Source organism: Struthio camelus, chromosome 12 (genome assembly GCF_040807025.1).
Source record: "Struthio camelus isolate bStrCam1 chromosome 12, bStrCam1.hap1, whole genome shotgun sequence".
NCBI lineage: Eukaryota > Metazoa > Chordata > Aves > Struthioniformes > Struthionidae > Struthio > Struthio camelus.
The window spans coordinates 23,435,775-23,987,065 of NC_090953.1; the positions used below are offsets into that span (position 1 = coordinate 23,435,775).

A 551,291-nucleotide genomic window follows, 5' to 3' on the forward strand; every position below is an offset into this window, starting at 1 on the left:
AGGCCTTTGCCCCACCTGGCAATTGCCAGGGCAATGGATAAGCCCATAGCTCAGTTCAAGCTCTTCATGGGGAAACGCAGCTTGGCCTGGAAGTGCTCACACCTTTTGTGTTTCAGTGTTAGTCCATAGACAGGTGCCATGTCCACCTTCTTGCCACCACAAACACTGAATTCCAGCCGTTGCAGCAGGATGGACAAGAAGAGGAAGACCTGCCATCTGGCAATGGACTCCCCAATACATTTTCTTTTCCCTAGGCCAAAAGCCAGTACCTTCTCCCCATCTACTTTGTTAACTTCAGTCCCTCCAGCACTGAGGAAGCGCTCTGGATTGAAAGCCAGTGGATCCTTCCAAAGTTTCCTGGAATGGAAAACGTCAGATGCTGAGATGGTGTTTCTCCTGTCCCTGGGAGTAGGGGGGGCACTGGAGGGTGGCAGCTTGGGGAAAGCAGGAGGAGTTGCCAGTTATAATATTCCTGAAGACAGTAATGCCTTACATGCTCCCTTTTCTCTGAAACTTAAAGAAAGTTTACCCCACTTCTGCCCATAAAGGTCATTATATGAGCCCCACTTTTCATCTCTTGATACTTAGACCACACCTCACTTCTCCTTACAGCCTCCTTTGACTCAGCAAGATGCTTCCTGTCTTCTCCAGCTCCCTGCAGTTGGGAATTCACTGTCCCACTGTGTATTACCTTTTCAGGCTTGGACCGGTTCCTGACTATCCCTTGCTCTCCCTATCTGAGAAGAAAAACTGGAGAGCTCCAAATGGGCCAGTATTTTGTGTACCCTTCTCAGGGTTAGGTGACCAGGAAGAGGCCTGTACATTGCTGCAGGAGGCCTTCTGCCTCTTGAGCTACTTACTCATCATGATTCACTTGCCACTGGTTGATAAACACACAGCAATCCTTTGGGACATAGTAGCCATTCAGCACTGTGTCCCTGGTTGTGCTGAAAAGAGAGAAGACTGTGAGAATTTAGAAACCAAAGAGGCTCTTCTGCATCCTCAGGGGACTATTGGTGTGTTCCTTGATGCTGCTGAAGTAGGGATGTGGCCCACAGAGATGGCTTTATGAGAGGCAGTTGCATTTTCCATGAACTGAGTTGCGCAACCCTTTCCTAAGCTGGCTGGAGTATCTTCAACAAAGTCAACGAGGGGTAAGGATTGCTCTATGGGAGTTACCATTACTTATGTAAGAGCTGTGAGCTCCCCCAGCCCATGATGCAGCCATTACTCTATAAATTGATAGTAATCTCACTACCTCTCACTGTACAACTGCCTGGATGATTGCAACATGATGCCTGAGGTTATTACATCAGTAAATCCAGGCTGTCTCTTCATCTCCTTTGCAACCTCAGCACTTGCCTGTGTGGGATAAGGAAGGGCAGGAAGGAAGAGTGCCTGAACATCTCCAGGATAAAGGCTTCTGTGCGCGGCAGCGTGCCTCGGTCAGACAGCCTCGGTCGCCTCTCCTGGCCGATGGTGTGATCTGCGGGTGGTTGAGAGGAAGAAGCTGGTTGGAATCAGCCTTTGGCAGAGACATTTCAGCCCTGGAGGAAACGGACTCATGAACTCACCTATTTCTTCCTGGATCCTCTTCTGGATGTCGGGGTACTTCACAAGATACATGAGACTCCAGGACAGGGCAGTTGTAACAGTGTTAAAGCCTGGTCAGAGAGGAAAGAGCATGTCGATCAGGCCTGCATAACACACAGGGCACGTGTCATGGCTTGCTGGCTAACCAGCATGTGCAGCAGTCTCGGATGACCAAGAAAACGGAAAATATCCTGGTCACACAGTAGGGTTTGGGTTTTTTATCCTGCTTTGCTAAGAAATACCCATGGGCTCCATTCTGCACTCAGTCATCCTGATTCATTCCTGCATTATGTCGGGTTTGTCTTGGCATAAATCCTTTGGAATCAGGGGATTTTCCCCAGAGTAACCCAGAGAGGAATCAGGCCCAGCGTTGCCCCTCTATCTCACGGCTCTAAGGAGCTTCATTTCCCCTGATTGCTTTTTCTTTTCTTTTCTTTTCTTTTCTTTTCTTTTCTTTTCTTTTCTTTTCTTTTCTTTTCTTTTCTTTTCTTTTCTTTTCTTTTCTTTTCTTTTCTTTTCTTTTGCTGCCATTTCCTCCTCTAACAGTAGCCAGGCTTTGATTTCACTGAAATGTGTGAAATCACCTTGATCTGGTTCTGTTAAGAACTGGAGGGGCTAGGAGACACAGAAGAAGGGGCTAGGACACACCCAAGATCATTGTATGAAAGGTTAACAGACATCTCTCTTAGGAAGAGCCATTGTGGTTTGTGAAGTTTTACTGAACCATGAACCATGCCCTTCGCTTTTCCCTGAAGCCCCTACTCCAGAGCTAATTTCCCATGCAGGTCTCTAGGATCGTCTCTGGAAGATCCATCAAAGACCAGAGAAGAGGAGAATCAGTATTCAGACCCAAATTGGCTCTCTGGTGTTGGACAAAGAGGAATCACGGAGCTGTAACATGAGGAGCCTGAGAAAATCTACAGCAGCTGGGGGACCCGTGGGGAAAGTTACCAGCTCCAAAGAGGTCATTCACAAGGTTGACAATTTTTTCCTTAGGGATCTGTGTGACAGTATTTGCTTCAACTTTTTTCTCCATGCACTGCTCAATGAGGGAGTCAGTGATGTCTCGGATGTTGTTCTGAAAGGAAGAGAAGACAATTCATGTCAGCCCAGGAAGCAGAGAACTTGGGCGTTAATGAGCAACAACCTGCTGCTGGAAATTCTCTGCTGTGGGAGCCACAGCAGCACATGGGCTGCAGAGGACATAGTCTTTTCCCATCTTGGTCCAAACTGTTTTTCCAAGCTATGAAAATGAGGAGATGGACAGCTGTGGCTTGAAATTGCAAAATACCACAATAGCTTTCTTGGTAAATAGAAGAGAGACGACTCTCTGCCAGCCTAAGGAGAGGAACTGCTTATTAGGGGAATGTGACCTCAGAGGGTCTTATGAGGATCCCTTTGAAAAGACCCACAGGTTTAGTTCTCAGAGGTGACAAACGTTCCTTTGCTGATGTGGGGAACTGCAGCATCAGTTTCGGTAAACTGACACATTTGGCTTTTTCAGATCCATGTTGAAATGAGTGAGCTAGTAACTTTTCAGTCTTTCTTGATTTGTATCTTCTCCAAGTCCTCCCAAAGGCAGAGTGCCCCACGGAATAAAGAATATCAGCCTCCTGGCACTAGAGCTTACTTAGTAATCTTTAATAAACTCTTTCACAAGGGTCCTTCAATGGTTCATGGGTCACAGACCGTAAACCGATCCTAGCTAATGTGCTTGAGGAGCACTGCTGGACAGAGCTGATGCTGATCGACACCTGGTACAGACTTGATCAGAGAGTCCTGAAACAGAAGGGCAGTGCCTTTTAGCAGAGCTCCACAGCCTGGTCTTGGTGCTCCAAGGCACACATGGCAGGTGATTCTGTTGACAGGTCAGAAGTCAGACCAGCAAACTGCCCCTGTCACTCAGGGCCATGGAGGAGAAGGACTGCAGTGCTCGATTGCACATGCATGAGATTGCAGGTGAGTGAGATTACAGCTAGACAGGGAAGCCTGAAAAGTTCTTACTAAGTGCAGCAATATCTGCAAGAACTTAGATGTCCACGGATTTAGCATGGCCCCAGGTGATTGCCAGTGGAAAAACAACTCACTAATGCAAAATGGCAGAGGGTGGAAACTCAGCCCTGGTGTAGTGAGGGTCTTGCAAGCTCTTACCTTGTCATAGGTCTCGTAGTGCTCTTTGACAATTTTCTGCTGGAAACGAATGAATCGTTTATTGAAATCTTTAAATAAATTCATGGCACGGCTGGGAAGATACTGGAGCACAGGGATGAAGTCAGCAGGGTTGCCAGCAGCAGCCACTTCCTCGAACTGATGGCTTTCATTCACTATACTGAGCAGCTCTTGGTCGTCGTGGTCGTAACGCCTGCCAAAGCACATGGCACAGATGACGTTGGCCACAGAGATCACCAGGTACCGGTAAGGGTCAAAGCTCTTCTCCTCTTCCATCACCTGCAGGAACTTGGTGACCAGGTAGTCGGCCTCCTTGGAGACGTGCTCCTCCAGGAGGCAGGTGGAAGAGGAGGTCAGGCTGGGGGCGATGGAGAAGGTCTTCAGGGAGTTCTGGGCCAGCTTTCTGCGGGCTTTCCACACCTCCCCTGAGTCTGGGCTGAAGGTAAGGCTCTGGCCATCTGTGACATGGCGGAAGCTGTGGAGATCAGGGCGCCCCATGAAGTCTTCTCCTTGCTTCACCAGGGCTTGCTTGATGGTGTCGAGCCCGCTCAGCACCAGCACGGGCCGGCTGCCGATCCTGATCTCCATCACGTCCCCATACTTCTGGCTCAGCTTGGTCAGGGCCAGGTGCGGGTCCTTCCTCAGCTCCAGCATGTTGCCGAGGATGGGGTAGCCTCTTGGTCCTGGGGGTCTCTTCAGCCCCTTGGGGACGTGCTGCCTGAAGGACTGGATGAGCAGGAAGACCAGGCAGAAGACAGCAGCCACAATGAGGATCTCGGTGGCCGAGATAATGCCTTGGCTTCCCCCCAGCGACATTGCAGCCTTCGTTGCCACTGGCGTTTAGAAATCCTAAAGTTAACCAGAAGGGTGGCATAGAGCCAGAGTTAGTGAAAGGTAGGGTCCGGCAGATGTCTATAGCTCCTGAGGCTGAGAATAGGCACCAAGTGCCATTAAACAGTTAAGGGTGAGTAAGCAAACTGGTTTGAATTAAAATCTGTGTGTAATGTAGCCAAAACTCGTGTTGTCTTATGTTCTTTCTCTAAGATGAAAAGATGTGTCTATATACAAATCACTGTCCTTTCCTTGCCCTTATCAAATGTTCCTTTATAAAGTGACTTGGCGGTATAACTGCCTTCAGCTCCTGCAGAAGCCTCAGCTCTAGGTCTGTGGTGTGGACCTTTCCCAGGCGGTGCAGGACACACTCACCCTTCCTCTCTGCATTTTTCAGAAAGAGGCGTGACGGCCGAGCCTGGGCAATGGCTTCTGTTTTCGGTCTCTGTCACCGTGGCTGGGCTGGTTCAAACCTGAACTCAGGACTCGATGGGGAGGACTGATGGCTGAGCCCTTGCTCTGCCCTTGCCCTACTTTGCCTGCCTCAGTTTCCCTCCAGGGCTTGTACAGTGCTCTGGGACTTTTAAGGGGCAAAAAACTGGAGGTGTATAAGGATTCCATGTATAAGGTGGAGGTGTATAAGGTCACTCATGGGGGACCTCAGCTCCTCTGAAGCCTATGATTTACTCTTCCCCTGCAGCCTGCTAGGGACAAGGAAGAATGAACCCTGCCATACCTTTCAGTCAGGGGATCTGTTATGCTGTTTAATTTAGCAAATCTTTTTTTCAGGGATTTTCTTAGGCTCAGCAAGCTCTGTATTACTCTCAGGGCCTCACCTCCTAGTGGACCCCAGGCTCCCAGCACTTACTGGAACAGCCACAGCTCCTGCCCAGAGGAGACGACGTTTGAAACATGGAACAGAAAACTGCATCCCAAAAAGCACAAGGAGGGAGGATGAGAGAAACGGTAACTCCTCAGAGAAGCTGGTCCCTTGTCCAGCAAAGTCGTATCTTTGGGAGGGGGTAAACAGCCAAGCAAACAGCCAAGCGACCAAACTGGGGGCACCCAGGCTCTCACTGAGGGGAAGCAGTCAGCTTGTACCTGCAAGTCCTTTCGGTGGAGTGGGCTGGTTTTACTGCCTGTGGCTCGGAGCAGCGTGCCTGCCTACCTGTCCTGCAGAGCAGACCGGCTCCTCTTCTCCTGCCACTTGGATCTGTCCGTACTGCAGCCTGGAAGAGCACGGCTTTATAAGCACATCCCTTATCACCTGGCTGAGCGCTTGTCCCCCTCATTGGAGGACACAGGTTAGGAAACAACAGAAGAAAAGCTATCCATTAACAAACGAGGCCGATTCTGGCTGGAGCCAGCCCAGGAAACCGGGGCAGATATTTCCCCAGCTCCAACAGCTGTGGGAGATGAACAGTGGTTTCCCCAGCCACCTGGGGCATGTCCCCCCACAGAGCCTAGGACGTGGAGGCAGAAGGCAGTGGTTGTGGCACTGCCCTGGGGAGGAACGGGAGTACGCTCTCACCTCGCCGCCCTGTGGGACGTGGCTACTAGGCCTTCTGTGGGCACTTCCCCAAAGACCTTTCCTGGGGTGAAAAGACTCTTTCCTGGAGAGAAACAGCCCATAGACAAGGCTGTTACCTCCAAACCCGCTCTGAAGGCACTTGGAGGTGCAGACAAAGCTGCTCAGATGGAAACCGAGGGCGGAGAGGAGACAGACGAACTGGGGGAGGTCTGCAGACGGGCAGGAGTGCAATGCAACATCTCCCACCCCAGCTCTTCTCCCTGCCATCCCTCCTTCCCCTCCTAGGGCACTTGCCAGCAGGATCAGGTTAACGATTGTCCAGGTTTGCGTGAGAAGCTGCCTGCTGAATTACACCACTCGCCAGACCCTGCGGCCAAATCAAGAGGATCTGGGAACAGAGAGAACTGAGCAGGGAGGAAAGTTCAAGGAAAGCGGGGAGGGGGGCAATGGAGGGGGAGAAGGAGGCAGGGGAAAGGGCAACACGCGGAGCCCCTCCTGCCCGGTGCCCCGCGAGGACGTTGCTGGGCAGAGGGGTACGGCTCCCTCTGGATCTGCTGCGCGGCCTCACAAGCTGATGCCAGCTCTCCTGAGACCGCTCTCAGGCTGAGTGCAAACCCACTGCAGACCCAAGAGCATGCATTGCTTGGGACACCAGCAGTTCCTCTTCAGCCCAAGAAAATAAGCTCTCTGAGGACTCTCTGACTCCAAAAAGGCTAATTTTCAGCCCTGATGTCCCCCTGAAGCTGGTGCATCTCTGAGCCACAGGAACGATGCAGTGTGAGATCTTTCTTGCTTAGGGATAAATCTCTAGAAGTTGGTGCCCAGAATTCAGAGGAGTTTCTAACCCAGGGAAGAGCTGTATGGGACGCAGAATCAGGGGGCAATGTGCCATCCTGGGGGGATGACTTACTTGAGGTGGGGAGTCCAGTGGCCCTGCTCAAGCCCAGTTTCTCCAGGCATCAGGTATATCCATTTTGATCTAAGATACTCCACAGCAAATTTCCCAGAGGTGTCTCCTGAAATCATTGGGTGCTTGAGGCCAGCTGTGTTGAGCTGGTCCCATTGATGAAGGCGGGTTTGATCTTCCCTGTGGGAGCAGGGACCATGGTCCAATGCACAAGTCCAAACATGCCCAACCAGTCCCTCGCTTCTGCCTGGGAAAGAAACTGAGCGTACAGGACCAAGACATCTCCGGAAGTCCGTGCCATCAAATTCTTAGATGGTGGCAGGATATTTGGGTGGCATTTTCCTCCACGCTTCCCTTGCTCTCTCCTTCTCTCTCTGTTTCCCATAGGGAACACAAACGACACAAGCCCAAGGACCCAAGAGGACAAATACCCTGACTCCTGCAGTGGCTGGTGGTGGATGCCGTTAAAGGAGCTGGAAGAACGGCCGACACGTAATGCAGTAGAGCACATATCTAAGCCTCTGCCATTTGCACCCGTATTTTCTCCGTAGCTCAGACAGCGGCAAAGCAAAAGTTTCCCCTGCTTCCATGCGCCCTGACTGCTACCCAGCTCTTCCCTTGGCTGCAGCTGAACTCCTCAGCTTTCCTGGCGCAGGTCTTGACGCAGGTCTTGGAGCAAGGCACGCTCTTTTAAAAGCTATTGGAAGGAGTTCAGTCCCGGCAGGACTTGCTGCTGCTCTCACTGATATTAGCAGGAGCTTTGCTATGAAGACATGGGGCAATAGGGAGAGTTGTCTCTTTTCTTGCGAGGGGCTCGCTCCGTTCCCCATGCTGGGCTGTGATTTTCTGAACCAGTGGAGCCCAGAGAAGCTCCCTGAGCTCACAGAGGTGGAAGTCTTAGAAAACTAAGCAGTAGCAGTGAAGACTCAGGAAGCATCGGCAGTACAGGGAGGGATTCAACCAGATCATTTGGGCCAGATGGAGCCTGTTAGCTGCCAAGCCACCTCGCTCCTGTGTCTCCTGTTTCGGACTCCATCTGGCTCTTGTGAATGACCCTGGGCTAAGTTTTAGCAAATGAAAATCACACCTCCCACACGGATCCCAGATTTCCACCTTGCCCTAAGTCCTTCCTCCAACTAGGCAGTGCTTCCTGTGATGGTTTATGGACCTGGTTACTTAAAATGAGGTTGTGGCCACCCAGGGATGTGGTGGGAGATCCCACTGTGAAGAGAACTAAAGAGGTTAAAGAGCCTTTTTTGGCTTTCTGCCTTCAAAGCCTACCCGAAGGTAAAGAAACGTGGCAGAAATAAACTCTGCAGGTAAAGGGAGGGCAGGGAAATCTAAAGGGGAGCTGTTCTGGGATTCCTAGGTTTCTCCAGCACCAGCTTCCCTGCACCGTGATTTGGAGCACTGGTATCAAAGACTACAAAAACCACTCTTCCACCACACCAGTCACACATGAGCTCGGCTTATTTGCCTTTTCCAATGCCTGCTGCCGCGAGGGACCAGCCTCGCCGACCAAGCCTACTGTCGGAGTGGCCCGGACGGAGGAGGCCTGGCCTAGCCACCGCTCCTCGCACGCGGTGCCCTTGCCCAAGTCTTTCCTTGCTCTGCTGCGTCCCTTGGAGCCGGGGCCAGGGCTGCCCCGGCACGGGAGCTGCTGGGGCACCGGGAGTTTGCACGCAGCGGAAGGATGCAATCTCTTTTGCTTCCTCTTCGCTCCTTACTGGCTTCTGCTTTGCTTCTTCGGCTGCTTCTGAGCGCTGAGGGGGTGCGCTCACAGGAGGACGGCTGGGGCTGCTGCCCCTCCTGGAAGAGCGTTAGGCAGGTCTCCGTGCCCCAGTGCTGTGGCAGGACCTCGTGGCCCCGGCGCAGAGGCAGGCTCAGGTTAACGATTGCCCAGGCTTGCGTGAGAAGCCAGCTGGCTCGCTTTCCCCAGCTTCGCCGGGGCAAACAGGCAGCGCGAGAGAGGAGTGGCGGGGCACAGGGGAGGAGGTGAGCCAGAGAGATAGGAGAGGTGAAAGGGGCAGCACGGGGCAAGGCTAGAGGAGCTGATCCCTCCAAAAAACACCCCGTCCGCAGCCCGACCGGGACAAGCTTTTGCGTGAGAACGGAGCAAGGGAGGGGGCCGCGGAGGGTAAAACGCTGGACGGCGTGCAAGCGCGGCGTGGCCCTTGGCCCCTCTCTTCCGCGGGAGCCCAGCCGCTCTCAGCTGCCAGAACAAAATCCCCCGTGAGTTTTGGCAGCGTGGAATTCCCCCTTTGCCCCGGGTGCAGCGGTGGCGCCTGCGAAGGGCAGGAGCCAACGCCTGCTGCAAAGCGCCGGGAAGCGCGCGCGGACCCGGCTGCGCCCGCTCGCGCAGGCTCGCGCCCGCTGGGGTCGGGCCGTCGAAGCGAAGCGGGGCCGCTGCCCGAGCTGCCACCCGCAGGACTTGTCCCCAAGCGGTGGCAAACCCGCTCTGTGCGCTCAGTGTTTCGGCTGCCCCTTTGGGAAGCGCGACCTCGATGCACAGGTGAGTTGCAGGACTGGGAATATTCATCCCTTAATTGGGCGTGAGGAATAAGCCAGACCTTGAGGTTCGGCCACAGGTCTCACTCGGTCTTTGAAAACTACAGGCAGCAAAGTGGGAACTTTGCCCAAGTAAAAGCTGAGCTAATATTTAATAAAGGCTTTCAACATCTGGTCTAATTGGGCTCATTAATGGCAGCGACCGTGTGCATCAGCACTTGGCAAGAACAGTTACAAAACCCAGACTGCCGGTGTTCGTTCCAACAATTGCATACCTTAATGACGGGCACGGAGCAGACGTATCGGCCTGGGGTTCGTCTGGAGAGGCCGCCCGGCCTCGCGTGCGACGGAGCAGCTCCCTCCGGGGCGCGCAGGCTGGCATTTCACAAGCGTCGGGCAACGCGAGTCCTGTCTTGCGGGCCGGCGTCTCCCATCCCCGCCGCGCTACCCGGCGCCGGCCGCCGTACAGCACCAGCCCAGACGTCACTAGCGTCTCGAAGACGTCAGATTGCCTCAGATTTCTGGCTAGTCCTAAAAAGAAGACAAAAAAGCTTTTCCCCCTCCCCAAGAAACCCCCCGGGGATGGGGAACGGCAAGGGGCTGCAGCTCGCCCAGGAGCCCTCAAAGAGGGCTGGGTGCCTGGGAAGCCTTCAGAAGGCCAGTGCAGGCTGGCTGCAGCCAGGCTGCTCCCACAGACCCGGCGCCGGCAGGTTTTGTCGCCGGGATTTTGCCACGCAGCGAGCGCGCGGGCGATCCTTCGGGGCAGGCGGGAGTGGCGGCAGGGTTAGTTTGCGGGTCCCCTGTGCCGGCTGACTACCAGCGCGGGCAGCGGCTCGCACTCAGAGGAGCCGGCACCCAGCGGGAACCCGCGCCGGCACGAGAAACTGGGGGTCGGGAGGGTCTCGGGAAGCCGGTCCGGGTGCACGAGTCCCAGGCCCCCGCTGCCGCCCTTCCCCATCGCTGCACCCCTGCTGCACCCCGAGCTGCCCTCAGCCTCCGCGGCGCTGGCTGCCAGCGGCAGCTGCTGCCAAGCCCAGAGAGGGCACGGTGTCTCCCGGCTGCCGTGCCTGCTGACAGCAGCTCTAAGAGCTCCTGCCTTGCGTGCCAGGCAGAGCCTCACACCCAAACGCATCCTCACCGGCCGGGCTTGCCTGCTTGCTGATGCTGAAGGCTGCATTGGGGAGGAGTCGGTCTCCGCCGGAGCAGGGGCTGCCGAGCCAGCGGCGTGCAAAGGGAGAAGCGGACCGTGAGGCTGTCGCGCACACGCGGGAGCGGGCGCGAAGAAGAGAGCGGGTTCCTGGGCAGGCCAGCGCCCACGGGCGATCACGGACCTGCGCGTGTACGTTCGCCCGAGCGGGCGCGTAAGGACGCAGGGGAAGAGGAGCGCGCGTGGAGGACAGCGCCTGCGGCGGGACCGAGCGCCTGCGGGCGCGAGCACGAGCGTGCTCTGCGTCCCAGGGCCCCGCGCTATTTGCACGCGCGCGGGAAACGCGTCCTGCAGGTGTGCGGGAGCGTCCCCGGCCGCGCCGCTGCCGTCTCCGTGTTACGGCGCAGACTTCCGCGTAGGCGGCAGACGACGCGTGGCCACGTACACCGTGACAGCAGTGTTGCAGAGGGGACGCGTTTGCCAGGGCGTGGGTGGGTGGCAGGGTCCCCCCGCCCCCGCTAAGGGAACAAAATGCCCCCAGAGGCGGCCAGCGCCCGGACAGCGGGATGCACCAGGCACGCTGCCATGGGCGTGCGGGACCCGCTCGGGACCAGCCTCTGCGGCTGGCGCCTGTCGGCTGCAGCGGCCGCGCGCTGCACGCCGTCCCGGTGTGTGTGTGTTCCCGCACGCCCCACGGCCCCCCCGCGGCTAGCGCAGCAGAGCGGGAGCGCGCTCAGGGTGGTCTCCCAGGGATGGCTGTGTCCCGCGTGCGCGGCTGGCCCGGGCAAGGGGACGGCGCAGGCGGTGCCGCTAGAGTCACCCGCACCCAGGGGTGCACACGCGCCCCCACGGCTTGCTTTTCTGGCCGGGCTGAGCAGCGCTCAGCGTTCCCACGTGGCGGCCGCAGGCTGAGGACAGACAGCTCAGCCCTGGGATAGCGGCAGGGGCACGGTCTGGGCCAAAGGGGACGTCACGGTGGCACCACTGAGCTCCCCCAAACTGCATCCGTGGGGGAACCTTCTCCCCCCTCTCATCTTCTCCCGGCAGGCGAGATCCGCAGGGTGCTGGTTGCGGGGTGGGGTGGGGGGGCCGGACGCCTGGGTCCCCCCTGCTTCCCGGCTGCAGAGGAGTAGCCAGGACACGCGTGGTGGGGGGGGACGGGACGACACGTTCTCCCCGTAGAGAGGCAGCTCACGGCGGCGTCCCCCGGCTCCGCTCGGCAGAGGGGACAAAGCCCCGTTCCCCCCGACGGCGTTCGGCCAGCGTGTGCCCCGCCATGCCCCGGGCGCCGTGCTCGGCGCTGGGACGGCTGCCACCCCCCGGGCAGCCCGTCGGGGACGCGGAGGCTCATCCTGACCGGCTCCGGCGCCGCGCTGACCCCGGCACAGGCTCCTGGACGTGAGACCGCCGCCCTGGCCCTTTAAAAGCCATTTCCCCCCCCCCATCCCCCCCCCACCCCTAGCGTGACAACGAGTGACCAGGGCGTCCCAGGTCTGTCCGGAGAGCTCCGGCATCCCGGCCCTTCGCACGCGATGGCCCCCCCGTCACCCCGTCCCCTCCTGCCGGGGGACCCAGGGCCTCCGCGGAGGCAGCTTCACCCCCAGCCGTGGGCCCGGAGGCTGCACCTGGGGCTGGGGACAGCGTGCTGGTGGAGGGGACAAAGTTTGGGGCTCCCGGTGGTCACACGTCCCCTTTTGGCATCCCGGAGGGGCAGGTCCCAGCTTGTGCCACTTACTCACATGATGACCTGTCCTCCCCTGGGGACGGGGGGAAGGGGGGGGCTGGAGCCATAAACTCTGCCTGACCCCCGCCCCGTGACATCCCGCGGCTCCCCCCGCCCCGGCGTCCCTGCCCCTTCCCGCACCGCCTCGCCCCCAGCTCCGCTGTGCCCCCGCGGGAAAGGCGGTGACACAGCGCGGAGCAGCTTCTCACGCCAACCTGGCCAATCTTTAACCGGGCCGGGCCGGGGCAGCGAGGGCTGTGACCCCTGGCTCGCTCGGGGCTGCCCACCGCCCCCTGCCCACCTCCCGGCCGCCGTGGCCCTGCTCCCCCCGCCGGGGAACTGCGGGCCCGCCAACCAGCCGGGGGGGCCTCTTGCCCACCCCGTTCTCACCACGTCCAGCCCCGTGAAACGCTTTGGGGCTGCTCCGGTCACAGGGGAGCAAGCGGTAGCTCCGATCTGTCTTTCAAAGCTCACATCTGCACCTTGCTTCTGGCCGGGAGCCCGGCTGCCCCCCAGGCAGGTCCTGCCTGGGCTCCCGCGTCAGCAGCCCGGGCTGCTGCCCAGACACCTTCCCCTTGGCCCTCAGGGGTCTCGGGGACCCTGCGCTTCTCTGTGATCATCCACGAGGGCTGTCACATCTTCCACGGGAAAACTCTCCGGCAGGGCAGCAAAAGCCCAGGCTGCCTTCGGCTCCTCTCATCCACGTGTTAGGATGAGTGCTAAACGCGCAGGTGGGGAGGCTGGTGCCCGCTCAGCCCTGCACGCTGGCAAAGCTCTGCGGGGGAAGAAATCTCTGCTGCGTCCTGCAGCAAAGCTGCTGCTCACCCACTCGCCTGGAAAGGAGGCGCGAAGAAGGCTTGGTTTGCTGGCAGCTCCCTGGCATTATTTTTCCTACTTACCCTGTGGGTCTGTGCACCAAGACGCTGGAGCAATATGAGGTGGCAAGATTAGGTGGCAAGGGATAGACTGGAGCAGACCCTGGTGTCAGCAGCCTGCTGTCCCCACCAGACCGTGCTGCCTGGGACCAGGCACCCTTTCTCTGTGATTGTTGGGCGCCTCTGTCTCTTCACTGTCCATCTAACGTTAAGGCAAGCTGGACTTGCCTATTGGCTTTGTGGTAAAGCCTCAAACCCATCCTCAGGGTTTGGGCTGAGTTCTCGAGCCATCTGGAAGGGTGAATGGAGCAGACCAAAGCCCTTCTCCAGGTGGTGTGGCTGGATGGAGCTGGAAGGGGATGGAGCCGCAGCTGGTGCTCAGCATGGCTGCTTGGAGCAAGAGCTCCGGCCGGTCTCGCCCGCGAGCAGGAAGCAGGCAGGTCTCGGTGCTCAGGCCTGCTTGCAGAATGCGACCTTGGGGACATACCCAAAGTCCTCAAGTTTCCCTCGGCCTCTGCGGAGCCCCCGTTCGGCCAGTCACCCGGGAAAGTCCCGACCATCTCCAGCGGCTCCTTGGCCCCAGCAGGACGGGCGGTGCAGGACACGGGGCACATAGGGACGGGGCGCGCAGGGGATGCGGGGTGCGCCGGGCCGGGCCGTGCTGCCGGCCAGCCCCGCCGCCCCGGGGAGGGGGGCTTTGCCCGGCGGGCGGCGAGCCGGCGGGGCGCGGGCGCTGGCCGCGGGGCCGGGCGCCTTTAAGAGCCTGCCGGTAGCGTGACTGCGAGTGGCCGGGGCGGCGCAGGTTGCCCAAACATCCCGGCCGCTTCGCACGCGATGCCCCTCGGCCCGCCCGGCGCCCCCCGGCCGCCGCCGCCCCGCTGCCCCCGGCGCGGGGGTGCCGGGGCGCCGGGGGCCGCCGCCTCCCGTGTCGCCTCCCCGCCCTGTTGTTTGCACGGCGAGAAGCGGGGAGCCCGAGCCAAGCGGCTTCTCACGCGAGCTGCCCCGATCTTTAACCCGGCGATGCCTCCCGCCGCCGCCCGACGTGCGGCTCCGGCCCCCCCCCCCCCCCCCCCGCCGCCGCCGCCCCCCGGGCCGCCCGGCCGCGCCGTCGGGGCCGCGGCGCTCCCTCCGCGGCGGCACCGGAGACCCCCGCGGGAGGAGGGTGCCCCTTCCCCCGGGGACAAGCTCGCAGCCCCCCGCCCCGGGCCGGGGGCGGCAGCCCGGGGGGCGCAGAGGCTGCGGACGGCGCTGTCCGTGTCCCCCCCCCCCCGCCGCGGGCTGCCCGGCGCCGGCCCTGCCCGCGCCCCTCGCGAGGTATCGGGGGGGGGGGGTCGGTCCAGGTTAATCATTTGGGAGTTTGGCCGCACGTCGGCTTTGATTAGGCTTCGGACACGTGACGGGAGGCTCCTGGGCCAATCAGGGCGAGAGGCGATGCATATAAAGCAGGCACGGAGGGCCGGCGGGGTACCTGCGGCAGGATCGGGCCCCTGCGCTCCCCTGGCTGCCTGGAGGGACGGCGGCTCTGCTCGCCCGAGAGGTGAGTACCGGTCCCGGGGACTGTCCCCCAGCTCCGGGACAGAGCCCTCCGCCTGGAGGGTGGGGAGGGGTCCAGGAGCTCTTCCTTGACAGCTTTCCCAGGGGACCCCCACAGGCTGGAAACCCGTGGGATGCCCTCTTTGGCGGTGGCCCCATAGTTTGCCAGACAGCTCACAGCATCCTTCCCTGAGCTGCCGGTTTCTGGAAGAGCCGGGGCCCCTGGAGGCTTACACTGGCGGATCCTTGCCCCAGGACCCTCTGCCCAGGGCTCACTGCCCCAGGCAGCTTGGCTCTGCAGACGTGGGCTAGGAGGGGGGTCCCGGCTCCAAGCTGGGCTGCCCCGTGGGGCTGGCTCTCCCTGCTCGAGCAGGGCTGAAATGCCCCTTCCCTAACTGAAACAGGGACCCTGGCAGCCCCATAGCGCTCCTTGCTACCAAAGGACCTGCTGCATTTGAAGCCAAGGTGATCCCATGGGACCCGGGTGCCCTGAGTCCCGGAGGGGAGCAGCACAGTGGGCTCTAGTGCCTTCAAACCAGGGGAAGGTGGGATGTCAGACCCAATCTTTTTCTACCTGTGGCTCAGGGTTTACCTGAGGGATTTCTGCCAGAGCTGGGAGCAGCGTGCCCCCCACCTACCAACCCCAAAGGGCAGTGCAGGGTCCTGCTCTTCCCTCTCCAGAAATGCGTTGACACATCAGAGCTGTTTAGACATCCCTGAACTGAACCCACTGGCTCTGGGGACATGCATTGGGAAAAGGTCTTTGCTCTTTCCAGCCCTTTTGGTTACCAGTGATGGAGCATTAGAGACCAGTGTCCCACTACAGCACTTGCTAGCTTTCTTGGTCATCTATCTTTTGTAAGAGTTGTGATAATCTAAACAAAACCCCTGCTTGCTTTGTTTAATTTGCTGGTAAGCGATGGCTCAGTGCAAGCAACCAGATGACTCAAACCAGGACAATTCAACTCTTCTATAGTCTCTTGAAAAGACTTTAGAGCAGGAAAGAGAATTTCTCTACTTAAAAGAGCACGTTTCTTATCCCTGGCATGCAGAGAAAAAGCCATATGACCTATTCCTTTCGCTCTTGGCTGCACTGCTTTTATTGTCCGCAAGTGCAAGCTGCACTAGTGCCTTTAGGAAGATACTTAAATCTGGCAGGCCAATCAGGAGAGGGTGACAAGGGAATATTGCTTCATCTTCTAATGACTTTTTGGTGAAGACAAATGCGAGACTGTTTTGATTTGGACATAAGTATCCTCTGCTCACGACGTAGGGGAATATTTCTCAGTGCTGAAGTATGCAGAGGTGCTGAAGCGCAGAAAAGCAATGCAGCAACTACAGATTGCCTGTGCGGTCCCTACTAAATAAGTGTCTCAAAACTGCAGATGCTTCCTAGACCTTCCTCCTCCAAAATATGTGTGTGGGTTTTTTTCTTTTTTGTTTTTTTTGATATTAAGGTTTCTAAACGCCAGTGGCAACGAAGGCTGCAATGTCGCTGGGGGGAAGCCAAGGCATTATCTCGGCCACCGAGATCCTCATTGTGGCTGCTGTCTTCTGCCTGGTCTTCCTGCTCATCCAGTCCTTCAGGCAGCACGTCCCCAAGGGGCTGAAGAGACCCCCAGGACCAAGAGGCTACCCCATCCTCGGCAACGTGCTGGAGCTGAGGAAGGACCCGCACCTGGCCCTGACCAAGCTGAGCCAGAAGTATGGGGACGTGATGGAGATCAGGATCGGCAGCCGGCCCGTGCTGGTGCTGAGCGGGCTCGACACCATCAAGCAAGCCCTGGTGAAGCAAGGAGAAGACTTCATGGGGCGCCCTGATCTCCACAGCTTCCAATACATTTCAAATGGCCAGAGCCTTACCTTCAGCCCAGACTCAGGGGAGGTGTGGAAAGCCCGCAGAAAGCTGGCCCAGAACGCCCTGAAGACCTTCTCCATCGCCCCCAGCCTGACCTCCTCTTCCACCTGCCTCCTGGAGGAGCACGTCTCCAAGGAGGCCGACTACCTGGTCACCAAGTTCCTGCAGGTGATGGAAGAGGAGAAGAGCTTTGACCCTTACCGGTACCTGGTGATCTCTGTGGCCAACGTCATCTGTGCCATGTGCTTTGGCAGGCGTTACGACCACAACGACCAAGAGCTGCTCAGCTTGGTAAACCTCAACAATGAGTTTGGAGAGGTTGCTGCTGCTGGCAACCCTACTGACTTCATCCCTGTGCTCCAGTATCTTCCCAGCCGTGCCATGAAAGCTTTTAAGGACCTCAACAGGCGATTCAGCTCTTTCGTGCAAAAAATCGTCCAGCAGCATTACACTAGCTTTGATAGGGTAAGAATTTGGAGATTGCTCTGGGCAACCTTTGCTTTGCTCCTCACTCTGTTGTTGCCTTTATCTTTCATAGCTTGGTTCCTTAAGACCATTGCAACAAGTCAGAGAGCATAAGTGAAGTTTTTACTCCACTTTTTGCCTAATGAAATGGAGCTTCTCTCGAAGAAGCTCAAAAAATCAAATCCAGTGCTGCTGTTTGCTGGAAGTGGCAAAGTGTTTGGAGATACTGATTTTCCTGTAGCTGGCACCGCTTTCTCTAACTCTTTTCAAAATGGCTCTCTTAATATATTACTGGCTCTTAGTCACCCAGAGTAATACAGCCTTGCTTACCTGGCAGGCCAAACAGCTGCTGCCTCTGTCACTGCCCCATCTGATCCTGCCTCTGTGGGCAGAGGTGCCTGCAAGTGTCACGGCTGCTGTCTGTCTGGCCCAGAAAGGGGGGAAGAGGATATTCCCGTGTCCACCCCCCTCACAGGGTGCACAGGAAAGCTCACGGGAGCTTGTGGGTCTGTAGCTGATCACCATCAGGAGCCCTGCATTGGCTGGGAGGAGAGGTTTTCCTCCAGCCCTTGATTTCTCTGGTCTAGCTGACTACTCTGGCTGTTCCCTCAGGAGCACATCCGGGACATCACGGACTCGCTGATCGAGCACTGCCAGGAGACTAAGGCAGGGGAGAACACCGGTGTCCCGCTCTCCAGCAAGCAGATCATCAATATTGTCAACGACCTCTTTGGGGCAGGTGAGAACGCATCTGTTGTTAAAGCCATGCTGCTGTCCCCGTCCCAGCTGCCCTCCTGATGTGGCAGCTGAAGAGCTGTAATCCGCTACTGCAGGCAGCCAAACACTTTCAGGTCCTTCAACAGCCTTATGGCCAGAAAGGCCTCAAAAGTCCTGAGACAAGCTTTGGAGAGAGCTGCTGTTTAGCCCTGGCAGTTGAGCTGAGGGTCACGGCAGAGGGTGGAGAGGGGAGCCGAAGCCGTCCAGGTGCACCTCTCACAGTGCTCGGTAGCCGGGGCTGAAGCTGGGCTCACAAATGCTCTTCTGACGGGTGACCAGAGCAGATGGCTTTCCAGAGATAGCTGATGGGGGAACAGCTCCAAGGCAAATATTAGCTGTGTGTCACTGGCCAAAAAATCTAGAATGGGATCTGTAAATGATGGGATCTGTAAATGTCCTCTGGCCTGTCTTCTCTAGGTAATTAAATGCCTTTCTTCTATGTCCATACAGGTTTTGACACTGTTACAACTGCCCTGTCCTGGAGTCTCATGTACCTTGCCTTGTACCCTGACATCCAGAAGAGGATCCAGGAAGAAATAGGTGAGTTCATGAGTCCGTTTCCTCCAGGGCTGAAATGTCTCTGCCAAAGGCTGATTCCAACCAGCTTCTTCCTCTCAACCACCCGCAGATCACACCATCGGCCAGGAGAGGCGACCGAGGCTGTCTGACCGAGGCACGCTGCCGCGCACAGAAGCCTTTATCCTGGAGATGTTCAGGCACTCTTCCTTCCTGCCCTTCACTATCCCGCACTGGTAAGCACTGTAACGACTGACGCGTTAACTTGTTTTTTGGAGCGGTTTTCTGGGAGGTGCTGTTTATGCTGATAATAGCCTGGGAATTGATCCCTGTTATTGTTGTAGACTACTTCCGTGAAGGCTGTGGGGAGATATTCTGATGCAAATCCTAAATTCCTTGGGTTAAACCTCCCCATGGCTTTGACAGTCACCGTCAGCGCAACTACTGAGTTGCATCGGTGCCTGCGGCTGCTTTCACTGCCCAATTTGAGGCCAGCAGCTGCCCTGCTTGTTGCTCACCTGGGGCTGAATCTCTTAGTATGAGGGCAATTTCGCTTCAGACCCTTCACTAGTGGTAGGACAGTGGGTCGTGACTAAATCACCTGGTTTCATATTTCCACCTGCCTTGGGAGAAACCATGTCATGATTCATTCAGCTTCGTGAAACTGGAATCTTTCCACTTGAGGAAAAGCATTAACCAAGAGTACTTATAATCTCCCAATTCAAATACAATTAAGGCAGGGTATTTCCTAGCGAGTCCTAAGAATAAATATAGGGTATTGAAAACAAAATACTTCTCTAGAACCTGCCTGCCTTTGTTTCACCCTAAAACTGCAGGTTTCCTCTCAATTTATCCTCCTGCACCCCTATTTCTTTCAGTACAACAAAAGACACCGTTTTGAATGGCTACTACATCCCAAAGGACTGCTGTGTATTTATCAACCAGTGGCAAGTGAATCATGATGAGTAAGTACGCCAAATCTCCCATTCTCATTCAGAGCGCAGTAGGTCTGCTTGGCATTGAGATCGCTCAGATCGGTCCTTTACAGCAACACGTCTAAAGCTGAACAGGTCATGAGAACAGGGATGAACAGGTCAGACCGAAAGCAGTGGGGATTTGATGCAGATGCCAGGGTGAGCTCTCCTGCGCGTGGAGGTGCTCTGGACTGCACAGACTGATTCAGTCGCCAGCTCAGCGACTCCCCGGCAGCCAGGGCTTTACTGACTTTTTGCACAGCAGCTTGGAGGCGTCCTCAGCGCGTTGGATTGACCCCGTGTGCGCGGTGGCTGTTTTCGAAGGGCTGGCAGCTTTGGCTGCTGAATAGTCAGGAATCGGTACATCTTCCTGCCAAGCTGACAGCTCTGTGTTCAGCAGAAACTGTCTGGTTCCCTCTTTCAGGCAGAAAAATGCCCTGTCAGAAGGGACTGCTGACGTGACCATCACTAACAGGGTCAATTCTCTTCTTGCATTAAGGACTCAATAGACTTGCGTCACCCTTTCTGATAATCAGCTTCTGTGAATGCAAAGGGCTCTGGAGCCCAAAGCCCTGTCTTACCTGTCCGCTGCACTACAGCAGAGGCGGCCTTGGAGGGAGTAAGTGACTGATGGCTGAAACAGGAGGTTGTTCCCCCACCAGTTATTTTAGCTGAGAAGCTCGAGACTCGGCCTCTGTGCAGCTGAGCTATTCTGATACAAAGAAGTATTCCTGCCGCTTCTGCACATGCCAGTGCACATTGCCCTCCTTTGCAGGGGGAACATGCTGTGTGGCAGAGGGAATTCCCTCTGTCTGCGAGCAGCAATCCTGCAGGCACCAGAACTGCAACTGGACAGATCATGAAGTTTTGCTAGAAAGGTTCAAGACGATAAACGGTCAGGTCTGAATCCTTCCTTTTTAGAAGGTGCTGGCAGGTTTCTGTGGTCTCCTTTCAGCTGAAACTGCAGGGCCTCTAGATATTGCATGCTAAACTAAATTCACCCCTGGTATCTGCATAGGCAAACACAATCTGAGTTTGAAATAGTCTGTTTCAATAGACTGAGCTGATAGGGGCTGACATGCAACTGGCATTTTAGATCACTGATAAAGGCCACCACCGAGTGCCAGAGTTTTTGGACAGCGAAATGAGAAAAGATTGCAATGCTTTTCTCTGCAAGGATTTGTTCTCCTGCTGTCCCTATTGTGGAGGGGGGAAACGGCTTTCTCAGTCACCTCTCCTTTTTGCTCCAGGAAGCTTTGGAAGGATCCTTCAACCTTCAACCCAGAGCGGTTCCTCAGCGCTGCCGGGACTAAAATAGACCGGAACGAGGCTGACAAAGTGATGACTTTTGGCCTGGGGAAGAGGCGATGCATCGGGGAGTCCATTGGCCGGTTGGAGGTCTTCCTTTTCCTGGCGACCTTGCTTCAGCAGCTGGAGTTCAGCCTCTGCGCCGGGGAGGAGGTGGACATCACTCCTCAGTACGGCCTGACAATGAAGTACAAGAAGTGCAAGCACTTCCAGATTAAGAAGCGCTTCCCGGTGAAGAGCTCTCCATAAGCTGCGGAGCCCTGGGAGGAAGTACCACTTTGCGAAATAAAGCCAGCCTTTTGAGCCAGACACTGGGACTGCTTTAGCTAACGCTCTCTAGAAGGAGCTGCTCCCCAGCCAGCACAGCCGGTCACTGGGCCGCCTCACTGGGGGCTCGTTCATCTCTCATGTAAATGCGAGCGAGCGCACAGGGACGGATAAAGACGGCCTTGTTGGGCTCAGTGCGCCTCGAGGAACGTGCTTGCTCCTCGCATCCCTGTTAGCCTGGAGGAGAGCAGAGCAGAGATTCGTCGGGCCGATTTCTCAGAACGTCTTTGCAACTTGCTTGCGAGAGGGCATGTCACACCTCCTTGTGAAGGGCCCTCTGGCATGTAAGGGCAGCACAGGCTTCTGCCCAGGTGAGCGGCAGCTGGGGCGTTGCTGGCTGGCTAAACCCACCCCTTGCCCATGAAGTATCTCAAGCGTAGCCATTTGGAGTGCACGGTCATACAGCTAAATGTCGTAAATATAAATTCATGAAATGCACCAACCCTTAGTGACAGTCTGACTACTAGCAAATATATATATATATATATATATATGTTATACACACACACATACATCTAGCTGTTCACAAATCTGAGATGTTATTAACTCAACTCTCAACAATAAGCCTCCTGGAAAAAAATCAAAAGAATGAGGAAAAAGGGACAAAAACCAACAAGGGAGACAGTAAAATGCTTCTTGCTTTTGGACTATGCATTGTTGCTATTTTAACTCCTCTTTTACTTATTTGCAAAAAAAAAAAAAGATTTATATATTCAGACTAATACAAAGAGTAGGGCTTTAAAGACGGCAGGAGCTACTCTGCCCTGCTTTTCAATCTGCTCAGCTCGTGTGAGGACAAATTATAACGGCAAATGGAACAGCAGTTCCTGCCCGTTTGTGCCTTTTTTTTTTTTTTCCCTGCGATCTGTATGGGATGCATCTGTATGCCGAAATGTTATCTGCATTGCACAATGTTTCTAACCAATAAATACTAACGGGCAAGTTTCTTGCTTGGTTCTTGCTGGTCTTATTCTCCTGGGGAAAGATCTGGGGGGGGGGGGGGGAAATGTTCACACCTCTTGTCTTTTCCATCCTCAAGTCTGACTTAGATACCCTCGTACCTAGATTTTTCCATTCTGGGAATTAACTGGCCGTCCGCAGATGGCAGGCGCTGTCGCCCCCGTTTCCCACGGGGGCTTTGCTGTGGGGTCCGACCCTCTCTCTGCGCCTAGAGGAGAGAGTTGCGCTAGACCTCAGCTGACCGCCGCGGCAGCCAGCAGGTAACGCCGGGCGCCTGCTCCAATTCCGGCTTTCGCTAAAAACCGGGACTAGCCCCAGGGCGATGGTCTGGTCCCCCTGGGAAAAACTGAGTCAGGTAGCTTAAAAATTGCCTTTCACGCGGCAGCATCTCTGCTTTAGTTAGTAGGTTTGAGACTGAGCTTTGCCGGGGCGGGAAGCAGCGGGCTGAGGGACGCTTCTGGCTGGCGCTTCCCCCTCTCCGCGGACTATGGTTTCCGAGGCTTTGCATCAACTTCCCTTCCGAAACAGGCAGATCACTTGAGCGACTGGGCACAGAGCGGGCGCTGCGCCTCGACGGTGGCGAGAGCGGGGCGGAGACGGGGCGAGGCGGCGGCGGGGGGGGCGCCCATGGGTGACGGAGGCAGGACGTGAGGCGTGACACGGTGGCGCAGGCGTGACCGGGGCCGCGCGCCCACCGTGGCGGCGGAGAGGTGGCAGCAGCGAAAGGCCGTGACGGAGGCCGCGCCACCGCAGCGGTGGAGGTGCGACGGGCCGGACGGGGTGTGGCGGAGGGCGCGTGCCGGCAGTGATGCGGGGTGGCGGAGGCGGTGGGGGACGCGCGAGGGCGGCGAGGCAGGGGCGGCGGAGGCGTGAGCGAGGCCGCCGCCGCCCGCTCGCCCGCCCGCCCGCGCCTGCCGGTGCTCGGCGCTGCACGGCCGCCGCCGCCGCGCATGCGCGCAGAGCGCAGCCCCCTCGCCTCCCCCCGCGACGGCGGGAGCGCGCTGCAGTACTGCGCATGCGTCGCGCCTGTGCTCCGCCGCGCCTCTCTATGGTCGCCCGTCGGCGGCTTGAGCGACGCTTCGAGGCCCGGCGCGGGGCAGGAAGTGACGGCAGACGTCGGGCGTCGGCGAGGCGGAAGGGCGGTGGGTGAGGCGGGGAGCGAGCGGCGGCGGCGGCGCAGGTGAGGCGGTGGCGCCCCGCTCCCTCCGCTGCCGCGGGCAGGGCTGGCGGGGCCGGGAGCGCGGGCCGGGCCTCGCCGGGGCCCCCGGTGCGGGGCTCGGCGGCGCCGGCGCTCCCGGGCGGCGCGGCCGTAAGGCGGAGCCGTCCGCGGCCTGCCGGGGGCGGCGGGGGGCAGGCCCCGGCCTCCGCAGGGCTTCCCCTCCCCGGCGTCCAGGCCTCAGCCGGCCTCCCCTTCCCGGCGTGGGAAGCGATCCCGCGGCAGCTCTTCCCGCGGGTGCAGAGAGGATAGGCCTGGTGGCCCCTGCCTTCCCCCACGAGCTGCTCCCCCTTCTTCCCCTGCTCCCCTGCTAGGTACAGAGGGGGCACAGGCTTGGCAGCTCCTTTTTTTCTAGCGCAGGTGTGCTTGGTGTGCGGGGGCGCCGATTCTTCGTGCGCTCAGTCACTTCCGAAGCGTCTTTGCTTTCCCCAGCGCGCTACACATATGTTTGAGTAGACCATGAGGCTGTTGACTTCCCTTCAAAACTTGCAAAAGCGTCAAAGGTGTCTCTAGTTTACATTTGAAATTAGAGGTGTGTAAGAACATATATCTGTGCCGGTGGTAGCAGCAAATCTTAGAATATAATTTTGGCAGGAAGTCTGACTTTCCAGGTGTATGTAAACAAACGTGTTTGCATGTGTCTCGTGTGGCTAAGTAATCGTTCACTGCCTGTGTAGTTCTTTCGCTTTTCTAAATGGTTTGCATATAAAGTAGCTACAGAGTGAGATCCTTTTGAGATTAGGAGTTTCACTGATTTGGTTTATGTCTGCCCCCAAACATACCCTCTTTCTGAAAAGAGACTATCTTAATTTTTTAAAAATTATCCCTTTAAAGTGCTGATGTATGTTGAACTTTTTCCTTGTTTCCCAAACAAGATATAAAAAGCAGGAAAGAGAATGAAATATGCATTTTAACACAGATACTCTGAAATGCATTATCTGTGTTTTAGAAGTTTTTTTTTAAATCAGCCGTCAACTTGGAACCCAGACGTGTTGTTGTGGGTCAATATAAAGACACAAAAACAGGAAAGAGGAGGCCATTGCTAAAGAGCTCATGATCTTAGAGACCAAATCTAGCGTTTGTTTCTCTTTCGAGCAGCCCCTGGTTTTAGTCTTTCAAAAAAGGGGGAAGGAGGATGGGAAGTGAGTTTGTTCTAGTAACATCCATGTATGGTAGCTATTTCCAGTCTCTTTTGCATCTTTTTCCAAGAAGCTCTGGACATGAAGAGCTTCCAGAGAATTAAAATGATTTCTACAGAAAGGTGTTTTATGTATTGATGTTAATCTGTTCCCCCCCCCCACCCCACTCTTATCTTGAGCTCTGTATTGTGTTACCTTATTTATTTATTTATTTCTCCAACTTGTGTTTCTGCTGATGAATTCCAGCCTGTAGCCTTGCTCTTCTGAGAAAAGCAGCAAGTTGTTTCTGGATTATCTCCTCCTCTTTCTGTCTTTCTGCTCTTTACAGCATGTCCCACAAACTGAGCAAGTTATCATCAGTTCAGGAAGGAGATTAAGAAATTCAGAGTTGAGGCAGGGAAATGACAGTAAAAGTAGTGAATGATCTTCTGTTACAGCTATGAAGTCAAAGTGGATTTTTTCTTCTGATCGAGTGTTCTCCTTCTCACTGTTGATTACAGCATAAAAGACATTTTATATATATATGTGTGTGTGTGTGTATGTATGTATGTGTGTGTGTGTGTATGTATATACACCCAGACACAGAGTAGTCATTTTCCTCTATGAGCTTTTCAGCTTTTTCATGCTACTGTGATGCTAGCGAGAGCCTGTCACTTTCCTATGTGCCTTGTTTGGAGGAAGTAATATCAGATCAAAAGATGTGCTTAGCTGCTTCAGTGTGTGTTGATTGAAATACAGTTTCAGTCAGGCATCAAAACTGCAAGAGATTTATAGGTCTGAATATCTAACTACACAGTGTGTGGTGGTGTGGTTTTCTTTTTTTTCCTCCCTATATACTTGCAAGACTAAATGCAATTACTGGAAAACAATGCTATTTATTTATTTATTTCAGTAGTACCAATACTATCTGGAGATCATGGAGACTCTTGTCATGGACTGAAGAGGCTCCCCCCCCTCCCTCCCCCAAGTATCTTTCTATTCTCTTAAAAGTGTTGATTTTAAGCTGTGTTTGCAGACATCGGTCTTCTCGCTGCCAAGTCCTCACAAATGCAATTCTTCTCCAGTATTCAAAGGCCAAAACTTTAAAATGGGAGGGGAAGATAAAATTAACCGTTTGAAGCTTCTGGGAGAATGCATGCAGACAGATCTAAATACTTGATCTGGTACTTAAGCAAATGATATTGCTGTTAGAAGTTTTTAGTCTTGAAATCAGTTACAAAATTATTTCCTCCAATTTTTTTAAAAAAATACAACGTTATAGGAAACTCGCCAGGGTGATACAAGCATTAGCTATCGTTTGTATTGCAACAGAGCTATGGGTGTTGCAAACAAATGTATAAGCAAAGTGCTGTCCAGGGATTTACACATTTGTTGTGAGTGTTGGTAGCTGTATAGATGTTATTTCCACCTCACAAACAAGAGAGAAGCTGACCGAGCTGGAGCCTGGGTGGGAGCCAGCGTTTGGGGCCGGGAGGGCGCAGTTGATGCTGATTCAGGTTGTCAGTTTCTGCATCTTTTACAGCCAGGCCTGTGTCTCTTCACTTTACAGCAATTGTGTGCCAGAAATATGGCTACAGACTGGCTTGGAAGCATTGTGTCAATTAATTGTGGAGAAAGCTTGGGAGTCTACCAAGGACGGGTGTCTGCTGTGGATCAGGTCAGCCAGACCATTTCTCTGACACGGCCCTTCCATAATGGGGTCAAGTGCCTCGTGCCAGAAGTCACCTTCAGGTTAGTGTCTTTTTTCTGTTTTCCAGACAAGGCCTTTTTTTTTTTTTTTCCTTTTTTGTTTCTTTTTCTTTCTACTCACCCTAGAACTGGGCTCTTTGCCTTAAATTTTATTACTACTAATGAGCGTCTTTGGATGAAGAGTGCCTCTAATGTTTTCATGAATTTGTATGCAGAAGACTGTTATTTTCTGGCTCTGTGCTCACAGTGTTAGAACTGGTATAGCTCACAGCTGGAGGATGTTTGTGGCTGAAGCTATGTGTATGTATGTATCATGTAGGTGTACATGTTCTCTGTTGAGTTTTCATATGGTTGAGAGAATTGGCATATTCTCTTAAAGGTTCTTCCTCAGAATATGTAATGTACGTTTTCAAAACGTGTTAGAAGAGAAGGCAGATCAGTTAAAGTTATTGGCCCAAATGCAATTACATTTGATTAAATGCAATCATTAAGTCCATCTCGTGTCTTCTACCACACTCTCGTCTCCTTGTAGGCAGCGTTTCTGTCTACTAAAAACTATTGCCGTTGGTTGGGTAATCTTGCTGTGTAAGGCTGGCTGCTAATTGGTGTAGAAAACTATTGGAAAGGTTTGGAGCTAAGAAGCTGAATTCAATGTAGCAGTACTGTAGTAGTTCTGAGTTCCCTCCCACCAGCTCCTGGTGACATCGTGTTTGAAAGAAAAATAAGAGATTAGTCACAGGATATTTTCCTGTTACCTGTGCAATTTGCTTGCTACAGTGAGACTTAACGATACTGTATTTTTAAATAAGGTTAAATACAGATTTACGATACTGTATTTTTAAATAAGGTTAAATACAGATTTCAGAATATCACCTTTTCCTCGAACTAGGATTTTGAAGAGATTTTTGAATGGGAGAGGAAGAAGGCCATATTATTCCAGGAAACGTGTGGAAGTCTGTGTCAAGTCCTTGCTACTTCTCATGCTGTTAATTTTATACCCTAGCTGAACCAATGCTTATCAGGTCTAAAATAGAAGACCATAACTTCCAATTTATTTCTTGCAGTCTGTGCAAATGAAGGTGTTCGTGATCACTTCTTTGTTTCATTTTGGTTTGTAACCAGTACTACTTTAGTTTCCCCTTCTGAGGAAATTGGAAGCGCCATCCCTGGCTGAGCATGAATTGCACCAATTTAAGAATTGCTTTCTGTAGAAATGGATTACAAGAAGCTGTAGCCTGAAGGCTGAGATTAATTATATTATCTGGAAACTGCTATATTAAGGCAGATTTCTGCAAAGATCTGTGCGAGTTGTTCACATCTGCTTCACTGATTCCTGTTTCAGCTGGGAACAGTACCCAGAACAAAAACAGGGTGCAGTAAAGAAATACTTGAGTCCTTATTCTGAAGATTCAAATCACTTCAGTTGAATATTTTGTCTGTGGGATGTGTCCTGTAAGTCTGTGTATCAAATCCATTTTTTTTTTCTTGTTTCTGTTGATATTGGCATCAGAAAAAATATTGTAGAATATTGCGTGTGTTCCTCTAGGGTGGGTTGGTTTGTTTGTTTTAATAAAAGTAGCCTGAACGCTGAATTCCAGAATGTCTGGTTCTCTTTTCCTGTTTTTAGGGCAGGTGACATTACTGAGCTAAAAATTCTGGAGATCCCAGGGCCGGGGGACAATAGACAATGTGGGGATCTGCAGCAGACGGAAATGGACATCCCTGGTGTTGGATGCCAAGTGGGTCCCAGTCAGAATGGCACTGGAAAAGTGTTAAAGAAGCCCATCTCCAGCAGTGCCCCACAGAATATTCCAAGGAGAACAGACATGAAGAGTCAGGATGTTATCATCTCTCCACAGCAGCAGTGCTCCAAGAGTTACATGGATCGGCATGTGGAAACACTGACTCAGTCCAAAGGCTTCCGTCGTAGACACAATTCATGTAAGTATATGTGCTGTCCTGCAACTTTCCTTTTCCCATACCTGAGTTACTACTGCAATGTCCACTCTTCTTCAGCAAGAACATTTCGCACAGTGCTTTGTTTGTTTGCTTTTGTACTTTTATTGCCCTCTAAAGGTCTGGAGAAGAGAAATCGAATGGTGGCGATAAAGACATCAAAAGCTGTTCCACAAAGTAGTATAAGTATAGGTCTTGCAACTGCCTTGCACTTATCTTAAGTTCTTTTATGATTTGATGATGGTGTAATCTCATCTGCGATTCGGTATGAATGTTCACACGGTTTCAGTAACGTTTGCAGGACTGAGTTTGTAAAGAAGTATATGTACTTGCACAGAATAACCTTAGAGGTGTGAAATGTTCTTACGGGCTAAGGTCAGGTGATGGGGGTTGTTTGACTTCATCTGCTGTTTCCATATTTTATTTTATTTTATTTTTTGTAAAACAAGTTCTGTTTCTCTAGGCTTCCATATATATTACAAGAAGGTCTTCAGGGTATACTAGACACAGAGTTGCTTCGTTGATCTCTTTTTTGCCATCGTACTGATGCAGACTGTAAATTCTAGCTCCTTTTCTTCTGTGGGTCGATCTTAAAGTTATACCTAGAGTTCCTTGGAGGCAAATTCCCTCTACTTTTCCTTCCTTTTGCTTCAGAGTGGAATACCTTTCCTAGCTAGGCAAAGCCTGGAAAAGATTGTTCCAGAGAAGTTAGTCCTATTTGAAGGAATAACTGGAGAGTAGATAATGGTGAAAACAAACTCATGTGCTGCCTTTGCCCTCTTCTGAGCCCATGTGGAGGAACAACTGAAAGCAGGCGAATCTAGTGGGAGGCCAGATCCCTTTTTAGCATGGCACTTAATCATGTGCTTGCTTTTTAACGGAGTTTCCTTGGCTTCTCCAGGGTATTCCAGGTGGGGGCCTGAGGTGGTGTGTGAGCGTTTTACACAGTGTGGTCCTGGAACTAACCCAAGTAACAGGCGGAGGAAGTTGTAGCGGACTTCTGTGATGTCGCTGTTTGCTCATAAAGGCTGGTGGCATTGAGGTGCCGCAGACCAACTGTTGCAGACTTACTGCTGAGACGCCTGCTCAGAATAACCTTCAGAATTGCGTAGGTGAGAAGAGGCTGCGTTTATGGTTTTACTCGTTAGGTTCAGGGTGATTTTTTGTTTTTAATGTAACGTTGGTTGTGTTGTGAGGATTCAGACCTTGCCAAACCTGTTTTGAAATACTTCAACGTTGTGAAAGGAAATTATTCTCTCTGAACTTTAAAATGCTGCAAAGTGTTCTGTGTGATTCTTGTGACCGTGGTAGAACTTTGAGAGCGATGGTCACAGAAGCTCTTTCAGAAGACAGAAGTAAGGTGTTCCTGTGTACTTCCAAAATGGCTTGGGATACAAACTCCAAATTCATTTTCCTGTTGCTAGTATTGCTGAGAAATAACAGTTTTTATTTTCGGGGTATGTTAACTTTCTTAGTGCATGTAGAGCAATATTAATGAAGAACCACACCCTCCCCACTCTCCCCACTGACATCCTAGTCTGTTCCTACCCTCTTCTGACACTGCTGGCATAAACTTGGGTTGGATGAGAACGCTAGGGGTGGATGCTATAGGAATTTGGGAAATGACTGGGGAAAAGATGTGTATGAACGTAGGGTGGAGAGGAGCAGCAAAGACATTGAAGGAAGTGGTTGGAGGTAGGAAGGAGAGGCTGCTGTGTGGGCTGGTGTTTGGGAGAGACATAGATGATGTTTGAGAGCTTTTAGGAAGATGGTATGTTGCACTGGTAGAGCCGAAGGGCCTGGAGGCTGTGGGTGGCTGCTGAGACAAATTATGTGGTGGAGCATGAGCTGGAGTTTACTAAAATTGTACCATATGTTATTGATGTATAAATACTCCTTTTGCCCGTCCCTATTTCAGTGTTCTGGAGAACAGCTCTGCTTGAAAAGGCAAAGAACAGTCACACAGTTGTTTTCTTTATTGCAGTGTTTCTGTAAGGATTGTGCTTGGTGCCTATTTACATAAAAGCAAGTAATTCTTTAACAACATTTTTGTTAAAGCAAGGTAATGTTCAAAGTTATTTTAATTAGTGGAGCAGAGCTCTTCCCCTTCCCACCCCAGGTGTTGTTCTGCTTCACCAGCATCAAATGTTGGAAGTTGTAGAACTGAGTGGTGCCAGTTAGAATGCTTTCCTCAGTCCTAATGTCTCTCCTGATTGAAAATTGCCCAGTGGCCGGACTCCGTTTCTTCTCTAAAAGGAACTAGAAATAAATTGCAAAATTGTAAAGCTTTTTTTCTGCTTAAAGCTTATAGAACCATAACCTGTGACAACATCACCCTACAAGTAATTACAAATGTTATTTACTCTCCTGTGTGTTGTTAAAAGTACAAATCCTCATATTCTAATGAGGATGACGTGAAGGTATAAGCAGCATAATGTCCAAGTCAAGCATCCGTTATTTTCTGTTCATAAAATCTTCAACCAGCTCTCATGCTGTGCCAGAACTGGGTATGGTTTTTTCCCCTCCTCAAAGGCCCCCAGACTATGCCACTTTCCAGTTTTTCATCATGCAGTCTTTGAAGCATCAGTATATATCCAGCATATTTCCATAACTTTTTCCCCTTCTATTTGTGTTTAAGAAAAGGGGGTGTGGGGAAGCAAGGTGTGCAGGGCCAATTAAACAGGGAGCACAAAGGCTATATTTATATGGAGAAGTTCCTGGACCTCTAGAAGTCTTTTATTTAATTTTTTTTTCTCCTACAGCTGTATTAATTTTCTGAAACAGTTATGACTTTTTTGGTGTCTGTTAATTTAATCTGAGCTAACAAGGTTTATTACTAGATTTTTATTTTTAAGGGACAATGTGTTTCATATGCAGATTTTTTTTGTTTGTTTGTTTAATGACTGTCAGTGGTGGGAGGAGGAAGGCCAGAACAACGTGGGGGGACGCACATGTTTCTCAGTGACCTAACCGTCTTCGAGCCAGCCTGTGAGTGTTTTAGCTCTGCCTGGGACCAGACACTTTTTGCATTGTAGTACTTGCAATAGAGTGAGAGCTGTGCTTTCCTTTTTAAAGTTGTTTTTGGTTACCTAACTCTTCCTTAATTACAGCTAGCTGTTTGAGCATACTTTTTTATATCTTTTCGTAAAAACTTTTTCAAACTTCTCCAGTTCATCTACCTCAATGTCTAAAATAACCCCTGCTTTGCTTTATTCTTGCTGGATGTAATGTGTTGTGAGGGCTACCTCACTTAATGCCGTTTTGTCAGCTTCTGGTAGGTCTGGAGCGAGCAGCAAGAGCTTCAAACCACTTTAGTCGACAAGGAGGCTGCATCATTTTTACACAAGCACAGCAGCGGTCAGATGTGCTTTTACAGATTTTTGTTTAGAACAAGTTGTGCAAGTACAAGTGCTAGGTGCATGTTATGCTTAGCCTGGATTCCTTTTTAGGGCAAATGCGACAAAAAAATTGAACTCTCACCCTCTAAAATACACATATTTGGAGAGGAGGTCAAATGATGCATGAATTTCAGTAGTGGGACAGAAGAGGTCCTGGCTCTGAGAAGGTGCTGGGTATAGGAGTCAAGGGAAGAATGGGCTACGATGTCTTCTAGAACTTAAGTTACATCGTGCCTGGGTTTAATACAGCTAGAAGCTGACCTTTCGATGCCCTTTAGCGTGCTAAGTCTGGGACAAAGTTCCCACTTTACAGTACTTGTGTAACAGAAATCAATAAACAACAAATAGCAATGCAGATTACACAACAATGGCTTCTGTGCTGTGCTGGCACAGGCCTCGCTCATGCCAGGGCTGGCCGTAAAAGCTCGCTCCCACTGGGATCTCGCAGGAAGGTGGCCAGCTCACTAGAGACTTCACATTTGCTCATGTACTATGCGTGAAAGGGTTGGTTTATATATTTAAAAAAAAAACACACAAAAAACCCCGGGAAGTATTGTTTATCTTTTGAGGAGGTACTTTCTGTGCAGCGTCAAGCTGCCAATTTGATGTGGAGCCATGTGCTATTCTCTTCCAGCTTCTCGCATACACATGGAGCAGAGGCTATGAAAGTTGCACTCCGAAAGGAGCTGGATTTGAGGAGCTGGCTTTCTGTAGCTGCTCGGCAGATGGATGAATAAGGCTGTTGGAAGCATGCACAGCTAATAGCAACTTTCAGGAAATGGCCTGGGCTGGTGTCACACTAGTGCCCTGGAGGACAGTGGCTGCTTTTCCTGTTAGCCTGCCCTCTTTTTAGGCCTCCCCCTGCCCTGAACTGTGTCAGCTGCTGCCCTTCTTGCCTGCCTAGATGGATACGCTTGAAGAGGAGTACCAAATAGCTTGGGCATTTGTATGAGGCCTCTGCGTGTTCTGTGCAACTTCTGTTACTGGGTTGTAACAGCCTGTAAAAAGAGAGCCAGTTGTGAGGGTCAGCAGTATTTCAGAGCTGGCATCCGTTGGTATGGATTAACGAACTGCCCACTACAATGCTGGCATGTCTCGTTTTGATGGGACGTGGTCTTGGCTCCCATTCATTGTGTCTGCAGGGGAGCCGGCAGAGCTTTCCAGCCATTGTTCTCCCAGCTTTTCTAGTGCAGCTTTTTATTCTGTCAGCATTTACGCTCTGTTCACATCAGCTGCTTCTGTCCCATGGATCCAGTGCATGGAGATGCTTCTACCCCCACGCTTTGTTTTTCAGGGCAACCGAAGGGTAGAGCGGAGCTGTTTGCAGAAGAATCTGGCAATGAGTGTAAAAACTCTTGTTGGGTAACAGGAACAGACTGAGTTGCTGTGACACTTGACACTCGCACAAAAAACAGACTTGTTTTGCCGCTGCATTCAGCGTAGGCTTTATCTTATTGATCTGAACTTTGAGAGGCCTTCGGATATTGCTTTGACCTCATCTGGAGTTGGTGAAACGTACCGAGAACTCGGCCCGTTGTGTTGATCTAGGCCAGTTTTCGTTGCTTGTGCCACTGTTAGCAGCAGTATTGGATGCGATTCCCTAGCTTGGAGTGGCGGTTGCCAGTTCCGCAGCAAGACGGGGACCCCTTTGGAGTGGTTGATGCATCAGCTTTGGTTTGGGAATCCGTCATCTAGGGCAGAGAATGGAAGTTAGGTGTTAGTGAAAAGCTTTCCCTTTCTCACAAAACTGTGCATGTAAATGGCTGGTCTCCGCTTTCCTCTATGTGTGCTGGAATTCTTGCCAGAAATCCTTGTCTTCTCTCTCTCCAAAATTGTTTTTGGTCACCAGCAACTCCCGAGTCGGCTGTCTGTCCTTCCATGGCTCCTTGCCTAAGGCGGTGTGTTACAGTAATCTGTTCTCACCCAGTTGTATATAAAACTCCTTGAAGTCTCCAGCACCTTGAAAATCGCTGTGCTTGAAGTCGAGCTACTAGCTGCAGTTAGGAACTTCAGAGTATTATAAACAGAGGAGTGCGTGAGCAAGATGGTTGCAGCTTGTTGACACTGTCCATGCCGCACGGTGTTATTGGTTTCAGTTGCTCCAGTTAAGTGCAATATAAATATTTAATGCTGACTGTTGTATTGATGTTACTGTTTTGAAGAGACAGATGGCTTTGTGCTGTGGCCAGTGGATTTTCATGGTTAGAATAAATCCAGTAGGCAGGTTAATTGTGTTGCTGCAAGGCACTTAGATTATTAGCTATCTAATTTTTTAGATGCCTTTTAAAATACTGTTTCATTTACTGTAACAGGGCTGTAGCTAAAACAGCGTAATGTAGTGGAAAGGAATGGTGGTGTAGAGAAAGCTAGTGTCTGTCGTTAGGCTGGGTGAGACAGCTGGGCAAAGTAGATGCTCTCAGTCCCTTCATTGCTTGTTTGGGACACCGGGGCAAAACAGCTCTTAGACTGTTGCCATCTTATAAAACAAAACAAAAAAAAAAGAAGAAAAACAATTTGTGTGCGTGTATAAACTTTGTTCCCCCAAAGCAAGCAAAGTCTTGACGGTTTAGGGTCTCGCCTGCCACTTTTTAAGATGCAGGATACCGGCCTCTTGACTTCTTGCGCTTCTTGTTGTTGGAATCACGACCGATGGCCTGACCGGAGCTGGCGCAGTATTGAAGGGGAGTGTTCATAGTGTTCACGTCTATTTTGTTTAACTCGAATAACGTTATATGTGTTCTGGAGAAAATGCTGCTGACCATCTCAAAGAGCACCCTTGGTGTGGGGGTGGCGAGAGCTTTCAGACTAAGCACCAAGGCAGTTCTCTAGAAAAAAACAAGTTACAAACTGTCTTTAAAATGGGGAAGCTTAAGCAAGAGGGAAAAAAAATTGAGGCAGTGCTTTTGTAGTTGAGAATGAAACCAAATGCATACCGCCCAGCAAGTCATATTTCAGTGTGTTTAGTGTTTAATGGACCAATCCACTTCTTTTTGGTCCTAACCTTAGATTTTTGTCAGAACGAGCTTCAGATAAGTTCAAAGGATATTAGATCTGGGTCCGTGCGTTTTAAATGCCTTGAAAAAGATGTGCTGTACCATCCCTTGATGTGCCCCCCCCCCCCCCCCCCCGAAAACACACTTCCTTGCAGTATTTTCATTTCAGGCACTTATAACATGAAGTGTACTATTCAAAAAAATAATACAAAGAAGCTTCTTTCATATTTCACTGTGGTTTTGGAGAGGGACTTCTTTCTTTTTGGCAGGGTTGATCCAAAAAGTGAGAAGCAGGTGGTGGTAGCATTGCAGGATTAATAGATGGTGATATAGCCTAGCATTCAGTCATGCTCTTTTTCACAGAGCTAACCTGTTTAGCAAGAACATCTGTTTCTTTGGTCATCAGCTCTGACTGGTTTTGTTAGGTTCTTTTAAAGTTTTGAACATGCTAGACGAGCTTCCTGTGCGTTGCCATTTCAAGTCAGTCACTCAAATCTTGTCGGATAAAACTTGTTATTCTCGAGCTTTTTTTAGGCAGGCGATTTAGACGCCGACAAATGTGGAAGCAGGGTATAACAAGCAGATTAATATTATCTGGACTTGAGTTTGTATAGGTCAACGAGAGTAATAACGTAACAAATAAGCACCTAGTAGGATATAGTGACCTCAGAACTGCATATGATTTTGTATCGCTCCTGTTAATCTCCAGACATAGGCTGGGAACGGGGAGACTTCTGTGGAACTTGCTGCAGAGAAATCAGGCTTTTGCAATTATTGGTTGGAAAGAAGTCTCCTTAGTCTTAAATATGGAAGACAATAAGTAGAATAATGCAATACAAGTAACGAAAAGGACTTTATATTGCTGTAAAACAGATGCAGATATTGATAGCAAATGAGAGAAAAAGGAAATACTTTATATTTGAGGTTTTGAAGTTTTCCCTTAGAGATCATTAAGAGGTGGCTAGTCTGTCATGGAGGAAAACTCTTATTTTAGCCTCTGAAATTTAGGGAGATTCCAAAGAAGGTCTTGGGGCATAAGCCTGTGTGAACACGAGCTTAGTACAGGAGGAACACTGTCCTAGACCAACGCTCACTTATTATCTTATCACTAATGTAACACTATCTTAAATTAAGGCAAGGAAAAATATTTATTTTGCTGCTGTGGTCAAGCTTGTTTTTCTAACCTTGCTAATGGAAAGTCCCTGAAATTCTCTCTCTCCTGATGCTTCCTGTTCTATCTTCTGTTAGCTTATCTTAGCATGAGTAATGTCAAAGATGAGGTCTACAATATCTTTGGGAAGCAAGTATCCCTTGAGTAAGAAGAGTCCAGACTTGAGCTCTCCTCTCTTACAAAGTTTTGCGAAGAAATTGTTTGAGCAAATGTGTTATAAATGGAAAAAGCCACATTTTAAAATCATCTTTATTTACATTTAGGGTCGTCCAGTAGCCGTCATCCAAACCAGGTGACTCCAAAGAAAAGCGGCCTGAAAAACGGGCAGATGAAGAGCAAAGATGATGAGTGCTTTGGGGATGACATTGACGAAATCCCAGACACGGATTTTGATTTTGAAGGGAACCTGGCCCTTTTTGACAAGGCAGCTGTGTTTGAAGAGATTGAAACTTATGAGAGGAGGAGTGGCACTCGTTCCCGTGGTACCCCAAATGAAAAACCAGCTCGTTATCGGCACGATGAGAACATCTTGGAATCGGAGCCTATAGTCTACAGAAGGATTGTTGTACCCCAGAACGCTAACAAAGAATTCTGCACCGGTATGCCAGATCCCTTACTGATAAGGATGCAATGTCAGCAACTTTTCTGAGCACGTATGTTGGATGGTTTTCCCCAAAGGAGGGGGGGGGGGGTTTGTGCGTCTCAGCTGCATGTGGTACAAGCAAGGGCATTCATTTATGAGAGATTGGATCTGTGCCTTGTATCTACGTGCAACTCTGCAGTATTTTAGAGATCAAAAATATTTAGATGGGGCAGCAAGGTAAGTTTTTCTTGCGGTAGGAAACAAAACTGTAAGTTGGATAAAAACGGAAACTGAACATGAACCGTTTGAATCCTTGTATTGATTTCAGTAGCGTGACGAACCTGCCTGACGTCAATCACTGGCTCTTGAGGATTCTGGTACATCAGAGCAAGTCATGTCATGATTTGTGCTCTCTTGTTAAGAGGCGGGAGAGCTTCTGATGTTGCTTCGATAGTGTTTATGTATTTCTGTGTGCTTTTAAAGAATTTTACCTGTCATTGGTATAAAACAAAACAATTTTGGCCCTTGTGATCCATAATTCTAAAAATCCATGTATAAATGTCTTCTTATTCCCCTCCCACCCCTGTTTCAGACTTGCTCTCCTCTGTTGCTGTGTGACAGATCCAGAACCCCAGAGAGCTGAATGAACGCAACGTTAACTTGGGCTTAAAGAATGTATTCGGAGAGCAAGTTGGATCTGCCCCTCCTTTGCTTTACTTTAGTCTTAATAGTAAATAAAAGGAAAGAAACTTTCAGGCGGGTGTTTGAGGTGAAGTATTCATCAAGTGTTTCATGAGGGGAAGCTAGCGTAGGCCCTGGATGCTAGCTGCTGTGCAAACGTTCTCTTGCAATTCTGATTTCTGGTCCTGTCTGCCGCTAGGTAGGCTGTCGGACTGAGGGGAAGGTAGCACGATGGGTCAGTGAGCTGTCTGGCTGCAGGGAGGCAGCGGTCTAAATATCTAAATCTGGAGAATACTCAGCTGTCTAATCCATGCCTCTGGGGCAACGGTAGTAGTTGTTCCTTATTACATGTTCACTAGTACTTTTTGGCTTCTTTTTAAAGAGCGAGTAATGGTGCTTTCACCAAGAGCCGGTTCTGTAAGGCAAGGGAGGGATTTTGCTAGTAGGAGGCTTTATTACATGTTAACACACACACTTGCACAGTGCTATATATACCTTATGGCTATACTTAGCTACAAATTCCCTGTAACCTTAGCATAGTTCTGGTGTCTTTTCTGCATGCTTTTTAGCACTTGCAAAATGTAGGAGTAAAGGAACTTTGGCATTTCAGGAACATTACTTTTCCACGTGAGAATAAAATCAAATTTCAAATCTCTTTGTGGAAAAGATGGAGAGGCACCAAAATGACTAATATCCTGGTGGTCTGGCTGCTCACTGACGATGTGGTCGAGTCCTTGATCTGTTTCTTCTTTCTCTGCCCAGAAATTCCATCTGGGATGTGAAACACTCTGCTGAAGGCAGCTTATACATTCATAATGACTTGCTGCTTTTCAGTTTAAAAAAAGTCAATTTTGTAATGGTTCCACTATACAGCAATTAGTTTAATCTTCTGCTTGTCGTCCATCTTCCTATTGATCAGGTCTGTTCTTGAATGAGCTAAAAACATAGCGTGTCATATCAAAACTCTGTCTAGAGCTCAGTATCGTGTTTCCAGCCATCAGCAGCTGACTCATAGAGGCAAGTAAAAGGACAAGGTAAACGTGGAGCGAGCGCACTCTGTCTGTGGCAATTTTAAGGCTTCCTGAAGCAGAAGTAATAGTTTAGTATTAATAGCTTTTGATTAATTTATTTTCTTCCATTAATTTGACCTATTGCTTCTTAAACCTATGCAGGCTTTCACTATTTCTACAGTGTCCTGTGGCAAGAAGCTGCAGAGACTGACTGCGTGCTCTGTGAATAAGTACTTCTTCCTGTTTTGTTTTGTTTTTTAATTTGCTACTTGTCAATTCATCTTCCAGCTGGCTTGTTTGAGAGGAGACAGGGGCCTCTGTGGATGTCTAGTCTGAAACAAAAGCAAACCTATTGTTAGCTGCCAATTTGAAAAGTGTGGCTAATACGATATTCTAGGTAGTACAGTTCTTGGGAGGAAAATTCTGTCATGCAGTAGCTAGCAAGCATCAGTAAGTAAATTCAGGAGATGCAAACGAAATCATGTTTGCTAAAACTTGATCGTTCTTTACTCTGGAAAATCTCGGCTCCCTGTTAACAGTATGCCGGAGCCGACCAGTGAAAGGACTGCTCTTTTCTTGTTTTGTTCTTGGCAAGCCTGTACGGGGAGGGTGGGAGATGGTTCTTCTCTGTAGTTGCAGGGTCTCTCTAGCCTCATTAGTTCCTGCTTGGTGATTAGTCTCCCATATGGAATTCTGGATTTGTTTGGAAGAAAAGCTGTTGTGTTACACAATGGGCAGGGTATGGACATCTACAATTCCCTGTCGCCTGTGCTGAGCAGGGCACGTTCGCAGTCCTGGGAATGATAATAGAAGTGTCCCACTGCTGTGTATATCTAGGTTTTTTTCCCACAGAGGGTGACTTCCTTTGTGTCAGTGGAGGAAGTTTACTTTTGCTTAGGAAAGGCAAATGGCTATCTAGCAAAAGCTCTTGTAAACAGTCGTAATTTGACTGCTGTTTCTGGCATTCAGTCTAGCTCTTTTCATAGCAAGTCAGCACTCAAAAGGACAGAAGTATATTCGGTGCTCTTGGTCTGCCGAGATTAACTGAGAGTGCCGATGGCCCTGAAAGCCGTTATTTTGGATATTTGGATATCTGTGATAGGATTTCTCTTTCAGCTTCTGAATTCTCTCTAGGGCGTTGTATCTGGCCTCCTAAGGGGAGCGCTACTTGCAGAAAGCACTTTCTAGAAGAAATAAGTACTTCATAATTCTTCTCCCTAGGTCTATCTTGAAGATGGCTGTCTTAAGAGCTCTGAGCGATACAGTAATTATTCTGTCTGCTCTAACGAGAACACGAACAAAATGGTCCTGGTGATTGACAGTGAGCTAATACCCAGCTCTTGTCATTGTGGGAGAGGAAAAGGTCTGTGAGTCCTCAGGGGAGATATATATAAAATATGTATGTATATTTAAATGCTGTGCTTCTTTGAGGTAGGAAGTTACTAGAATTGTGCAAATAGTGGCAAAATCAGCACACTGGTGATGCCGGTTCTCTGAAAGACTGATCTTGCAGGGCTTCTAGTCTGTATTTTTATTACTTGCTGAAGTAAGCTGATCTAGGTAGGATGTATGCAAGGCTTGATAAATGGCTCTTAGAAAAACATCCTCATGGACTGAAGTAATTTTATGAGGCCAGGCCATCAAGTATGTATACTGGCATATGTTTTACAAGAAGTAGAACAGTAAGTCAGTAGATCTTTTGAAGCCTTTGGTTCAAATTCAGCAATTGAGGTTGGATAAAAGTGACTTGTGTTCATATTTCTTTGAATCTCTTTGTAGTCGTGCTTTCCCACTCTGAAAAAGCTTAACGTGATTATCCTGTATCTCCAAAGGCTTGCAGTTTAACTAGTTTTCCTCAGCAAACAAGAACTTTTTTGGAAAGGAGGCTACAAACAGCTTTCTTTGGCTACTGCTCTTTTGCGATACTTTGTGCACTGAATAATCCCTGAAATGTTACGGGCTGCTCAGTCCTTTCTCTCTGTTGTACCGTCTTCGGGTACAACAAACAAGCGATGTGTTTTCCTTTGTTGCTTTAGTCCTTTGTGTGTCCTATAAATGACTGAGAGACCAGAAATGGTCAAACAGTAGTCTGAGCAAGAAGTTGGCTTTCCTTGCTACTTCTGGCTTTCCTTGCAGGAAGAACAGCATCTTTTTCCTCAAGAAACTCCTCAAGAATGGGCAAGAGAAGGGCTAACGTGGATTCCTGGTTCGGTGCAACTCAAACTTCACTAGTGCATTTACAGCTAAACAGCTGTTCCCAAAATGCAGAATGTTTTGGGATTTGTTCAAACATAGGTCTGCTGAATTGACTTTAGAAGTTATACTGGGATAGAGGTAAGGGGGAGTAAGTGTGATAGGGGCAAGGTGGGGCAGGATGTCTGATACGTGACCTGGAGGTGAAGGGAAAGTATTACAGTAGAGAAGGAGAATAAAGCTGAGGATCTCTTCCAGACAAAAATGAAGCCCTGGTGCCAATAGTGCTTATCATGGTTTTGGTCATGACTGACTTGACTCTGTCCCTGGAGCTTCACGTGTGGATTACTCCCAAATATATAGTTAGTCTTTGCTCCTTTGGGCTGGCTGCTGTTGATCTGTCTCTATTTCCCGTTACGTGATGCTTGAAAAGGAAAATGCAAGTGTTTAACCAAAATCTCCCTCCCTGATCCTTTATCCTTTTTATGAGGTGTGAGCTGTCGTCTTCTACTTCCAGAGCTGTCCAGCTAGAGAACTGATGTGTGTGGTGGCATGGATCTGACTCTGTTCCTTCTTTTGACTATCAACATTGAAACTATTTGCATTTAAATAACAATGTTTTGTGATCAGGTCTTTTAGCAGTAGCCTCAAAGCAAGTGTTTTGCATATATGTTAGAGGCTTAGAGAAGTTTGCTGTAGATTGGAATATCTCAGCTCATCGGCAGCAGCTCTGTGTAATCTCAAGCATATCAGGCTGTCCAAATGGTTCCTACTGCAGTTCTTTCTCTTCTGTCCTCTTAAACTTTCGTTTAATCATTGTTAGCACATACCACACGCATATCATGTGTTCTGATTCATGATGATTAAACTGGATTAAAATCTCCTTTGTCTGGACTGTGACCGTAGGACCGGACTGAAATTCTCATATGCCAGGATACTTCAACTTCCCGTGTTGCCACGTGGTGTAAGGGGTGAAGATGCATGCAGTAGGCTTGTCTGTGTATCTGAATAGCCCAGCTTTTTGAGCAGCGGTATCAGCCGAGATAGTGTCTTTATAAGCACGCTGAGATGAGTAAAGAGGAGAGCTGTATGCTAGATAGAGCAGTCCGTCCTTTCCCTGCTGTACTGGTAAGGCTTTGCTCAAAGTTGCTCTGAGTAGGTTCTCTTCTAGTTAAGACTGTGAGTATAGAACACATACCGTTTCCATCACAGCGTCTCCTCTGGAAAATGAGTGGGATTTTTCAGTCTCAGAGATGGTCTGACTTGTGAGCGTTTCCATTTGCCAGGAGAAAGCAGGACTCAGTGTCAATATTTTTCTCTGTGCAATCAAACTTCAAACCTGTCCATCAAGAAATTTCCTCTCCCTCCACCCCATTAAGGTGTTAGAGAAAGAAAACGTGTACTTCAAAGTAAATCAGTGCAACAGGCTTATAGGCCAGGGTCTGACTTCTTTAAAACCAAGGCTGTGTTGTTCTGGATAGGTGATGCAGACAGTATGGTTCTCTCTCTCTCTCTCTCTTCCACCCCCCCCCCCCTTCTTTTTTTATTTTTGGTACCTTTTTGTGCTGTGTCCTTGCCTGACTTTTCTACTTTCTTACAGTTTTTGGCTCTTCCGTATATGGATGACTGCCTTATGCTGATTCTGTATATTGGATGTGTGAAGTGATTCTGAAATCTTTTGAGTAGAGTGTGAATTAAGTTCACTTTATCTAACAGCAGGAGAAAACAAAGTGGTCATGGGGCAAAGTGTCTTTCGTCCTTCAGACTGTTTTCTGCTCAGCTGGAGTGAATTGTGTGTGATGCTGGGAGAGGCTAATATTGGAACTTAAGCCAGAACTCCTGCAGAATTTGTCTCGATTTTTAAAAATCTAGCCTTTAAGGTTGTGAAGGAAATGATTCACGTTTGGAATAATGTGTAGGGCAAGTAACTGTTTTTTCTTGAGTCCACAGGCAGGTGGCTCCAGCTTTACAAGCAGCAAAAGACAGCAAGGAAAACTGATAGCATCTGATCTGCCTAAAACAGGCAAAGATTATACCCACTTCATATAACTGCTCCTTAGAAGGGCCATGAGCTGTTGCAGCTATGAACCTGGTGTTACTTATTGCAGAAGGGGAGGAATTAATATCTTTACGGACAGCTTTCAGGGGATCTTGTGTCCATTTCCATGTCATCTATTCCATAAGCCCCTTGGCTTATCTTGTAGCAGCTAGAGAGAGCGTCCATCGAGAGGGGGCATGGGGCTTTCACACTGAGCTGCTCTAGTAGCAACCCTCTCTCTTTTCCAGTAACTGAAAGCAGGGGGATGCTCTTTAGACTTCTCACGGCAACATTGTTCTGGGCTTTTGGGGGAGGAAAAACTCATCTCCTCTCATGTTAACTTCTGGAGAGTTAGCTCAACCCTCTTCTTGCAGGCAGGCGGTGTTTTTTCTGCAGCCCTATGTAGCCGGTATGCATACAGTATGCAGAGTCTAAGTTGAGGGGGTAACGTGCTCACAGTTGCAGTGCCCAGGAACCGAGTGTGCTTCATAAATTGAATATACTTTTTGGTTAATCAGATTTCAGCAATACTCTGCGTGTCACAGAATTGTTTAGTTTATATCTGCTTTTTGTTTTTTCCAAGCATCTGTAAAATGCATTTATTTAATATTAAAAGGCCGTAGCTAATTTATTTTATTACCTTCATTACCGAACAATAAAGATGCACTGTCCAACCCAAACATAATTAAAGTTGGCAGGAGTTCAGTTTTGTTGCAGTAGTGTTATTGTTTGCAGGCTTACACGTCGCCTCCTTGATTGCTTTCTGCCAGAGTTTATTTAACTCCCTCAGCCTGGTTCTGATAAGCCAGTCTGACTGGTTGGACCTTGCGTGAGTGCAAAGAGGGGAAGTTCTCTTGGCATTTAAGCCTGCTCCTGTTGGGGAGCAATTAGGACAAAGTGTAGCGCTCCGGCTCTGGCCTGCCGTTTTGCATACGAGACGGGAGTTCGTCTCGTGCCTTTGTTGCCTCTTGGTAACCCCCTTTGCATGGAGAATTTCATCTGGCTGGTAAAATGCATGCTTTCTAAATGTCATGGTCTGAGGGAAGTGATTAAAGAGAAGGCATTCGCAATAGTCATGCTGAATAGGTTAGATAGAAAACGTAGATTGGCAGTTCCAAGGAGGAGTTTGCGCAAAGTTTAAACAGGGAACTCGTGGCCCTGCAGTTCAGACGGAGTAAAACTGCAGTTTGGGAGTCCTACGTTTCAGGTTAGCGTAGGATGTGGCTCATCAAAGTGTTTGGTGGGATCCTGACCTTGGGTCACTCGCTCCGAGTCCTCCCTCAAGCTTGAAAAATGAGACTTGATGAAGTAGCAAAAATATGAATGAGCCAGAGCTGAGCTTTGCGTGACTCTGGAGGCTAAGAGGGTGTGTGAACACAAGGCAGGTGCGTGACTGGTGTGACAGGCTTAAGATTATTAGTGGCTTATGACTCTAAATGTTCAGCGACTGCTATCAGGAGTCTTAAACGACTTTGATAATGTGCATGCTTGCATGTGTGCTGCATGTAATAAAAGGTTATTAGCAGAGGTAGCTTAATCGGCTGTTAACATGCAAGGTCAAGCGTCTGAACGCGTTCAGTTCTTCCACGTCGGTAGAGAGCTAACCGGCGAGTTCAGTGGTGATGGTCAGAAAGATTCAGCAGAGCATCTAGTCTGATCTGCTCTATAAAATACACCATGACGTTTTACTGTTATCTTGCAGGGCTACCTCAGGTTTGACTCTGGCACATGTTCTGAAAACCTCAAGGCGTACAAAACCTACACCATTTCCGCAGCAGCTTGGCTTAGTGGTTTGTGACTGTCACCCTGGGGAAATAATGGCAGTGCAAATAATTCCTCACAATTAAAATACATGCTACTTTGCTCATTTGAATATCACACTTACTTGTTGCAACTGGTTCTTGTTAGGTTTTTCTGCAAGAGAGCCTGAGCCCGCGAGTAACTGTTTCCTCTCTGAGAGGATGTATGTGCTGTGACTATTTGCCTTTGAACTCATATCGCTACAGAGCATTTACACTAAGCCTTAATTATTTTCATGACTCTTTTCAACTTTCTTTCTGAAATGTGAACAAGACGACCTATAAAGAATTTCTAGTAATGATCTGACCAAGTCTGTAAAAAGACCGGAATAACTTGGTCTCCTTATCTCTAAACAACCAGGATTGCATCAGCGTTTTTGGTGCCCTGAACTGCGTTCTTGCCATTTCTCCAGGGTGAACGGTTGTTTACCTCAACCCGTGACCGCGCCGTACTTGCTTCCATTAAACCTGCAGCAGGGCTGACTCCATGTAGACGTAGGCAAGCAGGCTTCTTGCTGTGTTTGTTCAGAGCGATGTTCCCGTTAGTTCAGTTAGTTCAAGCCCTGCCTTGCTCTTGTCTGCTCTCAGGTATGATGAGCACCTGTGTTGGTGATTTTGCTTACCTGTTTCTTTCTCTGTGCATCTTGAATAAGTAACTATTTTCGGTTTCCTTGTCCTTCACTGTTGCAACATGCTACTGAACAACGTGAGTCTGGGTGCTGGCTGCTAACGCTGCAGAGGCAGAGCACGCTGATGGAAGCGCTGGCTTGATGTTCTGTAGCCGTGCATCGGCTTGCCGTTTGGTGTCGTTCCTAAAAACGTAGCAGATGTCAGTCTGAGTCCTGTCGCTTTTCCCCCATTGTGCCTGACTCCTATGCACCTCACCTGCCTATCCCACAGAGTAGGAAGGAACAGTATCTTCCCCAGTCAACTCCCAAACCTTTGCTCAGCCAGACGCTGCTAGTTGTTTGTTCCCAAATGCCTCCGGGACTGCTTGTTCAGCTCAGCAGTGCTTATGAACGCTCTGCACAGAAGGAGCCAAGAACTCTTCTCACCAGCAGCTCTGCTTCAAGCTGTGGTTGTCCCTTTATGGGGAGAGAATTAAGCTGTGCTGCCCCGTAGGTGAGACAGCCAAGGGTCTCCAGGTCTTGCGGGAGAATAGATGAGGGGAAGAATGGCATATATTTCCGATTCTACATCGGTGCTAATTCTCCAGCACAGAGAGAAGGCCAAGGAAGGGCTTTGGATACCAGGATTGTTTTGGAGAGAAGCTAGAATAAAGAGGCTGACTTTTGCAGCCGAAGATATTCGAGGATATCTTACTGGCTGCCTTAGTAACTTTCTCACCTGTCTCTGGATTTTGCTTACCTGTTTCTTTCTCTGTGCATCTTGAATAAGTAACTATTTTCAGTTTCCTTGTCCTTCGCTGTTGCAACATGCTACTGCACAATTGCTGGGGCTCCTCTCGGAGCAAGCTGCCGTTGGGTGGCAAGGAATCCTTTGTGTTTACTTCCAGGAGAGTTTGCAGATGTTACTGCAGGGTTATCTCTGTGAAATCGGTGCCAGATTGGTCTGCTTGGGGAAGGAACATTTAAAGAATAGGCCAGAGAAGTTATTCAGGCTTGTTTTCCTTTGACCTGCTGATTCTGTGCCGCTTCACTGTAGAAGCGAGCAGGAATGATTGCATTGCAGCCCACTGCAGGGAAGGACACTGTTCTCAGCACTAAACAAAACCTGTCTTGTTTGTTTTTCCCCTGATCCACATGCTGGAGCGCTTCCTGGCTTACAGAGGGGCTGTCAAAAGTGTCTGAGAACCTGCATTTTTCTGGGTGCTTTATTTTTTCAGTTACAGAGTTCCCCTGCTGCTTTGGTATCTCGTGATTCAACTTCTTTTTGAAGGCAGCCGTTCTGAGCTGGCACAGCTCTGGTGGTGGGGACAGCTACCTAGTACTTGTGGGATATCTTGTTTTATTGTGATGTGTGCATTAGGAGTTGGGAGTTGGTGGGAGATCAGAGAAACAGCTGGTCCCTATTGCTGACAGTAAGCCTAATGTCTCTAAGCTTTTTGGGGGGGAGTATCTGCTTCACAGCTTCCCTTGGGAACACTTAAGGTGAGGAACTCTTGAGCGTGCTCCAGTGTGAGGAGCAGGTTAAAGTACTGTTGGCCTGGAGACTGTTAAGAATGACCTTCGTATTCAATCTGTTAAGTCCAAAAGGCCTCTGTAGGAGCCATTCTTTGCAAGAGAAACGTGCAGTCTGTGGGTTCCTAAAACTTCCAGCTGCCTGGTGAATTTGCATGGAAATAGATATTTTGAATAGATATTCAAGCCCAGCAGTTTGTGTTTAGCTGTCACTGCTTTGTGCATTTAAAATACAGCCAGCACAGCACTGCACAAGTGAGCAGTTTAAGAAACATCAGCTGGCCATGCTGTGTTTGGAAGTTGCTGCTTGTGGACAAGGTACCGTGGTATAGCTGGGCAGTACGGATATGGCATGAGTAGGAGTTGAGGGAAACCCTTCCTCCCAAAGGCTCTTTGAGTCAAATTTGCTGCCTCTGCCACGCTGGGTTTGGTAGGGGTGCTGCTGAGCTTGCTGGAATAAATACTTCTAAAAGCTTGTTTGAGGCCGACTGAACTGCTGCTGGCTGAACAAGGGAAGCCTCTTCCCAATTAGAGATTTCCAGACTCTCTTTTCAAACGCCTGGGGACAAGTCAGGCCTCAATGAAGCAGCTGCTGTTATATCCCTTGGGGTAATACTTGCAGTGGTTGCGAGCAGAGTAAGCTGGCTGCCTCCGTTGCATTAGTTTGGATTCACGTGATGGTCTCGCAGAGGGAATATGGCTTATTGGGAGTGCAGCTGCTGCCCCAGGCTTCAAAAGTAAGCGGACCCTTTGTAATGGCCACTGAGTCCTTTTGTTGTGATCATTTACAAGCGCTGTCATATATAATCTTACCAGACTTGTAGCATTTGGGAAAGATCTCTGATTATATCTGTTTCTGTCTTCCTCCCTCCCCTCTCTTTGAATCCTAGACTCTGGGCTGGTCGTTCCAAGCGTGTCGTATGAACTTCACAAAAAGCTGCTTTCAGTGGCTGAGAAACACGGGCTGACGCTGGAGCGGAGGCTGGAGATGACGGGAGTGTGCGCAAGTCAGATGGCACTGAGTCTCCTCGGGGGACCCAACAGGTAAAGCTGTCCTTTGGCTCTGCTGTGAGTTTGCCCCCGCCTTGATCTCTAAGCAGAGCTCACCTCTGTTATCATGTTCCTCTAAGTGATGGAGAAGTAGAAGAGAAGTGGAGAGGTTACTTTTGAGCTGAATGGGATGTGGCCCCCTGCTGTCATTTATACTAGTCCCTTAGTGGTCCTGCAGTTGGAGACAGCTGCGATCTGCCTTCCTTTCTTGCCTCCGAAAGAAACTCATCCAGATGCCATGCAAACCTTGTGTTTTACTTCATGTGTCATCCTGTTTCCAAATAATCATGAAAATGAACATGAGGCACAGGCTCCTGAAGTGGGAGGAAGCCTGTTGGTAGGTTTCTGCATTCTCACTGCTTTTTTTTTTTTTTTTCTTCAGCCGCTCTTTGGAAAGGGCTGTTGAACATATTATCTTAGATGGTTGACTTAAGGGCTTCTTCTTTACTTCTGTGTCCCAGAAGCGGAAGCGTCTTTTGGGTCAATAACAAAAGAGGTTTGTGTCTCTGCCTGCTGGGAAAATTAGCTTTGTGCAGATGAAACTCAAGGCAGATTTAAAAAAAAAAAAAAAAAATTCAGAATTTCTGTGAGCTGATCCTTGTGTAGTAAAAAATAACCCCCCCAAACAAACCCCTAAACTTTTCCTTTGATTTTATGTTACAGTTTAAAGATGTCAATAAAAACAGAAGTCAGCTAGTAAAAACACACACACACACACACACAGTTTACTTCTGCACAATGTTAAATCATCTTTTAGATGTCTACACCTAAATTGGTGTAGACAATATTTTACTCTTTGAAGGGCCCAATTTGATAGAAGGCTAGGGTGCACTTCCTCCTGTTTGCACGGATATATGGGCAGCCTCTTTTGCAGAGGTCTGCTCTCTGCATGCACTTGTTGATGTGGGCAGGCAATTGCGCATGTATTTTATGTCGTTAGATGCTCCAAATAATTTGTTCTTTAAATGGAAGCTAAGCCTTAACAGTCTCCAGCTGTTCTAGCAGTAGTGTTTTATCTGCAGTCCAGGATCTGATCACTTGACTGAAAGCAGGAAGCAGTAATGTGCCAGGCTGCACTGACCCTATCAACTGAAAATATTAGTGTAAACCACCCTTAATGGCTTACAGGTCATGTAAATCAAAATAAATCAACTTTTATTTTGCAGTTGGTAGGGCTTAGGGAGAAGTTTGGGGTTTTTTAAACCGCAATTCAGCTGATGGGGTAGCTCACAGGGTATTTCTAAGGGTGTATACGTAGCGTTCCTAGCGTCTAACAGACGCTTACCTAGGCATTGCGTTTCTCTTGACTGCTTAGCTCTTGACCTGCTAGCCAGGAGGAGAGAAGAGAAATCCATCCAGTCTTGCTCTTGCACCTGAAACTTGTGATGTGCGGAATTAGTTACTGAACCATAAATAGTTGGTGGAACAGTTCCTGCGTGAAAACCTGCTGCCACGAGTTTGGGTTTTTTTTCTTTTGGTGACAGGATCAAGCTGCAAGCAGAGCTGATTCATCCCTTGTGCTGGGTTCAGAGCACTCCCTGTTGCTTATGCTGTGCTGCATCAAGCTACTAGTTTTCAGTGTTGTCCTTCTAAAAATCATAGTGATGGGGAGAGGGAGCCTCCTAAAAGTGAAACTGCACAGAATCCAGGCTTGCTGCATGACCAGTAAAAATGCTGCTGCTTTGAAATGTACAGGCTGACCATAAAAGTAAAAAAGTTTTCAAGAGAACCTGCAAGCAGGGCAACTGTCTAGTGTTAGCGGCACAAAAGGATGTGGTTCCTTTTTCTCCAGAGACAACGGAAGATTTGCAAAGTCCCTGTCAGTTTGCATCTTACTGATTTTTGTCTTACAGGAAGAAGGTAACAGCTTATTAACATGCCCCTTTTGTCTGCGTTTCTGCCATTCAGGCTCAACCCAAAGAACGTGCATCAGCGACCCACGGTAGCCCTGCTCTGCGGCCCCCACGTGAAGGGGGCCCAGGGGATCAGCTGCGGACGGCACCTCTCCAATCACGACGTCCACGTCATTCTTTTCCTGCCCAACTTTGTCAAGATGCTGGAATCCATCACCAACGAGCTGAATCTCTTCAGCAAGACCCAAGGCCAGCAGGTGTCCAGTGTCAAAGGTAAGTGAGGAGCCCATCCGCCCACCGCCCCCTCTGCAGGGTGCAGAGACCTGCGCAGTTCAGTTCCACAGTGCCTGCCTGGTCGAGTGGCACCACCTAGTGGCACCGTGGGCTGAAGCCTGGTTTGAGGCTGGTGATACGGCAGGGACATCGGGTGCTCCAACAGCAGAGCAGTTGTGCTAGTAGGATATTTCCAGTATAAATAAATAATGAGCTGCTATATGGACCTGTGTCAGACCAGCCATTGTCTTAGGATAGTTGCCTTCTGTCTCCAGCATCTCAAAACTTGAAGTAAGTGAGCATCAAACTAACGTTTCAAACCAAGCAAACTTCCTTGCTACACTAGTCTCAGTAGCTATCAGAATTCAAGTATCTTGGGATACCCCAGTATGCACTGAATTTCCCATCTTTTGTGAGGGAGCTGCCTTGTATTTGTCCTTTCACCAGCATTATTTTCAAAAATGAGTTCATTTAAACTTTCTGGGAGAAACAAACCTGGGAATTAGGGCATTGCGCAATATGTTTTTTGTGGTGACAGGATGGGGGGGTGCTCTGTTGTGCTGGCCTTGCTACTTGCCCGTTATAAAATAGCAGTCCTTGCACCAAGGATTTCATGCTGCATGTGATAGGTGAGTGCAGCAGGCGTGGTGCAGAGCAGATGAGCACCAGCAGATGGGTGAGACAGGCTGCAGCACACCAGCTGCCCTTCTGTAGCACAGGTGATCAACGTGCTCCGGAACAAAGTGCCTTTTTTCAGCTTACAGATTGCAAAATGCCCTTTTTCTTTTTTTTTTTAATAGTTTTTATTGGAGAGTGAGCTTCTCTGCTTCTGTGTATTGTTCATAGCTGCCAGACTGGTAAGCCGGCTCAGCAGGTGGCATCTAGGGCAGGGCTGCCCAATTGCTGACTACTTGATGAGATGATTTTTTTTTTTTTTTTTAATCCCGGTATCTGAGTCTCTGTGGATGTTCTCCAGCAGTGTTAAAGAGCTGTTGAATATTGGCATGAGCGTTTTCTGCAGAAGGACAGCAGTAATGTTATGTAAGGCCAGACTGTGCACAGTGAGACAGTGGGTGCTGGAGGTTTAACAAAAAAAAAAAAAAAAAAAAAAAAAAAAAAGCAGCTAAGAAAATCTCTGCTGGCTGTGCGAGGAGAGAAGGGACTGAGCCTTAGTTCATGGTTTCAGTCTGGTCCTGAATGCTCGCAATTTCTGTGTTTCTTTCAGATCTTCCAGATACTCCTGTTGATCTAGTGATCAATTGCCTGGATTGTCACGAAAATGCCTTTTTGAGAGATCAGCCTTGGTACAAAGCAACTGTGGACTGGGCAAACCAGAACCGGGCCCCCGTCCTCAGCATAGACCCTCCAATAAATGAAATGGAGCAGGGCATTGATGCCAAGTGGTCACTGGCCTTGGGCCTGCCTCTGCCCCTGGGTGAGAGGGCAGGGCGCGTGTACCTCTGTGACATTGGCATTCCCCAGAAGGTCTTTCAGGAAGTGGGAATAAATTACCACTCGCCCTTCGGCTGCAAATTTGTCATCCCCCTGCACTCCACTTAGAGGCCATCCAGCCATATGGCTCTGAAGGGAGAGAAGAGGAGGAGGAATTCTTTTGAATAAGCTGTCCAGTGGATCCTGACTAGTAAACTCGTGACGCCTTAAGGATGTGAAGTTCTGGAGAGTTTCCTTCAAGAAGAAACGTTGTGTATTTAAAAAAAAAAAAATCATAAAACGAAACAAAAAAAGAAGGAAGCGAATGTTCCTGCAAAGCTGTTTTCATTCTCTTGTGCCATTGTATGAAGGAACGTGCAGGAAGAGAGCATCTCTCCTTGCAGAAGGTGAAGGCAGCTATTGCTGCCCCGACCCAGGCTGGGGGCTGTTTCATGGGGGGGGGTGTGGGGGGAGGTTCTGGTACAAGTGACGGATGGTTTGGAGATTTGAGACATGTTTTTTCAGCCCTTCTGGGCAGACAGACCCAGGAAGGGCGCCCCTGTGGGAACAGCACCCCTTGATTGTGTAGAAAGGCCTTTTGTTGCAGTCTTACTGGGAGGGGAGGGTTTGGTTTTGTTCTGTTGTTCTTTTTGATTCCTTCTCCTCTTTTTATGTTCTTGAAGGCAATTGTAGCTGACACTCCTTCTTGGACCCTCCATCCCCTTGAGGAGAAAGTTCCCTTTTTGGAAAGCTTGTGTCAAGAGCCGGAAGTTCTCAAGGAGTACATGCTCTGGGAACATTGGTGCCCTAAGTTGGGTTTGCTTGCTTGTCCTCTGGCTCTTTTTTGTTGTTTTTGTTTTATTTGCTTAATGAATGACCCCCATTTTGTCTGGGGGAGCAAAGTGTGTTTTGGAAAGGAGCTCTTCCGGGGTATGTTTGGTGCTTTTTTTTTTTTTCTTGTTTTTTCTCCTTTCCTCCTCCCTCTTTCTGGCACAGTGACTGAATGAATCAGGGAAAGCACAACGGAGCAGGGTAGTGTTGCTCTGACTTTTTGTTTGTTACTTGGTGTATGGTGCAGACGGTGTTGGGGTGAGTCCCTGGAAGCACTGGGGCACTGCAGTATTCCTCCCACGCTCCAATGTGGCTTGGGAAGGAGATTCCCCAAGATCCGTTGGGAAGTAAGTCCCAATAGATCCATTGGTTCCCTTTGAGCACAAAGCCTGCATGAAGAAGGGAAGGTGTGCCTGTCTGTACCCATGTGCTGAGAAGCAGGTTTAAGAAGGCCTTAGGTCCTCAGCTCCCATCGCTATTAATGGTAGCTGGGTACCTATCACACTTCTGAAAAGAAACAAAATTCTCTGGCCTTTAATATTGGCAGCCAGGGCTCACAGTGAGCTTGAGGTGGGAGCATAGGACAGCTGCCCACCTGGTAGTGTAGGCAGTGAAAGGTGGACCAGAAACTGTTCACGTTTTAGAATTAATTTTCATGCATATGCAAAGGGGAAGAATGAACACGCCGTTTTATATCCCTCCATGCCTGCTTGGAGAACTAGGATGAGGGTCTGCACTGGCCTTGTGCCCATGTGATGAGGGCAGGGCTGCAGCCCAGGCACTGCTTAGGCTGACTACAGCGGTGTTTGCAGTGTCGTCCCCTGAAATCTGGTCCCTTCTGTTCCAGGCATTGCTATTTGTAGTGATCACTGTCCTATTTTGCCTTCAGAAGATGTTGCTGTGAGAGCTGCTCCCCCCCTTTTGGAGGGGTATGGCAGGAGGGTCTCAGCTGAAATACCATAGGGAATCTGCCCCGTGGTGCTTTGCTAACCAGCCTCGTGCTGCATTGACTTCTCACATGTTGCTAGAAAGTGTTTTGGGTAGCTGTTTCTGCATTTGTTGTGCTGTCCAGGTGGAGCCTTGCTCTGGTGCCTAGAGCAGAGACAAGCTAACAAACTGTCGGCTGGCCTTGGAAAGCTAGCGTGCTGGATCTGCTCTTGCTCTCTGAAGGTGCTGAGTTAGGCTGCACGCTATCCCCAGGGCGAACGCTGACCCTGGGGTGACATAGGAGGCTCTGTACGTGCGAGCAGTTCCTCTGGGAGAAACAAAGCAGATGCAAGGCCAAAGGCCCTGCTCCAGCAGACAGGTGCTTGGCTCCTTTTCCACTTGCTCCTGTTAGCATAGGCAGTGCTTGAAGTTCTGCCTCTTTTTTCTGGTACCTTACCTGCCCCCAAAGCTTTGGCTGGTACCTAAATGTTCTGGCAGCTGTGGAGAATTTCAGAGCTTCAAATGGTGCCTTTCCTCTGGGGGAGCTGGATTTCTTTTAAGGTTGAAGGTGTAGGGGCAGCTGGTGTGTGTGTGAAAATAGCGGACCTACTGTTTTAGCTGTTCTGTAACTGTTCATGCGAGTGAGAAGCAGGTAGGGAGGGAGTCCTACTTACTTAATAAAACTGTTGAGCCATTTGTGCTATAAGTAATGATTCTGATCTGTAGAGCAGGGACTTGTCTCTACCCTTCATCTGCTTAGAACAAAGGCCGAGTGTATCAAAAGAGGAGGGGAGAGGCCTCCCTGGTTGAAAAGACTCAATTAAGTCATTTGCCTAAAAACCTGGAGTTATGGGGGAAGATTTCTCACCCATGTTACTCTCTAGTACCACTGAACTGTCTCTTCTGAGAACGTGGCAGCCAGCTGCTTCGTGCTACAAACGGGAGACGTGTGAGCATTGGGCTAATCCCTGCAGTGTGCAGGTGTGTAAGGTCTCAGCTACAGCTCTTCCCCTGCCAAACTGCGTGGAGCATGTCATATCTACCTCAGCAGGATGAAGGGCTCTGCCCGTCTTGGTTTCTGTGAGCTTCTTACCCAGCTGAGGGTTAGACTACTGAACCATGTCCCCTGGCTTATGCTGAGTGGCCTTAGTGCTCACGCTGAGCCTCTCGCTGAGTTTTTGTGAATCGTCAGTACTCTGACAGGGTGTAGCTCTGCCCTCGCGTTGGTGTTCCTCTTCCCATAGGAAGGACAGAGCAAAACTTTAAGCACCTATTCCTCAGGTGACCCATGTTTCAGCTTGAACCGTAATGACATTGACTGAGCTGTGGTTCTGACTCAACCCACATTGGTAAGAGACAGCAATTTGGGGGGGGGGGTTGTTGGTTATTTAAAATACACATGCAAGGCTTTTCTCTGCCTTTTATTTCTTGAACTGTTTGAGGTAGGTCTAATCTTAACTGGGCAGAGGAGCAGCAGCTAGGTTAAACAAGGTGGAAGAGCATCCACTGATCATTTTTGTAGCAATGTTAGTTCTAATCCCCTAATTTTTAACGTTCCTTGCTCAAGCCACTTGGTAAGAGACCCTGCTGTTTCAATTTTCTGCTTTCCTTGAACCAGGCTGTGAGCTTTTCTGGCTCGTCTGGATTTGGCTATTAAACTGCAGACTGTACACTTAGAGCAGTTGAAGTGTAAAGCAGTCAAGGCTGAAGCACAAGGGCCTTCTATGCAGCAATATGGTTCCAGAAGTTTAAGCAAAAATAAAGTGGGCAGTTTTACACAATGGGGGGGGGGGGTAAGCCTCTCGTGTAAGGGAAATGTTTCCTAATACTTAACTCTGCAGAGTGCTCATGGCACAGCAGGGAGCTTTGGGTTGGGTTCTGCACAGTTAAACTTCACGTTGTGCTCACGTTCCTAGGCTGAGAGTAGATTTGAGCACTTGACTGTACTTTTCCTCTGAGACAAAAAGCTTACTTGAGGAAGGAAACACAGGCCTGGTCCCCAGGAACTGCATCTCATGTGTGGGTAGGAGTGCTTCTGGGGGAACATTCTGCAAGACCAAGAGCTAGGTCTGGCCCCTGTCTTCTCCCTTTCCCCCTCCACTATTGCCAGAGTTAATTTAAAGAATGCAACACTTTTTTTAATCAATGTTTGAGATAGATAGTTTCTACCACAACCTTAACCACCATCATAGGAACTGCCCCTGAGTGCTGCTCTGGTCACTAACATGTGAAGATCACTGCACTATGTAACTAACTGCTTGATATTCCATTTGTGACCTAATGTTTGTAATGACTAATTCCTGCCACTACCGGGGGATGCCCTGAAATAAAGTGCAACTATTCATGTGTGCTACTCCTGTGCAACTATTCATTTGTCTGCTGTGACTCTAGAGCCTGATAACACATCTGGAACAAGCCTTCCCTCTGCTCTACACAATTCAGGTAGGCAAGGACAGAGACCAGGCAGAGGTTAGTCTGCTCATCCTCACTTTTTGCCCTCCACTGAAACAAAGATTTCTGCTACTTACACTCCTGATTATTTTTCTATAACACCACCTTTCTTTGCAGAAAAGGGAAGCAAGCTGGGAGCAAAACAACCCTATGTGTGCCTACAAGGGAAGTATCAAACAATAAGAAACACTTTATTTTAACTTTACAACATATAAATAGACAAATCTGTGCTTTCCAATGTAGCTTTTCTTCCTCTCTGCTATCCAGGGTCCATGTCACAGTGTGCACCAGTACCTCTGAACTCTGTGAGAGAAGAGGGTGACCAGAGCTGAACTGCAGCATCTAGACCAATCCAGTATATACAAATCCAGCAGGCAATCACCCACCCCAGCTGTCTGTCATCTGCTCAGGTCCCGGCTTGCACTTCGACCGCACAACATCCTTTCCTCTGCAGACAGGCCAGCAAAAAAGGGATGAAGGAGAGCTTCAGAGAACGTGATCCTTTGGGAAGGGTCAAATTCTAGCATCCTTCTCATCAAGTCAAAGAGTTGTGCATGTTCCATTGAGTCATGCAGCATGTATGTCTGAAATAGAACAGGGCAAGAGAGAGATGTAACACTCCACTAAGACAAGGCATTGGGACAGCCCTGATCTGCTTCTACCTCCTAAAGCTTGGAGAAGCCTGTGGCTGCGGTTATGCTGTCAAGAAAAGCCCTTAGTGCGCTACTGCCTGAACTCTGCAATGGAGGTGATTTGATGCTGTAGGAGATGCCAAAACAAAGATTCTCCGTTCTGCTGCAGCATGGCAAACTAACAGTGGGATATCACCACACTGACCAGGAAAGGGACCTGCACAGCAGTTCCACCCCCTGGAACACACCCACACACACACACACACACCCACACACACACCCCTTCAACAGCATCACAGGCCCACTGGAAATTCACACCTGGCTGTGGCAGGGGCTAGCACCCACCCACATGCCAGCCTGAGAGCACAGCCCAGCTGTCACCTGCTCCAGAGCTGTTCTCCACCAGCAGCTGAGCAATACCTACCCGCAGGGGCTTGCAGTTCTCTTGGACGTATCTCCCATCGGACGTGTTCTCATCCCACACCAGGTTCCCATTGTGGAAGTATTTTTGTTTCCTATAAGCAAGGGAAAGTGTTTAGTAAGGCTAGCTGGGGGACATATGCAGAAAAGCTTAGCCACACAGGCAGAGGGAAAGCAGCAGCCTGTAAGACTCGATGACAATGCCTTCCCAGCCTCTGTACCTCTTCGGAGCACCTATGCTAGGGTATTTTATCCATCTCAGGAGACAAGCAAAATGGTTTCTGAAGAGGAGCAACAAAAAGCCAAGCCAAACTCCCTAGTTCCTGAAGAATAAAACATTTCATCTATATGCTTTAGAGTGGTAAAAGGAGGAAAGTTGCTGTTTCTCAGCGTTGCAGAGGAAGAGCCACAGAAACAGGGACTTGTTCCCATGATCCAAAGAAGCCATGAGCAAGACAGAAGTACAGCTCACCCAGTTCCCTCACAGTGCAAACTACAGACAGTTGCTACACTAAAAAAATTCCTGTTTGGCTTGAGAAGGATCAAGAACTGATGGACAGCTATTGCAGAGAAGCCCATCTCAACATACAGACAGCACCATAGCTCCCTTTAGATTAAGCCTTACAGGCTGAACACTATCAATCATCTCTGCAAAACATAAGCCGCTCAATCATTTCCCCCTAAACCCTGTGATCAAGCTTTTAAAAAAACCACCCTCCACCCCGTAACTCTTTTCTTGACTCCATGAAGTCTCCCCAGGGTTATAACCACATAGCTAAGAGTTAGTGTGGGCACAGATGGTGGCTAATTAGCCACTGCAAGCAGTTGACTGGACAATCAAAGAGTTCAGGAACAGATTCTTACCGGGTTTTATGAATCATATGAGATGGAATTGGCCCGAGGATTTTTTCCATCATGACAAGATGTTCACGATTCTCATGGGTCTACAAAAGAAAAGAGCAATGGTACGTTACTTAAGAAGGTGGAGATCTGACAACAGGTCTGTAACCTGTACAAGTACACAGTGAGATGAGACAAGCTTCAGTCAGGTCCTTTCAAACTTTACTCTCCCATTTTCTACTCTTCACAGGTACAGTAAAGAAACTGAAGTGATCTGAACCTTATCCTTTCAATAAGTAAGTCATAAGTCCTCAACCTACAGGCTTTCCTGTGCTTATTTTAGCACACAGAAAGTCAGTTTCTGATTTTCAGTGCTTGGTCTGCGTTTCCCTTCCCTCCATCTAAGTGCTAGCCTTTTTAGATATTAAGGCTTCTTAGTTGGGTTAGAGGGTACAAAGCTTTTTGCAAGAGTCATACCTGAAAGAGCGTGAAGCCACGGTAATACTCAAACAAAATGCAGCCGGTACTCCAGACATCACATGGCTGTGCCCAGCCCAGCTCTGCAAAGAGAATAAAGCTAGCTTTCAGCTCCCAACGGATCCCACCAGATTTCTCCTATTTTATTTTTAGGACTGCAGGCATTGGATGAAGACGTACCTAGAAGTTTTCTGCGCGCTCTGCAGGGCTGTACACTAGCAAGTGGTCTCACAAGAGACAGGCACTTCCATTTCAGCTTGTGCTGAGCCCACGCTCCCTTGGAGCTAATCTGAGCACCTCACAAGTCTTACTGGTATTTCTTAGCCCTCTGCACTCCCAGTCAAGGTCATCGGCTATCCATGGATAATTTCCATGCAGTCGGGGCCTTGGGACCACTGGGGTAGTGGGGTACCTTGTCTCCCACAGAGGTGGCATCACAGCAAGTTTACTTTTCTTTGCATGGAACAGGTTGTCCCCAAGCCATGTTCCAGAAAAGGAGCTCTTTCAACTGATTTTCCTATAGACAGCATCATCCTACAGCATCCCTGAGACAACTGTTCTCCTCCACCTGGCTAAGACTTCCCAAATCCCAGCACTACTCACCAAGGATGACTTCTGGTGGACGGTAGTGCCGGGTAGCAACAATAGTGGTGTGGTGCTCGTGATCGAACGTGGCACTTCCGAAGTCTGCCACACGGATGCTTGTGTTCCTAATAGATTTCTCCTCACAGCTCTGCAAAGAAACAACAAGTAGTAATTAGTGCTTCCAAAAGGTGGTTCAGGATTAAGGTAGGCTTTGAGAGGAGTCCCAGAACTGCCGTGTGCACATTAGTAATAAGAAAGACTAGAACTGTGAAGGTCTGAGCTCTTTACATCTCTGATCAGCACTAAGGAAAGCAGCTGAACGCTCCACTTTACTGACTAGAGCTGCTGGAAGACATGGGAGAAGGAAAAGACCAAACTTCCAGTTTGTTCTAACTGAACAGACCTTTGAGGCCCCTTAGGGCATGGGCAGAACAAGGAAGATCCAATTTCTGCAAGGAGAAAGAGGCAGGGTACTCCTGGCCTATTCACCTCTCTTTGAGGCATAACTCACCTTTTTCTCATTGTACAACGTGTCAAAATCCGAGTTGACAAACAAGATGTTTTCTGGCTTGAGGTCAGTGTGAGTCAGCTGGTTGTCATGTAAAACTGCACAGGTGGGGAAGAAAAGAGAAAAAGGGATTTATAAGAACCACACACCAAACCATCCCTATACAGCTCTGCCCAGCAAGCCAAGCAAAGCTCCCTTCAGCCCCCAGGGGGGCTCCGGCTCCAGACTAGAGCAGCCACAAACTGGACACCTGGACAAACCAGCTCCTCAGCTCCTCCCAAACTGTTCTGGTGAGCACATCCTAGCCTAACTAGGTATTTCTGACATGGCAAAAGGCACCTTTTGCCAAGGAGAACTTACAAGTCTCCCTTCCATTCCTTTCAGAAGGAAAAGGAAGCACATCTAAAGACTGCCGCTCCAGACCCCTTCCCTGCGCTTCCTCCAGCCACCAGCATCTCCCATCTTTTCATAAGCTTCACACAAGGGGAAAAAAGTACCTAGAACATTCAGCTACTATTTATGCCTGGGCAGAAAAAGCAGGTATTGAAGAACAACGAGCTGCTGGCAAGCCCAAAGGCCAGCCCTGGGTAACTTACATCTCAAGGCATGGCAGAGCTGGTAGGCCATGTGCCGAATCTGAGGAAGAGGGTATGGCTGGAAGTTATTCTCCTTCAGGAATTCAAAAGTGTTCTTGCCTAGAAGCTCGAAGGCAATGCACATGTGGCCATGGAAGTTGAACCAGTCTGACATCAGGACACACAAGCTGCAGAGAGAAAAATGCGAGGATTAATCATCATTCGGGGACCTGGCAGAACAGTGATTTTCCCAGCCTTTGCCTGCTTCAGAAGTGGCTAGTAAGCAAACGCTCTGAGCCAGCAGATTCAGTAGCACAGCAATGCTTCTTGTTCCACAGGAGTGACCTCCCCTTGCTCAAACACCTTTATATAAAAGATCTCTAACTCAAGTGGGACCAGGCAGCAAGCTCTTCTCAGAAGAAAAACTTACCCTTACTATGAACTGGCATATCAGTTGATACAGTTACACATGCAAATACTCAGTAGGAAAACTAGAGAAAGGCTTTCTTCTTCCAAAAGGCAAAAGACAGGCAGGTTTTTTTTGTTGTCTGTTTTTTTTTTTAAATACACAGGAAGCAAGTAGTGGGTGTTCCAGTCCTCAGCCCAGCACTACTCTGCACAGTGTCCACACAGATGGCCTGCCTCTAGAAGGCAGTACCGACTACCTGGAAGCCTCTATAGGAACTTACAATTTGTTCTCCTTGTCCTTCTCTTTGATTTTCTTCAGGACATTGATTTCCAGCCTGGCTGCTTCTCGGTACTTGCCAACATTTTTTATAATTTTCAGTGCCACTTGAGAGTTGCCTCTGTAAGGGAAGAGGCAGAGAGATGAAGTCAAAGAAAAGGCCAAGATCACCTCCACAGACACATCCTCAATCCACTGAGAGTGCACATCCTAAAAAAAAAAAAAAAAAAAAAAAAAAAAAAAAAAAAAAGACGACGAGTAACTGGGAGGAAAGAGGTTTAGCCAGTTCTGGGTCCCAACTGTTCTCTTGAGATTCTTGAGATACGCCAAGGATTCACATCATTGTCTAGGGATGTTCCCCCATTTATTTTGGGGCAGAGAACGACCGCCCCCGGGCTTGATGGGAGACCCACACGCAAGAGATGGACGTGACACACCCTTAGTTTTCCCCACCTGCCTTCGAGAGCTTCCATCTCTCATTTGTTTCAAGACAGCTTTGGCCCAGATCTGAAGCAGCCACAGGCGTGATGGGGGTTAGGTGCCCGGGAGGGAATATGCACAGAGAAGGAACTTCACTCATGTAGTCTTTGGTAGGGACAACAGCTTCCCCTTGGCCAAAGTCCAGCTTTGCTATGAGGTGGTCCATGGCTGGGAGTCCCAACCATTACCAATATTTCAAGTTAGCCAAAACACACCTGTGATTTGAGTCTATATGAACCAATGTGGAAAACCAAGAAAATGAGAGGTAGTTCATTTCTCCTGCAACAAGTTACAGAGCTACACAAATTGCCACCAAAACCCTATTGCTGCCTTAGTAGAGGCCAAGGCAGAAACACACTGGCATGAAGGGGAACACTCAAACAGCACTGGAAGTACTGAGACAGTGAGGAGGACATTGCAGTAGCCTTTAGGGCTGTTAAGGAGTTTCCCAAGAGTACACAACAGACCATGTTCCCACTAACTTCCTTTAGTTAAGCCATGCCACCCTGCACATGCCGTTCAGAGAGACCTCTGAGCAAGCACGTGGCAATCACTAAACAAGAAATACTAACAAGCAGAGGGAGGAGGTAACCTTCAGCAAGCTTAGGATGAGCATCTGATAGTGTGGGGGGGGGAAAAACAAAACAAAAACCACAACACACAGGTCACTAGATAAAGATGGGAGGACGGGATGTTCTGCCCTCACGCCAACCTTGTCCAGTAGTGAAACTGAAATTCAAAGTGAAAGACTATTATTGCTCAGCAACATTCCTAAGAGAGCTGCAGAAAGCCCTGCAAATACAACACATACTGATGCAGCCGCTGATAAGGTCACTGTGACTCCAGCAGACACCTCCTCTCTCCAACTGTGCCAGAGAGATTTTGGAAGAGGCAGGAGGATCCCACTAGCTCTTGCACTACACTCATCCCACGGCTCAGAGCCAGACGGAAGGTCAGGAATAGACAAGGGTCAAGTGTAATCACAGGACAGGAGAAAAGAAAAGTAGTACTCTGGCAGATTAAGAGGTCACTTTCCCCAGCTGAGCGTCCCATTCCTCTGCCAAAATTCACTGCTTCTACAGCAGGGCAACAGAACAGAGTCTGTATCTAAGCGCTTAGCTGCTGAGCTCCCCCGCTTGGCTTAACACATCAGTTTGCAAACTTGGATGGCTGAGGTATGAACAAGGCCACTTTCTGTTTGCTGTGAGAAATAACTTCTACTGTGGTGACAAGTGGGAGGTGACAACACTTCAGTCCAGCAGAGTCCCAAGAGCCCCCACAAAACTGGCGACATTAATCCTGCCACGCTTGCGAGCGCCCGAGCTTGTTCCACAAAAGGCAGACAAGTCATGTGGAAGTGAAAGATGCCTACCTGGCGTGGTCCACACACTCCACAACTTTGCCAAAAGTGCCTTCACCAAGGCTGCCGACAATTTCATCTAGGAGAGAAAACAAGAGCGGATGTGAACTTCCAAGGCTTGGCGAGAGCTGAGGTCCTGCAATTTCACAGCAATAAAATATCGAAACAAAAAAATGTCTCTCACGGCTACACTCTTTAAAACTCAAGTGTCTTATTGTCTGCCTCAGGCAATTACTGGTCAGTCCATTTATAAGCAATAAACACTAGAGACCCCTCCAGTACAAAAAGAGAGATCTCGTCTAACATGGGGATAGAAAGTAGAGAGGTAAAGTTTTACGAAAGGTGGCTGTACATCGCTCTTGGAGCCAATCGCCGATCCTGCACACCAGGTGGCCTTCCTTGTCATCTTCCACGCTTCTGCTGCGCTTACTGCTCTGTTGGCTTCTCTGTACACACCGCCCCCCGAAACGGCATACGACCAAGCGCACACAGCGGGCAGTTCCGAATGGCAGATTGTGTTGTCATTCAAAGGTGGAGACGACGGTGCGTCGGTGGTTGGATTTTCCAGATCCCAGCATTTCATAAGGCACACAGCATATATAACGATAGGGATATTGCAAGGGACACGTCAAGACACAAACTAACTTCAAAACAGAAAAGTAATCAACAGCTACAGGTATGTAAAGAAAACTCTCTCATTAGCTACAGCGTCTGATGCAGCAGCCTCTAAGCAGGAAAACGCCCCCCTCTTCTCTGAAGGGAAGCAGCAGCTGGGGAGCTCCAGTCACTGGTTTGGCACCACCATTCCCCACAAGATTTGCCACAGAGGAGCAGCTTCCTCCATAGCACCAGAGGGTGCTACCAGAGGAACGAGGTGCAAGAAGAACGAGGGCTTTGCCAGAAGAACGTCATTTTCTCCGCTGGCAAACATGACGATGGGTATACAAGTTGCCAGTTTGGACAAGCTGTCCAGTAGAAGCCAGAGTAGCAGTTCTCCCATTGTGTAGTCTGCTCTTTTGTACCTCAATTAATGGATCGCCAGCTACACAGAGACGTATCCTGCCCCTGCTATGAATCGGCCCTTCCCGTCTTCACAGAACCAACAACAAGACTGATCCTATCTCTACAAGCCTGACTGAATGCAAACAGACCTAGTATTGCATGTCTTCCTTAGGATGCAATTTTAAGCCTGGAAGAACTTTAGGAACAGGACAGGGAGTGTTTCACTCATAACTTCCAGCGTCCGCTAAAGGCAAGAGGTCACAATCACCCCTGCTACTACTAGCTTCTACTGGAAAACCAGCCGAACGTTCCCAGAAGGATCCAGCGTCCACAAAGCAAACTGTCCCAATACCTGCACTTTTCTATTTAGCCTTAAAAAAGTTACAGTCTCTGCAGCCAAAGAAATGCTAACAAGGCTCTACACTTCCATGCCCGAGTTCTATACATCTTTTCTCCTACACCCCTCACCCCCCTTCCAGTCCAAAATAATGACCTACGAACAAACCCTAAAAGGTCAGCTGAAACGGAGAAGAAGGTGGAAAGAACAGTTGAGACAGCTGTGAGACTTCAAAGGATCTAGATCACACCAGTCAAAACCTGCACACTGTACCACCACACTCACACATGCAAACAGTCTTGGAGTGTTTTAATCATAACCTTGACTTTTTAAGTTGAGCCTTAGAAGAAGGCAACTGGAAAGAAATAAAAGGAGGAAAGCAACAGACCACCAGAAGTTCCAAGCCATGCAGCTATCTGGTATAACTGCAGGGATCAGGACTTGGTCACTTGGTTGAAATAATATTTGAAAACAATGAACTTGTGAACGACAGAAGCGTTCCTTACTGGAGCGAGAGAAGCAGTGAAGCAGAGACATTTGGTCTGATACCTCACAGCGCTTCCAAGGCGTTCCAGGTCCAGGGACGAGTCTCCCCACCCAGTGCCAAACATTCCCTGCTAATCCTTCAAATATCTAAGGCCGAGGATAACATGTTGCATTATACTCAGAGTGGAAAACACTTAAATTTTCAAAGAAGCTGAAGTCTGAGGACACTTGTGTGAAAACAGGCAAAGAGGACACGTGCATGTTCTCAGAAGGTGGAAGCCTCTAAATACTGTGGGACAGGGGTAAATAACCACATGGCTAATGTCTCCAGAAGAGTAAGGCTTGATATAGCTGATTGATCCCATACAGTACAGGATCCTGGCACAAGCCAATCAACATGCCTTCACAGGAGTGCTTCGTACCATCACCGCATACCAAAAACCCCCAAAGCAGCATCAATATGCAGAAGTGAAACCCTTGTCACGTATAAACCTTACGGCAGCCCGGCTGGCCTGCATCCACGACTCACCCTTGTTATCGCATCATGCGTTTGCGCCATTTGAAGCTTTCACCGGTCCCCACCCCTGGCTCTAAGAACACAGCTTAGTTTCCTCATGTATTAGAGCTACAGGGGCTGGACTAGTAAAACCTAATAGTTACAAATGCTTCCAGCTTAACAAGACACAGATTTGGGACTATACGTTCCACATAAGCAAAACAAACACAAAAATGGGATTAGAGGTACTCACCCAGAGTGTTCTGAGCTGAAAGGAGGTAAAAGAACAGTTAAAAACCTGAAACAATCCTGAACTCGTGCTGGATGCTACTCACCGAGGAGGCACTGCTACAAGACCTGGTCCTGCGTTTCCGGCAGTGATGCTGATGCTTCTTTGCGCGGTGCTGCTCTCTGCCTCTGGATCTCCGCCAGTTTCGTGCGCGGGCCGAATAATAGTCCTCTCCAAAAGACGGGCTTCGGTCTTCAAATCTGTAGGTGTCGCTGTCCCGTCTGTATCTCCTGTGGTAAGGCATCCTGTCATGGCTGCATTGCAAACAGAAAGCCCTTTACAAGCCTGAAAAGCGGGAAAACCAAACCAGAGCCCTGCTGGCAGTAAGCACTCTTGTTCCCGCTACCTGGTGGCAAGGAAACAACAGCAACATCCTAACTTCGAACCACCATGCCAGTACAGCTCAAACGCTGACCTCTTTTCAGGCGAGTTTCTCCGATAAGGAGGAGGAGAAGGTTAGCTAAAGAAAATGGTGTGGCATCGCCACAATTCAAGGAGCCAGGGGAAACACCACCCACATACTCAGAACTAGATTTGAGCCACCTGCCTCCTCTGAGCCACCTCCAAGTATTTTTCTAACATCATTTCTCTTCCCCCAGGAAGGACTCTCATTAGTTTTTACACAAATGAGAACTGAACGCAGCAGGGGCGCCCCAGTCATCACCCTGGTGGGGATCAGAGTCCCCTAAACACTGAGTCTTCAGTATACTCCTGCACAACAACTCAACAGATCATTTGTGAAAGCCACAAGGAAAGTTTAAGCTCTGCAGTTTAGTCAAACCGCTTCCTCCAGTGACAACCAAAGGTTGCAAACACATAAGGTCAAACGTGCATTATGAAGAGCCACAAGACAAAAGTTCCCCTTTGTCACCAGTTGTAAGCTGTTTTAGGTACTGTGCGCGCACATTAACTGAAGAACTAAGCAGCTTCTCTGTGCTCAGTTAGAGAGCATCTGTGAGCTGGAAGTGCCTCAAGTTAGAACCACCATTCTATAACTCCTGCTTTTTACTCTGCAGGTCGCAGCTTAATCCCACGGGCTTTCTTGGCAGAACTGTTACGGTTACATTTTTAAACAGTACAACAAATATGGCATCACTTAACCACGGTTGGCTTGTACGCTCAAAAGCATGACTGTCTTCCCCCCACCCCAACGGTTATTCTTTATCTCATAAAATACTGCCTTCAGTGCAAGTCTTGCTTCACACGTCATTGAATGAGAAGCCAAGGTTTAGGTAGGAGATGTTGTAACTCACAGAGGAAGAACAGCATATTGGCTTTCCATGAAAGATGATAATCAAAGCGTGATCAACAGTGGCATTCTGGGCACATGGCTGGCCAGCTTGATGCTGTCTTATGTACCTAGCTGAGACCAAAGAGCAACTGTATCTCTGACCAAGACCTTGTTGCAACTGCTCCACTCTGGAAACAGGAGCTTTCGTTGTTTCCTCCCTCTCTACTTTGGCAACAGTCAGCCCTCTTGCTGACAGCTTAACAGTACACAGATGTGCGCGTGGTAAGCAGGTGGTTCATTTCATCTTGGATTAAGAACAAACAGCTTTACACAGCCTGCCAAGCCAGCAGCAGCTTTAGGTCATCACTAAAGTATCCAAAAACAAACAAACAAAAAAAATACAGCTTTATACCAACACCAATACTCCACTCGAAACATACCCTTGTGAAACTTCAGGGTGGACTTTCAAGACACAGAGGATTCAGAAACAACAATGGAGAATTTGAAGGGCTCAGATAGTGAGGAGACCAACAAACCTGTAAGAAGCTCACAGTCTGAGCCTAAAGGGGCAAAAAGGTTTTCACCCAGCAAAAGATGTTTTTCATCCAAATCTGTTCTATATAATCCACTAGATGAAAAAGAAGAAGTCCACTGCGTGCGTCAGTTGTATTTCACAATGCACTTCTTCCAAGTAAACACAAAAGAGATCCAGAACAGAATTTAAACAACAGAACAATTAAGGAATTTAAAGATGAACTCAATTCCCTTTTAGCCGTACCTGTCCTGTTAAAACCGCAGCTGAGCCAGCGCAACAGCACCTGGACAAGCTCCAACACCACCGAGCAGTGAGGACAGCCAACCTATTTCAGTTTCAAACCATGAAGTATCAGCACACAGCTCTCTATTAACACTCCTATCTCTGTTCCAGAACCCTCACCCCAGACCCTTTTATCAGATGACAGTTATCTATTGCGCTTTCAGCACCTGTGTGCTAATTTGTCAGTTCCTGGGGAAACAACGAACAAAAGGATCAAAATTAAAATCCAGAGCCAGAACAGTAAAGCTCAGTTAAACTTATGGTATAACAGAGCAGAGATTTATAATTCCTTTCTGACAGTATAAGTGAGGTAAAAGTTTCTTTTTTGTTGTTTTTAAACTTTGAGTTGTAATTTCAGAAGAAAACGGGTTGTCAAGAGACAAAGACTTTAATGGCTCCGCAGCATTAGAGCTGGGAAACATGATTCCAGGGCAGGCTGTTCTCTCTCATTAATATTAAAAACGTGCCATTATTTTGGGAAGAACTTTTGGCTAGATATAGAGGCAGAAGCGCATAGGAGAAGGCAAACAAATAAGCCATTTACTTCCATCTCTGGGATTTACAGTTTTAAAGCTTATCCACAATCAGGAAACACAACGCGTCACCACTCAGTGCTAGCTTGGAAACATGACCGGGATCAACGACAAGTATATATTAAGAGCATAATCTTGCCCACACCTCACCTGTAGCCATGTGCAGATGCCAGAGTAGCTGCCTAGCAGAGGTGCCAACCTTTGATGAAACCGGCTCTTACCTTCTAGACCGTGATCTCCTTGCAAGATCCCTCCGGGGAGGGTATCGCAATCTTCCATCATAGTCTCTGCTGCGAGACCTCTTCCTCTTCCATTTGTGACCCAAGTAGGTCTCTTGCTCGGGCGACCGGTATCTCTTACAGTGATGCATCTAAAAACATTAGAAATTTCCAGTTTAGCACCTGGAACACACGCTGGTTCGTGCTCTAACCACTTCCTGAAAGAGTCACAAAGCTTCTTATCCCATCAAAGAAGAAAGACGGAGACAGAGACTGCCCTACACAGGAACGGGTGCAGGAAGGGGCTGCGAAAGCCACAGCAAAGATTCCCACAGACTTAGGACGAGTCCTTCGCAACAGGATCACGGAACGGCCGGGGCTGGAAGGGACCTCCGGAGAGCACCTAGGCCGACCCCCCTGCTCGGGGGGAGCCCCCCTGCAGCAGGTAACCCAGGACGGCGTTCAGGCTGCTTCGGAACATCCCTAAGGACGGAGGCATCCAACAGCCAAACACGCAGCCAACGCCACCATCGTTTAAGGTATGCCGTCGTTGCACCCTTCAGGCCTCCTCTCAGGAAGCAAGAGCTATCATCCAGTTTTCCAGTGCCCTTTACAATAATCTCTATACAAATCCGTGCCACCGCGTCTCCTCTGCGGCCGTGCAACCGACCCCCCTGGGGCCTGAAACCGGGCGGGGGTGGGAAAGTGCCTTGCGGGACACGCAGGGAGACGCCAAGGCAAACGTCCGAGGACAGGCACGGGACCAGACACCGGACCTAAGGCAAACTTGGTACAAACGTTCTCCTGAAGGGAGCAAAAGCCCGAGCAGCTGACGCACCCAAGCGACACCCCAGGGGCTGGGAGCCAAGCGCAGCCAGGCGGCTCGGGCCGGCGAGGCGCCGAGAGCCCCGCGCGGCCTGCGGCAGCCGCAGCGGCCCGGCCCCGAGCCCGGCCCCGCTCCCCGCCGAGCCCCGCGGCCCGGCCCGGCCCGGCCCGCCCGGCCGCTCACCGCCCCTCCGCTCCGCTCCGCTCCCCGCCGAGCCCCGCGGCCCGGCCCGGCCCGCCCGGCCGCTCACCGCCCCTCCGCTCCGCTCCGCTCCCCGCCGAGCCCCGCGGCCCGGCCCGGCCCGGCCCGCCGCGGCCCAGCAGCGCCCGCCGCTCCCGCTCCCGCTTCCGCTTCCGCCGCTTGCCGGCCCCGCCCCTCTCCCCTCCCCTCCTCTCCTCTCCTCCCCTGCCCGCGCCGCTCCGGCCGCCGCCTCGGTGGTCCGGAGGAGGCGGCGGGTTAACCCCTTCCTCGCCGCGCGGCGCCCCGAAGGCAGAGAGGCCCCGCGGGGGTCCTAGCGCCGGGCAGCCGCCGGGCCTCGGGCCTCGCCCTGGCCTGCCCCCGCCCCGCCGTGGCCTTCCTCGCCCTGGCCCGCCTCGCCATGATCTTCCTCGCCGTGGCCTTCCTCGCCCTGGCCCGCCTCGCCATGATCTTCCTCGCCCTGGCCTGCCCCACTGAGGCCTTCCTTGCCGTGGCCTTCCTCGTCCTGGCCCGCCTCGCCATGATCTTCCTCGCCCTGGCCTGCCCCACTGAGGCCTTCCTTGCCGTGGCCTTCCTCGTCCTGGCCCGCCTCGCCATGATCTTCCTCGCCCTGGCCTGCCCCACTGAGGCCTTCCTCGCCGTGGCCTTCCTCACCCTGGCCCGCCTCGCCATGATCTTCCTCGCCGTGGCCTTCCTCGTCCTGGCCCGCCTCGCCATGATCTTCCTCGCCCTGGCCCGCCACACCATGGCCTTCCTCGCCATGATCTTCCTCGCCCTGGCCCGCCTCGCCATGATCTTCCTCGCCCTGGCCCGCCACACCATGGCCTTCCTCGCCATGATCTTCCTCGCCCTGGCCCGCCTCGCCATGATCTTCCTCGCCCTGGCCTGCCCCACTGAGGCCTTCCTCGCCGCGGTCTTCCTCGCCCTGACCCGCCTCGCCATGATCTTCCTCGCCCTGACCTGCCGTGCCATGATCTTCCTCACCCTGGCCCGCCTCGCCGCGGTCTTCCTCACCCTGGCCCGCCTCGCCCCGGCCTTCCTCGCCCTGGCCCGCCTCGCCATGATCTTCCTCGCCCTGGCCTTCCTCGCCCTGGCCCGCCACACCATGATCTTCCTCGCCGTGGCCTTCCTCGCCGCGGTCCTCCTCGCCCTGACCCTCCTCGCCGCGGTCTTTCTCGCCCTGACCTGCCGTGCCATGATCTTCCTCATGCTGGCCCGCCTCGCCGCGGTCTTCCTCACCCTGGCCCGCCTCGCCGCGGCCTTCCTCGCCCTGGCTGCCGCTGGCCGGCGGGAGCTGTCTGGCTGCCCGTGTCCCGTGCGGGCAGCCGGGCGGGAAGGGGCCGCCGGGCCCGGGCTCAGGGCGAGCGGTCCCCCGGGCCCGGCCGGCGGGGCCTCAAGCAGGTCGCTCCTTGCCGCGGCGGTGACGGTGCCCGAGGGCACGGCCGGGCTCGCCAGCAGCCGGGAGGCCTGCGGGACAGCGCGCCCGCAGGCTGGCAAGGGGCCGGGTGCCTTGGGCATTTTGCACAGGCTTTTTTTAAGCACAGATTTGCGGTTTAAACAGTTGCTTTTTGAGCGCGCGGCGCCGCCGGTAGCGCACCTTCGGTCGGGGGGCCGACGAGCGTCACTGCTCGTCCCTGCTGGCGTGCGCAAGCGGTGCCGCCGGTGGGCTTGGGTGTCCCCTCCTCTTCTCCCCTTGATGTTCTCCCCGGAGCTGCCCCGCCAGGACGCCTCGGGTCCCTCTTTGTCGCCGTGAGAGGAAGGCCGTTTTGGGAACCGTGCCGTAACGGCAGAGAGGAAAAGCACAGGTCTCCGTTTTATCGTTATCCCGCTCCGGAGGAACCTGAATTGCCGCTTTCGGGCCGTTTAGAGAACAAAGCGCTTGTGGGTTGGTTGGGTTTTTTTTAACCTTGCAAATTGTTTTAACGCCCCAAACCCGGCAGCCTCGCAAGGGCCGGCAAGGGGAGGCCGGCGGCGGACGATGGAGTCCCACCACGGGGCCGGCGTCCCCCTGCGCGCAACCGCCCCCAGCGGCGAGCAAGGAGCAGCCGAGAGAGGAGCGGAAGGCAGCTGCTCGTAGCCGGCGCGCGGGGAGGAAAAGAGGCGATGGCCGTGCCCTGCGAAGGCTCGGGACGGGGGCGAGGGGCGGGGGGGCCGGCGGCCTGGGGGCGCGGAGCAGGAGGGAGGGGAAGCGACAGCAGGCGGTGGGCAAGCGGGCTGTAGGGCGGCGGATTGGCGTCCCTAGCGGTTAGGGCAGCAAAGCGGCAAGGTGCTGAAGTGCCGCTGGCGTAACGTGGAAAATACTCAGACCGGGAACGGGTTCCCGGAGCCGCGGCGCCGCCCGAGTTGCCTTGGTGCCGTCCGCAGTGTATTTCCTGGCTCCGGCGGCGAAGACGGGGAGCTGCTCGCTCCCTGGAGGCTCAGCGCGCCGCCGCGCCGCGGAGCGGGCTCGAGCCACCAGCGGGGCGTTCGCCGGCCCGCGCGCCCGACGAGGCTCTGTCCTGGGGGGTCCAGGTGATGCTCTTCCCTCTCCTGGGCGCCGGTAACGCTGTGAACGTGTCTCCTTGTTTTCTTTCGGCCACTTCCTGGATCGCGTTGCCTGGCCCCGCGCCCTCCTCGCTGCCTGGTGGGCGCTCGCCGGGGCGGCTGGGCTGCGCAGTTGCTCACGGCGGGGACCCGGTTGGCGTTCCTCGAGGTGGGACCTCCACGTCCACCGTGGGGCCGCCGGTCTCTCCTGTGGGCCCTCCTTGTCTCCTGAGCCGGCAACTCGGCGCCCGCTGCTCAGCCAGCGCCCTGGTCCCGCCGCGTCCCTTCCCAAAAGCAGCAGGGAACGGGCTCCGGCGGCACGGCGTGGACAGACGGCCCCTAGGGCTTCTCACCCGCCGTCCCCAACCTTTCGTCTTGCAGCTCGGGCTCGTGCCCGCGCCAGGCTCCCTCTTGCCCGTCGTGTGGGGTGATTGCCCTGGGAGCGTGCGGCGGGATCTGCGGCAGCCGGGACGTGCCTGAGCGCCGGCGGCGCTGACGAGCGTCCCATGTCGTGCCGGAGACGGAGCAGCTTTGCTGCTCTGCCCTCCCGATACAGCGGCGACGGGTGCTACCAGCTCCGTGTCGCCTTGGGGCCTCCCAGCTGGGCCAGGCTGGACGCTGGGAGGCAGAGGAGAGACCTCTGGGCATCTCGGCACCCGTCTGTCTCAACGCTGCACAGGAGCAACAGAAAACCCCTCTCCTGGGACCCCTTCCAGGCGGAGGTAATGGTGCAGAGCATCCTCTGCGGGGTTTCAGCACGTCGGCTTCGAAAATGCCCTTTCCACGCGGCGTTATTGCATGGTGCAGCCCACGCGTGGCTGGACTGCATCCCGCGGGCTGGCCTCGGGCTGGGTTTCTCGGCGCCTCCAAGCCGTTCAGCGCAGCGTGCTGGCACGTCCCCCACCACGGGCCCCTCTTGCCGAGCAGCCTGCACCATCGCTCCCGCGCTCTGCCCAGCCTCGAGTTACCCTGAGCACTTGTGGGGTGATGTGAGGGTGACGTTCCTTGGGCCCTTGTGGTATCCCGGCAGTGATTTGGGTGCAAAGGGGTGGAGGGTGAAGGGGATAGAGCAGGTGCAGTTGGGTTTCCTCTGCCCTTTGCCTTCAAACCACTGTCCCTTGCCTTGTTCAGACACTCCTCAATGCATCAGCCCCGTTCCTCAGCCCGCGGAGCGGCGGCACCGGCAGATCCACGAGTCCCATCCGCGGGATCCCCTCTGCAGGGACTGGGAGGTGAGGTCAAATGGAAAATGGGGCTGCAGAGCCCGAGGGGAGCAGGGCAGGGCCCTGTCCCTCAGACCACGAGCCCTGCCAAAACTTCACCCTGCTGGAAAGGACAGATATCTTTGAAAAGAGACACACACAGCGGAGGGGATGCCTTGTCCCAGCATGCTCTGCCCCAGCGCTCAGTGCTGTGTGTAGCCCACCCAGAGGTGCCTGAAGTGCCCGCGGGACCCTGAGCATTGCTGCAAGGGCCCTGATGCCTCTCCAGAACAAAGCGAGGCTGCTGGGTTTCATCTGCGCCTGGAAGGGCCGGCCACGTTTCGATGCCGTGGCTGCCTCTGTCACAGGAGCTCGTTCCTGCCGAAATAACACCGTGTGGGTGGGACGTTCACCAGTGGGAGCCTTGGATGCCTGAGGGAGCTGGGTGGAGAGCTTTCCTAGCCTCCCCCGAGTAGGCTGGGGGCACCAAATAGCCTGGCTGCTGGGCAGAAGGCTGGGGGCCCTGAGCCACCCTCCCCTCCCGACATCCCACGCTCTGGGCATGGCTGAAAGCAGCTCCCAAAAGGGGAGGGAGGCTGGAGGTACCCGCCAGATCCTGGGGCTCATAGTGCCCAAATGGGACCCATGGCCATACCAGTCTCTGTTGCCTGTAGCTATCTCTTTGGTGTCTTCAAAGGCCACCCAGAACCTATTTAACAGGCAAAAGCGGCCAGGAGCTCTGGAGGTGGATGGGGAATACCGTGGTCAGTCCTATGGCCTCCATTAGCCATACAGGGGCTCTGATTTCTCAGGTCCTTATTGCAAACAGAAACCCAGGATCTCCTTTTCATGGTAGCTTTTGTGCCAACAGCTCAGACCATGCTGAGGATCACGTGAGCCTGTCCGTGGGGAGGAGACATTCGCTATCCCATCTGCCCGAGTGGGGCACGGAAGGAGACGGTGTCCCACAGCCCCTGGATCAAAGGGTGCAGGGTGGATTTGTGCTGGATCTGCGAGCTGAGCTGGCGACTTCTCTGCGAGAGCCTTCGCAGGTGCTGGGGAGGCAGAAGGAAGAGCTGGTGGAGGGGGACCAGGAGGTGGATCTCAGCAGGGTGAAGTCTGAGCTGCTGTCCCTCAAGCTAAAGGTATGTGGGCATCCCTCTAAAGCCAGGAAGGCAGAGAAGGCTGCTGAGAAATGGGAGTCCTTGAGGCTATCTCTTAAGAGACATCTACCCTCCCCATGTGGGGCCAAGAGGGGAATGAAGTGCTGGCTGGTTTTGTGCCATCCCTTTCATAGGGCTCAGGATCAGATGTGCCCAGCTTGAGGTCTTCCGATTTAGCCCAGCAGCCTGGCTAGCCTTGTGCTTGTAGGGGAGACTCACTCGTGAGGATGTCCCTCCTTTAGAGACCAATTCCCAAACAGCTGACTGTCCTCTTTCCTGAGGGAGAAAACTCTGTTGGTCCTTACTGCCGTATCTCCTGTGGCAGATGCAGAACATGCAGGCCCACCTAGAGAGGGAGAAAAAGTGGCTGGAGCTGTCTCGCCGTGAGGACCAGGAGCAAAAGGGGGATATGCATGATAGGTGAGTGGCGACCTGGAGCAAGGGCCTGTAGGCCGTCCAGAGAGACTGAGCAAGGCAAGGGCCACCTGCATGCCTGGAGCACTCTGCTCAGGCCTGGGGTCACTGCTTCTCAGCGGTGCTGGACAGGGGGTTTCATAGGAGCCAAAGGTTTAGGCACCGACTTTGATTGGGAGTCAGGTCTTTTCTGCCTTTGGTGCTTCTGAAAACCCCATCAGCACCTGCGGGTCCTGGCTCTGGACCAGATAGCCCCAATCACTACCCCGACTGCGGGCTCGAGGCCAGGAGCGCTGCTCACCATCCCGTTCCAGTCTGGCCGGGGCAGCCTAAGCGTTGAGCCCATCTACTGCCTACTTGGCAGTCAGTGTGAAGAGTTGCTGGGTGAAAGCACCCTCCCTGGAAACTGCCTTCTCCGGCTGGTACCTCTCACCTCCAGCTCAGCATCACCAAATTAACCCCTGTCCTGGCCACAAGATCCTGCGTGTTGGGGTTACACATTTTACTGTGCAACCGGGGCAGGTGGGGCATGTCCCGGTAACCCAGAGCAAAGGGCCAGCCGTGTACAGGCAGGGGAGGGAATGGCCAGAAGGGCATTTGGGATGGTGCTGGGGAAACCAGCCCGCGATACGAGGGCAGAGCAGCCTGCAGAGGCAGTGCAGGGTCTCTGCTCTCTCATGGTCACTACGTGGCTGCCTACATGAGCATGAATGTGTCCTTCCAGGATCCTTGGCCTGGAGCTGGAGGTGGCAAGAGCCAACACAGACCTGCGCGGGATGAGCTGTTGCCTGGGCTTGTCGGATCCCAGCCGGATGGCAGCAGGGGTAAGGGAAGCGTTGGGAAGAGGAGGTGTTTCCCATCTCAGAGGAGGCATGGCAAGGAGAAGGGCACCAGAAGGGCCCTGTTCCCTCATGGCAAGGGGTGGATGCTCTGCTCTTGCCTCCTCTCAGGCTCTTTGACCCCATGTGTGAGTCACTGTGGGCTGCAGAGCAGGGCAGAGGGACCCCCTACCACCTCCTTGCCTAGGAGACACCCCTGCAGGACAGCATTGGCAGGGACAATCCCTGACCAGCCGTCATCCCTGCCAAGCAGAGTGACTCCCAAAACCATGTTGCCTGGGGAGTTGCTCCTCTTCGGTCGCTCCAGGGAGGTCCCACAGTCGCATCCTGCACCAGTGCGTACTGTCTGCCTGGGAGGTGGCAGGAGCTGGTGGCTGTGGCTGCAGTAGGTTTCGAGCCACCCCACAAAAAGTATTTTGGTGTTCGATTCCCGTTGAGATCACGTGGAGCCAGAGGGGTGAGGAGGGTTAATTCTCTTCGCGGCTCTGGGCCTTTCTTTGGCTTGCAAGGTGGTCCAAGTTTGTCCCTTGCCTTAAAAATCAGGATGGAAACAAAAATCCTATCTGCTTTCTTTTATTTGGGTTGGAGTTTCAGGGTCTTCAGTGCACACTTGGGTCCCATAGTTCAGCTTTTGTCTGTAGCGCTCATTGCCGCAAGCTCGACCGTCATACAAAAGACTGTTCTGTGAGCGTCCAACCCAGAGAAGCCCAGCTGGGTCTGCTCCTTTCCTCCTTCCACCTCATCCCCAAAATAACCCTGAAGAGGGATGCTGTGCCGTGTGTTCGCTCGCGGCACCTCTGCAGGGTGACCATCACCCTCACACGAGGGAATCTCCAGCGCTGATGCTGCCAGCAGGAGACCTCCTGGTGGTGGCGACTCCTGCTAACCTTGGCTGGGCGGAAATTGTGAGTGTCTTCCCTGGCAGTGTCCCTGCCATGGTGAAATCACAGCCGGCCCTTTCCTTCGCGTCGCAGGGCTGGCGCCTGGCTCGCCACCAGCGCGGCGCGGATGGCTGGCGGGTCACGGGCCTGCTGCAGGCCAACGAAGCCCTGCACGAGCCCATCGGCAGGGTGCAAGAGGCCGCCAGGAGCATCGATTTGGTACGTCCATGGGGCGAGAGCCACAGGCTGAGACGCTCCTTCCCGCTTAGCCCGCGTCCCCCTACGGATCTGGGTACCAAAGTCTCCTTGAATTACACAAGCAGTGGAGGAGTTTCGCTGTCAGTGGGGCAGATCCAGGTCCATTTTCCTGCATTTTTTTTGACGTTGGAAATGGAAATGTTTCATTATGAAAATGAAGCGTTAAACAGGCTCGGGTTCCTTGAAATGCTAGCTCTGGAAAAAAAAAAATTCCTCATCCAAAATTATCTACCAGACTTGATCGAAACCTGCGACCAGCCAAGGCAGGCTGATGTGAGCCCTTCCCCTGCTCACGCTGGCACTGGAGGACGGGACGTTGGGCCTTCCCCTGCTCACGCTGGCACTGGAGGACGGGACGTTGGGGTGGGGAACAGATGGGCAGAGGGTGACAGCCAACCCAGGCGGGGACGCAGGTAGCTCCTCGGTCTCTTGACCCTGATGCACCTGCTGGCACCCGGCAAACCACCCTGTCCCTCCTCTCCTGGCCCTGCTAGGAGAGGGAGCAGCTCTCCCGCGAGGTGGCCTGGCTGGAGCGGAGGGGGTCTGAGCTCGGCGCAAAGCCAGATCCAGCCTCGAGCGACAGCGCGAGACTCCCCAAGGTAGTGCGAGGCGAGCAGAGGGCGTGCAGGGGATCGACCCCGTGGGCTGGGTGCTGGGTGCTGGGGGTGAGGCACCTAGAGGTCCCTGCTGGGGATGGCACGACAGGGAGGAAGGGGATGCCACCGGCTCGCCTGGTTTTCAGGAGAAGGAGCAGCGTCATCAGCGAGCGGAGGAGCTCTCGCAGTGGCTGGCGCCTGCGCTGGGGAGCCAGGGGGGCTTTGGGGACTGGACGCTGGACCTCCAGCCGGAGCTGCCAGCAGGCAGGTGATGTCCTGGGGACCGAGGCATGGGAGCCCTGGGGTGTTTCGATCAGAGGAGCTCTCTGTGCTGGCACTGCCTTTGCATGCGGGGCTGGGTACGTGCACCCACACACCAGCCAGTCCGGAGAGCTGGGTACGCACACGCTCTGTGGCAGGAGCTCCGGGGCCAAGACTAGCAGGAGAGGAGAGGGCTGTGATGCACTTTCAGAGGCAGGGGCTGGCACTGCAGGGGAGGAGGATTTTGTGCCAGCAGGAACTAGATGAGCAGGAAAGACCAGGAGGTTGCAGAAAGGTCTAGGAGATGCTGGGGGTGTCTCTCCGGGCTTGCCAGGATGGTGCTGTTCACAGGGAGTTGCTGGCTTTGGAGCAGAGGGAAATGCGGGTGCTGCGGCTGCATGGCTCCGATCTGGAGGAGGCTTTGCAGGGCCACGGGGAAGACCTGCAATGCCGGCCGGGAGAGCAGCGGCAGGTGAGCCCGCACGGGAAGGACGGGCTACCAGGCTTGGCCTGGCACCTCCCTCTGGGCCTTTAGATGTGCCATTGCTTCCCTAAAAAAGCTAGAAGCCTCCTCTCCACTTTGCCACTGACTTGTTCTTAGACCTTGGACATGTCACAGTGTGCATGCCTCAGTTTCCCCATCCAGAAACTTGTGTTAATGCTGGTGAAACTCTGCAGTGCCCAGAGGTTAGGCGAGGAGGATGCTGGAGATGCACCAGCACGTCCTGAGCTGCTGCTGCAGAGCTCTAGGTCTGGGCAGTCCAGGAGAGAGGAGGAGGTATGTGGCCTATATGCAGGAGGAACATATCTAACAAGGTCTTATACATGCATTTTCTAGCAGACTGAGGTCCCAGCAAGATCCAGCGACGTTACAAGCCCTGGCCTACAACAGGGTCATCCTGTGGCTTCCCTGGCAAGGTGGGTCTCGTGGCACGGGTCAGGAACCTCTGCTGCCTGAGAGCCGCTACCCGGCTCTGCCTGCTGCAGTGGGAGCGGGGAGCAGATGGATGCAAGGACGTCTGAGGACCACAGGGTTGCCGCTGCTGAGCATCTCCTCCTCACACGGCAGGGCCGGCAGCAGTGTTGCATCCCCCGCGCAGGAGAGGCTCAGCCCTCTCCAATCTGTGCAATGCAGCCCTCAGGGCTCAGGCCCTCCGAGAGAGCCGTCGGAGGAGGCTCCTGCGGACTTCGTGCCTCCCGGGCGTCTGTCCGAGGTGGAGAGGCTACGGCGAGAGCTGCAAAGAGAGATCACTGCCCGCCAGGAGAAGGAAGAGCTGGTGCAGACTTTGAGAGCGGTACGTCCAGAAAGGGTTATTGGAGTCCCTTCAGGGAGACAGCGTCCGGGGCACGACCCAGCTGAACCACGTTAGATGGCCGTGACCCTTCAGCTGCCTTGGGAGAAGTGCACCATGGACCTAGAGGCCTGCCGAGATGCTCTGGGTTTTAAAACTGGCCCTGGGTGGGGAACGTGTTGTGTATCAGATCATTCAAGCTCTAGGGAGGATTTATGAGGACGCGCACACCCTCCAAACCTACGTCTGCAACAGTGCAGCAGAGTTCCAAAAAGGAAGAAAGAAGGGACAAAGGCACTAGTGGGATTGCACCTAGCCCCAAATGCCTCCCGCGCCTGCTTCCGCACCCCTCGTTTCTTCCACCCAGGCTGCGCTGTATCTCCTCCCTTATCTCAAGATGGACTTTCTGTGTCTGGGGTGGTGCTCTTTTTTCCTTCCTTGTCCTCCCCCCCTCCGCCTCCCTCACTGCTCTCGTTATCATTTCTTGTGCATGGCTCAGTCAGCAGCTCCTGCCCCCAGGCCGTGCGGGGAAGGAGGCTTTGGCTCCCTTGCTGCCTTTGCCATGCAGATCCGGCTCTCTTTGCGGGTGCTGGGGGGAAATGGGCACTTGGGGCCCCAAAAAGCCTCACCCTGGGGCAGCCCTGGAGGAGGCAAAGCAAGGGTGCCCTGCATGGACCTGAAGGGAGCTGAACCCCAACGAGACCTGTCCTAGCCTTGCTCCCCCCAGCTCTCCTTCTTCTTCCTCAGGGGGTAACTCGGGGCATAGCTGGGGTGAATACAGGCCTTTCTGGAAAGGCTGGACACCCTCTGGGAGCTGGTGCGTGTCCTCTGGACGGAGAGAGGCAGGGAGGAGGTCGGTGGTGGCCCCAACTCTCACACTGCCCGCTTGGTCCTAGGAGCTGGAGGAGCTGAAGCAGAAGAAAGCTGGAGAAATCCAGGTGAGAGGGGCTGGGTGCCACCGCCACGTGCTAGCCTGGGGTGCCGACGGGCGAGCCCTGTTACCCAGCCGTCATCCCTGCGGGTTTCCCTGGCCACCCTTCCTTCCTGGCGGGGACGTGGCAACAGAGACGTGGAGACTGCTAGCAGAGCAGTAGGTTTGGGGTACCCCCGCGTACACAGCGGCGTTGGCTCTCACTCTCTCGCATACCGCAGCATCTGCCCCCGTTTACCCACGCTCATTTAGAGGATGCAGCTATCAGGGCTGATAAAAGGCAGCAAGGGCCTTGTCTGTTCCAGGCTCTCCGCACTTTCAGGCGGAGAGAGCATGGTGCTCTGCTCCCTCCCGAGGACCCTGGGAGGCGGGCTACGTCTCGCACGAGCCCTCGTAGGTCACCAGGGATCTCACTGCACAGTCCAGGCATCAGGGCTTTGCAGGGTGTTGGGGAGCATCTCGCAGGCTCTGGGGATGCATCCCTGAGGAGCCAAGATTTGGTCTCATGGTCTGAAAGCACCCTTGGGTGCTGGCTGGCTAGGGAATGGGCAAGACACCCACTATCAGCTGAGGTCTCTGTGTTGTGTTGGCTGAGCCTGTGATGAGCTGGACAGACTCAGCTGGAGATGGGCTGTGCGCTGGCTGCTGTCCCAGCGTCAACCCTGTGCCCCTCCTGGCCCAGGCCTCACTAGGGCAAGCTGACGCTGAGCTAGCTCTGGTGCGGGAAGAGCTCCAGAAAGTCTGGCACATGCTGAAAACGCGGGACACGGAGCTGGAGCAGCAGCACCTGAAGCTGGAGCAGGCCAGACACCAGGTATGACACCTGCGTCCCAGCAGGTGCCAGGGCCTCGAGGTCCCCCAGAGAGCTGCCTGCACCGCACTCGGCACTGCACGTGGGGAGAAACTTGTCCCAGCCCTACTGTGGTCACCACAGACGCAGGGTGCAGTAGATGGGAGAGGCATGGAAACGATTTGTCCGGTGCCCACAAGGTCACCCCATATGTCCACCCCCTGCTTCCCTCTCTGCCGGCAGAGGAGGCCTTGCAGCCCCTCAGGGTGTCCCCAGCCCACGCGGGCTGGACCCATGCCCAGCCGAGAGCAGGGCTCTCTCCCCGTTCCCCTGGCCTGGTTTTGAGCACACTGGAGACATCAGCTAGCCCAGGCCAGGACCAGATTAACAGGGCAGTAGCGTTTAGCCACGGGGCAACGGAGACAGCCCAGGGTCAGCAACGCTTTGGAGGCAAGAGACAGAGCTTTGGTGGGGGAGCCCGGCTGAGGACAGGGCAGCCTGTTCGGAAGCAGGTACCGCTGGCAATAACCTCCCTCCTGTGGCTGTTGGCAGCACGCAGAGTGCAGCTCCGAGAAGCAGAGGCTGGAACAACTCGTTACAACCCTGGAGCAGCAGCTGGCCGAGAAGTAAGGCCTGACAGGGTCCAACGGGCCGGAGTAAGGGATGCGCAGCACAAAACTGGCTGCTTGGAGGTGCAGCAGTGGCTGCGACGGTCTGGGAGGCGTGTGGAGGGGCTAAAGTGCCCCAAACGCTTCCCTTGAGGTTGCCCTCGAGGGAGTCCAGCGCTGAGTATCTTGCAACGGGTGCAAGCACTGAGAGGGGGAAAGAGGCCCCCGTGGGCTGGGGACGAGGTGTGCAGGGGCCCTTGGGTGTGAGGCTCTCCTTCGCCCCGAGCGAGTCTGCAGCGTGGGGCGCTCTGTGCTGGGGAGGGGGGTTAGTGCCCCCGATTCGGACCTGGCAGGGCCAAGTCTTGGGGTTGAAGGGGCTCCATGGGCCTGGGGGTGTTTTTTTAAGCTCAGTCTTGTGTCCCCCAGAGACCAGGCCTTGAGGCAGCTCAGACAGGAGAAAGAAAGGGAAAAAACCGAGCTGGAGATTAAAGCATCCTCGCTGGACGCAGTGACGGTAACGCTGGAGAGGGACGCGGGAGGGACGCGGTGCAAGGCTGCCGCCGGGGCAGAGACGGAGTCTGTGCATGGGCGCCGGAGGCAGCTGGCCTCCGTGGGTGTCCCCGTCCCGCTCCCCGGCTTCGGGGCATGGGCAGGGCCACGTCTCCGCTCCCGGCTGCTCCCCAGCAGCTCCGCAGGACCTCGGGACCCGAGGGGGACGTTTCTGATGAACCGGCACGCAGCACGGCTGGCAACAGAGGTTGTCACGGCTCTTCCATCAGCGCTCGAATAGGAACCTTTGACAATGTGGCTGCTGTTTGAGTGAAAGCTGTTAAGCAGTCCGCCAGGCAGCAAACCCACGGGAAGTGCCAGTCTCAGCGGGATGCTCCTCCGGCTGAGGGTGCTGGCACGAGCGTGGGTGAGGGCCCCCTCCCGGGTCCTGAAGGCTGTGAGCTGCGGTCCGCAGAGCCACGCTGCCGATGCTGTGTTTTCTCTGCTGGGCAGGATACGTGCCAGCGGCCGGAGCAGCGTCCGCGGTGCGGGGCTTTGAGAGCCGCCGCAGGACCGGTCTCCTTGCGCGCAGGCGTCCAGGGGCTCTGCAGCCTCTCCCTGACCTCCTTGGCAGCTTAATCCAAATTGTCCGGCTGACTTGGTCTGCATTTTCCTGCAGCCCTTCCAGGCTGCCCAGACCTGTTACATCACCCTCCCCGGAGCTCTCCTCCCTGGATGGATTTGCTCTTGCTTTATTTGTCAGCTCTTATCTCATCCCCATCTGCCTCCTGGGACTTTTTGGCATGTCGACGGCCACGCCGGTGCCCCAAGCCTGACCAAAGCCCTGCTTGCTTGTGCGCAGAGAGGGCTTTGCTGGCAGAGAGCCCCTGACACCCCTCTGTGTGTCCTCCCCAGCCTCCCAACACGGAGGTCCCGCGAGATGCTGCCCCTCAGGTCCCTGCAGCTCCCAGCCCGGCAGAGACACCCAGCAGCGACCTCAGCCGGGGCCGCTGCAGCCTCGCGCAAGGCAAGTGCTTTTATGCTTTTCTCTGCCCTCGCTGGCCCTCACAAACCAAAGGAGGCTGTTGTCCTGCTCAGATGCTTCACCGCTCGCAGCCCGGCGGGACGAGTCACACACTCACTTTGGAAATGGCTGGAGGAGGCGCTTTGGAAAGCTGCTGCTGCCAGGGGGCCCTGTGCCGGAGGGCTCGCGGGAGCGCTCCCCACCCGCTCCCGCGCAGAGTTGCTGTCAGAGGCTTGGCACCGGCGCAGGTGGGGAATTGTCCCTGTGAGCCTTTCTGCCAGCTCCACCGATGGGGAGATGCCTCCCCCGGGGGTGTAAGGGAGTTAGGAGCAGCGAGGGGTGATGTCTCCAGTGGCTCCAGCTTTGCTCTGCCTGCCCTCGCGGTCAGGGGCCCTGGTGTCCCTCTCTCGGCTGGGTCTGGCAGCGCTGGCTGGAGGGAGTCCCCCTCACCAGCCCTCCCAGGGTCTCCTCCCAGCACCTGAATGTCCCCTGCCTCCTAAAATCAGGCACACAAGGCAGCCAGCTTGCATTGGTGATGCCAGACTGCCCGAGCGGGACGATGGCCCGGGGCTGCTCCCAGCCATCATCCCCTCTGCCTCTCACCTGCAGGCGGTGCGGACCGAGGCGCTGAGCAGCAGGACGAAGAGGTCTTCTCCTCCCCAGGTGGATGGCGGGACGGCACAAAGGTGAGGAGCCGGGGAGTGAAGGAGCTCGGCCATGCGCTGGGCCGGGTCGCTGCTCTGCCACCATGTCCCCGTTGGACCCTGGGCTGGTCCCTCCAACCCTGCTCCCCGTGGGGCCGTGCACACCCGGCTGCCCTGGGTTTAAGGGGCAGTAAAGCAGCAGGCGGGCTGGGAGCCAGCTGCATCCTTAGACCCCTTGTCAACTCCTGCCCTGGGCTCCCTTGGGAGTTTTTAAGCTCTGCTGTCCCCAGCATCTAAGTGACTTAGGAGCATGAGAGCGGCCTTCGAAAGGCAACGGAGTGCTTGGGGTCCTGAGATGCAGATGCTCAACCAGGCAGGCTTCTGCAAGTCTCTCTGGGTGGGGAATCGCCCATTACTGCTGTTACAGCAGCAGGGAGGGGTTGGAGCCCCTGCGCCTGCCCGCCGCTCGGTCCAGCCCCGTCTCCACGCTAGAGATAGCTCGATGCGGTTCCCCAGCGATGCCGCCGGCACCTCTCCGTCTCCTGCTGCCCACGGGGTGAGGAGGGAGGCCAGCACCGTCCCCGACTAGCCCGGGGAAGCGCCGAGCGCTGCCCGCGTCCCCCTCTGGCTCGCAGGCTCTGCGTCAGCGCCGGGACGGACGAGCCGCCGGCAGCCCCGCCGCTGCGCTCCGCAGCCTGAAACAGCAGCAGCAGCGAGTGACCGAGCAGGTAACGCGGCGCGTCCCGGCGCTCTGAGTCATCCCCTCCTTGCCACTGCCTGCGGAGGCGGCGGGGGCAGGTATTTGGGGAAAGGCCTGGGGCTCTCAGCCCCACGTCCCCCCAGCCAGCAAGAGCTGGGAGAGTCCCGAGCATCTGCTTTCTGCCGCTCCTGCAGCTCAAAGGCTTGTTCAGGCAGAGGCAGCAGCTCCCAACGGACCTCTGGACGCTGCTGGGAGAGCAGAGAGCTAGGACGTCCCGCGGGGTAAGAAGCGCCTTTCTCCTTTCCCCTAGTTTAATCCCATGGGGTGGGAGCTGAGGTCGGTTCCTGGCAAACCAGCCAGGTGGCCATGGGACTGCGGCTTGCATTGCAACGGAGACTTGTCGGACATGGGGTCCGCGCTGTGATACCCGTTCCCTGCCACGTGTCCCAGGAGCCTGAAGTGCCCCCGTGCTGTTACGACCCCCCCCCCCCCAAAATCCCTCCTGCGCTGGGTTTTGCAGCCCCGGGTGAATGCAGGGGGAGCTGCCAGCGCCCCAGGGAGACCTGCACAAGAGGCAGCCGAGCGCACGGGGCTGCCGTGCGCAGGGCACCCCGGCCCTCCCGCGCGGCAGCGACGGCAACCGGAGCCCGAGGGCGCAGCTGCGGGAGAAAGCCCCACGGGTAGGAGGGGAGGGCGGGCGGCCGCATCCTTGCAGGGGCTCGGCGTCCCCCTCCCACAACGTGGGCGCTGTCGGGAGGCTGAGCAGCCTGCCCAGGCCTCCTGGAGCAGCCTGTGCCCCAGCGCCCCTCCGCCTGTCTGCTCTCCTCTCTAGATTTCCAGCCCGGCCTTCGAAATGCAGGAGCTGCAGCAGAGGAGTGAAGAGGTAGCGTGGCCACGCTCCGCGGCTCGCTGCCGGGGAGCTTGCGGCCCAGCTGGAGGGCACCTGGGGGGAGGCAGGCAGGATTGGCCCATAGGGGTGCTGAGCACACCCCAACCCAGCTGCATAACAAGTATCCGGGGTGCTTGATGGAGAGAGGCAGCATCTTTTCAGCCCGGGGCTATTGCAGGGACGGCCAAGTCTGGAGCCCCCGGGGGACGTGACATGCTGTCGCCTCCAGAGCCTGCGTCCAGCTCTCTGCCCCAGACGCTGACCTGATGACATCGCTTCCCCAAAAAGCTTGTCTTCCCACCACCGTGGTGTATGTGAGTGCCTTCCCCATGCAGCCAGCGGCTGGGCCCCCGGAGAGGAGGCAGCTCAAGTTCCCCGGCACTGCTTCGTCTGGAAAGCGCCAGCACCCTGCACGCTCCAGGGTGGGCTGGGGTGAGACACCCCTGCCCCGCAGTGGTCACAGGGCCACCGCAGCTGAGGACGGTTCCTGCTCCTAACAGCGGGGCATGAACGTTGCTGGCCTGCGGCTGAGCAGCGAGCACCGGGATGGGAAAAGGTTTCCGCTACACAACCACAGCCACGTGCACACGTGCAGGCATGCTTTGTGTCGACCTCTCTATCTATTTAACGGCCACCCATTTAGGCTGGTAATGAAATAAAACCACTGGTATATTATGGGTTGGGCCTGCTGCTTGGGACCCAGCTTGGGAGTGGGCAGCAGCAGAGCAGCTCCGGCCCTCCCCCAGCTCAGCCGGCCGTTCCTGGTCTCCCCTCCAGGACTGACCCACGCGAGGGTCTGGGAAGTGCCTGCTGGTAACCTGCTGCTCTGTGTCTTAGCGCTGGGGGAAGCTCTTAGCTGCTGCAGGATTTGATGAAGAGAGAGAGGTGGGCTGATCATGGTCAGCTACGTGGGCTAGAAGGGGCATAAAATACCCCCACAATGGCCAGCAGTGGAGCGCTCCGGGCAGATCTCACAGCCTAGGGGCTTCCCACCCATCTCTTTCCACTGCCAAGGTTTAACCTGGGCAGGGCTCTCCCTCTGTCCAGACGCAGAGCAGGCATCTAGCAGATGTAGCAAAGAAAGGCTCTTGCTGTGCTCTGAGCCACTTGTTTTTCTCCATTCCCCAAGGCTGAAGCCATCTCAGACTGGCACGTTTCCCTCTGGAGCAGTTCGGAAGGGGTTTGTGCTGACCAGAGCTGATCTCTAGCCCTGGAGATGGACTTGAGGCTTCTCCCACAGCAATGTGCACACTGACACCTCAGTTCTCCAACGCTTGGAAATGGCCCTGTTCATGCACAAAGCACTGAGGTGCCCATTCGCTTGCTCCAGTGGGCAGATGAGTCCTGGCAAGCCCTGCTGATGGGTTGTAGGGAAGGTCAAGGGAAGGGTCTGAGAGCTTCAGGCTGGATCAAGTGCCACCGCGCTGATTCCACCTGGCCTCGGCCGCACATCTCCTTCCAGTGCACCAGCCCTGCCTCGGGGGCGCTGGGGCCGACCTGCACCCGGCCCAGGGTGTAGCTGCGGGTGTAGATACGAGCCTGTGGCAGGAGAGGAGGAGAAGCGGTGTGGAGCACAGCTGATGGCTTTCAAGGGAGTTAGAAACACCCATTACCCCAAGAAGAACCAGCCCAGCCCAGCAGCCTCCTGCCAATAGCAAGAAATAGTTCCTCTGACCTTGCCTGTACCCCTCCCACAAATGTCGGCTGACCCCACATGGCAGGCAGCACCAGACCCCTGGAGATGCTCCTGAGCACAAACATGCCCTTGATGAGGCAAGCCACCTTCTATGCACAGGGTTACCAGCGTTTACCTCTGACCACAGTCATGGGCGCAACCACACCTCCATCCTGCGCACCTGCATCACGGTGAACTCCAAGGAGAGCTCTTGCTGCTGGATGTCCCCAGCAGGGATGTTGAAGAGGAATGGTGTGTTCCAGACGGGGTTGTAGCCAGCGATGGACTTGGTCTCCTTGGTGTCGATGACCTGACCGTTGTGGTAAAGGTGGATGACGACATAGTGGTCTGGAAACAGAGACAGAGTCTTGGTAAGAGGAGCCTGCTTTGGACATGCGCAAGGGATAGAGGTTGGAGGTTAGCCTGTCAGGCTGCAGGGGGAGGCCAGTTACTGCACTGTGTGGGCAAGGCTTGCAGCAGCCAGAAAGGGGTGCCCAGAGAACTACAAGACCTCCGCTGGGCTCCGTGGAGCTGTTAGGATAGGATGGAAAGATGCTTTACTGTCTTGGTTGCACCTACCCACCCCTGGTCAGGAAGCAGGGACCTCCAAAGTCCTCTGATTGCATCCTTGCCCACTTCCCAGGCTACCCCAGGTAATGGCCTTGGTGGAGGTTCATCCATGGGCTGGGGCAGCAACGCATTACAACAGACAGCAGGACAGAAAATTCCACGTGCTATTTTTTTTAACATATACAGATACATATATACGTATATGTGTGTGTGTGTGTGTGTGTGTGTGTGTTAATGTTTTTTTGGACGTACTGGAAATATCTACACCCTAAGTGTGTTAACTGCACTTGTTTGGTTTAGAAAAGAGAAGTTCTAGAGGAAATAAGAGCATCTTCCAGGTACCTATTAAGAAAAGAGTATAAGCCATTCCCACTGTCCCCATGGGCTGATGGACAGCAAGAGAGATCACAGCTAAATACGAGGGGAAAAACCTGCTAATAGTGGGAGACCTGAGCACAAGATGAACAGTCTGGGAATGGTGGGGTTGAAATGGTGGGAGTCTTTAAGAATAAATTGAGAAGTGTCCATATGGATCAGGTTAGATGCTAGATTTGCTTCTGCGAGGGAGAAAACTAATCTGGGCAGCAGCTCTGAGACCCTGGCAGATGCAAGTGGATGTACTGCAGTTGACACTGCTGGTCAAGGCTTTTGCTAGTCTTTTGTGCTCTGCCATCTCCTTCCTGTCCATCAAAGCTTACCAAGCCTGGGCATCCCCTTGGCCCTACTGTCCATGCACCGTGTCCTACCTGGCGTGCCTGGCATGCGAGTGAGCCGGCCCAGGTTCTCTGCCTTGCGGACCAATACCTTGATCCGGTTGGCCAGAGCTTGGTACTGGAGGAGAAGGAAGAGTTGACCAAGGGATTTAGGCTGGGAGGAGAGGACGCTGCAGCTCATGTCATGGGAACTGAGACACTGCAATGAAATTAGAGAGCAGGAAAGCCAGTTAAAACCTCTCCGACCTCATCCAGCCACTCCACCTCAAGGGTACTTGGCTCCCACCTAGAAAATTATGATGGGCAGGTCAAGCCAGGTCAAAAATGAGTGAGGAAGGTGAAGCTGGAGCTTGTAATTGCTGTAAGGATAGTGCCCAGCTTCTCTCTCCTCTGTGTTCCTCCCTTCCCCACTCAGCATCCAGATCTGCAGCAGTTCCCCTTCTGGCTGAACTAGGGTACGTTTTGTGCAACTACCTGTGAGATGCTCCTGAGCAGGCTGGCTACCGACCATTATGATCAATAGGTATTAATTGTAGCTAGTTTGCGAACCTGAACATGGGGCCACAAGAGACAACACCAGGGAAATGTGGGACCTGCTCTCTCAAACCCTGCAGTACCACCTGCTTGGGGGGATGATTTTCACCAAGCGGATCAGAGTTCCTGCTCTTGCTCTTGCAGCAGCAGGTGGAGTTTAAGGCTCTGAAAGCAAGCAGACTTCAGTCAAAACATGAGGATTTCAATCAGTGCTGGAAACCCCTGTGTTCCTGACCTTTTTGAGCTTGGTTTTGGTGGTCGACAGCTCTCGGCTGTAGCTAGAAGATGACTCTGGGCTCCAGGTAGCTTGAGCACAGGGGAAGACGACCTCTCCCACAAATGAGTCCTTGAGGCTATGAAACTTCATGTAGACAGCAAAGCGCAAGGTGAAGCTCTTTAGCTCTTCTAGGCCGTAACGGCCAAACTGGAACTGCTCCTGAAACATGGGGTTGAGGCTTTTCCTGCGCGCTGCCGTGCGCTGGGGCTTGATGCACTGTGGCAGAAGGTATACTTTGACGTAAGAGTCGCAGGTGCCCCGGAGCCCCTTGGGCAGGTGGGAGATGCTGATGACCGTCACGGTGAGCATGGCCTCAGCCAGCGAGTAGAACAAGTCGAAGTGGAGCTGGGGCTGCTGCTTGGCACCTGCGCTGGAGAGGCTGCCCGGTGCTGTGTAGGACTGTGGGATGCTGGCTCCCAGGCTGGGCCTGGTCAGCTGGCTCTTCTCGTTGCAGAGGATGTTGGCCCCGGAGATGGGGCAGCGGCGCTGCCAGGCTCCCATCAGCTTGGAGGGTCTGCTGAGCCTCTGGGGCAAAGGGAGGCTGGGCAAGGAGACCCTGCCGGGGAGAACGTCTGTGCCGTGGGTGGGTGATGCTGGAGAGCTTTCTTCAGCCTGGGCACCCAGCACCTCTCCTGTAATATCCTTGTACTGCCGTTGGATTGGCACCACTGCGGTCTTGGAGGGCAGAACAGGTGCCAGGTCCACCAGCGTCTGCTCCAGCACCTGCTCTCGGCCAGTGTGAGGCCTGAGCCTCCTGTGTTGCCTCCAGCATACTGCGCAGCCCAGGAGAAGGCTGAAGCACAACAGGGCCAGCCCCACTCCAAGGAAAACCTGCAAGTGTGCTGAAAAGAGGACAGCGGCATTAGCTCCTCGCGCATCTCCAAAGGGGCTGGAAACTGTGCTCAACTAGCAAGGGGAAGCAGAGGTGCGAGTGGTGCCCAGCCGGTGAGCAGGGCCACTGCTTCAGGTGGACATGGCACATGGACTGGTGAGACTCCAAGAACCATCACCCACTGCAGCACTGCACAGCCCAGAGGCATCACCATGGTCCTTCACGCCCCCGGGGGTTGTGGAGCAATCGACAACAAGATCTTGGTCACCACCTTCTGCCATGCTCACTGCCCTGACCCACATCTCATGCTGGTGATATTTGGGCCTGATTCAGTCGAACTTGGTTGAAGCGTATGGGGAAGGTCACCACTTTGCAAGCACGGGTTGAACACAAAGTTGTGCAGCCGGAAACAGGCTTGCCTGGGAAAGGGATAAGAGCCAGCGACAGAGCAAGGAGCAGGGCCAGAGCCATGCTGGGAGGATCGGCCTGTGCAGCCCAGAGGTCTCCCCCAGCCCCGCTTGGCAGGCAGCGTGACATCGGCTCAGCTGCAGCGAGGCTAAAGCAAACCCAGCCTCAGCCGGGGCACGATAAGGGCTATGGAAAAAGCAGCACTTATCAGCCCCACTGCTGGGCTGACGTAAATTAGGGAAGCCACACGATTAGATGCCTGTTCAAGCGCTCGGCCAGGGGGACAGGACCCGCAGGAGTGCATCGGAGCCTCTGCTTTCCACGGAGGGGAGCGAGGTCCCGCTGCTCCCCTGCGTGGGGGCGCAGGGAGCGTCGGGGCCGCGGCCAGGCCTGGGTGCAAAGTGGTCCCTGCGGCCTTGCAGACCCGATCCTGTCCCCCGCGCTCTGGACTCGGTCTCTGCTGTCCTGCTGCCCGGACCTGAACCGCCTGCTCGCCCCGGCGAGCCGTGCTGGCTGCCGGCCGCCGGCTGCGCCGCAGCGTCTGGGCCTTGCTGGCTTCGCTGCACTGACAGAAGCCACAGAAAAGGCACGAGAAAGATTTAAACGCGGCCAATATGCTGAAAGCGTCGCTGCAAACCCCACTGCGTCAGGGCAAAGACTCCCTGCGCCTGTGCCGGGCTTTGGCTACAGCCCTGCAGCGAGGGATTACAGAGAACTGGCTCTGGGCAAAGCTCTGCTGGGACCGAAACAGGTTTGATAAAGGGGATCTTAATGTCAGAGAGAAAAAGCAAGCAGTGTCTCGTGCCGTGGGACTGCTCCGAGGCTGGGCTTTAATACTCAGATGCTTTAATCTGGCCTGTGCTATCTTTAGCCCTTTGTTATTTGTTCGGAAACTAAGCAGCTTTTGAAGGCCAGGTTGCTGCAGGGATGAGCAGTGAATGGCTGCATTTAGGGGAGGAACGGAGGGGAGGGCTTGGATCTGTGTCGCCCCAGGATTGTATTCCAGCCGAAACAAGGGCGGCCAACGCTGCAGCTGGCCAGTGCCAGGGAGGCGAGTTAGTAGGGCTGGAGCGTGGCTGCCCGGGGCGTTTGCTCTTGCAGACCCATCTCTAGGGCTGAGGAGGAGGTGGGAAGGTCTTTCGGAGCCTGCTGCTTTTGGGTGCCCGCAACGGGTCACCCGGCTGCCTCTGCCCAGCTTGGGGTGCGCCGGCCGGCCGGCCGGCCAGCGGGGAGGACGCTGCACCGGGGCCTGGCTGCACCCGGCAGGTAAAAAGGGGTTGGAGGCAGGGGGGGGTTGCGGGGCTGCAAGGTCAGGACCGTTCCCGGCTGCCGGGAGCCCTGGGGGTGGGATCGGGGTGGCCCCGCACAGAGGAACCTGCTTGAAGGTGGGTCACCGAGCACCCCGGAGCCGGGCGGGAGGAGAGGGGCCGGGGGTCCGTGCCCAGAGCCGGGCAGCGGGAGACACCGCAAAGGAGCTTTCCTTTACCCGGCTCCGTAGACACAGTTGGGAGCGGACGCCGGCGCATCCCCAGCACAGGCTTCAGGTTCAGAAAAACCCTGATCCGCGGGAGATGCAGCCCCTTGGGGCACCCGGCCTGTCCCAGACACCCCGTTACTGAGTCCCCGCCGGCCGTGGGGGCACTCGGGTGCCTGCTGCCGTCCCCCCTCACCCCTCGCGTGGGCCAAGGCCTGCGTCCTCCCGCACCCGGGGGGCACAAGTGACCTCATCCCTTGGGACCGGTCCCAAAAACCTAAATACTGGCTGAATCCCACAGCAAGCTCTCCGCTAAGCCAGACCCAGGCGACGCCGAGCTCGGTGCCTCTCTGCATCTTGCACGGCCGCCTCCTGCCTGGCTCCAGCGACTCCCCTCATCCAGCCCTGCCCCGATACATGCCCTTTCCTGCCTCCGATTTTTAGGCTGCTGGGGGACAAACCACATGCCCACACCAAGGGCATTTCCACCCTGGCTTTTTGCAGAACCCGCTTTACCTGCTTCAGTCATCTGGCTTTGAAGGTGAGCGGCGAGGGCAGGCGAGTCCTCGGGCAGCCCCGGCTGAGCTCGCACGGGAGAAGTTGGAGCTGCGAAAACCAGGCAGGATCACTCTCGGCCAGGGGAGGAAACGCGAAGGGGAAGGCTCTGCTTTCACCTGCGCGCTGCCCAGATAGGCTGGGATCGGAGCCCAGGTGAGCCGAGCGGCAGAGGAGGGATCTGGCAGCCCGCGCTCCCCTGATAGACGGGGTTGGCTGCGCGGGGAAAGGTGGGAAGGTCCCCTGGTCCCAGGGAAGGGCAGGAGGGATGATGCAAGGCAGCATTGGCAGGACCAGGGGAACTGTGCTCCTAAACCGAGCTGAGCTGCAGGGGCATCTCAGCTCGGCTGGGAAGGGCAGCGAGGGTGTGAAGATGTGCAGCTGCTCACAGGATCAGGCGGGCTGAAAGCAGAGCCCCCGGGCTGCCCTGCTCCAGCACCTCTGGCTGCTGCTCACCCGGGGCCCCCCACACTGTGGAGGGCTGTACGCACCTACCTTCTCCCCCAGGAGCATGGGGCCAGGCGCTTCGGGATGGCAGCGGGGCCGTAAAATGCAGGCAGACTCTTTTCGCATGCTGCGGTGCTGAAATCAGCAGGCTGCTATGAGAGGCGGTTGCATTTTGGAGCCCTTGCGATGGGCGCTGTGCAAAACAAGCTGCAGAGAGATGCGGAGGTTGCCGCAGGGCTCAAGAGCCTTCACGTCCTGCTTCAAGCAGACACTGAACGAGCTCGGCTCCCTGAGACCCCTTTGCGCCAGCTCTGCTCCATGTCTGCAGCTATAAAGCAGGGCAGAGGACTAGTGAGGCAGGTAGAGGCAGGCAGAGCTGCATGGGTTAACCTGAGCTGCCACCGGCCGTGTCCCTGCCTAAAGTGAAAGTGTGTGGCAGCCAGGACCGCAGGTCCCATGGTAAGAGCTTCAGGGACGCTGGCTTGCAGAGAGAGATGGGCTCACTACGCTGATAAGCCTCCATTCCCACGTCACCTTCGGTGCCGCTTTGGGCAGCGCGTTCGCAAGCAGGCAGCTCCTCGGCACCCATCTAGCGGTGAGAGCCGAGAAGGGGAAGCGGCCGGAGCTCCTCGCCCCGAGGAAGGCCTGCGAGAGCCTCCTGGCCCCTTGCGGGGAGCCGGCCAGCGCAGAGCCCTCCGGCTCAGGCGGACGAGGAGAGGTCTGGTGCTCTGCAGGCTGGCGCTGGCGCGGATGAGGCATGGTCAACGGGTCACAAGGGCCAAGGCGGTGGGGAACCTCGCAGGTGCGCGCGCCTTGTCCCCATCCCAACGTCAAGCTTATGCAGATGGGCCACCAGCCAAAACAAACCGCGGCAGAAACCGAGGCCTCGGAAACGCTGATCCAAAAAAAGGCCTGGAAACCAGTTTCTCTCCAACTGCCAAGCTGGTGCGACGACTAGAAAAACAACTTCGGTTGCTGTGTCAATATCAAAACTGCTGGGAAGCATTAAATGTTCTTTTGTTCAGAGACAGAGTAAAAAGTAGGAGGGATTTGGAGAAACAACTCCTGCCCTTCAGGTTTTCATTCTCCCTGCGCCAGTCCGATGCTCCCGACCGTCCGGCAGGTGATCCTAACCAAGGCTGCGTACAGGAGAAACGGCAGGTACCGAGCTGCGTCCCACTCCAGCACGACTACCCGTGACTTCCACAGAAGAAATTCTGCATTCAGCTAAAGCCTTAAACTAGTTTTTCAAAAATTCACAGATCGTTTAGAGCATCTTGTAAATGCCCGGCCTGAGCGAAGGAGAGAGACGAATTCAAGGCTATCGCAACAAGGAGCGTCCACGTTTCTGCACTGACAAATATATAGTTACTGAACTTGCTCAAATCTCCCTCTGCCCTCCGATAGCCTGTTGGCACATAACTCACTCAGCTTAATCCTCTGCCAAGGCCTAAATAAAGTAAGTGTGGGGACAGACCACTGCAGAAGCAGTTCCCACTGCAACTGAGAGTCCTTCAGAAAAATCTGTGAAAACTGCGGTGTGACTGTGTCCACGGAAGCGCGTGGACGATGCTTTTCACTTGCCACAGTGTTGGACCTAGAGGTCAGAGCATTTCTCACCGCAGATACCCAGCTCCTTTCTAACTGCCACTCTAAAACCATGAGACCAAGCGCAGGTCTCATGCCCACTGGGGTTACCAGCCCACGTGCTCTCCACCCAAGATACAAGGTAGGAGCATAAAGACCTGCAAAGACACGGCTCTCACATGGGCCGATTCAGCCTCTGGGAACACTTTCCAGGGATGAAGAAGGGGCCCAGAAACCTCCAACTCTTAATTTCAGGTATCTCACCGAGGTCGTTTTACCTAAGAAGCAAAACGAATCCAAGTATAAAGGTGCGGATCCTTTCTGTGACGCCCTTTCTGGCATCCGCTGTGGGAGAAGCTGGAGTCGCCCCGGGGGATGGTGCAGTTCGCAGTCAGGGCTGGGAGCCCGAGCGCCAGTCCCAGCTCTGGTTGCAGAGGGGTGCGTGAGTACTTGCACACCCCCTTCCCCGCATGCACCAAAGGAGGAGCCGGCAAAATCAAAAAACTGCTCCTTGGCTGCATACACCTGCCTCAGGGCCTCGTGTTTGGAAGTCCTTCGATAAACTCGACAGAAAGATGGATGGCACTGAGCCGGCACAAAGCCCCTTGCCCTACACTGACGGGAAAAGCAGCCCCGTTCAGTCCAAGGTGTTCGGACGATGCAGAAACGTGGAAGGTGCCAGCACGGATGGTTTGCTTCCCGCCAGCGAAACGGCGCTGCCACAAAACAAGCTTGCAGGGTCACCATATGAAGAGGTAGAAGTTTATTGGAATATAAACATTCAGATAACGTGTAAGATAGAAAAACCCAACAACAACATATACAGACACTTGTTGGAAGGAGACGTTGAGGTATTTATCCACCGCCTAGGCTATCACATTTCTTTTTTTTTTTTTTTTATCTATTTATTTAATTTTTTTAAATAGGTAAGAAAACTAGTAGCAAGGCTGCTGCAGCTGTTTGGTGAAAACGTCTTCTGATCTGAATCCATTTGGAGCACGTATGCAGCGGCCAAAAAGACTTGGTGTAACACGTTCACATTCACTTTGGGAGCTGAGCAGTAACACAGCCTCCCCCTCACCTCTTCCCCCTGCCCTACATGGTTCCTTTGAGAGCCCCGTTTGCGAGCTGGTGCCTGCCCTGGCCATCTTCGTGCCTTCCCAGAGCAAGCTGGGATCTGCTGGAAGAGGACAAGCAGGTTTTTTTTTCCAACTGGGCATACAACCCAGATAGCAAATCTGCACCCGCTACACGTAAAACAGGAGCGTCTAGCAGCTGCTAGGCCACTGCTGCCTATATCTAACCAGCTGGGGGCTTTTTTGGCTGCTCATTGTGAAACCTTAGCTGGTCTGGAGTTCAAAGAGAATTAGACGCACTACAAAGTGGAACACTTCACCCAGGAACAGTCCTACCTGCAGTATCAAAACCCCTGAGTACTATACAATCGAACACGTTCCGAGTGAAATGAGTCGGAGCTGGGGAGCGGTAGCTCCTGGGCCTTCGTGCAACCTTCCTCCAGCTCCCAGCTTCTCCACCCCATCTCTGCTGCTGGTTTCTATAACCCTGTCCCTACAGCCTGGCAGCTCAGTAGGAGATCTGCAGCTTAGCAAAACATGCATTGAGCCAACTGCCAGTATCAAACCCAGGCTAGGGAAAGGGTTACTCTTCACAGTCTGAACGGCTGATCCTTGTCACCGTGTAATGAAAAAGGACCAGTTTATTGTTGCAGCTTATTTTACTGAGGTATCTGTTACGCATCCCGACTTGATTCTTTCCCTGAATTGGATACAAAACAATCTGTTAGTCCCTGTCTACTTCCAGTCTAGTTGTGTAAAGCTTATAAACATTAATACTCTAGTAGTGTCAAAGCTGTTTAGCAGTTCAGTGATTCGAGTGCCTTTCTGTGCAAGAAAACACAATGTTAGCATGTGATATATAAGCAAAACCACCCATTACTAACCTCTGCTCCCCAGGACCAGAGAAGAAAGCATAAGGAAAAGGCAAAAGTCCCCCAGTCCCACTCTTAGGAAACAGCCCCCAAGCCCACCCCCCCCCCCCCAATCTCCAAAACAAAACAAAAACAAAACCAAAACCAAGGGGCGGGGGGAAAGAACAATTTGAATGAGTCACAGAGTCTGGAAAATCATTTCCGAGTCTGAGACAGTGAAATGCCTTGGAGGCCTGCGTTATCCGCCAAGCAAAACGCCCTGCAGCCAAAGAGCAGCTCTGCTTCCCCATAAGTATCGGGGTGGTTGTTACTTTTCCACTAAAAGCAGCTGGAGATGGGACATCTCGGAGCAGAATCTATCTCAGGACATGTGCATTCCCAGCACTTTATCTCTTCCTCTACCAAGTCATCACAATGTCTGCTAGCAACAGCACTCAAGCTGTATTATATAAACTAACATATAGAGAGTGCAAGGCCTCTCGCAACAAGGAGGTCCCATCTGTGGTTTACACAAGCCTGAACATGAGGTATGAGACCACCCCTGTTACTTGAGCTTCAAACAGAAGGAAAGGAAAATTGACACATCACAGATCTCGGCTGTGAACACAACATTTCTGCCCATCAGTACAGGACCGAAAAGAAGCCCTGCTGAGTAGTGCTGTGGGAGTAAAAGGGAGAACATGTAGTCTGTAAGTTTAACAAAAGGATTATTCATTTAGTTTTCTATATACACTTTAGGCCCAATTGTTGGGCTGCTGACAGGGCTTTTCCTGTGGCAGTATCTGGCTTCGTATTTTTTAAAGCTACGTTCTTTTCAGCAGTACGAAATGAACAGCCTCAGGGAGCCGGACGCGCTGGGAACACAGGGAGCGTGCCAGCGGCTCGCAGCCTCTGCAGCTCACCCGAGCGCACGGCAGGGCTATGGGAGCTGCTCTGTGGAGCCTCCACACAGACAGGCCACAAAGAGTCACTCGCAGTATATCCCAGGAAGGACACGAACTGCATCAGGCAGCTGTGCTCCCACCCTCTGCAGATCAACTTAGCGTATACAAGCGCTTGGGGACCTGAAGGCTGGATGTGGAAGTGAAAGATGCTTTTAGACTGGTGAAAGAGTTCAGTGGCTTTGGCCCAGCTCTGCAGGCAGAAAGGCATAGTCTATACTTGTAGCAGTGCTTCCAAATTCTTGTCTTTCACAGAGCTAAATGCTCCCAACAGCTCAGCTCACCTTGGAAAGCAGTTCCAAGGCTACGTTCCCATCCTGGTATGACACCACATTCATTCAGAGATAACTCTTGGTCTCTGCTCATCTAATTGTGGGCTGAAATTCCCTACAATAGTGTGGCTCAGCTCCACTTACTGAGGTGAGAACCTCTGGAGCGGTAAGATGGTGGGTAACCACCTTCCTTTGTCTCCAGTTGAAGAGAGAAAGATCTTCATTCACTGGGAGAAGAAACATAGCACTGACAGCTAATGGGTGATTAGCGTCAGAGGTCTCAGACAAAGACCAGTTAAAGGAACTGCTAGAAACTTGAAGGCAGCAAAAGAGCAACAAAAGTCCACAAACATGGTGGTAGTACAGACATCCAGAAGGACCAACTACCTGTCCGCTTGCTGGGGAGCATGTGATGACTCTCCAGCCACACTCCTGGCTTTTAAAAACTAGTTTTTAAAGCAAGCCGAATCTCTGGAGCTCTGATACGGTTTTGACTTAGATTGTAATAAATTTACTAGTTAGGACAGTCATTACACAGTTTGGTAACTGGCCCCTACATATAGGTGAAAACTGAAACTGGAGTAACTTCTGTTATTTTGGTGACTCTCACAGCTGCTCTCGCAACGGCTCCAGTAATGTAGCACCCAACACAGCTTGGACTTGTAGAGTAGACAGAATTGAACTGTGTTGTGCCTGCGCATCTAATGACCCCAGAATAACACAAACTTAGCTGAGGAGGTTGGTCCTGTGCAAAGCCACCAGATCAAACTGTGCTTTCAGCTGTCAGAAACCACTTTGCTGTGAGAGGCCTGGCAAATCTGTGGTGTAAGCAGTGCTGTCATGTTCCCGCTGCACTAAGAATTTTTGCTAAAGACACAGATTATGAAGTACTGAAACAAGAATGGGGACCCTGGAGACCTCCTGATGTCCAACAAGAAGGACAGATTCTCTAACTCAGCAGTCAGTCTCGTCCCTTTTTCCTACCTCTACCTGTCCTCCTGCATCATGCGCATGTCCTGGGACAATACTGTTCAACTACTCTCCTGGCTAGCCTAAAGGCTGGGGAAGCCACTGCTCCTTCACTCAGCTTTGTTTTTTTGTTTGTCTTTGGTGCTACAATTAAAAATAAAAAATAAACACAATGTCAGCAAAACCACATATAAAAAAAACCCAAGCGTTAAGATATGCCAATACTTCCTGAAGAGGTAAAAAAAAACACCCCCCAAACAAACAAAAAACCCAACAAGTACATATCTGAGGTATTTCATCTGCTCAAAAAAACCTGACTTGGGCCTGGAGGATGGAAAGGACGTCACCAGGGCAGGATGGATGGTGCTTGGAGCTGATCTCCAGGCTGGGGGAGATGTGCGTGGGAAAGGCCAGCCCAATACACAGCAGGAGAAGAGAGGACAGGGTGAGGCCACGTGAGCAGGAGCTGGGTTCACGGAGCCACAAAGTTAGCTTGGTTGGCTCCAGAAGAACCATGGCCAGTTTTAGTTTGCTTTAAATTGGAGGTTTGAAGGGAAACGGCAATGATTTAGTTTTTTCTGCTTCCATCCAGGAGAGCAAAAGGTCTTATTTGACTGAGAGCTTCTTTCTTTTTGCTCCCAAACAATCTGAAGGGGACCGAGCTTCCGGAGGCTTGTTCAGAGAGCAACTAAAAGAAGTGTTATACGTTAACCATAATATATACATACACAACACAGCCCCACTTAAGTAGATTTTAAATATCACCTTCTGTTTTCTCAGTGCATGGATGTGGAGAACTTCCAGGGGCTACTGAAATACACCTTAAAAGAACAAAGTCACTCCAGGAAGCCTAGATCAACTAAAGTGACAGCCCTTTTGTGTCAAGCGGCTGAGGATCAAAACCGAGCAAAAGTAAGTTCAGGCTTTCAGGGTAAATGTCACAGTGGATGAATTTCCTATGGGGAGAGAGACAGGCTCTAGAGCATTTAAAACTTTGCTGGAGGCCTGCAGAAAGCAGCAGGAGGAAACAGGCCCGCACCAGCCAGAATGAAGCAGCTGATCAGTCTTTTTTCTGTCTCTGTGGATCAAACATAGTGGTGGGAAAGTCCTCCCTGTGGTGCCAAGACCTCACAGAGGGGGAAAGAGGCTCATAAAGTCTCTCGTGACTCCACAAGCAGGGGCCATGTGCTCTAGCCAAGTCTGGCACCCAGGGGAGAACATACGAACACTGGACCACGATGCAGGTTGAAGAAAAGCGAGGAAGCTCGCCTGCTCTACAGCTGCGTGACCTTCTGCAGCAAAAGCCAACGAAGGACAGGGGCAAGGCACCCTGCTGGCTGTTAGGATTGTCAATACACGGAGTTGTTTTACGGGAAGAGTCTGTGGGGCTACTGGTTCAAGGAGAACCCCATTTCCTTGCCCCAACTCCAGCTCTTTCCACCTGCCTTGGTGACGTCTCAGCCATCTATCAGCCCACAGCTCCTAGAGACGATCCCTGATTGAAAAACGCCAGGTGTGCCCCCTTCTCCGTGTCCCACCCCCCATCAGGAACACAGCAAACCCTGGGAGGAGGAGGAAGAAAACAAAAGTAAAAGGGAGGAAGAAAGGGGAGAACAAAGAAAAGGGCTGGACAAACAGATGATGAGGAAAAACTCGCTGGCATGGAAAGGTTTCAGTATCATCATCTTGCCGTTGGCCAACCACAAAGCAGGTTCCTTGAGATGAGGTAATCTGTGCGACTCCTTCCCGGCTCACTCCCTGCCGTGAGCAGAGAGGACTGAGCTGCCGGAGGCCAGTGTGAGAGACAGCAAGCTCTGCCGTCCATCAGAGAGACCAGCTGGTGGAGGGCTCTGCACTGGGGGTTCCCCGGGATGAGGTAGGGCTGGGAGAGCAGTGGGAGCTGCTGCTGCTGCTGCAGGAACTTTGGGTGCTGGAGCCTGCAATGAGGTGGACGACTGGCTTCTGGGCAAACAGCACTCCTGCAAGGCACAGACAGGGAAATAAAATGGTTACTGGGACTATGGGGTGACACAGCTGAGAAGGATACGGTACAGAGCAAGGAACGGTCTATCTGACCCCAGAGACCTCAGAGGGGAGCTCAGCGAAACCTAAGAGCATGAGGCCCACTGCAAAATAAGCAGGCTTGGAGATGGATCGACAAGGAAATAAGAAGGGATGCCCAGGGACTTGCTCTGGCTGCCTCTGCCACAGGGGCATTTTGCCTACAGAGAACTGAAAGATTTCTAATTGCTTCAGCACCTTTGGAGGTGAGAAGCATCTTTGTGTGCTACTGCACTGCACTGCCAGGCCTCCCACGTGGTTTTTGTTCAAGGAAGCATAAATGTGACCTGCAGAGGTCAAACAGCTCTAGCAGAACACATGGGATAACAACAATTCATGCTTTATAATGAAGTGCAAGGAAACGCTGAGGAAAGTTGCTCCTCAGAAGGTGAAGAGGGATAATTCCCCTTCCTGCTAACACTTAAACAGAAGTCCCTTCCCTGTCAAAGGTGAATTTCCCACCAGGTTCCTTTTTCTCTGCCACAGCAAAACACCGCTTGTGAACTGTTAATATAATGGTTCCATTAGGAAACTCAAGTGTAGAGAGATCATGGCAGAAAGCTGAATAAAAATATAAAAATATCTCCTTACACAAATAAGGAGTCACCAAGAAATGGCATTCAGATGCGTCCTAGTTTAAAAAAAAATACTATCCACCACAACGAAAAGGAAAGGACACTATCCTGACAGACTGGAACCAAAAAAGAGAGAAGAAATCCTCTCCCACTGAACTTTAAGTAGGCCAAGTTTTGTGTGCTGGGTTTTGGCAAATGACCAGCCCCAGGGAGCACACCACCCTCTCCGCATCCTACTCTGCATTGCGAGTCCGGCTCTCTACACATCCCCAGAACCCTGGTTCTTTCTCACCAGCATAGATTGTGCCGTTAATCTCCACCGACATGTTAATACTCCCAATGCCGTTAGGTGACAAATTCAGTGCTGCTGCTGCCGCCGAGTCTGGTTTATCTTCTTTTGAGAAAGAAGAGATGCAGAGTTAGATTATAACTGTCCTGTTTCCAGCGCTATCCAGAGATGGTCAAGGGTTTACACAGTCCTCCTTTTGTCTCTTTTTTTAACGAGGAGATCCCCACATGACCTGTACTTCCAATACCCTTAAAGGACAAGTCAACGAAAGCGATTAGGTGCCTAAATGCGAATTGAGTAGGGGTTGGGTTCCTACTGACGTTTTTGAATCTCTTCCTGATTCAGGCACCGGAGAACCAAGTTTGTAGAGAGAAAGGGGGAGGAACTAAAGTCTTGGCAGACAGATAATCCCCAACACGGGCTATGCGTTTTCTATCTCAAGTAGGTTTGTCAGGGTTAACAAAACCCCCCAAGATAAAGCTGTCAGCAAATAAGACATGCCCATATCTAAATCAGCTGGATTAAGGTAGTATTTGCAGTAGACTAGGAGCACATGCACAGTCCTTTCCACAGCGGTGGCAGTTCCTCAGGGGGCTGGTGCATTACTGGTGTGCAAAGCCCAGGCTGCAGCAGCTACAGTGGCCCCTGGAGGGAGGGGGACAACCCAAGAGCCAAGGACTCCAAGCTAGAAACAGTATGCTTGGCTGCTCCTGTGGGATGTGAAATCTGGTTCTTCACTGTCCTCAGCCTGGAGACTCTTTTTTAAGCCATTACAGGCAAGATTTCCGCAAAGGGCAGGCAGTATTTCTGCAAATGCCAATGCACAGCAGGTATGCAGTTTGCACTGAAGTCTCAGGGGAGCTGAATGTCAAACTCTCCTGGACGTTTCTGAAAACTCCAACCTAAGCAATTTTTAACTGTGAATCGGGGATGTAGGATTCCTTCTCTGTGCTCCTGAATTCATGCTTACAGTTTGCACAGCAGTATCATGGTTACCGGCCCACTCAATGTTGGTTTTGGGGCACTGTGCTATTAAAACAGAGAGAGACAATGGAGACGGTTTGCCCGGGCTCTGACACTGCACACGAAGTGCATGTTTTTAGCTCCTTTCCAGCCTGCTGGGATAGCAAGGCCACTGTCCCTGTAAAGATTGCTAAGGACATTGTTAACATGCAGCCTAAAAGTTGCTGTCAAGTTATAATAATCTCACGTAGTGCTTTCCAAACGTGCCTCTCAAAGCACTTTACAAAGAAGCACAGCATTATTTTTATTTTGCAGTTGGGGAAATTAAGGCACAAAATACAGAACGGACTTGCCCATAGTCCCCTAACAAAGGTGAGAACAGTACTGTTGAATCCTGTTTAGGGTTCAATCTTCAAGGACGTTCCATTTCTATCAGTATGTTACTATCTGTAGAGACGAAAACAGTTCCTAGCATTTTTATTTAGGAAGTTCAGGGTGGAAAGATAAGAAAAATAATAAAACAAAATGAGAGGAAGTGAACATTACTTCATAACATTTGTATTCTCTTTTACTCACTTTTTTTTTTTTTTTTTTAAATGCAAACGTGAAATTTAGGTGAGTGCATAATTGTCAGAACAGGTAATGTGAAGTCCTGATCTCATCTAACTCGGCAACAAACTGCTACTGCCTTGAAGGAGAACTTGCTTTGACCCTTTGCCATACTTATGTTGAGTTAACTGTCTCAATGAAGCATTACCAACATTGCTAGCAACAGCCTCAAGAACAACTTTTCCTCTAAACAATGCCAAACTTGCCTGGCCTTGTGCCTGCATCCAAATGTACAATTAATAGGGGTCTCAGCCCTTTAATTTTAATGGATCAAAAGGATTGCAGGAAACAGCTGTTGGGACTGAAATCTGCTGAGGCTTTGCTGTCCAGTGAAGTGCACCCCCAGGACAGGTAAGGGAGTCATTGTGTTTAATCAGCTTTTGAAGTCATTATATAAAGTATTGATTCTGACAATGTGACCTTTACAGGGTGACTCCCCTTTTACAAAGCATTTCAGGAGTGCATTTCCCAGGCCATGAATGCTGCTTATACATGACCTTCTAACCCAGCCTTGCCAGGAGTTCTTTGCCTGGAGGCTGCGAGCAGGGTTGCAGCAGATGTTGGCCAAAATCACCTGACTTGCTAAAAGCTCTGGGATATGGTGGGCCCCTGCAGATACACAGATCTTTTGTAGCCTCCTCCTTACACCTGACAAATGATTCCTAAAAGCTGGGCATCTCTCTCCCCTAACTGCCTCCTGCAGTGCCATCCTTCCAAAACAAGCTGTGACTTCAGTGATCAATTAAGAGAGTTCCCTAACCAGGAAAGGGCAGCAATAATTCCTTGCAGCTCAGTGCTGGCATCAGGCTCCAAGGAGAGCAGGGCAAAGCAGAGGAAAGCACACTCTGGTTGATGGGCAGCACATCCGGCACGTAACAGGGCTTCCTCTCCAAAAGTCTTCTTATAGACTACATAATCACAAGACTGCCTTTGGCTAGGCTAAATCAGGCTCTCTGCTCTGAAGTACACGCAAGATATTAAACACAGAGCTGTGAGGTATGGGGCCCAAAGCAATGTCATCTGACTCACGTGTTTTCCGTGAATGAAGGAGCATGCTTATAGCACGCAAGGGCACCGAATGCAAAGAAAACTGGGCTAACATTAACTGAAACCGGCAATTCCCCAAAGTGCAAGTCCTGTGAAGGTGCAACAGCTTGAATCCTGAAGTAATCTGACTGTGGTCAACCCACACACAAACTAATAAGTTCACTCAGAGTGAGGGTCTTGTTTGAGGGTCAAGCGGGATTTATTAGCTTAGAGGCAGAGCTTCCCGAAGGCAGCCAGGTTGCTTCTGAATCCAGACTGGGTCACGTGTCAACAGGAATAGAAGAAAAATAGCAGTGGTAAGTAAAAACTAATGAAATGTTGCTACAGTTTAGCTTTGCAGTTATAGTGGTCCACTCCAATAACTTATTGGCAGTGACCTCTGCCCAGTGTCCAGAGAGATGATCAAGCCTGTGTGTAAAGATGTGTTTGACGCTCTAGATTGGGAACAGTTCCCTCCCTGCTGCAGCTTGCAAAGACCTTTTGTTTATCTAGAGGCACAGCTTACCCTTGCCATTGATTTTGATCTTCATGGGAATCTGCCGTGCCATGCTGAACAGGTTGCGCTGAAGAGCCTGCTGGACAAGCCGCTGCTCCTCCTCTGTCATTCGCGAGACCTTCTTCTCTGGAGGCTCTCCAGACTCCAGTCTCTCCCTCAGCTGTTCCAGAGTGGCTGTTCTTGCTGCCACAGTTGCCTGCTGGCTAGCCAAGGTCACTGGCACAGCAATACGATTTGGCATAGACACAGTCAAGGGCACACTCTCACCTAAAAAAGGAAACAGTCACTTAGTCCCTCCCACAGCCTGCTCTAAAGCAAGCACACAATGCTCAGAATTCACAATAGACGAGGAACGGCAGGATGCGTGAGAGGGGCAAAAGGAGAGATCGCCAACACTGCAACTGCCTTTGCATTAGGAGTCAGGTGACTCTTCTGAAACACCCCTCTCCCAATAGCTGCCTAATACTCTTCGTAGCAGCCACGATGGTGGGCTGGGAACTATGCCACAGTCTCCAGAAAACCATTCAGTTTTGCTGACGCTGAGGAATTAAGATCACTACTACCATCCACTGGATGGCAGCTGATTTTCTCCATAGAAAGTTTTCTCTGCTACCATCACATCACATTTCCAGGGCATCCAAATGCTCCACCACTCGTAACCAAAGTTGCTGCTCCTAGAATAAAATCACTTTACTCTCCCTTTCACTGGCAAAATATTGAATTTCAGTCTGTCTGTAATTCCAAAGTGACTCCCACTGCACTCTAACTTCTTCTTAAGGATACTTCTGTAAATAATGAATACTTGTTTTTACAGCTTCCTACAGCATCACTCCAAGCATTTCTCCCTTCCAGGAAAATAACAAAGTTTCTTAAACCCTTGCAAGTAGCAGCATTATCTATTTCACACACAAAGGAGGATGGATGAAGATAGATTAAAAGCCTCGCCAAAGGCCACGTGAGAATCAGCAGCAGAGTCATGTCCAAAGCCACAGCAATTCCCAGCTACACCAAAACCTCTGTTTGCTCTGTTATTGTTCCTTCTTCCCCAAAGCTACAAGCTCCTTAAGACAGTTTTGGATTCAAAGCAAATCTAGTATGAGCATGAAGAGGTTAAACTGCAGTCAGAATATTCTGCAGCTCCTTAGCTACCCGAGTCCCATTACTCTCGAGTCCAAACTAGACAAAACGGAAAACAACTGAGTTCCACCGCCTACACCTCTAACCGAGCCACCCGCTCTGATGTGGGCACAAATAGCTGACCTTTTCTGACAGCTGCTGCTGGAGACACGCGAGGATTGCTGGTCCCACTGCCTGGTGCGACGCCGATGATTGGGAAGCGGATCTTTGGGGGAGAAAGGAGGGAAGGAGGCCCTGTAGTGGTGGGTGAGTAGCTGAACAAAGAGGAGCTGTAGCTGGGCCGTCTGCCTTCCCGCCTGTTGCCATCGATTGCAGCCTGCAGCTCAGCAGGAGAACTGAGGGATTTCTTCTCGCATTCATAGGCGTATAAGTACTTCATATACCTGAGAGAAAGGTGAGGACAGGGAAATTCAAGCAGGTATACTCAACAGAACATGAAAAAGAGACTGTAGCACCGAGCGTCACACTCAGGAAGACTATCAGACTGAGGTCTTCCACAGATCTGGAGTCTTTGTTGGCATACCACGATCACTGCTTTGCTTGATTCGGTGAACACGACAGTTCTGGTGTGAGGCACAGCTCTCTCGGAGAAACTTTCAGTCAACCCAGTGTTCGCAGGGAAGCACGTGCCTACCATACTGCTGTATCCACAGGGGCAGAAAAGCATCATCAAATATTCCTTTACAACTAAGGAGCTATCTATAGTTATAAGAATTAAGATCTTGAACCATAACACATATCTACAGTGAGGGAAAACTGAGGAGCTATCTTGTCTTACTTGTGGTGGGAAGCATCGGTCTGTATAAAACCTTACTGCTCTTGCTGAAATCTGGCACAGAGCTTTGCAGGAGACAGTCTGTTTGTGCCAAAGGCTGTAGAAATGGCAAGGAGCTTCCCTCTCTGTGACTCAGAGGCTCTAATAACTTGCAGGAAAACTGGTATTCGCAATGGCAACTACCAGTTTGTAACTAAGCACCCAGATCACAGCTAAAGCCTAGCCTGGGCCCTCTTGGAGGCAATCCCTTTGGCCAGGGGAAGAGGCCATCGGAGTAGCCAAGAGCCTGAATTGCTGCCAAGTTCCTGAAATACACTGCCCCCAGCTGTACACCCACTGCATTACACAGCAATCATTCACGCCTCCTTCTGCACCCAGGGTTTGCAGTGACACAGAGAACATGGCTCCCGTGGAGTCCTTGTCTGAAACCATGATCTACTGATCACAGAGCTCAAGGCCTCATGCAAGCCACTGTACCAGGGTACATCACTGCAGCCTAAAAACCTTCATTTTATAGACGGTTTGTTCCACAGCCACAGAACTAACTGGGGGTGGAGCTGGGTGTGGGTTCCCAGAGCTCAGCTTTCCATGCTTTAGTCACTAAGTGCAGCTTAACCCTGTTGCTTAAACTTTACAGTACATTTATTTTTACTATTCCTCTTCTGCTTATTCTACTCTTTTTCTTCCTTAAGAGTGTCTTTTTTTTTGTAACTTGTCTAACCAATGTGAGATACTACAGGTCAGAAAAGCAATTCTCACAGTGACCAGGTGCTAAATACACATTTCCGTAGCTTAATAGTGATAACAGACATTAAATGATCAAGTTTATACTTGATACCTACACATCAGTAGGCCTCTCTCCCTCCCTCCCTCCCTCCCCATTGTGCCAGGTGCTCTACAGAGCAGGAGTCACTCCTTGCCCTGAGGAGTTTAACTTCTAAACAGGCAAGGCAGGCACAGGATGGAGAGCGGCAGAGATCACACAGAGCAAACACGGCCACAGCATATTAGTGCTAGGATTGTAGGGAGGGAGAGATCGCAACTGAAGAAAAACAAGGGGAGAAGGAATATACAAGGAAGACTGCAAGCTGTGGGAGAGATGGAAGGAGAGGGCTAAATAAAGCAATTCATCAGCTCCTCTCTTTCCAAAGAGCAGAGCTTACTCTCTCAGTTTTTCCTTCCCAGCCCCTGTTTTGCACTCCCAACTTCCTGCTTTGTGTTCACATCCATGCTTTCAGATGTTCTAGACTCACTGGGTTCGAAGCGTGAAGGCGGCACTGGTGATGGAGGTGGGCAGATTAAGGCCTTTGGTGATCTCCCGCCAGATCTTCTTGTTGATGATTTCTACTAGCCCTCCCTTCTCAGTCACCAGTTTGTAGAGCATGTAGAGATCCAGGATCTGTTTTGCCATGATGGGGATCCGATTGATGGGAGTTCCTGCAGTGAAACAGCCAGGAAGGGAACACAGAGTCAGACAGAGAAAACGAGGCCAAGAAAACCAGCAGGTTGGTGCTACTGATCTTCTTTCTAATAGGAAATTCAGGCAATTCTATTTGTAGCCTGACTTGAGGCCTCTCTGTGGGCAAGTAAATGAGCCAGAGAAGTGTAGCTACACGGCACGTCCTTTTCATGAAAAACCCCTTCCTGTAGGCAAAAGCAATTATCAGACAAATAATAACCTGCAGCTAAGAGCAACTTCTAAAATAGAAAGAGGGGAAGTAGGGTCTATTCAATCCTTGGGGCAAGGCAGCAGCACAGAGGAATCATTTTTTATGAACTCCCAGGGCAATCTCAGATAAAAATCTGTACCACTCACACTCAGGAAGGGGCTGAACAGTCATGCAGTATGAGCTACTCGTACATCGGGATTTCTCTCCCCAGTATTTGCTACGCTGTACGCTTGGGAACAAAAACGGAAAGGGGCACATGACACTTGGCAGCATTCTCTCTCTCTCCCACATACATTTGCTCTCTGTCCTCTCTCACAAACATAGGTATAACATTTTGCTACGGCTTCTGCTCATACAAAGCATTTTCTTCCTCCCACTTTTCCCTAAAGCAGCTCCTAAATGCTACTTCCCCTACTTTAAAAGCTCTTTCAGTCCTCATGCGATACCAACATGAGGTATTTCTCTCTGCGTTTGGGCACGCAGAGAGAAATTAGATAACAGCTGGTTTTAGTCTATTAACAGCCATACTGACCTAGGTCCTTCCAGCTCAGCACCCCTTCTCTGCCAGAGACTTATATGTGGCAGGAGCAGTGTTGGGCAGGAGAACATGGAAAAGCTTTCCGGCATCATCAGCCAAGACAATTCTCCTGTGGAGATGTTAGCAGGATGTTGCTTCACCACTTCCCACTCATGCAAAGGCTAAACTAGTGAGCTGAATGCTGATCCTGTGCATTATCACATCTCTGCTCATCCTGGCTCTTCTTTGAGGTGGGCAAAGAAGGGGAAGGAGACTGAGGAATTGTCTCAAAACCTTCTGTCTCCTGCACTTAGGGACCACCTTCCATTAAAAAGGAAGCCTTCCCCTCCACCATGACCAAACTTCTCCCAAACGCAGGAAAATATTGAAGCTCTTTTCTGCTTTGCTTATGTTTAAAGAGATACTTGCTGGATGCACGTAGACCTTCAGCTACAGTTTCTAAGAGATCAGAAACCTACAGAAACCTACAAATCAAACCCCAATCCATTACTAAATGGGACTTGGGGGCAGATAACAGGGCAACGTGAGATGTGTGGATGAGGCTACCTATGTACCTTGGTTACAAGCGCAACCCAACTGCTGGAGCAATCGCTTGCTGCAAGAGAGCTAGAAACATGGGGTTGATGTTGTAGGTGAATAAACAAATGGCACAAGAGCGCATCAGAGCATCTCAGTTCAGACACTGACTGCTTCCCCATCATTATCGCACTCAGGGTTAGGAGATGGAGATACAAACTCGCTTTAGCCTAGCTAGAGAGAACTAGATCATACTGCTGGACAACAACCCAGTTTTGCAAGTCTGCTGCAAAGCCAGGCATCCTCACCAGTGCTGCACTGCTGAGAGAAGCACCCAGGCATCCAAATGCACAAAACAGGGGACGGTTCTATCCTTGCTTGCACAGGGCAGATGCTGGGAAACAGCTTTGCCCTTCCTCTTCAGTTTTGGTCATCTTATGGGTTAACATAGGTACGAAAATCTGACTTTTAACCTGATAGCGCGCTTTTAGCAGCACCTTAGAGTGATAAAGTGTAGGGGGTTTTAAAAGGTCAAACTAATGAGATTTAGGAAAGGAAAGGAAGAGGAAAAAAAACGCTGATGTAGCAAACCTTTTATTCCACATAGGAAATACTGTCGTGGATCAAAGAGCAGTCCATCTGAGGTCAGTATCCTGTCTACGACAATGGTCAGCACCAGTCTTTACAGGAAAGCCTACGAGATGCCGTAATGGACAATTATGGAATACTCAACCCACAGGGGAGACTTCTGCCACCGCTCATCAGCGAGTGATTCGGTTAATGCCCTGAAGCAGAGCAGTTTATGGCCCTTATAAATGGGTTTTATTCTGTTTAGTGAAAAGGAGTTCAGCTCAGCTCTGCAGATGTTCTCATTATATGTGTAACTGTGTAATTTTTTTTTTTTTTGAAGCCTATTATGCATTAGCCCATGGCAACAATTCCCGCAGGTTAATGAGATGCCGGATAAAAAAAGTAAACTTCTAGAGTTTTAAAGGGCTGTCTTCAGTTTCACTAAGTTAGTAACTCTTAACTATAAGAAAAAGTAAACAGCAATCTCATCAGGCTTCATCTGTACTCTCTGCTCTTTTATATCTACCCTATCTTCTTTTACTTGCCTTCTGTCTAAACAATCCCTTCCCTGTCGACAACAGAAAAGTCCATAAAACAGTAATTTCCAAGCTATCATTCATAAACTGCATCAGATCCTCTTCCTGCATTTCATATGCTACAGTTCCCTCAGGAAGCAGAGAGGGAAACGTTCCCAAATTGCCCGAACGCCTTCTGGCTCCGCTCATTCCAGCCAGCCGGCCCATGCCAGGAACCGGTCCTTTCCCAAAGATCAGCACGTATGAATGCGATCCTCCGTTTGGTTTGGTTTTTCCTCGCCCACCATTTCGCCTTGGTGCGCGCGGTTATAACAAAGATTAAGAGCACAGTAACAGTGTCATTTCAGACCCACGCGGCGGGCTGGAAGCGATCATGTTACCAGCCTTAAGTTATCATTCATCAGCTGAGCCATAGTAACCAGGCAGGCACGTCCAGCCCTCTCCAAATGCAAAAGCAGTAAAGTATTTATCTTGGATACCCCCTAGCAAAGAGGTAGGGGTAGCTCTTCCTACCCTCCTCCCCCTGCCAAAGAAAACCACAAATCACAAAAAAAGGCCCTTCACTGGCAGTTCGTCCTTTCTGCCCCAGCAGCGACAAAAGCCAAAGTGTTCCAACACGGTAAATCGCTAAGAAAGCTATTAGCACTACCATGCTGCTAGGCAAAGCCTTCGCATTGCTAGGGCAGGACTGAGACCTTCTCCCCCTGCTCCCGCAGCAATCCCGTGCAACCCCAAGCCACCCGCTTTTCCCCAATCCAATTTAGCGAATGGTATTAACTTGTCCAGCAGGGACTTTCACCCAGCTCTCTCCTTGGGCCGCGAGCAGATGGGGTAGCTGGAGAGTGAAAGGGAAGGGTCACGTGTAAGGTTCCTCCGGCAAACAAGCCGCTAGTACGGAAACGTAACAAAACAGCCACTTTCCAAAACTCTGCATTTGTCCCAAGGTTTCACCCTTCTCTAGACTCTCCCATCTCAGGATCTGAAAACACATGCAAGGAAACTTATCCAAACACCGCTGTGATAAAGACAAACATCGCCTACATTAGAGAGAAATAAAGGCTTAAAACGCATTTCCAGGGAGCCTGTTCATAGCTGGAGCCGAAACAGCAATCAGATCTGACCTCCAGGCCTCATGTTACCACCCTTTTGACACCTTCCCTTCCTGAAGTTTTCTTTTAAACAAGACCTCCAGATTGAAGTGCCCTGGAATTTAATTAGCAACTCTATAAACTAAGCTAAAAGCTATGTTTTCTTTCCCCCCACTTCTTTTTCCCCTCCTGTAAAATTTAAGCAGGCAGAGAAATTTTACAGCAGGGACAAAACTAATTTTATCATTCTAGCATTTATAGGGGGAGATGGGGTAATTTTCCTTTTATACTTTTGCATAACAGAAGGCCTCTCTAAGCAACGTTCTCTGAAGCGGGACGGGCCAGGGAACGGGAGAGGGGCTGGGGTTTTGGACCTGGCGAATTATCTGTACTCTTCATCGAGTCGGCCAGAGCTCAGCCCGTTTCAGAGGGGCTCACGGAGAGAGAGAGATGGGAAGTGGGGAAAGGCTGCTCTTCCAGCCCCCTCCTCCCCCAGCCCATCTCCGAGGAAAAGCAAGGCGATAAAGTCTTTATTGGAAAACCCCAGCGCCTGAACAGGAAAGGCTGAAAAACGAGTATCAGGGGACGATTGGATGCTGAAGCAGAGCGGATCCTTTCACAGGCGGCTGCAAGGCTTGTCAGGGGCCATGATGGATTACTGTCATCTGGCAGCATCAGGATTAATGATCCGCAGGTCAGAGGGGAGAATTCCAGAGGGAAAGGTCAGCAGCCGGGGGCACAGCATAAGACTTGTTGCCTTTTGATGGCAAACTCATTTTACTGTACTCTCAAGCTTGCCTCTCTCCACTCTGCCAGCTCACGGAAATGCTGTACGTACCACACTTACAGAAAGTTGGAAGCCTTGCCCAGCCCAAAGGAGAGGGTGAGGAAGACGACTGGCTCCTCTCCTCCTTGTCTTCTTGGTAAACAATTTTTCTTCCTCTTAGTAGAGCCCCAGCCACGCAAGCCCTGGCCACCTCTCCTTGAAGGCATCACACACACACACACACACACACAAAAGGGGCAAGGAGGCTGTCTCCACTGGAAAAGGGTCGCTGCATAACTGATCCACAAGCTCTGGGACAGGTATATGCGCTGTGCCTTTCTGTTGCGTTAACCACGGGGCAAACGGAGCAGCAGGCAGCCTCCTGCTCCTGAAGACCCAAGGCCGGGAGAGCACAGCCCAGGGGTAAGAGGCTGCTGACTCCAGAGAACCTACCTCCCCCTTTGCTAACTGGAAGGGCTGCGAAGAGGACAAAAAGCCCCAGTATGACACTGGAAGGAGGAGGAGGAGAAATCATCCCGTAGCCCATGGGCTAAGCAGCTTTCTGAAGGGGAAGACAGCTGTAAGTACAGTTCAGACTTGTGGAATAAAGAGTTTCCCTGGAGGAAGTCTGACTGTAGCTATAAACATAGCTGTCCTTCAAGGGAAATAAGCAGCCCCTTCTGCCAAGCTGTTTCACCCCTTTCAAAAGCCTCTTCTGTTGCAAGGAGACATAATAGAAGTCTAAAGGGCTCATGTGGATAGGCTTGAATGTCCCCTATGTCTCCTACACCAGAGAGGCAGATAAAGCAACTGTATGATTTTTACCCTTCAGGAGCTTTTTAAGAAGAAACTGAGCAAGATGTGAACCCCAGATAATCTTTGAATGACTATTTTTACATCTGTTGGCAATGAAACAACGCCTGAGAAAGAGGTGCTGGCTGAGCAGTGAAGTTATCTGAGCTTTGCTCCCCTGCTCCTTTCCGACGATAGCCACTGCTCACTGCTGTGGAGCCTTCCTATCTGTCGAAACGGACCTGTACTTTGGGCTGAAGTCTTCCTCACCCTACCTGAGCACACTGCCCGCAGTGCTTTTCTTTCTGCTCCTCACCCTATCTTAGCCAAATTCGGAAAGTACACCCCACTAAGCTTTTAACAGAATGAGTCTCCTCATTTTGTAGGGTTTTTGCTGGGGTTTGAGTCCTCCCTAACGCAGATCCCCTGCCATGAGACTTTCTTGCCTCATGCTGAGCCATGCCCACTGTAGGGAGTTCCCCAACATGAAGCAGCGTGAGCCATGACTTGTCCTGCGTGCAAGAGACAAAGAGCAGTTGATTATAACCAGCCTGAAGCTGTATTTTCCAAGTCACTTCCCCCTCCCATCAAATTTCGTTTCAGAAACGTCCATTTCTAGGGAAGAAACAAAGAGGGGGTGAGATTCCCAAACAGGTATTTTGCTGAGTAACATTCAGAGCGTAATCAAGCACGCCTTGGAGGTAGAGGTGAAGAGACACAGAGGGACATTTTTAGCAACAACCTGTACAGATAAGGAAAGAGCTGCAGTTTCCAGCTTCCAGTCTCCAGCAAACTTGTCCAGAGGGAAGGAGAAGACAACACTAGGCCGTTAAAAGCAGTAGGCTTTCCCCAGGAGACCACGGAAAGTCCACAATGATTTAAAAAAATATATTAAAAAAGTAATTTTGAATCAAATCTTGAAGAGTTCTTCATGTTCCTTTGAGGGGAGAATAGGGGAGTAACTGCTTGGTATGAATTCTCTCTCCACACTCCGATGGCTAAAGAGAGGTAAAATTCAGTTCACCAGATAACCAGCAATATAGGATACAAGCAAAACAACCTCAGTCCTAAACTGCCTCAGCTCCCACTTTGCTAAAATTCCTCTCCAAGGACAAATCCTAGCTGGTTTCATGCCAAGTTTTTGTTTGTCATTTTGTTTTGAATCTGTCCTGAGGATTCATTCAGCGTTACAATAAAAAGCAATGGTGGACAGAAGGGAAACAACCTCTCCCCACTTCCTCTCTGCCCGTGCCACGGCTGATCTAATCTCTCCCTGCACTCCCGGCACTTCCACAGCGGGCATTCTCACCTCCCAGTGGGAATGTCACCACCTGATCGGCAAGCCTGCAGACCATTAGGCACTCCTATCAAAGCGGGAGCCAGGAGAGAGGGTAATTAATCATGCTCTATTTGACAAGAGGCCCCCTTCTTATCTGCACCCCTCGAAACACCATCGGTTTCTGCTTCCCTCCTCAATAAGTGAGCCTGACAGCAACCCCTTATCAGATTTCAGCTGCTGAACCGGAGGCAGCCTAACGGGCATCCACACGGAGGCTCTCGCAGTGACCAGTGCCCCAGCCATATCAGCCAAGGCTCCAGCCGCATTGACCTTCCCGCCTGGGGTGCCTCTCCGTGCCAGAAATCGAGATCCCATGGAGATTTACTCACTTGCACCAAGCTCAACTACAGCCGCTTAGCGGCTACTGACACAGCTGGGTCCAATATAGTCACTATTACAGATTTCTTCACCAGATGTTGAACAGCCATGTTGCTGGTGGTGAGGTTTCCACACATATGACCTTTGAACTGAACAGACAAACTCTTCTTCTCTAGCCAAAGATGAGGTACAAATACAGGAAGAAACAGCGAATCAGGGCCAGCTGGGGAAGATAAAGATAGTTTGGGCAGGCTGCATAAAGTCAGCAAAAATTGGAGTCCTTCATGCCAGTTCCACCTCTGGATAGTTCCATCCATCTGGATATCTACAGGGTCATCTCTTCACAGTGTTGAACTGTCTCTGTTGCTCAAGAGCAGTTCATTCATCATCTGAAAAACATGCTGTCAAATTCAGGGGGGGGAAGACTGAGACCACAGCACAGAGGAAGTACTGATATGAGGAAGAGCTTTGGAAGAATAGGATTTGAAACAAATATCCAGTCTTTGAGATGCTGGAGAAACATGTTACAACTTAACATCTCAATCTTCAAGGGGTGGGTGGAAAAAAACCTTTGACTTGATCACCCAGTTCTCTGTCCCCTGGAAGGAGAGCCAGGGATTCAGCAGAGTACACTGGCATCACATTAATAAGCTACATAAAGATTCATGCAAAGTGACAAGAGCCAAACAGACCCAAATTATTTTGTGCCCTTTCCATTGCCAACTCAGCTCATAACAAAACATGCAAGCTGCTCACACATTCTTCATGCTGGCTAAACTTAAAACAAACCTTCTGTAGCCCAGAACCAAGTAAATTCTTAATACTATTTTCCCGTTAACCACAATTGGAGCTTACAATATGCAATACTCTCTCTAAAATCCCATTTTTCAGCTGCTTAAAACCCAGGCATGTTAATTATTTGAGTTGAGAATTACTTGCACTAGAAATTTACCCAGAAAGGATTTTTTTTTTTTTTTTTACAACTTTCCAAACGGACATTTTCACAATTAGAAAAAAAGCCTCTGGTCTCTCCATGTTTGGAATGAACATTTTGAAATTGAAAAAGAAGGGGAGGAAATTTGCTTCTTATAAGAAGGACCGGCCTTTTAATACTTCTGTGTAAGTTACCCCCAGTTTGGCCAAGTTAACCCTCTACCCTCAAAATATCAACCCACATACCAGGTGAAGACTTCTAGTCACCTGGCAGCTAAGTTCAATGAGCAAGACGTCCCCTGCAAAGGTCCTCTGGGTGCTACAGCGACCCCCACACTGGATACAGGGCTATCGATGCAATTATGCTCTGAGGATCTAAATTCAAGTTGTTTGGAGGTCTCAGTTACAAGCACTTTACTTTGCACCTCTGTGTTTTTATCCTAGCAACATTTAAAAGTGTAAAGTACACAGGGTAAGGCATTCTCTGTCCCCTGCTCTGAAAGGCTCACACCATTTACAAAAAGAATACAGTAGAAATTAAACCAGAACACCAGTTCCCCCCTAAAGCATAAGGAAAAGTCACTCTTACTCAAAATACAAAAATGTGTCCTAAAATGTTTCACCCATTCTTTAAACGAGGCACAAAAGTCAGAGGTTTAGCTATGTACGGATCCAGGGGTCTAATGCGGAAGAGAATTTTGCATGGTTATTTTGGATCATCCAAAACAGGCCTCTGCTGAGGAATCTTTCACACAGGAAACGCTGGAACTGGGTTTGGTGCAGTGCACGGAGTGAGAATTTTCCATTGCAGAACGTCTTCTGCTATTTCGGGGAACATTTGTTGCTGCTCAGCGTTAAGCAGGTGGAGTGAACAAAGGATGCTGAGAATGTATGTCTACTGATGTCTCGTTTAGAAAACTACCATGCTTAATTCAGATTCAAAAATATCTCCAGAGGATCAAAAGAAGAAACCCGCAAAACTGAAGCAGTGGAAGAACGAAGAGTATTCCCTGGACAAACACTTAATAAACACCACTTTGCCTACAGATAAAAGAATCCACCAGTAAATGCTTTTGTCAATACTCTGGATTTGTTGTATTTCCATATCTAAAATGTGCAGACAGAGCATACAACAGCAGGAAAACATTAAAACCACACGGTCAGACTTACAAAGCCCCTTCTATGTATATACACATTAAAAAAAACCCAGAATGGTCAAGCCATCTGGGAAAATCAAGGTCACACAGAAACCTTGAACAAAATTAGTAGAGCTGTACAATTGGAGACGTTTTATGAGGTCTTCACAAAGGCAGTACTTAAAATGAACAAAACTGCTTCCCTGGAAAGGGAGCCTTTCCTAACACACCAGAGCATGCAGTTAGAGCTCCTCCTCATCAAATCTTTTCTCACGAAGGATTTCTTGCATGAACACTGCTGATCATTCCAGAGGATGAAACTGTCCCACTAGTCCGGTGCTCTCCTGACAGGCACTAGGGGAATACAGTCAGCTCCATTACTGGTGGCTGCCTAAGCTGCGGTGAAGAAAAGTCATGCCACCAACAGATCGTCACTATCTAGAGGCAAAAAGCAGTCTAGCTATGCTATCTAGTACATCCTACAGGGCCAATGTCTACATTTTTCTGCTGCTCATCATACCTATACCTTTGTTATCACATAAAAAAAAAAAAGACAGAGCTAAAATTTAGCTTCAGGTTATATTCACAGGGTAAGAAAGGCCTGAAAAGAAGTGGAAGATGTCACCATCTCCAATACTGAGCCTGGTCTGAGGAAGACATACCTGCCCGTTTGGCTGTTTGGCATGCAAGCTGTCAAGCCCTCTGCAGTACAAAGCATAAACACTTCTCTTGGAGGGCTCTGGTACAAGAAAAAAAGACTTCAGAATCTCACCTCAAAATATTTAACATGCCAGTGATTGAAAGCCCATAAAGGCATGAAAAGCCAATCTTGCTATGAAAACGCAGAGATGTGCAAAGCATTTCATACCGCACACATTTCTATGGCAAAATTGTTTTCGATAGTCTTGAGCATAAAAGATGGGGGAACACAAGGCTACCCTCAGTTACTATAAGGCATACAGCACATTAACGCTCTAGCCGTGGCTCTTGAAAACCCTCTTTGCCAATTCACTTTAAATTCGGAAGTAACGCAGAGGGACTGAGGCACACCTCTACATATCCGGTGGAAGTTTGTCCGCTGGCGCTCAACAGTTAGACAGATTTGCACAGTCTCTGTTGGTGCGACAGCAGCGGCACTGGGAGATCTGCTCGTACCTCAGCGCTCAAAGCCAGCAGAGATACCACGAGAGCGCTGGAAGGCACAGTATCGCTCGTGCCTGCAGTGATCCCAGCGGCACACAGATCAAGTCCAGCCCCCAATGCCAGAAACGCAGCTCTGCTGTGAGCAGTGCAACCCACCACAACAGCGCACTAGCAGCAGGGTCTTAGGTTCATGCCCTTAAAAACACCCTGAACCACCAACTGGCCCATCATCTAAAGAGTGGCTCCTCACGCAGCAGGAGACTAATATAGCTTCTGAGAAGCCAGACCTCCAAACACCAAGATTCAATTTGTCATAAGACGCTCAACAACCACAGAGAAGGAGGAAACCCACTGCTGAAGTTGGTCATCCCCACGCAGTTTGAAGAAAGACAGCTTTCAATCTGAGATTGCAGAAGAGCTGAGAAAGGGGCAACTTAATATCTTTCCCTGGAGCTGCATCAGCAGGTTGGTCCTGTTGGTGGGTTGGTTCAAAGTTAGTCCCGCACCCTGGCTGCTCTTATCAGCTGGTCTCCCCTCCTCTCCCCATCTGCCCCTTCAATCACAGTCATGGTGGGACTCATTCACCTAAACACATACAGGGAATAAAACATCCAACAAAGGAAGAGTTACAGCTTTCCTCTCATCTCCCTCTTCCATCATTATTGCTACCGAAGGGCCATTTTATCACTTGCAGCTGTGGTCATTCAGCGACAACCTGCTGTGCTCAGAGGCAGATGAGACCTGCACATTTGATCTGCATTAAGCCCGTTTCATGGGTTCACATTTCGAGGTACATTCCAAACAGCGGCACCAACAGCCAAATCTTTTCATCCCTCAAAGTATTGGGTAGCTCCTGTGAAATCTGTCATTTATCTTTCACATTAGATTTTTAGGTTCAGTGTTAGTTAGCAACCTGACTGTGCGCTCCATCAGCGCCAAACAAGGGCCAGCGCTTCTCTGGACTCTACTGGACGACGGCAAAATCCCTGTCTTTACACCAGCAACATCTATTAGCAGAGCTGCTTTCCATTCCCTTCAGACACAAGGTGCAAATTAACCAGCTCTTCACACGTACAAGCTAAGAAACACAGCACTTTGCTCTCAGGTGCAATGAAGCCTCAGTTTTATCCATCTTTGAGGGACTCTTTCACAGAACAAGGCAGCCGTTCAGCCTTGTTTGTTTTAGGATGCTTGCTTGGCACATAAAGTGGGGGGGGGGGGGGGAAGAAATTTAAGTCTGAATAGTATCTTATAACTGGGCTGTATTTGTCCCCAGATTTTTGAACATACCAGAATATTGGGGAAAGAAAAAAAAAGGGGGGGGGGGCAAGTCCACCTGCTCACCAGAAAAATATAGTCCTGCTGTAGACAGCAGTGAGGAGAGCAGACATGGGAAAGAACTGAACAAGTTCAGCTTCTGCAAAACCAGGCCCTGAACCAAAATAATTTTTTTTTTTTTTTGCTAAGACATAACAGTTCAGATCACAGACAGAAGAGTGGAGCTGCCTCTCTCAGTCCAATCCATGCTATTCAGTTTTCACATCAACCTCAAGAAGCTCAACTCCATAAAGTCCTTCTGCCTATTTCTTTTGAGAGTGCTAAAAATTAAACAAGCTCTCAACTGCCACGTGCCTTGCAATCTCCCACAGGTGACGTGACTCTTACATTTTGTTTTCCACTCTCTAGAAAACAAGGGAGTCTCCAGAAAACAAATACACTTGGAAATGCCCAGTTGATTAATAGCTAAACTCGTACAGCAAGCAGCTGGTGACCAGCTCAGCCTCTGCACTGGGAATGTGTAAATCATAAATAATTAAAAGGTAATAGGAAGGAGAAACCAAAGCATTACGCAGGTTTCTCTCTGGGTACCTTGTGGTTTCTATTGCTGTCAATCACATCCTCAGGATTATTGTCTTGTACGTTAGTCATCCCAGCCCTCACGTTAACAAGTGAGCTCAAGTTAACATTTGTAAGTAAACTAATTAAGTCGGGTTAAGCCTCTGCCCACGAAAGCCAAAAATCACTGAAATCTGGTTCAAGTTTTTCACTGCCTTGGAAACAGAACTGCACGCTGCCGGACAGTGAAAATTTACAGAGGTCGGCTCTCAGCTCTAGCCATGCCAGGAAAGGACAGGAATATGAACAGCAGCAATCGCTGTGTCTGGATTTCCTGTTTTGGATAGTCCTCCATCTGCTCGTGATTTAGTCATTCATAGGAGGGGACACATCCAGAGATAAAATACTGAGGAGTCAAAACACCAACTCCAGTTGCAACCCGACAATCAGACCGAAGCGACTGAGATGCTGCATCAATATGCTTTATTAGATTCTCAGGGGCATAATCTTGCTGGTGACACTAAGAGGGCCCCCACTCCAAATACACACAACCTGTCTTGTTGGGTCCAGTATGCTCTCAGAGAATGTTATGCCATGAAGGAGCAAAGGGCCCTTTACATATCTGCTTTACACACTTGCCCCTCAGAACTCAGCAGATTTTATGGAAACAATGAAAAGGACCATAGTACAATTTAGTATTTTTTGACCGAAGAATCTCGTTGCTGGAAGAGTCTGATTCACCTGGCATGTTGAGAGAGGTAAAAGAAAAAGAGCACCGTAAAGGATTTGCCAGAAACGATCAGAGAGAGATGACCAGCCACCTGCAGAGATGCGTGCATCACGATCGGTACTAACTCTCATATAGGAATTCCCAACGGCAAAAATCCGTATTTGGAACTCCCGACAAACAGTCTTTTCTCAGTCCGAGATTCAGCTCTGTTCCTTTACACAGAAGTGCCACATCTGTTCAGTACGTGTGCCACTGACACACATACTGATAGCCACTGGGCATTTCAACCAGCAGAGGGTTTGAAATCATTCAGACAATTTAAAATAAAACCATAAAAATAAAGCAGAGCTGATTTCCGCTTCAGAATATTTATATTTTACATGATACCACATATTTGTACAATTTTATTATATGTACTTTATAAGGAGGGAACCAAACTTCATTATCTATGGGACAGAAAGAGACTTTTGTGATACTCCAGCTGAGCTACTTCACATATACATCACCATCACTGTAATGAGAAGAAATACAAGTAGCTGATACCATAAGGAAGAACTTCAAACTGTGCCCCCCATGCACTCAGTTACAGAAAATTATACTAAACACAAAGCTGACACTCTGTGAATCAACAGGAAAACACATTTTTGTGTCTATTTTCCCAGTCCCCAGATTGTGTGCTCTTATTCTACACAGATTGTCTGCAGGGGCATTCACACTCAGCTTCCGCAGGCCATTAAAATAGAACATGAGAAGACAAGCGATCATGCCACCTGAACAGCTTATTCTGAAGAGAATCCACATGGACAGTTAGCCTTGTGGCACAAATCCTTGGGGAACCACGCTTTTTGGGGTCTGCAGTGCATGGACAACTTCTGCAGTGGGTAAGAGCCAGGACAGAGAAACAGCGCCTATGACATTAAATAAGAGGGCAGGAGAGTTCTTCCTTAGTGAGCTCCTTATCTCCCAAGGCAATTATCTCAAGTCTTACTGTTGCTCTCCTACCTAATCTGCAAGTTCAAGTGCTGGATTCATGCTTTCCAGCTCAGGAGGAAGAATTCAGACTGTGGCAGGATTCCAGGGTCCAATTTTACTGTATCAAATTCATATGAGAGCTCACTCACCTCTCTTCTGCATAAAGATGAAGAGATCATCCAGGAACTCTTTCCGTTCAGGGTCACTATCCAGTTCATAGAGCTGGGGGGAAAAATAAAAACGAAGGTACAATCCACATTGAGACAGATGGAAGAAATTAATACTATTACTTTATTCTAACAAGAGTCACCTGGTGTTTGTACTGGGGGGATACGAAAGGCAACCAGTAAGGAGGCAAAACAAAGATGGACTTCTGACCTCATCAGTGGACAAGGCTGAAGCAATAGTCTCAGGACCCTCTTTTAGGGTTTGTCTTGCTCAGCCTCTCCGTAACTCAGGCAGGTACAGTACAGCTTGGCGTTCTGAAGGAAAGAGGGTTCAAGCCTGCTGCAAAGCAGAGTTTGAAACCATTTGAGAGCAAAGGGGAGGAAAACTATTAAGATAAGCTGAAAGAAGTCAGAAAAGAAAGATGACACAACCAAAAGGTATGCAACAGTGATTCAGGGAAGATCAGTGGTCCATACTTTGAGGCTCCAGGGAGGTAAATATCTCTTCAACTGCTCCGAACCTCACTGTTCCCTCCTTCAGGGTTTGTCACATAAGTGACAAACTCCAAGTCCCTTGAAGGAGGAGATGAAAGGATAGAGCTTTCCTGTGACAACTAATGCCTAATGGGAAAGGGTCCTCTAAAATAAGCCAGAAAGCAGCAATGCAATACAAATATGAAGAATCACCCTGGAACCAATTTGCTGGAACCAATTTTGTAAAAATGCTTCAAAAATCCAGCATTTCCAACAGTTTCATAGGAAGTTTATCCCCAAAAAGAGATACTGTATGCTAGCGTTATCTGCTGGCATTTCAGAAGGGGCAGGCACGAGACTATCATCTCTTACAACTAGCTCTTGAACAGCAAATCTAATTTTCACCTATCAAGAATCCTATGAAGCCTTAAAGTGACCGGCTGAAAGGGTTGAAGTCAGTCTCTCACTGAGATACAGGGAGGTATAAAACAAGGCAGAGGAAGAGGGCATAAACCTATCACTGGACAAACATATTTCAGCCTCTCTCAAGAGACGCAGCTAGTTACTTGGCACTCATCTAGATGTCAAAAAGAAGAGGGGCTTATTGGGACCATTTCCTATGCAGCTCTACACTTTCTTACACACTAAGCTCTGGGGAAGAAAACGCACCACGGTATTTGCAGAGCAATTAGCTACACCCTTTCAGAAATGGCCAGCTTAGTTTAAAATGAATTCCTCTGGCTACTGTGACACATTGCTGCCACATTCAGATCTTTTACCACAATGCTCACCAGTTTCAAGAAATGAAATCCTGTTCCGCCAGCCAAGGAAAGTATCGACCAAAATTTTAAATGTCATAATTATAGTGGTTATGAAGTCTTAGTGCAAGCCGCATTCCAGGAATCAAAAGCAACAAAATAACCCAACTTTGCAGGTTTATAGCCAGAGGGCTGCGAGATACCTTCAGAGCAGCTTTCTCACACATTCCCTCAGTACAGAAGAATAGTGAGGGCTCAGCAGATGCTCTCAGTCACAGACCAGTGAAGGAATACCCCCAAAGTCACCCCCCCCGCCTTCTCCAAAACCTGACCAGGCTGACCTTGGCAAAGTCTCGTGAAATTTCTCTTCCTCGGCATCCATCACCTTCATCACTCCAGGTCACGCTGCCGTTCTAGGGGAAGAGAAAGAGACAGATGAACGGGCAGAAGGATTGCCAGGGAAAGGCTTGGGGGACAATTCCAAAAAGCTTGCAAATGTGCGTTTATGGGCACAAACACATGCAAAGGAAGACAGCTACTGGCTTAGACCAAAAAGACGAGAAAGAGGAGGGACACCTGTGTTTTATTTACAACACGCGCTCCTGGAATCTCTGACACTCAGCTCAAACTGAAAAACGTCATTTGGTCTTCCAGGTGAATACTGAGGGTAGGGGATGTTTCTCAACTCTAAGATCTTTCCCACAGAAGCACAGATGCAAAAAAGTTGTCTTACACTATGGAAAAGGAACATTCTAACGGAAAATTCTCAACACGTTTAACAGCCATCTTCTTCCTTCTGCTAAACACAAGCATGCTAACGCCCCTGCAGCAGGTGCTTTGCTGTAGCAAGGATCAACACCTAACTAAAGGGGCACGACTGTTGCTCTCCACGTTCACCTTTTTACCAAGTACACATCCTAAGAGCTGCTGGTGACGGGGCGGGTGTTATCCACATCTCCCTGCTCACATAGGGCTGTCGTTCCTTCCTGTTACCCGGCTGACACAGAACTGTTCCACTTCACTTTTGGAAATGCCCGTCTGCCCTCCCCTTACTTGTCTACAAACTAGAATACAGAAATAGGGAGAGATGCAACTGGAACACTTTTTGCCAACCCGGTACCCCTAAATCCTGAAAGCTACTGAATCTGGATTCTCCATACAGAAATGGAAAGCTCAGCCTGGCTGGATCAGGATTTGTTTTTCTTCAGCATTAAGAGGACTGCTCTAGTGAGGCCTATTCTGCGTGGTAAACCATCACCGGGACTGGAAACCAGCAAATCGGGCAGCACTGAGAACAGAAGGATGATCCTGGACACTATTCAGGCATCTTTAAACCACGACGTCCACAGAGCCTTAGCTCTACAGCCAGTGCTCCAGAGCCACCCATGCAAAGAGAGTAGCCAGTTCCACCTGGCAAGGTGCTTTGTCTGTCCTCTGTCCTGTTTACAAACTCAGCATCCTAAAATAGGCAGAAATGCACTGAAGACTGAAAGAGATTTCAACAGGAAAATACAGGTTAATTAGAGATGTGGTCCAATAACTGAAATCTTGGAGTCATCTGGTTGTGACAAACACATTGAATTAAAAAGACGAATAGCTCTTGTCAAGGCCAGCCAACGCTACATTTCCCCCTTTAAGAAACGCAGCAGTGAGCTGCCTTAATGCCTGCTGATTTCGTTTGAGCCAGTAATTCCTGCTGGAAAGTCAATTATCCAGTGAGTCCCATCAACTGAAAGATATTTAATGGGGGATTATTGCCACTTCTGTTATGTCAGCTGTTTATTACAGCAGATCAATTCCCAGCCCTCTCTAGGAAGAGATCTGAAGACCAGTTTTGTTCACAGGAGGATTCAATCTGGGTGTCCTTTGCCACCAGAGATTAAAAACACAGGTTTTTTTTTTTTTTTTGCTAATTATGGTAACATCCAGCTGCTCCTAAAACCTCACTGATAGGAAGCCAGTTAGCTCAGATCAACAAACATATGTGAAGAGTCAGAATAAAATATACCAGCTAATCTCTTCAGAAGGCAACAATTACTTTGCATCCTCAATTTGATAATCTAAGGCAACATGATTTTTAGAAGGAGAAGGTTTTTCTTTTCTTGTGAAGTTTACACTTAGTTGCAAATTCAAGTGGCAAAACCCCGCTCATGGCATCAAAAACTAAACTGGGTACTCCAAGAAGCAGAACACTTGCATTCACAAGGAACTTTGGTCACGCTTAGAGCTTTATTCTTATAGATGGGGGGACACGGGCAGGGAGGAAAAGGAGGCTTAAACAAGAGAGCAATTCTCTATTGCTCGTGGGTTTGAACTTGATAAAAAATTCAGGGAACAAAACTGTCCACAGACTTCAAGGTTCTTCAAAAGTTATTTTTCTTGTTTCCTTTGAAGGAAAACTGTAGTTAGAAATAAATCAAAGGATCGTTAAAGTTTGGTACACTGAATAACAAGCAGAACGTACGTGCACTGCTTTCCATATCTACATCTTGAGATGTTCAAGAGCGCAAAAGTAATGCTTCCCCCACATCTAACTAGGCAAAAGGAGATAGAAGCTAGCTGACCTTCATCACAGGGCTTCCCTACGCGTCCAAAGAGCTGGCAGAGATCGACGTCCCCTGGCATGACGACAAGTGATCTTAGGCGACCGAGACAGCAGGTAGTATTAATGTTTCCTCTTGAAGGAGCAGGAAAGGTGGCCCCACAGTAAAGCCATAAGGAGATAGATAAGGAGACCACACCTCATCCAGCCCAGCGCTCTGGCGTAAATCATCAGCAAGGGCGCGTTGAAACAACTCAGCTGCCTTCCCGCCGACCCATTCCAGCGGCCCCGTATGGGCTGTGGTCTCTGGCAGACGAGGGATAACACCTTCAGTCATTCCACCTGCTTTGAAAGCACATCTGTGACTATGCCCGGTGAACCTCTGCAGCCACCAGGCCAAAAGAAGTTCTACCACAGGCTCTGCTCCTTTTATTACAGGCTAGAAATGTTTTCAGGCCTCTCCACTGCCTGCCACCAGCACTGCTTCTCACTGCACAGCAGAGACATGAAGACAGAGAGCAATTTTTTGGTTTTGATAGCAGAGTTAGTGAAGTCTCGGGCTAGCGTAAAACGTCAGCTCAGCAGTCGGGGAATAAAGCCTCATTTACGCAGGGAGCAGAGCGCAAGCACTGACAGACACTTTCCCTGGCCTCGGCTTTCATCCTGAGAGCCTGACTATTCTGCACACCAAAACCCCTGGGTCCGTGCCAAGACTACAGCCAAAGACACCAAACGTTGACGGCTCTTAGAACAGTCCTGCAACATGGCCCTAGATCTACAGTCGACACAATCTCTGAAACTTCAGTGGATCTCACATGACAGCTATCCCCACACTACTGCCAGCGATTCCAGCACAACTGGAACCGCTAAATCAGTACAGAGCCTTGCAGAGGTCCTCCACGCAACGCTGAAGGCTTTTTACAGAGCAACAGAGCTCAGAGGCAGCTTTGATAGCAAACTTCCTTTCCAGCCCTCCTAGGAAAACAAAGTTCCCCTGCGCTGAGAAGCCCTCCTCTGCACCAACAGCAGGAACCTGAGAAATCAATATATCCTCACAAGTCATTAAGAGACCTTTGTATAAGTCAGGCAATAGTAGCAGGAAGGAAAAAAAAAAAAAAAACACTGTTCAGAGAGGCAGGTCATTCTCTGGGGAGAAACCTGCCTCTCCCTCCACCGCTTTGTATCAAGGGAATTTACTGGTGTTTGACAAACAGCCGCTTCCACAGCTCTTGCATTACCGCAGGCCAGAACCGAGCTGAAGTTTCTTTCAGAAAAAGCCACCAGAAGCAGCACTGTCTCAGCTCGATGCTCCGATGCCAAGCGTTAGCAGGAAGGCAGAGAATTTGGTAAGGGATCCCTGTGTTTGCAGGCCAGCTCCGGAGCCCGGGAGCCTCGCCGCGCGCTCTCGACACACCTCGGAAACCATCAAAGCGCCTCCCGAGAGGCTGTAGGCCTGACTTTAGAAGCAATTATATCTGGAGCTATTTTAGGATTACTCCCTAACCACCTGGAATATCTTATTAGAGGGAAGCTCAGATGTCCAGAGCAATTTTGGTTTCCAATCCCACATTCAAAAGCTAGAGGTTAACCCTTTCGTCAAAAAACAAAGAGTTTTCAAGGAGATGGACGAGGGAATGACAAACACTTCCCTGCCTCTCCCAATCTGTTCTTTTCGGGACAAAACCTTACAAACGAGTAGCCCAAATTCGTGTCTGTAGGACAGTTACCACTCATATATCACCACCTCAAATGTCTGTCATGCCCAGAAACTCGAGAAAAAAAAACTAGTTTTCCAAAGGATCAAAACTTCTAAACAAAGGTGAACTTTCAAGGCAACCAAAGAAACATCTCAGTGTTTCCTTCTCCCATTATGGTTGCACAGATCATGGTGGCAGTAGGTACGAACATTTCCAATTTCTTACCAATACCATAACAGCTCTAGTCCCTTTTACAAGCCGTTTCCTTCTCCCCCACCCCGGTTTCATAGGGCTGTTTGAGAGGGACTCAGCTAAAACCTGAGCAGGTTTTATCACACTACAAAGCTGTACTCAAAGGACAGACGCTAAACTGGAGAGAACCCGCTGAAGTTTTCATAGGTAAAAGAAAAGGGGACGACTTCTGGCCCTGAAATTCAAGCTTGTTCTGCACCCACCTCTTTGCTGCAGGCCTGGAGTTTTGATAAAGATTTCAGGCCGACTGAAATCTGCTGAAATATCCACTAAGGCGCTAGGCTAAACGTTGCGGTGAAAAAGAAAGCCCCTCCTCTACCCCATGGGTTAACTGAAAGCACCGAGTCAATGGAAAGGTACGAGGGCAGCAATTTCAGGATTATCACAGAATCCACCGAAATTCCTTTTGTGGGTAGAGTTAAGCCTTAGGAAGTGAAACAGATGCTATTATAAAGAAAACTGTTGTACTACAAAATGCTGATAAGATCACGACTGCTGCCCTGAGCTGTAAGTTCTCAAGCATGAAGAACCAAGTTATAATTACTGCATGCACGTTGCATGGTAAAACTTTGCTGAAATTGGAATAAACCCTTCCCACTCTTACTAACAGAGCTCAGCTCATTATCTACCACTTCAAAGATGGGTTTTGAAAACGTTTTAGTGATTTCAGGAATGGCAGGGAGGAGGGGAGGGAAGAGCAAGAAAGAGAATGGACCGAAATTAACAGATTAATTACCTGTTTTTACAGAGTCTCTTTTATGTGCTCCCATAACCTAGTGACTGAAGCATTAACACAGTTCTTTGCAAAACAAGAATCCACCTACACATCTTTAAGCGAACGCAAGACTCTTCGTGAATGACTCCTATTCACAAACGCTCAGAGGAATTAACTAAAACGCAAGTGACAAGAAGATTTGTTCAGGGCTGTATGGCTGTGGGAGGAGAAATTCTCAGATTTATCCTGAAGTGAGAAAATATAAGAGCGCAACACGTTCAAGCTTTCCATCTTCAGTCTCGTGTTCGCTAGAATATCTGTAAATTGGCACTGAAGCAGACAAGCTGCAACTCTTCCTAAAGATAAATTTAGCACCTGAACCAATGCTAAAATAAGCCATATCTTGCCCAGGATATAAATGAGCAAAGAAACTGCTCCTTAGCTACCTGACTCCAGATACAGCATGGTCACTGCGATCTAACAAATCCTTTATGAACGCTATGGAGTTGTCTTGAGACGAAGATGTGGGGGAATTCTCTGATGTCTAATAGAAGCTGCTGCATCAGCTGCTCTCTTATCCCAGCAGGGCAGGGACAGACGAGGGGTTCGGGTGCTCTTTCCTATTTACCTCCCAATTTGGGCGAGACTTCGCTTTGTACACCTTTGAAGTCCCTCCGCTTGTGTCAAACTCGGCTGATGCTATCTCCAATTAACTCTTGGATTGTTTGCAAAAGAGAAGAAACAGAGACCCACATCCCCGTGGACATCACCACCTCACATGCTCACCTCTCTGTGAAACCAGCCTAAAACCACTAAGTCTAGTACCATACAACCCAGAGGTGCCAAAGCCGGTAGGACACAAGTCCAAGGGGTACTGTTTCTCCAGAGCATTTTGAACGGACAGGTCAGGCTACTTCAAGGTTGGCTAAGGACAAATGCGTTCTGTGCATACGCACAGGTATATTTGCAAATTGGGCACATCAGCTACAAACACGTACAAACCTCTGATTTTGCGTGCAGACGCTGGAAGCTGTGCAAGTCTTCAGTCACCAGGTATGTGCATGAAGCCACACATACCTAAGGTTGAAAACCCGGCTCTTGCAATCATTACCACAAACTGATTCTTGGTTCTCCTCTCCTAGACGTTATTTGGTACATTAAACAACAAGGTTTATTTACTTCCAAGATCCCTCTCTGCTCCAACCATTGATAATGCATTTTAAGTTACAAATCACTACGAACTTCAAATTAGTTGCTACAGCAGAAGCAGACTGCCATGGGGATTAAGATTTCATTTAAACAAACCTAAACTATGAATTTCAGGAGAAGCAGCAACTGGCAATTTAAGAATTAAAATATGTTCTTACAGAAAATGGCTTTCAATAAACAAGAGGAAGAAACCAAATACTTAACACCAGCTGTTAGTGAAGAACTCTTTCATTATATCATAACAAGAAGAAAAACAAAAAGGGGGGGGGGGACATTAAGTGACTTGCACTTGGAATTAAAAATCCAGCCATTGACTTGGGCCCTGGATATCCCAAATAACTAGGAAGCAAACAAATGCACTGTATGAAACAATTTTTTTATTCCTGGAATCATCACCCACTCTGGATTAATGAGTATCTCCCGAGCAATACTTCAATATGCACAACACTCGAGGCGCATAGTTAAGATTATGGAATCTCAGCCACTCGTTCCTAGACCCTAGAGCAAAAGCAAAGTAATTATTTTAAGCTGACTTACCTTAATAAACACCGTGACCTTTGTAAAAGTTTAGGTCAGGATTTTTAGAAGTCGCTAGCTATTTCTGAGACTCTAACATGAGACATCCCTAAAAAACAGACCGTGTACCACTCTCTGAAAACCAGATACTTGCTTTATGGAGACTTACCTCGCTGCATTTAAGAAGGCATTAAATATCAGCTGATGCCTGAAAACCTTGGCTTTATTCTGACATTCCACAAAGGAATGCAGATACGAATGCATGCGCTGTAATAACAGCTTTGCAAAATTACTCATGCAAGCACTTAACACCAGCCTCAGGTGGAAAAGGACTATCGGAGAAAGCAACACCAGCAAGACCAGCCTTTGCTCTGCCTGGTAACCAAAGACATTGCCAAGCTATGTGAGAACCCACTAGATGAGAACCCGCACCCAACCATCTGCTAAAAGCAACATTTTCACCCGCGGAATTAAAAGCTCATTTTTCTTCAGAGCAAGACAGGCAGTCCACAACTCCCCTTCTAGGAGGGCTGCGGGAGCCCTCGGCTGTCGGAGCCGTGATGGATTTACACAGGATTCGAGCTGTACAAGCAGAGAGCGAGCTGAGCATCCCCCCCTGCCCCACCAGCTCTTCTTTTGGGAGCGCAACTCCCCGACAAGCAACTACACGGCCTTGTTGTTTTGTGCTGACAGGATTCCCACCGCCCCTGTGTCACGAGCTGAGCCAGCTCTTTTGTCTGCCGGCTTGTTCTACAATTATTTACTCGGCTGTCCAAGCCCGAATAGAACGCGGCTAGATCTCTGTAGTAGTTTTCACCTTTCCACCGTCTTCATACCACATACTTTCCAGGCAACCTTAACCTTACACTTTCAAGATGTGTTTTCCCCCCAAGGACGTTTTAGAAGAAAAAAATCCACACTCGAAAGAAGAAATAGAAGCGACTTTTTCTCCTCTTCTGCGAGCAACAGCCATCGTGCATACCACAAATACTCCCAGATCAGATCTAGCTGGAAATGGCATATACCTACAGGTTATTAGCCTCCAGTCTCAACAGAAGCTAAAACAAAAATGACAAGTTCAGGAATCGTTTGGAAAATTTACTGAACACATGCCCTTCTCCAGCTGACCCAGGTTCTTCTACCAAAACAAGGGTTTTTAACAGACAAAACGAAAAGCTCAGTAGCTTCAAAGCACATATCTGCAATGAAAAAAATTTCAAACAGTGCTTGCACATGGGCAGTGTGCTACCATTTAGCTTACAGAATTACGTGGACGACCCACAGTTATACGCAATTTTTTTTTTTTTTGGCAGCCATGCCAGCTAACAGTTCTTGTCTGCCTGTCCATCTGCTTATTCCTACCTCCGCACAATCCCCCTGCTCACCGGCTCTGATGTGGTATACTGCAGTTAAATTTTTACTCTCTGGTATGCAGACTCCACTGGTGAATGCAAACAAGTTGATCTGCAATATTTACCCTACTCAAGGTGAATATACTTCACCATCATCATTAATATTTTGCACCTCCATATCGCCTTCCGAGCATGCCAAAGCACCTTAATAACTCTGCTCAGCAGCATGTCTGCGAACATAAGCCAGGCCTTGTGGGCCAGACCAGCAGTCCGTCTCACCCAGTACTCCAGCTTCATCAGTAGCATCCGGGGATAGTATTTAGGGAGAGCATGTGAACCTACCCACTTTCTGCCATCCGTTTTCCCTTCGTAATTTCCCACCATCTAGGGGTGTTGTATTGGGACTGTTAGAGCACATCCCTGATACTCCTTTAAAATCCATTTATGAACTTGATATTCACACATTTGTCTAATCCCTTTTGGAGCCTGCTGATACTGTCTGCCTACCAACAGCGAAACAGAGATTCATTCAGTCCAGCGGCAAGAAGAAATTATTTTTAATTTTGCCTCCAAGTCAATCTTTGTGCACCCCGGCTTCCAGAATAAATTGGCCTGAAATCAGACTAAGTTAAGCTGCAACCTGCTCCCAAAATACTTGAAGAATACTGCTGAAATGCAACAAAAGTGGGCCGAAGCAATTAGGTCAGTATTAGTACACCAATCATAAAATAATTCTCTGGATAATATTTTTCATAGTCCACATCTAACGACCAGATCCGGCATGTTTGTAGCCATTTATCTTTCCAGAACACGACAAACGGTCTAGGAATCAAGCCTATTAATTCAGTAACCTTCACAGGACTCGCAAGATAGGCAAGTATTGTAATGAAGCACAAGGACATACTTGTTCACACTGGAGCACTGGCCAAGCTAGAAATAAAAACAGCCAAAGACTTCATTTCTAAGTTTACGCTTTGGAAAGTGATCCCCTAACATCAGAGTCCTGCCTACTATTTTACACTCAGAGAGACCAGAAAGGGGAAGTTTTTTCTGTCAGTCACTACAATCCAGGAAATTCTGAAGCAATTTCTCCAGTGACTGTCACCTGACCTACAGACCCACCTCATTTCCCTACTAGGGTTCGAGTAACTCCTCTTTCAAACCAAGCCATCTTGAGAAACAAGCACAGAGCAGTAGAGCAGCAATTGGCTCTCCGGTGAATCCAGTGCACCTCGATTGCTTTGCCAGCATGGTTTGTAGCTCTGGCACTCACAAATGCCGCTCACCTGGCAACTTGCAGACATCCCTGCCACATGCATCAGTGTAGGAGCAAGCACACAGACATACATACATTTGCAGGACCTGCAGGGCAAGACCCTACAGGCAGCATTAAAAGGTATGGGAAAGGAAATTAAGCTTGCTGAACTTTAAGAATTCCTCCTCAAAGTGCTGCCCACGACAGCATAAAGCAAATTTTCTTATAAATCCAACCAACTAGGGGAGAGTCTGCCCTACGAGTGCTCAGAGCAACCTTTCAAACATCCATGGTTTACCAGCCGCCACTAAGCAGCTCCAGCCCTTCTACCTCATAAGGTTTGCAAAGGGTGCAGGGGGTGTGGATGTCTACTTTTGTCTGTGCAAAGTTTCTTAGCTCAAAGAACTCTGCTATCTGAAGCAAAACCTAACTCTGTTCACGCTCAGGCCACTTTCTGCGGAAAAGGACAGTCAAATCCAATTTGCTTGCTTCAACAATGTAGTCCTTGGGCCCAGTACATACATAAATGCTGTAAGTGTCCTTAAAATCTGTTCAGGTTAGCTCAGTAACAAAACAGCACACAAGTGTTATGTTAACTGAAATATCCACTTATGCCAAAGCACAGCTGAGAGAAGAATTCTTCACCCTCTGGCATTTATCTACAAGCAGTGGTGACTCTTCATTCAAACCAAGCATTCATCTCCTACCATAACCAAACGATAGCAAGTTAGCTCCTTCGCTCCCACTCACAAAACATAAAATGGCTCTCTTACTCACAGGATCAGAGGCAGAACACGTAGTCTTCTCTGCCCATCCACAGAACACCAATCAGAAATCTGCCCAAAAGTCACTGCAGCCAGGAGGTCTTACACAAAGGGGTTATAGTTGTGTGTGAAATAACTTGAGTGAGATATTAGCAGGCAAGTGTCTGCACCAAAAATAAATACAGCACCAGCCTGCCCCATCCTGAATGGCTCAGCAGCCGTGAGACAGAAGACAAGTGAGCCACAATCGCAGCCTTCCACCTCTTCACAAAGGCTGCTACAGATTGGGGTTGAACAGGTTTTTTTTCCACTTGTTCTATCACTAGCTAGAAACCTCTATCAGTAAAGCAACTGGAGGTCTTGTGAAATCTCTTTTTATAAAAGGAGAACCTGAAAGAATGCACTAAGGAAGTATTGTTCTGCAGATGCCCCGTTCCTGCTCTCTTTCCAAAGCGCTTGCAGACAGCCAGGGTTTAAAAGAGGATACTGGGCTAAAGAAATCCTCAGTCTGACCGACTACGACCATTCTTATTTGGAAAGAAGCAACGTTAACACTGACCTGCTTGAGCTGCTCATCCAGCCTCCAGTTCTGACGCCCAGATGGGGAACCCGAATACGTTTGCTTAGTAGTGTCTTTACCCTGTTCTTCTTTCCCCTGTTGTCCCCGCTGGTGCCCCGAAACTGGAAGAGGATTAGAGGTAGAAGCCACTCTTTGGTTGTGATGGGTAACTTTGGGAGCATGAAAATATTTCAGAGCAGAGCAGGTGTCTTTTCCAGTCACTTCAGCGCCATCCTCAAGCTCTCCACCTTCCAAACCCCCTTCGTCTTCCTCATCTTCTTCCTCCTCTTCTTCATCCTCCTCTTCCTCTTCTGGCTCTGAATTCATGCTGCTCTGATCAAAAGCTCGCGTAGCCCCAGCTGCAGGTGGGCCTCTGGCCAAAGGACCAACAGCAGAGCCGCCCGAAGGCCTGCCAGATGTGGCTGCTAGAACAGCCTGCTGTACTGCCAGCTGCTGAGTATACAGCAGCTGGGCTTCCCTCATCTGCCTCTGCTGTCTCTCCCTGGAATCCATCTGCAGAGGAGCTTGCTGCTTCTGCTGCTGCTTCTGCAGCTGCTCGACCACAGCTTCCAGCTTCATCCCGCAGTTTGCATGGCTGGGAAAAGAGGGGGGGCCTTTTTGACTTTATCTGACAGGGTTCAAGCCCCGACCTTGGGAGATCGGCAGAATCTGAAAGATAGACAAATATTTGTCTGTATGAATATAAAATGCTTTCATCTTTTCCCCAGGAAGAGGATAAATAGAGTGCAATGCCAATACTCTTTCCTGTGCAGGAGACCGTGAAACAATCAGCTTCATGTTTAACAGCCTCAGGCTCAAACTTGCATTCAATTTTCAGACTGTTTAATTGTATTTTCAAGCTGAACACATTTGCTATAACCTCAGTTTCATATACGCCAAAGACAGCATCCGAAACGCCTTTGTCCACTGTCCCAGCAGTTCATTTTTGACCAGAGCCTTCCACATTTACTAAATAATTACTTTTGAGATATTAGATTTAACATTAAGGTTCTGGTTCTTCTGAAAACACTACCTTACAAGGAGATACCCAGGATAATCGTCTTGACTCTATTTCTATTAAAAAAACGTGCAAGAGATTATCTCTCTAAATTATTTTGTGGTTTCATTATTTAGGTTCTTCATATATCTTCCTTAAAACCATATTTCTAACTATTATTTTTCCCAAGGAAAGTGTCGGAGAAGAGTAAAAAAGGTCACCCTATCCTGAAAGGGATGATTAAGCACTGAGCAACTTCTGTCTCCGATTCCAGGAGTTGCCAGTGGATTTCAAACCCCGGCTGTGGTCTCCCTTTGATTTTCCCAGTCAAGGGACCCCGAAAGCTTTACTAGCACTCCATTTTGACCTGCAGCAAACCTGTGCTGAGCCAGCAACTCCGGACTCCTCTAGAGCAAAGACTAACCGAAATGACTGCAGTCAGCCACATAGTTCAGATCTGCAACAATCCTAGAAGGATGACTATGCCTTTAATTCCCAAACATTAAAAATAGCATGTGCATTTTGGACTTTGTGTCACAAACTGAACTTGCTGACAAAGAGGGTCTTTCTCAGCTTCTGTTTTTTAACGTGAAAAGAAGCTTTAACAGATCTCACTTGCTGTCCTCAAGGTTCATTGATACCAAAATACAGTCAGTTTGGAGAAACAAAGGAAAGGCAAACTACAAACAAGCTAAGAAGTCTCCTAGCCACCTCCCACCACAGTGTTTACAATCAGCACTGTGTTATTTAAGCCAACCAAAACCAAGTACTTGAAAAAGACTATTTTGCTAACACAGGTTTTCAAAATGGATACGTTTCTGTTCTAAAACAACAAATACCCTAACAAATCCCAGTTTCAAAAGTGAAAGACAGCTTCCAGTATCCCGAGAGCAACTCAGCGGCTGCCTCTAACATATTAAAATAGTCTCTTCCACAAAGTGCCTGCAAACTACAATGCCAAACTCATTCTTCCCTCTGCAAACCGTTCCCTGTGCTATCCAAATGCTCCTCACCAAAATGAAAAGCCTCAATGATATATTAGCATTTGTATCTAGTAGACAGAGATATAGCTTTAGCTTGCAAATGAAACAATATAAAGTGGATTAGTGGTTTGAACGTCAGGAGCAATAACGCATTACCTGGCAGCTGAAAAGAGTCTTATACTCGTTTCTAAGTCACAATACACCATCTGGCCTAGTTCCACGCACATTTCCAGTACAAGTAACAAGGAACTGGAACACGTATTGCAATAGTAACCATACACCACATTGGGCATCAGAGAACCCACAGCACATATACACAACTCCCGCCACACACCTTATTGTATATTGTTGCACCTGAAGCATGTTAAGGTGTCATCTATCATGCCTTGGGGCTATTCAACAGGGCGTGCAGTTAATACGTGCCTCAGGTACATTACAATAATAAATGACCTGATACGTGGTTAACGTGTCAAGCAAACACACCTCAGGTGCAGTAACACCCTGGTATGCAGTTCCAGCGTATTTCCCAGGGTTCAGATACAATAACGTGCGACAGGTTACGGCAAGATTTATGCACGGCTCCTAAGCGTTCTGATTAGACCTGAACAAAAAGCTCAAGAGCCTCCAAAGAGATGAATTTTGAGAACAGCGAACACACCCTCAGCAAGTATCAATGTTATTATGAAAAGGACAGTCACCTTTACAGAGAGTTTTAAGTCAATAAAGAAATGCACTTCTCACACAAATTAAATACGTCACAATATCAGGTTAGAGCTTAAGAAAACAATTGCATCTGGACTAGTAAGACAACAGTAATAGACCACTTGAAGTTTTAACATCCATTTTACCCTTCAGCAGGGATATTTGCTCACTTTTTGCATTTCAATCAACCAAGGCAGTGAAAGGATTCAGTTTAACTTTCAGGTCCTCATACACCAGCCTTTGTGTGGATTTTAATCCCTGGGAGAGCAGTTTAATTAAACAGCCACTCGTTTTGAATTTTTAACTAGTTCTATTTGCAGTATCGTTATATTTCAGAGCACTTCTTCCTCTACCTGAATAAAGCTTGAGTAATAAGACTAAGTTCTTGCTAGGTAAAAGACATTTCCAAATGTAAGCAACCTGAAAGAGTTGAAGTGTAAAATTAGAAGTCATCAAGGCAAGCCTTCCTCCCAGCCATGAGGAAGGGAGAGGTTTTAGAAAGTAGTAAACAACACCGTTAACGTTCTCTGTTCTCAGACAGGCTTCTCAACGCACTGGCTGTTTTTCCCAGAGACCTTTACTGCCCCACAGCCACCACTTCACATCCCTTCCTGCCCCCCAAACTCCTTGAGAGGTCACATCCCGAGGAAGGATCGCTCTAACCCATGGCCAACCCTGCTCCTCAGTGGCACCCCCAAATTGGCCCCAATGCAGCCAGTTAGGCCCAAAGCCCCATGCCTGGGGGGCTTCTGGCCCGTGGGGACCAGGACCAGCCCCTGCCCCATGCCTGGCCTGTCCTGGGGACCCCACTGCCTGGTACCGGCCCCCAGTGTGGGCCTGCTCCCCAGGCCACAGCCATGCCCAGCCCCCAGGCTCCCAGTACCAGCCCCTCCTGCCCCAAGGACTGGCCCCTCTAGCCCCCCAGCACCAGCTCCTCCAGCCCCCACAGTACCGGCCCCTCTAGCCCCCCCCAGCTCCCCCGCTACCGGCCCCTCTAGCCCCCCCAGCTCCCTGCTACCGGCCCCTCTAGACCCCCCAGCCCCCCTGCTATCGGCCCCTCTAGACCCCCCAGCTCCCCCGCTACCGGCACCTCTAGCCCTCCCAGCCCCTCTAGACCCCCCAGCTCCCCCGCTACTGGCACCTCTAGACCCCCCAGCTCCCCCGCTACCGGCCCCTCTAGACCCCCCCAGCTCCCCCACTACCGGCACCTCTAGACCCCCCAGCTCCCCCGCTACCGGCCCCTCTAGACCCCCCCAGCTCCCCCACTACCGGCACCTCTAGACCCCCCAGCTCCCCCACTACCGGCCCCTCTAGACCCCCAGCTCCCCCGCTACCGGCACCTCTAGCCCTCCCAGCTCCCCCGCTAACGCCCCCTCTAGACCCCCAGCTCCCCCGCTAACGCCCCCTCTAGCCCTCCCAGCTCCCCCGCTACCGGCCCCTCTAGACCCCCCAGCTCCCCCGCTACCGGCCCCTCTAGACCCCCCAGCTCCCCCGCTACCGGCACCTCTAGCCCTCCCAGCTCCCCCGCTAACGCCCCCTCTAGACCCCCAGCTCCCCCGTTAACGCCCCCTCTAGCCCTCCCAGCTCCCCCGCTACCGGCCCCTCTAGACCCCCCAGCTCCCCCGCTACCGGCACCTCTAGCCCTCCCAGCTCTCCCACTACCGGCCCCTCTAGCCCCCCCAGCTCCCCCGCTACCGGCCCCTCTAGCCCCCCCAGCTCCCCCGCTACCGGCCCCTCTAGCCCCCCCAGCTCCCCCGCTACCGGCCCCTCTAGACCCCCCAGCTCCCCCGCTACCGGCCCCTCTAGCCCCCCCAGCTCCCCCACTACCGGCCCCTCTAGCCCCCCCAGCTCTCCCACTACCGGCCCCTCTAGCCCCCCCAGCTCTCCCACTACCGGCCCCTCTAGCCCTCCCAGCTCCCCCGCTACCGGCTCCTCTAGCCCCCCCAGCTCCCCCGCTACCGGCCCCTCTAGACCCCCCAGCTCCCCCGCTACCGGCACCTCTAGACCCCCCAGCTCCCCCGCTACCGGCACCTCTAGACCCCCCAGCTCCCCCGCTACCGGCACCTCTAGACCCCCCAGCTCTCCCACTACCGGCACCTCTAGACCCCCCAGCTCTCCCACTACCGGCCCCTCTAGACCCCCCCAGCTCCCCCGCTACCGGCCCCTCTAGACCCCCCAGCTCCCCCACTACCGGCACCTCTAGCCCCCCCAGCTCTCCCACTACCGGCCCCTCCAGCCCCCCCAATTCCCCCGCTACCGGCCCCTCCAGCCCCTCAGCTCCCCCACTACCGGCCCCTCTAGACCCCCCAGCTCCCCCGCTACCGGCCCCTCTAGACCCCCCAGCTCCCCCGCTACCGGCCCCTCTAGACCCCCCAGCTCCCCCGCTACCGGCCCCTCTAGACCCCCCAGCTCCGTCCCCAGGACTCTCCCCGGTACCGGCCCCTCCAGCCCCCCAGCTCCCCCGCTACCGGCACCTCCTTCCCCCCAACTCCGTCCGCAGGACTCTCCCCGGTACCGGCCCCTCCAGTCCCCAGTTCCCCCAGTACCACCTCTCCCAGCATCCCCCAACTCCCCCGGTACCGGCTGCTCCGACTTCCCCCAGTACCGCCCCCCCAGCCCCCCCCCCCAGGGCGGCCCCTCCCCCCCCAAGCCGAGGCGAGCGGGGCCGTTACCTCCGCGGGGGCGCGGGACCAGGCCGCCGCCGCCGCCCGTGAGCAACCACCTCAGCCCCGCCCGCGGCGCGCCCCCCCCCGCCGCGCCGCGCGCCGCGCCGCCCCTCCTCAGCCCGGCCGGAAACGGGGTGCGGAGGCGAGCGAGGAGGCGGCGCCCGGCAACGGAAACGCCCACCCCACTTCCGGGTACGGCTCCGGCGGAAGGAAACACCGCCCACCCGGAAACGGCTGGGAAAGGGGGGCGGGACTACGGGCTGCCGGGAGCCAACCAAACGGCGGCGCGAGAGAGAGGCTTCCGGTTCCGGGGCTATAAAAGGGGACGCGCGGGGCTGGGCTGGGCAGTTGCTGCTGAGGTGCCGCCGGGAGGCTGCGGGGCACAGGTGGGGCGGCGCGGCCGGGGGGCTCCCCCCTCTCCCCCGAGGTCCCCTGCGGGGGTGTCTGTGAGGGGGTCCCTACTGCCCCCCTGGGGTCTCCCGGCTTTGGGGGAGGCGGTGGGCGCGGTGCCTGCGGCGGGGCTCTCTGCAGTTCCTGGGGGTGGTCTGCGTTGGGGCTTCCTGCTGACCCGTCGGGCCCCCGGGGACGGTGGGGGTCTGTTGGGGTTCCCTGCCCTCCCCTCAGGTCTGTGGGGAAGGGAGGAGTGGGCTGTCTGTGTTCTGAGGTTCTCTTCTCAGGTCCCCCAGATGGTGGTGGGGAAGGTATTAGCTCTCCCTGGGGTCTCTTCTCCTTGCAGGTCTCCAAGGCTGAGGAACTAGTTTGGGGTGGGGGGAGGTGAGGGCAGGCTCCCTAGTGTTCCTGCTCCCTTCAGGTCTTGGGAGGCAGATGTGGGGCCTCTTCAGTGTCCCTCCTCCCCTTAAGCCCTCAGAGGAAGGGGATCTGCCTCCTGCTCCTCCTTATTTTCACTCACCTAGGTCCAGTCAGCATGGCGGACGAGGAGATTGCTGCTCTTGTGGTGGACAACGGCTCTGGCATGTGCAAGGCAGGCTTTGCAGGGGACGATGCACCCCGTGCTGTGTTTCCCTCCATTGTGGGGCGCCCTCGACACCAGGGTGTGATGGTGGGCATGGGGCAGAAGGACAGTTACGTGGGGGATGAGGCCCAGAGCAAGAGGGGTATCCTCACCCTCAAGTACCCCATTGAGCATGGTATTGTCACCAACTGGGATGACATGGAGAAGATCTGGCACCACACCTTCTACAATGAGCTGCGTGTTGCCCCGGAGGAGCACCCTGTCCTGCTCACTGAAGCACCTCTTAACCCCAAGGCCAACCGGGAGAAGATGACCCAGATCATGTTTGAAACCTTCAACACCCCAGCTATGTACGTGGCCATCCAAGCTGTGCTGTCCCTTTATGCCTCTGGCCGCACCACTGGCATTGTCATGGACTCTGGGGATGGTGTCACCCACACTGTGCCCATCTACGAAGGCTATGCCCTGCCCCATGCTATCCTGCGTCTAGACTTGGCTGGCCGTGACCTGACCGACTACCTCATGAAGATCCTGACAGAGCGGGGTTACAGCTTCACCACCACAGCTGAGAGGGAGATTGTGCGGGACATCAAGGAGAAGCTATGCTATGTTGCCCTGGACTTTGAGCAGGAGATGGCCACAGCAGCCTCATCCTCTTCCCTGGAGAAAAGCTATGAGCTGCCTGATGGGCAGGTGATTACAATTGGCAATGAGCGATTCCGGTGCCCTGAGGCTATTTTCCAGCCCTCGTTCCTGGGCATGGAGTCCTGTGGCATCCATGAGACCACCTTCAACTCCATCATGAAGTGTGACGTGGACATCCGAAAGGACCTGTATGCCAACACAGTGTTGTCTGGGGGTACCACCATGTACCCTGGCATTGCTGACAGGATGCAGAAGGAAATCACGGCCCTGGCACCCAGTACCATGAAGATCAAGATTATTGCCCCACCAGAGCGGAAATACTCTGTCTGGATTGGCGGCTCCATTCTGGCGTCTCTCTCCACCTTCCAGCAGATGTGGATCAGCAAGCAAGAATACGATGAGTCCGGTCCTTCTATTGTCCATCGCAAGTGCTTCTAAAGGGACTGCTGGCAGTCACTGGTGGCCTTTGAGGGCCTCGCTTGCTAGTATGTGTGTCAGGGCAAATGTGGGAGTAGTTGTTGCAAACTTGTCCTTGGGGAGCTCTTCCTTCATGTTGGACCAGTATTGTTTCACTGTTACTTATCTTATGTTTTTAATTAACTTGTTAAGGTACTGTGTAGTAACATACCATGTGTATCTTAATGGCCCTACTACAATTTGACCAGTTTGTGACTAGAGTTTACTAGTACTAGTGGAAAGAAAAATAGCAACCTTTTAGGCTGTAGTTCTCCTGTGGCTGACTAGTTCATCCTCCTCATCGCTATATGCCTTCTGGGGCTTGAAACTAGACAAAGGGTGGTTCACTTATCACATGTAACACTGATAAATGATACTAAAGTAGACTTGTCACCTTTAGGCTTGTCACAACTGACTTCTTTGTAGGAAAACTAATAAACTTCTGAGTCTTAAAGCTATAAAAGCTTGTTTTACTTCCTTTCAGGATGAGCTCTTGATCTCCCTGCTACTGAGTACTGCGTAATGTGAGTTTTTGTGTAATGTGAGTTTTGGACTCAAACCTGGATTGTTGCTGTCTGCAACAATGTAAAGTCTAAACAAGTCTAAAATTTAGAAAACTAAATTTAGGGAAACACTAGATAGTGTTGTGGTACCTTTTAAAGCCAGCTGTGCTTGCCTTGTGCTGTGCAGACCATTTTAAGAACTGTTAAGTAGGAAAACTTGACTGGTATGTGGCTTGTGCAGCCTTTCTGTACTTTCATGGTAACTTGGTTTTTTTTAGAACATAAACAGCTCTTCTCGTCAGAAAAGCTGGTACATTGGCACAGGTTTTAGGGATCAGAGGAATAGCTTGCCCTTTTTTGGGAGAAGGCAACAAGATGAAGAAGCAAACATTAGTGAAGCTTTCTCAGGCGCATGCAGCTCTGGGAAGCTGGTCATTCTGCTCTAGGAGGTTGTCCAAGGTGCCTAGAGAAACTTACTTCTGAAGAAAAGTTTGGGGTGGGATGGTAGATACCTCTTTAAATAGCCTTAATGCAAAGGCATGCTATGTCCTCCTACTTCTTGATGTAAGAAGTGAAGGGGCAGGTCGTGCAAAGATATGTTCAAGCATAGCCCCATGGACTTCTGACCTCTCACAGTAAGCTGTCCCCTGCCTAAGCTTGCTCTTGTGAGGTTTTTTTGGGAATAAGCTGCTCCTCCTTGCCGGCTCAGGTTCTGTAGTTCACCCTCTTCTCTCAGATGTGTGCCACATCAACCAGCCTTTCTGCTTCTGTGTTCCACGTTTTCCTGCTGAAACGGGTGGTCGCAGCTTTTGGCTCTGTCAAATAACAGAACGGGCGGGTAGCTTCCCTGTGGTTAGTGCCATGGGGGTCCTTTCCGGCTCCTGGGCGAGGAGGCGGGAAGGGTCCTGGCTGCCCTGAAAGCTCAAGGGAGGCGGAGGGGCCGGGGGAGGCCGGGCCCCGCTGAGGCCTCCGGCCGCTGGGGCGGGCCGCGGCTGTTGCCTTCCCCGCCGGGGGGGGGGGGGGCCAGGGCCGGGGCTCCGCCCCCCCGCTCCCGCCTTTAAACCCCCAGCCGCCCGCTCATTGGCTCTCTCGCGCACGTCGTCGACGGCTCCACCAATCGGCAGCCGGCTCCGCGCTGCTCTCCCCCGGCGGACTCTCTTTCCCAGGATGCACCGCGCAGCACCGCCCCACACTTCCGCTTCCGGCGTGACGCGGGGAGGCGCCGGGCGGGCTCGGGCGCTGCGGTGGGTGGTGCGGGGCCGGGGCCGGGGCCGGGGGCTGGCTCGGGGCCTGGTCTCGGGGGTCGGGGCTGGGCTGGGCTGGGACAGGGGCCTAGCGTGGGGGACGGGGCTGCGCTGAGCGGTGGGGCTGGCGCTGCTCAGGCCTCTCGCTGTGCAGCTGTGGGTCCCGTGCCCTTCCCCGGCATCCCTGCGCCGAGGAGCGGCGTGAGCCCCAGTGCTTGTTTCCTCGTCCTGGAGCTCCTGGGGCCGGAGGCTGGCCTGGGCGTCGCTGCGGAGGCGTCTGCCGGGGGTACCGGCAGCGGTCTTGCTTCCTTGTCCCTTGGCGTCTCCCTTTCCTGTTCTGGGTGTTGTGGCTGGCGGAGATGCTTTTTGCCTTACCTCTGCCTTACCAGATGCGGTGGTCGTGGCTTAAGACTCAGGGAGGGACCTCAAAAGCGTCGCTGAGTTTTGGTCAGGCCTTGTGTTAGCTTCCTGTGTGCACGCCAGCAAAGGCGAGGCCAGTGAATTTAAACGGTGTCTGACTGACCGGAAGAGAATTTCGCTTTGGTTTATTTTCTTCCCTTTACAGAGCTTCATGGATGAGATGTTGGCTTTCTGACGCTCGTTTCCATTAAGTGACAAAGCAGAAATGTCCCTGTCAGAGTGGCACATTGCAGTGAAGCTGGCAGATCAGCCGCTGGCTCCCAAATCCATCTTGCGCCTGCCAGAGACGGAGCTTGGAGAATGCCCACTCGGTGGATGCAGCATCTCTTACCTGAAGCAACTGATCACTGGAAAACTGCAGGAGTCTGTCCCAGACCCTGAACTCATTGGTAAGGACCTGCATGGCTCATGTCAAAGGCCGATCGCAGGGACCGTGTTTAAGTTAGCAGTATGAAGCAGTAGTTCTAACTGTTCTTTTTCCAGCAATAAGCAGCTTGGTAATGCTAGGTTAATTATATGCGACTCATTTGCCGTCCTCTCACGAAAAAGGGTTCAGATGATACCAAAGTAATGTCTTACTGCAGAAACTTGGATCAAGCGTCAATAGAATTTTAGACAGTTTTTTTTTTGTCTTCTTTTAAACTCCTCGTTGTCTCCTCTTCGCCCAAAGTCTTATCTCATCTGGTTATGCTGAGAGCTTTACTCAAAGCCCATGGGTGTAAGGGAGCACCTTCCTCTTCCACTCTCCTGGGGCACACATCACCACTGACCCCTCACGTGCAGCAGCTTTGCTCCTGTGTTTTGGTGGGAAGAGGAAGCGTTCTGGTCAGTGCGAAAGGGCCTGCCTTCCCCCCTTTATCTCCTGAATGGTGCTGGGACACAGGCATGTCATACTATTCCTGGTGGCGGTGCTGTTGGGCTGATGGGGAGAACTGGCACAGCGGGGGAGCATGACATGGGCTCAGAGCTAGTTCTGGAGACTCTGCCGTGCTGCTGCAGTCGTAGTATCTCGTGGTTTTGATGGCGTATGTTCCAGCGTTGGCTTGGAATTGCATGCTCCTGCCATGTCAGTGTGCTGCCCCTCACTACGAGGAAGCTTTAGGAAGATTTTTCTTCTAGTGGTTGAAAAAATTTCTGTGTATAGCCTCTAAAGGCCGAGTCAAAAGGTGTTCTGTAAGTGCTAGTTGTTAGGCATTAAATCACCGTTATTTTTCAGGTTTGTCCATAGGAAATCGTTTGGCAGGGCTTGCTAATACAAACCTGTCCTTATTATGAGATCTCTGCATGTGATGCAAAGCAGAACTCTGTGAGAGAACAGGTTCTCCAGATGGTGTGGTTATGCAGGGGCAGGCAGGGTTGTCACCTTCTGCACAGTTCGGCTCTGTGACTTCCCTGTGTTCCAGTGCGCAAGGCCTGGTGCTGCTGAACCAGTTGTAGCAGCTACACGTGCAGAGCAGTAACCTCTGTACAGCTCCCAGTTCTTAAAGGCCACAGGACCATTTTGGGTGTGCTGTAGCTGTTTGCTGTCTCTCGTAGATCTGATCTACTGTGGCCGTAAGCTGAGGGATGACCAAACGCTTGATTTTTATGGCATCCAGTCTGGCTCCACTGTTCATGTCCTGCGCAAGTCCTGGCCTGAGCCTGATCAGAAACCAGGTGAGGTGGAGACAGTGTGGGATAACCTTTAGGTCTCCTTGGGGTGTGTTTGGTGCAGGTCCCTTGGGACGGAGGAACGACTTCTCTTGTGATCTGTTTCTGGGAGGCAGGTGTGGGATTTGGAGGAGAGACACTTGCAACTGATCTGTGCTCTTGTGCTGGAACTCACCGTTTCTAATAGCAGCAAATGGGCATTAAGTTTTCTTGCTGGTGGGAGAGTTAAGGAAGGAGCCATGTGATGTGAAGAGCAAATTTTCCCTCCTTAATTGAACTGTGGTCAATTTTAGGGTGTTGCCAGTGAACCAGAAACAAAGTGACTGATTACTCCGGCTCCAGGGGTGCGTAGGCTTGTGCGTGCTCCTAGTCTGCCAAGCTGTAGAATAAAATGGGCTAGTTTAAAGTTCTTGATTCAACCCCTTTCCTTTTGTACGTGTAGGAGGGCACATGTCTATATATTTGTGTGTCTGGAAACTGGGAGCGGTCCAGGGACCTTGTAAAATGGCTAATAAAGCTGACTGAGAAAGAGAGAATGATGTTTTGTTTTGTTGTTTTCCCTTCAGAGCCTGTAGATAAGGTGGCAGCAGTGCGGGAGTTCCGGGTCCTTCACACTGCCCTGCATAGCAGTCCTGCCTACAGAGATGCAGTGAGTGAGGCTTCATACTTTACCTTCTTGGTGTCTTTCATCTGTTCCCTGTCTGTGAAGAGGGAATCCGTGAGTAGAGCCTTTGTGTGACGCTGCTGATCCATTCTGATTTTTCTGGCAGGTCTTCAAAATGCTGGGGAACAAGGAATCACTGGATCAGATCATTGTAGCTACTCCCGGCCTCAGCAGTGACCCTGTCGCTTTGGGTGAGTCTAAAAGTGATCCAGAGGATCTGAAGAAAGCTAAATGAAGATGGTCAGTGTTTAATTTACGATGTGAAGAAGGGAGAGAGCACTTTTCTCTGGAGAAAGTGCCTTTTCTCTTTCTTCGTGCAGCATAAGAGTGCCTGCTCAGGCAGGAGTCAGTTATACTCTGCTGATCTGTAGTAATGTTCGGGGAAGGACGTTAACTTTAGGAGAAGCAGAGAATATAGAGATGAAGGGAGAGCAGTAGGGAATGGGTGCTCTTTCCTGCTGCAAAGTGTTGCAAAAACGTTTGTTAAATCTCAGCCTTGCTTGTGTTGACCCAGAGAGTTATTAGCCTTTTTGCACATTGCCATGAGAGAGGTGGAATGTGGGATGCAGTCACAACCTCTCACAGCGAGCAGCCGGTTGGGGTGAGCTGGATACCAGACGTGATTGTGCCCTTAAGGAAGAGCTGTTTGTTCCAAAATACAGCCTGTGAGATCTGCTGGAAAAGCCCTGCCCCTTGGGTGTGTGGTGGTGATGTGGAGTCTCTCCAGAGAGAAGTGGCAGGTTTTGGAGAGAACAATAATAGGGTATTTATGGTGTCTGCTAATGACTCAGTTCCTGAAATACAATTTTTCTGTTTTTCTCATGGTTCTTGTTCAACTGGCTCCTGTGTCTCTTGTATCCTGTCTCTTACTTGTTGTGTTTCCTGGTCCTTCCCAGGAGTCCTGCAGGACAAGGATCTCTTTTCAGTGTTTGCAGATCCCAACATGCTGGACACGTAAGTTTGTGTGAGCTGGTACAGTGGCTAAGCAATGCCTGTGTTGTGCTGTGGCATAAGCTGCTTTTCCCTGGGTGGAAGAGAAAGTTCTGCTCCTGCCTGCCAGTACAGATACACCAAGCCAGAGATTCAGGGTAGGACCCTTCTTCCTCAGCAACAGAAAAGAGGGAGCTGATGCTTTGCTTAGGTGTTTGATATGCATCTACCTCCACTATTGGATAAACCGAAGGATATTTTGAGAGATGGGGCCATCCTTACATCCAGACCATGGGTTCAAATCCGGATATGGTTGCTCACAGCAGAAGGTTGTTCCCTTGAGAGCCTATTGGAGATGTGTAAAATGGGATGGTCTACATGAGATCAAGGAGCTGCAGCTTCTCTAGCTTTCATATCCAGGCTCTTGCCAATGGCAGTTCCCCAGAGGCTGTGAATAGGAATGGAGGGAACATGACCCTTGTGTGTGGGGCTTGCCTGGGAGTTGGGAGGGTGTTGTCACTGGATAGCCAAAGGCAGGATCTGAGGTGCTGCATGGCCAGCAGGAATGATTCTGCCATTGCTGTCATGAGTTTTGTGCCAGTATCGAGATGATGCTTTCGTAGCTTCCCTTCACGTGTGATTCATTCTTCCATTCCATCTCTCCAGGCTTATTCCTGCTCACCCAGCTCTTGTGAATGCCATTGTCCTTGTTCTGCACTCAGTAGCCGGCAGCACCCCCCTCCCAGCCCCAGAGGCATCCTCCCGAAGCATGTCCTCTGGCTCCTACCGGGATATGCCAGGTACGTTCACCCTTCATACACACAGTTGTGTAGGGAACCTTCAGAGATGTGCTGCAGATTTGCAGACAAGTTTGTGCTGTACTGACACCTGGTCATTCCCAGGCTGGAAGAAAAAGTTTTGAATTCTTGAGCTGGGAATGTTCATTGTCATTTGATGGATTTTGCCCTGAGTGTGAGACTCATCTGGTCCGTTTCTTTCTCGGAGCCTCTCCCAAGTGAGTCTCTACGATGACTGTTGGTAGCAGAGTGTTTGGCTTCTGTCATGTGCAGACAGTGTGCCTGAGCTGTCTTCCACTGACCTGTTGTGTACGGGCTTGCTGCTGCTGAGGCCTCCCTCCTAACCAGCACTTTAGCTGGAGCTGAGCCAGGCCACATGGCCAAGGATCATGGGATCCTCATTTGGTCCTTAATTCCTGCCGGCGCCCAGTTTTTTGCGTCTGTTTATTTTCCTTTCTTTTGCAGGTGGCTTTCTGTTTGAAGGTCTCTCAGATGAAGAAGATGACTTTCACCAGGTAACTGGGCAAGTATGGGTGGAGCAGCTGTTTGGGACTTGCAATATGGGTTCAACTCATGGCCCTTAAAGACTCCAGTGGCTTTCTGTCTTCCTCTTGTGAACATCATGAGCCTGTCTGGCTCTGAAGGATGTTGTGAACACATCGGTGACTGAGAGATGCTTGGATGCTGTTCGTGTTGGGCACTGTTTGAGTGCTGAGGTAGGAGCACAAGGGAGGAAAGCAGAGGTACAACCCAAAGCGTAGCACTTGTCCTCAGAGTACACATCTTAAATTCATGCTGAGCCAGAACTGGGTACAGATGAGAAACATGGGATCCTTGGTCTCTGTCCTTCTACTGCAACACGTGGAGATTTTCTCTCAAAAGGACAAAATGTTTTGTAGGAGACATTAAATATTTAAGCAGAAAAGAATGCCTGTCAACAGCTATTTGTTTTATTACTGGCTAATAACACTGTTTTTAAGCTGGTGAATGGTACATTAGAAGGTTTACTGCCAGTTTCTGCAGCCTTGTAAGAGCTGAGTTTGGGGGAAAAAGCGTGCCTGATTGTCCTGTGTGTTTGTTTTCTGAAAGCTCTGCGCTTGAAAAAGTCAAGTGCTGTAGGGAGGGGATCCCTGGGAATAAGCAGGTGAGCCGTATTCTACTGGGACACAGACACCAAAATTGGAGTTTTTTCCTCCACGCAGAGCACAAGATCCACACCGTCCAGCAGTGCTTCTGGTTCCCGCCCAGCTTCCCTTGGCTACTCTGGAGCTGCTGGACCCCGGCCAATCACCCAGAGCGAGCTGGCGACTGCTCTGGCACTGGCTAGCACCCCAGAGAGCAGCTCCCACACGCCTACTCCTGGCACCCAGGTACAACGACAGCACAGCAGCTAGGGATATTCTCCTGGGTCATAAAACCGGCTGCTGGGTGAGTGCAAGCCCTGCTCAGGCCTTGGAGGCCCTGGTTGTGTTATTCTCTTACAACTGGGGTCTCAGCCTCGCAGAGCCCATATGCAGTGATAATGAGGATGTAGCAGGTGCTGCCCTGTGCTGGCTCTGGTTCTTGCGATGACAGCGCTCTCCTGATTCTCGTGCAACCTGTTTCCTCCCAGGGTCACTCCTCTGGGACCTCCCCAATGTCATCCAGTGTCCAGTCAGGAACACCCATCACCAATGACCTCTTCAGCCAGGCCTTACAGCATGCCCTGCAGGCCTCTGGGCAGCCCAACCTGCAGGTGAGTGCCTCAGCCTCTTCCTCTGGGAGCCTTTGAAAGTCCCATATTGCATCGGGTGTTGCAGGGTGGAGGTGGGTCTTCCATCCACCTGTGGCAGGATATTAAGCTGAAAGGTGCATCACCAGGGTGCATCCCTCCCTGCAGGAGGGATGATAGAGAGCAATGTGAAGTACTGGGTGGGTGTGGGAGGGGTGGGCTGGTGGGTCTGGGGAGTTTTCAGCAAGACTTTGAGCTTTCAGGAACTGTGGTGCACATTTAGCAATGCCATTGTGAGCTACGAAGAGATGTGGGAGAACCCAGTGTGGTAGCATAGGCTGTGGAGAAGGCTGTTTGTTACTGCTTGGAGTCTTACACCTACCTTTAGCTTCTTTTGTTTCCTATCTGTAGAGCCAGTGGCAACCACAGCTTCAGCAGCTGCGAGACATGGGCATACATGATGATGAGCTAAGCCTCCGGGCCCTGCAGGCCACTGGAGGGGACATTCAGGCTGCCCTGGAGCTCATCTTTGCTGGTGGGGCTCCCTAGCTTTGGGCTAGAGAGGCTGAACAGGTGCGTTGTGCTGAGGCAGCTGAGATGCTCCTTGGTCTGGGACTCAGCCCCGAAACACTTTTCTGCACTGGGGCTTCGCTCTTGGGCACTTAGCAGTTGGGGCAGCTGCTCCTTTCCTTGCAGGTGGCTGTGTGCTCCTGTTTGAGAACACTGACCATGCTAAGGGCAGTTCCTCCAGCTCCCGTTACCCTTCTGCAACTTCCCTGTCTCCCCACTCTGGCCACCAGAGACGAGATCTTGGAGCTTTGCGCAGCACAGAGAAAGATCAGTGGCTCTTGTGCTCCTGGAGATGTGGCGTCTGCATTTCTGCAATCTTAGATGTTTCAAAACATTCTCCTGCCTACTGTTTTGTTCCTGCCCTCCTGACATGCCTCAGGCTATTTTGTTTTGCTGTTGTGGTTCCTCTGTTTGACTGTATTAAATGGACTGTCTTCACTTGCCTGGTGTTTGGGTTATGATCCATCCTGGGTTATGCCCAGCAGATCTGAGAGGCAGTGTGCTCATTGCATCATGAAAACAGGAGGAAATGCTTTTGCCTGTTGTAGGACTGTTACTATTTCAGCAGAGGGCACTCCTCTAACAGAGCAAAGTACTAGCTGTATCTGTTATCAGGTGCAAAGACAGTGTTGTGAGTGTAGCTGACCTGCACAGCCATGAATTAGACCAAGCGAAAGAACTAATTGTTCTACAGAGACCCGTTCTCGAAGAAGGAGCCTCAAAGAAGCATCATGTCTCCTTCTCAGCAGAAATCTATGTTCTCGGCTGTGTGTGGGGATACCGGTAGAGCCCTGCAAGTTGACAAGAACAAGGGTACTGGTGCAGCTGTTCATGGTCACCACAGGGTGACAGTAAAAGTATGACAGATGCAAGGCAGGCTTGAGGCAGTTACCAAAGAGTGCAAGTAGGGGCTTGGTAGGAGGACTGTATTGTCTCCAGCACAGGTTAGGCCATTGGGCTGCAGCCAGTGTTTTCCAAAATGTCCTCTAACCCTGAGCGCCATGGTTGCGGCATCTAGGACCTGAATTGCAAAGACAATGAAATGTATTTTTCTATAATTATAGTCAATGGGATCTGTGAGAAGTCAGAACCAGAGCAAGACCTGGCTTTGGTCTGGTTGTACTATCGAGTTAAAAAAAAAAAAAGGCATGAATATGGGAGGTGTTTTGTCTGATATGCCACCACGAGTCACTAGGGAGTGAAAGCAGAACATGGTCTTCTGCTTTTAGGTTAACTGTTCTCCCTCCAGCTCCTTTCAGAGCGCTCAGATCACTTGCTGGTATGATCTCGGCTATCACACAGCAAATGCTGGGTTATCCTTTCCAGGACAGCCTATTGACTGATAGGTGTTAATCCTGGCTAGAGGATTAAGACTCTCAGGAGAGCTGTACTGTTTTTTGCCCTCCTTCTTACGTAGTCTAGGAGATGCAAAGTGATAGAGGTAACTAGTTTTCCTGACTTTACACCCTTCCTGGTTACAGTCCTCATGATCCGCTTTGGAAACGCGGTCCAGATGTTGGCAACAATATTATGCAGTATGAAAACTGATTAATGTGTGTCCAGCCCCGGTGTCCCCACCTTTGTGGGGAACAGATATTATATCCCTGTGCATCCTCCTTCACTGTGCCCGCTGTGGAGATAAGCTGTGCTGTCACCCCTCGTCCTCCCTGGCTGACTAGGAATACACTGTATCACAATGCTGCTGCCCAGAGCTGGCTGTGGTAATACTAGAGCTGGAAGTCTCAAAACGTTTGCAAGCCTGCCCAAACCAGCTCAGAGTTAACAGGACTTGCTTTGGGACTGGGGCTGACGTGTCTGCTGTGCCATGTCAGGTCCTAGCCTAGATTAGGACCAGCTTGGTGTCCCTAAACGGTCTTTTCTTTTTCTATCCCCGCTGTCCTCATGATTTGATCACTTCGTCGACCTATGTTCTGTATTAAGCAGGTTTTCCCATTACATTGGCTATTTCCACTTCTCCCGTTGGCACTGGCTGATTGAGAAATGACTGGGTGTTTTGCATGGGAAGAATTTATTTTGATTTCTGCTTTCACAAGTCCTTGGAGTACTTGGCTTGGAGTACCCCAGCAGACACATTTTGTTTCTGAACTGGCTATAGCAGAGAAGAACTTAGCACCGACTTTGTTCATAACATGATTGCACGCACTTATTTCCCTCATCTCACCTATCTTTGCCTACAATAGAAATGTTCAGCAATCACGCAAATTTACAGATACTGGAGAGGAAGAAAAGCCCCACCTGGCCCCTGCAAGGCTAATGATAGAAGAGGAAGGAAAACTTTGATGCAGGAGGCCTTTGAAGGAGAGCAGAAGTTCAGAGCACCTCGGAACTGACTCTGCAGCAGTCAGGTACGCGCTGCCTTCCTGGCTGCTCTAATTGCCAAGTGCCTCCTGCTTCTCAGCTTTGAGATCAAAGTGATGCTGGCAGCCACTTCCGTGTGCAGAGAAGGCTCTCCCAGCACAGCCTCTGCTGAGGGGAAGAAATGGACCAGGGGATGAGGCTGCAGGAGGGAGGCACTCATTTTAGGGGAGTCCCTTTGCCTGGTATTAGCCACCTAAATGTGGCTAATGAGTACGTGTAATGGGGTGTCCTGTCTAAGCCTGTCCTGGCTCCTACAGTTGCTGAAGGAGCCTGTATCCTAAGGTAGGTATCAAACAGAGCTGGAATGACTGTCAAGGGTGCTAATATCCATCGCTTGTTGAGAAAGCAGCTTAGTCCAGGCACCAGCACGTCAAAGGCTGAAGCATGATAGATCCTGCTCTTTGAGAGCAAATAGTGATGAGCTGTCTCCCACCTGCTTAGCCTTTGTGGTCCTTTGCTCTGTGCCGCTGCCCAGCTACCTTCCTTTGGTGGCTTTGCTTGTCATTTCCACGCTTGGGTTAGAGGACCATCTGTCCCTGTCAGGTCTCAGCTTGTCTGTATCCTGCTTGTGTGCCTGCCCTCCCACTTTCCCCTGTGCTCTGTTTCCCATCCAAGCATCGGAGGCCCAGCCACCTCATAGGTGGTGCTCCTGGGAGCAGATTGGAAGGTGTTTGTTCAAAGCCTTTGGCTGACCCTTGGAAGGAGGGGAGGTCAGACCACGGTTCCCCAACGTAAGCAGCTTTCGTTAGGGACTTTCCATTCCTGACATCAAAGAGAAACTTCTTGGTTCAGTTCTCTCTGTGCCTCTAGTGGAGCTGAGAAGGGAAGCGGTAACAGTAGATGTTTTCAGTAGTAATAGTAGCAGCTGTTTGTACTGCTGTGTTTTGGTAATACTCATGTTGTTACTTGTCCTGGTGCTTGACCATCGATGCTGGAGCATCATGGACACCTGGATGGGCTGGCAGTTTGGATGGGATCAAGGCTTGTTCCTGTATGTGCCCTTTTGTACTTTGGCCACCTTGATGGCTTAATTGGCTGTATTGTGAGAAGGTAATCTTCCAGTAAGAGGGCAAAATGGAGGCAGATCAGAGCAGATCCCCTAGTTTTCACATTCATGATAGCTTTTGCTGTACCCTAGACAGTGTGAGCCGCCTGCCTGACCACTTTCACAATGATGCTGGAGCCTTCCCGTGTGCAAAGTGAACGCGGTCAGCCAGATCGATCCCAGGAGCAGGCATTGGTGTTTGAGGTAGTAAATATCTCTGTGCAGACGCAGCCTCTTTGGTGCAGGTAGTTTGTTGCATCCGATATTAAACCCCAAAGTTTCAAGCTCTTCAGCCTTGATTTCTGGCTTCAAATGGCTAGTGTTAGAGAGATTTCCCCTCATCCTCCCACAAGCCTCCAGTATTTCAGAATAAATGTTTTTTCCTTGCTCTCCCAGCCAAACTGAGGCTCTTGAATACAGGGCAGATGCAGGGCTGTGCTGGTGCAGGAACCAAATAACCAAATCCCTTTCTGGGCAGGGCAGCCAAGCACCTGATGCTGATGTCACCATTTTGCCTAGCTCCATCCATGAAGGACCCTGCAGGATCCTGTCCTCCCCAAACGCTCCCAGACCTCTTCCATGTCCGTGGGATGTGGCATGATTTTTAGATTTGGGTTTATTGCATGTCACTTAGTCTGCTTACTTGCCTCCACTGGGTTGAGTCTTATTTATGTGCCAAGCTAGCAACCTGAGGGCTGTCAGAGTACTCCCGCTTGTTGTGGGTGTCCACACTGAGCTGGGGAAACGTGACTCTCCTCTTGCCGGGAGTGGTGTGGGGACATGCACACCTCAGCCTGTTAGCTCTATTTTGCTGTTTGCTCAGACTGTTGGTCAGGGTGGTTCTCTCCAAAGCTGTTGAGCTGTGGCCCAGATTGTAGGTGCTCAGGGTCAGCCGCAGGCTCTGCTAAGGAGAGACTAACCTTGTGTGGCCAGGCAGGAAACATCCATGTCATGAACAGCAGCAGGGAACTTGTCTGGTAGAGCTCCTGCCCATCAGCTATTCTTCACAAAGGATGCGGTGGTTTCCTGGCTGGTTTCAGCTTTGTCCTTATGGGGAATGCCAAACTGCCAGGAAATAGTTCATCGTTTTTAGTTTTGTTTCTTCCCAAGGTAGGTTTGTGCTGGTTCAGTGAGCTGAACAGTCTCACTGAGGGGTCAGGCCAATGCCAGAGCGAAGGAAAGAAGGGAGAACAGGGCCTTACAGCTGCCATGAGTTTTGGGATTTCCTTGGCAATAAAGAAACCTTGGTTTTACCGTTGCTCAGGCAAGCTTTCCCGGAAGGAGAAAAGAAGTTTTACTGGTGCTGAGAGATTTGGCCAGGAAAAATATGAGAGCCCAAAGATCAGGGCAAGGGATATGGGGTGCAGCTGTCCCAGCAGCCTGTACCCTGTAAATGTGTGGGACTGGGTTCCTTTCCTAACATAGAGGAATGAACGTTTTTCTTAAAGAATGGAGGAGGGGGACCTCTGTGGCTTTAATCGTCAAAGCATCCTCTAGAGAACTGTGCTTCTTATGCCTAGACTCCATGTGATGCTAACTGGGGAACTACATAATGAAACAGTGCAGTTTCAGGGCAGCTGACTATTTTAACTTGGTGAAAGCAGAAATGTACTGAAAATGTCATGCTGTGAAAGTATTCTTGTTTCCTAGTTATAATATTCTTCTATATTTGTAACATTCTAACACTTATAAATTACACTGTTTATAAATAACCCTCTGATTTATAACAGTATATGTAGCTCTAGTCCTGCTAACTTTACAAGGATACTTGATGAGTTTAATAAGAATATGATTTAAAAAAACCCAACAACTTCCCACTTCCCTACAGTGGGAAGAAGGTTAACATCCTCTTAATACAGCTTTTGAAGTCAAGACAATGGCTGAGCTATTGTCTTTGAAGATGACGCTTACTGGCTCTGGTTGTCTGGAAACTTTAAAAAAAAAAAAAAAAGTCACTGCTGGGGTGAGATGCATGATTTTGTGGAACGTTTATGACCACAGAGACTCCCTAGCCGACTTCTGAATGTTCCACGCTGCCAGCAAGGAGGGCAGAATGGTTTTCCAGAAATCTTTCTGCATCTGAGATTTTTTCCTTACCACTGAAATACCTTGCTGATTTAAGAGTATGACCCATTCAGTTCAGCAGGGTGTATTAGCTCAGATGTTGAGGGTGAATCTAGAGAGCTATGGGATCCCACCCCAGGAGTGATAAAGGCATAAAATGAGTTACAAGCAAAAAGTCCCCTGTTCTCCTGCAGTGGCCAATAAACAGAGATCGCAGAAAGAATGCAAGAACGGGGTGAGTGTAGAAAGATGCATCTCTAATAGACTTTCCAGCATCTGAGGTCCTGAGGTTTAGGGACCTGTAGAGCCAGAAATGGGGCCTTAGTAGTTAACAGACCCCACTGGTATTTGTACTTTGAACACAGGCAGACTGGTAGCCTCCATGCCACCCTGCAGCAAGGAGTCCCACAGTTCAGCCTCAGGTTTTGTGAAGATTTAAAATCTATGACCCAAGAGAGTATTCAGCAACTGGAAGGAGGAAGAAAGGTGCAGCTGTGGGACTGTGACACAGGTGACTTCTTGGATGCCAAAACCTCAAAACGGTTGGTAGTGTTGGTGGTACCCCCGTGGCAGTGGGTATGGCCAGGCCCTGAGGTTTGCGTTTTGGTGCCTGGAGACAGCCTGGGGTTGCTGTGGGCACTGAAATGGCAACAGGTGATACAGATTGCCGGGAGAGTTGGGCACTCAGGAAGAAAACTGCCATTTAATCTCCTTGAAAATCTCCTTGACATTGGCTCGGTTGCCAATGACAGCCGAGCTTTGTAATCCCCCAGTAATGCTCAGCATGCTGTCTTGGCATCCCGCTGGGCAGACTCCAAACTGTTTGCCTGCTTTTTAATTGGATTGTTTGTGGAGGGCCCGATTCCAGGGAAGGGAAGCAGGGCTGTCCGTCCTGACGCGGGAGGATCCTGTCCTGAGGTGTAGCTGCAGTGCTTCCGTCCCAACAGATCCTGAGTTATGCATAATTTAATCATCCCGTGGATCCTGCCAGCTGGTGTCTGCCCAGGCAATTTTCATGTCAGTTTTTTCTTCCTCTGCCTCAGCTCTTATTCCTTTTCCTTTACTCCCTTCCTCTGCTCCCAAAAGCCTGTGATCTGGTGGCTTATGGCTTCCTGCAATTGCTTTCCCAAATGAGCTATGTGGGAGCTATCTGGACACATAATAACCAGGAAGCAGATGATAGACACAAATCCTATAAAAGGAAGGGCAGATGGGAGGCAGGAAGAAAGGGCAGCTCTTCCCTGCGCAAGCCAGTGTCCCTTCCAAGAATTTTGACAGGTCACGGGGAAAATAAGTCGAACAGTTTCAGCACATGGTGAGATCTTGAGCTGTTCCCACTCTCCTGCTGGAAGAGATGGCGGACTTCCCATGTCTGATGGGGAGAGAAACCGGTGTGTCTGTAGTGCTGAGCCTTTGTGTCACCAGACAGAGGCTCTGGATTTAGAGCCAAGGACAGCGCAGAACTGCAGGCACTTACCTTCTGCGTCATTTGGCCCTGGGTTGTCTACCAGAGGCCAAGATAGGAAGGAGTATCAGGAGATATAACATTTTTTAGACGTCTCTCCCTTCCTGGCGGGACAGATATCAACGCTAGAAGTATTTTAACACTACAAGGTCAACTGATTATCTTTACGGGAGTTTACTTTCCTCAGCAGCCTACGCTTACCTTACGTGCCTGGCCAGCTTATGAGTTTCTTCTGACGGTTTTCTCAACGATAGTTTGAAGTGGCTCCCTGGGGACCAGGGGATTTGCACTGATTTCTCAGAGGAAAACATGGACTTAGACTCTAGCTCCTATTTATGGCAGGGAACTGGGGAGCCGATTGTGGAGGCTGCACCTTAACTTGTGCATTACCAGGAGGACTTTGTGGATCTAATGGAGCTGATAATGCTGATATGCTGAAGCATAGCTGCTTTGCAGCATGTGGCAGTGCTGCCCTGAAAGCCAGGCCTGCTAGGGAGCAGAGAGGAGCATAGCAGCTGGGAAACACCGAGCGTTTCAGGTGAGCAACACCGTTTGGGCCCTCAGGAAAACGGAGCTGACGCACTGTGCAATGTTAACGTATCAGTATGCAGCTCTGTGTGGCAGATCGATCTCAACAAAGCAACGTGCTTCTTCGTTTTAATTTTCTTTGAAACGGGGAGAGCTGTGCGTTGCACTTGCTTTACTCTGTGTAAAGCCTTTGGGATCTGCGCCAAGGGGTGCTCAAGCTCCTGGCAGGCCATGTGGCAGAGGTGTACAGCTCACTGTTTTGCCTCCTCGCTGTTGACAGCGTCGCTTGCTAATGTGAGAGTACTAACAAGACCCTTGATCATCTGAGATGTGCTAACTTTTTCCTGGCGAACATCCTCAGTCCTTTATGCTATGCCCCAAAAGGTCCCTCTTTGGTACTTTCCTGAAGCTGCCATGGCTGATAACAGCCAGAGATCAAGCTCCACTTGTCATGTTTCTGGAAGAGCTGGCGCACCAGTGAATAGATCTTGCCTGGCTTTCACAGGGAGAAGAATGTTTAAATTTTAGGGATGTTTGTGCTTCTTTCTGTTGATGATGAAATTTTCCAGGGAAAATACGCCTGTGTCCAAATCCATAATATCTAGTCGGTATTTCTTGACACGTTCCTGGTCTGGTGGGAGGTTAGTAGATAATGATTACTATGCTCTTGAGTGGTGTTCCAACATACCTGCCATTCTCTAACGGGCCTGAAACGATGCCCGTAAAAACAGTGGAGGTTTCGTTACAGGCTGCTGGAATGTTTATGTCCTAGGGATCTTCTCTGCTTTTGTAAATAAAACTGAGCATTCTTGTTGGGAAAATCTGTGCTTTATGATTTTGAGGTACTTTGGGGGAAGCTGAGTTCTTATCCGTTTTGCAGCTGAATAGTGCAATCTGAATGAAACTGCACCTGATTTGTACTTTGGCAATTCTAATCCCTGAGCGAACCTGACAGAAACCTCCGCTTTCAGGAGGGGCTGAAAGAGAAGAATGTGCGTGCCTGCAATCTGATCTCTTGTTTGTGCATTCCTTGTTCAGTACCACAACATCTGACTGAGGTCATTTAGAGGAGGTCCTGAGCAAACAAACTCTCCCAGAAACTCTTTGAGTTATTGGGAAGTATGCGTGCGTGTACTTAATGCCCAGTCATTTTTTGGTTGAGTGTTGCTGTATTCAGGGCACAGTTCCACATCTAGCACTTTGTGCACGCTGACATAGGGTTGGAACAAAGCTGATAAAGAAGACTTGAAATCAGCTCCGTACTCCTTGCCTCCTAAGTCTGCAAGCTGAGCTGGCTCCTTGATCAAATCTCATAACACAGCATTACGCTCTGCGGCTATATGCCTCTGCATACACAGGGTGCCCTGCCCCTTCCGGGCAGCTGGGTGTCAAGGAGTGGCTGTTTTCCCAGGTCATTGCCCAGTGTGTGTGTGGGCAGTCCCTTGACTCCCAGATCTTATCCAAACTGTAGGTCACCTCAAGCAAATGAGGAGAAACTGGGTTGATGAAGGGGGCTGGATGCACAGTCCTGTGCAGTGCCTTGGGGTCTCTCTGTCAGGCTCACCCTGGCTGATTGCAATCATGCTGCTGCACTGAAGCAACTTGCAGGGAGGAGTAGGGACGCTAAGGGGAGCTATAGCTTCTGGGTGGCGCAGAAGACTTTTTGGGCGAGAGCTCAGTTTTAGTGAAGACTCTTCATTTGAAGAGTTGTAATTAGCTTTTTGGGTCCATGTTTTTCCCTTCTGCTGTAGTCTCCTTTGCTGGTGATTGTTCTGCAGAGATCTCAGAGCAGCTTTGTACTGAACTGCATGATCTCCTGTAGCCAAGGACCTGGGACAACTGCTGGGGCTGTCAGCTTTGAGTTTGGAACTGGCCTTGGACTCCAATCTCTAGTTTGCTCCAAGACCTTTTTTCTCCTACAGATTTGTCAGCCTTCCCCTGTCCCCAGGCATGAAACCATCATTTGGGGTCCTGTGATGGGGAAGGTCTACCCAGCAAAGAGGTGAGATACAGTACAGAGATGCCACGCGACACAGTGATACCCAGCAAGCTGTTTGCTAAGCCTTTTGCTTAGCAAGCCCTACAGCATCAGTATGAGTCCAGGGGTGCAATACAGTCCTGTTCATGGGGTGGTTCAGCTGGTGGCCTAGGAAACAGAGGACAGTGATATCAGATGTGTTGAACTAGAAGCAGCTCAGAGCTGAACACTTCTAAACTCTCGGGAGAATTTGAAGCTGAATTTTATGCATAGGGGGCATTGTCTTCAAGTGTAGATGGGGAAAAAACCCAAAAGCCAGCCCCACAGAGTACCAGGGTGTGTCAATTAACAGCAAAGAAAGGGAGAAAGAAAAGGATTTACTATTGTCACAGGGCAGAAGCTCTCCTAGTTCCTCTCTGAACAGAACCCATCTGTGTTATGAGTTGGTAACTTTGTTGAGAAGGGGATCTGCGAGCCAGCGTGCAGGAAGACGGCCACCGGATCGGCTGGGTGGTTCCCAGGCACAGATCTATGAGTGGGGCTGTGACGTGAACACAGTGCCTCTGATGCTGTAGGGAGGCACAGGGCCCCTGCACCCCCTTCCCCAGGTAGTCTGTCCACACACATGGGTCATGTCTTACCAGACGCACTGGCGAATGGTCCTATCTAGTAGTTCTGGTCAGGCTGTTACGGGGCCGGAAATATTACATGAACATAGAAAATCCTCATATCTTCCCCATGAATGTTTCCTAAGGGGAAGAAGGGCGGCCTGGGGAGGTCTGGAGGAACAGCAGGTCCTCAAGGGAGAAAGAGCTTTTCAAACAGATGCTTGCAGACTTATTCTCGTTTGTCTTCTACGTTTGGACTCAACTGGATTGACAATAAAGAACAGGGAAGGGATTAAAAATAGTCGGCTGTATGCACGTCTTCTTACAGCATCACACAGTTGTGAAGTTGCCCTGTTCAGCTGGATTGAGGCTGTGCCTTTCTCTGTCCATCCTGGGGTTTAAATGAAATGTCATCAGAAAGGTCCCTGCTCCACCAGTTTTCTTTGATCTTTCCCATTGATGCAGGCCTGGCTGTGGTCTTGCTGGTACAGACTGCCAGTGATGCTAGTCCTATTTGGATGGTGACTTAGTGCTGTAAAATTGTAGTTATATGAGCCACATGAAAGAAAAACCACATCAGGTCATAAAAGACAAAGCAGGTAGTAATGTATGCAATGTCCATTTACGTAGCCCAAATTTTGGTGGATGCAAATTGTTAAGTTGTCATGTTTATTAAGGAGCACATGTGGGTTGTTTGGCTTAGGCTGTTGATTTGCAAATGGTGCCCTCCTGTTTCTTTTTCACTCCTGACTGTGTGAAAGAGCCTTAATGAATTGCACACGCGTTTTCCAGCAAGCCTTTTCTGACTTGTGCTGCAAGAAAGCAAGGGGCAATGGGGTTGAGTACCTCCTGGATCAGTGGGGCTGGTGGAGAAATGCAGTAACCTCTGGGGTGAAATGGACAGTTGCTTAAAGGTGAACAGTAATGCAGAACGCTTCGAGGCTAATCTGGGAATCACCATGTCCAAAAGTGGAAAACCAGAGATGATCTGTATGTTGTCATACTGTAATTACCCAAATGGCTATTTGGTTAAGATGAGAGAGAGAAACCCCACGCTTAGAGTTAGTGGGAAATTCCTTTGGGTCCTTAAAACTGACAATTAGCTGGCTCATTAATATTTTGCTTCCTCCGAAATGTCCCCTTGAACTGCCACTGTTCATCTCCTTCAGGAGCGGAGCAGTCTCGGCTCTAGCTTCAGCACTGACTTTAAAGAGAGTGCAGCTGCATCTCTCATGTCCTTGTGCGTTCTCCGTGGGGCTCTCCTATTCCGGTCACGTCCGACCTCGCTTTCCTTGCACGTAATGCCCTGCTCTTCTCATTAACAAATCTCTCAGCACTTCACAAAGACTGTCAGCCCTTGCTGGCCTCCTAATGGGGAATGGAGGTCTGGCAAAGTGAAGCGACTTTCCAAAGGTCGCACCACAGACCTGGTAGCAGGCCAGTCCCATGGGCCAGGGTGCTGCGCCCTGCTAAGCATCTTGTCATTTCAGAGAGCATTAGCATGACAAAAGTCAGTGTGAGATCTTATGGAACAGGATATTTATTCACCACACCTCTACGTAAACAGATTTTATACATTCATGCTCTAATTTCGTTTACTCTCATGCTCACAAGCCTATGACACACGTGAGACCCGTGTTTGAGTGGTCTGGCTAGGATCGCTGTTGGGCGACACGGAGGACGAGGGACACCGGCGGTTGAGTCCTCATCACGTCTCTGGTGGTGTTCTTGACTTGTGATGACGAATGAGTTTTGGGATAAATCTTTTGTGTTGTTAGGAGTGGCCCTTTGCTATGATCTTCTTGTAGCGCTAGCAGGGAGAAGGCTGGCGCCTGAGCTATGCTGCAGCCTTGCTGCCAGGAGTTTCCCATTAGCGAGCTCTCCCTGCTGGGCTGTTAGCAATGTGCAGCAGCCCTTCTGGAGAAGAAAGCCCTTAGTCCCTCCTTCGTTGCACTCATTGGCTGATCTGGGTTGCATCCGCTCATAAGAAATGCCGCTCTCAGGCTCCTGATCTCTGCTCCCAGAATAAGTAGAAATGGGCAGAAGGACCCCGGTTGTCCTCTTGGTGGCCCTGTGGGCCAGCCAGCTGGGTCTGTGGGTGGCGGGGCGCTCCAAGGTGAACCCCAGGATCATCACGGCTCCCCGAGGTAGGTCCCGGCGAGCGAGCGGCCGCGGGAAGCAGAGCGCTCTCTTGAGACGTGCCCGCGGCTGACAGCGATTCCCTGCTGCCGCGCGATGCGTTTTCTCCTCGTTTTGTGTCTTTCGAGTGGGTCCTTTCTTTTTTTTCTTTCTTTCTTTTGTCTCTTTGGGGAGACTTCTGGCTCTCATTTTAAATGAGCCAAGATGCCTGTGGTCTCAGAAGGGTTTTTAACCTCCTTGATTTTTCTTTTAAATTGAGTTTTTAGATCTCTTGCCTTGACAAGTCCTTTCCCCCTGTATATTCTGAAAGCGCTTTTCCCCCAGGCCGGGTATATTAAACTGTTGATCCCCCCCCCCTGTCCTGGGACAGGCACAATAACCATTTCTTCTAGCTCACAGGGAGAAATGAAGAAGTATATTTGCATGACACAGTTAATTTTCTTATTAATCTGATGTGCTTGCCCTCTTAGTTGCAAATGAGTTGCGCTCTTAAATATTTGCAGATGATCTCTGTATGAAAATACATATGACTGAAAGAGCTTGTGATCAGCCACGGTCTTACTGGAAACAGAACAAAGAGCAGTTTTCAAGGAGGAAGTGTATACCCTGCGATTGCCGAGAGCTCAGCCCGAGATACGGGTGTTCGAGAGAGAATTCACTAGTTTTATCATGTGTCTTCCAAGCTCGTGGATTAATACCCTCCAGGGAGGGTTTAACAAAAGACCTTGTCTTGTCCCCAGCGGTTATGGTGTTTGTCTAACCCGACGGCTCAGCCGGGCTGTAGATCTCGCGCCGCTCTGCAGTACAACAGCCCCTCTGTGTTTTCCATTTGCCGAGAACTTCAGAGGATGGGAATTTTCAGTGGTTTATTCAGCGCCATCTGTTATTCTTCGGCCAGGAGCTCTTTCAGCCCGGTTGCTCCTGGAAGGGAAGGCCAGAAGCGCGGGGAAGGGCTCGGGGCACGTGGCCGGGAGGTGGTTCCTGCCTGACGGGCGCCCGAAGGGGAGAGGGCAGCGGCGGGTTGCTCGTAGCCTTGCGTCGTTTGCTTTAGCTTCTGGCAAATTAAGCAGCTCGGCTGCTGCTCCGACAACGGTACGGAAGCGGGGGGAGAAAACGCACCACGAGACTGAGCAGAGCCGCGGCCGTGGGGCTCCTGCCTTTCTCGGCAGAATTTTTCCCCTGACGTGTTTAGGAGAGAGGGAAAAACAAAAAAAAAAAAGTTGACTTGCGTACATCTGGCACGGACGGAAACCTCTGTCCTAGGGTAAAGCGGTGGTGAGGCGGAAGAGCAGGCTCCTGGGGTTGGGTTTGCATGACACCTGTTTCTGCGAGCGCTCGGCCTCGGCACGGGCGCAGAACGTAGCCGTTTGACCCGTCTGTGTCGGATGGTGGCTTTCCTGGCATTAAACGCGGTGAGGATCTGCCACCGAGAAATACCAAAGCCAATTAGTGTTAGGACAGTTCCCTGCAAAGGGATCAGCTTATGCTTATCTCTGTTTCTTCTGTTTCTCTCTCTTTCTGTTTTTTGGTTTTTTGTTTTTTAGTTTTTTTTTTTTTTAAAGCGTAGCTGGGACACAGGCCCAAAGGGATTTCAGTTAGGGCATTAGTAGAGGCAAATATGTGCTGTACTCTGTTATGAGTCAGTCATGCTTCCTATTTAACAGATTGCGTTTTGCTCCATGTAACCTCTGTCCTTTAGAAAATGGGTCCTCACCGAACGAGGAGGAGGGTGGACTAGGATGGCGCGTGGTGGTGGGAGGAGAGGAAGTACCCCTGGAGAAGGGCAAAGAAATAGGACAGAGGGAGAAGGGATGCGATGGGTGGCAGAAAGCCCTTCCCTAATGCTCCAGACATAGCAAAAGGCAAGTACAGTATCTTTAATATAGATAACTTGCAAGTCGGCATGTTGCTGCTTGCTTGCGTCCATCTTGTGTAGAGGCTGGACCCTCGCCGTGGGGTGATGGTGTTGCAGGGCTTGGTTTCCAGGTTGAATCCTGGTCCCAGAGGCTGGGAACTGGACAGAAGAGCAGCAGCTGGGCTCCTAGCTGTGGCCACCTGCGTGGCCGCTAATGCCAGAGCAGGCGGGAGGCTGGCCCTGGGACAGCCCGGCTGCCTGCAAGGTTGCTAGTTCAAATCCAGCCTTGAGGCATCACTCCCCTTGAGGGACCTTTTGTGCTCTGCCCGCCACGAAGGGCTGGGGGTTGTCCTAGGCCAAGTTCATTGCGTTCCTGCCACGCTGGCGTGCCGAGCGATGGTGCGGCACTGGCTTCAGCCCGGGGTTCTGCAGGAGCTGGCAGCTCTTCACCTAATTAATTTTCTTATGTGCCACAGCTCATCGCTAGAACGAGGCAGGGCAGCCTCTGCAAAGGCACCTAGAGGCGTTACAGCCCTGGAGACGAGCAGAGAAATTCCCTCCTGGCACTGGCCTGAGCCCCGTTTTCCCTGGAAGAGAAGAGCACGTGTGCGTCTGTGTGTCCGGGGTCCCTCCCCGGGCTGCAGCCCTTGGGGAGAGAGGAGGAAATCGGCACGAGCCAAAGCTGTTGCTGCAGCCACCCTTTGAGCGCGCAGCCACTGCGTCCTCCCCTCTCCAGCATGCCTCCCGATCTGGGAGGAGAGCCCGCGGCCGGAGGCCTTAACTACTCTGGGGCTTTACCCCGCCGTCCCTAGCTGTCTGGTTTCCTTAGCAAGAAATAGGTTAGGTGAGACCCTCAGCCGCCAGCAGAAAACGATGTTGCTGGCTTTGTTGGCATCACCCAGAGCTCAGATCTGAAAACAAAGAAGCTAGCTAGCTTCTCTCAGTGCTTGGAGCTGCCCACGTTTAAGTAACCTCTGGGGACTTTGGACTTGCAGGGTTGGACCAGCGCTGTGGGTGTCTGGGGCAGTGTTCTGCAGGTCTGCCTGTTTTGGTCTTTGAATGCAGTGCATGTAAATGCAGCTCCGAGACTTTGGACAGGGCTGTTATTCGGCCTTTGTTTTGCCTCCCTGCTGCTGGAACAACACCGTGTGGGACAGGGTGAGGAAGAGGCTTGCCTTTCCACAACAGCCACCTCATTTCAACATGCGGTTGAGACCACTCACTGCCAAGGGTGGTTTGAAGGCTCCCTGGAGCTCCCCCGGTGAGCTGTGCCTTGCACAGGTGGTTGGCTCATAGGAATAGCTGGGCAAGCAGTTACTTGAAAGCACGGCTGACTCTGCAGGGTTTCTTCCTCTTGGAGAAAAGCAACACTCAGCAAAGGGCTGAGGTCAGCTCCTGACCACTGGTCGAACCTAATATGCTTAAGGTCCTCTTTACTGACAAGGACTTTGCCGTCTTCCCCTTCGCAGCTGGGCTGGTGTACAGATGGCCTGGGGCTCTGTTCTGGTTATTACCCTTCCCAGTGTCTTCATGAAGGAAGATTGTAGGTGGCAAGTTCCCTATCTGCTGTGATTTTCAGAGTGGGAGCGAGTTCAGCTGTAGCAGCCTGCACCAGCACAAAGGAAAGCCTATCAATCTCATACACTGTGTTCTCGCTTATCTTTCCTTTTAATTTCCTCTCTCCTCCTGCTTCTTTGCATTTTTCTAACTAAGGGCTGGTCATCTGGGCTTGGCTTTGAAAAGGTTCGTTCAGATCCCACGCAGAACACTTCCCTGCCACCGCAGATGCTGTGTTTGCTGTTTTGCTCTGGCTTTAGAGGTGGAGACTGCTGTGACTTGGGGCTGGGCAGAGCTGTCGGGGTGTCAGAGCAGGCAGATAACTGACTCTGTGTACGGAGCAGGAGGGATGGCATCCCAGGCTGGCTGTCTCCTGACCAGAAAGTCACTGAGCATCAGGAGAACAGAGGGGCGCAGTGAGGATGGCGAGAAACCTGAGGGCTGGCTCAGCCTGTTCTTGCAACCAGGGGTGAGCTGTCAGCCTGGCCTTTGGTGCAGTGCAGGAGTAATTTTTACCCACTGCCGTGCTTAGTGGTCCTGTCCCTGCTTAGCTGTGTGTGTGTGTAGATCTGAGACAAACTCCTAGCCCCTCTTGGGTGGCCCGGTGCATTCACACCTTGGGTTAGGATGGAGTCCGACTGTTTTGTTATCTCCTTCCTTCTCATTAAGAGACAAAGATGATGGGGGGCTCTGGAGCTGGAGGGGACTGGTTCTGAGTTGATGTGTAGTTCATTGGAAAGGAGGAGGTCCTGCAGGGGAAAAGAAAGCTTTTCATTTGACCCTTGGCTGCGTTGTTTGGGCAAACTGCCGCTGGCCTGCCCTGGGTCAGCAGCGGGGTTGAAATAGCAGTTCCTGGAAAATTACCACACTGCCCGCAGCAACTCCTGGCTTTACCATGCCAGCTGCTTCTCCTTGGCCTTGGGAGAAACTGTGCCAGCAAGCGTCTCTGAGTGCCTCTGCCTCATCCGCACAAGCACTGTAGGAGCTCTTACAGGAGCTCTCCATGCCCGCTGATGCAATGGTGCTGCATTTAGTGAGCAAAGGAGAGAAGAGCTGACCAGAGTTGAGGCCAAATTCATACTGATGGGGAGCGGAGGCAAAGGGAGAGGTTGTGGTGCTACTGCCAACTTTCATTTCTGGTGACAGTGGCACCCTTTTCTTGGGAGCTGTGGTCCCAAGGGCATAAAAACCACCTGTAGGACAGAGTTTCACATGTAGCTCTCAGAGCACCAGCATTTCCAGGAGAAAGCTTTTCGCTTTCCCAGCAATGCTATTTTCTGCAGACGGCTCATTTTCACAGGATGGGAGATGCTGGTATCATAAAATGTTGGTTCAAAATATTTTTTGCTCTGCACAGATTGAAAAAGAAAAACAAACCAAACAAACCAAGCAAGTGAATCACACCCACCTCCTGTTGCAAGAGCGCGACACAAAAACAACAGACATGGGAGAACTAATAAGAGTTGTGGCTGCTTCACTGAAGTGCCCAGAGCTGGCAAAGAGAGTCAGAATTCAAAGCGCCGCCTTACTGCCCAGTTCCAGCTCTGTCCCAGCTGTGTGTGGGGCAGCTTCACGTTCAGCATTGCAGCTTAATTGCAGAAAATGGGGCTGGGAAGATTTTTCTGTAGGTGAGGTATTCCCTCTCGGTGCCTTACGGCAGGATAAACTAAATCTAAGTCTGAATACGGGTTGCTTTTTAAAGACGTTTGTATCCAGAAAAAGGGCTGGAACTGTTGGGCTGGAACTTGAATTGGAAGCAGGAAATTGCTTGTTTTGCAGTCAGTGCTTTGCTATTGAGCTATGCCCTTGGTGTATAGCTATTCCTGGTTGTCTCAAGAGTAGGACTTGTTCTTCCTGTTCCTGTACCCTTCTCAGTGCTTTGCCTTTCAGCCCGTAGCTCCACCCAGCGTAGCAGACTGTGTCTGATGCTACAGAGCAATACTATAACAGTGCCACAAGAGGTGGATGCAGAAGCATCACCTCACCCAGATCGCTAGTAATTACAGAGCAGCTCAAGTTTGGAGCAAGAGCTTTCATATCCCATCGAATAAACCTAATGTTGCCATTAATGACAGTTCTGGATCTTTAGTGCTATAAATAGCCAATGCGCCTCCAGGTCCCTGTTGAACTGGCCTCAGCTGCCTCCTGCAGCTTTGACTTCACCATCTAAAATTACCCACTGAACTGAAGTGTTTTCCTTTATTTGCCATGTTTGTATTGGGAGGGAAAGAGAAGCAGGCGTCACAAGTTCAGGGAGCTCTAGGAGTTTCCTTGGTGAACGCAGGGATACTTCCAGCCGAAACCTGCCTTTGGACGGATCACAACCACCGTGGCCAAACGTTTGCTTGTATCATGGGCAGTGCTTTGCAAGCCTTGGAAAGTCTGATCTGAATATTTGGATTCAGATGACTGACTGTAACTCAGTGACTTGGGTTTCCAAGGCTTACTAATGCAGCACTTGAGCCAAAGAGGGAAGTGAGAAGAATGGACATTGTGTGTTCTCACTGATGGAGGTCAAGTGAACAGAAAGGGGATGCCACAAACATCTACATTGCCTTCTTCAGCACAAAGCCAGAAGGCTGCACGGCTTCCTGAGCAGGGCTGAGAACCAGCTGACATTCATTGCAGGGCTGGGAAGCCTAGAGCAGCAGGTAGGAAGGCCGCGGAGAGCATGACAGCGCCCTTCTGAATCTAGCAAGAAAGTCCCTTCGCTGCGTGCATAATCCTAACTGTTTTCTGTAGGGACCTGCAATGTCATCCTCACTGCAGAGCCGCAGACCTCTCTTTAACTATCCCTGTAAACTGCTGCAGAGGCTGGGCAGGCTCCACATGGGGCTGCGCAGCCCACACCCTCGCTAACCTCACCTTGGGGAAGGAGTTTGGGCTGGAAGAAAAGGGCAGGCAGCAGAAAGGGGAATTCTGCGTTGCCGCAGGCTGCGGTGCTGGTAACTGGCAGCCAGATTGAGGAGAGATGGCTGCCAATTAAGCGGAAAGGTAAAGTGGCTGTTTTGCTGGTGTGTGTGCAATAGGGGTGCTGAGGGCGATTTTTTATCCTGGAAGGCTTTTTATGATAAATCAGTCTCTGGAAACTGATCTTCCTACAGGGAAGAACAGCCGTGCTCTCCAGATCGCAGCTATGCTGCTAAAAGCATCCTTTTGTTGTGCTGCAGTCGTTCCAGTGACCGTATAATGAAATGCCGTAATCACAGGCCCAAAAGTTCTCCAGCTTCCAGCAGGAAGGCAGCACAGCTCGGCGCCGTTATTACAGAGAACGGCTCTGGGGAAGGAACAAAACCTGGCTCTAAATTTAGTTCCCACAATCCGTAGGGTGCAGTCAGCGGCTTGGCTCTAGGGCTAGTAGGGAAAACGTACCTGCTAGAGGACGGTCCTTGCTCCGGGCTGCTCCCGAGGGCACCTGCGTCATCAAAGGTCTCTGCTCTGGGCTCGTTTTGCAGTGGCCCAGGCTTCAGTGCTGCATAATTTCCTTGGGGAGGGGAGGGGGGCGGTGGGTAATGTGTTAGCATGCCCTTCCCACCGCCTGAGCACAGAAGACACTGCAGTACCTGTCACATGCTCGCCTTTTGTTTAAATAAGAGAGACCCGTCTTTCATGGCGCGCAAAGCGCTCTGATTCAAGCCTTCAGAGGGCTAAAAGGGGCCTTGTGTTGTTGCCCTGGTTCATGAAGTCCTGGATGACGGCAGAAGCTTTGAATCGAGGCTTGTTTCTTCCAGCCGCAGGTTAGGGGTCTTTTCCCTTTTATTGCTTGGTTAATAAGCATTTGGGACTGCTGCCTGCTCTGGCGCGAGCTGGAAGGCCCCTAGCAAGAGAGAATATTGGTTGAGCAGCTCGTAAAGGTGCTTTTGAACAGACGTGCCCGTGCCCAGCAGCTGGGTTATCAAACAGAGGTTTCTCTCTTCCTGCCCTAGTTCAGCCCCTTGAGCTGGATACTGCTGCCAAGCTGCCCTGGGACTTACCAAAAATAGAGTGGAATTCATTTATTGGCTAGAATATTTGCTGCCTTTAGTGCAGTTCTGAGAAAGCATATTTGTCTAGTTAGACTGTACTTTGTGGGCTGGAGGCTTTGCGTGTGCAAGCACAGCCCTCCTGGGCATGTTGGATTGCGCGCGGGCTAAGAGCTTTTTGCAGGAACAAAGCACTTGGTGATACATCCCCGATAACGAGGGCTGAATTGTTTCCTCTGCTCCGGAGCATTTTCCTATTGATGGCAGCAGCTCTCCCAAGGGCAGCAGAAAGCTGCCACAGGAACATCCCATGATTGCTGGGTCTTTAGGAGCGGTTGGGGGAGAAGCCAAACAAAACGCAAGCAGCCGCCTATGGTGGTGGCCGGGATTGTAGCTTGGCAGAGGTGTGGAAAGGTCCCGCTGCAGAGAGGAGGTAGCTGATGTTGGTAGAACAGCATGGCCCTGCTCCTCCCTCTGAGAGCTGCAGTAAGGGTGGGAGCGCAGGGGGGGTGACTACTGGCTTAGAGGAAGTTGGAAGCAGTTGGGAAGAGATAGCGTGAGGTCTCTTGGCAGATTATTAAATGCTGCCTGTCTCCAAACTGTCTTGGGGGAGAGACAGAATGAGAAATACCGAACAGATGAAACCTGTCACTCTGACTCGCTACAAAATTAAAATAAAAAAAGAGGAGTGAAATGTGTAAGGCGATCAGGCCTGGGTTTGAGCGACATAGGCTTCCCCGTTGCATGTCCCCCCTCTGGGCTTTCACACCTATCTTTCTTTTGGGGGCAGCAGCAGTTTCCCACACACGTGTTGACCCTGCTGCGCAAGTCACCTTGCCTTTTCTTGCATTTACCTTCTCTTGGTTCAAGGCCACGTGGCCTCCCCAGTTGCCCCCCTACCCCCCAGCCTGCTGCGGGTCCCCTGTGCTGCTTGATGCTGGGCTCCCCTGCTCTCCCTGTGAAGGATGAGGGTCACAAATGGAAAATAAAACTGGCGAGTGTTTTAACAGTCTGAGCCTGCTGCTGCCATCTTTGCTCCTCTTGAGATTTACTGTGCGAGTAGGCCCGGGAGCAAACCCTAAATCAAAGGCCTTTGAAGAGCCCTTGGCTTTAGATTGCAAAGCAGGGATTTGTCTCTGTGTCTTTACACTTGCTCTCCACTTCGGAGGCTCGCTGGCAGGCTGCAGGGGAGGGATGAGACTCCTGAAGGTGAGCTTGCAGGTTTCCAGTGTGGGATGTGGGCCAGTGCTGCTGGGGAGAGGCAGGTTCCCGGTTTCGAGGAGCGAGCTGACCTTTTGGGGCTCCCTGGTTAATGTGATTCCTGTCCCACCATGCCGGGGAACTGCTGTGGTGTGGCTGAGGCAGAGCGCTGTGTCCCCTGGCACCAACCCCAGCCCTTGCTCTGAGTCGTGCTGCTTTCGGGAACCAAATCGCAGTGGTTCGTACAGGGTGGTGGGCCCGGGAAGAGTATGGTCGGGGCTGCTGCTAGCTGCCAGGCTGGTAAGAAAGCACTTTGCCTTCACTGGGAAACCATTTGTCTGCTCTCTCCTTTCTAGGCACACACATGCTCTTGGGATGCGGGGAATGTGTCTGTGGGAGTGTCCGGCTAAAACAAAGGCATTGTGCGCCGACTTCAGTGTCCTCGCTACCCTACCTGGCTAGCCAGCGCCCTTCCCCGTCCCGGTGGGGAATGTGTCAGAGGGTTACGACATCCATAGGAAATGACTGATGCCTACAACACGGCTTATTTTCTCTGATGCCTTTCCAGGTCCTTACCCTTTCCAGGGCATCTGGTTGCAGCTGGTGACTGCTTTTAGATTCCAGCAGTCAGTGCTAGAAATGAGTGTGGTGGTGTCTGGTCAAGTTTTCCCTGGTTATTCTGTGCGCTCAGAAGAGGAAGAGGAGAGATACGGGCAGCGTGGCCACAACCTGCTGACTGCTGTGGAAGGCTCTTGTGCTAGCCAGCCAGCCAGCAGCCACCCTGCGTGGGACGTGGGTGGAGGTGTCTCAGTGGCAGGGAGTTGCATGTTCCCTGGGAGGTCGTGGAGTGCTTTAGGGAGCGGGAAGCATGTGTCTGTATTTCATGCTACTTCAGCAAGAGACATTTTTAGCGCTCTTTCTGGCTGCTTGATTTCCGCTGTCACTACCTAGCGGCTCTGGAGTCTTTCAGCTTGCTGCAGTCTAACACCAGAGAGGAGCTCTGGGGATGAGGCAGAGAGTCCCTCCAAGCATCCTGAAAACACGAGCAGCTGGGGAGAGGAGAGACCTGGAGGGAAAGGCAGACAGAGCAAACCCTTCTGAGATACACCAGCCAACAGGCTGATCAGCCCCAGCTCTCGGCCAGGCAAACGTCAGCTCCTCGTCTACCACCACCCGCCCTACCTCTTGCCAAGCTGAACAGATAGGGGACAGGGAGGGAGCGAAAGGGGGCCAGGGGGATATTTGGCTCTGGAAGGACTCTGGAGCGAGGCGAGTTCTTAGGAGCTTGGAATGGAAGTCTGTAGGGGTCTGGGCTTTATTAATTATGTTCTTTCCATCTTGCTTTCTTTGAGAAATGACTGATGTTGGAGCCTTGGATGAATCAAGAGGGTGCAGGGCTGTCTTGCACATTGAACAGTGTCCTTGGAGCCGTGCGGTGGAGGGGAGCACTGGAACCAATGCACTGCGACCGAGATTTGCTTTTGTCTTCATACCTATGTATGCATATGGGGCCCTGCATCCTCTGAGTGGGGAATGGGGGTAAAAAAAAGAGATGTGGAGCCTCTGTCTGTCTCCCCATCTCACTGTAGGAGAGCACGTTGCTTCTCTGGGCTAGTTTCCCTTGTTGGGTAAAATAGGATAGCTATATGGTTAGAGTGTATGCTGAAGCTCTCATAAACGTGACTTGCAGTCCATGTTCTGCTGTGAAGTTCCCAGTGCGGTGATCCTTCAGCCTTTCCGTGCCTCTGCTTCCCCCGCCTGGAGAGATGGCAATAAGGGTGCAGTGCAGCCCTCACCTGCCTTGGAGGGGTGCAGCTAAATGTCTCAGCAGCTTGCTGGCCGTGTAAGCTGAGGAGAGCAGAGAATGATGGACCAGATTTTTCAGTGAGCAGTGGGAGGGAAGTGGTTTCCCACAGTCGTTTGCCTTCTCCCTCTTTCTCAGAAACCCTTGAGGCAAAGGGGTGATTTTCAGCGAGTCACGTTGGCTGGTGGCGTGGAGACCTCACAGCTCTCCAATTATTCCATGGCAGGTCAGAGCAAAACCACCCTAGAGCGTCCCTTCTGGTTCACCTCATCTAGAGACAAAGTATTTCCCTAAAAACCCTTGTCACCAGAGGAACAGCCAAATCCCAGAAGCCTAACAGGCTGATCTCAGGCGTTAACCCCCTGGGAACAGGATGGCTTATGGGTGAGGAGGGAACGTGTGCAAGGCCCGGGGAGTGCGAGGTGGCACCTCCCCGGCCTGACTGACCATCGCACCAGAAGCTCTGGTTTCCTGGTGCCGCGTTGCAGCTCCCTCTGGGCAATCTCACGGTGGGGGAAAGGAGAACCTAATCACTTGGTGATCACAGCAGGCACCCACAGCCATCCTTCCTCTTGCAGAAACCTCTCAACCTGGGAATTTATCAATCATCTAAAACTGCAGTTTAGCTTCTGGCCAGCCTTGGTCGTGGCGATGGGAAGAAAGCGCGCGGCTCTTTGGTGGAAGCAGTGCGGTTCAGCCTGGCCCTTCCGCCAGGGACAAACGGGGTCGGTGGCAGCCCTGTGCCGCTCTGCCCATCTGGCGTGGGCGCTGTGATGCCCCGCGGTGGTGGGAGCTGCCAGGGAGCCGTCTGCCTGCCGGGCGCCAGGGGCAGGTGTGTGGCAGTGCGCCTGGAGAAATCCCCGGTTCAGCCTCCCTGTCTCGGATGGGGGAAGTGTGAAACGGGTGACGCCGCAGGGCCATGTCAGAGCTGGGACCGGGGCTTAGGAGAATTGACAAGCTAGGTGACTAAGGCCGCAGCCTTGACTTCCTAATTATAGACCGTACCCTAAAGGAGGGCAGTCTAGCCGCCTGGGCTAGGTTGTTTGTCATGCATCCTACGTGCGCTGGGAAAGCAGGGGCGGAAGAGAGAAGGACGTCATCGAGTGGAGACGTCTCCGAGACCTTCCCAAAAGCGAGGTGACGAGCAGGGGTCTGGAGCGCGTGAGCTGCGTTCGTGGGGTTAGTCAGCATCCGCTCCCGGCCTCGGCCCCTTGCCAGGAGGCGTGGGCTCGCCGCAAAGGTGAAGCGGCCGAGACCTGGGTGATCCCACCACGTGGCCGGATCGTGAGACAGCATCATAAAAGCAGCTTTTCCTTGTGCTATCAGAGCCGATCCCCGTCGGATTGCAGCAGAGACGGTGACGTGCCACAGTAGGGGTTGTAATCTGTTCTGTCTATGCTGGAAGGAAGGAAGGAAGGAAGGAATAAAGCCTGGATGTAGAGGAAATGATAAACTCTGTTTGGAGAGGGAGGGAGCCAGGAAAGCGAACGAGCGGTGCACGTTTTCCGTGCCGTGATTCAGGCAGGAACATGCTCACTGTTTGACCCGCAGGCGGCAGAACAGGTGGCAGTGCCATCAGCGTCATCCCGGGGGGTTGGATGCGTGACGGTGACGATTGACAGCGTTGTAACGTGTTACAGCGAGAAAAGTTCCTAGGGCCGCTGGGCGGATTTCCTACATACACTTGCAGAGTCCTTGGCTGCATTTGCTTTGGTGCCAGGCTTCAGAGCTGTGCTGACTTAAATCGCGTTTTGCCATGTAGAGATCCCAGCTGATTGCCCAGCCCGGTGTCCCTGTCCTACGGCAACAGCAGGAGAGCTTGGGAAAACGTAGACAACTTAGCAAAAGGGATTTTAAACCCTCTTTTTCCCCTGCAGGGGTCAAATCCTGCTTTGGGTTGTGCCAAGCACCCTGTCTGTGCTTATGACCTTGGCAGATGCAGAGACCTGGCTGTTGCTGAGCTCTCCTGTGTGCTTTGAAATGGTCTGGCTGTGCCGAAGCTCCTATGGCCTAGGGGGCAAGCAATGAGCATGGTAGGGGTCGTTCGAGTCTGTCCTTATCTTGGTGGAAAGCAGGTCTGGCCTGTTTCTAAACCTGCTTCCACCTCACCTCCTCTGCCCAGGCCTGCAATGCCTGCACCGCAGTGAGACGGCTTGAGCCGTCACCAGGCAGCCCAGGGCATCTACCCCAGGGAGAGAAGCCACAGCGTGACGCTGTGTGCGTGGGCAGTGTGCCAGGCTTAACACAGCCTCTGCGCCAGAGCCTAGCACAGCCCCTTCCCTGTCCTGTGCCTTGATTTGGGGACTTGTGCTGAGTGAGAGATGAGGTTGCCTGGGGCACTTGACTCCTCAGGGATGAGTCTTGGGCATCCTCCCTCTTGCAGCGAGCTGTGCTTGGCTTGTACATGTCCAGGGCAGGGAGCTGGGCTGCTCCTTGGGCGCTGAGCCTAGGATGTGTGCAACACCCTTGTGCATTGATGTCAGTGAGGGGGAGGTTGTTGCCCACACCAGTGTTCCCTGCAGGGATTGTCGGAGGTCCACCCTGGGAGTCTGGAGCTTTGTGGATTTTGCTAATACCCTTCTGGTCTGATTGCCTGGAAATCCCTCGCAGGCCGGGCAGCTCTGCTGATGGCGAAGGGGGCAGCCCGAGCTGCCAGCCTCGAGGTGGGGGGGTTGCGATTGGCCTGGCAGGTCAGCAGTGATGCCACAGCTAAGGGGGTGGGAAGACTGCAAGGGAGTTTGGTCAAGTCATAAGTTTAGCAAGATCTCAGCCTCCTTCCATCCCAGTCCAGCTGTGCTCACTCTGCCCAAAGCATCCCAAAACAGCAAAACTAACAGGTTGTGTCCGCAGTTCTTAGTGCCGCTCGGACTGCGTGGATCTGGGAGCGAGATGGGGCTGTGGGCAGGCTCGGGGGGTCTCCAAGGCTGGCTGTAGGGGCTGAGCAAGGCCAGAGACCCTGCTCCAAGCTGGTGTCTGCCCCTGTGAGGACCTTGGTGCCTGCTGCCTGGAGGTCCCCTCTGCCCCAGGAGCTGCGATGGCTGCAGGAAGGCATGTGACCCCATAGAGCTGTGTGTGGGCGAAGCACGTGTCTGCTGTGGCTTGTGGTGCTTCGCTAGGGCCTGCCCAGACCTCACAGCACAGCTTTGCCGATCCAGGTTTGTCTGCATATTGTCCCCAGAGCGGGGCTTAGTGGGGAAGGAAGGCAGGGCAGGGCAGGGGTCCGGCTGCTGGGTGCCCTTCTCTGTCTCGGTCCCCGTGCTGGACCTGGGCCCCTTGGGGACGCCGTTTTTGAGACTGTGTAACGAGCATTTTTCCATTCAGGGCAGCGCGGGCGCTTTCCAGGCTCTGCCGTGTTGACGGAGGGCGATCCCAGGGAGCAGGTAAATCCCATGCGTTACCTGGCTTCCCCTCTCGATATTTCCAGAGGAGTCCCCACTTCTCAGGAGTCTGATGAGCAGAAATCAAAGGGTTTCCTTGGGCAGCAGCCTTTGCTTTCAGCTCCAGTGCCACCATTGCCGAGAGAGGCGGCGGGTTCTTACCTCTCTCTTCTTCCCTTTTCTCAAGCTTTCAGTTCAATTCCTCATTTTAAAATGCTAGCGCCATAGTAGATTCAAAGAACTGCCTCCATTTTAGGAATACACAGTCTTCCCTGAATGCCAGTGCATCGTAGATGCACGTTTTTCCCCGCTGTGGGGGCCCGGAGCCATGCAAGGCAGTGACCAACGCGAGCAGCTGGCAGTCTCGGAGCCTCTCAGCATCCCAGAAGGGCTGGGGGCTTTCTTCCTACTTGAGAGCGGTGGAGGGCAGAGGGAGGAAGGACTGGCCTAGCTGAGTGAGCCCTCAAGCCGGGATTATAGCTGGGTTTTTCAGCTGTCCTGTGACTGACCTGAACGCCCACGCTGCTTCTCTGTTTGAAGTGCTGTGGACATCTGCTCTTGGAGAAGGAGGCCAGGAACGAACCTTCTCCCCGTGTCCCGGGCGCTGCGCTCCTCGGGCCAGCGGGAGCCAGACCTAGCCGTGGCGCTGGGGAGGCCACGGGCTGCGCTGCGTGGGCCAGGGCCACGTTTCCAGGCACTGCCCTGGCTCTTGGCTCCTTTCTCGTGGGCTCCACCGAGGCAGAGATCCCAAGGGAGCCAGAAAGCCCTTTTGCTTGTCCTTAAAGCATGATCGTGGGTCTCTGCACAAGTCGTGCCTGTTTCACCCTGCTATGCCCCGACCAGATTTGAGGCAGAATCGCTCCCTTTTTTTTATCTGTGTTGCTCTTTGTGCGTTAAAGATCAACCTCCCTGCTCTCATCTCGTCTGGAACATCTCCCTCTTCCTCTACCTCCTTCTCCATTACCTCACCCTGCAGGCATCCCTCCGAGATGCACTAGGCTCCTTCCCTCTCCCTCATTATTATTGTTGTTCAATCTGGCATGGTTTTCCCCATCTTGCCTGCAAAGCACAAAGCTCTTCTTTCTCCTATTCATTGCTCCGGACTTGGGTTAGCATTTCAATTGACAATTGTGCCATTGATTTGTGTGCTGATGGTGGGGTTTACATTAAATGCTAGGCGAAGAAACCCGACAGAGTTAGCAAGGCTCTGGAAATTGGCCCTGACTCTCTTTTGAAGAGTGGGTGGTGGCAGGGTCATGCCTTCGCCCTACCAGGGTGCGATCCTCTCTTCGCAGAGTGTCAAAACCAGCCTTAGGCTTATCATGAGAGGTGCGTGGTTAGGGCAGATTTGTGCCTTAGGCTTACCGTGAGAGATGCGTGATTAGGACAGGTTTGTGCCTTTCCAGATCCAGCCCCTGTCTCTGTGCATGCAACAGTGCTGTGAATTGCGTGTGTCTGCTTTCCAGGCTGGCAGCAATCCCTGGATCCTCCGCAGCTTGGCACGGGTATACTTGGTGGAGGCACGTGCCCAGATGGTGGTTGACCCCTTTTTCTTGGTGGGTTACAGACTGAGCGGGGATGCGTCACTCGCTGCCTCCTGAAATGCAGCTGGGTCTGGGCTGGGGCATCCGCGGGTCGCTTCTAACCAGCACCCGCATGAGACTAGCCTGGGAGCTGCCTTTTGTCCCTGCCTCGGTGTGGCCCAGCCACTGGGGTGTCCCCTCCTTTGGTGCCACGTAGCGTGGGCACCTTGATGTGATCCCAAGCCTGATGAGGCACAGAGGTGAAGGGGATCAAACCCCTTGCCTAAGCCAAGCTATTTAAGGCAGAGCAGGGACTGAAGGCCAACTTTGCAGGTCAGCCAGAGGGCTGGTACAGAGGCAGAGAGGGACCCCAGGACCCACTCACAGGGCCGCCTTGTAGGAGGCTCCCTTCCAGATCAAGCCAAATCAGTGCTGGGACTGCAAACACACTTCTCGGTCCTGGCTAGCAGAGCTGTTTATTCTTAGCGTAGTGATTCAAGCCAGTCCCTGAGGAGCAGTAGGATAAACAATACGTTGATGCCAACCCAATGATTGTTTTGAGCTTCTTGGTTTCTGGCTGTTTGAGGAGAAATGCGAGTTACCCCTTGGGCTGTCCTGGCTGGGAAGCAGCTTGGCACGGCTCTCGGGGCCTTATGAAACTGAGCTTAGGAAAGAGACATTGTTGTGAAAAAGCCTCAAAACGAAACCAAAATTAGGCTCGAGCAGGGCAGATGTGTGCAGAAGGGCGAAGTGGAGGAAGAGGAGTGGGGAACAGCTGCAGGCCTGTATTTCCCAGGTAAGCAGCAAGTATAGGGCTGCACTGGAGGTTTGAGAACAGGAGCAAAGTTTGCTGAAATCCAGCCAAACCTGCCTGTGCCATGCTGGTGATGGATTTTGCAGGCAGTGGTAGCTGGATGGGGAAGGAGGAGTTTAGGTGGGCTGTTGCATGCCTGCTGGGCTGAGATGAGATTTTAGGACTGTCAGGCAGGGAGTTGGTGGAAAGGGGATTAGTGCTTTCCTGCCTGGCACATGTGCTATCTGCTTAAGACCGAGTCTGTGGCTGATGCAGAGCCTGGGCTAGCAAGCGTGCCTAGCTGGTGGCCTGCTCTTAGGGCTATTTAGGTAAATGACTCTCTTTCCTTTGCACAGTCACTGTGAAAAGACTCAATGCCAGCTTGTGCAGGAGGCAATGCTCGAGAGTTTCTCCCTGGAGTTGTTGGACAGAGGAGAGACCATAGCACTGGGGAGGGCAAAGGGAGCAGCCAGGGACTGCCTTCCAGCATGGCTTTTCTGCCTGCCAACTCCTCCAGCTGCCCTGCTGCATGGTGGCCTCCATCCTCTGGGTGCCAGTGACGGAGGAGAAGGGCAGCCTGAGCGGGCTACGTTAGCAAAAAGCCATCACCTGGGCCTGTGGCATGCTGCTGGCATGCCTCCCCCCGTCTCTTTGTGGCCGAGTTGTCCTTGCGAAACAGCAACCCGTGGGCCCCGGCAGCATTTCCCATCACGAGGTGGAGGGCAGGCAATGGCTGGCAGCACCCCGTGTCGGCCAAGCCGGTGAGAGAAAAGCTTGCAGAGGAAAGGGGATGGCTCTGGGTACCGTTTAACCCCGTGGTGGGGATTAGAGGCTCGGCAGCGCTGCCAGGTTCTGCTTGTCTCTCTAGCCAGCCCGGCTGCGGGTTGCCCCTCGGCAGGCTAGAGAACCAGGCTGCGAACACCCCCACAGCCACAAGTGGGGATTTTGCTCACCCCAAGGTAGTCTGACCAGTGTACTGAATTGGAGGGGGAAAAAAAAAGCTTGAAATCAATAAAGCATTCAGGAGCCCGAGTGTCCTCTAATACATCTTTTCACTTTGGGCTCTGCTACTGGAGGCAGGGGAGTGTGGCGTCTTGGCAGGACCCCTAGGCAGCATGCTCTGGGCAAAGAGGAAGCATTGGGCTGTGCAAAGATTGTCCTTTGCCTGCCCTGCCAAATGCCCCTATAAATAGAGAATGAGGGACACGTGCCACTGATTAATTGCCTGTCTGTGCAGGCAGCCAACTCCCGAGGCAGGCGTAGCGTTGTCTGTCTGCTGGGAACAGGCAGCGCTTGCCAGGAGAGAGGTCCTGTTTTTCAGAAAAGGGAAAAGAGGCAAGCTTGAGAGCGGAGTGCCTTATTGCATAAGCAGAGGTCAGTTCTGGTCTGGGCCGAGATTTTATCCCCTGAGAGGAGCTGAATGGTTCAGCTCCCTCTTGCGTTACACGTTGCTGCACGCTGCAGCAAAAGGAGCAAGGTAACCTGCAGTGGTGCAAATTGTGCCCCACGCGCTGGACCCTGCCTCAGAGCTGAGCATGGCTGCACAAAGCCATCCAGATGTGCCTGTGCTGTCCCAGAGGGGATGCAGAACCACAGGACTCAGGTGTGGGCCCCAGGTGAGGGGGACCACAGGGCACATTGGGGAGGGGGCTCGCAGCCTCGCCGAGTGTGGCAGCAGGAGCTGGCCCTGGCACCATCCTCCTGCACCTGCAATGGCAGTGCAGAGAGGAGGGGAGGATGTTTTAGGAAGCAGGAGCTGGAAATGCCAGAAATGCCAGAAAGTGAAAGAGGAAGGAAGAAGGAGGTGAGGACAGAAAGTCCTTCCTCCCATCTGTAGCGACGGGTTGTGACATAGGGGCCTGGGTCTTGCAGCTCACTTCTCCTTAGCACCTGGGGCGTGGAGCCCTGTGGGGAGGAGAGGTGCCATGCTGAGCTGTGGCTGGCGAGGAGATCTCCTGCTCCTTGAGCACAGGGTGGTTTACCTCAGCTATAAGGCAGTGGAGCAGCTTCTCTCCTGTTCAGCCAGATAAGAAGTCACAGCTCTAAGCAAGCATGTGTGAGGACACAGAGCAGTGGGCAGAAAGCTGTGGGCGTGTGAAATGCAGGCTCCTGCCGGTGCAGGACCTGAATCTGCAAGGCAACTGTAGCCTGGAGCTGTTGTTGGAGGACAGACAGAGAGGGGAAGGAGCCCAGGAGCCACGAGCAATCAGCCCAAGGTCTTTGCTCCACGGCATAGCAGTGGAGACATCCCAGGGCGAGTGATCAGGGCATAAGGGCACAATGAGGGGTTACCCAGCCAGAAGGAGAGGATGCATCTCTGCTGCTCAGCTGGTGGGCACTCTGATGTGCCTAAAAATGAGCGGCCAAACTCCTTTACCTGTAGCCGATCACCTTGAAGAGGTACTTGTTCCATGAAGGGTCTCCTGTGTCAAAGTTTCGCCTCCCCTTCCTTGTCCTCCATCACCAGCCCTGCAGGAGCCGGGCAGGGCCTCTGTACGCTCCCATCATTTAGGGATCTCCGCTGTCCCTGGGGGAAAACAGGACAATAGTACAGCTCCTCCCCTGCCTGCCTGGTGCTGGGCCAGCCATCCCAGAGAGCTCCTAAGCTATGTCTCATGGCCCGGCCTTTCTCATTACTCACATGGAGGACAACCTGTGGGAGTTGGAGCTGATCAGCCTGAACTGGCTGTGAGCGCTCTCCATAGTGAGTGGTTTCCCTGATGAGTCTCTTCTCTGTGGTGTTCCTAGGTGCAAGAGAGTATGTCTTTCCCACGAGTGAGAAATATCCTGTCTTTTACCATAAAGAAAACAGCTCAGCCATCTTCGTTGGAGGAGAGGGAAAGCTTTACTACTATGACTTTGCAACCTATGAGACGTACACGGTAAGGATGCTATGCCAGCAAGTTTGGCACCAGAGCCCCGTGTGAAACTGTTCAGCCACCATCTCACAGCCCAGATTCTAGATATCTTGCTCAATGCCTTTGCCAGCAGCAAGGTCAGGACTGGTAGTGTCCAGTCTATGCGCAGCTTACCCCATCCATCTGGGAAGCTACAACATCACTGCGCTCAATGGCTGCAACAAGGGGGAGGTCTCCTACGCTAACTGTGGGTGGATTCTTCATGGAGGACCTGGGAGTTGTTATGGTCCCTCCTGTTTCCACAATCTGAGCAGCAGAGACCGCAAGAGAGCAGCAGAGGAAAGATGGTGCTGGGCCCACAGCTAGTTGTCCCAGGCTGTGGTCTTCCTGAGGTCTTTGCTGCCCCGGGAGAAGGATTTTTCAGATGGAGGACTCTTTCTTTAGCATGGAAACGGATGCTGAGAGTCATGTGATTAGGAAAAAGTTTTGTTCCCATCCCCTACCACTGTCACAGACCAGGCTGCTTTTCCTTGAAAGCAGTGCGTTCTGGATCAGCTGAGCACTGAATTAGTCCAGCAGGAAAATCCCTGGGGTGGTTGGTTTTCTCATGACCTCTTCTTGGTCCTTCTCTAGCCAGTTCCTGAAGTTTGTGCCCAGAAATTTCCCTTCTTGTTCCCAGAAGCATAGTGGTTAATGTGTCCCAATCCTCAGAAACCCACCACCCACTGTTGAACACTCACTCCCTGCAATGACAGATCCTCTCCTGAAGCCCTTTGGAGAGCAGCCCAGGCTGGTTGCCAGTCATGCCTGCCACTTTGGCCCTGCATTCCCAATTCTTCCCATCCCGTCAGGGCTGGAGAGGTCCAGTCCTGCCAGCCCAGCCTCCTCAAGGCTTTTCAAATACTGAGGTGGGGAAAAGGGCTGAGTTCCAGTGTTTGATGGCCCTCTTGCAGACTTATTTGCTTCGCTTCTCGCTGAGAGAGCGAGTAGCGTGATGTCCGTGGGACTGAGTTCCTGTTAGACTTTGAGGGGGAAGGAATTAAAGCATGTCTCTTTCTCTTCTGTTCTAGGAAGACTTCCCTGTGATAAAAGAAGGACAGTGCATGAACTCTGGAGGTCTGGTAGGTTCCCTGGAGCTCCCTGAGAAATGCTGGGAGGTGGTTTCACAGGCAGTGCTTTGCTCTATACGGACTCATATACTGCTCTAAGGAAGAGACTAGGTCCTACATGTGGTGAAGCAGCATAGGAGAGGCCGCTGGAGGTGGCTGGTTGGATGAGGGCTGGAGGACACGCTCACTCTGGGTGAAGTCCTCCAGTACCTTTGGAGTGGGACGTCAGATGAGATGATAACAAATTCCTCCTCTGGTTTAAACATCTGTGAAAAACTAGGAAGCCACATAGCTTGGAGCTTGTGTGTGTAAGTGTAAGTGTAGGTCTAAGTGTATTGCCTTACACTTAGAGCTGCTCTGTCATGTTCTGCCATTCACAGCCACTCCTATTCCTCTCTTTTTCTCTTACAGGAAGATGATAAAAATTACCTCACGTTACTGGGGGAGCATGGAAACGGGATGTTAGTGTGTGGAACCGGCGCCTGCTCTCCTACCTGCTGGCACTGGGTATGCTGGTAACACCCTAGCACATGGCTGACTGATGGGACTAGAACTGGGCTGTCCCATTCTGTCTGGTGTCCTCTCCACTGGACAGTCGGGAGTCGTGGGACATGTCTGGGGGTTGTGGTACAGTTTGGGAGTGGGCCCAAAGCCAAAATAGAGCTCAGGAGTCCTTAGTGCCCACATAACAGTTTAAATCATGGAACAAGGGGCAAGGGATCAGGAAGTACATATATCTGTTTGTATACGTGTCTGCCTGTGTTGGGACTGGAGCAGAGCACTCATTATTTTGTGTTTGCAGTCTCCATCTATAAAATGAGGCCTTGATACCCGCTTCCTTCTTCAAGTGCTCTGAAGCGCCCAGATGCAAGCTCCAGCTAGGAGCTTATCATGAGAGCTTGGGACAGCACAGATGAACAGAGGTCCATATGAGCCAAAGGTGATGCCAGCCACCTCTGCGCTCACTTACCATAATCCCCCTCTCCTCGCCTGCATCCGAAGATAGGCCATGGCCTTCCCTCATTCAGGCTGCACCAGCCAAGGAGAGCTGCGTTCCTCCTGCCCCGGGGTAGACATAGGTGTCTGGCTGCTCTCTCCTTCCTGAACTGCCCAGCAGATTGCACTTCTTAGGGGCGATTTCTGTCCTTCCCCAGGAACAAAAGAAGAAGGGCTCTCCATGGGATGGGAGAGGTATTGCCCCTTTCAGCCCTGACTCAAATTCCCTCGTCATTGTTGATGGTAAGTTTGAATGCTTGCATGTCCGTGACAGCAGCAACACGTGGGAGGGCTAGGCTCTCCACAGCCCCGCAGGGACACCTGGAAACCTTGAGGCTGTTCCAGGATCTACATCCCTCTGCTCTAGCTGGGGTTCGACCCCAGTGCTTCTTGCTTTGCCCTTTGTGAATGCATGCACTTCTAGGACAGAACGTGGCACAAGGTTGTTTATTCATGTCCTGAGGAAGGGGGTGGAGCCTTTTTCAGGAAGCTAGACTGCAATGGTAATGGAGAGGAAAGAGAAAGCCCTGCAGTAACTCCACTGCTGAAGTGGCTGAGGACCTGGTAGAGGAAGAGATGGCACTCCCTTCCAGAGGCAGAGCAAGGATTTATCCCTGCTGCTCTGTGAGGAAGAAGCTCAAGAGTATCCCCGGGGGAGTTCTGCCAGGCCTGTTCAGCACTAGACAGTGAGCGCTGGGTTTGGTGATCTGTATTCACCAGCTGTGTGAGTCTTCTTGGCCGACCCCTTCTCCAGATTGTTCTTGGTTCTTGACCTTCTTCTCACAAACCCTTCTGCCCCTTCTGGAAAGAGCCTATTGCAAATGAACCCTCCTGTCCCACAGGTCATGACATCTATTCCACCATCAAGAAGAGCCAGCAGAATGGCAAGATACCCCGTTTCCGGCGAGTGAGAGGGGGTGGAGAGCTCTACACAAGTGACACAGTGATGCAGAGTGAGTATGAGGGAGGTTCTGAAGGAGTGGGACCTGCTGCTTTGCCCCATCAGGCGCATGAATTGGACTCCTTGTCAGTCCACAGCTGTGGAGCATGCTGTGTACACAGCACACCCCCTTGGAGGGGTACATCCTCTGTGCCCAGCTGGGTCTCAGTTCCAGAGCTTCCAGCTTGGGTTTACTCACTCCTAGGATAGAGCTGTGGTGGGGGCTGATTTGGTCCCCGTCTGCAATGCTGGCAAGGAGGGACCCAGCAGCCCCCTCCAGCTCTGTTGCTACCAGCTAGGGGAATTTGAGCTCTTTGCTTCTGGGCCAAAACAACTGACAAGCGAGTTACTCTTGCTTGGGGTGGGGAGGGAAGAGATTGGGAAATGGAGAGAAGTGGACAACAAGTTCCATGTCAGATGCTGGAAGGAAATATAGTTGTGTAAAGGTGCCCAGCAGCTGCTATGTGGTGGTGGAAACAGGAAGAAGAACTTCCACTCTGGTCAAACTGGTGCAGGGAAAATGACTCTTTCCAAATCCCCAGCCAGGGTGAGATCATGAGGCAGGAACAGGCTGGGCTGTGCATGGGACAGGGGGTAACAGAGGGAAAGGACCTCCCTTGATTTCCGTGAGCCATTGGCTTATTACTTTGCCTTCCCCCAAGCCTCCCCAATGACACTTGGGAATGGGATATTATTGCACATCTGGCCAAAGACAAAAATCAAATCAAAATAACACCAAGGCAAGACAGGACTTAAGCATCTGGGATCATGGGAGGAGGAGAACCAAGGCAGCAGCAAACGAAGCTGATGGACCCAGAGCCATGAGGCCAAAAGGCCAAACACCTAATTAAGCAGAACATCCTGCCATGGAAACACCGACTAACGATGCTCGGAGGGACCCCACTAGCTTTCCCCCACTGCTGGGGATACCCTTTGTGGCAGTGGTGTATTAATAGGAAAAGCATCATTGGGTTTTCCACACCAAACACAAACAGTGCAGCTTGCCCTCCCACTGAGGGAGCCTTCCTATATAGTTATAGTTCCCCTGCGCCAGAGAGGAGAGCGGATTTCCTTTGCTGCTAAGCAACCAACACTTCACTGGGCTCTGGGGACTTGGCCTTCAAGGAAATGGATGCACGAAGAGGGAGGAGGAAGAGGAAGGGGATCCCCACCAGGGAGGTGGCACATGAAAAGCAAGCGTTCATGTGCTGCACCCAGGGATCTGTGACTGGTCAGGTGTAGAGAATGGGCTTGGACCTGTCCTTTGCCTGGAGCAGGCGGTCTATGCATTTCCTCATCTTGTCTGATGGTGACTGCTTAGTTGCAGAGGTCACCAGTTTGTTCCTGACTGGTGGCTTTCAGATGAGCTTGCATTCCTGAAACGTGCCATGCTCAGGTCCGGGCTTTCTGATGGCTCATGTCCCGTTTCAGACCCCCAGTTTGTCAAAGCAACCACATTAAGGCATGAAGAGCCTCACCAGGACAAGATTTACTACTTCTTTCGTGAAGACAATCCAGACAAAAGTCCTGAGGCACCCAGAAACATCTCCCGCGTGGCCCAGCTGTGTAAGGTACATGTGAGCAGTGTATGGTGGGGAGAAAAGTGTGTTACAGGGGTGGCAGATGAACACACCAGCTCACCTGATGCTGTCAGCATGTGAGCGCATGGCCCCTCTTGCTCAATTCTCTACTCTGCCACAGGGTTCACGTGGGGCACGGCCATGTCCTCAGGCCTTCCTGTCCTTGGCTCCCACATCGGCGGTAGGGGTGAAAGAGCCCTGTCCTGTCTCATTGGGATGCTGGAGAGGTGCACATCTGCTGCAGTGACCAGGGTCAAATATATCCCTGGGACATCCTCCAGTCGTCCATCCAAGATGCTGAGCGGGGGGAGCTTTGTGTTCCTCCCTGCCAGACCCTGACTCCCTGCTTTCCCCCTCTCCCAGGAAGATAAAGGGGGAACCAGTTCGCTCTCTGCTTCCAAGTGGACCACCTTCCTGAAGGCCAGCTTGATTTGTGTCGACCCGGTCACCAAGGGCAACTTCAACTGGTTGCAAGATGTCTTCTTTGTCCCGTCGAGTAACTGGAGGGATTCCAAAGTCTATGGGCTCTTCACAAACACCTGGTGAGGGTCTTCACAAAATGGGGGCGGCCCTGTCCCATGGGCCAAGTCTTTTCTTTCGGCTCTTCATTCTCTCATGAGTAGAGAACAGCCAGAACCTTGTCAACAAAGGCACACGCAGCCATGCCCCATCCATAGGGATGATGGCCAGTGTCTCACTGACCTTCTCTTTGTCCTGTTGCCCACAGGGGAAGCTCTGCTGTTTGTGTCTATTCCTTTGGGGACATTGACAATGTATTTCGGACATCCAAACTCAAAGGCTATAATGGTCCCAACCCGGATATCAAGCCTGGACAGGTGAGTGAGTGATAGAAGATGCCCACATAAGGTGGAGGGGCCCTGTGAGGCTGGAGAACTCATTGCTGCTCTGCCCCTGCTATCCTCAGAGTAGCTTGGAGAGGTGAGGGGACAGTCCCACCGTTGAACAGCCAGGTGAGAGCTGGGTAACTGTCTCAGGTGGTGAGGAAGGCTGTAGGGCAAGTTTGTCCTGTCTTGCTCTCCTGCCCTCAGGTCTCGTCCCCAGGGATCTGTCTGACTGATGGTGGCTTTTGTTTACTCTTGGCGCAGTGCGTTTCCTCTGGACAGCACACCCCAAGCGAGACCTTCAAGATAGCCGACAGCCACCCAGAGGTGGAGGACCGAGTGGAGCCCCTTGCCCCCACCAAAAGCCCCTTATTCCACAACAAGCACCGCTACCAAAAGATTGGGGTGCATGAGGTCTCTGCAGCCGATGGACGTCGCTACAACGTGCTCTATCTGGCAACAGGTACCAGGAACCGTTCCTCCTGAGGTCACCCAGTTGCTTCCCCTCGAGGGCAGGAAACACAAGGCAGGCAGTGTCAGAGGCAGACGAGACCCCCCCCCCCACCCAGTGCAGAGCAGAGGGAGGTGCTGTGTTTCTCCCAGCCTGGCATCTTTTTGTCAAGCGGAGAAGAGCTGCCACGTCCCAGTACAGCTAAATACATCCAGTTTTGGCTGGGTAGGCAAAAGACAGGCTGGAAGCAGAGTGGGGTTTACCCTGTTGGGCTGCTTCAGCCTGTGGTAGGTCACAGGTCGCATGTTTTTAGGGCAAGTGAGGGGTCACGGGGCCCTCCCCAGCTGCAGCTTTACACTGTCAAGCAGGGATCCTTTGAGAAGGGGCCCACTCTGTCATCTCCTGTCCTTGCCTGCTCTAGGGCAGCAGTGCAGGCTTCCTGCTACACCAGCACCTCCAGCTCGAGGCAGCCAGCTGATCATGGCTGTTGGTGGTGCTGGGCCAAGGCTGAGATTCAGCTGCAGATGAACAGGAAGGCACAGCAAAACGGCTGTCCTCGGTGTGAAGTTGGAGAACACAGTCAGATGGGCTGTCTGGGTTCTCAGGCAGTTTAGCTACTTGCTGCCTAGAGGCTGCGAAGCACCCTAACCCAGCACTTCCCTCTCTTGCCTTACTGGCTCTCCAGAGTTTCTCCCTACAGCTGTACTCGTCCCTTTTCTGCATTGTGCTGGGATTTGCTCACTCTAACAGAGTTGGCACTTTTGGAGGGACTTTCTGGGCCTTTTTTGGGTTTTTTTTTTTTTTCCTAATCTGTGATATAAAAACCTAGACAAGTCTCAGTAAGTGGCCTGGGTTGGATCAGGGCCCACCTGTGCTCAGATTTATCTTATCTTGCAGAAAGCCTTAGCTAAATGTAGCTAATGTCTTCTAGATTCCCTTTAGGGAGTTTGCTCCAAGCTGCAGGGCTTGGCAGGGCAGCCTCCTGCCCTGGCTGGGGTGGGAGGAGAGCAGCAGCTGACTGAGGATAGCAGTTGGGGTGGGAGAGGTGAGTCCTAATCCCTGTCTGCCCTAGGCTTCCTGGAGTCACAACTTTTACCTCTTCCTGGTTGATGGTGGAGAAGGGAGCTGCTATTTGGAAAGGGGAGACCATGCAAGTACTTGAGGAAGATTAAACAGTGAACATTCCCAAGTCCTGTTCCCTCAGGATCAATCTTTTCACCCCTCCCTACCAAACTGACCTGTTTTCTTAAATCACCATTTTCTGGAGTCATTTAACTGGGCAGGAGAGGCAGTTTACTTAGAAGGAAGAATCTAGTTTTTGCCTCAGGCGAGCAGGGAGGTAAGGTTCAGACAAGATCAAAGCAGAGCTGAGTTAGAGGGCAGTTGATTTTTCTTGCTGAGGCTATTAAAGTGCAGCTGATCAAAGCAGGCACAGCCAGGCCCTGAAAGGCAACGAGGGAAATGAGTTTCTCATGGCTCTGGAGGATGACAAGGCTCTGCTGTGGGAAGCACTATTGTTTGGAAGATTATTTCCTAGCAAAACAAGCAAGCTGCTTCTGAGAAAGGTCCTATTTACTGGTACAGTCTCCTCTGGGTGGCTGGTTTCAGGAATATGATCAAGCCGGGCACTGCAGACTGGTTATCGTCTGCCACAGCATGGGCTGAAATAACAAAGCTGGCCTTGCCTGTTTCTCCCAGCCCTGGCTGCAGTCCCTCTGCTTTGTCATTCAGTCCTGCATGGCTCATCAGGGCTCTCCGCTCCTTCTTTCCAGACAAGGGATCCATCCACAAGGTTGTGGAGTTGCCGGACGGGGTGCAGAATATCGTGGAGCTCCAGGTCTTCCCAAAGAAGGACCCGATCCAGTCCATGATCCTAGACCACCAGAAGGTGGGTCTCTGCCTGCTCTGTAACAGAAAGCAAAACAGTGAATCAGGCTGTCACTTACAAAGCTGTCAACAGGAGAGGCAAGGACAGACAACCGAATGCCAGCACTTAAATCTGGAAGTAGCTGCCGAGTGGGTTCGCGGGGGGCAAGCAGTGTGCTGTGCTAAATCCTAACAGCTGAGCTGATGTCCCCGGTCCTGGTAACTGTATGTCTGTTTAGGCAGCGGGCAAAGGAGCAATGGAAGAACAAGGCTGTTTGCTTCCTGGGTCAAATCCCTGCACAGTGCTGGGATTTGCTCCCCCTGCGTTTTCCCTCCCATCTGGCCTTGCCGGCCGTTGGGCTGTCAAACAGTGCTGGTGCTCCACCCCAGAGGTGACAACATTGCTGTGACTGATGGAGCGAACTTATAAACGGGGCAGATGGGGAAAGGATGGCTGCTTCCCCTCCTATGATCTAGGGCAAGCGGTATATGGCTACGTTGCCTGGGGGCCCTGGTGAAATCCACCCCAGTATCACAATGATTAGAGCTGTGGGAACATTTCTAGTGAGATCTTTGTAAGGTGGCACTGGGACACAGTGCTGCAATGATCAACCGCTCTGCTTTCCTCCTACAGGCAATGCTGTATGTGGGCTCAACAGATAAAGTCATGGAGATACCCATGGACATGTGTGGGGTGTATCGTAACAACTGTGAGAGCTGCTTGCTGGCAAGGGACCCATATTGCGGGTGGTCTGATGGGCGTTGTCAGTCAGTGTATCAAGGCCGGTATGTGGTACTGACTTTCTGCTTGCTCGTTCTCCAGCACGTTTATCTGATTGCTTTAGCATGAGAAGTACCCACCCCCTCTGGATTTCCCTTCCTGGCCATATTCAAACATGGTTTTGAGGCCATCTTCTCATTACAGAGACACCTGGGCCCATTGTGTCCAGGCAGTAACAGCACAGACATCCATGTGCTGTCCCCCGCAACCGCACCTCTGCAGGAATCTGACCCTCCCACAGTGCCCCTGCACTGGGCTGGGGAAGAAGTGAATGGGTTTCATATGACCTGGCTGAGCACCCAGCTCCTCTTTTGCTGGTAGAAACATGCATAACTCCATCAGAGCAGAGGTTCTGGTCTGTTTTGCCTGCCCTTATGGATGAGAAGTAAGCTCTGCTGCTTTGTAATCTGGCCACGATGCTGTTTAAAGTGGTCGATTGCGGTGAGTTGTTTGGTCTCGCATTTATCATCCACCAACCTCTTAAGCGAGGTAGTATTTTTCTCTACCCGGGTAGTACCAGGTGTTTAAACAGTGGGTTTAACTTCTTGCCCCCCAAAAAGTTAAAGGATCCATCGCATCCTTTATGGGTAAATCCTTTCCTAGCCTGAACGTGCTGCTTCCCTGATGTTAGCACGCTGCTAATTCTTGCTCCCATCTGCTAGGGAGGTGCTTCAAAACCTGAACCTGGGCTCATGGAAAGAAAAGTGCCAAGGGGGTAAAGTTAAGGAAGGTAAGTAAAAGGCTTGAGCTGTAGGCCATGTGCACCCAGGGAATCTGGGGCAGGGTGACTGATTCTCATGTTTGTACGGGCTGAGGGAAATATTGCAACTCATTTCTGGGGAACTAGGGACCACCGTGAGTGGGAGTATTCTGAGAGATGGAGACACCAGGCAAGTGTCAGTTTTTAGCATGAATAAATGCTTATTTAACCACTGTGCAATATACTTGTTAATGAAAAAAAGAGCATTAATCAAATATTAATCAAGCCTTCAGTATACAATACCACAAGCCTGATAACCACAGACTTTGATGACCCTTAGTCTGAGACTAAGATGGTCAGGCATGATCCTAAGTGACCCTGCTGAGTCTGCAACTCTGCTGAGCCAGCAGACAGAATCACAGAAGGGTTGAAGTTGGAAGGGACCTCTGGAGATCATCTAGTCCAAACCCTCTGCTCAAGCAGGGTCCTCTAGAGCGTGTTTCCCAGGCAGGTTTTGAATATCTCCAGGAAAGGAGACTCCACAACCTCTCTGGGCAACCTGTTCCAGTGCTCAGTCACCCTCACAGGAAAGAAGTTTTTCCTCATATTCAGATGGAACTTCCTGTGTTTCAGTTTATGCCCGTTGCCTTTTGTCCTGTCACTGGGCACCACGGAGAAGACGCTACAAAATATTTCACCTCCTACCCTAAATCAAGCAAATTGAGTACTAGGCAAACAGAATGAACTCTCTAATAGGTCTTCATGTCCAGGGGACTGTCAGCATATCTGGACACCTCTACACTGCTGTAAACCATCTGGTTTGGCCTCATTTTACCTCTGTGGTGAGGCTGAGCCAGTGCTGTTGTGTTATGTGGTCTTCTGAGCCGAGTGGGAGGGCTCAGACTCTGTCTGCCACTGATGTCCAGGCAGAAGAGTGGCTGGACACTGGCTTCACTGGCTGTGGGTCACGCCCCACTATTATCCCTAAATGGCTGTGTAACATGTCACCATCAGCCTGACAGTTCTTCCCTCCAGACTTGGGGAGGAAGCCATGGTTCCTGGAGACACCCATCTCATTCCACCCTTGTTAATCTCTTCCAGCAGACAACTACCAGAACATCACAGTAGTCCCTTTCTCTCGCTACTACCTCAACTGTCCTGTCGAGTCGCACTATGCCACCTACAACTGGTACCACAACGACTTCCTCATCAAGACCTGTAATAACACCCACCCCCAGCAGGACTGCTTCCATTTCATCCAGAACGTGAGCCACGCTCACTATGGCCGCTATGTCTGCGTCTCTGAGGAGGATGGCTTCAGGCAGGCTCTGGTGAAGGAATGTCTGGTGAACCAGTTCAGGTTCATGTCACAGAAGGGCCAGGCCACCATGACATTTGGCTCCTGGTTGCAACTGCTTCTGATGGTGATGTTGGTGGAGCTCTTCCACTGAACGTGACAGGATCACATTCCCACCTTCCAATCTGCTGCTGCTCTTTCTCGACTTGCTGTCCGCTCCTGAGGCGAGATTCCCATTCTCTTAGTCGCTCTTAGGACATTACTCTTCGACCGTCCCAGAAGGGGTCCTGCCACTCTGGGCAGCAACCCCTTCATTTCTGATCCTGGTGGAAGAGGTGGCTCTCAGGCATTGTGAAGAAGATGCGACTGCAAGGCCAGATGGAGCAGGGGTTGGGGCAGGGAGGGAAGGGGTATCCTAATACGCAGCAGATATTCACTGCACCCAGCAATGCTGATGGGGTGGCTTCGGGCTCTCCCCCAACATTTGCTGGTAGCTCTGTGCTGGTAATCCCTGTGAGCATGCACTGGGTGCCAGTTTTGTTCAGGGGACTATGCGGATGTGCATGCACTGATCCTCAGGGCTTGGTGACTCTTCTCTTTGGGAACATGCATGCGATGAAGAAGAGGAGCCAGCCCTTGGCCTTACCAACTGGTTGACTCTCCAAGTGAAGACTGATGCCTCCAGGGTTTTAGTTGCTAACATCTGTTTGAGTTGTCAAGCACCTGGAACGCTCTCCATGTCACCTATGAGTCCCTTCCTGGCCTGGGCACAGGCGTCAGAAGAATCGGACCCTGGGAGCATTTTGCTTTTTTGTAGACAGGGGAGGAACTAGCACTGGTAACCTGCAGGAAGGGCCAGGCACAGAGTTAGCGTTTTGCATGGAAAAGACTTGGAGGATGACTAGATTTGGCAGGTGGGGAAGGACAGACCAAAGGGTGCTCAATTTCCTGGAGATGGGAAGGGGAGCCCAAACCAGAACCAGGGTGGCCCTGGGAAGAAATTCAGACGCACAAGTCCTCTGCAGGCAGCGAAGGGCATTTATCTGTGGTCAGCAGACAGAGCCTGCTTCCAGTGCACCTTTCCTCCTAGCGAGGGACCGGGCTTCCTCAGGGAAAGAGGACACAGGCTGCAGATCTCGGGGCGCTGCAAACAGGTGAGCAGAGCAGAGGGGCTGCTCCCGTTTCCACCGCCCAGGAGCAGATCTGCCTCTCTCCCTCGCAGCGGGTGCTGAGGGAGGAGAAGGGGTAGCACCACAGTTACTTCCCTTTGGCCTTTGAGGCCTCTTAGCAAGACTAAACTGTGAACATTGGGATTCTCTCCCTAGGCCTGCGTGCCAGGGCCGATCCCACAGCTTGTCCAAGCCTTTTCCAGCCCTCTTGGCCCCCAAAACACCCAGCCTCCAGCCACGTAATGGAGGGACATCATATCACATGCTTCCACTTACCTTTAACGGCGACAACAGGTCGTGCTTTGCGCCTGCTCGGAGATGCTCAGGAGCACTGGAGTGGGACGAGCACCGGGCAGGCGGCGCAGGCAGCTGGGGAGCTGAGTCCCAGGATCTCTTGGCTAGGGGCAGACACGCCGCGTGGTTTTATGACCGCAGGCTACGGGCAACGGGCCAGAGGTGCCTACTGCACTACGTTTCCACACCAACCTTCGGAGCCTAGAGTAGAGCTTGTTACGTTTCTTCTCAAAGCACTTTAACTTTGTGAACTAACAAATATCTATTTATTAGCTGCTGAGGATTATTGTTCTTGTATAATTTTATAATATTATAGAAAGGGGGCTCGAGTCAGAAAGAACAAAACAGCTACCAAAAACCTCAGAGCTGTGACCAAAGCGTGAACGGGATTGTGGAAATAAAAGGAGTGGAAAAGAGCACGCGGTGTGTGGTGTTCGTGGCCAGGAGCGCGGGGCCGCCCGCCAGGGGCTCTCCCTTGCCCCCTCTGCCCCCCGCGCTCAAGCCATTCCCCCACCCTCTTCCCCCCCGCGGCTTCCTGCCGGGCAAGTATTTTTAGAGCATCCTTCTGAAGGCCCTCAACGTTGTTTAGGCCTCTGCGTTTCCTGTTGATGTTTCATGGGCCGTGTTTTGCGGGCTTCCCTGTTCCCAGCGGAGGAGCCTCCTGCTTTTACAGGCTGACGCTCCCTCTCCTTGGGCGATAGCCTCGAGCCTCCCACCCCTCGACCCGTCTGCTGAGCGCTGGAGCTGGCGCACGCGGTGTGCCGGCAGGTCCCGCGCGATGCTTAACCGCCTTCGGGCTGCTGCTGGGTCGCGCGTCTGAAGGTGCGACTGGAGCCGGCTCGGGCGCTGGCGAGCTTCACGCGGCAGCCGCCGAAGCTCAGCGGCCCGTTTGCAGCTTCTTGCAGCTCCTGTTGCGCTTACGGCTCCTCCTGCGTGCCGGGCGCCCAGCTTGCAAGTGGGGTTGGGGGGGGGGTCCGGCCCCAAGGGCTCACGAGCTGAGCGGCGAAGGGGAAACCGAGGCACGCCCAGACTCGCAGCCCGTCGGCGGCAGGGCTGAGCACAGGGCAGGGACCCCCGGTGATCCCCAGCTTCGCCCAGGCGCTGTGGGGGCGTTTTCCCCACCTCCTGGTCCACCCCGCTCCTTGGGCAGCCCCGTCTGCGCCAGCCCCGGCCCGGGGAGGCCCCGGACGCCGCAGGCGAAGCCCTGGGCGAGCTCTCGGCCGGGCCGCGAGAGCCCTGCGGTGCGCAGCAAGGCAGGGAGCCGGAGGCACCCGGGGCGTCCCCTTGCCTGCGATGCGGGAAGCTGGAAAATCACCCTTGTGCCGAAAAAACCCAGCGTTTCCAGCGGGGCCTGGAGAGCTCCGGCCGTGGAGCAGCCCGGTGGGCTCAGCTGCCGGGCCTGCGGCTGCCCCCCCGCGCCCCGCTTCCCTTCGCGGGCTCCTGCCCGGCCTCCCGCGGCTCAAATTTAGGAGCTGCTCGAGGACGGCAGTGCCGGGGGCTATTGTGGCTGCAAGGGGCTGCGTGGTGGCTGCGGTCACCCTCGCCGCCGGTGACGAACGGGATGCCAAGGCAAGGGCAGAGCTGGGTGGCAGGCGGGAGCCCGCTGCGGGCAGGTGCCCCTGGCTCGCTGCCGCACCGTTGCTTAGCCGGCGGCTTGGCGGAAAAACGCGCCGGCGGCGGTGGCGTTTTCTTGAGTGGAGGAAGAGCCCGACCGTGGTGCCGGAGCAAGCGCAGCAAGAGCCAGCCGGAGCCTTGGGGTGGCAATCAGGACACCGCCAGGGCCACCCATGCTTCCTAAGAGCGGTGGGGACCACTGCCATGGCAGCGAGCAGCCCACGCGGCTGTCAGTCGTGCTGCTCTTCTGCCTCCCCAGCCCCCAAGAAAATCCGCTTGTACCGCTTTTTGGGGGTCCTGGGACACTTTTGTGAGGGCACCCAGGGGATCAGGTGGATGCCTGCGGCTGAACGGCCCCGGGCAGGTAGTGGTGGAGGTCTCCGTGCTCCGGGCTCATCCCCCATGTTGCCGTTGGCCGTTGCCCCGGTCTTCGCTTTCTTCCTTGCAACTTCAGCAAGGTCCTTCCCGGGGTTTCCCCGCCCTTACCCTGCAGGTGACGGTGGCCACGGCACACGTGGCCCATCACGGCGCCGGCGGCGGCGTCCAGCTCTCCATGAGGCTCGGCTCTCGCCGGGCGTCCCCGCCGTCCCGCAGGATGACACGCCGCCCGGCTTGGCAGCGACCTGCCGAGGAGGGGGGACACGCCGGTGCCACCGCTCGCTTCCCCCACCGCCTGCCACCGAAGAGTCACTGTGGTGCTGGCCACAGCTGGAAACCTTGGACCCAGCAGCTCTTGCATTTCCAGGAAGGACCCGAGCCCCCGATGACGGGAACTGCTCGGGGAAGGGGAGCGCTGCGCCTGCCGGCTCGGCTGCCCCGCTGCCGGCCGCGGGAAAAAGGACATTGCGGGAACTGGACCTTCGGGTCGCCCACGTGGCCTCAGCCACCAAGGCTTTTTTTTCTCTTCCCTTCCCACTTCCTTCGCTCGGCTCTGCTAGTCCCTGCTCCTCACACCACAGTTTACTGCCTCGGCTTGTGCTGATGCAACTGCCTGTAGGGCTGCGGTGTAAATCAGAGCGGGGAAATGACCTCGGTTACCATCCTCCCAGGGTTTTTTAAGGTTTGGGTTTAATTCTGAAGTTGGCTCATTCCAAGACTCCAATTTCCACTTCATTTCCCGCACAGCCGTCGCAAACCGACCCGGCCGTTGCTGGGGGGAAGCGGGCGGGCAGCGAACCCTCTCGAAGCAGCTCGGCCCCCCCGGGGCGACTGGACGCGGGAGCTGCTCCCTCCCGCAGCCTGGGCTAGCGGGACGCAAGGGTGGGAAGGGCCGGGGAGAAGGGCACCAAGGAGGCGCGCCGGGCGAGCGAGACGTTGGCGTTCGCTTCGGCTGCCCTCGGCACGCGGCCGGGAAGAGCGTGAGAGCTGCCGTCACGCTCGCGCCGGCCCCTCTCCACCCGTCTGCTCCCACGGGTCGGCATCCGGCCGGCAGGCGCTCGCCGCTTATGGGAATGCGAGCCGCTTACTAGAAACGAGATGACCCAGGAGATCTTGGAGGAAGTTAACAATAGCGGGGATAACGAAGCATCTCTCTTCCTCCCAGGCACGCGGATCCCTTGGTCCCTCCTCCCCGGAGTGAGGCACGCGCCGACGCTGCAGTTTTCCTCCATCCTTGAATTACCACCTCCTGCCCTTCCTGCCCGCTAGACTTTTCTTTCCCTCCTGTTTTTGGCCCGGCGGGTAGGTGGCCTGCCCCGATGTGACACAGAAGGGTGCAGAGGGAGCGTCCCCGCGCCGGGCAGCCCCGAGCACCCGTCCCCGCTCTCGGCAGCGGCAGCCACAGGTGAGGGCACCCAGCAATTTCCTGCTCCGGCATGGTGTGTGGCGGGTTAGAAAAAAAAAAAGGAGATGCAGCTCACCGGAGCAGGAAAATAGATGCGATGCTGGTGGTGGGTCACTGCTGGGAAAGGCCACGTGCCTCGCTTGAAAGGCACAAGGACGCCGGCGCCTGCCCGAGCGGGACGGCGACCGCCGCCTCCAGCCCAACCACGCAGCCGTCCAGCTGAGCAGCTTATCGTTGCTGCTGGCTCTCGCCGGCTGTGCAGGGTCCCCCGGGGGCTGCAAGCAGGGCTGGGGGTGGGCAGTTTTGGCCCTTCGCGGGGTTGAGTTTTAGGAGACGTTCGGCTCTGGGCTCCAGCTATCCTGCTGGAGGCAGTAAAAGGAAAGCTCCTGGTTCAAAGGAGCTGGAAAGCCCTTGTAGAAAGGCACGCGGCCACGTTTCTTTAGCCAAGGGGAGCTCTTCAGTCTCCTCCCCAAAATCCAGAGCGGCGGCGTCACTCCTGGCACCCGCGGAGCTGAGTGCGGGGCTGTAGGTTATCACCTCCGTCACTTCTTGGCAAGGGCTCAGCATGCCACAAATTCTCCAAAGGCCGCCCGGAGCAGCGGCATGAGGCTGGCCCATCCCTGAAAGGCAGCAGCAGCCGACCCCACCGCCCTCTGGCACTTTGTCATCCCTTCCTACCGGTTTCAGCTGGGCCGCAAAGACAGAGAGAGGAGACACTGAGCGAAAGGACTCGTTCAGATTGGCAGGGGCTGTGCGAGGGCCCTAGGCCCGCATCCTGCTGAGACTGAACGTTTTGAACACCAAACTCAGACCAGGTTGCTCAAGGCTTAGTGCAAGTGGGTCTTGAAGCCCTCCAAGGCTGGAGGCTGCACACCCCTTTGGAGCCCCTCTTCCAATGCCGCTCCGTCCTCATGGGGAATATTTTTTCTTTATGTCAAGTGAGACTCCTCATTATTTTGGTTTAAAACCGCTGTCTTGTCCTCCTGCCGTAAAGAGCCCAGCCGGTGGCCATCTGCTAAAGATGCTCCAGTTCATCAAATTCTTTCTTTTACTGGGGGAACTCCTTAAGCTATAATCACTTAACTGTGGCTCGAAACTCTCTGGCATGATTTGCAGCTGAAAGTTTTCTCTTTTTAAAAATACAGTGCTATGAAAATCAGTTCTTCCCCCTCTTCTCCATGCTCGGGCTGAAGTGTGGGGGTTTTCTGGGCAGGAGTTTTACTAGCAAAACTTTCCCAGCCACCTGCTTGTGGGCAAGACACGAATGTGCGTAATGAATGGATTTGCCTTCTTCCCCCATCATGCAAAGAGCGGGGAAGACCGTATGGTGAAATCACAGCAAAAAAAAGCCTATCTCAAAAATACATGAAAACCAGGCGCCGAGACTGGCGGCCCTTCTGGGGAATGAATATGGTCAGCACAGGGCTGAACAATGGGGCCGGAAATCACAGGTTTCACAATGAACGTGGGCCGTATTTGTAATGCAGGAAAGCAATTCAGCTAGCTCTACACCCTTTTCCCAGCCACCGATTTCAGGCTGGGTCTGCTCTGCCCTTGGCAGGGTGCTAGGCCAGTCCAGGGATGCGGCTGCTTCACTGTTCTCCCCACCAGAACAGCTCAACTTCCAGGAACACGCTGAGAAAAGTGACGGAAGTTAGTCCCTTTTTGGCCTGTTCCCTTCTGTGCTGGGAGAAAGAAGCGTGTGGTGAGCACCAGGATGTGAAGGGTGAGCAGACTGGCTGGGAAGAGAGTTGGCCAGTCCAAAGCCTGTTATAAATCACTGCTTTCCTCAAAGATTCCCAGCCGCAGGCCCCTGAGAGATACAAACAAGGGTGGGGATTTTCCGGGGAAGCTGGGATTTCTCCAGGGTTGAGGGTGTTTTCGCCGAACACCCACCAAGACTCATGCAGAAACCCTCGCTCCTGCTTGGGACCGAGGGGGATGAGCTTGGTGGCCCACTGCGACCTCGGGAAATGAGTTGGCGGGAGCCGGCACGGGAACATCCCGTCGCCGCCGCTGCCGTGCACTTTGGCTCCCGCTCGGGTGCGGGTGCTGGCCCGCTGCCTCCTCATTGCAGCTGTGCTGCAGGGCCGTGCTGCGCCGCCCGCCTGGCCTGGCCGTGGTCCCTCACCCGGCCACTTGGCCGGGTGCTAACACAGCGCTGCGACTGTTCGTCCTGCTTGCGGGCTCGGGTTTGCCAGGACGAGAAATACGCCATGGGCTGGGCATTTCGAGGTGATTTCCCCCTGGCCGGGCCAGCGTGCTGCAGCTGCGGCGAGGCCGGGGCCCAGCCGTGCCTGGAAAAGGGGATGCAGCGGTGTCATATCGGAGGTGCAAGTCCTGGGTGATTTACCGGGGAAGGTGTGAAGGGGCTGGGCAGTTAGTCACGCTACTTGCTAGGTAGGTGATGTGCAAGAGGAAAGTCCCCCACGCTCCTAGTGTGGGTGGAAAGTGAGAGCGCAACACCCACAGTGAGCGGCTAAAAACAGCCCAGGAAATACCACGGCCCTCTTTCAGTATAAGGAAACCACGCCAGTGGGACCCTCCTCCTCGTGAACAGCCAGTGAGATGGGGAGAAGGCGACCCGGAAGGGGAGCGACTTTCTGTTCAGCTCATCTGAAAATGATAGGGGCTCTGTCTGACTCCCGCAGGTGTCAGAGTCAAAGGGGAAGACAAATTGCTGCTGGCAGAGGAGTTTTGAAATGCCTCTTTCTATCCCTGTTGATTTTTCAGCCCTGTTGTGACCTTCCCAGACACCTGAGGTGGCTCAGCAGATATCCAGCCTGTGATTCAGCCAGCAGGCAGTTTGCATTGTAATCCATTTGTGTTTGATAATGTCCCATATCCCAGACAGCACAGCTGCAGGAATCCAGCTGGGACCATGAGCCGTGTGAGTGGGCAGTCAAAACCTTAGTCTTGAGTGAGTGAGTCACCTTCACTGTGTATGTTCATCAACCTTCTTCTCTCATTCCCTCTCTCCGTTGGCTCCAGTAGGAGCCGAGTGCAGCTGGTACTATCAGCTTTGCCTTAGGATGTGAGACTGTGACAGCTGCTGGCCTCACCAGGCTCTTCTGCCAACCTCAGCAGCGCGTCAATGTGGTGGTGGTGAGCCTGGAGCCACCATGTAGCATCCACCACACCATAACAGCACAACACTATGGCCTCCTGCTGCCTCCCTGATCCCCCTCCCCATTGCAGAGGGAAGTGTATAGGGTGCAGGGTTGGCTGAAGGCAAACATATGCAGGGGATCCCATTGCGTGAGTTACCTGCTCAGCTTTGAACATCATGGGAGATCCCATGATAGGAAGTGGATGGAGCCCCATCTGTGCTGCGATTGCTGTTGTGTTGGGGTGTAGCGCAATGGAGCAGTGGTGTTGGTATGATGATTGGGGGAGGATTGACACCCCTGAGTTTTTGCACACCTCCCTAACCCATTTCCTGCCCTGTTCTTCTATCAGAGACCCCCCCACCAACCGCGTTCCTGCACATGGACTTGCAGCTTGCAAGTCGTAACCACTTGTTTCCTTTCCAAGTAGCATGCTCAGGGGCTATCTTAGAGCAGGACTGAGCCTCTGCATTTCCTTTTTGCTTCTTCTGATCTTGCAAGGTTGACAGAAGCCTGGAGGAGGGTGCCCCTAAAACTGGAGACCCTTTGGGGGCGTGGAGGTAGGAGGGTAGGACCTGTGCAGAGGATGTGGCATTGGAACCTTTGAAATGTGGGGCGGTAGGGGAAAACCCATAAGGTCACAGTCATGGAGCCCATGAGCTGGAGAGAGAGACGTGCAGAAGTGATGCACCCTTTGAAGCTCACAGAGGCTAAGATGCCCTCTTTGCTGCAGTCCTTGGTGGGGCTGGCGCTCCCCAAGGACTAGCCAAGTAGCTGAAAGCTGCCCAGGCATGGACTGGAGCACCATGCCATGGTCACCCATGCTGTGCAACTGCCAGCACGCATAGTGTTGACTGGGGACAACCTGCTGGGTAAGGCCTGGACATGGTTTGGGGACAGCCTGGCCCAGCAAACCTTCCCAGGGGCAGCCTGGACAAGGTACCCAGTGCTGTGAGAGAGGGCAGTGCAGCTGTGTGGCTGTGAGCCCTGCTGTGTCCCTTGGGTCGAGGTCCGTGTTCTTTACTAGCACTAGTAGCCAAAGCTGTTCCAGACCAACTCCCATTTCCACCGCCCTCAGGAGCGAAGGCAAAAGAAGGTGCCCAGGGCAGTGACAACGCAAAGGGTCAAGCACGGGAAGGGGAAAGGGTAGGACACACTCAGCAGCGGTGGTGGGATTGAGCCACCATGTCCTGGAGCTGCTCCAGGAGGACACACAGTGCCCTGGTGTGGAGCTGCTCACCCAGGCCAGGTGTCTCCATGCGAGCCGTGGCACAAGCCAAGAGGTGGCCGGGCCAGGAGAGGACCGAGCCGATATCCCAGGAGGGGGTCATAGCCTGTGCTTCAAGAAGGGACAGGGCCACGTCCCAAACGGTGACAGAGCGCCAGTGTCTCCGGCGACATTGCTCGGGGCAGGAGCGCCACCAGGCGACCGTGGGCCCTTCTCCACGCAGGCAGGCTTTGCTCCCGCTCCACCTGCAGAAGGTTTCATACTCGGATAATAATGATAGAAACCCTTGCTGGCTTCCTGCTGCTAGGCAGCGGCCACAGAGGTTTTTTTTTTGGCTGAACTTAAAGGCTTGATTGTGCGAAGCTCAGCAGAAAGAAAGGCTTTACATTAAAATGGTTTCCCGGGTCACAAAGAGGCAGCTTTTCTTTCGTTTCCTTACCAGGTCAACCGCTGTGTTGCGTTTCTTCTCGTTCAGCTAAGACAAACGCCATCCCCTTTCTGAACTTTAATAACATTCCCGTAATAAAGTGATTTTTCCTTCGAAACTTGCTGTAACCCCTAACAGAAACCTCTTTTTTTTTTTTTCCTCCCCCACATTAACCACAGAGGGGCACTTTTGCCCAAATTGCCTCTCCCCGTTTCAAAGCTACTGCAGCTCAGCACCACACAACCCTTCCTCCTGTGGTTTGATCTGGGCCCCCCGTGTCCCCGCTCCCCCCCACGACCCCCCAGGGAACACCCAGGGCCCCCCCAAGGACCCCCTGGGACTCCCAGAACCTCAGAAACCTCTAGGGCCCCTCAGTGACCCCCCATGCCCCCAGGAACCCCAAGGTGCCCCCCCAGAAATGCTCTAGAGATACCCCAGGGGCCCCCCAGGGACATCCCAGGGCCCCCAGTAATGCCCAAGAGACACCCCCATGGATGCCCCAGTGACACCTCCAGGGCCCCTCAGCAACCCCTGACACCTCCAGAGACCCCTGGGGACCCTCCAGGGACACCATAGGGACCCCCAGAGCCACTAGGATCCCCAGAGACAACCCACAGCCCCAGCAATACACAAGAGACCCCTCCCAAGGACATCCCAGTGACACCTCCAGGGCCCCTCAGCCACCCTTGACAACCCCTGGGGACCCTCCAGAGACACCATAGGGACCCCTGGAGCCCCCAGGGGCCCCCAGAGACACTCCAGAAACCACAGGGTCCCTTACAGATCCCCAGAAACTTGGGGGACCCTCTAGAGACACCCCGGGGCCACCCCAGGAACCCCGATGGACTGTCCAGGGCCAACCCAGGGCCACCACACAGACACAGCTTGACCAACACCATGTTTCTCTTCTGCCTTCTCAGCGTTTCCTTTCACCTGCTCATCCGAAGGGGCCATTGGGCCCCCGCGGGGATCCCCCCCACCCCGTTTTCGGTCACAAGCACAGCCATTCCTGCCCAAGCATCCAAGGGGGGGCGTGACGATGGCCCGATGCTCCCCACGGTGTCACCGTCATCATCTCTGACAGGGACAGAGACCCTGCAGCCCTGCGTGTCGCTGCCTGCTGGTAGTGGCCGGGCCTTACTGGGCCTGCTGGGAGGCGGCAACAAGACCAGTGTCATTAAAGAGAGGGGAAAAAGCAGCACTCAGCAGCAAGAGCCATTGGCCTGGCTCTGCGGGGCCACCAACTGCCTGGGTCTTCCTGGGGGAGAGTCACTTCACCCCACCGCCTGCCTCGCCACGGCTGCCTTTGGGGTTTATTTCACTAGATGGCAGCCGATGCTCCCAAACCCAACTGTGCTGCTGTGCCAGGATCTGGGGGACCGGCCGGCGTCCCCCTGGCATTGCCCCGAGGGGCGGCGTGGTCCTACACGAGAGCTGCAGGGCAGGGGAGGGAGGAGGCTGCGGGGTGCAGGAGGCCACCCGAAAGGGGGCCGTTGTGGCTACGGAGGTGAAGTACGTGGCAGGGTAAGGGCAGAAGGTAGGCACAGAAGAAACCCCACAGATGACGGGAGTGCACCGACTCACCCATCAAGCCAATGAGTTGAGCAGTCGTGAGCTTCTTCAAGCACGACCCAGGATATTTTGCACGTTTGGTGTGGGTCCTCCAGCTTCCAGCAGCTCCGGGCTAGACGCACATTGCTCTTGTCACCCCACGCACCCCTGTCTCGCGAGCACCTCAAACCCCACTGTTTCCCCCCCTTGCTCCCTTTGCCCCATGGGCATCAGGACCACTTCAGCCCCACTGTTGACACCGGGACCACCCCATGGGCATTGGAACCAACCCAGCCCCACTGCTGATGCCAGGACCACCGCACCAACACCAGGATCACCCCAGCCCCACTGCTGATGCCGGGACCACCCCACGAGCATCAGGACCACTGCAGCTGCACCACTGACACCGGGACCATCCCACTGACACCAGGACCACCCCAGCCCCACTGCTGATGCTGGGACCACCCCACGGGCATCGGGATAATTGCAGCCCCACCACTAACACAGGAACCACCCCACGAGCATCAGGACCACTCCAGCCCCACCACTGACGCCGGGACCACCCCACGGGCACCAGGACCACCCCAGCCCCACTGCTGATGCCAACACCACCCCATGGGCATTGGGACCACTCCAGCCCCACCACTGATGCCGGGACCACCCCATGGGCACCAGGATCACCGCAGTCCCACTGCTGACACCAGGACCACCCCAAGGGCACCGGGATGACCCCAGCCCCACTTCTGATGCCGGGACCACCCCTTGGGCACAGGGACCACCCCCATCCCAGGCTGACTGAGGTCTGCCCCTTCCCATAACTCACTAGATCACTTCAAACTTTAATTTTGTTAGTTATTATGCGCTCAGGGGCCAAGCCGCGGCATGCAGAGCTAGTGCCGGTGTGATCCCTAGCGGTCGGCGCCAAACAAAACACTTACAACATGTAAGTCTGTTACGCTTGGGTGCCGGTTTCCACCCGAGTGCTTGCAAGAGCATTTGCACTTGCTGGCGTTCAGCGTGCCGCCTCTCAGCATCCTTCCTCAGGGCCTGCGGATAACCACGCTGCTCTTGGGAGCTTTATAACTGCTGGAAAACCGCACCCCCTCCTCCGGCAGAGGTGATGAGAGAGGAACTCGTGCTCCTCCCAGGTGCCAACCCCAAAATAAAGCTGCCGGCCCTCCCGTGCCTGCGCCCGGCGTCTCCCAGCCGAAGCAAACGGCAGGTTTTCGGCACTCTCCTCCGCTGACCCGTTGCTCGAGCGCGAGAGAGGCACCTGCCGCCCGCCGGGACGGGAGCGGGCAGCCTCCTCCCCGGCGTGCCTGCCTCCCCGCTGAGCTCCAGCGCACCGTGACTCAGGAGGAGGAGGCGGGCACGGCGGCGGGCAGAGCCGGCTCCTCGCTCCCTAGGGAGCTCCTCTCCTTGACCCCGCAGCCAGTGGGATAAGAGCGAGCCTGCGGGGCAGCCCGCCGGCAGTCCTCCGCCGCCCGCTGCCGCCCGGTCTCGGGCGCTCTGCCGGCCGCACGTCATGTTGGCCAGGGTTGCGCCCAAGCCCGGCGCCTTGCGGAGATACGCTCCGAGCCCGGACGGGCAAGCGGCGGGCTGCCTCCGGGTGCACGTGGCGGCCAGCGAGCTGCCTTCTGCTCCGTCCCCAGCCACGGCGGTTCGGCCTTTCAACCAGCTCCCGGGCAACTGGAAGACCGGCTGGCTCAACCTGTACCGCTTCTGGCAGGAGGGCGGCTTTCACAACATCCACAACATCATGGCCCGCAAGTTCCAGGAGTTTGGTCCCATTTACAGGTAAGGTGCTGAGTGGGGTCTCCTCTGAGCCGTGGTTTGTCCCACTGCCAGCTGCTTGGAGCCAGTCCGAGTCAGAAGGTCGGGGACCTTAAGGGATTCCCAGCTCTGCCCTGGGCCCCTCTGGGTCCTTGCTGTGCCCGTGACTCCTCTCCTGCCCTGGCCCACCAGCTGGTTAGGCAGGAGGCTGCAGAGGGCAGGAGGTGTCTGCATGAGTGTGCAGCACCCAGCACGGGGAGAGGTGGGAGTCCTTGCACCGCACAGGGGCTGCGGGTGCTCATGCAGTGCAAAGGGGCCACAGCAGGGTCTGCAGAGGTTCAGCTAATGCCTTGTGGGTGCAGATGATAGGAAGGATGTTAGGAGGAAGCAGAAGCAGGGCTGGAGAAGGTCTCTATGCCCCCTCCACTGCCCCTCTGATCTCTGTAGGTTGCAGTACCAACACCCTCAGGTAGATGGGCTGAAAGAGGGACATTAGCTGCATTAGCACTGGCATGTTCCCTGATGCCCCAAGCAAGGAACGACACTGTTCAGGCATACATTTTGACCCAAGGGTATGGGGCACATCTGTCAGAGGTGTAAATCAGAGTAGCTCCAAAGATAGCCAGGGCATTGCATTGGTTCAGGTCAGCCACAGCTTTACGTTGAAATCCTGCTCTCTCCTGACTCCTTAAAAATCTTCCTCTGGGCCAAATTCCTCCCTGAAGGATTTAACTCAGGGAGGTCTCTGCCCCAGCACCTCCAGCTGTGCTTGCCGGAGCCCTGAGGGCTGGATCCTGGCTGGTGCTGAGCAGCTGTGCTTGAGTCCATAGGCAGGGCAGCTGGGGGGTGTCATGAGGTGACCTGCGGATTTGGGGAGGTGGGTATGACAGTCACATTGCAAACGGAGGGGCTGCAAACCCTGACATGGACCCAGGCAGGAGGTGGTGTTCATATGCCTGATCTTGTCTCGACCATTGCAGGGAGAAGCTGGGTGTCTATGAGAGCGTGAACATCATCAGCCCCCACGATGCTGCCACACTCTTCAAGTCTGAGGGCATGCTGCCAGAGAGGTTCAGCGTGCCACCGTGGGTGGCTTATCGGGATTTCCGCAACAAGCCTTATGGCGTGCTCCTCAAGTGAGTGAGGAGGTGGGGAAGGCTGGTGAGGGACACTTGGGGGAGTGCAGCCTCACCTGGCCAGCAGGTTCCCTCCTCACCCCTGGAAATGGGGACCACTTGCTCTGCTCAAGAGCCCTGCTGGGACCCACCAGGGTAGAAACACCTTGGCACACGGGATGGTAGGATGCCAGAGCACCGGGATGGTGGCTGGGGGCATCAGAGGGCCCCAGGTGGCACTGACTTTGGGGGAACGGGTCATGGGTGCCCTATGAGGACAGAGGGAGGAACGGGGAAGCAAGTGCCTGCTGCTCCTGAGAGCTCTCCCTTGTGTCTCACAGGACGGGGGAGGCCTGGCGCTCGGACCGCCTGACCCTGAACAAGGAGGTGCTGGCGCCGCATGTCATGGACTGCTTCGTGCCCCTGCTGAGTGAGGTCGGGGAGGATTTTGTGCAGCGGGCCCGAGCACAGATCAAGAAGAGCGGCCGGGAGCGCTGGACGGCCGATTTCACCAACGAGCTCTTCCGCTTTGCCCTGGAGTGTGAGTGCTCTGGACCTCTGACGCAGCCAAAACCTGGGCTGAGCTTCTCTGGGAGAGATGTTCCCTCTGAACTGTGCCTTTCCATGGTGCCTGACACAGGCAATGTGATGCATTTCCCCCAGTCTCCTCCTCAGAATGGCCAGACGTGTTTCTGCCCCAAGAACTTAGGGTCTAGAGGGACGTGCTCTCTGCAAACATGGGTGCTGTGTGGAGGGGTTAGTTCCCCACTCCAGGATGGACATTACACCTTTCTTGGCTTCACACAAGATCCAGCTGAGACTTTTACAGCTGGACAGCTCTTTATCATCTACGGGAGGGTCATCAACTGCTAGCCCTGCTCTGCCCCATAGGGGATGCCTCCATGGTCTTGTGAAGCCAGAGGATGTAAGAGGACAGGCCAGGGGACCCCTTAGCTGTGGAAAGGCTGGAGGCAGCCCTCACAGGGCAGGAGGGCCCTGGGAGGCTGCAGGGGGATGGAATCGGGCTTGCCAGAGGGCCTAGGCCCCTCACTTGTGCTGTGCTTGCAGCTGTGTGCCACGTCCTGTACGGGGAGAGGCTTGGCCTCCTGCAGGACTTTGTGGACCCTGAGGCACAGCACTTCATTGACGCCGTGACCCTCATGTTCCACACCACCTCGCTCATGCTCTATGTCCCGCCGGCTTTGCTCCGCCGCCTCAATGCCAAGACGTGGCGGGACCATGTCCAAGCGTGGGATGCCATTTTCACGCAAGGTGAGTGTTCCTCCTCCTTGCACCTCCATGCTGGGAGCGCCAGCCCTGTGTGTTGCCTGGGGAGGGGGGACAAACTCGAGAGCCTATCCTCATTGGACCTGCATGGAAACCTTCTCCTGGGGCCAGCTGCCCAGCTCAGGGACTGCATGGAGACTGCAGGGCCACCAAGGCTGGGAAGGCTTTCCGAGAGGGATCTACCCAACAAGAGCTAGTGGGGTTGGAACAACTGGCAACCACCCGGGAGAGATGAAGGGCACAGTATGGGCATCACTTTGATGAGAACAGCAGATCCAGCTGTCCTGGAGGGGATTGTGGGATCAGAGAGATTTTGGCACCTGCTAAAAACCTCCTGCAGGGTGTATCACCTTAGGGACCTAAGGTGCCTCACCTTACCTTCACCACCCATCCTCTTGTGCCCGCCCAGCCAGTGCTCTGCTGCAAGGGCAACTCCAATGGAAAAGCCACCTCTGGTCTGGGGGGCAGCAATCTCCTACGGTGCATTTGGCACCTGCAGCACTAGCACCGTGCCTAGGGCACCTGTGGTCCTGCTTGGGCAGCTTGTGAGCCCCCGGCCAGGCCTAGACTTTGCTGGGTTTCTGCAGGGTGCTCAGCACAGTACCTGTTCTGTGTCTCCTCAGCGGACAAATGCATTCAGAATGTCTACCGAGACCTCCGGCTGCACCGCAAGAGCACAAAGGAGTACACGGGCATCCTCTCCAGCCTCCTCATGCAGGACAAGCTGCCCCTGGATGACATCAAGGCCAGCATCACGGAGATGATGGCAGGAGGAGTGGACACGGTAAGGACCAGGTAGGACTTGTTTGGAGGTCAGGTCCCAGGCAGCTCTGAGCTCTGGCCCTTTTGCCCTGTTTCAGACCTCCATGACACTCCAGTGGGCCATGTTCGAGCTAGCGCGTTCCCCAGGCATTCAGGAGCAGCTGAGGGCAGAGATCTTGGCCGCCAAGCAGGACACAGAGGGAGACAGGGTGAAGATGTTGAAAACCATCCGGTTGCTCAAAGCCACCATCAAGGAAACACTCAGGTAATCAGGAGGCAGTAGCTGATTCTCCCCCATTCGCAAGGCACAAGAACAACCCTCCTCCCCTTACTCCCCAAATCTCTGGTTCCCTTTCACCATGGGAATCCCACAGCATGCCTGGGACTCGCGCTTCCCCAGCTCCCTGCTGTCCAAGGAGAATGAGCTCCTGTGGTAGGGTGTCTTGCAGCTGATCCTTGTGAAAGAGAGCCACCAACCCATGTCCAACACTGACCCAGATCACTACTGCCCCAGGGCACCTTTCCAAAGTGGTGAACGGGTCACTCTGGTGTCACCGGGAAGCAGTTTGCAAGGCTCAGTCTGGAAAAGGTGCACAATCAGTGGTCAGTGAGGGTTTTACACTGCAGAGAGGACACATGAGATGGGGGGAGGGGCCCGTGTTCCCCTGGTCATACCATCCTTCTTGGACTTGACACCCACCTGGTGCATGGGGATCCTCCAGCAGCTACCACGGCACACGGGTGGCCTCTTGGACACCTCCCCTGACTATCCCTCTCCCCCAGGCTCCACCCTGTGGCAGTGACCCTGCAGAGATACACCACACAAGAGGTCGTCCTCCAGGATTACCGCATCCCCCCCAAGGTGAGCAGCCTGGCCTGGAGGAGAGGCATGTAGGGAGCATAAAACCAGAATCTTTCCTCAGCCCCTCTCTGCTTTAGAAGTGACTCTGAATGGAGGTGGGACCCAGGAGATCTGGGATGCTGGGCACAGCCTGGTGACTTGGTGAGGCAGCCATGGTGCTTGGCTGTGGCCAGGGAGGGGGCCCAGCCCAGCACCACCTTTCCCCACCGCACACAGCCCTGGCACTGCTGGTTTCCAAAGCACAGATGAAGCCACGTGGCCACAGCAGGGGATTGCAGAGCAGCAGGGAGGCCGTGGGGCTCATCCTTCTTCACTCCTTCACAGACGCTGGTGCAGGTCGGGCTTTACGCCATGGGCCGGGATCCTAAGGTCTTCCCCAAGCCAGAGCAGTTCAACCCTGAGCGCTGGCTGGCAACGGGTTCAAAATACTTCAAGGGCCTGGGCTTCGGATTTGGACCGCGCCAGTGCCTGGGCCGCAGGATCGCCGAGCTGGAGATGCAGCTCTTCCTCATCCACGTAAGCTTGCTGCCAGCAGAGCCCAGCTGCCGTGGGGGAGAGTCAGGGCAACTAGGCCACTATGGGGGGGAACCCTCTTGCTCCCTCCGCAGCTTCAGAGGAGCAGGCTGGGTCACTGCCGCAGCCCGTTGACTCCCGCAGATGGGCACTGCTGGGCAGAGTTAGGGCTCAGTGCCCGGTTGGAGGCTCTCCCAGTGAGAGGGGAAAGGGATCGAAGGCTGCAAGATGCTCAGACGTTGCACCCTTGAGGGACTTGGCATAGCCCAGGGCACGCTCTAACAACCTTGCTGTGGAGCAGAGAAGTCATGGATCCTGTTGCCACCCTCACCACTGAGCTCTCTGCTGCTACGAGGATGTGCAGTCCGCGTCCCAGTGCTGGACATGGTCAGTGGAGCAGGCTGACTTTGCACTGACAGGGATTGGGGAGGGCTCACACGCTCTGTGGGGACAACTTGGTTGTGTCAGCAGTACCTTGCAGTGGGAAAAGGTGATGAAGAGCTGAGTACACAGTCCAGCAAAGCCCTGTGCAGAGCCGAAACCAACAGTGAGGGAAACCAGCCCCTGTCTGGCCCTTGGGACCTCCTTATATTTTCATCTTTGGCATTTTCCACCTGCTTTTTCCCTCCATTCCAGATGCTGGAGAACTTCAAGATTGAAACCAAGAGGGCTGTGGAAGTCGGGACCAAGTTTGATCTCATCCTGATCCCGGACAAACCCATCCTCCTCACCTTGAGGCCTCTGGAGTCCCAGGCCTGAGGGGGCAGAAGAGTCCATTCCCTGGAGATCCTGGGACTGGGCTAGGACAGCAGGTGTTGGACCGAGCTGGTCCCAGTTAGAGGGGATTCGCGCCTGCATGTCTCTGACAGCCTGGCACATGCTTTACATCCTGGAAAGCTCCCTGTGATGTTACAATAAGACTCCAGCAAAAGGATATGATTTGGGAGAAAGCTGTGAAGCTTTCACGGCTACAGCCTTGGCTTTGTGCCCCCTGCCTCTGCTCCAGTTCACTCAAGGCTGCGCTTACGCCACTGGGGAGATAAAGCAGAGGAACCTAATCTCAGCATCGCCTGTGCCCTGGGGTGGTTCACGCTGGGCAAGGAGCCCCGAGGCACATCCCCTGCCAGGGCTCAGGGGCTCCCATGTCTCAGCCCTCCCTGCTTTTATGTTCACCATGGAAAAGGGGTCTGCTCTGTGACAGGGTGTGGGATGGCAGCAGAGGGAGGCATGACGGGGGTGATTTCCTTCCCCAGCCCACCCAGCCTTGCCAGGCACTGCCGGCTCCCTGCCATAGCTGCTTGAGGCACCCCCAGACCTCGGGGCTCCTCCGCACGTCCCCAGAGGCTGGGGGAACGTGCTGCTTGGACCATGCGGGGACCAGCTGTCCTGCTGCTCTGAGATCTGCTAATGTTTTGCTTCCCCTCTGATTTGCTCTGTAACTTAGTCATGCAGCAAAAGCACTGGATACTCTTCATGAGCATGAACAGTACATTTCTGAATCTTTCTCCAGAGTCCTGTGCAAAGCGTGTCCCAGGGTGGGGAGATCAAGGGCAGCCACAGACCAGCAGAAACACCTCCCACAGCCTCACTGCTCCAGTTCTGCCGTGCGCTAGGGCAGAGGGTCCAGTGTTTGGTGTCTCTTCACAGGAGCCGTGGGGTCCAGTGGCATTTTCTGGTGGGAAATGGGAATACCTCTTATTTCCTAGCTTGGCAATCTCTGGCTAGTGCGGGCTGGTCTGGCTGGTCAGTGCCTGCACGTGGGGGCCTGAGTGCCAGGCACTCACCATGGCCAGGTCATGGGCGAAGCTGGAGGACCAACCCCTGAAGCCGTGGTCCTGCTCCAGCAAGCGTGTGCTGAGCTCCTGCTTCTCCCGTCCCCACCTCCTTGAGGCCTCCTCCAGCTGTGACAGAGATCGGGGATACTCAGGGCAGAGGTTATGGGGATGGAGGCTGCAGCGGTCAAGGGTAGTCAGCCAGGAGTGCCCGCAGGTGCACGGTGTCAGAGCGGGGAGGGACAAGGTGCTGGCAGAGTGAGCGAGGCTCACCTGGCTCTCCAGGACACGGCTGCGGGCTTGCTCCTTCTCCAATTTGGCCAGCAGAGACACCTTCTCCGAGCCGCTGAAGACATCCTGTGGGTGGGAAAAAACAAACAGAAACGCAAAGCAGTGTCACCTCCCTTCTCATCCGCATGCTCACGGCTGTGCTGTCACCCCACGGAGAGGCACCCGACCCACACTGGCCAAGCAGGGTGGCCCCAGGCTTGTGTCCCACTGCCAGGTGCCCGCTCTCTCGGCGATGCCGGGTACCATGGCTCTGCCCCCCTGTCCCTGAGCCCTCATGCTGCTCCCCAATCTCACCGGTAAGGCTTGCGGCGGCGGAGCGACCGGGGGCGAGGGGTGCCGGGGCCTCGCCAGCTCCTCCCGCAGCCTGCGGTTCTCGGCCAGTAGCGCGTCGTACAGCTCCCTGGCCAGGGCTTCGCCTGTGGGACCGGAGCAGGGGGGTCGCGGTGGCCACAGGGATCCCCCTGCCGAACCCGGCGGTTCCCAGGGGTACACATCATGGGCACCAGGAGGGACCAGCCATCCCCCAGGCAGCCCCATGGGAGACCCAGGCCCAGCTGCAGTGCTCTCTCTGCCTGTGTGGGGCTGGGGGACCCCAAGGGGCCCCTTCCTCGTGGCCCTGTTTGCACCCACCTGCCGGTTTCTGGGTGCTCCTGCCCGCCTCGGAGAGCCGTTCCTCCAGCATCCGCTCCATCGTCTCAATCACCTGCGGGAGAGAGCAGAGCCCTCTCGTCGGGCAGGGGACGGGTCCCACTGCATCCCTTCGCCCCCGCTATTCCTCCCTGCCTCAGGAGCGCTGAATGTGGGACCTGGCTGAAGAGGGAGGGCGTCCCTAATCTTGAAGACATGAGGCTTGCAGGCATTAAATGAAAGTGGTTGTGCCCCTCTCTGGGATCTCTTCTCCCTGCTGGTTTGCCCCGATGTCTGACCAGGGCAGCATTTTCCCTCTTACCCTCTTTTACCTTCGCTCTGGGCTTTCCAGGGTGGCTTGTGCCCAGCCATCTCCCTGGAGGCAATAGTTGGGGTTTCCCAGCACAGGTCTGCAGCCTTTTCCCAAGATACAGAAGGGGACATTGGGGACTGGCAGCATCTATTGGGCTGCCCAGCCTCATGCTCTCCCGCCTGCACCTCTTGCCCCCAGCCTGCCCCAACTCACCTTCTCCTGCTGCCTCACTGTCTCCTCCAGGCCCTTCATCTTGGCCACCTTCTCCTCGTATCTCCTCAGCACAGCTTGCTGCTGCTGGTGGGCTCTCTGGAGCATCACCAGGTCTTTCTCCTGGTCATTTTTCTAGTGGAAAGGAAGAGAACGAGCAGCCAGGGGAATCTGTGCTGTGCCTCAAGCTTCGGGGCTCCTCTCTGGCTCTCCTGGCCCTCAGAGGTTAGGGTGCAAGGACAGGGAGTGACAGCCTCATAGTGGAGCTGCTGATGCTGCTGGGATCCAGTCCATCCTGGTCCTCCATCTCTGCTCTGGCGGGTGCCCGAGGCTGCAGGGGCTGTGCACAGCCTCAGCACCTCCAGCTTGCAGCCCCTCCACATGCCCTGGACTTCACACCGCTCTGCACCTCCCCTCCCCGCTCCCGGCACCTGGAAAACCCTCTGGTATCTCTACCCGAATCAGTTCATTCTGCAGCTGCTGCACACGGTCCTTCAGACTCCTCATCTCCACTGTGCCAGATGCTAGCTTGCACTTGAGGGTGGCTGCAAGAGAGCGTGTGGAACCCTTGGCCCCCAGGATGCACAGACAGGAAGGCAGGGAGCAGCATCTCTCACTGCCACCCTCCCGTCCCCCTCGCTGCCTGTACCAATCCTGTCCAGGATCTCCGCCCTGGTCATGACGTCCACGTCAATGTCGCTGAGCAGTGTGCGGCCCGGGTCCTCGTGCATCGCGAGGCTGCGCCGCAGGTTGCTGTTCTCCACCTCCAGGCTTGCGACGTGCTGGCGGAGGGACAGGATGTCGTCCGCCATCCGCTCCAGCGCCAGGCGGTAGTTGGTTGCCTCCTGCGTGTCCCAGAAGGGATCCTGCTGACCTCCTGCTGCCAGCATGGGCTTTCACCTCAACCCCAGGGCAATAGCATGGAGAGAGCCCCACAGAGACCACATGTCTTGAGGGTTAGACCAACTGTGGAGAGGCTAAGAAATCTGCAGTTATCCTCCTCTTCCAATCTCCTCTTCCCCATCCATCCTTCTCTCCTTCTGTCCCTTCAATGAACCTTCTCCTTTCCCTCCATCCACCTCACCCTCCATCCCAACACGCTGCTCTGGCAGACCCCACCATGATTCCTCATCTTTCCTGAAGCCCCGTGGGGGTGAAGCAACTCCCCCAGGGACGTGGAGTGGAGCAGTGGCAGGGCTGGAGGTCGACCCTCAAGCCTCCTGCCTCTTAGCCATCAGCCTTAGCCTTGAAGCCCTGGGGCTGCCCCCCTTGCTGAGACTTGTCCTCAGGCAGGGTGGACTGTGCTGGCTCTCCAAGGGGAACCAGCCCGTGAGCGGGCTGGCCTGGGCTGTGGCTGAAACGCAGGCACCGGCTAGAGCTTCTGCTCACTCCTGCTTTTATTTCAATGGCTTGCCCTAGTTGGCTTTTTTCCTCCATGTGACAAGTAGTTGGTCTGAGCCAGGAGCTGGGGCAAAGAGTGGACTTGAGCTTGAATGAACATCCCTGAAGAGACTTTCAGCAGCTCGGTGTCTTGTGCCACCTGAGGCAGCTCTGCCTGAGCTAAAGGTGCTAAAGGTGCTGCAGGGGCCACCACACACCGGCCGGGATGTCACCCGTCTTGGCCAGGGAGACGACGCCAAGGTACCTAGTTGACGGATCCCAGGGACTCAGCCACAGCAATAAGCTGCTGTTTCAGCACATTTCTAAAGCTCCAGATGTGGCATCAGGTGGGGGGATGGACAGAGAGCATCTCAGTGCCTCTCCCTTGCGGTTCCCCTCCCCGTCTCTGCAGATAGGCAGAAGGACGATAAAGTTGCCATGGCACCTCGCGAGAGCCCCCGCAGCAAGGGCACCCGCGCGGCCCTATCTCAGCAACGGAGCAAACCAAAACAGGGCTCCACCCGGCCCTCCCCAAGGCCAGAGCCGCGGCGGGGAGAGGGGCTGCTGCCGGCCCTGGTGGGACGGTGCTCAGCTCACGGTGGCACCCGCCAGGGCCCCGTTCAGTCCCCAGGGGATGTCGGAGCTGCCTGCCCACAGCACAGGTCTGGCCGCAGGAGACAACTCACCTATCGTCTGTCCCCAATGCATGCCTGGACGCCTGGTCGTCCAAATACAGCCCCGTGGGGCGGATGAGGAGCTTGGCATGCGTTGGGACGGCCGACCTCTGGTCACGAGCCACGGCCATGTCTCGCCAGCCCAAAGCTCCTGCTTGGGGCTCTCACGGGGGCCCCTGGCCTTTCCCAGCTGAGTCGATGGGACTCGAGGGTCCCCCTTGACTCAGTCACTCCCTCCGGTGAAATAACTGCCAGCCCTGGGGACGTGGCCTTGGCTGGCGCCTGCACGACGGGGCTCTAGTATGGAGAGGTCCCAGCTTACCTCCCTGTCGAAATAAACCCCAGCGCGTGCACCCAGTCTCTCCTTCACCTAGCCTGGACCCCAGCACCCTTGGTCCTTGGAGCGAGGCCAAGCCAAATGCCCTGCAGTGCCGTGCACCCGCAGGGAGCTCAGCCAGGGGCCTGCCTGGGGTTTGCAGCAGGCTCCAGCACCGTGCTGCAGTCGCCCACGCTCCCCGGCACGGAGGAACGGGTTTGCACGCTGAGTTTTGTGTCATGTCATGCGTGCAGCTCTTGACGCTGCGGGTGTTAAAAGCATACGTGGGTTCAGAGGGAGACTGCAAAAGTCTACGGACCAAAAAAAAAATCCACTGAGCGTTCTCCTCTCATGATGCAAAGCCATGCAGTCGCCCCTGCCGTAGAAATGGTTGCAGTGGCCTCTAGAAAACCATCTGGCTGCGAAGCAGCAGGGTGGTGGGATGGGCAGAGGCTCCGCTGCCCCCGTCCCCTGCGGGGCCACGGAGCAGAGGCGAGCTGGGCGTGCAGGGTCGGTCCTGCCGGCAGCTGCATCACCAGGGGCCTTGGCGGGAGACGGCCGTGACGGAGCTGCATGCCTGCCAGCTCCGCTGGCCTCCGGGCTGGCAGCCTTGGGGCTGGCCTTCGCGAGCCGGGGGGGGGTGGGGGGGGGAGCAGAGGGTGGGCTCAGCAGCATCGCGCAGCCTTGGGGAGTTTCTTGTGGTTTTGGACAACAGGGAGAGAGAGGGGGAAGGACCAGGCAGATGCTGCTGGCAGCCAGGACCCGCTGCCCGCGCTGCCCCCCGGCTCCCCGGCACTCACCTGGTCCTGCTGGTCCCTGGCGCCGTCCTGGCACCTGCGGAGCAGAGAGCAGAGGGTGCGGGAAACCAGCCGGCAGCCCGACGCGGGCGCCGCGCTCTGCCCGGGGCCGGCAAAGCCGGACGTGGGAGTGGGGAGAGAGGCAGCGGTGTGAGGGTGGGCCGTGGGCCAGGCAGACCCCCCCCACCCTCGACAGCCGGACACACAGCACTGCCCAGCGGCAGGAGGGGACGCGCCTGGGCAAAACGGGGGCCGTTCAGTGGGAATCCCCCAAGAAACAGCTAGTGGGGGATCCCACGGGAGCATCGGGCCGCTCGAGGCGGGACGAGCCTTGGGCGCAGACTCGCAGAGGCGGGACGCTGCCCGACCTCATCCCGCTGTTGCTCCTCTAGCAGCGAGCTCTCCGCCGCCCCGAGGAGTGGAGGAAGCCAAGGAGGCAGCTGCGGGAGAGGAGCGGTTCCCGCGCAGCTCCCGGTACCTCTGCTCCTCCGGAGCAGCTGCCGTCTCCCGTGGGTACGGTGGCTTTTCGGGCAGGATCCCAGCCACAGCGTCGGCAGGCGGGAGGGATGCATCACCTTGGTGGAGCTGCAAGGAGACGTCCATGCCGGGGGGGGGGGAGATGAGGGGCGCACGCCGGGAATAAACCCCCCCAAGGGAGGCGAGCCAGACCCCCAAGTGCCTTCAGCCCCCTCCCCGCCGCCCACTCGCTGCTCAGCCCAGTGCAAACCAGCTTCACCGTCACTGCTTAGGGCTCGGGAAAACTGCATCCAGCTCTGCTGCAAAGATGGGGGGGGGGCGTGCACAGACCCGCAGCTCCTGCCCCGTCTGCTCCCCCCCTGCTCCGCCAGCACCCCCAAGGACTCACGCTGGACGAGAAGGGCCTGTAGTACCAAATCATGGGTGCTTGCCGCCCGCTGCCCCACGGAGCGGGGCCGCGAGCTGCCTCGGCCCCCGGGGCGGCCGGCCAGCCATGCCCGGCGGCTCGTTGCCAGGAGCTGGCGGCTGCAAACAGAAACACCCCAGCAACCCGGCCGGCCCCGGAGCAGCGAGGCGCCACGGGCCCGTGCACCCCCCCACCCCGCTAAAAGGCACGCTTACGGCCGAGCTGGGGGGCTGCAGCATAAGGACACGCCGGGGTCGCTCCAAAGCCCGTGCCGCTCGCCGGCTGCTGCGGATGCTGGCGCTGCCTGCTGCTGCCTGCTGCCGCTACAACACAAACCTTCCTCGTAGCAACGCCGTGGCGGGCTGCGCGCCCGGCGCTGCGCGGTGCCAGGAGCGGCGGGCGCCCCGCCGGGTCCCTGCCTGCCACCGCAGCCTGTCCGGGGAGGTGAGAGTGGAAAGCCCCCCGCGCGCCAGCTCAGCACCAGTGTGCCCAGCTTTGCCAGCCCGGGGGAGGACCTGAGAGTGGGTGCAAAACCAGGCTCACCCTGGAGGGGAGCGGGTGCCGAGGGAGCCGTGCCAATATGCGTCTATTGGGGGGGGGGGGGGTCTCGATCTCTTTGTGTTTATCCCCCTTCCAACTATTGCAAATCTCACATTGGCTTTCTATCGCTGCCCCCATGCATTTAGCGCAGGCGTTCCTCCCTGCTCCTGCCCGGGGAAGCAGAGGTGTCGGCGCGCCACGCCGCGCCGCGCCGGCGGCTTCCCCAGCAAGGTCTCCTGCAGGAGCTGAGGACACGGGACGTGGGAGGGCCGTTAGAGCGGCGCTCACCTCCAGAAACGCTTGCAGAAAACATCAGAGCGCCCTTTGAGCCTTTTTTTAAAAGAAAAGGATTTTTGCAGCTGCGTGTTCTTCCCCCCGTCGCCACAGAGAGGAAAGGTCCCGGCCCTCCCTGCCCGGCCAACCTTTCGGCTCTCGGCTCCTCGGGGAGGCCGCGCTATAGCTGTCGAGCATCTCTAGGCATTGCTGAGCTCTGGCTCCCGGCCCTGCAGCCTCCCGGCCCTCTCGTGTCCCCCCTGCAGCGGTGCAGTCGCACGGCCTGAACCTGCTCTGTCCCGAGTGTCATCCGAGAGCTGCCGCTGGAGGGGTAACTTCAGCGCGGACACCCCCCCGGGATGCCCCCGGCCCCACTGCCCCCCGATCCTCCCCGGCTCACCCTTCTCCTGCCACCCCGCAGGGTCTCCATCTGCCTGGCCCCGCTGCAATCTCCGCCACCCCTCTAAACTCGGCCAGCATCGGCCTTCGTGCCTGGCTTGACTTTAGCTGGCTTTGCCTTATATCTTACTCCCAGCAGCGGGACCGAAGGAGGCAATTTGGTTACCGAGCCTCAACTCGTGCCCCAACCTTGCCTCCCTGTTCGGGGGCCGCAGCACGTCCTCCCTGGCAGGCAGGAAGCACGGCGATGGCCCCAGGGCTCTTGTTTTCCCTGCCTTCTGCTCGCTAGCGCTGCCAAAAGGTGCTGGGATGAGCCCTGGGCAAAGGCAGCTTCTCTGAGCTCAGACAGCATCAGCGGAGGCTGAGAAAGGGGCTCCCACTGAGCGCGGGAGCCGCGTGCCGGACGGCGGAGGTTTCCCCCGGGAAAGTCAAGCAGGGGATGCCAGCTCAGACGGAACCGGAGCTGTCTGCTGTCATCTGGAGGGGGTTTGTGACCGTCAGCCCTGCTAATAAAGCATGCCGCGGCAACCAGAGGCCAGCGTGCTGCTGGTCTGAGCTGAACTATCCCCCGCCCAACATCGCTCCGAAGGACCCGGCCAGCACCGCTTTGCCCTTGCAGTGGCCAGTCCCCATGTGCCTGGCCGGTGCGCTCCCACATCGCCTCCATCCTGATGGAGGGGCCCATTGGAGAGGGCAGAGTTAAGGGTACTTGGACACGCGCCCCCCAGTACTCCTGCACATGCTTTCTAAAATATGGATGTGGCTGCATCTGCTTTCTTCCTGCAGGGCGCCTGCGAGGAAAGGCTGGGAATCTACATCTGAAATTATGAAAGCTTTGAAACTCCTTATATTTTATATTTATTCCCCCCTCTCCCCATCATTTACAACTCTCTGAAGCTTTCCCTGCCTGTAGAGCCACTGCACATGTGGATTCGGAGCCTTTCATCCGCTCAGACGAGACACCCTCCCTCCTTCCCATATTTGCTTAGGCCAAGTTTTTTATTTATGTAACAAATTGCTCGGAGACACCTTGATGTATCCGAGGAGCTTCAAATGCTGGAACCGATTCATCTGCAGATGGGTGAAGGAAAAGCACAGAGCAAATCGTGGAGGACGGGCTGGGTGTCTGGCCAGAAACCTCCACGGGAGGCCATGCAGTATTCACCCCGCTCCTGCCCTTCTCCCCGGGCATCTGCGACCGGCAACGGCCGTGGTGCGCCCAGTTACACCAGTCCCTTGGCTACCTCCGGCTGTGGGCAGAGGCTGAGAACGGTCCAACTCGTTTCACTTGTGAGCACAGCAGCATTTAAAGCAGAGCCTCCAGGCAGCACATTAGTCTCAATCTGTTACACGATCCTCCCCCCCCTCCCCACTAAATAGCATGTCCCCGGGGGGAATATTAAGCCCAACTCCGTCGTTGTTATGAAGATGGGATAAGCTCCGATTTGCATATCTGAGAAAAATTGCCAGCAGCTTAGGCAGATCAGAGGGAAAAATTCCCTTGCTTTCCCCCCTTTATCCGCAACAAAAGCTCGGGAAATCATCAGAAGATAATTAGCTCGTCGCTTGCTTTTCCTGCCTTGCCCATCCGCGAGAAACGCTCGTCGCGGGCCGGAGAAGGAGCGACCCGCCGGGCCCGGCGGTGCTGCCTGCCTGGAAACTCGCTTTGGGACCACGGCGGATATTTCCGAAGGAAACTTTCCTCCTGCAGCAACGTTTGCGGGAGAGGGACGGCAGGGTCCCAGGGGGAAAAAAAAAAAAAAAAACCACTGCAAGCTTCCCATCCAACTCCCCGCTCCTCGAGGTCGGCTGGGTTTAACCCCCAGCTTCACCCTCCAAATATATCTACACTGCTAGATCGGCTGGGCAGCTCGGAGGTTTCTTCTGTTTTCACGTGCAACACATTTCCCTGGAAACTCACAAAATACCGACGATTTGCAACTCCCTGCCAGGAAATACGGAGATTTTTTTTTTTTTTTGGTAATTTAGACTTCTTGAAGCCGCCCGGGACCCCCTCCCCCCGGATAAACGCACCTTCGCCCTTCCCGGCCTCCTGCCCGACGCATCGGCTGGCGAAAGGCTGCCGATGAGCAGCCGTTTATCTGATTAAACGGGGCTTGAGCTCCCTTCCGGCGTGCCGGCACCCGCGGGGGCCGCGCCGGGGAGGGGAAAGGCGCATATGAGCCGGCGCGTCGCGCTTCGGTTTGGGGGGGCGGGGGGTGAATCGGGCTGCGCTGAAAAGCGTTTAATATCGGAGCTGCGCGCGATTTTAATAGCGACGCCGCGTCTCCCGCTGCCTTCGCCTTCAGGACGGCGCTTTCAGGGCGGGCGATCGCCGTCGCTCGCCGGGCCTAGCTGCCGGCTGCTGATAGCGCCCTGACCGCGGAAATGAAAGGCGGCGGATTACACGAGTGAACGCCGCGCAGCGACAAGCCCTCCGCGGAGCGGGCGCGCTGACCCCGCTGCCTGCTCGGGCGAGATAAGGCTGGGGAAAGCGGCTGCTCCTCCGCCGGCGGGGACCGCGAGCCCTCCCCTTTCGCTCACGCTCGTCGCCGGTGTTTTATGTCGCTCGATTAAAGGAAGGAATAAAAAAAAAAGAGAGAGAGAGAGAAACGGCGAAGATGAGGTGGGATGACTTGAAAGCAAACCCCGGGCTCGTGCCGCTGCCAGACAAACGGGATCCGGGCGCAGAGCAGCGGCTTGCCGACAGCCACCGTCCGGGAGCCCCAAAAACCTCCCGAGCGATAAATCCTCCCCCCCCTCCCCGCCGGCCTTGCAGCGGGGACGGCCGGCTGCCGCCACGCGAGGAAGGCTCTCCTCCTCTTCCTCCTCCTGGCAGGGGTCCCGGCGGTGCAGCCAAGGGACCCTCCCCCCCATCCCACGTGCAAAAAAAAAAAAAAAGAAAAAAAAAAAGAAACCCTTCCTGAGCCCAGCGGATTCGGGAAATAGGTGCTGACGGTGATGCGCGATTCCTGCCGGGATTTAAAGACTCCTGGGGGCTTAAAGAAGGGGGGGGGAAATGTCGCGCCCCCCCAAGCTCCGGGAGCGGGGGCAACGCTTGGCAGCCTCCCCAAGGCCCCGCTCTCCAGACGTGCCCCCTGCCCCTTTTCGCACGGAGCCCGAGTTAACCCCCCCCATCCCCAAAAGTCGGTCATCTCCTTCCCGACACCTCGCCCTGGGGCTTTCAAGCCCCTCGAAGCGTTTGCATGCGCCGTCCTTTGCAAAAATTATTGCCCGGAGAGGGATAAAATCCAAGCGGCTCCCTCATCACCGCCGATAGGCGTTGATGCTACTGCCCGTCTCGCCCTCGGCCCGGCAGGCGGTTTATCGACAGCGCCCTGGCCGTAAATTTTAATGTTTGCTTAGGTATTGACCGTCTTGCCCGACCAAACTCCCCTTGCGTTTAATCCGCGAGCGTAAATCCGCCAGGGCCGCGCGCCCCCGGCCGCCCCGCGGCTTCCTCCCGCTCGGCACCATCTCCCTGATGACTCAGGCGGCTCGTTAACTGGAAGGGGTGCGCAGCGGGCTGCTTTTCCGGGGCGCTTCATCGCGCTCGGAAAGGTCGAGCCGCCGGCGCGGCACGGACGAGCCGAACGATCTCTTTCGAACTGAAGGGGGGGGGGGAAAGGGTTTTTTTGGGAATATTTTTGGAATTTCTGTTTTTCCCGGATCACTGTTTGTCCTTCTCTGTGGGAACCCGCAATCTGTTCTCTCCGGCTCTGCTGGGTATTTTCAGAGCCGTGCGGAGCTGGGACAGCTCCTTGCTTGGGGAAGGTTTAGCTAAAGCAGCGCCCTGCGCGGCGGCGCCGCGGGACGCTAGGTGGCACTCGGAGCTGCGGCTGCACCGCGGCCCGGCGGCCCGGGCGGCTGGCGGGGCAAGGCCCCAGCACCCTCGCCCCTCGCAGCACCCTCGCCCCTCGCAGCATCCCCTCTTCTTGCAGCACCCTCGCCCCTTGCGGCTCCCCCTCGCCCCTTGCGGCACCCTCGCCCCTTGCGGCATCCCCTCGCCCCTTGCGGCACCCCCTCGCCCCTCGCGGCACCCCCTCGCCCCTTGCGGCATCCCCTCGCCCCTTGCGGCATCCCCTCGCCCCTCGCAGCATCCCCTCGCCCCTTGCGGCACCCCCTCGCGCCTTGCGGCACCCTCGCCCCTTGCGGCACCCCCTCTCCTTGTGGCACCTTCGCCCCTCGCAGCATCCCCTCTTCTTGCAGCACCCTCGCCCCTTGCGGCATCCCCTCGCCCCTTGCGGCATCCCCTCGCCCCTCGCGGCACCCCCTCGCCCCTCGCGGCACCCCCTCGCCCCTTGCGGCACCCTCGCCCCTTGCGGCATCCCCTCGCCCCTTGCGGCATCCCCTCGCCCCTTGCGGCACCCCCTCGCCCCTTGCGGCACCCCCTCACCCCTTGCAGCATCCCCTCGCGCCTTGCGGCACCCTCGCCCCTTGCGGCACCCCCTCTCCTTGTGGCACCTTCGCCCCTTGCAGCATCCCCTCTCCTTGCAGCACCCTCATCCCTTGCAGCATCCCCTCTCCTTGCAGCACCCTCATCCCTTGCAGCACCCTCATCCCTTGCAGCACCCTCATCCCTTGCAGCACCCTCATCCCTTGAGCAGCGCCTTGCAGCACCCTTGACCCTCACAGCACCCTTTCCTCCTGCTCCAACGCCCCGCGGCGGATTTGGGGCTCTGGTTGCACATTTGGGGCTCTCACCTTAGGCGATGCAGCTGTTTGGATGCAGGCGGCACTGGGAACGAAACGCCAGCAAGGAGAAACGCCAGCCCGCTGGGCAAAACGGGACCGAAGGCGAGTGCACGGAAACGCGGGGGACGGGAGGGGAAAAGCAACGCTTGAAACGTTTGAAGAGCTTGGAGAAAACTTCCCGCGAATCTTTACATGCCGCTTGTAAATTAGTCATCGCCTGGTTAAGAGTCACAGGGCCGCTCAGCGCGAGGGCGGAAGGGTAGGAAAACGCGCAGGGGCGTTTCGGCCTCTCTGGGGCCAGGACCCCGACTAGCGGCGGCCCGGGCAGCAGACGGTCCCCCCGGCTCGGCATCCCGGAGGGGCACTTTTAATCGCGATTTCATCCGGCGACATCGCGGCCTCCCTTAAAGCAGGTGGAGCGGCAATAATTGCCGCTTTAGGGGGAAGGGAAAAGCCGAAGAAAGAAAATTGGGCTGTCACAGCTTGGGGGGAAAAAAAAAAGTCCTTCTACTGGCAGTTCTCCCCGCAAAGAGCAAAACTTGGCGTTTTTACCCAAAAAGAGCGAAAACGGCCAGGCAGAGCAGGCGCGCGTGGGGCGGCAGGAAGGGTTTTGTGCAAACCAGAGGCCTTTTCACGCCGCTGGCTTCAGCGTGCCGCAAGGGTGGCTCCAAAAGCCGAACGGGTCGCATCCCTCTGCGACGCTCCCCACCTTCCCCTCGACTCCGCGGCGGGACAGCCAGGGGCCGGCTTGCGCGCCACGGCCGGACGCGGTACGGCTGTTTCGGCTGCTCTGCAGCCCCCCAGCAACCGGGCTGACGGAGGACGAGCGGGCGAGAGGCCGAGGCGTCAGCGGCCGGACGGCGGGATCCGGCCAGCTGCCGACGGGCAGGCGGCCGGGAGCCGAAGCCCGCACGCAGGGTAATTCGGCCCTCGCTGCCTGCGTTAATAAGCGGAGCTGAGGTTTAACGACCTGCTCTGTTTAAAGCCGGATGGCGAAAGCGCAGGAAGACGTTAGCGCCACGTGGGCTGGTTTGGAACCGGTCCGCTAGCTCCGTTTATCAATACAAAGGGCTGGAGAAGGAGAGCAGCTGCCTTTTTTTTTTTTCCCCCAGGAGCCGAAAAGCAGGAGCCGGAGGTGCCGGAGCTCTAAAGCACACCGCGGCGGTAAGAGGAGTGAATTTGCTAAACGGCTTTGGGCTCGAGCGCTCAGATCTGGTGCATGCAGGCACCCGCCGCCGCTTCGGCGAGCATGGCTCCCGGCAAGGCGCCCCCGGCCGCGGCCGCCCTCCTCCCCGGCTTTGCCCAGGCCTCCCACCCTCCGCCAGCCGGCGCGGCCTCCGCGCTCGAGGTCGGGCGGTAGGAGCTCGCGACTGGCCCGGTTCCCGCGCAGCCCACCGCTTACCCCGGCCCGCACCTCCGGCGGCTCGTCCTGCCCGCGGGGTCCCGGCGGTCCGAGAGGGCGCAGCAGCTCTTGGGTCCCCTGGAGCATCCCGAGGGAGGTGGCATCCAGGCTGGGGAGGGCGGCGCTGCTGGCTGGGCTGAGGAAAGTATCCGGTCTCTGGAAGAAGAGAGAGGCAACGATGCGGTTTGGGGCCAGCGAAAGAGGGGAAGGATGCCCATGGCAGCCCCGAGAAGCGGGGGCAGCTCCTGCGCGCGTCCGCCGTCTGCAGGTGCCCCGTGTCCCCGGCTGGGATGCTGCCGGCAGGGCGACCCGTTCGCCCAAGGTGGGCTCACCTCGCTCCTGCCCGTCCCAGAGAGACCCCGACCGCATCTCCTTTGGATGGAGACCCGGGAGCAGTCTCGCACCTCACGTATTTGGGGCCGGGCAACAGGGCTAGGTGCTGGCTCAGCATTGCCAGCGGCCCCCGGGAGCGGCGGCGGGGGGCGCGAGGAGGGGACGCAGGAGACCCAGGAGCGATGGCCGCTCGCTCGCCCTCCCGGTCCCAGCCCTGCGCTCCCGCTTTGCCGGGACACGATGGCGTTGCTGGCCGGTGGGGCGTGAATCCCACCCGCACTGGAGCGGCCAGGTCCGGCCGGGGCCAGGAGATATCCGAAGCCGCTCGGCGGTGGGATTTGCTCACCTCCGTGGCTGCCGGCGGTCTCTGCCGGCGCCACCAAAGCCCCTCTGCCCGCCCGAGCCAGACCCCCCGCCAGACGCCCCCGGCAGCGCTAATGTGATTTCTCTGCCCTCCATTTCCCGCGCTCGGCTCCGCGTGGCCCTCTCTCCCGCTGTCCGCCTGGCTTTTATAGACTGCCGGCTAATCCGGTTAGAGGGGGAAGTCGGAGCTAATGGAATAACCGATGGAGTCGGCGGAGTCCCGGCTGCCGCCTGCGAGCCCGGGGTCACGGCCGGGGACGGGGCCGCCGCCGCCGGGGTGCTCCTGCTGCCAGACGGCGCCCTCCTTGCGCCGGGCACCCTGGCTCGGAGGAAGGCGGCCGAGGTTCGGGGCGGCCGAGCGGGCTCCTGCCGCGGCCGGGAAGAGGCGGGCGGCCTCGGACGGCGCCCTGGCAAACCCTTTGCGGGACGGCGAGCCGCTTTCCGGACGACGGCATCCGGCCAAAGGCCCTGGCGTGCCCGCTCGGCGGAGATGAAGCGCCGTCGCCGGTGCGAGCGCACATGCTCTTAATTCAATTAGCGCTGCCCTGAGCGCTCCCCGGGGAGCGGCAGGCGGAAACCTCCTTAATTCTCCTTAACAAAGACGTTTGCCGCTTTTTTTTTTCTTTTTGCTCCTCCCGCTCGTTAGCTGGCTAACGAAGCGAGCCCGGCTCCCCTCGCTCCCCGGCTCTTTGGCGGGTCCGACTGCTCCCCTCTTCCCCAGAGGAGCAACTCCCAAGCAAAGGAAGATGCTCGGATGCTCTTCCCACGCTACCAAATGTGCTGTCCCTTAGCTCCTTAACCCCGATCCCCCCCCTCCGCCCCTACAAACTCCCCCGAGCATTGCTTCAAAGCAGCGCGGCAAGACAGGCGGTTTAATCGGGCTTTGAGCCCTCGGCCGTCGTTAAGGGCAAGTTGGGGGCGGGGGGCTTGCTGCGACCACGCTGAAATACCAGGGCAAGGGAAACACAAAGCGGTTCCCCCACCTTGCCAACTGCAAATGCGTTTTTTCCCCCCGCAAAAAAAACGGTTTGATTGCTGGGTTGGCACAGTGACAATTTTACACCACGGCGCTGTGACAATTTACGCCAGCCGCCGATCTGCTCCTGTTTTTAAATGGCAGCAATTACATAAATTAAGGCTGTTTAAGCAGCGATATATCCAGCCTGTTGATTTTTTTTTTTTTGGCTTCGCCTGGAAAAAAAAAAAAAGCAGCGCTCTCCTCCTCTCTTTATTTGACGCTTGCCGAGAGGCAGCGCCGCAGCAGAGAGCGATTAGCCCAGCGAGGCTCAATCTGCGCCGCGGATGGCTCTGCGGGGACGGGAGCCAGCGCTGCTGCGACCCCCCCTCCTCGGGGACACGGCCAAGGTCGCCGAGCCAGCGGGCTGCGGAGGCAGGAGGTGACCCCGCAGGTCCCGCGCGCCGCGTCAACGCGCCGCCGCCGCCGACCGGGGGCGGGTCGTGCCAACGCAAAGCGCAAAAGAGGCCTGAGTAATAAACGGGGGTGCCGAATAAATCCGCGTGGGCTACAGACATCTCCCGTAACGGCGCCGGGGGAAGGACCGGCGGCTCGCGTCGCCGCCTCTTCGGAGGACGGCGGTTCGGGAGAGCCCCTGGTGTTTGCATACCGGTCCCGACGCGCAATCGAGTTGGCAGAAGGTTTTTTTTTTTTTTCCCCCCCCCCCCCCCCCACCGAAACAGCCTTTCACCAGCAGACGTCGACGGGCTAAAACGCAAGCGTTTCGCCCCAAGTCTTTGATTTCTTTGTCTGTTTTAGCGCGACGCGATCAAAGCCTTCCGCTCTGCGACGCGCTCCAAAGAGAGCGTTACAGGAAGGCAGAAAATAAAACCAGCCCGAGCGTTCGGCTTTGCGACAAATCCAGCGATCTCGGCTTCTTTAGCCGAGCCGGGGAGGAAACTCAGCGCTGCCGTTTCGGCACTTCCCGCCGGATAACGCGTCTCCCCTGCGCTCAGCTCCCGTGCCGGCGGCTCTTGGCCTTTAAAAGCAGCCGCCATCCAAACCTCCTCCTCCTTGGCCATCACCGGCGCAGCAGCAGGGCAGCCAGAAAGATTTTTGAGAGCCCGCGGGAGTACTGCGGGAGGAGTCCTATAGCTTGGGAAGCACTTTTATTCCTAGAAAGGCTTACGGCTGAGTGCATGAGCTGAACGCAGCTGCGTCAGTGCGGGCAGCCGAAGAGCGGCCCCCGCGAGCACCCGGGACCCGGTTAGGCATTCTGCTAGATTCGCGTCGCCGCCGCCGAGCCGCCGCCGTGATTTACGCCCGCCGCCGAGTGGTTTCTGGAACGCAGATGGCCCGGGGTTTATTTAGCTGTTGGCTGTTTAAAAAAAGCCCAGCTAATCTAGGTTAGAAATTTTCGGTTTTCTACATTAAAAAAAAAAAAAAGAGAGATGGGAGAAACAAGAGCAGCAAAAAAAAAAATCACTTAGCGAGTCTCTTCTCTTTCGCCATCTGGCCGGGGAGAGCTGCAGAACGGTGGGTAGCTGCTGCTGGAGGGGGAAGACGGCCGGCGATGCTGCGGCTCTTTGAACCTTTCGGAGAAGGTTGGCCCTCGCGCTGCCTCTCCGCGTCAATACAGGTCCCGCATTGACTCGGCTGCTTCTTGGCGCTCGTTCGGCCCCTTCCTGCTGTGCCAAAGGGTCCTGCCTAGGCTCCTGCATTCGGCACGGTATGGGCTCCTCTTCTTCAGGAAGCCACATCAGCCCGGACAGGATTGGGATCCACTGGATCCGCTGTTCAGGATTAAGCCGCGTAACCGGACACCGAGTTTTCGGGCTGCTTGTGAAGCCTGGGGCTGCCGGCGGCGGAGACGAGCGGCTCGGCGGGGATCGCCCCGGCTGCCTAGCCGCGCAGCCACCGGGCAGCCCTGCGGCCTTCGGCATCTTCTCCCCAAACCCCTTTATTTCCTGCCAAGAAAGGACAGCCCCGGCGAGGCGAGATGGGCTGCTGCCCCCTCCCTGCCTCCCTTCTGCCCCGGGAGCGACGCGGCCATTCGTTCGCGTCCATCCCGCGTTCGTCCGCGCTGGCTTCTCCGAGAAGACGCCGAGCCCGAGGCCGGGTCTGGCGGCCCTGCTTTTTGTTTCCTTTCTAGCTCTGGCCTAGAGTGAAGGCGGCAGGGCTTGGTGGGCCTACGGGGAGGGGGGAGAGCGGCGAAAAGGGAGAGGTTGGGGAAGAGGGGAGGGGGGAACAAAAAAAAAATCACAGCGCCCAGATCAAAACAATAATCAGCTAAATGAATTCCGCAGCATTTTCCCGCATGACTGCGAGTGATAATTTAGTGCAGCAGCCAGCTGGAAGCGAAAGGATTAATTCTGCACTTAGTGACACCCACGTGAATAATTCATCACACGCAACCCCCTTTTCGCTGACCCCCCTGGGCAATCACTCCAAAGTACCCCACCAGCCGGCCCCGGCCCGGAGCGCCGCTCCCCAGGGGCAGGCAGCAATGAAATCACCAGCAGAGCATCCAGACCTGTCCCAGATTAACTTTACGGACAGTATTTTATTTTATCTTTTTTTTTTTTTTTTTTTTTGCAGGTGGGGCGGGCGGAGGGAAGGGCTCGGGGCTGGCTCACAACCGCAGCGACTAGATGGGTGGCGCTCACGGCAGCACGGGGCCACCTCCTCGCGCCGCAAACCCGACCCGTCCAGCACCCTCCGGGGCAGAGCGGAGCTCGCCCCGCTGCGGGAAATCCCTCCTCGGCTCTGCGTTCACCCTGCCCAGCGCCTCACCTGCGATCTGACGAGCTGCAGGCAGAGCCCAACGGCCGGGGCGGCCCCGGACGTGGTCTTCAGCTCGGTGCCCTGCGGAGGCGAACGAAGGCGGAAGAGGGTCAGCGCGAACCTCTCGGGACGGCATGGGCCGCACGCCGTCGTCCCGGGGCCGGACGCGCGGCTGCAGCTCGGAGCCCACCCACCGCAGCCCTCAGCGCACCCTCTAGCCCCTCTGCCCAGGCCAACGCGCCCCCGGCCGCTGACCTGCACGGGGAGGCTGTCCACGCGCAGCCCGCTCCGGCTGCCGCCAGCCACCAGCCGCCGGTAAACGCCGGGGGTGAGCGGCAGCACCGAGTAGCCCAGGGGACCGAGCGCGCTCTCCGCATCCGACACTGGAAGGGATGCGAGCGCCCGGCTGTAAAACCAGCCGGCACATGTCTCGCCCACCCCCGGGACCCCCTCGCTCGGCGGCACCCAGAGCGGAGGGACCCAGCGGCTGTCCCCAGCGCCTCTCTCCTGGGGACCCCCCTGCCGCGGTGCACATCACCCCCTCACCGGGGCCGGGGCTCGGCCACTGCTGCCTGCGGGGCATCGCCAGCCCAGCCGGCCCCGGGCAGGAGAGTCCCTGGCTGGACCCCCCAGGCCCAGACTCACTGGCTTTGTATGGATAATACTCAATGGCCAAGGCGGCGTCTTCCGAGAAGATGGTGGCCCCGTCTCTGCCTTGGAAGAGGAAGGAGGTATTCCAGGTCGGCTTCTCCGGGGGTCCAGCCGGGTGGGTCATCTTTGGAGACAAGGGAAAAAGCAACCTCCAGGGACGTCTCCTCCAGATGGAGGAACGATGAGACAGCTACGAGCGAGGGGAGAGACGGGGGAAGAGGAGAGCAGCACCTGCTCAAAAGCAACCCTAGATCCCACATGCTTGAGCTGGATCTTACTGGGCCTTGCAGCTCGACTGCTTCTTTCGCCAGATCATCCCTGCCGGAGCCTTCCCCGCTCTGAGCCAAGGAGCAAAGCGACACACGCCCCGGGGACCCCATGCTTAAAAGCCCCATCACCAGCGCTCAACTGATGGACCGGGCTTTTCCCACGTCATCCAGAGACTCGCCTAGGTGGTCCTGACCCCCTGCACCGTGCACGTGCCCATGCCACGGCTGCACACAAACACTGGCACGGCCAGCGTGCTGGGACGCTGGCAAGCTTCAAAGGCGCCGGGGCGAGCGCGGGCAGGAGCCGAGCGGGCAGACGGGCGACCCTCCCGCCTGCGGCCGAGCCGTCCCGCTCCAACGCGCCCGCGTTGCTGCTTCTTCCCCGGGCTCGCGCCGCGGCCCGGCGCCTGGCACCGCGCGAGACGTCTCCCGACGGCCCGCTCGCCGCAGACGCGTGCTGCTGGGCTCTCCGTGACGAGCGCTGGCTCCGGACCAAGCGCTCGGCTCTTCTTTGCAGCCGGGCTCGGCGGCAAACGCCGGCTGCGCCCGCTTCGCTTCCCGTCCTCCTGGACGGGGAAAGACTTGCGCGTCCCCAGGGCCCGTGACTACCTGCGGCGGAAACGCTGCCCGCTCCAAGCTCTGGGCGGCGCGGGCGGACAGGAGGCGAGCCCGGTTTGCCAGCGGCCCGCCGCCGAGCTCGCGGTCTCCTGCCCCGCGCAGTCACCGCTTGCACCGCTCAGCCTGCAAATCGCCTTTGCGTGGCTCGCCCAGAGCCTCACTCGAGAGGGATGGTTTTTGTGGCAAGGCAGGGCAGCCTTTGCTCGCCCTTGGCGCGGCGCCTTTCCTCGGCTGGGGCTTAGCCGAAGGAAGGCGCTTTTTAGATATCTTGGCCTTTTGAGAGTGCCGGAGGTCAGGCTCGCCGAGTGCTTTTGTTGACAACGTGATCCCTGAAAGGCTGCTTAAGTGGGCGACGGGTTTATCCCTGGAGCCGCCCGCCGGCGTTTCAAATGGCAGCGGTCCATCAGCGCGAGCAGCTGCGCCCCTGCCTTTCGGGCCCGCGCCGCGGAGCGTGCCAGCTCTCCGAAGGTCACCATTAACACAGGGTTCCCGGCGTCAGGAAATTATTGACGGCAGCCCTTTTTAAAGCTGTTATTCCATTACCCACTGCTCAGCCGGCGTTGCCCAGCGGGGACAACATGCAGATCGGCTTTTCCGCGTCGGCACATTCCCGCTTCTCCCCAGGGTGGAAGGAGCAGGCGCGGGTCTCTCTCGGCTCCGGTTTGGGACGCTGATGTGCTCTGCGCTGCTCGGAGACCCGCTCCGGCGGGTTAACAAGCCGCCCAGTCTCTAATAGCAAGGTGGCATGGAGGTGGGGGACTTCAGATCCGGAAAACACCTCCGCGGCATGGGTGTAAGAGGTAGCATCAAGCGCAAAGATGGGCAAACGGTTGTGCAGCCTGTGCTAGGTCGGATGGAGCTGTTAATCCTGGCTCAGCACCGGACTAGCCCTCCGACGCAGGATTTCACCCCGGGGCTCTCCAGCTTCAGCTGGGATTCGAGCAGCTCTGTTCCAAGCGCAGGGAGCCCGCCAGGCCCCATCGGTGCCTGGAAGCCCTCCTGCACGCTCAGGTGCCACGGTGCCCGCGGCCGGGCGAGCGCGTCGCCCGGGCGGCCCCCGCGCAAGCCGCCCCGTTGCCCGGCTCGGGGTAGAGCAGGGGCAGCCCGAGCCAACGCGCCTGCAGCCTCCTTCGCCCTCCCCCTGCTCCTCGCCTCCTCCAGCGCTGGCAGCCGCCCCGCTGAACCCGCCGGCCAGCCCACGCAGCTATCGCACCCGCCTCCAAAACCACAATTTGGAGGACGTGGAGCTCTCCTAAAAAGCATCGCGTGCCGCCTCCGGCTACTTCTCTCGGCGTTGACCTGTATAACGAGACGCCGCGAGCAGGTGCCGTTCCTAAACTCAATGAAGGAGGCAAAGTCTAAGCGCACGGGCACAATTTAACCGCCGGCGCTTGCAGGCGACGTTGGGCCGGGGCGGCGCTGTCGCTGGCTCGACCCCGCGAGCGTACCGGTGAGCCTGAGCCGGGCTGCCGGAGGCCTCGAGCGCGGGCAGCTCCGTTTCCTGCCAGGGCTGGGCGGAGGCGACGGCAGCTGAGAACCCCAAACTCAGCTCCCGGATGCGCTCCGCTGGCAAGGCGCCTCCCCGCCGCCGCGGCCGTCAGAGCCGCTGCGCTGATTCGGCCCGACGTCCCGCCACAACGGCGGCCTCTGCCGAGGGCCACCTTGGAGAAGGACAACAAAGGGAGCGGAGGGGAAGGGAGGAGGAGGAGGGAGCAGCCTTCAGCCTCGCGGGCTAGGCTCAGCGGCCCGGCAGAAGGGCGGCCGCGCGCGCGCCTCCAGGATAAAGACCAATTTCAAAGGCAGAGCCGTGGGTGCGAGCGGGGAGCCCGAGGTGGCCAAGCCTACAGAGGTCACCTGGGAGGCGTCTTCTCCTCGCAGCTGCCAAGCTGGACTTCGCGGCTCCGGAAAGGGCGCGCGAGAGGCCAGCGGAGCCGGTTAAGCCCTGCAAGGGTGGGTGAAGCCCTAAGCTCTGGAAGCGGCGCGGCGGCTCCCGCCCCGAGGCCCCGGCTGCCGGGCGAGCGGCGAGAAGGGAGCGGGCTCGGGACCAGCGGAGAGGAAGGGGCTCGTGCACAGGGCGACAGCTCCCGGCTATCACGGGTGGCAGGACGGGAGCATCCGGCTCCGGGCAGCCTGGCGGCAGCGCCGGGAGCCGCCGCGGGAATTGCGCCCGGCGCAGGAGCGAAGGGGCAGCTCAGAGCAAGGGAAGGGGCCGGGAGCGCGGTGGTGGGAGTCCTCACCAAGCCTGGCTTCTGCTGGAGAGGATCCAGCCCTCGGCCCGGGCGCCGCAGCCCCCGAGCATCCCTGGCAGCCACGCGCATCCCGCCGGCAGGTCAGCGGCGGCGCGGAGCAGCTGCCTCGTCCTCGCCTGCCTCCCGTCGGGACGAGCAGGCCCCAACGCGGCAGCGGCGCCAGACTGGGACCAGCCTATTCCAGCTAAAGCCACGGCTCCTCGAAGCCCCCGGTGGTGCCCGGGGATTCATCCAGCTCCTTCCTCTATGAGGAATTTTCCATAGCTCACAAGCACAATGAGTTTGACAGGTCTCAGCTGGCCGTCTATTTGGAGCCACCCACTAGCACCATGCGGCAACCACCGGGTCCCACCAGGACCGTCTTGGTCCTCATCCAGCTGCAGGGGAGGGATCCGCGGTTGCGGCTAGCACCCCGGGTCCCTCGACCCTGCCCAGCAGGTCCCCGGCCCCCTCAAAGCACCCAGGCACCAAGCAGGCCAGGCCGCGGCTGGGAAGCGGTTTTAAAACCAAAATTGGGGAGTGAACCTCGGTGAATAACCCCAGGGAGGCATCTTCGGGGGGGTCCTGAGTGCCTGGACACCTTCCCCAGGTCACCGAGTTCCTCCAGCCCTGGAAGGAATAGCAAATATGCCCAGCCTACAGATGGGGAAACTGAGGCAGGGGACAGCTTAATAGACCCCGATTGCCACCGTGACCCTTTAGCAAGGGTCCCTGGGCCCCCGCAGGCACCTTCAGCCCAGCCGGCGAGCAGAGGCACGTCGTCACCCGGGGGGCACGTGCCTGCCAGCCGGGTGAAGACCCCGACCGCCTCCTCGGCGAAGCCGCGCAGGCGAACGGAGACGCGTGGGCACCGGCGAGGAGGAGGAGGAGGAGGAAGGGGTGGGGGGCGTTCGCTCGGGCCGGAGGGGACAGAGCCCGGCAGGCTGCCGAGCTGCCCCGCGTCCCCAACACCCACCCACCGCTCACCTGCGCCAGCACAGCTCGAACGACGGAGGGAGGCGGCGGCGGGGGGGGGACACAACGAAACAGCGATTATTGTACTGAATGAAACGCGCTGCTGATTTTTACGACGCTCCAGAGCCTAGCGGGCGCGTTGGCGTTTGGCCGGCCTCCCCTACGTAATATTTTATTTATAGTCGCCCTGAACGCGTCGATACAGAGCGTTTGCTCCTCATTACGGTCCCAGACGGGAACAATTTGACGGGAAAAAGCGCGAGGGACAGGACCGAGCCGGAAACGCGGGTCCCGTCTGCGGGCGCTCTCCAACCTATTGCGAGGGCCTGCTCAGGACCAGCACCATCCACCCTTTCGGGGCAGGCGAGCAGACAAAAACCCGCCCTTGCAATGCTTTCTGCTGGCACTTTGAGCAGGCGAAGGGAGCGAGTTGCCGTTATCGGAGGGGCGGCACCTCCACGAGCGCTTCGCAGCTGCCTGCGGAGCGAGGGGGACCCGCTGCCGTGGCGCGCAGCATCCTTCCCGGAGCATCCTTCCCGCACCGCGCTTCTCCCTCCCAGCCAATTTTGGGCGAGCCGAGCAAACAAAAGCCCCCCCCCAAAACCTGCCCATGGCGTATCGCCTTCCTAAAAGCGTACGTTTCCCTGGCAACAGCTATTTGGAAGATTTGCGTTGCCGTCTCTCCCGGGGCTGCTCGAGCGGCGCGGAAACCGGGAAGGACGCGGCCTCCGCCGTCGAGAGGGAGCGCTCGAGCCGGAGGAATACGAGGCAGGAGGACAAAGATGCGCGGCGAGTTCCCGCGCTTTCCCCCCCGCTGGCGTGTGTCTGCGCTCGGGTCTGGGAAGGATGGATGGAGACGGCTTCGTCGAGGCTTGCAGCAGCGTTCGCCCCTAAAGCTTTTTTCCTGCACGCTGCATCCGAAGGGGGACCCTGCTGCCTGCCTCTTCCTCCTCCTCCTCCTCCTCGCCGGCGTGCCGGGCTCTTACCTGCGGGCAGCCCCGGTCGGCGGCGTGGCCAAGGCTGAAGTCTGCTGCGGACGGCTCCGGGAAGGTGACGGTGGTCAGGGCGACGCCGGGCCGGGCAGCGGGCCGCTTCGCCATGCCCTCTCTGAACGAGGAAGAGGAGGAAGAGTCGGGGGTGAGGGGGGGGTTGCAGAGGGTCCCAAGGGCAGAGGCGCTGCTCGAGCCGCAGCCCACAAGGCTGCGACGCAACCCGCGGGCATCCGGCTCCCAGGGCAGCCCGGCGGCCAGGTGAGGCGAAAGAGCTGCGTTTCGGTCAGCGGGAGACGAATCCCAGCTCGAGGCTCGCTCTGCGCTTGGGACGCTTTGGATTGAGCCCGGTGCAAGACCAGGCTGCAGCCACCTACGCTGAAAACCTGGGGGCGCCCCGTTAACCACCCGCCCCCCGCCACCGCGTTTATCCACTTGCAGCCACGCAACCTGTTGCCTCCAGGACCAAGGGACCCTTCAGGGCCAATTTGCTCTTGGTGCCCTTCCCGCGCCAGGAGCGCAGAGCGGCCCCTGCCCTCGCTGCCCTTCCCAAGGCAGCCGCGTCCCACGGGGCGCGAGCCCGCCCAGCCCAAAGCTGGCTCGCGCCCCGCCGCCCTCACTCACTCGTACGCCCGGACGTTGGTGACGATGCTGGCGACGGCGACGAGGGCGCCCCGCGGGCCGGCCAGCGGGGCCGTCATCCCCTGCAGCAAGACCTGGGGCGGGGGGGAAGCGGAGGGGCGGGAGGTGAGCGCAAGCAGCCACGCCTGCAACGAGTTTCGCCCCGTCCTCAGCCACGCCATCCCCACTCCCGGCGCCGGCTGGGGGCAGTCGCCTCGGCTCAGCCCTTTACCTCCAAGGCCGCGTAGTCCATGCCTTCAGAGCGGGGGATGACGCTGCCTTTGCGGACCACGGTGACATACAGGCTCGTCCCCACCGGGTCCTTCTGCCTCGGCTGCTTGCGGAGGAGACAAAACCGCAGGGAGGAAGGAGGGTCAGGCGATAAAACTCGAGGCACCGGGTACATAAACAGCCAGGGCTGATCCGCCGCGGCCCAGAGCTGCCATAACCAACGATAAAGCAGCAACTGATAATTAAAGCTCACTGTCCCCCGGAGCCTTCCCAGAAAGATCAATATAATAAATCCTCCTGCTTCTGCATTTAAATATTTAATCGCCCCCAACCTCCGCGCAGAGGAGGGGGAAAGGAGGAAACTCGTTTCTGCCAGCCAGGGCAAGGGAGCTGGTTCTTGGCGAGCGCTCAGCGAGTTTGCCAGGTCTCAGCTAAGGGCCGACCTACCGGGCGACGGGGCAAAACTCAACAGCTCGAAGCCTGCGGACCGATCCCAGGCTCAGCCCAAGGGACGAGCTGCTCTCGCTGCGGCCCCCGCCTCTCCTTCGGACCAAGGGGCGCACAAAGCGGGGCGGACGGGCACACGAGAGCCGGCGCCGGCGAACAAACGGATGGCGCCGCGCCGGTAAAGAATTAAAGCGGCGTCCGACTGACGCCTCCCCAAGGGCCCCCCGTAACGCAAGCTCGTCGCTAATAAACCGGGAGTTAAAAAAACCAGCGGGCGCAAGCACTGCTTCCTCGGCGCGGGAAAGGAGCCGCGGTGCAACATCGAGCAAGCAGCGGAAGACGAGGCAAGACGCGTCTACGCGGTCGAGCGCGGGGCGGCGGGGATCCCGTGCCGGGCGCTGCGCCCGTGCCCTCTGCCCGCGCCTGCCCAGAGTTAGAGCTAGAGGGGCCCCGAGGCACCGCCGCGCTGCCCCGGGGCGCCCCTCGCAGCGGCCGGCGTCCCGCGGGCGCGCGCCGGGCAGCACGTACCAGCGCCAGGCGGCAGTGATAGTGGTGGAAGGGCTGCAGGTGCCGCACCGGGAGCCTGTAGATCGCCAGCGCCTCTTTGGTGCCTTGGTCTGCAACGGTGAGGGTCAGCGCTGGAAGGAGAGAGCAGCCGTCAGCGCGGCCCCAAGCGGGAGCCGGTGGGAGGCCGGGGCAGTCGGGCAGGCGAGGGAGGTTCGGGGACGGTCTAGAAGAAGGGGCAGAGGCGATGTGAGCGTCGCTCGAGCCACCCGAGACAACTCTCCTCCCCTACTCCCTTGGGTTAGGGGACACCTCACATCCCTTCTGCCCTCCCCTCCGGGCTCGCAGACCCTTTCGCCTGGCGGTCCCCGCTCACGGCAAGCGGAAATCCCCAATCGCCTCCATCCCCGTAGGGAAGACGGGCCGTCTGCCGCTGCCGGCAGCTGCCCGCTCCCCTGCTGCTCTGATCCCGCTCAGGCTTGCGATGCCCAGCGCTGGCCACAAAGGATGTGACCCTTCACGAGTTTAAATATACATGTATGCGCAGGCACGCACATGCATCTCGAGAAGCAACCGCGTTCAGACCCCAGACGTCTCCAAGGGGCTGAAGGCGAAGCCCTTGAACAACTGGCACCAGCGTAGCTTAGGTTTCTAAGAAGCCAGGACTGGCCACGGATCCATCTAATCTGCCTCCCTGTCCCTGACACAGTCCAAGGGGAAGCAAAAGAGAGCCCCGTCCAGCTGTCCGCGTGCACTTCTGCATCACTTCCTTCCTGCAAGAGCACCCGCCGGGACCCGAAGCGCGACATGGGGGTGACACGCTTCCCGGCCTGATACGAGGCTGGGCTACCTGCAGACATCTGCAGTCTCGGGATCCTTCCAGGCTTCCTGCAAAAACCAGCCTGGAAACAGCAGCTCGCGTCCCTCGCTCGAGCGAAGCGCCCGCGGGAGGGCAGCGCGGCGAGAGCCCGCGGCGCCCATCGACAGCTCGGAGGCGCGCCGAGGAGGATACGCTTCCAACCGCGGGTCGGTCTGCAGGCTAGAAACATGCCTCGCTCCCCCCAGCTTTGTGGCCCCTCCCAGGGCTCCTTTTGTCCCCAAGCCACTCGAAGCAGAGGACGTGACACCCGCCGGCTGGAAGCCGTCCTCACCCGTGGCCCGGTCCCCCTCGGCACGGCCACGTCCCCACAGCAACGCCGGCTCGACAGACCCGCCGCGGCGGCAAGGACGCGCGCCCGTGCGCTGACGCCAAGCCTCTTTCCTTGGCCTCCCTCACATCTCTATTTCTTCCCTTGCTTTAACGCAAACAGGCAATTTAGCTCCGGTTTTGGGGCACGGCTCAGCCCGCGCCGTCGACAATCGCAAGCCTGAGCCTTTTGTGGCGAGGGGAGCTGATGGAAGGCACGCCGCCCTCTCTTTATGCTGCCGTCAAGGCCTCCTCTTCCCTTCCCCCAGCTTAATGACTGACTGGAGAGACAGAAGACTTAACTCCTGCTTGGCCAACTTGCCGAGGCAACGAGACGCTCAAACGCACGCGTGAAGCTGGGAGATCCAGCAGCGCCCGGGAGCACGTCCCCAAACTCATCGTGCACCTACAGGACTTCGCCAAGGCGCAGCAGCGGCCAAGCGCCGGACCGAACGCGTCCCGGTCTACCCCTGCTCCTTGCTTTTCCACGCTGCGCCCGCTGCTGGCCTTTTCGCGTGGGTGACGCATGCTTTTCAGCAAGAGTTTAATTTATATGTAGATTTTGTTTTTCTCCGGGTTGCGGAAAGAGGAAAGAGCGAGGGGAAAACGCGCTGGGGTCACATCGCAGATGAGGGTCTTCTCTGCTACCCGGAGATGATAGATCACCCTCGGCAACTCCACGAGCTTCGCGACTGCAGAGAGGCTGATGAAAACAAGTATTCCTTGCTTCTGGGGTTGGGGGACAACCAAACACCCAGGTATAGAAAAGAAAGGAAAGGGCAAGAACAAATCCAAGAGCTGCCCCAGGGCACGACAGCTCCTTTCGGTGCAGAGCTGGCTGCTAAAAATCTCTAATCACGGAGATGCTATTGTTAGCACGACAAGCAAAAACCAGGAGGACCCTTCTGTCAGCGGGGCCCGCCGTCTCCTCACCGTGACCGCCTGCTCCGCTGCAGTCCAACCGCTGGGCGAGCACCTAGGCACGGCGTCAGCCTCTACCGCGCAAGGCCAGGGCTCCAGCCCAGCATCTCTCCCTGCCCAGCCCACTCTGGCCTTAACCCATGGAGAGAGCCACCAGCGATGTGACCACGGGGGCTGAAACGGCTCCGTGGGGCAGCATCAATCCCAGGATCCTGCCACAGAGCAAATATCTAAGGAAGAGCTTAGGGGAGAGCAGAGGCTGCAGCCACCCGGGAGCCCGTGAACGGGTCGAGGCCCTGGCCACGGCCGGGCAGAGACCGGCGCGCTACCCCAGCTTGCTCTCCTTGTGGAGGGAGGCCGTTATGCTGCACCGCACAGGGGCAAAAAGAGGGTTAAAACCCTGCGCAACGGGCCACATCTGCCCGTGACGGTGCTCTGGAGCAGGCAAGTCAGGAGGTGCCGATGTTCAGAGGCTGCCGGGCTGGAGGTCCCAGCGGGCCTCTCTGCTCCCCTCCGTCTCTCCTGGTACAGCGCAAGGCAGGTACAGCCAAGTACATCAAAAGCTCCTCAGTTTCATTTGGGCCAGGGCCTGATGAGATTAGGCACGACTTTCAGGTTGGCTCCCACAGTCCATTTTGCAAGCATCTGATTATAATCGAATCCCAGCCGCTAATGCTGTGAGTGTTATTACAATCACAGACCTAGGAGCCCTGCGCAGGAGCAATAGCAGCAAGACACGGGGCCCAACCACTGCTGCAGCGGCGAAAGCAACAGGTCGGCTTTGACCGAGGAAGAATATGCAGAGGGGGAGAGCCAGACACAAGGTGCCTGGCTTGGGATGGCAGCAGGGAAAGAGCTGGGGTGGGGGCACAGAGCTGCAGGAGGGGCAAAGCCACTGTCTAGCAGGCCTTCAAGACCAGAGCTCATCACACATCACCGGATCCCTCTGGATCCGGCATCTCCTCTCATGCCATTTCCCACAGGATGCTTCAGAGGACGTACAGAGCTCAGCATCACCCCAACTCCATAATCCTGCAACTCTACATCTGGGGTGCGCTTTCCTCCTGCCCCTTCTCCGACATGGCAGCTGTCCTAGCCACAGCTGCACGGGGCTTGGAGCACACCTTGTCCCTGCTGGAGTCGCCCAACACTTGGGTGCTGCCCGGGGTTGTCTGGAGCATGGGGTCCCCAAAACTCACGTCACACCAAAGCAAACCTCCGAGGAGACGAGCCCAGCTCCTCCCAGTCCACCGTCTTCGTCTCCCCACAGTCCTCCGCAGGTCTCACCTTCCCAGCCGACGTCTTTGGCATTGATTTCCACCGTCACCTCTTCCTCCCAGGTGGGCGAGTGGGTGGGCTCTGAGGACGCACGGGTCACCCGCACCTCCTGCTGCTGCTCATCTCCGCTGGGCTTACTAGGAGGAAAAAGGTGGCAAGCGAGGTGATTTGATGAGTAGAAGAATGCTGTGTTGCATGGACCCATGTCTCGCAGCTGCACGTGGGTGTCCTCGTGGGGACACGGACCACCCGCTGTCTGCCTGAGCGAAACCCATGGGGAGCTACTACCGCTGGGACTCCAACCCGTCTATCAAACCGGACGGACGCTGGCCTAGGACCTACGCTCTCCCGCCGTCGCCGTGAGCCGTCGCGCGCTCTGGCAAACCGCGGCAGACGCCAACAGCCGACCCGGCTGGGCCGAAGGAAACGCCGAACCCGGAGCAACCGGGACGCGCGGCCCTAACCCCCGGGGCACTGGGAGAGGCAGACCCTGGCGCCCCTCTGCCCTGGCACCAAGCTGCCTTCGCGGGAGGCGAGCACCTCCGTTGGCCCCCGTGCCCCGCAGCAGCCCGCCGGGGCCCCGCACGCGGCAGGGGGTTTCCCAACTCCGCGTCCTCAGCCCCCTACCTGCTTCCCTCCATAAGGAACAGCTGGAAACCGCTCAAGGGAGAAGCCAGAAGCAGAAATTCAAGCCAAGCATAGAGATGGCAGCTTCTGGCTGTCATCCCACAACTGCTTACTCCGGGCTTGCCTGCGACGGGACGGTTCCCCAGCACAAAGCTGGCCTGGTGTTGGACCAGAGCTGGGCACGCAGTTGCTCGCTATCAGATTTAGCTGCGGCAAAAGACATGAAATAAAAAACGACTCTGCCTTTACTACAGGCAGCTATACCACAAAAAGCCTAATCGTTCTCCTTTCTAGACCATCTCCAGATTTCTGGTGATTTTGTGTTTGCAAAAACAAGCACGGAAATAAGCAGAGCATATTCTACCCATGGCCTGCTGGAATTTCTCAGGAAGCTTGTGGGGCAGCGGCAGGGGATGTAAATTGATTTTCTATTAATTGCAAATTTCCTCCGAGAAGCATGCGCTTTCCTGAACGGGTTAGAAATACTGCGAGAAGACAGATTTTCCTTTCCTTCTGCGGGTCTGGGACAAACGGCAGCAAACATCGGCAGCCCCAGGCTCCAAGCCCTCAGACCTGGGTTCAGGGATGCAGCCCAGGTTACAGAGGTTCCCTGCAGGGGTGGGAAGCTGATCCCATACCAGCCCCGGGCCCAGGTCCTGCCTCGTGTCTCTTCTCATCCCCTCTCTGGACCAGCATCCCACTCATCCTTCCCCCTCTGTCTAATCCTGCCTTGCTTCCTGCGCGGCCCCTTTCATCCTAAAGGCTAGTTCATACTCCGGAGGCTAATTAGCCAGCAGTATTGATGAAGGGACAAGGAGGAGGCTGCTGGGAAAGCAGAGAGAAGATTGAATGTTAACGACTGCCATCGTTAAACTCAGGCACATAACAAGCCTGAGCAATAATTACTGCAGAGTTAGTGGTCGCCGCCCCGTGTAATTATTCATTTGTGCTGTTTATGTCTGATGTGCCACCGGCTGGACTTTGGCAGGCACCGCACAGGGTCATCACCATCAGGGTTGGTTTAGGTCATTCCTCTCACTCATTTAAAACACAATGAGTGTTGTGTTTTAAACACACGTACTCATGAGAAAGATGAAAAAGAGCAGCTGGTGCTGCACCAACCCATCTCCAGGTTCAAGCAGCAGCAACACAGCTTGCACGTGGTGGCCTCAGCCCCATCTTCTAGGCAGCATCAGCCAGCAGAGAAACTGAGGTAAGGAGATGGGCTAAAACCTCTCCAAAAAAGCTCAGAAAGCTCTGAGAGTCTTCTACTAGGCACCTCTCCAAAGAGGGAGGTCAGTCCGGACCATTTGACTCAAAACTGATGTAAGTAGTGGGATCACTTCATTCAAGGAGTCTGAATGGACCCACGCAAGAAATAGGCCCACATGAGCGTAGATAGCTCAGCTCTGCCCACAGCTGACACCCTCCTCCTGAGCTCTCCGGTCTGTCCCAGACCAGCAGCTCCAAGCCCTGCATGCTCAAAGCACGCTCCTCAGGACACAGGCAGGCACGGGTTCAGAGGCTAGACAATCCTTCTGGGGGCTCTGCTGCTTAGTGAGATGCTTGATGCATCTTGGGAGCCCCCGAGACCACGATTTAGTCCCACTGCCTGGTGACGTATGGCGCCCTCAAGCCCCCTCCATCCCCGATCACAAGGCAATGGGAGAACGTCATGTGGCATCAGGCAAACATGGCACGTACATCAGCTCTGCAAAACAGTGGCTCTGGACATAAAGATGATAAAGTGTCCAGTGCTGGCTCCTCTAGGAAAGCATCTGCTGGAGCACAGCCAGCATGGCTCTTAGAGAAAAGTTACTGGAGCATCACAAGAGCAGAGCATAGATGCTTTCTGACTTCTGAGGAGTCATGATGAGAACAGTGCCAGTCACCAGAGAAACACCCAGGTAGGAACCCTGCTCTCATTTGGAAATGGAAACCAATTCAAATAACCCCCTGTTTGCAACCTGGACAAAAAGTAGTTTTGGAAGTGTGGAAATACCCCGTGATCTATAGAAGCAAATCCATCCAGAAGAGCCATCACAAACTCTGCATCCCTTCTCCTCTTTCACATTTTGCACCAGTTTTGCTTCAAGATCCCAAGAAATAATAAGAACGGGCACATGCTCACAGCACCGCACACCAGAGCGGCCGCAGCACACAGCAGGCTGAGCTCTCTCCAACCTGGAAGCCAGAGCCTCCTCCTCTGGTGGAGAGGAGGAAATAAAAGCCTTCCTAGCTCTAGCTAGAGCTCCAGGTAGTGCACAGCAGTGCTGGGACTGAGCCAACTCTTCCTAGCAGTATGAGCCAGATGGGGGGATGGTTACTCCTACAAGACAGACCAGGGTCTGTCCTTGAGACATCCCCAAACAGCTCTCAGCCACGGCTCTGCACCGACCCCCTTCCACCTCTCCCTTGCAATCCTTTCCCATTTCCACACACCTTCCTCAAAGCTATCGGCTGATGAAAATTTAATGACCGCGCTCCTTCCAAGCAGTTCGATCACTCTCCTCCACCCCCCCCTCACCGCTGCAGAGATCAGTTTAATGGAGTCCATGGCTTCTTCCCACCATGCCAAGGGCAAGGCTGCCGTAGCCCTGCTCCTCCTTTTGGGCATAATTGGCCACAGCCAGTTCTGCCTGCAGGATAAGGCATGCGGCCTCACTGTGTGCCCCCTCTAATCCCAGTCTTTCCTCTCGCTCCTCTCCTTCATCGCCACTGCAGAGCGTGTTTGGCCAGCACATCAATAATGGATGAAGGAGCACGTCTCTCCTGCTTGCTGGGCTCATCCAGGCCGCAGCTGCCCTCTTGTCACAGGGGACGTCGTGCCCTGATGTGCTCCTCTACCTTCTCCCGAGTGCCCTCAAGTACACTCTTCCCCAGTGAACCAGATGCTCTCCGCAAAGCCCACCTGCGGCAGTGGTCCACAGGAGATAAAGCCACGTTGGCTGGGTCTGGCAGGTAGGAATTAGCAATGTGCTTGCACCATTCTGGGGGAAAAATCAGCTCTCCAGTAATGAGCTCTGTGGGGGATTGCTCCATGAGCAACGTGCTCAGAGTCCGAATGCAGCCAGACCTGGGCTGGGGGGTGGGAGGAGGACGGGGAGAACAGGCTGCTCAGGGCCCCCTTCATTATAGACTTGCCTAAGGATGAGAGAGCGTTCAAAAGCAGCTGTGAAGTGGGGGAAAAAAACAACAGTACAACACATGGGGATGTGCTTCAAAATCAAATCAGTGGGCTGGGAGTGGGCAGGAAAGGGGAAGAACAGAGATATTTTGATGTCCCCTCCTTACTCCGTGGGTTGGAGCAGCCAGCTCCTGCAGCATCAAAATCGTTATGGCAGGGCAAGGAGACTCCTTCTCCATCTCCAGCTCTTCTAGGGAGCAGTGCATCTGCAAAGAGCCACCTGCAAGCAAAGAGTCACTATGCAGAGTCATGACGGTAGGAAGCCGTGCCTTCGGCAGGGAACGCTTGGGACACACCAAAGAGGTGGTCCTCAGATTAAATATCAGCCAGAGGCATGGGCAACACAGAGAGCCTAAGTGGGAAAGGGCAGAAATCCTCAGATCTCATTGTACATGAATAACAGCATGGGGGTCTTGCCAGCTGCAGGTAAGAGCAGCATTGGCTCTACCACCAGCATGGAGAAACAGCTGGAAATAAAAATTTAAGTGCTACAAGGGGGTATTAGCCAGGACACGAGCAGAGCACCGTTCACATCCTCACCGCAGCTCTTCCCATCTTCTCCCGGGGAAGTCGCTTCGCTCTGCCATGCGGCAGGATTAACCGGCCACCCTACGTTGCAGGTTGGCGATGAAAGCTAGAGACAGACGCCCTCGGGTAGTTATTATACGCAGTATCTAAGCTACAGTGCTCAGGCTCGCACGTGATAGCATCGCTCCGCAACCCTGCTGAGCAAGGCACCCGGGGTAGGCAACAAAGGGCTTGAAAGCATCCTCCGCTTGCAAGTGCTCCACAAGGTGCACGAGGCCCAGCTCTCGTCAATATTTATTCAGCGCTCCAAGGTATTATCTCTAAGCGGGGAGAAGGTTTTGCTGAGGGATAACATTCCAGCAGAGGCAACGTGGCGGTTCAGGCACATTGTTTGCAGAGCAGAAAAATGAGACGCGACGCGCCATGCTTTCCAGAACCTGCCTCAGCGAGGTGGTCTGCGAGGCACGGGCAATGCTGACCTCCCTTATACAACCTTACACATCTGGTGCTGAGCCCTGCAGGCCCCCGTGTAATTTAAGCAACTAGATACACTTCTGGCCCTTCTGATGGCACAGGCATAAGGGTGATTTCTGATACAATGCAAAGTGGAAAAAGCATCTCCCACCACCTCCCCCCGCCCTGCAGCTCTCCTGGGACTCAAAGCTTGTGGGAATGCCATAATCCCTTGGCTCCCTACCCCAGGGCAGAGCATCCCAGCACCCTGACTCCATCACGCCACAAACCACACTGCTGCCTTGGCCAACTCACGGGGCCAGGAGATAGCAGAGCCCCTCGAGCGCCGTCCTCCAAGCTGGAAGCACAATGGCGCATTCAGCGGAGACCTTGAGTTCTTTTTCTCTCTGTGCTGAAGTGCAGAAACCAAGACATGAGAGGTACTTTCACCCTGCGCTCACCTCCCTCCTTAATGGAGGGGCGCCTTCCAAGTCGGGCTGCATTGTGCCATTAATTGCAAACACACCTGGCTCCGGCATGCCAAGGTCATTCCTGCATTACCCCAGGAGCAATTTATCTGCGTACACGTGCGTGCTAGGGAGTGGAAAGAAGAGCCGCACGCTCGGCCCTTCCCTGCTGTGAAAACGGAGCAGAGCCCAGCAGAGTATGAAGCCGACGCACTTCGGCAAAGCCATGGGTGCTCCTGCAAGCAGGAATTGGGGGAGGTTTCCACAGTATTCAGCAAAAGAGAAGCGGACCCATGGGACAGCCTTCCCCTCGCAGCTGAGTCGCTGCCAGGGCCCCTGGACTAGGCTATGTAAGAGGCTGTGAGGGTGAGTTTATTTTGGGGGACGGGGAGGGAGAAACATGCTGGTGCTTGGTCACAGCCGGCTGAAATAACGGCACTTTAAAGGCGCTCTGAGAGCGAGTTGCTTGGTAGCTCAGCACAGCAGGTCTAGCTGCGTTTCTAGCTCTGCTTGCAGCAAAGATGCCTCCACCCTGCTGCACGGCAGACCCTGTGGAGGTTTCCCATAGGGGACAATGGAGTGGTTTTACACTCCTCCCACAATGGATTTTGTGACATTTCCAATGTCCTTGGGCACAAATGCCCATGCACGACTGTCCCACCAAAAAGAGAGGCCCCTGCCAACTATGTGGTGGAGACCGAGGTCAGCAGCAACTTTGGGCAGGCAGCCAAAGGCCTGGCGAGAGGCCATGATGCACCTTTCTGCAAGGAGCATGGGACAACAGACAGCTAGCACAGAGGATCAGCATTTGACCCATCTGCAGATCAGCAACAGCTACTCTTGAAGGCTAGCACTACCCATCCAGCTTGCGTTCGGGCTGGCTCAGCTCTCTTGGCCCGTGGCTGGGATGGTCCCGGGCTGCTTCACTGGGAAAGGTTAACCCCAGGGCCCCACCAGCACATCCACCACTCTCTTCTCCTTCAGAGCCATCATGTTCGCTGCTCAGAGGCCCACCTTTGAACTGCAACATGCTACTCTCCTTAAAAAGCCAGCGCCCCGCAAAATAATAAGCGATTCCCTTCTGCCTTGACGCCCTCACTATGGTTACTAAAAGGCCCATCATGTGTCCTGCATCCTTAATGCCAGTGGGGCTGGAGGGCCCCGTCCCCTCCTCTCCATCGCTCCCGCCCGCGATCTCCCGTTCCCGTGGCAACCCGCTGATGGAGAGGCATCAGGATGCAGAGAAAGACGCAACAATCACACGCCACCCTCGTGCTATCGTTTAGGATATTGATGTTTAAATCTCCTGAGATTAGCCGGGTATAATTGCTTTATGGAAATGGAGACAACTCCTGTGGTGGAGCTATGTGGGCTGTCGGGGGCGAGAGCAGGCCCTCGGTTCGTGCTTCGGCGGGCAGAAAAGCGGCGAAGGGGCATCGGAAGGGCATGAGCTCAGCTACCGCCTCCGCGGGCAACGGGTGCCGTTGGCAGGGCCATGCTGGAGATGGGCAGCGGAGCAGAGTTTTCCATCCAAGTGGATGGACATGCGGTGCATAGATACTCCCAGCCAGGCACGTGTCCCACCAGCCCACTGCAGCTCTCCTGGTCATTCCCACATCTCCGGAGCAGCGCGCGTCCCCGTTGGGGATCCCTCAGGTCCAGGCTGGAGCAGAGGAGGACCTCAGCAAGGGGAGGCTAGACCCGCTCTCCAAGGCGCAAAGGGACAAGCCTTTGCTCGATGGGCTGAGACCACCAGTGGTTTGGCAGCTGCGAGCCCACCGCACGCCTCGTCCCCGTAAGCGACGGCATCCCCTCTCCCACGAGAGCCAAGGCAGACGCGTGGGCCCGCCAAACCCTCCATCCCACGCGCCAGCCAGCTCCTGGCGGCCTGCAGATGCCAGTCAGCAACAGCTGAGGAAAGCCCGTCGCTCGGCAAGCAGCATCTGCCGCTTTCCCCGATCCAGACAGCCACGTTGAACTGCGAGCAACCGCACTAAAAACCGGCATCCAGCCGCCTGCCCCACAGGTTGGGGTTTCTAGCATGGAAGATGCCCAGCAAGCAACAGTTTGCTTTGCACGCTCGCAGAGTGCTGCAGATGGGTTTTGAGGAGGCATCAGGCCAGCTGACATCACCTTGGTCCTTCCCCAGGCGATGGGCCGGGGCTCTGGCCCGCTTGCCTCTCGCCAGCCACCCGTGCGCCTGCCTGGCTCCTGGCTGCGCAGCTCCGAGCAGCCCGAGGGAGGGGGACGCATTCGGCAACGCGGTGGCAAAACCAGCTGCGCAGAGCCAGGCGTCGAGAGCTACGCGCCCCCTCCTCGCCAGGCGGTGCCGAATTTGCTCTGCCCCCTGGCAGGGCTGTGGGATCCCACCTAGGCACCAGCGCTAGCAAAGAGCGTCCTCCCTCTTAGCACAGACCAAAGCACGGCCGGCTAATTGAGTCCCCTGGCACATGCATAATGCACGAGGAGCCAACTTCTCCTTACCCCAGCATCCTGTTTTATTTATTAAAACGCTCTTTTATTTATTATGAGATCATCTCCAGACCCAGGCAGCGTTACCCTGTGGATCCTTTGACATCACTTTATACTTTCAATATTACCAATTCTTTCTTCCCAGCGCTCCGGTAATGCAAAGCGTCCCGTCCTCTGGGCTCCCCGGTGCTGTTTTAGACCTCGCATCCCATTGGCGAGGGGTCTCGGCTCCTCTGCCCGCACCGAGGTCCTATCCCAGCCCGAGACGCTCCCATCTCCCGTCCCTCCGCGAGCGGGTACTCACACGATGACGTAGGGCCGCGGCGCCCGGCCCTCCCGAGTGGCCGGCAGGTTGCTGGCGCCGTGCAGGGTGACGGTGACGGCCTCCATCCCCTCGCGGGCCACGTGCCGCTGGCCAGCCTCCGGCACGCGGGCCACCTCCTGCTCCCCGGCGGGGGACTCCGGGACCTGCTGGGAGCGAGCGGAAGAGACGTCGGGGCCGGCGGCACGGCCGGCTGCTCCGGGCTTCTCCGGCCAGGCCCCACGGAGAGCGGATTTGCTGGCGATTCGGGCCCTTCCCGCTCCTGCCGGTCCACCCGGACCCCTCTGCCCCCCCTTCTAGCTGCACCGGGCATTTTTGCAATTTAAGGACTCTGCAGGAATTGGGATCGCAGCCTAACGCCGGGCAAACGGAGGAGATGCACGGCTCCCCCCAGCTCCCGCTCATTAATTCGCACCAGCTGATGTGATAAGACACAGCAGAGCTGCAAGCTGCTGTTTTTCATCCATGGAAGCGGGGGGGGACAGGACCGTGCCCGAGTTAGTCACAGCCCGCGCGAGCCAGCACGTTTCTCCTCCCAGCTGCTCCGGTTTAGCCCCGCACCCACGCCTGCACCGTGCCCCCTGCCAGGGCGGCGCGCACCGACGGCATCAAACGCAACAGGCTCAGCGGCCGCCGGGGCGCCGCTAGCAGCCAGCGGGCTGGCGCCGGCCACAAGCGACACGAGCGCGGGCGTCCTCAGCTCAGCCCTATGGCGGCCGCATCTCGAAGGCGGGCGCCTCCGCTGGCAGATGGAGCCGCGACGAGGAGCAGCAGGCTGGGCTCTTCCGGACGCTGCTGTCAGCACCACGCTGGGGCGAGCCAGCCCCTCCGCTCGCCCCTCCTCACTCACACGGCAGCTGGGGCGGGAGGAAGGGAACAAACAAATTCCCAAACCAGAGGGGCCTTGGAGCTGTTACAAATCCTCATTGCAAGAGGGGATTTTTCCCAGCCCGTTTGCACCAGACACAAAACACCCCCGGGTGAGAAACCCCCAGGAGCCCGTGCCACCCGGCTCACCTCTGCCGCACAGGTGCTCACACCGGGCTACGGCCCGCTCCCCCCGAGACCTCCCCGGAGCACAGAGGGACGCCGGGCTCTGCCGCCGCAGCCCTGGCCAGCAGCTCCGGCCCCGACGGCCCCCAGCACCCCGGCTGGACGCGGGGATGCTCCCCGGCATCCGCCAGCAGCGCAGCCAGATGAGGTGCTAATGAAAACCTGACCGAAGCTGCCTTCATTTGCAAGTCGAGGAGGCGCAAGGATTTTCCGTCAGCCTCCCCCCGCCGCGCCGAAAGCGGGGACAATAACCTGGGGGAGGACGGCTTCCCAGCAAGGCCGGCCAGAGGCTCAGCCAGCACCCGCGCAGGCGCAGGACTCCAAGCTCACGTCTCCCGCAGCTGGTTGAGCCTCCCAAGGTGGCTCCTAAACCCAACAGGATAAACGTGCCTGCCCGCACCAAGCCGGGGCCGAGCGAAGAGCTGCTCCTCACCCCGCAGGCGTCGGGCTGGCTGCAGACCCCGCGGTTCGCTGGCACTGCTCGCTCTTCCCGCTCCGACATCCGGCCAGCGGCTGGGCCGCAGCCACGGTTCTCGTCTGCAGGCCACCAAAGAGGCAGAGCAGGTCCCTGGGGCGCGGGGAAACTGCTGCTGAGCGTGAAAATCACCAAACCTACAGTGCCAACCGCACGGTAGCGGGCCAGAATTTGTGAGCAGCCCTCCGACAGGCTACAAAACGCAGCAAGGAGAGCCCTGAGCGACCCTCCGGCCACAGCACAGAGCCGCGGCACTTCTGGGCACGACCCCAACCGCGCAGGGGAAGAGCCAGCAGGCGCCGAAGCCCCCCACGCCACGCTCCCCGTGCCCCGCACTGCGCCCACCGGGCTCCGCGCGGCATCATCCGCCCAGCCCAGAGCTCAAATCACTGCAGCTGACTTGCCACAAGCCACTCGGACAGGTCGGGCTTGCCACGCGCCTCACCTCCGCTCGCGTGCCCTCCAAAGCCAGGGAGCGGGTTTTATTAAACCGCTCCCATCTCCCAAGGGGTTAACACCCGGTCAACACCGCAGCGGGTTTCAAACCGTTCGGAGCAAACCCGCTGCCCGTCCTTCCCACCGCAAGGGGTTAAAGCCGCTTCGCCCGCCTAGCACCTACCCCCTTCCTCGCCCCCCAGGGCTTTTCAAAACCCTTGCTGCAAATCCCCTCCGACATGTGTCTTTGGCTCCAAACTCTTTAATGAGGGGCTTGTTCGTCCTAAGCCCTCTCCTTTGTCTCCCCGCCGGCCGTCTCACTCCAGCGGAGACGGAGACGCTGGGACGGGGCTGGCAGGCGGCGAGGTGAGCGCAGGGTGAGGCGCCCAACCAACGCGTGCCGATTACGGGATTGCCACCCAGCCACGGGGTGCTGGCCGCCCCGGGGATAAACATCGCGCAAAGGGCAACCATGCTGAAGAGCTTGCTAGTCTCCTTGCTGAGGAGCAAGCAGGAGAAGGCGGGGAGAACGAGCATAGGAGGTGCGTGTGGTTTTGGAGAGAGAGGAAAAAAATAGAGAGACTGAAAATAAATGAAAATAAATGCATTTCTTCCCATCCAGAAAGGAAAAATTCAGGTAGCTGCCCAATGCGAGGCCCTGGGCTAAGGCCCAGGCAAACACATCGCAGCCCTTCCTGGAGACGCTGGAGAGTTTATGCACAAGCCCCGTTCTGCAGGTGGGGAAACCGAGGCACAGAGCAAGCAGCGGCTTTAACCGCGGTCCGCTGCGGAGCGCGGGGATTTGTTCTGACCCTGGCACAGCCTTCATCTCAGCTTTGGCTCGTTTGCTTGGGTTTTCTGCATCTTAGCAATATTAATTTATGGGTTTCCCCCTCCAGCTCCTCGCGCACGTGCTCGTTTCCGATTGATGCGTTCACAGCGCCCTTGGCTAAAACAGGCGCCGCTTCGGCCGCGAGAGGCAGGCCAGCGAGGAGGGTGCGCAGGGCCTCCGCGACAATGAAAGCGGCACCGTGGGAGAAGAGATGCTCAGAGGGGAAGCGGGGGCAGATGCAAAGTCACGCGATTCCCCCGACGGCGGGATGCAGCTCCCAGCAAGGTGCATAGCTTGGATAAACCTCACTTTCCCCTAAATCACCCCTGCCCAGGTGACAGGTCTGCAAGCAAGAAGGCATCTCCGCGGTCACGCTGAGGGCAGCAGAGCTGATCTCCGGAGCAGAGATCATCTTCCCCCTCCCCGCCGCTATTTTCCAGTCTTGCTCACCAAACCCTCGAGGACACGGGGTTGGCTTGTCCGTGCTCATCGCTGCCCCAGACCTCAGCTCCCTGACCCCTTCCTGAGGTGCTTCCTAAATACATCTCCGGAAGGAAGGGAAGAGGAGGTTGGGAGAGTATAAATATTAGCACAAAAAAAAGAAAAGCACGATTTCCCCCCCCCCCAACCCCTGTCACAACATCTGCACACAGGGAAAACTGCAGGATGGAGCAGCAGGAGGAGCAGGGAAGCTCTCGCTGGGGAACGCGGACTCCTTCCGAGGAAGCATCTGCTCAGGCTTCGGCTCTCCGCGTCCCCGCAGCAGGACACGGACGTTTCGCCAAGACCCGGGCGGCCCCGCTACAGCGGGCGGCAGGACGCGGCTCCTGACGTGGGACGAGGACGGGCGCCCACGAGGAAGGGCTGCGGCGGCAGGAGAGGGGAAGGCTGGGGGAACGCGGACCAACCTCAGCGCGCCCGCAAGCCTGGAGGAGGTACGTTAGCATCTACCCCGCTGCAGCTTCCGAAACGAGCACGAGACCTTCCTTTTTTCCCCCCGCTCTGTTGAAAACGCGGCGCAGTTGCTCTCTAGAGAGCCCCCAGCCGCTCAATAAAAGCCAAAAATCCAGAGAAAATCCAGCCGGCTGGACCAACGCAGCCAGCGAGACACGAGAAGACCTTCAGGCCTCGTTCTTGATGAGGAAGGAGACCTCAGAGCTCCCTGACGGGGCCCACGAGAGGCTGCGCAGGAAGCAGCTCAGCACCTGCAGCAACGAGGCCGGGACGAGCGGCCTCGGGGAGGACCAAGCGGAGGAGAAGCCCACGGCCCCAGGCCTCTCGTGCCCCCTCTTCTCCACGCTAGCTCAGCTTGCCAGGGAAGGCACCCAGGGACACAACTGGCTTGCATTAAGCATCGTTTCTGAGGAGCATTTGGGAGACACGCTGACCCAGCTTAGTTTATCAATTAGGCTGTGCTGGCTCTAGCCAGTGAGCAAGACAAAGCCCCCCAGCACCGAGGGCGGCTTAGCTCATGGGTACGCTGGATCGGTACCCCATATTTACCTAGCTCAGTTTCCGTGTTTCTGCTCATTTTTCCCCGTTTTCCCGGCTTTCTTTCACAATCCACGTAAATCCCGCACCGCTTTCTTGGTCTTTGCAGCCGTCGCTCGCGTTCACGCACCCCTGAAAAACCATAGGCACTTTCCTGCTGGCAGCGCAGCTGCGGCACGATAGTTAGCAGGGGTTTTAATAGAAAATTCACAAGCAGTTAAGCTAAGCAGAACTCGGCACGAGAACAAAACACGTTAAAAATAGCAGGCATGAACAATGCCAGGCTGAGCAAACAGCTCTGAGAAGCCGGTACCCGAAACCCTCAGCAGTATTGCAATTAACTACAGAAAAAGACAGCCGCTACTCAAAGCCAGTTCGATATTCCTCCAGAAAGGAGGGTGCCGGTAGCTCCAGGTAGAGCCCACGCTTGTTCTTCCAGATCTCTTAGCGTGAAGCAAAACTGCTCTGTACCTGCCGGATCAAGCGCTCTCAGGGAGGAGGTTTCAACCGATGACTTATGGAGCCAGAGGCGGTGGGGGAAAAAAAAAGTCCACCTGCCCCCCAGGGTCTTAGAAAGGGAAAAAACAAACTGGTGTTGGAGGCTGAGATTTATTGCACCGGGGGCTGCAAGTTGGAATTTGGCAGGGAGGGGGGATCGTGGGGTCGCAGAGCAGCAGGGAAGCCGTGCCGGCGCGCGAGCCTGGCCCCGGCCGCGGGACCCTGGGCTGGGAGCCCCCGGCACCAGGAGCCAGCCCACCTAAGCAGCCCACCTGAGCGCCGCCGGGCTGCTCGGAGGCAGACGCTGCAGAGAGCGGGCTCATCCCCCTCTCTCGCGAGAGACGCTTCTGCGGACGGAGCAACGCTGGTGTGAAAGTAGCATTAAAGACGCTTACTCTGCTGCGCGATCGATACCAGACCTAGTGGGTCACAAAACACCTCCTCACCGACTCAGCCACGAGTCACCAGCCCAAGCAGCCCCAGCAGCCTCCTTTTACGCCATGCCAGGATCCGCGCAGGGTCCGTCAGAGGTCTGAACCCACCGCATGGCTCACGCCTGCGTTTTAGAGGGAACCCAGCTCAAATACACCCGTATTTAACCTTGCTGCTGGGACTACAGATTGCCTCTCAGCAGCAACATCCGTGCCGCCTGCTTTCCAGCTTCCCACCGAGAGGCCATGTGGCTCGACTCTCCCTCGCGCCCCATCCTTGCCAGCTTCCCTCCGTCCTCCGCGCTGCGCCGGTCCTACCCTCGCGCCCGCTCCAGGGCTGCGGCGTTCAGTTGGCAAAGCCCGCAGCGAGTTTGGCCCGAGGGCGGCGTGGATCGGGTCCCTGGGACACCGGCGCAGGGACCGGCAGCGCGGGGTTAAGCTCCTGGTAGCCCCTCAGGAGATGCTCAGAGAGCTCGCAGGACCCTCCGGGAGCATCAGCAGGACCCCCGGGAGCATCACCGACTGCGCAGTTAACTTGGGCGTCTCACGCAGCGTCCTGCCCTGCTCCCACGCAGCTGCTGCCCCACCTGAACCCCAAGCAGCCCATAAAGCACGCTTAACAGCGAGTATTAATTATTCACACTGCAGAACTGCTAGTTGCGAGGAGGTTGATTAATGGTGCCTGTGCTACCATCACCGTAATTTGTTTTTCTATCATCTCTAAAGTAGCACCAGGCCCAGCCAGCCCCTCCGCGCACAGCCCAGATTAAATTGCTTCTGGCTCTAGGATGACACTGCATAAATAGCCTCGGGAGCCCAGTGTTTAGTTCAGCCCTGGCTCCTGGGAAAGTCGGGGCAGCCCAGGCCGGACAGTAGCATGGTGACCTCTGGATGCATCAGTGCAACACGGGCCCGAGTGGTGTCACCGTCACGGATGCCTCCATCCCAGGCTCAGCCTCATCAGGCTGCAGCTGCTGGTATGGGGCTGCATTTGGCCCTCACGCAGGACAAGTTCACCGCAACGTCCCCGCAGCGCAGCCAGCCCAAGGCGTGCAGGATGCTCCTTGAATTTCAAACCCCTGGCGGGTGGGATGGCACAAGGTCAGAGACAAGTGCCCACGGCTGCGGACGTGCAATGCTCACCTTCTTCCTGCTAAGCGGGACCTTGCTAGTGCTCCTCAGGATCGTGCAACACACACCTGATGCATTGCTGCTCTCTATGAGAAGAAACCAGCCTGCTGCTGGCCTCTAACGCAGCCCATGCTGTAAGGAGGACTAGGACTACTCTCCTGGCCCTTCCTAACGAGCATCCCCAAACCCTCAGGTCCCCTTGCAGCGGCACCGGGCTCCTGCCCCTGTCAAAGCCAGGACCTACGTTCCCACGCAGGGCAGATGCTGTGGGAACAGGGACAGCTTGTTTGAGGGCTGCTCGCCGACGGTGGGAACGCTTATAACCCAAAGCTCCTCCCCGCCCCAGGCAATTTATGAGCAGCTGTTGGGAACATGTCAGCTTTATCCTCCTCCTGAGACTCCATAAAATAATAGTAGGCTCCATGAGTGAAGATGGACTAGGGCTGGTGTGAGTTTTCCTACGTGATGTCTCCCCAGGCTCCTTTCAAACCTCCTTACGCTGCTAAACAGGGAAGGTAGTGGGCTGAACAGTGTCAGGACGCTCATACGCTTCCCCTCCACCGGGGAAGGGGAAGCAGCATCTGCTGCAAAGCAAGCGTTCAACCCGGGCCGCTGCGCACAGGAGCCGTGGGAAGAGCCACGGGCTCCAGGGCGGAGGAAGAGGGGGCTGTGCCCCCCACCTCCCTCCAGGAACCGAATGCCACCTCGTTAGCTAAGACACATAACGGGTTGGATTAACACTGTGCAAGTAGGGGTCTGAAACAAGGCAGCCAGGCTGGGCTGGGGCAAGACCAGAACATCACAGAGCCAAGGCAGCCCAGAGCCCATGCGGGGCCCCTGGGGTGCCTTGGGGACCCGTGGTGCATCCCAGAAGGTCCAGGCACCCCTCAGCACTGGCCCTTAGGGCTCCTGCAGCCAAGGGCTGAACCAAGCTGGAGTAACGCGAACTGGATACCGAGGCACCTTCTTGCAACACAGCATGGATTGGGAAAAGAGGGACTGTCATGCAGCTGGGAACGGGCCACGAGGCTAAGCCACAGCATCCCCCAGGACCTGACCTGCTTGGGCTGGTGAAAGCTGCTGGGGGTCTCCAGGCCAGACACTGCGGGCAGGGACACCGCAAGGGGCAGGGGGGACGCACCGAGCTCCCCAGGTCCCCAACCTCTTCCCAAGTCGCTCAGCACAAGGTACATTAAAGCCCATATCCCTGCGGTCGCGAGGGACCGCTCAGCTGCAGAGCGCCGAGAAGGCCCCTGGGATACTGCAGCATCTCCTGATAACAGGGGTGACGAGGGGCGAGTGGCCAGTTAATGACCGATCAGCTTTGTAATAGGCAGAAAACGAGCACAGACCTCGAGGCACAAGGGAACTGGTGTCGGAGGATCTTTTTACACATCATCAGGCAACAAAACAGGGTGAAATATAGGTTTACAGGCAGTGGCACAGCCCAGCGAGGACTCAGCAGCTGATCAGCAAGTGAACACAGCGGCCTCGGCCACATCAGCCTTCTCCCGACGTGCTGCACTAGGGCAAGTTTCCTTCCCTGAAGCCAGAGGCTCAAAGAAACACGATGGGGACGGAGGAAATAGTGCTTGGCGAGGATGAAAAACGCAGCTCAGGGGTTGAGCCCTTGGTCAAGGCTGGGAGACGCGTTGCCTCCCTGCAGAGAGGGCGGGCGCCAGACGCATCCCCGGGAGAGCGGGGCCAGACTCCCTCCTCCGTTCACGATGCTGGGACGGGCTGGGAGATGCCGCCCCGAACCGCAGGGCCTCTTCGGAGGGACATGTTGCTTTAGCACTTGTCTGGATGCAGATCCAGCTGCCAGACCGGCTCCCTGCGAGGCCCAAAGAGGAGCAGATAGGCCACATCCGTGTCAGTCCGTCCTCATCTCTTCCCCCCTGCAAACATCAGCGGCTCCTAGTCCGTCTGCCCCGCTCTCAAAAGCGACCGGAGCCTCGGTGCTAATCAGATTTGAGGCTGTGAAATCTCATTTGAAGCTCTATTAATGCATAGCTGGCATGACACAGGCCCCGGCCTGTCTCCAATGAGCAAAACAAGGAAAGCAATCTAGCCGGGGAAAACGCATCTCCCGGAACAAGCTCGGGGGAGTCGACCAAAAGCAATTACAGCTAAGAGGAAGATTAAAACAGTATCAGCACTTCTTCCTCTGACCCCAGCTCCCATCCACCGGAGAAAAAGCACCAGCTACCCGGAACGGCAGCCCCAGGCTGCAGCCCTTAAAACGCGACTCGGAGGCTGCCGTTGGAAGGCTGCTCATCTCCCTGGCATTTCTGTCCAGCGCAAAGGTGTTTTCACGCTGCAACGGTCTTTATGCATCAGCTAAATGACAATCCCACGGCTGGAAGACGGGCTGCTGCAGAGCACAGTCCGTGCGGGCAGTGCGGGGAGGTGTGACCGCGCCGGGTCCGGCTACGTGGCCGTGGACACCTTCTCCGCTCATCGCCACCGAGCGCTCTCCTCTCCGCGGAGGTGCTCTCCATGGGTGACCATGCCCACGGCAGTGGTCCGGGTGCCCCAGAGGGAGGACGCAGCCCCGGGTGCTCGAGTGGGGCACGTCCGGGCTGCCCTCCGACGGCACAGCGGCAAGAGGAAAAAGCACCCAGGAGGGGACGCGCCGCTCCCCTGTCCTGCGACAACGCTCTCCCAACGCCCATCTCTGCAACTCCAAGACGACGCAAGCCTTCCCGACCGCGGCTGGCTGCTCCGTGCCAGAAAGCTTGGCCTATCCCTGTAAGTAAATTTGAACTAAGGACAGATACCAGACACCTGCAATTAGCAGCACATGGAGAGAAGAGCCTTTGCCATTGAAAAACAGCCCCCAGGACAACGCAGCGGTCAGAGCTCTAGGTCCGAGCCTGCCCCACGGGGGCTAAAGCCCCTGGTCTGGGTTCAAGGATGCCCCACAGGCACTAAAGCCCCTAGTCCGGGTCCAAGCCTGCCCCACGGGGAACTACAGCCCCTGATCTGGGTCCAAGCCTTCCTGAATCAGAAGAGCCAGCGTGCGCCTGCTTTTCGTTTCTATAAACTCAAAAGCGTGTTTTCTCTCTCCAGCAATCCTGCAAAGGCTCTAGACTCTGGCAACGGCTGATCAAAACAGAGCAGGAAGATAAACAGACATATGGTTGGAGGACTTCAGTTTCGCTGGTGGCCTGAGGCAGTTACAGTTCTCTAAGCAAGCCCAATTGTATCACAAGGGTATTTTACGACATCTTTATGCAGCAGGTTCAAGCCACCCTTCAATGGAAAGCGCTAAGCAAGGCGCTAAGCAAGCAAGCGGTTAAAAACCCCAATAGGTCCCCAGCAAAACAGAAGCAATGCGAGAGGAAGAAAAGCGAAGCAGAAAAGCAAACACTGTTTTATTCATCATTTTACCCCTGCCAGTCTGAGCACGCGTCTGCCTTCCCCGCTGCTCCATTAACACCGCGATTGCTGCGGGGAGACGGCATAGCTTTTCTGACTTGTAAATGTCATTTGCAGAGCCCGGGTGATTTTTCCCTTGGTATGGGGCTGAGTTTGATTTTTTTTTCCTTTCCTTTTTTTTTTTTTTTTTTGGCCAAGTTGTTTCCTCGAGGGGGCCCTGCGGGAGCTCATTAGAGATCACAGGGAGGTTTTAGGGAGCCGGGAGGGTGGGTTGGTGCTCCCCCCCCCACCTCGCCGCAACACTTCCACCGGCATGTGAAGACAAGTGGAATTTTTCGAGGACGACTTCAAGCCGATTTCCCCAGAGAGCCCTGCTGCCACAGTCCGGGAATCCCTTTGGGCTAAAATTTGCTGAATTCATTTCACTCCATTTATGCAGAAAACTCCCAATTCACCTGTCATATAATTAAATGGGCTTACAGCCCAGCGTTCCCATTGTCTGCTCCATTAGGAGAGTTTTACACTTTCTATATTTGTCAGTGGCACTAGCGCAATTTCCTTCCCCCCCACCTCTTTAAAAGCAAGCAATTTTCTCTTTTTAACCCCATTTGCTTTTCTCATAAAGGCAGGCATTTGACACTTAAAGGGACATGATTACTTAAATTGCAGGAATTAGAGCTAGCAGACGCTGTTCGTTCCTGCAAGTCAATACGAGATATTTCCACAGAGCGTCTGAGGAGTTTGTGCTTTTCAGACAAGTGAATCAAGAAATGGCTTTGAAAACCTCCTGGGGATCTGTCTGCTAGATATCGCTGTTAAGAGAGCCCCTGCCTAAATTTCTTTGCTCCGTTTCATCTAAGAAAACATGAATTGCCATTCTGCATCAGCCCACTTCTAGCCTTTCAGATGCCAGGCTTCACCCCATGCCCATCCAGGAAGGGGGAAGCGCAGAGAGGACGACAGCAGGACGTTTTTTGGATCAAGCAATGCGGTCTGACAGCCTCAGCTCCCCTCTGCATTATTTCGTTAAAACATGTCACTAGCACCATGCATTTTCACACCAGCAAAATAATCTTTTGGACAAAACTACTCAACAAAGCACCCAGGCAGGATTTAAGTTTCGACTGTTGCGATTTGCTCTGAGCAACCCTCCACCGAGGCGCAGCCTCCACTTGCACGTTTCCCCCATAGCCTCCCCCCACAAAAATTAAGTTTTACCAAAAAAAAAAAAGATCATTAAATCAGAGCTATGCAAAAAGGATCCCAGAGCCATTTGCTGCCTTTTGCATACCACGTGCTCTGGTGCAGAGCACGCAGCCTGCCCCGCTTCCCCCTCTGCTGCATCAGCTTGCGGGATGAACGGGAGATTTGGGGATTTTCACATTTCCAGCCGCAGAGCTTCCCACAGAGTCCCAGAGAGCCCGGCCGCGAGGAGCGGCGCCAAGCGCCGCGGCCAGCCCCTCTGCCTCTCCCGAAGCCCCGATGAACCCATCACGGAGCGCTCCTCGCTCGCCTGACAGCCGCTCAAAGCCCTACAAATTGCTCCGCGGAGCGGCGTCATTCATCTCGCCCGCGCCCCGGGGGAGCCTCCGGCGAGCCCTGCCGGCAAAGTTTGTTTTTCAGCCTCATTGGGCTTGCGGCGAATCAATGCGGCTCTCGGCCTCTCTTTCCTCCAGCCCGCACGCCGGCTGCGCGCTAACACCTCCGACGAGCCAAGGAGCAAGGGCTCGGTCCCCCGCCACCCTTGCTGTGACAGGCGCCGTGGCGGGACGAATGACAGATGGGTGACAGCGTGCTATTCATCACCTGCTAACACCGCCCTCTTGCCCCCGCTGCTCTGGTGACGGGAAGGCAGAAGCTTTTACCCTCAGAAAAGGCCTTTATCACTCCGCGAGACAGGACGCGTTGGGAGCGCGTCCGCCTTTCTGCATCCCAAGCCCTGCGTCCACCCGCGGCTGCTCCGCTCCTCCCAGCCGGGACCCGCAGACAGCCAAAATGCCTAAAAGAGTTCCCATCCCACCTCAGCCAGACTCTCAAACATGCCCCTGGCCTGGGTCAGCTAGAGGTGACTTGAGCTATTGGGGAGAAGCCAGTCCTGCTGCCTTCACAGCACCTACGTGCTGGGGCTGGCATCTCTGCAAGGGTGGGCTCTCCTTCGCCCCAAGAGGCCACAGGAACCGGATACCCCGTTCAGTTCCCAGGCCTGCCAGATCTCTCCTCCCATCCCTCCCCCAAAAGGCGGTGAGAAGAGGACTGTGGAAATTACAGCTTCGTGCATTCGAAAATCTCAGCCTAAAAGGCCCAACTAGTGCTAAAAATCAACCCAGCTGATTTGGGTTGGCCAGGACTCCCGCAGGTGCAGGTAATCTTTGTGCCCGACGTGCACTTGGCACTTAGGAGTCACTCTTTTACTTTCCTCATCCTGCTTCAAAAAAAAAACACCTAGAGAAGTGTCCCTGAGCCTGGTGAACTTCCTCCCCTGCCCCTGGGACATCTGTGCTGCACCAAGCTGCTTCCCACTTGTGCTCTGCTAGTTGTTTAGCATCCCATCAGCGTCGCCTTGCACGTGCTCGTGGCTGCACGCAGGGGCTCACGGGCACCCTGGCCAGCCGGGCACCTAGCAGGGTCCCCCCATCACAGAAAGTGAAAGGAAGGAGGTGGCACCCAAAGGGTGGCCCCCACCTTGGAGCAGGGACTTTCCCCCACATTTATGCAGAGCCCAAATCAGCAGCCCTGTTTCCCCCGGCTCCTGCAGCACACGCTGCTGGAGATGGTTTTTCTCCCTGGCGTTAGCTCCGGCACAGAGCAGCCGCTGGTGCTCGCCGCGAGAAGCTCGCGCCTGTTTATTGCTGCGTCTTACTGAGCCTCTCGGTGCCCAAACGCTGGTGCGGCCAAGGCAGCGCACAGCCCCGGTAAACAGGAGAGGCTGAGCAGGAGCACAGGCTGGGCGGGAACCCATTTGTTTGATGAAGAAAGACTGTGATTCCTTGTACCCTGACAGCAACAGATTGCTGTACTGGGATGGGCGCCTCACTGCCAGCTGGTCCAGAAAGACTGGAAACAAACCATCTTCTGCAGGCTGGCAACCAAATCCCTCTGCCAAGGAGATCTCCAAACGCTGGCTCCTTCTCCCTAGCACCAAACACATGTGTAGTCCTTCCTCCTGGAAGTGAAACAGGGACAGTTCCCCGAGGAAGAGACCAGCTACTGCGGACCCTAGAGCCAATTTCCCTGAACCCTGCGCGCACACATCATCATCCTGCTCAGGGCTGTGCCCAGGTGCTGGGGCAATTAGGAAGCTGTCAGGCTCTGCAGCACACACCAGCCATTTGAACAGCCAGCAGAGCCTCCCCGTTCGTGCCGAGGAATACATTATCCTCAGGTTGCAGCAAGAAGAGAAAAAATCATTATCCCCATGCCTTGGCTTTCCTGGTGGTGCTCAGCACCCATCCATCACACCTGCATAATTGCTGCTCCCTCCATCCCGTGGCTGAGAGACGCTCTGCACGAAGGCGGCACGGAGAGGCAGGTCTCCCTGCTCTGCTCGCTGGGATGGGCGCACGCACCCTCGCCATTAGGGCGGGCAGAACCGAAGGGCACGACACGTGGCATCCGGACGGCACATCCAGCTCACACCCTGCCCTAGAGCCAGCCTCCACGCCAGCCCTGCCGGCTCTCCCCACCCCGGCTGACCTTTCCCAGCCGCTCGGGAGAGAGCTGACGGCTGCCAGAGCAGCGCCCACAATCCCTCCATCCATCACCGCCGCCAGCCTGGCTCTGTCAGGCTTCCCCCGCCCCAGCAGGACCCACTCCATCACCGACAGCTCTTCTCCCGGCAGTTCCCACGTTCAGCCCTCCTGGGACCTCCCCGCCATGGTACGCAGGATCTCCTTGCTCAAGCAGCAGCCCCGGGGTGCGAAGGGCTCACCCCGAGCAGCATGGAGATGCCTGGGCTCCAAGCTGTTGCCCTCACCGTGCCCTGGCATTACGGACTCACCAGCTACTCATTCACCCGATTCATTGCTTGTCCGACTCCGGGAAGAGACACAGGCTCTCCAGCTTCAGGGCAGACAGTTTTACAGAGCCAGATTCAGGGGTGATCAGGCACCTCAACAGGGAGACCTGAAGGAGCAGGTGGGAAGCGCTGGGACAGTCATGACCTAGAGCAGCTCGTCTCCGTGCCCAGAGTCCACAGCAGAGCAGCATCAACAAGCCATGTCGAGACACTCAGGTATGGGCTATTAAGAGCAAAAACAGCTCCCACACTGGCAAGCAACTCACTTAACTTAAGCTTGTACATGGCCAAGGGTGTTTCTACACTAGTTTATGGCTCCCCCTTAAGCTCCCATCTCCACCTGACCCAGGCATCCCACTCCCCTTCTCCATAGCCCAGGGGCAGAGCCACCTCCCAATACTCCACAGCAGAGGAACGGACTCCTTTGCTAGGTGCCCCGTCAGGAACCAACCAAGCATCGTGCCTTCTGTGGCAGGCAGCACGTTTTGGGCAAGCAAAGGATGAGTGCCCTGGCTCACTTCCACTGCAGGCAGCAGGAGAGTCTGGCCCTGCTCACTCGAGTTTCTCCAGGATCAGCTTTGTCCACTTTAACTCTCAAGGCGGGGGTGCACAGTTAACACATACCCACATCCCAGCTTTTAGTTTTTAAATAAAACCATCCTGGCAAATACTTCCAGAGTGACATCAGCACAAGGTGATTTATTGCTGCTTTAGCTCACTGCATTCCCCTTGGGGGCCCAGGAGAGAGGTTAGCAATTGCATCTGCTAATGCCTTGCTTTGCACCCCCTGGCCCAGCTCTGCACACGCTCAGCCCCGCTGCCATAACTTCCCCTGCAATCACTCCACCGCTGTGCTGATTACTATCGATTTCCGTTGCCTTGCCACCGTTCAAAAGAGTTTATGTCTAGACGTTTGCTGAGCAGACTCAATCAGGCCTCACTAATAATCACTTCTGTCCAGTGAATTTTTAAGTGTGTGTGTGTGGGGGGGGGCACACCTTCCCATTGGAGACCATCTCCACTTTAAAATCAAGAAAGGCCAAATGCTGCTAGAGAGCGATGTCTAGGGTCGAGGTCCCGAGGCCTGCAGCGCTCAGCGCCCATCACTCTCCCTTGCAGGATCTGGCCTACAGAGGATTCGCCAGCACAACTTGGAGGGAGGGTCGCTAACTCCTCACCGCACACGCAAGCAGAAGGTTGGACTTTCCCGCACAAGAAGTTTCTTTACAGACCCGCGCAAGCTGCCTATGTACTCACCTTAGGTCCCCCCACCTAGGGAGAAAGATCTCCAGGAAAGCCACGTACACACCCTGAAACTGAGCCAGGGACAGGAAAACTGTGCTGGAGAAGGGCTGAGCAGGTCAGGTCAGCTAGGCTCCAGAGCACCCCGTAAGTCCTCAGTGAAACACAAGCAGCAAGGTCACCAGAGCAGCTGGCTCCAGAGGGGACAACCCGAGTCCCCTCTGGCATGTCCCCAGGATGCAGGAAGGAGCAAGGGGCCAACGAACAAAGCTGCATTGCGACTGTAGCAACATGCAGCCTTCTCGGTGCGAGGCCATACAGGAAGGGAAGGGGATGGTAACCCAATTTCACACCCACTGCCACAGTAACATACTCCCAAGGAAAAAGGACATATGTCCCCGTGGCGTGTCCAGCATTTGGGACTCCTTGGGACAGCACAGGGCACTTGGGTCACAATCTATGGAGTCGCAAGGACTCCACTGTGGTCCTTAGCTTGGGGGCTGTGCACCGCTTTGGAGGTGCCTCGTTACACCCTTTAAGAGAGATCCCTACCCCATTTCTGAGAATCACCAGGATTTCCGCACAGCCTCGCGTCCTGGTGTGGTGACCCAGAAGCTGCAGGTGGCTGTGCTGGGATCTCGGTGACCTGCTAACGTACTGCCCTCAGCCCTGCTGTCCAGAGAGCCCTCCGGCTTCCCAGCCAGCATCCCCGTACACTCCCCACCCAGCCCCGTCCTAGCCTTTATCACAGCTCTTTACACTATAAAGGAGGAAACAGAAGACCCTTGAGAAGGCTGCAATGGAAAGAAGTTGTATGCAAAGAGCTGGAAAGAAAAGAGAGCCCAGAGGATATTGAGGAAAGATGAACTGTGAGATCAATTCAGTCTGTTGCCTTGAGACTGTAAGTCCAGCTTTTGCAAAAAAATGTTTTCACAGGTGTATGAGACACCTCTGAGAGCAGATGAGACAATGTCTTCAACAGAGATGTTATTTTTATACTGAGAGGCAGGAAATTGAGCCCCTTGGGGAAAGGCATCTTTTTTCCTTTATTTGGACAGCTTTTAATATAACTAAGAAAATAAAAACACAGCCTCTTTGAATGTGCTAATGCTGTCAGTTTGTCCTATAGTTACTGCAGTTTTTAGAAGACTATGTTTGAGTTGGTAGATAAAATATTTAAGACATCACCACCCAATGCTAGGAGTCAGCATTTAAGAGCTTCCAGATGACACCAGGACCGGGGAGCAAAGCAGTGACACCACCCACACCACCACCCTACTGCGGGCCTACAAGCGGGGAGAGCCAACGGACACCTGAAGCAGGTCTCTGGATCCTCTCCTCTCTGATACTGTTCGGTGAGGGACTCATCAAGCTGACGAGCCAGGCAACATCTCAGGACACTGAGGCCGGGGAATCACACCGATCCACCGGCACAGGCTCCCCGTGCAGGCAGACGCATTGGAGGTGCACAGAGAGGGGCTGTGGTTAAGCTCGCTCAGTGTTAGGCCAGATCCTGCAAGAGGCAGGACAGGGGAGGCTGCACCCCTCAGCACCCTGCCAGCAGAGGCTAGCTCAGATCCATGGGGACACTGGGCACCCCCGCTGGATTGCCACCCTGCAGGTTTGGCTTTCAGCCTTGAAAAGTCCCTGCTGCTAGGACCTCCAGGTCTCCCTGAGGAGACCAAGCCCTGCAGTAACTCTGCCAGCCCCAGGTCCTGCCCTGCAGCTTGGCAGCAGGAGGGTTACACTGGCTTCCCAGCACACCTGCTAGAAGCTCAGGTCAAACAGGCACAAGGACTGTCTTCTCCAGCTACCCTCTCCCATGCTCTTCACTAACCTGCACCGCAGAGGAGGTCAGGTCTGGGCTGTATCCTGGTGAGGAGAGGTGGAAACTGCTGCGGCTCAGCAATTGCCTTGGGGCAGGTACCGAGGAAGAGGAGGAGGAGAGATGTTCGTCTGCTGAGTCACCCGGGAGCTTTGGGGAGGAGCTGAGCTCAGGGTCAGCCAGCGGCTGCTATAGGCAAGGCAGAGGATTTAAGGTAAGCAGGGCCTAGGTGCAGCTTGGTAGCTTCAGCAACCCCCTCCTAATCTGCCATATCCCCCCCCAGGGTCCCCTGTAACATGCCCCACCACTTCTCAGCAAGAGCCTCAGGCAGCCCTACTGCAGGAGAGCTGCAAGGGGAAACCCACCCAGGTGAGCAGCCCCTGTCCCCCTCAGCCCACTATGATCATTTAACACTTCAGCTGTAGCACCCACCCTCCAAGGGCAAAGCTCTTACTATAAGTAAAAGAGTACTAAAAGCAGCCACTGCTGCTTTTTTTTGTTAAAAAAACCCCATAAACTTCTTTTATGTTTAGAAGCACCTTTAACATACCTCCTCAAGAATAAATTTTCTAAAGATAAAAACCACGATAGTAAAAAGGAGACTAAAATAGATCTACTTCCACAAAAAAAAAAAAAAAAACTCACTGCTAATAAGCTTTCTTAGAGCCCACCCCTCCCATCATGTTTTATAGGGAGCATCTGCCCACCTCCCAGCTGGCTCAGAGGGGGCTGCCCCCTTCCCCAGCCCTTATAAGAGCAGGGCATGGGGCTACTCAGGAGCCTCAATTTCCCTGGGTGTATGTATTTCTTAGGGCATCTCTGCTGGAAGGGCTGGCCTAGAGCAGCTAGGAAGGATAGGGGGCTCTAAGAAGACTGAGTAGGCAAGCTGGAGGTTGCAGTTTTGCTGCAAGTGGTGTGGATGAGGCCTGGGGCTGGCTGCAGCTCTTGTGCTCAGTAGGTGTGTAGGAGTGGTGCTCAGCATCCTGCTCTACTAGAGGCTGTAGTTAAGTAAGAAGTAGGCTTAGCTGGGGCAGAGACAAATTTATGTCCCTAAGAGTCTGTTCCTCTAGCCCTGGGTATGTTTGGTGGTAGGAGCCTGCTGATCCCCCAGGGTCAATGGCTATACCTTGAGCTCTGTCAGGCTGCTGTTACCCCAAAACCAAGGCAGTCCCTAAGAATGCCAGACCCAGGGGGCAAGCAAGGGACAGGCAGCAGGCTTCTGGCCCTAGGATTCATCTGACTACCTGGGGAATGAGGGAAGGGAAACTGAGGCAGGGTTGAGCTGTGCTGTTCAGCAAAGACTTCACCTGAAGGACATAGAAATTGTTCGCTTTGGACACTGCGACTGCCTTTATTCCAGCTGGCACCCCTTGGGATGACCTAGCTTCCCTAGGGCCAAATCCTATCTCTGGCAGAGCAGTTGGGTCTTGCTTGGCTTGAGCCCAGGCTCTCTTGGATGCTGCCCTCCCCAGCCAGGCTGCCACAGGGTGGCCACACATGGGCTCTCGTACCTTGGGCGAGCAGACATGGCCTTCGGTGGGCAGCGAGCGGTAAGTGGACTCTGGGGTGTGGAGCAAGTGGCTCGGCAGAGGGACATCTGGAGACTGGCAGGGTGCGGGTGGTCGCTCTGCGCTCACTGCAGCTTGCCGTCCCCCTTCTGCGGCGAAGGGAGTTTGCTGTGGGGCGGACGCGGGTGGCCGGTGCTCGTGGAAGGACACGGCGAAGGCCAACCTGCCGCAGTGCCGGGCCAGCCGGTCGCTGCCCACCCGCAGCAGTGCCACCACGTCGCTGTAGCGGTACAGGTCCTCGTCCCTGCTGGCAAAGAGGTTCATCCGGGGCTGGTTGGTGCGGGGATAGATGGCGAAGAAGGCTTCACCCACCCGCCTGCCGCTCTCGTCTGCCGTCCCGCGAAACCGCAGGGCCTCGATGTGGAGGCGCGCGTCGTGGTTCTTGTCGTTCTTGCAGAAGCCTATGGGCAGAGGGATGTGGGCTGGAGCTGGGCTGCTCGCTGGAGCTTCTCCGGGGCTGTCCCTGGTGTTGGCACGCTGCCTTAGGGCTGCGGATGCCAACGGAGATCCTAGAAGGTCATTAGCAAAGGGGCTTGGGCATTCAACCTCTTACCTTTGGGCAGGGTGAAGATGAATTTCCTCCTCTGGAAGGAGCAGATCTCATTGAGGTCGCTCTGCTCGACGACGTCGGTGGTGCCCGTGTCGCTCCAGACGGCCTCCCCGTCGTTCACGCGCAGCCGCACGCCAGCTCCGGCGCCCTCCAGCAGCGGGTTCTCCGCGGTCAGCCGCAGGGCGTAGCGGCCCCGGCTGTTGAACTGCACGTTGACCACCTCAAACTCGAAATCCAGGGTCTTCTCCTCGGTCTTCAGGCGTGCCTTCTGCAGGGTCATAGGGACGCGAAGCTCGCCTGCCGCAGCTGCCATGGGGACCGATTTGCTGCTGAGGCTACAGCCTTCCCCAAGGAACAGTGGAGACCTCGCAGGCAATCTGCCCCAGAGCAAGTCCCACTGGCCTGCTGGCTACCTCCTAGCTGGCAGCCAGAGCAGGTTTCCGAGCAGCACTGCACTCTCCCTGTTCCCTTCCCAGCTGGGAAGTGCCTGGGGGTGCCCTGGTTACATGCCGACTTCACATCTTCGCAGGCAGCTTTGAAAGACAGTGCGAAAGGAACAGAAATCTTTGCCCTGGAGGAGCATCCTTGGGCGACGCGGGGAGATGCTGAGCAGCAGCGGCGAGACCTTGCCTCTCCTGCCTCCTGTGCAATGGCAGTGCCGGGGGCGGGGGCTCTGTACTCCAGTTTGTTTGCTGGGAAACCAGGTAACTAGATGCAAAGTGGTGGCTGCCTTCCAGCAAACAAAGCCTGGCTGCTGGTGGTGCGAGGAAGGCTCTGTTCCAGGGGTATCCGAGGTGATGCCAAGCAAGACCGCACATGCACGCGCATGTGTGGGGAGCGTCTGCGCTAGGGAGTTGCTGATGGTGCTGGGTTCCTCGACCCATTGGCCTTGGGAGATTTATCTGACTGGAGCCAGCCAGGAGGGGTGCTGGCTGCTGTTTGCAGAGCCCTGCAAGAGATGTTGGAGGCACAGCACCCCTGGGCGATGCAAGCCGAGGAAGCTGCTATAACATCTCCATGACCCTGATGGGACTGTCCTGCTTCTCCTGCAGCCACGTGCTGTTTGCCGGACCCGGCACCGAGGTGGCCAGGCAGCTACACCCACAGCTGCTTCTTGGCTCATCTGTAAGGCAAACTTCTAGCTGATTTTGCTCCGAACTGTCTCACTGTGGGGTCAGGTGAGCTGAGGGAGGGGGAATGGGATGAGCCTGGGGAACAGTCCCTTGCTGTTGGATCGGCTCCCAGAAGGTGAAGGGGGGCGTTCACCCTGCCTAATTCCACCCCCCCAAGTGACTTTGTAGACAAGCTGAAAGTAGAAGCTGTTACTATAAAACAAATGTCTGAAAAACACTTGACCGAACAAAGCTTAGTGCAAACCCAGATATTTTGGGAATGACCTCAGTGAGGCTGGTGGTCTGGGGGTGGGTGTTGAGATGAAGGGAGCCTGGAAGAGCGCTGTCTGCTCTTTGCCAGCTCGGTCATATCTCGTTCCCTGATCGCTATTAAGAATAGCTTGTTCCCACAGCTTTAGGGATGTTTCCAGTGAAACACAAGCCGGAGCTGGGCTAGCAGATGGGTATTTTCTACGACAGCTCCTGCAGCCACATAAGAAGCTGCATTCCAGTCTCTTCACGCTGGTGTAAACCTGAGACAACAAGGTTATCCTCGGAGCAGAGTGGCTTGAGCAATAATGCAGCATCTGGGCCCTAGGGGTACAAGACATCTGTATTTTTTAATACATGAGAGCCAGGGAGACCATGGGAACAGCCCTGGGGACACAGCACTGGGTAAACACTCTTCTTTTGGCCTTAACTGCATGTCTCGCTATCCTCATCCGTGCTGCCAGGACCTGTGTCCAAATTACGGCCTCCGTGAACCCCTTTGGAGGGACGCATGGGCCCTGGATGAACCCAGTAAAAATCAGCCTGGGCCTCACAGCTCCCCGCTGCTTCCAGAGGCCACACGAACCTCCTGCTCCTTTTTCAGTTCCTGTTGCCAGGTTTTGGCCTCTCCTTTATGAAAGGAAAATACAAGTTGGAGACTTAACTTGAAAAGTGCTAATCTCTGGCATGACGTTCTCCAGCCCATTCAACCTCCCTGTGTCTCCCCACCGTAGTGAGCATCCCCCCAAAGAGGTCAGGACTAGGATAGACAGAAAACTGGGCCTGAATCTGGGGGTTGCAGGCACTGAGTTGGGTTTAAAATGTGGAAAGAAGGGTACCTGGATTGTTTAGCATGATGCTGTGCTTGAACTGGTAAAATGGGGAGGGGAGTGACAGTCAAGTCTATCAGGAGAGCGCTAACGCCTCCAGCGCGCTCAGATATGCTGACAGCTGCATTGTTTCCTTGAGAGGTCGGAGAGCAAAAAAGCTTTTAACGCTGCCGGAAGAATCTGTTCCTTCCTCTGGCTGAGACACCGTGGTGCTCCCAGAACTGAGCTGCACATGACCAAAAACCCACTTTTCCTGCTGGCAATGTTGGGCTGGTCTTCAGGGCTTGCTTCTCATGGGGATCCCCTTGAATCCCCCCCATCTCCTTTGCCATTCTCGGGTTGAGATCTGGTTCAACCCCTTGAGCGAGGCAGTCTCTCCCAGCGCAGAGCTTGAATTGCACGCTTGTGTAATGCTGCGCCTGCAAAACTGTGGCAATCAGAGGTGTTGGGCTGCTCCTGAGATGAGAGCAGTCATGCTTATTTGTACAGCTGGGGGTTGGCCTCAGCCCCCCCACCCCAGAGCCTGGCCCTGTGCAACACACATGGCTCATCAGGAGCAAAGCAGTGGGATTAATCGTAGGTACCAAAGCAGCATCTGCATGAAAGCGCGAAGGATCAGGCCCTGTCTTGGGTTACTGCTGCTACTTGTGACACCCAAATGACAGGGACTCCAGTGCTCAAATTCGCGGTTGGTCCTGAAAGTTTTCCCTGGCTTGCTTAAAAGCCTGCCAAGCTCTAACCTGTAGAAATGTGGAACGTTTCTGCCTGCGTATCCTTAACTATCCCATTTAATTTCCTTTCTGCCCTTGTGCAAATACATTAAAAAGCTGCCTGTAATGATGGGATCATCAAAGAGCAATTTTCACATAATTTAATCTCAGGTACAGTTAACTTATGCAGTATTTTCTCCAGCTGCAGTGGAGATGCCCGTGGAGCGAGTCTGGAATTGCTGGCTGCCTCGTGTTGAAAGGGCATGAGATAAAGATAAGTAAAATTGCAAGTGAGAGACCTCTCCAGGAAGTGGGTGAATTGGGTACTGAATTACCCACGCTGTCTTAGCAGAAGCTGGCAACCACGAAAGGGGCTGTATCTCTGTGGCAGGATTTCTTTCCAGCATCATTTGTCCTACCTGCCCTCCCCCGGACCGAAGCACCACGGCTGCTGCTGGGAGTAAGGTCTGGACGCAGGGAGAGCTCTGCTTTTGGCAGCCTGAAGTCCTGTGGGTTTTATCCTTTCCGTAGACACAAAGTGTCCTTTGACTTCTGGAGCTCTGCCCACGTAGCAAGTTCAAGGTTTGAGGCTGGAAAACTTGTACTAATGATCAGAGCTCAGCTTTCCAGCCAAAGTCAGGTTCCTGCTGTCCTTAACTCTTTCTCCATATAAAGAGTCTCTTCTGAAACAGGAACGGGCTGAATGGACGAGGTAAAAGAGGCAGGGATTTGCTCGTGGTCGATCGCTGGGAAGGAGGACAGGAGACCACAGCGAGGCACCGTCAGTGCATAAACCAGGCTGGGCAGCGCTCGCTACACCACGTGCCTCCCGGCCTGGTGCTTGGCCCCGGGAGCAGGATGGTTTCGGTGTGGGATGCTTCCCTAGGACTGCGGGGACACCACAAGACGCGCACGAGAAATAGGTGGAAACATATCTGAGACCTGTGGCAGAGCTGTTTTGGGGGAGAAAATACCAAGCTGATGAATCTAAACCTTTTGCGGGGCATTAGGGAGCGTGCTGGAATATTTTGGTAGCAATGAAGCCATTTCAGGGCTGTCGTTCCCGCCACGGTGTATATGAGGTTGGAATGAAGACCACTGGACTATTTTGTGGGGAAAGCCCCCGTGCTTCTGAATTTCAGCCTCACCCCATCTTTCTGCTAGGGGTCTGATGCTGGTTGGAAACCGGCTCCATCTCATCTTTTCTGCTTAATTCCTCCCGGGCTTCCCTGGAAGCGTCTTTGGGAACCGAACACTGCATTTCTCATTTAAGAACGATCCTGCGGTCGTGGGGGGAAATCTGCAGGTCGCTTTGTTCAACGTTGCCGCAAAGTTGTAGCTAAAAATTAAGCTAAAACTTGAACGTTGATTAATTTTTCCTTGCTTCGGTTGCTTGCTTGCCACCAAGTGTATGTACTTATCTGGATTATTTTCTGGCATGGTTTTGTAAGGCACCGTCTGATGGACCACCTGCAGCCCCCAGGAGTGCTCGTGTGAAGGACGCGTTGGCCTAGGAGTGCATGGTTGGACGGCAGCAGAGATACCTGTCCCTCTCATCCACCCGGTTGGATGACCTGAGTTATTCCTGATCTTGCCTTTGCAGCAAAGTAGTCCTGTGTTCACACCGAATAAATTTCCCAATTTTTTTGAGGGGAATCTTCTCTGGATTAGGTAGCGCTTGAAGAGCCAGTGGAGTTTCTGAAGGCTGATGTTTCCGGCGAGCCAGCGCTGTCCTTGCTCGCGCGGCAAGGACCGCAAGAGACAGGCTGGGCCAACGGCCTGGCTGCTGCGGGAAAAGGGGGGGTTTCCCGAAATCCTGCTCCCGTCGGGCAAGGCGGGGATTTCTAGGGAATGACGTGACTCAGCGTGGCAGTGCTGCGGGGGAAAGGCTCGCAAGGAGTCTACCAAACCCCTTTGAGGTAGGGCTGTGAAGTGCTCCAGTTTTATTGCGTGACATGATCCAAAAAAACCTTTTTTTTTTTTAATGCTTTTTTTTTTTATGGCGCAGAGGAAATGGCCTCTTCTGTGACAAAGTGACCGCGTGGCTCCTGCTCTGGGACCGGCCGCGGAGGTGTCGGCGTCGCGGGGAGCGAGGGAGGGGGTTTTCCTCCTCGCCAGCTGCTTTTTCCAAAAGATGCAGCGAGTCCGACTTCCTCCCGGAGAAAGTTTTTGCAGCATCTCCCGTCCCCGCGGGGCGCCGGGCCCTGCCGATCGCAGCGCCGGGGAAGGACGTGGCCGGCTGGGTGACAACGCGGAGAGGGCTGCGGGCTTCAAACGCGCTGCGGGCAGGAAGGTCTGCCATCGGAGGAAGTCATCCCGGGACCCCCCCGTCTTGTGTCCCCCCTGCGGGCGAAACCAAGTCAGTCGGCAGGGCTGGAGCAGTTTGGGCAACGGGTCGAGGCTCGGCTGATTCACACCGGTGAGGAGGTGGCCCCGGGGTAGCAAAGGAGCCACCCTGATTTATGCCAGCGGGGATGCAGCCCCGGGAGCGAGCCGGGAGCTGCCCCGCTCACCAGTGCGAGTCGGGGGGCGAGAGCCCCGTTTGGTCCCCTGTGTCCCCCCCTCCCCGGCTCTCGCCCCCCGGGCCGGAGGGAGCAGCTGCAGAGGCAGCCGAGCCGACCCGGACCTAGGCTAGAAGGGGGCTGGGTCGAGCTGCCTCCTCTCCGGCAAAGCCCTGGCTTAATCAAAGGGGGAGCGGAGCACGGGGGTTGGTTGCTTTTAATTTCCTAAAGCCCCGGGCGGCCCCGAGCCAAGGCCTCCTCGCGATGGAGGGGATAAAGTTCCTTAGCCCTCGCCAGCCGGCACGCCGAACTTTGCCTTTAAGCTCGCGCGCCCGGAGCCGCGCTGGGCTCCCCCGGCCGCGGTAGGACGCGCGGAGCAGCTGCAGCGAGCCGGGCTCTCGGCGTCCCCCCCCTCCTCCGGCTCCGGCCCCCTCGCTCCGGCGAGACGCTGCAAGCACGCAAAGAGGAGCAGGTACGTTACAAACGCCTCGTAACGCGGCCAGGCTTCGCGCGGGGCCGTGGGCAAGCGGCGAAGGCGCCCGCTGCCTCGGGAGGGGGCCGCTTTCCCGGGGAAGGTGGCTCAATTTTTCGTCCTCTTCCTCCTGCCCTGGCCCCAATTTCTGCGCGCCCTTAAGGGAGGGTCTTGCCGCCCCGTCGGCGAGCCGCCTTAGGCTGCCTTTTCCCGGGAGACGCCGGCTCCCCCCAAAAGCATCCAAGGAGCAGAAGCTGCCCGGCGCTTCGCCGTGAGCCTCTGCCCTTTGGCCGCCGCGGGCGAGCGGCGTTGTTAGCGGTTTCGCGCGGGCTCCTAAGCCTCCCCCTGCGTGAGCGAAGCGCAGCAGGTGCCTTTTGCAGCGGTGAGGGCCCCGCAACCGGGCTGCGGGGGGGGTGCAAGCCTAAAAATAACCTTTAAAAGCCCCGTTTGCTTCGCTCTTTAAACTGCCTTTGCAGGCAGCAGCGTAACTTAGAGCAAGCCAAAGGTGCTTCTGCTTTGCCTTGGCCGCCTGGCAAGCCTGTTTATGGCCTCGGCGGTGGATTTAATATCAGCGGGCTCCAGCTTTGCAGACAAAAGGATTTGCAAACTGCTGGAGAGGCTCCCCGGCCCCCTGAGCTCTTCCCCGGGAGGGCCGAGGTCAGCGGGCGCTGGAGTTATCCCGGGGGCAGAGAGGCATCGGATCCGGATGAGGACCGGCCGCGCGACGCTTTGAGCGGGGAGGCGAGACGAAAACGCTGTCGGAGCCGGCTGGCTCTGCGCTCTCCTCCAGCCGGGCTGCTCCACGCTGAGCGACGGGAAGGAAAGTTTCCTTTGAGCCCCCCGTCCCGTTCCTGCCTCCCGCCGCGTGCGCGCTCCTTCCCGGCGCTGCTGTAAGTTCCCCGGCCCTTTCCGTGCGCCGGGCAAGGGGTTTCCCGAGAGGAGGAGAGCCGTGGCCGAGGATGCTCTGAGGTCACTGCTTTCCTCCGGGAACCAGCCTTCCCGGGTCGGGTCAGCAGTGCAATGAGTTTGTCCCGAACCCACGCGGTGCCGAAGCCGTCGCCTCTGCGCTCGGGGAAGGCAGGGAGCGTCGCCCGGCGCGGGGGGATGTTTGGACAGCTGCGGGGGCTCGACTTGGCGGCTCCAAGCTGCACGCCTCTTGTTTTTCGGATGTTGCAGGGTTAGCGGTGGTTTTTGGGTGGTTTTCAGGCCACCAGCTGGCTAGTCTAGGGTGAGTAATGAGCTCCTCAGCCCCCAGGCTGGGAAGGGGGGTGCTGGGGGAAGGATGCTCTCGCTGGTCTGGGGCAGAGGCAGGAAGCATGCGGGGAGGCTGGAGCTGGCTTGTCCTGGCCTCAGGGAGCCCGTGGCCGTTTCGGTGAGGTGCCATCACCTCGTGGTTGGGAAAATCCAGGGCACCTTGAGGAAACGCGGCCGTTCTAGGCGTCAGGATGAGTTGTCTTCGCCAGCGGAGAGCTGTAAGCTCATCCCGTTCCTCCTGCCACCGGGCCAAAACCTTCTCTCGTAGGTGGTGCCTGTTGGGAAGGAGGAATGGCCCGTCCAGGAGGAAGGTCGTCGGGATGGGCTGGGTGGTTTTCAGGCTCCCTCCACCGCACCTCCAGCCCAGCACGGGCTCCTCCGCCTGCTGCAGCAGAGAGCTGCGCCCAGGCGGGACAAGAAAGCGGTGCGCCGCGAGAAGGGCTGGCTGGAGAGCTCGTACCCTGCCAGGGCTCTGCCTCGTCCCAAGCGCCCCCCAAGCGGTGCGTGCCTCGGCTTCCCGCGGTGGCGTGGGGACGGGGTGTCTCAGCTCTGGCTGGTGCGGGCAGAGGCTGCTCCGTGGGGCAGCACGGAGGCCCCTGGGTTGCCAGCTGACCCGTTTGCTGGTGTCCTCTCAAAACTACCCGTGTGCCGTGGCTGGGCTGGGAAGGCCTCTACCTCGAGTCAAGCCGGCAGCCACCACCGCCGCTCCCGAATGGCAATTGAATTAGAGGAGATCTCTTTTAAACAACTCTTCCCCCCTGGCCCAAGCGCTCCCTGAACAATTGTGAAATGAGATCTTTATCATTTTTATTAAAAGCCGTACACAAGGCATCACCATTAAGCTGGATATGAGGAGGGAAGGGGGGGTAATTCCCTTATGGCTCTCTCCTTCTCTTCCCCCCCAGTTTAATTCATAGTGGTGGGATGCAAAAGCTCCCCAGAGAGTGATGGATAGTGGGAAATGAAGAATATGAAGGAGCTTTATTGAGCCCATCAATCTCGGGCGATGCTGCTGTGATCAAAGGCCCAGCCTGTTTCGGCAGAGGTTATGCAGAGGAGCAAAGAGATCGGGTTTCGGGTAAATGCAGGGCACAGAGGAGCTGCGCAGGCAGCAAGCACAACCGTCCCTCTGTGCTGCCGGCTCCCTGCCAGCCGTGCCTGGGCTCGGCCCGCCGAAGCGTCCTGCTGCGCGGGTGCGTCCCGCGAGGCGCGTCAGCCGGGCAGGCTGGAGACGTGGACCTGCCCTGGCTGGGCCTGGTCTGCGGCGGGGGACACCGACCTGCGTTGCTTGCTCCCGCTGGGAGTTGGGCACACCTGCCTCTCCTCCTCCTCCTCCTCCTCTCTTCCCTGCTCTGCCACGGTGCCTGTCACACGCTCGCACTGTTGGCACAGGTAGTAGGGGACCCATTTGGGTCTGGGCTTAGGTCTCATCGTGTTACAGCTCCAGGCGTCGCACAGCTGGTGGTGCCATTTGGCTGCTGGAAAGGGCCAGTCAGACTGTGGCAACGCATGGCCAAGGGTTGGGTGCAACCTTGGGCTTTGCCCAGGGATGAGGCAGGTCCGTGGCAGTGGTGGGAAGTCTCTGAAGTGCCTCCTGTGACTTCTCCAGTAACCTATTGGTCATGGATGTTGAGGGAGACTTTGTCACCCTGCCAGGTGGGTGGCAAGAGGGGACCTTCCTCTGGACTGGGAGACATCAGCCTCCTAATGATGAGCAGGGCTGGGCTGGACCAGCCCATGGATGGGAGATTTGAAGAACCCTTGGCTCCAATGTGGTGTTGACCAGTCTTGGTCCCGTACCTGCTTGGAGGACAGAGGTAGTGAAGCCCTGGCTCTGGGGTCTGAATGTAGCTAGATACTCCAAGTACGAATTTCCTGGAAAGGGCAGCTGACACAACACCCAGGAAGTCTCTCGGCTTGATGTTGTGATTTTGCTGCCCGGCACGGATTCAGGCTGTGGCTTGCCTGGTGGGGTTACCTGACATCTGTGCATACAACGCATCTAGCTGGGCCTATTCTTTTCTCTCCTTCCTGCTTTTCTGCACCAATTGCAGCCGCAGTGCCAGCGAAGGCTCCGCGGGAGGCAGCTCTGCGCTTAATGCCGACCCGCTCTGCTTTGTGACTGCCAGCACATCCCTGGGCACCTGAAAATCAGCACGGGGGGCATCTGGAAGGTGGCTTTTTCCTGGCTTGTTTGAAGGTGGGTTATAGAGGCCAGCGCTGTTCTGGTTGGCCTGGCAGAGGGGGTACGAGCCTTGTATCTCTTGCAGGGCTTTCAGCTGGCTGTGCCCTCCCTTTCTGCTGCGGTGTGCCATGGGGCAGCGCTGGGCGCTGCTGAGCGGCCGCCGCAGGGCAGCCCTCCGCTCTCCCTACTCGCTCTGGGCAGGCAAAGTGCTTTGGGATCCCTCTGGCCAAGCAGCTCTGCGCTCAGGTACTGCAACGATGGGAACGGCGTGAAACGGGACGGAGCGTGAGCTTTCAGCCTGCGTGAGGCATCTTGGGCCGAGGAATCGGGTGAGTTTAGGAGGCGCAGGGAGCTTGGGCATCTGCTGGAGGCTGTCTGAGGAAGGATGCTGGTTCAGGTCGCTTTACCAGCCATAACTGAAGCCCCAGCTTCCAAATTCAGGTGCTATAGCAAAGATTTCTCCGCAGCTCTTCAGCAATCCTATGGGATGGAAAGGGGGCTTCCAGGCCTTGGGAGACTTGCATGCATGGGTTGTCACAAACTGTGTATCTTTTAGAGGCTCCTTCTACCTTTTTACGGAGTGCTGCATTCTTGGGAGGTGAGGTCAGAGCTGTTTCCCGGACCAGGCGAAACCAAGGGATATCTGGAAAGTCGATGTGCTGAGGCTGAAACGTGTGCGCTGGGTTGGCCGGGGATGGAGTCAGGGCCCAAATCTGCTCCGGGCTGTCAGCAGGAGCAGCAAGTAGGGTATGCACCCAGGGCTGGCAGGGCCAGTCACTCCTTTGCTGGAGCCTGAGCTGGGATGGGATCAGGATGGTGCTGTAACCGTTGCTAAAGGCTCGGGCAGACAGGACCTGCTTCCTAGCTGATTTCTTGCTCCCCCTGAAAGGGGTGAAGGCCCCAGCCCATCTTGCAGAGGAGGTGTCCATACCTGCTCTCTCCTGATTTAGAGGGAGTCCCTGGAGGGGACCCAAAACCTGGCCCTGGGCACGACGTCTAGCAGAGCACGAGCCCATAAGGCCCCGGGGCAGCGTGGCCCTGGCAGCGGATGACACTTATCTGTCTCGAGCTGGGGCTGCCTGCGGGAGGGAGGGGGCCGGAGCCCATCGGGTGTCTGATTTTTGGGAATGCCTTTGAAGCTGGCGAGCGGTCTCCAGCGTCGTTCCTTGGCGAACGCCAGCTGTATAAACAGCAGCCCGGAGCAAAGCTGCCGGCTCGGTCATCCGTCTGCAGCCCGGGAGATGCAGCGGGGATTCGCTGCTCGGCAGGGGCCCCCGAGGTTGGCCACATCCCTCCAGGGTGCGAAGTGGTGGTTGTGGGCTGGACTGGTGTCCCCAGGCCCTGCTTGGCAGCAGCGCCGAGGGTACCCAGTGTTTGGGGAAGGAAGGCAGAGCCGTGAGTGCTGCAGGGGCTGATGCTGGTGCCGAGCTCTGGCTCCAGTGAGCTGGCCCTGGGGTAAGCCGAGGTTTCCTTAGCGCGGGTTCACGGGTCCCCCGACGCTTTCTGGGTGGAGATGACTCTCACATCTCCTCCCTCTTCCCGGCGCTTGCGGCTCTCTGCGCTGCCGCGGAGGTCGGCGCCGCTCCTGCAGCGGCTGCGTGTGCCTCAGTTTCCCCCCTGCCGCACCGGGAAGAGGGAGCGGCGGCGTCTGTCCGACAGCGACGCTGGCAACCGCGTTACAGCTTGTGAAACGTAGCTGCAGGGCAGCGCTGGAGGGCACGGGGCTGCCTCGGCCAAAGTCATCAAGTGCCACACGAAAAAAAAATAACAGCGCGGAGGAAAGATGAAAACTTGTTGGATTTGGCACTATGACAAGTTGCTCTTCCTTTTTATTGTTAGCAAGGGAGAGGAGCGGAGCAGGCTTGTCTTGGCGAAGGCAAACGCTGCGGCTCTCCCCTGTGACAGCCGCCGTGGGGCAAAGACGGGGGGAGGAGGACGGTGCCCAGGCTCGAGGGACAGGGACTGGACACCCAAAGGGGGGGACGGTCAGGCCACGAGCCTCGAAGCGGAGGCATCTCCGCGAAGCTGAGCATGGGGAAAAGCCGGACGTGCTGGCTCCAGGCACGTGGGCACCTCTGTGCAACCCACGGCTTTCGCTCGGGTACCTCTTTTTTTTTTTTTCTTTTTTTCCCCCACTATTCCCATATTTTAAGAGCCCGGTTTGTTCCTATTTCCTCCCTGCCCTGTCCGCGCTCGGGGCCTGGCGAGGCCCGAGCAGCTAGGTGCTGCTCTGCCTTTGCCGTGCGTGGGGATGGGGAAGGGGGATGCTCCCTCGAGGCCGGATTCAGCAACTTGAGAACTAAAAAAACCCCGTCGTTCGCACAGAGGTTTCCGTGGAAAGCCGGCGCAGGGCGTCCCCGCTGGGCACGTCTGCGGGACGCCGGCTCTCGGCCGCCGAAGGCAGCGGGCTGCGGGCCAGTTCTCCGTCCGCTTACCTCCGCGATCTCCTTACCGCTTTGCGAGACAGCCCGTGCCGTGCTGGGAAGCCAAAACTTGACCCTTGCGCTGTTTTTCAAGTGGTTCACGTAAATACTGTTAAACAACCCAAACAAAGGCTCCGATTCTATCAGCATCCCGCAGCAGGGAGGGAGAGCCCGCGGCCCAATGAGGTTTGTCCTGAGCGCTCAAATGGTTGGGGGGGTTTGGTCATTCCTCCTCTCTTGGAGTTCAGATAAAGGCTGGGTCCTTCGTGGAGGCGATTTGGGATTTTGAAAAGCACCTCTCCCTCCCCTCGGCCCCCGCCGCCGCCTCCTTTCGCCCTCCTGCCTCCTCCTGCGCTTTCCTCGGCTGCGGGAAGGGGTGTACAGCGGGGAGGAAGAGAGAGGAGCGGAGGAACAGGAGTGGGAGCGACCCTAGAAGATAAAGTCTTGGCTCACCTCCCCGTTTCTGCATTTCCAAGGGCCCACCTGAACGCGGGGGCCACCTTTGCGGGGCTGTGGGGGGTTTCCCCCCTCTAACCCTGAAGGGCAAGGAGCTTTCTGCCTCCAATTTTCTCTTCCGCTCTCTCTCTCTCTGCCCGGTGGAGGTAGGAAGAGGTAGTTCATGGCAGCCAACGGCTCTCTGGACGCACACGGCTCCCTGCTGGATAATGGCTTTGCCGGCCCCGACGACCTCGTTTCGGACTGGTACATCTACGAAACCATGGAGCCGGCCGTGCCGCAGGACGAGTAAGTGTGGAGCCCCCCCGGGTGCGTCGCGTCCCACCGCTCCTACCTCCCTCTGGTTACGCTGGGCCGGCGCCGGCTTTCCCAGCTGGGGAAGAAGAGGGGCTGCTATATCCCCTCTCCTTACTGCTGTGTCTCCCAGACAGCTCGGTCGGGGTTTGTTCTCTCTCTCCTGGAATGATTCACCAAGGCGAGAGCTTTGCCATTCGCCTCCAGCAATTCATGCAACCAGCTTTGGTGCCTCGGTTTCCCCCCATCTGAGGCACGACCAGCCCCGTGGGAGCTCCGGAGCTGCAATGCTTTAGTCCGTGTCACGCTGTTAATCAGAGCAAAGCCCTTCTGCCCGCACTGCTTCCCCCTAGTCTGGTTAGGAGGTGAGACCGGTGGCTGGCAGCCCTGCTGAGCAGTCGATACCTAAGAAGGCACCAGCCTTTTCCCCTCTTTGCCTTCCTGTGTCTCCTGTGCGTAAAGCCAACCTGCTGCTGAAATACATGGCAGCGCGTCCTGGGCTGGTGTGGCCAGTGGCATTGATCTGCGCTCTTCTGCAACGCCAGCCTGGTGTGGGGGGGAAGAGGAGGTTGCCTCGCTGCCCCCCAGTACCCTCCTGCTTTGTGTGATGGGATGTGCTGCTGCTGCTTATAATGCGCAGCTTGGGGCAAGCAGATGCCGGCCCCGCTTCGGCTTTGCTGGGGTGCAAATGACAGCAGGGTCCTGCCATGCTGAGAGCTTCCCCTTTCACATGATTGTGGGTCAAGTGGCTTGTATGGACCCATAGAAATGCTTCCCTTCTTTGGGGTGCCCCTGGTAGGAGAAGGTGTGTCCTGCCGTGGGTGTCTCTACTAGATACACTCCCCTTTGCTAAGGAAAGGCACCTCTCCTTTCCTTGCTTTGAGGCACCAGTAGACAAGTGCTGTTTCCTTGAGCCTCCGAGCATGGGCAGCTGATGGAAACCCTAAAAGCTCCCGTCTCCCTTGTTGGCTGTGCAGACTGAGGGGTGTCACTGCTCCTAGCCTCCCCCTGGTTGCAAAGTGAGGTGTATCATGTTAATCTGCTTCCCTGACCCCTCTTGTTACAGCTGAGGGCCAGGAACTGTTGCATGGGTAGTGCTGTCAGTCCAGGGGTAGTTTGGCTAAGTAGGTCACTGTGCTTGCAGCCCAGGCTGAGGTTTTGTCCCGAGGAGGTGACAAGCAAACACTTGGTGGTTGCAGAGCCAGATGGCTCTGATGGAGGCTTAAAACCTGGAGCCATCACGGGGTGGGGGTGGGGGGGCCGTGGCTTCACCATGGGTCTGGGGGTGGATGGCGCTGCCAGCTCCTGCTCGGGGAAGGGCTGAGCCCTTCTCTGACCAACTGCTTCTGGTGACTCTGAAGCCTCTAAAGGCTTTGACTTGCCGAGAAGGTTATTCTAGCTCTCTGTTTCTGGGTTTGAAGAGGTAAGTGCAGCTGGGGGAATAATCTGGACTTTTGGATACTCTTGCAGATTTGCGCTAGGGCCTACGTGAGTTGGCAGCACACACCGATCTGCTTAGAGAGAGGGGCTGAAGCTGCAGCCTGTGGGGTGCTGGAGACTGCGTTCCTGAACCGCGCAGAGACCCTGAGCGGTTTTTCTGCTTGTAAAACAGGGCTGGGCATCCTTGGGCTTGCATGACAGTTTGGTTGCCCAGTTCCTTCCCCTCGCATATTGTTATATCAGCGGGTCTAGGAAAGACTATTCCCTCTCCTCACACAGAGATCTGCACGTTAATTAGCCATGCTCCTAGAAGTAGTGCCGCTTTTATCTGGCTGAGCACCGACTTGACGGGACAGGGGCATTTCAGGGGTGCGTTTGCTGGTCCCTCAAAGCCGCCGGCCCCGGTGCTGCTGCGTTGGGGAAGTCATGCTGTGGAGGACCAAGGACTCGGTGCTCCTTTTCCCCCAGCTGAGTGCGCGTCACAAAGGCAAGAGAAATGGTTGTGCCACGCTACAGAAAGGGAAACTGAGGCACAGAGCAGAGAGGCAATTTATTCAAGGTGTCCTGCATGGCCAGTGACAGGGCTAGAACCCTGGTGACCTGGGGCCCATCTGTTAGCACCTGTTGTCCCTCTGTTGACTTAGCTGCCTGCGGGTGGGTTTTATACTCTTCAGTCAGCTGATATCTAATCCTGAGCAAGAGCAGGAATAGATCCTAGTGGTGACCAGCCCAGCTCATGCCAAAGGGTTATTCCTACTCCTTAATCTTCTGTGTTGTGAAATAGCTTTTGAAATGTCCTTGCCCAGCCTTGGGGAGCCCTCCCTGGTAAGCACCTTGGGAAGGGCTGCTCCCCCTCCAACACCACTGATAAAAACCTTTGGGGTGTTTGTTCACAAGAGTGGTTGCTCTCTCCTCCTGGGCCTCCTCTGTTGCAGCAAGCCATGGATGGTGTGTGGATGGAGACAGCACACGGTGGGTGTTTGTGTGTCCTCCTCACGGCCTGGCTCACAACAGCGTCTGGAGCTGTGCTTCCCTCTCAGGTCCTATCACCTGGGAGCACAAGTTTAAACCCAGCTTGAGCAGGGGCACACGATGGTGGTTCTGCCTAATGAGCTGGGATATCAGAACTTGGAGGTTCAGGGGAAACAAAGCCAGCAAAGACACCATGTCTGGTGTCATTGCCCGATAGTTTCAGAAATGGCAAAAAGGAAAGTGTGCTTGGCTGAACACTTAGATCTGCATGAAGGTTTAGATGCTGGAGCCCTGCTGAAACCAAAAGGGTTTCAGAGTTGAAGTGCTGCACCCACACCATAGTGCTAGCAAACAGAAGCACGTCACAAGGTTTCTTTGCCCCTGAAACTCAAGGCTGTGCTGCTGTAAGGGACTCTCCGGGAGCACCGGTTCCTGTCCGGCCAGCCGTGGTTCCCCCAGCCATGCCACCCCAGCTCACCCCAGGCTGTGCTCTTCTGTTTGTCTCTGCAAGCTGGGCTCAAAGGAAGCCAGGTCTCCTAGGTTGCAGGTACTGGACTTTCCTGCCTTTCTTCCCTCTCTATTTTGTTATCTCTTTCCTAGGGGAGTAGAAACATGAATCTGCCCCTTCTTAACCTTTAACAGAGACCAGGAGGCTGCTGGGGAGTTTCTGTATTGAACCAGGCCTAGTACATCACAAGGCCGGTGCCACTTTATTTCCTCCAGGTTTGCTCAGGCACCTGCTTGGGGCCGGTTGGGCCCTGATCGCTCGGGGTGTGATGCGACACGTGTGCTCTGAAGGGACCTAGTGATCCTGCGCTCGGAGCATGACCCCCATGCATCTCTTCTCCGCAGATGCTCTCCTTGCTCGTGTTCATTTCCAGCCTCTTTGTGCAGAGAGCAGCGTTTTGCCCTCTGGGTGCAGGGCCAAAAAAGTTTCCGTCTCAAATCAGCCTGTGCTTCCCACTCACAGGAGTTGCCAACCATGTTCCCTGCCAGCAGCTTGGTGCCATCGAGCCCTTGGCCCAAGTGTCTCACACCTCCGTGACTCGACATGGCGAGGACCTGCCTCCCGCTGTTCAGCCCATCTCCCCCCACCAGCGCAGGCTCTGCACGGCTCGGGAGCCCGCCGGCATGAGAGCTTGCGTGGGGACCTGTGAGTTAGGGGGCTCGCAGGGTGTGCTGCCCCCTCGCCTGGGAGGAGCAGTGGTTTGCTGTACTGCTGCACCGTGGCCCTGTGCCCACCCCAGCTTTGCAGTGTTTAATGAAGGTGAGCAGGCATATTTATGCCTGGCCTTGGGTGAAGGAGGAGGCTTGCAGCAAAGCCGAGATTAGGGGACGTAATTGAGGACAGAGAGCAAATAAATAGAGAGGCCTGGAACGCCTGTCTGCTCGGCCGGCCTTGGCCGTGCTGGAGGATGCGGGGCCGGCACGCACCTACCCCGAGGCAAACATTGCCTCATCCTGCACCCTCGTCCCGCAGCATGGCAGTGTTGGAGATCTGCCGGGCGCTCAGGGGCCCAGGCTGCCCTTCTCCCTCACAGGAAAGGTGACCCGCTTGGGTGGAAACACCCCGCAAGGTGTGTTCAGCCCACCTCGTTCCTAGCTGCTGTTTAATAAGCATGGTGCCGTAGGAGGCCTTAATGGCGTAACAGCGTGCAGCAATGAGAAATGCTCATGGGAGGCTGTTTTGCAGGCTGGGTGTCATGAAAAAGCAGTGACAAAACAGGTACAGCTGCCAAGAAGGTAAGGGATGGTGGCTGCTTCAGTTGCTGATATCCTGGTCAGCCTCAGTGTCCTCTTGCAGTCCCTGCCTGCAGGGCTGCACAGAGCCCGGGGGTCAGCTCTGAGTCCTTCCCAGATGTTATCTCTCTAACCTTGTTGTAAAAGCCATCCCATGACAGTGACTTCATCTCTCCCCCATCCCTGGCAATCACTGGCTGCTCAGCCCTGCTCTTGGGAGGTTTGATTCTCCTCAGTGTCAAACCTCAGACTCTCCTGCTGCAGCAGCAGGCCATGTGTTTTTACCCCGTAAAAACGTTTTCTGAGGCTTGGCAGTCTCCCCTTGTCATCACTGAGTCAAACAGTGGATGTTTAGGCCCCTTGTAGTCTTGGCGTGCAAATCCAAGCCAACTATCTCTCCAGTCTTCCTAGTTCTTCCTTTGGAATCACCTTGGAATACCTCTTTTCCCTGCAAAACCCTGCGTGAAGACTTCCCTTCATCCGCCTGCTCTGTGGCAGGCAGGGTTTGCTTCATGCTGTGTGGATTTTCCTTGGATGACTTATGCACTTGCATCCCAGTCACACAGGAAAGGTTCCTCCCTAAGCCTGCGGAGCAGCTAATGCACCATCGCGCGATGTGGGGTCAGGAGGAATGACTTGGCCTTCTGTATCTTTGCTCTTTCCTTGTGGGACTAAATGTGACCCTGCATGTTTTTTCCTCTCTTTCTAGTATGTTTCCCAGTGTTATCCCAGACTGCGACCCCACCATTTCTCCCAGACTTTATCACACCTGTATGGCACCCATCTCCGTAAGTACGTGTACCACCATGTGGGCAGTGGGTTGCTTGCCTTGATGCCGTGTATGCTATCCCCCAGCTCAAGTCATGCATCTCTACTAGAAAACGACGGTAACGTGACACTTCCCCTTCTGTGTAGATGCCAATATTGGTGCAGGATATCAGCCTGGGTTCTTCAGTTGTGTGCAAGCAAGGTTTGAGCTGGGAAGCCATAACGGGGGGCTTGTGGACCTCCAGCCTTTCTGGATTTGGCCAATAGACAATGAAAGGTTTTGATTTTCCAGCATGATCCCCCTGAGGCATTTAGATCTTGGAGCAGGTGGCCTCTTTCCCATCCAACTTCTCAAGGATTGAGTCCTGTCTGTTCCTACTTCAGAGATGGCTGCATTTAGGGTGCTGGTTGGAGATGGTGTCTCAGAATAGGCCCCTGTCCCATAGCAGCATGTCTGAGCTCCCCATCCCTCCCCTTTGGTATATTTATTGCCCACTCGACCTTATTTCCCCTCTTCTGGCAGCTGGCCGTGCTCATTGGCTTGTCCCTGCTGGTGAAACGCAAGCGTCTCCACCCGAGCTGCTGGAATGGCGTCCCTGGACTGCTGAGGTACCCAGTCCTACCCAGTGCCTTGGCCCCGCTGCAGCATCCGATTCAAGGGTCCCAACTTCGAGGGTCCCAGCCTTAGCCTCTCTCTGTCATGGGGCCTTGGTGTCGCGCAGCAAAGGGAGTGGTAGGGTGTGGAGGTGCAGCCCCCTGGCTGGCATGTGATAAACCAGCTCTGGGGTGGTGGAACCCCCCCACCGAGGGTTCTTAGTGCCAAGCTAACGCTAACACTCTGCCCTGCTCTCCCCCTCCCGCCCTGCTTTTGCAGCCCAGCCAATTTTCTGGAGGAGGAGGGAAACCAAGGGCTGGTGGCCGCGGTGTTTGGCATCCTCTTCTCCTCCCTCTGTGTGCTGGTGCTGGACAGTGACCCCCTGCCTCTCATCTCTGACTCGTCCCGGCGCAACCATGGTAAGAGTGAGCACTGTCCCTGCCCTGTAAGGTTGGCTTCGAAGCAAGGTGGACACCCTGTTCCTCCCAACCCCAGTTGGGGCAGCCCTTTCCCAAAAGCACTGATTCGCGGCAGGGAGGTCAGCTGGGCTGGACAGGCTGAACCACGCAGCGGGCCTGAGCCATGCAGCAAGCTTTGCATCGAGCTGGCTCAGACATGCCCTCACCACGTGGCCAGGGCCAGCAGTGCCACAGGACAAGGTCCAAACCTGTCTGGGGGTGGCAGGAGTGAGGTCTTCCCTGTGGCCTCCCCCAGGCACCAGCGATGGGCTGAGGCTGCCAGAGCCCTGGGCCGGCTGCTGCGGCTGGAGGAGGAGACAGAGCTGTTATAAGTGACATCCTTGCACTGGCCTGGCCCACCAGGGTCCAGCTTTGCGTGGCATCTTCCACCCCTCTCTGCAATCTGTACGCGTTACTTTGCCTCTTCATCCTGAGCCGAACTGCGAGCGCTTCCTTCTCTTCCTTGCCTGTTTTGTTTTCTCTCCTCTCTTCCCGCCCTCCTGTCTAGAGTACTGGAAGATCCTGGCTTTGCTCTATTACCCTGCCTTCTACTACCCCCTGGTTGCCTGTGCCACCGTCAGGCACAGAGCCAGCTACCTCGTGGGCTGCCTGCTCTCCTGGTGCCACTGCGTGGTCCATATCTGGCAGAAGGTGGATTGTCCACAGTCGCCTAAGGTACGTGTCCCCCTCCCAGGTGCTCCCTGTGGCCTGCAAGGAGGTGGGAGGCTGTGGCTGGTGGGACCCAGGTCTCGGGGGGGCTTTTTTGTCTCTTGCAATGGGGATGCGTTGGAGGGAGGCTCAGAGAAGTGGTTTTAAGGTGTGCCATAGGCACACGTGCTCCTGCCCAGGGCTAGACCCCAAGGCTGGGGAGGTCTTGCATGTAACAACTCTCCCTCTCTCCAGATATACAGGTATTACTCCATGCTCTCTTACCTCCCTATTATCTTCTGTCTCGTGATCTTAAGTCTTTGGTATCCAGCCCTGCTGATCCGGAGCTTCATGGGGCAGGAGGAGTCCTTGGAGAAGGAGGTAAAACCTTCTGGTACCCTTGTAGATGCATGTGCTGTGTGGGGAGGGTGACAGCGTGGGGAAACCCTTCGGTGGACCTTGGCCACCTGCGTGGTTTTGGGAATGATGGTACTGGTTCATGGCACAAACTTGCCTGGCTCCCTGGGGATGGGAGAAGTTTCCCTGTCCCCATCCCTCAGCTCTCCCACCCGTCGGCTGTCCCCGCGGGCCCTCTGATGGCAAAGGAACGAGCAATTTGCAGCTCTGTTTATCTTGCTGGATTTGAAGAGAGTGAAAATCCATCTTTGGAGTAAACTCCTTAGCGCAAGAGGCTTAGGCATCAATGCGCCCCATTCAAGCTGGGACTGGGGGAGTGCTGTTTTCCCAGCAGGTTGGAGGTAAGCAGTGATAATCCAGAGGCCTTTCGGAAATGCCGGTCTTTGTTGAGAGAAGGGGAGGAGAAACCTACTTCAAAACAGCCATCGGCCCAAGCGTGGACTGAAGTGACCCTCAAGCGTTTGCACTAAGCTGGCTGGTGGAAATGAGCTTATTCAGGCTTTGCTTTTTGGCCAGAGTGTCGTGCCGGCGATGCTGGTTTTAGGCGTTGTTGTTTATGGGAATAAGGCAGATTTCTTTCCGCCTTCCAGGCGCCAGAAGGTTTGCTGCTAGCACAACGAAAATAGATTTGTTAGGTGAACGAGGGCTTGGTTAACATCTCCGGGAGCCGCAACCTGCCCCAGGCACGGAGGGCACCCACGAGGCGTTGTGCTCTGGAGGGATGCCCGGGGGACAGCAGCGCAAGGGGACGGCTGCTGGCTGAGATGGGGACGCACCGTCGGCAGCTCTGTACCAGCCCCCTGGCCTGGGGTGGGGGAAGTAGCATCCAAAACCGGGGCCCCCAAAGGTAGAGTCGCCTCTCCCTTCTGTCCGAGTGTCCCATGCTCAAATCGGGCAACTTACTGCTGCTTTGCTTAAGGTTACAGGGAGAGGCTATTATAAGAAGTACCTCAAGTCTATCCTGTCCAAACGATCTCAGAAGGACAGGTAAGGACAGCACCTTCCTGCTGGACACCTGGGGAGGGGGCCGGTGAAGCAAAAAGAGCTGTGTAGCCCATAAAGGCAAGGCTTTTCGTCCCCAGTGCATGCCCGTAGCTCACCCTCTGCATGATCAGAGTGTGCCTGTGCCACCCCTGCCTGGCTGCCTCTTGGGCACCTGCTGTCTGCAAGGGGGACAGACTGTCCTCCCCCCATCATGTCCCCTCCCCTGTTCAAGACATACTTTTCACTCTCTTCTTGCTATTCCTCCTCTAGCTCCACGAAGATAGAAAAGAGCTGCTTGTCAAGGGTCCGGACGTATTTGTGCTCCTATGTCTATGCTCCCCAAGAAGGTAGGGTATGGGCTTGCCCGGGATGTGCTCTTTGCTGTAGTAGCAGCTCGGCGAACAGTCTGCTTCCCCCGGGGAAAGCAAATGCCTTCCTTGGCTCTCGCGCCAAAGCATCTGTGCCGTGACAGCTGCCGCCCGGGACACGTGCGACGCCTCGGCTTGCACAAACTGTTGCAGCTCAGGATGGGGAGATGGAGCAGGGTGGTGCCAGGAGTTTCCTCCTGTCCCAGGCTCCCCCCGAACGCAGGCTGCAGAGCCCATTGGGACAGGAAGGAGCTTGGTGCCAGGCCTCCTGCCTCCTCCTGTGCCTGCCCTGCTTGGTCGGGATGGGGGAGATGGTGAAGTTCAGGGATGGGTTTTGGTAACGTTGCAGCTGATGCTTGCTAATGTTATAAGTCAATAAAATCCCCAATAGGGGAGTAATAGGGAATCACTCAACCCTCTCTCTTCATGCAAGAAGTAGGGGCTCTCAAGGGAGGCGGCACCCAAGGGACGCTGCTCTGCCCTTGACGCACGCCCTGCTGTAGGGTGCTGTGGGCCCACAACGTGTGGTGGAGTTGAGGGAAGGGGGGACACCCTGAGAGAAGGGAAATGCAGCCAGCTGAAGGATGGAGAAATCGCTTCTGGCTCCTGAGCCTTAAATCCCTGGAGGCTGGGAAAGTACTGGGGGAAATATCAGCCAGTATGTGGCCACGCTGTTGTAGCGCTCTTCCCTGGGCGTTGACTTTGGCCGCTGGGTTGGACGGACCCACAGCCCGCTCTAGGACTGCGGTTTCCCTGCTCCGATCCCAGAGCTTGGCTTCTCCATAATACACACCTCCAATTCTGCATTCACAGGTTTCCGGATCCCGCTGAAGCTCGTCCTGTCCATAACCACGTCTGTGATCGCTGTGTACCAGGTGACTCTGCAGCAAGCCTCTCTGGCCGTTTCCTCTGGGAGCAGGGGAGCGCAGAGGGCATTGCTGTGGCCCCCCAAGTGCAGCCCAACTGCAGGACCCCAGTAGCACGGAGGAAGGACTGTGCGACTGAGGGTTGGGACAGGCCTTTGCCAGGGATGGTATTAGCGTGCCTTAAGCGTGCCATCCCTTGTCTGAGCTGCGGTGCCTGGCCATGTGCTGCCATGGCTTAGCCAGCCTTAAGTCTCTAAGCCAACCTGGTGGCTTGTGGTCACCCTGCCATATTCTCAGTAGTGGGGTGCTGCGACATTTGGGTTCACATATGCCTTAGGAGAGCCACTGCAGCATCACCTTGGCCTCTACCGGGGCTGTTGCCTCTTCTCTAGCAGGGTCCCTTCTTCCTAGCCACAGGGAGACCTGGGTGCTGGGCTTCTTACCCACTGCTGGGGCTGGATGTCACCCATCCAAGCACTGGCTCTGCAAGTTGCTGCCCATCTCCTTGTCCCAAGGCGCTGCCTTGGATGCTGCCTTTTGCATCTTTAGTTTGTACCTCTTCAGATCTGCTCCTTTCCACTGGCCGTGGAGCTTCCCAGCCCTCCCTTGTCCCCTTCCTGTGAGGCAGAAGATGGAAGTGTCCCCAGCCCATGAGAGTGGGCAGGCCCTTTCCCAGGGTACTGCTCACTCGGGCATCCCTTGCAGGTAGCCCTGCTGCTCCTCGTGGCCGTCGTTCCCACTATTCAGATCGTGCGGGCGGGAATGACGAAGGACGTGGTCGTGCTGCTGGTCCAGTTTGGCCTGGTGCCCTCGGAGAACCCCGGCGGCGTCCCGGGTGACATGGAGATGGAGCTCAACACTGTCAAGTACTACCTGTGGTCGGTGGAAGGTGGGTGGCTCTGTCCATACTCGCCCCCCTCAGTCCTGTCCCCAGCCTCAATCTGGGGGCCAGCAGCCCCCTCCAGTCCAAACAGCACCGTGAACTCCCTTTCCCGTCCCTTCCCAAATAATGTGTGTCCCTCTCCCTGCATTACACAGCCATCCGATTCAAGGCAGCCTGTTCATTTTGGTGACAAGAGCTATCTGTGTGCATGCCTCGCAAGCCCTTTAAGCGTGCCGTGCCTCAGTTTCCCCACCCGTATGACTCACGTTCCCTTTCCTCCCGGAGGTGGCATGGAGAGATGCATCGGGACCTGGGGTTGCGCGGCAAGCAGAGTGGACTGGAGCGCTGCCCCGGGAACAGGCTGAGTTTCTCCCAACCTCCCCTGACTGGGTAAAGCAGGATGCACTTCCCGACCCCTCGCAGGCTGCGTTTGAAGGCTGGGGAGTTGGAAAAAAAAAAAAAAAAAAAAACCAGCTGCCTCTGCGCAAACCTGAGCCGCGAAGACATGAAAGGCAAACGCGCGAGCCTGGTCGTGCGCCAGGCATCTCTGAGGGGCTGCTGAGTGCCAAGAGCCGAGGAGGGGAGAGCCAGCAACCCTGGGCGGCAGCTGCTGTTGTTCAGGCGGGCTTTGATATGTGCTGGAATTGAGCAGATGGCACCTTGTCTCCGTAGCTCCAAAGCCCCCATGCGGAGCCGCGAGGGGGGATGAGCTAATTGAAAGCCCTGGACGGGGACGGGGTGCAGGGCTGTCAGGGAGACTGCTCTGCCTCGATGGTGTAGCCCTCAGGTCCAGCCAGCCAAGGAGGCCTTTCTACAGCCCTTCCCAAATCACCGAGTCTCTCGTATCCTTTTTACTGGCTTTGCTTTCCTGATGCGTCCATCACTCTTGCCATACCTCCTCCTTCCCCCGCCGCTTGCTTTCCCCGTGCATCCCTTTTCTTGGGAACATCTTTCAAGGCTCTTTCCTTTGCACTGCCTATGACGTCTTGCTCAGTCATATTTCCAATGCTGAGCTATCCTGGCTGCCTGCATCTTTCCACTGAGCCTGTCTCACCAGCGCTGGCAATGTTATTCATGGGTGATGGAGAAGGGTCTCCCTGCATTGCAAAGGGGCTGGGGAGGGAAACTGAGGCACAGTGCAGCTCCAGACCATGCCTATGGGCATTTCCATGCATCACTTAGCCCCCTGCAATGTTCCTGGATTGTGCATGCAGCTTTTGAGCTATTTTTCCAAATGAGCCTGGCAATTCCCCTGAGACAAAGCACAGCTGTGAGATCAAGTGGTGTTCGCCATGGGGCAGAGAGGCCAGCGCAGCCCCGGGCTGGGCTCCAAGCAGGGCGGACACAGCGCTCAGCTCGTGGGACAGGGATTGCTCCTGTCTCAGGGGGAGACGCAGGCTGGGCCTGGGGCATCTGGGGCAGACCAGGCATCCGCCCTGTCTCACTGGGTGCAAAATCAAGGGGACAAACAGCAGCTCACCATAAAGGTGAAGGCACCAAATAACGTGAGCTGGCACTGGTTTGCCCTTGCCTGTCCCATTCCTTGAGCTGCCCCGCTCTGATGCTGGCTGTCTCCCCCTGCTCTGTGCAGTATGTTACATCTGCTCCTTGGTGCTCTGCTGCCTGCTGACGTTTGCCATGCTGATGAGGACCCTGGTGATGCACAGGTAAGGTGCCGGCCGCGCTCCCGCGTCCCCACTCCGTCGCCCAAGCTGGGCAGCTGTGATGGAGGACATGGGATCGCTGCTTCTTCCCCGCTCCCGCTTCACGTCCTCGCTGCTGCGCCCTCACCTCCCCGTGGCTGTCGGGCTGCCCAGTGCTGAGCCTGGGTGCAGCCGGCCTCCGATCTCCCTCCCCGCAGGAACAACCTGAAGGCTTTGTACCAAGGGGCTGTGCTGGATGTTTTCTACAAAGCCCACATCCTGCGCCCTTCCCGACGAGCCGTCGTCTGCTGGATGAGCTTCGCCAGCTTCCAGACTGCTTTTGCCTGCCTGGGTAAATGCATGAGTTCCCTGAACCCCTTTCTACCCTGTTTCGTGGTCCCTGTTTGTAGCCGCTGTCCTGTGGGACAGACTCAATGCCAGTCACGGGAGCTGGTCTTGGTTATACAGTGCAGCAGAGCCCAGGTTGGCCCAGGTGTTTTGCTCTGAAGTTAAGCGCTATCCTGATTTCTGGCCCTATCCTCCAGGTTGTCTTTGTGGTCCCCAAGGGTCTGCATGGAGGGTATTCGGGGGAGAGCAGCGGTCCCCATACTGGGACAACCGGCGTAGGCAGCGTCAGCCTTTTCGGAGGAGGCAGGAACGGCAGTGGCTTAAGCTGCGGTGACGGTGGGCAAGAAGGGATAGCTCAGGGGCCTTTGTTCCTCTTTCCCCAAATGCAGTCTGGCCTTCTGCAGGGAAAACCATGCTGAACACCAAATGGTTGGGAGAAAGAGAGGATAGGAGAAAGAAGGGGGGTGGGGGGGAAGAGAGAGACTTTTTGGCTCAAGTCCAAATATTTTGATTTGGGAAGCTGTCGCAGCATCTCGTGCGAAGGACTGTCTGTCTCCTCCAGTCTCAGGCTTTCTGTGCCGGGGTGCCCCTTGCTATGCACGTGGTGCCTTCCCCCGAGCCTGGCCCAGCATCTCCCTAGCCCTGAAAAGAGGCAGCTGGGCCATGTAAGGCTGCAAGAAATAAAAGGGAGTTGAATCCTCTCCGTGCTTACTCCAGCATGGTTTGGACGTGTTTTAAAGCTTCTCTACCTAATGGTAGAGGAGCATAGGGACATCCCTCTGGGCAGCATTTGCTGTGACTTATGTGCAATTCCAGGCCATATCAGCACTCCAAGGCCACCAAGGGGCATTTTGCTCTTGCCTGTATAGGAGAATAAAGCTGAGGGGTCTGGAGAGGTGACTGCTGACGGATGGGTGACCACCAGCTCTGCTGCTGCGCTCTGAAAAGGGCACTTATTTTGCAGGCCAGTTGCAGAGATGATGGATGTGAAGGTAGGAGCTGGGGAGCGCCGCTCTGCTGGCAGCTTCTTGCACCCCTTTACAAGCAAGGAACAGCTTTTGTTGCCACTGAGTACTTGGTGTTTCCCTGCCAAGGCTGAGTCCATCTTGCTTGCAGCATCTTCCAGCCAAATGCTGTGAATCTGACTGCTGTTTAAAACTCTATTTTTCAAGTCATTACAACACAGCACTTGAGCTGAATGAATGAGCCGTGCACTGCTCGGCCTCCAACTGCTCCCATCTTAGATCAGGCGAAATGAACTGCAGTCACTGCTGATCTCGGTATGATTTATGATTAGAAATCACAGCTCAGGCTGATTTTTGTGATGAGAAATCGTAGTTGCAGCCCCCAGAGATGGCTCTTCTCTGTGGGGATAATGCAGTGCATGATAAGAAAGGCTGAACTCGTAATTAAATCCAGCGCGAAGCATTGTGTTTGGAGGGGGGAGGCAGGTAAGGATCTCGCAGTCTTTTTATGGGATTAAAATGAAAGACATGCTAGGAAGTGAGCATGGATTTGGGGAATAAGAAGAAGCAGGGGGAGATGACTCTTGTCCTTTTTGCAAGGCTGCTTGGGGACACCAAGCTGGTTGGGAACATGTGGCTGCGTGGCTTTGTCTCTGTGCCCTGAGAAGGTGGAGGCTTATGGCTGTGTGGCTTAGGGCTCCAGGAAGCTCCTCTCAGCCTTAATTTGGGTTTCTTTACATGGTGCAACCCCAGGAATCAGGCGGGTTTGTCAAAGCAACCTCTGTGAGTATGGTATGGAGCTGGAAGGCAGAGCAGATGCACCTAAGTGGTTTGGCAGTGCAAATCCTACTGTAAATGCAACAAGATTTGTCATCTTCAGTCACATGCAGCCTGAACTGTCCTGGAGCCAGGAGGAAGGGGCCCTCCACAGAAGAGCCATAAATCTGGCTCTTTTTGCTCTGTAATGTGATGTTCTCCCTCTTTGGCCAATACTTTCCTCAGCCTGGTGTTGGTTTCCTCCACTTCTTCCTTCCTTCCCTCTGTGGTCATTTCCCCCCTGTGTCTCCCTCAAGGTCTCCTCATCCAGCAAGTGATTTTCTTCATCTGCTCGGTGGCTTTTACCTTCTTCTTTGTCATCCCACTCCAATCTGGCACGAACATGTACCTCTTCAAAATCCTTCAGAACATGTGGTGAGTGTTCATCAGCCCTCGGTCCTCAGACGAGAGGCAGGAGGGATGGCAGACTGTTCCTCAGGCGTCTTCCCCAGTGCAGGAACCCCAGGCAGATGTCCTGTCAGGGAATGAGCCATGATGTGATCCGCCTCTCTGTCGAGTTTCGGGATACTCTGTTAAGAGAAGGGTTTATCTTGGGCTCCTCCTGCTTTGCTGAAGATTTCTCATGCCTGGAATGGTGTCTCAAGCCTGGGACCCTTCCACTTTCCAAACTGCCCCTTCTCTCCTGGCCAGGCCCTTTTGGCTGACCCTGGTCATTGCTGTGATCGTGCAAAATCTGGCAGCTCACTACCAATTCCTGGAGCAGCATCCCCTACGGAAGGAGCTGACCAACAGGTATGGGGATGTGGGAGCCTTCTGGGAAGCTGAGGGGCAGAGCTGCTCCGTCCTGAGGCCCAGGACCTAGGGAACCTTGCAGTGGGTTTACACCCGGCTCTGATGTCTGGCTTCCTCTTTGCTGTGTCTATTCTGTGAAATGTGGAATGGAGACAGCCTGCAGGTTTAGGGGTTTTTAGTGGCTTTGCTCCCAGAGAGGATTCTTTGCTGGCTATGGATAAGGCTGTTGTCCATATGTAGCCTTGCTCTTGCTGGATTGGAGCTAGTAAGATCTGTCCTCTGCCCCATCACCTCTATCTGTAAACCTCAGAGCAGTCTCGGAGCCCACAGGATTGCAGTCCGACCAGTTCAGAAGTTGCTAAAGGATGTGCATCCTCACTCATGCATAGCACAATTATTTAAGCTATTTCCTTTTGCTGAAGATCACAGTGAGAAATTGAGCCAAGTGTCCTGCTTTACCCAGCCAGAGCCCTTCCAATGCCTCCTGTGACTTGCCCAGATTTGCAGAAAGGTTGCTGTAGACTCACCTGGAGTCGGTAGGAGGTGGTCTGCCATGTACCCTCCACTGCAAGCCCCTAGACTCATGCTGTGGCTGATATTTAGGCCCTCAAGCAGAAGTGAAGACTCTGTGTGCTGGAGATCAAACCTCCAAGTTCTCCTTGCTACCCCATGCTGCCCCCTCTCTGAGAGTCCAGAAGATCTTCCCTTCTTTCCATGGGATGAAGACACCCCAAACAGAGAGCACCTGTCAGGCAGGGAGGCTTATTTTGGCAGGCAGCTCCCCTGCCAGGGGAGGGATGTTCCCTGACCCACAGGGCGTTTGTGTTCCTCCCTTATTCCTTCTTTTTTATTCACAGAAGAGCCCTCTATATAGTCACCTACTTGCTCTTCCCCATCAACGTTCTGGTGGGTGTCCTGGCTGGGGTCTGGAGGATGGTCATATCTGCCCTTTATAACGCCATCCACTTCTGCCAGCTGGATGTCAGCCTCCTGAACCGCAGCGTTGAGACCCTCGACCCAGGTGGGGGCTGGGCACTAGCCCTATCATGTCAAACAGCGCTGAACCTGGAGCTAGTGTGGGGCACTCCTGCAGCACCTCCTCGAGCCTGTGGGTGCTCTTCCTGCCACTGAGCTCCCAGGGAATGCAGGCAGGTGCACCTGCATCACCTGAAGCTAGCAGGTCCAAGGGGCACTTCAAGCCCCCATGCCCTGTGTTTGGAAATGAACAGCACAACAGGAGCAGCTGGGTCCTCCCGATGCCTGCTCGGTCCTGCTTTTCCATCCATCTCCAAGGGCAGGTGACCCCCCTGAGCGGTGGCTCTGCTGGGCTCCCCTGCACCAGCCCTGGGCTTCCCCATGCCCAGCAGCATGTGGAGTGGCAGGACCCTGCTCTCACGCATGGAGGGCAGCGGATCCACATCTGGCCTGTGCTAGACCAGCAGGGGGGAGAGTTCAGCCCTTCCTCGACTTTTGCTGCTGGCACTTTGGGAGTGGAGTCAGCCTCTTTTTGCAGATCTCTAGGCCTGGAGCAGCTCTGCTGTGGCAGAGATGGAGCCAGGAAAATAGCTGTCCCCTTTGCTCAAGGGGAGGAGGGAGGGGAGAAAGATTAAGTGGGGCAGTGATGGTTTGGTCCATGCTCGTGGGTGATTCTGGCCCTGCTCCATGCATTTACTGTGGGTTGTATTCCCTCAGGCTACCACACTTACTGCCACTATCTGAAAATCGAGGTCAGCCAGTCGCACCCGGTGATGAAAGCCTTTTGCTTGCTGCTCCTGCAATTACCGAGGCCTGAGGGGCAGCCAGGGCTCAGGCCCAGCAACGTGGAAGAAGGTGAGCTCTCGCCTCCTCCAGCCTGGGAGGAGGCAGCACTGCGATTTAGGGTTGTGGCTGTCATGTCCCCTCCTTCACGCTGCCTCCTGTGCCTGGTGTGCGATGGGTCTCTGTCCCAGGGCCAGGAGCTGAGCCAGTTCCTCTGCCCGTGCAGCTGATGGGCAATGTGAGTCCTTCAGCCAGCAGACACGCACCCCTTGGCAGGACAAGGGCTCGCCCACTTTCCCCCAGCAAGCAAAGGGTATCTGGGCAGCCCCAGCGAGGAGAAGCTGGTGCTGAGATGTTCTTGCCCCCTTCCCTCTCCTGCCCAGGCATCCAGCTGATGCAGACCACGAAGGCACCGTCAAGCGGAGCCAAGTTCAAGCAGAGCCGAGCCCGGTGGTGGCTGGCCTACACGCTGCTCAACAACCCATCGCTGATGGCCTGCCGGAAAACAGCCCTCTCTGACCCCACGGCCAATGGGACCCAGCTCAGTTCCCCCAAACCCTGACTGCCAGAGAAGCCCCTTGCCTTTCCTCTGCCTCCTACGTGCTCTCTTGTCCTGTCCCCGTCTCCCATTGACTCTCCTCCTGCGCTGGCAGGAGTTTAGGACATCTCCTCAGCCTCCTGCCCTTGCCAGCACTCACTGGGGTGGTTTTTAGCTCTAGATCCATGCTGAGCCGCTCCCAGGAATGAGGAGGTGATGACGTAGCCATGGCAAATGGGTCACCTCCAGACCTTACTGGGGAACGGAGAGGTTGATGAGCCAAGCTAAACATTTCAGGAGCCTTTTAGGAATCACTTCTGAAATGAGCCCACCAGTTCTCAACAGTTGCCTGTTCTCTGTGTGGCATGGCAGGCACTGAGTCTCCAACCCCAGGGCCTGAAAAGACAATAAGGAAAGAGAGGTGGGGTGTGTGTTTTTGTGTGCGTGGAGGGATCCCTAACCAAACTGAGCACGAGGAGCTACCTATGTCCCCAGCATTCCCTAGAGCCTCCCCTGTAAGGTTCGATCCTGGCTCTCCTTGGGCACCGAATGTAGCCCCAGGACTTTTTCCAGGTTTGAGAAGGCTGAAATCTTGGTCTCTGCCTGCTCTGCTCTGTGCTGTGAGTTTGCAGAGCCATTTGTTTTCATCTCCCCGTAACTTTAGTTCTGTAGTTTGCTCTAAACTGGGATGTTTCCTCCTCTCACCTCCCTGTGCCTCTTATTGCCACCCCCGATTTTGTTTAAAGCGAGAGGTTCCCCAGGACCAGCAAGCCTCTGAGTGAGCTGAGCTAGAACCAGTAGAACAGTTTTTAAACCTCACTTGGATATGCCAAGTTGGGGAAGAATAATAAATAATATACCTCATTCCTACCACTCGGAGTGTGCTTGGTCTCTTGGCAGTTCCCAAAGGCATGCCTGAAGGCAAGGGTAAGCTGGATTCGAGGAGACCTGGCAGGAGGGGCACAGGAGGATGCACAAGCTCGTCATAGCCATGTCGTTGGTTGATGGCTGGGGCTGTCCTGGGTGTTGCTTGCTCTAACCATGCTGAGGGGCAGCCTTGCAATAGATCTGCTTGACCTGGGGGTGATAGGACCAAATCTGTGGTCCCTCCTGCCTTAGCAAAGGGGGAATTTTAAAGCAAAGCCGGTCAGTTTGCTTTCCCACCGAAACAACTTTTGGCCCCCGAAAGGAAACAGCTCCATGAAAGGAAATGGGGTCCTTTGTGGATAAAGGGCCTAACGTGGGCATCCAGGCTATTGCTCCAGGGCTGGATCACCTCTTCCCATGGTGCGTCACGCATCCTTTGGAGCCGAATTCTGCCTTCGGTGGCTGGGAGGACATCTGGCTTCAGCCAAACAATTGCAGGCACCGGGCAGCGCTCTCGGTAAGTTATACCAGTGGATAACTACTCTCTTTTCTTAACGCTGTCTCGAGCGCCTCAGCCCGCTGGGCTAAAACAGGCATCTCTGTGACGCTGCAGCCTGCCTGCTCTTCCCAGCGCGGAGCAAGGCTGCTGTGCCGCCCGCTGGGCTCGAGGGGGTCGACGCTGCCGCGCGGCTTGAGCCCCTCGCCCCAGCGATCACCCTGTGCATGCGCGGAGCTGCCCTTTGCGGCGTTAGGTTTCGGTGACGTTTGATTAGCGTCTGGCACATAGTACAAAGCCCCCAAACAAACATCAGTGGCACCAGAGGCAGATCTCGTTCTTTTTAGTTCGGCGGGAGGCAAGAAGTAATTCCCGCTGGTTTCCTACCCTTGGGCTTTGGAGGGTGGGGGGTACCTGTATGTGTTTGCATGCCTGTGCACAGCACTCAGGAGAGCCAGGGTGCCTTGGAAATGCTGCCGGGGACAGCCGGATGTCCTGCGGGTGTCAGGCAAAGGGAGGGCGAGTGCCGGTGGCTCCTGCACCCGGAGTCAGGTCGCGCAGCGTGCAGAGGAGCTCGCCCCGAGGCGAGGGCCTGCATATGGAGAACGCTGCACCTCTCTCCCCCCGCAACCGGTCCTTTAGCACGGCCATGTGACTCAAAGCGCATCGCCTGGGACTTCGAGGGAGGCCCTGGTAATGCCTGAAATCTTCCCCAGCTCTGGGCCATGGGTGGAGCTGGATTTCTGCATCTGTTTGCACAGCAGCGCAGCCTTCCCTGCAGCTTCCCGGAGCTGTTTTGGCCAGCGCTGGGCTGGGCCGAGGTGAGGGATGACAGCCCTGTTGAGGAAGACAGGAGGTGGCTTCCTTTTTTTTTTTTCCTCTTGTTTTCTTTCCCCCCACTGACATAAGCGGTGTGCCCTGGGGGTGAGCAGAGCTGCTCTTGTTCACAGAGGCGTCTCGCCTTCTCTCTCTCCCCATTTAAACCATCCTGGCTTCAGGAGCAATCTCGATACGGCCATGAGGCAGTTGCTCCCTGGGGCTGGCTCTGTCCATTTTCTGTACGGTGGTGTCCAGCATCTCCCAGCTCTGCAGTGAACTGGGACAGCGGTGCCAAGTACGGGACTACCAGCTGCATCTAAAACTGGAGCTGCGAGGCAGAGCGCCCACTTCTTACGAACGAGAGATGCTTAATATCGCTAATAACCTGCTCCAAGGGCCAAGAGTAAACATGGAAACTTGGCGAATATGGAGCCATTTACCTTTCTGGAGACAGAACAGCAGAGCGCTTCAGCAAAGCAAGGGCTAACGGTGCCGGACGCGGGCGGCTCTGCGAGGTCTGCTCGTGCTGGGGTCAGGGGTGTTTAGTGTTGCTGCGCGGGCTGCAGAAAGGTGGGGTTTTTTTTTTTTTTTTGGGGGGGGGGAGTTGACAATTTGGTAATCTCGAAATGAAGCCAGAAGACTTTCTAGCATGGCTTATGGCTGTTGGGAGCCCACCTCTCCCTATTTTAATTCATATTCCCATCTCCAAACCAGGGCTGACATTGCAGGAGGAAGCACCCATGCCTGCCTCTTCCTGCGCAGGCTCAGGAGGGGGACACCAGTTTAAATAACATTGCGTTGACTGAGGGATGAGCTAGTTTGCGAGTCCAGAAAGATTGTGATTTAAAAGTTTTAAGTCCTATGAAACAAAATGTTCTCTTCCTGGCATTTAGCCTCCCAGCACTTGTGTCTGGGCTGGGATTTCTTTTACACCCTTTCTGCCTGTAATGGGAAAAATATGTGTCTGCCTCTTAGCATCAAAGGCCTTTCCTATGAGGAAGTGCTTGCTGTCTCTAGGCTGTGCGGTCTCCTCCTGCCTCTCTGGGCTTCAGCAGAGATCTTAGCGCGTGCATGTAACAGAGACCTGTTCCTGCAGGAAGCCTGGGGGTGAGGCAGGTGAGGAATAGCTCGAGTCCAGCCCATCCATGCCTATTTCTTTCCCAAAAGGGGGCGGTTGCAAATTGGCTGTAGATTGAAGCGTGGGGCTGCAGAGCTTGCACTGAGGCCCAGGAGCTCTGAGACGGCAGCTCTGCAGCGGTGTTTGCCGGCTCTGCCTTCCCCTGCCCATGCAGGCTGCGGAGAGCGAGGGGAGGGATTTCTGGGCACCCCGTGGCACCCCATGCCCTCCCTCCAGGGCTGTCGTGGGGGGACGCTACAGTGCCGGCTGGGTCCAGGAGGGTTTCAGGTGAGCTGCAGGGAAAGTAGGGTACTGCATCCCCCTCCCTGACCCATCCAGTGCTTAATAGTCACATGCAAACCCAGGTCTGTGGCGAGCTCTCGGGTGTCCTGGCTGGCGCTGGGTCTGGGGGGCTTGAGGGAAGCACAGAGGCAAGATGCACCATTTTTTTTAAAGCTATTTATTGTGCTTGGTACTTTGATATGTCCATACAGCTTTGGATACAAGGCAATGCTGGCTGCAGGAATCTCTGTATAGCTCCTACAGGACAAGCACTAGCAGAAGGCACGAGGAACGAGTACATTAGGCAGCAGGGAACGAGCCGTCCTGCAGGAGATGGGAGAACCTGCAGCCCTTCCCTTTGCAAGAGTCGGACTGTGCATCTCATGGTTGGGGGGGTGGAGAAGCTCAGAGGTTCCCCCATGAGACAACAGGCTCCCCCATGCCACCTGGGACACATGGGCACAGCATATACGTCCCATGTGGGAATGCTAAAGCGCTAAGGAGAATTGGGTTTATGGTGCTACAGGGCAGCTCATCCTCTCTGTGCTCCTGGCTTTCTAGCTACCAATCTTTCTTCCTGCCTCCCACAGCAGTTCCTCCTCCTCCAGCATTGAGCCCCTGCTCGGTTTCCCATCAGAGAGGAGCACTGAGAAGCAGTTTTGGTCTCTGGGCTCAGTTCCTCTCCTGTTGCTGAAGTCTCTGAGGCAGGCTTGGAGCCAGAGCTCAGTGGGTCCAGCCCAGCCAAGCATTTTGGACCGCAGGCTTCAATGGCAAAAGGGAGGTGAGAATCAGCCATGCCGTGTCTGGGAGAGGGTGGCAGGGCCTGATCCTGCAAAGCGCAGAGAGCCTCCATGCTGGAGGAGGGAGCAGACACCTTAGATGCTCCCAGGATCCAGCCAGCAGGAGCTGTTTGTGCTCCTACTGGGATGAAAACAGTGGAAAAGCTTCCACTGTTCTGAAAAAAGAGCCTGATTTGAGCCCGTGGCCGGGTACAACATGCCTTTGCTCCTCCTCAGAGTACCTGTACTGCTTCCATAGCACTGCTGTTATCTCTGTCCACCTAGAGCCACGTGCCTAGTGACCCCAGGACCCTGTACCAAGGCTATTTCTCCGATCTCAGACTGGCTTTTACACTCTTAGTGTTTAGCATGAAGTTGGTAGTAGGACATTAAGTGCCTGGCTAGCAAAGGGACCAGGTGTCCGGCCATCTGGCTCACTGTTGGGTTCTGATCTTTGCTTCCCTTATGTGCCGATGGACTGATGAGATCCTCTTTGTGAGATATCTCCTCTCCTCCCTCACTACTGTGCACTACTGCAGATGGAGGAGGGCTTGTGGTGGTAGAGATGGGCTCCCAAGTTGGGTACCATTTCCCCCATTTAGGGTGGCCTTTTTTCCTGCAGCCGTGCTTCGGACTTAGAGGGGAGTTAAGTCAGTAGGTGGCAGATTTGAACACCTGGAAGGAGGCAGGCATGGTGAAGATCTGCCCCCAGATCTGATTTCACTCTAGCTTGTTTGACGCTCTTGACTAACGGAGCCCAGCCCTGATTCCTATCTAACGAAGGGTTGAAATACCAGCCCTGGGCTTGAGTCTCAGATCCCCTTTGGCTCCTGACCTCCTGCAGTTCCCAGAAGCTCAGCAAACGCATGGCACTACGTGAAGATAAATGATACAGAAAGAGGGAAGACCCAAGGTGCTTTTTCCTCCTCCTTCCTTTAACAATAGAGAGCGATGCCCAAAGTCAGCAGGAGGGTCCCTAGCCAGACTTGAGGCACCACTCCTCCAGCCTTGCTCTTGGACTCCCTTGGCACGTGGTAAACAATCACCAGCTTTTCTCCAGCACCAGAGGGATCCAATTCATCCCCCTTGTAGCAGCTCCGGCCTCCCAGATGGCTGGCCTGGGGGGCGTTTCGGAGCAGGTCATCAGCTGGATTCTCTGACCCAGCCAAGGCCACATTGACTGAGACATCCCGCATGCCCACATCATTGACAGCTAGGCAGGTATAGATGCCTTCATCTTCCTTGCTGAAGTTGGGGATGGCCATGGTGCCATTCTTGAAGACCAAGAAGTGCTCTTGGCTCTGCTTGGCACGCCCAGGAGGCAGGATGTTTCCATCTCTTGCCACGTTGGGCCCGTTGATCTCAATGCTCCGGCTGGAGGTCTGGATCTTCCACCTGATCTCTGGTGGAGGATTGCCTGCCACGCTGCAGTGCAGAGTGAGGGTAAGGCCATCGTACATGACGGTGTTGTCCAGATTGGAGAGGTAGGTGAGCTGCACAGAAGGGGCGATGCAGTAGTGGTCAGGGATGTCTGTCACAGCCCTCCCTTTGAGCCTGCTGGGAGCCACGCACAGGATAGACCCTCCCTTGGTGATGGAGACAGAGGTGTTCTCAGTCCACTTCTTCAGCCAGAAGACCTTGCAGGAACAGTTGAAGGGGTTATTGAAGATCTGCAGCTGGGACAAGGAGGGCAGGTTGTCAAAAGTGCCCTCAGCCAGGGTGGTCAGGTCGTTGTCATTGAGCCACAGGGACCGCAGGTCCTTCAGGGAGTAGAATGCGTCCCGGGGCAGCCCAGCCAGGCGGTTGTTGTTCATCTTCAAGATCTGCAGGTCGCTGAGGTTGCGGAGATCTTTCCAAGGGAAATCCACGATCTTGTTGTGGCTCAGGTCCAGGTTCTTCAAATGCACCAACTGTGCAAAAGTGCCCGCCTCGATGGAGCTTATCTGGTTGTAGCCCAGCCACAGCGACTGCACTTCAGGAACCTCAGAGAAGGAGTTCTCCCAGAGCGAGCTGATCCTGTTGGCCGATAGGGTGAGGATCGTCACGCTGGGCAACAGACCCTCTGGCACCTCCTGCAGATCCTTGTAGGCACATTCTGCCAGCAGACGTCCATTCTTCTTTATGGAGCAAGCACAGGTCCTGGGGCAGGCCAGGCTGGACCTGAGGAGAGCAACAATGCCCAGGCAGCAGAGAAGTGGATTCATCGTTCCTCCTGGGAACAGAGACACGGAGGGGAATGAAGGGGATGCCATATTCTCTGTCTGCCTGGGACACCACTGTGGGGCTAGCTGAGTTGGGAATTTGCTTTTCCTTGCCAAGTAATAACAGGAAACAGCAAAGGACTGAAATATCCATGTGATTATCCACAGAAATTCAGCTGCTGTGGTAAGAAGGCTATTTAAAATATTCCCTAATCTGAGTAAGGCATTTCCATGCAAAGAGCAGAGCCTTCTACTACCTACATGAAAAGAGCTGGCCAGAAACTTCCCACTAAAACATTTCCTTCCCCCACTAGGAAATGTGTCTCTTCAATTAATCTTTCACAAAATGTCACCAACCTGGGACACTTTCCCCAGGTAAACATCCTGTTCTGGGAACCCTGTACCCCTTCAGATTTTGAATGGAAAGTTTTTTTTCTACCTGAACTCCTGGTTCACAGTTTATTCTATTTCTACTAAAACCAATCCCTCCAGGGCAGCAAAATACTTTCAGAAGCAGACTCAGCTGTCCTCTTTCCCCCAGCATGCTTGCAGGATTTGCAGCACACTTTCAGACCTCAAACCAACCCCAAATCTCCACATTATCCATGTCATGGAAAAAACAAACTCTAAATGGCTTTTTCTCAGCAAGAGAGATTGGGGTCCCAGGCTGCTGGAAGTCTTTAGAGCTAAATGTTTCTGGCTTCCAGTCTCAGAGCTAACTCCTTACTCCCCTTCTTGCTGTCTTGCCCTTGCCTGTCTCCTGCAAAGGGGACCTTGTATGCATACAGCTCCTGACATATGGTAGCTGTGTCCCACCATGCAAAGGTTAACTGCAGCTCTGCGAGGAGCTGGCAGTGAGACCCCTTTGTCCTGTAGGCAAGTTTCGCTGCTACTTCCATTTCCCAACCCTGTCATTTGGAGCAGGAGGGGGGAGATTTTATTGCCAATAAAGACACTGAATAAGAAGCCCTGCACAGCAACTGGGGGAGAAGGCTCAGTGTTGCAAAAGCTGGGGTGGAATGGCCAAACAGGGACACAGAGGGGCCCATCCTGCTCCTGTGGGCTCTGCAGGGACAGAAGGGAGCGGGACTGGGGTACAAGTGATGGGGAAGGATCCCAAAGGGCTCCTGTGAGCCAGAGGAAATGTGAGTGCCCAGCAGCTTGAGGAGGGCTGGATTCCTCTTGGCTGATGTTTTTAAAGCCCCTGGCTCCTTTAGTTTTCGGGTGCCTTTCGGAGGCCCTAGCCCTACCTGTCGGGTCAGGTGTTGGCTCCAGGTTTGCAGGAGCGGATCCCCTTCATCCCAGCCGCCACAGGCTGATCGGGCTAGCTCCGGGACACGCTGGTGACGCGGTCCCAGGGGCAGAGCCCTGTTGGTGCCCCAGCTGGGCTAGCCGAGGAGGGGTGGTGGTGCCGGGGGCCGCGCCGTGGGTGCTCCCCGGCCGCAGCTCCCGGCTCCGTCGCCTCCTTCCTCGCAGCCCCAGCGCCGGCCCCTCGATCCCAAAGCCCTTCCGCCAGCCTTCCCCCTCGGGGGCCCAGCTTCCCCCGGCGCTGCGCCGCGGCGGGGCAGCCCCCGCAGCCCGGGCTGGGCTCCCCGGCGCCGGCGGGGCTGCCCCACCACCAACACCCCCGGGACCGGCGGGGCTGCCCCCCCCGCCCGGGGGCCTGCCTGTCCCGGGAGCGCCCCGGAGGCTCACTTACCTCCTCCCCGGCTTCCTCGCTCGCTGCCCCGCGGCTGGTGAGGGCCGGGGGAGCCGGGGGGGCGGCGTAAGCACGGCCGGTTGGAGCAGCGCAGCGCGCATACCAGAGCCGTGAATAACCATCCCTCCCTTCCCCGGCCCATCGGCTCCGGCCCGGCCCCGGGCGAGCCCTGCTCGGGCACCGGCCCCCCGCTGCTCCCGGCCCGGCTGCGGGACCCGCGCCGCCCCCGGCCGCGGCCAGCCCGGCCCGCGCCCCGCGCCCCGGCCCCGCCTGTCCCTTCACCGGCACCAGCAGCTCCCGAGGGGGCTGGAGGCCAAGTCCTTTCTGCCCCGCCGCGGCTCCGGCGCTGGAGGCTGCAGCGAGCGGCGGAAGGGGCCGCGCTGGAGGCACCGCGGCTGCAGGCTCCCTCGGCCCGCACCGGGCTTCTCCTCCCCCTCCCCGTCCCCCGGGCCCTTTTGTTTTCCATGGCACCGACCCACACCAGAGCTCGCCTTCGTAGGCTCTGCGATCACAGGGAAAACAACTCCGGGCCTTCCCGCCCTCCTCCCAGTGAATTCCTGGTGGAGACGAACTGCTCCTGGCCCGGCTCTCTGTCCCGGGAGCTGTCGGGCTGCGCAGCTCCAGCCTGGGCAGGCAGGATGCTGCGCACAGCGCCCAAAGGCTCTGCAGCCCGGGGGTCCCAAACCTCACACCTCCAACTGCGGGGTTCTGTCCTCGCAGGGGACATCTTGGGGACATTAGGATGGTAGATGAGTGGCTTCTGATGGGAGAGGATGAGGGGAGAGGGCTGTCTGGTGAGTTGCCTCTCACAGCTTCTGTGTCTCAGAGGCCGGTGGGATGCCCTGCCGCAGGGCTGCGTGGGCTCGGGGCAAGGTGGGAAGGAGGGTGGGATGTGTTTGGGTTTGAGTAGTGTGGACTGGGGTGGTGTGACACCCACGGTCATCTTTCTGCCCTGCAATAAACTACTTGTAAAAGCTTTTAAAAGCAGATCAGGTGTGAGTTTGTCCTGCAGCCACTGTCCTCCTGCCTGGCAAGAGAACTCAGGCAGCCCATTGCTTCTTCCTTCAGGACAGACATGGCAGTCTGGGAGATCGGGGTACAGGGATGTCCCTGCTCCCTGCCTCATTCTGCCACATGTATCCACTGGCCAGCTGGGCATCTCTTGTAGGAAAGCCATCTGCTGCAGGGATGATGTTAGAACAACACCATGTGAGTTGCCCTCAGCCTGCAAGCACTGAGGTGCCCGGTGCTCAGAATTGTGCAGTGTTCAAAAACTTCTCCAGTCCTTCCCCAGGAGACCAGTGCAGCCCTGAGACAGGGGCCCAGGGTGGTGCAAAGATCTCTGTCCTTGGGGAGAATCCAACCCTATGTGGAAAAGGCCCTGAGCAACCTGATATATTCCTGAAGTTGGCCCTCTTTAGAGCATGGGTTTGGACCAGACCTTCCAGTGGTAGCTTCCAATCTGGATACCCTGTGTTCCTAAAGAGGAGGAGAAGGGGACGAACACGAAGCTCGATCATGAGCTCCCAACTATAGTAGAGGAAATGATAAACTCATTGTGACAATTCAGCAGGGCTCTTGCAGCTCTGTCCTTTTCCAAGATGAAACCTGCTGAGAAAGCCAAAGGAGGGGCAGGCTTGTGGCACATGCAGCTTTTGCAATCAGCCTGTGAAAGGTGAGGACTTGCCCAGGGAGCTTGGATTCAGCCCCCGTCACCTGAGATGGCAGATGGTAGTGATGCCCCATGGGCAGCCTTCACCCTGCTCAGCACCCTGGCACGATGTGGCCTCCCAGGCTTCCCACGTTGGCTCTGTAAGATGGGAAAACTCAGCCACAACACTAATTTCGGGAGACCCAGCCACAGCTCGCTGTCTTCACACTTGTGCTGACGCAACTGTCACTAAGGCCAGGCTGTGAACAGGACTGGGGTTAAAAATAGTGCCGTGCAAAGGAGAAGAGGATTATTTTGAATCTAGATCAGTTCATTGGGTGGGTTTACAGCATGGCTTTGACATGGCTGTGGGACTTGCAGGCTGCTGTGGATTGAGACAGGCAGCCAGGAGCAGGAATTTTCTGATTCACCCTTGAGACAAGGTTAAGGCAGCACAAACTCACTGTGGTGGGATCAGTACCTGCTTTGTAAGATATTATGGAGGGGCTGCATTCAATCCCTGGCCTTCTTGACTGTGATGCTTTGACAAGGCCAACGAGGGGTTATTTCCTGGCCCCCCTTTTCTCACTGCTCTGAAGCATGAGGCCCATGCTGGGGCTAAGTTGCAGCTATCCTGTTAGTTGCTCCAGTGAGCACTAAAACCTGGCAGTACACTAGTGTCAAAGACGCAGATTTGCCTTGTTCTTTCTCTGATCTTGCCACAGAAAGACCCTGTGGGTTGATATCGCTGGCTTCCCTGATCCTGGAGCACGTCGGACTGACGTCAGGCTGGAGATGCAAGGCCCTGATGGCAGAGCCTCTGATCCGCGCTTAGGGCTGCCTACCCACACTATGAAGTGACGTGGCCCACTGACCACACTGGCATGTCCTAATCAGCTTCTGAGGACATCTGGGAGGGTTCTGGGATTTTAAACCAGCGGAGGACACAGAACAAGAATGACTTCACAGGAACTGGCCTAATTCCACCTGCTTACATCAGTGAAGCAGATCAAAGATGCTGCTCTGGCTAATTCTACAGGGACCGTAGGACTTGCACTTCCTGGATCATTGCTGGAGGATTTTCATTTCATTTCACCCCCCTGGACACCATGGCTGTGGGGAAACAACAGTGTTACTGCTTCCATACAGGCTGTGGAGGCCCTAGGAGAGGTTTGGAGCTGCTGTTACTGTGCAGCTGCATTATCACACAGCCCTGCTTAGCCTCTTTGCAGCTGTGGGATTTTCACTGTCTTCTGCAGGGTCTCTGGCCCCTTCATCTGAATGACCCCCAGAAGGTGCGACCAAGGACCTTGCTTCAGTAGCAGTGGGTGAGATCTCTAATGTTGGGGGTGGCCATAACAAGGGGAAAACTGCGACATTATTTTGCCTTGAATTCTTGATCGGGGGTGAGGGATGATTTGCGGGCAGGAGGGGACAGGGGTGCAAGCCTCTCTATTTTGGGATTGCCATGGGCAAACGGTGCCATACAGCTTCACAAAGTTGAGGTACATTTGGTAGAGTGACTGTGATCACTACGTAAGTGCTTGTCAGCTGGGTCTGCATGGGTGCAAGGTGCTGTAGGTGGTTCAAAGAGCTTCACTCTTCTCTTTCCTAGTGGTCTGTCATCCTGAGGGAAAGGTCTGTCGTTGCCCAGCTGAAGGAAATGAAAAGCCCCTGGGGATCTGCAATGTTCCTTCCCCTGTGTGCTGCAGAGGGATACGGAGGGCTGAAGGCTGTGAGATGTGAGGGGCAGGAAGGAGGTGAGCAGTAGGTGGAGGTGTCTGCCCCAGCACCCAGCCAGGGCCTGAACAAGGCGGAGCAGGAAAGGTCTCAGGGGCCTCTTGCTCCCCAGGAGTTCCCCTGTGGTACCCCCAGCCTGCAAGCTACGCTTACGAAGCGGAGAGGAATGCAACCTCCGCGCTGGGTAACCAAAGGCAGATGGAGAGAGGAGGGAGGAATGCGTTGGGGTCAGCGCGGCTGGGCCGCTTCCTTCGCTGCTGCGGTCAGAGCCCTCGGAGGCCGAGGGCTGGGGTGCCAGGACGCAGCCCCCTGGGCCTCCCTGCCTGCCTCCCCCGGGTCCCGCTTGCTCCAGCCCTGGGACAGGAGAGCAGATGTCAGGCTAGGGGTGCAGCTGTGGGGAGAGCCGCTTGTTGCCCGTCGCTCATCACCCATCACCCACGGGAACATCCCACCACAGCTTGACATCAGAGCCGAGGGGAGGGAGGAGAGGTGGACGTTGCCCCCCGTGTACGGCACGGGTCCTGGCCGCTCCACCAGGCAAGCTCACTCCAAGAGGCAGGGGCCTTGGGCTGCAGGCTGTGCAGAAGGGTTAATGCCTTAGGAAGGGGCCGAGCCACACTGCCGCAACATGTTAACCCTTTCCAGGCAGCGCCAGCCGGCGGAAATGGCCCGTGGATACGGGAGCGTGGCAGGATGCGGAGTTCCATGCCCGACCCTTTCTCATGCCTTTGGCTATCCAGGCACTAATTAGTGCCCTCCTGAAGAGGAGCAAATCTCAGAGTAATCCAGCATTGGTAGGCATCTCATCATAGCGAGAGTCCCTATAGATACATTAGGCAGGGAAATCTATTACTCTCTAATTAAATGGAGACAAAAATGATTGTTCTTTTTCTATTCCTTGTATGTTTCAAAGCATAAAACTCAATTAAAGTGTATCCGCAGAAGGGGATTTGTCTACAGCGGGGATTCTCCATTTTGCATATGCTTTTAGAAACTGAGCAAACACCTGGGCCACCGTGGCAGTGCCTCAAATGCCTAGGATGTGGGGGCATTTCAGCGGGTGCCCCATACCCCCCCACCTCCTTGCTCATTGACGTCCTTTGTCTATCTTCTCTACGCTCCCTTTCTTTACCGTACGAAAAAGATGCAGAGCCAGCAGAGACTGGACTTAAAATAGAAAGCCGTCCTCTGAAGGAGGGAGAAATGTGTGTTTTCGGGGCGGGGGGGGAGGTGCTCCGCTGGGTTGCAGAAGCTGGCGTTTGGAGAGGGTGAGGGGTGTACCAGGGGGTGCCCGGCTCCTGCCCCGGCAGTGCCTGGGGCTGTGTGGTCGCTGTGCGGTGTCTGGGCAGAAACGGGGGTGCGTGTGTCCGTGTCCAGGTAGTGCAGCCCTCCCCTGCTCGCCAGGGCTTGTAGGTCTGGAGTTCACTGTCTTTCACCCCAGGTGCGCATCTCGCTGGCCCCTGTTGCAGAGGCAGTCGGAAGGTGGCTTGCAAACCCTGGGTACCGGTCAGGCATCCTGAGCCACCTCTGGTGCTGGTGCATGTGTGACTGTGCCTGCGTCGGGCTGGCGTTGTTTGTACAGCAGGACACCGCCTCTCAGAAAGGGACGCTATCTGTGTCACGGGCATGTAGCCGGGTAGCTCCAGAAAAGAGAGAGAATTAAAGCCAGCCTTAATCTTCTCGGTGTAATTGTGGGCTTAAAGCATCAGCAGGGTGAGAGGAGAGCGGTCCCGGGCAGGCTGGGCTGTGCTGGGCATACCCAAGCCCTCGCTGCGGGACTCCCCCGGCTGAAGGCACCGCGTGTGCAGTGGTGGGGACGCGGGTGGGCACGGGGGCTGGCACCACCCTGCCCAGGCAGCCCTGTCCTGCCGCCGGGACCCCCACCCGGCACCACGCATCCCCCAGCTGCGGCACTGCGGGGCAGGACGGCACCGGCAGTATATCCATATGCACACATGCATACAGAGTGCGCACGGGAGACAGGCGTTTGTGTGTGTGTGTGTGTGTGTGTGGACGGAGAGAGAACGTGCGTGTGTACACAGGTGGTGTAGGTGTATATAGCGTGTCTGTGTACATATAGTGAGCGTGCATATTGTATGTGCATAGATATATAGCACTTACGTAAATAGCATGTGTATGCTGTATGTATCACATGTATATATAGCATGTGCATGTTTATATAATGTGTATAGAGAGTGCGTGTGTATACGTGGTGTGTAAATATAGTGTGTGTGTTTGTATGTAGAAAGTGCATAGCGAGAGAGTGTGTACCATATGTAAAATATATATTTGATTTATTACATTTTCCTACATATTCTGTGTTTAAATGTATTTATAGTGTGTGTATAGTGTAAGTACATATAAAATGTGTGCTCATAGTTTGTTCATATAACATTTCTTTGTGTGTATACACAGCACGTATGTATAAAATGAGTGTGTACAGTGTATATATACACGTATTTAGTATCTGTGTACATAAATAGACTGTGTATATGTGTAAAAATATAGTGTGTGTGTATGTGTATATAAAGTGTGTGTGTGTGAATGGTGTGTGCATATATATGCTTACATATAAATATATATATACTGTGTGTATGCATGGAGTATGTATGGACATATATCTATATATTTTTATATACGTATTTATAGCAGGCATTATGCGTGTGTGTGTGCCTCCCTCGCACACGCAGAGCTCTCTTGCCTGTAGCTGCAGTGATGCTTCTCTCTGCCGTCTCCCGGCGGGTCGTACCACGCCGGGCTGGGCCGGGCCACCTCTCCCCGCCGCCCCGTCGCTGCGGCGAGCGGCGGCGGCGGCGGGTGAGGGCCGGGGACCCCGCTCTCCCCCGGAGCAGGCTCGGAGGAGGGAGCCGAGCGGCCGGTCGGGCCAGGAGCGCTCGGGGAGAGCAGGGCGACTGGGCGTAACCTCCCCCTCGTCCCCGGACAAGCAAGCAAGGAGCCGGCTCCACTTTCAATCCCTTTTATTGACTCTTTCACAGACAGAAGCGCGTAGAAAAAAAGACCGAGGTTCTCGTTGGCTCCAGGGCTCCTCCGGCTGTCCCGTCCCGTCCCGTCCCACCGGCGGGGCCGGGGTGCGCGGCGGCCCCTCGCCTCCCGGCCCGGCTCGCCCCCGCCGCCGGCGAGCGCCACAGACACATCTACGGTACAGACACTTCCTACAGCACGCTACTCTAGCCAACACACACGGAGGGAGAGCCGGCCGCCGCTCGGCCTCCCGCAGGGCCCCGCTGCGGAGACACCCGCGAGCAGGGCGGGGGGGGGGGGGGTGGGAAGGGGGGGGGAGCGCCCCTCCCGGCTGCGGCGCGGGGCTGGGAACTGTCCGGTCCGGGGGTCCTGAACGGCGCCGCGGGCCCCCACGGGGCGCCGCGAGGATCCACGGGGCGCGGCGCGCACCCGCGGGGCTCGGCGGGGACCGCGCCGGCGAGCGGCGGGGACCTGCTAAGCGCCGCGGGCAGCCACGGGGCAGGGCGGACACCCACGGGGAGTGGTAAAAATCCACAGGGCACAACGGGGACTGCCTCGGGAAGCAGCGGGGACCCGCCAGGCTCGGCGGGAACCCACTAGGCGCGGCAGGGATCCACGGGGAGTGGCGGGGACCCACTGAGTCGCGGCGGACACCCACGGGGAGCAGTGGGGACCCACAGGGACGCGGCGGAGACCCACGGGGTCGCGGCAGGGACCACATCGGAGAGCCGCGGGCACCCGCCGGGGCACGGTGGGGACCGCACCGGGGCACAGTCCGCACCCCACATACACCGGCACACGGCGGAGCCAGCGCACGGCGGGGCCGCTTGTTTTCAGAAAACGGTTTGGGAAATTTGGGGGTTTTGTTTTATCCATCTTTTCTCTCTTTTTTTCGTTCTTTTCCCTTAGGAGAAAAGAAAAGAAAGGGAGAACGGAGGGCAAAGGAAGAGGGAGGAGGAGGAAATCGTTGCAATACTGTAGCAAACCCGAGAGGGAAGACCGTCACCGGATCGCGGCTGTGCAGAGACCCCCGACGCCGACTGAATCCAAACGGAAACGAAATCGTGGGAGAAACGGCCCACCCCGATGCGAGCAGTCCTGGGCGAGGTCCCCTGCGCGGTGCCCGTGCGTTCACCCCTCTCCGAGGATCTGGTGTCTGATGGAGGAGGAAGAGGAAGAGGAAGAGGAGGGACGCACGGGTGTCGCTTAGGATTTTTCGTTCTTTCTTTTTCGTTCCTTGCTTGGAAGGAAGGAAGGAACGGCCCGACGGCTGCCCCGGCCGGCGGCCCCGGGCTGCGGCTCCCCAGCGGCGGGTCGGGCGGCGGGGAGGGCTGCCCGGGGCAGGCCGAGAGCGGCGGGGAGGCGGGAGCGGGGCGCGGGCGGCCGGCCGGCCGGCCGGCAGGCTCAGCGGGCCGGCTGCCTGTAGTTCCCGTTGATCTCCTGCGAGATGGTCACCGCCTCGGCGCCCAGGGGCAGCTTGTCGCTGTACTCGGAGCGGACCTCAAACTCCTCGGCGGTGGCTTTGGACTGCGACTCTGCCATGGAGCCGGCTGCCACGCTCTCGTCTCGCTCCAGCTCCGGAGCCCCTTCGGCTTCTCTCCTTCTCCTCCTCCTCCCTCCTTCGTCGTCCTCCTCCTCCTCGTCTTCTTCCTCAATGTCCCCTTCCCCCACCTCGCTAGGATTGTAGTTCTTCTCAGACTCCAGGTAGGAGGCGCGGGGGTCGAAGTCGGCAGCCATGTGCTTCTCCATCTGGTCCGGGTTCTGCGCTTTCATGATGAGCTTGTAAGTCTTCCCTTGGTACTTGGAGAGGAGGTGGCAGCATGTGGCACCCATTAGGGGTAGGGTGGCCAGGACCAGCAAGAAGATGCTCACGACAACAATGATGATGAGCGAGGGGATCTCTTTCTTGGTGGTGAAGACCACTTGGACCTGGCAGTCCTCCCCCAGGTAGGTGAGACACACAGAGTAGTTGGTACCGGGGTTCAAACCCTGGAACCAGTACGAGTTCACCCCTTCCTCGATCTTGGACCACTGGACCAAGGCGTGGCCCTGGCTGCTCTCCTGGCACAGGTAGAGCATTCTGAGGTGGACCTTCTCGGGCTGTGTGTAAGTGGGTGTGAGCTGCACCCTGGCATCACGCTCTGACACATCTAAGGCAATCACACCCAGATCGAAGGTGTGCTGCTTGAAGTCACCACTCTGGTTGAAGGCATGGTTGGAGATATACCTACTGGCCTGCGTGGAGCCGCACTTCTTCTCAAAGGGAGGAAGCTGGAAGGGCACTTGCCCTTCTCCCATAGATTCTGTCCCAGCCGCCGAGGATGGGTGGCTCTGACGGGTGGGGCTGAGAGGTTTGTTCCTCTCGTCTGGCATGAGCACACTGTTCTTTGCCCCTTTGGCCCCAGGCTTCCTGTCACCTGGCTGTGCCTTGCCCCCTGTGGGATCCCTCCCGGGCTGCAGCGGGTATTTCTGGGTCCCAGCCACAGCCACGTTAACCGAGGTCTGGTTGCTCCCCATTTCATTGGTGGCCAGGCAGGTGTAAGTGCCTTCCTCCCGCTTGCTCAGGTGAGGAATCACCAGGGTGCCATTCTTGAAGACCAGGAAGCGCTCCAGGTCCTGTTTGGGGAGGTCCTTCCCAGTGCTCTCTCTCGGGCTCCCTTTGATCTCCAGGGCTTGGCTGGAGGTACGGATCTTCCAGCTCACTTCAGGTGGGGGGTTGCCTGTCACAGCACAGTGCAGTGTCAGGGTGAAGCCATCAAAGAGCTCTGTGGTGTCCAGGTTAGGGAAATAGGTGAGCTGCACAGAAGGTGACATGCACTGCACGTCTGGGATTTTCCCCACTGGCACTCCTCGGAGCTGCTCTGGGAGGCTGCAAGTGATGGAGTCCTTCTCTGGGATGGAGATGAGTGTGCTATCCATCCACTTCTTCAGCCACTGGAGCTTGCAGGAGCAGTCGAAGGGGTTATTGTAGATCTGCAGGTGGGAGAGGGAACTAAGGGAGTCGAAGATACCTTCCGCAAGAACAGTGAACTTGTTGTTGTTGATGCGCAGGGACCGGAGGTCCTTGAGGGTGTGGAAGGCTCCCTGGGGCACCTGGGCCATGTGGTTATTGTTCATCTTGAGGAGCTGGAGGGCACTGAGGTTGTAGAGGTCCTGCCAGGGGAAGTCCACGATCTGGTTGTGGCTGATGTCGAGGTTTTTCAGTTGCACCAGGATGGCGAAGGTGCCGGGCTCGATCGAGCGGATGTCGTTGTGTGCCAGCCAGAGGGAGGTGACCTGAGTCACCTCCACAAAGGAGCGCCGCTGCAGCGAGGTGATCTTGTTGGCGGACAGGCTGAGGGTGGTCACGTTGGAGGGCAGCCCGGTGGGCACCACCTGGAGATCCTTGTAGGCGCAGTCGGCGAACTGGTGGGCGTACTTGTCCACACAGGCACAGGGCTCCGGGCACGCCCGGGCCAAGCCGAGCAGGGCCGCCAGCCACAGGCTCAGCAGCGGGGCCATCTCCCTCCTGCCGGGGAAGACAGGGGCCCTGAGGGCGCCCACCCGCCGCTCCGCGGGGCCCCCCCGGAGCGCAGCCCGGCGCGGTGCGGGCGCCGGCGGGGGCGCGGGTCTGGCCCGCCCGGCGGGACGCGGCTGGGCGGCGGCGGGGACGCGCCCGCCCGCGCCCCCTTTGTCCGCGCCCGGCTCCCCCGGCAGCCTCTCCTCTCGCCTCGCTTTTCGCCCTCTCCCGCCGCGCTTCTCCACTACCTCTCTTCCCCTCTCTCCTTCTCTTTCATTCTTTCTCCTTCCCTTTCTCTCTCCCGTTTTCTCTCTCGTTCCCCTCCGGCTCTTTCCCTCCCTTCCACTCTCTTTTTCTTTTCTTGTTTGCGCTCTTTCTCCTCCCCCTCCCTTGATCTCGTTTTCTTTCTTCTCCTTTTCTTTTCTCCTTTTCCTGTTATTTCTTTTCTCCGTTCTTTCCTTCTCCTTGCATCCTTTTTTTTCTCTCTTCTCCTCCCCACTTTCCTTCCCCTCTTCTCCTTCTCTCCCTAGTTTTCCCCTTCCCTATAGCTCTTTTTCTCCCTTTCTCCCTCCTCTCACCCCTGCCCAGTGCCCCCCGCCCCCCGCCTGGCCGCACCCGGGAGGTGACTCCGCGCCTTACCCGCTCCTAAGTGGCGTTAAGAAACACGCAGGACTTCACCTCGCCGGTACCGGTACTCCGCATCCTCCTCCTTAGCTCCGTGCGTGCGGCTCGTCCCGGCACGGCGGAGCCCCGAGGACCTTCGCGGACCGCGTCCGGGCACCCCGCCAGCCCGGATACGACGGTGATGGGCGCGGGAACGAGCCGAGAGCAGGCGCGGAGCGAAGCCAGGCGGCGGGGTGGGGTGGGGGGGGCGGCCGCCGCGGGGCCTCCCGCACCCCGCGCCTCGCCGGGCTGAGCTGCGCGCCGGAGCGGGGCCGTGCGGGCACTGCGCTGCCGAGCCGAGAGCTCAGCGAGGAATTAGCATTTCTGCCAGCCTCCCCCTCCTCACGGTTGCCCCCTCCCTCCTCGCCACCCCTTTCCCATCCCACCACCCACCCACCCCCGCTGCTCGCCAGCCTCCGCCGTGGAGACAGAACCCGGCTGGAGAGAGACAGCTCCTTCCCCGGTGCAGGGATAACCCCTACCCCCTCCCCAAAATCCCCAAACCAATCCCCCCCCACCAGACCAATGACTAAAACTCACATGCACTTGACGACAGCCGTGATCCAACCCCCCCCCCCACGCCTCCCCACTCCCTCCAGCCATCCCTCTTTCTCAATCCGGATTGCCTCCGCCCGATCTCACCGGCGGGGCCGGGATGTAAAACCTGTTGGGGAGGAGGGGGGGGGGGCAGCGCCGGGCTGTGCGGCGGCCTGCGGCAGCGAGGACCGGGGCTACCGCAGCCCGTCCCGGGGCCGAGCCGACCTTGTGCACGGCGGCGGCGGCTACTGGGAGGACCGGGCAGCCCCCCCCCCGCCCCCCAATCCTCACCCGAGCGCTGCCGCTGGGCGGGGGGCAGTGAGCGCTTTCGAGACGCCGGGGACGCGCCTAGTTTGGCCGAGTCCCCCCAGCCGTCCCCCGGCCTGCCAGCCCCCCAGCCCGGGCAATGCAATATTTATCAGGGCAATATGCTCCGGGTACCACCGCCTCCGCCCGTCCCGTCGCGGGTGGCTCCCTTCTGCAGCGCCTTAATTGAATGCAAATAGCTTTTAAGCACTTGAGCGTAGGGGGAAGGAAAGGCGGGGGGGGGGAGGTGAAGGGCTGCAATGGATTGCCCGGGACGTGGCTGCTCTCCTTCGTCTTCCTCCTGGAGGTTTAAACTCCTTGGAAAGACGCAGTAATGGCGAGACCCCCGTTTCCCCTCCGCAGCCCACGGGAGGCTTCGAGAAACGGTGGTGGGTAGTTTTATCTCGATGTGAGGGTTTGTCGTCCCCCCCCCAACACCAGCCCTGCCCTTTGCCTCTTCCCCCGCGATGTGAAACGCCATAAATAATTGATTTTATTAGGGGAATCGATTCCTCTGCTTTCCTCCCTCCCTGCATCCCTGCCTTCCTCTCCTGCGCTCCGGCGGCTGTGCCCGGGGAGCTCTGCCGGGGGCTGTCGGGGCCCGCGGAGGGTCACACGGGCCTCGGCTAGGGTCACCGCGGGACCCCCGGCCCGGGTCTGTCCTGGACCCGGCGCCTGCCCTCCCGCCCGGCTGTCTGTCGCGATGCGCCGCCGCGACAGCCGGCGGCCCCACCTAGAGCTACAGCCCGGCCCTGCGGCTACGTTCCCACCCGCGGGGGTGGGCCACGTCCCCCCGGTTCAGCGCCCCGGACACGCGTGGGGTGCGGATGCGAAGGGCTTCGGTGCGGGGCGCTGCAAACGCGGGGGCCGGAGCCAAGGAGCGCCGGGGGCTCCGGGGCTGGGCGGGGCCCTGGCTACCCCTCGGGGCGGCGGGGAGGGGGTCTCACCGCCTCCCTGCCGCTCGCAGGCGGTAAAAATCCTGGTCACTTCTCCCTGGGGCTTGACAGCCCCGGGACCTGCAGTCTCAGCACGGCCGAAGAGGAAAGCTCGGAGCCCAGCTCCACACCCCTGCCCCGAGGCCACGGGGATGGGGGCTCCCTTCTCCCCCCCTCCCCCCCCCAACCTCCGGACAACGAGAAGGCACTGACCTGGAGGGGGGAGTGAAGGGTGTCCGATAGCTGAAAGAGCAGAAGAGGGAAGTCCTTTGGCAGCTAAACAGCAAGTCTGATCCTCGATCCCAGCCCCAGCTACCTCTGCCCTCAGGACCTTCACAGCAGAGCCGTGTCTAAACCTTCTGAGCTGCCCAACATCATGTGTCCCATCGTGGCCCTGGGGCTGTGGACTGCCTGTGGGCAGGCGGTGGTCTGCAGGCCAGCCAGGGACAGGAGCTTTGTTGTGTGTGAGGCTCTTTCCCTGAGGGATGTGCAGGATCAATGAAGGATCCTGCCTGGGAGCCCTCTGCACAATCCCAGGCTGTGGACAGAAGTTCCCAACTCCAGGGGGCAACCCAGGGGCCCCACTGGCTTGTGGTCCAGTTCTGCGCCTGGTTCTGCCTCAAGGCTGCAGACAGACACACTAACATCATTTAACAAGCTGCAGTGGGCAAAGAAGCCCATTCTAGACGCCATCCCAGAGGATTCACTTTTAGCGCTTAAAAAGGTTCTAGTCTGGGCCGTATGGGGATGGGAATCACCATAATCCCACCAGCATGTGGGGCAGGAGAGCACAGCCCAGTTCAGTCTCCAGGGTGGCTCCCTCTTACCTCTTCCCTTACATTCAGGACAGAGATATGGACTCAGAGACAGTAGGAACCAACTGCAACCCAAGCCAGTGCCCCCCCAAAGTGCAGTACGGTGTCCCCGGGATCTGCAGGGGTGTGCAGGGGGCCCCAGATTGCCAACTGCCCCCCTGCACAGGGTACGCAGGAGAATCTGCGTACTGGTGCCCGGAGACCAACTCGGCTTCAGTTTCCTTCTGCGACGTGATCTGAGGGGTGTTGTGTGCCCAATGTCCACAGAGTCAGCAAAGTGTTTGGGCCGTGTGTGGCTGTGGGTTGCAGAAGAGCCTAAATGCCTAATTTCCATGCACATAAATGAACACTGACTGGCGTGTTGTCCTATGGTCACCTTCATTGCAGTTGTCAGCCGGCTTCCTGGCACAGCTTTGGCCCAGCACAATTAACACCTCCTAGACAAAGCCTCGGCATGGTTCAGGGGACAGTATGGTCCAGAATGTGTTCCAAACAGATGGACAAAGCCACATTGTTGCGGTGGAAGGAATTTTAGCTGTACGGGCACAAGACATACTGTGACACTGGACCTCCTGTCTAAGGCTTGGGTTTGTTTTATTTAGTGGCACAAGCTTAGCTGGGAGAGCCTCTGAATTTGCCTTCAGAATCAGAGATGCAGCCTTTATTCTGCCCACGCTAGAAGGACAGCAGTCTGTTACTCATTCTCCAGCCACAGCAAAAAGTGGTCTCCGTGTGACGGTGTAGCCAGCGCATATTTGGGGAGTTACAGGAGATTGCAGAGAAGGTAATAGGGAACAAGAAGGAAGCAGATGGGTTTCCTGCGCAAGGGGACAAGGGAGGGAAGGGGCTGGAGGCCTAGATTTCTCACCTTGCCTAGTGCACTTCTCCCTGAAGCAGGGAGAAGCCATGGGGGGAAATGAGGCATCAGGAGTGGATGAAGCCACTGCCTTGCAGACACTGGCCTTTCAGTCTCAATCCAGACTACTCTTGAGCAGAGAGAAGGAAAGCAGGAGGGAGGCATCACTTCACATCCTGCACAGATGATCTGTAGAGCAGTGTTTCACCTGCTGCTTGCCAGTGTGTCTCCATGTCTCCCTTTCTGCTGGAGCAGAGTTTGCAGTGCTGTTGTACGTTCAGCATCGGCTGTGGCTGGGCTGAGAGATGACTCATTCACTTTCCATCCCTGCAGCTGGCTTTTAGCCCAAGCATGCCCTCACCCTTACCATGACACTCTCCCAGGCACTAGCAATTTGAAGCTCAGGACATTCTTACATCAGACATTTGTATTTGTGTTTTATAGCCCCCCTTTTCCCCCATTCTGATCACTTTTTGACCGAGCCCTGTGGCAGGGAGTCCCACAGTACATCAAGATGTTCAGCATCTTCAAGCAAGCAAAATGTGTATCCACACCATATAGATTATCGTAGATCAAGCTCATCCTCATGCCAGGGAACTTCCCAGTGCGAACAACAGCACTGTACTAAATTTACTGAATCTTTTCCAAGAGTGGGGAAAATGTCATGTCAGTTGATACCTTTGGTCACCTTCCCACGAGCAATAAGCATGAAGGGCTCTGTGACAAAGTGTCTGCCCGTGCCTTTCCTCTTTTGCAAAGAGCATCTCAGGATCACCTTTGGATCCCAGGATGACCCCCATGGCTCACCTTTTGGAGGAAACAGCCTCGTGATGCAGTGGTTCCCCTTAGGACAGGTTCCCCATCAAGCAGGTGAGGGGGAATTCACTGTTGGTGAATGGACGGAGGCAGACAGCCAGGAAGGAAACAGAAGGCTTTGGAAAACATCTAATATTGGGCAAGGAGCAGGGTGGCTCCGGAGTGTACGTTCACATGAGTGTGGGATGACAGGGAGAAGTTTGTGACGGGGTTGGAATCCAGGCACTCCTTATGGCCCTTGCCACAGTGGGGCTCTGTGACCTTGGTATTCAGAGCTTGTTGAGTATTTCCTGAAGGCCAGGATTTGGGCTCTGCAACTCAAGTGTTAAGAGTGGTAGAGACAGCCACATGGGAATGCAAGGCTGGAAAATTATTCTGAGGAGTATGAAAGCAGGTTAAACTGTCTCAAGGAGGTGGCTGACACAGATAGGACACTTGCTGTCTGGCTTTTCACTGCACTTCACTGAGCTCTTCCCAAGAGGCCTTCATTCATCATGCAAGGGGAAGAAACCCAAGTATCCCAGACAAAGTGGCAGCGTTTCTCCTATACGCATTTTAGGAGCGTCGGAGCAGCATGTCATGCTAGAAGTGGGTCACAGGATGAGCCATGTGTGCGACTGGATGGATAATGCTTCTCTCCTTCCCCACTCCTGGGGCCAGACCCTAACCTACACCCTCTGGAGGGCATCATAGTGTAAAGCTGCATGGTGTGAGTGACAGCCTCCATTCACCTCATGACTCCCCAGCATACTACACATGGAGTTCGTGTCACTCCTTGTGCCTCAGTTTCCCACGTGCAGGGAGTAACAGTCCTTTGTGGTAGCTTTTCAACACCTCAAATGAAGAGCTGCAGCAGAGGATGATGGATGGATGGATGGATGGATGGATGGATGGATGGATGGATGGATACAGGATGGATGGATGGATGGATGGATGGATACACAGGTGGAAGAGCAGGTGCCAGGGTTATTGGCCTCTCCTGCTAACAGCACATCTGCCGTCAGCATGCTCCTAATATGTGACAAGTAGAAGCTGAGCTGGGGGCCAGACCCTCAGCTGGTGTCAATGATCACAGCTCTGCCAGGGTTGCTGGGGGTGGGCGTAGGGATTGGGGGGGGGGGGGAGCACATTCTCAGCTGATATAAATGAGAGAGCCTGCTCGCTGTAGGATTCACTATTTCCTCACTGAAACTAATGAGGATATGCTGGTTTATGCCTGCTGATTGTTAATCCTTGCCTGGAAGCATTGGGGGAGAGCAATCCTCTCCTCCAAGGTGGTCAGGTGCATTTGTTATTTGAGGAGGTGGTCATGCCTGTGATTGGAATCTCCTGTGTTCTCCAGCTATAGCCCAGCTCCTTAGGGACCAGGTGAGTGCATATGGAGACCTTCTCCTAGGCATGTCCTGGCTGGAGGGCCTGGTTGATCAGAGACAATATGGTTTCTTCCTCTATCTAGGCAAGACCTCTCCCAGCTTTGCCTCCTTCCATATGTCCATCCACTTCCCCAAATACTTAACGGAGGCTCCTATCTGTCCACCACCACCCCTTGCTCTTGATTATCCCTGGGATCCAAATCCATTTGGGGGCTAGCCGGTAGATTTTTTTTTTTTTTTTAAACTAACAACACAGTCCTGTTAATATTTACTGGGCTCTCTGGGGTAGATCCTTTGCTGCTGCTGCACCCACTCTGGCCATCCAGCCCAAGTGAATTTGTAGGGTATAATCAAATGCAGAGGAGCTGGCCCTTTGGCTGTAATTAGTTTTACATGTATGTTGGAGAAATCCATTTTCATAAACAAGGAGGATTTATGCTCTTCTTTCTTGCCTTTTATTTTATTGTCCCCTTTGTGAATCCCATAGCACTTTGCTCTGGGCTAACAGGGAGTCATTTATGAATGGTTTAGATTGAGCAATGCATTATTAATAACAGCCAATCAGGCAAGTAACATATTATATATCATTTCAGGAGATTAGCTTTATTCAGTAAAGTTATTTCTTGCTCTAAATAAATGAGACTCCCGTTCTTCCTAACGCCTCTGACTTTTCATGGGATGGATGTGGGTGGCAGGGAGGTCAGAGTAGGGTTCGGCATTGTCCCACCAGTTCCACCCCCATAGAAAGGTTTACGGTTCTTTCTCCACCCTGGGTCTGCCAGTCTGCCTCCTCCTGTGCAGCTTCTACCAAAATTGTCCCTGCAAAGAGGCTGTGACATCAAGGCATTTGGGTAGCAGGTCTAAAATCAGGGGCGCATCACACAAAGGCTGTCATGCCCTCTTCCTCCTGCAGGCTCCCTGGGGTGGGCATGGGGAAGTCACTCCTACTTCTTGTGACTTTCCTGAGCTGTACCAGCCTGGCAGGGTACAGAAACGCCCTGCCTGAAGTGGAGGCTGGTGACTATTTTTTTTGGAAGCTCTCTCCCTGCTAGGGGCACCCCAGCTGCCACCCTTTCCTCCAGTGCTGGAGCTTGTTGAATGTTGCTCTGATCACCCTGCAGTGACTAATGATGATGAAACCCTGTTCTAGCTGGGTGACTGAGCTTTATGGCAATGCAGGACTAAGACAGTTAATCTGGCTCCTCTAGACCATTGACTTTACTGTTTTACAAGACTTTGATAAGGCCAGTGACATCAGACAAATGGAGCTTGCTCTTGTAGGTGACTACCTGCTTGCCTTCTATGCCTGCCCACTGCACGTAATCCTGTGTTAGACATCAGAGAGTCTACAGGGAGAGTGAGATGTGAACTCCCCAACTGTGGGAACAAGGCCCGCACCGGAAAGCCTGGCTGAGCTGTGGCTGGCCTTGGCCCCAGTGACCCCAGTCGGGGTCAGAGGTGGACTGACCCCCCTGCCCCAGGATGGCCTTATCTGGGTTTGGTGACAAGCCCTCCTGCCCTGCATGCTTTTCTGCCCTCATGGATTCTCCCTTGGGATTGCTCCCTGAATTGCAAGAGAGCACATCATGTGATGCTGTAGCTGTCCTGCTTGTATCTAGATTTTAATAGACACAAAAGGCAGCGTGCGGGACAGGCAGAAGGTGATGCAGCCCCCTTGCTTACCCCTGTCTTGCAGCTAAGACCCTGTCTGAATATTTCAAGACTGCTTCTGAGCCCTTCCTGGTTTGTTGGGTGCTCCCAGATGATGGGATTTGTTTTCTTCCTGTCTCACCCCGATTTCCTGAGCCTGGCAGCTCCTACCATGTCCCCACCAGGAGGAGGAGGCGGCCAGTAGCTTCCTGTGGTGAGCGGTAAGGGTGCTCTGGGGCTAATGTCAGCTCTGGGGAGCCCTTACTCCAGCAGCCAGGTCCTGCTACCCCAGCTGGTTTTGGCACATCCTTTCCCTACCCATCACCTGCTTTCAGCTGTCCCTGGTGCCACTCTCTGATGGTGCGTTGGCACTGCCCTGGCTGGGCTGCCCTCTGTGGGAGTCCACCCCGACTGCGCCTTCTTCCTCCTGGACTTGGAGGAAGAGGACCAGGCCCCTGCACCTCTGGCTTAGCTGGTGGGGGGGAAAAGTAGAGTTTGCTCCCGAGAGCTTGCAGCGGGTGCTCTCCCCCAGGACTGCTGTCTGGAGGCTCTCCTGGGCCCATATCACTGTCCAGCCTCGTGATCTGCTGCAGCTATTCCTCCTTCTGTGCCTCCTTTAGCAGGCCAGATGCCCTGGTGATGGCTGCAGCTAGGCAGATCCTGGCAAGGCCTTTGGCAGGATGTGCACGTGATAGAGGCCATGGCTCTCTGGGGGGAAAGGATGAGGCGGGGAGGGGAGGGGGGGTGTTGTATGGATGTGCTTATGTGTGTAGGGATGCCCATGGAATTGGCAATATGGGGAAAGCAGTGTGGCAGCTTGCATGGGGGTATCTTTGCGTGTGTGCGCATTTGGGAGAGTATCTGTGTGCCCACAAGTGTGTGGGTGCCTACTTATGTGCATGCACAAGCATGCATGTGCATTCACAAGTGTCTGGGTGAATACATGTGTTTGTGCACTAATGTGGCTGTATAGCATGTACAAGCATGCATGTACGCCTGGACAAACACGTGCAACTGTGCGCCCAGCTGTACAAAAGAGACACCTGGTGGTGTGTCTCCTGCACTGCCCTGTCCATGTCACGCTCACACCCCCCTGCCTCTGGCACAGGGACAGGAGGCCCAGGCCCCAGAGAAGATGGGGGCAAAGGATGTGTGTGTTGCCCCAGTACTGGGACATGGCAGCCCCTCCAAAGGGGGTGACACAGCTAGAAATCTCTGCCTGCCACTTCAGGCCAGATTTGGGCTGCAAAGGTCTGCAAAATAAAGGTACCTCTTGCTGCCTAGCTGGGACAGGGCTGATTCCCTTTCTCTCCGAAATGGTTGCATTGCGTTTGGTACAAATAGCATTTAGAGAATGTCTTCCCTGTGCCCTTGCTGGGAGAGGTAGAGACACTGCTGGGCTGTGCTGCATAATTTATTTTCTAAAGATGTTAATTCATGGGATTGTTTATTCCCCTTAGAGCTGACCTGGAGCCCTGATCCCTTTTACATCCTATGCCAGGAATGGAAGGGGTCAGGAACTCGCAGGGAACAGTGAACCCTGGCTAATGCATCAGATGCTGGAAACTGGTGGGGGGGGATGCCTGAGCAGCTCTGCACTGAGGCTAGGTGTGCTCGGCTCCTCGGAGGCTCTTCAGGAAGCCAGAGCAAGCATCTGTGACAGGGTTAGCCTGGGACCTGGCCAGCCCATGTCATGGTACAACAGCTTTGGTGCTGCAGCCCTGCTGGGGCCTTCCTGCTGCCTACGCCTGCTCCAGCTCCCAGAGGATGAGGTTGCGCCTGGCCAGGATTTTGGCGGCTCTTTTGGTGAGGAGCTTTTCCTGCACCAGGGCCTGCAGGATTGTGTAACTCTGCAGGTTGCAGTGTGTGAACAAGGGCCCTGGATCAGGGTGGGAGAACAGCCCCAGGGCTTCACCCAGATCCTGCAGTGCTTTCGCTGTTGCCAGGGCGCTGCCTTCGTTCAGCTGTTGCCGAAGGTGTTTTCTCAGCAGGCTCTTCAGCTTGTAGGAAGGTGCCTTGGGAAGCTTCTCTTTGATTATGGGCAACATGTTCCAGTAACCCTCCACAGTGTGGCAGAAGTCCACTTTCCTGGCTGTGGCATCCAGAGCTTTAAAGAGAGCAGGCAGCTCTGGTGCCCAGAAGTTGTAGACCACCAGGACAGGCCTGGGGACGGAGCGGAGGTACCAGAGGAGCTGCTCCATCGCCGTCTCCAAGGGGACGCCCTGGGAGAGCAGCATGAGCACTGACTCGGGTGTCTGGATCAGTGTCTTGAAGGTGTGATCTCCGTTGGCTGCTGCTATCTGTGTGATCTGCTGAGCTGCAGAGGGGAAAGTGTAGGGCTGGCATAAGGCCCGGGGAGGTGAAAGGTTGAGCCCCAGCCTGTCAGGCAAGCAGGATGCCCCCTGAGCCAGCCTGCCCCTCTCTGCTCATGGCCACCCTTCGCTCTCCCCCCAGCCCCTTAAAGGGCAGAGTAACTTGCTCACTTTTCTGGTCGACCTTCAAGTCGAAGAACACCAAGGTGCTCAGCCCTGGCCCGTAGCCCCAGGGGCTGGCAGAGCCAGGGCTGTGGTGCGAGGTGCTGCTCCCTGAGTGTAAGAGGGTAGAGGGCTCACTGGAGACCTGCAAGAGAGCAGAGAAGCAGCTGAGCTGCTGACCTGAAGTCACCTGCTCTGGACTCTGGGAAGGCATGAACTGCAGTTTTGGGTGCAATGCAAACCCAGAGGCTTTGAGCAAGGACCCACTCATGTTTGCCACAAACCCATTGTGTCCCTGCACCACTGGGGAAGGGCTGAGCCTGTGTCATGTCTCAGGAGTAGGTTGGCTCAGTGAGTCCCAGAAAGCCCAGAGCCTGAGCTGAGCTCCTGGAGCAGACAGGGCCAGGTGAGCAAGAGCAGAGCCCCCCAGGGCAGCTGTTAACTGAGCAGTGGGAGTGAGATAACAGCCAGCAGAGCAGATAGCGCCCAGGTCCTGGGACCCGCTGCTCTTTTCTGCACTCGTCCATGTGGACACATCCTAATGTCCAAACAGTGGACATAAATGTGGCTGAGCAACCATGGTATTAGATGCTAATGGGCTTAAACAGGAGAAGTTTGGCCTAAACAGGAAAAAGAGAATGAATTGGGCAAGGTGGAGGTTTGATGTCTCTCTGGGCTCAGCAGACATCCTGTGCTTGTCCTTGCACAGGATTTCCCAAGGTGAGTAAGTAAACCTAGCCACCTGGCTGCAGAGGGTAAGCTGAGGCACAGAGCGGGAGAAGTGCCCTGCTGGAGCCCACTGACAAGCCCTGGACAGAGAAGGAAAGAGCCTCCAGTGCTCCTGTAACCAAGGCCCTCGGTAGAGCCTCTCTGCCCTGTCAGGCTTCAAACAGCCCCTGCAGCCTCAGCAGGGACAGACATTAACAGTGAGTATTTGCCAATAGGAAGAGCAGGCCAGTGTGTTCAAGAGGCTCTGACCTTGTTTTTCTGCCCCTTCCCCCAGGGGTGACCCTGCACTGCCAGGATGAGAGGCGAGTTCATGGCAGCTCACAGCTTGGCTGTGGTTTCTCTTCCCAAAATAGCACTGACCACCCTGTAGGAATAGGACATGCATCTCCCTGCACATCTGTGCTCCAAGCACTGGCTCACTGCACCTTCACTGGGACAATTTTGCAAAACTCTTCCCACCTGGAGACCAGAAATGCTGGAAAGGAGACCAGGAGCACTGGAAATGTGGTCGAACAAGTGTTCACCAGCACATCATCAGAATCAAGTGATTTCTTACCCCTCCTCATCCAAAGGCAATTGGGTGACCGGAGTTGCTTTAATGCCAGGGAAAACTAGGGGAGGTGTTTTAAGGCATGGGTTCCTCTCCCTGGAAAAGGACAGGGGTGGGATGGTGATAATGACTGGGTGGTGGCAGCTCCCTATGTCACTGCAGCCTGGCTGTGATCATCTGGTTGTGCCTTTAATGACCCTGTTGTCCTGAGCCTTTGAAAGGGGCAATAAGGGAGTTAGATGAACCAAACTTGGCAACATAATGCGATCGCAGATGCTCTTGCTACCCAAAATAGCAACTAGCCAAATTGAATTTATATGCAAGAAGGCTTTATTGAAGAGTGAGACAGGAAATCATGCAGGTTTTTTTCAGGGGCAGGGGGTCTGGGGAGAACCACACATTCAGGCACTCATACCAGCAGATGCGGTCCTGGATGACTGGCCAGCTGGTCCTTGAGGAGCCAAGGCCCTGGGAGCAAGCCGTGTGCTTGCAGCTTCAGTTCGATGTGTGTAGCAAGACAATCCCAAAGTGATCCCAATATCCCCCCGCTATTGGGGTCTTGTCCTCTTGTAAGATGTCCGAGTCTCTAGGTCCCCCTGCACTGTGCCATGCAATGCCCAGGCTGCACCCAGATGCCTTATCCCGTTGGTCTGCTGCTACTGTTTCTCCACCTTGCCGTGCTTAAACCAGTTTTTTCCAGTTCTCAAGGATGCACTTCATGGGTGCTTTAGTGACCAGCATCTGACCATCGAGGAGTTGCTTATAGCCCTGGGATCTCTGTTTTTGCCTCTGCCCATATCTTCAACACCTTTGCTACTATCCCATGCTTAAACTCCATATTGTAACTAGATATGTGGTTCATGCAGCAGTGTGAACACACAACAAGCTCGTAACAGGCCCCCAGCCCCAAGCCCTTTTGAAGTTAGCACAAGGCTTGTGGCATGGTACTAGAAGTGACAGTACAAGGCCACTGGCAAGCAGGGATAGAACTTGGTGAGTGGTTTTAGACCTGCTGCTCTTTTCCCTGCTAGTGAGGAATTGGGACAGTGAGGAAAAACAGCTTAGCAAAAGGAATAAGGAAGACAGCAGCGGGCTGGGATTTATTCTGGAAATAGCTTTATTGAAGAGTAATAAGAGCTTCTGCATTATTAGTTTATACAAAAAAGGCTGTTAGCTCCTCATTCAGCCAGTGCCACAAAAATAGCCCCCCTTAATCCTAAACCAGCCACACTTGCTTGGTTTCCAGAAGGATATCCTGCTAATGCTGGAGGTAATGACATTTCGGTGGAGATCCTGCGTCCTCGTGGAGGGCTGCTTTGTCCATGTGCCCAACAAATGATTTGCAAGATGAACAGCCAAAATCTAGCCCTGTGTGCTTTGAAGGTGAGGCTCTGCCTTTTTAACATGATTACAGCAAGCATGAAACCTGTGTGGCTCGGTGCTGTAGGGGGGCTCCAGTGAGTTGAGTGGCTCGAGAGAGCCCACGTTTGGTTCATCTAACGACCTTTGTCTGGGCCACTGAGTTGCAACACACAAGCCTTCTTTGGCAAGGCTATTAAATCTCATCGCAGGGAGCTCTGAAGTGGAGGAGTGTCACTTTAGGAAGCCTTGGATGGACATTACTTGCTGTGGTGGCTTCCAGGAATTTCTTGGCTTATTTAGGCAGCAGGACTGATGAATTCTGCTCTGCCTCCAAGCATGAGTGCTACATTCAACTCCAAAACTCGATTTTTATCCAAAGACTGATTTTTTTTTTTTTAGCTGAGAATAACCTTCCTAGTGAGGCTTAGTAGCTGTTCCTACCACATCCCAGCCTGCAGAAGGAAATCTACTGTGATAATTTGCACTTGAGAGGGGTGCTGAAGGGACTTTGATCTGAATATCTCTTATGAAAAGAAGAGCAAATAGCTATGGATGTTTGCTAAGCGATCTTCCCTGTGGCAGTGTGAGTTTTGCAATTATCTGAGCACAGCTTGAAGCCTAAACAGAAAAGAAGAGGTATCCTCTGTCCCCATACATTGCTCTTCTACTACCTCTAAGTGCTGCATGATGGTCCTTGGTAATGAAGTTGGAAGGGACATGCTGGTGGCTGATCAGATGAACTACTCGCCCTCCTGGATTCATTCCCCTTTGACCATGAATAGCCCCTGGCCTGGACAAGATTTTCTCATCAAGTCTATAGGCGGGCTTAAGGCCCATCAGGTCTATAGGCGAGTGTATGTTCCCTCACAAGGAGGGGGGTACCAGATCCTGTGGGTTTGAGGCTCCTAAATCCCTGCTCTTTCTTGGGGAAGAGTCCGAGGTGGACAGCTGTTCATTTGCCCAGAGAAAAAGAAAGCAAGAAGCTGTAGACTGACTCGGAAAGGTCGTCTTGGGAGATCATCTACCTTGTGCTACCTGCTTGTGATCCCACCTTGGTGCAAATCAGAGAGAGGGTTGCTGCCTTTGAAAGAAGGGAGCAGAGCCCTGGCTGTTCCCGAAGGGACTTGCTGATACCAGCAGAGCCTAGACCACGGAGAAGGTGGGCTCATGTCTTAGTCAGGCTGAATGTTTCCTTGGGCTACTATCCTGGTCTCCAGGCGGTTACCCTGACTACTCTGGCTTGCCCTTGGCTGGTGGTGAGCTGAGGGGAGCATGCTCATTCCCTGCTGTGCAGCCCACTGCTCTCTGCTGAGCTGAGTGCTCCCACCTGGCTCCATCTTTACAACAGAGCCCAGGAGGCTCTTTATAAGAGAAACCAAAGTTTGGACTAAGAAGAAACCCTTGTTTCCTCTTTGCTGGAGAAACTGAGGCACACCTAGGGAAAGTATGGAGCCAAAGAGAAGAGGCCAAGATCCCTCCCAAGCGTCCAGGGCCCCCTTCGTGCATTGTGCAGTCGGCCCTGTTCACTACAGCAAACAAAGGGGAAGAGGAAGCCTTGAGTGAGTCTAGCTGATCTGAGGATGGGAAGAGGCTTGGATCTGGGCACGGTTTAAGGAAAGAAAAGAGATGCCAGTGAGGGAGCATGTGTGGGGTGCGGAAGATGCTATTTCTCTTCCCTGCTGCTACAAGTCGGTTTGCTGTCCGCCTGCAAACAGGAGAGGAGAAGCAGAGATTGTGCTGGGCAGGGGATATCTACAGTGAGGCAGGAAAATGGGGCACCTCTTTGGCCCACCCTCCTCCTGAAGAAGCAAGAGGAGAAGGAAGACTCAAAGCCTGGCAGCAGTGGGGCAGGCTGTGACTGGTCTCAGCAAGGGCCAGCTGCCGTCTTCTGCCTCCCGCGTCACGGGGCCAGGGGACCGTCGCCCTGTCCTGCTCAGCAATGAGGGAGGTCTGGCGTTACACTCACCACTGTGTCTTCCTCGCTGTCCTCTGAGCTGCATATGATGATGCTGGTAACTCCTGTGGAAGGAACAAGATAGAGTTGAAGCTTTCTGGGCCTGGGAGGGGAAACTGTGATTTTTGGAGGGGGAGAGAGGCTTGCAGCTGGCTAAGCAGGCTCCCTCTGGTTTTATGACAGGAGGACTGGGTTTACCTCCTCCTAACTTGTCCAGCCTTTCTGCACTTAGCCAGAGGGCAAAATCTTCCATCAGGAGCATAAACCCATCCAGCCGTGGCTCGTGGACCAGCCCACCCAGGGAAGTTTTTTGCTACCTCCCCGTTCCTAGATCTGAGTGAGAGCCATCTTCCACCCTGTTTAAGCCCCATGTGCATGTTGCTTCAGCCTCTTAGGTGGATGGTGTTTCTTCCTTCCTCCTCTTTTCAGAGACCCAGCTTTTTCCTGCTGATGCAGTGGTGTATGGCTGAGCTGCAGGCCACCTCCCTCCAGGATGCTGCAGGTACACAAACTTCCTGTGCGGCTGGGTGTGCTCAGTGCCAGTCACTAAATATTGCAGTGATCACTTTTTGCTCCAGGCAAATCCAGAGCTCCCAACTGCTGGAGACAGGGAAGTATCTCTGCAAACTTGCCCTACTTTTATGTTTTTGCTCAGGTAAGCTTTTGGCTACATCGAGGACCAGGCAAAGGGCTGGATGGAGCATCTTTGTGGAGCACCATTGCTCTTGCCTTCATGACCAGGGAAGCTGTTTCCACTCTCTGCCTCAGACCAAGAGGGGCTTGGCCAAGGCCACCAAGTGCAGGGGGGTGCCAGGGGCTGGGAAAGATGGGGGACTATCCTAGAGGGAGAGATGGGGTAACACGGAGGAGGGCCGCATACCCTTGTCCCTACCTGTGTCATCAGCGTGGCTCTTGCAGGCGTTAGTGGTGGGGATGCTGCTGCAGTTTTGGCTTGGCGTGGACGTGCTGGGCCCACCCTTGTCGTTCCACTGGTTTAAAATGGGATTGCTGCGGGCCGGCGCGTTGTCACACTCCACCTTCAGCTTTTTGGGTGAGCTCTGGCTGCCCCTCTCCACCTGGTGTGACCTCCACTTGGGCCGTGTAGCGGCAGGGGGAGCCTGGCAAGGGAGAGCACGGGGGTAAGGGCTTGGGTGGGCTGGGGCACCATGTCCCTGGCAGTGTGTGCCTGGGCAGGGGGATGTAAACAGCCCCTGATTCAGACATCTGGGAAATGAGCCCCTATGCAGAAGGGGGCTGCAAAGCTTGAGGATATTGTCCCTCATTTTTCTACCTCTTTGGCAGGTGGCTATTTTTCCGCTACATCCCTGTGGCATGGAGCCTGACAGCTTGCTGTGCCATTGCGGGGTGGCCCAGTGCGTGCCTGCACCTCTTGGGCTGCAGGGCCCGGGGCAGGGGCTCAGGAGGGGCCGACAACCCACATTGGGCACTGCAGCACCACGAGGACGCCAGTCTGGTCAGCTTGGGGACAGCCCTGCAGAAGTGGTCCTCACCGTGCTCGCCTGCGTCTCCTCGAGGCTGATCCTGAAGGTGGGCACGATCCCTTGGCTCCTGAGCTGGCTTGGCTCCTCTTGCTGGGGAGAGAGTGCAGAGCAGCGGTTAGAGCGAGGCTTTAGGCCGCTGGCTACAAAGTAGGTTCCTTACTGTCCAGGCAGAAAGGTCCGCAGCATTTTTCCTATCGACTAAGCAATCGATGGGATGGGGAAGGGTAAGACTGGCCCCCCGGGTAAGACTTGCAAAGGTCAGAGGAAGGGGGAGATCTGCAACTCGACTGACACGGGAGCTCCCCCTGCCGTGATAGCATGCTGGGAAGAAATACAGGCATCTCACCAGGTCGTTCTCAAGGGCCACCTCAACCTCAGGGACAGCCTGGGAAGCAGCACCTGCAAGAGAAGGAGGAGGGTGAAGTCTAGCTGGAAAACAACCTCTGATCTGGGTTTGGAGCCTCCAGAGCACTCACCCAGCCCTGCCAGCAGATGAGCTGGGGAATACAAGCCAAAAGGCTGCAGCAAGTAAAGGGTAGCTCTGTTCTCCTTCCCGTTCCCCAGCCTTTCAGTTTGGGATGGCCTAAGAGGCTTAGGAGGACCTGGGAACCCAGAAAGGTGAACAAGCAGCATCACCGCGGGGTGTCAGATCAGTGGGAGATGAGGAAAGGGCTCTGATCATATGAGCAAAGGACCAAACTTTGCCTCAGCCAAAATGAGCATGCTACAAGAGAGAATCTGGGCTCATCTCACTGCAAGAAGGTGGCTCTGAGCCCTGTGGGACTCAGAGAGACACCTCCTGGGAGGCAGGGATGCAGGCACTGGCTCAGCTGACCCGAGCCCACAATGTCAGTGGGACAGCTGGTTCCTTCCCTGCTGGGGTGGAAGAGCAGTGAGGGGCTCGGGCTCGGGCTCGGTCCGGACACAGCCTCCCCTCACCTGTCCGCCCCATCACTCGCTCCGCCAGCGCCTGGAGCCTGCCTCTGCACTCAGCAAAGTCCCCCGCGGCCTGCACTTGGCCCCCAGCTGCCGTGGGCTGCAGCCTCCGCAGCTCCTCCAGGGAGTCCTTGATGAAGGGCTGCATGTCCATCACCTCCTGCTCCGTGGCGTACAGGCTCATCTTCTCCACCAGCTGCTCGCCGGCCTCCATGCGCCGCAGCACGCCTTCCACGCGCCGCAGCTCCCCCGCCAGCTCCTGGCGGCCCTGCTCCCGCCGCGTCTCCACCAGCCCCAGCAGCTCCTCTTCCTCCTGACGGATCAGCCGCACCAGCTGCTCCACGCGCTGCTGGATCTGCTCCCGAGTCTCGCTGCTCACCCGCTCCAGGCGGGCCACCTCGTCCTGCAGAGCCTTGTAGGCATCTTCAAAGCCGCTTTTCCTCTGCTTCAGCTCCAGGCTCATGGCACCCAGCTCCTCCTGCCTCCGCTGGATCTCGGTCCGGATGTCACAGTAGAACTGGGAGTGTTTGTTGTCCAGAAGCGCGCAGGAACAGCACAGGGGCTTCTCACACCTCTTGCAGTAGATGCTGCAAGGAAATAGAGCTCTGTTCAAGGCCAGCACGCAGTCCTCCCTTCCCTTCCCAGGACCTTTGAGCGAGCAGAAAAGCAATTCTGCTGCAGTGGGTACAATTTGCCCCGTGAGGCAGTAGGAAAGCGTCAGTCTCATTTTATGGACAGGAGAAACTGAGGCACGAGTCAGGGAAGCGATGTGCCCTAGGCTGTTAGTGGCAGGCGTGGGCACAAAGCTGGGTGGCATTAGCCTGGTTGTTTAACCCAGTACTTCCTAAAGCCTTGTTCATCTCCTTCCTCCCAGGGACCCCCATCACCACTGATTTCCTGCCCAGGCCTCGCAAAGGTTGCTGTGATCCCTCTCTGAAGGTAGGTTATTAAACCCCTTTCAGCTCTGGCCAGGAGATGGCAGATCTGAACCTGCAGAAGTCAGCTTGTATTAGGCAGGACAGCTTCAGAGCAGAGCCCTGGAAATACCCATGCTTCACCAACAGAACGCTTTGCTCCCTTCCCTCCTCCACCTTGTGGTCCTCTGCCAAAGCAGCCCCCTGAGCAGGTGGCAAAGATGCCGCTCTGACCTGGTGATGTGACCCTGGTCGGTATGGCCAGGACTGGAGCAAAAGAGGCTGCAGGATTTTCTCGTGCCTTCCAGAAACTGGTGGGCTGTTTCTGCCCTCAGCTCCTCCACCTTCCTGGCCTCGTGGCTCCTCTTCTTGAAGAACCACTGGTGGGCCTCGAAGCAGGCGAGGCAGAGAAACTCCTCGCACTCGGAGCACCAGACCACCGCCACCTCCTTCCGGCACCGGCTGCAGTTCAAGCCACTGCTGCTGCTGATCTTCTTGTAGATGTTCAGCCTGGCCTGCAGGCTGGCAAACAGCAGGTTGTCCATGTCAGGGATGCCTCTGGCCTGTGGGATGGCGGTCTGGCACACGGGGCACTGGCCAATGGGCTTGTTCTCACTGAGGCAGCTGAGGCACAAGGTGTGGAGGCAGGTGAGGAGCTTCAGGTTGGGTGATTCCTGTTTGCAGCCCTCACAGAGAACAAACTGGAATTCCTCCTCCGGTGCCCGCGGGCAGGATGGAGGGGGACAAAGGGATGTTCCGGTCTGGTGGCTCGTTTCCATGTGGGCAGCAGCTCCGTGTCCGTCCCTTCCTAAGTGGAAGGTGGTAAGAAGTCCCATTATAGTGTGAGACCTGGGGAGGGACAGGCAGCCCAGGAGGCTTGCCGAGCAGAGGTGACCTCCTGCGTCCCACTGTCCCGCCCTGGTGGCTCCAAGCATGGCTCTGCAGCTGGAGCTGCAAATGGTGGCAAGTTACTAGTGGCAACTGAATTTAGCTGCCCCGCTCTAGGGAAGGGAGAATGGAGCCACAACGCAGGCAGCTGGCTTGTCCCCATCCTTCACGCAAAGGGAGCTGGGGGGGAGACAGTCAGCTGGGGGGGCGAGGGGGTCTCTGCAGTAAACCCCTGCTGCATGCATCTCTCTGGGCCACTCTCTGCCCCATGACAAGGCTGGCAGCCAGGGGGGACGGATGACAGCCCCCCAGCAAGGTGGGAGGTGCCGGGAGCTGGCGCTGCGCAGTTTGCTGCGGGTGCCTCTGGGGAGACTCTCTGCTGTCTAGGAGGGTTGTGCTCCCACCGCCGCCTTGCTCTGGGCAGGGGTGGGGGGCGGCACTGCTCACCTCCTCCCTGCTGACGGCCACCTTGCCACTGTGGTGCTCCCTAAACCCGGCCTCCCCAAGGTCTCTCCCCTTCTGGATTTCAAAGTTACGGGTGGGAGGAGCAGCGAAGTCTGCAAGGGACTTTGGTTTCATTTTGCTGATGTCCTCTCTTCCGGCTCTTGGAGGGGGAGGGAGCCTGCTGGGGGGGTTCCCATGGGGGAGCTCCCAGCCCTGGGCTGGCCCAGGGTTCACGCAAAAGCTTCTGCGCCTCTCTGCAGGGAGCGATGGGACACTGGCACCAGCCCTCCCCCGTGGCATCGGGCCCCCCAACGGTCCCTCCACCCTCGCGAGCCCGCTCCAAGCACAGCAGCGCAGGCGTGAGACCCTCCCCACCACCACCACCACCCCAAACCAAGCAGGGCCCCCACCCCCTCACCACCTCCTTCTGCCCCATGCGAAGGTTTTTGCAGCCGGTCGGTGCCTCTGTGCCCCCTCCCCACCCAAGCATGCACCTCCCTTTGGAGAGGCTTTGGCCAAGCTGCGCCCTCCGGCCCCGTCGCTCGACCTAGCGGAGGGGGAGTCCGGCGCATCGCTGGCCTGGGGCGCCTGGGGCCCACGTTACCTGCCGGGGGGTGTAGATCGGGGTGACCTGGACCGGGAGCCTGGGGGCCTGGGAGGGAGGCGTCAGGGCTGTCAGGCATGCCGCTCCGGGTAGCAGGCCTCTGCGCCACTGGTCACCCTTGGACTCCCTGCTCTCGCTTTCGTTTCTCTAGCGTGCCTTGGGGGGGGGGGGGGTGGAGGAGGAAGAGGAGGAGGAGCTGGAGGGAGGAAGCTTTCCAGCTGCCAAGGGAGGCGGGGAAGGCAGCGGTACTCAAGGCTGCTCCAAGCTGCTTCCTGGGGCAGCCGGGTTGGCGGGAGATGTGCGCCGCGCCAAGGCACTGCCGGCGGCGTAGGGAGCGGGGCCGATCGCACCGGCGGGGCTCGGAGCGGTCCCGCGAGGGAGGTGCGGAGCTCAAAGCTCGCCTTCCCCTCCGCTCCTAGGCGTGCACCCCCCTTTCGGTGCTTGTTTCTGCCCTCCCCTCGGCCTCGGGGACGAGGGGTAGTTGCGTGGCAGGGGCAGGGGGTGTGGTGGTGGGAAAGAGAGGAGAACCTGGCAGGGAGGGGGGCATCCTGGCACTGCAGGGGTTATAGGGTAAAGATTGGCTTCAGCTGCGATACAGGACCCTGGACTTTGCTATGGTGTGAGTCTGGGTGGTTGCTTGGCTGTAGGGGCTTGTTCTGCATTCAGAGCAGCGGGTCGAGCCCCTGCTTGAGCCCTGGGGACTTTAATTTGGTAACATCTGCCAACTCCTTCTCCTCTCTTGGTAGCACTGGTCAGGGCTTTGCTGGGTCTCCGCAGTCTGCTGCAGGGTGCTGAGCTGGTGTGTGTGTGTGGTCTCAGTGCCGGCGTCCCTCTGGGGACGTAGCGTGACAGGGTGTACATCTGGGTGGAGGGCGGGTGCCACTGAGCAGGGGGCCCCGATCCCCAGGGAAGTCTGGGGCTTCCTGTCCTCCAGGTACAATGCTGCACTATAGGATCTGCAGCAGGAGCTGCTCTCGGAGCCACGGCTGCGCAAGATCCCGGGGTGCAAGCGTGGAGAGAGGGGGCCTGGAGCAGATAAGGGGCTATGGCATGGCAAGAAAGCCACAATGGAGCTGGAATTGCTGGCAAAAATAGCTGTCCCTATTCCCTATGGGGCTGGAGAGCCCCCCGGACCTCCCCGAGGTGCATGCACAGTGGAGGATCCGGTCCTCCCCACGGCTAGAGGAGCAGTTCCCGTGCGGGGCCCACGCAGAAAAACTCACCGAGCCGTTTCCTCCTTCTGCCGTCAGCAGCCACATGACAGGCGAACCAGGAAGAGATCGCAGCCTCCCTCCTTCCCCTTGCAGCATCCTCGCTGGGGAGACGGCGGTCGGCTTGCGCCCCCATGGTGGGGCGGGTGGCGGGCAGGGCCCTGCTGCCGGGCGGGTGCCAGAGCCCTCTCCCTTCCTGGCTTTTAAATTTTTTTCTGGTATCCTTCCGACTTGCGTAGCAGGGCAGAGAGGTTTGCAGCTGCTCCAGGAAAACAGGAGTCGGGCAGGGAGGGAGCGTGCCTGAACTGCCGGGTTGCCCAAGCTCCTGGGGACCAGCTGGAGCTCCAGTTTCTGCTCTGTGGCACTGGTAAAAGTGGCAAGGTCCCTGGGGGAGGCAGAGCCTGTGCCAGGCTGCAGAGGTGCTCAGCGGGCAGCAGCGGCAGGCGCAGGACTCGCCACTTCAATAGCAGAGGGGAGACAGGCTTAGAGGGCTCTGGGTGCAGAGAGCCGGGCTCCTCTCCAGCTGAAGCACCAGCGCCAGGGCTCAGGGCATAATGTTCAGCAGGTCGGGATACCAAGCCCTTCCCTTGGGAGACTTTGACCGCTTCCAGCAATCCAGCATCGGGCTCTACGGTGCCCAGAAAGGCTTCTTCTCATTTGGATCCAAGCAAGACCCTCTGGGGCAGACCTCAAACGGAGCAGGTGAGTCCAGACCAGGGGAAGAAGGCTGCCTTCATCCCTGGCACAATTGCCATGTTTTTCTGTGGGGCATTGCACCAGCTGTGTGCCCCCCACCCTGCCAGCCTCCCCATCATTAGCCCTGGGGCAAGGGGTGCAGGACTTCTGGAGGGCAGAGGCTTCGCTGGGGATTTCTGGGCAGGGAAGGGGCTAATGGGGCCATCAGAGCTGGTGCAGAGATTCCCTTTCATCCTCCTGCAGATTCCTCCCAGGGCTGGCTGTCCTGGATCTGCCATGGGATTATCACGTCCTTCGTCTTCTTGTTGATGGTTGCCACCTTCCCCATCTCGGGCTGGTTTGCCTTGAAGGTAAGCGAGGACAGAAGGTGAGGAACAGGTCAGTAAAAACCTGTTCTGGCAGAGCTGTTCCTAGCTGCCCCCGCTCAGGACGCAGCCCTGATGCTCCCAAACTGCAGGCTGGGAAGGGCCTAGGCTATGCAGCACAAAGGGTTCTCTCTGCCCTTGGATGACCCTGTGGATCGGTGATGGAAGAGAGGTCCTCTCCCCTAGCCCACCCTGGGAGCTGGAGGGGCACATGGCTCACACAGTGAGGACTGGCAGTGGATGACTGCAGCTCTGTGGTCTAGCATCAAGCTTGATCTGGCTCCCAGGGCAACCGCGTGTGGGCAGGGGCTCCAGAGGAGACAGACCTGCTCTTAGGGCTGTCAGGCTGGGTCCCCCAGCACAGGGTTCACCAGACTTCGTGTTGTCCAAACGTGCTGGTGGACACCCTGTCAGGAGAGATGGGATGGTTGTAGTGATGTTTCTTGGAGGTTTGTTTGCTCTTCCACAAATGTGCTGGTCTAAGTGTCCCCTTTCCAGATTGTGCCCGCTTATGAGCGAATGATCATCTTCCGCTTGGGCCGCATCCGGGCACCGCAGGGGCCAGGCATTGTCCTGCTGCTGCCCTTCATCGATCATTGGCAGCGAGTGGATCTGAGGACGAGGGCCTTCAACGTGCCACCCTGCAAGGTGAGCTGTCCCATGGCCTCAGGGGACATGTCTCTAAAACACCCCGAGCAGCCTTCTACAGCTGGTTTTTGAAGAGGTCTGGCCCTTGGTTCCTTCCATGGATGCAACTGTCAATCCTTCTTTCCTGTGACAAGGTGGGAGAGGGCCGTAGTGCTCTGAACCTGGGAGCCCTGGGCCTACCTGTGGTTGAAAAACTTCTCTTGACTCTGCACGTGTTGTTCAATGGATGTTCCTGGTTGGAGACATCTCGGAAAATATCAGCCCCTACCCTTCTGCCCCATCTAAGTCTAGATGTCTCTCAGTAAAAACTCCAGGCTGACAACAGGCCTTGCCACTCCAACTAGTCCAAATTTGATCATTTGGGTTAGGTTTATTTCTAATTACTCTCTTAATAACGAGATCTAGAGCCAGCTTCCCTTGTGCTCATGTGCAGACATGCTCCCTGTGACCAGAAATGGCTCTAAAGTATGGGTTGCTGCCCGTGTTGATGCTCAGTGACCAAATGGAACAGGGGTAGCCTACTGGTCCGGCTAGGACTTGGTGGGGGCTGTTCCAGTTTTGCAGAGTTAAGGCAGCAGTCTCTGCAGCAGGCCTGGTGCAGTGTGGGTCTTGATGCAAGGCATGAATTGGGGCCCCTCTTTTGGCTGAGCACAGATGCCTACTCCTTTCCCTCTCCCTGTAGCCCTGGGCTATGGAACTCCTCTGGCAAGGCATGGTGGGGTGTCTCGTGCAGTAGTGCATATGAACTCCTCCTCTTGCATGCTCTGATCCCCAGTGAAATGCTGCGTGGTCTCTTAAACTCTTACTTGCATGCCCTTGGCACCAAGTACAACTGAAACGCTGCAGTTGCAGGGGGAAAGAAGTTAATGTCTTTGCTCCCAGGTTCTGAAGACAAGGGTTGGGCCACGGGGCAGAAAGGGGGACAGATGCTGGCCCAGGTGCAGCCGGCCTGACTCTCTTCTGCACAGCTGACCTCCAAGGATGGCGCTATCATCTCGATGGGTGCTGATGTCCAGTTCCGGGTGTGGGACCCAGTGCTGTCCGTCATGATGGTGAAGGACCTCATCACCACCACCCGCATGACAGCACAGAATGCCATGACCAAGACTCTGCTGAAGAAGAGCCTCCGTGAGATCCAGGCCGAGAAGTTGCGGATTGGGGAACAACTCCTGGTGAGGACTGCCCCAGGCCTATGCAGAGCTCCCACTCTCTCCCCAAACTCTTCAGCTCTGGGTGTGAAAATAACAGTAAGGGAAAATTGCAGCTGTTTCCCCCATGTGGGAAGAGTCCAGCTGGCAGTGAACCCCAGCAAAAAGAGGGGAAATGGGAAGAAGTAGTGTTTAATGCGGAGCAGGTATCTTCAGCCTCTGGCTGTGGATCTCTGGAGGTCTGTGGCATATGTCCGAGAGGTCTGGTTACATAGAAAAGCCAATGTGTTATCAGCAGGCTTAAATTCGACCCCTGTCTCCACTGGGAAATTGCTCTGAGGGGGCTGCAAGCTGAAAAGGGCTTTTGGGGAGAGAGGCAGGGCAGCTGCCGAGGGGAAATAACTACCCTGCCCCCAACAGACCTGGAGGCAGGCCAAGACCTTGTGGATAAAACTGCTGCAGGTGAGGACTGGGAGAGAGGTGAGGTGAGGGTTCGCAGGGCTGAGGAGAGCAGAGCTCTGGGACTGACCATCTGTGGGTGAGGGGCAGGGCTCTATCTCTGGTTGGTGTTCAGCTGAGTTGCTTGGCTAACGGCAGTCCTGCCTTTGGGAAGGAAGAGGAGATGGCTGGGGAGGTCTTTGGGATATACAAGTATCTTAGGGAATCTGGGATGTTTTTGAAGCCACAGATGCTGCCTGCCAAAGCACTACCCCAGGCCATGGTGCCCATGGGAGATGGAGGAAAGGGGCAGCCTGGGAGGGAGCAGATACTCCTGTCACTGAATGGGGAACGAGACAGAGCTGTCTTCCCTGCCCCGACCTGCTCCGGTCTGAGCTGGGCAAGCAAGCAGCCCTTTGCCTGTCCTCACCTTCCTGTCCTGCGCAGGCTGTGTATATCTCAGCAACTACGCACAGCACTCTTGGGCCTCTCAGGGCTTCATAACCCTGCTCAGAGCCACCTGGCTGGACCCCAGCTGGCCCCATGCAGAGCTAGCTCTCTTCCTCCGGCTCCCAGCTCAGGGGGCATGCTTGAATGCGAGAGCAGCCATACTGGCTGCTCCAGCATCTCCTCCAGCACTCCGCTGCTAAAAGCAGGCAGTAGCAGAAGTGCAAAATAAGCTGTGGGATGTCCGTTATCAAGGATGCTGTGGTGAGCAGCCTTTCTGGCTGTACCCAGCTCTGACTGGGCTGCCAGTGTCTCTTGCTCTGTTCTTGCCTGTGTAGCTCGAGATTAATGACATGACCAAGTCCTGGGGCCTTGAGGTGGACCGGGTGGAGCTGACCATGGAGGCTGTGCTACAGCTGCCCCAGGAGAACCTGGCAGGCCCCCTCGCCACCCTGCCACCAGTGCCAGGGCTGGAGGGACTCGACAGCACCATTCAGCAGCTGGCTGCCCATCTCTTCGGCAACACTCTGGCTCTGACGGGCAGTGCCAACAGTGCTCCAGAGGCAGGTAATCAGCTCCAGTGCCATGCCTTGTCTGTTACATAGGTGCCTGTCCCTCCAGTCCAATGACTTTTGAATCCGCTGGTGCTTTCCCTTGTGTTTTACAGAGGAGTCAAAGTCTCCAGGATATGACAAGCGCAATGCAAATAGGCCAGCAGGGAGAGGAGAGAGAAGTATTTAGGGCACAGCTCAATACAACATTCAGCACAACATAAACTTTATGATAAGACACTGGAGATGCCACTCAGGAGACGAGGAACATATCTGTGGGAACCTGGGCTCCAAGGTTGGATGTGATCCCGTGCAACTTAGATCTCATCGTTTACATCAGGACAAAGTCAGGGAAGGCCCTGCAATTTCTGAGAGAGCTGATACTCACATTTGAAGGCAACATTTGGGCAGGATTTGGCTCAGATGCTGTCTCTTATTGATAACAATACTAAGAAGGAAGCAGTCTGGTTTGGTGGAGAGAGTTTAGCAGTGGTTTAAAAGAGAGGGGATTGGCTGGGGTTGCTGTGATGAGAGGTCTTGCTCAGGTGCTTTGAATCACACTGTGAAGATTAGGCAGGAGACCTAAAGACCCACATATTTGTTCAGGTCCCTTGTTTTTTCTAATAAGAAAAAAATTTAGGCTGCAGCTCTGGGTCTTTGGCTTAGCTAAATATCCTACTTCTTCAGGTATTTTGGCTCCAGGAAGATCAGGGCAAGTAGGAAAATGAAATTTGGTGGGAGTTGGAGGAGCATATGACATGCTGACCCATTTTCCAGAAATCCCGCACCAGTTTGTGCCCCGCAATGTCTTTTAGGGAAAAAGGGGTACCAGGGGAAGAATAATCCACTGCAGACAAAGGAGCAGGCAGTAAGAACTGGCAAAACCATGCTTTCTTCTTCTTGCTTAGCTGGAAAGTTGCTTGTTAAGTGGATGTGCCTGCTCAGGAGACCTTTGCTGTAGAATGGCTTGCGGATCCATGCAGACCAGCTATGTCCAGCTGACCTGCTTCCATCCAAATGCTCCCTCTCTACTTCCCCTGAACCCTACTTCTGTACCCTTGTCCCCAGCAGACAGCGTGGAGACCGTGAATGAGGTGGAATCTCCCACTGCTGCCGTCCCCACCGCCAGCAGCAGGAGAAAACCCAGCGTGGACGAGCTGCTCTCAGCTGTGGAGCTCTTCCTGTCCGAGTCCTTGGTTGGCCAGGTGGGAGCATGTTACCAGGTCAACATCATCCTGCCAAGTGGAGTCCGGAGCACCTATTTCATAGACCTTTCCTCAGGTCACTGCTCTTCTTTCTTCGGAGTTGGCATGTTGAAGGCTGGAGGGTGTTTTTGCTTGTGTCTCCTTTGCATGCTGCATACCCTGCAGAACTCAGTCGTAGAGGGGCTCCCCAAGCAGCGAGACCCAAAATGAATCCTATTTCATAGCTCTGTGAAAGGCATCCTGGAGTTTTTTAGCCAAGTGCTGTAGTTTGTCGACTCAGGCCTTAAGTCCATGCTCTCTGAAAATCCAAACTGTAATTTTCAGTTAGAAAGAGAGCACTAATGGAAACTTGGCAGCCTGGTCTCCTTGTGACTGACCAAGTGAGATTGTTAAGAGACCGTAGGGCTATGCTTGGGTGTGTTGGGTCTTGTCTACAACCAGCCCAAGTGGGTAACGATGAAGGGACACATGTGGATAGCACCTCGGGCATATGCCATGCTGGCAGGAGTCCTCAAAGCACCATATCCCATCCCCCTCACAGAACTTTGTGGGCACCAGTGGTGGTTTTCCTGGTGGCCCTGACAAAACAGGACACGGCTTGGAAGTGAGCTACTGGAGCAGGACATTGGTGGAGCAATGTAGGAGAAATTTGCCTCCATATTCCCCATTCAGTAAGGACTCCTTCCTCCAAAATCACCCTGCCAGGCTCTTATCTGTCACCAGGCCCAATTCAATCCATGTGAAACAGTGGGGGAAAACTCTAACAAGCAAGCTTGCATCCTGAGGCTCACTGTTTCTTCCCCTCCCACCTGTCCACGTCCTATAGGCAGCGGGCAAGTTGGCCGCGGATTGCCAGAGGGCAGCCCTGATGTGGTTCTGGAGATGGCAGAGAAAGACCTGCAGGACCTCTTCCTGGGTGAACTTCGTCCCTTGAGTGCCTATATGAGCGGAAGGCTGCAGGTGAAAGGCGATCTGCACGTTGCTCTGAAGTTGGAGGAGCTCTTCAAGGCAATGAAGCAACGTAGATAGAGCATGCGTGTGAGTGTGTGCCCTTGTGTCCATGTGTGCATGTGTCTTTGTAGATGTGCGAAAGGCACAGCAGGGGTGTAGTCACAAATGGTGGGGAATGCTAGGGTGCTGCAGGGCGAGGGCCTTGCCTTCCTCACTTTGGAGCTCATGCTGTCCCCTCTACAAGGTGGCAGGAGTTGTGTGTGAGCAGGGAAACTGAGGCAACACAAGCCTAGAAAACTCCCTGTCCCTCAGGTTCCTACCCTCTTCGGGGTGAGCTCCATTGCTTGACCATGTCCTTTTCTTTCCCTCCCCTCCCCACTCTTGCCCACAACTTTACTGGGAATAAGTTGGCACTCCAGCCTATGTCCAGAGAATGCAGTTTCCTTCCAGGTCCTTTGGCTACGAGTTGCTCCAGGAGCATAGGGCAACGTCTTGCTGCCTCCCCAGTGGCAAAGGGAAGAGGGGTGGGTCTCCCCTGGGAGATGTGGGGATGGGATCCCCCTGGGGATCTCATGCTGGAAGGGGCAGGAGGTGACTGGATTGAACTGGGAGGAGCCTGGGGACACTGTGATCAAAGCAGCTTGACAGAACAGTAGTCATGGGAGGGGGATGGCACAGGGAGGAGATCATGGGAGGTCAGTGCAGCCGAAGGGGGACAATAAGGCGATTGGGCGAGGCTGGATGGTGTGAGTGGGCCTGGGATCAGGTCTAGCTGATCAGTGGATGCTGGACCCCAGCATTTCCAAGGGAAGGAGCAGCGGCAGCAGGTTAGGGAATGACCTGCTCAGACATGCCTGGGCCTTCCCGACACAGAGGTTTGTAATAAGTGATCGCGCTAATTTGTGCTTGAAAGCGCTTTTGCATGCATGCTGTGAGGTCTGTCCACGGGGTGCGCGTGGATTGTATATAGGCGTATATAGATACTTATTTATTTTGTAAGCTTCCTTTCTATCGACTCTTGGTCTACAATAAACCTGTTCTGCAGCCTTGCCCAGGGCAGAGAAGATCTGATGATTCTATGAGCAGCTGAGGCATGTGGCCAGGACCTGGGTCAGCTGTGCTGCCTTGCCTGCCTTGCTCTATCCCTTGGTGCCTCGGTTTCCCCTTCTGTAGGCCCAGGGGTCCCAGGGTACTGTATAAAGCGCTGAGAGATGTACAGAGGCCACATACTGGCCAAGGCATCAGAGCCGTATTTGCTGTTGCCATTAAAGAACGCAGTGCAGTGTACCAAAGCCCTGGGCTGTGCTGGCTCTGTCCTTGCCGTTCAGTCGCTATTAACACCTGAGGTCCTGCCACATGTTGGAAGAGTTGTCTGGGTGCAGCACAGACTCTTCTGGAGATCTCTAGCACTTTCTGCCTTCCCCATTGAAAGGGAGGAGTCATGTGCTGCTACGAAGCGTGGGGCAGAGGAACTGGCAGTCCGAGCAGCTGCCCTGGAGATGGGGGTGCCAATCCTTCCCCATGGATTCCTGCAACGCCACCAGCTTCAGGCAAGGGCCTTTGGTTCCTTTGCAGGACCCAGCACCAGAGGTATTAAAAGTACTTCTGAGCTCCAGGCAGTGCTAGGCTGCCCCAAGGATGTTTTTCAAGACCTGCCCAATACAACTGACCCCCTTGTGACAGGCTGCTGCTTCCAGAGAGCCCGACTATCACACCGGACCTGCAAGAGGACATGGGCATGCCATGAGGTGCTATCCCAGGCAGAGCAATAGGAGCAAAGGCATGTGTGGAGGGCAAAGTTATTGGAATGAAGGTGCGTGCGAGGGGCAGGGCTGGGCTTGTTTGCTCAGAGCTTGTGAGTGGCAAACGAGGCTGGGTGGATCCTACCGCCTTACTGGCAGCCAGGGTCCTCTAGGCTGCAGCAGGGCAAGGGAGGCAGCGTTTGGCCCCGGCAGCAAGAATTGAAATGTCTCATGGCTGCATTCAGGCCAAAATCACCTGCTAAGTCTCCTCTTCAAGGACTCAGTGATGTATCACCAAGAGCAAGTTGCCTGGCAAGCAGATTGTGTGGCCTGGTGATCCCTGATGTGCAAAGCAGGACTATGCCAAAGGATTGCTCTGTCCTCTCCTTCCTTCACCCCTTTTCCCTCTAAGAGTTATGCCAGCCCAAGCATCTGGGCTAGACCCTGGGAATTTGAGAAGCAGATGCTTTCCACTCTCTCAAAAGCCCCAAGATGAGGGAGCTACCACTGCATCTGAGATGCTGTGGGCTTTGTGCAGAGCCGTCCCCGTCCCCAGGGACAGGCAGCCTGTGCAGGATGGTGCTGCCTGCAGAGATGGCAGTGCCACCCCAGTCGTGCCTCATCTTCCCCTGGGCTTGACAGTCTGGACAAGGTCTCAAGTGCGGTCCCACTTTCACGGTGGTTCCCTTGCAGCTGCAGGCAGGCCCAGACCGAGTCGTAATTCCCCAGGGCCAATGCAGTGCTGGAAGGGTGCACAGAGCAGAGAAGATCCGGGAGTTAAAGCCAGACACCTGGGACAAATGGGGCAGGAAAATGCTGTTCTGAGGAGGGACAAGCACAGCTGCACACAGGGCAGAGCTCTCTCCTCTGGGATGTGCTGCTGGGAAGAAACAGAGTCCTCTTTGGCACTGCCGTGTCCCTGCCCATCCCAGCTCCTGTCCTTCAGCCACCCCAAACTGGGACAGGGAAGCCGGGCTCTGCACTCTCAGCCCTGCATTTTTCTCCACGATTTGGCTTTTTGAGAAGTGCTGGGGAGGTTTGTGCCCAGACCTAGCTCCAACCACATCCTATCGGGGCCTTTCCTCCCTCTGGAAAGAGAGGGAGGAAAAGAAACAGAAACCTCCTTTGGTCTCGGGAGGGCAGAGCTGGCTGGAAGCATCGTTCCAGTCCACGGAGCCGTCGCTGCGTCGGGGCTGGGAGTGATCACAAGAGGGCTCTGCGCAGCCGGCAGCCCTGCACGAAGGTGGAGTTACTTCCAGGGCAGAAGAAAACGAAACTCCGAGGCAGAAAAATCTGAAGGGACGTCTTAGCCAGTGAGCAGAGGGCCACCAGAGCTGCCCACGCCTGACGATGGCTGCAAATGCCCCCCCAAGCCAGCAGAGCTCACAGTTTGAGACCCAGGTAAGCTCCTGGACAGACACTATCGAGGTGATGGGATTTTGGGGGGGAGAAGGCAGGTGGGTAAGAGATGGTGGGACTTCCACAGTCTGCAGAGAGCCTTGGGGCAAGAGAGGGTGTCAGCATCGGCCAGGGGGCTGAAGGAGGAGCATGGTGGGGAAAAAGGATGAGAGAAAGGCATGGGCACATTGGGGAAGGAAGTGACTGTAGGCCTGAGCCACAACATGGCTCCTGCCGCATGGTCCGTGCTGCCTTCCCCCCCAACCTGTGCTGGGCAGTGGAGGCGGTGCATGGGGCCCTAGGAAGTCTCCATCCTGGCAGAAAGCCCGCAGGACTCAGCCATTTTCTTCTGTGCCCCCAAGTGTCTCTTACTGACCGATGTGATGGGGATAAAGAGTTTCAGCGCCTGCAGGGCAGCCCGGCACCAGCGCCTGCCCATGCTCTCCCTTGGCCCAGCAGGTGCAAGGCACCGAACCTGTTCCCTGTGGGGAAGGAAGGCTGGTCTTCAGTCCACCTCCAAGCCCTGTGGGGAGGAGGGCACAGGCTGCCAAAGGAGGAAGTACAGATGCCCCAGAGAGATGGAGGGAAGGAGGAAGCCAGAGGAAAGGGCCAAGCGAGACAGAGTGAGTGGGGGAGCAGATGGCAGGATGGATGCGCTCTATTCTCAAACCCGTGAGGTTATCGTCCAGAGGGCATCTCGGACAGTTTCTCTACAGCTGTCTCATCCCCCATCCTCTGCTCTGTTCGTCCTGCAGCCCTGGGAGCAGGAACTGGTGCTGCTGCCCTGCTGCAGCCCTGTCTTCCCCTGCCCCATGGCCCCAGGGCCAGGGGCAAGGTCTGTCTTCTGTGGGGCTGCTAGGTTGGGACCCATCTCCTCCCTTTGCTAGAGGGAGAGCAAGCAGTTAGCAGGGCCCCTGTCCAGCCAAGCCTCCTGCGGTGCATGGGCCAGCTCTGGACTGCTTATGGGGCCTGTGCATCCCTGGCTGGAAATGGTTGCTCACTGGTTGCTCAGCAGGGTCTGAACAGGGCTTGCAGGGGTTACCTCCCTCCGAAATAAGTGTTTCAGGAGCTTTTAAAAACACTTTTTCCTCCCCGGCACTCACAGTCTGTGGCTCTTTCTCCTTCCCTCTTTCTTTCTTTGCTCCCCAAGCTGCTGGAAGATGAATTCCAGTTTGTTCTCTGTGAGGGCTGCAAACAGGAATCACCCAACCTGAAGCTCCTCACCTGCCTCCACACCTTGTGCCTCAGCTGCCTCAGTGAGAACAAGCCCATTGGCCAGTGCCCCGTGTGCCAGACCGCCATCCCGCAGGCCAGCGGCATCCCTGACATGGACAACCTGCTGTTTGCCAGCCTGCAGGCCAGGCTGAACGTTTACAAGAAGATCGTTGGCAGAGTTGACTTATTCTGTGACAACTGCAAGACAGAAGGCGAGTTCTGGTGCTCCGAGTGCGAGGAATTCCTGTGCACAAAGTGCTTTGAGGCCCACCAGAGATACCTGAAGAAGGAGAGCCACGAAGCCAAGAGGGTGACGGATATCAGAGCAGGGTCAGCTAAAGACTTTCTTGAGGGTACCAGGAAGGCTAGTAACTTATCCTGCTCCAACATGACTCACAAGAGCCAGACATTAAGGTAAACTTCCTGGCCTGGGATGGTTTCTTTTTGCAGTGCAGCCAAAGGCAGGGGAATATTTGCCATGTGTATTGGGGGAAATCTGAAAGACGAAGAAATGGCTTTGAGCTAGCTCCGTGGTAGGTGTGAGCAGGGTGGCTCTGTCCCTCTGCTGCCCTGATTGTCACCAGCCGGGTCGCCATGTAATGGAGAAGATGGATGGGAAGTAAAGACTAGTGGGCTCCAGAGCAGGAAGGGAGGGTTGGAGGTAGCCATGACCAGACCAGGGTCTGGGTGTGATGCAGAGCTGGATTCAGGCGCTCTCGAGGGAAAGTCCAAAGGAGATTAGGAAGTGGCTGGAGCAGGCCGTGGAGACCAGCACTGACTACTAGCCAGGACAGATCAGACGCAATCTCTGCCTCAGGATGTCCCTAGGCCACCAGTCCTCAGCCCAAGACTAACAGGACATCTGCTGGGGATGGATGAAAATCTCCCTTCCCCGTTCTTATATTCTTGCCTTATATTCTTGGAGATAAGATACTCTTTGATCTTATATTCTTATACATATACCAAATAAATAACTTTAGAATTCACCTCTTTACTGCCCCTGCAGTGCATGGATAAACATCTACAGTAACGGTTTCACAGGCAGAGGTGATGGGTATCGCTCCACAGGAAGGCAAACCAAATTGGTTTCTAAGCTAGGACTTAAGCAATAATCTCATTAAAAATAGACCTGGACATAAGTCATTGCACAGGCCTAGAACAGAAGCAGGAACAAATTCCTCTTTAGGAAACCAAATCATATGGGGAAGATTATGCCCAGGCTCTGCCTGAAACAAGGCTTCACTGTCCAGCCCTCCTCCAAGATTCTCATTTTCTGTTAGAGATATTCCTGTGGCTGCAGGAGAAGAAGGTACCCTACTAGTCAGTGTCAGTGTGCTGCGCTGTAGTAACTGGTCAGGTGAACAGTTTAGCCAATTCAAAAGAGGAGTAGAAGCCCTGTGGAAGTAGTTCAACTGAAAAAGTGCTTTTTTGCAATTGGGACAGGATAAGAGCAAATATCTGGCCCATATTGGTAATAGATTTACTCACATGTAATCATGCTTAAATGAATGAGTTGCAATAAGAGTATGAGAGTGCATGGTCTAAATTACTGCTCTGCCTGTGCTTGGCCTCACAGTATCTACTGCAAAAAGTGCTGCAAGCCTGTCTGCTGTATCTGTGCCCTGCTGGACAGCAAGCATGCAGGCCAGCATTGTGATATCAACACTGAGATCCAGCTAAGGCAGGAGGAGCTGGGTGCCATGAGCCTGGAGCTGAAGCAGAGGAAAAGCGGCTTTGAAGATGCCTACAAGGCTCTGCAGGACGAGGTGGCCCGCCTGGAGCGGGTGAGCAGCGAGACTCGGGAGCAGATCCAGCAGCGCGTGGAGCAGCTGGTGCGGCTGATCCGTCAGGAGGAAGAGGAGCTGCTGGGGCTGGTGGAGACGCGGCGGGAGCAGGGCCGCCAGGAGCTGGCGGGGGAGCTGCGGCGCGTGGAAGGCGTGCTGCGGCGCATGGAGGCCGGCGAGCAGCTGGTGGAGAAGATGAGCCTGTACGCCACGGAGCAGGAGGTGATGGACATGCAGCCCTTCATCAAGGACTCCCTGGAGGAGCTGCGGAGGCTGCAGCCCACGGCAGCTGGGGGCCAAGTGCAGGCCGCGGGGGACTTTGCTGAGTGCAGAGGCAGGCTCCAGGCGCTGGTGGAGCGAGTGATGGGGCGGACAGGTAAGGAGATCCTCAACCAGAGGGGTTGGTAAGGTACTGAGAGCAAAAAGGAAGGTTATAAACCCTGGTTTGTCCGTAATCTCCATGGGTTTCAAGTCTCCTTTCATGTGGCTATTTGTTGGACCTGTAACTCCTGCCTTTGCTCAGGAGCACAGATCGTCTTTCCTTCCCCCAAGGATTAGGAGGCAGTTGCTGTTTTTAGCCACTTCTAAAACACTGGTCAACTCTTGCTCTTGTGGAGGACGTTAGTCCTCCAAATACAATTGTAACGGGAGAGAATGTTGTAAATTGCTCAGGCTCAAACTTTGCAGGGGGCTAAAAAGTAAGAGAGGGAAATGACGTCTGGGATGCGGAGTGCATGGAGAAGGAGTATTGGTTCACAGAGGGATTGGCATTTGGAAAGAGAAAGTGGGTAGAAAGATTGGATCAACTCCACATCATCTCTGAGAAACGTTCAGTCCGGTGACACATGCAGGTCCCACAGAGGTCACAACTATCTTCCAAGGTTTAGTGTCCTACGATCCACTAACCGCTTCTCGCTCCTCAGATCTCCAGCAGGCATTCACAAGAGCTGGCTGAGCACTTAAAAAAAGATTTGCATTTGCTAAACTTGGGCTGTCCACAATGATGGAGCATCAGGGACAATTCCCATCTTGGTCTGTTGATTACTGCCTTGGGGTCACATATCCAATTGGGAAGGGGAAGCACTTCCAGGGAGCAATCCCCAAAAGGGCTGGTGAGTTGTCTGTGACTGATGCGGTGTTTGGCCAAGTGTTTCTGAAGCTCTTCAGCAGCAGTGCTGTGGAAGAGATGCTGGTGGTATGGGAGTGGTGAAGGCTTTGCGTCCTTGATACGTGAAGAGAATCTGGTTACTCGTGTGCTGGAAGAGTAGGCAGCAGTAGAGGGGCTGGCTTAGGCAGCTTGTGGTAGCATCCTTCCAGCAAATGGGGAAAAAAAGAAACAAGAGGAAGGGACTTTGAGAGGTCGTCTTCTCCATCCCCCTAAGGCTGTCAGGGTCAGTTCAATTCAGACCTGACTGCTTCCAGAGACCTCCTTGGCCTACTATGGGCTTCCACCACTGAGCTCCCTGGGCTGAGCCTGTGGGTCACAGAAGAGATCAGAGGTGATCTCCTGGATGGAGCTTGGGGTTTTCTGGGGACAAGCTGCAACCCACCCCACTTCTTGTGTCTCTGCCACTTAGTAAGCATCATCCCTCCATTTTCTCCCTTGACCCCAATGAAATTGCTTAGAACAACTGTCCTCCAAGTCCTGATTGTTCCCTTCTGTTCCCTTCCCCTCCCCTCCCCTGCGACAGGTACCTCTGCTCCCCAACTTGGCTCCCCATACGAAGATGAGAGCGCCCCAGTACTCGACCCTGAGCTTCAGTCTCCTCAAGAGCAGGCCCAGCCGCACAGATATGTCCCTGCAGGGCTCCATGCCCATGACCACGAGCAGCCCTGTGCACCCATATCAGATCCCTCCAGCAGCAGAGGACATGTGTGTCTAGGACGAGGAGGGAACGCGTCCCCAGCCCGACCCATCCCTCAGGACCTTGCTAGGCAGAGGAACGAGGAAATGGAGGATGACTCTGGGTCACCTGCCAGTGCCCATGAGGACACTGTGCCTATTCCCAGGAACGTCCATGATGCTTTGGTCTCCCTTCAGGAAGATTTTGGTGCCTGGGCCAGGTCAAATGTACAGCAGGCAGATGAGCTCCTGAAGGCAGGCAATCACCTCCTGCAAGCTCAGCAAAGGGCCAACAGGCACCTGCTGTCCATGGCACAGGGGGTCAAGGCCATGTCCTGCTCCCTAGACACTATTGCCTCTGCCATGAAGCCCTTGCTGCAGAGCTTGCTGCAGTCCAAGCGGCAGCCTGCCGCAGCCATGTCCAGCCTGCGAGAGTCCATGACCACAGACGTGGACTGGCCATCGCTGCCCTCCAATATACTGGAGTTATTCCTTCCTAGCACCTCACAGCACAGTGAGTCGCTGATCCCAACAGCTGCCATGGCCTCTTCTCCTAGCAGACATCCTCCTTCCTGTCCTCCCAATGCTGCTGACCCCTTGGCCAGCCCAGTGCACTCTGTGTCCCCCAGCACAGCTTCAGCTGAGACCTTGGAGGGTGAATGCCCCCAGTCAGGGCACTCCACCAGAGGCAAGCGTAGCTCGAAGTCTACCACCAGCCTTCGGAAAAGGAAGAAGTGAAGCTCCCTTTGCTGCTGTTCCAGGGTGTCCAGATGACCAGAGGTGGTTGCTCATGGGCCTGTATTACATATCTTGAATGAGGGAGGCTGGTCTCGGGAGGCCAAACACAGGATTTAACTCCCATCTGCCCTGTTACTGATGTCCATCATGGCCTTAGGCATGTCCCTTCACTTCTCTGCGCTTTGAGCTACCATTCTCCCCAGCTTACTCTGCTGACCTGAAAGGAGGCTCCATCCACCCCATTTCTATAGGCAAGGGCTCTGATGGGAAGCAGCAGGATCTAGAAGAGAGGTCTCAATGGAGAGCACAGTGGGGGATCCTGTCTGTGACCCTGGGAAAGAGACGGGAGTGAATGTCTTGTGCAGTGAGGAGCCTGCCACTGAGTCTGCGGTGCTCTGCAAGGACAGCCAGACACAGACCAGGCCCTCTCACCCCTACGTGGTTTGCAATGGACTGCAGCTGCTTTGAAAACCCGTTAAAGGTCCTGATAGGGACCTGGCGCTCCACCTTACCTGTGCAAACTTTACTATGCCAATAAAGTCCTCTTGGACTGGAGAGTGAATGTGTCTTTTGCTGTGTCAGGGCCTGGAAAGGGCCTTCCTGGGGTGGGGTGTCCAGGGAACGTGGTTGGGGTGAGAGATTCCCAAATTGTACTCCGCGCCCCATGAAGGGCTGAAACAGGTATGCAGCAGCAGTGCCAAACTCTGAGCACTGCTTCTTGCCTGTACACATGGTGCGGTGGCCAGCAGCCCCAGAGCTACCTGTGAGGGAGCCTAGGCAGGGCTCCCTGGAGGCATAAGATGGGTTTGGTAGTGTGGTACTGTCCCACCTAATGAGTCCTAACTCATGATTACGTGCATGATGCTACTAATTTTGTTTTCCTTGCCAGTATTGTGTGCCTTCCCCAATCAGCTTATGGGCCTGAGAAGGTCAGGAAGGTGGTTCTGTAAGCTGCAAGCCCAGATGAGAGAGCTTTATGAAAGGAGTCTTTAGTACAAGGATGGGAGAGGGAACTGGTAGATCCCAGGATGTGTTCCTGCATGAGTGTGCCACAAGATTCAGTGTGGCAAGCCCATGTGAGCAAACGGCCTGATTGTGGGAGGTTCATGAGGCAAGTGTGAGAGAAATTAGGAGAGAAATTTGGAGAAAAGAAGATCTAAGCATAATAAAAATGTGGTTCCCGTGGCTCCAGAGGTATTTCTTGAGGATCTGACACATTTCTCATTAATGGATCCTTGCCAAGATAGTACTTAGCTGAAAGCAGTGGGATGCAGAGCTGCAAGGAGTAGCAGCTCTCTGATCTAGCCTGGTGAGCTGCGCACTGAAATATTCACATGGCCGAGTGCCATGCCACATGGGCGCCCTCGCTTCCTCGGAGAGCAGAGGATGAGTGCTGACGGGAAGTGGGCAGGCCAGCGGCTAGGTCCTAGCGCGATCGCTTGATTTTAGCCTCAGCAGTGTCTGCAAGCGGGGCTTTGGGTTACCTGCTGTGACCACACAGCCCTGCAGCTGGTGATGTGACATAACCCTGGCACAGGAGCCACATTCACACGGTCTGCGAGTTGGCCATCGCTGCTCTGTGTGTGTGCACGCTGGCGTGCCGGAGCCCCGCTTCACCCCGTGCCTATCTGTCTGATTCTGCTTGTGTCAGCTTATGCTGCGTAAGGCTGTGCCTCAGTTTCCTGATGTGTGAATACTAGCATCTTCTGTGGAGCGCTTTTTTGTCAGCTCATTCAAAGCACTGTAGCAAGGGTGGCACTTGGTACTCTCAGATGTCTCTAATGCTGCTCTCCCTCTTCTTGACTCTGTATTGCTGTTGTTTCAGAAACTGCCTCTGCTCAAGCCACAGAAAACTCCCATCAGGTGAGACTTGGTTTCTACTTGTTTTTCTCTGGGAATTTTGTGTTGCAGGATTATCTGGCAAGAATTCAGGGCTAGCTTCCAGCCCTGGCAAGCACGAGTTCCTTTATTTAATGGTGGCGGTGGTGGTGGTGGGGGGGGTGTGTTTGGTTGCTGCTTTCCAGATTCCTCCTCGTGTGTCTTGTTTTGAAAGGGGTCATCTGAGCTCCAGGTGAGATCCCAGGTTCAGTTGCCTAGATAGTGCACCCCCATCCCTTGAGCTGGGCTGTCTCTAGGAGTAAGGCTGCAGAACCAGTTCCAGGGCCCATACTGCCATGGCAAACTTTGTCCCTTGAAGGTACCTTTCTGGCTAAGGTGCAGACAAACCTCACAACATGAGACATGCCACCACATGTACTTTAATGACATCACGGGCACATTGGCATGCAAATTGTTTCCTGCCTCGGCTTTTCAAACTGCACTGTGCCCTGTGCTGAACAAAAAGCAGGGGCCTTTATACATCTGCAGTCAGGGCTAGTGGGAGAGACACTGCAGCTGGCTCTGATGTGACTGGTGTCTCCAACCAAATCTTTGCACTCCAGAAGGGCAGAGGACTACTCCAAGCAGAAGTGACCTAGGATCTAAGATGTCCAAGGCAAGCTCCCTTCTCTTTTCCTATGGTGCCTGAAGGACTTGTGACTAGCATTAGGGCTGCCTGCCTTTGCCCGGGATAAAACTTTCTTCTGAGCCGTGACAGAAGGATGTGTCTGCTCTCCTCTTGTATCTTCTGGAGGGGCTCAGACATTAGTCAAACATACAACTGGTAATCCAGGAAGATCCAGTCACAGGCTGGAGGAAAGACAAAATGACTGCACGTTAGCCAGGCAGGCAGCCTGGGCCTGATGTCTCTGGATGGCAGGAGCAGGGCTGGGGCCCACCAGACTGCCCCTGGGCAGAGCTCATGCAGTTTGTCCTTAGCCACCCCAGTTGGGGAGCAAGCTTGGACCAGAGGATGGGCCTAACCCTGTCTGCAAGCAATACAAAGAGAGCAAACTGCTTAAATGACAAGATAAAAGTGATTTATTCTCTGAGCTCAGGGAGGGGAGATTCACAGCAGATTCACACAGAAAGGCACCTTTCTTCTTTGGGGCTGTTTGGCAACATGGAAAGTTCCTGGCCAGTGTCAGGCAGGAAGGGTGCCTTGCCCAGCATGGCTGGAGTCACCACAGCCTGTGAGAGACAGGGCCAGGTGAGGCTTCATACCGGAAAGAAGGAAGTGGTGTTTGGTGACCCTAGAGTAGAAGAGACCATGTGGGTAAACAGCACTTGCTTTGGGCAGAGTGCAAACCAGTGTGGGAAACCAGCTGGAGAACTACCAAAATACTCTGGGGCACTGACAGCACTAAGTTGTTCTAGGAAAAACAAACTTCGGCTTTGTCCAGCCAGCTCTCCATCTCCAACTCGTGCCTCTCCCCTCCCCTCCCTACCATTGCATGCCCTCCATCTCCCCAAAATAGGAATCCTGTGCTCTGTCCCATGTCACCTCTTCCTCAAGCCCCCTCTCAAGCCTACACACATCTCTAAATGCCAGTCTCCCACCCTGGCATCCCCCACTCCTCAATCACACCTCTCTGTTCCTTGCCCTGTGTCCTCTCTTAGTCCCCACCTGGGTCCCATCCCATTCCCAGATTGGTATATTGGGCATGATGGAGCAGTGCCCAGAAATTGGAGCTGTTTGCTTACCCAAGTAAAATGCCCAAATGCAGCATCCTACCTCATTTGGGCTTGTTACCTGACTACGGAGAGACTTGTGGTGGAGACCACCTCAGCCAGGCCAGGGGGTCCCAGTCCCCTCCCACCACTGCTGTAAGCACACTCAAAGCTCATACCTAGGCAGACCATGCAGAGCTGCTCTCACTGGCTCTGCTTTACATGGTTAGGTCATCTCTGCATCCACTCCTCTGAAGAGGAGGAATGTTCAAAACGCAGATGTCCTGCCATCGCCAGTGAAGGTGATGAAGGTTGAAGACAACGACATTGAATGGATGAAATTGGAAGTCTTGCAGAAACAAAGCTCCTTCGATCAGCCTGGAACCAGCTATCCGGTGTCTGCTGTGGCTCATACCACCAAAAAAGATGGCTTATTGGAAGATGTGGAAAATAGCAACAGTGGGCTGCATGATTCAGGTAAGCAGCCCACTGCTGCTTTGTTTACCTTTGACAATGCTTTCCCGCTCTTCATTTCTAAAGCAATGAAGCCATGGGTAGATTTTTCAGGGGAAAGCATCAAAGCAGGGCGGAGAGCAGCATCCCCATAGGTAAATTTCACAAGAGGATAGTTATGTCCTAGCCTATCATCTTGAGTGGCAAGATGTTCAGCAGTGATTGCTAGGGAACCAGGCTTCATTCAAAGATCTCACCCAGCGTATACTGTGTATCTATGACTTGGAGATCAATCCTTTTCCAAGTGGGCACCAAGGGCAGGGTCCTCCCCGCTCCCCATCCTCATTGCTGGCCATCCAGAGTCACCTCTCAGCGTGGCTAGTGATGCAGATTGCAGGGGCTGTCAGACCCTTGCACCCAGCACTAACTGCGAGGGTCAACAGAGCCACAGGTGCATCTGAAATATGACGAGTCTTTCCTACCTTGGCAGATAACGATATTTTCTGCTTGGACAGTTTTGAAGAGGACAGCAGCGATCAGGAGTCGTTGGTGAGTATAGCCAGCCACCTTGTGGCTGATGGGGCAGAGGACAGGCAACAAGCTCAGCCTCCTTCTCAAGCAGAAGAGAAAGGACTTTTGGTGCCTGGCCCTTCAGTGTTCAGTGTTTAAGCTCAGGATTCACCATGGGGACGGGACCACTCGGTGCTTCCAGACCTCCAGGGCTGTCCCAGAGTCCTCCTCAGAGCCTGGCAAGGAATTTCTGAAAATCCTTCCTGAGTTGCAAAATACCTTTGTAAATCCCCTCCAGTTCCCTTTGACTTCTGGGGGTATTGGGCCTCCCAGTAGCTTGAGAGTCTTTGCAGATACCATCCTGGTGAAGACAAGATGGTGAGCAGCCAAAATGAAAGCCAGCATGAGAAGGCAGTCCAAAACATCATCTTGTCTTCGAGGCTGTGAATGGCTGGGTTTTTGCTGTTACTTTTGAGCAGTTCCCACAACAGTCTGCACCACTGTGGCTGTTCCCCAGCTGTTCAGAAGAGATTAGAGAAATAAGCAGCTTCCTGGCCTGACTGCTATCTGTCTTGGCTCACAGCTGGAGGAGAGATGCTGTCTTGCCTGGAGGTCATCCCAGCTTTTCTTTCACTTTTGAGCAGGAAGCCAGTCAGGAATGATCCAAGTGGGCCATCCCAGTAGTGGTCTGCCCATCCCATAGTGGTATGTCACTTTGTTTGCAGTGCTGGAGGGCACAAGTTTTTATGACCAACTAGAAGGTCTTATTTTATCTTAAGTCCTCTAGCAGGTAATTCAAAAGGATTCCTAAACTTTGGTAACCTTCCACATACATGTGGTTGGGTAGGTCTGCTAGCTCCATTTTACCGTGTCAGAGACAGAATTAATGCCGTTTAATAACGCAGGCCAGGCTCTGGGAATGAATACACAGCTTGGCTTATGTCTTCACCAACAGTTTCTTCCTCCTTGCCCTGAACAGAGCAGCCTGGTCTATGCTGCCTACTGGGAACAGTCTGTGACGCATGCTCTGTGCCAGGCCATACTCAGGCATCATAGGGGGAGGTGCATGGACTGAAACCATACCAGGACCATGCGGACAAGAGCAGTCCCCAAAGCCAGCCCACATTTCTCAGGCTGGCCTCTATTGTGTCCCTGCAGTGTCCCCACTGCATCCAGTTACATCGATGGCTTCCCAGTGCACATAGTGCTTTTGCTGCCAGAGCATGAGCTGAGCTGTTATTGAGATATAGAGAAGGGCCAATAGAGGGGGGACCATCCTTCTTCTCTAGCCCTTTTCATCTTCATGAGCCTATCTAAGCCTGCACTTCTGTAGGGCTCTTCTTGGAGTGCCCTGCTAGCCCTCCAGGACGGCCCAACGAGTTCCCAGAGCTACTACTCTGACACTTCTTGTAGACTTCCTCAAGAGCAAATTGTTTCCTTTTCCAGGACTCCAATCTGCTAGATGAACCTAACGGCATGCTCGATGAAAGCACCAGTGAAGACTGCCTGGACATTGCCGTCAGCAACCAGAACATACTTGACTTGAGACAAGGATCCCTGCTGTTCTTTGATGTCAAGATTTTGAGTAAGATCCTAAGTGCTGATGCTTCCCATTTACAAAGAGCATCCTGTATTGCAGCAGGCTCAGATCCCCACACCTGGCAATGCCTCTTTTGCGAAGTCCAGACACTTCCACTGCAACTTTGGCTATGTAAGGGAGACGTCATTCTCCTGAGCCCCCAAGAGTCCTTGCCTCAGGGTTTCAGGACAGCTGGAGGGCTGGGAGGAGTGTGAAGCCTGTAGGGCCATGAGTAGATTTCTGAGAGATCAGTCAGCTAGCTGAGCAGCCCTTGGCTGTTGCATTTTACATGTGACAGTATGGGGCCCCAAGTTCTCTTTCCCATGGGCCGATCTCTTTTGGTAAAGGTAGATTTTACTTTTCAAGCCCCTCCTTAGCCCACTCTCAGACAGCAGCAAGAGCGCTTGTGTGCCTGGTGGGGGGAATGATCCCACACTGCAGGAGGTGTTGAGATGTATGGGAAGTGTACTACTGAAGGTTGCTAGGTGATGGAAGCTGAGGGTGTGACTGAGTGTGGGAGGATGGACGTAGAAGAAATAATAAATCCATCCCCCCAGCTGCTATTGATGGTGAAAGCCTTTAGAGGCTGAGCAACTCAGTGAATGTTCTATTCTCCTGCTGAGTAAGAGACTAATTCTGCCTTTCTTCCCTCTCCTCCTCTTTCCCTTCCCCCTCCTCTTCCCCAGAAAATGAGATCATTCAGGTGGCAGTGGTAGACAGAGAGAAAATTTTCCCGATCCTGATTCAGCCAGTGAAATGTTTGTCCACCTTGATGGCCAAAAATAGTGTCTGCGAAGTTGGCCTGAGGAATCTGCTTTGCCACCTCAACACTGTACACAGGCCCATCCTGGGTGGATTTGGTCTCTGGTCGCTCCCTTTCCCCACCCTCTTGAAAGCCCTGTCATTTGTGGACAAGAAAGGGGAGTTCAGCTCTGCTGTGTATGGTTTCCTAGACATTTTGCCTCTGATTAAAGAGAAGATCCCCGAGAGGGATAATTACAAGTTGAAGACCTTGGCCAACACTTATCTCTGGCGACAGCTCAGTGATTGCAGTGCCATGGAGAGTGCGAAGGCTATGAAGGATCTGTACGAGGTCCTGGATATCAACCTGGGGAAGGAACCCAGGCTGATTCTCAGCCATGCCAGCCTGGAGTGCTTCATCTCCCTCACGCCCTTGTTGACCGAGAAACTTCTCACCAAGCCATCCGCCCAGACGCTGGCCACTCACAACATTGGCCTCTCTGAGCTCTGGTCCTGCTACAGGCGTGACCCCAGCAAAGGGCTCCAGAAAGTGTGCCGTCTGGTCAATATTCGTCGGCACAGCTCCGAAAAGAAGGTTCGAAACCTGAGCAAGATCAAGGTCTACTTCCAGCAACAGCAGCAATCAGCTGAATGCCAGACGACCCCAGTAGGCAGTGATTTTCCAGAAACCATAAAGAGTGAGAAAGACTGTTGAAAGATGTCTGTGCCTTACCAGTACAAGACCCTGTCTCTCACCCATGGAGAGTAACTCCTGGGGCAAATTACCAGCTCATGTCACTAGTTTTGCATTCAAAATTTTCTGCCTGCTCCTGCCTGGGGTGATGGGTCTGGGTTTTGATATGTGACAGTCTCCTGCCGTCCTCCCTCATCTAAACACTTGTGTTAAGGTGAAGAGCTGGGGACACTAGGCTGGCTGGGACATGTCCTCTGGCCTTGCTCTGATCTTGACACCTTGTAGCCTCACTGTGTATTAATTTCCCCTCTGGATGAATCAAACCAACTATAGGAAGAAATCTTTCCATGATTTCTGGGAAAGGAAGCTACTGCTTACAGTCCATCCTGCCTTTGCTGGTTTGGGGCTTGGGGGGAGAAGGGGGAGAGGGAAAGGGGCAATGTGGTTGGAAGCCAAATGGAAAAACAGCGGGTACTGAAATTAATTTAGAAGGGCCAAGAGAATAAAGGATGCCTGTAAATGCTGGGAAGGGGTCTAGATCATGGAGAGGAGAAGGAGGAATGCAGAAAAAGGGGATAGGAGGCCTTTTTGTGGCATGATCCACACCCTATTTTACTCCCAAGCTTGGTAAGAGGTGTCCCCACCTTGCACATCCTGCCCTCCCTTAGCCCCCTTTGCCCAGCTTGGGGGTGTCTCTGCCTCTGAGGGGTACCTGAACTCCTTGTCCGTCTTCTCGTGAGCAGGACAGCGAGGACAGAGGGCTGTCCCTTGTGTTCCTGTTGTCAGAGCTGCTCTGTCACTCCAAGTAGCTGAGCCTTCCTGTGAGCCAGTATTTGCAATGTCATTGTGGGAGGAACCAAAAACAGTCATATGCAGTGCATGTCCTTTGGCCACCAGGATTCAGCGTCTGGCTGGCAGGGATTCAACCTCTCTGCTCATGTGCTCTCTGCTCATGTGCTCTGAAAGGGGGGCAGTGTGAACACAGGGAAGAAGGGCTTGTGTTACTCATTCCTTTGTGAGGGACAACAGACCCTGGAGAGTGGGGGAGCTGGGCTGAAGAAAGCGACAAAAAAAACCCAAAAAACCAAAAAGCCCCTTTGGGTCCATCTACTCTGAGATATGAATCTCCTAAGTGAGTGCACAGTGATACTGTTTTCCTACCTTCTCCCCTGCTTTCCAAGCTCAAAGACAGACAGGGAATTGCTTGGTCAGGGAGGGAATGTCATTGCTCTTTCTGTAGAGGCTGCTGTGCCTGCTTACAGATGCAGAAGAAATAAATCATTTACTTAATTTGATGTGTATTGCTAATAATTTGCTCTTGCTCTCCATTCCCATAATGCCCCCTGTGGAATATAAAAAGGGCCAGGGCAAAGAGTCTAGAGCAGCCTAGAGATCCAGCTACCCTACACCCTGGACACTGCCTGTAAAGGGAGATTAGTAGGGTGTTGGGTGCTGGAAGAAAGTGTATTCACCCCCAGCTGGCTTCTCTGCTCGCCCTCAGGATGCTCTCGCAGCCTAGCAGCCCATTAAGCTCTCAGCACAGCTCAGATGAACACAGAGAAGCAGAAGAAAATCCATTTGGTTTCGGGGAGGGGAGGAATCTCTCTTCTTCCAGCCTTGTGGTAGCTAGAGATGGTCAGGGTGAGCCTGCCCCTCCCTGCATCGCTGCGAGTTCAGACAGGGAACCTGGAGATGAGGAGCAGGTGAAGCTGGGGGTGGCCAGAGCGGGCCTGAATCTCCATTCTGCAAGACAAGCCCATCCCTAGTGACCTCCAGGAGACCACTAGGCTGCCAGCATTTCCTGGATAACCTGTTTGAGTTAGCACATACGTGAGGCATCTGGATATCCTCCTATGCCAACGTAAGAGTTGGCTTGAGGCCAGGGGAGAAAGAGCACCAAGAGGTCCTGCTTGCTAAGGGAGTAGCCGAGAAAGCCCAGCATTGTGCTCCCTGCGGGAACAGCATGCATTATTTCCGTTTGTGTGGTGTGTAGCTGTCCTGCCTGCTGGCAGATACCCAGTTTGGATCACACCAAAATAATCTGATTTAGCCACGACAAACAGCTATTGTCATGAACTTGTGGGTGTCTCGTCTGGTCCCCATCGGAGCCAGAACCAGCGCCTGACATCGCGGAGAGGCAGGAGAGGGCACAGCTCACAAGTGAGGGCAGGAGGGAACTTTGGGGGAAGCCTCACAGCAAGGAGACGTGGGGGCAGGAGTCCAGGGTCCACGGCTGTCCCCTGACACAGATCAAGGTTTGCTGCAAATCCTGCAAAGACTTCAAGTCAAAGTGAGCTGCATGTGTGAGGAAAGCAATGAACACGCCAACCTTTACCCAGAGGCAGGAGCAGAACACGTTCTCTCTGCTCTATCCCTCAAGACCCATGCAAGGAGTGTTGTTTAAAGCCATGGTCATCCCTGAATGTCACTTAAACCCCACAGGATGGTTTTCCAGCTGTTTTTTTCCTTCCAACCAGGCACAATGCAACTTGCAGGGTGATTCGTAGCATGCCGTGGCAGTGGGTCGCTTTTCCCGGCCCCCACTCCTTCTCAGGAATACGGAGGGGACCGGTTGATGTCAAATTGTCCTGTGCTACCCAAAAAGGTAGGGATTGCCCAGACACCTCAGAGACCATTTTGACCCTCGGTATGTCTGGCCTGGCTGGCAGGGGTCCTCGGAGAGACAGGACCTGGAGGCCTCTAGTGCTCCTACCACCCCTGTGACGTGACCAGAGCACTGACTCCCAGGCTGAGGCATGCGTCACTCTGCTTTTGTTTGCTCTGTGCATTATTTCTGGTAACAATCGTTTCCAACACCAGGCATCCTCCTCCAGTCCTGCCCTGGAAGCTGCTGATTCACGTCTGTTCAGGAATGGTTAAACGGCTGCTTGTGCAGAAGCGTTTTCCTGCCTCTCACTAAAAACACATGGACACGTCGGGAAGCATGTAAGAAACAGCCAGTGCGGACGCCACCGTGTGGAGTCTTCTCTTGCAAGAGCAGAAACGCGGTCTGGTGTCGCCGACAGTGTACAGCTCCTCTGTGGTCTCCCCTGGGCCAAACAGGTCCTGCTTGTGCCTGGTGGTGTCTGCACAGGCAACAGGGTATCAAGCCCAGGGCAACTTCAGGAGCCTCCTTACCATACTCTCCCTTCACAGATTGATGGCAACATTGCTAAATAATCGTATATGTATCTGAGCTTGGCGGGACTGGATCAGGCCCTGGGTGAGGCACCCAGAATCCAAGGGGAGCCAATGCCAGGGTACGGAGAGTGGTAGTTAGCAGAAATGGCAGTGTGTTAGGTCTGGTTCGTTAGGGTTCACCCAATAGTCGGGGATCAGCATTTGTCCTGGGAGAGGTGCAGATTTCAAAGGCTGAAATTCTGCTTCCCCATGACTCCAGGAGTCCCCTTCTGAGGAGGGAATATTTTTCAGCAGAGCACTTTTCCCCTGGGAAGCGTGGACCCTACAGCTACAAAGTTTGACAGTGATCTCTCCAGTCCATATAGTCTTTTTGGCAGAAGCAAACCCAAGCGCTTACTTTCTTATTTCCTCCCTTCCAGGTTCCTCCAGACAACCTGAATTCGTACTGTGTCAGTTCCCAGGGCTGCCCCAGGACTCCCTAAGCAAGCTTTTCTGAATATTTCCACCTGCATGAAATACAGATTTTCTTTTCCCTTTTACTCTTCCATCTGATTCAAGTTAAAATTTCCTCTTCTTCCTCCCTGCCAAAAATCAACATCTTTCAGTGGAAGGAAGCACAAGTTCCTTGCCAACTCTCTGAAGTCACCCTTAACACTCATTTTGAGAGTTTTCCTGGGTTTTAAATGATCTACAGGCCTTTCAGTTGTCCTCTGAACAGAACAGCTTAGCTTGGTGGGGCTCTCAGGGGCTGCTTGTGTTCTCCCGTGGTTTTCCCACACACCTCTGTTCTTAGAGTGAAAAAGACCCATTCATGTCTGTCGAGTGAGGAATCACACGGGTTTTGCCAGGAATGCTCTGAAATGCTCTGTAGGCAGCGGGCAAGTCGGAGGTGGAGGAGAGCTCAGCCCTACAGCGGTTTACCATGAGGTCCCCATTACCTGGGCTTGTTTGAGCACTTATACACTGGGCTACACACCCACGGTGTGAAAGTCCCAGTCATGCCAGCTGAAGCTACATGAGCTGATGTTGGTGTCCTCTAATGGCTCAGAGATGCTGAAGGGAGATGTCCCGTCCCTCCAATTTCATCCCTTTCCCTTCTTTTCTAAGCACCACATTCCAGCTGCTTCCCTGGCCCTCTTGCTTCTGTCCCTGGCCACTAGGTGGAAAACAGTGAAGAAAATGTTAGTGCCAGGTTAGTGAGTTAAACTGGCTCAACATGCAGTCAGAGGAGCAGGACCATAGGCCAAAACTGGGCATGGTAGCAACAGGATGGAAGAGCTTCACTATCTGCTTATCATATACACATTTCACTCTCGCTCTTCCCCTCTCCTTTCTCCCACTTGAAAATGCAGAGCACAGTTTAAAAGCCAAGATCTTGATATTAAGATTGCTGTTTCCATACCGTTGATTTTATCTAAACATTAGCCCTGGTTTGATGAAGTGACTGGACCAAAAGATCTCCAGATGTTCCTTCCTCACTGAACCATTCCATGATCCTCCAAGCATTTCCTGGTCTGGTATAAAGGCTGAGCATAACTACCTGCTCAAAGCCTCCCAGCACACTCTTCCTCTTCGTCTTTGCTTGGTAGAGAAGAGCCAGCCATGAATTCCTCACGCCCAGGAAATGTCCAATTGCCCTGGACATGAACAGCTCCATGAAGATCACTGTAGCCTTGAGAGAGCTAGGATAGGGACAGTTTTGGCACCTGAATACAGAGCTTGTCTTGAGATACTGGCACCACCTCTCTCTCCATGTCACTGTCTACCGCAGCTACTCCAGTGAACAAGATTCTCTGTGGATCTTGTAGAGCTGGTTATTTTCAGGAAAAAAGGTAAACAAACTGGGGTCAGCTGCTCAGCAAAGTCAGCACTTCACTTTCACTGGGCAAGGGACCAAGCCCAGCCGAGGACAGGGGAGAGGGACCTGAGCCCTGGCCCAGCCTCTCCTCAGCCCTTCTTTCTGCCAGCCTCTGTCAGGACTCCCTACCCTCCCATCAAACAGGCTTTACTTCACAATGGGCTCAAAGGCTGCAGGGACTTGGAGATATGATTTGCACCCTGGGACAACAGTTTCCATGCATGCAAACTGGAGGTGATGCTACTAAAGACCCTTTGTAGAGTAATTTGAGGTCCAGTGGGGAAAGCGTTATGTCAGAGCAGAAGCCCTCTCCTGTCCAGGCCAAGACAGACTTTTTCAGTTTTCAGTTTCTTCCCATCTTCAGTGGGAAGATATAAGCGGCACCATGGCAGACACAGACTGTTTGCAATGTGGCTGTTAGTCTGGAGCCATCACTACTGGGGAGAGGGGAAAGGTCTGAACATAGGGAGACTGCAGCCTGTATTTCCCCCAAATTAACACCATTGATATGACTGATATTGAGCTTTCCAAAGCCACCTTTGTCTTAAGCTTGATTTTCAGAGAGGCTTACTTCCTCCAGCACCTCATTAGCTCATTAGAGCCCCATCAAGATTGATTTCTGAGCTCCCAGTAAGGAACAAGGGTGCTCTCAGCTGCTGTGAATTCCCCTTGCTGAGAGGTGTGATGGGCATCACCTGGGGTTGGAGTGGCTGCAGGGAGGTGCTGGCTACAAAAGGTCCCTGGACAGCAGTTTCTCCTTGTGCTGGACCCTGGTAGGCAGGATGAGGCCTGGAAGCAGCCTGTGGTTTGCTGTCTTCTGCTGGGTTCTTGGTGGGGTGGTTTCTTACAACCCCTGGGGCTTCTTTAGAGGGGAGTCAGATGTACAGTGGTATGGGAGGGATCCTTCTTTCGGGCAGCCTCGTGCCTTCTCCCAGCCCTCCCCCTGGGCTCGGGTTGATGTCTCCCAGCTCCAGGCTGCGTCCCCACTGCATCCTGTGGCTGTGCAGTGCCAGGAGGCTCAGATGGTGGTCACGGTGCACAGGGATCTCTTTGGCACAGGGCGCCTGGTGAGGGCTGTGGACCTGACCCTGGGCCCAGCTGCCTGCCAGCCTGTGGCCCTGAGTGCTGCAGAGAACACTGTGACCTTCGCGGTGGGGCTCCATGAGTGCGGCAGCATCCTCAGGGTAAGGTTACATCTCCCAGGGCTGGAGCCTTGAGGTGGGGAGCTGCGTCTTGGCCTCAGCTGCAGTACTTCAGGCTGCTGTGTCCCTTGCTCTTGCACAGCAATGCAGAAGCTGTGCAAGGGATGAAATTTGAGGGCTGCCTTCCCTCCACTAGGGCTACGGGATCCCAGTTCAGGCTGACTCAGCCCTGGTCACTTAATTTTAGCTTGACTTCTTTCCTCTATCTAGTAATGCTGAAGCCACCCCTAGAAACTCAATGGGCACCATCCTTGTGAATGTTGATCAGTATGCTGCTAGGAGCAGGTTCAACTCTACTGAAGCTCCTGTAGGCTAATGCAGCAGCTCAAATGATCTGCTGCTTGATGATGAGTTTACATTGATGTAAAACTTAACAAAGCAGCTTCTGCTTTATTAGAGTGTTGTGGTGTAGTTGGACTTCTTGCTCAGGGAGATGCTCAAAAATCCTCTCTTAGATGTTGAAAATATGTTTCCAAGGGTAATGGAAGTTATGCTATCTGATCTAGGGTTCAGTTCTAGTGTTGGTGTGTGAGCAGGGAAGGGTGTGGAAAAGGCAGAGAAAATAGGTTTCTCCTTATGGATACAGAGGTGTCCAAATTCTCCAGAACAACTTGTGCTGTTGCTATTTCCTCCAGGCTGGAGTACAGATAAGCTAGTCCTGGGAGTGCCTCTGCAGTGAGCCTGCAGCTGATGCTGAGCTTAGGAGGCATCTGCATGCTGCTGCTTCATCATAGCATGAAGCTACTCTAAAGAAAGCTAAATCTAAAGTGGTCCCACTCTCCCTGAGAGAGGCTTAGGATAGTCAGGGTATACAGCTGGTACTGTGGAGGTCCTAGCACAGGTGAGTAGCTGCAAGTACCTTCAGTAAATCCTCCCTAAACAGAAGTCGCTCTCTGCCTGTGACATCTCGAAGGATAGACTTCCCTATCTGCTGAACTAGGACAAGGAAACTAGGACAAAAAATCAGCCTGAGCACCTCTATCCAGCTCCGCTGTGCGCTGTTGGTTAGAGACAGTATTGGGGCAGCACAGAGCAGCTCCCCAGCCTGGAGTGTCCCTGCAACAGGACAGATGTTGCTTGCCTGTGTCCGGTGCCAGAAGAAGCTCCTCAGGTCTGAAGCTCCAGGCCTGAATGTGCTGCTCCCTGTGTGTGGTCAAAGGAATAGGGCTCCTAATTAATTGATAATGCAACTTGTGTGTGTCTCCCAGCTAACCCCTGATGCACTAGTCTACAGCACAAGCTTAAATTACAACCCAGTCCCTACTGGCAACTTGGTCATCATCCGCACCAGCCCTGCTGTGGTTCCTATTGAGTGTCACTATCCGAGGTGAGTAGTGGGGCTGAGCTGTCCCTCCAGCTGACCTGCCACCACAGAGCCTTTAACCAGGGGTGTCTCTCCTCAGGAGGGAGAACGTGAGCAGCAATGCTGTCAGGCCCACATGGGTGCCATTCCACTCCACCCTGTCCTCAGAGGAGAGACTGGCATTCTCCCTGCGCCTCATGAATGGTAGGTCTTGGGTGAGGGGGTGGCCCTGATAGCCCAGCACTCTGGAGGCTGTTTGTCTTCTCCTGGACAGCCGTGCTTTCACTAGATGGCACAGCTGGTGCTGATATTGCTCCATCGCTGGAAACTGGCTTTGTGGATCATGTTAGTACTCCTGGAGCAGACAGCCTGGCTCAGCCCTGTTTTGGAAGAGTTGTTTACCTTGTAGGCAGTTGCCAGGCCTCATGCCTGTTCAGGTTCTCCTCAAATGGAAGCAGTGAGGCACAAAGGAACAAACTGGCTTCCCTTTCTGAAGCTCATGGTGACCTCTTCCCTTCCAGATGACTGGAGTGCTGAGAGACCCTCCAATGTGTTTCAGCTGGGAGAGGTCCTCCACTTCCAAGCTGGTGTTGATACAGAAAACCATGCCTCTCTGAGGCTCTTTGTGGACAGCTGTGTGGCTACTCCAACCTCAGACAGGAACTCCTCTCCTCAATATACTCTCATTGGCTTCAGAGGGTAAGAGCTGGCTGTGCCCTTATTTAGAGATACTTCTTCATACTGGTTATGGATATCCACAGTAGTGGGATCCTGCTAATCATCTCTTGTGCCTAGATGCCTGGTGGATGGGCAACTGGATGATGCCACTTCAACTTTTATATCTCCAAGACCCAGGCAAGATGTGCTTCAGTTTGTGGTAGAGGCATTCAAGTTCACAGGAAACTCCAGCAACCTGGTAAATCCCTCTTAAAACAAGTGACCTCTGCTTGGCTAGACAGGGATGTGGCTTCATTCTATAGACCAGGGTAATGAAGGCTTGCCCTGGGAATGTAATTCTAAGCAACTGTCTCATAGCTAAATATGAATGAAGTAGCTTTACACTACTGCTTCTGGCTCACAGCCCTTTGAGCCAAGCGTGCTTCTTGAAAACCAGACCTGAATTGGTCAAGACAAGCATTGCACTTCCCCCTTTGACTAATTGTCCTGATGGACTCCCAGTAGCTGAACACTGAGTGCCTTGAAAGAAGTAGGAGGGCATGAGCTGCCCTGGGGAGGTGGTGTTCCCACTGAAGACCAAATTCATAATGAGTGGGAGAGCCAAGTGTACGCCACAAAAAGGCAAATGACAGTCTAATGCCTCTGCTCTGCCTGGCCTCTCCAGATCTACATGACCTGCCACCTGAAGGTGTCTCTGGCTGACCAGGCTCCAGACCCTCTGAACAAGGCTTGCTCCTTTGACAAAGCCAGAAGCCTGTGAGTAGCTGGAATAGCAACTTGCCCAAGGATGAAGAGCTTGGGCTTCTCATCTTGCATATCACTGTCTGGGAAACCAGATTTGGCCATCTGGTCTGAATGGGTGGCAGGGGAGGGTTGGGGTTCCTTCTCAGAGATCCCAAAGGAGACATGGGAGAGGTTCCTACAGCAGGGCAGGCTAGTTACAGGGGTCTCTTCCAGCTGGACTCCTGTGGAAGGCACCAGGGATATCTGCTCCTGCTGCGAGGTGAGGAGCTGTGGCTTGGCTGGGCACTCCAGGAGGCTTAATGCTGCCTCCCGAAGGCAAGGAGGACGTTTCAGGAGAGAACTGTCCTCCCAGCCTGGTAGGTTTTGGCATGCCTCTTGTGCTCTGTCACCACAATGGCTAACTTGGTCAGACCTGGGTGGCTAGAGCTGCCTCGCTACCTGTTGGCTCCTCAATGCTAATCCACGGCTTGGGGGAGCAAATGTTCACAGGAGCCTGTGTACTCATGTGCCTTCCATCTTAGATCCTTTGAAAGAAGCAGATGTTATAGTTGGACCCCTCTTCATCCACAGCTGGCAGGATCATTCAGTCAGGAGGATGCCTTCACAAGGTAGGGCAAGCTCAGGAAAGGGGTGGTATGTGTGGCAGGTCCAAGCTCTGGTTGTAACCACCCTCCTTGCTTCTCCTTCCTAGATCCAGAAGGGAACTTTTGGATGGTGTTGGGACTGGTAGCAGTTGCTGGTCTGGTCGTTCTGATTCTTGCTGCTCTAGGAGCTCTGACTGTCTGCCGGAGATCCAGCAACCCCATCTAAATCACTGTTTTCAACTTTTATGATCTATCTAATAAAAAACAAAGCTGAAGGACTGTAGGAGACTTCTGGGGGGGGAGGGAGGTGGAGTCTTCTGGAGACTGAGCAACGTGGTTCCTGGTACTAACTTTAACTGTGCTTTGCCTCCCTGAATCTGATTTGGGTCTCAATGCTCTCTTGGAGCCCTGCCTTCAGCAGGGCTTTGTACACCCTTACAACTCTGTTAATGTCTCCCAGAGCACCTAGGTAGGAACTGAGAGCCTCTGGCTAGTGATTTCTGCATGTGTTCTTACTCCTAGAAACATGATATTGCATTTAGCTGTAAAATGTGTTACCTTGCTGGTGGAGCATTCTGGGGCTGCTCCATACTGGTAACTATTCACTTATGCTGGAGTGGAAGTGATCTAAAGCCAGGGGGAGCTAAGGGTTTAGTAAAGTGAGCCTATTGGAGCTTAGTTAGGAAATAAGGTAAACGGCCTGTTTCACAGCAGTGGTCAAGACTTTAATTGTTATGGGCCTCTTTCAAGGGTATTGAAAGCAGTTGTCTTGGACAAGAGTGTGAGGACCTTTTTAAAAAGTGCCTTCCTGAGCACTAAACTTCCACTAGGAGAGAAACTTCTCCACTTTGAGCTGGGTTACTTTGGAGCCTTTGTCAGGGGGAGAGATGTATGCTTCTGGAGTGTGTACCTCCACCTCTTTCCTGCTGCAGGTAGATTTGATCAAAAACCATCCTTTTGGGTGATGAGACAGATAAATATGGTCTTGAAGAAATCTAAAGCAACCTGGTAAACTCTTCCTGTTCTCAAATCTCTTCAACTTAACACAGCCTGCCTCTAACTGCACTTTCGAAGTCCTTTTCACAAGTTGTCCCTCTGTGTGTGTGTATAATCAACTGCTGCTCCTCATGTCTTGTGCTGATCCTGGAGTGCAAGCATGAGTGTGAAAGCCCCATGGCTACAGTGCCCCTGCCTGAAGATTTCTTAGGCTGTTGTGCAGGTGGCTGGAAGATCTCAGGTAACAGAGTTGCTTGGCTAAAAAGACTGGGATGGGGTAAATAGGGCAAGGCAGAATGATTCTGCAGTTGATGTGAGCTGAGCCTTGCCCTTAAAGAAGACAAGATAACACTGGAAGTGATGGGTAGGATCACTAATGCTGCCTCCTGCCTCTCTGAGTTCAACTGTCCTCAAGCCAAAAGAGGACCTCTATATAGATCTTTCACGCATGCACTTGGCCCAGAGCCTGGACCTAGGAAGCTATAATCTGTAAAAGCCAGTGTAGCAGAAACTAGAAGGAAGTGATGTTTAGCCTGTCCTCAGGCTCCCACTCGGGAAGTGGAGCAGTTTGCCTGAGACTTTGGCCTGCCTGAGGCAAGAAGTGGCTCCTAAAGTCTCTCCACCAAAAGCTAGAGGGGGCTCTGCTCTCACACTGGTCTTCCTACACTTAAGGGCAACTAGAGTCTGCCTTTGGGACTCTGCTCCTTGCAGAGGAGGAGCTGGAAAGGTTGTTACAGGAGGGGCCAAATAGGCTCCTGGTGCAGAGAGCTCAGTGCCCATAGGGGACATGGGTTAGAGCAGAGGCTTTTTGGGGAAGTGGGTAGGAGAGAGCAGGTCAGACTTTCCGTACAGTAGGACACATTCAGCTGCGTGGGGAGGTACGCTCCCATGGCCAAAGGCTCTTGGGACTGTACCTTGGCATCTGGGGTGGTCAGTGCTGGAGGCTGTTAAGATCAGCTTAAGCTTCATCCTCTGTGGGTTTTCTTGCTCCTTGGCAGGGCCTGATCCATGAGGCATGAGGGAAGGATGTGGACCCTCTACCCCTCCTGTCTGAAGCTGCTTCTAGGTGGAAAAACTCACGACTTGCTGGATGAGGAAGGGAGCATAAGAGTAGACGTGAGGCCTAGCGGATAGGGCTCTTCCTGGGACAGACAGAGGCAGGAATTCCAGTCCCTGCACCAAGGACTGTTTATGCATGTTTATATGTAACAAGCCTTGGATAAAATGTATAAACAGTCCTTGGTGCAGGGACTGGAATTCCTGCCCCTGTTCCTCCTGAGAAAGGGGCTTTAGCTATTCCTTGCCTGAGTTGCATTGGATTTTTCTTTCTGGTCCTGTAGAACTTATTCCTTTGCTCAGCAGAGCAGCCTTAAGGGGAGAAGTCCCTGCCCCAAACCTCAGGACCTGTGGCTCCCCACCAGTGTGGGAGAGGTTTGCACTTCAGGTAGAGGTGGGAACTGGACTAGTGAGTCCTCTAACTGCTGAGTTTTGCGACTGGGAGGGAAAAAAGAAGCCCTTCATGCTTTTTTCAGGCAGGTTTTGGAAGTGTTTGCTGCCACCTGACCTCTGAGATAGGCTTGCAAAATCACTGTGCCAAGTCCCTGCGGAGGCACTAAGGCATGAGTCTTGGGACGAGGTATTTACTCTGGTGGCAAACTCGGTAGCTGATTTTAAGCAGAGGGAAACAGGATTTTCACGCTCCTAGATTTAAAGGAGATTTAACTGCCAAAGCTTAAATTCTGCTTCAAGTAACTTCAGTCTTGGTGCAAATCTGGCTCAGAAACGGAGATTCAGGGTTAGTGGGTGACAAGTACTGTAGGGCTAGGTACTGCTGATGTAGCAGGTAACATGCTGCAAGCAGCTTCTTTGCCATCAGGGCTTAGCAATTCATTTGGGACCTACTGAATGATGAGGGGGAACCGGGACATGTGAAGAGGTGGGACTTGTTTGCAGTGTGGCCACCCTCTTGACCTGAGTGTGCAGGGGGGCAAGGACTATTGGAGTCTTCTGGCCTGTTTTGGGGGAGTTCTCTTGGTCGGGGGGGTGGGGACCAAGGAGGGTGGCATCTTGCACTGCCTGGGATGTTTTTGGGTGTGATTCAGTAGTCTGGAGACCCAGAGCTGAATCCCCTTGGAGAAAGCCTGATGTATTCTTCTTTTCCTTTGCCCTCCTGATGGCTCAGGCTGTTGTTGCCCAGCTCCAGGTAGTTGCAGTGCTAAGAGGCCCTGGATAGGGGCCGCATTGCTCCGGGATTTCTTTGGTACAGGGTGCCCCTTGCTGGAAGGATTCAGTCCTTGCTTTGATGCAGGGTGGGAGATATGAACTGTAAAGGGGTAATAGCTGGCTTAAGTCTTTACCATCCCACAAGAGGTGCAAGCTGTAACCTTTGGGGCAGACCAGAGGAGAGGTGGTCATGGAAATATGGGGTGGAAGGCATCTCTGGAGGCCTCCAGTCCAGCACGAGACAGGGCAGCCCTGGCTTGGCCCAGCTAAGGCTAGAAATCTCCAAGGATGGAGGTTCCCCACCTCTTGGCATGTCTCGTCTGGGGCTGCACAGCCCTCCTGCTGAAGAAAAGTTTCCTCATATCCAACCTGAATCTCCCAGGCCACAAGCAGTGGCTGCTGATGCCTGTTAAATCATCACATGACTGATTCCTTGTTGATCTATATCTTATCTAGACGTGCGATGCCTTGACAGTGTCTCAACGTGCGCATACTCTTAGCAGGGACTCTGTTTTGCTGAGCAGCACTAAGGAGACTTGCCTGATAAAAGCCCTTTTCTGTACCACTTGGCATAGCTGCCCTACTGCTGTCTAAGAGAAATGGCTCAGCTGGCTCCTGGAAGGAAAACACAAGTTTTTACTAAATCTGGCCCACAAAGGAATTTTGGGTAGGAAAACGCTCTCTGGCTCCTAAAGCTCTTTCTGCTGTATGTGAGTTGGGGGGTGTTTGACCAAAACTCCAGCCTGAGCAGCCTCTCCTGCTCCTTTCCCCTCCAGACTGATTTCCTCAGCTCGCACGTGCCTCAGAGTCATGAGTGCGGCAGCAAGTTTTGCCATGTGGTGATCGCTGCCCGGAGACCATAGCACTGCTGGTGCTGCAAAGCTGGGACTGCCACCTGAGCACCTCCTCTTTCAATCTCTAGCTTGTTGCTGACAAAGGTCCCTCAAGAAACATGCTGTCCCTAAACTGACATAAAACTTTATATGTTATAGACAGAAATAAGACGTGCTTTAAGTTCTCCTTTGTGCAGTGGGGGAAAGGTGCTACTCTTGTTCTTGTCTGGTGCCCTGGGGCTTTCCTGGTCTTTGCCTTCTGCACCAGATTACTTAATGTATCTGGTTTTGGTGCTGCTTGTTCACCTGTGTTCATTGAGTTTTTTACTGGAGCTGTGTTTGGTGTTGGTAAGAAGTGCATGACATCCTTGGCGGTCTAGCTGGGCTTTCAAATGGGGCTGGTGAAAAAAAAAAAGAGCTGCCCCCTTTGTTGTTGTCAGACTTGGTTTCAGGTGATGATCTGGGGCCCCCTGAGATTGGGGGGAGGGGGAACAGCTGTCCTGTTCTGCCTCCCCTTCAGGGGCCCATCCTGCTAGGAAGTGTCCACCCCTGTCTTCAAAGGGCCCTGGGGCTGGAGCACATCTGAGCTTCAAGAGCAGAGCTGGGGACAAAGCAGATCCCAGCCCCGTTCTTGCCCACTGCAGAGCTCTCCCCTGCTCCCTCTGTCCTGAAGCCGTGTCTTCAGGCTTTCCTCAGGCTGCCCCTTGTTTCTTCCCTATGGTTGTCCCTTGCTCTTCCTCCTGCTTCTGTCATCCATCCAAACTGTGGGCCCTGGCAGACCTTCCTCCCCTAAAGCTACCTTTCCCTCCTTCTGTTCCTACCACCCTTCCTGGTTTGCTTCACTGCTGCTAAACTCATCAGACTCTTGGAGAGGATCCCACAATTTCCCTGTGATGTCCTGCACCTACACGACCAGGCCAGAGCGGGCTGTTCCTCTCGGTGCCCACAATGTGCTTGTGTTCTTTCCCAACCATCCTGATACACAGCCAACTTCATATTATGGTTGGAATAATGAAGGGACAGATGGTCATGCGGGAAACCTGGCAAGAGCTATGCTGGGAGCAGAAATTCCCTTTCTCGTAGAGAAATATCTTCTCTGCTCTGAGCCTTGACATGCTCCTCTGCATGGGATTCACCTCTGCTAATTTTAGCCATGTAAATATGAGGTGACCCATCCAAGCAACTCATTTTCCTATGAGAAAAAAGGCCTCTCTCCACCCTGGTACCCCAAAAGCTGTAACCTAACCCCGGATCTGGTACCTGAGCTGCAGTTCTCCAGCAGAAGCTGCAAGAGAGACCAGATGGGGGGTGAACTCAGCCAGCTCTTGTGGTCCTTGCGAGTCAAGGACATGGCTGAGTGAGCTGCCTTCACCGTGATGCTCTCCCCCTGCTGATGGTGGGGGGGGCAGATGTTTATTTACTGATTCAGCGTCAGTTACTCGTGTTATCTTCTGTCAGTGCAAATGTATTTGCCAAATATATTCCCGAGATGGAGGCTCCCTGACGCACAGTATTCGGCTCAGTGCCTATATTCTGGAATCCCTGGTATTTCTACGCAATCGCCAATCTCAAGGTATTTTAAACACGAAGGCAGAGTCCTGGCCGTGCTGACAGCACTGGGGAGGGAGATCGGTTCCATACTGGAAAGAGCCAGCAGGAAAGGCCGAAGGTTTTGCAAAGACTCGTTGCTCGCTTGCAGTGCAGCACAAATGTGGGATGTTCACACGGGCGCTCTTTGGGGGATGTTGTATCAAACAGAAGCCATCCCCAGCTCCAAAACTGGTGGGACTTCTGCTAAAAATGGGCTGGCTGAAGGAGCCCATGTGCTGGACTCAGTTTGGGTCCCACCCCTCTGTTTGAACAGGCACGGCATGCTGCCCAGTTGGCTTGGGGCTGGCAGTGTATGGTAGCTGTCCCCAAAAGATGGGGCAAGTGGTAAGAAGCCAGGGAGCTGAGGGCCTTTTTCCACTGTGAGACTTTAGGGTGGCTCAGGCAAAGCTCTCCCGAGCCCTGACAGTCGCCATTTGAACAGCCATGGGCAAGAGCAGACCATGCTGGACCCTGTCTCAGGCTAGGGGGTTAGATGATTTACTCATGGCAATAGCAGACATCTGACCCAAAAGCTTGTTTTCATTTCTATATCTTTCCATTTTCCTACAAATAAGTAGTTGAGTTGCTCCAGCTGAACTGTCCAAATCAGAGGCTTTCCGCTGCCCCTTGCCTAAAACTTGCCAGGGACTTCCCAGAAAGTGGAGGAGGAATTATGGGTGTGGAACAGAGCGTCTCTTGTGCCGAGCTGCGCAGGATGTTTGCAGAGCCCCTCTCTGCACCCGGGCACTGCCTGGTGGAGCATGGTCAGGGGGGAGAAATGTGGTGGTCGTGCACTGTAAAATCTCTCCCTCAGCTTTTAGTTAAAGACACTCAAAAGAAGGGACAGGCTCAAGTGCTTGGGCCTGAACATGCAGGTTTTCTTTTTAGCAGCTTCCCTCGTTCCCTTCCCTGATAGCTGTAGAGTTGGTCCTAGGTAATTCCCAGCTTCAGCTGTGGGGGGTGGAATATAAATTATAGTGCTGTCATTTGGGGACGGGCGAGATAGGACAAGCGAGGCGGGGAGGAGCACCTCTTGTTGCTTGTTGTTATATTCTGATCCTGTTTCCTTGAAGACAAGAAAATAAACACAACCCAAAGAGATGGGGAAGAACAGCAGAGATAAAAAAAGCAATGCAGCAGCTCTCCTTGTGGCTGAGCCTTGCTCGTGACCTCACTGCCAGTTAAGCTGAGGCAGAGGATGAAGGCTTATCAGCTCAGCTGAGACCAGCCAAGCTCATGTCAGTGGTGAGGGCACTCCTTCAGCTGGTGCTTGGATCAGCACTAACGGAATGTCCCACTGTTGGCCTCACTGAGGACCAGGGAGCCGCACAAAGCCGTGGCTTGGGCTGGAACCGGCTGAGCACATGGGCTCCTGCTCTCCTTCTGCTCTGGCCTGCTCGGCACAAGGAGCATCTGACTGGGAAGCAGTGAAAAACCAGAGTCCCGGGAGGGGATGGCGGAGCCAGGCGGGGTTGGGTCCCTGCAGAGAGGATGCGGAAACGCCTTTGGTTCGGTTTGCATACCAGCCCCCCCACCCCCAGCTCTCCTGCTCTTGTCACCTCCCCTGGGAGCCTTGAAAAACCCCTTATCATCACTCGCTTAACCTAAACAAGTCACTTTGTACCAGTCTCCCCGTCTCCGGCTTCTGCTGAGTTTTATAAACAATTTTGTGAAAGAGGCTGACGAGGATGTTTTCCCTTGCCTTGGGCAGCCCCGGACGGGGGGCCCCAGCACCCCGGAACTGACTCTACCGTGACCGCGGAGGGCTGGGCTTTGGGTGCCATTGGTTTCTGGCTGCCCTCGAAGCCGGGGGTGGACGGCTCCTGCTCCTGTCAGCTCCAGCATATAAAGGATCCCAGAGCAGCCTTTTGTCTCTGTGGTCGGGTTCGCTGGAAGCAGGCAGGATGGGACCCCAAAGCAGCTTGGCACTGGCTCTTCTCTGCTGGGCAGTGGGCGAGGTGGCCTCTTACACACCCTGGGATTTCTCTTGGAGCGAGCCGGCCAGCCACAGGTCAAGGGCTGACCCTTATGCCTGGTCATGGATGGACGAGACGCAGTCACGGTCCGCCTCTGAGAGGCGTCCCGTGATGGTGCAGTGCCAGGAGGCTCAGATGGTGGTGACGGTGCACAGGGACCTCTTCGGCACCGGGCGCCTCATCAATGTTGCAGACCTCACGCTGGGCCCAGCTGCCTGCAAGCACTCCTCGCTCAACGCTGCCCAGAACACCGTGACCTTCGCCGCCGGTCTCCACGAGTGTGGCAGCATCGTGCAGGTAAGAGGCTTTGTCCATAAACCAGGCTCCCGACCCACCTCTGAGGAACTCTCATGGTTTCTGAGCTCCTACTTAAGGACTCGCTGCTTTGCCGTCCGCTGGTTTGGATGGGCTGGGAGGTTCGGCGCGTAGGGGTTTATGGCTGTTGATCTGGCAGATCACCTATTGCTGGGGTTTGCCAATTCTGGGTGGCGAATCCAGGTGCCCTGGGCTCTCCAAATCTTGGTTGTGGGGCCGAAGGAGACCTCTGGAGAGATGATGATTGCAGGCTGTTCTGCATCAGGACTCTTTCCCTGTGGCAGCCAAAGGGGAGACTGTGATTAGATGACCCTGGTGGGGTTAGCTGTGGTGGAGGTGCCCAGGCAGTTCCCCCAGTGTCTCTGGCTTTCCCGTTCCCCAGGGCACTGCTCCTTTCCCCAGGAACCATGCAGGAGCTCCTGAAGCAGCTCTGGGCTGTAGGACCTTGCCCCAGTCGAGGTGTAGCTGCTGCCCCCCACCTTCACTGTCCCCGGGAGTGCAAAGTCTAACATAAGGAGGTAGCTCTCCCCTGCCACCACCTTCCTGCCCTGCTCTTCCCAGAGGTCTCCACCAGGCCAGGGCCGCTCCGAGGTGTGCGAGCCCGGGCCGTAGCAGAGCCCAGGCCTTGCGAGGCTGGGGGAGTTCTGGGTGCTCAGTGCAGAGCATGGGTGAGAAACCTCCTAGGGGAAGGATGAGTGACATATCTCCTGAATGGGAGCATTTTTTCCAAAAGCTGCTTTGTATTTTCAGCCTGGGATACACTGATGGTGTTTAAGTCCATACATCAGACCCATTTCATTCACATCTCGCCCAATTAGGAAGTTTAACTTGCTGATCAAGGAACAACATTCCCCGTCTCACTGCCCACAGGGCAGCGTTTTGCCTGTGCTTCCCCTGTAACAGAGGGAACTGAGAGCTCAGTCGCATCACAGTGTGCCTGTGCTTGGGGCACTAGCTGGGCTTCTCCAGCATGGCCTCGCCTTTGCCCTGCAAAAGCCTTTTCCTTCCCACCACGGGGCATGGAGATAGAAAGACAAGATGGGACGGGGAGGTGTGGCCCTTCCTACCGTGGCATTTCTGGTGCTCTGTGCCTGCACTAAGGCTGGGCTGAGCTGTGTTCTCCTCCTGAAGATGCACTGGCAGTAGAGCAGAGCCAGGTACTGCTTGGGCTGCCTGTGCTTGCGCACCAAGCGCAAGATTTGCCTCTGTAACCACCAGCAGCCCTGCTCCTAACACGCTTCAATGGGGGCAGGTGCCCACACATACACCATAGCAGTTTTGGCCTCTTGTTCTGAACCACACGTGCACCCAGCACCCAATACATGCCCATGCCAAAGGACTGGTGCCCTGCTCAGCCTTATGCATCTCTGTACAGAGGAGCTTTCTCCTGCAGATGATCACAAGACACTCTGCTCCCTTTCCTCCTTCAGCCCTTGCAGGGCAAAGGCCCGGGACCTCTGAGAAGGGTCACGGCCAGCACACATTAGCAGGAGCTCCTCGGGGAACCTGGACACTGTGTCAGTGTGAACGCAGTGAAGACTAACATGGGAAGGGATTATGTATCAACACCCTCATCTTCAGACTCTCTTTCCAATTCCTTTTTGCTCAGATGTTTATTCTTTTCTTTGGATTTTCATAGCATTTACCAATGGGAAAAGGACACTATGACCTGCTCTCAGTTAAACCACTCTGGAGCAGGTGGGTAATGGTGGGGTGGCAGGAGTGACCTCGCCGTCATCTTTTCAACATCTACTTCTCCCCAGGTAACTCCTGACTCCCTCATCTACCGCACGCTCATCAACTATGACCCCAGCCCAGCCAGCAACCCAGTCATCATCCGGACCAACCCAGCAGTGATTCCCATTGAGTGCATCTATCCCAGGTAAGGGGTACCTGTCTTCATGCTCTCCTAGTCCTTAACTGTCACCGCAGGGCTCTGTCCTAATGAGCAGCCTTCCCTTTCCCAGGAGAGAGAACGTGAGCAGCAATGCCATCAAGCCCACATGGGCTCCCTTCAGCTCCACCCTGTCTGCGGAGGAGAGGCTGGTGTTCTCCCTGCGCCTCATGAATGGTAGGTGGGAAGTCGCCACACCGTATGGGTGGGTATTTTCCACTTTATTTTCCTAGTGTGGCAGAAGCACAAGGCCCCCTGCCCCAACAGGCAGAAGGCTGTTGCCTTCCCACTGGAGGAGGATGGGCAGCCAAGCTGCTGAAGAGCAAATACCAGTGCTCATGTCGGTAGGCTCCCAGCCAAACCCTGCTCTAGTCCCTCAGAGTTCATCTGCTCCTCACCCACTCCCCACCCATGGCTCTTGCCACTGGAAAGCCCAGGGATAAGAAGGAGCCACCCTTCCATTTCTCATGATGATGCTGCGTTTGCAGAGGACTGGAGTGCAGAGAGACCCTTTACTGGTTTCCAGCTGGGTGACATCCTAAACATCCAAGCAGAGGTCAGCACTGAGAACCACGTGCCTCTGAGGCTGTTTGTGGATAGTTGTATTGCTGCCCTGAGCCCAGAGAGTGACTCCTCTCCTCACTACTCCATTATCGATTTCAACGGGTAAGGCCTAGGGGCCCTCTCTGGAGCCCAGCAGCTGCTGTGATGGCTGGGGAGGCATCTAGTTCAGATGATCCTGACCCCTACTCTTGGGTCTATAGATGCCTGGTAGATGGGAGGTCAGATGATACCAGCTCGGCCTTCATAACCCCACGGCCCAGGGAGGACATGCTTCGGTTCAGGATCGACGTGTTCAGGTTTGCAGGGGACACTAGGAACTTGGTAAGACTTTATTCTTCCTCCATGAGGTCCCGCCCTGATGAGGCTGGTGTACTCCATGAGAGGTTCCTCACTTCTCTCCTCCTGTTTCACTCTCCAGATCTACATCACCTGCCACCTGAAGGTCACCCCAGCTGATCAAGCCCCTGACTCCTTGAACAAGGCCTGCTCCTTCAACAAAGCCAGAAACATGTGAGTAGCTGCTGCATAATACTTGAGTGCACGAAAGAAGAGTTCTCGCACTAATGTGAAGCTGCCCAAGAGAGATCTGGGCAGGACTACAGGTCTTAAGCCTCTGCCCAAATACAGCTTAAAGCTTCCTGGTATGATACAGAGAGTTTCATGAACCTGAACTCAAGTGCAGCTGCATCCAAAACCCAAGCATTGTCTAAAGGGCACAAATACTTTGTACGTACTAGGGGTGGCATGGATGAGGATCCTCCAGTTGCTGGACCAGCAACCCCGCCCTTATACTGTTGGTGTACGCCAGCTCCCGTTCAATTCCTTCAGGCCCTTTAGCCACCTTTCTCTTACCTGCAGAAAGCTCTGGAGAGGAGGGACATGGGTAGAGTTACCTACCTGCTAGCATAATGCTGTTTCCTGTCCTGTTCCAGCTGGGCACCTGTGGAAGGCACTAGGGACATCTGCAGCTGTTGTGAGACTGGGAACTGTGAGCCACTAGCACTGTCCAGGAGGCTCAACCACCTGGACAGATGGTCCAGCCGCCGCTTCCGGAGAGATGCACCCTCTGCCAGTGGTAAGATGTGTCCTATGGGGCACATCTTGTGGGGCAGGTGTCCCATGGGACAAGTAAACTTGGTGGTTGAGCCCTGGGCTCCTAACAGCTCCTTCCTTTCCAGGGAAAGAGGTAGAAGCTGACGTTGTTATTGGACCGGTGTTCCTCACTGCAGACCTGGGTGCAATGGGTCCCTCAGGAGAGTGGAAGGAAGGAGGACAGGGTAAGTCCCCCACCAGTCACAGCCCCGTATGAAGGCTCTTGTGACTAGTTTTAATGGCCTGGGCTGGCTTTGCAGGTTCAGCGGCAGTGCCTGGCATAGGCATGGGGCTGATCTTCATGGCAGCAGCTGTCGCGCTGGCTGTCGTTGCTCTGGCTGTTGTCGTCATGCGCAGGAAGTGCACCCGCTCCTCTACCACGCTGTGAGTCTGGGGAGGAGGCAAAAATAAAGCGTGGAAAGGAAGACCCAGTTGTCTGTATTTCTCCCTGTCTGAAGGGTGGCTTTAGGGAGCAGCTGGGGAGAGGGAAATACCTGGCTGCTATTTCGGTGCAGCTGTCAAGGGAATGTCCCTCCCAAGGCACATAGACATGAGAGGTATCAGAGCCCATCTCTTCCTGGGGAGGGAGGAGTCCAGGGTACCTCCATCCCTCTGATCTGAGGCTCGGGTTTCATGCTGAGTTAATGGAGCCGTCTGGGACCCTTCCTTACCGTCCTTGATATGATCCCCCACATGCTTCGGGGGCTTTGGCCCCTCCCAGTGCTTAGCTCCTGGAGCCATCCTGGCAGCTCTCCACAGATGTCACTGGTGACAGTCCCCTTGTCATGTCAGGCACATGTCCCTAGAGGAGTCTTAGCTGTGTCCCTGGCCTTCAAAGGTCTGCTCCTGGGAGAGAGAGCAATTGAACTGAGGATACCAGATGACTGTGGCCTCTCTTCACCTCATCTAACTGAGTTCAGGATTTGAGGGGCTATATGACAGCTGGGGGGGGTCACTAGAAATTTATTTTTAACCCTTGTTAGCAGTGAGAGGAGAACGTTACATGCTGGATTTCCTTGCCTGGATCAGCCAGGCAAGGACCTCAAATTGTCCAGGGACTTGCACCTCTAGGGACCTTCCTGGAAGGCTGAAATGGATAGAGCTGGTGGGGTCCTGCCCTGGACTTTCCCTGAGGAGACACCTGAGCCCTGGCCCCCAGGGCTTTGCTAGCCACTTCAGAGTAGGACATGCTTGCTCGCAAGAGCAGTACCACAGCAGGGTGTGCTGCATGGCCGTGTCCTGCATTAGTCATGAGAGCAAGGGTGGGGGGAAAGGGCTCCTGCTCTGTTACCTGGGCAGGGGAAGCCAGGCGCTACACAGGTTGTCCAAAGCTTTACCAGGGGGGATCTGACACCCCCCAGCCTCCTCCCACACTGTGCAGCAGGTTCTGCTCTGGCCTCTCGGTCCCCCAGGTCTCAGGGTTGAGGGCTTGGGAAGCAGCCCATGCTGAAGCTACTCAAAGGACCCAAAGTTGGTCCCCACAGCCCTGTAAGTGGCTGCCATGGGCCCGGCTCTGGAAGGAGGATGACAAGGCAATGCTGCTGCTGGCTTTACCCCCCCATCCCTGAAGGCCGCTGGAGCCAGGCTGATCCAGCTGCAAGGAAGCAGAAAAACCCTTTGCACTCTCCTCTGCTGCCCTCGTGTGCACACTGGCTCTCCTGCAGCTACATACAGCCCTGTGCAGGGGGTTCGCCAGCCCAAAGGGCCAAATCCAACCAAAACAGGGCCCTGCTGGTGCTCAGGCTCCAGGTCAGGCAGTAGTGCTAGGTCCCTGCTGGGACAGCCTCTAGGCTGGCTCTGGAGGGCAAAGCCATGCGGGCAGCAAGACGGGGGCGGTTGGGTTCCCACCCTGTCTCCGAGTCACCACAGGGACAGGGTGGCCTGGGTTCACAGCCCGGGCAAGTGCAGACGCATCACTGAAACGGGTGCCCACGGTGGGACAGGGGAGCTTTGCCCAAAGCACGTCCGCGGTCCTTCAGGCTGTTCTCAGCAAAGTTTCTCAGTATTTCTGTGCCAAGGGGGAGCACTAGTCGGGGAGACTCCCAGCCCCCTTGCCATCGCACAGCTCGTGTCCCCCTCCCTGGCACCTGGAAGGGCCTCCGCCTCCCAGGGACAGCCCTAAGCTGAGCCTTGGCTCAGGTGGGGTGATGGGAGCCTGTCTGCTCCCGGCTGCCTCAGTTTCCCTGACTCGCAAAGGGATGGACTTGCCACGGCCATGCTGGTTCATGGGACCGCGGTGCCGAGCAGGACGTAGCCAGGGTGCGTCACGCTGGGAAGGGGAAACCTGCGGTGCAACCCAGGCTCACAGCCCCTGAGCCGTGTCCTTCAGCCTGGGCCAGGTGGAGGCGGAGACCTGGCCTTGGGGGCTGCTGGTTTTCAAAACCTCCAGCCAAGCTGTCCAGGTCTGGCCTCACTGAGACCTGCTGCAGTCCAGCCTTGGGGGCCGGCCCGGTGCCTCAGTCCTGAGTCACTCGTAGTTCACCACTTGGCCAGGAAAGATGAAAAAATTTCTCTGTCCCACCCAGTCCCAAAACAGGAGAAGGTCAGCTGTGTCCTCCGCTCTTCTCACCCTCTGCCGTCCCTCCCCGAACCATGTGGCGTGGGGGGGGGGGAGGGAATTTTGGGGAGCCAGAGGAAGGACCATGGTTCTGCACCCATTCAATTTTGGGACAATTCACAACTTAAAGCACCTTGCTGGAGCTGGGCTCATGCGTCCGTACAGCGCCTAGCACATCCCAGCTCAGGGCTCGCTGTAATAGCGGGGCAAAATTATTGTAACCAGTGAGTGAGGGGGGGCAGCTGGGGCCCAAAGGGTTAAACCAGTCCTCCCAGTCCCTGCCTTAAGGGCTGGTCCAAGTGCCCTGCTTCTCCCCAGCTCTATCTCCCGGGGCCAGCAGGATGGTGCTCCTGCCGGCAACGTCCCCGCTCCCTTGCTCGCCTCTTCTTTCCTTTCCCTCCTTTGAGCTCAAGGATGGGGCTTGGCACCTCGGTCGGGCCGAGCCCCAAACGCTGCGCTGGGCGCCGGCTCAGCGTCTCCTGGCTGCCAGCCGAGGCGTTCCCAGCCCGCGCGGGGAAACCAGCTCAGGCCGTCTGCGGCACGCTCCCGCCCGCCTTCGGGGCGCCGTAAATCGGGGATGCTGCCGGGGGCATCGCTCCGGTCCTCCTCGTCCCCCTGCCACCCCGTGTGCCCTGGGGCAGCTCAAGCTCCGAGCTGCCCCGTGCAGGTCCCAGCTGCTCGCCGTGCTAGGCGCTGTACAACCTCGACGGAAACGGGGTGCGAAGGGCCCTGGCGTCGGGGGCAATCGGGGCTGCGACGAGATGAGAGCTGCCTCTCGCGCAGGGATGAGCCCCGGCCCCGCCGGACCCGGGATGTTTGCGATATGAAGTGCGGCACAGCCGGGGTGTTCCCGGGGTTCGGTCCGCGGGGTGGAGTGGGCTCAGGCCTCCCCAGGGCCGGAGGGAGAGGAAATGATTTAATTCCTCGTCACTGGGGCTGAGCTGCTCTCCATCGGCCCCCGCAGCAAAGGGAAGGACCGGGGCTGAGGCCAGCTGTCTGTGGGGGTTTTGGGGTGATACCCCGAAGGGGCTGAACCTACCACCACCAGCGTGGATCGAACCTGCTCTGCAGTTGCAAACTCAAGCAAGGCCCTGGAAATGGCCAGGAGGGCTCAACACTGTCATATTCAAGGCAGATGCCGGGTGCAAATGGTACCCGGCCCTTCCCACCCCACCCACAGCACCCACCCAGAGCACCCGGGGCTGGGTGCAGGGGCCGTTTCAGCAGCGGCGGTGGCAGCGCGGGCCAGGCTCGGGCTCCTTCGCTGGCCGAGCTCGCCCGGTCGGGCAGGGTGCTGGAGGTGGCTGTCTCCCCTGCGGGAGGCGAGGCGGCCGGCAGCATCCCGCCTGGCAAGGCCTCCGCCACCTCCCGCCCGCCAAGAGTTAAGCGCGGCAGGAATGTGCTGAACCCCTGCCACATTCCTCGCGTGCCTTCCCGGCTTCGCCTTGACCTGTTCTCCTCCGCTCGGCAGCCGTTTTTCTTTAAAAAAAAAAAAAAAACAACAAATTTTGCAATGGGTTTTTTTTCTCGCGGTGGCTCCCGGGTGCTTGTTTTCATCTCACTGATGCTGCCGGGGCCTCAGCAGGGGATGCTGGAGCCGCGCGAGGTGGGGAGCCTTGCGGGAGTTTGGCGGCGGGGCGACAGGACGGCACGGCACTCGCGTTCCTCCCGAGCAGGCTGCGAAAGCGTTGGTGAGGAGGCATCCGTGCAGGTGTTGAAAGAGCCTGCAGGGTGCCTGGGTCCTCGCCAACGCTGCCTTTGCTGGTCGGAGCCTTTTTGAAACCAGCAGCTCAGCCTTTTTTGCCTCTCCCAGCTCTGATTTTTGCAGCCCTGGGAGGTGGGGATGAGCAGGCAGGACTGGAGGAGTGAGCAAGGCTGGGGACGGCAGGCCCAGGAGATGTGCAGGAGAGCTGGAAACCCACCTCCTGCGTCCGCCCCCCAAACCTGGTTTCAGCCCCCTGCACCCCAGCGTGGTGGCTCCAGACCACGGGGCGAGGACGTCACCAAGAACGGGTGCCGTGTCCAACACATGCTCCGCGGTTTGGGAAAGCAGAAGGGAAGGTTTGGGCGGGGGGGATCACGGCATGGGGACGGCCTCGCTGCGTGACTTCTCTGCAACTTCCCAAAGAGTTTTGCTCCAGGGCTGGGGATCACTTCCCTGCTCAAAATCTGCAGCTCGTTTTTACACAAACTGTTGGCTTTGTCCTCTCCAAAGGGAAAATAAAAAGGTTCCCAAGCAAAACGAAGGCTGACCGGACGCAGCAGCTTTCCTGGGCTGCGAGGGCTTGCCGGCTCCGTGCCAGCGCTGGGGCTGGAGCGAGGGCCGGCTCCGGGGCACGGACGCCCTTCCTGCCCCGACGCTTCGTGCGCTCCCTCTCTAGGAAACGCCGGGGCATCGCTGCGTTTCCGAAGGGAGCTGTGCGCAGCGGGGGAGGAAAGGAGGTTTTTATCTCCCCGCAGCCAATGCCCCCGGAGGCGTTTGCTCCCTTTGTCCGCAGGCGATGCTGCGACCGTCCTGCCGCCCTGCCAGCCATAGCAAGGCACGGAGGCAAAGGGCAAGGCCGTTCCTCCCGCTGCCTTATCCACCCCTTATCAACCAGCATCCTTCCCCCGAGCGGGGAAGCGCAAGGACCTGCGCTGCCAGCCAAGTCTCCCGTCCCTCCTTGCTGCACCAAGAGCCACCCCAGCCGTGCCCAGTCTGGAGCTGGGGTGCTGGCACGGCCGAGCAGGGTAGAGGAGCCCATATGGAGCAGGGTGAGGAATGAGGCGTCACACGAGCCTGCAGGCCACGAGAACAAGAAATCTGCTGATCAGCAAGCCGGGCTGCTTGCCAATGCCCAGCGAGGCCAAGGAAAAACCAGAGCTCTCCTCTCCCAGGGCCTGGCTGGGAAGGGAATGCCTCTGTGGCCCGCACAAGCCTGGCTGCTTGGCCAAGTCACAGGGCTTGGCTGGACACGGCAACTTCCCAGGGCTCTGAGAAGGAGCATAAAGCCAGGATCAGGCTCAAGCTAGTTACACCGAAAACGCTGAGCTTTTCGTTTATTTTAGTGGAGGGATTCCCAAGGACCTAGCAAACTTCTTGTATGGAACCAGCTATTTATTTTCAAGCTTCCTCTAGGTTCCTCACCTGCTGGCCAGGCTTACCAAAGGAGAAGAAGAAAAAGCCCATGGTTTCCCTCAGGTCAGCTCTCAGGAGAGATTCCCACCCGATTTTCTGCCCGAGGACATCCAGTAACATCGTTTGGACATTCACTCACATCAAGCTCTCTGGAGCCTTGCTTGCCATAGGAGCAGCGCTCGCCCTACTCACGTGGAGGTGGCTGGGCCTGTGCAGCCTTCAGGAGGGCATCGGCTCCACTGTCTTCCCAGCGGCTGGAGAGCAGGATCAGGCAAAAGCCCACCAGTGCTAACAGGGTCTCTGTTAGTGCCAACAGGCAAGACCCCAGTCTCTGGAGGACAGACAGTTTGCATGGGCTATGGAGGGGGAGGCCACATGTTAACGTGGGATCGGATGGAGTCCCCCTACCAGGAAGGAAAGGGGGAGTGCCTGCTCCCCTGGAGAAATGATGCTCGAAGGAGCACAGGTTGAAGTTCCCTGCCCTGGTCCACCCCTGACCTGCTGCCATTTGCTGCAGGACAGCTCTGGGTGGCTTTTTCGAACCTGCCCCAGCTCAGCTCACAGTTACATGGAGAAGTGAACCATGCTGTGAACCATGGAGCCAATCTCTTTGCAACTGGGACAAAGCCCAAAGCAGACCCAAACTCCACATTTTGGGTCTGTTCCCCTAGATAACCTGGCTATGCCTCTCAGCATCCCCTTGAGGCAGGAGCTGCTTTTCCCTGGCCTGTGAAGGAGAGCGCAAGGGGCATCCGTGGCATGTCATGGAGGTACTGAGGAGATGAGGAGGGTGCTCTTCCTCACCTGTGTTGACTGGGATCAGCAGCTGCAAGGAGCGCTAGGCAAGTGAATAATTACATTACCCCTTCATTATCGCCATGGGAAAAGGATTTTATTTCATTTGTCAGCTCACGGAAGAAAAAGGCACCGTGTCACCCATAAGCAGCAGGACACCCATCATGGATCACAGGTGGGTCTTTCCAGGACCACCCTGCCATGAACCACGTCTCTCGCGAGCCAGAGCCCGGAAGCCCCTGCCAGTGCTCTGAAGGTGCTAACACCAGGTTCACCCTCACCATTACATACTCGCCCATCTTAGCCCTCTCCCTGCCTCCCTTGCCCTAGGCTGGGGAGGCAGCAGGACCTGGCAGGGCGGCTCTTGCTTGCATTGCATTTCGGTGTCTCATGCCCTTACACCCCGCGGAGCTGGCACAGGGGGGTCAGGATACTGCCCAGAAAGGCTTTCCCTCAGGTAAAAAACAAACCGTCAAAAGAAATGTGTTTTAATGATTTCACTTTTTAAAGCTTGTGAAAATAATAATAATAATAATAAAACAGATTTCCAGTCATGTGAAGGGCTTGGAAACCCTTCCACAATTTTAAAAACAGAACAGAAGGCGCAAACCCCTGTTAAGCTGGCCAGATTCCCAGGTGACTCAATATACATTAAATCGCCCAGCAGCTTTGGCTCTTGACTACACCAGCACCACTGCAGGCCAGAGGCAGCCCCAGGAAGGGGAAAGCTCTGGCTAGCAGAGACAGCACCTTGCTTTGGGGTGACTTCTGCAGACGGGGGCTGGTTCCGTGCCATTTCCAGAAAGCACCTGTCCATGGAGGTCTTGGTCGTGGCTGCTCTGAAAGTACAATAACCGTAACGTAGTGATGTTGCAATCACTGAGAGTAGGCGCTCTGTTTGGGCCAAGCACCCTGTTATGGCCTCAGGAGCGTCCCAACCGCCAGCAGACGACTAGAGGGATTTGGCAGCTCTGACAGTGAAGCACCCCCGAATCACAGCTGTTTTCTTACCTCGAGGAGGTGGTATGGGGTTTACAGCATCACTAGAGATCCCCCGCCCAGAAATGCAGAAGGGCATGGTTTAGACTACAGAGCTCTCTACTGCTAAATGTGATCTACAGCATACCGGCCCGGCTTGCCAAATAACAACCCTTCCTTTATTCCAGCTAAAATTTATCATTGGCTTCCAGGAGGAAACGGAAAACAACAAAAATGATGAAGATTAAAGAAAAGTGAAGTATAAAAATATTTAAAATAGTCACTCTCATTCCATTCATTTCAATATTAAGCAATGACTTTTTGGTGGTTTCTATTTTTGGTCTCGAGGAGCTGCAGGCTGGAGGACCAGCTGATGGGCCCCGCGGCCCCTTGTGTCGCAGAGGAGGCCATCTCACATGCTTTCTCGAGAGGGAAGCAGAGCTTGGGAGGCTGAGGCAGATGGCATCCCTCCAGCCCTGCTCAGATCAAGATCTGCAACAAGAAGAAAGCCGAGCATTTGAGTAGTGCGGTACAGAGGCACTCTCAGGATGATTTTTGTATTAGTTAAGAGCAGCATGGCAGAGGTTTTCTGTTGAAAATTTGCATTGAAAACAGCTTTGCTCTATTTCCCCACAAGAACCAGAAACCAGAGGAAATTAAGCATAAACACCCAGCATTAAGAAACAGAACAAAACACCTGCCCCCCTCCCCCCGCCCCACAAGCATTTGCCAAATCCAAACCAAAACTTGGTTTTGAGGTTTGCACAGAAGGCCTAGACAAGGGGGGGGGGGAGAAAAACAATTAAACTTCTTGGGTCAAAAACACTATTTTATGCTGCCAAGGAGGTGCTGTGAGAACAGTATGATGTTTTTGTTGTGACCGTACTGGGAGAGCCTGTACTGGGCAGCCAGCATCCATGGGGAGCTGCACCCATCAAAATGATCCTCCAGCAAGCAGAGCCACTCACACCAGCTACCAGAAGTGAGGTAATCCCTTTATACCAGAAGTGAAATCCCTTTAGGGACGGCAGCCCTAGGGACTTTGGCCACCTCCCTGCAAGTCCTGGCCTCCTACAGTTTAGTTAGATCCGTACTGTCCTGCCTAGCAGCAGTACTTCAACCTGTTCTCCGACCCCAAGGCCAGCAGGTTCTGTCTGCCCATCTGATTCCCTGAATTTTGGCAGGAATCCTCTGTTTTCCCCGTGGTGGTGAGAACACCTCAGGCTCAGCTTTGGGACCAGTGCATGCACACACTGCTGCAGCAGTCCTGCCCTGATGGGGACCGGGAGCATTACTGCAAACCAGGGCGGCCAGACCTCGCTCTGCTGATGCCCTGGGGGCCATATGGCCACCCTGACCCCCCCCAAGCCATATGGTCACCGTGATCCCCCAAGCCGTAGGGTCAACCGCTGCCCCAGCAGCCTGCAGACAGAGAGGTGACAACAGGGCTTGGCAGACGCAGCACCTATTTCAGGTGTGGGACTCGTGGCTGCAGGAGCCTCCTGGCCAGCTGGGGCAACCTAGGCAAAAGGCTCACTAGACATTTCCCTGGAGGCAACTTCCAGCGTGTGAAGCCCCTGATGCGCTGGTAGCTGAAGCTACTAGCATATCACTGGGCAAAGAGCCCTATCTTTACTTTAGCATTATTTTTGTCCCCCAAGCATCTGCTCCCGGTTCGCAGGAGCCCAGTCTGGGCAGGACCTTAGCTCAATAGCAGCTGCAAAAGCTGCGGGCGCTCCCTGCGCCTCCCTGGCGCTGCTCAGGGCAAACCTTTCCTCCACCCCTTCATGTGGGCTTTGCTGGCACTGAGAAATGCTAACTCTAATCCCCAGTGCTGCTCCAAGACCCTTTAGCTCTAGCCTCTGTAAGAGATTTGCTTTTCCTGCAGTCTTTCCACCCATTTTTCTTCATCCGTCCCTGACCCCAATTCACAGACAAACCTCTCCCTGCTCCACCCCATGTCCTGTCTCTGGTTTTCTCATGTTCTCTGATGCTGAGGATAAATGATGGACGAGAGGGATGCGGACCAACGAAAAGGTGGGCGCCTGAGTAGACAGACAGACAGAGACAGACCCGCTTGGGCATTTCCTTACTGGGAAATTTTGCAGTTTGTCGTGGCAACGTAGCGTCCCGTGTAGTGAATATTGCACCTCACCACGTTGTTGGTAAAGTCAGACTCCAGGACGATATATTTGGGGTTCACTTGGACCTAAGGGAGAAAGGTGAGAAATGGCACCCCTTAAAAATTAATAATCACGGAAAAAATTCCCCTCCAGGGAACAGGGAGAGAAGGGCTCCCTGATGAACGCATCATGGCCATGCGTTGTGGGATAACATCAGCATGTCCCAGTCTGGGGCTCACACCCCACCAAACAGCAGCATTCAGTTATTCTTATTTTAAAAACAGGTACACACTTCCCATGTGCAGGCAAGGTAACAAAGAGAGCTGGGGGAAGGGGGTAACGGAGGGGCTGCCACAGGTGAGCCTTTTCCTTTGTCCCATTTCCTAGAAATAAAACCAATTGTTGCAAGGTGGGAGAGGGGGTTTTCCCCCTGAAAAGATTAAACAAGTGCTTTTTCAGTGAAATAAAAAGATTAGGTGCTCCTGTGGTTAAAAAGCTTTGCAAAATGCTAAGTTTGAGCTAAGTGCCCACATGCCCAATGTGTGTTGAAGAAGATGGCAGCATGGGGAGCTCTACTGGGTGCGTTACAGCAGCTCAGCTGAGGGAGGGTAATTCCTGGCTGAGAAGGTGAGACATAGAGATCACGAAATGTTTAAACCCCCAAAGAGCATCTGGTATCCCCAGAGAGTGAAGGGGAGCTCTTTAACCCATATTTCCATCCATTTTTTAGGCTGGTGTCTCAAGTGTGAGTGTGAACATATACAAAAAAAAAGGTGGACTTTCCCAAACCAGCTGGTTGAGAGAACCCAGACCAACCCCCGAATTTATAACGGTTGGAAATCTCCCCGCGAGAGGTTGGAAATCTCCCTGGCGAGCCACAGCACTCACCTTTAGGACATAATTCCCCGGCTGCACGTCTGTTATGTCGATCCACTGGCAGTCGATATCGGCATTGTAGGTGTCGTAGCAACCCGGACTCAAGCCCTGTGGGAAGAAGAGAGGCAGCCTGGCTTTGGAGGCTGAGGAGCCCTGCGGTGCCCCTCGAGCATCTCCGGTCGGCGGAGGTGATGTCTTAACCATGGCTTAAATAGCGAGGTGGGTCTTCTGTAGCCTCTGGTCGAGCATCTCCCTCTCCTCCCAGCCTCCTCTAGGCCCCACTCGCCCCAGCCCACCTGGGTGTGCGACGTGCAGGCATAGCGCTTCAAGTTCCCAAAGTCGCAGGTGGTGTCCTCCAGGCAGAAGCTGGCCTTGTGGCCCTCGGCCACCTTCCTCCCCGTGGTGGCATCCAGGAGGTCATAGTGGCTGAACTCGTCCATGCTGTGGTAGTGCCTGGGGGGAAGCCAGCATGAGGGTGACTGTGCCCGTCGTGGGACCCAAACATCACACTTGCCCCCCCCCACCCCTCCCTGGCCATGTGTTTGGGAAGATGCTGGGGCTGGGAGCAGCTCCACACCCCCGGGTCCCCTATGGCCCCATGTCTAAGCTAGCCTGCAGGACATAAGTGCAGGAGCTTGGTGGTAACTGGGGCAAAGAAGGGAAGAAGATGGGCAATGCAAGGGGATCAAAAATCTTGGAGAAGCAGAGAGACAAAGAAAGGAACAAAAAAGGAGAAGAGGGGAAAATGCTGTTAAAATGGCAGGGGAGAGGGAGTGAGGAAATAAGCAGAAGGAGGAGGGATGGGGACATTTAGGAGAGCCAGCCCATGAATGAAATGCAGGGGCTCAGCAGCTCTGGGCCCTGATCCAGCCGAGTGCTCAACGAAGCCCCTGACACACTACCTCTGCTTCCCACTGCCCACGGGTCCCCACTCACTGGTGACAGCTGTGCCATTCCCAGCTGTGCCGGGGACGGCTGGGAAGAAAGTCCGCTGTGCCCTGGTTCTTCACCCGCTGTGGGAACCTCAGCAGCACCCGCACATCGTAGTCAGTGGCCTCGGCGGTGTAGGCGGTGCTGGGCACAGGGAAAGAAAGGGGGGACAGTCATGGCCCTTGGAGCCAGGGAAGGCTGTGCATCCTTGGCCACCCTGCCCACCCACCCTTCCGGACATCCCTTCCCGACAGTGACAGAGGCGCAGTCGGCACCTCTGTGCGGCAGCACCCCTGATTCAGCGCTCAGGTCTGCCTGGGCTTCGCCACGGGAGAGAAGGTCCCGAAGAGCTCAGTATCCCTAAAGGAGGCTGGATTTCCCTGAGTGCTGCTCTCCTAGAAGGAGATAGCCGGGATGCCAAATTTTCCTAAAGTGCCTGCTAGACACAGCCCTTTTGCCAACCCAGGCTGCAGAGATGCTGGACGGCTCTCTGAAAGCTGGCTGGAGCAGCTGGCTCTTCTGCAGCTCAGCGGTGGCTGGCAGCAGACCTCAGACGGGCGGGTTGAAGAGAGAAAAAAATCCCCAGCAAATAAATCTGTAGGAAGATTTTCCTTAGTGGAAAAACAGATTATGAAAAAATAATAATAACAGGAGAGAAGTGCTCCCCCTCTTCCCAGCCTGCACCTGCCAAACAACTTTTTTTGTCTCTTCTCTTCTCTTCTCTTCTCTTCTCTTCTCTTCTCTTCTCTTCTCTTCTCTTCTCTTCTCTTCTCTTCTCTTCTCTTCTCTTCTCTTCTCTTCTCTTCTCTTCTCTTCTCTTCTCTTCTCTTCTCTTCTCTTCTCTTCTCTTCTCTTCTCTTCTCTTCTCTTCTTCTCTTCTCTTCTCTCTTCTTCTCTTCTCTCTTCTCTTCTCTTCTCTTCTCTTCTCTTCTCTTCTCTTCTCTTCTCTTCTCTTCTCTTCTCTTCTCTTCTCTTCTCTTCTCTTCTCACATCAGCCCTTTTCACTTTTTCCTAGCATCTGGCCATGCCCTGTTAGCTCACAGCGGCCCCAGCTCCCTGAGAGCCTCAAGGTCTCCCCTCTTGCTCCAAGCAGGAAAGGTGGAGCGCAAGTATTTTCTCTCTTTTTACACCCCTCGGGGGAGAGGGATTACACCATGAGCGACAAGCCGGAGGAATTAGCAGATGCTTCACTAAGTTGTTCGGTTTATGTGGTGCTAAATTTGCCGTCTGTCCTGCATGTGCGGTGGGGCTGCAGGGCTGCCAAGCCCTGAGCAGGCTCATCGCCAAATGTTGATTGAGCACAGGCACCAGGGCGCATACTGCTTTTGGGTGCAATAACATCAACCTACCATGAACGAGATTATATTTGGCGGATGAGCAGGTGAAGCTCCCTTGCTGGAGCTGCTACCAAGCCATCCCATGCTCAAACCAGACCCACAGCCCGCTGCAGGCAGCGCACACTGGCCGCTTGCCCCGGCACCACCATGCTCCTACCTGGCCAGGCACTTCTCCTCCGCGGCGCAGCGCAGGGAGTAGAGGTGAGCTCTCTGGACGTAGGTGGAGGCCTGGACGTAGTTTGGATCCGGCACCAAGTCAGGGAGGCCTGTGAAGAGGTAAGACAGTCCTGAGAAAAGGCTCTGGCAGACAAAGTGATTTACCCTCAATTTACCAAGGGTCTCCTTGCATGTGCACGCCTGACAGCATTCCCAGACTCGGAGGCAGCCGGCCCTGACCTCGTTGGGAAGGTTTGCTTTGGTGATAGGCATGTTTTTTTAATTTCAGCTAAAGACGGAAAATCCTCTTTCCCCCTCCCCACCCCAACCCCACGGCTTTTGTTGGCAAATCGAAATCTTGCATTTTCAAAAGCTGCATTGCTTAACCCGTCCTCCTGGAACTGATTAAATGAGAGACTTCGCTGGCCGTGTTACCCATCAGACGGGCGAGGGATTATTGGGTTTCCTCCTTTCCAGACTCGCCGTGCCATCAGCTCCTACCTGAACAGCAGCCAGGGATGGAGGGGTGACATGATACTGGGAAAGGGGTATCCCATGATCCGTTTCTCTTTTGCCTTTCCCACACCTAGTAGTGATGAGAGCTGCTTGTGTAAGGGCCTCAGAAAGCATCATTGAGTCCTGTTTTAAACCACCAATGCCCAGGCTCAGAGAGCAGCAAGCTCACCGTCTCCCCCTACCCAGGACGGCCCCTTCGTCCCAAACTGTTCCCAAGCAGGGTCCTGATGAAACGAGATGCTCTGCTCACTCAGGATGGCTGGAGAGGTGAATCGTGCCATGCCTTGGCCAAACGTCTCCTGCACCAGCCTGACTTGGGCACCACGGCTCAGCCACGAGCGGCAGAGCGAGTCCTGGCCCAGGGCGGCGGGCAACAGGGTAAGTTTGCTCACACCTACTGCATCGTGGGCTAAGCCAAGTCACAGGCTCCCAGGAGCTGACCTTCAGGCTGCCTGCAGACTCAGGGAGAATGCACTCTGCTCAGGTCACATTTGTCATGTCTTTAAAGCTTTTCTTTGAGGTGAGGACCTGGAAATCAGCAGTTTTCATCTCTTTTTCTCCAGGCAACAGTCCAGATCTCATGCCTGGGCTCCAGGAGTAGGGAGGCCAAGGGCAGATTTGTGCACCCCGGGCTCACATCTAGCCCACAGCAGAGCTGTGAGGCCTGTGGAAGAGGAGATGAACCCGGCTTTTGGCCTCAAGTGCTATTGTTCCTCTGCCCTTTTTGTTTCCAACATTGCCCTCAGAGTCTTATATTTTGGGACTAGACAAAGTAAACTCCAGATAGTCCCTGCCAAGGAGATGTCGTCCTGTTATTTTATTTATTTATTTATTTATTTATTTATTTATTAAAGGAAGGATTGTTAGCTAGCTGTGGTTTCACAACAGCATCCCTGAGTGCTCGTACCTTGGCCCACCAGCAACCCCCCCGTTTCTGGGCATGCAGGCTTGCTGGGAAGGGACGCAGCCTGGCCGAGGCGGCAGTGATGCAAGGTGGCCAGGAGAGGCTGGAGCGAGCTTGGGGACAGGCGGAGGCTCCCTTGGCTTCCCAAACCGTGATAGACCTCAGCTGGACCCAGCATTGTGTTCCTCAGGCCCCTCATGGGCAGCGAAAGAGCCTGACTTGAACCCTGACCCAGGCTGGCCCCATGGCCACAAGAAATAGGTCTCTCCTCCCAGAAATATCCTTTCACCTCCCACTGCCTCCAATTTCCCAAAGCCTCCTCCCAGGACCACCGAGCCATTTCCTCCCAAAGTCTCCTCAGATGTTGCTCATCAAGAGGATGAAGCACAGAGAATCGGAGGCTTCTTGGGATCAGGATCACGCTGACCCTGGCTGCAAAAGAGAAGCCTCAATCAGGTCCCAGCCTCCTCTGCCACCTTTGGACGCCTGGCCCAGTCAGTCCGGCCCCTGTCCCACACCACCGGCCTTGCAGGGAAGCCCATGAGATGCCGCGAGAGCCTTTCCGTTAGCTTCAGGCAAGCTGGGTCAGCAACTCTTTTTGCACCACGAGCGTTTTGAACGTGCTTCTTTATTTCCACCTCCTTTTTTCCTTTTTTTTTTTTTTTGGCTTTTTTTCCACGGGCAAAAAGAACAATGCCTTCTTGTTTCTTGGCCTGGCTTCCCTTGAGGGATCACGTCACTGGATCGGAGCTCGTTTCCTGCCTCGATGCTTGGTCATCGCTGGTGATGTAATGCCCGGGAGGGGGTCTGGGCGCAGTGCGGCGGGGGGAGCGGCGAAAATCAGTGCTGCTCAGTCAAAGAAGTTCTTCCTCTTTGCAAAAAAATAAAAAAGGAGGAGAGCGAGCGAGCGAGCGAGCCCCCCGCCAAGCAGCTCGGCCGCCTCACAGGGAGCCCATCCAGCGCTGGGGCTCGGCCTGCTTGCAAGACGATTTCACGCAAACGCTCGGAGACGAACATTTGTCATCATTTAGAAACTAACGTTTCCTCCTCGCTGTTGTTTATAATAAATTCTTGGACGTCCCCGATAGAAACCTGACTCCTTTCCCAATAGCACTTTTTTTTTTTTCTTTTTTCCCTTCAACCCAGCGGTACTGCAGGGTTGTACCGGCGCCTGGCCGGGATCGGCGTGGGCTGGGGTGTTCCTCTGTTTGGACTTAGTCCGGGGCTCTCCCATCTGCCAGCCCTGGGCCTGGCAGCCCCCCCGAGTAACTCCAGATGGGGGGAACGACAGCAAGAAAACGCTTGGCCTTCCCGTCTCCCGCTCCCTCCCTTCCAGCCAGCCCGGCCATCAGCCCGAGAAGATTTCCGTGTTACGCACCACGAAAATAATCCCAATAAAAAGGCATGGTCGCTAGCGTGCTGTTTGTGCAGGTGCGCGGGGCTGGGCGCGGGCGGCAGGGCGCCCGGGTCCGCGCCGCCTGGCGCGACGTGCTCCCGTTCTCGCCTTCCATCGGAGAGCGGTGGGAGGCAAGGAGCCCCCGGAGCCATCCAGCTCTACTCCCAACTCACCCCCAAACCCCATTTTGCCAGTTTTATACCAGCTGGGATGCCGGGGCCCCATCAGCTGGCGCCAGGGCAGGGGCGGCGAGGCTGCCCCTCTCCTCCCAGCCACCTCGGGGGACAGTGGTTGTGCCCAGGGACCCTTCGGGACCCCGGAGGGGACGCGGCGCGGTGGCCACCGGGGGCGGCAGGACGCAAGCGGCCGAAGCTCAGGGACTCCCAGGGCAGCCAGCGCGTCGCCGCTCGGCCTGGCGAGCGTCCGTGGGGAAAAAAAACGTCCCGCCAAGCCGCGGGAACCGAGCCTTGCCCCTCGCCCGAGGCCCCATCCCCGGCGGCGGGGAGAGGGCTGGGGCCCCCCGCCGGGCGGCCGCCCGCTCGTCCCCCCCCCCAACCTCCACCCACGCCGCCGAGTCAAATCCCGGCGGGAAGCGGCGAGAAATATGCTGGGTTGCTAGGTGACCCGCGTACATCCACGGAAAGAAAAGGCAAATAAATCTAATCAGAGCCATGTGGAGGCAGGAGGATCGGGGCGCCGCGGCCGCCGGCGGTGCAGCGGGGACGCACCGCTGTCCCCAGCCCCGGGGCTCCGCACCTCCGCCCCGGCAAAGGGCACGCTGCGGCCGTACCGCAGCCAGATCTGGAGAACACGAGGATGCCCTTCTTCGCCATGAGCCGGGAAAGGATGGCATCCTGAGCTGCGAGACGAGCCACCCCTGCTGCCCTCCCTGCCCTCCTGGGCTGGGCGGTGTCGGGGCTCCAGCGCCCGGGATGCTCCAGGCTCTCCTGCCCACTTTCCAAGCAGGAGACCAAAAGCACTATCTCAGCCGCCTGCCCATGCCATGCGGTTTCCCTATCAGGGCAAGAGGGAGAAGATAAGGGCCAGGGCTTGGTGCTTGGCCCTGTTCTGGTCCAGCTGGGGCTGACCTCTCCCAGAGGGATGAAGGTCTTCCCAGCATCACTGCTCCACTCTGATCGCTTCATCGCCTGATGCTTGGCGATGACGATTGGGGAGCGGATGGACAAGCAGTGACATCAAACTGCATCCCGCCACCAGCCGCATCCCACCAAGCCCACCGAAAGAGAAGGCTACCCCAGGGGTCAGCGATTGCTTCTGACCCACGGCTACAGCCGAAGCATCTGCCCGGGTGCCCTGTCCTCAGGCTAGCGCATCCTCGGGTGCCAGTGCACCAGCTACGCAGGGCCCTGAGGACAGGGGCTCTGCTACAAGTGGAGCACAAATCTCCAGCTCCTGGAGGCATATGATTTCCAAAACCCGCCCCCATTCAGAAATAAAACATGGGTGCCTAGTTCTCAAGGGAGCGGGGAAACCACTCCCCAGACCTGAACAGTATAAGGTCGGAAACCAAGAGGCAAAATAAAAAGGGGATTTTTTTTTTTAAATATAGACAGACAGCTAGACAGATGTCTTGGCTAATGTCTGCGTTGCAGGAGCTGAATCACAATTTAGCAATAGTCAGCTTTGTCCAAAGAGACACCTCCTTCTTGCTCTGGTTTCTGAAGCTGAATATTTCCCACAAGCTTTTTTTTCTGCAGCATTTGAGGACAAGGCAAGAAGTAAACCACTGGCGTATTTTTCAGGGAAAAACTGTTGTGGTCAATCAGGAGAAGAGGAGGAAGAAACGAAGGAGGGGAGGAACAAGAGAAAGACAGAAAAAGAGGGAGATCAGACAAAGAGGAGGCTCTTAAACATAGCCTAAGGTATAACAGAGAGACTACACCACGTGCTGGAAATAAAAGCAGGCAAGCTGAACATAGGAGAAGAAAAATGGATGAGGCTGACACAGGCTCCATGAAGCTGACTCAGAGACACATTAGAGGAGACAGAGGGAAAAACAAACCATAGAGTAAATGGAGCAAGGAGGAGGGACAGGGGTTGTTTTTATTTTAGAAAGTTCACATGTGTTTAATATTGCAAGTTGACAAGAATATATACAGACACTGCTTCCCTCTGCTTCCCAAGCCCTCGGAGCCAGGCCAAAAGGAGATGAGGTCAAACTCATAAAATTAGCCCTTTGTTCAGCATTGCTTGCATGAAACATGGGCTTGGAGGGGTCTGCGCTCCAGTACAGGCTTGAGGCCTCATATGCCCTCAAAGGCTGGAATTTTCCATAGTCACAGCCTCTTGGCAGAGCGCTGCTTTCTCCTCAACCAGAAAGAAGTGACTCCAGGTAAGAGGTGGGAACCTCCGATCCTGCTGGTCGGAGTTTGCTAGGTACAAAGGAGAGAATTCACAGGCCCCCCCGGCTGCTCTCCCAGTGCCGGTGTCCAAAGGAAAGCGGTTACATCTAGCAGGATCTCCAACTCATTCCCACTCCCCCAGGTTCTGTTGGTTGCATGGGGTGGCTTTCTCAGAGGCCCTGCTGTTTTGCAAGCACTGTTAATCATGCAATTGCATCCATCCTCCCAAGGAACCATGTGCCCCGCGCTACGTTTTCCTGCTGAGGGTCCAGCTAAAACCAGGCACTGTCCCAGCACACGAGAAGATGCCTCCCCGGTTTTGAGGAACTCACAGTCCCCATAGGGCCCATAAAGGCCAAGGGATGACATGTGGGAAAGTAGTATCTCTATTATACGGCTCTGCAACACCGAGAAACAGCTAGAGCCATGCAGCAGATAGCTGCTCAGATAACGAACCTTCTGGAGAAGATCCCGTCTGAGCTCAGAGAGGACTTTGCTGCCAAGGGTGGTGGGAAAGGGTTAGTCAGCAGCAGAGACAGTAACAGGAGGTACATCAGGAGCACAAGTCCCAGCAGGAACTGACACATTCGTGTCAGCCTGTCATGACATTCACATCCTGAGGAAACCTTAACACTCAGAGCAAAACTTAGCAGCCCTGTGCAGGATGCATGGTTTAGTGCTGAAGCTATCAGATCCATTGGGCTTCCTAAGGCTCCAGCCTGCATCCCCACAGACAGGCCACAAAGCCACCGGGAAGGACTCCAACCCCCATGATCCACAGGCTTCCCTCCCATGCTGTAACTCAGGCACAGGGTATCCACACAATATTAGGGAGGACCGGGGGATATTAGTCCCCACGCTTCTGACATGATTGATAACACGGTTCAGACTCTGCCCGGGTTTGGCTTTCGCAAGCCAAGACCTCCTTTGCATGAGAAGGAGGGTTTGTGATTTGGTCCCTGGATAAGTCTGATTTTGAGAGCAGGATGGCACCTGGAATCAACTTGAAACACAGACCTCTGCATGGATTAAAATGCCCCTGGAGGCTTCCCCATTTTCTCTGGGATCTACTGTCATTGTGGACACTTTGTCCTCTTCAAGTGCTCACAGGTAGGAGATCTGAGGGCTTTTGCTATCTGTCCCTCTCTCCTTGCCACAGCCTAGTCTGCTGCATTTCCTTCTCTTGAACAAGCCGTCTGTGACCCTCATCTTCCACTTCCACTTGGGTCTGATGCTTCAAGAAGACAGAAGTCACACCAGGGCGGTAACAGTCTCTTCCACTTACCCACGCCTGGAGTAGAGGGAGTAGCTATGAACTACACCACGGAAAGTGTGGTGAAACCTAGAGATGGCAACCACTCTGGGGTCTGTCTACACTGCTGGTTCCATGGAGATTCAAGCTCATGCCTAAGACCAGACTCACAACCCTCATTGTAATCCCTCCAGCTTCCACCAAGAGGCCACCAACGCTACGACCAGCCTCAGGACCAGGAACGCAGACAGAAAGCACCCATGTGGTTTAGCATAGCTAGCCCCACTTCCCAGCCTGTTCTTCCCCTCATGCAGCAGAGCTAAGCAGCACATCGCACTAATTACTGCTGTGCGTGGCCATTACTCAGCCACGGCGCCGCGCTGTCGGACGCTCTACCATGTCATTGTTGGCACAAAACGGCAGTAACCTGGCAGGCAGAATGAGCCAGGAAGAGCCTGAATGCAGACTATCACAGCCATTAGCGAGGACCAAAACAGAGCCAGAGGTTGAACAGCTCTTGCCTTTCGCCTGTACTTGTGCCAGAACGGGACTGTGAACGGCTTTCAACTATAGTCTTCTAAGATGTCTTTGTTGGGTATTTTGGATGGAAGGAGGCAGACAAATGACGATGCTCATGCAGCCCTTACAAGCCAACTTGTAAAAGCCAGTGATCTGATTGCTTAATTAAAATCCCCAGGTGCCTGTAAGCCAGCACAGCGAGTGGCCTGGAATGCCGCACATTCCTTGCAGACCGTGAGCTGGAACTGCGCTGGATTACTCAGAGCTTGAAGAGATTAGGAGCGTAATTAACGTTCGATTCCGTTTTAAAAGTGATTTGACCAATTACAAACCCTGCCTGAAGGGTGGCTCTGCATTTAAAGGCCTCCTTTTGTAACGCCCAGGGAGGTGACAGCTTTCCCCAGATAGAAGCGTGGCTGGAGATAGTGACCAGATGGCCTGGACGAGAGAGGACTGCGGTAGACAGGGCATACAGGGGGATGGCCTCAGAAAGGTGCTAGGGCCAAAGTAGTGTCCCTCTGTCCTCTCCTTTGGCTGCCTCCTGTTTGCATGGCCGATTCCCTGGGCTGATCTCTATTCCCTGCTCGTACAGCGCCTCGTATGGTTCAGTTAGGACTTCTGCTGTAACGTAATAGGCTGTGAGCCCGAGCATGCAGCACACATCCACCCCAGGGATGTAGGATGAGCCAGGACGCAGGACATCCACAGGACAGCCTGTGCTGATGCAGCCAATGTGACTACGTCTTCCTCTAAAGGACACCAATGAAGGGCCAATTCATGCTAAGAGCAGGGCCGTGCTTAAAAAAAAAAAAAACTGTATTAGCTAGGAACTAAAATCCTAGCTCCTCTCCTTGCGGTCACTGAGTCACTGCTGTTTTCTCCATCACTTCCACCTCCACAGCTGGCCTGGAGATCCACCTTGTCCCTCTGCCAGGGCACCTGGCTCTTTAGCATTGAGGCATCTCCCCCTTAGTTATATGGGACCAGCCCTAAACCTTGTCCTGAGGCCAGCCAGAAGCCGTTAATCCCGTACTGAGCTGCTGCTCGCAAGGGGCTACTGCTAGACGTGGGGAGGAGAGAGGTCTGGAGGAAGTCTCCCTGCACAAACTCTGCTCCTAAGCTCTTTCCCACACATCTTCTGTGGGGCCAGATGAACCTCGGGTTGACCCAGGCTGGCTGTTCTTACTCTGTTTACTTCCTTGCACGCAACGGAGCTGCACTCAAGTAGGGCCGGGACTAACACTTCTCACTGAGCACGAACCATCTGGGATAGGCTTTTCTCAGAAACCATGGGGTTGGATGGTTTTAGGGGTCGTGCAGGTCAGAGGCTCCAGCTGAGAAGGGCTTCCCAGGAGACGGGCAAGAAACAGCTCCCTTGGGCTGCTTCTGCTCACGTCCGCAGGCCTTGCTTCAAATTTCAACGCGGAGCAAAAACTCTCCGCAAGCCTCCGCCAAAAGCCACAGGGTTTCGTCACTATCGGGGTCAGTAGGACGCGAAGTTACAGTGTCCCTGCTGTGACCTTTGCTACGCTGCTCCCTTGAGGGCTGCAGATAGCAGTGCAGAGCTGGGCCACAGCTCAGCACCCGCTGCCTCGCTCCATGTGTGGCCAGCACGGCGTGGAGGGCAATCAGCAAAATGCAGCCTGAGAGATGCAGCACAGACGCACCCCTCAAATGTGGTGTGCGCACAGCACAGATGCACCCCGCAGACGCAGGATGCACACAGCACAGATGCACCCCACAGATGCAGGATGGACACAGCACAGACGCACCCCGCAGACGCAGCGTGCACCCAGCACAGATGCACCCCGCAAACACAGCGTGCACCCAGCACAGATGCACCCCACAGATGCAGGATGGACACAGCACAGACGCACTCCGCGAACGCAGGATGCACCCAGCACAGATGCACCCCGCAGATGCAGCGTGCACCTAGCACAGATGCACCCCGCAGACGCAGGATGCACCCAGCACAGATGCACCCCACAGATGCAGGATGGACGCAGCACAGACGCACCCCGCGAACGCAGGATGCACCCAGCACAGACGCACCCTGCAAAAGCAGGGTGCACCCAGCACAGGCGCACCCCGCAAACACGGCGTGACCCAGCGCACGCCACACGCCCACCCCACGAGCGTAGCGGGGGGGGACACAGGACGCAGCACCAACCCACCCCAGCAACGCCAGCCGGCACCCCACTGGGACTCGGACCTTTGCAGAGCCTCTCCTCCCTCCCTCTTCCCCACCGCCCGGCCCGACGCTCCCGCGAGGGTCACCCAGCAGCCCCAGACCCTCGGCAGCACCTCGGCCGGCAGCGCGTCCTCACCCCCCGGCGCGGGCCGGCGGCCGCCCAGGCGACGTCCCTCGGGGCCGCCTGGCACACTCACCCCGTCCGTTCTGGCTGGGCCTGTAGACGCTGCCCACGCTGAGCCGGGGCTGGTTGGCGGCTTGGCCGTCGGGGAGCGCTTGGGGCACCTCGGGGCTCCTGGCGGGCAGGAAGGGCTCCGGGCGAGCTGCCCCGTAGGGCTCCAGCGGCCGGTAGGGCGGCTGCGGCTCCGCGCCGCGAGGCGGCACGTACGGCTCGGCCGGCACGTTGCCGTAAGGCGGGTACCGGCTCGACGGCGCCTCGGGTCCGTAAGCGGCGCCGGCGTTGCCCAGCGAGCTGTCGGCGCCGACGGCCGCCGCGTCCTGACCGCCTTGCTCGAAGGCGGCCCCGGCGTCGTGGTAGAGGCTGTGGGAGTAGCGGCGGTCGAGGCCGTCCGGGGGCTGCGCCGCCGCCGGCACGTAGGGCCGCTCCTGGCCTGGGTAGTAGCCTTGGGCTCGGTAGGGGCTCTGCTCCTCGCCGTACTCGTCGTAGCGGGCGCGCGGCGGGGCGAAGGGGTACAGCACGCTGGCGCCGGCCGAGGCCACGGCCGCCGCGCCGGCCCCCGCGCCGCGGTAGTAGGCGTACGCCTCGTCGTAGGCGCGCGGCGCGGGGCCGTCGTAGCTCTCGTACTGGCTGACGAAAGGCGGCTGCTGGAAGGGCACCTGCGCGTAGGGCGGCTGCCCGAAGGAGGAATACGCGAAGGACGCCGAGGAGGAGGAGGAGGAGGAGGAAGCCGCCTGCCGCTGGCGGCCGCCGGCCGGCCGAATCCGCTGCGAGCCGGTGCTGTCGCCCACGGGTCCCTCGCGCCAGTTGTCGGGCACTTGGCCGAAGCCGAAAGGATGCCGCGTCTGCCCGCGCACCGTGTCGGAGCCGGCGCGGAGGGGCACGGCGGGCGCCTGCCTGCGCACGTTTCCCGGCGGCCTGCCGGCGGGGCCGCGGGCCGCGTCGGCCAGCAGGACGCGGGGCACGCTGCCGGGCCGCTCGTGCCCGGCGGGCACGTACTCGGAGCCCGTGTTGAGGAGGCTGTAGACGCGGCCGTTGTTCTCCCACTGGATCAGCTGGCGCCAGGGCTCGTGGCCGCCCTGCGGCGCTTGCCCCCGGGCCAGGAGGAGCAGCCCGCAGCCCAGCACGGCCCGCAGCTCCCAGCGGCCGCCCTCCATCGTCGCCGCTCCTCTCAACGAGCCCCGCGGCGTTCAAACGCAGCCCGAGAGGCGGCCCGGCTCGCTGCCGCCCCGATAACGTTTCCTCTCTCTGTCTCCCTCTCTCTCCCTCTCTCGGCGGCGGCTTCCCGAAGGCCGGCGGCTCTAACTCTGCCCGTTCCCGGGCGGCTGGGCTCGGCGCGGCGCTCCGGCCGCCTCCATGGGGAGGCCCCCGAGACGCCCGATCGCCTTGGGATACTCGCAGCAGGGAAAACGAGCCCCCGTCGGATCCTGCAAAGGCTTCGCCGGGCGTCTCCCCGAGCGGGTTTTGGGTTGTTTTTTTTTTTTTTTTTTTTTTTTTTTTTCACATCGCGGCAACGTCCCGGGCTGGGATGTCCCTTCCTCCAGCCCTCTCCCGCTGGCGCTCTCCCTCGCGCGCGCCGAGCTGGATGGGTTCGCTCCTGAGCTGAATGAATAAGCGAGAGGCTGTGAAAAAGTTTGGAGGGTTTCGGGACAGCTCGCCTCCGCTGGGTCCTAGAGACCACCAGCTGCCCGCGCACCGGCCGCACAAATCCGGCGGCCCCCACCCCCCACCCGCCCACCCAGCGGCTCCCGCGCGCCGGCCCCCCCGGGGTCACACCAGCTCCGGCCCGGGTGACGAGGTGGTGGCACGTCCGCGGCCGGCACGCTGCGCCTCCGCTCGTCCCCGAGCCCACCTGCAAATCCCCGCTCGGAGCCACGGGTCCTGCTCCCACGCAGAGGTTTTTAAGCCGGGAGATGCTGGTCCCACCGGCTGACCGCCCTCCACCAGCACCACCTGCAAAACCCCACGCCGGCGACCTCGGCGAGCCTCGTACCGAGCCCAACAGCCGCCGCTCCTTGTCTCTTTTGGGACGGCGGCCGAGCCCGGTGCGTTGTTTGACCACGTAGCTACGGTCCGGGGAGGACGAGGGAGAGGTTACCGCGGCCTCGGGAAACCGCTCCGAAACGGGCCGCTTTCATCCGTCTCCTGGCTCATAAAGAGCTCAGGTTTCCCTCTGAGATTCGAGAGACGTTTTAATCGTCTTTTTTACCCCGGAGCGCACGGCCTGTTTTCAAACAGGTCTTAAATTCTCCAGTTGCCCCCAGAGGGTTTGGATTTAGAGCAATCCAAAAAAAAAAAAAAAAAAAAAAAAAAGCCCTCCTTCTACCTCCCCCCGAAACAAACTCAACCGAAACGGGATAGTCCGGGCTGCAAAACATTCCCCGAGCTTGAAATGTTGGGATCGTTTCAAAGCAGGATCAAAAGTTGACATTCCTTTTTTGTTTGTTTGTTTGTTTTTAACTGGAATGAAGTACGCCTTCACAATTTTAGGTTAAAGCACTCAGAAGTTGGTACTGTGCACAAAACGGAGTGAAATACCCCTGCAAGAAGGGGCCAGGCTTGTGCGAAGAGGTGGTGGCTCCATGCCCTGCCCTGCGATATCACCCTGCCCCGTGCCGGCGCTCAGAAGGACCCAGTGCAGTTATCTAGACGTGCTTCTGACGGACCCAGACTCACACCAGCTGACCGGACCGGCCTCACCAAGATCCCTGCGGAAAGCAACGTCCTCCTTGGGAATAACCACTGCACTTTGGAAAAGGGGCACAGCAGGGCCTCGAAAAACCAGGACTGGCTTTTCCCGGTGAAGCCCGGGGCTGAGTCCTGCTGCCATCATGTCCACACTGATGCCAGGCCTCCAGCACTGCCTCTTCCATCGCCCTCGGTGCCACCTCACCTTGGGGGGGGGGGGGGATTTTAGGAGGTGTCTTGGGCGTCCCACGAGAAGCCTTCCACCTACCAAGCGAGAAAATCTCAAAACTCGAGTCTCTTCCCGAAAAGCTGAGGACGTTCCTGGGCAGCATCACTGAAGGTCGCTCTGCAAAAGCTCCTCTTTCAGTGGGCGCCTTTTGCTTAAAAAAGCAAACCCCCTCAAAAGGGGGAACTTCCACCCCCAGATTTCTCCCTTTTCTCCCAATTTCGGCAGCTCTTCCTCGGCATCGTTTCCGAAACGCGCGCAAGGTCTCGCCTACGATACTTCCAACCAACGCCAGAGCTCTCGGGAACGCAAGGGAAAACTGCGGATAACTCAGCCAGGTGGCGGCACTGCTAAAAACGTTAAACGAAAGGGGGGGGCATCGAAAAAGGACAAGCCCCAGGCAGGCTCCCCAGCTCCACCGCCGGCCGCGCACACCGGGACGTCAGCCCCCGGCTCCTGAGCTTTGCTCTCGTTATTAACCACGCCGTTGCCTAGGGCATGGGTGAGCCCAAGAGCTCCCGCCCGGACGCCTGGGTCCTCCTGCCAGGAACGCTGCCACTTCTGAGCCAGCTTGCTGGAAAGAGGAGGGAGGGCAGGGGAACGGCTGCGGTTTTACAGCACAAAGGTTTCCACTTCAGTTTAATGGCTGAAACAAGGGGGTTTTTTGGTGGTGGTTTTTTTTTTTCCCCCCCAGCGAATCCGTGCACGGCTGCTCGGCTGCCTGCGAGCGTCTAGCGGGCACGGCAGCGTGGCTGGGCGAGGGGCTGCTGCTGCAAAAAATAAAGTAAAATAATAAAATAAAAACCTGCCCGTGCCTCAGTTTCCCCAGCGGAAACAACGCCAAGCCTGTGAGCCCTGCCACGCTCAGGCCGTCGGGCTTCGAGGGCAAAGGGCTGGCACCTTTCCCTAGAGGGAAGCTTTCCTAACGCCGTCCCTGGACGGACCCTGCTTAGGTGGCTCATGACTGCTTAGGTGATGGGGAGGGGAGCCACACCGAGACCAGGAGCAGGAGGGGGTCCCAGCACCAGACCCTGCCCGAGGGGGCTGAACCGGCCTCCTCCCACGCCCCGAGGGCTTCCCCGCACTCCAACGTCCCGCAGCACTTCCTTCCTTTGCTGCCTCGCTCGGCAGCCTGCACTCCTCCCTTCTCCCCGCGGGGACTGGAAATACCAGAGTTGATGTAATCGGCAGGGCAGCGCCTGCCAGAAAGGAAAACTCGGCCAAACCTCCGCCTGCCCCGGCGCAGGGCGGCCGCCGTGGCCTCCACCGCCGGCCGGCCCCACGTGCGCCCCGGCAGGGCTCCCGGCGCCCCGCCGGGGTGGTTGGAGGGGTGCATTCGACTCCCACGCAGCATCCCGCGAGGGGAGAGCATCCCGCGGGCATGCCGCGCCGGGCTGCGTGGGGCAGGCGAGGAGCACCCGTCCGTGCAGGCCTGGCCGAAAGCAGGACACGCAGGGTGGACGCTGGTCCTGCAAAACATCGCGTCCCCACGTGTCCCGATACCCACTAGATGGTGCCACCAGCCCACGCTTGCGCTGCCACCGGCACCCCGGCTTGCACGGGGTGACAGCGGGCAGCAGCGTGGGGAAAGGAGGTTACACCAGCTGCCTTTCTGCCCCATGTAATCATTTTTCTTAGGGTCTTTTGCTGGATACCGTTTTCCATCCTGCTTCTTCATCAGCACCCGCACAGCCCGTCCTGCACCATGGGCTCGCACTGCCTTGAGTTACCGCACAGGAGAAGTCACCCAGCACCAAGCTCTTCCTCCCCACCGGCCCCTGGCCAAGCTAGGGCAGCGGGAGCAGAAAGGCCCTGGGGGGAAGCAAGAACCTGTAATTATGTCTTTTGTTTCCCAGGCTCCCGAGATATAATACAGAACTTAACAACGCACCAGCCAGCAAGGGAGAGCCGGCAATATCCTCACGCGGCCACCGCGGCACACAGGGGCGCGCTTGGGAAAGGGGATGAGGGCAAACACTGCAAAGGAGGCTCCTGGCTGGACGGCTGGACAAAAATCCTCATCCTGGAGGTGAGGTGGCCAAGCAGAGGTGGGGGGACAGAGGTACCACAGCCTGGACAGTCGCACTCTTTTTCTGCCGTGACAGCTCCGAGGGCCCCAACGTCACAGCACTGGGACATCCCCCATCAGCCATGCAGGGAAACTGAGGCATGCCAGCCCCGAGCCAAGCTCTGCACCAGCCCTCCGCTTCCCCCAGCATGGGATACCTCCCTCCCAGCTCACTACTGGGGTCGAGACCCAACTTTCTAGGTGCTGTGCTATTAACCCTAGAACCTGCCCATTCTGCTTTCACTTCCCAGCAAACTGGAGTAATTACTAGAATGGTGAATTCATTCTATTCCAAAGTGATTAAATTACTTAGCCAAGTAATTGCCTAAATACTAGCTTTCTATTATTTTATACATTATACATATACACACACTTTTTTTTTTTTTAAGGCAACCTAGCCATGTGAGTAATTGGGTGTCGCACAACCGAATTCCTGGGAGAGCGAGCATGGTCTCCCGGATGGAGCGAAGTGAGGCCGGCAGAACCCAGAAGGGATTCGCTAGCTCTAGATGGACAAGTGAGGCTGGCTGGGGCCAGGCTGATGGAGCACGGGGTACACAACGGGGTACAGCAGTGCAACAACCGGCTAACGAGGAGCTCATCTAGCTCACTTTCACATCAGCCTTGGCCCTTTCCTGCAGGGAAGCAGACCCCCATCAGGGAAGGAACCTTCTGCTCTAGAAGGTATGAGCATCGCTGCAGCAGTAGGCTGGCACCGCATCCAGCCGCCTCTGCCAGGCCCAGGCAACTCATGTGCAAATGTGTCCCCGGGCAAGGGGACGTGCCCTCCACCGTCAGGGTGGCTGTGCTGGCACCCACGGGGAGGCCATCAACCTCACCAGGCCCCTGAGGGATCCATGCAGCCCAGGGGCTGCTCCCACACGTGAGCCCATAGGGAAGTGGATCGGCTCAGCAGGAGCAGCTGAGCTCTCGGTGGCTTTTCGGGGTGCCTTGGAGTGCAGCAGTTGCCCAGACAGCCCAAGGGAAGCCGTATGCTGTCAGCTGCCTGTGAGAAACACCAAATTCTGCAGGACTGTCGGGGAACCCAAGCTTGGCAGTGGGGGACTTCCAGGCTTCAGGCTCATGAGCTCAAAACACAGCCAGGACAGTAGACCTTTTGGCATCAGCCAACACAGTCAGACTTTTTGGGGAGGAGTGGCAGAATATTACTCTTGGTACAAGAGCCAAATGCAAGGCCGGACAGTCCCCTGGTACCTGCCCTGCCCTCACTGTGGCTGCAGGGGTGGAAAACCTGGAGATTTCCCAGAGATGGCTCAGAGGACCGCTGTGGTGGTGGGAAAAAACGGCACCAAAGAGCACAATTGCCACAAAGGAGCGAGCAGCAGGACACAGTCACCTCCACCTGCGCTGGTCGCTGTCTGCACCAAGGCCGGCATCTGTGCGGCCACCGGCCCTGTCTCTGCCACTTGTGTTTTGTAAGAAAGCACGGCTCTGGCTGCATTTTGGGGGGAGCCCCGATCCACCCAGGCACGGAAAGGCCGTGCCCCTGCCGCGTCTCGGCTGGGAGAGAGCAAGCAGCGACCTCTGCGGCGAGGCGCAAAACATCCTCCGTGCACCGTGGTGGAGCACGAAGCCGTCGGCCCGGTGAGGGTGAAGCAGAGGGCTGAGCACCATCCGTCACGGCCTCAGCCAGCCAGGGAGACGCACCGGCCCTCCTGGTTGACAGGATGCTGCTAGAGCCTGAACATCTCCCCCGCGCTTCAGGAACTTCCAGCGATAAAATGCCTCCCGTCCACCTCTCGCCTCACCGAGACGCACAGTTCGGGTCAGGGAGGGCACCGTGTTTTGCTCCAACTTCAACCTGCCCGTTTCCTCGTTTCTTTTGAAGCATTAATTTATCAGAACTGCCTTAATGTTTCAAAACGGCCAGGTCAAAGCAAGCTCAGGGGAGAAGAGAGGGAATTCAACTGAACTCACGCCTCTGCTCTCCTCCCGCAAACGGGTCATTTGGGGCAAGGGAAGACTCCTCACAAGCAGCTTCCAGCAATTTGCATCACATACCTCACACCCCAAAAATCCCCTCCCAGCTCTGCAGATAGCACAGAGGGACACTTCCAGGCAGGACCTCGGGCTCCTGCTCGCCGTTTCATGGGTCTGCAAGACATTAGCTGGCCGAGCTGTGCGTGCTTGAGCCTGCCTGGGGCCCACAGCTTTAAGAGAGGCAAAGCTTCCCCTAAACTCCCTCTCTTTTCCAGTTCCCACCGCAGGGATGACCACAAAGCACCAAGAGCAAGTTCAGCCTCAGCCCCTCCGCTGAGGCAGTTGCTACTGGCAGGAAGGTTCAGAGATGAGCTGATGCCACCAAGGCCACCCACGTGAGCCAGTGCTGGAGGAGGACGAGGACGATCAGGTCTCACAGTGCCTGAGCCCTTCCAGATTAGCTTTCCTCCCGCAAAGCATCCAGACTCTGAGGTCCTGCAGCATCACTGGACAAGGAGATAGTGCCTGCAGTCCAGCCAAACCAGGCAGTACACCCTGGTGCTTGGCTGGCTGGCCACGTTAAGGAAGCTCAAGCAGATGCAACTGAGCTAACAAGCAGGAAGACACCAACCCAAGTGGCTGAGTGAGGCCAAGGAGCTCCGAGCGCAGCCTTTGAGAAGAGCAACCTGCCGTGAATCTGCTGCTCTTCCCCTGGCGAATTTTTCCTGCTAGGCCCTGCGCCTAACCTGTTTGCTCCGTTGCTATGATTCCTGCCTCCTCAGCACAGAAATGACCTCCTTTCACGATGATCAAAAAGCTTTTCTCTCCCTAGACAAAAAATAAAAAAAAGAAAAATCAAGATTAAAAGAAAATAATCAAAACGAATTTTCTCCACTTCTGTCTGATCCATTTCATTCTCCAGATACACTCCTGTTGAACGATTTCATGGAGAATTACGCAGAGAAAGGACAGCTGTATTTCGGAGTCAGCGGTTCCCCTGGTCTGCCATCTTGTCTCCCTCCCTGCTATAACGCATCTGTGTTTCTCTTTTGAAGCCCCAAATAATCAAGTCCCGACAAAGAGGAAAGGGAGCAGAGCCCCGGCCTTCCTGCACACATCCCACTGCCTGGGCAGGGACATGAAAGATGTATCCAGAGGCAGCGGAGAGACCTCAGTTAGAAAGTCTTTGTCCTAGTGACAACCGCTATGAGTTTGGCAGGCCTCAGCACGACCTCAGCCAGAGGCAGAAGGGAGGCGCGGCGTTCAAAGAAGCCTCAGGAGAGAAATCACTGTTGTGAGCAGCAGCCTCCATATAACTCATTTAAACTTTCCAGTCAGAGCCAGTCAGTGCTTTCGGCAGGGGAATGCATTTTAAACTTCATTTGTACACTCGCCTAAATGGAAGGCACTTTATTACTTTTATCTCTGCATCTCAATTGAAATACTCACCAGCTGGGTGTAAACAAGCCCTTAACTTCTTCTCTGCTAGCTGCCGACAGCCACAAAGGTCATTCGCCGCAATTGATGCCTTCAAAATCTCCTGTTAAACTATCCGCTCCCTGCTTTTAAACGTCAGGTAATTTCCAAGCCAGGGAAAGGCATATTTGTCACCCTGCTCTCCCACCCCTGCTTCTGCACTATGGCTGGCTCGCGGGCGAGAGCGGTCGCCGCCTCGCTGCGGCTGTCATTAGAGATGCTCAAGTGTGTGTCTCCGGCAGGTGGGCCACCTCCCATGGTTCAAACAGCAGCTGTCAGAGGGGAGCAGGATGGGGCTTCACCCCTGCAAGGAGCCCTGAAGGCAGATGCTGGGAACCGGCTGCGGCATCCTTGCAGGACCACAGGGGACAGCATCTCCGAACCCTCGCCTTGAGAGCCTGAGCTCAGCCTGGAAGCAGGTCAGTACTGGGGTGGGGGGGGAAGTTCTCCAAGGCTGGGTCAGGAAGCACACAGACCTGCCTGTCCCTAGCTGCTGAATCTGCCGGACGCCACAGCAGGGAGCCAGTAAAGGTGGTGAATATAGGGGAGCTGAACAGCCAGGGTCTCCCCTCACACCCTGTGCTCACAGTGCGCCAGTGGCCCAGAGCTGGCACCCAGAAAGGGTATGGGAGCAGGGCAAGCACGAAGCAATGCTTCCCCAAATATTCTCCCAGCCTCCAGTATTTAGTGGCACATAGATGTCTTGGATCATCTCATCCTTTGGAGACTTCGATGATGCTTTCTTCATGAATTTATCCCACAGCAAGGGGCTCCACAGCCAAACAAGGTGAGCCTAAGGTACCCAAGGCAAAGCCTTCTCCTTGCTGTTGCACAAAGGCTTTGCCTCACTATCTGAAACAGGGAATTGCGAGCAGGCTGCGGCTCGAGTGGGCACAAGGCGAACGCAGCAGTGAGCACAAGAGAGGCATCCCAGCTAGCCAGGCCTAGCTGCAGAGGGTGGCAGGCAGGAGCAGCCCTGTGAATTTTGCACTGTGCCTTTGAGGCGGCAGCTTGACGATGCCTCGTTTCCCCTCCCCATCAGATCAGGAGCGGATGGTGTCTCGCTGGAGAGAGACAGCAAGACCTGGAGTGATGCATCAAGCAGATGGGAGCTGCCAGAGACATTCAGAAACACATCAGTTCTCTCCTTGGCCCTTCCCAAATCCACCTGAAGCCCAGGGACTGAGGAGGAGCTCGGCAGCTGAACAAGAAAGGGAGAAGATCATACCTGACAAACAGCAGCCGTTGCAGGGGAAAAAGCATATTTGAGCAGAGCCTGCCCAGGGGGCTAGGGCACCAGGATATTTTGGGGAGCCAGCCTTTCCTTGCTAGAGCTAGTATCAAGGCAGGGTGGCAAGAGAAGAGGAAAACCTCATGATCTGGGAATGAACTAGGAAAGAGCGAGCTCAGGGTGAGGGCAGCTATCAGTAACTCCAGCACTACAGCCCCGGCCATGTAGCTGGCACAGACATCATTTTTATCTGCATCGTTACTGAGATAGTCTTGGAGCGTTTGGAGCATGCCAGTAGAGCATTCAGCAGGCAGGGCAGCAAACTGCAACGCGGACGCACATCTACACTGCCTAAGGGCATCCCCTGACCTGGAGAAACCACAGCATCCCTTCCAGCAGGGATACAGCCACTAACCAACGTGGCACACAAGCTGCAGGTTGCCAAATGCAGACGTACAGGGTTTAAGCCCTGCTCTGGCTCGCAGCTAGAAGGGAAGCAAGACAAGCCACACGCTGCCTCCTGTTTGTTTCCCCGTTTGCGCAAATGAGAAGTACCACCTGTTTTAAAGCCTTCAGACTGCGCAACAAGAGGCATAATTTAAATAGCATTGCTCCTGATGCACTAATCCAAGCGTATCAGCAAAGCATGCTTTGGCTGGAGGGGTAATAACCTTTACTAGATCATCCAAAAGAGCAGAAAAGCAGCACGACTATCCAGGCCTGCCCACCCCAGTCCTCCCAGTAAGGTGCCTGGAGTTCAGCCCCCAAAGAGAAATGCCTCACTCAGCCCTTCACCTCCCACTGACCCCCACACAGCAGCATCTCTCCTTCAGGGCCACACGGTTGCAAGCCCCCAGGAGGTGTCTGCAGGCACCTTTGTTCCAGAGGAGGAAAACACCTCCTTCACCAGCTGCACCTCCTTTGCACCTGTTCCAAAAAGCTCCTGGGTCCTGGGAAATCTGCTTGGGGTTAAGGCAGGGGCTGGCCTTTGACCAAGCAGTAGTGCGTGAGCGCTGGATCCATCCCCAGCTGCTGTATCCGGACAAGCAAAGGTGACTGTTTCCAGCTAGCGGCAGCTGGAATGGGCTGTCCTCACTGGTGCTGGTCACTTTGGTCCTACAGCTAGTAGCATGCCATGGAAAGATTGGAGAATGAGACGCATTTCAGGAAGAAGTTCTCCCCAAAGGCTTTAGTTACACTAGAGCATTACACACATCAGGAACACGGGCTCTGTCCCTGCCTTGAGGGAATCACCTATGCCTATTTCTCTGACTTTACCTATTCTACTGTAAAATAAAGATGGGGCACTGGCTAAGATGAGGTCCCAAACTGGGCAACAATGCAAATAATACAAAATTCATGAGCAATTATGCAGAGAAATCAGAAGCATTCTGGCTACTGAATGAAAGGGAATCTCTATTAGAAAGGGAATCTCTTCTATTAGAATAGGAGTTGTAATTCAGTCCCGGGAGTTTAACACTCAAAACCTTAACACTGTGTACTGAAAGAGGTCGGGGAATTTGTCAGCAACCAAGGTACTAGCACGAAGCAGCATGTTTCACACACAGAAGTGATTCTTGCAAGGCCTCAGTTAACAAAAACCTCTAAAAATCTGAAGTTGTCCAACTAGTCAGAGAAAAATACCTCCATATGACCAGTATCATGGACTTGTCTTGAAAGGTCAGCTAGCTGATGTTAATCTGATCAAACACTGCACAATGCTTCTAGCAGTCCTGGAGGCTCAGCTTTTTGTTCTCCATATTGGTAGAGAAAAAAATCCTAAGTCTCATCTCTCAAGACAATTTTGTCTCCTCCTCTAAATATCCACATTATAAAACAATTATCCAAACTCCCTTCCCTTGGACAGTTTCTGGAACTCGCTCACCGATTCAGGACTATCCTTCAGCTCAAAAACATTGCTGTATTATTAAGCAGCAGTTATGAAAAGAGCAGAAAGCAGCTGCAAGAATAACCAGTTCTTTATTGCTTCCCAACTGATGTGATCTCCAGGGCAGTATTTTTCAGTTTAATGTTTGTCATTAGCACTTCACTTATTCAATATTCACTTCGCTTAGCATTTCTGCATCGAGTCACAAAGAACACCACGCCAGATTCGCAGCTGGTTCCAAGACAGCCTGGCAGCAGCGTCTCTGCCAGTTTACGCCACTATGGCCATGGACTTCCTGCTATACCTCAGAGATGGATTTAAGGGCAGCAAAGTTAGCAAGGCCGCTGAGGACCCAAAGTCCTCAACAGTTAAGCAAGGTCCCTAGGAAAGGCACAGTGCTTTGGATCCGAGAGGCGACCCAAGAAAACCACCTGACCTCCTGCCTCATCCTGCAGGCAGTTTTGCATCTCCCCAGCCCAGAATTGATGTTTTCCCTTCGGCTTAGAGCAGTTGCAGGAGGAAAGAAGGAGGTGGGTATAAGGGCAGAGGACAAGAGCAGCTGGGAAGGATGAAGGGCACTGGGACAACCTCGCTTCCATCAGACCCAACATGGAGATGGCCCCGAGGAGCAACCCGGGTGTCTCTGAAGGACTCAGCCCAAATACAGCTGAGACACTGCCTGGCTTTGAGGAAAAAAAGGCTTTGATTCCACTTGTCACAGATTCTGCTCAAAAGCACATTGGAAAGCTTGGGTCAACATTTTGCTATCTGCCTACTCTTCCCAGCCCTTCAGTCTCTAGCTGGACTAGTAATTTTTTCTTCTGGCAAGGAACGGATGACCCCCAACACTGTTTATCAGCTTAATTCTACGACTGAAGTTTGCTGGCAAAGATACATTCTGTTAATCTAATAATTAATCACTTGGAAAGAGCACAGCATACAAAGCCTCCTCTCAGTCTCCAAGCTCACTCTGTGCTGGGGACAATGACTCCATCCCTCCATCAGGTGGGGAAGAACATTCCCCTCTTTGGTGCTCAGGCTAGTGGCCCCAGCATGAGCTTGCTGTTCATCAGGCTGACCCCACAGGAGTCACATCCCTGGTCTGTGCCAGGCTGGTAGGAGCAGAGCTATGGCCCAAGAGGAGGCACTTTTTGGGTCATCTTCTCTCCATTTTGTGTTCAGTTGGTCGGATGTGCCTACACTTCCCTGGTTTCTTCCTCCTCAGGGGAAGGAAGAACAAAGAGTTTCTCTCCTACCTAGAACCATCCCAGCTAAATACTGAACCACCACTACCAAAAGCAGAGAGGTCCCAGCCCTGTGACTGACACCTTGCATAGTCTTGGGCAAGTCACTTCCCTGCCCCACATTTGATCCAAAACCTGAACAGCTTTTTCACAAGCAGACTGGAAACTAGCGAGGGTGTGCAGGAAGCGATCACAGTCCTCTTCTGAGCAGATTCAGCATGCACTCCCATGCTTGCTTTATGGCTTCCCAATATTTTTGAATTCTTGTAACGTTTCTCTCAGAAGTATCAGCTTTGCTTTCCGTGCCGATTTTCTTCTATCGCATTTAGCAATTAAAGGTGATTTTCTTTTCCCCTGTGTTTCTAATGGAGCTTATAATTAACATGCTCCTGATTTACTTCCTTGTTTGCATGCTGGCCTCAGAGATGTCAAAGTCCTCCAATGATAACACCATCTCTGCATTTTATTTATAGCGAGTCTCAGCTTTGGATGTAAGACCACAAGGAGGGGAAGAAGCAGGGACAGGAGGGGCCCCGGACTGGAAAGCCAGGTTGAGCTCTGGCCTCTGCAGTAATCGTCTTTGCCCAAGTCCCTTGATCCCTCAGGATGCTCCATCCTACTCTGTGGAGCAGCTAAGAGGAGGCAGCTCTGCTTCATCTGCTTCACCCAGCTTATTCCAGCCTCTGCCTGCAGCTACACGTGGGTTTGGGATCTGCCCCACCACGGAGCTGCACGAGGCTGGACATGCTGCAGCTCACGCTTGGCAGCCCAGCTGCAGGCCAGGTGGCTGCATCGCTGGCAGCCTGTGTCCTAGGCTTCCCCATCAGCCCTGCCACCCGCCCCTGAGCCTATGCCCCATCCTCCAGCAAGGTTTTCCCAGCCCAAGTCTTTTAGCCATCCCTTTGGCACTACCTGCCCCTAACCTCCAGAGGGGCTCCATGTCAAGCCCAGGAGGTTTCCCGAGGCCTGTGTGGCAGAGGACCCCTGGCAGAAGACATTCTCCAGGCCACTGTAACTTCTCACCAGGCCTCAGGCAGCACCAGTTCCTGTCAGGTGCAGGGGAGGATACAACCTGCTTCCCCCACCTCTGTTACACAAGAGGCCCCGAGAAGCCTGGGGTCAAGTCAACTCTTCTCAGGAACTCCAGACACGCCAGGATAGATCCAGGATACATCAGGGCAGCAGAACTGTGAGGAATAGGCAGACTGGAGCCCCATCCTCTCACCTCCAGCAGTGGTGCTAGCAAGATGTCACTGGCCCAGAGCAGAACATTAGGAGACAAGGAGGGGGCACAAGTGCCAGAGCTGAGTTTGCCCACTGGGGAGTTTCTCTGGAGAAAAGAGCTCTCCCAAGGTACTTCCCTTCAGGAACAAAGGGGAGGGCATAGCCACAATGTAAATCTGGCTGTCAGGAGCACCTTTTCCCAGAGAATTTATTTTCAGGTGCAAAGGGCATTATCCTTGCATTCGCAGCAAGACTTCGGGCCCAGACAAAAGCAGCAAACTTGCCGGTATTGCTGAGGAGCTTGCTCTGTAAGCAATAACAGAACTGTGCAATAAGCAGGGCTGTGGATAGCCCAATCCACCACTGTGCAATCAGAGAGCAGGTCATGCAGGATGGACCTAATTAAAGCTTGTTGGGGAAAGTCTCTCTGAGCAGCTCCTGGCTTTACCCCTCGAGAATAAACTTTGAGCACAAGGGGGAGGGTTTTAGCAGAAGCCTGCAGAGGCGATATACAGCTACTGAGACCAATGGGATTTGACCTGTCCTAATAGCCCAAATTAGCCTTCAGTGTTGGACCAACTACCAGGGAAATTAAAGGTGACTGGAAAAGCTTCCTTTTAATCTAAGAGGCAGCCAGCTCCCAAGCTCATACCCCAAAGCTAAAGCATGTGGAGTGCGTGCATTTAGCTGGAGGTTTCCCTTAGCTCTTGTAAATTTAATAAAGTTGTCACCCTAATCTAAATCGTTCTGCATGAGGAATGTTCCCTCTGTTATCTCTGCAAAACTCCTCCATTTGGTTTCCGGCCCATTCAGATCGCTTTAATGTTTTGCAACCCAATCCAGCTATTAGCAAGGCCAGGAAAATCCATCACACTCCTTTAGATAAGTTTCTCATCCAAAGGAGGCTTTCCCAAGTGTAATCATCTGACCTCCTGAACCTCACTGCCAACCTGGCTTGGCCGGTCTCACACCAGTGGATCAGGTTGGGGCCTCCTGGGAGCCTGGGCTTTACTAGCCCACGTGGAGAGCAGTAGTGTCCTTAAATTGCTTGGCTACTCTAGTGTCATGCTGTGGCACTGATTGCCGTGCAACAACCCCAAACCAGGTGCCGGACCTTGCATAGGAGGCCACGCTTGCCCCAGACGAGTGGGGAAGGTGAGCTGGAAGTCACTAGGAAGACCGCTACCCTCAGCAGCCCAGCCACACTGTTCTGAATTACTTCATTTCCAGCTTTCCCATAGTACATGGTCCTGCGTTACCCAGCAGTCTTTATTCAGGAGAGCGAGGCTCTGACTACAGCAGGCAGTGCTCATGAGCAGAGCAGCCATCAGCGATTGCAATAGATGGTTAAAGCTTCCTTGGGGTACAGCAGCACCACTGTTCAGCTATATGTTACTGCAGCAGGCAGGCAGTCTGATTATCAGACCCCCAGCTCACCAGCACATACAGCTGGGACAAGGCTTATGGGAAGGTGGTGGAAAACCTGGGCAGGTCTCCTCAGCCCCAGAGCCTGCTGGAGATGTGCCTCCATAGCAGTGCATGGCTCAGCAGAAAGATCTGTGGGTGCTAGGGCACTATAGAAAAGGCAACGTGTTCCCTTCTCCAGCATCTCCCCACCTGGAGAAGTGAAAACACCCAGCTTTCAATGACAGACACACTGAAGTAGAGCCAGGTCCTGCTGGGGAACCACCATGAACTCAGAGCAAAGCTAGTGGAGCTGAGATACCACCCAGCCTGTCCCTACATCCCAAGGGAGAATCACCTCCTGCCCCCAACCCTTTCCAGAGCAGCTCCAAATTTTCAGAGTGCATGACCTGCTTTTTATCAATCCTAGGGCTTGGCTACCCTGATGCTGGGATTTTTCCCTAGTGTCCAGCTGCAAACTCCTGATGCAGACCTACGCAGGGCTCCTCACTAGCTCACTACCAGACATCAAGAGAGGTTGAAGACACAAGCCAGGCTTCCCAGACCCCTGGTCCACATATCCCAAGTGTGGCCTGCATCATGCTGCACGCCTTGTATCCGATGCCCAGCTAGGATGAGAAAAACGTCATGCTCAGAGTTTTACTTCAAAACAGGCAGCTGAGCCACAGGGGAGTTCTTCTACCTTCATGACTTCTTTGTTGATTGCCGCAAGGCAAAAACAAACATTTTTTTCCTGCAACTCCGTTCCTCTCCACCAACACACAGTATACTTATTAATCACATTCAGCACTGCAGCACCCAGGGACCAAACAGACAGTTCCCCCCAGGACACTGCCGTGTCACACGTGGTACAAGGGAAGCTTGACCTGCCTGTCCCAGAGGTAACTCCTCTCCCTAAGAGCTAGGGGTGTGTTTGCCACCTGCCGCCAGGCTCCCACTTGGGTCCACAGCAAGGGAGAGGCATGGCCAGATGTGGGCCCACCAGGGGCTGAAGGCCACTTGTCCCCGGTCTTGCTAGGTTTCCACGACAGCCTGCAGCAGCAGGCCCATAGGCCCATAGCTCAGCAGGGCTGACCCCAGGCCAGCAGCACAGGTTCAGCACAGCTTCCTAGGCATCAGTAGATGGCAGCCTTGATGTGAAGCGAAGCTCTGCAGATGGCTGGAGCAGCTGGGCTCAGCCCTGCCCCAGCAGACAGTGGTGGCTGGAAGCAGCTACCCGATTGAAAACAAGCTCCACTGCCTTCTTCCCCATCCTTTTGGGATCTGTGTGCACATCCACCAGCATCTACAGCAATCTCTGCGGGAGGTGCAGGCCAAGGGGCTCCCTGGCAGGTGCTCCCACCCCAGCTTCCCTCCCTGTAATATTTGCATGTCAAAGGCACACAGGGGCTCCCCCGCACCCCCCCTCCCCAACACTCACACTGTGTATCCTGCAGGCTTCACTTACGGATGGGAAGGAGATTGAATTCATTATCAAGTCAGAGTGGATAATGATATGTTTTTTAAAGTATGTTGTGTGCAACAGACTTTTCTGGAGTGGCTTATTTTTAGGATGAGTCTATAACCTTCTAAATAAAGCACCCAAACTTCAACGAGCTATTCTGGGGAGAGTCACCACTGGAAATGCTGGATGACTCCCAGTCTGGACTGCAACAGGGAAGGAGGTAAATCCTCCTCCCAAGAAAGCGGTGCCGAGCATCTTAACATCAGCTGCACGCCGTAGACTACCTGTAGCCAAGGCTCCCTGGGTGCCAGCACCTCCTTTGCAGGTGTGGCAACACACTTAAAAACAAGACATGGACCTGACTACAGAGCCTCTGCTTCTCAGCATCAACTCCACGGCTCTCGCCGGATGAACCAGTTTAACTAGCAGACTTTCATTCAGGCTGTTGCAGCCTTAGCCCAGTTGCTGTCTAGGCTCTGCTCACACCTCAATGCAGTGCTGCAATCAGCCCCCAGGGGCCCGTGCCCAGGCCTGCTTCCTCCCACAGCCACGGGAAGTCATACGAGGAGAGCACAAGGCTTGCTGGGGCACAGAAAGCCAGAGATGCAGCTGGGCCATCTGCTTATTCACAGCTTTGTCCCTGTGGAGGAAGCTCAGGGGCCAGCCTAGGATGTGTGAAGTTATTCAGGCCATGAGATGCAGCAGATGGGAAGGAGTTTTGTTGGTTCATGAACAGGACAACAAAGCTCAGGCCCTGCACAGGCTAACTGGTCCCGTTTCTGGAGGGGCCAGCAGCCCGGGAGAGCCAGAGCCTAGAGCAAGGTCTCACGGGCAGAAGCAACGGTAGCATGAGGGTCTCAGGGTTGGGCTGATCCCATGAGGGTGGCACAGGCAGCAAGTGCTCACCAGGTGGCCTAGGGCATTGGCTGTACTCTAGGGAGGCTGGACCACAATGCCACTCCTCATCCGCTCACGCAGTGCGGGCTGTCTATAAGGCAGGGAACACACCCATCCACCACACACTCTGGCATTGGAGAGGCAGCTCCATGCCCATGGAGCAGCTCTGGGAAGGGGGCCTTGCCCCAGCACCCAGAGGCAACCATGCACCCACAGGCCCCCTTCACTCCCATCATCCAAGGAGAAGAGCCATGCCAGCACGTGGCCCAGCCTCTCTTTGCCATCAGGAGATGGTTCAGCTCCCATCACATCCATATGCACATGCAGGAGCCATCATCTTTCCCAGGCAAGGCTCAGCCCACAGCCCAGCAGGACAAGCTCCCCTTACTGCTTGGCCTTGCACCATCCCCAGCCCAGCATGAGGCTTAAAGAGGGTGAATGGTTTCTCAAGGCCAAGCTGAGATAGAAGGATGAAGACCTTCAATGGCACATTTGAATCAGGGGAGACACCAAGAACTTATACAACAGCTAAGCAGTGAGCAAGAGCAGGGCATGGGTCCTCCAGGCGCTACAGTGAGGAAGGCCAGCATGCAGGTCCCTGGGGTGGCAGTGGGGACACACCACCTGCTCCATCTGTCACAAGCACACAACTTGTAATCTCTCCTTGCACCAGAAAATAAGCAAAAAACACCAAAGCATAGATTTAAAGCAATCCAGGAACAATAACAGCACAACAGAGCCAGAGGCGCATATAAGATTTATGATATCCCCAGAAACACTGTGTTTGCAGCCCAGGGTAACACAAAAATTAATCAGAGAAGTAGAAGAACCACAGTCACAGCCTCAGGCCAGGGCTAGCCAGGCAGGGGTGCAGCAAGCAGGAATGCCCAGGCACCAGGAACACATCCTGAGCAGCACACTCTCCAGCAGAGGTGAGGCAAAGCTAACACAGCAAGCCACAGATGCCTTGGGACACTCAGTGACACCTATAGAGCCCAGGGACAGATTTCCACTTTTCAATTCAAGACCCCTAGAGTAGCAAGCAGCAACATAGACAGGGAATCAGCTATATATCCACCTCCCAGCTGGGTTCCCAGGGCACCTCAGATGCTTCAGCTCCAGAGCTGAACCAGCCCACCCACAAGCCAAGCTCCTCCAGTTCAGCCCCCAGTCCTTGCTTACCCTAAGGGAGCTGCCTTCCAGCATAACAAGGGATGCCATAGCTGCTCTCCCACATGCTCACACTTGCAAGAAGCAAGAAACCTCCCCAAACTACCAAGCTCTGCCACCTCCTCCAGCCTTTATTGCCTCTGGCTGCTTTCAGGTGTTTTGTGTTTGTCCCTCAGGTTTAACCCCATCAGTGCCTTTCTGGCTGCAGGTGAGCTCTTGGCTCAGGAGAGATCCTGTGTCAGGCTCTCCCAGATGGTGGCACATGGACCTATGGGGTCCATGAAGTAGAGGGGTGATAGCCACAGCAGTTGCCACCAGCAGAGGATTGGGCCCTAAACCTGCCAGTGGTGTTCCTGCTGTGATGGGGCATGCTTTGCTTGCTTTGTAGGGCACCTGGCACGCAGAGGGGCAGCGTGAGCCCTGCAGAGCCGTGTGGGTGAGGCAGAGCCCCGGCTCCTGCTGCCACTGCTGGAGAGAGGTGCAGGCTGCATCCAGCCCATCTGCTAACAACAGCTCAGCTGCAGATGTCAGCTGAATTATCTTTTCTGCTGGCTGGCTGAAAGCCAGGGCTGGGCAGAGTTGGCTAGCAGAAGGGAAAACCCAGGGGAGGTGGCAGCCCAGGGAGGGGAGGTGGCCAGACTCAGCCACGTACCTAGGAAGACCTGGATCACTGGCCACAGTCCCTGTGCGTGGTCCCTTCCCCTCTGCAGTACAGCTGGCAGCACGGGGTGCTGTCGTACCTGGGTGCAGTGGGTCAGCCAAAGCCATCGAGGGACAGCAGCTGGAGGGCTGCTAAGGGGATTTAATGGGTTCCCCCCACGTCTTCACTTTATTCACCGTTATGCACATACCCAAAGGTGTGACTCTGGCCCTGCTGCCCACCCATTGCACTCCTAGAGGTCACTCAGCATCCCCATGCCTTGGTTTCCCCAGCACTCTTTGTGCATCCCACACAGTCAAGCGCATGCTGCCTCCCCTCTTTCCTATGTCCCCGTGAACCTGGCCCCGCAGGACGCCAGTGCCTGCGCCCTTGAACGCTGCTCTCTTCCATGATCTCTCCCAAAACACTATGCCAGGGGCCAGAACGGCACTGTAATGGGAATTTCATAGGGGGATGGATGGGACAGCAGGCACATGGCAAGCCTGGGACAGAGCCTGCATAAGAAACCAGCACACGTGCCACCACTCCCTTTACAGCTTTTCTCCATCTTTATCGCCAAGTGTTTCGGGTCACCAGCAACTGAAGACAAGCATCTGCCTTCTCCATCCAAGAATACAGCTCCAAAAACATCAACAAGCATGGCTGGGGCCAAGGCCTGCAGCAGGGAAGATTAATAAACCCCAACACGTCCCATGTCTTTCTTGCAGTTGCTTTAAAAGGAGAAACAACACCCACAGCCGTGACAAATGTAGTCTTTGTCTCGCTCGCAAGTGGAATATATAAAACCCAGAATGTGGTGGCTGCTTACACTCTGGAGTGGTAGGTGTATAAATATATAGTGAATAAAATGAATAGTTTTGTTTGTTCTGCTCTTATCTAATTTAATAGCTTCTGGGTGAGCAATTACTCTCTGTAACAAGAGCAAATAAGCAGCATTAGTGTAATTGGTTGAATATTACTGTACTTTGTGCTACATAATGCAACATTAGGACCTCAGCACTTACTCTTAAAATATATCTTTCCGCTCTGGTCACACCAAGACTGGAGGGACAGGACCCTCGTTAGCGCATGTTGTGTGTTAGCCTTGGTTTACTGGGTAAGCTATAAAAAGCAGCTCTGTTCTAGCATTCCTGACTAGGAAGCTCTGGCTTTTAACTTATGCTGCAGAAGATCTGCAGGATCAAATCTTTTCTGGAGGAATGACTGAGATGTCTCACTACAGATCCAAATGCATTGACGTTTGATGCTGATCCTCCAGCTAGCCAAAACAAACCAGCTGTACTCAGGGAGCTGGGTACCCAGGCTGGAGATTTGAAGGCCACAGGATGGCATGATGAACATATCATCTCCTCATGGGCTTGGAAGTCCTCAAAGACCTTCTGTTTTTTCGTTTCCAGCCACAGAAAAGAGGTCAGCTCTGAATTCAGCCTCCCTGCGGTCCCTGCACGTACGTCCAACATAAAAAGTGGCAGCAGGAAACTAAAGCCCTGTACATCCCTGGCGTTTGAAAGGAGAAAGAGAAAATCACCTGTCAGGCAGGGAGGAGAAATCAGCCTGTGTCATCTTCTGCTGGACCAGCTATGTACACAGGTTTGAATGGTCATTAATGCATTCCTTTCTGCTTGGAATCATATCTGGGTTAATGTCCTCGCTTGCATACTCTCTGTGATGGACATCTCCATTGGAAGCAATTGAAACTGTGACAAGAACTGTCTGGGAAAAAAGAGAAATTGGCTTTTGGGTTGGGGAGGGGTGGAAATTTCACATAATTCAGCTTATTTTCTTTGTTACTGTCAATGAAATGCAAGAGACAGCTCTGGATTTGTTTTTGTTGAGAAGAAATCGGAAAATGGTACTTAAGAGAACAAAACCATAACTGTTCTGCATTTTTATTGTGGGGGAAAAATTGCCTCCTTTTTCTGGAAAGTAAAAAGCCCCAAATCCTTCTCCCCACACCCTTTTGGAGCTGCAGCATCTTTGCCCAGGTGACAAAGTGTTTCCCCCAGCCATTTATCAATGGGGAGCAGAAAATAAAGATCAGATGTAGTGGGCATATAACCGGCATTTTCAAAACTATGGAAGGCAGGACCTGCCTGACCCCATCTCGCTCACAATCCCAATGCCCACGAGCTCTGCTGTGTCCTGAGCCTCAGCACTGGCTTTGCCGCAAGCCCTTCCCAGGCTTGCAGGGTGCGATGGGAACGTCGGCGCCTGGCCAGCTGCAGCAGGGAGGTGAGGCTCCTTGCCCGCTGGCAGAAGTCCTGCAGTGACTTTGGGCACCGAAACCCGCCTGCAAGCAGGGCGAGGATAGCCCTTGCTGGGGAAACTGGGGAAATGCTGCTTTATCCTGTCCTCATCTGCTTCCACCTGTTACTACTGGAGGCATTTGTGTTTGCTTTATCAGTTCTCCCCCTGACAATTCAGTGGTGACTTCTTAATCCCACCGCAAGCGTGTAATCCCCCCTTTCATGATCCCAGTGTCTCAGGTGCAGATGAAGGGAACGGCACGGCCTCAGCACCTTTCCTCAGCGATGTCCCCCCTGCCAAGGTGCAGGGATGGGAGACAGAGCTTACATCTGGCGCTTAATCCCTGCGGCTCTGCGCGGCGAGGTTTTGATCTTGGAAATGCCTGCAGGCTGAGGATGCTCTGCTTCTTACATGGACACAGAGCCCTGAAAGCAGCTGAAATCCCCTTGCCCTGATCCGGTGTTACAGTATCAGCCAGGTAAAAGCTCACTGAAGCTGGGAAAAGCCTCTTGGGACTAGCTGTCTAATGGTTGCTCAGGTATGTAAAGACTGAACCCAAAGGAGCCTGGCCTCTTCTGGGTCTTTGAACACCCCACACAGCAAGTCCCAGCTTGAAACCTCTAAATACCTTTGAAACAGTCCCAGCAGCTCCAGATGTTTCCAGTTGGCCCTGCAGGTCTTGGAGGAAGGAGCTGGAAAACCATTTTTTTGCCCAGCACCGTCACCAATCCGCTCACTGCAGTGGGGTGATGTTTGCTCTGGGCATGCCTCACTTTCCCTCCCTGCAGAAGAGCTGATGTAGGGGTTGAAGACCATGCAGGAAAGTCTGTGCAGGTCAGACGGACACCTCGAGCTGACTTCAAAGTGCCTCGAGGAAGGAAAGGGACATAATATCCTCCTTGGTCTCTCATCCAGCCCCCTGTGCTCTCTGGGGATGAGGAGGCAGCGCATCCTCAGCCGGGGGAACCCAACGGCTCTAACCTCTCCCATCAAAACCACCGCAGCCCCAAACCCTGATCCATCTCTGTGCATGTGGATGGGATGAGCACGAATTTTAAGTAAAAAGGAGGGAAGGGAAGGAAAGGCAAGCCAGAGAGAAAAGCCAGACATGCCGCCCCCTTCCTCTGGCTGCAGCTGCAGGGCTGATTTCCTTGGTAGCTAAAGGCTACGAAAACATTTTCAGGGTAGGGGCAGAGGTTAATTGCTGCATAGAAAATAGAGGAGAATCATGATGAGCAAAGAGGAGCCGGGCTCCTGGAATGCCTGACACGGTCCTTACGGCCACCACTAGCACCATGCCAGGCCAAGTGCTAGATCAGAGCATCCCAGTTTAGGCTGAGCCCACAGCATCTCTGAACAGAGGGTAGGGAGGGATCTTCCCAGGGGAAGGGCTGCCGGCAGCAGGTCAAAAATCTCCTTCCTTGGCCCAGACAGCAGCAGCTCCAGGCTCCTAGTCCCAGTTTTCTCCCCTCAAATTCTTGCCCTTTCCTATCCCCCTCCCCAAAACAGAGGGCCCAAACCATTAAAGAGGAAGAGTCCCGGTAGGTGTCTCAAAAGGCTGGTGGCTGGCAGGACGTGGCTGCCTGGAAAAGCAAAGCCACCATGAGAGCTGCCAGGAGCAAGGGTGCTCCTCCCCACTGCCCGGGGAGGACAGGGAATACCATTACCCAGCAGCTGGTTGGCCCTAAGACCTAAAGGTAGCACTCCATCAAACTCCAGCCACTTCCCGAGACGATGGGTTTTTCTTCTTTTTCGGACAGGGAGAGAGACAGCCCAAAAGAAAAATGCTTCATGAAGGAAAGAGCAGCCAGTTGGCTGCCTTAGCAGGGAAGTGGTCCCGAGGGAATAACTGATCACGGTGAGCTAGGAAAGGTGGGTTAAACCCCCTCTCATAGGATGGTGTTTGTTTTGGGGGTGCGGGGGATGCCTAGCCCCTAGGTCCTACGGCAAGAGAGGGATGCCTAGCAATCAGAGCCCAAAACAATTTATCTTTTTGCAAAGGGCTGCATGGCGTGAGCTGGGGCAAACTGGCCTTGGCTGTTTGGGGGGAGGCTGTGGTCAAGCAGGAGCAATTGCATTCATTGGACCAAGCTGGTTTGTCACCCACAGGGAAGGATACATCTCAGCTGCACAGAGATACAACTTTGTGGAGCCTGCTACCTTGACTGGGCCATGCAGGGGACCCAAAGAAAGTCAGCACCCCTCTGAAACAGCAGCACCCTGCAAAGAGACCTTTTGCAAGCAAAATACTCGTCTCCTTTAAACCTTTTACCAGGGTTAGCTCCCAGTTGGTACAAGGCTGATTATCAATATGCTTTCATTTATCCTGCAAAAGCTGCCTCACGCTGTGGCACGGGCGGATGTGTGGATTCACAGCATCTAAACTCAGCCAAGAATAGCAGCAAACCCAAATCGGATCACGCTCATTGACTAACCTTGTTAATCCTACAGAGAAAAGCCTATGAGGTCGGGGAATTTCTGATGCAAGGGCAAAGCCGGCTTCATTTTGATAAAAGCAATTTATACTCTTCTGTCTTCAGATCTCTGGGCTTCGGTGAATAAAAGGGAAGCAGCAGAGGAGGGGCAAGTCAAACCCACAAGGCCAGGGGGCTCGGGCAGCAATGCCCGACCCAGGCAAAGGAAGCACCTTTGCAAAAAGCCCACAGCAGGGAAACTGCCTGCACACACCAGTCCTCATGGCTGCACCTTGCCCAGGTGCTCAGCAGCAGCCTGTGGGGAGCCACGGTGAGGCCGCATCCTCACTGCCATCCCGGAGCTATTCAGAGACCCATTGGCCAAATGCAAGTCCCCGTCAACACCAACTTTCAAGGCAAAGAGGCAGCCCAAGCAGTGTGTGTTTTGCCAGTGACTCGTTCCTGATGGCTATGGCTTGCAGGGACAGCTGTGAGCAACGAGAGAGCTTTTCCCTCTCGTTCCTCTGCTGTTCTTATGGTATTGAACACATCTGTCTTCATACTAATCATGCTACTTCTGCATTTCCTTGGGCTCCTGAGCTACACCAGGCTGCTGGTAGAGAGCTCCGCTCGCCCCGCAGCCTCCCCACTGCCCCTGAACCAGCGATCATCCCCACCAGCCAGCTGGGGCCGCAGCAGGCTGGGGGTACAGCTGGTGGGAGATGGAGCCCAAGGAATTAGGGGGGCTCCACCGTGCACACACATGTGCTGATGCCAGGGACTGTCCTCCCACGCCGGTGCCCACCTGAACAGCTTGAACTGAGATGCCTGATGAACAGAAACCCTCACACTAACATGTGTCTGGCCCTTCCACAGCCCTCTGGCCATAATCCCAACCACCAGACCTTGAGGCTTATATTCACACAAGACAAGAGCTTTTGTGAAAGGACCACCTTCAGCTCCCAGCTGGAGCTGGCGAGATTAACGGGGATAGTCCTCCTTCCCTCTCACCTGGGCCTGCAGGGAAGCAGGAAGACCACCGTTTTTCCGTTATTCAGCTCTTCTGCTGAGGCTGCTGCTAACCCTTCCGAGCTCAGTGCCTCCCGCCTGAGCGAGGAAATTTCCTTTCTTCCTCTCTTTTCTCTTCTCCCTTTCCCAGAATAAACCACAGAGCAGTCAAGTCAATGGTGGTCTTCTGTCATCCTAAATGAGCTTAATGAGCAATACAGGAGCCCCTCAGGCAGTGCTGGTTAGGCATAGGTTGTGTGATACCCTGGAGGGCTGCTCTTGCCTAAGCGTGGCAGGACGTTTCACCCCTTTAGCTCAACTTTTTTCTGGAGAGAGACTTCCTGTCTTCTTTTTCTCTCTAGGAGAGAGAAAAGAACAGACCGACGAATTGATCACAAAAAGTATGAGAGAGCTTTAACTCCCCTCTGCTGCCTCCCTCGCCTGCTCCCCCTAAGGTGCCATGGTTGAGTTTCCACTGCTCTCATTTCCAATTCTGATTTCAGTCCATAAATATTTAAATACCAGAACCTGACGCATCTTATTTCACTGGGGGAAGTTAAGAGATTGCTTCCTGCCATCATGTTTGCCATGTTTACTATCTCATTGGTGAGCTTTTGGGATCTGTTGAAAGCCTGAGGAGCTCCCAGTGATGTGGGGCAAGGGTGAGCTCTGGACAGTGACACATCTTAAGGTTTGCTGGGTAGAGCAGCATGCAACAAGAAAGCAAGCTGGGCAGCTAGTTCATCAGAAGTGGCTAGGAGATGGTGGACATGGACTGATGTCTTTCAGGGCAAATACCTAGAGGCCAGCAGGAACAGGTTCAAAACAACTAGAAAGATTTGTGGTTTGTCAAGCAAGGGAGAGCCAAACAGCAGAAGTTGTTGCCATGGTACATTGTGAGGGGCTCAAGTTGACACAGAGTCATCATAGATCAATCATGGAAGAGAAATTGCCTTATTCAAGTCAGGCAAGCAAGCTTTGTAGAGAGAGGCATGGTAATCTGACGGAAGGGTTAGCGAACTGATACAGTTGGGGAAAAAACACAAACCAAAACAAGCTTTCAGGTACAGAGCCCACTTTTAAATCCGAAAAAGAAGCAGCAAACTCAGGTGCCCACGGTGCAGGCAGGCACCCCGGCAGCCACGGCGGTGGGCCGACGCTGCTCACATTCATCACCCTGCTTCCACAGCAGTCTCTCGGTCCAGGACAAGTTTGCTTCTGAGGAAGAGTTTACTGAGGCTGAATTATGCATGGGCTGAAGTTTTACTTCCAAGGCATCATCACCTTCCAACAGCTGTGGCAGCCGCTTAACGATTTTCCCCGCCAGCCCGGCAGAGGAGAGCATGGGAGCAGCGGAGGTGTGCAGTCAGCTTTAGCCTCTGTGCCGCGGCTCCCCGCCTGCGACAGGGCGATAACGGCACATCCCTGCTCCTGGGGTGAGGAGGCCTGCAGATCGGCACAGGATAATATCCACCAGTAATAGGAAATACATAAGACCCAGGATGGATCAATATTAGAGATCAGCATTACCCTGGCAGTATTTTGATGAGGCAAAGGGGAGGGCTGGATGCTCGCTGGCCTGGCCCAAAGCTCGGTTGAGCACGTGTTTATTTGGATGCTGTTTCCCCACCTCTCTGCTAAGCAGAGATACTGAGCTAGGCTGGGGTGAGGGGTGGAGAGGGGGCACAAACTGTGCTCAAACTGTTCAGAAAATGGGTATTTTTTGCAGTTAGACTCAATGCTGGAATGGGAGGCAGAGCAGACACACAGGACTCGGAACGGGGAGATCTCCTCAGTCACTAGCCCCTCCAGAAATCTCTCCTTGAACGTGCACTGCTGCTCGGACGTTGCAGGTGTGGGTGACTTGGATCACTGCATTTTGTCCGAGTGCTGCCACTGAATGGTCTGCAATGGTCATGAATGCCCCCGAAACGGGGCTGCAGGAGGTGGAGCGAGCCTCATTATCGATTCTGCACCGCACTTTGTGTCTTATTAGCCTATAATGAAGCAGCCGGAGCACCAGGCAGATTTGTGGCGTTAAAAGATGGGTTTTCAAGGGAGGGGAGGATGTCTCATGAATCCAGGCTTTCTTCTTAACCTGTTAACTGCTCACTAAGAGCAGATGATGCTTTCCCAGGGCCCTTGGCTTGCGGCAGACCCTCCAAGCATCACACCGGGGGGCCATGCTGACGTGATGTTGGAGACGTTCCTTGGGCACAGGATCTGGAGAATTCCCTAAAACAACCGAACACAGGTCTAAAACAAAGGTCTTGCAGTTTTTCCAAACAACATACCTCCCCCTTTTCATGCTACAGAGGGAAACATTGCCATGACCTTCTTTGGCTGCCCAAGCTAAAATCCAGCTCCAGGTAGAAAAAGGAGAGAGACAGCTTTATTTATCTACATTTGTGGCTGGCAGGGTTTGGAGGGTTGGGTAAGAAGCTCTGACTTTGGAGAAAAATGTGTGGTCAAAGGGGGATAAACAAAAATCGCTTGACAGTGCCAGTATTTAGACAGTACTGGTATTGCCAGCACCAATTGTCCAGCTACTCGTGTCCCCTACTGCTTCTCACTCCTACTGTCGGTGACGTTTACCCCTGCCCTGAACTGTCTCATGGGTGGCTGGTCTTCTTTTGGGACCTTCTGACTTTCGAGTCCTTCGAGATCCCCTCTGCTGTCCCCAGCGCTCCTCGCCGCAGCCAGCCTGGCAGCGGTTAGCACGAGGCCTTCCCCACCGCGGCTGCTGGCCGAGGAAACCCCCCTTTGCTCAGCACGTCCTTCGCTGCTGCTTGCTTTCAGATAGCTGGGAGTCCTCAGCTCTGCCGCCCTCCCTTCCCTCTGCCAAGCTGACGTTGCCCCAAGGTATTTCTGCGTGACACATGGCCTCCTTGCCAACGTAGGACTGAGCCACTGGGAAATCAAACCAGCTATTTCTCTGTCGTTGCTAGAACATAGTCAATCACTTGCAACGTGTGCACATTTAAATACCTCTCTGGGCTGGAGGAAACCTGGCACTGAAATGTTTTAGCTCTAGCTCAAACTCCTCCCCTCCCCAGGTCTTCGGCTCTAGTTCGGGCTTGGCTTCTCCTCCGTCCTGGAGCAAAGGTTCCCATTGGCTCAGGCAAGGCTTGGGCCCAGGCTTTGAGGCTGCATGGGGATGAGACTCAAAACACAACCCGTCCTCTTGCATGGGGGCGACGCTGAACTTTTCAGCGCCACCTGGAGACTCCCATCTCAAGGCCACTGCCTGCTGCCACCAGGAGAGGCTCAGCAGACCTTCATCGCTCTCCAACTTGCTTGCCCAGCATAGAGGGACCCTCGCTTCCACAGCAAGAGCACACCACTGAAAACCTTCCTCCTGCTCCAGCAGACAGCTCCCTCATCACACATGCACTGGGCTGCTCTACCCTCTCCAGTGGGTTCCCTTTTCCTGTTAAACTGGAGAGAGAACATCGCTGGTGGTAGCAACTTCCGGAGCCAATGTGGGAATCATTCCCTCAGGAGGCAGAGCAGATCTGCAAGGACAGTTTCTCCTAGCAGCCCCTCGGCTGCTCCAATCTCAGCCTCGACAGAGGTGCTGGCCACCTCTGGCCCGCTCTTGTGCATGAGTCTCCGGCCTGTTCCTGCTTACCAGCATCACGGGGAAAAAAGTCCCTCTGCATGCAACGTGCTTTGAAATGGAAAAGAAAGAGTAGGAGGAGAAGGGAAGTAGCGACACTCAGAAAGCCTAATCTTGTTAAAAAATCTCAGCAGGGACGCATCGTAATTAATACGAACAAATTCATTTCAGAACAATCCTTCATTCAGTTCGGAATAAATCAGAAGCTGCCACCCAGCACATTGCACCATCACAAAGAATAAGGCAGCAAATACATGCATATATATCAACGCCACGTTTCTCAGGTGAGAGTGTGGCTGCTCCAAAGTGTAATTAACACTGGGCCAAGCAAAACACAATAAATCCTCCCCTTTCTGCTGTTGCTGTCACCACTGAAAAGGCAGTTTACAAGCAATATGGGGTTTTGCCAGCATCGTCTCCTACCTGCACCCCACTGCCCACATCCCCTGCCCAGGCTGAGGGTGCCACCCGGTGACATGCATGGTCGGAGACCTCCATCACAGCTCGCGGCACCCTGGGCCACCCAGCCCAGGCTGCAAAACACCTCCCACAGCACCCTATCACCCATGAGGGCATGCCATAAAAACAAGCCACGTCTAAGCACAGAGCCTGTTGAAATCCTATTAAATCCAAATTTTAGTTAAGGGGGGAAAAGAAAAAAAAAGCCACTTTAGAGCAATTACAAAGTTTAGGAAAACAGGCCTCAGTTCTCTGCAGTGTTTAGCTACTGGGTGAAATAAATTGAAAAAACAAATAAATAAATGTAGATTTGTTTTGAGTTTTTGGAGGGACTGCCTTGTTTTTCCACTGCTAAAAGATTTTCTGCTTCCCTCTCCCCTTTCCTTTTTCCAACAGCAAAAGGGAGGGAGAACTTAAAAAATACAAAGGAAGGTTTTATTTTCTCAGAGAAACAAACTAACAGCAAGAATGTTGCTGTGTTGCTTCTGTTTCCAAATTGGTTCTCTGAAATCTCCCATTAGAAAACAAACAAACAAAAAGTTTAATTTTGGGAGAAATGGTCTGGCAAACTCGCCAGGAATTTTTCAAGTACCTCATTTTGCAGAAGTGCTTTTGAAAGCTAAGCCAGCACTGACTTTGATTGTAATGCTCGTCCTTCCAAATCTCTTCTCGCGCTCAGCGAAAGCAATGAATTTCTTTTGCGAGGCTCAGTTGAGACAGGCTATGAATGCACCATCCACCTCGAATAGGAACCTTTATTTGTCCGAAGTGCTCCCACAAACGAGAACGCCCGGAGCTCGTGGTCCAGCTGTGTCGTGTGCCCAGATGCCTGCTCCAAGACGATGTGCAGGCACCAAATAGCTTTGCCATTACACGGTAAGGAGCTCAAAGAGGGCCAAATCCTCAGCACAACTATTTTCTAAAATTTTCCACCTGCTCTTCGCCACCCTCCTCTTCCTCCTCCATTTCAGTGCCAGGTTTTCTCAGGATTTCTTTTAAGAATTCATGCTCTTCTGTGTTTGTCATTTTTTTTATATTCTCAGACCTCCCGTAAACCAACCGTTTCCTCTCCCCAGAAAGAAATCCAGGAAATTGTTCAGCCCAACAATCCCTCTTGGGGAAAGACAAACAGAGCTTGTTAAAATTCTCTCCTGCACACAAAAATAGCTGGAAAACAACATTGGACTTAAATTACGAAGGCGCAAATGTGCTGCAACGTCCCACTAAGACAAAGGCGGGACATCTGCTCTTCACCTTCATGCTCTGTTTCATAAAATGTCTTGAAATAATAACAAATAACAAAACACCCTTAACTCTGCCCTCTGTGAGCTCTTCCTTGTGAAAGAATAGGAGCTGCTGCTTTTAGCAGTGAGCCCCAATGACGAGCTGGAGGCCGCCTCCTGCATCAGTAGACCGCAGCCTGAATCGTCACTTCCCTGCCAGGTCCCCATATGAACTTCACAGGTCTGGCCATGCTTACCCTGAATTCGGTCCTAGACCAGCCCCTGGGCACAGGCTATCTGACACCTCCCATTTTCCCCAGGCAGAAAGCTGTGTTTTGGTTAACACCATAATCCCAGGAGACAGCCCTCAGCTTGGTCTGGGAAGAATCGAGCAGAACTAGGACACCCAGAGCCGGGGGCTGTTTCGCACATGCTCCTTGGTGGCTTTCCCCAAAGCTCATCAGGGTCCTTCAAACTGTGCTCACAGGCTCCCCCTTCCCAGAGAAGCACAAGAAGGCTTTCATCCCTGGAGTCCTTTCCACCTTTCTTCTCCTCTCACCAGCTCTTCTTATCTCCTAAATGAAGTATGTCAGGCGGCATTAGCTCAGCCTCCCCTGATCCCTGCCCAGGGAGCATCTATTGCAAAACAAATAGCTCAGTGTCAGCAAAAGTGTCTGGAGTGATAAAAGCCATTCAGCAGAGAAGGTAAGCTACAGCTCTGTATTAATATCCACTGGACGCTTTGAAACTTATTAGGGCCTTGAATATATCGACAGATTTTCTGCTCCACCTGCCAACCCGGGTGAGGATGAATGAATTCCTCATGGTAGTTGGAGTCTCTTTCTTCTCCTTCTCTAACCCTCACTGAGATTTATGACCCTTCTGTGGCTTTTGTCTTTCTGGGGAAATGACAAAGTCTCCAAACTTGGCAAAGGACTGAAGAGCTCCCTGCTGTTCAGCTGGTGATGTATAACATTTGACTGTGACACAACACGCAGCCAGCACTCCAAGAGCAATCATCTCTGTACCCCTTGGAAAAAAGTGAGGAAGAAAGGTGTGCTGGCTGCATCAGTTTGGTGGCCAAGAGATGCATTCTGAGTAGAGGGAGAAGAAAAAAAACTCATGGGTCTAAAGATGCTCCACAAGTGTCCCGACTGCAGTGCTCAGTAACAATCCAGGTACCAGCCATGGAGGTCTGAGTTTTCCTCCACCTTCTGACCCACTGACATAGTGATTTGATTTCCACCTAGGGAAAGCAATCTCATGGCCAAGGGGCTGTCTGAGGACCTCACCCAGTCCTGTGCTCACAGGCAGTGATACTACCCTTTCCTACCCCCAAGTAAGTTGAGTTGTCTCTGTTTGCCTCAGTATCCCATCTGTAAAAAAGGGGTGGCAACTCTTGGCAGCTGTGGAGCTACAGGCATAGTGAGGCCTTTGACTGCACCCCAGAGCCTTGGTGTAAGCATGGTCTGATGGCTCAGAGGACAGAGGCACCAGGGCACCGCAGAGGCAATTCCCAGGATTCTCCTGGGACAGTCTACTTAGTGGGGATAAGCCAAGGAGTCAAGAGCCTGGAGAGAAAGATGAGACTGGGCATGAAGGAAACAGGTCCTGAACTGGAGACAGTTTGGTTATAAAGGAAGATACCAGCACCTCCAAGGCAACCCATTACAGGTCCTGCTTTTGTGGTCAGCCTGGGAGGAAGGTGTTAGGTGTCTGCATCTCTCCTCACCACGGGCTGGGACAGGGGTGGCTTTTCCTCTGGAGCCAGAGCTGCTGGCTGAGTGCCACCGACAGCCACCAGCAGAGATGTCCTGATGAAGGAGTGACTTCAGCCAAGGTGGGAAGTGACATGGCAGCAGCCCTGAAGGGAGTTAGGAGAGTCAAGGCAAGCAGAGCACAAAACCACCCACAGGAAACAGAGACACACAGAGATCCTTCCTGTGACCAGTATCTTCCTTTCTACATCTAAAGCAGCAGCCAAACTGCCCATAACAGAAATGCTACAGGGTCCCAAGACCCCCTGGTAACCAGCCCGTTCCGCAGGGAGACGCGTTTTGCAGGATCAAGGGGACACACCGTGTGTTTGAAGCTCTTGTGACTCTCGCAGCATCTTGAGTCGTGCCACAGCCTCTCAAACAGCCTGTTCTCGGCTTTCCTGTCATGTCTGATGAGTGTCACCTGCAGGTTCCCCAGCATCTGTCAAGGTCACTTTGAACATGCCACAGTTCAGTGGGTAGCTGTGCTCCGTTTCAGTCACAATTTTCCTCCTCGTGCTTATTTATTTTGTCCTTAACTAGCCAGGTGCCAGGAAATATTGGCCCTTCTGGCTCTTTCCAATTGAAAGGAAAGTAACTGAGGGAGGGAGGAAGCCAGGGCAGAGGGAAAGTGCAGTGCAGGGAGATGTTTACTTTCTGCCTCCCCTCTTCGCCACAGATCTCCTCCTCTGCCAAAGCTGAGACTAAACCACACACAGCTGGTAACTTCTTCCTCCTCCCCTGCAGCCAGCTCCGTACTCACTGCAAAGAGCTGAAGCCTCACTGATGTGCTGGAGCTGGGCTAGAGATGGACCGCCAAGCAGGGCCTGGATGCTCACCCACAGGGACCATCCAAGGAGCCCCACCGGATGGCAATTTCCACACCCGTGGCCAAATTAGTGCCTCCCCCAGCACAGTCTGGTTCATCAAACCAGTGGCACATGAGCAAGCCATGGGCTCTCCCATGCTGAAAGATGAGATATCTGATGTCAGCCTTGGGGCTTCATTAACACAGAAGCTGGGACGTTAACATGATCTGAGCAGGTGCCAGCTAGCCTTAAAACATACCCAGATCCCCCACTATGAATGACTGGGGACCAGGTGATTTCATATCTGGGAAGGACTGTCCTTCTGCCTAGGCCCTGCCAGGAGGAAAGAGGAGCTGGGAAGATCTTGTCTCCAAACGGACCCTTTGCCTTTCTGCTTCTCTTCATCCTACTACTAATGCTGCAGGTAGGGATGATACCCTATCTTGGGCTGGGATGTTATCAGCTTGGTAAAAGCTGGAACAGGACAGCAGGATCAAAGCTGGATGCTGATGGCCAGGGATTTTAGTCTTGGCCACAAGATCCATACAAACCGCTCTGGGCCATGAGGTCAGAGCCAGTCTCCTGATTAGTGCATTTCAACAGCAGAGCCCAAAAAGCCAGGATAAACTCCCTTTTCCCTCTTCTCCCCCTTCAAACCACACCAGCTTGCATGCATATGTTTATTGCAACCCAACCAGCCTGCCTCCTGCTTCTTCTATTTCCTTGCCTGGGTGAAGAACTCCATCAGTGCAGTCGGCACCTGAGGAAGATCAGTTGAAATCATGACATGATGGCCTTTTCCCTTCAGCCCTGCAAGGGCCATGCCCAGCTGCCTCCCTGGGGAGGCCCTGCCCCTTACCTTGGCTGCATGTTTCAGGAGGCGGTTGTAGGTGGAGCAGGCTTCAGAGATCAGCTGGTCAGCGTCCAGGTCTATGAGGTTCCCACAGAGCTGGCCAGGGGAAGAGATGGAGAAAAATCAGAGAGGTCTCATGTGTCTGCTCAGGGGAGGAGGTATCAGAGAGAGGTGGAGGATGGGAGTCCCAGATTTCATGTTGGATTTTCAGTCCAATTCTCCTCCTCTTTCCTGAGCATCTCTATGTGTTCTCCCCGTGTTGCCTCTTCCCTTGCATTCCCTCTCCTTGACCACTGTGAGGCCAAAGCACAGGACTCAGAAAACCTAGGTGTAGTCCTAGCTCCCTTTTCTTGTCCCGCTCTGGTGCTTCCTAAGGGAGAGAAAGGCATAGCTGCCCACAGCTGAATAGCAGGGTTCCCTTTGCATACTTCCATCTGACTAATCATTGTTAGAGACCAGAGCCTCCTTTGCCTCGTCAAAGTTCCTTCCCCTTCCTAATACTTAAAATCTTAAAGTACCCGGCCGTCCATTCTCCTGAATTTTCTCACTCTTCTCTTAGGAAAATAAAGTCATTTTTACAGGCATGCTAGATTACTGAAACACTCTGCTTGGAGGCTAGGTACGCAAAGGCTGGACCTGCAGATGTGGGAAACTCTTTCCACTAGCCCCTGTGTACCTGCATCACAAGCTATCCTGGGGTGCCTGGCTCACCCCATCACCCCAGAAGGCTTTTGCATCCCGGCAAAAAGCTCTCACTGCTGGGTGCAACAGTGCCAGGGCAGCAGCCCAGCAGTGCAGGGCTAAACGGGGAAGAGAAGCTGAGAGAAGGAAAGCTGGGAATCAGAGACAGCCTGTTCCCTCTACACTATGATCCCAAATAAGTCCTTGTCTGCATTTATGATCAAATTGAGCTTTTTCCTTTCAAGCCACTTTCCTTGTTTCCTCATTTTGGCTGCTGTTAAGACCAATAAGCAGCTCCTCCTGAGCCCTAGCAGCTAGGGGGCCAAGTACAGCCCCAGACAGCTGTGATGCAGCGGGATGGGATGCCCTTCCCCTTGCAGGGCAGAGGGATGGCGGTGAACTCTCTGCAGCAGGCTCCCCGCACACATGCTCACCATCAGGATGTCATCTCCAGCCATGTTCTCCCGCAGGATCTGGTCTCTCACTGTCTGCAGCAGTGTATAGGCCACAATCACCTGGAAATTTCGGCAGGGCTTCCCTGTCAGGAAAACCTTGGGGGAACAGATGGGAGAGGAGGGCGGGGAGGGGAAAAAAAATCTATCAGGGAAGCCTATGGGCAAAATCTCCAAGCCAGGATAACCAGAGCCTCTCATACTAGCCACTAAATTCACTGATAGGCTAAAAAAATAATAAAGCAGCAACCCAAACTCCTTGATGTTCCTCCTGACAATTTTGACTCAAAGGACCCCAAATACAGGGAGGAGGTCCCTGGGTGCTGGGGGAGGGAGTTACGATTGTTACCGGTCCAGAAGAGGTTGCAATGATCCGAGGGAGGGCTACAGCCAGTGCAGACAGGTCAAACCTGGTGCACTTGGGACCCCAGAGAGAGGGAGGTGTCTGGGGGATGCCTTTGCCATAAAAACATAGGAGCAGATGTAGTAAATGAGCTACATGTAGCCCTATATTCCGTTCCTGAGGTTCACTGAAAGCAGGTGTGCAGGGAAGGGTAACAGTCCAGGCAGGCATGAACAATACTTGCTCTGGATACCTCCTAGTCACCAATAATTTACAAGGACTTCCTGAGCCATGGAAGCCTCTGAAGGGGTGTCTCTGCCATCAGCCTGCCAAGTTTCTCTCTGAACCCTGCTGACATTTCGCATCCTCAAAATCCTGCAGCAAGGAGTTCCACAGTTAATCTTCTTGTCAGGTGAGGGCTGTTTTGTTTGTTTGTTTTTTTCTATGGAGCTCTCTGTGCTCCAAGATGCTTAAGCACAGACTCTGAGGAAGAAGGAGTCCTGGAGGCCTGAAAAGCTCAGAACTGCCCTAGCTGCACATCAGCTATTTTACAGAACTCAGCTTACATCTAAATGGAAAGCCTGACCCAGCTAGCTCTGTGCAAGAGCCTTCCCCAGCCAGGGAGGTAGGAAAAGTAGGAGGCAGAGAAAAAGTATTGAGGCAGAGATATTTTAACTGAATGCACGTCAGAATCACTCTCTGAATAAGCATGTATGTGGACACCCTCAAAACAGACCTGGGACCAGCCAGGCTGTGCTGACGAATGTAGCCCACCCTGCCGCCCTAGGGCAAAGGCGGTTTACAGCCAGTTTCAAAGACCTGCTCTTGTCTCCAGGATTTCTCTGCTTCCTCCCTGCCCCAACAGGGCTCCCACAGCCCCGAGGTCTCGCAGCCCAGACAGAGAATAATTAGAACCAACACTTGCCGCACAGACTTCATCAAGAGGGGTGAGCGCAAAAAGAGAGTCTGTGCAAATATTAATTGAGATAATCAAAGCCACCAGGGAGAAAGGCTGAGAAATGAGATGCAAAGAGAGAAGCTTGTGCAGGAAGGGTGAGGTATCCTGCTGCTCCAGCTGCCTCTCTCCTTCCTGGAGTCCCACTGTGGATGCCAGAGCCACATCTAGATAGGGAGGGCTCTGCCAGGGCCAGCTGCATGTAGGTGCAGATCGCGCTGCCCCACAGCCTGCAACAAAGCCGTTTAGGCTGGCAAAGAGCACTGCATCAGGGCTTAGAAGATCTCGCTGAAGGGCTCAGTGACAGTGCTGAGGTTTCTCTGCTTGGGCTGGTGCCTGCTTTGTAAACCACTGGGAGCTCTAGCAATAAGTTTTCAGCCACCTGAGCAAGGTACTGCCACACTCAAAGCGATGCCCCTGAGCTCAGGAGGATGATTAAGAGCAGGATCTTTATCACACGCTCAGAAAAGAAAGCGCTGGTTGGCTGCAGATGCTCTGAGACATGGCTGAGGAAGGTGGTAACAACAACTCTTTGGGGTTATGGGAGCTAAAGTCCACCTAAATTTGGATTAAAAGGCATTTAAGTGCTACAGATCTCATACCAAACCCAGGCCCTTCAAGATTCTCTGCTAGGAATAGAGAATTAGATATCTTCTAGCTTTGAAGAGTTTGGATCCAGTGACTGTTTATCTGTTAAGGGCAACATACCTGGCCAAAGCACTACAGTAGCATATGAATGACAACAATCCTCATCGTCCCAGGTGTTCCCCAAGTATCTGAATCTCTCTACAGGGCCCACTGGAAGCTGAAAGCCACCCAAGACTCTGCCCTCTGTTGTCCATTACACCATCCTCAGGACTCACGGCAGGACACCAGCCCTGCAACACACCACTGTTTTCCCTTCCGGACATGGGGCAACTTGACCACCCTGCACCCAGGGAAACATCGTAGAGTAGCAGCAACCAAAAGAGGATGAGGGGCAAGTGACCAAAAACACACTGAGCATTGCAGAAGCAGCATTCCCGTGTAGCAGTGGCTTGGTTTACGGGTATGTCTACTTTTCCAAAAGAGCAACAACCCTCAAAGAAGCAGACACTTGTCATTAAAAAGCACTCACCTCCCAGAGCCTCCAGACATCATAGAAGGATTTGAACACTCGCTGGAAGGAGAAGCAAAACCAGGGGAACAGCGACTGAATAACTTGTGTGCCTTTTCCTTCTGAAAGATGAGAAGAGCAAACTCTGATCAGAAACTAAGCTGGACTTTGAAGGCAAAAAGAGGCAGTTAGGCTGTGGAGCAGGGAGCACACGTGCAGGCTGGGTTTCTTCATTTGATTGTTGCTTAGGCTGCAAGATGCATCTGCCAAAATTTGTTCCTGGTTGGATGAGGCCAAACCACACTCTCACCTGGGCTTTCTGGCTTGCCCTGCCTCGACCAGCTCTGTGCCCTGTCACACTGCTGACATGGGGTTGCACAGGCTTGGCTCTGTTGGCACCAGCCAATGGAGACATGCCTCATAGTAAGCCAGAGAAGGCACTGGGAGTGGTGGAAAGACTGTGCTGAAGCCTGGAGGAGAAGGGACATTTTCCACCGTAGCAGCATCAGCATGAATCAAAGACGGGCTGACCCACCCTTTCCAATGGAAGGACAGTTTGGCAGAGGGAGAGCTCAGGGAGATGCTCGAAGGCTGCAGCCTCAGCTCCATCTTCATGCAACTCACAGAGGAAAGGGAGATAAATACAGAAAAATGAGTGCACAGGGCTAAGGTCTTTCAAACTGCTCCCAGGCAGTTGTCTCAGGAGATCCAAGATGAGTGACCCCTGCTCAGCGTCCCTGACCTACATTCTCAGCATATTCAGCAGGCGTAGGTGAAGCCTATCACTGTGCAAATATTTACCTTCCTTTGCTGGCATCCTCTCTAAATGATGCTGCCTGGCCTATGTGAGCATCTTCTCTGGGCTGGAGGGCAGTGAGGAGGCTTGAGACTTACCCAGGTGTTTTGCAAAGGTGGGATCCATAAATGTAATCAATGCCTTCAGCATGACCAAGTTCTTCCCCACACCTATGTTCATCACACAGCTGTGCTCCTGGGGGACACAGAAAGCAGGAACGCAGAGCAGGGGAAGATCAGATGGCCCAGCTCGTTTACAGCTGCAGCCAGCTTCACCCTTCCCATAAGCACAGAGGCCTGCTAATGGAGGATTTACCCCCATTACCACGGCTCCAGTCCCTGTAGAGATCACCAGCAGAGTTTGAATCCAGGCCTAGCTAATATTGCAAGATAGGGTGCTACTGATTAAGCAATGCCCACTTCTAACAGTCAGGGGCAGCGGCAGGCTTTTACCCTCCCAAGACACAGGGCACACAGATAATGTAATCGATTACATGTGTCCCTTCATTCCCCTACGGGTGAACTCATCTGCCTTATGCTAAGCAGCCCCTGGATACAATCTCTGCCTGCCTGCTGCTTGAAGACACATGGGGATCCTGAGCGGATTGTCTTTCGGGGCAGGCAGCAGATGCTGGCACTGATGGGAGCTCACCCGGGGGCGTATGCAGCTACAAAACTCAGAAACCTCCCGCCTGCCTCTCTCCAGAGTCAGCAGGGGTGTTTTCCTTCAGCTGAACTTTGCGGAACTACTCTCTGCAATCTCACCATGGTGCCATCCCCACTAACGCCCCCTGAGCCTGGCCCTACTCCTGGGTCTGACATGGCAAGGATGAAGAGGGTCAGCCCAAACCAGCGGTCACTCTGCGGTGGCCAGGAGAAGGTATTGTGTCTGGTGGGGGTGCGGAGGTGAGCCTGAAGGCTCAAGACTATGGGTGGCTGCTTTCTCCTGAGAGCCTAATTCCTGGCATGGAAGTCAGGCCAGGATTGATTAGGGACTTTTGCCGTCTGGACTGTTTCACCCAGGCAAGAAGCACCCAGAAACTTACTGTTTTCTGGAGGAAGAACTGGAAGAGCCAGTAGATCTCATGTTCCTGCTCAGCTAGAAGATGGAAGAGCAGGAGCATCTCACGAAAGCCTTGTTGGTACTCTGCCAGGAGAGAGGACACACATATGCACTTGCATGTACCCAACAGCAGAGTCCGAGATTGGCACTGCCAGCTGCGCACTAGGGGAGTGCCAGGTGGTCGTGCCAAGAGCAGGCTGGGCGAGAGGTCAGGTAGAGCCCAGCAGGGCAGCAGCAAGGACGCAGTCCAGGCAAGAACGAGTTATGAGGAACAAAGAAAAGAAAGGCAAGGGGAGTCCCCAGAAACCTAGAGAAGAGCGGGTGAAGAACATCCTCCAGGGGCTCAGGCAGGGCCAGCACAGTGTCCCTTTGCTAACTCACCATGGGGCCTGAACTCAGCTGGGAAAAGGTCTTCCCCAGGAAAAACTCCTCTGGGGCCACACATGAGATGCTCCCCAGATACTCACCAGCCTCCATGTTGCATACGTAGCTCAGCAAAAGGATCTTTTCCATCTGCTTCTTGTCCACCCTGGTTTGGCCTTGGGCATCTCTCGTGTACAGTCTCTGCAGGTCCGAGTCTGGCAGGAGGGAGAAATGAGCACCTGAATTTCACATCTGGAGCAAAACATTCATGCCAGGCTGCTTCACACCATCAGTCCTGCATGCATAAAGGCCTTGCAGAAAACTTAACAGGCAAAATAAGTGGCCTGGACAGAGCTGGGCCAACGGACTTTGAGCTGGTGCAGTCATTCTTGCAATCTAGACTTGTTTGAAAGTGACCTCTTTGTTCAAAGGTGATATCCTTATGTGGTTGGAAACCCTCGAGAGGGCTCTGAGACTGCTTTCTTGCTCTGTTTTTCACCAGAGATTTCTTCCTGGTCCAAGAATTCTGTTACCCTGCTTCCCTTCTATCTCAAAGTTTTGTCTACATATTTGCCTGCACGTATGAAAAGTTTTAGTTCTGAAAAGCTTGACTAATCTCATAACAGCTCTTTAAACAGACCACTTTGTACAGAAAGGTGGAGAGTGATTTCTTCTTCACCCAGTCATGGAGAGGAGGGGAAAAAAGGAAGGGAGCAAGGAGCTATATTTGGCTGAAAGCATTACATTTTTCTAAGGTCTTCTCCAGCTGGATGTAGCATCTTTCATTTCTGAAGAAGCAACTCAAACTCAGCAAGACATTTAAAAAAGAAGGAAAAAAACCCCAAACCCTACCTGCTTGCCTCTGCTGGATTGATTTATGCAGGTTACGTTGATTTGTAACATAAATTTTGCAATATCATTTAATATTCCTTTTGTTGTACAACTTGGAGAAACCTAAATGGGAATCTGAATATAATAACACTATTCACTGAAGTAAGCTCCTTTCATCCACAAAAAATGGGCCTGGGGGTGATCTCCAGACTCCCAGCCTCCCTCTAATGACATCTCTATCTCCTGTCTTTCTATATGTAATTCTCTCTCTCTGGGTCACTTGACCCATCACTGAAAAGCTGATGGCTCCAGGCAGTGTTGTAGCAGGTGCCAGCTCTAGCAGTCAAATACAGCAACTCAGGATGAGAAAAGAGGTAGAAAAATGTCACAAATTGGAATGGCTGTGGAGAATTTTAGGTATTCAGAAATATAATGATGTGCATTGGAGCTCTGCCAGACACGAGGTGAGCATGTCTGCCTGCACAGGGCAGCTGCGAACGCGTATTAGCGAGCAGGTTTGCAGCCCTGCACCTCCTTCCAAAGGCAGAGCCACCCACACCCCGGGCTCTCTCCCACCAGGTCCAGCTACCACAGCAGAAGGATCATCTAGCTCAAACCAGGTAGAAATCCAGCACCTATAATATGCCTGAAGACCATGCAGATGCACAAGCATTCGTGCTTGTACAGGGGAGGAGCAAGTAAGCACTTACTGATGAAACTGCAGACTTGAGAGAAACCCCTGAACTGTGTCTCCAGCAATGGCTGTATCTTGTCATACATCTTGGCCAAGGACTCATAACTCTTCCTGCAAGAAGAGGATGCATGGCTGCCCACCACAGGAGGCAAGGACATTGCCCAGCCGTTTCCCTGGGCATGTGGCAAACAGCAAAACCCGCTGCATTAAAGCTTTGCAGTAAGCTTTTCTGGTTTGGGAAGGACCGGTAGGACCAGCTACACTGTCTCCCACTTGTTACCCCAAAATGGCTCTGGATCAGCAGCAGAGGAAAAAGGTCTCCAAACACCAACCTCTAAGAACAGAGTGGGAAAAGCATGAAAGGGAATGGCTAAAATAATAGTATCTGCCCCCAGGGCTCTGGGAACTAAAGGGCCGGGAAGGGCCCGGGACTTCCCCAGGAGCATGTCAAGCCAGCAAAGGCACCTTGCACACCAAGAGATCAATTCAGTCTCTAAACATCTGCCTTCACCCCAACCTGAAGTGAAAGACAGACACCTCAGAGAGGTTGGCATCCGTTCATAGGGTAACATAAGCATTCAACAGAAAATTACCTACCTGCATGTGAAAGCAGCTCTGTGCTACCCAACAGCTAACAAAGGTGGACAGCCAGGCAGACAGCCAGACATACCTCCTCATGCCTTCAACCGCGAGCCTCTCGTCTCGCGAACTGCTCCAGGGGTAGTACCCGGTGAGGAACTTCCATGCTTCTGACCTCACGGAGGGGTCCAGGCCCTGGGGACGACAGCACAGGCAGCTTGGGAGGGTGACAGCCACCAGCATGGCATACCAGGTGGCTCGACAGGAGACCACAGCCCCAGCAGTACATTTGGGAGCATCTTTTGTGCTCTTATCTGGATAGTCTTTTGTGGAGCTGGTTGTATGGTGTTGGCCCAGATCACGCTATTTGGACAAGTGCTTTTAGGTTTTCCCATTTTATTAGTAGGAAACTTCGCATTGTGGTTGAAATGTTTCCACGTTGTCATCTCACTTAAAAAACAAACTGGTGAACAGCCAGTATGTGGGGTTTTCAGGAAGGTTTCCTGACAAACAATAAAAGTTTCAACAGAAAATGGCTGCAATATTTTTTTTAAATAAAGTTGTTCTATCTCAGTCATAATTTCAGAAGCATTTTCACCAAGATACTCCAAAACAAACATGTTCAAACAAACCACAACTTTCCACCACACAGCAAATAGCATTTTCCCAACATCGAAACTTCTCGGGAGGCAGCGTACCAGTCCTGCATGTCCACGGGGTCCCAGCCCCTGCCAGGCATCATGTCATTAGAGGGCAAGGCATGGCCTGGCCAGACGTTATCCCAGATCACCTGAACTACACGCAGCCCCAGCTGTTTCCACAAGGGTCAGTTCAAGACCAAAGTGGCTGCATTTAAGCACAAATAGTGAAATTTCTCACTACCAGCCCAGGCAATGGGAAACCAGAGTGTTTTCACAGCTCTCGAAAAGTGTGACAGGTTGTCTGGGTTCATCTCTGAGCTCTCCTGGCTCCTTTCATGGAAATGAAAAGCTTTTTTTAGAGGCTTAAAAAAAAAAGTGCTTTGTGATAAAAATCAATTCTTCCTCAATGGGCAAAGCTGACTAATTTGTAAACTGCAAGAAAAGAAGAAGAAGCAAGAAAGCAAGCAAGCAAGAAATGCCAAATGAGGATAAGTGTGCAGCATCGCTAGGCAGAAGGATGCTGTTTGATCAACAACTTATATAGTCTAGAAAACCAGGGGGGAAAAAAAGCGCCACCTTTCCAGGGGACGTTAACCCTTCAGCTGCCTTCCCAGGCAAACCTGCTCTGAAGCCAGGTGGGAGGTTGGGAATGTTCATAGAGGCCAGAAGTGTTTCACAGCTCTGTGCTGCTCCCAGGAGTGTTATTGGTTTCCTGGAGCCTTTCCCCTCAGCAGCCACAAGCAACTGCTGGCTTTCACCGGTGGGCACCACCCGGGCATCGTGCTGAGAGAAAAATGAAGGTGGCTTGAAGGTCCCTGCTCCATCTCCCTGTGCTGTCTAGCACAGACTTGCTGCTCAGTCCAGACCTGAGCTCCCCGAGGCAAGAGGATGACACACGTTACCCTCCACTACCCATCACTCTCATTGTTTCAGATCTCCTTACCCTGTCAAGGATGTTGGATGAAATAAAATCCCAGGACTTCACCAGGTGGCCACTCTCATCGAAATAGCCTTCCCACTCACTCTGGTCAATGGGCAGCTTCGTGGTTTCCTAGAGGCAGGAAGAGAGCTGGGGGTTAGTCAGATGAGGAGGAGAGTGGGGTAAGGGTCTCTCCTGGGCTTAACAACAGGAGAAAAGAAGCTGTCCAGCTGCACAAGCCATCTCCAAGCAGGGACCAATAATGTTATCAGAAGTACACTTGACTATTTTAGGTAATGCAACCCTAAACAGAGGTTTACAGTCCCACCTTGGCTTTGTTTACAAGAATTGATTGGGTTCCCAGATGGCTGCTGTGGCTGGAGTAATGAAAACGGCTTCTTCGGCTCAAGAAGCATAGGTATGACCACAGATGTGAGTTATTGCCAGATTTCTGCTGTGCAGGGACTGAGACTCCAATAGCTGATAAATGCAGAGCAGAGGCTCTTTTAGCATAAGGCATTGTGGCTCAGGTCTGGAAGTCCTACCTTCAAACCCTCCCAAGCTAGACAGCATGTCACCTCATGAATCGTGAAACATGAGGCTGGGTCTTTGCTCTCAGTCTCAGCTTTGTCTGGGTAAGCAGCGCTTGAACACCCACCACCTTTCACTGCTTCCCTCAGTTCCCTGTTATGCAGCTGCAGGGTGGCCTGTCCCTCATAGCATAGGAAAGGGTGGACGCAGCTACCCATGCTACCGTTGCACCTTCAATTCAAGCATCTCTGCTTCGGTGCCCAGGCCTCCCAAGAACAGCTTTCAGCACAGTGCTAACTACCTGTGGTCTGACACAAGGCATCTCCCTGGCATACGCATCCCCTGCTGCCAGCATGTCCCAGGCTTGCTTGTTCCACCTTTTCTTTCTAAGCTGCCAGCATTCAAGTCCCTTCACACTCGGGGCCCAACCTGAAAGGCAAGTGGCTGGTGCTTGCCCTCTGCCTCCTCCTCCTCTGGCCTTTTTATCCCCTGCATCTGCATCCCTTTCTTCCGATTCCAAATTGCTGCCTGGGTTGACACCACCCTGAGGCTTACAAATCACATCAGCAACCTGTTTGCCTTCAGCTCTTAATTCTTGTCGCCTCTGCACCCTAACTCCCATGGTGAGAAAATGCAGCCCCAAGCCTACATCATTCCATTTAATTCCAGTCCAAGCCTACTTCTAGCAAAGGATGAAAGGCAAGTATGGTGCAGGTTAGAACTGCTAATTAGAAACAACCAGAGAGGAGAAATTAAGGGAAGGAAAAAATCAGCAGAGCAGGCGAGGAGAGTAAATGTTATTAGAAAGTTCTGCACCCAGCAGAACAAACAATAATGTACCTCCTCAAGTCAAAAGGTAGTCCGTGGACAAATGGCTATCCAGGCAGCGATGCTCAGGAAACGCACTGTCAATACTGAGGCCCAACTCTTTTAACAGAAAGGGAGCAGGGAAGCTGACTTTTTTTTAAACCTGGTAACAAACTGAAGGGAAATGAGAGTGAATTTTCCTGCCTCTGGTGCACTTACTAGATCTGGGCACTGGCACAAATACCAGGCTGGAGAGCATTAACACCATTACATTTAGCGACATTGGAGAGCAGCACTACTAGTCACTTCCAAAAGGTATGCAAATTTGCATCTAATGCACATGCACCTTGTATTTTCAAATTATTTCATAGGAAGAGGATGCCCTAGGTTCCCTTCCAAGCCCCTCTGTTCCCACAAAGGGCGAACAGCCTCCTTGCTCCAGCCACTAGCTGCCGACAGCATCCAAGACCTTCAAGTGCATGAGCACAGACATCACTAGCAACGGGTCTGACTTCTGAAGGTGGGCACCTTTTCAGATCTGCATGCCCCGTGCTTTTGAACCCTCTTTGGTTCTGCTTACAAAAGGGGGGGTTGGTCAATTTTTTGGTTTTTTTTAGTCTGTATGATCTTGATCCCACCTGCTGCTTCTGCACAGAAGCCCCAACAAGAACCAGCAAGTCTGGTAGCTCTTGCTACAGCTACCAGACATGGGGAAAGAGCATACTGGTCAACGTATTACCATCACAAGGAACTGCTTGCAGCCACTCTTGGAGGTAAGGTGTCTGGTCTGACTCCAACAGCCGTTTGCAGATTTGTTTATTCAACTGTTACCAAATCTCCACCCTCCAGGAGAAAACAGACCATGTCCTGGTTACTGATACACTTGTGACAGTTTTGCTCACCTTGGGAATAGGGGCACAGGCGAAACATGCTGCAGAAAACCCAGGCTGGCTCCAGGTGAGCCAGGTCAAGGTGCACTACTGAGCCAGAAGACTCAGCCAGAGCGGCCTAAACTGGAACATCTTCACGGCACTAGGCTACACCGCTTTGTCCAGTGCTTGCCCTGAAGCTCCATGGTAAATCACAGCCTACCAGCCTTTCAGATTCTGGCTCTGATACAATGTCAGGGTACGTTTCTGTCACCCTGCACATACACGTTTGGGCTTTAATCTCTTCTCTTTCCTCCTGAGAAAATATCCTGAGCTGAAAATAGTGTCTGGAGGAGTATTTAAAAAAAAAAAAAAAGTATATTGTGTATGCTTGCCCAGCACTTACTCTGCTCTGAGCGCCCACAGTGGGGTCAAGATACTGGGCCAGGCGAGTCAGTTTGCCTGTTGTCATGTTCATTTCCCAGCTTGTCAAGAGCTGAGTGTTTGGTGATGGCTAAGAGCTGCCAAGAACTGCTCTATCCCTGCTAGTCCCCTTGGTGTTGCTGCAGCCCCCCATTTCGGTGGGAGTCTGTCAGCTGACTCGAGGGCTCTTGGGCAACAGAGGTCTATTTGGAGCCAGCAAGGCCCACACACTTACCAGGAGGGAGGAAAAAGAGGATCTGATCTGTGAAATGTTTTTTTCAGAGGAGGTACTTTCCATTTCTCAGCTCAATTTGCCTTCAAGTGCTCTGCAGCACAACAGATACAGCTTTGGAAGGGGCTGGATTTTAGACCCTCGTTCTTCCTTCACACATCTGCAGAAGGAGGGGAGGGGGCTGTGTGCTTCCAAAGTGGAGACACTGGTAAATGCCAAGAGGTCACAGAGATATGACGTCACAGTGATGCAAAGTCACGCATGACAAAGGCTGCAAAGGTCAGAATTCTTTGCAGGAATGTCTTTGCAGGTCCACGCTGCGAGGAAGTGCTTCCCTGAAGGACTGGGTGCAGATCTGAGCCTCTCAGCAGGAATTAAAGATAACCAAACCGTTTAGCATCTCCCAGGTTTGCCAATGACCTATTTACAAGGGCTTTGGTAGATCTCAGTCTATAACCCATGTATAACGTGATTACAAGGCTGTGTAATTGCTGCATAATTGTCCTTCTTCCTGAGGCTGGTGCACCCTGGGGTTCCAGCCTCTCAATCTTAATTAAAAAAAATAAATCTTAATCAATCTCAATCATAATTTGGGGTGGGGGGGGGGAGGGAAAGAGTCTCTTAGCACTTACCATTGCAAAACTAACCTTTCAGATGTAAGAGGAATGTGAACCCATGTGGTGAAATTAGCCTGAAAAAGGATCTCAGAGGTGCCAAGTGCCCCATCATTAAGGCTCTAATTGAAGACTATTTTAAACAGGAGTTTAACTCCTCAGCGACTAATCATTTGGCAAGAGCAAAGCCTTAGGAAAAGCAAGGTCATCCACCTGCCAACTACAAAGCATTTCCAGGCAGACAGGAATCCTCATCACTGGCTTTTACAGAGAAGGAAAATGGGACACAAGCAATAAGACCGGTGCAGGCAGAGCTACTTGCCTTCCTCTAACTGGTGAGGCACAGGAGGTTTATCTATGCGAGCAAATCACTCTGTTCTCATCTTTGAATCAGAGGGAGCAATTCCGTATCTCATTTTCCTGGAGTAGCAAAGATTTAAGACCCTACACACTCCATTCCCACTCTTTCGCCGACCCATTCACAGTGCCTTTGGTTGCAGAAATGCAATTATACATGGGACCTTGATATGCATCAGGGTTAAAACCAGGAAAAGGTTACTGATTGCAAAGAGATGGTGACATCTGATGCATTGTAATTACGCCATGTTAAACACGGGGCCTTTAACAGCCCAGACTGGCTGGCTGTCCCTCTGTGGGCAAGCTGCAGGCAGTCAGAAGCATGGAGGAGACCTGGACACAGCTCTCCCTCCTCTTGGGACTATCCACTCCCCTTGGAGCCCTGAGCGAGTCTGTGGCACCTCCACTGAGATGATCTGGGAGGGACCCTTCCAAGAGAAGGGTTTTCCAAGGCAGGTATCTGGAAATGACTGCTGAAGGAGAAGCTAAAATTGATGGTAGGGCTTAAGGACACCATGAAAGAGAGGAAGTCATACTGAGAATTTTGCAGATTCCTGCTGAACATGAGCTCATGGAGGGGAGCTGCTCCACATGGAGAAGTTACTCCTGGAAGTAAGGATGGATGACACAAAGGCACAGACTCTAACCAGTGAGGGAGACACCAAGATGATGGTCTTGGTCATTAAACCAAAAAACAGAGGAAAGGCAAAGGATCTGCTGTAAAGGAGACGAAGAAAAGAACAGCAAGCAACGAGGCAGAAAGATGTAGCTGGGAAAAGTCCATCTTGCAGAGGCAGGGAAGGATTCACGCACATATCCTCAGGGTCACCTGTGTATGACCCCAGTGCCCTGTGTTCAAAACAAACATCATCAAGCAGGCAGGCAGACTGCAAAGTTTATCTGGTTGGGCAGCAGTGCGGAAGTGAGCCAGTCAATTGCAAATCAATCAGTTAACCCCCATTACTGCAAACAAACCACCAATCATCTGAAAAATACCCTGCGAGTGTTATCAGCTGTGTGGTTGATACGCTCATGCACCATGCAAGGGAAGGTTTGCCCAAAATCACTGTTTCCCTCCCACAGTCCTCTCATCTAGAACCTCGAGAGCTGCCCCACTAGCCCTGCTACGCCAGTACTTCTAGAGATAAGCCACCAGAGAGCAGATTATGTGCTTGGGGAGAGCTGAAATAGGATTATATCATGTGGCACATGAAAGAAGAGAGGACTAGGTGCAAAGAAATTCTCTTCTACTGCCGTGTTCTTGAGGAATAACTGGGCCAGATCTTGTCTTGTGTAATAACTACTTTGTTGTCTTCACTTTTGACTGAGGTTGATAAGGATCTGCCCCACTCATTTTCCAGGGAAGCCGAAGAAAGTTGCAGAAGGGCTAAAAAAAAGAGTGAAATGAGGAGGAAAAGAGAAAAGAGTGATCCCAAGAAGCTCTGGGGAGAGCTAATGGAGGAGGAGAACACAGCTAATTACATTCCCAGAAATCTCACCACTTCCAAATGAATTTTTAATGAAAAAATAATGCTTTTTTCCAGTTATTTAACATAGAAAGGAAAAGCTCCGGAGATCACCATACCATCCCCCAGTATCTACCACTTCTGGGCATCTTAGGTTTACACAGAGAAAAGAACTAGGGTTCTTTCCAGCCAGGTCGTCTTGACCATGGGGAGACAGGACCAGAAGTGAGTTCAGCCTTGTGCAGACCTGAAGGGTGAGCTCAGCTGACAATTGGCTCTTTAAAGTGAAGCCAGGGAGATGTGAACTCATATAGAGTTCACATAGAGCGGTCACATAGAGTTCATATAGAGAGATCAACTTGTGATTGCATGCACTGGAACTGAAGTTAAAGAGACTTGCTGTAGAGGCCCCAGTTGTAGGCTGAAGAGTTTTCTATTTAACGCAAGGATGCACCCCAATCCCCCAGGCCTCTGAAAGCAATGAGAAAACCTTGCCTAGCATGGGAGCCTGTGGAAAGGCCAGATGATACCACAAACCAAAAGCGGCCAGTACCTCCAAAACCGAGAGCACACGCTCCTCCACCATGCAGGGAGATCCCCCATGACAGACTTCACCTCTGCACTCAGCAAGTAGCACCCATAACATTCAGGTCACCAGCGAAGATGCATCATGTTACTGTGCAAGGCGTTTTAAAGATTTCTCTGTTGCACTGCACTTTTCTCTGGGATTTCCTATGAGGAGATCAGGGCCAGTGTAATTCAATACTATTCTTCATGATGGCTTATCAAGGCTGCAACATTGCTGCATCCAGGCAAGTTGCAGCCAGCCTTACCTGAGCTGTGTCACCCCTCAAAGAGCCTCAGAGAACCACAGAGAGATTTTTCTTGATTATGCTGCCACGTGTGGTCTCCTGTCCCACATGGTCGAGGAAGTAGCACTGAAGACGTCTTCTGTGGCATGGCACAGGGTATTTAGTAACGTGATACACCACTTCTACCTCTATGTAGCCTCCATAGGCTCCAGCCTCTCTGAACAATTGCTTCACCGAGAGGGAAGGGTTTCTCAGTCTGGTTCTCAGCATTACAATTCCATTGCTTTTTAAGCCCTCTAAGAGAGCTCTGCTTGGAGCCAGATGAGTCGGCAATCCCTCATGAGCCACACACTGTGAAAAATTTCACTTACCCCAGGAGATAAAGTAAAAACCGAGCATAGATATAGGCGAATAAAAAGTGGTTAATTCGAAAGATGGAGGAAAATTCTAAGACTAGTTTTGAGATGAGAGGGAATTCATCCACACCATTTCAAACAATCTGCAAAACTATGGTACAGTAGGACACACCAGGTCCTGCCTGGGACGCTGCACTCCCTAATGCCCCTGAATGATCTTCCCCCTGCAGACAGCAGATCCGGGTATGGAGTGATTTCCGTGGCCAAAGCCCCCTCACTGCCCTCGCAGAAGTACTTCCTGACTCCCCATCTCCCATTGCACCAGCCTAGGAGCATACAGCCCTTGTCCTGTGAGTTCCAGCCACCCCCAGCTGCAAGATAGTCATGGGGCCCTATAACTGAGGACCTTACCTCCAACCTTCACCGAAGCATTACACAAGACATACACCACTGGCTGTCCTCAGGTCAGAAGAAAAAGCCACCTGGCAACCTGGAAGCCCTGAATGCTTAGGAAAAAGGGAAGAGGACAAGATAAACATGCCAAAACATGCCGTAACACTCCCCAGTGGCTATCAGCTCCTTGTGGTCTGTGGTTTATAAGTCCCAGAGCCACAGGCTGTACTGGTACCCCCTGAGTTCAAAAAAACCTTAATGATGTTTGAGCTTATTTCTCCTTCCCACCCTCAACATTTGCCTAATTCTATCCTGAATCAGTTTCTAGCTAACACAACAAACACAGCTGAGCTGAATTATGGGTTGTGTGAATAAGTCCTTTCTTTGTCTGTTTTAAAACTTCTTTCATTTGATGTCTTTTGGTTCTTGTGTTATAAGAAAGAGTAATCACTCCCTGCTCACCCTGCCACACTGCTCAGGGTTTTATAGACCTCTACCATAGTCCCCATCAGTCACCTCTTTCCTATGGTGATGAGATACAGTCTATTTAAGCTTTTCTCATATAGAAGCCGTTCCATCCTTCTGATCTCCCTTGACACCCCTCTAAATCGTTGTACAGGGAGATTTGATGTCTCAATACAAGCAGCTAGGAGCCAGAAGACACGCTTGAGAAAGGTGCAGGCAACTTGCTATAACTGGCCAAAACCTCTAAAAGTGAAAAATGATTTTGATTATTTCCTTCTTTAACTATCTCTTTTAAACTATCCATCTTTAACACTCACAGAGGGCCAGTCTTTTAGGCCAGTCTTCCTGAAAACCTTGCATCTTCAAATTGTCTCAAACTGTGTCTTGAATCACTGGGCAATTCTGAAATTCTTGACTACTTTGCCTGGTGAGTTCAGCTCAGTCGTAGTGCTCTCCTGGCTCCCAGGGAGACCACAAAATACTTGGGGAAGAACAAAGAGGTAAGAGATTTCCAAGGAATTCTTGTCTCCTACTTACGCAAGTGAAACTTGGAACCACAGAAATCAGTGGGAAAAGAGGAGATGGGGTGTTCTTTGCTGAAGCCAGGATTTTGCCTTAGTATCTTGCCCCTTAAGCAAGAGGGTCTTAAAATAAATTGAAGGCAGGGACACTCTTTGTGAGGCAGGAAAGGGTGTTGGGATGTAGCAGCCCCTTTGGGTAGCGTACCCACCATCGTCCACATAGTAGATAAGCTTCTGTATTAGCATCTTAAAGCGATGCATCCGTCTTTTATGGATGGAGGGCTGAAAACACTCTCTCCCTGCCCCCATTTTTGTTCTTAAAAATTGTTCCATCAAAGAGATCTATGGAAGGCTCAATTCCTAGCTGACAAGCTATCTGTTTAAAGTTTATGTGCTCAGGAACAGTCACAAAGACTTATTAATGGGAGGCAGCAAGCCCATAGGCAGCTGCTACACAAACATATCTCCATTACTATTTAATGCTCTCCAGCTTGGTGAAATAACACATTCTCACTCCTTGCCCTGCCCTCTCCCTGCTTCAGTGGTCAATACTTGCTTATTGCCTGCCAGCAAGAGCAGATAGGTTTCCGAGGGCCTGACAGAGAGACAAGACAGCACAGGGAGACCACCTCCCCAAGAGGGGTGAAGCAAGATGCATGACCTGCCCTGGATCCCTGGATCTCCAGGCCACAGCTGCAGCAATAAGAGAGGGCATCGCAGAGGAGGTGCCTGATAAGCAGGTCTCCCCCCAGACCACAGCATTTCAGTCTGCAAGGAAGGACAGCAGCTCACACTGTGGCTCACACTGTGACGAGGTGGACACAGGAACAGCAGGGCCATGTGTCTTCTGGGGATCAGAAAAGCAGTTAAGAAGCAGCCAAGTTTAAGAAGGAGTAAATTGAAATAATCTCCAATTCAAAGTGACAACCTGGAGTATTTTAACCCTCTCTGTCCCCTGGAAAGGCCCCTGAAGACATGGGGGGAGCTGTACATGGATGCTCTGGGTAGAGAAAGGTGTTGGGGGCAAGAAGGGCTGGAGACAGATAGAGCCTGAGGCTCCACCTCTACTCCAGGACAGTGTTGCAGGGCATCCTGCACCCCAAGGACAATTAAAAAAAAAAAAATACAGGCACACTGCTGCCATTGTCTGGGAGGAGGAGGAAGAGGGCAGCAATACAGAGATAGATGCGTGGCACACGACTTCTCTCTGGGCTGCCTGGTGAGCTAGTTACAAGGAGATACCCTTCCCTGGCAGTTCCACAAGCCAAGAGAGCGGCCTTTGTCCTTACCCATTCATTTGCTGTCCATGGAAAAGTGTTCTCTCCAACTCTGGTTTTATTCAAGCTGGGAAAATAAAGAAAATAAACAAATGAAATAAAAATGCCCCACTCTCCACCCTAAACCATGTCAAATAGGAAATCTAGGTAATTGTATTCACATGCTTGCACTGGGCTATATTTTACTTCTAGCATGCTAAAAAACAGGGCTTGACCTTGCCTGCTTGAAATCAAAGATTTATCAGCAAACGCCAACACAGCTCATCAAAACAGGAGATGAACATAGCTGAGATGAATGGACAATAAGGCCGGTGCTGCTTTCTCTTTCTAATGCACGTGTAAATAAATGCAGTGTTTCCAGCCAGTCAATGATATTTTAAATGTAAATGATCCTATGTTATCGCTAGTGCTTTTTCTAGTGCAAGATTTCAAACCTTGGCAGTTCTTCCTGTGGAGGAAGAGCCCTGTGGAGCACGGCCACCCTTTCAGACCCTACCAGTCACATAGTAAAACCCACCTCTGACTGAGAATTGTAAAGTACACCGGATACCAGGGACACCCCGGGGAATAGGTGTCTAGAAGCATGGCATAACGGGGGAACAAGAACAGCATTCCTGGGCCCCACCGGACCACGGCAGATAGGTGTTCAGCCAGGTCACAGGGTCACCCAGCTGTGCCAACTTGGGGGCTCTCAGCGTCCCCATGCAGGGATTTGAGAACCCAGCAGCGGATGTGCCCTTACCATTGTGCCTCCAATCCAGCAGCTCAGGCGTGTTCTCTTCCCAGGCCCTGGGGCTGGTGGTTGACGTGGCCGTGCTGCATCCTGCAATACCCACTTTTGTGGGCTCCCCTCGCTTCTTGGAGGGATGGGGCACATCTTCAGCCTCTCATCCATACATCAACCTTCTGCCCAGGAAGGCTAGACCCACCAGCTTAGCGTCCTGCTCTTCTGATAAATACTTACAGCCATGCAGTTCAGTTTAATTTGACAAGAAAACAAAACAATAAAAGCGTTCAGACAAGAGATAGGTATTAAGCATGGGAAGACTTTATTGTGATGAGAGATCAGAGAGGCTGGGACTGTTAAGCCTGAATGGATGAGATATCCTGGTGGAAACATGCAAATATCTTTGAGCATGATCTTATGCCAAGCTTCCTCCGTAGATCAATATTGCCAAAAAATTTTTCGTTCAGATTTCTCCATCATAATATGCTCCTGCTTTCAGAGGGCTCTGAATTTCTTCATCATCCATGATGGAATCTAGCCTCACATCACTCCCAGAAGGAAGAGAAGTACAGTGTTTCTTCTATAGGTAGGGAAGAGTGGCTGAGAGCTGTGCTGAAGACAGACAGAGCCCAAGGTGATATTTAAACCAGCACCCTCTCTAACCCTGTGTAAAGGCTCTGTCTATCAGTCCATCATTCTCCTCCATTTTAGAGCCAGACTTTCAAACAAACTTAAACATCAGGCATAGAGGTCTTTTGAAAATCCGTCCTCTGATGGTGAGACTTGCTAGAGACTGAGCACCTTTCATACTCTAGCCTGGACAGCAGTGAACGCTGGCATCCCACAAGCATTGAAAAAACCTTGCCTCCAAAGCCACGTGCTCCATGAATGGATGGTTTTATATAAATGGGCAGTAATGATGAGTCTTGTTCTTTCCCAGCAGCCATAGCGGAAAAGCCATCAGCATTAGAAATAGACACTCCCCAAACACTCACAAATCTTTTTAATGCAACAGCCTCCCGTATTGATTACCCACAAGGCCCTGGTGTGGCCAAATTAAGCAGCTGCTGGGAATACCCACAGAGATTTATGGACTCTGCTTTGCAGTATTTAGGTTTCTGTGAGGACACAAAGGATGTCATTTTTGGTATTACTCCATTTGTTCAGGATATTGCTTCCTTTTATAGGTTGGATGAATTTTTTTTAAAGCACTTTTATTAAGTCATTTCCTAATGAACAGGCAAGCCAACTGGCTTTTTAGAAGAAGTCAAGGTAGTATTGACAGTTTATGTCAAAGCAAGAAAAAGCACATTAACTCCCTGAAGTTCACCCGTGTAGAAACATCTTGGGACCAAAGGGCATAGAAAGAGAAGATCCAACACAGATGTGGTACCCATGATTCACTTAATACACACCATAATCTTCTACTGAGCCCAGGACTGGACTTCAGTGGTGAAATATTCCTACCTATGAGCCCCGCTCAGTGTCTATTGCAAGGAAGGTCCCTCACCTACTGGGAACTGTTTCCTTTGGCTCAGGTTTTGATGATAAGCTGGATATTCAGATGGGGCATCCCGAAATGGATAGATGTGCAGAACAATATAGTGGTTGGTATCTGACTGGTAGGGGAGAGGGAAATGGGTCCAGTGCTGGATTCCACCTAGAGATGATCTACAAAGCAAGTGGATCCGGAGAAGGAGAGCCAGCTTCCACACAGACTAAACGAAGGTATGCAAAAATGTGGTGATATATAACAGGAACAGGTCAAAAACCAGCAGAACAGAGTGGAAAAGGAAATTCAGAAGTACAAAATAGCCTTCCAAATTCCTTTCTCAGCATGCAACACTGCCGACAGCCAGCCCATCCAGCACAACTAACACCGGACAGGAGCAAACCTTGGAGAAGACGCTCTGGTCTAGAAGAGCGGCCAGGGTCTAGCAACAGACAAGAACAACTGCCCTCAGCTTAGTTTATGAGAAGAAAAACATCCACCCACAGCAATTAGAATCATCGTGGGTTGTTCAGTGACATTGCCAGACCAGTGCAAACTCCTCGTTTGGAGACGCCGGTCATTTTAAAAGAGGCTTATTTGGGGTGAGCTGGAAAATTACAGGGGGCGAGGAGACAAATGACACCAAGATCACCTACACCGTTGTTTGCTCTAAGTGAATTACACTGGTTTAAATTCAGACATGAGGTTATACCCAGAACATATTTCCTGGATAAATAAGCCACTGGCCTTTTATATTTGTAACTAGGCAACATGCAGACATGTGGGTGTAGGATGCCAAGGAAGTGTTTAGATTGGTTATTATAACCTTTTATTTACTGTTGGGCCAATGCTATTCTCTCACGCTGAAGAGGAAAGGAAGGTTTATTGCCAAGCTGAGTGGATTTGGACTCCTGCCTTATAACTAAGCCCCATAAGAAAAAAGAGGTATTAGATCCTCGTTTCCCACAAGCGCCAGATTAAGGGTTCCTGCTGCAGCTCCTGTACCAGCTCGTAGTGTGGGGAGTAGTTCTTTAAACATTTAACATGCTAAATCAGCAGCACAGAGGATGAAAAAGTAAAAAAAATCCTGGAATAGCCCAATTTCCAGCCTTTAGAGATAAAGCTCCATTAAACTTTCATGCCCTCTCTTAGCCTTCTCATTGCCCTGCTCAGATCTGATTTAGCAAACACATGGCCATAAGCAGGACTAGGAACCTGCTTTAAGGAAATTAAGGAAGAAAATAATACACCAGAGCCTGGTCACAGGACAGCATAACACAATCTCCGAAGAAATGAAGGCTATTTCTCGTGACGCACTATCATGAACTGCTCGAGGGTAGAAGGTTTGCAATGAATGCCCACCAACAAGTACTATAGTGTGTTTTCAGCCCCATTGGATTAGGTTTTTTTGGCATAACTTTCCTGATTCCTTCTCGCTATGTAAATTTTTTTGTTACCAGTTCTGCAAAACTTTCGATGGAAAAAAAAAAAAGGTAACTGGTGTTATTCATAGTGCTTGCATAGACCTAGCAGTCTGGAATACAGTATTTGGGGCTAAAGTATCACTTGCCAAGACGATTTCCAGCAGCAGCTAGTAGCTGTAAGTCACATCTTTAGAAATCCTCCAACCCCTGGATAGCACAAAAAAAAAAAAAAAATCACCTGAACCAGCATCTGTTGCAGCAGTTTTCTGTATTATTGGAAGCAGCAGTTTGTTTGGCTCTTGTTCAGCAGGTCACATTTTGAACTCCTAACATGCACCCCAACTTGCTTTCAGGAGGCCACGAGAGGCGCACTTGTACCGCGTGCCAAACAAAATGCTATCGTGCACGACATGGCAAGCACGTTCTTGGCTACAAAGTACCACTAAGACAAAAAATTCACTTGGGTTTTAAAAATAATTAGACATTTATACAGAGAATAGAAAGCTCCAGGATTATGGTTGGGGGGAGGGGAGACAATAAAAAATGAAGGTAATTATAGATTTGACATCTATATTTAGTGAAATTTTCTCAAACTCATGGAAATGATTAAGAGTAAACTTCTTGGTATGACGTTCACTACAATACAAAAGATCTCAGTGGGGAAAAAAACCCTCCAGAATGGTTCAAGTCAAAATGCAATCCTCTCCCTCCACCCAGCGTTCTGCGGAAGCTCTTCTAAGCTTTCCATGTCGTCCACGTTTGCCCTCATGCTCTGTTACCACGACTGCCTCTTCACAACCCTGAACCACCCTCTGCCTTGGCCCTGCTGGCGGCACCAAGGGAAAAGGCCGTTTCAGCAGGAGCCAGGCACGCGAGCCGAGCGCTCCGACAGGTTGGCACGTCCCGTTGGCGTGCCGCCTCTGCCACAGGCTGTTTCACAGCGGCGTTATCCGCAGGGAAGCAGATCTGGAGTTCCCCTTTGGTGAGCTGCCGTGGAGTAAAAACCAAATGTCACAAGCAGATATGCTTTCCGGAGATGGAGCTGCTCCTTTTTTTTTTTTTTTTTAAAGCCTATGTAGCACGGGGAAAAGTCAGCTATCTGTGCTTTCAGTCAATTCACCATGGGGAGTGAGCTAGAGACAGACAGGGGCTTGCTTCCCGCAACTGCACATTTCACTCATCCAAGGAGTTTGGGAATTGATCTGCAGTTCACAGGCATACTACCCAGGTACCACGATCATTTGATATGAATCGTTTCAGCAGCTTAGAAAGCTAGTATGATGTAGCATAAAACCAGTTCAAGCCATTTGGTTCAAAGAAAAAAACAGCTCCCTCAGTGCTATCATGGCCAGCTGGGTCTGATGCTCTGCTCTTTAGAGATGTGGCTTCTCCTGGGGAGTTGGCAGTAGCAAAGAGTTATCTCCTAATGAATATGAAACGGAGGGACTAGCTAATGCACATAACTAACTGGGGAGCCTACGAGCCCATGCCATGTCTCTCAGTCCCAGGCACACTGAAGTCGGGAGAGGGGGAAGAAAAAAAAAAAAAAAAAAGCAGCAGCATTTTTTGGGTGTCCTCCCTGCTCTGCTGCCCACTGATGCATGGGAGCTATGAACACGACCACAGCAGGATTTCCAGCCCCTTGGCAAGCTTGGGCCGGATTGAGCAGCTGTAGGATTGCTCTAGGAAGCAAGCCCAAGCGTGCAGATTTAGAGCAAGGAAGCACACGGGAGAGAAAGCAGCTCTAGCAAAACCACTGGGGAAGACCGAGAGAAAAGCATGGAGCATTAGCTACTGGCTATGCTTTGCTTGTCCGGCAAAGCAGGAAGGACTCTCAGGGCAAGCTATGCTGCACAGCCCCATGTACAGCAAATGCGAGGTCATTTCAGCCCTGGAGGTGAGGGCAGGGGGCTCCTCTTCCAAGCACCCACAACTATCCTGCCCCACTGCTTGTAGCCTTAGCAGGCCCTGGATGCCTTTCACCACCCTGCAGACCCCAACAGGCTCAGAGGAAAGAGCCCCACATAAACTTCCCCCCCCACCCGCTCACTGCAGCCCTGACCTCCTCACTGGTGGGTGACTCGACTCCATTTGAGCCCAAAGAGGCTACAGGGCGCAGGTTAGCGTCCAAGGTCGAAAGCACCCTGGGGCAGCCTGCCACGGGCTGCAGAGGGATGTCTTAAGCTTGCCGAGGTCCATCTGCATGCTCCTTCGTTGCCACAGTTGCTGTTCTCCCCCCTGCCGCCCAACCCCTTCTCTGCTTCTTAGTCAAAAAAAAAAAAAAAAAAAAAAAAAAAAAAAGGTTCTTATACAATTTCTTTCTCCATGCCAGCAAAATGCATTTTTCAAATGAGCAGCTCTGGCATTAGCAGCCCTGGGAAAGCGAAGGCAGCTGGTGTGAGCAGCACTCTCTGGAGGAGCCCTAATGAGTGCTTTTCCCCTGACATCAGCGACCTATTTCTTGTGTTGGTTTTTGAAGCACAGCGCCAGGCAGCCAGCCGCCTGCCTTCACACCAAGCAGGGCAGACGCAGAAACAGGGCACTGTGACAGCCCCCGTCACACCACCAGGTTCAGTTGTGGGCCAGCCCCTGCCACGGCTGTGCTGTCCGCCCTGTGCCCTCACCGCTGGAGGATGGAGGCATTCAGTCCCCCCACCCCGAGCCAGCCCCTGCTGAGCTGGGATCCCACTTTGCAGCAAGCACTAGTGCAGAAAGACCTTCCCCAAAGAGGGGCTCTCCTGGAGAGCCACTGGTTGCTTTTTGCCCCTCTACGTGCATCCCACCAACAGCAAGGCCAAGAACCAGCCGCTGAAGCTCCCCAGGGGCACTAGGGCTTTGAGCAGCCTTCCCAAGCTGGCTCTCTTCTCCACCTGCTTTCCCTCCGCTTCGGTCAGTGGTCAGCCCTGTGCAAACCCATGGGGACGGACAGGGTTCCTCTCCTGCAGGAAGAGGGTCGTAAGTGGTTTTGATGGGTAGCCTGGCTCCCTCCGAAGGGAGGCATGCGACACACCACAGCAGCAAGGCTTGCAAAGTGGCAGCCTCTCCCAAGCTATACGGGCAGGGCACGCGATGGATGGGGAGCAGAGCTGGGCGAGCTGCAGCTCCTCTTCGCGTTACCTGCTAGACCCCTGTGTCGCAGCCCCACAGGCAGTGCTGGCCCGGACGTGTTGTAGGGAGGACTTTGGGAGGTAAGCAGTGTCTTTGGTTCATAGCCTGGAAAACCTCAGGGCTGGAACTAACTTTATAAATACCAAAATCTGAACGGCAGCAGCTGAATCCGGTGAGCCCAAACAACCCCTTGCCTCCCAAAGAGAAACCCCAGAGCCGCTCTGGGCAAAACAGCCAAACCTCTCAGCAAAATACTGTCTGTGCAGTGCGTCACTGCTGTCACCAAAGCAGGGCAGAAAAGGGCGGCAGCAGGACCTTCGCCCTCCCACAAGTCTGAAACAGTCACAGGGAAAAACCATCAAACTTCTTTTCCGCTCCTCTAGCCATTCAAGAAGCGTGGCTAATCGCTGCGTGTGTTTCTCTTCCATTAGGCAGAATTATTGAACATTAAACAACGCGTGGAAAAGTGCAGAGAAGCAGATGGCTTGGAGGGGCTGAGTACCCCTGCTAGTCACATCCATCCTAGCAACGGGAGGGAATGGAGGTTAGGAAATGGGCTAATTAGAGGAGTCTCTTTCCCAAACTACTCACTGAAGAATTGGCTCCAATGAAAGTCATGTAATTGCCTGGAAACATTGAGTACAGCCTGGCAAGCAAGGCATTCAGGCTGGTGAGAGCCTGGGTGGGTAAGGGCTCTGTCTAACCAGACAGAGGAAGCACGACCCTCTGGTTAGGATTAGGTGCCAAAGCACCCAAAACTGCACTGCTGATGCAACTGCCAAGGGAGAAGGGTTTTCAACCCTCTGTCCTGTGGCTGAAAGCTGGATGTTACCCAAGATTCCTCAGACACCTGGTTAGGATCATAAACCCCATGTTTCCAAACACCACAGTGTTTCTACACTAAAAAGGTTGTCTCTGGCTCTTAGAGCAGTGTGATCTCCAGATCACAACATCCAGATGGATGCTTCCCTGGGGGAAGCTATCTTACGAGATCGCCCCTGCAAGGTTACTGCACAGGTTACCTCCAAACTCCTCGTTTCCAACACCAGGTACCAACACCCCTGCCTCAGTACAGCACTGCTGCAGAAGAGCAGATCCTGGCCAGGCTGCTGACTTGGGACAGGGAATTAGAGCTGTGACGTGCTGGGGTTCAATTCCTCACTTTGAGGAAGAGAAAACACCTCCTACATCACAGCAGAGATAAGGTAGCCACAGCCAGAGCCTTGGCTCACCAAGTCTGGCAAGTATCACTGGGTCTCTCCTGCTTGAAACCAATAGGTCTTGCCCCAGCAGGCTGGGCCAGAACCACAGGGCTGCCTTCCAGCTCCTAGTTTTACATAATCCCTGCTGTTTTTTCCCCCCATCTTTTTTTTCCTTGCACTAGCACTGAGACTCCAGATAAAGCACTGGCAATTCCCCTAGACTGTGAGAGGATGCCACCTAGCCTAAAAGGAAAGGAGAAGGGATATTCCTAGAAGCACATGAAGCCCAGGTGCTGCTGAGCACCTCTAATTCACCTCTTCCCACCAGACTCCTTGCTCCATGAGCCGTTGCCACATTCATGGGGACTGAGGGGGCTGCAGTAATATGACTCTGGAATGAGAAGCTGAGCTTATTTTTCATGTGGCCCTGGAAGGGACCTGAACCAGCCCATTCTCCATTACCTTGCAGAGGCTTAAATAGTCCTTTTCCCTGCTCATACTGTATCCTCACACAGCAATCCCACCCATCAGCTAGTAAAGCCCAGCCCCTCTTATAACAAAAGCATCTTACTCCTTAGAGTCCTATCCCGGGCCTACTCAGGTCCAAATTCACCTATTCCAAACAGGAAAGAGTCCCGACACAGTACAAAGCGTTGCTGAGGTTTTGACATTCTGACTTGCCTGACTATAACCCATGAGATACTCTGCAAAGAGGGTCCTAAAGGTGCAGAGGAAGTCGTAGACTAGGACACGTAAATATTCCCTCTTCTTTGCAGGGGGAGTAAAGCCACTGTGGCTGCAAGTGTCAGGCTACCTCCAATACGGAGCCTTTTTTTGCATGTCGATGCCAAGGCCTGTAGCGTCAGATCTGGCACAGCCGGTAGCCCCGAGACCCAAGCATGTATCATGCAGAAAGCAGAACCAGAGTGAGCAAGCAGCAGTAGCTTCATGTATGTACAATGAAATAATTGTCACAGGAGGAGATAGGCACTTCCAGTTTTTCCCTCATAGATATTTTAGCCTGGTGCAGCATTGCTTAATGTGGTCAGATGTAATATTAGTTCAAATGCTATAACCATCGCAGGTACTCAAAATAATGCTACACTAGTGATTAACGTCCAATTCCCCCGTAAAAATGTCAAGCTTATGCCAGAGCAGTGTGAAAATGAAGCACTCAAGACCACTGAAGTGAACAAGTAGTCACTCACATATGCCAAGACCCCTCAACTGTATAAATCTTTGTTAGGAAAGAGGAAGAAAGACAGACCTGACCCCCAGGATCCCACCTCTATCAATGAAGATGATGGCACTTCACCAGGGCAGGGTCTCACCTGGTTGATCCAGCACACAGGTGTATTAAACACCAGTGTCAGGTCTCAAACATCCTACGTTATCAGTGCAACATATGCATACATTAGGTATGTTTACATAATAAGATTCATAACAATGCTTTCATCTCTGTCCTCCGTGGCAGTCCTTCAGCCCTGTAACACAGCTTCTGATGTAACCAGGCCCACTGTAGTGCATGGGCCAGCCAAGCAGGAGGCTTATCATGGTAAACGCTATGGCAGCTGCTTCCAAGGCTGACATTAGGGCAGTGGAAGGGTTAATTTATCTTTCATTTCATATCTACCAAGAGTATGAAGGTGCCACTCACACACTCACCTGCCTTGTTTCCCCACCCCCCCAACATATTCAAGAGAGCAGTCAAGAAGCTGCCCTGGCTCCCCTAAACCTTGCTGTTTGACAGACATGTTCTGAATTCATCTCATCTTTCCAATGTGAGCTTGCTGCCAGGGCCACACTGGTCAGAGTAGCTTTGGTGATGGACACCTGATGGCTGCAGGACCACCCAGACCACCACTCAGCCCAGCATAAGCTGGGGTCTGAAGCAGGGCAGTATGCAGTCCCCATTGTTTCTGCTGTAGGTAGAGAATGAAGGTCTCAGAGCAGCCTCAGGGGCCTCATGGGAGAGGGTCACACGTCTATCTGACACTGCATCCTTGGACTCCCCCACCTCAGCTGTTGGTGGGGACAGTAGGTGCCAGCTTGTTCCTGGTTGCTATTTTCCTCTCATCACAGTGGCTCTTCACCCTTCCATACCATGGTGATACCAGGACAGCTGTCTTCAGAAATCCCACTTGGCTGTTCAAAGGGACACCAGACAAAGCTATGACCGTGGTGTAGGGCTCCATGCTCAAGTGTCTGAGCAGATCTGCTCTTTGCAATCACCAGCCAGTGACCAACCAAGCCCTCCCCATCCTCCTCCTTCTCCATCTGCCCCACACACCAAGCATATGCCCACAGCAGGCACTCCTGTGTGGGGGCATTGTGACAGCCTACAGGGGGAACTCCACGTGCTTCGCCTCCCACCCTGAAGGATGTTCTGCACAAAGGACTTGACCATCCTGCTGTCTTAAGGACAGACTCTGGGAGATCAGCCTGGAGAAAGAGAAACAAGTCAGGACACGCCAGCAGCCACCCCAGCTGTCCCAGGTTTGTTGTTCCCAGCCCAGGACTGCTTTATGCTATAGAGCTGGATCAGTCACTGCCAGTGGCTCCCCTTTATCAGTTTATTTGTCTGGAATTCAGAGCTCAGAGTAAATCTCTTGGATGCTGTTGTCATATGTAGGCTGCCCGCAATCTTATACTTCATTTGTTTGTGCAGTAGAGCAAGCCTATAAATAAAGGAATTCCTCCTGAAGCAGATAATAGACAGAAGATAGCGTTCCTGATAACACCAGCAATAAAACTAGGGAAAGTTTTACAGTCTCACACTTAGATGGATGCAGGAGCAGGATGCTACACAAGCCTGTTAAGCAGAGTGAATTGGGTGCTTTTATCCCTGCTTAGGAAGATGCCCTTAAAACAGAAGATCCTTGTAAATCCAGCTGAGTACCTTTGCTTGTTGCTACAGGCTGTGTTACCACGTATACATCATGTTGGCTCCCATCAAAGCCCATGCACTCTTGATGGGGAAGAGCTGCTGGCCCGGCAACCCAGCCAGCCTGTCAGAGCCTGGAGGGGAGGGAAGAGGACAGGCCCAAGGCCACCAGCTCTCCTGTGGCCAAACCAGACCTCAAGTATCACTCTTCTGCACACCAGCCAGACTGCCTGGGGCTGGTTAAGGCAGAGTCTATGAACTCTGATGCATCTGTGGCATTATCAGCCTAATTTTGCAAAGTGCTTTGTTCCTACTGCCAGGAGATTTTTGCAGGACAAAAATAGACCTACTACCCTGGTTATGGAAGAGATTGCACTGAGCCAAGTCAGAGCAGTATGAGAGCCTTATTCTTCTCCCAGAGCCTCTGGGAGTCTAATGCAGCTCTAGAACTACCAATAAAGAGAAAAATCATCAAACCACATAGGGTTCCCTCTCGAGGGGTCTGCTGGCCAAGACTCAGATTTGCACTGCTCTGACTCCTAGGCAGTTTCCCAGGAGACACAGACAAGACCCCAGGGAGTCATACAGAGCACCACCTTCACTTCCCCAGCTGATGGCAGGCCCTTCACCCCATCCATTCCTTTGGGCTCCTCCTTTGAATCCACTTTCTCCCCTCCCTACTCCCATTGCTTTTTCATACTCCACCCAAGAGCCCCTAATCTTGAATTTCCTTAAGTCTTCCTGAGGTTTGAGCTACAGTACTACTGAAGAGTAGGAAGAAGAGCCACAGTCTTTGCCCTTTTACTCACATCCTATCCTCTGCCCTTCCCAAGGGAGGGCATACAGTCCCCAGGTGGGGGCCTCACGCTGCAGCATCCCTCTCCACACCCACCCTGTGACACCGCACAGCGTCTAGGAAACGACTCATTGCTCCAGGCAATCCCTGCCAGTAAAGCCTGCCCCCCATCTGGTCACTGCATTCAGAAGGAGAATCCAATTTTGGTGCAGTTCTTTGCCTGATGTTTATCCACTTCAAATAAAGTCAGCCTGCTTCTGCAGAAACCTTTCTGGGACACCTTCCAGCCTTCTGTCTCCATTTATCTTGAGCCCCTGATAAGGAAGCAGGGGGGGGGGGGGAACCCAACCTACAATAACAAGCAATCTGGTCTCTCCACCAAACAGTGAGTGTCCTTTCCCCTCGTTGCTGACCTGTTATTGTCTCTATTCTTCTCTTCTCCTCCCTTAGGCAAGGATACAGAATATCGTCTAGCAATTACTTCTCCCAGTGCCATCAGCTGCTCAAATAAAAACTGGCCTTTAGGAGACTGAGGGGAGAGATAGATTCAATTTGTTGCAGCCCTTAAAGCAGATCTACCTGTTTCTACCTTCCCTCCAACCACTTAAATGGACTACTTCACCTTAGCAACTTCCCAAGCCCAATTAGCATCAGTCCAAAAAACTGTCTTGTTCACATGTTTGAGGAGAACTTGTTTCAAAATAAGCGGCATTTTTTTCTTTGGGAAAAATTTGCTGTGCACGGAGGAGAAAAAACAGGGTGGTGATGCAGGCAGAGAAAATGATTTCTCCTTCGACCAAAAAACAATAGCTCTATTTCTGACAGTCTGGAGGTCAAAATCCTTCTGGTTCTTCCAATTCTATGAAATTTTGGGATGTCAAAATGGGTTTCCTGCAAGAAGTTGACATTTCCTTTCAAAATGTTCAAGAAAGAGTGAAAAAGCTATTTGCTTTTTCATCTCGGTATAGCTTTTTCCTGTAAGAGGAAAAAAGCAAGCAAATGATTTTCTGATCAGCTTTAACCATTTTGCTACCAAGGTGTTCCTGTTCCAGGGAAGAGAGGCACAACGCCTTGGACAACACACCAGCTTAACTCCTGTCCCTCATGGGAGGCCCAAGAGACAGCCTGGGCAGGACTGGAGAAGCAAACCAGCACCCTCCTCTGCATGCAGACAGGATTGAGCCCATCACCTCCTAAATGTCATCCTTTGCAACCATACTGGGAGTCTGGCCCAGGGACATGGAGAGACATGGCCTGAGTCCCATCTCTCTTCCCAGGAGGGATTTAGAAAAGGCAGGACCAGTCCCTGTCCCCTTGCACTGTCCAGGTGATCTCGTTCCCTGCCTCACCTCCAGCACCCTTCTCCTCCACGGTGCCTAGGGCTTCTGAGGGCCAGAGAGCTTTCCCGTTTGGATCAGGTCTTTATTTCCCAGTCCCACCAAGCCCCACACCCAGGAGTATCCTCACTGTCCTCCCCTCCCACCCATGGCAATCCACCCCAGACTGTCCCCCCAACATTCCTCTCCCAGTGACCCTACACTGTCAGAGGCCCAGAAGATCAGTTGCTGATGGCTGGCTGCAGTGCCCCCCAGGGAACCCCCAAAGCCCAGCATGGGGACAGGGAGGACAAACCCAAACCCACATCACTGTTCCAACAGCTCAGCTCTGCAGGGCTCCACGACTGGCAGGCAACACTTGTTCCCTCAGAACCAACACCTAGCAGCACCGAAGCGTCAGGACAGCTACATCCACTCATTTGTCACAGCCGAGGAACAAAGAGACCAGAGAGAAGAGCCCAGCAGGGCCAGATATGAGGACCACAGGTGGTGGCCTTCCTTGAAAGGTTGCTTCCCATTAACAGCTCTGCAGAGACACATGAAAAGTCAGAGCTGAGCCTTGCTGCAGGCTGTCTCCAGTAAGACCAGGCAGGAAAGGGACCGAGGTGAGCACTGAGCATCAGTGGGGAACTGCTTGCTGGCCAGACCTCAGTAAATCAGTCCCTGAGCTCTGCAAAGTTTGGCCACTGGGAAGACACACACATGGCTCTGCAAGAAACCTGCTGTCTTGGGCCTGGCTGTGGCTGGGACACAGCTCTGAATTAAACATCTTTGAACCAAACACTGAAATTCATCCTCAAGTCCCTCCTGCTTATTCAAACCCTTGTCCACTACGGCATTATACACAAGGATCACTCTATTCTGTGCCAAAATGCATCTTTCAAGTGAAGCCTGACAGCAGTTTTAACAAGCCTAGAGTGCATGAAGGGGCACTTTCCAACACCTTAGCACCACTGCAACTCCCACCTCTCACTGCATCAAAAGAGAGGGCCCCAGGAGCCAATTCCAGCACCGTTTCTAGACAAACAAGAAACATAGACCCCAAAAAAAGTCTGAAAGATGCATTCTGCATTTTTTTTAACTTGCATTTGGAAGAAATCAAAACTTTTCCCTCTGAAATGCAATACAAAACTTCCCAACTGTTAATCCAGAAGTATGCACCTAGTTAGGGCCCACAGCATTATAAACTCACAGCATCTCCCCCACAGGAGGCAGCAGCTCGCACTGAAGGCTCAGCTGTCCCAAAAAGCACATGGAGATCTCAGGCCAGCTCACAGCAACTCTCTAGCAAGCCTCTGTGCTCCTAAGGATGATAAATACGTCTCCCTCAACACTGCCCCACATCCTGCCACCTTTGGTAGCATCATCTCTGCTAGCCAGGCACCTCCTGTTTCTTCTTCCTTCCACCCCTTATTACCTGATTTATCAAAGTAATTAAGCTCAGCTTGAAATAGTTGCTATCAATGGGACTAAGCATGGAGCTTGCTCCTTCTGCTGAGACCTGTGGAAGGTTATCTGCCTAGTCTAGCTCTAAGAGGCAGCCTAAAAACAGCTCTTGCCTCTCCCTGTGAGCTCTGCTGTGCTTGTGCTCGGAGCAGAGTGCAGCTGGGGGAGCTCTCTGGGGCTGGGAGGGACAGGCTGAGAGCTCACAGATCACGCTGGCTCCTCTTCTAGGCTCAAAGACAGGAAAAAAAGGGGCATTTCCCCAGCAGAGAGGGAGGAAATACTAGCGCAGGACTCATCAGCAGTCGGCTTACAAAATATAACACTCAGAACCGGATCACCTTCTTTAGGTTTCAGAGTTAACGACTTGCTGCTGTCAGCAAAGAAGCCTCTGAAAATTCATGTTTCATATCTCAAAATCAACTGTGTCTCAGTTTAGCACAGCAGAAAAGCAGAAAGGAAGCTGAAATGTTATGTCCTATAGGGAATATGAAAACATCAAGTTTTAGTTTCATTCCAGCCTAGAACATGAAGGCAAAAACACGTGATGCCTTTGTGGAGCAGAAATTTAGGGAAAGTTTCAGGCTAAAACGGAAATGCTTCAATCCAACCCTGCCAGATTGTTTCATTTTGATAAGTAACAATGTTCCACTTGGATAATGTTCAAACAGTGTAATGTGAAATATAATATGCAGCCTATACATAAGTGAGACAGTATAAAAGTCAGAGTGAAATTAAAGCGATAACATCTGAATGAAACATTTTGACTATCACAATGAAATGAGATTGAAAAGATCCATTATGACACTTTTGCCATAATGGGTTTTTTTTTTTTTTTGGTGTATTAATACACTTCTAGGAATTTTTTCCACTTTGATGAAACGGCATGCTCTGCAAAAGGAACTCTTGCAGCAGGGAAGTCTTGAAGGGTGCAGCTGCCACCCTTCCTTTTTGGGAGCTTGCCTGCATAGTGCATGGGGTTAGGAGCTTATTTGCTTTCTTGCAAGGAGGAGCACTAGCACAGCCCACCTGGTGCACATGCAAGCAAAGGGGGAATTTAGGGAGGCAGCAGGTGGCTTCCAAAGCCGTGGGTGCCATCGCGCCCACCCATCGTGTGAGCACAAAACACACGCTGGCGCCCGGACGTGCACGGGCCCTGCATGTGGACACGCACACCTCTGCATGCGGACACGCATGCCCCTGTGCACGCACGTGCCCCCCGCACACGGATATGCGCACCCCCATGCACGGACATGCATACCCCTGCCTGCACAGCCCTGTGCACTCACATGCACACACCCGCATGTGGACATGCACATCCCCGCAGGAGGACCTACACAGCTCTGCAGGAGGACATGCACCTCCCTGCATGAAGACATGCACATCCCCGCAGGAGGACGTGCGCGGCCCTGCAGGAGGACATGCACATCCCTGCAGGAGGACATGCACAGCTCTTCAGGAGGACACGCATAGCCCTGCAGGAGGACACGCATAGCCCACTGGAGGACATGCACAACCCTGCATGCAGTGCAGCTGGGGCGGGAGGAGGCGAGGATCGGCGCAGCCCACGGCCGTGCACGGCTCCCCTTCTTTCCTTCCAGCCTCATCAGGTCCGTTCGGGCAGCGGACAGCCCTGCCCAGGGAATTGCTATGCCATTAAACAAATTAAGTTGGCAAGCGGCTGCCTTAGCTAAACCCTTCGCCTTGCCAGGACAGGCCTCACCCTGCCCACAGCCACTGGCAAGCTGGCCCACGGCTGCTGCGACTGCTCTGCCTCCTCGAAAGTGGAGGCTGTTTTTCCAGAAACCACCCCGAGCTGTCCTCAGTGGGAGGTGGCACACTGCCTGCCCCCCCGGTCCCCACCATTCCCGCGTGCCACAGTTCACCCAAAGTCCAAGGACACGCAGGAAAGGAGTGGAGGGGGGAGAAAAAGAGAGAGAGAGAAAGTGAAATCCCTGATGTCTTTCTTAAAGATCATTTTGGTCACAGCAGAAAATTGCTGGCAGCTCCGGCCCCATAATCTGAGCAGTTGCCATGTGGCATCCAAGCCTTCCCCGCTGGATGCAAGCCTGGAAACCAGCTGGCCGGAGCACCAGTCAACCATGCTGGACGGGGGCGATTTGTTCCTTGAAATCAAACCCAGCTAATATCCTGCTGCAAAGGCAGCCGATATCTCCCGGCTGCTGCCTGGGCGCAAAAGCAAGTCACCGGCAACAAAGCCGCCGAGCCGGCCTCCCGTTTTAGCGGCGTTTGGGTGAGTGGAGAGATAGGGCAAAGCCTCCCTCGTGGGTGGTGGGCGCCGCGTTGGCACGGCCAGAGGAGATTTCCTGGGACTGAGTTTGTCGGGGGGCTCCTCTCCCCCAGCACCACTCTGAGCATCGCGGAGAGGAGATGCTGGCTGACAGCAGCGTGGCTCGCGCATGATTTGGGCTACAACCCTCAGGCTCATAATCCCCCCGGGCCAGCTCCTTCCTGAAACGTGTGAGGCCAAGAGGGGAAACTGAGGCACACAGGGAGGGAGGGGACATGCCTAGGCCTGCTGCAGGGCACAGGTAAGAGCAGAGGCCAGGCGTCCTGCCCCTCGGCCACCGGTCTCTCCCTCTGCTCCCCGGCTCGGTTGGGCAAGCGTGGCCCCCGGAGAGGATGCAGATGTGCCCCAGCATGGCGCTGGGCAGGAGCTGACCATGTCCATGAGCCACCACATCCAGCTTCTGCCCAGGCTGCCCCACTCATTGCTCCAACCAGCCAGCTCTGCTTTAAGCTCCTTATGTGACTGCTCAACCATCTTGGCTTAGCTTTAGGGTGGGGAGGGAAAAAAAGAGAAACTGCCCTGGAAGAGACCTAAATGGTGCTGAGAGCTCATTTCTAACTCACCTGCGAGCTGGCTCTCTTCTCCCTCACCAGCAGTTATCTCCTCCCTGCCACACGTCAGGCACTGAGGACTCAGGGTCCTTTCCTCGTTTGCTGGCATACAGTGGGGTGGTGGGGGGGACACGCTAAACCCACATCCGCCATGAGCTGTTCACCAAGGAGTCAGCTGGGCAAGTCTTGCACAGCCACCACCAGCTGGGCAACGGCACATGTCCCAGCAGGGACTCTTCAGAGACCTTTATCTTTCATCAGACCAAATCTTGGGGCAGATTTGCAAAATAAATACGAATCTAAGTTGGATAGTTTGAGCTCCCTCTTCGGTGATAGTCTCTCTCCCTCCCCAGCGCCTTTCTCGCTCACCTCCACCTAGGTAAAATCAAATTTGAAAGTCATAGAGCTGCCAGCCTGATATCCCAAGGGGGCTGAGGAGCAATTTCCTCTCCTTCACATTCTTCAAAGATGCTCGTGATCTGAGAACATCTCTCTCTGGTTTCCTTCCCCTGAAGCTTGTTTCCTTGTCTGGCAGCCTCTGTGCTCCCAGCTTCTCTTTCTTTCTCCCTCGCCCACGTAGCTGAGCGCACTACGTGCAGATGGCAGCTCTGCTCTTCTCTCAGATGCACCAGGTTAGGAACCCTCAAGGACTTTTCTTTATTTTTTCTCTGATTTTCCTCTTTTTTCCCAGCCTCCGCTCCTCCTGTTAACTCTTTTCAGCTCCAAAATGCTAGATATGCGCCCAACTAATGTTTGGAGAAGATGAAACCCTGTCCTTGAGCACCATACAAATGGTGGAGCCCTACTGTAGAATTTTCCATATGAACATATTTTTTCAAGCTTCAGCCTGCACTCGTTTGTGCAAGGCGACTGAGTCCCATTCCCCGAGGTCTAGCCAAGTCCCAGCATCGAGCAAGTATGTCGCTACATGCCCACACAGAGAAGACAGGCCTCTGTGCCCAGCACTATCTGGAGATGCAGCAGAGCCTCAGCCTAGAGGGTATACCCAGGGCCCTTCCTATGGTCTCGCGTGAAACCCAGCTCAGAGCCACCTTGCAGCAAGGATCTGATGAAAAGGCAAACTAGGACATCCCAAATCCTGGTGAAAATGTGGAACGAAGTACACTCTCGGGAGAAGTTTTGACTGAGGATGAGTGATTTCTTCCCAGACTAGTCTCATGCTCTGCAGTCCATCAACCAGGAAAATGGACTTGTTTGTTTGTGGTCCTCTTTGCCTTCAAATAGGACGCAGGTGGTGAAAAAAATAGGCCCACAATTTAGCAAAGCTGCTCTTTCAGCTTTTGCTGACATGGGGAAAGTGAGTGCAGGCAGTGTCCTAGGAGGGGAGCAGTCCAAAGAGTCCCCAGCACCGGGCAGCCTGAGGGAAATACAGCTTTCCAACTGGACCACCACTTTGGAGAACTGGCAGAGTTTTCTGGTAAGGGGCATTTTCCCTGAAAGGGGAATATTTGGAAGCCCCAGGAATGGATAGTAGTAAAAGCCCCAAAAGAATGAGGGTGCCTCTTTTCCTCCGTCTGCACACATGGCCCCTCCTCATAGGGCCTCCCTTGTCCCCAGCAGCGGTCCATGGCATAATGTCAGCAAGGCCAGAAAGGCGCATTCCAGCATGAAAGGGGATATTAGTGCATTTAAGACCAATGCAAATGGAGGAAAGGCATGAGGAGGAGAGGAGAAAAAGAGGAAAGAGAAATCTCGGCAAGGGAGACAAGCACTGCAGACAGGCATCTGCTTCCCAGGCCAAGAGCAAGGTGGTCAGGGCTTGCTGGAAGTGGCTCAGTGCACCCTGGGAGAGAACACAGAAACATTTGTTTTATTCTTTCTTTCTGATTGCTTTGTGTCTTTGCAGAAAAAAAAAGTGTTTCGTTTGAAGAAGTTGGTTTTGCATCATCTTACCCAGCTCACCGGTTCAATGCCAAACGTGGGTCGGACTTGTGGGAAGGAGAGAACCGCCCAAAGAGTTTGGATAGTACGGTTTTATCTAGGAGAGTGCCAAAGCTAGCCTCTCCTTGAAGATGCTCTCCAGACCACTGGCAGGCAATCCCCATAGCGTGGCCAAGAGCCACAGCCCTTGGCTAAGCATCTGAGTGATGCTCATACACTACAAAAAATAACCATACACAACCCTGATCATGGGTGTGTACCTGGGCCTTGCCAGAGATGTGATGCTCTTTCTGAGAGTCCTTTACCTCCATATGGATATGAAGGTCTCTCCACATGGTGCATTTGTTTGCAAGCTTGCTGAAGCACCCTCGTGAAATGAAATCCTTTCCCAGTGCTAGGAGACAGACATGAATCCCACCAGGCCAGTGAAGGCTGGCAGGAGAGAAAACCACCCAAGACTAGTGGGACACGAATAAGCTTGGGTTCGCCAACTAGTCCCAGAACTAACTTCTGTGTGAGGACTGAACAACTTGTCTAACTGTTGTCTTTTATCCCTCTGGAGTGTATCAACCAGGAGATTAGGTTAAATCTAGTGCATTAACTGAAAAGGGTAGGAATCAAAAAGCCAAATAAATCATAGATGCAGATTGATTTATATGGTTTAAATAAAGCCTTTCAAATAGAGATATTATCCACTGGAAACCCTTAATGAAAAGTTAGCAATCTTCTCAGTAGCAGAAATACTCTCAGCATGAAGGCAGGACATCTATTAAAGCCAGGAAAATTAGATGAATGGAGCTCAAAGCCAGTGATTTTTAATACACCAGTTGGACATTGCAAATTTAAGCTAATGCCATTTGGAATTAGTTCTGCTCCCAAGGTATTTCAAAGAGTAATTTAGGAGATATTTGAGGGATTAGGAGGTGCCGAAGTTACAGTAGGTGATATTTTAATTTGGACTGTGGAACCTCAAGGAACATCATGAAAGACAGAGGCGACTTCTGCAGACAAGCAAGAGGAATAAAGTGGTATCTGCATATTTAAGAAGTTCAAATGCCATGATATAATTGGCCTCAGGTGAATCATGTTAGTTATGGTGTTCTCCAGAATAAACCAGAACTGGCTGATGAAATGACCTTCAAAACTATTTTAACATCGAGGCTAAGATGCTTTAAGAAAGACAGCAAGTTAAGCACTAAATGCTTCTGGAAAAGCACCCTTTAATCACTACCCAGCTACGGTTTGGAAATTTATCCATTGAGAATGCTCTGCCAGGGTTGCTCACCCTTGAATCCCTGTCCCAGAGATCTTCTGAACTCTGATGGACATATCGAGCCAAGACATGATTTTCAAATCCAAATATGAGTCTTAGAGGAATCGAGAGTTAAAAAAAAACCAACAAAACCTCAATTGGAAGAGGTGAAATGTGCATCCATCCAGCCATCTGCCATACAGTGGTCTTCTAGCAGCCTCCAAAGCAAGAATGACCTGAATGTCACCAGAGGGCTCTGGGCTGTTTGAAAGGGCCCGACCATACCATTCCACCTAGGAGATCCCCACAAAGCTATCTCTATCAGAAGCAAGGAGGTAAGCCATGAATTATTTTCTGGGTTGTAAAGGAAGGGGGAAAAATGTGAAGAGTTGAGCCAGAGAAGAAAGTGTCAGCAAAGGCTTTAATATCAGAAAATGCTGAAACCAAAGACGATCATTTTCAGTGAATTTTTCGTTAAAAGAAAAACTTTTAAAAGGTCAAAATTCTACAGTTGCCCAAACATCCTGTCTGGAGATACCCCAAATGGAAAGCGGGTTTTGTTCAAGCGGGTTTTGTTCAAGGCAAATTTTTCGTTCAACCCTGGAGAGAAATGATTCCATGTAATAGCTGAAGTCGGAATCAGGTATTTCAAAATAATTAAAACTTTCAAATTGATCAGAGCTGAATCCTTCTTCCCCAAGACTGTAGTTTACTCAAATTCCTCCTTTCCCAGTTTAGGACAGCAAATACTTTTTGCATCAGGGAAATTCCCACACCTCTTTCTTGCCAACTTGCAATTTCATAGCTGTGGCAAAAGTCACTCTGGCTTTTCCCTGCCTGCCCCCATCCTCCTCGCAGCGCAGCTCTTTGGGAAAGAGGCACGCGGTGGAGCGAAACGCAGGGGAAGGCTGACGGAGCACCGTACACAGCAAGGGCTCTACCAAAAGGGAGCCCTTCGCCAGGAGTAATTCACCCTCCCTGCAACTGTACAAAACGTTGCTTCAGCTCCAGGACTCCAGCTGGCAGTTGCTTCCTTGGCTGCAATGAGAGTTTCGAGGCTGGTGCTTAGCTCTCCTTAGTGTTACGGGATGTGCCTCTTTCGAAGGAGGACTGGATTCCTAATTGCGAGCACTGCTGCTTCCTGATGGCCCTTTTTGCAAAGATCACTCCTCTTCTCTCTCCTGCTAGCACCGCGGGAGCAGGAGAGGTTCGCGGGCCTCCTTAAAACCAGCCCAATGCCTTCAGCCCCGGGAAGACGGTCCCTCTGCCGCCAACCCTCCTGAGAACGGTCTGTGATCCGCGTTTCCCCGGGCCGACTCAGCAGAAAGCCCGCTTGCTAATTCTCTATTATCCGAGCTCTGGAGGGAAGGCGTTGCAGGGGAGGAGGGAAGCCGAGAGATGTGTTTGTGGGACCAAAATAGCAGCCGCTGTGCAAGCAAAGCACGCTACGGCTGCCCTTTAATTGAGGGCTGAATTCAGCAGTTTCTGCAGCGAGCACAGTCCGTTCAGAGAGCGCTGGAGGCTGCGCTGGCGCTGCCGCGGGTAGTTCTCACTTGGGAAATGAGATAATCCGCTCTGATAGGGGAAAACTGAAAGGGTTTCATTGCCCAGCCTCGGCAGAGAGCTGTGTGTTGTCCCTTACGGTCTGCCCTTGCAGCCACCAAGACCCACGCTGACAGGGGTAGGAAACCCACACTCCACCCGACCTTCTGCTGGAAAAGCCTTTCGGGCAAACCCAAGTGTCTTCTGTTGGCTCCGCTGAAATATTTGTCTTCAAAGACAAATCAAGGAAGAGTCTCTAACCGGCTAAATTCCCAGCCTTTCCACAGGTTTCTATCTTGAAAGCACATGTTTTGCTCCCAGGGTCGCTCTGCCCCTGAAACAGAAGCATTTGCTCCAGTCACAAAGGCAAATTCGTGACTGAAAAGAAACTTCATTTTTCCAAAAGCAAGTGCTAGTATCTTGCCACCCCCTCCCACCTGAGCTGCAAAAATACACCTCTCTCATGTTTTTTCTTTCAAGAAAGCAAGCACTTGCTATCCCACCCAGCCCAGCCGTTCGGGATGACCACACTGCCGGCACATGGCAGATTTCCGGGCCCAGCACAGCCTCCTGGGCTCCCTGCAAAATGAGGGCTGAGTGAAGAGCTGACTTACTAAACCTACGCAATGCCCGTAGTGCAACCTTGCGCTAACACCTGCAAACAGCTTGCCCAACGCCTGCCCCTCTGCGCCCTGGTCACTCCATGGCGGTATACCCCAGCTGGAGGCACTGAGACCATGAGATCCCACCCGCAGAGACTTTGCACTCAGGTCGAGGCAACTTGGAGAGTTTTTCCATCTCGGAAACAACAGCCAGGGAAGGGCTGGGCTTGGTGCAGCGGTCCCTCGGCTTATGCCCCTGAGCACGCTGCTGCAGAGATGCGGGGCAAGTGAGTACCACTTGCCAGAGCATGCCAGGGAGGGGAAGTGAGAGAGAAGACAAGAGGAACGGGCTTCCTATGCGCTGGGAATTAGACAAGGTCAAACAGGCAGGAGAGAGTCAAAGTGTTACTCTGTCTGCAAGGGTTCAAGGAGCCACTGAACCGTGTCACCTATTTGCCTACCTGCAAAGGAGAGCCAGAGAGCGGGATGCAACCACAGCCACATGTAACCTACCCTGCCGGAGGCCAAAAGTGGGTGGAGATGAGGCGTCTTAGCAGAGAGGCAGGTACAAGGGCCATACGAAGATTGAGAAGTTGCCATTGAACAGTGACAAGAGCAGCTGTTGTTTTTCTTTTGCTGTTTACCAAAAAAAAGAAGAAAAAGAGGGGGAAAAAAAAGGTATTTATCCTGTTTATATTATTGCTCTGGATCAACATATTAATTATTGATACAACTAGAGACGAAAGCAGTCTCCAAACAGCTTCTATTGCATCAAACTCAAATGCTAGGTTTTCATCCGTCAAGCACCCTGGAAGAGAAAAGCCTAAGAGCAAATCTATAAGCGGAGGTGGGAGCAGAGACAGAGGAAAGGCCATCCTGCTGAGTGAGACATCGGCTGCGAAGCCCACCGTTTGCATTACGCCGGGAATAACAGAGCAATAGGTCAGTCCTCGAAGACTTGCTGCTAGGCACAACTTTGCCATCAGGACCTCCAGCTTGGGAAGTGATGCTTTGTCACTCGAAATCCTCTTGCACCCCCTCATTCCCTTCCTCACCCCTCAGTCCAGGCAAAGGGCTGCTGTGGTCGGCCAGCCCAGAGCTGGCTGCAATTTAGCACGAGCAGAAATAACCACTGTGGGCACACATAGCTTGTTTTTCAGGGTGAAGGTTACAATGAAAATACAAGCTTCTGCCAACTGCTGCAAATCACTGCTGCTCCACTGACTTGGACAGACCTGCGCTGGTTTATAGCGGCTAAAGTCCTGTCCCTTCTTCATATCAGCTAGACAGCGAGATCTCTGTGCTAAGTGCAGATCTCAGCTTAATCTCCACTCTGCAGTGGGCCTTCCAGAATTAGGCAGAGCGATGATCCAAGAATCATCATCGCTGTCTACGAATCAATAATTCGTGCTCAAACCTGATCCAGATTCTCTGACTGGACTGATGTGAATTTGCCTTCTCCCTCGCCGAGCAGGCTGGGAAGCTGGTTGTGTCCCCCTCCAGAGTCACTTAGACATGGAGGCCACTGGGAGGAGAAGCAAGAAATAACTTTCCTGATTGAAACTCCAGGGGAAGGACTGGGGAGACGGAGCCCCGCCGAGTAATTACCTGTGCTGGATTAAGGCCCAAACACAGCACAATATCAGGGCCGAGTCCAGCTGTGCAGCTTCATTACGACTGAACCGCGTCCCTGGCATTTAGCTGATTTCTTCCTTCAAAGGCAATTAAAGGCCAATTTGAGCAGTGGGGCGAGAAAGCACCGGAGCAATTCTCACGCTTGAGGGCGGCAGCGCTACGCTCGCCCCGGGGAGTCGGGAAGGAAACAGCCCGCATCAGAGGAGCTCCCTGCTGCCTCTTGCCCCAACGGCTCGGCATGCCACCAGGCTGGCTTCTCACCTCTCCACATCCCCCTCCTGGCACGGCTGGCCCCAGCAGCAGCAAGGCTCACCCCGGAGAAGCTCCGCAATGGGCATGGCACGGGGACCACGTCGCTGCGGCGGGTCCTCATCAAGGCCGCTGGCCTCTGCGAGGGGCTGAGACCCCTCTGCTTCAGGCTAAATCCCAGGAAGAGGGGCAACCCTTAGATATATGGGAGAGAAGGCGCCACCTCCTGAAAGCAGCCTCCTAAAGCCCCTGCCTCCCTCAGCATCCTCACTGTGACCCCAGCTGAGCTGGCCCCAGCCTCACTCTCAAGTCAAGCACTGGCAATTAAATGTCGCTCTGGGATTGCAAGTATTTCTTTTGCAGATGTCGCCTCCTTCCACTTCCCCGCATCTACCAAGGGTTGTGGCTCAGCCTCACACGGTGCCCTCTTGCATCTGTATTTTTAGGCTAGGAATGGGAGGTTTTTTTTCCCCACTTCCTCCTCCCATCTAGACGTCCACAAACATAAATTAATTAATATGGGCTTCATTTAAAGTACCTACTTGAATATTTTCCCTCCTCAGCCCCCGCTGGCCTCCCAAGAGCCACGACAGAGCAGATCTCCGAGATGCTTGCAATGCCAGGGAAGATTTGAGGCTGGCAGGGAGAGGGAGCTGGCAGGGAGCTAGGCTTAGCTGGGAGGCTTTCTTTTTGCCCCCAGCCAGGGTCTTAGGGCCAGGGGGTTTTGCCTGTATAGGGCTGTCTCCAAACACGTAGATTCTAGTGAAAATTTGAAATAACCTGCATTAATCACTGGGAACAGCAAGGAGACACCTTGTTCATAGGCAGCATGTGGCTGATGGGTAGGGTTAGGGCTCTGGAGCGGCATCGGGAGGCAGTGGGCTGGCTCAGGGCAAGATCCCTTCTGATTGTAGGCAGGTTTGCCCGTCACCAGCATTTCCATTCCCAGGCAGTCTGGATGCCGGCTGCACGCCCCAAACTTCACACTCAGCCAGCCCGCTGGCTGCCCGCTCCCTCTCGCCGGAGCGGGCTGCCAAGCCAGGGCAAGCAGCCGGGGCGGTGCCACCCTCCAGCCTCCCATGCCCAGAAGCTCCCGCTGCAGACGTATTTCGAAGCAGCTGGGAAGCACCCGTGCGGCACAGCCACACTGACGGCACCGCGCCTGCAGTGCATCCTCAACCGCGCTCCCTGCGACAGCGGCTGGAGCTCACAGAATACAAAAGGCAGCTCGCAGGCTTTGCTGGAGCGTACGTAACGGCCACTGGAGGGGGAGAGGGGATGGGTTTGTGCTGCAAACATGCTCCAAAGGCCCGAGAGCATCCTTGCCGAAACAGCCACGGCACCCGCGCATGCCACTGCCACCCCCCAGGCACGGCCCACCCTCGGACGCACTCTGCTTGCAGGGCACAAGCTGGGCAGAAGGGAGAACCAAAGCCGGGGTGGGGGAGCAAAGATATCACGCTGAGTATTTCACCTTGGAAAAATCCCTGAGCAGCCCCGTGCCTCAGTTTCCCTTCTGCCTGCCAGGGAAGGACTGTGAAAGCAGAGCGCACAGTCCTGGCTACAGGGAGGCAAGGCAGCGGGTTTAGCACACCGCGGGGAGAGGAGACCGAGGCACACACAAATCTGAATAGTGACACCTTAACGGCGACAGGAGGCTCCGACTCACCAAACTCCTGAGCATCTGAATGTGCTTCTTTCCTCCCTGCAGACTACAGCAGGATCCAGGGCTGAGCAGGCTCCTCAAACAGAAGGACAGAAAATGGCTTTAAGGAGCATCAACAGCAGAGATAGGAATTGAACCTGCACCCACCCAGAGCCTCCCTGACCATGGAAACAAGGGTAGATATAACCCTGATGCCCCCTAAAAATGCTTCCAAATCCTGCACCCGGAAACTGTGACTACCCCTGTTTGCCAGGGGCCGATTGCAAACAGCTGCTTCATTTAAGGCCCCAAAGGGTCTCCGAGACATCTTGGCAATTTGCCCAGGACTGCGCGCAAGCAGGACCCTCCACGCTGCGAACAGGCAGGATGCTGCAAACTGTCCTCGGAGCTCATCGGCATGCAGCGCAGCTCCCTCACTCGGCGATCGCCGTGCCCCCTGGTTATGCAGCATTCACGAGAACAGATTTTGTTTGTACAGATGTTTGGGGAATTGCCGCAGTTTGTCTGGATACCTGTGTCCATGCGCGGAGCCAGGGACGCTGCAGGAGCAAGCGCTTGCGCCGCTCCTCGGCCGTTATTCCTCCGTCCAGGGCTGGACTGCGCGGAAACGGAGCTGGGCAGCACTTTGCCATGGTGGATTTCCCACAGAAAGAAGAGGGAGAGCAGTTTTTGCCCTTGAAACCCCTCAATAGTTTTTGATCCTGTGCTGTTTAACCTGGAGTCCGAGCGTCTCCGGTGCAGGCAGGTCTCTGGATGTCTTTTGGGCCGCAAACAGCTCGCAGAGGCTCCCCCCACAAGCCAGGATCCTGGTCTTCAGGCCAAGCAGCTCATAGCCACATGGCTCTGGATTCACTGGAGCAGGCAGGCTTTTCCCACCCAAACACCTAGGCAAGCACTTCGAAGTGGGTACAGACCCTCAGGACCCTGGAGTCCAGCCCTCTGGCCATCCCCACACCCCTGTGAAATAGGTATGAGACAGGCAACAACATGGGAGGAATCAGCACAGGAAGAGCTTGGAGCTGCTTGTTTGGCCAGTGAATGTGACTGTGGCACTTGAACACCTGGCGGTGACACCAAGGAGATCTGAGGCATCTAGGTCTCTAATTCTACCTCTTGCAAGGTCATCACCGCATCCTCAGTGCTTCCAGATCCAGATATCGCAACCATGCAAGTCCAAACCTTCCTCCATCAGTCGGAAATCTCACATTGGAACACAACAACTAGCATTTTGTAAATACACAAAATAACCTCTAAACCTCTAAAAATAAGAGGATAACTAGAGGATATCTAATTCATGTGTACGGTTTACCAGGTTTTTAAAGAGAGGCATTTTTCAGTGCTTGAGGTGGCCAGACATTCTCATTTGCCTCCAGCTGCACCTAAGTAACTCAGATATTTCATTTTTCTAGGTAGGGGGCAGGAATATTGTCCCTGTCAAAAAGGATAGCTTGCAAACAGCCACGCTGATTGAAATTGGATCCTATGAACTGATAAGTAGAAGTAATCAAGCGGCTGGTGAAAATCAGAGCAGCTTGGGATCAAGGCAGAAGCAGCTGAGATTGCAAGGCTCGTTGGCTGAGAAAAGCAGGCTGCTCTGTGCTTGTACAGCCCTAAGCGCTGTGCAGGATGAGGCTCCGATGCAGTGCACTGTCACCCATCGTAACAACCGCGGCTGGGAATGGCTAGAGAGCCAGGCCTTTAAGCACATTGGCACGTGCATGTGGTTGCAGAACTTTTTGAAGGGAGGGGAATCACCAAGACTTGTCCAAAGTATTGTAATTTACATTAGTGAAGTGTTTCTTTTCTAGTCGTTATGGCAGGGAAAAGGTTGCAGCAGTCATCCAAACGCACCAAATGCCTGCAGACATTGGGTTACGCGTACTCTTAACTGAGGTTAATTCTGCAAATAAGTGCTGATGCCTTACAAGGCAGAATTATTGCTATTGCACAGCTGCTCACGGTGCATAAGAAAGAAAACGCCCCTGTATTGCACAGAAATTGCACCAGCTACAGTAGCACATCTCCTTTTTTGTTAGCCCACACACCTGACACTTAGGTCAGGAAGCAAAGGAGAAACACTGCATAGTACTTCTCTGGCTATCAGTCCAGAGGGATTGTGCAATTTTCACAGACAGCAGGGCTCTAGTAGTTGTGCAGCCCAATACCAGCTGCAGGTAGGTGATCGCATGTTGCGGGTGACCATCACCTCTATTGGAGCTGAAACTACAGCTGGAAAACACCGGTTGCCCTGTCTTAACTTTCAATCCCAGTTCTCAGCGCAACCTGGCAGCAAAGTCCTCCCAGCTAACACCGCTGGTGGAGCTTCGGTCGCACAAAGAACATCTCTGCAATGAAATCCAAGTTTCACGGGACATGGCTGGCCAAGAGGTCTCTTTGCCAACCCCCTTCCCACCCTACTCTCGATCCTCAACCTCTGCAAGAGCTACAGATGGCTCTGTCCAGCACTTGGCTTTTTTGTGACCAAAATGCTCATTAAAATGCAACAGGAGAGGAATTTTACAGCCGAATGCTCTAGGAGAGGAGGTGGCATCTGCCCGCAGGCTGTCGTGCTGTCAGTTCTGGGACTCTGGCAGCTGTAAAGGGATCTGTGATTACTGAACTGCCAAGCATCAGTAATGGCAAAGGGAAACAGAAGCAGAGAGAGGATTTCTGAAAAGGAGCCTTAGCCAGGTGAGGAAAGGGGCAAGTGTCTTCCCCATGCTGGGAAAGATACCTTTGCAGCTACGATTTTCATTAGGAAGGGTTCCTACATCCCTAGGACTTCCATAAAGCCACACAGAGGTTTCCTGCAGGAAAGATCCCAAGGAGACTGAGAGGAGGTTTCCTTCGGCAAACAACCTTCACATGCACGAGCAAAGAGCCTCATGGATGAATAAGTCTGACAGGGAGGAGCTGCGGGGTGACAGAGGAAGCTCCCTGGGGAAGGATCTGCCACAGCGGAAGAGGTTCTGCTGAACAGGTCCCCTCTAGCTATGGGCAAGGCTGCCGGCATACGTTTGCACATAGCAGAGGTAACCAGTATAGGCTTGATCTTTGACTCATGAGGACACGGGGATTCTCCTTTTCACAGAATCACAGAATGGCCAAGGTTGGAAGGGACCTCTGGAGATCATCTAGTCCAACTCCCCTGCTCAAGCAGGGTCATCTAGAACACTTTGCCCAGGACCCTGTCCAGACAGTTTTTGAAGATCTCCAGGGAAGGAGACTTCACAGCCTCTCTGGGCAACCTGTTCCAGTACTCTATCACCCTCACAGTAAATAAGTTTTTCCTCAGGTTCATATGGAACTTCCTGTGGTTCAGTTTGTGCCCGTTGCCTCTTGTCCTGTCGCTGGGCACCACGGAGAAGAGTCTGACCCCATCCTCTCGACACCCTCCCTTCAGATACTTGTACACATTGACCAGGTCACCTCTCAGTCTTCCCTTTTTCAGGTTAAACAGGCCCAGCTCTCTCAGCCTTCCCTCATACAAAAGATGCTCCAGTCCCCTCATCATCTTTGTAGCCCTTCACTGGGCTTGGTCCAGGAGCTCCATGTCTCTCTTGTATTAGAGAGCCCAGAAGTGGACACAGTACTCCAGGTGTTGCCTCATCAGGGCTGAGGAGAGGGGAAGGATCACCTCCCTTGACCTGCTGGCAACGCTCTGCCTCATGCAACCTTGGATACCATTGGCCTTCTTGGCCACAAGGGCACACTGCTGGCTCGTGCAGGGTCAACCTGTTGTCCACCAGCACTCCAGGTCTTCTCTGCAGAGCTGCTTTCTAGCAGGTTAGCACCTAGCCTGTCCTGGTGCATGGGGTTATTCCTCCCGAGGTGCAGGACCCGGCACTTGCCCTTGTTGAACTTCAGGCAGTTCCTCTCTGCCCATCTCTCCAGCCTGTTGAGGTCCCTAGGAATGGCAGCACAGCCATCTGGGGTATCAGCCACTCCTCCTAGTTTTGGGTCATCAGCAAGCTTGCTGAGGGTGCACTCTGTCCCTTCATCCACGTCATTGTTGAATAAGTTGAACAAGATTGTTCGACTTTTCTTTCTAACCAACTCTGAAAGACCTTCCTAACAAACCCAAAATGGGCCTGAACTTGTATAGACCTCACTCCTGCTTTGAGACCTCATCTCACCCCATCACCATGGCCAAAGTGACACAGACCAAAGGGAGGTTCACATGGAGAGTCGCTTGGGTACAGACTATTTTTATCTGCCTTTATTCAGGGTGGCTGCAGGCCTGGGGACATCAGACATTTCTGGTGACAGAAAAGTGGCTGAAGTCAGCCTTGCCCACCAAAAACGTTGAGTCTTATGCTAATTCTTGGAGGACTTTCTACATTCAGGGTTTGTATGACTGCTGAATCCTTAATAGCTTGTCCTCACACAACCCAACCTTCTTTTGGAGTCAGGAAGCTTTCTCTCCTGCCATCAGCACATCAGATTTCATAATAGCAAAGTGAAATAACTTGGGAAGTAATGGAAAACAGGGAAGGATTAAGCTTTCCCAGGGACCTTGATCTGTTTTATCATCTCATTGTCTTCAGAGGGGTGGTTTTCTTTCAATCTAATTATTTCATGGATATGTTTTGCTGGCTTTCTTATACATCCTGGCTTTCATCAAAACCATAAAGAAGATAAATCCCCTGTTATTGTTTTTTAATGAGAAATTCATGATAATAACTTACATTTGGGAAACAATTTCAGTGACTTTACCTTGTTTTCCTGAGAGGTGTCCTGTGGGAGCTTTGTCCTATAAGAAATGGCCAAGAAGAGCATACGGTTCTCACCAGGAAGGAAGAAAATGATACACAGGCCCAGTAAGTTTCCTGAAGGACTAGACCCAGGTGCTCAGAAATCATGGTCCACATACATAAGGGATTCCGTGCCTGAGGGCCACTTCTGGGCAGGGCTTCCAGAAATTCAGAGGGGCCACAGGTCTCTCTCCAAAGCCCCTGAGAAGCCCTCCAGGTCCTTGATGCTGTTGAAAAGCATCCTCTAGATGGACAAAAATAGAGATAGATATGCCTCAAAGTCTTTCACATGGAGATCTCCTGGGCCCCATCCAGGGCTGGTCTGCAAGTTACCAGAGGCAAAGCACAAGGTCAAACTATGTGAGCCTGACCTCGTTCTGGGCTGGGGTGGAAAGGGGTGGATCCAAATCTGGAGCACCTGCCTGGGCTGCCCTTGAGATGCCTTGAGCTGCAGGAGCAGGAATACAGCAACGGGAGAGGGAGGCCATGGGGATCAGGACGGCAGGCAGCCTGCCATATCCTGTCTGGAGATTTAGAGGCAGAAACATCTGGTAATGCATGTACTTACATGTCTGAGTTTCTCTCTCTAGAAATAGCTCAACATCTCTCCTTCCTCAAGTCTGACATTAGGGTCACGCATGTAAACTAGGGATGTGTTTGCTTGTCTGAAGGGAAAGCTAAGGGAAAGTTAAGCTTGTCAGGCAGCGTGATTCAGGCAGCTGGGGATTTCAGCTAAAAAACAAAACAAAAAACCAAAACAAATAAAAAATATGCATGACTGAAAACACTGGAGGAAGGGCTGAATCTCCAAACCCAAACATCTACCAGAGTTTTCCCCCCTTGGCCTTGAAAGCAAGCTCCTTCTGTATTCATGGGCTGCATGTGGAAGAGCACCAATACTATGAGAACATCAGGGTACCTCCTGGAAGCTTAATCTGCCCTCATCTCACATTGACTAAGTAAAGGGGCGGGAAGCCCTTTTTGTTTTTTCACCTTCCAAAAGGCTTGAATAGTTGCTGTCAGTGCCAGAGACCTTCCACACGTCTGGCATATTATTATCTGGTGCTCCATTACTGAACCTATTACAGGACACAGGGGCATCTTCTCTTTTTGATGACTAGTTGTTAATTTAATATGATAACTAGACAATCGTATATTAAAGCGAACATACTCATGCCTCCTAATAGCACCTGCAATGTTCTGACATGTGTCTCTTGCTGGGGCCACCTGAGTCCATTCCCCAGCAGGAGAAGCAAAGCAGGCTTCTTGGAGAGTTGTATTTAAGCAGCTTCACCAGTGAAGGGAAGAAGTGGAAAGGAAGGAAAAAATGAGTGCACAGAGAGCTAAAAGCTGGAAACAAGGAGATAAAATGCAGGGAAATAAGAGGAAGACAGAGGAAGGAAAAAAGGAGACATAGCAACAGCACAAGACTGCAAACCAGGAATTTGTGAATCTTTCTACCAAGGATGCCAAGGCAGGAGACTTACTAGGACCAATCTGGAATCACTAACCTGGTGGATAAAATGATAAAATGAAAGGGAGTTCCTGGACCATAAGGTCAGGAAGAAGAGATCATCAGCCAGCCAGAGGAAAGGGCAGAACAGCTGTATCCACAATTCCCTGTTTATTCTCTCACTAATCTTGTCTCTGTCTCCAAAGACAGCTATTTGCTTTGGAAAATGTTCTGTGCACAGCATCACTGGGCATTGGGAGGGGATGTGAGAGGGTTTTTTTTTTCTAGCTGATGTCCTATGCACTGATAACCATTAACAGGTGCTATTTTCAGGAGTGACAAGGGGCTCTCTGTGAATTGAAGAGTGTGCCAGTGGCTGTGTCCAAAGAAAGCATCTGTGGCATTGTGGAGCCCTGAGGGCTGAGAAATGCTGGACAATTAGGTGTGATAAATGTCCCCAAGCCAGATACAAAGAAGAAAAACTTGCTACTGAGGAGCCAGAGGGAGGAGAATCAGGGGCTTGGAGCTTCACAGTGACATGAGGAGGGAGGGACCCACAGCATCTGCATGTTGAGGGCCTGGTGAAGATGGGCTGGCTGTGACCGCAAGGAGAAGGACAGGAGAGCCTTCACACCACTGGAAACCATCATCAAGACATGACCTAGCACAAATACTACTAGGATTTGGCTGGTGCACTGGAAAGTAGAGCCATTTGTGATAAGGCCGTGAACAGTGGCTCAGCCCAACCTGCCAGTCGAGCAGACCTGCCAAGAAGCCTTCAGCCGTCACAGGGAGAGAAGTGAGTCATGCCAGGGATTCCCTGCTGAGACGGATAGAAGGAACATCATGCAGCAGCCAGGAGGTGATGGGATGGAGTATCATATTTCCAGAGCCCAGACAGAAGATAAGGCTGAAGGTGTCATTTACATTATGTTGCCCCTCTCTAATTACAGAGGAGTTCAAAGAGCCCAAAGCAGAGTGAAGCCTTATTTTCTCCTACCCACTTGTGCTGATGGGACAGCAGCAGGAAACAAGCATCCTGGTCAGTGCTGACCACACTGGTAAGGAGAAGGTTAAATATCAGGTCGAGAATGGTGGAGACCAGAGGAAAGAAAGGAGCCCTCAGCACAAAACCAAGGCGTTGAGAACAAAATTAATCAAGGGCACCATGGGATGCAGAAAGCAGAAATTATTTAATTGCTTACCCACCAATACCAGCAGCCTGGTGATAAACAAACGGGACCAAGTTGCTCATTTATAAGTGAGTATTTGACCTGGTCGGTATTACTGAAACCTGGTGGGAAGTGTTACCTGACAGGAATGTTAAGATTGCTCTAACTCGTTTTGGCAGGAGTTATTCAGTGAAGGAGGAACACACCTTCACATCAAACTCAGGTTTCCCTGCCCCCAAGTGCAACAGCTCAGTAGGAATCTATCCTACATGCTTGGGTGTCAGCAAGGGAACTCATGCAGCACGAGACAGGAAACTTGCATCTGTCCTAAAGCCTCCAGCCAGCTCAGGCAGCAGTGCCGTGTGTGTGTGTGTGTGTGTGTGTGTGTGTGTGTGTGTGTGTACATTTTCATTGCTGGCACCACTGCTCCCAAAACCTTTCCCAGGGTAGGTGCCATGTTGCGATCTGGCAATTGTTGCTGTAAGCTTTCAGGGTATGTACCCTACTAGATCGCCTCCTGTACCTCAAGGCAAGCTCAGCTCTACCCAGACCTTCACAGGCAGATATTTGGCTCTATCCTAAAATTCCCCAGTTTTGGCTGAAGCCACATCATCACCCAACAGTCCAGGCCAGTGCTTCCAGGCTGATGCAGGGCAGAACGGGATCACTGCATGGGCCTTGCAGCTATGAAACATCCTCCAGAACCCAAGATAGCGAGCACGTCTATTGTGCATCAAGGGAAAGAGGGTGTCAAACACAGCACTTGATGATTAACCAAAGAAACATTTTATCATGCATAAAAGGGGGCAGGGGAATACTGTAACACTGTAAACACTAATATTGGCATTCCTCAGCTGTTGGTTTTGTAACCTTATTGCTCTTGTAACATAAGGGTTGGGACTTTTAAATGTGGAACATATTCACGTAACAGCATAAATTCCTCTCAGGCGCTTTCCCTCCATAATACTCTGTCACTAATGATACGTTTCCTAAAAATATTCTATTCAAGCGGAAATGTAGTCAAGCTTAGGAAAAGTTGTAACATGCAACAGGTAGAATAGGAAAGAACGAAAGAAAAAGGGAAAGAAAAATAGTCCAAAAGCCAAAATTTATTCAAAGAAGATAAAGTGAAGGGGAGAGATTTTATAAGTAGATTGATGGTGATACATAAGGGCAAGAGAGATAATGAAAAGAAACAGACATAGATATATATTGAAAGATATTCCAGATAGATAAACAGGAGACAGATAGATGAATGGATATAAATGGATTAGATAAATAGACTGTAGGAAGAGAATGGAAAATAAAGAACAGAATGAATTATGGAGCTTTATTTCCCAAATAAATCCTGATCTTCCATTTCAGTCTCTGGTTTGCAAACATAAAACGCACCTCTTCTAACAGATGGGCCAGAGGAATGATAAAAAAGTTCCTCACCAATTTTCCTGTCTCCAGTAATCAAGCTGCCAGGGCTGTACACTCCGTGTCTACAGCAGGGACGTATCCACGGATGGAGGATGCAACAGCAACAACGGCCATTATTTTGGCCCTGGAAAAAAAAGGAGAGAGGAGCAGGCTCAGACTGTCCAGGACCAGTACTCTGCGCCGGCATTTCCCATGCAACCCGCTACCATCGCTCGCGATGGCCAATGAAGCGTTTGCTCCCAGCCCGTAGCTCTGAGCAGCATGACCGCAGCCCCCCCAAAATACAGGCAAAAACAGCTGCTTCACCCTTGTGCATGTGGCCTGCACCCTGCCAGCACCCTGCTCTTGCGGCCACCTGGGAGGATGGTGCCGCAGCAGGGAGAAGGTCTCTCCCTGTCCTCCGCGCCACCTGGGCAATGAACTCGCCACGCACGGCACCTGCATGCAGGTGTCCACGTGGTATCCTCTACGCTGAGCACCCATAATGCAAGGATGATGGGCTTCTCATTCAGTGCTGCTTTGTTGCTAGGCCGTTGTGGGGGAAAAAAGGAAGGTAATTTCTTTGTACAAGGTGAAAACTTGAAATGAATATGAGAATCCCTTTTTCCTTGATAATTTATCCTTCCATTCTCTCCCTGGTGCACTCTATCTATCATGTTCACAGCTTCCCCAGAGAATGGATGAGGATGGGCTCTGAGCAGGCGTGGGGTAGACATCTCTTTCAATGCTCAGAGGCGGGTTTTGATCACTCGGAGGCCAGCTTGGGCTGCTCTGCCTGCAGGTGCCAGGCATCAGGGGAAGGGACAGCAAGAGAAAGGCTGCCTTGAGGGTTTGGGAAGAGAGGAGGGCAGGCAGCTGTAGAAATCACCAGCACCTTGCTGAAGCAGCATAGTAGATGCGCTGCAGGACCCACTAAAATGAGTAATTCTCCTTCCAAGCTGGCCAAACAGGCAGGACCTTCACCTGGGGGTCTGGTAGTACCTATAGGAAAACAATGCCTTGCTTTTGTAACCCTTCTGCCTCTTTCTCCAGGGCTGTCTCATGCCTTTTTTATGGGTTACTTATAGACACGAGGCCCTTGGCTTTGCTGCTGTTGTGTCTGCCAGTGAGGATGCCCATGGGAAGCAAGCCATGCTCAATGCAGCTCATCCCCATCCTGGCCCGCGGGAAGACTGGACTCCACCTCCGCATAGCAGATCCAATCTGGGAAGAAGCATAAAACAACCTTTGCCAGCAAATTAGGTGTAGACAAATGCAACATTTTTGTGCTGGCCTGGAGTGGTAGTCTCACTGGAGATCCGGAAGCTGCTCGGGTTGTGGCTCGTTCCAGTGTGAAACTGGGGGAAACAGCAGGGTTATATGCAGGGTTGAATAGGTCTCAGCTCCCTCTTGTCCCAGCAGAGCCCCTGATCAGCCACGATGGGGTGAGGGAGGAAATAGCTGTGGTGGCATTTCAGACTTCCTTGAGACAGGTTTAAATCGCAACATAACACAGCTACAGGATGGCTTCAACGCGTGTGATCTACTTCAGCTGGATACCTAATCTGCCGAGGAGAAAACAGCCTTGTGCTTGGACAGCTATATAAAACAGAAAAGAATGGATGGACAGGAGAGACAGCAGAGGTATGGGGTCCCCCCACAGCAGTGCGAACTGGCAAGTGACTGACAATGCTGAGCCAGTTTTGGGAGCATTTGGACCTTGTGCTTCAGGGCTAATGGTCTACACATAAGATTTGAAGCTAGATAGTAGGAAAGGATTACTGTAGGCAGTCTATACTTTGGGGACTTTTCCCCCAAAAAGGAATTGCTGAGAACAGGACCACAGCTCATGCCTCTAAAAGAGATGCCGAGGATTATTATGCAAAAAAAAAAAAAAAAACATACATGTATAGGGGCAGAAGGGCTAACGCGGCTGGACTTCTCTCTGCACGGCGGACTCCAGTGCTCCACGCGGGTGCTGGCACGAGAGGCAGGGGAAGCATGCAGAAGAGCGTGCATGCATTTTCGGGAGCTGGGAGCATAGGAGGGGGTGTTGCTGCGTAGCTGGGGGTATATTTAGGCACAAAGAGTGTGCCTGGGGTGGGAGGAGAGAGGGGGCGGCGGCGCTCACGTGAGTCACGGCGGCTCCAGCATGCCTCCACACACACGCCTGCCGGGGTCTGCTTGGCGGGGGCCGTCCTGGGGACGGTCCTTGGGGAGCACGGGCATCGGGATGGCTACGGCGGCCTGGCCACCGGCCGAGGCTAGGGACTGGGCACCCCAGGCCCCCATCTTCCTCCCCGTGAGCCAATGTGCATGGGTGGGAGGTAGGTGGAGGGACATGCAGACTGCAACATGGCCTCAGTTGGCCTGGCCTGTGCTGGCACAAGAGCTCGCTTGGCATCCTGAGCTGGCAACAGTAAATACGAAATCCCATTTTTTTCCTCCACATAACCCCAGCTCAAACCATGTCCCTGCCTCAACAGAGGCCATACCTGCTCAGAAAGGTCCTTTCTCAGCATCCTTCCATGTATAGGACAGCTCCTAGGGAGCCCTGGCCAGCACCAGCACAGCTCCCCTCTGCTGGACGATGCAAGAAGAGGGCCGGGGTCAGGGCACTTGTGGTCACTACTTCTTACAGGTGGTCAACGATCCCCATCTACTGCCTTGCACAGAGCATCACCGAACCATGGTGGTCAGAAGATGTGTCCCCAAGTAGTCCTGATCATGCTGGGATCATGCTAACATCTCCAGAGCCCCAAGCTGTCTTCCCAGGATGCGGTGAAGAGCCGCAGAGGACCTAGGTATTGGGTGGCTGCTGATCCCTCACCTCAATCCAAAGCACGCAGCATTGTGAGACAGGACTCCCTCCATCCTGTGACAGGGTGCCAAGCTATCTCGAACCCAGGAAGAGGGCAAACACCCGAGATTAGTCCATGTGCCCCTACCCAACGGGGAAAGGGGCTGCATTCATCATATCCCAAAGCATCTGACACTGGGGTCTGGCCAAAGACAGGCAACTCCACGCTGCAGCACTGGCGTATGAGGACGGCCAGGCACCTCAGCTCTGGCTGTCCAGCAGAGAAAAGCTACCTGAGCATTTTTCCAGCAGATTTGCTGTTTTGCAAGAAATATTTTTAGGAGCAGCCCAGGAGGTCTGGACACCCCAGATACTTCCATGCGTGCAAAGGCCAGCTGATCTTTCTTCTTAATGAAAACAAAAGCTAGCCGTAAAGCCTGCCAAAAAACAGAGTCCGAAAAGACAAAAGACAGCCAGGGGATAGGTGTCAATAAAGCAAGTCTTACGGAAATGCATAGCGTCAGTATAGCTACTGACTTCCAATATATCTCCACAGCTACTTTGGTTGGGGTGACTGGGGCTGGGTGGGTATAGCCATCCCATGCATTTGTGCAACATATTTCCAGTATCAATGTAGAACATTTCAAAGAAATAAGGGTTTTGTGTTTTCTTTCCTTCCAAAGGGTGGCAGGATGCAACCGCCTCTTCATTTTAAACAACTTTGAGCCAAAAAATCACCCGGGGAGCCCTTCTGGATGCAGTATAAGGACTGGAGGTGCTCACGCATCCATACCAGGAAGCACACTGCAGGGCACACTAAAAATTTACCTGATGGATGACCCAGCTCCTCCCAGGAGCTCAGGTTCAGCTATGAGTAAGCTCAGGGAAAGGGCTTGCAAGAGCTCCCGTTTGGCCATCCTGGGCATCCAACCTGATGACATTGCCTGGTTGTGCACAGGGGCTGGGCCATGCTGATTTTTCCCCACTGGTGCGGCTGTCATTTCTGCAGGCTGCGATCTGGAACAGCAGGACCTCATGGGGATCTGGTGATGGAAGGGCTGCCTGCAGCAGCCATACACTTGCTCCAGTACAGAGCTGAGCACTGACAGTGCTATTAGCCATGACAAAATCCACCCGGAGCTTGGGCAGAAAGCCCAAACCAAGGGCAGCTGATGAGTGACTCAGGGGATGGAGACGAAAACTCTGCTTGGTCACACAAGACGACCAAGCTCAAAGTTTTCGAAATATTCAGTGAAAGCAAAGCTCAGGAAGGGAAAGTTTGCATATAAGCTGAGGCCTGAGCGCTGACCCTGCTCATGCCACAATGCCCAGCGCCACTCAGTATATCCACTTGTGTCAGGCCTAATTTAACCCAATGTACTATGGATATAACCCATATGCAGCAACTTCTTCCTTGAGAAATAACTCGTGGGAGAGACCTTAGAGCTGAAGGAACAAACTCCAGACGACACCTTACCGACACAGCTATGCTCAGCGTCTGCCTGCCCATGCGGCCAGTTACTCAAACTTTGCAAAAGCTGTCACGCCACTCACAAAGAATTGCTTTGCTGCCAAGCCATCAGCGTTGTTTCTGAAGCCAGAGTCAGCCCTCTGCCCTGGGGCTGTCCCACTGGAGCCATCCCTGAGCTCTTCCCCAGCTCCTCGCACTGTTTGCAGCACCGCTGGGGCTTTGCTGAGTGATCTTGCAGCTGTGTGTTACAGCACCGCTGAGCCTGCAAACACGACACTCTTACAACCCACGGAGGGATGCGACAGCCGCTGCTGAGCGCAGCCCAAGCCGGCACTAATCAGAGGCAGTGCACAAGACAGCGATGTGACATGGCCCTAACGTTTGCACATTAGCCACCGGCGCACCGAGGCAGCCCGGGAGTGCTGACCTTAGGGACAGCTACAGGACCCACCTGCATCTGAAAAGGGAGACGGAGGCCACCCTCTCAGAATGGGATTTCAACAGAAAATGCCTCTGCATTTGCATGCTGTTGATGCAGCCGCTTACATCTGAACCAAATTCACTTTAAGAAACAATCCAAAGCCCATCCCAGATCTAACCCCTGTCTGATCTGCGGAAAACTTCCCAGTTTGAAGCAGTAATGAGTCGAACTCAGGGCTATCTGTCAGGATTAATGACCCCTGGCTCCTGAGAGAGTTGATGGCCCGAGGCATAGCTGAGGGGCATTAACTTCTGCCAGCCGTTAATTCCTCCGGAAAGGTCCAGTGCCCAGAATTTTATTGCTGTTCAAGCCCCTTTCTTGCCAATTAAACCAGAAAAGCAAATCTCAAGCCCCACAACCCCTGCAAAGCTCTCTCTGAGCCTGGCAGCTGTGTCGCAGCAGAGAAGGTGTTTGAATGGACAGAGACAGCAGCCTTTGAACAAAAAGCAAAGAAACCCCCCTATATCCATTAGTGGCTAAAAATAACTTTCCCTGCTGCAAGCCATGTGCTGGAGAGCATGGCTGGTTCGTGGGAGATGGGACTGTGGGTTGTCCCGAGCCCCAGCTGCTTTCTTCTCAGCCTGGCAAATGCTGCATTCACTGAGGCCGCTTTCCCTCGGCCCCCATGGACAAGCCAGTCCCTGGCACAGCCCAGAGATGGGGATGGCCACAGACGCTGGGGAATATGGAGGCACAGGCGGAAGGAGGCCACCAAGCCTGCCTGAAACCGCTCTTGGGAGCTGGAGTCTCTATGGAGTCATCGCAGGCCATGGCCCAGCAGCAGGGCTTGGGCCAGCATCTACACCTGGCTTGGACTCCGTGAGTGAGGGCAGCCCATGTTGGAGCCATCCAGATTAGGGAAAGTCGTATTCTGCTGCATAAAGTCATCTTTTCTCAGCAGGTTGTGCCATTATGAACCCTGATGAAGCAGTTACACCTAAAGAAAATAAAATGCAAAAGCAAAGCAGCACTCTGACCATGTCTGACAACTGCATTGACCAGCAGCAAAATGGGTTTCTCCTAGGTCTAACTCCTAGAAAGTGAGATTGACAGGCCCCCAGGACACCTGCCTGGAAGCAATTTTCCGGTTATTCTGGAAGAGTCTTTCCACTGATTTCGCACTCCCAAGAGTGTTCAGAGCTCACAGTGGCAAAGAGATGGGGTGGAAGGAGATGACAAGAGACAGGGTCAGGGTCAACAAAGCAAAACCAGAACAGAGTTTATCATCTTGCCTCAGAATCAAAAATGCTCAGAGGCAGCCGCATCACTTGTTGAGAGCTCAGATTTTTAACATAACGCTAGTGAGAGAGGATGCTGCCTTGCAGACCCTCCTCAGACACCTTTGGCACTGCTTTGAGGGCAGGGGTCCGTGCCTGGTGGTCCAGGCCTTGACTGATGTGATAGGTCCAGCTCAGGTGATACTGTGGTGATGGCTTCAGTTCAAGACCACATGGAGACTGGAGATGTGGGTTAGGTCTGTTTAGATACCCATAAAATCTGGGGAAAGTATCAGCTGCTGTTGAGGTCACTTCACACAACTCTAGCTCAATACCAAATTTGTATCGAGAATGTATTTTCTTAAGAATAGGTTAGTTCTGCTGCAAGGCAAACTGCTCTTGGCACTGGCATCCTCCATCACTAGCTATGATCATGACAGCAACACGAGCAGCTCCCACCAGGGTAATCCAGGGGCTTTCACACACGAGACCCTACAACGAGAACTGGTAGGGAGGAGATTTCTGCTTCCAAAAAAAGAAAAAAAATGAGTGGCAGAGATGGCTTTGGAGTGGAAACCCATCCTCCTAGCTCAACCCATCCTTGGCAGCTGCCAGCCAGGAGCCCCCCAGGTGCTGCTCACAGTGGCCTGCAGGAGGGCTCCTGCTTTCTGCAACCCCCCACGAGGAGAATGGGTCCGTTTCCATTTCCTCCTTTCCCCTTTTCAGCGTTCCTGGGTCAGGCCTGGGAGAAGTCCAGGCTGTGCCAGCACACAGCAGACACCGTCAGTGATGCTCAGAGCAATGTCCTGTCCCTGGGGCCTCACAGGGAGCACCTGGGCACAGAAACCACCCAGCAGCTCCTTTCCTGCAGGCTGCCGGGGAGCTGGCAGATGCTAACTATTTTCCCTCTCTCTTCTGTGATACAAAAAGCCGTGACATAAAAAGCTCTTGCTCCCCTCATTCCCCTGGGCCACGTTTCCTCCCTCAGGAGGGAGCGTGTGAACCAGAACCATCTCACCTGGGACTTAATCGTGCTCTTGCTCACTCTTCAAACAACAGCGCTGCAGCCCGAGGCAGGGAAAGGAGAAAAAAGGCGACACGGAAAAGCCTCGTAGTGCCTGGTCAGCTCTGAAGCCTTCTCCTTCCCCTGGGCTCCCGCCCGGCTGCATTTACACTTCTAACGCCACAGCCCAGCCGCCAGCACCGTTCGCCGCTTCAAACAGCAGGCAGGCTAATAATGCATTTTGCAACTTTAGGAGAGCGGTTTATAAATTTTTGAGGAGCTTCTGTTGGCGGCGAAACAGATCAATGGCTCTAAGCAACGGCGGCCGCCGCAGACAAAATCAAGTTTGTGAGCAATTTGCAAATGCGGCTTTGATGTTGCTGCACTTACAACAGTTTCTAACGCTCCCCTGCCCCATTTCCCCGCTTGGCCCTGCCACCCTGCCTGCCTGGGAGGCAGCAAGATGAAGTCGCTCAGGGGAATACATCTCTACGCGCATGTTGGATGCATATAGATAAAAAGGGGCACGCATGCATGGGCTGGGCATGCACAGACAGGAGTAGCATAGCGAGTTGTTCCAGCTCCTTTCAACCCCAGCCTGGGCCAACCGCTGTGTACATCCCTATCCAGAGGTGCTTACGCGTGTACGCATAAGAGCTATTGCACACCCACGGATACGACTGCATGCGATTCCCATGCTGGCACATCCCCAGCTGGGTCTCCCCAGGGCTGCAGGGAGGGCAGGAGGGAGCCCGTGGTCCTCCGCCGGCCATGGCGGCGCAGTCCTTCGTGGAGAAAGGAGGGCCTGGGCCATGCCGGGGATGGAGATGCTTCTGTGCAAAGGCTTTGGAGGAGCGAGGCTTGCCTGGGAACAGAGACAAATCTTTGCAGATTACTGAGCATCCCAGGCAGCCGGCAGAGCTCGTGGCAGAGTCCGTGGCTCTGTTAATTAAGTATTTGAACAAATAGTCTGGGGAGAATAATGGCAAAAAAAGGATTTTCAAACTAGAAAGTAAAACACTGCCTTGCTGGAATCACCGAATCGGGACAGTTTGACACAGCTGGGACCTTTATCTCCTTCCTCCCTTCCCCCAGTTTTCCTCTGCCATGAAATGAAACCTCGCTGAAACTGCCTGATTTTGTGAAGCATTTCGGTGTTGACAGAACTTCAGATTCCGACAGGATGATTCCGCTGAAACGTCCCCAATCCTCCTCTGTCTATATATAGCTCTGTCATCTACTCATCTTCAAAGGCATCGCAAATGTTCCCGAAATCCCATCACGTGCCCAGCGGGGTAGGTACCTGGCTGAGGACCTGCTCGCAGCTGAGAGCAAGAGGTTGGGGAGGCATCAGTGATGCAGTAATCTGCTGCCCTTGTCCTCCCCTTAAAATTGAAGGGGAGACTGGGGGGGTCAGGGATACATGTAGGGACCTCAGAAATACAACAGCTTTGGGCACTAATACATGGGGCAGAGACCTTTACATCTCCTGGGGTTTATATACCACTGCCAGCAGCGCACACTGGGAAGGACTGCTCGGGAGCAAGGACTGGTGGCACCAGGGCTCAGGAAACATTTCCCATGGGGACCACGAGCTGGGACCTGTCCTCCAAGTCAGGCCACGACACTGCAAACTGAGCGAGCAGCCTAGGTTCAATCCAGAGGGCAGTTCCTGCTCCGAGGCTACGTGCTCAAACGAGCAACCGGCTGGTCAGCAGGGCTGGATTAGACCTGGGAGATGCATAGACCACCACCACGGCAAGCCTCGGGGATGCCAGAGGCTGCTCGGGGAACACTCACGCTCCGCCACCCAGACCAAGAACCGAAACCGAAGCCGCTCTTGTGACAAATCCTGCCTGCTCCCGCTCACTGTGTCCCTGTTGGCCCCTGGCTCCTGCCTGGGCCACGGTGCAGGAGGAAACACCGGAGAGGATGATCTGACTCGCACCCCGCTCGCTTTGTTAGTGCTGTCTGAGCTCCTCGTGGGTAAAGAAAGCAATAGGCCTTCCACCTGTTGCCTGCACCAGCTTCCCCTCACAGCCCGGACCCCCTTCCCCTTATCCTCAGCCTAATTAAATTCAGGACAAGCTCTTCCTCGAAACAAAGACGAAAGGGGGAGGTTTGTGCTGTTCTGCTAACGCTGCTGCCATTTGCTTTATGAATCTCTTTTGCATCTGGCAGCCCCCGAGCGCTGCATTTGCATTGCAGAGAGGGTCCCGCAGAGGAGAGCTTCGGCCCCTGCAGGCACGCGCAGAGGAGAGCAGCCCCAAGGGCCAGCAGGAGGAAGGGGTCCAGGCAGGCGTCTTGCTCATCAGGGCGCTCACGTGGTGCTCCAAGGAGTTGCCGGCTCCCGAGGAAGCTCTTTACCTTTGCAGCGGATCCAATTTAACATGCTACAGAAGTCGCAGCTTTCGGGAGATTTGAGATGCTTTTCTCAGGCGCGGAGCACAGGGCCCAGCTCCAAAGCACAGAGCTGGCTTTGCCCTCACCGCTTTTCACACTTCAAAGAGCTCTCCGGAGCAGCAAGGTAGAAGCTGGCGTGGCCATGATTACATTGACAAATGCTCCAAGCAGGCGCTCGGTAAAAGCCAGTGTCCTGCACAGTGCATTTCGAATCGATGCTCAGCAGCGAGGATGCAGCCAAAGTGCAAGCAGACGGGATGGTCCCCTCTGCTCAGAACCCCTCAAGCAGCCCCACAGCTCCCCAGCACCGTCTCGGCACATCACATCAGGAAAACCGTGCCTTGCAGAAGATAGTATGTACCGACCCTGAAAACTGGTGTCCCCAAGAGGACCTGAGGGTCTTGGCACACGATGGCAGCAGGACCTCAAGGGGCGAGGAGCGGGGAGTGCAGGGACTCCGGCTGGGGTGCATCTTACTGCAGTCCCCTCTGGTCATGAAAAACCAGATTTGCCCCATTTTCCCTGATTTGCTGCCCAACCTGGGGCTCAGCACTGCAAACAGAACCACACAGAGTTTCCTGCCAAAAACACTCGGACCTTCCCACCTCCACTCTGAATACGTAGCTGTGCTATAAATGTAATGTTTAATTACTTTTCTCAATTTCTCTTTAAAGTTTAATTTTAATTCTGCAGTGCTAAATGAGGTCTCGCAGTATCAATTTGGAGCAAAGCAGAGTTACACAGAGAAAAACGCCCCAGCTAAGCGTGGTTATTTAAAAACAGCTCAGTTCTTCCTCACTGAATTGTCCAGCTGTTCCAGGGGAACCCGCAGCGGGTTTCAGCACATCCCACAAAGCAGCAGCGCCAGCTGGGCAGTGGCACTTTCCTTGTTCCCAGTTGTCTGCTTTGCTTAAAAGCGAAAAGAAACCGCTAGCCACCTCGATGCAAAACTTGTATGAGTGACCTTCTGAAAGCGCTGGCTGCTAGGATGCCAGCGGAAAAAAAGAAAAAGTCAAAGTCTGAGGTCCTCAGGGCTAGCCACAAGCACCTGCTAGCAAAGGTATCATACAACCCCGTTCCTAAAGGGATCAAATTTCTTCCTAAAATCAAATGGCTACTTGCTGTCCCCAAACTGCCAAGGGTGTTCCAAAAACTTTCCCGACAGCTGGAAACCTTTTGCTAGTTTTTTAACCCACACGTCCTAAATGGCTGTACTGCAATTTACTGTTTATCTTGTTTCATCCGCAAAAGCACAAATGCACATAGTGTTTGCTTCCCACAAACTTAAAAGCTGCTTTATGGCCCATACAGGAAGAGACTGCTGTTTGCATTATAACCATACGATTCAAAAAGCTAGAATTTGGTACTTCTGAATACTTTCATATATATATATATATATATATATATATTAAAAACAATAAAATTTATTTTTCCCCTCTCTGTTTCAAATCAGAGTTAAAGTTTTATTGCACATATCTGCTACACTTTGCAGCACGCACATTTGTATAATTACTGAATATAGAGTTGGTGATTGTACTCGCTTCCACAGCTTCACTTGAGTTGCCAAGACAGGGCTGGAAATGCTACGTGCCCAGGCTCTTTCGCGAGCTTTCCAAAGCTTCTCACCCCAGAAATGCAGGGGAACGGCTTGTCAGAAGGGAGGGAGACCTTGGGTGAGGTGATGAGCCAGGAATCCTAATAAAAAGTCCAGCTTCAGCCTTGGAAAGGTAGAAGCGGGGGAGCCGAGCAGAAGAGACAGCTGAAAGGAGCTAGTTGCGATAGCACGTGCAGGTGCACCCTGCTTCTCCTTCGCTGCCAGGGTGTCCTTCCTCTCCACCTTTCTATTTGCAAGTCTGCTGTGGAAGAGTATAATTATTAATAACTAAAATAATTCTGAGTGTAATTAGAGCAACTTTTGGATCCCAAAAGCTCTAGCTGAAGACCTTTCAGCTACCTCTATGCTAGTGAAAGGAGTAGGGCCCTTCCCTAAACGTTCAGTGCTCCCACGCTGTTTCCACCCCAAATAAGCAGCAAGCAAAGTACTGCAGAGTTCGAGGTTTGTGCAGTTTCTGGCTTTTTCATCCTCATTAAAGCATGTAGTCAGGGGCTAGGCTCATTTCCGTCAAGATGCCAGCGGGGCTCAGAGGAAGGCTTTCCTGTCGGTGGCTGAGGCTTCCAGCCACGCTACCAAAGCCCCTTTGCCCAAGCCGGGACGCCACGCCACCCTCGCCGCTCTGCCCGCTGGGCTCCCCTGCTCAGGAGCCTACCCAGAGCCCCCCAAAACACAAGTCACCCCGAGAAGGAGGGCTGGCTGCAGCGGGGGGAACTGCAGGCTCTAAAAAGCAGCTGCATCAAGCAGCCGGAGCGCAGAGAGGAGCAAAAGAGCTGGGCTCGGGGCTTCCCTGCACGACAAGGAGCGCGGAGGGCTCCCAAGGTGACCCTGCAGCCCTGCGAACTGGCACTCGCTGGCGATTAATAATAGAAAGCCAAACCGCTAATTGGCACCGCGTTGAAACGAGCTCTCCGGAGCCGGACAGCAGATTCAAAGCGAGGAAGGGAAGAGCCAGACCTCAGCTGCACGGAGAGGGATTAACGCAGTAAAGCCAGAGCAGCCAGGTCTCTGGGATGAAATCCGGCTTCGTCGCCTCGGCTAGCTCAACCCCCTGTCCCTCGGCGGCTGCCGCGTTTGCCTCCAGCCCGGTTTTGCCTCGCCGCAGCTGCCAAGTTTCGCACAAAGCCGTGCCTGACCTTTAGCGTGAATCATTTAATGGAAGGCGTTTGCAGACATGCAAGCCCCTGGCACACACTTCCGCTTTATAAAACCCTGGGTGTCAATTCAGCGTTGGCCAAAGGGATCAGACCAATAGCCCCAGGGAGGGCAGCGTTCAGCTTAATCACAGAGGAGGTGTTGGACCAGCGTCCTAAGTCGGACAAGCTTCCTAACGTGGGCTGCGGAGGCCAGGCTGGGATGGAAAACTGCATCCTGAAGCGCACAAGCCTTTTCACCAATGTTGCTGTTTCTGGAGAGATTCAGGGCTTTTCTTTACAGAAAGCAAAACATCCAAACCTGTAAGATTTGGAGAAAACAGGTGGATCTGGAAACACTGTGTGGTGAGAGCAGAAAAAGCAGATGCGGTGAGAGAAGGGGAAAAAAAAGCGCCACATAGTGGGATGTGCCACTAGGAAGCGGCTCGGCTGGCCGGCTGGGTTTTCTGCAAGCAGTTTGGCAAGGACCACCAAGAGAAGCCCTGGTGGCTCAGCACAGGCTCTGCTGTGGATGGACAAAACGGCCTTTGCGGGGCAAAAAAAGAGCTTTCTCTGAGAAACCAGACATGCATTATAAAACAGCACTTGCTTCCCATTGAAATTTTGGATCCGAGGTTAAATTACTGGAGAATAGCCAAAACAAACCCATTTTTGGTGGGTTTTTTTGGTCCAAAAATCAGGACTTCCCCCCAAAATAGAAACAATTGGCCAGCCAGCTCTGCTTTCTATGCATACTTTCCGTGATAGTAGACCCGAGTCCTGGTGTAGGTTTGATGGGATCTTGCTCCGGGGAGATGCTGCCCCCTGACCTAAGCACTCTCCCAGCACCACACACAAGGACATCACACGTCACAGCCACCAATGCAAGTATTTCTACTGTCAGCTCTTTACCAAAGCAGGAATAAAACCAAGGCTGTGGAATAAGACATTTTCTACTGAAAAAAACAGTCTGTTCTACTGAAAAGCTTTCTCCCTATCACTCCAAGTCCCATGCAGGCCATTCTGTCCGTGCATGATGTATAATACTCATCAAAAAGTCAGCCACCTCCTGGGCATGTCAGGCAGCAGTGTCCTGCTCAAAAACACTGGCCAGCCCATGACACGCTGTTGGGATGATGCAATGACCCCACAACACGTTTCCGTGGCGAGCTGTGTTGCCAGCTCCTTTTCCTGCCCGAGGCAGACTTCTCCACAAAGCCAGAAGGCGACGCTAGCCCCCCGTGCAGCTGAATTGATCTCTCCTTCAATAAGGCACTTTTTGTTGTAATCTGCCCCCAGGACAGGAGGAAACAGTCATGGTCCAAGCACAGGAGCACACACACTTGGAGCCCGATGTCCCCCTTCCATGGCAGCAGGAGCTGAGCAGTGCAGCCAGCAGCAAAGAGCTGCGATTTCTCATTCATTGAGCACAAAGACCTTTCAAAACTGAGTTTCCTCCCAGTTTGCTGCTGTACTCCTAGGGGATGAGGTTATGGAGCTGACCTGTAACGAAGGACCAGCATTGAGCCTGCCACGTGTTTGACCTGCTGCATCCCTGTGCTGCCTGATGCCCTCAGGGACTGAAAGCCGCCAGCCCCTTGCTCTGGCAAAACCACTCAGCCTGTGGACCTCAGAGGACCCGGTGTCCCCTGCAGTTTGGAGGCAGATCTCAGGGGCTGCCCAGGGCGCCCTGTGTCAGCTGCGGTGCCGGAGCCTCTGCAGTCCCAAACACTGAGAGCTGGTGAGACCTGACCAGTCATGCTTGCAGGCATCTCCCTTCTCCAAGTGCAGGCTGTCCTACTGCCCATGATGTTACTCTGCAATTTCTTCTTCTTTTTGTTAAATCTGCATTTTCCAGTGGCGAAAGAAGAACAACCGAGCGTTTTTTCTCCTGAGATTTTTTACCCACCCCCCACTGGAGTCAAGTGAATCTTTCTGACATCCCCACACCACAAGCCTCTGATAGCTCCACTTTCTCTCTCCCAGACTCTCCCTCTGCTCTTCTAGCCCCAGGATCCACTCCAGCTCTCCAAAGCATCACCATTTTTAAAATGCAAGGCCTGCTCCACAGCCCTCTTCATATCTGTTTTGCTGCACTACCGCATCCTTTACAATCTGTCCAGAAAACACCTTCCTGAGCCAACTGACAGCCGTGCCTCTGCCTTCCTTCCATTTTTGCTGGGCATCAGCAAAGGGGTTGACTCACAGCCCTCAGGACAGTTGTCTTCCCACCCTTCCTTAGCTGTCTAACTGGGCTTTGCAATAGGGAAGGTTCATCTGCTCATATGGCAATTGCTGAATTTTACAGCTCAAGGACACATAATCAGTGCTGAGCGGCTTTAAAGTGCCAGACAATCAATCGTGGTGGCTCAGCACTGGCTTCACAAACAACTGAGTCACCCCTGCAGAAGGGGCAGGACTTACTATGACCATCTCCACCTACCCCATCCCTACAGCCATCTCTGCACACCCCATCCTGCCTGTCTGCAGTGCATACCCCAGACTCATCCTGGCACCACAACTCAGCGTGCAAAGTTGTGCTGTATTTTCCAGGGACTGGGCTTTCAGGGTAGGTCCCAGCAGCCTGCCAAGAAGGCAGAGGAGGAGGGAGGAGACAATTTGTCAGAAGAAATCGCATCTGCGGGGAAACGAAGCCATGTAGAGCCATGGCTGGGAGGCTGCACAGGGGAGCTGGGGGCCTCTAAGGTTTTGTTTTCATGACTTACAAATTACGAAGCCTTCGGGAATCACCGAGATGCTGTATCCAGGCTGGCAGCCAGTCTTGTACTACATCCCTGCGCTCTCCTTCATGCACGAGGCAGGCTTGAGCCCACTGTTTCAACCCTGCTTGCCAGGGGGAGGAACACATTTTGCACCAGAGGAATGGCAGGACATAATTAATGCAACATGTATTAATTAGAAAGCAGGGATTAAGGGTGAGGGTTAGACAGCCCTTTGTCACAGCTGCCAAGAGATGTAGTAGTACTAGGGTTTGGAGGAGCTTTCACCATCACCTCCAGCTTCCAGAGGGAGCAATTGCAGAGCTGAGAGGGGGCAGAAGGGGCAGATCTGTGAGCAGCTGGGCAACAGCGAGAGGGAAAGAAGGGGCAAGGGAAGGGTTTTGGGTTGGCGGATGCCCAAGCAAAGAGAGATGAAGATGGGCTCAGGGCCACAACGAAGTGAGGTGAACGAATTCAGCCCCATCGGGGCCAGGAGAGAGATGTGCACGCGGAGGTGAGGCTGCGTGAAGGTGACTCATAGTGTCAGTCAACCCAACACCCGTTTTTGGACACTTCTGCGCTCCCACCACCTCTAATGCTCCCATCCAATCCTTTCACAAATCCTCATTTCCCCTCAACAAGCCGAAATCTTTGCTTATTACCCAATTGCTTAACCTAGAGCCACGGAGCCCTCACGCAGTCATCAGCTGAACTTCGGGTTTGTCTCCAAACCAAAGGAAATTAGTCAGGGTATTTGATCCACATATTCTTGTGGCGTGATTTCTCAAAAGTGGGAGGCAAGGACTTCTGCCTTGCCAAAGGAGGTATCACCCCCTTCCCCCCCCCCCCCCCCCCCCACATAACAACGCCGACCAGCAGCAAAGAATTTTTTTGAATGGGAGGGAAAAAGGACATGTTTAGGTTATTTGTGCGGAGGAAAAACAAACAGTACCTTTTCCTGCTGTTTGCATGCTGCTTTGATCTTTACTTTGTAGTTACCATAGTGACAAATAAAAAAGGCATAGGTGGAATAAATTACTGAAAGTTGACAACATCCTATACATGTTTCTACAGCACAAAGGAGTGTGACCTGCAAACATCCCTCAGATTTCTGAGAGCCACTGTTGCAACAGAGACTCAGCTTCAATGTACAGCTTGCACTGAGCATTTACACTATGTCTCATAGTGGTGTGATATTTATGTATGTTTTGGACTCCCAGTAACGGAGGTTTCTGTGTATTTCATGGACCAGACAAGCTTGAGGCTTTGCCTTGTTTGCAAAATTAATATCCGTAACGCTGCAAATTGCTATGGCCTGGTCCAGGGAAAGGCAGATAAACCGTATCATCCTCCATACAGGACTGGAAGGGACTTGGGTGCTAAGGCGGAGGAGCAGTGAAAGGGATATGAACCAGAAGAGAAAGAGAGCTTGGAGGCAGACTGCATCTGATGGCCCCCATGAGAACATCCCCATCCTCTAATAAATTGCATTTATCAAGCTGCTCTGAGATCTGGACTAGTAAAGCATCAGGCCAATGGAAAAAAAAAAAACAATGTACAAAGCTGTTTTTACCAAAAAGTAATGCCACTAATTGCATTACTTTTCTCTGGACCAGCTGAGTAAAGGCAAAGGTTTCCAGCCCAGCTGCAGTGACCCATCATGGTGGAGCCAAGCAACCATGGGCTCCTCCAGCCAGTGCCCATCCAGCTGCACTGCCTGGATGAGCAGAGCACCCAAAGTCATGTAAAGCACCCAAATAGTCAGTTCTCGCAAGCCTCACCTTAGCCCAAGGAACAGATTCGCTGGAAATACAGCGTGTCTGCCAATATTTGCACCTAATTTCCCTTTGCTGGGATAAAGCAGACAATGGAGCTGCCCTCCCAGGCCCGCGGCCAAAGGTCCTGGCTTTGGGACAGAAAATTATTACTGATCCAAAAAGCACAGAAACTTAGGAAGTTTCCCTTTCTGCTAGAAACCTCCTGGGAACCACCAGCCCAAGCCAGTTTCTTCCTTGCTGCTGGAAGACAAGATTTACAAATTGAGCAACCTTCGTCCTGGCTGCTCGTGTCTCTATTAATTGGGGTGACCTAACCCGGAAGGCACCCGCCTTTCCCCAACCACCTCTGCCAGTACCTTCGTACTTGCTTTATGCTAAGCAAGGGTGCAAATGCCATCACAGGCACAACATTCAAGGTACTGAAATTTGGGACTCTGCTCATTCACCCTTATGGACAAGGCACAGTGCATACATACAACATACCTGGCCTGCTTGAAAGGGAAAAGTCAGTAAGGAGAGGGTTTTTCTGGCCCTCAATCAAGCCATTTCTGTAAAGCCTTGCTGCGCGCACATGCCTGCCCCACCAGGTCCCCTGCTGGGACGTTGCAGGGCACAGGAAAGAAACCACAGAGCGAGACACCCCGACCGGCTCCCATACCCGTCACCTTCGGACTGGCTTGCTTCTCTCCCACTGAGATGCAGACCTGGGGAACGGCCAGCCAAGCACTTTGGCTGCAAAGAAGAATAAGATGATATCGCAGGCTGTGACTACCATGATTTTACCTTCTATGGGCGGTTGGAAATGTCATTCTGGTGTTCAACGGATGCACGATCCTGGAGTAGAGCATACGGGTCATGTTGCACAACTAACGCAGTAGGCCAGCCCGGCCATTTCTGCTTGGAGCCGGGAGAGTTTTCAGGAATGAGATGGTTTTACAGGTTTTCATCACGATGCAGAAGGACGTGCTGCCATCGCATCCCCGAACGTGGGGCCCAGCCCTTCCCACCGTCTCTCCCTTGTGATGGCTGCGGCACTAAAACAAATACCAAGGGTTCCAAGAGACTGAGATGCAACCTACCATTGGCAATGGCAATATTGCCCCCTTGCTTTTTAACAGTGCCAACCAGCTGTTCCTCCTTCCAGCCGCAGTGACCAGCACCAGCTCTGCCTTTGAGATGAGGAAACGGAGATAGCAAGGCCCCCAAAGCCACAGCTTCTTATGTTCCCACTGATCAAACCACCGAGGTATTGGCAAGACTTTGACCCCAGCCAGCTACCTAAGACAAATGGCAATGAGATGGGACTCAGGATTTCTGCCTTTCCCCAGATCCACCTGCCTTCAGAGCAGTCCCTACTGTAGCCACTGAAATCCTGCTCTGCCTGAGGCCAGAAAGCATGAAGGGCAGAAAGAGTTGTCATCTACCATGGCAAAGGTTACTGCACCTATCTAGCAGGCAGGGACATGGAGAAGAGCAGATGAGGACTCTCCTCAAGGTCACAGAAATGCAGAAAAAGTCTGAATGAGGGACCGGCCACTCTTGAACACCCGTTAACTCCTTTCAGCCTGCAAGCAAACTCTCCCACCAAGCCAGGAGCAGGCGTTAACCTCAGCGGAGACAAATGGCGATGCGTGGGAGGTAGCCGTGCTCCAGAGACACGGCCAGTCTTGGCTGGAGTTTACCAAACCCTGTCTTGCTTTGGTGCTGTTGACATACAGCTCTTAAGTCAATCCGCGCACAACTAATATGCTACATCTGCTGTGTATTTTGCTTGTCGTTTGTTTGCTTTAGTTCTACTGACTCTCTCCCCGCACTCCCTGGTAAGCTCTAATGATGTGCAGCGTCTGCTGTTGTTGCACCATTACGCAGCGATAATCTTTGGACAATTATTTGCTGGATTCACACGGCTGCTGGATGAAATGGTGCTTTCGCCGGCTGTCGGTTATGCATTTTTCCAAGCTGAAGCCAGACTGCGGGGAACCATCCTGGCAGCAAATTAAGAGTGGCCAATGCCAGGAACATCCTATGGAAGTATCAGAGGCTTCAGAACTCGTTAGGGATGGGCGTCGTTCGTGCAGAGTTAGGTCCTAGCGTGCGACGGGAGCATCTGCACCCACAACAGGAGACAGGGACAAGTCCCAGGCACTCCGGTCACCTCTCCTTCTCAGATGGGGCAAGTTATCCCTGCACGGAAAGGAGGGGTTTTATGGGTAGGTTGCAGAGAAACCGCAAGTGATACTGTTTTGCAAAACTATCTCTCTAGATTCACATTTAAACAATTTTTTTATATCCACACTTTGTTTCTAAAGATTTCTTTTAAAGAGAAATGACAGGGTATTCTAGTTTTTATTTTTCCTTAACGATTTGAAGGAACAGGTCTTTTCCTAAGCCAGACTCACGGAAAAAGAGGTGATAAGGCCCTTAGCAGGTCACAGATTGATTCTTCACCCCAAGACACCATCAAATCCACAGCCCTGGCAGGCTAAAGGTGGCTGTGGACTCTCCCCCTCCTCCTGGCAGCCCCTCTGGAGCCCCAGCCTTCCTCTCCTCCCTTCTCTCCTGGGCCGCTCTGGGAGGCCTGGCTGAGCAGAGATCGCCCTTAAGGGAGTCATCTTTCCCCCTAAGCCTGTTCTCTGGGCTGCATTCACCATCCATGGAGTTCAGGGTCCAAGCTGTCTCCCCAAGGAGACACACGTAGAACTGGGCTGCTGCAGCCTTCCCTTGGCCCTCTTCTCCCCAGGGGCCCAGGGCACCCAAATCTCACCAGGTGAGTCCTACCATGCACCAGCTCACAACCCTCTAACTTAGCATGGCCCAAAGATCCTGGTCATTTAGTTCTCACTGCACTCTAAGGTTAACTCTACCACCACCATGCCCAGAGCTCTAGGGCAGGAGAAAGGCCACATCCTGACCATCATTGCTCTGTTGCAGGACGTGTTCGTTCGGTGCCCTGCGCTGACAGCTGCCAGCGGCTGCCCCAGCATGCTTCCAGCGCTAGCACCCGGCACCCTCCTTCCAGCCAGGCTGGTGATCAGACTGTCATGCTCTGCTGCACCACCACACAGGGACTCACCACCAGGGTGCTCACATGCCCTGCAGGTGCTCTGCAAAGCTCGAGAGCAGCCCCGGGCGCCTGGCTGCAGCCACGCTGGCCCTGGGCTCAGCCAGCTCCCCCCTACCTGCCCTATAGCACAACAGGGGAAAACAGCCTGCGTAAAGGGATTTCTCCAGCTTGCAGAAGGAGTGGCTGGAGTTAGGACTCCAGGTCCAGCTCTGGGGGAAATAAGATAGGGAAGTTCAAAGCAGAGCCTTACAGGAGAGGAAGGGGATGTTTCTAAACCACCAGGTAGGCTTCGTTAGGCTGTGGCTGTCAGGGCAGCTGGGAAAATAGTTCAGGCTGCTGCATTTAAGCTTTTAGCCTCAAAGACACAAGAAGTAATTGTTACTGTTATCATTTTCAAACAAACCCTCAGAAGCTAATTTTACTTGGGGGGCTCTCCCAGAACATCGCAGAGAACTTGGTTGCAAATCAAAACAGCTGGTACTTTACCAGCGCTGTAATCTTCCCTCGCCGCCTCTGCTATTCCTTTAATTAGAGACAGAGGTCCTTTGTCTCATGCTAAATCTCTTATTGTGCTCTCAGTTGCGTGACTCTGTTTCATTTTGACGGCTGGTCATTTTTACCAAGTTTGCTCCTGCATGCACCATTAGCCACGTTTCAGGCCGTTACGGTCTTAGGCAGCATCCCCTTCTGCGCACCATGTGCGTTGCTGCACATAAAGCCTTGGATATGCTCTCCCAGCGGATGCAGGAGCACTTTCAGGAGCTGGCGCTGCATTGCTATGGCTAGTCCGGGCATCACGGACACATGGTGTCAGAGGAAAGCGCAAGGTTTGGGACTCGTCTTGTTCAAGAGGCCTCGCTTTAAAGCCTCTCGGTGTAGGGAAAGCACCCAAGACGTGTAGCAGGACCCTGGTGGGGCGAGCGCTGGAACGGTGATGGCGCAAGCAGCATCTCCCTGCCCTGACCTGCGAGCCCGGCCGGGGGAAGCGAAGCCGCGTGGGGACCGGGGCCGCCCTCTGTCACAACGGCTGGGGGATGGCTGGTGAGATCTGAGCCCCCTTTGAACGCCTGAAAAGCCGATGTTCGAAAAGCCCAGGTGAGGAGAAGAAAGAGCAGGCGGCGGAGAGAGCCCCCCTCGCCGCGGCGGAGATGAAAGCCCACCGCGCGGGAAGCCAGCGGGCAGAGGAGGCACCTACCTACCTTCCTCAAACAGGAGCAAGCCTCAAAAGAGTCATCTTGGGAGACGGGGGGGGGTGCAGAAAAAGGTTGAAGTGACATGCAGCGAGGCCGGTAATTGCAGCAGGCAGCTTTGAAGCCTGTCGCTGCTCAGCAGAGGTGGCCGGGCTTGGAGATTTGCGGATGGCCTTGGCAGCAGCGAGGGGAGCACAGCCGAGCCCCACGGACACCGCGACCGAGCGTCCACCGGCCCTTCTCCAGGGCCACGAGCGGCAGGCAAAGCCGTGTGGCCAGCATTAGGGGCCCAGCTTTTTTTTCCCCCCTCCCAAAAAAAGAAAAGGCAGCTCTGCATGGATTTACCATCCACTCCTCGTTTCCAGGTCAGAAAGGAGAGAGGAAGCACTACTCGTTCAGCCCTGGAGCCTTTCTGCTCCAAGACACATTAACGGCTTATGGAGACAACCAGCTGTAAGCATCTGTTCCCCCATTACATGCCATCACTACCAGCTTAACCCGTCCTCGAACGGCCTGACTAAGACCAGGAGAAACAACTCCACCTTGACAAATGCCTGATATTTGGTTGCAAATCAAAACAGCTGGTACTTTACCAGCACTTTAATCTTCCCTTCCTGTCGGCAACGCAGGGGCAGAGCTACCACGACCCATTTTATTCTAGCCCGGCTGCCCGCAGACCGAGTCGTCCGGTTCGTGTGGGCATCGCGAGCGGGGCCAGCCTGTGCAACGCGGCTTCCCGCGCGTCGGGAGGAGGGAAGGGGGAGGCAGCAAGCCGGCCGCGCGCCCCAGCGCTCGGTCCTCCTGTCACCGCTCCCATCTCGGCTTTAATCCTTCCCGTTATTGCAACAGGATATGAAATTGCTGGAGGGGCAAGCGAAGAGATACCACCGACGTTACACAGTTTCCTTTCATTACTCATGATTAAACGCATCATTCCAATGACTATCTCCAAAAGGGGGGGGGGGGGGGGGAAGGCTGTACCGAATACAGCACGTAATGCTCTCTAATCACAGCAGCAAGGACGGCCGGGAAAAAGAGAAAACGAGCCAGACCGTTGTGCAGAGACGTCTGACAGGAGAATAAAATCGTGGTCGTGGAAGAAAAAGCGGAGTCTGCTTTTCAACAGCCGCCACTGATATTCAGATGTCTAAGTGGTCTGGGCAGTTTGACAAGATTCCCCGAAGCAGAGTGCACTGCAGTGATTGACGAGGCCCTAAGCAGCTCCTGGTCGCGCAGAACGGGCATTTTCCTTAAAGACCCTGCTGCTGGAGTCAGGTGCTTCCCAGGGAACTTCCACCACCTCTGTTTTGTGTTTAGTCAGCCACATCGGGCAGCTACCGAGAAAAATGTCGATAACAAAGTGCTTTCTTTTAGTTTCAGTCTTAAAGGGTGGTAGCGGGGAAGCGAACCTCACCGGTCCAGGGATTTTGAATCTCTGGGTCAGTAACGCCACAGTGAACGCTCCTGCTGCCCTTCACACCCTGGGGCACCTCCATTCCCCTTAATGCTCCTTAGCTTGAGAAAGAAAATCAAATACTGCAAGACCCACATAGCCTGGCTCCAGCTTCAGGATGCGGGTAGCACACACCCAAACAGGGCTGCTACGCAAAAGTCATGCTCCTCGAACAAAAAGCGAGCTTCAGCCTCAGTGTCACAGAGAAGACAGACTGGAAACGAGATTTAAGCTCAGAAAAGGTCAGCGAGCAAGGTATAGCTCACGCCTAAGCAGGCTCACGGGCAGGTCTGGGGTCCAGCGTGCAAATGCTGAAAGGTCAGTGGGGTCCTGCTGCACGGGCGGTGATTTCCCTGCATGGCAGCAGGCGCCCCGAAGAGCGACACGTGGGTGCAGGGTGCCTGCTGGGTTCAAGGCAGGTAGACACCCATTGCAGGGTGCTGTTTGGGGCAATGGGGCTGATACAGGGGAGCCCGGCCAGAGTCCAAACACAGGGCATTTCTCAGCAACCTGGCTCCAGGGAGGACCTAGAGAGCACTTTAGCCTGCCCCGATGTAGGTGTTCACATGCCTCTTTAGGGCCACGCTTGGCTTTGCAGCCAAGAAAACGCAGCGTCAGCGGGATGAAACGCAGGCACAGCAAAGCCCTTGCCCTTCCCGGGCCGCTCGCGGAGCACTGACGGACCTGCGCGACGGCCATGGGTAGCGCTGTTTGGCCCCAGTGCCTTTGCACAACAGGCGTACCGAAGGGACGTCCCAAAGCAATGGTCCAGCTCGCCTCCCTTCCCATCACGGGCACAAGGCGCTGCACGAGCAGTGGACGAGAAGGGCGCTGCACCCAGGGAACATGCTAGGTATCTGCGTTGTCTTATAAAACGCTTATGAAATGCAGGAGCAGGAAGCAGGGATTGGATATTTCATCTTCCAGGCAGCTGCAGGGAGAACATAAGGATGGGCACCCCCCTGCATAGCATCTCCCCAGCATCCCTTTTCCAACAGCCGTGAGCCAACATCTAGGAAGTCACCAAGCACACAATGCTTCCCCAGCTCTGTGCATAATCAGGTGTTTGAATGGACGAAAGAGAAGAAAAATCCTCTTTGCCTTGGGAAGTGAGACAACCAATGCATCTGGCTACTGCAGTTGTCATTTTCCCGGTGCTGGCAGGTTTGAAGGCCCACTGAGACCAGTAGTGACCTGCTGAGATGAGAGCAGCCCAGCACAGCCCTCCCCGCCAGCGAAATCCCGAGCCAGCAGCACCCACGCAGGTCATCCCTCCAAGGCACGCTGCACCCAGCAGCCTTCTAGGGCAATGCTCCTATGACCGCCTGCCCAGTGCAACCGGGGCAGGTCTTGTCACCTTCTCCATTTGGTCCTTGAGTCAAAAAAAAAGGTTCGTCAAATGCAAATACTGCCTTGGAAAGCACAGTTTACAGGCAAAATATTTTCAGACCTCCCTTCTCTCCCTACCTGCCCCCCCCCACACACCTAAAGTAGCTTTTCCCAATGTGAATTTTGCCTGTAGTAGTCTGCGTTTTGCAGGAGGCAATTTTGAAGAAAGAGGGGAGAATAAGAAAAAAAAAAGAGCACAGCATCCACCTTCATCTACTGCTCATTCAGCAGGGCAGAAGCTCCCTTCCCCGGCCCGCAAAGAGGCTGTTTCCCCAGCAGGTAACGGACTGCGTGGGAAGAGACAGGATCCCAGGCGTTGGAGGTGATGCTCGCGTCACGCCACGCGGTCCCCCCCTTGCTCAGCACCCACGCCGGCTTTCCAGCAGCTCTCAAAACACAGAAGCAGCCACCAAAGCGGAAAAGGGCAAGAGGGCAGACACCAGGGGGAAGCCAAGACCCCCGCAAAGAGCCTCTTGCGCCCAAGCGAGGGTGCCCCGTGCTGACACAAGCCCCAACGCGTCTTCCTGCTTCAGAAATATTGCATCCCTCAAACCGCTCAGTTGGCGCATCGAAGCGTTTTAAGCACCCTTCTCCCCAGCTAAGGGGCCAGAGCGGTTTTCTCAGTTGGTTGGTTGGGTTTTCAGGAGGGGGATCCTCTCCTGCCACCCCCCACCGGCGGGAACAGATCTTCCTTGTCTCCATCCCGCTCCCACCACCGGCATGTTCCTCCAGCAGCCCCCCCGTTGGGAAGACCCAACGGGCGCCAGTCCACGGCACGCCGCAGCCGGGCGCGCTGGGCCGGCCGCTGGCTCCTTTCCGGGCGCAGCCCTGCAGCCTCCCACTCCCTCCGCCTGCTTCTAAATCAAGCCCAATTATGACAGGTGCAATTTTATGTCTCTGTCTGACTTTTATCGGCATCGTAAACAGTCCAGCTGGCACCAGGCTGGCAGTAGTTAATAGCGAGAGATGCGTAGAGGTAAATAAAAGCCGGGTGAGGTCTTTCCTCGCCGTGCCTGAAATACACCCCTGCGTGCTTCAGCCCTACGCCGGGGCTGAACACGGCTTGGGATAAAGCAGAGCGGGGGGAAATAAATAAGTAAATCAGCGCCTGGCGCAGGGATGGAGCGCGTCGAGCGGCGTTGCTGCTCGGCCTCCCTCCTCTGCAGGGCTGGTCTCAGGAGAGCCGGGTTTGCCGCGGGAATCGTGCTGATCTGCTCCCAGGTCCCGACTCGCGTCCATCCCCCCCTGCTCGACCAAAGCCGCATCTCTCCTGCCACCCGAGCCGAGCTGGGTGAACAGCGGAGTGAGGTTTCTGTCGTTGCTCGATTCCGGCGAGCTTGGCAAACGGAGAGGAGTTGCAAAGAGCTGTTCACCCGTGCTTGCCGTTTAACCCCAGTCAGATGGCACCGGGGAGCTCAGAGCCGTGCCCGCCACTGAGGGTGAAATTATCTTCCAAACCAGCGTCTGCAGGTGACCGGGGCGGGGGGGTAGGTTTTGGGCATTTTTTTTTATCCAGTTCATTGACCAAATCAAAAGCGCTCTGGCACGTGGAGGCAAGGGAATAACTCCAAGCCCAGCGCTCACCAAGCCCAAAATAAAACCTACCAGGCACGCACCTCGTGCCCGAGTCAGCCCAGAGCCGGCGCAGGCACACGTGAGCTTTTGGAGACGTGCACATACGTTTAAAGCCTCTGTTTGAGGAAGGAGCAAGCATTTCGCCCTGCAACAGCAGCTGGGCTCCACTTTGAGGGCCAGATTCGGTTCTTTGCTTGTGTGCACGCTCTGCGGAGACTATGCTAGACACGGCAAAGAGCTGGAAGCACTCACAGGGCTAAGAGACAGAAGAGTCACCCTGTGCCAAAACTGCATCTCACCCATCCCTGGGTCATGACAACTCCTTTCAAATATATCACATCGGCTTCTCATCCCATCCAGCACATCTTGGAGAGAGACAGGGATCAGCTGAGACACAAAAAGAATTTAAAAAAAAAAAATCACTGCATCGCATTCTTCCCTCCCCCCGACCTACAAACCACTTGTCCCATCACCTTTTGAGGAGGTACTACATCTTAAAGATTAGTCGCTAGAGAAGGGAGAAGGCAGAGTTTAAGAACAAACGCGAGGGCAGCTCCATAGCCAGCTCAAAGAATCACAAGGAGCTTCACATCACACTGCGAAGGGACCTGGACCACACTACTGGATGATGGATAAGACCTCAGGGGTTACTTACTTTTTCAAATTAATGCATCGACCGCTCTAGAGGGAGAGAGCTGGAAAGGATCAGCCCAGGACACCCGAGAACTGAGCCCCAAGGCATCCTGCTAAGCAGCAGCAGCTTGCACAGATCAGTGGTGTAAGTATTTATCCTGCAGCGGGGACTCAGGCTACCAGCCAGCATCACCGTTAAAAGAGCACTCACCAACGCAAAGCAGCGTTTAACACCCAGCTGCCAAGAAGGCAGAGGACCCAAGGGCAGCGTTTTTCTGAGAAATGCCTGAACGACTGAGGGACCAGGGCTCACAGTCCCAGGAGACCTTCAAGATTTGCCTCCCCTGATCTCAGGTGGGTCCCAAATCGCTGCAGATCACCAGATTCCCAGGACCAGCTGCAGCAGAGCAGGAGCAGGCGAGGCAGCAGCACGCTGCCCTAGCCCCTGCTCGGGGATGGGGACAGGGCTCTGCACAAGCCTACCTCCTCCCCAGCTATTTTGAACTGGTTTGGAGAGGGGAAAAAAAAAAAAAAAAAAAGGCAGATCGAGAGTAAACGTAGCAGGAATCTCAGTGTTTACCCAAGAGAACGCGCTCCTCCAAGTAAACACTCGGCGGATGATGAAGTATCTCGGTGGCTGTGGCACGAGGAACACAGCAGCTGCTGTGTGGAAAGGAGGAAGAGATTTACTATCCCTGCATTTGTGTTTCTCTTTCCCCAACCCCCTCCTTTTTTTTTTTTTTTATGACTATTATTATAAACCTCCCCCCCACCTCCCCATGATGCTGCCTTATTAAAAAAAAAGTGACAATTAGTCATTTGAAGAAGCAACAAAGAGACCCAGCAGCCAGGGAGATGCAATTTGAATTTCAATGCAACATCTGAGGGACGCGGGGAGATGCAGCTCGGGGAGGAGCGCCATCAATCACGCCGGCATGCCGGGAGAAACCCACCGCCACCAGTTCGCAACGCGGCTCTCAGAGCCGCCGCCGCCCCCCGCGCACGGGGACCCAAACATAGCCCACGGCCTGCCAGCGCGGCACGCATCCAGCACCAGCTCCCATAAGCCCAATCATCTGCCCCCTCCAACGTGCTCCTCAGCACCATGCAGAGGTGGGCCATCCCTCAGGTAAAATTAGCTTGACGAGGGCTACAGCTTTAGTACCAGACATGTATCATTAGGATCCAAGACAGGAGCTGTATCCAAAGAGGCTGCCCTAAGGGGGAGCTTTGGGACCAGCCTTTGCTTTCAGCATCTTTAAATCACTGCACTGAAGGCATCAGGCCTGGGATGGCGTTTCATCCCAGAGCTGGTGTAACCTGCTGGGGGATGGAGAGGAAGGGCTAGCCACAGTGGACAGGGAAGGACGCACGGATCCCTGCAGACGTGGAGAAGAATTGACCCCAGGAAATATCTTCCTGGGTTTAGTGGTGATGGGTGAGCAGAGCTGGCCCCTACCTTGCTCTCTCATAAATGGATTCAAGGTCTCATGTAACACCCGTGTCCCTAAAAGCCCTGGCTTGGGGAGGCAGGGAAGCCCTGGCCCGCAGAAGGGACTGTCGTGGCGCTCACTCACAGGGAGAAGCCTGGGAATAGGACCCAAGGAAAACCTAAAGGCTAAAAAAAATAAAAATAAAACATGAAAACAGAAGCCAAGTGCACATTTCTGACCAGCTGCACTTGCCTACGGCTTTCCAAGCAGGAAAATGATGGTGAGGGGGCTTAAGAGGTTGTAAAGACCCCCAGAGCCAAAAATCCTCCTGCACATAAGTCCACAGATCAGCCACCCAGAGCTCATCTCCCGGCCTGCCCCCAGCCCCACCGGGGGCGTTCAGCGGGAAGTCCCCCGCCGCTAGCGCTTTCATTACAACGCGCAACGTTTTACTGCAGACGCCGCTCTGAATTCAAAGCCCAGAGCTGTCAGCCGGAGAAAATACTGCTGGCGAGAACGTAAATGCAGGAACGCAGTCAAACGAATGAACAGTATCTTTATTAGCATCTTAATTTTATTATCGGTTATGGGGATTCCCCCCCTGCCCTCACCTTTCTCTCCTCCTCGTTTTGTTTCAATGAGCCGTGACATTTACAGGAACATGGATGAGCAAGAGCAAGCGGAGCCTGGCTGAGCACAGGGCGGGCTGGGACGAGGGTGGCAGCTCCGAGGGGCGACGAAGGCTGCCCGGGAGCCGGTCCCCGTTTGGCAGCATGCAGATACGGCGGGGAAGCCGCTGCAGCCAGCGGGGAGCCTGGAGCATTTCCCCAGCTCCTCTTTGCACAAGGGGCAGGTTTGGGGAGCCCCGAAGATGGGTACCCACCTTCTCAGCCTGAGCCACCCCCAACCTGCCAAGCAGGAGCAGCTACTACTGGTGAGAAGGCAAAACAACCAATGTTTGATTTTTTTTTTTTTTTTTTAAAAAGCTTTTGCTTCTCTAGGAAAGCACCAATTCTGGGGGCTCTGGGGAGACAGACGTCGCAGACGGAGGGACGACAGGCAGAGATAGACACCCTCCTGAGAGGGAAATATAGGCAGCCCACCTTCCCCGTTCCTTGCAGCGGGCTGATTTACGACGCAAATCCAAAGCCGTGATTAGCGAGCCCAAAGCACAGCGGCTATTCGACAGCTTCCTCGAGCCCGGTTGGAGCTCGTAACTACAGCTCAGTGGGCTTCCCCGCACCCAACCTCGACCCCGCAACCCCCGGGGACCTCCGATGTCCTTAAACATCCACAACTCGTGCGGTGAAAAAGCCCTCCTGCCCCCGCTGGCCTTTTCTCGACGCCTGGAAGCGGAGATGCTCAAAAGCCATCTGACCTCTCTGGAAACGCCAGGGGCCATCACGCAGCCGGAGGCACCTGCAGCCCCCAGCAGCCCCCCTGTTTAGTCTCAGTCCTTCCCCGCACCGAGATGATGTGCCTTTCTTTGCAGTTCCTATCCCATAGGTGAGGCTTCGTGTGTGGGGGGGAAAAGCAGACTGTGGCTTTTAATTAAGCGCTCTAAGCCTTTTCCTGCTTCCAGTTGCACTAGGAGCAATCTCTGAACAACGCTCAGCGGAGAGGAAACAGCACTGACTGCTGCTCTGGCCTAAAAAAATTAAAAAATAGCACAAGCCACAGAACAGGGAGTTCTTCCAACAATCTGTTTTCAGTACCCTGGAAAATAATAGCAACCCATATGGAAAGCCCACACAGCTATTTTCCAGGTGCTTTGTATGGCACGCAAGCCATGGAATAAATTACCTGGGAAGGGGGTTGCGGCTCGGCTCGCTTCGAGTTGTTTTCTTTCGATACGAGCGATTGTCTCGGTGCGCTATGTTTCAGGATTTCCTCACCTCCGAAAATGTCACGCTAAATACCACAAACGCGGGGCAGTGTTATTTCGGAGCTCTGTTCCCAGCCCAACTGGTGGCCGGGAGCAGTCATGGGAGGAAGACGGGAAAAAAGGAAAAAAAACCAAGCTGAGAAATATGTTCTAGACATATCTGATCAAGGGGTGTGAAATTAAATGACTTTTCTCAACACTGCTTATCTAAGGTTTCTCCACAACAGCCCCTCATTGAGGTAGGGTACCAGAGCTGGACTGGTTGCACAGTGTACATCTTTCCAGAGCCCTGGTGAGGGAGTAAAGAGTTATCGCTCCCCATGCTAGAAGGGGAAACTGAGGCACCAGGACACCAAGGAACTTGCTTCAGGACAGCAGTGAAATTGGATAAATGAAGGAGACAGAACAGACTGAGTAGAGAGTGAGGAAAATGTTCAGCTTCCAACACGTCAGGAACAAAGGCAAGATTTTGGCTAGTAAATGAATAAAACATTCAAGCCACTTCTAGGCCATTATGTACCTCTTGTCCTCACCCCCCCCCCCCCAAAATAAGCCATCTAAGAGTTCCCACACTCAGACAAACCCCTTTTCCCTTTATAATTTAGGCCTGTGTTGGAGATGAGGGCCACCAGCACGTGTTCCTCAGCGTCCTATTCTGAAGTAAAACTGTTATTATTTTGACATTTCCAAAACACCTTGAAATTTCTAAAATGAAAAGCTTTTTGCTTGGAAAGCATCGAGATAAAGACTTGGTAATTCTGCTCTCCCTCTGCCTCAGCTCTTTCCAGACTCATTTTTCTCCAGGGCGGAAGCAACTGTGTGCACCTGTACGTCCAGGCTCCCTAAATCTCTCCTTTAAAGCCAGACCACGGACACGCGGGAGGAAACTCAGCCCCTGTGGCAGCGGGTGTTGAAACAGGAGCTACGCTGGGCTTGCGGCCTTCCTCAGCATGCAATAAAAATCCCTCCCCGCTGGACCTAGGCCCCCTAAACTCACTTTGAAAGGTTTAATCCCTTCTTCCTCCTGGTTTTAACCTGGAGCAAGCAGAAAGAACTGCCCGCAAATCCGCATGGCCGAGTCCCAGGGAGAGGTCCCCACTCCAGCATGTGGAACACTAACCCGTGTGCCCCAGGCTCAGTCCAGCCCCTTGCTCAGAGCAGCCTCACATGCACGCCCATAGCACAACCACCAGGCAAGCACCACCAGCACATGATGGGTCTGGAGCTGGCCACACCAGCACAGCACCTGTACATCTCCAGCAAGGCACATCTAACTGGGGTAACAGTCAAACTTGGTGGTGGACGTGGGGTGGCAAGAGCAGAGCTGGGCTCCTGCAGTCAAGAAGTTCCTAGCAGCCGCAGCTTTCCCTGCCTTTGCGCCTACGTGCTGTGCCACAGGAGAGGCTAGCAGTGTGGAATGCAAAGTATATTTAATTAAAATGGGGAATTAAAGGATTTCTGATAAAATGGGAACAAAAGTGAGTCGAGCTGTTGCCAGCATCTTCTCAGCTGAAGACAAATGAGGTGTTTTGATTTCTTCCTTCTTGCTCCCTTCCTTAAAAGCCATGTGCAAATTGGCAGGTAGGATGAGAACACCTCCAGGATGAGCAGGCAGAGCCTGGGACTGCTGATGTTGCCCCAGGCCACCACCATCCTGAGGCTACAGAGCTTTTCAACGCCATCCTAACGAAAAGAGGTCCAAGACATGCTTCAACACAGAGGCCACCAGCTTTCCTGTTGCCAGGTCTCTGCATCTGAAGGTCCCTGCTCCCTCATGAGGGACCTTCTCAAATAAAACCTTGGCGCAGGAAAGATTAGGTGGCTTAGATGCAAGAGTGATTACCAGCTCCTCTGTGATGCCCACCTTGCCCAGGACACCCAGCAGCACCAGAACAGCTGCAGAAGGGGTCCAAGCTTCCGCTCCGCCTTCTGAAGCGGCACCAATGTGTTTTTCCCTCCTCCCTGCCTTTAAGCTGCTTACTTACAGGGAGATATATGTAAATCCAAAGAGAAAATTGAAGTGTCATAAAAATGGAAGACTAATTAAAGCTACAATCATTTCAGGCTGTGAAACCATTCCAGGCTTTTCTATCTGATAAATTGGAAGGACACAGCGTCTAGGATGCATGTCCACCTGGCTGAGTTGTTTACTGGGATTTATGTGATATTACAAAAAAAATTGTGCACTGCACAGCCAAGAGTTTTTATTAAATCTAACCATAAACTTTTTAATTTACCAGTTTTTTGGGACCAGCTCAGATGCAAGCTGCAACCAAGCCTGATGCATATGACACAAACACAGAGCCAGGGCTGGTCTCAAACCCTTTCCCTGGCCTCCTACTGTTTCATCTCCAGCCCTGCTCAAGCAAGGGGAGTCTCAAGAGTGCTGTGGTTTATAGCAGGTGGCAAAGTCCCCTGCCAGCATCAGTTCAGGATGCTGCACCCACACCTGGGTTTCTGCCCCATGACCGCATGTTTGGAGCATGCAGTCCCTCACGTAGCTGTAGGGGGGTCATAGTCCAGCCTCAAGAGCTATGCCTTTGCCAGCCAGTTTTACCAAGTGCCTCCTCACTGCTAGCCCTGTCTCAGGGCTGCTTTGGATCAGTTCGTCCAATACAGCCAGTGCCAAGCACCTCTTCCCTGTCCAAGCGTACCAGCAGGAACTTTCTCCTGATGCAGAAACTTCTGCTTTTCTAGCTTCAGGGCACTGCTCTCTGCCCTGCCATCTTCCAACACTGAATAATTCCCTCCCTTCATGTCTCCTCTTGCCTCGAAGGCATTTCCAGCACTAACTTTGATCACAGCTCCTCCAGGCCTTGCCTTTAAGTCTATTTACCTCTCGCTCCACATGTGTCTGATAACCCGCTCCTCGTACCCTGTCAGGTCAGTTGGCTCCCTCCAATTTTCATCTCAAGCCTCCTTAAGCTGTGGGAGCAGGAGGTGCGTGCATGGCTTTATTGTTCCTTCCTAGCAACATGCCGTTGCTCCTTCTGCCCCAGAGCCTTTTGGGGACTCCAGCCCCCCGCCGCCACCTCTGGGTGCAACACACAGCTCAACTCCCTCGGCCGCCTCTGCTGCAGGCTCCCCCGCGCCTGCTCCCACCCCAGGCTGCCCTGCCTGGGAGCAGTGAGCTTCAGCCTCCAGAGACAGGCACACGGCTCCCTCCAGACTGAAGCCGCAGGGTCGGAGAGACTCCAAATAGAAGTGTTTTTTTGCCAGGCCATCAACTGCAAGCGTGCAACCCAAGCCAGGGTGCAGAGCTCACCCCAGAGCTTGCTCAGCCCAATCCCACCCCAGCACACCGTGTCGTTTCTGGGGCAGATTGCGCAAAACTCTGTTCCCACCTGCCCAAAACTCAGCCCTGCTCAGATGCAACCAACTCTGTGGCTTCACCAGCCCAGGAGGACCTGCAAGCCTAAGGTGCAGGAAGCAGGGCTGAAGCACAGCCCCCCTGGTCCCCCATGGCACGGCCATCCCCACAGCCCACCCTGAATTGCCCCTGCCAGCACCCAAGGCGCTGCCCAGCCATACAGGACCAGGCACGAACAGAGCTCGGCACAGCCCAGAGCATGATCACGAGCAGCCCAGGTGCTGCAGGGATTGCACTCAGCTCCCAGGGCAGCAGTTAGCCACTTGCCACTGACCCATTACAACACAGCCACAAGCACAAGTTAGCACACCACATTTTGGGAAAATCTCTTTCCTGCCTCCCAAGGGCTCTCCCATTCCAAATAAGATTTTTTTTTCCCCCCTAAAGCAGCATTATACCCTGCCTAGAGCCTCTCTACTGCTCCACCACATTCAGAGGGGCACTGCAAAGGCAAAGAGCTGCTTTACAGGGCTTGTGCCACATGCTCACCCTCTCACTCCTTGACAGCATCAGTACAAGCATGCACCCAGGCATGAAACCAGGTGAAGCCCCAAGGCTTTAGGAAGACCCCAAGCCCCCTCTGCACCCTACCAGGTGCTAAGCAATCTGCTCTATCCACTGCCTCCCCCTACAAACTGGGCAGCACCAAGCAGCCAGCACAGCCCCTTTGGGGGAAGGGCAAGAAAGCATCATCTCAGGGAGGCCAAGCAGCTTACAACACCCCTTCTCCCAGCCCCCCATATCCAGCATACCCCTCACAGCCCCTCAGGGGGCACCCGACTCACTGCTTGTTGCCCAGGCTTTGGGGACCAGGGTGTTGCACAGGTCAGGCCCTGCAAACATCTACTGCAGGCATCAGGTCCCTCTTGCAGTCACCACCCACAACACTGCAGATCACCTAAAATTGCAGGTCCCCCTCCCAGGCCTCTAATATGGCTGCAGCCTAATTAATAAGGCTAATTATTAGGCTAAGTGCCTAATAAGGTGCTTCCAGCTTGGCCCCAGGGCAGAGCCTACCTCAGCTGTGGGTACTCTGCAGATGCCTGCCAGCTGCTGAAGCCTAAGTCGTGGCCAGCAGCAGGCAATGAAATAGCCAAGCCAGAGCTTCAAAACACAAAACATGCTTCTCTTGCCCAGCCGGTTGCTAACCTGTGGCACTCTTGGCTGCAGGACACGGTGGCCGCTAAAAGTTTACGTGGGCTCCCAAAACAACTGGACAAAATCATGGGGAAGTCCTTGTTTCAGGATATTAAATGCAAAAGTATAGCTGGCTGTAAGGCTGGTGGCATGCTCCACCACCAAAACCTGCGGCGTTCGGGCCCTATCCTGCCCCCGAGCCGTGTTCCCCCAGCGCCGGGACGCCCCGAGCTATGCAGCTGCCCGGTGAGCGCCAGCCCCGTACGCCGTGCTCGGCACGCCGCGTGCCGCCCCGCGCTGGGTGCCGAGCGAGCCCCCTTGGGAGGAGGAAAGGCTGCCTACGTGGATGCACGCGAGTCTGGCACAGCGCTTGACGCTTTTTGTTTTTAAAAAAAAAACTCAAGAAGTTAAAACAAGCCACTAAAAAGCGGCTCCCAGGCAAAAGCTGTCTGTAGCAGGAGCCAAATCCGCAGCAATGAAAATTTCCTCTTGTGCCCTGGAGCAAAGCGAGTGATGCAGCACAGCCAGGGCACCTGCGGCAGCGGCGCCGGAGGCTGCAGCAAACGCCCAGGCTCAGCTGCCACCGGGCAAACCCGTGGGGCTGCACTTTGGCAAGATCCAGCTCTCTCCAAAGCCCCAAGCCACAGAAAGGGAGCCAGATTTAGGAGGGCTTCAGCCCTGGTAAACATCTGGCCTCTCTTGACCGTCACAGCCCAAGCGGCTCCTGGTGAGGGATGTCCTCACCCGCTGATGACGGGTGGTGGACAGGAGGTGGACCCTGGCACCACCTCAGGAGGTGCCAGGGTCTGGGAGCAGCATTGGAGGCAGGAATGGCTTGGGGCTGGAGCTACTGAGAAATAAATCTTTACTGCTCGGGAGGTGGAAAGTCACCTGAGAGGGGCAAGCCCGGTTCACATCGCTCCTCACGTTAAAGTTTAGCAGGCGGTGGAAGGGCTGGGCAGCCCAGCAGCAGCGAGGTGGTTATGGCTGTGACGAGCGGGCCTAGTGGAATGGGGCTTCAAACCCAGGTCTCCAGCATTGGTAACAGCCAGGATGCATCTCCTCCTCAGTTCGGTGGGAGAAGAAGAAAGCCGATAATGTTCAGGTCTTAGCTGTGTCCCAGAGTGGGCAGCAGCACCTCCAAGGCCTCGGAGAAGCTGTGGGATGAGAGGGCATCTTCAACTCCAGGTACCCGGAGATGCCTCCTCCAAGCCAGCTGCTGGGGGAAGCACTTGGGGCCGTGCTGGGGAGGCAAAGTGCCAGGCAACCCTATGGGCGAAATGGGCATTTTAAAGTTCTTCTGTGGGGCTGCTGAACATCTGACACCAGGTCTCCTGGGGCTACCTGCTGGGAGTATTTGCTGGTGGCTACTAATAGGGTTAACAGCCCATTGGAATCTCTCTTTGGGGTTTTTAATTTGCCTCGCTGGTCTTCCATGGCTACTTTTACAAAACCCTTAGGACCTGTTTGCCTCTGAGGTACCACTCTCTGTCGAATTTGATTGACATTGGCCAGCAGAATAAACTAGTATCGAGGAGGAACGGACAAACAGGCCCGCAGAGATCACCATCGCGAGCATCACTTCCTCCAGAAATTCCCCCAAAAAGTAAACTTAAAGCCTGCTTTCCCGCAGCCTAGTCAGGGAGGGATCAGCGCATATCCCTGGGGTTAACTTTATTCTCATTCCAGTCGGCACTTCAGCTTGACTGCGGAACAGGGGAAAAAAGAAAATCGCATCCTCCATGAAGGTCGACCGGCAGACTTGTTTTTTATTAAGGCCTCCGCGGAGACGGGAGCCCTGCGCTCCCTGCTCCGCAAACCAAGGGTGGAAGCCAGTCTCTGTTTCGGGGCGCTGAACGACGACGCTGACATTTGGACTTTCGCGCCGCGCTTCCCGAGCTTGCAAGCGGAGCCGCCCGGCAGGAGCAAATCTGGGCCCACCGGTCCGTCAGGCCGAGCACCCTGCAGCGGCTCCCTGCAGCAGGCAGCTTTTCTGCTGGGAACGCTCGCTGGGTAGGCGCCCTGGGGACACCGGGCCCAACCGGCTTCTGCACGTGCTCCGTCACCAAAAGCGCAGGAGGGCATCGGCACCGTGAGACTGTGATAGTGGAGATGCAAAAGCAGCAGCTGCTCAGCGTATGCTGTTGCAAGGTCTAACTTAGCCCTGGTGGTTCCCTGGTTCAAGCCCCGGGACGGCAGCGGGCGGTGGCTGCCGCAAATGCATCGCTTGAGCTCCGCGCGACGGCCCGGGCTGCCGAGGTGCATCTCCAGGCAATACGGAGGATGCTCGTCTCCAAGACAACGTCAGTCTGGCCCCGTTCACCGCAGCAGCAAATTCACAGAGTAAAACCAGCACGGAGCTTGAAGAATTTAATAATACAAGCTGGTGCATGACAAAGCCCTAAGAGTAATATTCATATTATGGCTATTATTAAATAGGAGCATACTCCTATGTTTTGTCCTGCCTATAATTTAAATGCATCCTTGTCTACATTTCACAGAGGGAAAGAAAAGAAAAAAAAAAAATACAAGCTGGGTGAGTAGGAGACAGTGCTGCTCAGCCCCCAGCAAAACGAAGGAAAAGCTAAAATTAAAACCTGAAGTTACTGAAGTAACTTTCAGGCTGGCCCTCCCTACGGTGAAACACCTGCAGAATTTGCCTGCTATAAATAATCTGCTCCTCGCAGCAGAGCAGCTCACGCTGGGAAACGTGTGTGTCTGCAAGAGGGGGCAGGAGCCGGGCTGCGGTGCCACTCGCTCCGCCGGCTTTGCTCCTCCAGGGAGGTGGTAGCAGAGCCGGTGAAACGCTTTAGCTGTCACCAAGTCCCAATGCATTTTGAAATGATATTGAAGTGTTGAAAAAAAAAATGGAAAAACCAACCAACCAACTAACCAAACACGCTCTTTGTTTTCCTGCTGGCCTCACTCGCGTTTTCAGAAGTTCGGAAGAAAGTGCCCAAATTCCCTAAAGCTGGGGAAAAAAAAAAAAGAGAGAGAAAAATCTTTTAGAGAAGGTATTTGTCACCGGGCCAGGCTCAGCAACGCTGAAACCTCCGAGTTGCTCCCATATGCGTCCTCAGGACACCCTCTGCCCCAAGGGGATGGCCACTTGCAATGAAGTCTGCCGGCCTCACCGGTGCCGGAGCGCGTTCCCACACTGACTCCGCTGAACTGATTTCTCTCCTCCTGGGGAGGCGAAGGTTTCACCGGGAGTTCCCGGGGGACATTTCAAGCCTCATCTGAGGGAAACCCTTTCCTTCCTTTTTAAATCTTTGTGCTCATTTTGACTGCTGTCACTCCAGAGTCCTGCTGGCCGGCATCATTTGATGAAACCCGCGGAGCTGCTTCCTTATTAAAACCTTAAGTTATAAAGTTTAGTAACCAAGGAAAAAAAAAAAAAAGAAGAAGACAGAAAGGAAAAAAAAACCCCACTGATTTCCCCAACTTCAAAGTGCTTTTGAAGATCAGTCGGGCAAGAACTGGAGGAATTACTGCCTCTCGAATCTGCCGCCTTTATCGCAAACGGTCAGCAAACTCCCGCACAGCCGGAGACGCGCTGCTCCGCGATGCTTGAACCTTCAGGCAAAGTCCGTGCGGGAACTCTGGGACCAGCACGAGGAACCGGGGTGATGGTGGGGCAACGGAGGGTCTCTCCAAACCCAGGCAAAGGGGTTTTGGCCAGACAACTTCACAAGACGGAGCCAGCCCAAAGTCCATACAATTAAACAGCCACCAGGCTGGGGCTGCGCCAGGCAGGGAGCCCAGCTGGGCTCAGCCGTGGGACATGGAGCCACCTCAACGTGACCTTAAACATAGCCCATACCACCCTTACATGCTAATTGGGAACCTACAGCCATTAACTGCAGTGCCAAGGCCTGGCTTTGGGTTTTCCTCCTTCTCCCTCTGCTTCCTCTTTTGCTTTGGCAGGTTACATAATTACTCCCAAATCCACTCATGCCAAGCTGCAGATGATTTATTAAGGCAACGCTGACAGTTAATGACAAAATAAACTCACTGGGTTTGTTCTTTCTTCCCTTTGTCGGAGGAAAAGATGAAAAGGCAGCAGAAGGAAGGAGCAATAAACAGAACTGCGGGTTACAGGGCCAGAGCAAATTAATTACATTAATGAGTTAATGGCCTCATTAAGATGTGGTTTAAGAGCTGAGAGTGGAAAACAACCAAGGATGGACTTGTGTGGATGCTAGTGCGAGGGGGAGATTTTGTCTTTGGATCGGGGGGAAATACCAGCCAGAAGAGCAGTTTTGCTCCCTCACCAGGCCTGATGGCCAGGAGATGGCCACCTTCTCGGTTGTGTTTCCACTGTGGTGGCCTGGAGAAGGTAGCCAGCCTGCAAATCTGTCCCTGTGCCAAGGATGAGTCACCCAAATGCATTACGTGGGATAGCTGGGCCTGCTGTTGTCGCCTGTATCACCGGCCGTGCTCCCCATCCCGGGGCGTTACCAGCAGAGCTGACCACTGCCTTTAGCGCAGCCCGTGCTCGGGGCTTTACCAAGCAGGGCTATAACCCGGCGAACACAGCTGCCTATTTATAGAGAGCCGTAGCCGAGCAGCCCTGAACTTGGCTCTCCTGCAGCCAATTTTAGAAAGGGAAATAACTCATCGGCTTGGCCTCTAAGTTTCTGATGGGGAATATCGATTGGCCATGCAAACACGACCTCGGAAATGTGCCCATTATTCCTTCTCTGGAGAAACCCCCGAAGAGCTGCAGGAGCCCCCTGTCCTCGTTCATACCCTCTGGGCACCTTCCTGCATCGCCGCCCGGCGCCAGCTCCCTCCCCGCACGCGGGCTCCCGGCAGAAGTGCCCTTGGCAAGAGCAGATTTGATTTTCTTTGTCAGGTGCAGAAAGAGAAGTTCAAACCGATGTTTAGAAAGGCCAAATCGGGGCATTTACACTGATTCACCGCCCCTTCTCCCCCAGCCATAATAAACGAGATGGGAGGCTTCCGGGTAGCGCTGCCTTTTTTTTTTCTCCCCCGCGCCGGAGCTCAGCCCAGCAGCATTTTGCCTCAGACCACAAACGAAACGAGTTGTGTCAACTCAGCGTAATTGCTAATGATCGCTTGTCTGCATCGCTAAGCTGCAACATTTTTATTGCCGCGTGGCGCAGGCGGCGGGCCGAGCCGAGCCGAGGGCGGCGGGGAGGCACGGCAGGAGCGGCGGCTGCAGCGGCGCAGGCGGAGGGTAGGAGGCAGGAGCTGACGGCCAGGTGAGGCTCTGCCGCGGCCCCCCCCACCCCAGGCCACGCCGAACGGGCGCCGGGGCCGTTTTGCTGCTGGTCAGGTCCCTTTTGCTCCTGTTATTAGGCTGAAGATGGCCTGATCGCGTTAACGGAGGAGGGTTTTTGTTTGGTGGGGGGTTTTTTTTGCACAGAGCCCGCGATTTAAATTGGCAAACGTGGGGTTTGATGCAGTGCGTTGTCAGAGCGCCTTACGCCCGTAACGAGACAGTGATGAATGGTCCCTCGTTACCCAGCCCCGATCGGCAGCCGCCGGAGCGAGCGCGCACTAAGCCTGCGCCGCGCAGGGAAGAAGCCGGCCCCACGGCACAGGAGTCCGCTTGCGGTCGCAGTGGGCTGGTGGCATCACAGCAGGGATGACCCAAACGGTCCTCTCTCCCTGGGAGGATTAGGCCAAGAGGTGCCACGCGGCGATGCCACGCCAAGAGAAATGCAGCCAGGGTCCACGGGTAGCAAGCGGCACCGAGGTGGCTCACCATCGCCTCCTGGAAGTGAAAGCCAGGCCAGGATTACATGGATGTGCTGCAAAGACCAAAGCTGGCTGGGTATCAAACTGCTTCAGAGCTGGAGAGATGGATGGAAAGGCTGAGATGGGAGAAGAGACTCCCAAACGTGATTTTTTAGGACAGAATCTCTCTGTCTCAATCAGAGATTGGGACCCTGCACCAAACAGTTTAACAGACACGGCCAAAAGTTACTGCTCCTGCAAGAGGCCCATAGCCAGAGGCGCTCGGACCACACTGGGAGCGAAGGAAGGGCTGCGATCCCACGCCCCGGGCTGCAGAGGGGTTTTGCAGCTGGGAAGTTTCCTGCATCCAGCGTTAACACTGCTCAGGCCTGTTGGGAAGCGGTGCCTGGCACAGGCTCCTGCCCTGGCACTCTCTGCCGGCTGTCCTCATGCTTTTGCTTCATCACCCACAGGTGCCTCTCCGCTCTTCTGAGAGATGAGCCAACAGGGGACGCGTTTGAAGTTCCCTTCCTGCAGCCTCGTCCATCCTTATTTAAAGGGTGGGAGCTCTGAAGCGCAGTTTCCTCTGCAGAGCAGACCCCTGTGCTGAAGTAGCCAGTCTCCAGACCGACATGGTGCCCTCACCCAAAACACGAGCCCCATGCACTTCGGCTACCCAGCAGGACCACCCCCGGACAGAGAGCCAGAGGGTCCCGTGGCCTTGGCCCCTCGCTTAGGCTTAGGCGGGCCTTAAGGAGAGACTGGTTCCAGCACTCCAGTTGCTGGACCGTCTGGATGACCTAATATTAGATAATCAGGAGTAAATAGGATGATCATCTCCTTCCTATTATCTTCTTTGGAAGAAGTAGGTGTGCTAGAAATCCCACGTAGGCTCCTCCAGCCCGAGTAAGGGAGCAAGAGGAGAGATGAATCCCACCACACAGTTAAGTGTAGCCTGTCTCCATCTGGTTTTTTTGTTTTTTTTTTATCTTCTTCCTCAAAGAGCTGAGAGGGAGAAGCATGGGGACATGCCATGTGCTTTGTGGAAAGCATATTGTCCATGTCCGCCTCACACCGCAGTCCTCTGCTCTGCGGAGAGCAGCAGCCTTGGCTAATTCTAGAGAAGAAAGCGAAGACATCAGAGGCTGCGAGCCAGCAGCAGAACCTGCTCTCGCGGCTACTGCTGTGTTGCCCACAGCCGCTGGCGAGCACAGGGCAGCCAAGGCCCCTCGGCAAGGCTCTGCAACCCAGAAAAGCTGTTTAAAGGTCCCAGCCTGCTCCCGTGAAAACTGGTGGGCTTCATCCTGCTTGGCACAGGAGCATGCTGCTCCTGGTGCAACGGCCAACGCGTGTTTTACCCACGATCTTTGCAAATTAGGGCATCCAGACATAATTCTTGCAGCTTAGGTGCTCTTCCACGCGTGTCACTAACAGGTGAGTACGAACGGCAGCCTGGCGTTAGCAGGATAATGTGAAGAAAGCGGTAATGATGAAAAGTAGGGCAGTTCATCATTCCCACCAGCTCAGGAACTGAGCATCGGAAAAGGCAGAGCACAGCGAGTTGTAACTCAGGTCGTCAGCCAAGACAGCGACCATCTGCGTGCCCGCACCTCATTTAAAGGCATCATAACCTAAGTTAGTTTAAATTGCTTTCCCTAGGGTTAAGCCAAGCCACATTTGCTGCAGCACATACAGAAGTTACCGTGGCACAGCAGCCGTGCAGATGTTCGTTACGCTGGAGGCAATACCCATTCAGCTGAGCTTCTTCTTGAAAACAGGAGACATTTGTGCCCTGGGCTGACGTTCTGAGGCTCTCCAAAGGCACTAGAGAAAAGCGAAGGAAGACCATGAATCCCTAAGCAGCACTTTGCAAGATCAAGCCACCCTCAGAGCTAGGCCTAGCTGTCCATAAAACACACAGCCTCTCTCAACCCATCTATTTTAAAAAAGAAAAGAAAATTCATTTCCTGTTAGGTGAAAATGAGTTTGCTTCTGGGAGCTCAGAATCACCTTTTACTGGTAATTATGAACAAAGAGCATCATTTACTAAATGCCTGCAAGGTTGTTAATTAAAAGAGAGGTGAGTGGCTGGCAATTAAAAGGCATATTTCTGACCACTTGGGATGGTAGGGTCAGGAAACAAGAGAGGACCCGGATCAGAGAGCAAGTTCAGGTTCAGTGTTGGCCAGTGTGCTGAGACACAAAATAATCCTACAGAGGAAGGCTCCAAACCCAGGGGTAGTCCCAGGTCTCTGCAGAGCTGCAGAAGGAATTTGCTGCTTCTGCTGCTTGAGGAGGGAACCAACTTCACCACCAAATCTCAATGGCGACTGAAGAGCATCACAACGAGTTTTAGCAGCATGTTGCATTTCAGACCATCAGAGTGTCTGTCACAGGTGTGACAAAACCCGTCTGGCCCAGCCGCTGCAGGATCGAACTTGCTGTTCCTAGCTGCACTTTTTGTCCCCTACTTCCTGCAGTGGAAAAGATGGTGGAAGACCCACTACTCTCCATCTCAGTCTGTAGACCTTTGTCATAGGCCTGCTACATCTCCCTTTGCCAGACTGATGGCTTCCACCCAGGGTGCGTCCCAGGAGATGCCAAAAAGAGCAGAGGCACCAGAGGGTTTTAGCCCTACCTGGACCGGAGTCACCTTCTCATCCAGCAATTAGGAAACATCTCCCTCCAAAGGGAGGGAACATCTCCTTCCTCTTAGGAAACATCTGTCTGCGGTGTCTGGCTCACCCCTTGCCAGATGTCTGATGAGAGACACTGGGTCCAAGCCCAATAGCAAAACCACTTCCCAGAAGGTCCCCACTTGGGGCAAAGCTGGCGCAAAGCCCGGCCATCCTGGAGGAACCAGCATTGAAGTCAGTTGGGCAAGCCAGAGCTGTGTTCCCATGGCCAAGTGGCTCAAAGAGAAAGGAGTAGAGAGGGAAGAGCTTTGAGGGACTCACTCTTGAAACAAAACGGGTCATCTGAGAACAGTTCAATCCCTTCTCATCTTCAGAGAGAGGCAGCAGGAAGCCAAGAGGCCACAACGCGGCCACCGGAGAGCACGAGGCTGATGGGCGAGGAGCTGGGCCGATCGCATGGACGGGGAGCAACCCTTGGCAGCATTGCAGCCACCAAACGGCTCCCTCGGTGCCTGATACAGTGCCCAGTCACGTTAGTCCCCGGGCCAAAGAGCTAACAGGCAGAGCAGATAGGACTGGGAAGGCAATGCCATAGCAAGAAAGGCTGGAAACACAAAGTGGCTTTTGCCGCAGTCACAGCAGCAAGGCTGGGAGCTGGGATGGCCAGCGAGGAGCAGCCTTCCCCGGCTGCCGGCAGCCCCGTCCTGCCGAGAGCCTGAGCTCCTGTGGAGTTTCGGTGCTTCAGCCTGGAGCAAACAGGCACAGTGGCCGCCGCATTGCTCGATATTTTATTATGGGTAAGTGCTTTTAAAGATGGTTTCTGCTCTCATCTGGCTCGGGCTTCTGAAAGTGGACCTGTCCCTGCATCTTCCCTTTCCAATCAAAAGCCCATCTGCTTTCCAACATGCAGGCATAATGTCACCTCCCTGCTCCACGGCAGGTGCCTGCTGTGCTCCCTGAGGTCCCCGAGGCCTCGTAGCCACTGCGGCGACCCAGGGATCAGCCGCGAACATGGCTGTCCCAGCCCAGGACCAAGCGAGCTCTGGTTATTCTTAATGTCCCTGACTTTATCACAGTGCCAGTGTTTCAACAGAGCCTCTTCTCTTAGCACCGGTGGCTTTGTCCATGTTTAATGGGGCACTAACTTCTCCTTTAGGCTCTGCTATGTTTCAGCATCTGCAAATTTTACCAGCACCTATTTTTTAATCTTTTTGCAGATCGGTGACAAATATATCAGGGAGCAGAAGAAGGAGCAGAGGAGCCTACACGGCACTGAAGATCTATCCGTTAGCTAGCTTCTAATCCATTTAGCATGGGCTGCACAGGGCTTGTACACTGCTGTATTTTTTTCAGACTGGGATGCATGATTAAGTCAAATGCCTCACAGAGGTCTAAGTGCATTAAGTCAAGTTATCTTTATCAGCAGAGCCTGCAATCTAATAAGAAATGATCTCGAATCAGCTTGACAAGAATAGCTCTAGAACCAGTTGAAAGCCTTCAACCGGTCTTCTAACAAGGTGCAATATTTTCTTCTGGTTTGCCCTGCAGCAGGATGGTTGGATCTCACCGACACAACCCCCTCTAAGATCCCAGACTGACGATGCGGAGGAAAAGGAAAGACAAGCGTAATGCTGATTTTTGCCTTCCGACAGAGACCAGGCAAGCCCCAGGGGCTGCTGATACCTCCAGGCTCCCCCAGGCCCTTCTGCAAGCCCTGGGAGCTCTCTTACCTTTCGGAGCCTGTGGAGAGGTGGCCCAGGCACACAGCACTGACCCACACCTGGGCACACCCCAAACCAGGCACCCTCAAACTCCTTGCAGCCCAGAGGATTTCGGGGAGCACTGGTCCCCTCCTCACCACCACCGCCACCTCTCTCACCAGGCCACCGCTCCCCACAGCATGGCACCCACCCAGCTGCTCACCATCTAAATCAGATCCTCATTAGATGGTTGCAGAGGCTAATTAATCACTGCAATTACTACAGAGATTAATGGAGCCCCTCCATCTTCCATTAAGCCACCTGGAGCATCTCGGCTGCTTGTTATTCATCCCTAAGAGGAGCTGCTTTCCCGAATAACTGCTGCAAAGCCAGGTCCCCAAGCAGGCCCAGCACCTCAGGTCCTGCAGCAGGAGAGGTTTGGGAGGAACCAACGTGGCCTGTTAAATTCACCCTCCCTTGTGCCTTCGAGAGCAGCCTGCACCCTCAGCCAGTGCCTCCAGCCGGCTCGGGCACGGCCGGATGCCGCCCGGCGCTGCCCTTCCCTTGCACGGTGCCTGCTCCGGACGCACGTTTCCATCCTTCCCGCTGTACTTCTGCTCAGTTTGACTCAGAAATTTCCCCCGCTGGCCATGGGCGCAGGGAGCAGAACCGAGCCGTACGCCGCGGTCCCCAGCACTGAGCTGTGTCGTGGGTATTAGTCCGCGCTGGTTTGGCCACTGCAGAGCTCTGAAAGGTCCTACAAAGAGGTTCTCAGGGTAAAAAAATGCCCCTTTGCAGTTATTTGAAACCACGCAAGGCTTCGCAGCCGGCTGCCAGGTCTCTGCTGCGTATCGCAGAGAAATTTTGGGGGCCTTGGCTGGGTCCGTTCCCACTCTTGGGGAAAGCAAGGCTGCTCCAGCACGTCCCCCGCGGGCACAGGGACGGGAAGCGCTGCGCGGTCAGCATCGTCCCTCCGCCAGGCAGGCAGCCCCACGTGCGGTGGGGGGGCAAGCATCGGCCTGACGCTGGGCTTAGCCCCAGCCAGGGGGGCATCTCGAGGCCAGGGTGTAGCAAGGATGCGTTTCCGCCAATGTCACGTCTAGCTCAGCTGGGGGCCGGGGTTATTCCTCACCGCCCCAGGGGTTACCGCAGAGGCTGCTTGCAGGGAAGCCCGTAGTGAGTTATTGGCCCTTCAAGAGCTCCCATCTCCTGTGTCTTTCTGCCAGGGAAGCACTTCGTCCTTTTATCAAAAGCCATGTTTCATTTGGCCCTAGGGGTCCCCGAGCCATCCTGGCCCCAGGTAGACCCTCCGTGCACAGAGGGAGGGCAGAGCCTGGCGACGCGAGGTAGCTACCCCGCGGCACGTGGGGTGCAAGTCCCCGCAGCACCGCTCTACGTTTCACTCCGCGAAGCCTTCGTGGCGGGGACGGCACCGTCGCTGGAGCCGTCACCAGCATCGCTCCGGCGCTACGCGGCTCCACGCTTGCCGTCCGACTCAGCGTTCGGGAAACGGTGCCCGCCAGGCCACCACCCTTCCTCAGCGGGGTCTTCCTCATCACCCGAGGAACGGCTGCAGATGCCATGAGTTTGAGCGTTCAAATGGGCTTTGCAGGGAGAAAGACCACTCTTGCTTCCAGCCCACTAGTCTCCTTCCCCCGCGACGGGAAGGGTCCTCCCCCCCAGCCCTGTCTAACTCCCGTTCCCTCGCAGAGAAATGCCTCACTTACCCTTTCCTTCACCCTCTGGCTTGTGCTCTCGCACAGATGGGAGTCGTTTCGCAGCAGCGTCTTAGCGCTCGTAAAGGATTTAAACAGCTCCCTGGAGAGAAAGGAGCCTCTAGGGCATGGTTCTCCTCCAGCACCCAAACGGGACGAGGGCGAGCTGGCACAGCCTGGTGCGAGCAGGACGCCGGCGATGGGCGACGCCACGACAAGCCACGTGGGACAGGATGCAGCGCTGGCCCCTTTTGCTGTCCCCAAGGTTGGCACTGCCTAGCTCTGTCCAGCCACCACCCCGGTGCTGGGAGAGCACCCAGCATGTCTCTGCAGAGCATGGCCTGCCCAGGACCTCTGCCCCTCTCCCCGCAGGGTCCTGGTGCCTGGTGCAGCGAGGAAGACGCAGGTGCCCTGCTCACTGCCTGGCCCTGGTCTGGCCTCCGTCAGCACAAGCATTTGAATGCAGAAAGCATTTTTTTGCAGAGACTAGCAGAACATCAGATATGGTCCGGACTAATCTCGGTGCATCCCTCCAGCCGGTGGCGTGAGGCTGACGAGGGGACACCTTCAGGAAGGGACGTAAGGACAAGGCAGTGAGGTGAGCACTTATCCCCTTGCCCCGGATGTGGCACCGCTCTCGGGGCAGAGAGCCCCATCCGGAGGGACTCTGCAGACGTGCGACCACATGGGTGATGCAGGGGCACAGCGGCAGTCAGGACTGGCGCAGGCAAAGGCTGGGCCAAGGGGCGGCCAGCAGCGCTGCGCAGAGGCACGGCTGACGGCAGGCTCAGGAGCAGCATCCTTCACAGGAGCGGACCAGACCCTTAGCGGCTCCGGAGGAGCAAACCCAGGCCATCTCCTAACTCTCTGCAGCACCTGCCCGTGAGTCATGGGCTGCCAGGCCCGGTGAGTCATTGCACGCCGAGAGCTGGGCTGCTGGGAGAGATGCGAGGCTGAAGCGCTGCATGCGCCTCGCTTCCTGCCGAAAATGCGACCGCACCGTCCGCCTGGCCCTCCCTGAGCCCGCAGCCACCGCTCGCCGCTGCCCGCCAGAAGAACCATCCCAAGGAGCCGCAGCAGCCTAAAGCGTTTCGTTTCAGGGCACTTGAGCCACACGGCCCACGCTTTCTTCGCCTCGCGGTGCCGTGGCGGCCCATCGGCAGAGCTCCTTCCTCCGTGCCCCCCTTTCCCCCTCAGCTCTCCTCTGTTTTAAGGCCGAGCTATTTCTGGTGGCAGATGTTTTGCACCGTGCACCCAGACAAAGCCGCTGAAGGATGCCCTGGGTTCAGCCAAGGCTCTTCGAGGCCACTTTAGCACAAAGTAAGGATAATGTGTGTCGCTTGCTTGTAAAGCATTGTGATGCAAAAGGCCTCCTAAAAATGCATCAGAAAGTCCCTGTGAACGGAAAGCCTTTCATCCGCTCCGGACTCCTGGAGAGAGAGCGCCCCAGGGCTGCAGCCGTATGGTTTTGCAAACGCCCTCACCACTCAGCTATAAGCCATCCCCATCGCTAGCGATCTCATTTTAACAAACCCAAAAGTCTCTGAATCACCCTTTCATTTCTGCACAGTCCTTGTCGAAATGTGCATATTTCGGGTGGACGGTAGCTGCTCCCCCACCTCGGAGCGGGGCTGCCTGCAGCACAGCGCCTTCAAGGGCAGCTGGACCTGCAAGGTGAACGGGCTGTGCCGGGTAGGAGCTTGGCTTGGAAAACACTGGCTCTAACCCCAGCTGGTGGCGGTCACTCATAGCACGCAAAGCCGAGGCTGACAACTGGCAGCAGGAACAGGGCTGTTTCTAACCCAGGAGAGGCTAAAAACAAGAGCAACGCACCCACGTAGCCAGGCAGGGACGGGTTCAAGCAGAGCTGAGCAGACGGTGACAGTGTGCCTTCCCCTTCTAAAAAACGAGAGGGAAAGCACACCGGGGTGCTGTTCCTGGTGCAAATGCAGCCGGGGCACCAGCACGGTACTAAAAGAGTCCTGGTAAATTGTCTCAGAGCTTCGGTTTTCAGCTCCTTCACTGCAACGAGCCTACCAGCACCACCAAGCGAGGTCTCTCTGTCGCCAGCTGCAGTCGGCTCCCTCCGGCAGTGAAACCCTTCATCGCGCTCAAATACCCTTTGGGCCAACATGAGCCCAATAGACCTAGACACCCTCTCCTCTACTTTATATACGTATTTGCATGCGCACCTATGCAGAGGGAGAGCCCAGTCCTGCCCAGGCAAGGCACTGCTGGAGGTAAGGAACAAGAGGATGTGGCCGTCTTACAAGAGCGGGGTGTTACAGCCAACTTCCCCAGTGAAAACCATGCACCCTTCGCATGCCCCCCAATCTCCTTGCCATCTGCTTCGCGTGTGGTTACGGTACCGCTGGCTGTCACCCCTGGCCACATCGCTTGGCGTTTCTCCTAGAAGCGGGGACAACTTCCCATGCGCTGGCCACTTTAGGTTGCAGAGCGTTTCATAAATACTGCGAATGGCAGAGCAAGGAGAAAGGGAGGGAAAGGAGAGAAGATAGGCTACAGAGGAGAGAGAGAGGACAGATTTGCCGTGTTGGATAAAGCCAGGAGTGACAGGTATCCAGAGAGGCACGGGCAGAAGCTGCAGGTCTACTGCTGGGAACAGCTTCTCTTCCCAGAGCGGAGATAATCTGGCGGGGAGAGGCGATGGATGAGGGTTTTGCTCTGCGCTAAGGCAATGACACCAAAACGTTTTATTCTGAGCAATTTGAAAAAAAACCTTAAAAACGAATCCGAAAGAAGCCAGGAAAACAGGAACATTTCAGGAACCGTTAAATCACGTTTCTCAATGAGAAAAGCACTGACGACGACAAATCTGTGCCAAGCTCCACACCGGGCACTTGTCCCCCATCCTCCCGCGAGTGGTCCCGTCACGAAAGCGGGGCAGAGACACCCAGGGAACAAGGGATGCACCCAGACCTCTGGCCACCCGCTCTCTGCAAGGGCGTTTCTGCCGCTGTAAATTCAGGCTGCCTTCGCGGGGGGCAGGATGCGGGGGGCGAGAGCGAAGCGGTGCTGTTCCAGATGGCATTCCCCATCTGATTATAACAATTTGCAGCAGATAAAATGTGAGGCCTGGAGGCTGACAGCAACCCTTTGAATGATTTGGCTTTTTTTTTTTCCCCTCCCCTCTTAAATATTCAACTTTTAGGAAGCAAGCGTGCGTAATGAGATCCAAGCAGCCCAGATTGCCCATTGACGCTGGTAGGTAGCTGTTCTCCAACTGCGGCGCTGATCGCTCCGGCGGGCCAAACCCCTCCTGTTGGCATGTACCCACCCCTGGCGATGTGGACCCGCACCAGCCCCGGCACTCGCCAACCGAGGCGGAGGGGGTCTCTGGTATCCCTCCTCCGCGGCCAGGGATGGGACTCACACATCCCCTGCCACCCTGGGCGCTCCCGTCTGTCTCCCAGGGGTGCCTGCATGAGACCTGTGTGACGAGCGGCGGCGTGCCAGGAGCACATAGGCGGTGAAGGATATCGCTGCGTGCTTAACGCACCCCCTGACTGGGGAGCCACGCAGCCTCCGTGCCCCGGGGATGGGTGCACTCGGTGGGAACTTGGTGACCCTAGATGGGAAAAAGGCTGCTGAGGGACGAGGCAGGCTCAGCCCTCACCAGGCATTTGCAGCTGTGACCTTCTCCTGAGCCACAGCCTCTGTCCACGATGACAAAATGCACCTTTGGCAAAGGAGAAGCTGGGAGAACATGAGGACATTTTAAGCCAGAGGGTGCATCCTTGGGGTGGGAGAAGCTGAGATTTAGATTGAGCTAACTCCTGTACGAGAGCTGCCAATCAAGGAGTAAACAAGGGCTTCAACCTGCACATCCATTTCCAAAGTCTGCATCCTGCGTAGGCTCAGCACTGTCCTTTCCTCCAGCTACAGATCAGAGAGGGGCTGCAGGACCATGCTGAGAAGTCTGGCTTTTCTCAAAAATCCCCCTGCAGAGCCCTGATCAGCCCAGGAGGGAGGCGCCTCCAGGGCTGGGCAGCACAGCCCTGGGTTTAGGCATTTCCACGTACTAGAGGAGGTGGGCTGCTCCAGGTCCCCTTGTCTATCTGTGAAATGGGGACACCATCAACTTTTAACCTTGCGAGGGGAAAAAACATGACGAGATTGCAGTTTCCAAGGTGCTCAGATACCCGGGTGCCTCCTGGAGGCTGCTCCACCATTGCACCATGTGAACGATGCTTTGAAGACCATTAACGCACCGCCAACACCCCTCTGTGCACCAGGCTTAGTTCCCTCCTCCCCTGCCAGGCAAAGCTGCCCATCCCCAGGAGCTCACCATGAGCCAGAGAGGGTCTCAAGCCAGTCCCCAGCACAGACAGGCCAACTCGATTGCAACTGCTTTCAGCAAACAGGCTGCTCCCTCACCCCCAGTAAGCTTGGCTGAGATTTGGGGTGGATTTCCCCAGGCTCAACCCTTGCAAAGATCATAGCACGGGAATCAGCATAAACCTACCTGCCAGGCACAGCACACAGAGGTCCCCTAGGTGCCCAGTGCTAGCCCACTGACGGCTTGCTGGTGGCTCTGATGCTTTTTGGATGGAGGAACAGATGGTGGGAGCCTGAGGAGCAGGGCTTGAACATACAACAGGGTGGGACACAGAGGTCCACCCAGACCAGCCTGAGGGCACTGTCAGAGGAGGAACCTGAGGTTGATGCTCTGCAGCTGGGCTCAAGGAGAAGAGGGAGAGAAGGTAGCAGTGAAGGTCTGTGTCTATCTATGCTCCTCTGTGTGGAGCAGGTGAGGGCACAGATTTTTCCATTTCAGGAAACAAACTGAAAGCTTGCAGGGAAAACACATAGATTTGTGTTGAATTGAAACAGAAACTTTTGTAGAAAGCCTCAGCAAAACTGAAGGGAAAAAAATTGGGTTGAGGACAAGCAGAAATATTTTCTTTGCCTCAGGATGATGTATGTTTCTTTGCCCCAATGTGGTGTGTGCTATTTCAGGCTTATGTATCCTCTATTTAGGTCCATTTTTAAATTAAAAAGAAAAAAAAAATTGTTAAAGGCAAAAGTCAAACTGGCTGTTTTTTTGAAATTAGCAGTATGCTAGGCTTCCTGAAACAAAACAATTCATTAAAAAGAAAACAAAAAGACAAGATGAAACGTCTCGGCCTTTCAGAAGTTCTTCCCTCGCTTTCCCCAAGGGCTGAGCTTGACCTGAAACTCCTCACACCCCTGAAACGCCGTGTCCCTCACATTGTACTCACCAAAAACAGAGGTGGGGATGGCCAAGGTCAGGCTTTTCGGAGCACCTAGTAGCCACCAGCTCTGGCTTAGTGCTGCTGCAAAGGCTGTCCCAGCTACTCCCAGCCCAGCTCTCGCCTCCATCCTGGCTCAGGTTTACAGAATCCCTTATAGGAAGGGCCCACACCATCTCACCTGCCCAATTTGGGGATAAACCTAGAGAAACCTGCCTGCCCTAGAGCAAGGAACAGCTCATCGAGGCACCAGGTCCAGCGCCTTGGAGGGACCCTGCCGCTCACCGGGGAGCAGCTGCAGCCGGGCCGTTTCTCTTGTTTATGAGCAAGTTTACTCTCAGAAATCTAATCATCATTCTGGAGTTAATCCCTCTAACAAACCCTTGCAAATCCCTTTATCCAGAAGTTTATTAATATTAGCTCCTCTTGAGCGGAAGCAAATTAAATTCCTTTACCTCCCGTTTGCCTTTTTGTTCCTCTTCTCCTTGTTGCTGTTAACGGGAGCAATTCAATTAAGCAAGTAACGACTTCCCAATAAAAAGCCCTCCTCCCCACCTCCCTCCCTCCATCGCTCAAGGACTAATAACGTCTAATTGCAGAAGTAAGCCTAACTGGGGCTGGTGGGGGAGCAGAAAGGCTCGGACCACTTGCCCAGCTACCAGTCAAGGAGGGCCTGCAGCCCTGGCCAGGCCCGGGCAAAGGGGCCGTGCATCGGCTCCGAGGTTTGCAGCTGGCCTTCGGGCTGCCAGGAGCGGAGCGGCATACCGGCCGGCGCAGCATCCCGCTGGAGGCGGCAGCTCGCGGGGGCACAGAGCGGCGAAGGACGCACCAAGCGGGCAGGGCAGCGGGCAGGCGCCTCCTGCCCCTTTCGCGGGGCTGAACCTTGCGCTCGCTACGCCAGCGCTAAGCGAAGGCGGGAGCCGAACCGAGCGCGGCGCGGGCCGCTCGTGGGGCCGCCCTGTCAGCTCCGGTCTGTCGCGGAGGCCTCGGCGTTTCCCGGCTGTCGGAAAGGATTTGTCTGGTGCTGCGTGCTGGCTCTGCTCCCTTCCCCACCTCCCGGTTACCTCCGGTGACAGAGCTGCTCTTCTCCTCGACCTGGTTTTTAGCCTAGGAAAAGAGGTTTTTGTAACCCTGCTGCATCCGTTTCTCCATGTCTTTCTCCTTCCTCATCCTCCCCAAATCCGTCGACCTGTTTCTGCCGGGTTTGACAGCGGTTCAAAGAACAAAGTGGCCGTGCAAAGAGCAGAGGTTTCATGAGCAACTGCAATTAATGGAAAAGCTAATTAGCTCACCTTTTATTATCTTCCAGCCCTCATCAGAGGGAGAAGAAGGACACCAGCCTTCCCAGTTTCCTTCTCTGGCAATGTGCTTGGCCTCATTGCCCAGCCCAGGCTCCTTCCCCGCGTTTGGGTTTGCAGCCAGCTCAGCTGGCGGGTCGCCAGGCTCTGCCCGGTTTGCAACGTGCCGAAGCCACTCGGCCACCCAGCGATAGCGGCTCATCCAGCCTCCGGAGCGGCCCATGTCACCTGAGCTGGACGGGTCCCGCGGAGGGACAGGGAGAGCCCAAGGAAAGGAGACGGCGCTTCCCAAGTCTGCAGGCAGCCACAAGCTGCTGCGGTGCCTTTGCACGTGCCCTCCCTCCCTGCCCCGAGCACCCTCACAAAACACAGTGGGAAAGATATAAAGCTGCAGGACACTAATCCCAGGGCTACATTTTCACTCCCCTGAACGACCTGGAGATGCTTAGTCACAAGCTGAGCTACCTACCTGCCAGGAGAAGGCACCTTCAAGCAGGGACAGGGAGGGACCGGCGCAGAGCCAGGACAGGAAGGCACAGGAAAAGCGTCAGCCTGGGAGAGCCAAGTAGGGAGGCACATTAAGCACCGGCTCCCATAATATCTATCCATCATCTCCCTCCTGGATCCCCTCCTGCAGCTGTGAGGTGGCCAAACAGAAATCCAAATCCTAGACACCCTCCCCGCATTTGCTGCTCTGAGTTTCTGTGCCAAGGACGCCTCGACCTCCCGCAGACAAGCCCAGGGCGTCCCTTGTCGCCCTCTCCCTCCGAGAGGCGGGATGCACGTTTTCACCTGCATTTTTCTTTCAAAAACATCCACCTCTAGCAATTCCCGCGATGCTCTGCTGCTTTGCAACGAGATGCATCCAGCCGGCCGTGCAGCTGGTGAGAGACTGCCCCGACTGCCAGCAAGGCAGGACGCGGCCCCGAGCCCTTTGCTCCTGCTCCCAGACTTGCCGCCGAGCCTCGCTGGTGGCTGCGTTTCAGCCGTAGAAGCGATACAGTTGACTAAGTACTTGGGATCCCTTCAGGAAGAAATGTGCCACGGGAATGTCAGCTCCGGTTATTGTAATCGGAGAGATGGGTTTGTCAGGCAGAGGATGGCTCAGATCAGCGCTGATGTGTGGAGGTGTTCGACAAGGGCTTTTCAAACCAAACACGGATCCGGCCCGAGTCTCAGCGCTGGTGGCCCTGTGACCAAGTGCCTGCACTCTTCCCACACGGACCACAGGCTGGCAGGAGGAGACATATCATAGTGCCAGTGAGGAAATTGCCGTGCTGCTAAAAAGATCATGTCCAGGTGCGGGTGGCGTCACCCAGCCTGATCTCTCTTTAAGCAGGAAGGAAGATAGAGCCTTTCTGCTGCTTTGGACCCCTGAGAGACGTATTCACCACCCCCTGCTCTTGCAGGACCTACGACCCAGGCCGTGCCCTTGGCCCATTGAAGCCGTGACCTTCACCGCAGGCCGACATTTATCGGAGGGGGTGGGATGGGTTTGGGAGCTGAGGCAGTGCTCAGAGAGGACCTTTAGTGACTCTTCCTGAACATGCCAGTCGTCACATTGTCACCAAGACCCAGACAGTGACTCCAGGTCTCCTCCAGTCCCACGTTCCTTCCGGACTATTCAATTTGGACCCCCAGAGCTCCCCACACTGCTTTCCTCCCAGTGGCACTCAGCCCAGCCCAGCACCAAGCAGCTATGTGGCTGTCTCACCATCCAGGTCCCCAAGCAGGGGGTTCCCTCTTCATCCTATTGCTGCGGTCCCATCCAGCCCATGCCCCTAGCACACTGAGTCTTGCCTCAGCATGGTCATGGTGGCTGTGGTATCAGAGCAGCAGGAGCACGCATCCTGCACGCTAACACACAGCTGTGTGGACATCGCCAGCCAAAGAGCAAGAGAAGCCCGAGACTGGCTTTGAGACAGACTAATAAGAAAGATATCTGCAGTTCATCAAGGGGCTAACAAACCTCTGCAGAGGACACTCATGGTAGCATCCGAGATGAACATACAAGCAGGAAACATCAGAGTCCTGCATTTAAGGATATATAGCATAGCCTGAGCTCACAGTGCTGCTAACGATGTGTGCTTGCATGCATGCCTTGTGTGGGGATAAAGTCATTAAGCAGCTGGGAACGGCACAGCAGGTGCATGGCAGCAGCTAATAGCCGGGACTGGAGAGCACAGGATGCAACGTTCAAGGAACTGGCTGCACAGCTATAAAGGAAGAGGAGCCATATGGACGCAGGCTGTTGGACCATTCGGTCCCACCACACGCTGTCTCCTCACCCGTTCGCAGTGTGACGCCTGCCGTCTGCAGTACCATCCCCAAAAAGATAATCCGCATGGCTGTGTGAGGTTGAAGAGACTCGGTGCCTGGAGGGTGCAGGATGAGATACGACATCACCTGAGCTGCAGCAGCTGAACCCGCAGCCCCGGGCATGGGAACGATGGCAAAGCCAGCGGCGCGGGGATGAGGGAGGCCTGGGCTGCTGGAGCGAGGCCCATGGAAGGGGCACCCAAGGGGCCAGGCTTGGTTGGGAAGCGCATCTGTGTTTCTCACCATCCTGCTGGTAGCCACCAATGTTTATCAGCCCACCTCTGCCCATCCTAAGGCTTTGCTGAAGGGACGGCTGCTTGCACAGAGGACATCTCCTCCTTAGTGAATGGTGCTAATTAAGAGAAATGAACCTAATTAGCAAGAGCACTCCACCTGCCCACCAGTTTCCATTTACACCAGGCATGCTCAGCCCTGACTCAATAGCAGCATTTTTGCAATAATCATCTTTGCAGGGGGTTATTCAGTCATCGCACCATGCTGCAGACAGTAAATTGGGCAGCCACAGAGGCTGGACCCAGATTTTGGCCTTTGCTCCCACTGCAGGCTCCTTGCAGGCCACGGTAGGGAGCTGGCAGGATTTGGCCCACAGGCAGCTTAGAGCAGTCACGTGTGATGCACAGCATCAGGGGCGAGCTGGGCAAACGGGAGCTGGAGCCATGCGGGTGCCCGTCTCTGAGGGACTGGGCCATCGCCTTCCTGGCTAAGGGGCATCCTTCTTGGTGGAGTTATTCCAAGGCTTTAGGATTGCTGAAACAGTAAAAAGAGTTGGATGGGGGGACCGAGCCAAGGTCCCAGAGGCTGCGGGGGGACAGTCAGAGGTTCGCCGAGACGCATCTGTCTGGCTTTGGGGCACCTGTCATAGCAGCACCTCAGATGGACGTGTCCCTCCCTGCTTTCCCAGGAGGGGACGGTTTCTTGGCATCAGATGGCAAATTTCAGACATTATCCACCAAGAAGCCCATTTGTTGTCTCACGGCTCCTGTGCCCCATCCCTCCCTGCTGCATCATAGAGGTTTCTCAGTAGCTTATCCTGCTCCATCTGGATTCGCCGCCCCGGCACGCTGCACCAACAGCGCTGCATGCGTCAGGGCACGACAGCTCCTTCCAGCAGGGGCAAGATCCCTGGCCAGCATAAATCAAGGCGGCTTGAGATAAATAAGTGACAGCTTAGGGCAGCGAAGGCCTAGGGTGCCATGAATGAGTATTTTGAGAGGTGCTTTCCAGAAACCTGCTTGCCAAGAGCTGCTTCGCCTCCGTGCACGGGCTTCCCGGCTGCAGGGCAAATGGTCCATTGACATTGCTTTTGGGTGCAGTTTTGCACAGATCTTGCTCCAGATGCCAGGGATTCACAGAGCCAGAAGTCCTGTACCTCTGCTGGGCTCTCGTTCCTGAGGCTGGCGAGGGAGAGGCAGATGGAGAAATGGAGAAGCTGAATGTTTTCTTAAAACAGAGCACGTTCTCCAACCCCAGCGTTTTTCTTCCTAAGCCTGACGGTTACTGTGCCGTTAGCCAAGGCATCAGGCAGACAGGACTCACCAAGACACAAGTGAACTGAGTTTTGCCCATCGCATGTCATTCCCACCCAGACCAAGGAGTCTGCATTGGGAAGCAGAGACACTTGCAGGAGCTGCAGGGCTCCGGCAGAAGCCAGACATGTTTTTTTGTTTGTTTGTTATCTGCACACAGTTGCAGAGAAACGCAGTTGAAAGTAGTTGCCAACACTGATGTGCCTTACTTTGATTTCTTCAAAACAAAATGAGCTTTCCACAAATAAATTAATTTCTTTTTAATGAATAGCTTCTTGTCAGGTTCTACGACACTTACTGACCCAAAATGGAAACTTCATAAGTTTTTTTTTTTAATCCAAGAAGGAAGAAAAGCATTCATTTCACATTGACTCACATTTGAAGCATTTTTATTATTATTATTATTCACTTTGACTTTGGGCAATGAAGGGAAGAAACAGCTCTCTCCCCTCTTTGGGGACCATAATCTCACACTCTGGAAGAACAAGAGTATTATAAAAACATCCAGATGGGACGAGCAATTCAGGGTCCTACCTCCGAAGAAAGCCAAGAGGAGACGGGTAGGACAAGAAGCAGTAAATCAAGAACAAGGAAAGCCTTCTGCTGGTTTTAGAAACTTGTTTCTGCCCTCCAGTGCTTCCTGGCACAGGGTCTACTCATGCTGGAGGCTGAATGCAGACCACGATGCTTAGACTTTTTGGTACTTGTCCTCTGAGAGCTGGTAAAACCCCTTCTTACCCAAAGCTTGCGTTCGTCCTCCGGAGCACCCTGCAGCAAGTAGCTCCGCAAGTGAACAGCGTACTGTGGAGCTACGGCATGAAAGACCCAGCTGATTTTGGTTTTTAACTTGCTTAAAAGATGCGTAATAAAGTCACATAGGACAGATGTGCTGGAGAGCTTGGAGGGAGCTGCCAGGTCCCAGCCTGCAGATGCAAAGGGGGAAGGAGGGGGGAAGCTCGGTCACCAGGTGGGTTTTCCAGAGCTCTAGATTTCACCTTTAATGTATTTCAGTGCATGATTCAAGCACATTATCTGCATGAAATGCTGCATTAGCATCAAAATGAGGGGAGTTCTGTTCAATATATTAAAGTGTCTCTGATGGGTTTGAAGGTAGCTTAGCGCAAGAGAGGCATTAAGGAAGTAAATGCCACATTTGTATTCAAAAGAGCTTTCTTTTTTCATTTAAAGTCATTGATGTAAGAAGTGGTGCTTAAGACAGCTTATAAAAGCAAGAGTGCATCTTTGCTATGAGACAAAAAGCTGTGTTTACGTTGAATGGTAAAGGAAAGCAAATAGCCCATTTAGAAAATATATTTCTTTTGTGCTTTGCCATTTGTTGGAGTAGCAGAGAGGGCTGGCAGGGATGGGGCCTTCCAGCAGCAGCAGCTGACAGTGGCCATTTTCTTCCCGATTTCTCCCACAATGCCTTTTTTCCATTTCCAGCCTGGAACTGGAAATGGCTTTTCCACGCTGGTGCAGGGGCTCCCAGCTGAACCCCGTGGCCCTCATCACACCATGGGCCTTCCCCTGCATTGCCCTTCCCTTCCCCCCTACTCAAGACAAGGCAACAAAGATTTAGTGACCCTAGAGTTTTGCAAACATCCATTTTGTTTTTTCCCCCACCTCAAAATCCGAAGCAATTAAAATGGCCTCTTCAACTATTTTTCACCCTTTTTTTTTCCCTCTAATTTAGATTTCTTTTCTCTCAGCAATCAATGCCTTCAAACTTTTCTTTAATTTGAATAGGGGGAAACATCAGGAGTAATAGTCCTATCAAAGCAAAACATGCCAAGGTGTCCACTAGGATGTTTTTGAACGTCTCATTCACAGAGAATTTTTAAATGGTGGTTCTGCTTCAGGATATTCTCTATTCTGAAACTGCCACCGAACTAAAATGTCTATTTTTTCAGGCAGCTCTGAGAAAAGCTGCCTTTGTCCCAAAGTCACACTCCCATCACAGCAGCCCTATTTAGAACATGATGCATTTGTTTTGTTGACGCTGGACAAGCAGCATTTTTGTTGGAAGACAGGGGCTTTTCAAAGCCCAGAATTTTGTAGAATTTGGTGTGTGGGGGGTGGAGGTTAGAGGAAAAGTGTTTTCATTTCATTATTGGAAGACAAATTCCACTGAAAGCTCACAGAGAGCACTAACACTCCTCATCCATCTGTGTCACCTGCACAGGCAGTTAATAATGTCCATCTTCATAAATGGAGAAAGCAAGGGGCGAAATTAATTGCTTCTGACCACTTAATGAGTCAGAAAGGGACCCTGGGAAGCCCATCTTGCCATTGCCTACAAATCAGCTGTAGAAAATACTTCTTTCTCCCAGCCAAGGTGCATCTGACAAATATCTGCATCTCCAAACCAGCACAGCTGCTCTCGCCCACCAGCACACAGGTCCCTTGGAAACCTTCACCCTGTGAAATGCAACCACACATGGCTGTGAGGGATTCGATAAATCAGGAATATTCATTCCAAAGTCTTTGAGGGGCCCTATGAGCAGCATAGCCAAGAACAGCAAAACCTTAATGGGAAGAAAGCTGGCCCAGAGCTGGCCCTGGGAGCATCAAGGGCAGGCAGAGGAGATGCTGCAGGGATCAGACTCTGGGAAGGCACCTTGGACCCCAACAAAGACTCCTGCAGGCCTTGGGGGATGAAGGCAGCGTCATGCCCGCAGAGCTGCTGCAGCCTCTCCCCCGCCAAGGCAAGGCTCCAAAAAGCTCTCCAGGCAGCCAGGCCAACCTTTGGGGTCCAGGCTGAGGGAGCAGCTCCCAAAGAGGGACCTCCGACCTGCCAACGTCCCTTCCCAGCAGCAGGGTGTCACATTACAGAAAAGAGGGAAGGAAACAGTGCAGAGGCAATTAATAAGCATGGCTCGAAAACCAGAGAAAGAGAACATTTGCCTTGCAGAAGCTGTGATTAGATCCGTGTGCATTTGTGTGTCCTTTGCCAGAGCTCCTAAAAATAGATCTTGGCTGCACAGACTGTCACACGCATGCAGACATGCTCTCACTGCAGCTATATTTACCCGTGGCAGAGACAGCCCCGTTCCCATATATGAGCCAGACGAGCCCCCAGCACTGCCACAAAGGGTCCACACAGCAGGGAAGGGACCCGGCCTTCCCCAGGACGGGTGATTCACGTCCAGCACACTCCAGGCATCCACGATATCCACTTTTGGCAGAAGCAGATGGGTCGTGGTCCTGTCCCTCCAGATTAGGGGGACACTGTCCTTCTTTCCAGTTCTCACAGCTGGCCCATGAAGGCCACTCAGGCTGTGACCAACCTACAAAATCAGACACTTCCAAAATTTGCAAGGATGCTGCCCTGGTAGCATTAGCCATGAAGCTCTATTCACAGGTCCGGGCATGAACGAGCATGGCGAGGGGAAGGTCCTGCAGCTGCTCTGCTTATCAGAGAGAGAACTAGAACACGACCTACATCGCCAACTGGAAAGCAGCTTCTCCGCCCCTCCCCGATGCACTCAGGCTCATGATAAAGCAGGGGGTGTTTTAAGGGACAAAACTGAGGCACTTTGCTCGTATTCATGAGATTTCTGAAGAGGATATTTGAGGACTGAATTATTATTATCTACATATGTCTTCAGAGAGGTTGCATGCAATTAGCATTATTCAGAGATATGCAATTAGCATTATCCAGAGATATGTATTTCAGGCAGGAAAATAATTGTTTTTCTTCCTATAGAAGTTGTCTCATGCACCGTTTTTCAGCAAGGAGCATTTTGCTCAAATTCAAAACTGGAAAAGTGCCATTTGCCCCAGCTCACCCCCGAGGATGGGAGGGAGGGGCAGGGAGCCAGAGACGCTTTCCTGCCCGAGGCAGTCCCCGCACCACCGTTTGCCTTGCCGAGTTCATTTTTGCCGCCTCCTAAGCAAAAAAAAACAAACGATCACCCCTGTGCGGAGAGCAGTGGCTGCCTTCCGGGATTTGTCTTCATTTTTCAACTCAAATATCCTCTGTTTAATCAGCTTGTTGTAATACCACCTTGCGAAATGTCATTAGCAGAGGGCAAGAGACGAGCGCGACGCCCGCATGCAGGAGCTGAGATCCAGCAGATAAAGCCTCGCAGGGAAGAGGAGCTGCTCTCTGCCAGGCTGCCTCCGCTCTGCTTCCCTTCTTATTACTAAGGTCTCTCCAGCAAAAGCTCACCCGGCCACCACCAGTGATCCCCTGCCAGCATCCCAAACCAATTTTATTAGAGCTGGAGGTGCTCAACAGCTCATGGAGGAGAGCACGGCTCTGAGACAGTGCTGTCCCCACCTGGCTCTCCACTCTTATCTCAACTGGCTACCGAAATGCAAAAGGGTGGGTCCACCTGCCCATACCTCATCCATTCCAATAGTCTCACTCGCCTCTTCCATGCCAACCAGAGACTCTCCAACACCATGACAGACCCGCTCAGGAAAGGATCACCGAGGTTCACCGTGCCGACAGCCACAGTTTTGAGAGCAAGCTGCAGCACCATAAATCATGCTAATGAATGCTAGAGAAACAGTTTTGATTTAGCTAGGTGAAATGTGACACTGGAGATATGTAAACAGCATCATATATAAAGAGATGCTTCATCAATTAGGACATCGAGGCCCATTTAGTAAGGCCAGCACCATAAATCCAGCTCCAAGTTTGAATGCCCAAGCAAGGGCAAGGTCTAGTCCTACCCCAAAACTCAGCCCACTGAGGACTCCTGCTGCAGCCTGCGAGTTGGGCTCTAACTCCAGAGCAAATGCTCAGGCACAGCAGCTCCGCAAGACCCCTGAGCTCACTCTAGAGGGGTCCTTCCTCCATCACTAGCAACACCACCATCACTTCTGCATGGCACTTTGAACGGGACCCGACTGGTCTTTTGGCTTTAGAGACTAAATGGACTAAATCTAGCAAATGACACTTCACTGAGCTCTTCAGGAAGGATAAAGGATGCTGAGTGCCTGACCTAAAATTGCTTGAAGGTTGTTCAGATATAGCAGAGCACCTGTCTTTTTGAAAAGGAGAGCCAGAACGTCTTTAGCATGGGAGAGACATCCCACATCATTGGCTCTAGCCCATACAGCCCTTTTAATATTAAGAACATTATTCTCACATGGAAAGACCTCTCTAACCACTTCTGCAAAGGGAATAGCAGCAGATCTCCATGGAAGAAGGTAACGTGTCTGGAGACAGGACTACAGATCCGGCCCAGGAGTTGATCACTTGAAGCCATACCACACTGCAGGAACACTTGTTCCCAAGTCCTCACTCCAATCTCCTGCCAGGCCCATTAATCCAATGGCAGATCCTGCAGCACAGAGAAGCCACACCACAGAGGTGGCCCATGGAGTCAAGCTGGGAGTACAACTCAGGTGCCCTGAAACCCCACCAAGGGCTCTAAGAGCAGCCGGAGAAACCTTGCACATCTAACTCTGCTTCCTAGCTCAGAGGGCCCACTGAGGCCATCGCAGGGTCCTGCTGTTTCTTTCAGAAAGAGCCACTCCATGCACAATCGCCTGGCTTGTCCTCGGTGGCCCTTGTTCCGGGGCACCTCCATGCTGTGCCAGTGCTCAGCATCACTCCCTACACTCCCTTCCTGCAGCTGAGGAGCTGAAGACCTTTACAAATAATGTGCTGTTGCAATCTTTTTTTTTTTCTCACAAGCACTGACCTCCTCAATGCCACCAAGAGGCAAGCAGATGAGAAAGGCTGGTGAGAAGCTGCATGGAAGACACCTGCCCGTTGCCCAGAAACATTTCTTAAAAGCAAACAGGCTGCCTAGATGCTTTAAAAAACAGGGGAGGAAAGCAATATCACAGAAACTCTGACACTGCAGCTATTAATGGTGCAGCTGGCACCCTGTATATCAGCAGGGTCTCCCCTCCTTCCCAGCCACAACACAGTTTTACAAGTAGCATATGAAAAATTTCCACAGATCATCACTTTCAGCTGAGTTTCTCCCCTTCTCCTACTGCCAGCCCCACTTACAGGGCTCTCATGCCACCTCATAGACGTAATGCAAATGGGACCTCAGCAAATATTAGCCCTCCCTTCCCATGTGGGAAAGAGACCTAAAGCAACAGGGGCTAAAAATCTCCAAAAGGGCATAGAAAACACCCTCTGCTGCATGCTTGCGCCTCCCATCTGCATGCACAAGGATAGCCGTGCTGAGCACAAGTGAAGCTCTTGAGTAGGCATGGAAACCATCCAGAAACGATCTCGTCCCCATCACAAATGACCTTGGTAGCACTTGGAGGTCAAGGAGGAGGTGCAAGATGGGGACAAACATCCCCCACAGGGTCACGCCAGAGTGCTGCAGCAGGACCAACTTCACTGGAGCAGATTCCAGCTGGGGTGTCAGCCTTGCTCCAGGCTCGCACCCAAGGCCTCACCTACTCAACGCAGCAATGAGAAGCTTCCCAGTTGCCATCCGAGGGACACCAAGGCACCTGGCCATGGTAGCAGCCATGCCAGGGGACTCTTGGCTCCCGTGTGCCTTAGCCACGTCAGCCCCACGTTGCCTAAGGGCAGCGTGGGCAACTGCAGGCCCAGCCATGTACCCAGGGCCACGCATTAGTCTTTAGGGCTGTTAAGCCCGTTCTCTCCACCAGCAGGAGCATCACTTCAGCGCGAGCTATAACAAACCCACAAGCGGGCTCGGGAGCTAATGCAAAAATTATATTTTAAAAGCACTTCTCCCTAGCGCCGGCTCTGCAATACAATGAAATTACTATAATAAAAAACCATCCTCTGCAGATCTGAATGGAGGCGAGAGGGGCAGGAGGGAGCGGGGGCCTTGCTGCGAGGCCAATGGCAGGGCAGACCTTGCTGATGGGATCACACCACACCTCTCACCCTCACCTCTGCCCACCAGGACTAAATTAAAACAAGGGCTCCCCCAGGCAGTCTCAGCCTGGGCACACGGTCCACGCAGCAGCCCAGACCAGTTTTTTTCGATGCGACTGCTGGAAGATGAGGATGCTAATGCCACTGGATGGGAAGGAGCAAGGGCCCAGGACAGTCAGGGAGGAGAAACTCATGCTATAAGAACACCAGGTTCAGCTCCTGTCCCTGGGCAAACACAGAGGGGAAGCAACTGTTCAGGTCGGGGCAATGTCCCCAGGGCACCTGTGACAATAGTTTCCTCTTCAGCCTCTTTCCATCATGGTCTAACTCTACCGCTTGCCAACACTGTTCAATATCAACACCAAGCCCTGCAAACAGGTCATCCCTACGGTGCCATGACCGTAAAAAGTCACAGCAAGAGCATCTTTAACAGCAGCGAACTGGCACAGACCTCAGCCTCACTGAGCCCCAGTGGGGGAACCTGCTGCTGGGGTCTGGCTTGCCGAACCCTGACAGTTCAGAAGTTGGGCTTTGGAGGTAGTTTGGCTGGCAGAGTCATCCCAAGAGGTCATTTAGCCAAGAGCCCTCTGTGTGGGAAACAGGGCTGAATGGGCTGCAAATTCCCTGCCTGGTGGTAAAACTGAAGTGAGAAACTGCAGGGAGCACCTCTGTACCCCAAAGCATCTGCACAGTCACCTGTGGATGCCAGGCAGCCCCACTTCCCATGATACGGCCTGGCATCCCTGTACAATTGGGAATGCCTTGATTTTTAGCCGTGTTTTCTAGGGAAAAGCATTTTCCCTGGGCTGGCTGGGAAAGTATCTGGGGAAAGACAACATGCGCTCACCCTGGTCTTCTCCTGCAGGTCCTGGGTTGGCTGGGTGTTTGGCAAGCCCTCGAGCAGCCTTCGCGTTCAGCCACGATGTGGGTGCGGGGGCCAACAGTCTCGAATCCCCTTGGTGGCCTGGCCTTGGAGAGCCCTGTGCAGGGGAGAAGCGGGACACACGAGCTGTGACTGTCCCTAGCAAAGGAAACCCTGGGGACAGGGCAGCGGGAGAAGAAATCACTCTATTCTTGAGACTCCAAAGTGAGAAGTCTCATTACTTGCCTCTGCCCGAGTGCGGATGCCCTTTAATGGAAACACAGCAAAACAAGAGTTGTTAAAGCTCTCCTTGCACTGGGGCTTTTGATCAGGGAAGTATTAACGATGTTCGAAAGCAAGGGCAAAAGCCTAATGAAGGCGAGATCAAAGGGAGCGGCGATCACGCAGCGTTCAAAACCGCAGCTCGCCATGGGGGCTGCTCTGTTGGGAATTACCCCAGCATCCTGCGAGAAGGTCTCTTACCCTCATGCAGACTGTCGAAGGCGATGGTGTGCCCATTGGCCCCTGCTCTCTGTTAGCTTCTCCCCGTTACGAGGAAGCCCACCGTGCTGTGACCTTGGCTGCCAGTCAGGCTAATCATAGGATCATAGAAATGATTATTAATTATTTAGCCAGGGAAGGGCACACAGCTTTACAGCTGTCAGTATGCATGGGCCAATAAACAGACCAGCTGCTCAGAAGAGCCTGCATCTGCACAGTACAGCAGAGCTGCCCACAGGTGTCATGACTGTGCCAGTTCTCAGCTGCCAACCACCACGGTGGGACTGAATGCTGGCACCCTCGGGCTCATGTGGGCGCAGCCTGGCAGCTTCTTGGCCTCGTCTGCTGCAGTTGCCCTGCAGTCAGCTATCTTGCAGGATACCACAGCCCTGTTGCATGTTAAACACCAGGAGGCAGGGAGAGCTCGTGCTCTGGGGCCCTCCATCCTTGCAGGCTCCTCCTGTCCTCAGCCCATGTCTAAGCTCTGCTTTATAGCCACCCTCCTATCACTCCTGATTTACTGGCCTGCCCCATATGCACCTTCATGTAAGGCAGCTCTCCCCTGTAACGCTCAGATGTCTCCCCTTCGGGGCTGTGAGTTCCCTGAGCACACCCAGGGCAGAAGTATTGGCAGCCGCATAAAATCCCTGCGACGGAGCAGTGCTCTCGCTGTGGGAGGCCTTCCCACCGCTGCTGAGGGCCACAAGCAGATATTCACTGATAATTCATTTGCTAGCTGATGGAATGAAAATGCAAATATTTGCCTTGATTAATTGTATTCGCCCATCCTTGGGGCTGGCTGAATAATGGACCATTTGTACAAGGATGTCTCCCTCGTTAGCTGGCAGGAGCAGTTAGCTCCATAACCTATTTGAGAGAGTTTTTGGTTTCAGTGCCATGAGCTCCTGCAGGCAGGTGCTGTCTCTCCTCCATAGCTCAGCCAGTCAGGGCCTGATGGAGGATTCGGCTCAAGTCTGCAGGAGGCAATTCCTCCCTCACCTTGTCCTTAGCACTGGCATTGACTGGCTTCATGTTTAATTGGAAAGCATCCAGCTGTGCTCCTCCCTGGTGCACATTAAACAGTTTGTTGTCTTGGGCAGGGAGGTTTCCCCCAGGAGCTGCATGTTTTTATTGCCCAGTATTGTTTTAATAATAGCAAGGAGC

General features: G+C 53.9%; 22 protein-coding genes and 1 long non-coding RNA gene across 80 annotated transcripts in view; 12 read left to right on the forward strand and 11 right to left on the reverse strand.

The window, feature by feature from the left end:
• The window catches only part of LOC104149156 (cytochrome P450 1A5-like), a 5,897-nt gene extending 75 nt beyond the window's left edge, over nucleotides 1-5,822 (reverse strand). Inside the window, exons 1-7 of one of the 2 annotated variants that reach the window (XM_009682642.2) lie at nucleotides 5,762-5,822; nucleotides 3,745-4,611; nucleotides 2,545-2,671; nucleotides 1,575-1,664; nucleotides 1,363-1,486; nucleotides 861-947; nucleotides 1-357 (exon numbers count right to left, since the gene is read on the reverse strand). The exon at nucleotides 1-357 is cut by the window's left edge and continues 75 nt beyond it. In XM_009682642.2, the coding sequence (XP_009680937.2) occupies nucleotides 51-357; nucleotides 861-947; nucleotides 1,363-1,486; nucleotides 1,575-1,664; nucleotides 2,545-2,671; nucleotides 3,745-4,578 (1,569 nt within the window). In that variant the 5' untranslated portion in view covers nucleotides 4,579-4,611; nucleotides 5,762-5,822 and the 3' untranslated portion in view covers nucleotides 1-50. Of the gene's footprint in view, nucleotides 358-860; nucleotides 948-1,362; nucleotides 1,487-1,574; nucleotides 1,665-2,544; nucleotides 2,672-3,744; nucleotides 4,612-5,694 lie in introns of both variants that reach the window. The other variant, XM_068958176.1, reaches the window with a different exon arrangement.
• Nucleotides 5,823-14,683: 8,861 nt separating this feature from the next.
• CYP1A1 (cytochrome P450 family 1 subfamily A member 1) lies at nucleotides 14,684-21,988 on the forward strand. Its single transcript, XM_068957839.1, has 7 exons — nucleotides 14,684-14,821; nucleotides 16,275-17,140; nucleotides 17,753-17,879; nucleotides 18,368-18,457; nucleotides 18,546-18,669; nucleotides 19,312-19,398; nucleotides 20,658-21,988. Exons 2-7 carry the CDS (start codon nucleotides 16,307-16,309, stop codon nucleotides 20,962-20,964), a joined length of 1,569 nt encoding a protein of 522 aa, XP_068813940.1. The 5' UTR covers nucleotides 14,684-14,821; nucleotides 16,275-16,306; the 3' UTR covers nucleotides 20,965-21,988.
• Nucleotides 21,989-22,627: 639 nt separating this feature from the next.
• Nucleotides 22,628-54,727, forward strand: EDC3 (enhancer of mRNA decapping 3). Of its 3 annotated transcripts, none has more exons than XM_068957842.1 (7): nucleotides 22,628-22,763; nucleotides 25,907-26,088; nucleotides 27,674-27,987; nucleotides 35,828-36,163; nucleotides 46,900-47,053; nucleotides 48,968-49,185; nucleotides 50,411-54,727. In XM_068957842.1, the coding sequence occupies exons 2-7, from the start codon at nucleotides 25,925-25,927 to the stop codon at nucleotides 50,743-50,745; spliced, it is 1,521 nt and encodes a 506-aa protein (XP_068813943.1). In that variant the 5' UTR covers nucleotides 22,628-22,763; nucleotides 25,907-25,924; the 3' UTR covers nucleotides 50,746-54,727. The 3 variants fall into 3 exon arrangements, with proteins under 3 accessions (XP_068813943.1, XP_068813942.1, XP_068813944.1); XM_068957841.1 differs by lacking the exon at nucleotides 22,628-22,763 and adding an exon at nucleotides 23,025-23,182; XM_068957843.1 differs by lacking the exon at nucleotides 22,628-22,763 and adding an exon at nucleotides 23,584-23,750.
• Nucleotides 54,728-54,995: 268 nt separating this feature from the next.
• Nucleotides 54,996-67,862, reverse strand: CLK3 (CDC like kinase 3). 3 transcript variants are annotated; one of them, XM_068957846.1, is made up of 14 exons: nucleotides 67,806-67,862; nucleotides 66,800-66,948; nucleotides 64,044-64,251; nucleotides 61,740-61,833; nucleotides 61,400-61,466; nucleotides 59,552-59,668; nucleotides 58,884-59,050; nucleotides 58,291-58,385; nucleotides 57,798-57,927; nucleotides 57,195-57,277; nucleotides 56,742-56,821; nucleotides 55,882-55,972; nucleotides 55,212-55,409; nucleotides 54,996-55,128 (listed from the first exon to the last, which is right to left on the reverse strand). In XM_068957846.1, exons 2-13 carry the CDS (start codon nucleotides 66,946-66,948, stop codon nucleotides 55,224-55,226), a joined length of 1,467 nt encoding a protein of 488 aa, XP_068813947.1. In that variant the 5' UTR covers nucleotides 67,806-67,862; the 3' UTR covers nucleotides 54,996-55,128; nucleotides 55,212-55,223. The 3 variants fall into 3 exon arrangements, with proteins under 3 accessions (XP_068813947.1, XP_068813946.1, XP_068813948.1); XM_068957845.1 differs by having other exon boundaries at nucleotides 54,996-55,409; XM_068957847.1 differs by lacking the exon at nucleotides 67,806-67,862 and adding an exon at nucleotides 66,007-66,088 and having other exon boundaries at nucleotides 54,996-55,409; nucleotides 66,800-66,920.
• Nucleotides 67,863-69,198: 1,336 nt separating this feature from the next.
• Nucleotides 69,199-84,700, forward strand: LOC104149159 (cingulin-like). The gene is made up of 20 exons (XM_068957840.1): nucleotides 69,199-71,065; nucleotides 71,475-71,575; nucleotides 72,417-72,690; nucleotides 73,034-73,128; nucleotides 73,847-73,946; nucleotides 74,936-75,061; nucleotides 75,843-75,964; nucleotides 76,309-76,429; nucleotides 76,796-76,875; nucleotides 77,027-77,252; nucleotides 78,146-78,187; nucleotides 78,863-78,994; nucleotides 79,523-79,596; nucleotides 80,005-80,092; nucleotides 80,983-81,094; nucleotides 81,701-81,777; nucleotides 82,371-82,463; nucleotides 82,630-82,716; nucleotides 83,268-83,318; nucleotides 83,554-84,700. Exons 1-20 carry the CDS (start codon nucleotides 70,850-70,852, stop codon nucleotides 83,584-83,586), a joined length of 2,250 nt encoding a protein of 749 aa, XP_068813941.1. The 5' UTR covers nucleotides 69,199-70,849; the 3' UTR covers nucleotides 83,587-84,700.
• Nucleotide 84,701: 1 nt separating this feature from the next.
• Nucleotides 84,702-91,398, reverse strand: LOC104149166 (synaptotagmin-5-like). Its single transcript, XM_068958844.1, has 7 exons — nucleotides 91,314-91,398; nucleotides 90,858-91,016; nucleotides 90,324-90,413; nucleotides 87,052-87,935; nucleotides 86,316-86,481; nucleotides 85,181-85,347; nucleotides 84,702-84,863 (listed from the first exon to the last, which is right to left on the reverse strand). Exons 1-7 carry the CDS (start codon nucleotides 91,396-91,398, stop codon nucleotides 84,702-84,704), a joined length of 1,713 nt encoding a protein of 570 aa, XP_068814945.1.
• A 1,746-nt stretch (nucleotides 91,399-93,144) lies between these two features.
• On the reverse strand, nucleotides 93,145-137,076 carry ARID3B (AT-rich interaction domain 3B). Of its 4 annotated transcripts, XM_068958185.1 has the most exons (10): nucleotides 136,976-137,029; nucleotides 134,657-134,723; nucleotides 131,622-132,290; nucleotides 121,102-121,173; nucleotides 119,511-119,583; nucleotides 105,732-105,915; nucleotides 103,827-104,086; nucleotides 102,576-102,833; nucleotides 99,455-99,556; nucleotides 93,145-98,505 (listed from the first exon to the last, which is right to left on the reverse strand). In XM_068958185.1, the coding sequence occupies exons 3-10, from the start codon at nucleotides 132,198-132,200 to the stop codon at nucleotides 98,351-98,353; spliced, it is 1,683 nt and encodes a 560-aa protein (XP_068814286.1). In that variant the 5' UTR covers nucleotides 132,201-132,290; nucleotides 134,657-134,723; nucleotides 136,976-137,029; the 3' UTR covers nucleotides 93,145-98,350. The 4 variants fall into 4 exon arrangements, with proteins under 4 accessions (XP_068814286.1, XP_068814285.1, XP_009680942.2 ...); XM_068958184.1 differs by lacking the exon at nucleotides 134,657-134,723 and having other exon boundaries at nucleotides 136,976-137,076; XM_009682647.2 differs by lacking the exons at nucleotides 134,657-134,723; nucleotides 136,976-137,029 and adding an exon at nucleotides 134,724-135,149.
• A 115-nt stretch (nucleotides 137,077-137,191) lies between these two features.
• On the forward strand, nucleotides 137,192-139,506 carry LOC104149161 (actin, cytoplasmic type 5). Its single transcript, XM_068958115.1, has 2 exons — nucleotides 137,192-137,355; nucleotides 137,884-139,506. Exon 2 carries the CDS (start codon nucleotides 137,895-137,897, stop codon nucleotides 139,023-139,025), a length of 1,131 nt encoding a protein of 376 aa, XP_068814216.1. The 5' UTR covers nucleotides 137,192-137,355; nucleotides 137,884-137,894; the 3' UTR covers nucleotides 139,026-139,506.
• Nucleotides 139,507-140,628: 1,122 nt separating this feature from the next.
• Nucleotides 140,629-147,970, forward strand: UBL7 (ubiquitin like 7). Of its 7 annotated transcripts, none has more exons than XR_011143838.1 (12): nucleotides 140,660-140,790; nucleotides 141,356-141,599; nucleotides 142,747-142,866; nucleotides 143,427-143,509; nucleotides 143,631-143,715; nucleotides 144,421-144,478; nucleotides 145,121-145,254; nucleotides 145,717-145,766; nucleotides 146,454-146,621; nucleotides 146,864-146,986; nucleotides 147,351-147,535; nucleotides 147,659-147,970. XR_011143838.1 is itself a non-coding variant. In XM_068959121.1 (12 exons), the coding sequence occupies exons 2-11, from the start codon at nucleotides 141,416-141,418 to the stop codon at nucleotides 147,509-147,511; spliced, it is 1,143 nt and encodes a 380-aa protein (XP_068815222.1). In that variant the 5' UTR covers nucleotides 140,660-140,790; nucleotides 141,356-141,415; the 3' UTR covers nucleotides 147,512-147,535; nucleotides 147,659-147,970. The 7 variants fall into 7 exon arrangements, 6 of the variants coding, with proteins under 6 accessions (XP_068815221.1, XP_068815222.1, XP_068815226.1 ...); XM_068959121.1 differs by having other exon boundaries at nucleotides 147,374-147,535; XM_068959123.1 differs by lacking the exon at nucleotides 140,660-140,790 and adding an exon at nucleotides 140,814-141,076 and having other exon boundaries at nucleotides 147,374-147,535.
• Nucleotides 147,971-149,752: 1,782 nt separating this feature from the next.
• Nucleotides 149,753-191,108, forward strand: SEMA7A (semaphorin 7A (JohnMiltonHagen blood group)). 3 transcript variants are annotated; one of them, XM_068959119.1, is made up of 14 exons: nucleotides 149,753-149,898; nucleotides 178,558-178,691; nucleotides 179,738-179,788; nucleotides 180,188-180,283; nucleotides 180,931-181,015; nucleotides 181,615-181,725; nucleotides 183,144-183,283; nucleotides 183,656-183,834; nucleotides 184,020-184,128; nucleotides 184,399-184,597; nucleotides 186,358-186,473; nucleotides 187,086-187,237; nucleotides 187,895-187,962; nucleotides 189,034-191,108. In XM_068959119.1, exons 3-14 carry the CDS (start codon nucleotides 179,771-179,773, stop codon nucleotides 189,381-189,383), a joined length of 1,623 nt encoding a protein of 540 aa, XP_068815220.1. In that variant the 5' UTR covers nucleotides 149,753-149,898; nucleotides 178,558-178,691; nucleotides 179,738-179,770; the 3' UTR covers nucleotides 189,384-191,108. The 3 variants fall into 3 exon arrangements, with proteins under 3 accessions (XP_068815220.1, XP_068815219.1, XP_009680944.2); XM_068959118.1 differs by lacking the exon at nucleotides 149,753-149,898 and adding an exon at nucleotides 159,349-159,746 and having other exon boundaries at nucleotides 189,037-191,108; XM_009682649.2 differs by lacking the exon at nucleotides 149,753-149,898 and adding an exon at nucleotides 159,362-159,746.
• A 10,151-nt stretch (nucleotides 191,109-201,259) lies between these two features.
• Nucleotides 201,260-208,102, forward strand: CYP11A1 (cytochrome P450 family 11 subfamily A member 1). Its single transcript, XM_009682656.2, has 9 exons — nucleotides 201,260-202,199; nucleotides 203,156-203,311; nucleotides 203,632-203,831; nucleotides 204,359-204,562; nucleotides 205,201-205,361; nucleotides 205,438-205,604; nucleotides 206,123-206,201; nucleotides 206,526-206,717; nucleotides 207,351-208,102. Exons 1-9 carry the CDS (start codon nucleotides 201,928-201,930, stop codon nucleotides 207,471-207,473), a joined length of 1,554 nt encoding a protein of 517 aa, XP_009680951.2. The 5' UTR covers nucleotides 201,260-201,927; the 3' UTR covers nucleotides 207,474-208,102.
• Nucleotides 205,550-206,126, reverse strand: LOC138068891 (uncharacterized). The gene is made up of 2 exons (XR_011143738.1): nucleotides 206,040-206,126; nucleotides 205,550-205,919 (listed from the first exon to the last, which is right to left on the reverse strand). It is a non-coding gene; the product is annotated as an uncharacterized lncRNA (long non-coding RNA).
• Nucleotides 208,103-208,188: 86 nt separating the features above from the next.
• On the reverse strand, nucleotides 208,189-261,570 carry CCDC33 (coiled-coil domain containing 33). Of its 14 annotated transcripts, none has more exons than XM_068958475.1 (22): nucleotides 261,517-261,570; nucleotides 244,678-244,844; nucleotides 236,649-236,776; nucleotides 233,279-233,388; nucleotides 232,305-232,409; nucleotides 232,076-232,167; nucleotides 231,449-231,569; nucleotides 226,367-226,562; nucleotides 225,977-226,104; nucleotides 225,731-225,802; nucleotides 221,287-221,442; nucleotides 214,193-214,300; nucleotides 213,573-213,679; nucleotides 213,098-213,131; nucleotides 210,577-210,772; nucleotides 210,384-210,472; nucleotides 209,931-210,062; nucleotides 209,408-209,480; nucleotides 209,072-209,193; nucleotides 208,760-208,843; nucleotides 208,499-208,615; nucleotides 208,189-208,386 (listed from the first exon to the last, which is right to left on the reverse strand). In XM_068958475.1, exons 2-22 carry the CDS (start codon nucleotides 244,761-244,763, stop codon nucleotides 208,324-208,326), a joined length of 2,319 nt encoding a protein of 772 aa, XP_068814576.1. In that variant the 5' UTR covers nucleotides 244,764-244,844; nucleotides 261,517-261,570; the 3' UTR covers nucleotides 208,189-208,323. The 14 variants fall into 14 exon arrangements, with proteins under 14 accessions (XP_068814576.1, XP_068814577.1, XP_068814572.1 ...); XM_068958476.1 differs by lacking the exon at nucleotides 261,517-261,570 and adding an exon at nucleotides 251,054-251,086; XM_068958471.1 differs by lacking the exon at nucleotides 261,517-261,570 and adding an exon at nucleotides 249,926-250,023 and having other exon boundaries at nucleotides 244,678-244,841.
• Nucleotides 261,571-268,552: 6,982 nt separating this feature from the next.
• Nucleotides 268,553-293,962, forward strand: STRA6 (signaling receptor and transporter of retinol STRA6). 14 transcript variants are annotated; one of them, XM_068958282.1, is made up of 20 exons: nucleotides 269,062-269,517; nucleotides 272,826-272,971; nucleotides 275,282-275,565; nucleotides 275,986-276,123; nucleotides 280,991-281,069; nucleotides 281,573-281,658; nucleotides 281,924-282,063; nucleotides 282,611-282,777; nucleotides 283,006-283,131; nucleotides 284,087-284,154; nucleotides 284,422-284,498; nucleotides 285,333-285,394; nucleotides 286,091-286,274; nucleotides 287,860-287,935; nucleotides 288,130-288,263; nucleotides 290,298-290,415; nucleotides 290,692-290,793; nucleotides 291,651-291,814; nucleotides 292,486-292,623; nucleotides 292,935-293,962. In XM_068958282.1, exons 4-20 carry the CDS (start codon nucleotides 275,999-276,001, stop codon nucleotides 293,111-293,113), a joined length of 2,025 nt encoding a protein of 674 aa, XP_068814383.1. In that variant the 5' UTR covers nucleotides 269,062-269,517; nucleotides 272,826-272,971; nucleotides 275,282-275,565; nucleotides 275,986-275,998; the 3' UTR covers nucleotides 293,114-293,962. The 14 variants fall into 14 exon arrangements, with proteins under 14 accessions (XP_068814386.1, XP_068814388.1, XP_068814379.1 ...); XM_068958284.1 differs by lacking the exon at nucleotides 269,062-269,517 and adding an exon at nucleotides 271,863-272,163; XM_068958280.1 differs by lacking the exon at nucleotides 275,282-275,565.
• A 2,865-nt stretch (nucleotides 293,963-296,827) lies between these two features.
• Nucleotides 296,828-301,881, reverse strand: ISLR (immunoglobulin superfamily containing leucine rich repeat). Of its 6 annotated transcripts, none has more exons than XM_068958671.1 (2): nucleotides 301,632-301,775; nucleotides 296,828-299,661 (listed from the first exon to the last, which is right to left on the reverse strand). In XM_068958671.1, exon 2 carries the CDS (start codon nucleotides 299,651-299,653, stop codon nucleotides 298,385-298,387), a length of 1,269 nt encoding a protein of 422 aa, XP_068814772.1. In that variant the 5' UTR covers nucleotides 299,654-299,661; nucleotides 301,632-301,775; the 3' UTR covers nucleotides 296,828-298,384. The 6 variants fall into 6 exon arrangements, with proteins under 6 accessions (XP_068814772.1, XP_068814770.1, XP_009673992.1 ...); XM_068958669.1 differs by lacking the exon at nucleotides 301,632-301,775 and adding an exon at nucleotides 301,350-301,551; XM_009675697.2 differs by lacking the exon at nucleotides 301,632-301,775 and adding an exon at nucleotides 300,901-301,150 and having other exon boundaries at nucleotides 296,840-299,661.
• A 5,820-nt stretch (nucleotides 301,882-307,701) lies between these two features.
• Nucleotides 307,702-312,067, reverse strand: ISLR2 (immunoglobulin superfamily containing leucine rich repeat 2). Its single transcript, XM_068958711.1, has 2 exons — nucleotides 311,861-312,067; nucleotides 307,702-311,230 (listed from the first exon to the last, which is right to left on the reverse strand). Exon 2 carries the CDS (start codon nucleotides 311,221-311,223, stop codon nucleotides 309,127-309,129), a length of 2,097 nt encoding a protein of 698 aa, XP_068814812.1. The 5' UTR covers nucleotides 311,224-311,230; nucleotides 311,861-312,067; the 3' UTR covers nucleotides 307,702-309,126.
• A 5,205-nt stretch (nucleotides 312,068-317,272) lies between these two features.
• LOC104144586 (protein PML-like) lies at nucleotides 317,273-332,885 on the reverse strand. 2 transcript variants are annotated; one of them, XM_068957924.1, is made up of 10 exons: nucleotides 332,753-332,777; nucleotides 331,530-331,685; nucleotides 329,828-330,401; nucleotides 328,683-329,266; nucleotides 328,090-328,142; nucleotides 327,753-327,833; nucleotides 327,134-327,359; nucleotides 326,254-326,306; nucleotides 321,656-321,791; nucleotides 317,274-321,489 (listed from the first exon to the last, which is right to left on the reverse strand). In XM_068957924.1, the coding sequence occupies exons 2-10, from the start codon at nucleotides 331,606-331,608 to the stop codon at nucleotides 320,915-320,917; spliced, it is 2,361 nt and encodes a 786-aa protein (XP_068814025.1). In that variant the 5' UTR covers nucleotides 331,609-331,685; nucleotides 332,753-332,777; the 3' UTR covers nucleotides 317,274-320,914. The 2 variants fall into 2 exon arrangements, with proteins under 2 accessions (XP_068814024.1, XP_068814025.1); XM_068957923.1 differs by lacking the exon at nucleotides 331,530-331,685 and having other exon boundaries at nucleotides 317,273-321,489; nucleotides 332,753-332,885.
• STOML1 (stomatin like 1) lies at nucleotides 331,085-340,239 on the forward strand. 7 transcript variants are annotated; one of them, XM_068957928.1, is made up of 8 exons: nucleotides 331,102-331,284; nucleotides 333,306-333,442; nucleotides 333,680-333,786; nucleotides 334,300-334,449; nucleotides 335,418-335,621; nucleotides 336,821-337,049; nucleotides 338,102-338,314; nucleotides 339,065-340,239. In XM_068957928.1, the coding sequence occupies exons 1-8, from the start codon at nucleotides 331,121-331,123 to the stop codon at nucleotides 339,265-339,267; spliced, it is 1,407 nt and encodes a 468-aa protein (XP_068814029.1). In that variant the 5' UTR covers nucleotides 331,102-331,120; the 3' UTR covers nucleotides 339,268-340,239. The 7 variants fall into 7 exon arrangements, with proteins under 7 accessions (XP_068814032.1, XP_068814029.1, XP_068814030.1 ...); XM_068957929.1 differs by having other exon boundaries at nucleotides 331,106-331,284; nucleotides 338,105-338,314; XM_068957933.1 differs by lacking the exon at nucleotides 331,102-331,284 and adding an exon at nucleotides 331,778-331,966 and having other exon boundaries at nucleotides 338,105-338,314.
• A 150-nt stretch (nucleotides 340,240-340,389) lies between these two features.
• On the forward strand, nucleotides 340,390-356,725 carry LOC104144587 (protein PML). 3 transcript variants are annotated; one of them, XM_009675700.2, is made up of 8 exons: nucleotides 340,390-342,332; nucleotides 343,480-343,958; nucleotides 345,121-345,704; nucleotides 349,735-349,772; nucleotides 351,689-351,935; nucleotides 352,402-352,460; nucleotides 353,868-354,006; nucleotides 354,687-356,725. In XM_009675700.2, the coding sequence occupies exons 1-8, from the start codon at nucleotides 342,282-342,284 to the stop codon at nucleotides 355,454-355,456; spliced, it is 2,367 nt and encodes a 788-aa protein (XP_009673995.1). In that variant the 5' UTR covers nucleotides 340,390-342,281; the 3' UTR covers nucleotides 355,457-356,725. The 3 variants fall into 3 exon arrangements, with proteins under 3 accessions (XP_009673995.1, XP_068814026.1, XP_068814028.1); XM_068957925.1 differs by having other exon boundaries at nucleotides 351,716-351,935; XM_068957927.1 differs by lacking the exons at nucleotides 349,735-349,772; nucleotides 351,689-351,935; nucleotides 352,402-352,460; nucleotides 353,868-354,006; nucleotides 354,687-356,725 and adding an exon at nucleotides 347,020-348,463.
• A 4,479-nt stretch (nucleotides 356,726-361,204) lies between these two features.
• LOC104144599 (zona pellucida sperm-binding protein 3) lies at nucleotides 361,205-365,171 on the forward strand. The gene is made up of 9 exons (XM_068957934.1): nucleotides 361,205-361,618; nucleotides 362,845-362,963; nucleotides 363,040-363,143; nucleotides 363,461-363,638; nucleotides 363,735-363,855; nucleotides 364,282-364,373; nucleotides 364,575-364,717; nucleotides 364,883-364,969; nucleotides 365,053-365,171. The coding sequence occupies exons 1-9, from the start codon at nucleotides 361,217-361,219 to the stop codon at nucleotides 365,169-365,171; spliced, it is 1,365 nt and encodes a 454-aa protein (XP_068814035.1). The 5' UTR covers nucleotides 361,205-361,216.
• A 6,998-nt stretch (nucleotides 365,172-372,169) lies between these two features.
• On the forward strand, nucleotides 372,170-376,858 carry LOC104144600 (zona pellucida sperm-binding protein 3). Its single transcript, XM_068958272.1, has 9 exons — nucleotides 372,170-372,860; nucleotides 374,642-374,760; nucleotides 374,846-374,949; nucleotides 375,261-375,438; nucleotides 375,537-375,657; nucleotides 375,755-375,846; nucleotides 376,269-376,411; nucleotides 376,515-376,613; nucleotides 376,689-376,858. The coding sequence occupies exons 1-9, from the start codon at nucleotides 372,492-372,494 to the stop codon at nucleotides 376,814-376,816; spliced, it is 1,353 nt and encodes a 450-aa protein (XP_068814373.1). The 5' UTR covers nucleotides 372,170-372,491; the 3' UTR covers nucleotides 376,817-376,858.
• Nucleotides 376,859-382,973: 6,115 nt separating this feature from the next.
• Nucleotides 382,974-400,760, reverse strand: LOXL1 (lysyl oxidase like 1). Of its 2 annotated transcripts, XM_068958738.1 has the most exons (8): nucleotides 400,611-400,760; nucleotides 398,637-400,219; nucleotides 389,300-389,408; nucleotides 387,812-387,949; nucleotides 387,172-387,328; nucleotides 386,888-386,983; nucleotides 385,970-386,085; nucleotides 382,974-384,368 (listed from the first exon to the last, which is right to left on the reverse strand). In XM_068958738.1, the coding sequence occupies exons 2-8, from the start codon at nucleotides 399,772-399,774 to the stop codon at nucleotides 384,362-384,364; spliced, it is 1,761 nt and encodes a 586-aa protein (XP_068814839.1). In that variant the 5' UTR covers nucleotides 399,775-400,219; nucleotides 400,611-400,760; the 3' UTR covers nucleotides 382,974-384,361. The 2 variants fall into 2 exon arrangements, with proteins under 2 accessions (XP_068814839.1, XP_068814838.1); XM_068958737.1 differs by lacking the exon at nucleotides 400,611-400,760 and having other exon boundaries at nucleotides 398,637-400,244.
• Nucleotides 400,761-432,404: 31,644 nt separating this feature from the next.
• TBC1D21 (TBC1 domain family member 21) lies at nucleotides 432,405-444,680 on the reverse strand. Its single transcript, XM_068958845.1, has 13 exons — nucleotides 444,615-444,680; nucleotides 444,242-444,316; nucleotides 442,962-443,060; nucleotides 442,026-442,133; nucleotides 440,533-440,636; nucleotides 439,879-439,973; nucleotides 438,442-438,552; nucleotides 437,958-438,058; nucleotides 437,011-437,107; nucleotides 436,138-436,238; nucleotides 433,705-433,821; nucleotides 432,596-432,685; nucleotides 432,405-432,496 (listed from the first exon to the last, which is right to left on the reverse strand). The coding sequence occupies exons 1-13, from the start codon at nucleotides 444,678-444,680 to the stop codon at nucleotides 432,452-432,454; spliced, it is 1,209 nt and encodes a 402-aa protein (XP_068814946.1). The 3' UTR covers nucleotides 432,405-432,451.
• Between the last annotated feature and the right edge of the window lie 106,611 nt (nucleotides 444,681-551,291).

Coding starts and splice junctions, on each gene's coding strand:
- LOC104144586 (XM_068957923.1), bottom strand. CDS start 332,876: ATGGGGGCGCAAGCCGACCGCCGTCTCCCCAGCGAGGATGCTGCAAGG. Junction 327,834..328,089: donor TGGCCCTTGAGAACGACCTG/GTGAGATGCCTG, acceptor CTCTCTCCCCAG/CAAGAGGAGCCAAGCCAGCT. Junction 321,490..321,655: donor CTTGAAGGTCGACCAGAAAA/GTGAGCAAGTTA, acceptor TCCCCTCTGCAG/CTCAGCAGATCACACAGATA.
- CCDC33 (XM_068958469.1), bottom strand. CDS start 245,008: ATGCCCGGTGCAGCTAGAAGGGGGGGCAGAGGGGTCCGGGTGGACCGG. Junction 232,410..233,278: donor ATCACTGCCGCCTGGCGCTG/GTACGTGCTGCC, acceptor CTCCTCCGCAAG/CAGCCGAGGCAGAAGGACCC. Junction 209,481..209,930: donor CAGTGAGGCAGCAGGAGAAG/GTGAGTTGGGGC, acceptor TCTCTCCCGCAG/GTGATTGAGACGATGGAGCG.
- ARID3B (XM_068958184.1), bottom strand. CDS start 132,200: ATGAAGCTGGAAGCTGTGGTCGAGCAGCTGCAGAAGCAGCAGCAGAAG. Junction 119,584..121,101: donor TTTCACGAGACTTTGCCAAG/GTCAGCCTGGTC, acceptor TTTTCCCCCCAG/CTCTATGAACTGGATAGTGA. Junction 104,087..105,731: donor GCCTTCACGCTTCGAACCCA/GTGAGTCTAGAA, acceptor CCTTTCTCTCAG/GTATATGAAGTACTTATACG.
- LOC104144600 (XM_068958272.1), top strand. CDS start 372,492: ATGGGACCCCAAAGCAGCTTGGCACTGGCTCTTCTCTGCTGGGCAGTG. Junction 372,861..374,641: donor AGTGTGGCAGCATCGTGCAG/GTAAGAGGCTTT, acceptor ACTTCTCCCCAG/GTAACTCCTGACTCCCTCAT. Junction 376,412..376,514: donor AGATGCACCCTCTGCCAGTG/GTAAGATGTGTC, acceptor CTTCCTTTCCAG/GGAAAGAGGTAGAAGCTGAC.
- CYP11A1 (XM_009682656.2), top strand. CDS start 201,928: ATGTTGGCCAGGGTTGCGCCCAAGCCCGGCGCCTTGCGGAGATACGCT. Junction 203,312..203,631: donor CCTTATGGCGTGCTCCTCAA/GTGAGTGAGGAG, acceptor TGTGTCTCACAG/GACGGGGGAGGCCTGGCGCT. Junction 206,718..207,350: donor TGCAGCTCTTCCTCATCCAC/GTAAGCTTGCTG, acceptor CCTCCATTCCAG/ATGCTGGAGAACTTCAAGAT.
- TBC1D21 (XM_068958845.1), bottom strand. CDS start 444,680: ATGACAACAGGCAAACTGACTCGCCTGGCCCAGTATCTTGACCCCACT. Junction 439,974..440,532: donor GCGGTTGAAGGCATGAGGAG/GTATGTCTGGCT, acceptor CTCTTCTTGCAG/GAAGAGTTATGAGTCCTTGG. Junction 433,822..436,137: donor ATGTCTGGAGGCTCTGGGAG/GTGAGTGCTTTT, acceptor TGTTCCCCCAAG/GTTTTCCTGACAGGGAAGCC.
- UBL7 (XM_068959120.1), top strand. CDS start 141,416: ATGTCCCTGTCAGAGTGGCACATTGCAGTGAAGCTGGCAGATCAGCCG. Junction 141,600..142,746: donor CCCAGACCCTGAACTCATTG/GTAAGGACCTGC, acceptor TGTCTCTCGTAG/ATCTGATCTACTGTGGCCGT. Junction 146,987..147,373: donor CTGGGCAGCCCAACCTGCAG/GTGAGTGCCTCA, acceptor TCCTATCTGTAG/AGCCAGTGGCAACCACAGCT.
- STOML1 (XM_068957928.1), top strand. CDS start 331,121: ATGGGGGAGCTCCCAGCCCTGGGCTGGCCCAGGGTTCACGCAAAAGCT. Junction 333,787..334,299: donor CGGGCTGGTTTGCCTTGAAG/GTAAGCGAGGAC, acceptor TCCCCTTTCCAG/ATTGTGCCCGCTTATGAGCG. Junction 337,050..338,101: donor CAACAGTGCTCCAGAGGCAG/GTAATCAGCTCC, acceptor CCTTGTCCCCAG/CAGACAGCGTGGAGACCGTG.
- LOXL1 (XM_068958738.1), bottom strand. CDS start 399,774: ATGGAGGGCGGCCGCTGGGAGCTGCGGGCCGTGCTGGGCTGCGGGCTG. Junction 389,409..398,636: donor GCCCAGCCAGAACGGACGGG/GTGAGTGTGCCA, acceptor ACCTCTTCACAG/GCCTCCCTGACTTGGTGCCG. Junction 387,950..389,299: donor GAGGAGAAGTGCCTGGCCAG/GTAGGAGCATGG, acceptor CCCTGTGCCCAG/CACCGCCTACACCGCCGAGG.
- LOC104149159 (XM_068957840.1), top strand. CDS start 70,850: ATGTCGTGCCGGAGACGGAGCAGCTTTGCTGCTCTGCCCTCCCGATAC. Junction 78,188..78,862: donor AGAAAGCTGGAGAAATCCAG/GTGAGAGGGGCT, acceptor CTCCTGGCCCAG/GCCTCACTAGGGCAAGCTGA. Junction 78,995..79,522: donor TGGAGCAGGCCAGACACCAG/GTATGACACCTG, acceptor GGCTGTTGGCAG/CACGCAGAGTGCAGCTCCGA.
- EDC3 (XM_068957842.1), top strand. CDS start 25,925: ATGGCTACAGACTGGCTTGGAAGCATTGTGTCAATTAATTGTGGAGAA. Junction 47,054..48,967: donor CTCCTCGGGGGACCCAACAG/GTAAAGCTGTCC, acceptor TCTGCCATTCAG/GCTCAACCCAAAGAACGTGC. Junction 49,186..50,410: donor GCAGGTGTCCAGTGTCAAAG/GTAAGTGAGGAG, acceptor TGTTTCTTTCAG/ATCTTCCAGATACTCCTGTT.
- LOC104149161 (XM_068958115.1), top strand. CDS start 137,895: ATGGCGGACGAGGAGATTGCTGCTCTTGTGGTGGACAACGGCTCTGGC.
- CYP1A1 (XM_068957839.1), top strand. CDS start 16,307: ATGTCGCTGGGGGGAAGCCAAGGCATTATCTCGGCCACCGAGATCCTC. Junction 18,458..18,545: donor GAGGATCCAGGAAGAAATAG/GTGAGTTCATGA, acceptor AACCACCCGCAG/ATCACACCATCGGCCAGGAG. Junction 18,670..19,311: donor CCCTTCACTATCCCGCACTG/GTAAGCACTGTA, acceptor TATTTCTTTCAG/TACAACAAAAGACACCGTTT.
- CLK3 (XM_068957846.1), bottom strand. CDS start 66,948: ATGCATCACTGTAAGAGATACCGGTCGCCCGAGCAAGAGACCTACTTG. Junction 57,928..58,290: donor CGTTGTACAATGAGAAAAAG/GTGAGTTATGCC, acceptor GTTTCTTTGCAG/AGCTGTGAGGAGAAATCTAT. Junction 55,410..55,881: donor AGAACTGCAAGCCCCTGCGG/GTAGGTATTGCT, acceptor GTTCTATTTCAG/ACATACATGCTGCATGACTC.
- STRA6 (XM_068958285.1), top strand. CDS start 275,999: ATGGCAGCCAACGGCTCTCTGGACGCACACGGCTCCCTGCTGGATAAT. Junction 284,155..284,421: donor AAACGATCTCAGAAGGACAG/GTAAGGACAGCA, acceptor TTCCTCCTCTAG/CTCCACGAAGATAGAAAAGA. Junction 292,624..292,934: donor GCCCAGCAACGTGGAAGAAG/GTGAGCTCTCGC, acceptor TCTCCTGCCCAG/GCATCCAGCTGATGCAGACC.
- LOC104144599 (XM_068957934.1), top strand. CDS start 361,217: ATGAGGCCTGGAAGCAGCCTGTGGTTTGCTGTCTTCTGCTGGGTTCTT. Junction 361,619..362,844: donor AGTGCGGCAGCATCCTCAGG/GTAAGGTTACAT, acceptor TGTGTCTCCCAG/CTAACCCCTGATGCACTAGT. Junction 363,639..363,734: donor ACTCTCATTGGCTTCAGAGG/GTAAGAGCTGGC, acceptor TCTTGTGCCTAG/ATGCCTGGTGGATGGGCAAC.
- SEMA7A (XM_009682649.2), top strand. CDS start 159,635: ATGGGCAGAAGGACCCCGGTTGTCCTCTTGGTGGCCCTGTGGGCCAGC. Junction 180,284..180,930: donor CTCCTACCTGCTGGCACTGG/GTATGCTGGTAA, acceptor GTCCTTCCCCAG/GAACAAAAGAAGAAGGGCTC. Junction 184,598..186,357: donor CGTGCTCTATCTGGCAACAG/GTACCAGGAACC, acceptor CCTTCTTTCCAG/ACAAGGGATCCATCCACAAG.
- LOC104144587 (XM_009675700.2), top strand. CDS start 342,282: ATGGCTGCAAATGCCCCCCCAAGCCAGCAGAGCTCACAGTTTGAGACC. Junction 342,333..343,479: donor GCTCACAGTTTGAGACCCAG/GTAAGCTCCTGG, acceptor TTGCTCCCCAAG/CTGCTGGAAGATGAATTCCA. Junction 343,959..345,120: donor CACAAGAGCCAGACATTAAG/GTAAACTTCCTG, acceptor TTGGCCTCACAG/TATCTACTGCAAAAAGTGCT.
- LOC104149166 (XM_068958844.1), bottom strand. CDS start 91,398: ATGGGTGCCGAGGAGCTGCCTGCTTGCGAACGCGCTGCCCAAAGCGGC. Junction 86,482..87,051: donor CCAAAACCAAGCTCAAAAAG/GTCAGGAACACA, acceptor ATTTCATTGCAG/TGTCTCAGTTCCCATGACAT. Junction 84,864..85,180: donor TGGAGTTCACCGTGATGCAG/GTGCGCAGGATG, acceptor CTCCTGCCACAG/GCTCGTATCTACACCCGCAG.
- ISLR2 (XM_068958711.1), bottom strand. CDS start 311,223: ATGGCCCCGCTGCTGAGCCTGTGGCTGGCGGCCCTGCTCGGCTTGGCC.
- ISLR (XM_068958669.1), bottom strand. CDS start 301,491: ATGGGCCGGGGAAGGGAGGGATGGTTATTCACGGCTCTGGTATGCGCG. Junction 299,662..301,349: donor GCGAGGAAGCCGGGGAGGAG/GTAAGTGAGCCT, acceptor CTCTGTTCCCAG/GAGGAACGATGAATCCACTT.